This window comes from Globicephala melas, chromosome 21 (genome assembly GCF_963455315.2).
Source record: "Globicephala melas chromosome 21, mGloMel1.2, whole genome shotgun sequence".
NCBI lineage: Eukaryota > Metazoa > Chordata > Mammalia > Artiodactyla > Delphinidae > Globicephala > Globicephala melas.
This window is the reverse complement of record NC_083334.1, coordinates 102,323-679,038: the sequence shown is the minus strand read 5'-3', so window position 1 is coordinate 679,038 and position 576,716 is coordinate 102,323. Positions and strand designations below refer to the sequence as shown.

Genomic DNA, 576,716 nt, shown 5'->3' with positions numbered 1-576,716 from the left:
CTAGCTATTACTTTGTGATATTATTTGGAATATCCCTTTTAAAGTATTCTTTCTATCTTTAGGGCAGAAAAAAATTAAATAATAGTGTTATAGGTATTAAAAATCCCATAAAGAAAAAGGTATCCTGCCTAAGAAAAATATTTTAATTAAATATGGAAATATGTCAGGGGTGATAAAATTGTTTCCTTGGACTTCAGCCAAAAATAAAGAACTCGAGTAAGACAAGCATCATGATAACAATAAAAACACCTTAAGTAACAGGTAACATCCACATAACATACTCTGTACGGGAAGCAACGTTCCAGGTGCTTCAGGTACGTTTTCTTATGTGTAAATAAGTCCTGTTTTATGGATGACCAACTTACTTGCTCAAAGTGACATATGTTAGAGGAAGCAGAGTAGGGCCCCCAATCAGAATAAATCTGACCGCAAAATCTGTGGTTTGAACAATGTCCTCTCATTACGGCAATCATCTTGAGCGCATGGAAGAAAGAATGTATTTGGTGTTTCGATGAACCCCTTAATCTTTTGAAGGTGTTTTAACTGAAATCCTGATTGAATGTGTTATATAAGCTATGATACTGTTGCACTTTCAGTTTTTGCAGTAATTTATCATAACTTCCTGGGTGTAGGTCATTGTGCAATTTCATATGTTATCTCACTTAAACTGCCTGGTGACCCTGATGAGTAGGTATCATTATTATTCCTATTTTATAAAGGAGAGAATTGAGGCCTAGAGAGGATAAATTGTTTAAAGTCACGCAGTAGGCGACTTCAAAGCCCATGACCTTTGCTGCTCCACACAGAACATTCTACCAAAATAGATTAAGTCATTTTGGTAAGTCAGAAAATGGTCAACTTTTGGCCATTTCACATTACACAGCCTAACTAGTGAGTGATAATTAATTTAACCCTTCTGTATCTTTAACTGTTAAATACATTGAGGGAACACCTAATATATTTGCAAACATATGCATAAGAAGAAAAAAAATCATGAAAATTTGACAGTACCAATGCCTTGATTAGTGTAGATTATGTTAAAATTCATTTTCTTCACTCATGTGTACTATCTGGCATGGTATTTTTTTAAGCTAAGATATATAATATTTTGAATAGAAACTAACTAGTTGAAAATGAAGAAACATAGTTCATTTCTATTAATTTGAATATTGTCAACAAATGCATTTGTCAGAAGCACATCGTGAGAGTTAAAATCCAAAAGCTTCAAACGGTGGCAGTTAAAATCCAACCTAAGAAAACACACGCGATCGTGCTTCTCTGAAATCCAGTTCTAAAATATTCAAATGATGGTGTAAAATAATTGTTTCAGTTTGCATCGCAAGCTCCCGCAGATTGACACTTATCCAGTTCCGCTGTCACTCAGTCTGACGGTGAAGTGTGCTCACCCTCCAAAAAAAAAAAAGGAAGAAAATAAAAGAAAGAAATCCTTGATTTGGAAAATCTTTTTTATGTTATTTGTCAAGATTTTTGGTACTGTAAATGGAGTACTTAATATGCCTCTGGACAGACTGGGTTTTTCTATTTCTTGGAACACATTTTAGAGAGCTCAGCTTTCAGTGTGGCCACATTGAAAGGGCCCACGTTCTTCGGCCCTTAGGAGTGTCTTCCGTTTTGGTGGCTTGTGACACGTCGGCTTGATAAAGAAGATCAGTGGCTGGTCTCAGCTCTCTGCTGCTGGAACAGTTCAGGGCTCTGACAGCTGGGCCTTTTCCTCGCCCTTCCCTTCTTCCCGCAATACCTTATGGGATCACGCAGCTCACTGCCATTCCAAGCAGTGTTCCAATGTGAGAGGACCACCCTGGAGCCAGAGTCACCTTAGATTGACAGTAAATTGTGCATCGGAAAAGGTTCACACTACTTGCTAGCCAGAGACCATGTGACAGGTAGAAATATTTACTTCCAGGTCAAACATTTAGGTAAAAATCATAGCTCTGTGATCACATTACATGACATTTCTTATAATTACCAAATAGCTAGCAGATGGTACAGTGTACATTTTATGTGTATAGCAAGACTATAATTTTCCCCATTTTTATTTTTCCTTTAGTAACTGGTAATGAATAGTGTGTGATATAAAACAGTAATCTACAGCTCTGTGAGGGTCATCATGTAAAAAATATTTTTCTTCTTTTTATTCTTGGGAAATTATTCTTATATAAGGGTTATTTAGGATAAGTTTTGAGCTCCAACATGAGAGACTGGAAAAGCCCTCTCTTTACTGATTAGAAAAATTATTTCAGTGGATTTTATCCACCAAAACTATCAGAACGATGGTGCTTCAGAGTGAGCTAGCCTCTCTATACGCGTAGCTTTTAGCAGAGTTTTGTTTTAGCCCTTCACTTAATCAAACATAATGAAGATTTATGGGTGTCAAGTTACTGAGGATTCTTGGTGAAAGGCACGATTGTTCTGTGTGTGTCTAAGTACCTTAGCTCAAATCCAGTTACACTGCTGCAGAAAAATGTTAACATTTTTAAACAGTTCTTGATTTCATTTGCACTGATTTTATCAAAATAAGGTCGGAGGGGGAGGACACTGTGCCTTTGTTACATGTGGTAAACATGCAATTTTCTCTTTAAATTTTCCTTTTTTCTTTTTAAAGACAAAATTTTAATTTTTTTCTTTTCCCTGCTAGAAGTTAGCCACTTTAAGCTCAGAGAATCAGGTGAATAATATTAGAATATTTGATCTTTTAAAGGATTTGCCATGACATTTATTTTTTAAAGACCAGAAACTTTATTGAAATTGAACTTTAGAAAAGTGCCCTTAGCATCGTGTTTCTGTCCCAAAATGAAGAGGTAATCCAGGAATTGATATAAGGTGGCCACGACCCAAAATCTGGTGGTGGGCCACATGGGAGAACATTTTACAGTAAAAAATACCAGAGCTAAAATCATAATGATGCTGGCAGCCTAACACTGGAAGCTATATTAGTTACTGTCTTTCAAATGTAGTCTTGTATAATTAGCTAATAATGGTCCAGCCACCATCCTATACATACTCCATCCTGCTCAGAGGTCATAATAGCCTATATAAATTTAAAATTCCAGAATTTGCTAATAGGTGAATGTTTAAATTAATTAGAGAAAGGCATCAAGAAATATTTTTAGATCTAATATTTTCAACCCTTTTTAATTTTTTTAATCCTGGCATTTGATGTCATACAGACTCAATCTACAAGTAAGACATTTTGGGCGTATCATCAGTCGTCAGCACATACTGTATGCAAATGTCATCCTCGCTTTGAAAATACCTTTTGCATTCTCAGCAAGATCCTATTTGGACAGTTCTTTATGCTTTTCGCGGAGAGTGCTCGTGGAGAGTTAAAAAGAAGCATCTTGAGTTTCTGCCTTGGCATATTCATTTTAATGTTCTCGTTGCTGTTCTATCACAGTTAACCCCTCAATCAAATCACCTGGAAGCCCTTGTTAAAAGTTCAAGGCTTCCATCAACCCCCATCAGTGATTCCAAGCAGGAGGTTTACACATGTTAAAGCACCAGCATGTAAGTTGTTCTTCAGGGTTGCCCTGGGGAGATTTCTACTGCGTTTTTGCCAATTGAATTATGATGTGAGATGGCATGAATATTGATCAAATTTCTAAACTGAATTTCCCAATTTTTAGACTGTGGTGTAAACTAACCCACAGGTTGTCATAACCAATTCACTATGTTTTTAACAATAGTCACTGATGCATGGAGGTCTTTAAAACCCATTAAAATGTACAAAATTATCTGCACATAGGCTATCAACAAACCTCCCTTAACTCCTTGCTCCCCACATTTCAAACCAACAACAAAATTCGTAGCCAATGAATTGGTGAGTGTATCTGTGTGTGTGTGTGTGTGTGTGTGTGTTTGTTTGTCTGTGGCTTTGGGTTTTTTCTTCTTGCTTTTTCTTTTTCCCGGTCATATTTATCTGGAAGTATGAGGGGACTGGGGGGAAATGTATTTATATACTTTGTGAATACAGATACATCCTCAAAAGATGAGTAAGGAAATTAGTATTGTACGTCGAGTGGTATTTCATATTTGCCAAGTGGGTTTGTTTCCTCTAAAGAAAAAATAAATCACATGTCATGACGAGCTTTCATTTCAAGAGGGAAGTTACGTATTTTACATTTATTAAGAATTTCTTTCTAAGTTTTTCCCATTGTTCTAACGTTTAGTTCTTTGCTTTTTTAATTAATACTTTTACAGTGGTGTGGGAGGAGCATCTTCCACAGTTCTGCGTCTGCTCTGGAGAAATTGCTTGAAATGAGAGCACTAATTTGGGTTTCTTTTGAGTCATGATTAGGGGGCCTGCTCCTGGTCTACACCACTGTGACCTCAACCCCACCCCTGGGAGAGCTTTTAGAGCAAGCCATCCTTTGAAGAGGGTCCAGCATTCTTTTTTTTTTTTTTTAAACCTTTACTGAGTATAATTGCTTTACAATGGTGTGTTACTTTCTGTTTTATAACAAAGTGCATCAGTTATACATATACATATACCCCATATCCCCTCCCTCTTGCGTCTCCCTCCCACCCTCCCTATCCCACCCATCTAGGTGGTCACAAAGCACCGAGCTGATCTCCCTGTGCCATGCGGCTGCTTCCCACTAGCTATCTATTTTACGTTTGGTAGTGTATATATGTCCATGCCACTCTCTCACTTCGTCCCAGCTTACCCTTCCCCCTCCCCGTGTCCTCAAGTCCATTCTCTACATCTGCCTCTTTATTACTGTTCTGCCTCTAGGTTCTTCAGAACCTTTTTTTTTTTTTTTTTTTTTTTTTTTTAGATTCCATATATATGTGTTAACATACGGTATTTGTTTTTCTCTTTCTGACTTACTTCACCCTGTATGACAGACTCTAGGTCCCTCAACCTCACTACAAATAACTCAATTTCGTTTCTTCTTATGGCTGAGTAATATTCCACTGTATATATGTGCCACATCTTCTTTATCCATTCATCTGTCAGTGGACACTTAGGTTGCTTCCTGTCCTGGCTATTGTAAATAGAGCTGCAGTGAACATTTTGGTACATGACTCTTTTTGAATTATGGTTTTCTCAGGGTATATGCCCAGTAGTGGGATTGCTGGGTCGTATGGTAGTTCTATTTTTAGTTTTTTAAGGAACCTCCATACCGTTCTCCATAGTGGCTGTATCAATTTTTTTTTTTTTTTTTTTTTTTTTTTTGTGGTATCCGGGCCTCTCACTGTTGTGGCCTCTCCCGTTGCGGAGCACAGTCTGCGGACGCGCAGGCTCAGTGGCCATGGCTCACGGGCCCAGCCACTCCACGGCATGTGAGATCCTCCCTGATCGGGGCACGAACCCGTGTCCCCTGCATTGGCAGGTGGACTCTCAACCACTGTGCCACCAGGGAAGCCCAGCTGTATCAATTTACATTCCCACCAACAGTGCAAGAGGGTTCCCTTTCTCCACACCCTCTCCAGCATTTACTGTTTGTAGATTCTCTGATGATGGCCATTCTGATGGGTATGAGGTGATACCTCATTGTAGTTTTTTTGTTTTTTTGTGTTTTTTTGGCCGCTGAGCCTGTGTGTCCAGAGCCTGTGCTCCACAACGGGAGAGGCACAACAGTGAAAGGCCCGCATACCACAAAAATAAATAAATAAATATGGTGACCATGTGTGTGTGGGTTTATCTCTGGGCTTTCTATCCTGTTCCACTTCACTATATTTCTGTTTTTGTGCCAGTACCATACTGTCTTGATTACTGTAGCTTTGTAATGTAGTCTGAAGTCCAGGAGCCTGATTCCTCCAGCTCGGTTTTTCTTTCTCAAGATTGCTATGGCTATTCGGGGTCTTTTGTATTTCCATACAAATTGTAAAATTTTCTGTTCTAGTTCTGTGAAAAATGCCATTGGTAGTTAGATTGAGATTCCACTGAATCTGTAGATTGCTTTGGGTAGTATAGTAATTTTCACTATGTTGATTCTTCCAATCCAAGAACATGGTATATCTCTCCATCTGTTTGTATCATCTTTAATTTCTTTCATCAGTGTCTTATAGTTTTCCGCATACAGGTCTTTTGTCTCCTGGGTAGGTTTATTCCTCGGTATTTTATTCTTTTTGTTGCAGTGGTAAATGGGAGTGTTTCCTTAATTTCTGTTTCAGATTTTTCAACATTTGTGTATAGGAATGCAAGAGATTTCTGTGCATTAATTTCGTATCCTGCTACTTTACCAAATTCATTGATTAGCTGTAGTAGCTTTCTGGTAGCATCTTTAGGATTCTCTAAGTATACTATCATGTCATCTGCAAATGGTGACAGCTTTACTTCTTCTTTTCCAATTTGGATTCCTTTTATATCTTTTTCTTCTGTGATGGCTGTGGCCAAAAACTTCCACAACTGTGTTGAAAAATAGTGATGAGAGTGGGAAACCTTGTCTTCCTCCTGATCTTAGAGAGAATGGTTCTGGTTTTTCACCCTTGAGAACAATGTTGGCTGTGGGTTTGTCATATATGGCCTTTATTATGTTGAGGTGAGTTCCCTCCATGCCTACTTTCTGGAGGGTTTTTTTCATATATTGGTGTTGAATTTTGCCAAACCTTTTTCTGCATCTATTGAGATGATCTTATGGTTTTTCTCCTTCAATTTGTTAATATGGTGTATCACGTTGATTGATTTGCATATATTGAAGAATCCTTGCCTTCCTGGGACAAACCCCTCTTGATCATGTGTATGATCCTTTTAATGTGCTGTTAGATTCTGTTTGCTAGTATTTTGTTGAGGATTTTTGCATCTGTGTTCATCAGAGATACTGGTTTGTAGTTGTCTTTCTTTGTGACATCTTTTTCTGGTTTTGGTATCAGGGTGATGGTGCCCTCATAGAATGAGTTTGGGAATGTTCCTCCCTCTGCTATATTTTGGAAGAGTATGAGAAGGATAGTCTTAGCTCGTCTCTAAATGTTTGATAGAATTCACCTGTGAAGCCATCTGGTCCTGGGCTTTTGTTTGTTGGAAGATTTTTAATCACAGTTTCAATTTCAGTGCTTGCGATTTGTCTGTTTATATTTTCTATTTCTTTCTGGTTCAGTTGCGGAAGGCTGTGCTTTTCTAAGAATTTGTCCATTTCTTCCAGGTTGTCCATTTTATTGGCATAGAGTTGCTTATAGTAATCTCTCATGATCCTTTGTATTTCTGCAGTGTCAGTTGTTACTTCTCCTTTTTCATTTCTAATCCTATTGATTTGAGTCTTCTCCCTTTTTTTCATGATGAGTCTGGCTAATGGTTTATCAATTTCGTTTATCTTCTTGAAGAACCAGCTTTTCGTTTTATTGATCTTTGCTATCATTTTCTTCATTTCTTTTTCATTTATTTCTGCTCTGATCTTTATGTTTTCTTTCCTTCTGCTAACTTTGTGGGGTTTTTGTTCTTCTTTCTCTAATTGCTTTAGGTGTAAGGTTAGGTTGTTTATTTGACATGTTTCTTGTTTCTTGAGGTAGGATTGTATTGCTATAAACTTCTGTCTTAGAACTGCTTGTGCCACATCCCGTAGGTTTGGGGTCATCGTGTTTTCATTGTCATTTGTTTCTAGGTATTTTTTGATTTCTTCTTTGATTTCTTCAGTGATCTCTTGGTTATTTAGTAGTGTATTGTTTAGCCTGTATGTGTTTGCATTTTTTACATGTTTTTTCCTGAAATTGATATCTAGTCTCATAGCGTTGTGGTCGGAAAAGATGCTGGATATGATTTCAATATTCTTAAGTTTACCAAGGCTTGATTTGTGACCCAAGATATCATCTCTCATGGAGAATGTTCCATCAGCACTTGAGAAGAAAGTGTATTCTGTTGTTTTTGGATGGAATGTCCTATAAATATCAATTAAGTCCATCTTGTTTAATGTCTCATTTAAAGCTTGTGTTTCCTTATTTATTTTCATTTTGGATAATCTGTCCATTGGTGAAAGTGGGGTGTTAAAGTCCCCTACTATGATTGTGTTACTGTCGATTTCCCCTTTTTTGGCTGTTAGCATTTGCCTTATGTATTGAGGTGCTCCTATGTTGGATGCATAAATATTTACAATTGTTATATCTTCTTCTTGGATTGATCCCTTGATCATTATATAGTGTCCTTCTTTGTCTCCTGTAATTGTCTTTAATTGTTTTTATTTTTTCTGATATGAGAATTGCTACTCCAGCTTTCTTTTGATTTCTATTTGCATGGAATATCTTTTTCCATGCCCTCACTTTCAGTCTGTTATGTATCCCTAGGTCTGAATTGGGTCTTTTGTAGTCAGCATATATATGGGCCTTGTTTTTGTATCCATTCAGCCAGTCTGTGTCTTTTGTTTAGAGCATTTAATCCATTTACATTTAAGGTAGTTATCGATATGTATGTTCCTATTACCATTTTCTGATTTGTTTGGGGTTTATTATTGCAGGTCTTTTCCTTCTCTTGTGTTTCCTTCCTAGAGAAGTTCCTTTAGCATTTGTTGTAGAGCTGGTTTGGTGGTGCTGAATTTTCTTAGCTTTTGCGTGTCTGTAAAGGTTTTAATTTCTTTGTCAAATCTGAATGAGATCCTTGCTGGGTACAGTAATCTTGGTTGTCGGTTTTTCCCTTTCATCACTGTAAATATGTCCTGCCACACCCTTCTGGCTTGGAGTTTCTGCTGAAAGATCACCTGTTAAACCTATGGGGATTCCCTTGTATGTTATTTGTTGCTTTTCCCTCACTGCTTTTAATATTTTTTCTCTGTATTTAATTTTTGATAGTATGATTAATATGTGTCTTGCGTGTTTCTCCTTGGATTTATCCTGTATGAGACTCTCTGTGCTTCCTGGATTTGATTGACTATTTCCTTTCCCATATTAGGGACGTTTTCAACTACAATTTCTTCAAATGCTTTCTCAGTCCCTTTCTTTTTCTCTCTACTTTTGGGACCCTTATTCATATGTTGGTGCATTTAATGTTGTCCCAGAGGTCTCTGAGACTGTCCTCAATTCTTTGCATTCCTTTTTCTTTACTCTGCTCTGTGGTAGTTATTTCCACTATTTTATCTTCCAGGTCACTTATCCGTTCTTCTATCTCAGTTATTCTGCAATTGATTCCTTGTAGAGAATTTTTAATTTCATTTACTGTGTTGTTCATCATGGTTCATTTGCTCTTTAGTTCTTCTTGGTCCTTGTTAAACGTTTCTTGTATTTTCTCCATTCTTTTTCCAAGATTTTGGATCATCTTTACTATCATTATTCTGAATTCTTTTTCAGGTAGACTGCCTATTTCCTCTTCATTTGTTTTGTCTGGGGGTTTTTTACCTTGCTCCTTCATCTGCTGTGTGTTTCCATGTCTTCTTATTTTGCTTAACTTACTGTGTTTGGGGTCTGCTTTTCGCAGGCTGCAGGTTCGTAGTTCCTTTTGTTTTTGGTGTCTGCCCCCAGGGGGTAAGGTTGGTTCCGTGGGTTGTGTAGGCTTCCTGGTGGAGGGGACTGGTGCCTGTGTTCTGGTGGATGAGGCTGGATCTTGTCTTTCTGTTGGGCAGGACTGCGTCCAGCGATGTGTTTTTGGGTGTCTGTGAGTTTATTATGATTTTAGGCATCCTGTCTGCTAATGGGTGCGGTTATGTTCCTGTCTTGCTAGTTGTTTGGCATGGGGTGTCCAGCACTGTAGCTTGCTGGCCATTGGGTGGAGCTGGGTTTTAGTGTTGAGACAGAGATCTCTGGGAGAGCTCTCACCTATTGATATTATGGGGGTCCGGGAGGTCTCTGGTGGACCAGTGTCCTGGGCTCAGCTCTCCCACCTGAGTGGCTCATGTGTGACAGCTCGCAGGAGCACCAAGACCGTGTCAGCCACTCAGCTCAGAAGAAAAGGGAGAACGAAAGAAAGCAAGAAAGAAAAAGTATATAAAATAAAATAAAGTTTTTAAAATTAAAAAAATTATTAAAAATAAAAAAAGTAAAAGTAATAAAAAAAGAAAAAAAAAAGAAGGAATGAAAGAGAGCTACCAAACCAAAAATCAAATCCACCAATGATAACAAGGGCTGAAAACTATTTAAAAAAACAAACAAACAAAAAGAGGACAGACAGAACCCTAGGACAAATGGTAAAAGCAAAGCTATACAGACAAAATCACACAAAGAAGCATATACATACACAGTCACAAAAAAGAGAAAAAGCAAAACAATATATATCTCTATATAAAAGAAAAAAAGGAGGAAGAGAGCAACCAAATCAATAAACAAATCTACCAGTGATAATAAACTCTAAATAGTAAACTAAGGTAAACATAAAACCAGGAACAAATTAGAAGCAGAAAGCAAACCCCAAGTCTACAGTTGCTCCCAAAGTCCACCTCCTCAATTTGGGATGATTCGTTGTCTATTCAGGTATTCCACAGATGCAGGTACATCAGGTTGATTGTGGAGCTTTAATCCGCTGCTCTTGAGGCTGCCGGGAGAGATTTCCCTTTCTCTTCTTCATTCGCACAGCTCCCGGGGTTCAGCTTTGGACTTGCACCAGCCTGAGGCGCGCCGTGCGTTCTCCCGGGGAAGTTGTCCCTGGATCCCGGGACCCTGGCAGTGGCGGGGTGCACAGGCTCCCCGGAAGCGGGGTGTGGATAGTGACCTGTGCTCGCACACAGGCTTCTTGGTGGCGGCCGCAGCGGCCTTAGTGTCTCGTGCCCGTCTCTGGGCTCCGCGCTGTTAGCCGCGGCTCGCACCCCTCTCTGGAGCTCCTTTAAGCGGCGCTCTGAATCCCCTCTCCTCGCGCACCAGGAAACACAGAGGGAAGAAAAAGTCTCTTGCCTCTTCGGCAGGTCCAGACTTCTCCCCGGACTCCCTCCCGGACAGCCGTGGCGCACTAGCCCCCTGCAGGCTGTGTTCACGCCGCCAACCCCAATCCTCTTCCTGCGCTCCGACGGAAGCCCGAGCCTCAGCTCCCAGCCCCGCCCACCCCAGCGGGTGAGCAGACAAGCCTCTCGGGCTGGTGAGCGCCAGTCGGCGCTGATCCTCTGTGCGGGAATCTCCCCGCTTTGCCCTCCGCACCCCTGTGGCTGCGCTCTCCTCCGCGGCACCGAAGCTTCCCCCCTCCACCACCCGCAGTCTCCGCCCGCGAAGGGTCTCCTGGTGTATGGAAACCTTTTCTTCTTCACGGCTTCCTCCCACTGGTGCAGGTCCCGTCCCTATCCTTTTGTCTGTTTATTCTGTTTTCCTTTGCCCTACCCAGGAAGGTGGGGACTTTCTTGTCTTTTGGGAGGTCTGAGGTCTTCTGCCAGCGTTCAGTGTGTGTTCTGTAGGAGCTGTTCCATGTGTAGATGTGTTTCTGGTGTATCTGTGGGGAGGAAGGTGATCTCCGCGTCTCATTCCTCCGCCATCTTGAAGCTCCTCCAACATTGTTCATCTTCTGGACCTTTCCCCACTGGTTGATGCAAAACAGCTTGGGCTCCAGAAATGGGAAAGGAATCTGGACTCCCTGAGTGGTGTTCCCGCATTCAGCACCTTGCCAGTCAATAGGAAGGAGAAAAAGAGAGAGAGAGAAGAATGGGGAAAAATGCTTTTGAGCGGATTGTAGGGAAAAATGAGATGGAAGAGTTGTAATGCCTTCCTTGTTTTGGTAAAAATAAGTTAATCGCTGTTAATATCCCTTTTCCTGCCAATATAGGGTTCTATTCTTATCTTGTTGGCCACATTGTCTCTCATCTTTTCTCCTCTAAGTTGATTTGGGAAAGAGAAGAATAGCACAGGCAATAAAATGTGTACAAAAAAATCAGTACTAGATTATATTCTAAGTAACAGAAGTATGTTATAGATTTTTATAGTACTTTTAATGATACTTCTCTGCTAGGCCTACGCTGCCACAGAAAAGAACAGCTAAATCAGTTTAATAATAATAATAATAATGTAGTATATGTTTTATTACACGCTTACACCTTACAGTTTACAACATGCTTTAACATACCTGACAGGACCACATTTGTTCCTAAAACCAAAAAGCCCTTTTAAGAAGTCAACAAGTATTATCTCCGTTATATAAATGAGAAAACTGAGGCTCAGAGAGGTTAAGCACCATGAGTAAATCTTCATAGTTGCTTAGTTTGCACCAGGTGTTTCTGGAATATTGAGTGTTTGTGTTTGGGTGTGTGTATGAGGATGTAATCATGGAACCCTGCCCCAAATGGAGATAGATTGGTAAAAGAAAGAAATTGAATAGCTGGTAAATTATTAGTACTTCTCTAGACCACTCAGCAGCTACGGGATTGCCCTCTGTGTTAATATAAGCAGTAGAATGTCCAACAGATCGTTTCAATCCAATTAAAGTGATCTGTTAGGAGTGTGTTTGACTGCAGGCAATGGAAGAAAGATGGTGGAAACGTCCTTCCAAGATTATCCTCTTTTAAATCCAAAACTTGAGAGAATTTTTTCTGAAAGCTGATGATAGTGTGACGTCTTTTCTGTACTCCACAATATAGGTTATCAACTGATAAATCAAGCCACTTTCTGATTTTAATTTTTTCAGTTAAGTACATTTTTTAATGTTTTAATTGAAAGATGAGGCAACCACTTCTCACAGTTTTTATTTCTCATCGGCATGCGAGATCCTTTCAGTAGCAGCTCTGTTCTTTTTCTTTTTCTTTTTTTTTGCGGTACGCGGGCCTCTCACTGTTGTGGCCTCTCCCGTTGCGGAGCACAGGCTCCGGGCGCGCAGGCTCAGTGGCCATGGCTCACGGGCCCAGCCGCTCCGCAGCACGTGGGATCCTCCCGGACCGGGGCACGAACCCGTGTCCCCTGCATCGGCAGGCGGACTCTCAACCACTGCGCCACCAGGGAAGCCCTGTTCTTTTTCTTGCTGAATATTCTCCTGAATAAGAACAAAAGCAGCAAAATTAGACAACGTATGGAAGAGGAGCTCCTGGCTTGCAGGTTTTACCAGGGAGAGTAGCCAGACCCTGTATTTCTGGCTGGAATTCTCAAATGGGAGAAAAGTTTTTCCTGACGTGAATTGAGTAACAATTGTTTATGTACCTGGTAGCCTAGAAGACTCTGTCAAAGGTAGTTTTCCTGGTGAAATAATCCTCTGCTTTCAAAGGTGAAAACTATGCTTATCAATATTTATATTTTACTTTTCAATTTTAAATTTATTTTTATTGAAAAATATTTTGAATATATTTAAATTTTTATATTATAAAGTTGGACATAGAAACACACCAGTTCCTGGTCCCAGGTGAGACAAGGGAGATGTTAGAAGCTATGTACACAGCTCGTAACAACCCACATCCTGCTGGGCTTGTCCATTTCTGCAGGAAGGCAGTGGAGCACAGAAATTAAGAGCATTAGCTTTGGAGGCAGACGTCCTTACTAGTTTTGAGACCTTGGGCAGGTTGTTTTACCTCTCTATCCTGACTTACTTCACCTGAAGATGGGGTTGAAAATACAATCTTCTTAGGTTTGTTTTGTGGATTAAATGAAACCCACTCTGAATATCATGTACCTCCAAGCCTTGTATATCCTGTTTGCATACTTAGTACGTGACAGCAATGATGATTATTTTTGGTCTCAGGATGTATAACGTCTAGCAGTTAAGTTTTGAAATGGCCCCTGAGAATGGGTCTTATTTGGATTTAGCATGGAGATGGGGACAAATAAACATGGGAAAAATCAAGGTCCTGGAGAGGGAAGGTGTGGCTTTGTCTCTGCTGGAGGCTCTTGGAGGTTTGCTTTCAAAACGGAGTGGTCACGATGTCCACAGAGGACCACAGACGAAACAGCCGGGCTTCACTGAGAGAACCTGCCCCAGTGACTGGTACGCAAACCTTTCCAACGTAAAGTATGTGGTCGTCAGGGAGCTGGGACTATGGTATATGGATGGTTAGGACATCTTAGGGCTGGAACCGTGGAAAGTCAGAGATAAGTGGAACTGACACCTGGAGATTCACACACGATGATCTCAGGGCCAGGGGAGGAATCTTGGGGTCCTTTGAAGGAGGATCTTCCTTCCACAAAGAGGGAACATGGATAATTGTGGGATTTAAAAGGACCAATTAGGAAGGTGTGAGATGTTTCTCCAAAGTCAATGAAGAGCTGCTTGTGCCCCAGAGGAAAAGCTATAGGGGTCAGGAAAGAGAACGGCTTTCTTACGTAAGACATCCGTGCATCTGACAAAGGGGAAGACTGTACCTGGAGTGAAGGTTAGAACACAGCATCTCACAGGGCTCAGAATTTGCTAGATTGCAGCAGTGACAACTCCTAATCTACCATCATAGATCTAAAACAGCGCAGCTCAGTAAAAGGGACCATTTAACAGAGACCTTAAAATATCTTCCAAGAAAGTGACCTTCAGGAAATATAGACCAAGGACAATTACACTGAGTATTCTGTAATGTGTTAGAACCTTTATAACTTACTCTTGTTTTTGGTGTTGCTATTCCATCCATTTCCTTGTTGATGAGTACAGTACTTACATGAAGAAGGCCTGTGTGCCCATTTTCAGAGACAACAAAGACAGAAAACCTGGGTAGGATGTCCTACTCCATAGCTGGGCCAAGAGAAAAGAAATTGGAAAAGTAAAGAAGGTGGCAACCCATAAAGGAAAAGATGAGAATGAGGATGAATTCCTGGGAGACTTTGCTAAGGTTGAGAGGAATGTACAGAGAACTAACCCTTGAAGGAGACATGAGTCCAAGGGCAAGAGATCTATTTTATTCTTTTTTTTTAAAATATTTATTGATTTTTGGCTGTTTTGGGTCTTCGTTGCTGCATGCAGGCTTTCTCTAGTTGCAACGAGCCGCGTGCAGGCGTCTCATTGTGGTGGCTTCTCTTGTTGCGGAGCACGGGCTCCAGGCATGCAGGCTTCAGTCGTTGTGGCACATGGGCTCAGCAGTTGTGGCTTATGGGCTCCAGAGCACAGGCTCAGCAGTTGTGGCACATGGGCCTAGTCGCTCCGCGGGATCCTCCTGGACCAGGGCCTGAATCGGCGTCCCCTGCATTGGCAGGCGGACTCTTAACCACTGCGCCACCAGGGAAGTCCCTATTTTATTGTTGATTGCCTCAATCTAAGCACCAAAACTGGACAAGCAAGATGACTAATGCAATTTAATGAGTTTCTATTTCAACAATGCCCAAACAGTCTCCTTTAACTTGGTTCATCAAGAACAAAGATAATAATTAAGAAAAACAAGAATAACATGAAAATAAACTGGAATCAAGCTGCCAGTTGGGAGCAAGCTTAGATATAGATGTGTAAGGAGCTGCATTATAGAAAACGCAGCTGTGAACCTTGAAAGTTATCAAGCCCTGTTTGGTGACTAAGGCTGGAGGGGCTGAGTGTTCAGCCGCTTCTGTTGAGCAGTCGTCCTACACCGTGGTTCCACGCTGCACTGGTCTATCGCAGTGACTGGGTCCAGACTTTGGTCATAATGCGTCTCTGCAAGTTACTAGCATCTTCCTGCAGTGACTTAATGGCAGTTCAGAGCTTTTCTGTCTTAACTCATCTTTTCTACCGTAACTCCTATTGCTGCTGCCCGTTCCTCTTCTATCTTTTGTAACTTTGGGAGTGGCACAAGAGGGCTCAAGTATAGACACTTCTTTCTATGGAATAGGGACGTAGTGCCTTTTTCTTTAAACTTCCCCACTTTGCATTTGGTGAGCTGGATTTCACTCCTGCAGCCTCAAAGGGTGGGCAGGGCAGTCCTCTTTGCCTGGTTTTCCCATTGGTTTCCCAGAGCTGCCCTTTCCTGGTCTGAGAGTATAGGTCTGCACTGTCCTGGTGCCCTGGAGACCCACTTAGGGTCACATGACCACAAGGTCCTGTTGACTTCCTGGTCCCGATGCCTGGGCTTTCAGCCTCAGGCCCTTCCCTGGTGATGGTGATCATTACGGGCCACACAGTTAGAATCTTTCCCGAAGGCGTCCCTGACCACTCCAGTTTTTGCTCGTAGCACCTGGTCTTTGCGTGAGAAGCAGTGGTTTCTGTGAACCTAGCTACTCAGAAGTCTAACTTCAGTCTAATTTTTTCTTTGTGTGTGTGTGTGTCGGTGTGTGCAGTTTCTTTGTTTTGTCTTTTTTTTGTTTTAATTTTGTTGTCCTTTCAAAATATTCCGTGTTTCACAGCTTCACGGCAAAGAAAAAAAAAATCCTGCATCCAAACCACTCGTGTTCCAAAAGAAAATTCTTTGAAATCTACTTTTTCTTGTTATGCTAGCCCTGAGGTTCAGGGCTTCTGAAATTTTCTTTAAAGGAAAGCATATTAAGGGGAAGGGGAATACCCCAGTGCTCTGGGAGAGTAAGTGGAGGAGCAAAAAGCGACCTTCTGACTTTGAGAAAATCACTTTACCTTCAGCAGTGTATTTAAGTTTTCTTATGAATAAAATGAGGATGGACTTGATGTTGTTTAAGACCCATGGCAGCTCTAAAATCTGTAACTCAAAGGTTGCGCAGTCGAAATTGGACGACTAAGTCTTTAAGAATAGATATTTCCCTTCACATCCTGTCCTATTGATTTCTCTCCTGGTGACTCTGCAACGACACGCCAGGTCCTAGCGGTTCCAAGACGAGCGTGAGGAATGAAGTCAGCCTTGTCACTGCTAATTGGTGTCTTCCACAGATAAATTATCTAGTTATCAGGTGTCTCTTCACTTTGTGACAACAAGGCGTCAAGAAAATTCGTTAACAAACGCATAGAGAATGTATTCTTACACTCGCAGGTACATATATATATTTTTTAGGATGAACTCTCAAACTTTAGAGGCGTGGGAGCAGATTTGAGACATTCCTCTTTCACTCCTAGCATTATGGTAGGATTTCTATCTTTGTCTTTTTCTGTGAGGTGAAATGCCTTTGTCGACTTGAGCACGGAGGCGTCCGTATCTCCTCCTTTGTAGTTTGGAAGCTTCCAGTTTTGTTGTAGAGACACCACAGTGGTGCGTGTTCCACTGGTCACTGGCGAACGGCACTGAGGTGGGCTGGGGGATGACCCTCAGTGCCCTGAGCTGCGGCCAGCTTGAGACTTGCAACTCTGTGGATCAGGCTGTGTAAATAAGTTTTTAATGATGTTGATGATGACTTAACACCCACGTCTATTTGCTTTCTATTGTTGCCTTGCCCTTCAGAACATACGCTGTGGAGAGCAGCTTGATGGAATTTCATTGAGACTTCCTTGACATTACGCCAGCAGCATTTTTATTTCAGCTTTAACCTACTTAGTCTTTTTTTTTTCTTTTCAGTAAACAAATCTAGTGCCTTATGTTGAGGCGAGGATGTAGGAGGAGTTTCAGAAAAATCATTCTTCACGTTTTAGAGGTTGTTTGTAAAAACTTTGCTTACGCTATAAAAATGTTAATAGCTTTTGAAGAATAAAACCCCCGTAATAATTGCCCGTCTATAAGCAGAGTCTTATGGTTTCAGCTGCAATCTATGTTCCCGAGTGGTGAAATAGTAACATAATACCTTCTGTTTATGCATGGTTTATGAACTGAATTGCGCAAGGGGCTTTGTATGTATAAAAATGCATCTCACTTTGTATGCATCTTAACCATTTAACGTCTGGTTTGACAAGAGGGCAAAATTTTGTTTTTAAAATGCAGCGATATGACCTTAGGCTATGTGGATACCATTAAGTGCGTCTTCAAAGAGTTTTAAAAGATGACGTTGTAAGAAGATCAGATCCTAACTATAGGTCCTCAGACACTTGAGGAATTCCTATAGCTTAATTTCCATTTCTCTTGCTGATACATAAGTCATAATAAGAGTAACAAAGAACTTCCTTGACCGTAGTGCATATGACACTGAAGAATGTTTCCGGTCTTAAAATTTGAAAGGACGGTGTTTAAGGCACTGTAGTTAGTTATCTCAACAGGTGGTAGCTGGTAATTGATAATTATATCTAAAGTATGTGCATTCATTGTGGTTACTAGTGATATAGCATTTTTATCCGCAGATCTCAAAGCATGTGTGAATAAGTATGCATTATTTCCCTATTTTAAACAGCCAGAGACTCACTGAACGTTAATTGGATGTAAGCAGACGCAGAAACTTTATGTCCCCTGCCTGCTTGGAGCTACTAAAAAAAAATTCTTCCCAGAAACTGGGGTAAAGAACACAGTGTACCTGATCTCCAAATAACTAGTTTTCAGGGACGTGGCTCCAGCTCCAGGCATGGCCCCTTGGAATGTGCCATGTCCCCCACGTGTGTCCTCTGCCCAGATCCTCACCCCTAGGCCAGCAAAGCGTTCTGGCAAATCTTGGTCAGAAAAGGCCTCAGTAATCATTATTCTGTGCCCCGGGAGACTCCCTCTAGCCACGCAGCAGGTGAACCAAAGATGGGGAGGTGACAACATTTCTTCCATCCTTCATAGGACTTCCTTCTGAACCCTGAGTAACCTCTTGATTAGGAAAATATTGATTGGAATACCCACTCCGCAGCAAGCTCTTTTCTTTGCAATAGAGCAGTGACCCCAGCAGACAGTCCCTGCCGTGAGGGAGCCGGCGTTCCAGGGAAGAGAGCTGATCCCTGCAGAGCTTCCTTCTACTTACAGCTTTCACACTTATCTCCGCCGTTCTCCGCCTTTGAGGGTGTCCCGCCCTCTTTAACGAAGGCTTTTCTTTTGCATCCTGTTTTCTGCTTAGCCTTATCGGAGAGGGAAATATTTTTGAGCTTCATTTTCTGTCGTTTGTATTATTGTAATTTTTTAAATGTGTGTTATGCAAACAACAGCGAGACGAAGCATGATTTCCCAGACTATACAGCCCTGCTTCTGCCTCCTGCAATCCCACAATTGTGGCAAATTAGGGGCAACTTTCCCAGCCTTCCTGGCTTATGATCGCCGTGACCAACGAGTGTCTTTCCCGGACCAGACCTGGGGTCTCATTGTCAATGGCTCCCATCCGCCAGGCCCAAAACCGTTCTGTGCTGGAGGAGGGAAGAAACTGGAGGGTTGGCTACCAGGGACTCCTTGTGTCCCAGGCTCGAAGGACCCCTGAATCACTTCCTGTTTTCTCCTTATGCTTCCTTCTTCCCAGATCGCAGAAATGTTTTTCGGATTTCAGTTCCCCAACCTCCGTCCTCTTTCATTGCTCTCGGTATTGTTTCACGCGCTGAACATGCGTGTCTCCATTGCCCGAGGAGAGGGCTGGACCTGTTCTGATCAAGTCCTTACCGACCCACAGGGTGTTGACCTGGGAAGCTGGAGTGGATTCTCCTCAGGGAAAGCACAGGGAGATCAGCTCGGTGCTTTGCGACCACCTTGAGGGGTGGGATAGGGAGGGTGGGAGGGAGACGCAAGAGGGAGGGTATATGGGGATATATGTATATGTATAACTGATTCACTTTGTTATAAAGCAGAAACGAACACACCATTGTAAAGCAATTGTACTCCAATAAAGATGTGAAAAAAAAAAAAAAAGAATAGAACGTGAGGGGGAAGTTAGCTTGGGGCCCACAAGCTCTTCTCGCATTCGTAATTCTGCCTGTGATTCCGTAGGATCAGCCCAACCCTGTCATCTGCTTTCACTTGAGTACATTCAGCTCTGGACCTCTGTGTCCAGTTGTCCAGGTTTATATTTCACCAGCAGCTGCTCACAGCCTGAAAAAGTGGCGAGAACTCCGGCTAGCAGTGCAAGGAGGCTCCGGCCAAAGGGTTACGCCCAGGGCAGGAATGTTCCTGGCTCTTGCTTCGTGAGGACCTCTCAGCTGTCACAGGAGTGGCTCTTCTCCTAGAACAGTAGTAAGGCTGCCAACAGCATCGTGTGCTTGGTACCCAAGCTGGACTCCTGGGACAGCTGGTCTGCCTGTACACCACCCACGTGCCGAGCTCGGATGCCCTGGGGCTCGGGGCACCAGCAGACTCCCAGAGAATTATTGAGTGATACGCAGCCTTCCACCACAATTTCTAACGATCTGGGTGTGAGATGAATCTGCAGGAGAACAAATAGTAGCTGGAAAGCACCTTAGAGATTAAACTGGCCAGAGTCCTGCCTGGCTCATTTGCATATTTTTTGCATGCGTCTGTGATATGCATTTAAAATCACTTTCCTAAACTTTTCACTAACTGTCCAGGAGAATTCGGGATTCTCATCTTCCACACTACACTGCATCTCTGGAGTTTTGTTGCTGTTGTTGTTATTGTTAGTCTGAGGTCTTCCGGGAAATTAACTGTTGGTAATTTACATACAAATGTCCATTCCGATCACTGGCTTCCCGACTCTCCTGCCCTACTTGGTTGAAAGAGCTTAGAATTCCGCTTCTATTCAGAACCCTAGCTCTGGCTTCTCACCTGGCCCCAGTGTTGGTCCTGGAGAGAGGCCCTCCTTCACTGCAGGCTGAGAAAGTCAAGGAGGGAAGGGAAGAAACACAAAGTTCCCCAGCACCTTCCCCCACCGCCATCAGGCCCAAGAGGAGCGTTAACCAACGGTCTGTTGTGTACCTATTCTGTCCATCCAGTAAACTCCTGTTGGTCAGTCATTAAGGACAAGTGTAGACAGTGTAGTCTCAGAGATATGCAGAAGAGGGGGGTCTCCAGAGGGAGGAGTACCTCCGTACCCCACAATCACAGCTCCTCCAAATCACCCACTTAGGGCATCAGCACCCTGAAACTGCTCCAGTGACCTGAGGCTGAGGCATCCCTGCTTCTACCGCTTGGCCAAAACAGGACTAGGAGAGCCCCAGGCAGGAGCGAGGGCAATTCCTGGATGCCTCCACTGGTTTTTCCGCAGGAGAAAATGTGAGCACTGTGCACCTCACACGTGCACTCCCACAGCGGCATGGTCCCGCCCTGGCTGGTCCCGGGCTCGTCAGTCACACTGCACTCCACGTGCATCGTGGCTTCATTCCGCTCAGGAAAGTGACCGCCACGTATGTGACAGTTTCCGTGGGAAATGGGCATTGCCGATTCCCACATGACTGCCTCAGAGACACACTCCTGAAGTACAACCTGTTCGTTAAGTTGCGGGTTGCCTATATTTAATACTTTTTTGGCAGTACGATAACACTATTGAAATTTTATGCTTCTCATGGAAGAGGACGTTCTGGAAGCTGCTTAAAATTCACAAAACGTTGGATTCTCTCTCTCGAGTATATTTCCTTTATTCTTGGGCTGTGTGTTTGACACATGGTCGGGTCACCGTCACAGTTGTTTTTCCCAACAGATGTTGCAGATCTGGCGTCTTCCCAACTGCCCAAGATGAGCTTAGGTAGATTCTTTGACCAGAGGACAATATTCTAGGTGACAAGATAATCCCAATTTTTTTTTTCCATGGAGCAAACAAAGAATCGCTTTAAGAGGCACCATCACCTTCCATTTCGGAAGAAGCTGCAGGTACCTGTCGTCTGGTCGAACTCTCGCACATTCTCTTGGACGTAAGCACAGGCTTTTGCTCCAAATATCTGGGCTTGTTTCATCTTGGTGAAGTCACTATTTACACTTTTCAGCTCTTCCAGCTTTCCAGGCCTCTGATGTTGTCATCACCGTTTCCCTTCTCACATGGGGATCTGAGCCACGGGTGGTTGATTCATTTATTGGTCTGAGCCGTCATGGGGCGGTCCTGGTTTAGGGTTTCTGACAAAGGCAGGAAGTCTGAGTTCCCTGGGAAAGGCTCCCTCTTTCTTCATAAGACCTGCCGCTTCTTTCTGCGCTGCCAGCCGTGGGCTTCCCAAGGCAGCCTCTCTCCAGCCTCCGTCTTAGAGGTGAGAATCCAGGCTTACTGTCCACAAAGTCCATTTGCCCACTCAGAGCGAGTGGCCCACCTTTGATGGGGGAACAGCCGGAGAGCACAGTTCCCTCCTGACCCTCAGCTCTGACCCCTGCCCCTTGCCTCCCTGCTAGCAGTTATCTTTCTGGGAAGTGAATTCAGCGAGAATATTCACTCCTCCTTTCCAGCACCAAGCCTGCTGCGTGCCACATGCCAAGCTAAACGCTGGAGTTAGAAATACAACTCGGACGCGGTCTGTGTTCTCAAGTGTGAGCGAATCAGGCAGAGAGGTCGTTGTAATAAAGTCTCCTAAGAGTACTGACAGAGATACTAACCAGAGGGTGTGGGGACTCACTGGGAGAAACCAGTTTGCAGGAAGATGGGAACAGGAAGACTTCCTGGAGGAGGTGAAATTAGCCTGGGCTGAGTTTTAAAGGATGCATAGAAAACAGACACAGGAAGGACATTCCTCCAAACCCAAAGGTCATGAGCAAAGCAGAGCAGCCATGAGGGCACTGGGGTGGAGAGCACTGAGAAACACTTGCCCTGTTGAGACACAAAACCTGCCCTTGCTGAGCCCGGCCCCCGTCTCAGGACCTCACTGGAGGCCAGTGGCCCTCACTTTGTGAATATCCTTGGGGGCAGGTACCAACTTGCTGACAGACAGACACCTGTGCTTGTTATAGCTCTAAAATGCCTCTGGGATACAGTAATGATTCTGGATTGCAAGCATATGGGCGTTTACAGGGAAAACAAATATTAATAGGTTAAAAATGTTCTGTGTGTCTGTGATCTCAAATATCTCAACATGTGTGTGGTTACGCACGGTCTTTACAGAGATCTTGCAGCTAGAATCTACCTTCGTCGTGGCGGTTCTCGTGGGACACTTACGTGCTAGTCACCAGCGTTCATGAAGACAGGCTGTCCGGTGACTCGGGGGCAGATTGCGATGCCAAGCTTTCTGCAGTTTCTAAAGAGTGCAAGAAATGGCCTCAGCGTGCTCCAGGGTTTGGGGCAAGAGTGACAGACGACAAACTTGCAGGGGGAGCGTGGCTGCCCTGGGGCTAAGCAGACACGTCCACAGGGGCCATGTCACAGGCAGACAGACAGAACGCTTCTCCCAGGGAGGGGTACAAGCTCTGGCCCTGGAGGAGGGGAGGGAGAAGGCTTATCCGTGCTTCATCCAGACGGCGCTTATTTATCGAGGTCCTATTATGAGCTAAGAAACAGAGGAGGACAAGATCGCTGCGGTCTCCGTCCTCATTAAGCTTACAGTTTTGTGCGGAAATCAGATATTGAATAAGTCAATGCAAATGGCAAGAATATTTCAGAAGGGAAGGTATAGAATAAAGCAGAAAATGGTAACACCGGAAGTTAACCTGGTTTGGGGTTTCAAGGAGGACCTCGGTGACTGGTACAGGGACAAAGGTGATGGCGGAAGAGGGAAATGGTGGTGAGAAAGATGCTCTAGGCAAAGGGAGACAGGACCCCACCACCACGCAGGGGAACCGTTGTCATCGGCTGCGTCATGGACTGAAACTTCAAGAATAATTGTTGAGTACCTATTATGTGCAAGCACTGCTCTAGTCCCTAAGGATAGAGCAGTGAAGGCAGCAGTCTAAAAAAAAATCTCTCTCCTCCTGGAACCTACTTTTTAGGGGAACTTTGTCCCAAAGGCAAAGAGAAGCGTCGATGGTTTGATACAGGCAAGTGACACGATCAAATTCGCATTTACCTCGGGTCACTGTATTAATAAGTCTTAGGGCAGGATCGTTTGTGAGTAGAGTGATGAAGAAATACTAGCAGAATCCCTTTTAACCCAATACTTTAGCCAACCTATAAGCTTCAACATGTTATCGACTGTTTTCTCTGAGACCAAAAATTTACTGAGATTTTGTAGCTGTTGTTTTAAAGATGCCAAACAAGTGATGTATAATTATCTAAACCTCCAGGCTTTACACTGCATAGGTTGTCATATTTCTGAAGTTAACACTTCTGGAATAACATGTTTAAGGGGTGCCCCTGATGGACAGTTGCCTGCAGATCTGCCTGCAATTACTCTTATCGCTGCTGAATCGGGGCAGCTGATAAGAAATGACAAACTAGAATATGTGTGGTTAAACAGACCATCTGCCCATTCATAATTTGGACATTAATTCTCATAAACAGTTACTTCAGCCACGGGAAATGCCCGATTGGCCTTCACGATATGGTTATTCATGGGCAGTTCCTTCTCTTTCATGTGACTTAACAATGGACCTTAACAAACATTTTTTTTTCCCCAGCGTAGGTTTAAAATCATTTTACGTAAAATTTACATGTGAAATGTTTATGTGTTAAATCATTTATCTGTGGAAATGGGTTAACAAGGTCATCTGGGTAAGAAGTAAGAAACCTTTCTGATGCAGTAAAACGTGGCGCCCACGGTAACAGACAACCACTGGGTCCGGACGTGAAGCAGTATAATCTTGATAGCCATGAATAATGCAGTAGCAGTGCCCGGTGACCTTGCTGAGAATTCTGAATACAACAGCAAGCCTGGCAGTTGCTTGGAGAACCCTTTAGCCAAAACTCATGCCGAATTCAGGATTTCTGGATTTTAGAAAAGTAATGTGGTAGCCACGTCCAACAATTAAACACTTTTTAACATTTCTTCCACAAAACTTATGAATGTTCAAACTTAGTGAGATAAATAAAGAGTGTAAGGCAGCACAGGTTGTTTTGCCATCAAATGAGTTTCTTTTATTCTCTTTAGAGCTTTCCAGGGTTTAGAATGTGATACGGGACTGTGGACCTGTAGTCGAATCCCAAAGGAATTTTGGAGATTTTCCAAGACCAGCCTCTGGCATTCACATGAAGAAATGGCAAATACGTCTGGAAATACTAGTTAACCACAATGGGAATATATAGGTTTCTTTTGTTTTCCATGCTGTAAGGCTCTAGGTGACTTGGTTAATAATGCTCCTTTTAAATGAGTTGGGGAAATGAATTAATGAATGAGGGAATGAAAGCACAGTTAAGTCACAAGACCCCACGTTTTAAACGGCAGCTGTCTCTTCCTTCTTTCTTAGCTGCTTTATCCTCAGAAGGGGAGTCTGGGGTCAGATGAGCCCCGGATTCCCCCCAGCCACATAAGGGTTCTATATCAGAATGACTGCCCCAAAGTTTTCCAACAGCTGAGTCCCAGAGGAGAAATTTTAAGAATTGGAAGAAGTCAAGCTCATTCTTTCCTAAGGTCTCTGTCATTACTGTCCGCTCTGACTGGAACATTGGCCCCCCAGTTTCTCCTGGCAGCTCCTGGTCATCAGTTAGGTCTCAGCTCAAATGGAACCCCCAGGGCTCTCCCCCCAGGCCACCAGCCGGGGCCCCTTTGCCCTGTTTCCTCGTGGGTCTCTGGGATTCTGGTATGCGTTCACTCCCAGTTGATCTGAGCCCCTCACGAGCGTGTGCTCCACTGGGGCAGGAACACGAGCGTGCGCTCCACTGGGGCAGGGACACGAGCGTGTGCTCCACTGGGGCAGGAACACGAGCGTGTGCTCCACTGGGGCAGGGACTTTCTGTTCTTGGCTCAGTCCCTGAGGGCCTGGGGCAGGGAGTGGCAGACAGTAGCTCTCCCCGTGCATTAAGTGAATCAATAAATGAATGAATATTTCCATGATTGGTGGCACATAAGAGACCTGGCCTATGCATAAGGACTGAATCATCTTTTCATCTGTAACTTACAACTATTATAATTTTAGACAATGGGGATGATAGTCTTAGGAAAATTATTTAAAGTGGTTTTTTTTGTTGTTTGTTTGTTTTGCGGTACGCGGGCCTCTCACTGTTGTGGTCTCTCCCGTTGCGGAGCACAGGCTCCGGACGCGCAGGCTCAGCGGCCATGGCTCACGGGCCCAGCCGCTCCACGGCATGTGGGATCTTCCCGGACCGGGGCACGAACCCGTGTCCCCTGCATCGGCAGGCGGACTCTCAACCACTGCGCCACCAGGGAAGCCCCTAAGGTGTTTTTTAAATGCAAGCACACGTAATTTTTCTCCTTCTCTTCTTTATTCACTTACATACTCTAGTGACTCTCACTGATATCTGAGCCTTTTTATGCCAGAAACAAACAAGAGAAAAGAGAGACAGAGAGAAAGGGCTGAGATCATAATTTTTGAACAGCTCTTTCTTCTAGATAAATGCTCCCTCTGTGAAAAAAACACAAAATCTTTCTGAGACTATTCTAAGATATGTGTCGTTTGAAAAAACCTTGATTATACTTTTGTGTAATATTACAACTGCTGCTCCTTTCAATGTTCAACTTGTTGAATCTTTCCATTATCAGTAAATTATATTTTGCTAGTTTCTAAAAATCGGCAAAGGCTTATTACAGTACTACAGTCTAACATTTAGTATGCTGGAAAACCTTTGATATTTGTATCATACAAATAAGTTGTTTCCTCAAGAGTGAAGTTTATCTGGGAGAAAAAAAAAACAATGATTGACTCTGGAGTTTTCTCCTAGAAAGAGACCTAGTTGAAAATTTAACACCAAATAGAGACCGAAACAGGGGAGGAAAAAAATAGCATTGCTGACACTTCAAATGAAGTAAGGAGGAAGGACAGTAACATCTAATTTTTTGTTTGTTGCTTTTAGTAATATTATATCCCAAATAATCACCGAAAGACTGTAAGAGAAGAAATAATTCCACATATCTGATTACAAAGAACCCCCCCCCAAATTGATGAATAACTATTTTCAAAGTGTAAAATAGGGTAATTAAGTTTAGATCTCTTGACACATTTGGGCTTTCTAAAATAAAACTTCTCGGAAAAATACTTTCAGAAGAAATTTCACAAAACAACATTCATTAAAATGGTTGGGAAAAAAACATCAGTGTAATAACAGTTGGAGAGAATGCAACTGAAGAAAACTAGGGTAGCATTTCTTGCTTTGCTCATAACTTCATTGAGAGAAAGTTCGTGGAGGAAAAAAAAGGATCCTGGCCTTTGCCTTAAACTCATCATTTAATAAGACCCTGGTCGGCGCCAGCCACCAAGAAATTGCAAAGTGAGAGTCGCTTCATGCACAGGCACCGACTCTAAGTTCAGGACTATACATAGGCCTCTTGTGCCGGGCCTGTCGTGTCATGGGCATCAACTGGGACCAACCGAGATGCCAGAAGTAACCGTGGATTAAAAGCTACGATCGTAGCAGCAGAAGCACGCTCGCCACATTCCTTAAATACCTGCTCCGACTCTCATCAGAACCTCTGTCTTATCTGGATTAATCCTTTTCTGGCTCACTTTGATCCCAGTCCCCGGTGGGACCCCTCAGACGCTGAATAAATTGTGAAGCTGTGGTGTCAGGATTAGAGATAAAAGGGGCGATGGAGTCCGTGTCATGAGCATACTGATCTCAGAGTGAAAATGCCTCCGTTTTCTCCAAGTTATCTCATGTGGACTTTGAACAGGTGGACGATTACCGGCATTTCCGACAGCCCTCCTTGGGGGGCCGGGCCCTGGGAGGGCAGCAAAGGGCAGGCTGGAGCCAGGGCTCTCCCTTTGTGGCATTCTCCCTGGGGCCAGTGTCACGGGTTTCCCTCTGTAGGAATAGAGCCTGGAGTAGAGGTGCCGTGAATACCACATTCAGTGCAGCTCAGTCACCTACTAGTTTGCCTATTTGTTGCATGAATGCCACGTTATGTGGCTTTGAAACCAGACCCGTTTATATCCCTCAGATTTGGCCTCTGAGCCGTGTAAATGCTATTGCATTTTTACTAGCTCTCTTACACTGTTATTCTACGGGCCTTCATTCAGTGCTTCCTCCTTTGAAGCCCACTTCCCACCATCATTTAGCAACCTCAAGATCATCCCCTGGCATTCTTTGAGGCTTTGGGCATCTGGTTTGAAGATTTTCTTTGCATGCAGTTCCCTTAATCTGCCTCGGTCCTTGGTGATTGAATACGGAAGCAGCAATCTCATCCCTGGAGGGCTGGAATCTTCACAAGACTAGTGGTGGCTGCGCTCCAATTTGCTACTGGGTTTTTGGTGCTCAGCTCGTAAGAGACACTCGATAAATATTTGTTGACTCAGTTAAGTATCCAAACACTTCGATCTCTTCTAACAGCTTTCTTTCCCATTTCTGATAACGCTGCCTTCTAATTTGCTAAGACGTGAGAGGCCATCATACACTGACTCCGTTTCTTCTTTACCAAAAGGAAGCATCTTCGCCTATTCTTCTGTTCAGTGCTGCTCCATCTTCCTTTGCCCTGTGTGGGATTCCTTTTCCTTCCTTGGGATCCTTGCTTTGTCAATCCTTCTTCCACCATCATGCCTTCAGTAGCTTCCTTTTCTCTTTCTTTTCACACATCTCAGCCATCTTTTTCCTTTTATTGAAGTATAGTTGATTTACAATGTGTACCAATCTCTGCCTCCCAGACTGATGGAGGATATGGAGAGGACGACAGGGTCTCCCGGGATCCGGGGCTCACAAGCCCCGCACTCCAGCGGTCCTGGAACCCCACTGCCCCTGTAAGGGGGTCTGAGTAACCGCCATGGTGCTTAACGCAGGTAGAGAAGACCAATTTCTGTGCAGCCTAACAACATGTAAACTCTTTAGGAAAACTTTACTACTTCACAGTTTGCAGAGAGGTCGCAAATATCACTTTACTTCTCACGTTAATGTACCTTCTTGCAGATCAAGTCATGTTGACTTTATTAACCGCTCGATGTATTAACCGCGCTCGATGTCGTTTGTATTCGAATTAAATTCACAGGCATCTTGCATTTCTCCACAAAATTCAATTGCCAGAATCGCTTTCTATTTTAATGTCAGCCTCCATAATCAACAAACGCCTTTAATCCCCTTAAATGGTGGGATACTTTGAGTGTTTGGGGAACCAGCCAAAGGCTTCAGAACCATTTAAAGAAATGAAATAAAACGAGCCATCAACTTTTACACTGTTGTTCGTTTGATGAGTAGAGGTCAGTGGCTCTGGGGATATTGACAGTCCGTGACATGCTGAAATCATTCTCTTTTTACCCAGAAATGGATCATGGGATGAGTTTACTTAATCGGTGGACTTTGTTCCCAAAAACTGTTTCAAGGAACAGACACAATTGTTTCCAGCAGCAAAGTTCTCTTGAGAAACGAAAGCCCAGCACCTTTGCTCCGTGTCACGTGTTGTAGCATCCTCCAGCTGCATTCAGAAGAGTGAAGAGCCAGTGGAAAGGAATTGATCCGATCTTCATTTCTCTGTCGATGTTGTTTCTTTGTGTCACACGTTGCTTTTCAGGTGGTCCCCAGAGTAAACCACACATTTTTAGTGGGGGTGTAAATTTCGTTTTGATTTCCCAGGCTGTACTTTTCTTTAAATTCTGTCACAACTTCTAACTGAAAGCAGGGCAGTGGCCCAGTTTATTTCTCCGTTTAGCAAGTGTGGTCTTTTGAACCGTGGCAATGCACATGTTATTTAGGCTCTTTAGATGAATGTGACAACTGTGGTCCCTGCTAGAGTCTGTCTGAAGCAGGTATCTGAGGATGTCGGTATGTGATGTGTTCACAGGACAGAACACTTTCTCTGTTCCGGGGCCCAGCCAGGCCCAGGAGAAAGGAAGCAGAGGCTGCTGTTTTGATGTCAACACTGAATTGGCCTTAGGACTCTAAGATGCTTTCTTAACATTTCCGTTATTAATCAATGAAAACCAGTAGAATAATAACTGTCCTCATTGATTTCAGAGATTTGTGATGGTTCATAAATCCAAGAATTCGGGGAAAGCAGTTTCTAGTTTCTGTTCAGTTACCAATATAACATTTTATGGAGGGAGCTCCTCTGAATACGTACTCTGTAGTTAGCAGGGACTCCTTCCCATGTGTGCCCTCCCTGGTTCTACAAAGAACAGCAAATATCATGAGAGCTAACTTGTCTCTCCTGTTGAACAAACAGAGGCAGTAAGAGCTATAGCAGAGGGCAGCACCTATGGGCACGTGTTTTTCATAAATGGCCTGAAATGAGGTCCCTAGAAGTTGTCGCATGGACACACTGCAGACGACTTAGGCGTCAACGAATTGTTTAACCCCAGGGTCACCACCATCAGTGGCAGCCCCAAGGCGTAGGAAGAGAAAGAATTAGGGAAGACAGAGGAAGACGAGAAGGAAGAGGAGGGAGACGGGGGAGGAAAAGGGGAAGAGAGAGAAAAGCAGAACAGTGCTTATGGGTCAGAGTTACGGCATAGCCTTTCTTAACTCCCTAGAATAACATTTTAGATACAGTTAGGTCGACACAGTACACGGCCAGCTTGTGAAAGGGTACACACGGTGGAAATGTATTTGTTTCCCAGGACGTTTATCGCGTGGTTATCAAAGTCCTCGCTGACAGGAGGTAGGTAAAGAGAACTCTGCTGGATGGTCAGAATCAGAATCCAGCTGGGGTGGTGGGCTACGTCGAACAATGCTAGTCCTTGTAAAATTCAACAGCGCAGTCCCATCATGTAAGAAGGCGTCTCATCCACATGAGAAAAAGACATAGTTCTGTTGACCTCAGACAGTTAGAATAACCAAATGTGGACTGACTGTCAGGAAAACTTGTGCGATCGTGACTGTATTCATAAGAAAATATGGCAACGTGGATCCAGAGCACGGACGTTCCCTCCTGCCCTCTCTTCTTTCCACTTGCCGTGCACTGTTCTAGGCTCCGGCAGCATAAGAATGAACTTGCTTTCTAGGGAGGGAACCGCCAATAAGTAAGTAAGCAAATAAGCAGATAAGTTTAGATGCTGGTGTCAAACTGAAAATAAAAGAGATTGAAGATGGTGACTGGAGAGAGAGAAGTCAGTTTAGTTAGGATCGTGAGGGATGCCTCTCGGGGTGGGGGTGGGGGTTGATTCGTCCATTGCAGATTGAAGGATGGGAAGGAACCAGACATTTGAGAAGCTATGGGAAGACACAGAGATGGGCAAATGTAAAGCGTTTTTTAAAAAAATGGTGTTTTGAAGAAAGGAAAGCATGAGCTGGAATCTGGTGAACAAGGAGACCATGGTTAGATGGGATGTTGGGGAAAAAGTGGATTTCACCGTGTGCTCATCAGAGCTGAAGTAGTTCAGCAAGAATCGACCCATAAAGGTGAACACAAAAATGGTGAGAAGTTTGTTTTGAAAGCCATATGGAAGTAGCAAAAGGAACTGCAGAGAATTATTTCTAAAATGAGGACTTTGGGGAGAAGAGCCCTGGAAAACGTCTTTAAGCATCTGAGAAGCGTCTTATTGCAAGGGCTGCACGGTGGGCGCTCCACAGAGGAGCTCTCGGGCCCTGGGATGGGGGCCATCGTGGGGCAGAAGTCCGAGCGCTTCGCAGGACGGACTCGAACCGTTAGCCTCTTGTCCAGAAGCCTTGTCCACCTCGCAACGCTGTCAGTGTCTAGTCACAGAGTCTGTCAGGCAAGAATAGACAGAAGACGTTTAAGGCCGGTGACCACTATTCTACCTACGTATGTCATTACTCTAACACGGTACCTGGCAGGTGATACGTAGCATATATTTGTTAAAAGAATGAACAAGTAAAATACAGCAGAAATTGGTCCACGGATTGATCTAGGTGGCCTCTAAGAACACACCTAATTCTATAATTTTATAGTTCTGTGGCATGAGTACAATCAGTGATCTTCAATACTTAGACAAAAACAATTTATTGGGGAAGAAAATCGTTAACTTTGGTGAAAAGCCTTTTAAAAATAACTTCTCAAACTGTAACAGATGCACTGTTGCCCTGTCAGCCCTCACAGCCACCTAATGCAAACTCTCCTGTGATTCCTAAAGCACTAGTCATACCGCTGCTGTTTGATAATAACATAGAAAATATTATTTAACTTACAGGGGATTTTTCTGGCCTTTACATATGGGGTTTTGAAAGTTGATCTAAAATGTATCATTTCTAATTGCCTTTAGACTTGCAAGCACATATGAAACAAATTTCATTATTTTCTTCATGATATTTCAGTTAGTATTTGCTTTTAAATTTACTGTCACCTTTTTTTAAAGTATAATTTCAATAGTCTTAGCCTAAATATCAAAGGAAAAAACCATCGAAAGTCTTAGATTAGTTTCAAAATTCAGAGTATAAAAATGCTGACATGCAACTCTTATTATACATTGATCAAAGACATGATTACAGCATATTCTTTCATTTAAGGTGATTCTTCTGATGTGTAGGCCCAATCATTCTGATCTCTGCTGAAAAGTGATGACATGGGATATTTTTATTAAACATAGATCTACTAAGTTGGATAATCTAAGTAGATAGTTAAATATACCCAGGACCTGAAATAAGCTTGCGTATACGAAGCCTTGATTTATGAAAGTGGCTGAGACTCAGCCAGTAAGAATATAATTTAAAAATAGCACCTGCGTCAAATGGATTACAAAGGAAATCGTGGTGGTCGTGGTAGGCAGAGTTTGAGGGCTTGGGATAGAACACAGCAGCTAAAGATCTCTGCTCTTACAGAGTTCCTTGTAACTACTAAAGGTCGCAAATGAGATGATGAATGAGTTATTCATTACAGTCATAGGTACCTGTTAACACTTTATAGTTTACAAAGTACCTTCACAAACCGTATTACCTTTAAGCTTCCCCCGAAAACCCGTGGAAAAGTCATAAAATAATACTAATAATAGTAATACAATAATATGACTAACATATTGAGCGTTTACCATGTGTCAGGCACTCCTCTAAAAACCTGACGTGCATTAACCCCTTTGATGTTTACAACAACCTGTGCGATAGGTATCATTATCCCCATTTTGCAGATGAAGAAATTGAGACACAGAGAAATGAACTCACTTGCTTATAACTACACAGCTAATCACGGCGGATCCCGTGCCCTGGTCCCCTGCACCGCGGCTGCGGAAACGGAAGCGATGAGGCCATGCACTGGCCCAGGTCACACAGCCACGTGGAAATTGAATTTAGGTTTTCTGACTTCAAGGCCGTGCTTTTCTCAGTGGCCCACAGCTGTCTGGCACCGAGCCGTAACGCCGTTGTATTAATTAGTGAGCCTTTGCTGAGTTATGCTGTGATGACAAACACCACCACCATCTTGTGGCTTGCAACCACAAAGTTTTCTTTTTTTACTCGCACTCCATGAGTTGCAGGGGTTGACTGGGCTCCACTCTCTGTTGTTTTCATGCCAGAAGGAGAAGCCCTTATCTCAGACATGGCTGCGCTCGTGGCAGTGAGGAAGAGTAATGGCGGACCGTGCAATGGCGCCCAAAGCTTCTGCTTGAGCACAGACTGCGCCACTTCTGCTCACATCTTGGCCAAAGCAAGTCATACAACCAATGGGACAAGAAATGTCCACCTGCCCCTGTGAGGGCACCAAGGAGGGGCCCTGTAGGATGAGTCTGATAGAAAAGAGTTGCAAATATTTTGAGCAATTATTATCTATTTTTTATGAAGACGTTTAGTTAGCTTTTAAAACTAATTTATTTGCAAACTACTATGTGCCTGGCACTGTTCTAGTCCTTTTTCAAGTGTAACATCTTTTATTTTACCCAACCCTCTTGGCTTTATCATCCCCATTTTATAGATGAGGAAATGGAATAGAAACAGAAAAGTCGCCCAACTTGCCTAAGGTGACACAATTCTTAGAGGACAGAGTCAGGTTTTAAACCCAGGTTTTCCTTTTCCAAACCTCACACTTTCCACTTCAGTATGCCTCCTGTCTGTAGGGAAATTGCTAACGAATTTGGTTCAGGTTTGGACCATCGAAGTGACTATTTTGTAAACTTGAAAAACTCTTGTCTGGGAAGGATTACCAGCTAGTAAGGTAAAACCTAAACCATCTGTAACCTATCGGCAATCAGTCATCCCAGCTGGGTTTTCCAGGTTACTGAAGCTTTCACCTTTTAAAATAAGGACTTTTATACTTCTGCTGACTGAAAAAAATACACATTTGTAGCAATTTTTACGTAGTCCACAGGGTATTAGATGTGGGATGATTAATTGGTAATGTTTTCTACATCAGCTCTCTCACTTAATGCCACCAGGAATATTAATGGTGCAACATTTTCAGATGGGTGTAAACATCTGTTATGCAAACAAGGATTTGTTTACATCTGATTGCCTCAAAATATCTAAGGGCTCCTAAAACACAGAAACAGATTTGCTCAGGGTGATGGGGACTTTTTCCAGCAAATCAGAGTTTCTTCTTGATGTCCTTGGCCGCAAAGATATTTTCATCTGAAGGATCCATGGCCTTAATTAAATGGCTGCATTTTGGGGTCTGGCTTTCCAGGGGAACCTGTTTGGGAACTAAAAAAGCCCTTCCACTTAGAAAGTCATCCTGGGAAGTTGTCTTTCACTGTTAAAATGGAAGGGTGTGGGGAGACAATGAAATTACTGTTATGCTTTCCCATGCTAGGTGGGCCTTCCTTTCTCGTATAATTAGAGTCCGCTTTTTACAACTCTGAATTTAAGATATAAAATAAGGTGGTTGATAGTTTAGTAATCACTAGAATTCTGTTTTTCCCCAAAGGCATTAGTTTCATCTTCCTTAATGGCAGAAACCTGTTTATGTTCATGATGTGTGCCAACATTGTTTATGTCTTACACGTAAAGGTACTGTCTCAAACTCTGAGTTAAGGTGTGTACTGAACATAAAATTCTTGGTCACCGTGAATGAAATCTCTCAACTACAGTGACTTATTTTGTTCATTTCGGTCCATTAATTTGAATAGCTGCGTGTGAATTAAAATATGCGATTGCTGATAATGTCCCATGCCCAGATGAGTCCATTGCTCTTAATTATTTAAGTATAGACACGACTTTCCTTTATTATGCTCCTTGTAAGTTCAACAGATATGAAGTGCAAAGCTTTTAAGACCGCTAAAATCTCTCCGTCAGATCAGATGTATACTGCTATGAGAGTAGAAATTGCCTTCGCGGCTACTTGGAAAGGAAAAAAAATTAAATAACAACGTGATTTAGTCTGCAGTTGGCAAATCAGCATACTTAAGATACATGAATATTAAAATCAAGAATGCAGTAAACAGAGCTACTGACTTTCTATTTATCAAGCAGCTGACTTTTAAATATTTTTCCACTAAAATTTTCTCTTTTCTTTTTTTTTTTTAATTTTCTTCATAGACCTTCAAATTTCCTTATATTGTTATTTTTCAAGATCACTGTTAGGTAGAGGCTTATTCTACTCATAGAACTCACCTGCCTATTTAAATTGGCATAATTATTATAAAAAGGCTCTGGGATAGCTTTTGGCTCAGGACTTTAGTTGAGACATTTTATATGTAAAATGACACCTGGCTAACAAAAGGAGGCAAAATGGCATCTATTCGGTGTCTATTAAGTGCCAGGAGCTTTACTCTGTGTCTCATTTAGCCACATTGCAAAAGTCCTTTAGATTGGGAACAATAGTTACGGGTTTTTTTTTTTTTTTTGAAAGACAAGGAAACCCAGGTTCTTGTAGGTTAGATGTCTGCCCAAAGTCACAGAATTTAGAGAGTAAGAATTTGGACCCAGATTCCTGTGTGTCAAAATCCTTGGCTGTACTCCCTGATCAGCACTTCCTCCAGACATGATATCACCTTAGGAAAGATGAAGTGATCTTTTTTCAGGAAATAAAGCCCTTGATCTCTCTTGTATCACATATTTTATTTTAGGTTTTAACACAGCCTGTGGACAGCCCCAAACACTGTCTTCTTGCGGAAACATTTTTCCCAGTTAGAATTATACAGAGAAGTTGATGGGATTATTCAAAATTTCTCATGTTTCAGGCAAAGTAGACGATTCTATATTGAAAGCATAATTCCAGTATCTTAAAGAAACATTTTCTTTGCTATAAACAACTTGAGGTTTTCCGTACAATACTTGTCTTCTTAAGTTGCCTTCCGTCCTCTTCTCCCTGCAACCTTCAGGCTCTCTGAAAAGTAAATGATATTATCTTTTAAAATTGAAGCAAACTTTTAATTTTTTAAGATTAGTCACTGTCATCTCATCTGTTTTGGTTGAACAAAGTTAATACTTAAAAGAGGGAGTAAAGATGGCATTTGCTTCAAAATTGAGATACTAAATATCACAAACCAAGTCAATGGCTTTCTAAAAAATACAGTTTATAGCAAAGAGTAAACTTTTCTGAAAAAAAAAACAAACCCACTTCTATTGAAATGACAATTCGCTTGACTGACTTTCAAACTGATGTGTAAATATTGTACATTTTTCTTTGCTTTTGGTCCATCTACCTCTGTTTCCGTGAGTCTAACTACAATCTCATTGCTAGGACCTTCCAGTGACTCTTTTTTGAACCGTTCTCTCTTATTCTCTTCCTATGTGGAAAAGGAGGTTTGCATTATTGGGTTGTGGTAGACATCAGTTTCTTGATGCCAAAACCTGTTCTGTCTGGTGGAGCATGTTTTCTCAATGAGAGAAAAAAACGAGACTTAATGCCTTTAGGTAAAGTTTACATGTAAATTATGAAACAAAGGATTGTGCTAAAAAAGATCAGGTCTGTGCAGGCTGGATAAAGACAAGGCTGGATTTTGGAGGGCTTCTGCGGCTCTCGGGTGACCCTGTGAGCCGTGCCACCTTCAGCTTTTCCGTGTTCCTCTCTCTTTTGAGAGCCGTTTTTTTGGTAGTTATTGAAGCTTTAAAACATGATAGAAAAGAAATTCTCATTTAAATTTTTTTAAAGCGAATAAGATAAGAATATTTCACCAGAATATCAGTCGACTTAAAAACTGAATTGGAAAGTCGTTCTTTCAGGGTTTGGCGCTCTTTGAGTAGGGATGCCTTGAGGAAGGCTGGGGTATTTCTAATCCTTCTGGGATTATAAGCAGCAGAACGCTTTGGTTAACAGAGGAGAATCTCCCTCATTTCGGGAGATGTGACACTGCAAATCGTCACTTGTTTGAAGTGCAGATTCTTTTCATTCAAGCATATTAAACTGGAGGAATTCGACGTGTGTAAAAAGCCTTTTATTCCTTTGGTCACAACCTGTTATTTTCTTTAACTTATGGCTTTTAGTTATCATGTAGTGTTTGCGTCCTCCGTTTCAGATTTCCGAAGACACGTAAATAAAACATCCAACCAGTAGTGAAGATAATATACCAAAACATCAATACCCATTGCCATTGAGGAAGCAGGAGTGAGACTGTTATAGTCAGCAAAACTCAGTGAACTACGCACTCTGGGTTCTGGGATTGTTTACACATTGTATGCATATATTTCAGTTTGTGCAGAGACGCAGTCTGTCTCTAAGGCAATTCAGTCAGTACTCACTGAATGAAAGATTGAATACTTTCTGAAAAATTGGAAACTACCTCGAAATTTGAATGCAGGGCAAAGGAACCAGTTTTGACCCTACTCTTCGGGAGTCGTATATAATTTAAATGTGAGAGCTTAATTTTTGTGTCAGTTGGCAAGGATGACAGCCTCTGGGACCCCCTTGCTTTCCCCATCTGCGTGTTGGCCAGATCTAAGCTCTCCTAAGACAGTTTGAGTCCACAGGAGCTCCATCAAGCCATCGTCATAGCGTGCCCCCAAAGCACAAACCTCGTAAACGTTTTCAAACGTTTCATAGAAGAGCTTGTTAACTGTGTTTAGGAAGAAAGCTGGTCGACAGGGGAAGAAAGAACTTATTACTATTATTTCTTTTTATTTTTTAATTGAAGTATAGTTGATTTACAATGTTGTTTTAGTTTCAGGTGTACAGCAAAGTGATTCAGATATATATATATATATATATATTCATTTTCAGATTCTTTTCCATTATAGGTTATTAAAAGATATTGAATACAGTTCCCTGTGCTGTACAGTAGGTCCTTGCTGGTTATCTATTTTACATACGGTAGTGTGTTTATGTTAATCCCAAACTCCTAGTTTACTGCTCCTCCTTCCCCCTTGGTAACCATAAGTTTGTTTCCTGTGTCTGTGGGTCTATTTCTGTTTTGTACATAAGTTCATTTTTTTTGACTCCACATATAAGTGATATATGATATTTGTCTTTCTCTGTCTGACTTACTTCACTTAGTATGATAATCTCCAGGTCCATCCATGTTGCTGCAAATGGCATTATTTCATTATTTTTTGGGACTAATACTTTATTGTATAAATACACCACATCTTCTTTATCCATTCATCTGTCATTGGACATTTAGGCTGTTTCCACGTCTTGGCTATTGTAAATAGTGCTGCAGTGAACATTGGGGTGCATGTATCTTTTGAATTATGGTTTTCTCTGGATATATGCCCAGGAGTGGGATTGCTGGGTCATATGGTAGAAAAGAGCTTATAATTATAAAGTAATTAACCTAGGACCTGCACAAGAGCCTGATCCTCCCTTTATGTTACTCACCTGGCATTATGCTGGGAAAGAAATGAAATCAAAACTTGCAGAGAATTGTGTATTTTATACTTTTCACTAGACATTCTGAGGTTCCAGAATTACCGGCATCTCAGGCGAGGGTTTTAGCAAGTGCTTGACAGTCAGCAGCTGGGTGTGGGATTAGCTGGAGCTCTCCTGACTCCCCAGGAAGCAGGTCTTCTGATGGAGAGCCGTGAGTGTAGCCTGAGGGCAGGGCGCAGCGGCCAGAGGGATTTCTCCCTGGAGGTTCTTGCCCTTCCGGAACTGGGTTTATATGTTTGGGGGAGGCGATGGGTCCAGAGAGTTGGGCTGATCAGACTGATTCTTTCACTGCCAGTTCTAAAATCTGGGCTCTATGTTGTTACTACTTTTTCCCCCGCAAATGATAAGACTGAAGTACTGAAAGGTTGTAGTCTAAAAACGTAGGTATATTTAACCGGTGCTGCACCGTGGCCTGACTCCACGTACCCTGAAGTCCTCTGTGTATTCCTCTTCTTTGTTCTTTCTAGGCCGTTCTGTCACTTAATTTATTCCTTTAGAACATGTGCGTTTCAGGGCCCTCGCAGCCCCCATTAAAGGCCTATTGAGTGTCCTGGGGCGCCCCCGGGCTCTGGCCGCTCTCCGGCCGCTCTCCACGTCACTTGGACATACATGTCAGTTCCGGTTTTCCCGTAAATGACGGGGAAAGCGACTCTTCTTCCCTTGTAGGGCTTATTGCGGTTATTGTGATAATTGTAAATAATTCCAACCCAAAATGTATAAGAATAAACTGCATGAGCTAATTGTCTTTTTCCCCTTTGGCCATAGCTATAGAGAAGAATGGATCAAATTAGAATATATTATGGGTTCCTTTGCCGCCCGTCTTAAGTGGGGGGCTATTTCCATGTAAGGTGTGAGTGGCAGGTGACGTCCTACTGAGGAGACTTCCTTTGGAACTAGTGAAACTGCCCGATCGCGTACTGAAGCTGGTGACCACATGGGAAACTATATATAATAGCAGTTAAAAGTTTTTGAGTGTACATTTGCTGCTATATCCTGTAGATAAAACTTCAAAATGAAAATGCATTCATCTACTTCTTAAGAGCCTTCAACTCTCAACATTTTAGTATATTGCCCATGAAGAACCTCGACACCAGTGTTTTGAAGGCAACACTGGTTTATAACATTATGTAAGTTTCATGTGTACAAATTATATTTCTACTTCTGTTTACACTACAGCCTGCTGACCGCCAAGAATTTAGTTTCCATCTGTCACCGTACAGTGACCCCTTTACCCATCCCCCTGCCCTGCCCCCAGTGTCCCTCTGGTAACCACTACTCTGTTTTCCTGTGTCTGTGTGTTTTTTCAACACCAGTTTTTCCGGGTTAGTAACATAATCCCCTGTAATTTTGCTTTCCTACTTTTCTCTCGTAAAGTGGCCTTTGGCCTTTGATTCCCTTGTCCAAAGGAAGACCATAGCATTGCAATGATAGATTTTATTTCAGATGTTTATTTAAAAAGCCTTAGGAATTTTGATATTCTTGTTTCCAGATAGAAAATGATTTTAGCGACTATTGGAACATTTCCATTTGTAATATAGCCCAAGAGAAAGCCAAATGAAATGGAAATGGTTATAGGCCAAATTCTGTTGAATTATTATTTTTTTAGCTTACTCTTTTCTTGTTTCAAACACTGCTTAAAAAATAAATAAATATATATATATATATATATACACACACACACACACATATATACATATAAAAGCTACCCACTCCTGTACCATTTTCTTCTCTCAGCTTCGCACGGAACTCTCTTAGAGTAGAAACGGTGTCAAAACAGGTTCTGAATGTATTCTATATTTAAGAGTTACCTGCAGTTTGCAGCTACCATTGGGCGTCATGGATATTATATTTAGCAGCTCTCAAACCTTAGTGAGCAGCGCAGTCACTTGAAGGGCTGGTTGAAGGTGCTGGTCCCACCTCAGACTCATTTACCAGGTGGGGACTGGACCTCAAGAGTTTGCATTTGTAACGTGTTCCCAGGCAATGTTGAGCCCCTTGATCTGGGACTAGCCTTTGATACGTAATGTCTGCATTCAAGTGTGTGTGTGTGTGTGTGTGTGTGTGTGTGTGTGTGTGTATTTATATATATATATATATATTTTTTGCAAGTTGCACAGTGATGCGGTGGCAGCCACACCCACGGACCGGATCATGATTGTCCTCCAAACCTTAGAGGACGCGGTAGATAATGACTGTTTGGAAGGGGCGGCGCCAGTAACGCCTCTGAAACAATCAGTCTGTTGGGAGAAAGCAAAGTGACGAGAGTGAATTCAGAGAACGTAGTATTTGAGTTGACAAAAGTGGGAGCGTCTAGAGGACGTGGTATGCTGCCCAGCGACACTGGCCAAGGGTGCATTTCCGTGCCTTTCACTGATTTGCAGGAGCACCGGGTGAGTTGTGATTGGCAAAGAAAGAATGTGCAGCCACCAGGGCAAAAAGGAGCAGCTTTGGTTTCCAGTGGGTACGATCTTGTTTAATTGCAGCCCTCGGAGATGGGTGTTAGTACCCTCATTATACTGATGAGAGACTTAGATTCAGAGAAAACACATAATTGCATAAGGTCATAAAGCTATTATATGATAGAAGCGAGGTACAGAACTATTCATCTGGTCCCCAAACTGCTCCCCTTTATACAGTGTCTAACCTGGTGGACATGGAACAAGGCTTTACCAATGACATGGCGCTCCATGGCCCAGCCACCAGTACATTTTATTGCCAACTTTATTGTTTTTCCTACGTGAGCAACATAGTATATCCTGATTGTAGAATATGTGCAGAAGTCAGGAGCATGTAGTCTAAATGTATAAAGGATAAATGTACATAGTATATGGTGTATACATATACTATATGAAAGATACAGTCCATAAATAAATGTACGAAGGATAGAGAATAACGTATACAGAGTGTTGTATATGCTTCCAGCCCTTCTGTGCGTTTACAGACGTGTGCGCACGCGGGTACTTGGAGGGAAATTCTCCTCCGTGTATTATTCTGGTTCCCGGGCTTATTACTGAATCGAGTGGTGAATATGCTGGTTGCTAAACGTCACCAAGTACTTAATAGGAAATATTTTAAGTGATTTATAATGACTTCTATAGACAATTAACAACTCGTATCCAACAGGAATCCTCACGGGGAAAAACAGATTTAACTTTCGTATCTCACAACTGTGAAAAGAACAGTGCCAGTACACATGCTCACGGCATGTTTCATCTGTGTACCCAGTGACCACATACTTTCAATCGCTTAGTGTGTGTAAGAAAGCCATTTTCCCCCTCAAAAAATAAAGCCAGAGAAACTGGCCAAGGGCTCATTTGCAATTCAAAAAAAGGGTATTGTTATGTGAGAAGACAGAATAAGATATTTTCATTGCTTTCTGAGTTTCAGCTTGTTCCTTGTAACTGTGCATGTGTTATAGACTTTAATCCCACCGTGGAAAAAGCCGATCTTTGAGTTTTATAACCATATTACAAAATCTTTTTTTTGTAAAAGACCATGCAAGGACTACCTAGTAAACTAATGTCAGGCTTTTAGAGAGGTAGTTCTAACAGAAGGCAACCATTCCTCACCTCTTCTCAGTGAGCGTTTGTGACATAAACATCAATCTACGAGGGACAAAGCTTTGTGTTTGGAAAGGACTCCAGAAACTCAGCGTTGAACACGTAGTAACTTCAAGGTTGTATTGCAAAGGCTGTTTTTGCAGGGCTGTGCTTCTTGTTTAGTTGGCTTTGGATTTATTTTGGAGGATAACAAACAGCTTTCAAATGTCTTAGTAATGAGATAAGGCAGATACCTTTGTCTGTGAAGCTACTTATATTTTGCACCTTTCAATGGCACTCCAAGCTAGAAGATGGCAAAGAAATGTTTGAGAAGCGTGAAGCCCAGTAGGAGCAGAGCTGCCTGTGAAGTGGGTGTTGTGTGTGTTCAGATTCCGGCGATCCTGGCCATTAGGATAAGGTCATCAGATCGGACTATGATACTCGCTTCTACGGATAATTTACGGAATATTTCAGGGAGCCACTTCCAAATTTTTAAAAGTTGCTTTTATGAATATTTTAAGAGTTATTTTTTAAGAGTTCCTCTTTCCTACTACGTTGACTGGTAATATGAAAAAAGCAGGCAAATCAATGTTAAAACAAGCAGCTATATACAGTCACTTTGACACCCCAGTATAATAAGTTTATAGCCTGCTAAAGAGTGTTAAGATGTTATAGGAATTATATTATTGGGACTCTACTGTAATAACAGCTCTTTAAAAATACTCTTGTTTGGTTGTTTTTTGATTTTACCTCCAACTCTGAAATGGTTCTGTTAAAAAAAATCATACTTTTCAAATAAAAGTTGTTTCTTATCCACAGGGCTACTCTTTGAGTGTAGCTTTCACACTAGCAAATGAGCGAATTACTCTTACATATTATCTGTAACATAGAAAATCAAATCAAGATGCTGAACTCAAAATATAATATTGATAACCCTAAAAAATGATCAGTTACTGGATCACGATGGTTATCCTGATGCCAGGAAATAGTATATGAAATGTGCTATCTGGAGCTTAATTCATGTATTTTTAAAATGTTCACTTATTCAGTAATGAATCGAGTATATACCAAAGTTCTAGGCACTCATCTGAACATTCAATATTGCAAGCTAGTAAGTTGTACTGTAAAGTTCTGCGTGTTTTTCAAACAAAACCTTTCAGAACTCCAGCACAGGATTGAATGTTACCCTTCAGAGAATCATCACCTTCGGGAGGCTGATGGCTGTCCCAGCCTCGTGACGGTGACAGTCTTCTCTGTCACAGCCCGGTGGTGTGACCTGTAGAACGCCCTCTAATGAGTGTAACCACCCATTGTTTGCATCTCGGTGTTTTCAGTTAGACATCGTCTTCACTTGACTTAACTCTAAACTTTTAGGTTTTTCAAATAACGTATTTACTTTTAAAGAATGATGACTTTTATCAAAGAGAATAGGAAAAGTAAGAGAATATAATATCGGCTTTTGAACTTGAAAGATGTGTTCCAAAGAAGGCCACAGTAAGAGCAGAGTACTGTCCCGGTTGGGGTCGGACCCCACCACGACCCTTCAGTGGCAGCGCTCCCACTCTCCTGGTCCCAGGGTGCAGGTATGTTGGTTTAAACGTCAGATCGTTACCTAAGGTGCGTAATTCCGTACGTGCCATCACATCACATGTTCCAACTCTCCTGCATGTGCAATTCCTTATCACGGTGGGTTGCTTCAGCCAGCCCTCCATCAAGGCCAGAGGAAAGGCTCATTTGAGAAACTCCACAGTTGATTTTGAGGATCCCCACATGGCTCTAATCACTTAACCCTTTTCCAAGTAAAAGCTGCCAACATCACAAGCCAACCGCCTGCTACTATCTTGGAATCAGTGTATCCTTTGTAAGAAAGGCGGGGAGGCACGAGCACCCCACTTCCGGGCGATGGATACGTGTGAGGATAAATAATGAAGACTTGCATTTCTTACATCAGTTAAGCACCTTACCTGGTAATCCCCTGGCTCCATGGCATGGGTAATAACTAAATGACACTAAATGAAATTTAAAGGCTTTAATTAGGAAATTCTACTCAGATGCCACAAGCTATTTACTTACTCTGTGGAGAGTGCATATACTCAAATTTTACTGCCCTTTTATTCTAATTCAAAGAATACACAATATCAACACAGAGGTCTTGAAATAGACAAAGTTTGGTGGTGCTATTTGTTTTCACAGGCTTGAGAGGTTATCGTTACCTTCATATGCGTGTGAGCATATTACAGTGTTTGTCTTTTTCTGTGAGTAAGGGATCAGAGCACTGCTGGGCACCATTGCAGTGGCGTGTGGCCGCCGTGACTCGCTAAATCCTGAAGGGGGTTCAGACATCGGCACGGGCCAGAAAAGACCGTCGAGGACGGGGAAGTGAAGGGAAATGATTTACTTTCACAAAGTATAAATGGCAAAGTACCAGGACAGTTGACAAAGGGAAAGTAGGAGAAAATTGGTGCACGGCAGTTACTCTAAATGCTGCTGAGTGATTAAAGGAATGAGTGAGTGAATGAACTCGAGGTTCATTGAGAGGAGATATCAGCAGAGGTGCCTGGAACGTGGCCCCCCCAGCTCAGGCCCTCTCGCCTCGTAGATGGGAAATGACACAGACCTCCACCACCGTCTCCTGTTTGCCTCTCTGCTCTTTCCACATCTAAGGTTTAAAACTAAGGGAGACCGATCCTTGAAAAACAAAACTGAAGGCAACCTCGAAGATTAATCCATACCCTTTCTCTAGGGAAAAGTACACCCAAACTGTTTTACTTAAGTTTAAATATACAAATGGGTGCATGAGTGAATGAGTGAATAACTTGAATAACTTGGGGACCAGGGTAGAAGGACGCACAGCGGCCCGCGACTCACACTCCAAATCCCCACTTTCAGGAAATGCTCATGTCGAGTCCAACCTGTTCAGCTCAGCTCTGCTTACCATCTGGACCCTCTGAAGCAGAGACTCTCTAGTCAGAATGTTCTCGATTCTTCATATCCTGAGAGGCCACTTCAAAACTGCAACCCAGGAAACCCCTCTGAAAATGGTGTTATCGTTAGAGTCGACCTGAGAGTGGACCTCGGGCTGACAGGCATCTCTGTAAAAATAAGCTTCACACAAACACGAACTTAGGTAGTGTTTTCCATTCTATGCTTTACTTTGGTTGGGGGACAAAATCATGTCCCTACCTCCCTTAATCCCTATAAGGGCAGTGTTCTCTTATCTCTGGTCATTTAAAAACTGTAATTCAGCATATAGAAATTCCTCATGCCACGACAGCCAGCGTCTTGTGGGCTGTTAGTGTTTATTAAAACTGCTCATGTTTCCTTAAAACAAGGCTCAATCTTTGTAACCCGTTAGTTTTCACCTTACAGCAGGGCTCCTTTTTTTTCTTGACAGTTCAAAGTCTCACCAGCCCCTTCCTCAGTGCCGCTGAAAAGATCTTTCCCTGAAATGTACTCTTTAGGGCACCCATTGATTCAGAGAGATGCTGGTTCAGGGTCAAAAGAATTGCATAGGAAACCAAAGCCCTCCTTTTTCCCCTCGTTGCAATTCCTGTAAATAAGACCTTTCCATCCTTCCACCCGTGCACTGGGGGAGGTACAGCACATCGGACACAGGTGGGTCCCGTGGTGCATTTCAATTCTTGTCACAGAAGGAGGGGACATGTCCTTGAAAAGTGTTTTGCCTACTTTCCACCTGAGTTAAGAAGGAGGGCACTGGGAGAGAGGGAACAGTAGGGATTTGGAGATGTTTTGATTTCTTTGCTACGTGTGGTGGTTTTGTCTTTGCACCTCAATCCTATAAGCAGTAGCAGTATTTTGTACGGGACTTCCCATCTTCAATAAATTGTATAACAGGGATTAATTCTCACAGCATCCATTTGACTAAAGCATTATTATCCCTGCATTGTAGAGGAGAAAACTGATTTGCCAAACCCCACAAAGAAAGTCAATGTCAGAGTCAGGATTATCGCTCAGGAGGGTCTAAAAGTCTAATCTCGGCTCTGAGATGCTTTTTAATTTTTAATTCTTTTTTCTGTAGGGACAGATGCAGGCGGATTTATCAGGTAAATTCACTAAGGGTATGCAAGCATGGAAGGCAGCTCTGCCCCAGCTGAGTCTTCGTGACTGTCAGACCAGTTTAAGCTGATTAGATGTAGTGGGTTTTCACAGAATCCTGTCAACAAAGATATAAAAATACAGGAAGAATTACTGTATGGCGAACAGAACCAAAACTATTGGTCTACCCATTGCCACATAAATCCAGTCAAGGTGTAGGTTGATATTTATTGAATAGGCTTCTTTTTGCAAAGATTGGGCAGACTGAGATATTTAATTCATATTCTTTCCCATAATAACAACTCATTTATCTGTAGGTCATTAATCTCAAAACTCAACACTGTAATTCAGCAAGAATCGGGAAATTAGCAAAAGCAACGTCCCAGCAGTCTAAAAATATTTTCTCAAATTCTGTAACCCAAGAGTGCATTGCCGCTGTGCGTTGCTCATTAAAAAACTCTGCAGAGCTGACTTACCCCAGGCTTAGCCCTGCTGATAGTAGACCTGCACCAGATTCACAGGTAAAGAACCAAATGAAATGAGACTAGGGCACATCTGCCAGGGGCCCGCACACAGAACCCCAGAGCTGACCCTCCGACGTCAAGGACAGAAACAAGAACTGTAACAGGTACATAAAAACTCAAAAACCTGGGCTTCCCTGGTGGCGCAGTGGTTGAGAGTCCGCCTGCCAATGCAGGGGACGCGGGTTCGTGCCCCGGTCCGGGAGGATCCCACGTGCCGCGGAGAGGCTGGGCCCGTGAGCCATGGCCGCTGAGCCTGCGCGTCCGGAGCCTGTGCTCTGCAACGGGAGAGGCCGCAACAGTGACAGGCCCGCATACCGCAAAAAAAAAAAAAAAAAAAAAAAAAAAACTCAAAAATCTTGTCAGTCTTAGAGCAATATTTTCCTGTATAGGTGAGCTGTTTAAACACTGTATGTAGTCTTTAAGGACAACACTACATTATAACGACTTTAATGATTACTGTTATAATGGTAAACCTGAGTATTCATTTATTTGGTGAATAGTTCTTGAGCCCCTGGGACTCTGACAGTGAACAAGACAGACACAGGCCCTGCCCTCATGGAGTTTATGGTCTAGAGAGGAGAAAAGTCAGTACGTAAGAACGTGCATTATTAAACGATTTCGGCCTGTGATAAGGGCTGTGGGTGAGATCAACAGACCAGGAGAGAATGACTAGCGGGGTGTCTTTTCAGATACAGGAGTGGGAAGTGTCAGATTTGTAGATACCTATGTATGAAGGGTGAGATGGAGACAGCCACTCCAAGAACCAGGGGGAGAGCATTCTGGGCCTGGAGGGAAGCTCCCTTGGAAGCTGCCTCCCTGTGAGCAAGGGGAAGTGGGGGAGAACGAGGTTGGAAGTAGCTGTCAGCTCCCATGGGGCCTGGGAAGGTTGTAAACTGAGGCGTGCCGAGGTCTGACTTAAGCATGTCCAAGAGTATTAATTGCGAGTTGGGAGGGTTGAGGAGGGCCGTGAGCACGTGAGAGAGCAGGTGGCTTTCGCCAGGATGGTGATGGAGAAGGGGGTACAGTTCAGTGTCCTCTGATAGAAACAGGACAACCTTTCAGACATGATAATAACAACTGAACTAAAGCCCACTGAGCACGGACCCACGTGCCAGGCCCTGTGCCCTGTCCGTCCCCCTGCAGGCCTCAGAGAGAGAAGCACAGTCATTGTCCCATCTTGCAGCTCAGGAGGATGTAGCTGAGGGAAGTTCAGACTTCTGCCTGGGGTCTCACTGCTGATACACGGTATAGCTGGGCTTGGAATCTAGGTGGTTTGCTCCAGAATTTACACCTGTAGACTTGATCTAACTTCCAGAAAATGAGCATTTCCCATTTCCCAATTCCACCTGGCAGACTTTTGAAAAGCAGATAATTCAGTCAGAAGAACTAGCCCCCAGAAGTCCAACCAGGGCATGCTATTCTCTACTCTTGTGAGGGAGTCAGTAACGTGAGATGGGTACAAGTCCCTGCTTTGTTTCTTTTAAATTAAATATCTTTATTCTCTCAAACATCTTCCAGGAGAGTGTTATTGATTGTACCACATTTCAATGGTACATATTGATTGCAAGGAGGAAAAACTGTGTACATTCTGTTAGAAGGCAGGTGCAAAACAAAGAAAAATCGGGACAAAAACACTCCAAGAGCTTGGCTTACCCTATTCAGACTTGAGAAGGAGACCACATTCAACACAAGGCAATTGAAAGCAGTGAATAACCTGTTTTCCAGCGACAAAGCGGCTGTGTAAACTGAGAAATGTGAAGAAATGCCATTTCAGAAATTTGAGCTTTACCAAAATATTTTGGCTTAAATTTAATTAAGGAGCTTTGTAGTCTAAAGATTAAAGCATAAAAGTAGTTATCTTTCCAGGAAGGATGTTTCTCCTATTAATGCTTTAAGTAAGAATGGCATCTTCTCAGGTATACATACAGGTGTTCTGTCCTCCAAAGACGGACCTGTTAGAGCGACTGAAAGAGGCAACACGATGTGCAAGGAGTTTATAGGGGACACTTTTGACAGATGCCGGAATGAGTGGGAAGGACAATCTGAAGGGAAAGAAGATACGGAAATAGGCTCCAAGCAAGTAGAAGATGCTAACACAATAATGCTAATATCATGAGAAGAAATCTCTGGGCAAAGCTGGACTAAGAAGATGTTGTGACAGAAATAATTACAGACCTAGAAAATAAACTTATGGTTACAAGGGGGGTATGGGGGGGTAGAGATAAACTGGAAGATTGGGATTGACATATACACACTACTGTATATAAAATAGCTAACTACTAAGGACCTGCTGTATAGCACAGGGAACTCTACTCAATACCCTGCAATGACCTACATAGGAAAAGAATCTAAAAAAGGGTGGATATATCTATATGGATAACTGATTCACTTTGCTGTACAGCAGAAACTAACAGAACATTGTAAATCAAATATACTCTAATAAAAATTTTTTAAAAAAGAAAATGTTGTGAGTTGCTCAGTTGTAATTCACACAGCAAGACTTGGTTTTTATTTATTTTTTTCTTTAAATTTTTTTTTATTGAAGTATAGTTCATTTACACTGTTGTGTTAGTTTCAGGTGTACAGCAAAGTGGTTCATTTATACATATATATACATACATATGTATCATTTTTCAGACTCTTTTCCACTATAGGTTATTACAGGGTATTGAATACAGTTCCCTGTGCTGTATAGTAGGTCCTTGTCATTTATCTATTTTATATATAGTAGTGTGTATCTGTTAATCCCAAAGTCCTAATTTATAAACCCCCCTTCCCTCTTTGGTAACCATAAGATTGTTTTCCATGCCTGTGAGCCTGTTTCTGTTTTGTAAATAAGTTCATTTGAATCATTTTTTTAGATTCCACAAATAAGTGATATCATATGATATTTGTCTTTGTCTGACTTACTTCACTTAGTGTGATAATCTCTAGGTCCCTCCATGGTGCTGCAAATAGCATTATTTCATTCTTTTTATGGCTGAGTAATATTCCATTGTATATGTATATAACACATCTTCCTTATCCATTCCTCTGTTGATGGACACTTAAGGTTGCTTCCGTGTTTTGGCTATTATAAATAGTGCTGCTGAGAACATTGGCGTCCATGTATCTTTTTGAATTAGAGTTTCCCTCTTTTCTGGATATATGCCTAGGAGTGGGATTGCTGGGTCATATGGTAGTTCTATTTTTAGTTTTTTAAGGAACCTCCATACTGTTCTCCATAGTGGCTGCACCAATTCACATTCTCACCAACAGTGCAAGAGGCTTCCCTTTTCTCCACACCCTTTCCAGCATTTGTTATTTGTAGACTTTTTGATGATAGCTGTTCTGACTGGTGAGAGGTGATACCTCATTGTAGTTTTGATTTGCATTTCTCTAAGAATTAGCAGTGTTGGGCATCTTTACATGTGCCTGTTGGCCATCTGTATGACCAACAGGAAATGTCTATTTAGGTCTTCTGCCCATTTCTGATTGGGTTGTTTGTTTTTCTGATATGGAGTTATATGAACTGTTTGTATATTTTGGAAGTTAAGCCCTTGTGGGTCACCGCTGTGGCCTCTCCCGTTGCGGAGCACAGGCTCCGGACGCGCAGGCTCAGCGGCCATGGCTCACGGGCCCAGCCGCTCCGCGGCATGTGGGATCCTCCCGGACCGGGGCACGAACCCGCGTCCCCTGCATCGGCAGGCGGACCCTCAACCACTGCGCCACCAGGGAAGCCCTGTAGGTTGTCTTTTTGTTTTGTTTATGGTTTCCTTTGCTGTGCAAACGCTTATAAGTTTGATGGGGTCCCATTTGTTTATTTTTACTTTTATTTCTATTGCCTTGGGAGACTGGCCTAAGAAAACATTGCTACAATTTATGTCAGAGAATGTTTTGCCTGTGTTTTCTTCTAGGAGTTTTATGGTGTCGTGTCTTATATTTAAGTCTTTATGCCGTTCTGAGTTTATTGTTGTGTAGGGTTTGAAGGCGTGTTCTAACTTCATTGATTTACATGCAGCTGTCCAGCTTTCCCAACACTGCTTTTGCCGAAGAGGCTGTCTTTTCTCCATTGTATATTCTTGCCTCCTTTGTTGAAGACTGACCATAGGTGTGTGAAGACTTGGTTTTTAAACTGTAGTCTTCTTACTTTTATTTAGTGTTATAAAGGAAGCATTTAGGGGTGAGGGCAGGAGGCATCATTTGCACCCAAGACCTCCTCAGAAAGGAGAAAGGAGCCAGTCCTAAGAACCTAGGATCCCTATGTGTACTGGTCCCTAAAAACTAAGAGGCTGTGTACTCCTTGACATGCAATCAGGGATGCCGTCTTGACAGATGGGCCGCCTTCAGTGCTGATGATGTAGAGGCAGAGTGCAGAGAGGACCTGTTTTGGGAGGGAAAGAAGGCAAGTTGGGAAGTTAGGGTTGACTGGGGTCCCTTATTCTCCCCCTCCTACCTCCCAAATCACTTAAAGCCGGCCTGCTGAACTGCAGCGTTTGATGCATGGAACCCTTGATTTTGAAATGTAGATCAACTTCGGTACATAGGAAGTCTAGAAAATTAAAGGCAACTTGTTTTGATCTTTTACTTGGGTTGTGAAACTTTCAAGACAATGATTGCTTTTCGAGAACATATACTATGCAGGATACCTTGAGATTAAATGACTATTTCAGAGTTTAAGTCAGGTGGTCCATAAATTTAATTGTTCAGTGTTTTCTGTTTATCTGATTGTTGATTAATTAGTTGGGTTGGTTGGTTGGTTTCCATTGTCATCTGTGTAATGGCAAAGAGTTCCTCCCTGTGTGCCACCTGCCTGGAACCTGGCGTGAGGACTGTTCTTGGGCATCCTCTCTGTTGGGCAGAAAGGGCTGCGGAGGTGAGGGTGCAGGACGTGATCCCGGGCAGGCATTAGACATCCCACACACAGCCGGAAGCTGTTCCAGGGCAGGGAACTGCATGTTATACATTTTGTTCCCAGCACCTGCTATATTGTAATTGTATCCCCCCTGCCCGAGATTTGTGGGAATATTACCAGACTTTTTCAACATCACACATGCTGTCATTCACAGATTTTGACTTCCTGTCTACAGGGTAGCAAACAGTGTTCTGGGCCCCTGGAAATAAAGTGGAAGTAAGGTCCTCGTTCTCATGAAACAAATTTTATGGGGGTAATAAAGAAGTGAAAAGATAAGAGGACAAGATAATTTCAGAGCTATTTTTGAAACGGTATTATGTGTTAGGGTAATAAGGAAGCTACTTAAATGGGCTGATCAGGCAAAGCCCGTCTGAGGAGGTGGGTGTGTTCAGAGCCCAGGATAACAAGAAGTCTTCAGCTATGCAGGGGTTTAGAGAGGGAGCCTTGCAGGCAGAGTGCACAGACCCTAAGAGAGAACGTCATTGTGCTCCTGGAACAGAAAGGCCCTTGTCACCAGGTGGACACATCCTTTCCTGTTTAAGCACAGGGCATGAGGCTGGTTTGCCCTTTATGGTCAAAACCAGATGTACCTCACTACCTTTTATCAAGTGAAAAGAGCAGAATTCAAGTAAACTTAAATAGTTATCAGGTAACCATATGTGACATCTTGTTTTAGTTTTTAAAAGGGTAGAACATTCTTCAGGGTATTTGCCCCTCCAGCTCTCTCTGAGATAAACATCTGTGATAAGTGTGTTTAAAAAGAGCATAAGGTTTTGTCAGTCCTTTCATCATAAAAAGGACATGCAGTGCCTCAATTGTTTAAATGCCAAGAATCAGTAAATATTATTATACACAGTTTTTCAAGAAAATTGTCAAAGGTATTTTCCCACTGAAAGTGAATTACTCATTGCCATCTTTTAAAACACTTGCTGTCCAATTATTTTAAATAATGGATAGCATTTAACTATGTTATTGCCTAGGGAAAATAATGTTTCAACGAACACTGTCAGCTAGAGTCTCTTAGGTTATCTGATTTTCCATTGTTTATCTTATGCTTATTATTTTTCAAAGCGACGTATTTATTACTGTGGTCAGTACGTATGTATAGACCTTGTCACTTGGCAAATTTTGATCTCTCTCTGCTATGCCGAAAGTCTCCTAAATACGGTAAAATGAACGAAATTCTGTGTTGTTTACTGCAACACCTTATTAAACAGAAAGAGTTGTGTGCACTTCATTTTCATTATTATGAAGAATAATCTGGAAAAAGCAAGAAACACTTATCAAAGACCTTGGCAGTGGCCTTTTTTTTTTAAATTTATTTTTTAAGTTATTTATTTTTGGCTGCGTTGGGTCTTTGTTGAGGTGCGCGGGCTTCTCACTGCGGTGGCTTCTTTTGTTGCAGAGCACGGGCTCTAGGCTTGCGGGCTTCAGTAGTTGCAGCACGTGGGCTCAGTAGTTGTGGTGCACGGGATTAGTTGTTCTGCGACACGTGGGGTCTTCCCAGACCAGGGCTCGAACCCGTGTCCCCTGCATGGGCAGGTGGATTCTTAACCGCTTCGCCACCAGGGAAGCCCTGGTTGTGGCCTTTTATGTCTATGTCTGAACAAAATGACCGGACTTGAAAATAAAATGGAAATATTAAAACATAGCTTTTCTGTGAGGTCAGATCCTATTACCTGGGAATGTTTAAAGAGAAAGCATAAACCAGGCAATAATAGATTTAGAAATTCTGCAATGTGGTCAGAATAGGATCGGGTTTGGTGGAATTAGTTTATGTTGAATATTCAGAGCGAGATTAGATAGCAGTGTTAACCAAATCCACAGATTTTCCTGGGGTGAAAATAGCTCATTTCAGAGAAACCTTATGTTAGGCAAGTATGTTCTTAGAGGTAGAGAGGGGTTTTTTTTTGTTGTTTTCTTTTAAAAAAATTTTTTTTTATTGTTTTCTTTTCCATCTGTTGCAGGGAAATCGGGTATTTTTGAGCACTCTTTAATATGACAACTGTTAAAAAGCAAAATGATACATTACATTTTGGGCTGTGGGTTGCTTGAAGGTAGACAGAATAATAGGCTTTCTGTTGAGGAAGAGCAGTGTCGTTATTATTGTTTATCTTTATAGCTTCTCTTCACTCATAATAGCACAGCCCCTTTTGGCTGAGTCACTTGGCTAGATGGGTCCTGGGGACAAATACGTTTTCTAAGCCGTAGCATGTTGCCTTATGAGGGGAGGACAAAATAGGATGGAGGCCCAATTCTATTACACGCCAACCACTGAAGGCGACGCCGCTCTCATTGCCAGTAGAGTATCATTTGTTTCTTTATCCTACCAAGTGGCTCAGCCCTGTCCGTAAATGCTACTCAGCAGGCAATTTAAATTCTAGGCGCCTGGAAATTTCTAGACAAAAGCCTCCATTTAAACAGTAGTGCAAAAGTACTTACATGATGTTTACAGCTTAGGGAGAGGACATGCAGGTGGCGGCCGGACTCCCTCCTCCTCAAGCCCAGTTATTGAGCCTCCCCTCTGCCTGGCCTCCATCTCGATCATTCTCTTTTCGCCATTTATATTTTTCTACGCAGACCAGAACTGAGGAATAATTAACTGCGCATAAGAAACTCGTACTAGCTGGGTGACCTGTGCAACCTCTTTGAGTTTCTGTTTCCTTGTTGGGAAAATGGGGATCCTATTAGAAACCATCTCTTGGGATGGATGTGTCTGCATAAACATTAGCTTTTGTCATGATGATGATGAAGGTGGCTGGTAGGAAGAAGGTGACATTCTGGGCCTGATTCTGCCACCGGATGGATTATTGGTCCAACCCCCCCCCCTCCCCCGAGTACCAGAGGCCCCTAGCGTGCAAAAAAGGAGCCAGGTATAAGCTCCACCCCTCTGTGACATTTCACGATTTGATTAATTTAATGCAACAAGCTCATTCAGTGGAGCTGGCATGTCATCAGGAGGGATGAAAGTTGGTGGAGCACAGACTGTGTGCAGTGGCGTAGGTTTGGGGGATAAGAAGAGATTTAAGACAGACCCCTGTGTGCTTCCCCGTGTGCTCTGTGTTTTGTGCTAAAACGAACAGCACAGTCAGGAAGTGCCCCAGAGAGGGAGGCTGTGAACAAGCCCCAGGGCCACCACGTACACAGGATGGGCTCGAAGCGAGCAGAGGGGAGAGCCCGTGGGCTCCCGCAGAGGGGCCGATGCTCCGGTCTCATACAAGACCTCAGAACACGGAAGGACAGCTCACCGCATTGCAGAAACCAACAATTTAACGATGCTTAGCTAAGCTAAGGAAACCCACACCAGTTACTAAAATTACGGCCTTGTCTTTAATGATCTACAGTTTCCTTATTTGCTTTAGATCTTTCATCAGAGCCCCATCTTTGTTTTTTTTCTGGGTTGGACTGTTTCAAGTGTCACACATACATGTGTGTATATGTGTGTGTATATAGTGAGAAAGAAGGAGCGTGTTGTTGCTTATAATATGGCTCTCGGGATTATTATTAGTGTCATCTTCAGGATAAAATATGGATCAGTCCTCTTCATACCCTAGGAGTGCAATGAAATACATTACATCTAGATGGTATTTTGATAGGCTTGCCTGTGTCCCCATGTGCAGCGGGGGTACTGTGCCATGAGACTAGATAAATGAACAAGCCATTGTTGAAAACGTGCTTCAAAAAGCCAGCAGTCTATGGACAGATACTCATGTTTACGTAAATATTAAATGTATAAAAGAGAATGAGAGCAGAAAATAAGGACATATGTAACGTTTATGAGCCATTTACCTAGTCTCTGCTTTTCTTTCTTTTCTGTTTTTTTTAATTTTCTTTGGAATGCTTCTATGTTTCCATAGTTCTCAGAGTGTGATTTCTGCCCATCGTGGATCCTCCAAGCCGTCATTTTCCCCACATGCTTTATAACTATTTGCGGGGAAGTCCTTTTCAGCTGGAGCCCACGTGCTCTGGGCTGCCTGCAGTGTCCCTGTGGAATGCTTTTGTCTTTGCCTCTGCTGGGCCGTACAGGTTTCGTATCCGTTTTTATTTAATCCTCAGTCAAGGGTTCACAAGGTTGAAAAACTGTCGCCTTGACCCCCCCCCCCCCCGCACGTGGTGGCAAAGACTTCAGGGTCCGTTCGCTCTCAAGACCTGTGACCTGAGCACCTCTATGCGCAGACCGTAGGCCTGTGGCAGAATTCTTCCTAGTCACCTTCTCAGAGATGGGACCGTCCTTTTTACCAGCTATGTTCACGCAGAGCAAATCCAGCTTCCTGAGCCCCCTGGCTCCAGTGCAGGTATCAAAACCCCAGTCCATTAAGCAGGGCCTTCAGGCTAAAGTCCAGTCCATCCAGTTGGAGACCTCTTCGGGCCATTTCACTTTATATAAGTAAATGCATATTTATGTTATTATATTTAGGTAATATTAATATATAAAATGTACATTAGTCTATGTATTGTAAAGCCTGTATTTTATGCAGTTTTTCTATGGATTTAAGGTTTTGGGGGCGAGGTTTCTACTTCTGATCAATCCATCATATCCACTAGAAATTGTGTTCACTGAGGTTTTGTATTCTTGCATAAAAGAAAAAAGAGGAACATCGATCATTTTCCTCTCATTCACGTAGAATGGAGGTCTTTTCAACAAAAATGTTAGAACAGATCATTTCTATTTTTATGGAAAATCTATTCTCACCAAGCATCAACCAGACTCATTGTGTAAAAGTAACCTTTTTTTCCCTCCCTTGGATATCGGGCATCAGACGCCTTATTTCGGGAGCCAGATCAGGCTGTGAGTCGGGATGCGTTGGGAAAATGGCCTCCGTCCAGCCACCTCCTTGTGGATCCAGGTGTGCCATGAACTGGGGGTCGAATGGACTCTGTAACTTGACTTCTCTGGACATCATGTATAAAAAGGGAGATCTTCAGACTTAGGAAGGCTGATGGAAAACAGGTGAGAGCGGAGGGGATTTCCTAAATGGGGGTGAAAGCCCTTCCTCTTTGGCCAGTAACTTCTAAGGCACCACCGAGAAATCCAGGGAGCCCCAAGGCGGAGTTCATACACCGCTTGACCGGATACCTCTTTTATGTCTAACCCTACACGAGCCTGGGAGAAAGCAGTGGTAGGTACCGCCCTCTGAACATTGTCAGCCGCTCGTCTGTGTTGGGTAATTTCTCTCACATACTCCTGTTCCTTTCTTATAAAGTGAAAAATTCATTCAATAGGAGATTGACTCTGAGTCTCTTTCATATCTTTAAGTTACAAAACTATCATTTTTTTCTTTAATAGGGACCATCTCAGGCAAACTGGCACATATGGTCCCCCTATCTTTAATGATTAAGTGGGGCAGTTTTGGTAGAGTTTCCTGCGATTTAGCAATATTTAATACTATAATAAGGTGTATTTCGTTACCATTTGTCTATGTAATTGTCACTTTAATAACAGACATATTTGAAGATGTTCCCATAAATTGCACATGAACAAAAATAAGACTTCCTTTTTTCCCAAAGATCTTTTTACCATTGTAAACTCCTTCAATATTAGATTGAATGTAGCCCAACATTAAAAGGAAAAAAATGCTATTAGATTCTCCTTTCACCTTGAGTATTTTCCTGCACAGACACAGAAACCAGCAAATGTAATTATGTCTCATGTACCAAATTTCCAAAATGCTATAATGATATATTATCCTTTAAAATTTAATTCTTACTGGAAATATATTCATCATTATTCGACAGCCAAGTTTTTATTATTGCCAGATTTTAAAAATTAATAAGAAAAATATGGCTTTAAGGCAACATGTATAAAATGCTTCAAATGATTCGAATACCAGTGGACTAGGATGAGAAGTCAGAAGGTCCTCAATGCAGAGCCCTTCCTATGGGTGTGTCCATTTCTAAACTCTTTAGGAGAGAGAGGTATCATCAAGGTCACTGCTAAGTTATTTCAAGGAATGTCGTCAGGATTTGTATTTTTATATTTTGCGTTATCTGACTTCTCCATTATATTAGCATGTTCTCTGTCTTCATGTGCTGTATTAAAAGGCAAAGATAAAATTTTCATTATCCTTCTTTTCTGAGGTTTGCATTACTTTTGCCAAGAGTAGTTTCGGTGTGTTAATAGCATGTAAATATGACAATCGAAAGTGCTTATCTGTCATCAGGAAGTGAAAGTAGGTGTGGAGTACCAATGTTCCTTTGTCTGTAATCTGAATTTTTTTTCATGAAACTATAAAAGAAGCTGGATAAAAATTCATAGGCAAATATCTCCTAGTATACGCTTACCCCAGTAATATATTTCACGTACTGTTATTTTAAACAAAGAATAAAATAGAATCGCTTCCACTTTGACAGTCTACTGACAGTTTGTAACAATGAAGATGTTGCCTGGTATTTGGATACAGGAGAAAGCGGTGGGTTTCCAATTTTGATAGATTTGGATATTTATTGCATTTTAAGGAATTAAATAGCAACAGCAAATCTTCTTTTCCTTTAAAAAGTTTATTTTTAATTGCATAATAGTTTCACAAACCCATTCTTGTGAAAAGAATAATTAATGTAAGTGAAGCACATCTGTTTGATCTGCACTGTTAATTTTAATGCGCTGTATGTTAAGTTGAATGAATTTAAGATGGTATTAAAAAGGGGAGGGAGCTTTTTTCCACGTTATACGTACCTTTCTTTGTTGCAATTATTTGTCATTGTCATGTTGTTACGAATGACCTAAGTTTACTCGTTCTTTGCGTTCTCGAGCCAGATGACATGAAAACAATTGAGGCTGTACCGTAGGAACATTTTTTTGGGGATTAATTTGGACGTGGTCGGCCTGTATCAAGTCATCCTTAATTCTCAATAGACTTTTCAGGATAAAGATATATATGTAAACATTTCTGGTTCGCTCCCAGAATGTAGGATTAGAACTAATCTGGAGAGTTTCTTTCTAACTTGTGGATGCTTTGGAATAAGAAATTGCACTAGCCAGTTTGGATTCTCCAAAATTTACAAGAGTGAAGAAAAGCAAATGAATGCTTTGATACTGAGGTATGGGGGGTAAAATGGAAGACTATCTGAGGTTTGCTTTGAAATACTTCCGACAAATAGAAAGAATGGGAAAAGAAGTTTTGAATGCAGGTGATGGGTGTATGGGGGTGCATTGTCTTATTTTTCCTATCTGTGAGTGTGTTTGAAACTCTTCACAATAAAAAAGAAGACTGAGGAGTTATTTTTAAGCAATATAAGAAGTATTAACTCAGAGACTTGTCTGAATGCAGGTCTTTTGACAGAGTTGGTGGAATTGCAGCCTTGCAGTGAGCTGTGTGCCTCACCTCAACATTACTTTGTAATAGTATAGTCTTTCTGCCTAAAGGAAGTGTTTATTGTATGGCTTTTACCATTTAAAAACTTTAAAAATATTTCCCCTTTACAAAGTTTGAATTTGTAAGACATGAGAGGTTAATTAAAGTAGAAAAAAATAATTGCACACTTAAGATTAGAGTTTTATTTCAGGGTTACAAGCAGGTGCCTCTCTCCTCTGGCTGGTATCACTTTCAGATGAAAATGCGTGAATGAAATGTGGGCATATTGCGCTCTTGTCACTCTCCTTTCTACTCCATGATCATAGGTTGATGGCTCTAAGTTTGCGGAATTTTCCAGATGACCCCAGTGGCGCGTATTCACAGGAGTTAATCTCTCATAAACACCTTATTATGGTTTTGATATTTTTAAAAATATGTATATATATGTTACATGTTATTTGTGTTATATGTAAAAATGTGTTATATGGTTTTAATTTTTTTTAAAATACGTGTTAATGTCCAGGCAGCCTGGTATTGTGTGTACGTTTGTGGGTTGATATTGGTCAACATCACCCTAAAAGGCTATGGGGTTTTAAGTGTCTTGAAGTAAAATGAAGGGGAAAAGGCTGAACCTGTGTTTACTGCTACTGTGGAGAAATCTGACACCCCATTGCATCCTTATTATTTTTCATACCCTAAGCTAAATAGACTAACGGCTGTTAAGAAGCTGTCAGGGGAAGCGTGTCAAACACTAGGTAGATCATGCAGTCAGACTGGTGTCGGGTTGGAGAAGTCAGTAGTTAGAAAGGAAAAACAAAGTGACCTTGTACTCTCAACATTGTCTTTACACTGAGTAGAACAGATGAGATTGTGAATTATTCAGACCACTGAAAGCTTATAATTGTTAGCAGTGGTGGCCGCAATACAGGCGAGAGACAGGACTATTTTAGTCCAAATGTCTGATTCTATTAAACATCAAAGGAATCTTTTCTTCAAACCATCTTTGGGAATTTGGATGGCGTGGACCCCATAAAGAATCCCTTCCCCTGTTTGATAGCTTTTTGGGAATCTGGGTCAAAGAGGCACAAGTTAATATTTAGCGTAGATTTTTGGAAATGCAGAGTAAAGGAACAAAGACACTCTTGGGAGACAGGATTTGCTGTTTCAGCAGGTAACTGTCTAAGGAGTCAGTTCCCCACGTGACAGAACAGAACCTCTGAACTCCGAGGGGGTCGCACATTTTATGTAAATGATCTTATCTTATTAATAATAGGTTGAATAGGATTTTAGAGGTGAAAGAAAGTATTCTCCACGTAGCTATTAATTGCAATCTTTAAAATGAGATTTGTAAGATAATAGTCATTTTACATTTTTAGCAATTTCAGATAAAAACTGGTTTGCCTTTGTCATCTTTTTCATTCACGTACCTGGAATGTGGAGAGGTAGCCTTTATTTAAAACTGGTTGTAATATTAAATTTTGATTTTATTTTAAACTTTACCGTGGATTTTTAACTTTATGAGCTTAAGTAGTATTTTTTTAGAAGTTCCTTTATAGTTCATTTTGGATTTTTCTCTCCAAAATGAAAAAATATTGATATTTCTCTCTTGAAAACTCATAATAATATTGATGGCATTTTGAAATTTCCACGACATATTTGAAGAACTGTGTGGTGCCTGTGTGTGGAATTAAAATTTAACGTCAGAATTACTTTTAAATGTCAAGACTTGAAGAAAGACATTTTAATAATATTTACTGCATATTATAAAATGCTATTTTTTTCTATTTTAATGCATTCCATAAAGATTGGCTTACAATGTCAAAAATAATTTTACTTATGGAATAAATGGCTAAGATACTTACGCCTTGCCTCAGTGCTCCCCCAAAAAACTTATCACTTGGCTTTGTCCTGAATCTTATAACTCTACTAGGAACAATCAGAACAAGCATCTTAATAACGCGTATCAGCCCCTGTGTTCCAGATTCTCTTCTAGATTTAGAATGTGCATGGTTTTTGGTACAAAGACTATTTTAAACTATGTATCTTCCTATAGAGTCCTTTTATCGGGAGGAATAGAAGAGGTTCAAAATGATGTTTTATTGGAGAAAAGCAGACCAAACTTTCCCTTACAAAACAACCTGATCACTGTTTTATGTTTTTTGTTTTTTTTTGCGGTACGCGGGCCTCTCACTGTTGTGGCCTCTCCCCTTGTGGAGCACAGGCTCCGGACGTGCAGGCTCAGTGGCCATGGTTCACGGGCCCAGCCGCTCCGCGGCATGTGGGATCCTCCCAGACCGGGGCACGAACCCGTGTCCCCTGTATCGGCAGGCGGACTCTCAACCACCGCGCCACCAGGGAAGCCCTGATCACTGTTTTCATCCATTTCAGAGATAGTTATATCCCCTCATTCTCTAGATCCACCATGTAGGCTTCATCATTTTATGTATTAGACTCCAACTCCTAAGATGAGTTTCAAAAAAGGCTACTGCTTGTATGTTGTAAAGAAAACCTTCTAACCATGGGGGAAAAAACTCTGAATCCATTGAATCCCATAGTTAGACCATTTTTACATCAGACAGAAAAGATGATCGGGGGCTACAAAGAGTTTTCTGAGGAAACAGTTTTGGACTTCACACTTACCTGATCCAAATAGGACTCCCAGGCTTCAAACTAAGTAACTTTTGTAGCTTTGAATATAATAACTTATTTTTCCCTCCAGTTTTATTGAGACATAGTTGACAGCACTGTGTAAGTTTCAGCGTCCAGCAGAATGACTTGACTCACACACATCATGGAATGCGGTGAGGCTGGGGGCAGGGAGAACTGGATGAAGACAGTGAAAAGGTATAAAGTTCCAGTTACAAAGTAAATAAGTCCTGGGGATGTAGCGTACAACATGATACATAGAATTAACACTGCTGTCCGTTATACATGAAAGTTGTAAAGACAGGAAGTCCTAAGAATTCTCATCACAAAGAAAAAAATTTTTTCTATTTCTTTAATTTTGTATCTATATGAGCTGATGGTTTGCTGAATCATTGCTTAATATAATAACTTATTTTTTAATGAAGGGGCTACTCAGGAAACAATAAGGATTTCTCTCGTCTTAAATCTCAGGTCTTTAATTTGTCAACCATTGGTGCAACATATAGTTACATATATTTAACGGAGGGACTTCTAAAGAAATACAGCCGCTCTAGTATTTCCATATCAGTGTTAATGGTCAGTTTTGAGTTCCTAGTTTCCAGTTCTTTGATATTGTTGTACCTCTCCTTTGTAGATTAAATACAGGCTTTTTATACAGTGTAGGTAACGTTTGTTAACTGGAGGAAAATTCATCCTATCTAGGTTAATATTTGTTTGGAAGTTTGCTGAGCATGTCTATTCGTGATAGAATTACATTCGAGGAATTAATCTTTGTATAAATTTTAACCATAATTTTGTTTTCTATGTTTCTTATTTAGTTTTTTTTTTTTGCAAAGACATAAATGTTCAGCATTTATATTCCATATATATTTATTGAGGCTCTGCAGTGTGCCTGAGTGATTGTGTAAGACCAGGTTCTTGATCTTAAGAAGTTTTCAGCTACATTTTCAAGCAACCTGTGATTATAGGGAGATGAGTTATAGAATGCAAGTACTCCAAGAGGTTAAGGCGCGAACGAATCATTTTAAGCCAAAGTAGCTGGGAAAGGCTGCGCGCGAAGAGGGTGGGGACAGAGCTGTTCTGGGAGAATGGGAACTTTTGGGTGGGTGAAGGCTAGTGACGCATGCAGCCTGGACAGAGCATGGAATTGTGAAGGGATGGGTCCGTGGACCGGCCGGGAAAGCTCAGTCTCTGTTCTCAGAGAAAATGATGTTCTCAGAGATGGACCAATGCTGGAGCAGAGCCAGTCACCATTTTTTAAAAAGACCTTTTTTCAATACCAATTTGCAGAGATTAACATTTAGAAAATTCTGCTTTTCTCTCTTGAGTTTTTCTGAAATGGGTGAAACTCCTGTCTTCTTGGATGGGTTTTGATCTTTCTCTTGCTGACACCAGCTGACAGTTGATGGTCTCCCTGTGGCGGGAGACTTCCCAGGCTTCGCTGCCCATTCCAGCCTGGTCCTCTGATATCGGTGATCCATCTGGCTTCAGGTGTTCACCCAGAGCCCCGTCTCAGCTCTTCTGACTGTCAGGTGGCCTCAGAGACTCTTACTTCAGGGATCCCTAAACTGGAGGGCAGGTGTCTTTCCTCTTAGCTAATCACTCTATTTTAACTGACTGGTTACGTGTTTATCTCCCTGAATTGATTGTGAACTAAACAGTAAAGACAGTGTCTTATTCATCTATGGACCCCCAGATCCAAGGGTTCTTATTAACTGAATGAATGAACGAATGCATGAACGATTAGCTGGCGTACTTCCTACCTCCTCGCCTACTGGTGCTTTCCAGAGTAGCTCCAGAAACCTAGTTCTAGCAGAGCCTGATTTCTGAATCCTGAAATGTGAGGCAATTGCTTCAATATTCCACATCCTTGGGACAACTCTGCCACAGACTTGTCACTAGAATTCCCAGAACCACTACTAGAAGTGATGTGGTCATGAAACCAAACTAAAATTAGAAAAAAAAAATTTTTTTCTAGTTTTAAATCCAGAAAAGCCTTTTAAAGGGGAATTTCCCTTCGCAGGAGGTTTGACTGGCCAGTAAGTGCTATAAAAGTGGATTATATATTTATACATATTATAAATGTGAATACATGAGCGCGTGAACTCCCTGAGGAATCTTCCCACACGCCGGCTCCCTCTCTGACGGGCTCCCACTGGGTGAACACGAGCAGGTGTGTCCCGAACACCGTCTGCCCCTGTCTCCAGCTGATTTTACAGAACCTCCTGGAGGAGAGACTCCAAAGGGAGCCCTGAGGCCAGGAGACACAGCCCAAAAAAGCCTGGTCATGCTGGGAGATGCAGGCACAGGCTCCTCTGAGACTTGATGATACTATCACCGCCCTCCCCCATTTTCCTGTTGGGGAAGCAGCCTCAGAGAGCTTGTGTAACCTGCCCCAGGTCACACAGCTGATTAATTGTGCAAATCAGTATTGCGAGCAAGGCCAGTCTTGACTTTGAGAACTTAGATCCTTCCCTCATTGTGGAGTCGTCTCTGGGGATGTAATGGATGAACACAGACGCGGGGGGAGAGCATAGGGCACCGCGACAGTGCCCGCACAGAGGAGCCAGAGGCCGCGCTCACCCAGAATGTTCTCACCGGGTACTTTCTGGTCCCAAACTCAACTGTGTATACAGGGCTCGGAAGACACGGGAAGACTCCAATTATACCCCGTGAGTCACGTTTACATTATGCTTCCCTAGAATGATTTTCTTAGTAATCTTATTAAAACTTGGACGTCTCAGATAAGGGCCCGTGAGAAAAGTTCCCCCCTCCAGTATTTTTTCCACTCCTTTTTCAGCCCATGAAAAAGCTCTTTTTGCCATACGAGTGCCTTCTGTTGTTTGTGGAACGAAGTACAATGCTGAAGAACAATTCGGCACTGTTCTGTTTCTTTTAATGAGAAAACTATGAGGCTCTAGAGATTTTTTATGTGAATGTAGGCTATTGGGGGGGGCACATTGATACCTGCAGCTAAGCTGAGAGGAAAACAAAGCCGGAACCGTTTCCAAGAGGCACAGTGGTCCAGCGTGGTTTTGTAGAAGCCTTCTGTCTGTCTGTAGTATTCCGTGCTTAGACACATCTGCAAATATTTTCTATGTAAAATTCACCTTTAAAAAATGAAAAGTGCACATCTTGGTAATAGAACTGCGTGTCCCACAGAGCTACACCTTGGTCTCTCAGGATCCAGCCAAGTTGTGGAGATGTTTTCGCAAAATATTTTTTGTTATATTTTTCCGCTGTTACTAAATGTTAGCATTCTATGGCTATTATCCGTATTGTTAGAAAAGGACTGTGTCAGCCACCGATTGAAACAGACATGTTTTGTCACAGTGCCTTTGAGATCACAGATCTGCTTGGCCCTGTGGGTAGCTGCTTTGGGCTTTGATCTTTTCTCCCTTTCTCTCTCTCTCTGAAAATCGGTGTTGAGCATGTGCTCTGCGCTAGGTATTGGGGATATAGTGCACAGGTGATTTGCGCTCTGCCCTTAAAGGGCTCACAGTGAACTTGAGGATGCACATGAGGAAGAGCAGCTTGCCTGACACCTGTGCAGCACGTGCTAAGGGAGTGCACTGGAGGCCCCGATGGGCTTGGGGTGTTGCTCTAAGGTTTCCCAAAGAAGGACCGTTGCAGCTGAGCGATGAAGAGGCAGTACTAAGGGCAGAGGTGAGACAAACCCAGGGCTCATGGGCTCCTTAAAACTTGAGTAATTTTCTTGGCATCTCATAGCAAGCGAATTCCATGGTCAGGATGTGAACTTGGCCTGCTAACCACTGGACTCTAGTGCCCCATGGGCATCTCCGTAGGGATCCGTCACGGGGAATTCAGCCCAACCAGACGTGGTAAGCACTGGCTGCAGCAAGGAGGGTGGGCAGTGGCCAGGGCACATGTGGCATATGTACACATATAAAGAGATATATATAAAGGTATGTAAAGGCCATTTTGTTCCCTGATGCCCTCGAGCTCGAAGTGACGGAGTGCATTCCATCAAGATCCAACTTAAGGAAATGCTCTGGGAATCCAACCCCGAACCGGCCATATTACTGACCACTGGCCCACCGTGTCCAAGACGGCCAAACGTTATGATCATTTCCCATCAAACGTTGGATTCCCATGTATAGACACGACCTGAGTGGGTGGAAGGTCTCTTCCATCCAAGGATGTTTGGAGACCAGAGTTTGGGACCCACTTAGAGTGAAGTGGGTGGAAGGACACATCCCTATTCCTGTTTCTCTTCGTCCTACTCTTTCTTCCTTTCTTGAGATACAAAAGTTGGCCAGACCCAGTGAGTTCCAACTGGGGAAAGGTTTGCAGCCTTCAAAGGCATCCTGATGATTTATTAACCAAGGGGCAAGAATGGTGGTGATGTGCAGTGATGTTTCTGGTGTCCTAAGACCCCGGGCAAAGTGGAAGAGTAGCCAAAGTTTGCCTTTGGCAGCCTTGCACCTCCCCTTCTGGACTCCACCACCCCAGAACCTGCCGTCCTCCTGTCACCTCCTACTTCTTCGGAGACCTCCACCATGAGTCCCTTCCAAAGGTTTCCTCCCTTCAGCCCACCTCAATCAAAACTCTCTTTCCCTGAGCCCTCAATTAATTAGATCTGATTATCTAATTAAACTAATTCACACCGAGGTATGAATGAGGCTTAATCCTCCCGGGGACATGTGCATTTTAAAAGAAGAGCTTGTTAACCCAAATGCCTCAACAATTCGTGGAAGATGTAGGGAGGTATTTGGGGGAGCTTGGGGCTTTCCTGGGCCCCCTGCTTCCTAGACCATCACTGGCCTGGGTTAACCCAGTATTCCCTCCACCAAGGCGTTAAAAGATTTGGAGACAGCATTGTACATGCCCACCCTGTGCGTCCCACCCTCTCTGCCTTTGACAGTCGGTGGAGTTAAAAACAATATCATCCCTTAAGAAGAGGGCTTCTACCAATACTGTGAGGCTTCAGCCCTGGTTGTGAAGTGCTTTCTTTTCTTAGAATCAGCCTTCAACTCCTGAAGCAGAGAAGGTCTCAGGATTCCTGGGGGCAAAATGATACGATTTCTAGGCCTACCCTCACAGCAGCCACCCTGGTCGTCCTGAAACAGTCAACATTCACTCTGCTTTTTTCACCCTAATTTTAAATCCCAGAACAGATTCTGCTTTTTCACATGGGAGAGAGAGAAGCATTTGTATTCCAGCCCTGAACTGACATGAGGCTGAAGATGACCAGAGTAGGAGGGTCTGGGTTAGAAGCAACTGTGAAAGTCCCTGTGGTAGGTCTGACTGTGCCGCTCTCTGGGAAGAGATATATAAAGGCCATTTTGTTCCCTGATGCCCTCGAGCTCGAAGTGACGGAGTGCATTCCAGCAAGATCCAAGTTCAGGAAATGCTCTGGGAATCCAACCCCGAAGCGGCCATATTACTGGCCACTGGCCCACTGTGTCCAAGACTGCCAAATGTTATGATCATTTCCCATCAAACGTTGGATTCCCATGTATAGACACGACCTAAAAATGTATGGAGTGTTCTTTCTTTAAGGTATGACTCAGAATTGCTGAAAATAAGAATATGGACAAACATAATTTATATGCTCATTATTGATCGTTTTGTCCAAGATCTCTTCTTGATGTAACACTTATTTTTGCTATAAATTTGCTATATGCTTATTCATACTTTTTACCTCTTTTCCTGTTTTTGAACGCATTTAAAGGTCCCATATTCTTTTTTTTAATTTATTCATTTATTTATTTATTTTTGGCTGCGTTGGGTCTTCATTGCTGCGCGCGGGCTTTCTCTGGTTGAGGCGAACGGGGGCTACTCTTGGTTGTGGCGCGCGGGCTTCTCACTGCGGTGGCTTCTCTTGTTGCGGAGCGCGGGCTCTAGGCGCGTGGGCTCAGTAGTTGTGGCTCGCGTGCTCTAGATCGCAGGCTCAGTAGTTGTGGTACACGGGCTTAGTTGCTCCGCAGCATGTGGAATCTTCCCTGATCAGGGATCAAACCGTGTCCCCATCTTTGGCAGGTGGATTCTTAACCACTGCACCACCAGGGAAGCCCCAAGTTCCCATATTCTTAACATATTGAGGTAGGGTATGGGCAGGGGCTACAGTTTGATATTGTTGACAAAGAATTGGCATTTTCCATTCTATCTTGAGCGATGGATTAAGAGAATTCTTTTATGTGAGTGCTAACTGATTTTGCATACATTCCTGTAATATTTAAATCAACTGAATTTCTTTGAATGATAAAAAAAACTGTTGTATATTATTGATGATATAAAAAATAGTGTTGCATTCACTCAGGAATGCGTATGAAACGGTGGGGATGTCCTCTCCTGGCTCTTATATTTTAAGATGATAACTCTTGCAGCAAAAGCAGCACTACTAATATACAGTAAGGCTTCAAAGAGCAGAGCTTACATGCAAAAGCAAAACAAATAATATAGTGGGAAGCAGTAAAGATTGTGATTCAGCCTTTCGTCTGATTACTGTTCATTTCATGTGCTATTGGAGTTTTTGTCTTTATGTTTCGCTTCACGGAAGGAGTAAGTATGACATCTGGACAAGGCATTCACAAGGGAGGACAGAACTGTTTTCTGTGGACATTTTAGCTGTCAGGGCCTGAAAATTAAAGTGGGAGAACTGACCAGCTGGAGAAAACAAAATAGAGTTATACGTCTTAAGTGATTTGGGTTCATGCTTACTTACATGTTTTAAATTATTATGAGATTATCGCTAGCCTATTATATTTTATTTCACCCCCAAATATTTGTTTACTGTTAAATACATCATGGCTCTTTTAAATTTTTATTTTTTTATTGAAGTATAGTTGGTTTACAATGTTGTGTTAGTTTCCGGTATACAGCAAAGTGATTCAGTTATACATATACATATTCTTTTTCAGATTATTTTCTGTTATAGGTTATTACAGGATATTGAATACAGTTCCCTGTGCTGTACCATAGGTCCTTCTTATTTTTCTGTTTTCTGTATTGATGTGTATCTGTTAACCCCAAACTCCTAATTTATCCCTCCCCCTCCCTTTCCCCTTTGGTAACCGTAAGTCCGTTCTCTCTGTCTGTGAGTCTGTTTCAATTTTGTAGATGAGTTCACTTGTGTCATATTTTAGATTCTACGTACAAGTGGTAGCATATGATATTTGTCCTTCTCTGCCTGACTTACTTCACTCAGTGTGATAATCTCTAAGTCCATCCATGTTGCTGCAAATGGCATTATTTCATTCTTTTTTATGGCTGAGTAGTATTCCATTGTATATTACACCACATCCTCTTTATCCGTTCCCCTGTCGATGGACATTTAGGTTGCCTCCATGCACGACAGCTCTTTTAGAGTGTGTGATCAAACTTGAGCTTTCCTGATAAATATGCAAATAAATCATTAAGGATTTTTTTTTCAATTGTACTTAAAGCCTAGAGGTTATTTTGGTTTATGCGCAAGCTGTACATCACTAAAGGAGGTTCTGAGCCAGAGTGTTTACGATCAGAGCAATCCTTGATCTATCAGAAGATTTACTGAACGCTGATTTTCTGTAAGGAGTGGTGTTCTTCAGATGAGGAGATAGTGGGTTTCTAGATCACATGACGTACGGTTCCCACCCACACCTCCTGTTCTGGGTCACTCTCACGTGCTCGGCACTGCCGTGTGCCCAAGGAGTCTACTTATATAAGTTGCTGCCTTTGATTATGATGTGTTACTCACTCTTTACTGAAAACAGTTCTTAAAAATATTATGGGATTCAGACAAAAGATCCCATGTTTTAGAAACACACTGCTTATGCTAATTTGCTCTTAATTTCCTGTGTGATATTTCTTTGTTTGGTTCTGATTTTGATAGAATAGCCTCCGGGGAAGGAAAATCGTCCTTTTCTTTGGAAGAGAAAGAAGATAAAGGTGAGAGGAAAAAACCAGGGACACAGATAAGGGAGGGAGGCCGGTTCACATACGATTCTTATTTTACACGATATTTTATGGTTAATCTCTCTGGGTCTTCATTTCCTTGGCTGTGAAATGCCAGGAATAGTGTTTACCTCATTATGAGGCATAAAGAAGGCAGCGTATGGAGAGCACCTACCTCTGGGCATGACACGTGGTGACAGTCAATACGCCCTAGATTCCTTTTTATTCTCCTCTCTGCTGGTGAAGAACTCAAATTCAGAGACTCTACATAGCGTTAAAACTGAAACCCACATCGTGTTTATCAGAGATGAGCTGTTAGATTGCTTGCGCAGCTATTTGTCAAACCATGTAACATTACCCTTGTTTTAGACCAAGAACAATAGAACATTGGCAGTTCCCTGTGATTTGACCCAATACTGAAACACAGAATTAACACAACTCTTCAGGTCCTGCAGATCATACCGATACATTCTTTTTCTGAACCTTCTTGATCTTTGAAGTCAAAGTGCTACTTTTACATGAATGGATGATTTTATTCCTGTACTTCCTTTCCACAATACGAGATAAAAATAGTAGTCCAACATCCTATGGTTTCTGATTCTTCTTCATTACCTCTTCCGTAAAAAGGCCCAAAGTATCCCTCGGTCCTCGGTCTCCCAGCCCCACCAAGCTTCTCTGGTTTCAGGATACATCTACGTGGATTCCCAAGACCGTGTATTAACCATCTACCGATAATAGTTCCTTGTAGTGTTGACGTTCTCTTATGTGTATCATGTATGTTCTTTTAGGCGGCAAATCCAGATAGGGTCAGGTTTCCTCATTAATTGTCATTTTCGATGTGATTCCAGGGAGTATAGAAAACTGGCCTCAGGGCAGCCAGGCCTCAGAGAAAGCTGGAAGGTCATCTGTGCATTTCCCAGATACCAGTATGGCGCTAGTTACCCCATCCCAGGCCTGGGACTCAGTGCCAGTTTAAGTGACTCGATTTCTCCATCTGCGACTGCTGCCCCTTCCTTCTCCCCATGAAGGACTCTCTCTGGCCTTCTCTCTGCTCTGTGGCCCATGCCGCTCACACCAGGGCCTGTGTCATGGCTTCTACCCGGGCCCTTTGATCACTCAGCTGTCTTCAGGGGTGCATCTCATCTTGTGCATCTCAGATTAAACATCACCTCCTTCAGAGGGCATGACCCCCTCCACCACACATACTCACCTCATTCTTCTCCATCTTAGGAACCTGATGTTTTCATAGCACCTATTATAATCCGTAATTATTTATTTGCTTGTTTATTTGTTTGTCTGTGTCCCCCATAGACAAGGGCAAGGTGTCTGTGCTCTACCATTCTAGCCCTGGTACCTAGCACAGTGCCTGGCACATAATAGGCCCTTGAAAAATAATTGTTGAATGAGTAAATATGTGAACCAGCAAGAAACTCTTCTGAAGGGGCTGTGACACCATGGCAGACTCCCCAAGGCTTCTTAGGGAGAGGACTGTCCAGTAGCTTCTCTCTTCTAATGCAAACATTTGAACCACTGTCAGTTTGGATGCCTCACCGAAAGGGAGGCACATTTTTTGCCAAAGCACGTGTCTTTCTGTTGAGGCACTTCTGTCCATTAAGCTAGGATGTGTGTTTTCACACGTTAGCTTTTATTCTGCTGTTAGAAGGAAGTGGTTAGTACACAGAAACGAAACTTTCAGTAAAACAGTAAATAAAAACGGACCTCGGATAGAGAGATTTAAGGGTTGTTCGGGAAAGTGTTGTCTTGGAATTAAATCGCAAGAGAGAAAAGCATACGTGGGAGCCAGAGAATTGAAAGGAAGAAATATCAAAGTGAAGAGTGGAAAAAATGGAGCCCCAGTGATTGAAGCACATCAAAGAAACAGATGATGGAGTGGCCGGCCGCAGGGTAGAGTTTTGGCGTTTGAGAAGTGAAGCTGGGAGCTAAGAGTGGTGGGAAGACACTGGCAGAGGATTATGCAGGACTGAAAGAGTACCAAGGCATTAAAAACCCCGGATTACGTAATAATCTGTGGCAGACTTTCAGCTGAACTAGTTTCTCCTAGTTATTAACAGCCACTTGGCTGAAAAATGAAAAAGATTCAAGCAAGGGCCTTTGTACGTCTCTTCGTAAAACTACGGTTGACATTCAAAGCGTCTTCTTTATGGAGCCCTGAAATGCTAACGTGCTGCTTTACCTCTTGCAACTGCATGGAATCACCGTGGAACAGAGCAGGGGAAAGAGAGAGGAAGCCTGTGTTACTCTAAGTGAAGAAGGGCTCAGCTTTGTAATTATTTTAGAGTGTGAGATGAGGAAACAATAAAAAAATGTTAAGGGAAAATGGGTGATGACACATAATGCTGCTGCTTCTCTTCGCTCACGTTACACAGGAAGGCTGACATTTTACTGTGTCTCAAGGTCGTGGAAATTGGGAACGACCGCTCTGCCTTTTAGAAATCTCCGAATTATAGACCTTCAAGTTAGCAGGAACCTCAGGATAATTTCGACCAACCCTTTACTTCCAGAAAGGCAAGATGCTATTATCCCCTGTTCTAGAGGAGCGACAAGTAAATTAAGTTACGTGCTGTGGTCACGTGACTGAGAAATCCTGATGAGCGAGGATGCAGAGGGGAGCGAGGTGGCGGGGCGGGCTGTGCAGAGGCCGACTCCGGTGCGCTCTTAGGGCCTGCTTCCGTCAGACCACAAGCAGGGTGATTCTCACGTCGCTGTGGACCCAGGGGAAGATTGCTGTATTTAAGTGGGCCGTTGTTTACCAAAATAGTTTCTTTCCTTTTTGAAAGAAGGGAGGAAGGAAGGAAAGAAAAAGGGAGGGAAGGAGGGAGAGAAGGTGGAGGGAGGGAGGGAGGGAGGGAGGAGAAACCTCAATTGAAAGAAAGTGTCAGTGGATTCTAGGTCCGTATGGTTGAAAAAGGGAGAGAAATCACCTCGACTTGACCTTTTCTGTATTTTGAATTATGGTATCTGATGACCCACATCTGAACAAACAAAGACATTAAAATGTTGGGTCCTTATTACCAGGTCACAGATCTGACCGTAGAATTGCACACGTTAAGAATTTTAATCCCGACAGTGGTGTGGACACATTGATGGCTGATGCCCACGTGTGGTCTCAGAGATGGGAGGTTAGGACCAGCGCTCCTCTGTAAGTGGAAATCAGTTCTCTCCCGTCTTGCATCTGCTCTATGTATATATTAGGTAAATAATATTGTTAGCTTTATAGCTCTTTAATCAGGTGAGGGGCCACGTGTGCACATACCAAAAGGGAATTCTTATATTTCACTTGATATCATCTTTACATAGAATTCTCTAGCTGATTTGTTGTATTTGCCATGCTTGATTTCTAGAGCTTCCATTCTGGAAAGCTGAGGCTTCTCTGTGATCCACGGGCTCTTCCTAGACGTCTACAAAACATTGAAATGTTTAAAAAGGGTAGAAATGTGATGCCAGACTCTCCATTTCTAAAACAATTCAATTGGATGATGGATCCCAGAATAATTGACTTCAGTTTGTGCTGAAATGACCTTTGATCTCTCTTAGCCTGGCATTTCCAGCCTAGCTTTGTTTTACAGAAAAAAGCAGCATTCCTTTTATTTATTAGCTCTCTGTTGCTTTTCAATTATAAAGCTGTCCCTTATAAAGAAAAACAGACATTGAAAGAAAAGTGAAGAGGACAGCATCTTACGCATCTTAAACCACAATAGTGAGGATGATTAATAAGCCACATACATGTTTCCTGTTACCGTTCCCCATATTTCCTTTGGTTCCTAACTTTGGCAGGAACTTTTCAATCAGGTAGAGTCTGTCATGTGCAGCTAAGGCGTACACCATTCCATCACCTCTCTATGCGTGCCCCAAATTTCTCTCTTCCTTTACTGAAAATTGCAGCCAAATTTGGGATTTGTCTGGGCTTTGTCTGTATGAAAAATTTGTATTTTTAAAATAATATCTATTCAAAGAGGATATTTCGAATCGATTTCTCCTGATATCTCTAGCTTTCCTTTCCCCCGATTCAGCATCAGGTACCATTTTGACAAGGAGCATGACTGAAGACAGGCTGAAGTTAATTGAAGTTAGCAAGAAAAATATGACTGTCAATTTCAGGTTCTTTTTCTTTAATTATTTTTAACTCATGAATAATAAATTAAACGGAAAAGAAACGTACGTTTAAGAGCATCTTGAAAATTCCCACTTTGGGAAGCATCAGAGGAGAGGTGTCCCTTGTGACACTCTCTAAAATAGGACATCCCACCGGCTTTTGGCAGATGACATAGGTGTTTTTTAATTTTTTTTAAAGGATGCTTCTTTTGAAGTGACAGAATGAATACACCGGGAAGTGGAAGTTGAGCACATACAGCCGTAAAATGCAATTTGTGTTTTCAGTGACAGCGTGGCTGCACTGCCGCATCGGGAATGGGAGTGGCAAACAGCTGCAAAGACAGGGTGGTGTTCTGTATTGAGAAAAGTAAACAGCCGGTAGGTACAGCTCCGCATCACTGTGTAAGCTCCAAGCCCCCGTGCTTCTGCAGAGCACAATATTGGACCTTTGGGGCTTGCATAGACAGGGAGAGAGGGGGCCTAACAAAACTCACTTGAATGATACATTTTCTTTTAAAGGCCAGGAAGTTGTTTTATCAACCCTGCTATCTAAATATCTAAGGCTGTCTGGACTATTGAATTTCTTTTACTGGAAAAAAATGTATTATTTTGCCCAAAATTTAGCAAAGAAGAAAATCCATTTAAAAGATCATTCCACAGCCTGTTGCCCTTGGACGTTTCCCATGTTCATGCCTCAACCCCATCCTTTCTCGGCGTGTGTGATTTGAATACTCTCTCCTTTGTAAGATGAGAGGTAGCATTTTAGTTTCATGGTGATGCCTGTAGAAGGTGGACGTCATGTTAAAAACACTTCTGGGATCTGGACGTGAAAGTGGGCGTCCCCGGAGCATCATTCTTTGTGGGGTCACCCTGTCACGTGTTTATTCAGCAAACGTTTACGGAGCAGCTGTCACTATTCGGGAGGCCGCTCTGCTTTGCTGAGAGTTCACAATGGAACTGTTTTTAAAAGTAAGATACATAGGATGGGATGCTTGGTCATCCGTGACCACTAGTTTTCCTTTTATCTGTGCACTATTCTCCCTTTAACAAGGCTGAATGCCTTTTCCTTAAAAAGTTAAATGGGAAAGTCATTTATCATGTTTGGTCCAAAGCAATGGTAAAAGAAGATCTAAAACTTGAAGCCAAGAATCTGGTGCTGAAAACGATATTTAAAGAGTGTGTGAGGAACTTCCCTGGTGGCACGGTGGTTACAAATCCACCTGCCAATGCAGGGGACACGGGTTCGAGCCCTGGTCAGGGAGGATCCCACATGCTGCGGAGCAACTAAGCCCGTGCGCCACAACTACTGAGCCCACGTGCCGCAGCTACTTAGCCCACATGCCACAGGTACCGAAGCCCACACACATAGAGCCCGTGCTCCACAGCAAGAGAAGCCACCGCAATGAGAAGCCCGCGCACCGCAACGAAGAGTAGCCCCCCACTCGCCGCAACTAGAGAAAGCCCGCGCGCAGCAACGAAGACCCCATGCAGCCAAAAAATAAATTAGTTAATTAAAAAAAAAAAGAGTGTGTGATAAATGTGCAGTTTATCTAATTCTAAAATGGAAGGATAGACATGGCTTTCTTAAGATTCAGATGGAGAGCTGTTCATCTGATGAGTCATCTTTCCTTGAGAGTGCTGCGTTTGGAAGCATTCTTTCTAATTTCCATGTGAGAAGACAGACTTCTGTCATGAAGACCTGAGCTTCCAGGGGTGAGGACCCGGAATATCCATGTATTGAGAGTCATCACTTTGACTAATGGAGGATCCTGATCACTTGTCACCCGAAGCACCTCTTCACAGCGTGTCATTTTTCCAGCTCAGTTGATTTTTGATATATCTGCCTTTATCAGTCATTGAGGTGGAAATTTCATCACTCTTCCATGCTTTTTGAGTTTTTCTTAGTGTTTGTTTGTAATAGGTTTTATGGGTGATTAGTTATGTGAATTGCGGCATTCTCGTTGATGGGAACCCATCTTAATTTCACCGGTGAAACCTGCTTCTCTCATCAACTCTGCCATAAACCACAGGTAGGGTTTGTTTTTCATTTAAACATACCTCGTGGAAATCAGTGTATGTACTTTTCATCGTTACTTAGTGTGAAAATTAATAGCTGAATTATTATTGGCACTAATGTTCGAGCGCTGGCCTTTCCGATTCTGTGACTTCACACGTCGGTCACTGTGCTGGGACACGCCAGTGACTAACGGTCAGCCTGTGCTCCACCAGGCGCTGTCAGATGTCGGGATTTTACCGAAGTCCCACTGAACAATGTTATGACATGAGAGTAAGATTTCTGTTTCTGCTGCAGGTGATCATTTCTGCCTTAAAAGCTTTCACAGTGCAACACAAGAATTGGTGTTATCAGTTCTTAAACAGAATAAGTCACATTATCTTATTTTATTTTGCCCAGCGTGACTGCATGTATCTGCCCTAATGATCAACACCTGTCGTGGCTCAGTGCACCAGCTTTATGTCCCACAGATCTGGGTTGGAGCCCTAGCTCTGCTACTTAGCAACTGTGTGACCTTGAGTGAGTTACTTAATTTCTCTGAGTGTAGGTTTCTTTCTTGGTAAAAGAAGGTTTAATAAAAGAATCCACCTCATATGTGTGTTGTGGAAATTAAATGAGGTAAATAAATGTTAGCTGTGTGTGTAAAACTTCTTTTAGTCGCTGTTAGGCAACTTTTTAGGCACGCCAGGGCTGTAGGATCCTCAGGTTCACCGTACATTGTCATTTCTAATGGTTTAATTTTTAGTTTGGAGGTCTTTCCTTTTGTTTTAATATTGCATGATTATAACGAGAATATTCTACACAACCATTATTTTTCTAGATATAAATTTTAGTATGGTACGACTCATGAAGACATTCGAATGTTATAGGGTGATTTTGGTATAATAGCTTCCTCGCTAGATGATCACGTTCCTATTATTCAAGAGGAAGATTTTAAATAGAGTGTGAAGACTCTATAGGGGATAGTGAAAAAATTACACAAAAGCAAATGAACTAAATCTAGTAGTGGCAAGCGAGAGATGCCCTGAAGATAATATTATATTATCTTTTCTCTTTTGAGATAATTTATTTTTCTGTTACAGCCAGCTCCATTGTCTCATTTGGGTTTTTGGGGACACCATGTTCACATAAATCAGGAAACTATTGATGACTGAAGACTTACTATGTGTGAAACACAAAAGTGGATAACATCAGAGAGGGTCTTTTGGATGGGGTGATTCTGAATTTTTTTTTTTTTAAGTTGTGCATTGCATAAAGACATTTGCCCTGAGAAGACGGCACTGTCTTCTTTCTTTTTTTTAATTTTTATTTTATATTGGAATATAGTTGATTCACATATGTTGTGTTAGTTTCAACTACACAGCAAAGTGATTCAGTTAAACATATACCTATATCTATCCTTTTTCAAATTATTTTCCCATTTAGGCTATTATATAATATTGAGGACAGTTCCCTGTGCTATACAGTAGGTCCTTGTTGATTATCTCTTTTATGTATAGTAGTGTGTACATGTTAATCCCAACCTCCCAATTTATCCCCCTCGCCACCTTTCCCCTTTGTAACCGTAAGTTTGTTTTCTAACTCTGTGAATCTGTTTCTGTTTTGTTAATAAGTTCATTGGTATCATATTTTAGATTCCACACATAAGTGATATATGATATTTGTCTTTCTCTGTCTGACTTACTTCACTTAGTATGATAATCTCTAGGTCCATTGATGTTGCTGCAGAAGGCCTTATTTTGTTCTTTTTTAGGGCTGAGTAATATTCCATTGTATATATGTACCACATCTTCTTTATCCACTCCTCTGTCAATGCACATTTAGGGATGACTGTGAATTTTGAAGTTGAGAAACATGTGGAGTAGTAGAAAATGACGGTCCAAACTTCACTGACAACCTGTGCCCTTCCCCTTCTCAACGGTTGTAACCAAAGTAGTTCAATCTGCAACAGGAATGACATAGCTCAAAGCTGGTTTGCATGGACACAAACCAGAGGACTTGTTTATTGTACAGATCTTTTATTGTCCTGCGGTTTTCAACCGCTCTCCCTTGGCCTGTTCGTGTGCTGCTGCTGAATAAGGGGTGCCAACACCTGGAGATCAGCTTGTCAAGATATTTTGCGGGGGGGGGGGGGGGGCGGTGCACCAAGAGGACACAGGTGGACTGGATCTGGCACCCAGATCCGGAAAGCTGGAAAGCTGGGCTGCACTGGTTTGTGAGAACGGCACGCTTGACCAGCGCTGAGTATCACATTGTCAGGCCGGCTCCAGAAATTACTACGTTTTTACTGAAATGTGAGCATTCTGCCCTGAAAGTATAGAAGAGGATGTGGTCAGGGCAATAAACAGCTCTACGCAAAAAGCAACAGGTTATTAGCAAAGAACAAGTCCCGAAGGGCCAGCGAGTGAACAGTGCGATTAACCAAGAATGCTTGATTCCTTCACTGAAACTGTGAGGCGCTGACTTACTGTGGAAATAACTGCATATGATTGCGGGTGACTTTCCAGTGCTATTTTGAGTCTTTTATTCCTTTCGACGTGCCACCAAGACAGCTAATATTTCACAGGATGCCATGAATAGTGTTGTGGGGTATTTGCTGAACTAGAAAGTTAGGTGTGATCAGGCTAAAATGTTCTTTCAGTGAGCCATCGACAGGAATGTGGAAGAGTATTATTCAAAATCCATATTTTGCTGGTATTCTGCTTATGGACATTGTAGCCATAGTTTATCCTCTTTTACTACAATTTCTTAGCTAGGTACTTCAGATTTGTGCCCTGGTTCCGCTCCCCAGTTACATTCCTTTGCTTCCGCCAAAGCTGCCCTTTTCTGCCTTTTCTCCCTTGGCCTGAGCTGGAGGGATAATCCCCAACAGAGTATTAAATGTCCACACCGAGTCATGGTGGGTATGGCCTGGTATGAAACACCCAGTGCCAGTGTGATGAGTGGTGTTTAGGTCCCAGAGACTATTTCATGCCTTTTGTTGTGGGGCTTTAAAGGAAGTGGTTGTTATCCAAGATGTTCTGCAGTTCGGTAATAGTAGTTGGGAAGGTGTTCTTGTAACATTGCTATTTACTCCCCAGGCTCTACAGATCCAACTGAAGGGGGGATGACCCAGCCATTTGGGGGATCTAATGCAAAACCAGTAACAACTTTGGACACATCTCTGTGAAGGATTCTGCATTGTCCTGCTCAGATACATCCTAAGAAGAAGCATCAGACTCAGTCTAGTCAGGCAGTGGGGAATCGGGCCCATCGTCTTCCTTGCAGCAGCAAGAAGTTACCTAGACCTGTACTTCATGTCTCCAGGAAGAGGAAACAGGGTCCCCTAGTGCGCTGCCTTGTATGACAGTAAGCCATACTTACATTTGAGATACATTTTCTCTTTTCAGTGGCTTATACTTGAGGAACCAGGTTTTCAGAGCCAACTTAACTATCAGAGCATATATGAAAATGTTTAGCAATTGTAATACATTTTCTAAGCAGCCTAGTATCCTGAGTTAATCTTCTAGATATTTACCACTTGAATCTCTCTTGCACTGAGTTATCTGGATGCATTTCTATTTATTATTATTGGACCAATAGTTCGATTCTCATGGTTTTCTGAACCCCATGTGAGTGAGGTCCTTCGTACCTGAGAACTTTTGCCAATAACAGAATGGCAAATGGCCTCAATTATGTAGCTCTTCATCTGCCTCGCGTTTCATGGTTTTTGAGTTGTACACACTGGAAAAGTTCTGTAGATAAAGTATGAGAAGAAAAAAGCATTACGTACATTAGTTGAAATTGGCATCATGTTGCCAAACTGTAATCAGCCTTAGGGGAGCTCAGTGTTGAAACTGCTCAATTGAATGCCGCCATTTCCCATAACAATTTAAAAGGCCTGCAGGCGTGCTGAAGTCCTAGCTGGGTCTTTCAGTTAACACTCTGTAACATGACCCTAAAGTCTCATTTACATCACAGCAATGAAAATATATTCCACATTACATGTTTACTACTATAGACTGTAGAAACAATCCAATGAAACGTGTCTGTTTTCCAAAAATAATCATGGAAATCTTTATGTTCATGATTTCTTTTTTTCTAGGTGGTCTCACCATTTCATATGCTCAGAGGGGACTGGTGATTGTGAAGTGGGAAAAGGTGGGGGTGGGGGAGGAATGCACATCTAGACTAATGATAACTAGTAGTCATTACTACTTGTTTACCCATGTGAAATCCGGTTAGTAGGCTGAGTCCGGGTCATAGGTGACAGGTGTCCATTATGCAAAATAATTGATGTTATCAGTGCTAACTGGCCCCCCTACTGGTAGTTAGAAGTAGAGGGACCACAAATTAAATGAGTGTTAAAATAATACACCTCCTGGTTGCAGAAACGCTGCCCCTGCACTAGGACAGAAACGCTAATGCACAGTTGGGAAGGTGATGGACAGGTAGACTCACCTGAGGAAGGTGTTTCCTTAAATTAGAGTCCTTTCCTTAATTCTCCATCCAAATTAATTTTAAACTCCTCCCGGGATATGGATTAGAACTATAAATATTAACTGATATCGTAACTATTTTATAATGAGATGAATAGCAAGCTCAGGTATTTTAAAGCAAAGCCACTGTAGCCAAAATTAGATCATATTTTCTCAACAGTGACTCTTGCATTTTAGTCATGCCTTCCTTTCAAGAAGCACAGAGCAAATGGACTTACTCCAAATGGCTGTGGTGGTTTAATATTATTGAGTAGTCACAATTTACTAGCTTACCTGGAAAGTGTGGTTTTTCACAGTTGTCTAGAATACATCATCAAGGTATGAAATACAGTGGCAAAAGTCCAGCTTCTCACCTTGGCAGGCAGTCAATGGGAAGCCAAGGAAACGGGATTTCTCTCTCCATGTACTCCTGCTTGCGCTGCCCTTCCATGGTCAGGAAGAGCCTTGAAAGACTCCTACTTCAGCAGACGTCTGAGAAAGCAACAATCTCATCTGCTGCGTAGGTCCATTTTCACCCCGTGCCCCGGCTTATAACTACCACTAGTAACAGCAGAAAAAAAATATTGTTTTGCTTGGGCTGCTTCGTCCTGAGCCTTTATGCTAATCATTGAAAGGGGTCCCCTGGAAGCAGACGCAGCCCCTCAGCGGGGTGCTGGGCTGGATGGCGGCCCACACCTCCACCCCTCAGCACGTGCCCCCGACAAGGCAGGCCTGGGTCAGGCCATATGTCCCCGACTCACACAGTTTTTTATGAATGTTATAAATTACGCACTAATTGTCTATATGATAGAAAACATCCAGGAGATCTAGAACAGTTGACGAATTGGATATACTTTTCCTATTTTTACTTGACTATTTGGCTGTGTTTATACAAAGTCATAATATTTGAGTATATTATACGTATGCACTTTAAGGCGTGTGATTGAACTTGCGATTTCAAAACAGTCTATTTCGATGTGAGCCTACACAAGGCAAGCGCCTTTAACTATCCTGATAGAGTTGTGTTAAAATTCACTAAAAAGCAAACAACGGACACCAAAGAAGAGGAAGAGTAAGGAGAATGGAATCCTCCTGATGAAGTGCACAGGTTGCTTGCCAAACGATGTCGGCCCTCTTCCCCACACCCACAGAGACTGAGTCTACCGCCAGCTAAGAGGGTTTCCGTGGTTCTTTGGGCAAATCAAACACTAGGACTGAACCAAAGGCATTTTGAAACCCTGAAGCAACTCTGCAATTGCTCTGTCCCCCTAAGCTTCACCGCTTCAAGGAAAAGTGGGGTTTGGGAATCTCTCTGTCCGCATCTCTGCAGGGAGATGCTGTGTTGAGCGAGACCCTCACCTACAGCGCTGAACCAGCGTTTCTTGCTCTCCGGGGGTCTGTGAAGAAGGGGCTATTTGGCTGGTTTGGTGCTTTTCAGACTGAGATGAAAACTATCTGGTGGGCAGTAGACAGAGGACATGTTTATTACAGTAGTTTTGCCTGTGGGTTAGAGAGGCATGAATAACTGCAGTTATCTTTATTCTCCAAATACATGTGGGTACTTATCAGGTCTCCACCTAGGTGTTACTAAAGTGAAGCTCACGTAGTTCTTTCAGTCTGGAGACTCTCAATCAGCTTCATTGCTTCTCCTGGAAGTCCTTCCTGTTGTTTGCTGACTTTGCTTTTTACTACCGAGATGTAAATATTTGGATGTCAGTAGAGGTGCAATCATTTTGAAATTATTGGTGTGGGAACTTTTTTTTTTTCTCATTTTGATAACACAGTATTGCTGAATAAGCTCGTAAAAATCCAAACCCCAAGTTCCATTCAAACAGTTTAGCAAAACGTTTTGCTACAGATGTATAATCTCTTGCTCTCCACCTCATAGAACTGAGCTTTCATACGCTTTTCCCCGTCTCAGCTTCCTAAGCCTAATGATGCTGGAAGTTATTCTTGGACATGGAACAGTGCTTTTGAATTTAATTATAATAAATGGTTCTTATCAAGTAGACATTATGTTGTATGCCAATCACTGGGCTAAATGCTTTTAAAACTGTATCTCATTTAATCTTCATAATACCTCCATAAGAAAGACATTGTCATATGCATTTTAAAGAATAAAAGGTAGGAAAGCAAATCTCCGGGAATTTAAATAACTTGTCCGAGGTCATAAGTCACATAAATTGTAAATAGTGGAGCTAGACTTTTGGCATCATCTGCCTGATCAAAAACCCACCCTGTATTCCAACCCAGTTGTATTAGTATAGATTTTTTTTTTTTTTTTGCGGTACGTGGGCCTCTTACCGCTGTGGCCTCTCCCGTTGCGGAGCACAGGCTCCGGACGTGCAGGCTCAGCGGCCACGGCTCACGGGCCCAGCCGCTCCGCGGCATGTGGGATCTTCCCGGACCGGGGCACGAACCCGTGTCCCCTGCATCGGCAGGCGGACTCTCAACCACTGCGCCACCAGGGAAGCCCAGTATAGATTTTTTTTTAATTTGAAAAATCCGGGTAAGAACTTGTTGGCTCTCTCTCTGAGGCCTCTTTTCTTCTGTGTAGACTTCGGTGGCAGGAAGGCTCTCTCCACGCGGCGGCAGGAATGCAAACAAGCGCCATGTCTTCGTCTTCCCATATTAGCAGCTCTACATTGTCTGGTGTTGAGTAAGCACATTCCCAGTGGTTTTGTCATGTGTCCTGGAGCTGACCTTTCTGGCCTGAGTTAGGTCCCATGTCCATTCCTGACCCAGTCACTGGATTCTGTGCGGGCAGTTTCTTGACTCCAGGATCGGGGTCTCTTTCACCCGAACCTTTTAGAAACCGACGTGGGAGAGGAGCATTTATTCAGGGAAATACGGGGCATACAAAACCCCCACGTCTGACCACAATGGCCGTAATGTAGGGGAGCCTTTCTCCTCTAGTAACTGAACTACATGGGATGGGAGACAAGCAAAGGGAATTGTGACGGGTCCTCCTCTGAAACACAGAACATCACAGTGAGGTATGTTATTTCCTCCTCAATTGTCTTTTCCTCAAAGAAGAAGCTTGACAATACTCCCAATATTTTTGATCTTTTTAACTGGATCTTGAATTTTCCACCTTTCTTACTCCTCAGTTGAATAAATTAAATAATAATAACTTAATTATTGTGGTATTTTCAGTATGACAGCCTTCCTTGACTTTGTACTAGATCTGTTGACATCCTGGCACAGTTTGTCAAACTCTTTGCTGTCATTTCTCCCTCTCCCTCACCTTTTGAAAAACTGTTTTCCTTGGTTTTTGGTTGTTTTTTTTGTTTGTTTGTTTATGGCTTAAACCCCCTCTTTGTTCTAAGGTTTGGAAGGAGAGGCTAGTATTAAGAGGACAGACTTGCAATTAACCGAAATGTGTTCCAATTCCACTTGGCTACTTCCTGACTCTGTGTCCTTGGAGGAATCAATTCATCTCTCTGGGCTTTAGTTCTCTCATGTGAAAGTGGAATTTATAATTCTTACTTCGCAAGGTTGCTGTGAGGATTAAGTGAGGTCATATATGTAAAGCACCTGGCGTATTTTAAGCACTCAATAAATAATCAAGATTGAAATTAATGATTCATCAAGGAGTTTTTATGTCCACTCTTCACGAGAGGAATATGCCCAGCACTTAGGGACATAATCCTATAGCTCTTCACTTAAGAAGCTCCTCCAGCGGCCTGCAGGTCCCCAACTGTCACCAGGTCAGTAATACCCATAGGTCAGTTTTAAGATAAAGAAGCTGTAGTTGTTTTTAGTTGTTTCCAAAAGACTTGCTTACTTTTCTCGCATTATGGCTAAAGGTTTGAGTTTGGAGTCGATGCTCCACAGGCCTTAGAGTTTGGCAACGGTTCAGAGACGTAAATGGAAGAACAGTGTGTGGGAGTGTGAGTCCCAGCCTGGCCGCTCCCTGGGTGTCTGACTTGAAATTTTTTTATGAATTTCTCATATTTTCTCACCTGTAAAACTGGCAAATATCAGAAAGTTGACGAGCTGTTGTTAGAAGTCGTAAGGCAGTGTGCAACCTACAATGTAAAACTGCTTACTAAGTGGAGGTTATTGTGACGATTGTGTATTTGAGTGTGACTGGCGTGTCCACTGGGGTGAACATGTACGTTTGAAGGTGGCGTGACAGTCCGCGACCCAGTTGAATCAGAACAGTACACCGAGTGCTATCACAGTTGTCTATTTGGTTGCTTTTTACCTAGTGTATATTTGAGGCCATTTGGATGACACAGTCTCATGACACGTAACCGTTTCTTTGATTTCCCTCTGAACCCGATGGCATTACTGGCAATTTTTTCAAAGGCCTAGCTCATTTTGAAGCACTGGTGAATAAAGTGGTGGTCTCCAGATTCAGAGTTCTGGCTTAAACCAACATGAAAATGCTTAACTACATGTGATGGATATATCTGTTGATCCAGGCAGGCAGGCAAATTGAGAGAGATTACTTACAGCTTTACCCTAAAGGTCTGGAAGGTAAGAGAGCTGCATTTGGTTCAGCTGCTCTGGATTCTAGAGGACCTTTTCCCAAATTATTCGAAGTATGGAGATTATGACTTTCCTGGCAGTTTTTCCCTCCTTTGCGGCGGTAGCCCACGTAGCTGTGTTAATATATTTTACTACTACGTTACTATCGTCCATTGTTTTTATTAGGGAAAATAGAATCACTTTTAATTTCTAATTTTGCACGTGAATTGCTTTATTTGTTTTTACATCGTAGAATATATTCCCACTTTACATTACTGGGTGAATTAACCTCGTTATCCATATTTTTTTCTTTTTTGATCATTTCCAGTTTCTGTTTCCTTCTACATATAAATAATTTTGAAAGAATTTTTAATGATTTGATCAGACTCAAACCACTTTTCTTACAGCCTCAGGCACTGTTCTATATATTTTGCAATTAAAAATTTTCCAGTATTCACACTTACTCAGTAGCTATTTTAGTATATTTCTCCTATTTTGTTTCATTTTCTGAGTTTTTGCTATCTATGATATAGCCTGAAGAATAATTTTCAGTTTTAAAACAATAAGCTTCCTATTTATTATTTATAAAGGCATAAATATATCTTTACTCCCATAAACTGTTTGTAATATGTCAAGTAGAAATAGGTTACACGATCATTTACATTAAATTATAAATTATATATGACATACATACATTCACACACACATGCATACAAAGGGCCTGAAAAGGTGAACACTAAAATGTTATGTGAGCAATAATTTTAAGGATTTGTTTTGCTCTTAACTGTATTTTCTAGTTTCCACAAAGAACAAAGATTACTGCCTAATAATATGTTTTAAATGAAAGAAAAGCGAGAATTGGGAGTGTGCACTAAATAGTTTTGAGGGGCGGCCTCCTGTCCCCTCTGTCTCAGTAGACATCCCCCTTTTCCCGTCTGCTCCAGCCAGCAGCCTGTTCGTCACCCCCAACTCTTTCCTCTTCCTCACCCTCATTTCATTCCATCACAGGTCTTTCTGATGCCAAGTCTATCTCTCCCACCCACCCACCTCCCTAAATGCCCACTGCCATTTCAGGTCCCCTAGTCCAAGCTCTCATTCTCTTGCCTGGACTTCTGCAAAAATCTGCCAACAAGTTTTCCCGTTTCCTCCCCAGACCTCCATCTTCCCTATTCTCTACAGTTCAGCCAGAGGGATCTCTCCAAACTGGAAACTTGATTGATCATGTCAAATGTGCCATTTAAAGCTCTCCAATGGTCCCCCATTAATGGTGGTATATGGGTGAAACTGCTCATCCTGTCCTGTGAAGCTCTGCCTCTGGGCCTCAGGCTCCCTCTGGACTCATCTCATGCCTCTCCCCTCTCTCGCGCTGCTCCAGCCCTGCTGGCATTTGTCCATCAAGCCCCTCCCTGTCTCCATGTGTTGGTTGAACACGTTCTTTCAGCCTGGTCTGCTCGACTGTCAGCCTCTTTTCTGTGACACATACTTGTGGCCAGGTTAAACCCTATTTAACCAACGGCTCTCAGCCTAAATGTCATTTAAGATCAGTCTTTGTTTTTGGCTCTCGGTCTCAATCAGACCCCACCTTCTATTCTCTGTTTTAGCAACTTGCAATTTCTTGCAGCATTTGTTACATTTTTAGTTGTGCATTTATTTGTGTGACTCATTATTTAAACTCCAGCTCCCCTTTCAGAATGAAAGAGTAGAGACTATGTCTTGTTCATCTCTCCATTCCCAGAACCTCTTACCATGCCTGACATGTATGATGAATGAACAGAAAACTTAATGATCACTCTGCCTTGTGCACAATTCCATGTCAGTGCGTGTAGATCCATTGCATTCTTTTGAATGGCTGCTGGGTGTTCCTCCAGCTGGTCTCATCTTACTCTTTCATTCAGTCTATCTCAGCCTTTTAATTGTTGTGACCATTTCTATTTATATTTAATGCAATTATTGATATGGTTAGGTTTCTCTTTTCCATCCATTTACTTCTAACTTATTTGTGTCTTTGTATTTAAGTATGTTTCTTGGAAGCAGCATATAATTGGGTCTTGTTTCTTATTTTTATTTTTTAATCCAATCTGAAAACCTCTGCATTCTGTGGAGTATTTAGACCATTTACATCTAATGTGATCATTGGCTTAGTTAAGTTTAAGTCTGTCATCTTGCTGTTTGCTTTCTATTTGCCCGTATGTTCCTTGTTCCTCTTCTACTTTCTTTGGCTTAGTTGATGTTTTATGCTTCCATTTCGTACGATTCCGTTATTTCTTTTAACTTACTGGCTGTAACTCTCAGTTTTATTTTAGTGGGTGCACTAGGGTAGGCTTTAAAGTAGACATCGTTAGTATAGCAGACTACCTTGAGGCAGTACTATGCTACTTCACATATAGTATAAAACACTCGCGGTAGTATACTTCCGTTTCCCCACTCCTTCCTTTGTGCTACTGTTGCAATAAATTTTACTTACACATATGTTATCAAATCCACGATACATTGTTATGATATCATTTTGTTTAAACAGTCATCTGTTTTTAAAAAAGATTTAATAAGAGAATAGCTTGTGTATTTAACCAAACAGCTACCACTTCCAAAGGCTATTTATTCCTTTTGTAGATCTGTATTTCCATCTGATGTCATTTTTTTTTCTGCCTAGAGGACTCCCATTGCATTTCTTGTAACGAGAGTCGACTGGTGATTAACTTTTGTATGTCTGAAAAAGGTAGTTATTCCGCCTTCCTTTTTAAGAGATATTTTCATTACTTACAGGATTCTATGGTGACAGATTTTTTTTCTTTCAGTACTTCAAAGGTGTCTCTCTACTGTCTACTTGCTTTCATTATTTACAACAAGAAACTCTGTGTTTAATGTGCTTTTTCCTGTGTCTGCTTTCAGACTTATTCCTTATTATTGATTTTGAGCAATTTTTTTTATAACTAAGTTATTATTTATTTATTTATTTATTTATTTTTGGCTGCACTGGGTCTTCATTGATGCGCGCGGGTTTTCTCTAGTTGCGGCGAGCGGGGGCTACTCTTCGTGGCGATGTGCGGCCTTCTCGCTGCAGTGGCTTCTCTTGTTGCAGAGCATGGGCTCTAGGTGTGCAGGCTTCAGTAGTTGTGGCGTGCGGGCTCAGTAGTTGTGGCTCACGGGCTCTAGAGCGCAGGCTTAGTAGTTGTGGCACGTGGGCTCAGTAGTTGTGGCTCGCAGGCTCTAGAGCGCAGGCTCAGTAGTTGTGGCGCACAGGCTTAGTTGCTCTGCAGCATGTGGGATCTTCCCAGACCAGGGCTCGAACCCATCTCCCCTGCATTGGCAGGTGGATTCTTAACCACTGGACAACCAAGGAAGTCCCTGATTTTGAGCAATTTTAATCACAATTAAATGCCTTGGTATAATTTTCTTTATATTTCTTGTGCTTGGGGTTTGTTGAGTTTCTGGGATCTGTGGGGTTTTGTAGCATTTCTCAAATTTGATTATTTTTCGGTCGTTATTTCATCAGCATTTTTTCTGTTCTCTCCTCTCTGTCTTCTCCTTCAGAGATTCCAGTTACATCTATCTTGGCCTTTTGAAGTAGTACCACATCTCACTGACGAAGTATTCATTTATTATTTTTTTCTTTCTCTGTGCCTCATTTCATATAGTTTCTATTACTGTATCTTTAAGTTCATTAATCTTTTCTTCTGCGATGTCTAATCTGCCATCCATCTCATCCTGTGTATTTTCCATCTCAGACACGGTACTTCCATCTCTACAAGTTTGATTTGGTTCTTTTTCTTTTTTAATGTCTTTCATGTCTCCATTTAATTTTTTGAACATATGGAATGCAGTTATTAGTAAGTGTTTTCATGTCCTTGTCTATTCATTCTAACACCTGTGTCAGTTCTGGGTCAGTTTCAATTGCTTGATTTTTCTCCTCATTATTTTCCTGCTTCTTTGCATGCCAGGTACTCTTTGATCAGATGACAGACATTGTGAATTTCACTTTGTTGAGTGCTGGTTATTTTTCTATTCCTATAACATTCCTAAGCTTTGTTATGGGACAGGTAAGCTACTTGGAAACACTTTGATCCTTTCTCGTCTTGCTTTTAAGATTTTTTATTGAGACCAGGATGATGTTTAGCCTATAGTTCTAATTATTCCCCACAATTGAGGCAAGGCCTTTGTGAATACATTGCCTAATAAATTATGAGGTTTTTCTAGTCTGACTGGAAAAACTATACACTATTCTTGGCCCAGTTTGAGCTTTGAAAACTGTTCCCTGTAATTCAGCGGTCCTTTACAGGGACAGTTTTACCCAGGCAAGACATTTGGTAGCGTCTGAGCATATCTTATTATTACCATGACTAGGCGTGCTACTGGTATCCAGTAGGTTGAGGCTAGGAATGCTGCTAGACATCCTACTATAGGATATCCCCCAACAGAAAGAAAATTTTCCATCTAATGTATCAGTAATGCCAAGGTTGAGAAACTCTGCTATAATCCTTTCCAGTCATTCTTTCTCTGGCCTCCAGCAGTCCCCTCACACACATGTGCTGGTCAGTGCACCACTGAATTCTCAAGAAGGACCCTCTGCAGACCTGCAGAGTTCTTTCCCCATGCAGCTCTCTTTCCTCCAACACTTTGTCCTGCAAATTCTTACCAGCTGTTCTACCAGACTTTGAGCTCTGTCTCTTTAGCTTAGAAGTTGGCTGAGCTCTTCCTGGGTTCCTCCTTGCTGTGCTACAGCCTGGAAATTCTTTCAAGGCAGTGAGCAAGGGTACTCAAGGGCTCACCTTGTTTGTTTCCCTTTCTCAAGGTTCACTGTCCTTCATTTCTTCATGTCAATAACTTGAAAACTTCGTTTCATGTATTTTGTCTATTTTATTGTCGTTGCTATTTTAGAGAGGTGGGTAAATCCACTTCCCATTATGCCATCTTGGCTGGAAGCAGAAGTTGACTTCTTATTTATTATTGCTGTCGAATGTTCTCTTTATTTCCTCTCTTGTTTAAAGAAAGCAACCTTCCTTGTTTTTAATCTTCTCAATCACAAATTATTCACTATATTTATTTTTCTCTGTACCTGCATCTTCTCAACAAGCATCAGTTTTGTTAGTCATGGTACACTCTCCTTTCCCTATGTTTCTTTACACGGTTTTGTTTGTGTTTTAATTTTGTGTGATGATTCGCTTGCATTCTTCTATTTGAAACTGTAAGCTCAAATTTTAGTTATGCTTGAATTTAGCATTATTAAAATAATCACCATAACATGATTTTATTTTTGTTCTTAATTATTTCAATTCTTTCATTTACAAATTTGTCTCAGGAAACAAAATTACCCCTGAAATGAACAATAGCAATTGATTTCATCTTGTGTTCAGTTGACAGTAATGTAACTATTCAGTGAAGGAAACATTTTGAAGTGCTTGTGGTGTGCAAAGTTGTATTTACTGTTGGATTAACATAACTGGTAATAAATCATAAATACTAACTTATTAGGGAGAATACGAATTGTGAGTAACAAAAGGCAAAATTGTCTTGGTATTGTGTACAAATAGCTTAATTTAGATCTTTAATCTAAACTATGCCGAGGTAAATTAGTGTTTCTCTGAAATCTGCTTACTCTTTTGGGTGAGCTTTTCCAAACCATTATAAAGTGAGGAGACAGTCTATGCAGAAGGTATTCAAGGTAACATTCAGGAATTTGTAATCCTTACAGAAAATAAATAACAATGGAAACATGAGTGAATTTGATGAAAAGCTTACTTAATCCTTTGGGTTTGGCTCTTTCTTTTTATTTCCGTTGCTAGATTGACACATAAGCTCACAGAATTTTAGAAGTACAGATGATTTTAGGGATGCTTGTCATGGGCCTGAGAGATTGTAATCATTGGCATCAAGGGTTTTAAAAATATACAAAGTCCAATAAAAATCAGATTACTTCCTAAAGGTACAATTTTAAACTGTTTCTTTGGAGTTAAGAACAGGTTATGAAACAATGTGATAATGTCGTTAAGTTCTGTGGCCAAGTTTCAAAGCATGTTGAAATAATATACAGTATCTGAAATAGAGGATACGATCCCTAGTGTCCCTAAGTCAGGACTGCCTGTGCATTCATTCAAACAATCAAACACTTTGCAAGATATTGAGAAAAAACAAATAGGCAAATAATGGCATTTGCTCTAAGACCAGCTGTGTTTTCCAGAGCGGTGCTGTGGGCAGTAACTGAGCGGTTTTTCAAGGAGCTAATGAAAATTAACCACATCAGTTTGATGTTGTTTGTCATATACTTGCTGTAGGCAGTTCAACTGAAAGTTTTCGGTCCCCTTTCTCTCTACTAGTTTCCTTTCCTTTTCGAAGGCCCCGCCCCCTGACGCAGCGAGGGTCCTGTTCGTTAACTGCTTTATGCTAGATATGCTGCCAGTGACCCTCTTCCTCTGGTAGGACTATGCAATCACCATCAAAGTGCTTCAACAATTTAACGCCACGGTACGCAGGCCTCTCACTGCTGTGGCCTCTCCCGTTGCGGAGCACAGGCTCCGGACGCGCAGGCTCAGCGGCCATGGCTCACGGGCCCAGCCGCTCCGCGGCATGTGGGATCTTCCCGGACCGGGGTTCGAACCCTCGTCGCCTGCATCGGCAGGTGGACTCTCAACCACTGTGCCACCAGGGAAGCCCAAGCAGCTGTATTTTTTTAACCTTCTCGTCTTCAGCTTTGAGTGCAGGAGATAATGCAGAAAACTGCCTTTTTTTTTTTTTAATTAAAAGGAAATTTTTTTTACACTTTTTTTATTGAAGTACAGTTGATTTACAATATTGTGCTAATTTCTGCTATACAGCAAAGTGACTCAGTTATACACATATATATTCTTTTTTTATGTTCTTTTCCATTATGGTTTATCCCAGGAGGTTGGATATAGTTCCCTGTGCTCTACAGTAAGAGCTTGTGGTTTACCCATTCTAAATGTAATGGTTTGCATCTACTAACCCCAAACTCCCAGTATGTTAATTAATATCATAATTTTAATATCAAATAAATAATTATCACACTGGCCTCACAAAACAAATTTTCCCGATATCCTTTATGGATGTGATTCTTAAAACTATGTAAATCACAAGATTAATAGTAAATGTAAACAGAAGAAATTATAGATATAGACAAAAGGTTGGAATATTCTAATAAACACCGTCATTTCCATGGGATATTAATCTAAGAAAACTGCCTTTTGAAGTCACATTGAACTCACTGACTTCCATCAGAAGCATATCAGTAGTTGCAAACGTTACAGTGTAACTTAAATCCTTGAAGACTTTGAACCATGTGCAAAACCGGAAATACAGATGCAAAAGATTTTTTATTGTTTGGAAGCTCTAAGCCCAAAATGTCTTTTTCCTTGACGGTGTATTTGAATACTCTATCTTGATTTTTCGTGGCACTTTAGAATTGCTCCACAAATAAAGAAAAGTCAGATATTTTGTGCTAGAGATGTTGTATAAAGCTCAAGAATTCATAAAATTATCTTCTGATTCCTAATTTATTAACATTTAACTGGAATTGATTTTTAAACATTGGTAACATTATTGCAAGGATGCATCTTTGCTACTGATGACGTATGTGCATATTATTACTTTAAAGAACTTATTGACTTACCTGGTTTGCAAGACTGAAAAACTGTATCATGGACTATATTGTAAAGAAAATACTTTTTACATTCAGAGGTCCAAAGGGACAAAGAAAAAGACAGAATGGAAATATGTGTGGTCTGACTTAGACATGGGCAATTTTTTTTTTTCTGTAAAGGGCCAGACAGCAAATCGTTTAGACTTTGTGGGGCCATCATATCTCTGTATTAGTTTCCTAGGGCTGCAGTAAAAAAAATCACAAATTTGATGGCTTGAATCAACAGAAATGTATCCTTGCAGTTCTGGAGGCAAGAAGTATGGCAGTGCGGTGCTGGCAGGGCCGTGCTGCCTCTGAGGTCCTAGGGAGGCATCTGTTCCCCGCGTCTCTGCCGGCTTCTGGTGGCTGCTGGCTACACTGGGCACCCTTGTCTCGTAGCTGCATTCCTCCATCTCTGCCTTCAACGTCACATGACCCATTTTCTTGTTTGTCTGTGCGTCTCTGTATCCAAATCCCCGTCCTCTGTCTCATAAAGAGACCAGTCATTGGATTTGAAGCCCACCCTAACTTACTATGACCTCATCCTAACTCGATTACAACTACAAAGACCATATTTCCAGATAAGGTCACCTTCACAGATACCAGGGGTTAAGACTTCAACATATCTTTCTGGGAGCCACAGTTCAATTCACTACAGTCTCTGTAGCAACCGCTCAACTCTGTTTTTGCAACGTGAACACAGCCAAGGAGAATACGTAAACAAATACAGGTGCCTCGTTCCAGTAAAACTGTATTTACTAAAGCAGGTCATGGGTCAGATTGGGTCAGGGGACTAGAGTTTACCAATGCCTGGCCTAACTAATTGAAACAAAACTGCAGCAGAGAAGAAAAAATAAAACAATTTTCCTGGCATTAGTTCATTTTTTAAAACATATTTATTTGGCAGCTCCAGGTCTTAGTTGAGGCACACGGGATCTTCACTGTGGCGTGTGGGATCTAGTTCCCTGACCAGGGATCAAACCCGGGCCCCCTGCATTAGGAGCACGGAGTCTTAACCACTGCACCACCAGGGAAGTCCCAGTCGGTCCATTTTTAAAGTATAAAAATGCCTACATATTTGTATATATAGCAACACTTATTTTTTGAAAGATGTCAACTTAGGGCAAGAAATGGAACCTTTATAATGATTTCAAATCCCGAAACTCTATCACTAAAAATGCTTGAATGACAGTATTTTTCTGGTCAATGAAAAGCTTTTTGAGGATCATTTAGTTATGAGAGTCTGTATAAACCTTTCCTCCAACGAGGTCAAGGCTATTTTGGAAACAAGATTTTCCTTTAACTTGGGCATATCTATTCACTCCAGTAGGAGGAATGTGCCTGTTTCCCTCCCTGAGCATATGTTCCCTGAGGGCAGGGACAGTGTTTGATTCAGTGGTGTGTTCTCAGCATGTTAGTCATTCAATAAATATTTATCTAAAGTGACTTGTTTGTTGGAATAACAAGAGTAAATCCGTGTGGTGTTGTTTTAATCCCGTTGTACAAATATAGCCCCTGTCACCGCACCTTGAAATTATTTATTGTCTTAAACAGAAAGGAAAGCTACGTTAAGGGGAATCCAATTTCTATTAAAAGCTATTGGGAGAACTTGTAAAGAGAAAAATGGAGTAACGAATCAGAGGGGGTCAGTGAAAAATGTTAGTTTATAAAATAGGATTCATCAAAAAGTAGAAAAAGGTAGGGAAGTCAAGATACGTGTCAACAACCAAGCTAAGATATTAGCGGCTGCTTTAACAGTGCAGCTCCGTTCAGTAGCAGAGACACATGAAGCCCCATGTGGGATACCCTCAATATGGGACGGGTAGGATTCAGTTTGGTTGAAGAGGCGGCTGGAGGAGCACCCAACTTTTCCAAGCATAGGTTCTGGTATTCTGGGGTCAGTCCAGCTCAGAGTTTCCCCACTCTCCTTATCGCTGGAAGGAAGGCAGAAGTTAGAAAGTGAAAGGTATTCGGAGTCATAATTTTGCTCAGATAGAATAGAATCAAGACTTGTTGACAGCGTAGATGTAACCTGAGTTGACGTGGGCAAATCAGAGTCAGCGAAGAGACTCCGAGTTGGAAGCACATTAGAGAGAGCAGTGTGATGTGTTTCGTGATGGCCAAGGATGAAGAGAGGGGGAGAGAGACTCTTCCGGAGAAGGACTCTCAGGAGAAAATAGCTAAATACAAGTCCCAGCCCTAAGGACGTGGAACCCAGGAGAAGACCTGGGCCCACCAGGAATCATTTGTTTCAAGTTGATTATGGAATCACTCAAATGAAAAGTGAGTTTAGGAAAGGAGTGGGGCGGGGAAGACACTGAATGCTGAAGACAAGGCCTTAAGGGACCTTCAGACTGAAAGGAAAGACAAAAGGAGAAAGAATTGAAAGGAGGACCACGTAGAATGTGGATGAGCCCTGGACCACGGTGTAGAATGTGGATACGGCCCTCCCTCTTCTGGGCCCTGCATCTTCAGCAGCAGAGCCTTTTCTACCCACCCTGACCCCTGTCCTTTTAGCAAATTCAGGAAAAAGAGAGTTGCTAGGCAGAGAAACACAATTCGCCCTGCTCCTTCTAACTCGTTCTCGCTACCGGCCCGTGCAGGAAACTATCCCATCAATTTAGCTACTTGCATTGCCTTAAAAATCAAGATAGTGCTGATTAAATCATTTTCTAGAAAGCACAGTGCTTTTGAAGGAGAGGAGTAGAAGCGAAGGATCCGCTTTTTTCCACCTGTCGAGACATTTAGGTCATTAACACATGATAATTGTGCCTTCTGAAGGAAACGTCTTTGTGAAAAATAATCAAATGTTCAACGCACTCGACAAAGTTTTACTTCTGTGAAGCTCCCAATTTGCTCCTAATCTTTAATAAATAAATAAAGAAATAAAAGTAGTATACGTTTTTGTAAGAAAAAGAAAGGTAATTTTTTATGAATGGAGAAAATGCAGCAAGAGAAAACTTTTCCATTGTGGAAAATTTAGAAAACGTCAAGACCAACTTTTAGCTAGCTCCTGTATCAAAATTTGTGGCTGACCTTACTTTTTTTTGGTATTAATGTGAAAAATCAGATCTAGTAGCTTAAACAAGCACCCATAGCTCTCATTACCAGAACGTGTGCCTCACTTCCTGATAATCCCGGACATTTTACACTGATTTCACGCATTTTCATTCCCTGTGGAAGGCAAGTCTGCTCAATAAGCAATAATACCCTTACTTTCCACCATTCTCCAGATTGAGGAGACAGCCAGTGTGTAGGCGAATGTGACGCTGACATCATGCAAACCTTTTATCTTCACAGACAGGCCAGTGAGAATGGAGCCCTGAGCATACTTCGCCGGGACTGATGTGCGCCCGGAAGGAATGAAGTATGGATGTGAAGGAACGTAGGCCTTACTGCTCCCTGACCAAGAACAGACGGGAGAAGGAACGGCGCTATACCAATTCCTCAGCAGACAGCGCGGAGTGCAGGGTTCCCACACAGAAGTCTTACAGTTCCAGTGAAACCCTGAAAGCTTTTGATCACGATTCCTCGCGGCTGCTTTATGGAAACAGAGTAAAGGATCTGGTTCACAGAGAAGCAGATGAGTTCACCAGACAAGGTAGGTCGTTGCTCTAGTAACACGAAGCACAGCTCCTGCTAACTTGCAGGGGTCACTTTTTTCCCTTCGAGGTGATATGATTATTTCTTAGATTGATGTCCTATCCTCTGATTTAGACTTTGAGATATTAGATGATCCCTGAGTATCCCACATTAAAAGTAGAAAGCCACCTATGGACACATGGACCCAGATGCAGGTATGGACCATGTAAAGAATCATCCCACACCCCACATTTCATATGTGAGGTTGCGGTTCTGCGTGTGGTCCAAGTGTTGGTGCCTAAACTTGAAACCCAGGTCTCCAGGGCTCCCTGCCAGGCTCAGGAAGGTGCACACAGACACTGTTTTTGTAGTTAGAACTGGCGTGAGGAAACTCATCTTCCCTCATGAGAAAGTAAGAATTCTTCTCTGGATCATGTCGTGATCCATCTGGCCCAGCTGTTTGTCTGTTTATAGAAGAGCCTGCGTCACAAGGGTTCCATTTTCTCTCTCGAAGGCATTTTGGGACGTTAAGTTTAGGCCTTAAAACATCCTAGTTTCCCATAATGTAATCCAGTATGGTTTGGTCATTCCCATGTGTTTGTTGGACACTTTTACGCTCTGTTTTCTGCCTGCGTGTTCTACCAGTGCAATAGCGACTTCTGTAACTCGAGTTCACAGTCCTAACCCTACTGATTTCCGTGCTTTAAAGACAGTGGCTTCTTTAAAATTAGGCATACAGAGGGACATTTTGTTCCTTCCAACACAGCCTTGAGATGTGGACGACATTACCACTAATAAAAATAAAATCCTCTTACATCTGCACTGCACAGTTCATTTACCTAGAACTTAGCATCCCGTAGCTAATTTTATCAAGAAACAAGGAAAAATAAATTAAACTCCAGAAATAAAGAATATATTCATTCTTTTCCAGTCACCTTACAGACAGTGTGACTAACAGTTTAATACTGAACAGGAACAAACTTAAGAAAAAGTAACAATGCTATAAATCATTCCAAAGTTTGAACTTTTCCATGGTTCTTTTCTTCTCTACGTTGTGGAAAGAGCCACCCTCAATAGGTTGAAATAGTGTTCCCTCACCTAAACCAGTTTACGTCAAGAAGACTCATTTGATGTGCCAGAAAGATTGTGTTCCCCGCGAAAGCATGCCTTACTAATTACAGGTATCGAATTATACGAAAGAGGAAAAACTTGCTGAACATTTCAAATCCAGTTTTTAAGGGAAACACGGAGCAGATATTTGAGATAGGTACTCTTGCTAAATTAAGGGACTTGAGTTCACTGTCCCATGTGTGATCGTTCTAAACCCCATTTCTTCTTGCATAATCTCTACACAGTGAACAGAGATTATCAGAGTACATTTTTCACCAGTTTCAAAAACAGCAGGTACTGTAGAAAGGCAGGCAATCTGAACCCGGTGTGAAGTCTCACCTTTTGTAACAAAAATAACTTTTAGTGACCTGTTGGCAAAGAAGCAGCTACACTGTGGGATCCTGTGAGAGGGAACAAAGCAGCACGTGTGGCGTGATGCGCCGGGGAAGCGCGTCTCTGCCCCCAGCAAGCGTTTAGTTTAGGCAGAGAGGACGCTTAACGGGTTAAAAATAGCGAGCTGAAGTCTTCACCTCCCAGGCAGCGTTCGTCCAGTGCACACTGTTGCTGACGACACGGCGAGACCATCTGTGGAAAGCCCGGAACCAGAGTCTTAGGGGACCAAACATCCCTGTCACCTAGCTCCTTGCCAGCCAAGGACTAGAGAGTGAACGGGGCAGAGGGAAGGGACAGAGACAAGGTAGCCGACAGGGGCCTCTTGTCAGGAGCGGCCAAGTGCAGTAGTGAGAAGAGGTTTCAGAGCGGAGGTGAAAGGAAAAGCAAAAGTGCAGCGTGCGGAGGTGCTGCCATTCAGTTGACGTGTTCATAAGTCAGGTCGTATTAAGGACGTAAATGGAAGGCACTGCTATGGACAGCTGAGGTGTGCTGATTCCTTACCTCGTTCCAGTCAGTGTGCTCGGAGTCACGTGCACCATCACTGAACTCTCACAGCACCTCGGGACGTAGGGCCCAGGGGCATCGTCCTTTCACAGGTTGAGACGGTCAAGGCTTGGAGGCCTGAGATCCCAGTGAGCGCCGTGCTGGGACTTGAACCCAGGCCTGTCTGCCCCCAGGTGCTCAGGCTTCTAACCTCTGTGCGGTTGCCAAGGCAGAAAACGGGCAGTTCAGTGTCAACCTTGCCCTCTGGTTTCCTGGAGTCAGTCTTAGCCAATTTTGATGGTACCGATCGAGAGAAATGAGGAGACTGGACACAATATTTGGGAAATAAAATGGACGTGATTTTGTGATTGGGTGGATGAGCATGTGGGGAAGAGGGAGGCATTGCAAATGCTTTTTCTTTCGTCTGCTTTGATGTGGGGAATATTTGTAGCAGGAGCGGCAGATGAGGTGAGAAAGGAACAAGGGAAAGTCTGCTATCGGATGATGTGTTTCCCAAGCACGCATGATGAAGAATCCTCCCAGCCTTTCATTTTCTTTGAACCTGACAAATGTCAGTTTTTCCTCCCTGACTATTATGCTGTGGTATTAATTATTTAATTGACAAAATGTGCTTCCTGCCACAGCTCCTGACATCATACACATAATAAAAATGAAAGATTAAAAATATTAATGGTAGCCAAAGACCGTTGAAACTCTTCCAAAGAATCATGCTAATTGAGCTTGTCCATGGAGTTTCAAAGCGCCTTGCCAGTCCAAATCCACTTCTTCTTTGAATGACACAGGAAAATGCAGCTTCAGCTGCAGGAAGGGGTAGTAGAGACGCCTGTTAATGCAATTACATGGAGAATTCAAATCTAGAAGCACAATGATTTTAGTCAACTATAAAAAAAAGAAATGTAATATTTTTATTTTTATCGACCAATTTTATGGCTATTATCAAACTTAATTTTAATCATTTTCTATGGCTTTACTGACTGGCAAGTGGCTATTGTTAATTACGTGTTATATTCAGACACTGTAAAGCTAAGGAGGGTTTCCTTTCCACAGTAATGTGTCGTTTGACCGGTTCTCACACAGATCTCTTTCTCTCCTTTTAAATCTCTCCGTGTGGCTTACTGGGTGGTGGGAATAGTCCTTTCAGCAGCTGTGGAGCTCTCTGTAGGTGTGATGGGGTTAGGCTAATAGTGGCTTCTTTGGCATTCTTGGATACTATTTTCTTTGATTCATCTTTGAAGGGAATTTATCCTGTCAGATCTGAGACACATTTCTTATGAAACAGCTGCGTAAGATCATCCCACAGTTTTTAGAGAAGTGATAAAATAAAAGATCTTTCCTTCTCCGCACTATGTACATTGCCTGTGATGTCCTTGACCAAATGCGGAAGCTCATCAACTCCAGTGAGGAACATTGGCCGTGAAGGCGAAGTTTGAAATGAGGTGATATCTGGAAGTGGGAACACTTTTTTTCCACAGAACCCTAACCCTGGAAAAAAAGGAAAAACACCTCTGAGACAGTCTTAACCCAAAGTGTTTACCCGTTAGTCAGTCATCAGTGTCGTGGTTGTGAATTTCAGAATTTTAAAATGAAAAGCCTACCATTTATTCTTCATTTATAGAATGTCAGGGGAGGAAGGTTACCTGTTTCTAAATTTGAAAAGCAGACAGCCTTATGTCTGTGTTTGTACGCACCTGAAATCAAAATACATAATAAATTTACAAAGTAGGAAAGGGAAGGAGGAAGGTCACTGATTGCTGAGTGGGGCTCCCTGACCGCTTGCTTCTGGTCCCAGCAACTCTCCTGTTTCCTCACCGCTGCTCTGGGATTTGCCTTCTCTTCCTGCTTGTCGCCATCAGGGGTGCTCAGCAGCCGCCAGCTCCCACAGACACGACTTCTCGCCTCATGGTATTGCTGGCCCAAGGCCGGTTCCAGTGGAGTTGGTGGGAAAGGAGATGCCACAAGCCCTGAAGCCTCCTGCTGCACCTGCTGCACCTGCTTGGTGGGCTGTGTCCTGAGTCCCAGTCCACCTTTTATACAAGATTCCGGATGCTAGACCTTCCCCTGACCAAATGTGACCCTCTTTTGAGAAACAGAAGGGCATTAGAGGCACGGTCTGAGTTTTTCTGTGCACATGTATCCGGGACTGTGGTATAAGCGTTGTTCGAGTCATGCCTCATTTACCCATCTCCCAAATGGCTCTTTACCCCTCCTGATCTGAGCAGTGATGTGGGTGCAAATGAGGTCTAGAACCCTCTTAGGGTCCACGATGCACGTGCCTTTCTTCTTGGGCCAGATGAACGCTCGAAGTGGGGTGAAGCCCTAGCGTGAGGATCAGAGAGGACGCTGTGGCTTCCCGGTGCCGGAGAGAGGCTCCCCGGCCCCTCCCACACTACTCATGGGAGTGGACGTCGTGCTGCAGGGGCAGCTGTCTTCCTTGCCCCTCAGGAGCTGAGGGAGCCTAAGTGGACGCCTTTTCTCCACTCCAGTACTGAGAGTGCCAGCCCCGGAACCCAGGGAGTAGAAAGGCTTGTCCCCAGCGACTAAGACGACTTGTCACTGCTTCCAAGGCAGCCCCCAGGAAAGCAGCGACAAGCTTAATGGCGCCCAGCACGTAGGAAGTGAGGTATGATGCAAAACAGACAGATCAGGAAGCTCCGAATGCAAATGAGCGATGGGAAGAAAAGGAAAGCCCAAACCCAAATGAAAGATTATAATAAGAGCACTCTCAGACATCTAAGTACAAAAAAAAACCCACAGCAGCAAAGCCAGCAGTAACGGCCGAACGCTAAGGTGGGGAAAGCCATAATTTACAAACCAGAAAAACAGAATAGATATGTTGAAGAAGGAAGGGTGGTCACTGTTGAAATCCAAATGACTGGTTTTGAAGACCAAGTAGAAGAAATGACTCAGAAGACAAAGTTCCAGGTAAAATTAAGAAAACACACACACACACCCCTTAGCACATCCTCGAGAAATTCTTTAACTTTGTGGATAAAGATATTTTACAAGATTCTAGAGAAAGAAAAACAAGTTACTCTTCTTGTGACTTACAAAAGAAACAAATATAAAACTAATGACTCTCTCATCATCAACAGTGAAAACTAGAAGACAACAGAATAACTTCTACCACAAGGAAAAGACTACAGCCCGGGGGTTCTATATGCAGAGAAGAGATCATCCATCTCTCAGAGTAAACGCAAGATATTTAGGGACATGCAGAGATTCAGAGACTGTATCACCAATGTGCACCATCTGAAGTATTCAAGAAGTGATACCAACTGAATCAGAGTCACTACCTGTGAAAGGAAAGGAAAATGTGGTGAACCACCCACCGTGCAGTATATGTGCGGTCAAATCCCAAAGGACGGTAGAGCGAGTGGAAATGTGCAAGAACCACTGCAAGGGAAACCCTAAGAAAAGACTAGAAATAAAACTCCTTCCGTATCAGCAAAACCCAATAGTTGGGAGAAGCTGGTAGGGAGATTAAAAGTGTTCGCAAAATCTCATCTGAAGAAAGAGGGAGAAACAGTTATGGAGCAGAGCTTCAGTGGAGGGGAATAATTGCTATCTTGCATTCATGTGGTAATGAAAAATATGTATTTGAATATGAATGTCAGGGAAGGGAAGGTAATCATTAGTGAAATGAAGAAAGCACAATAGACCTACCTAATTAGCAGGGGGGAAAAGGCATGAATAGCAATCTGATCAATTTAGCAAAAACAGCTCCAAGGGAAAAGAGGAAACAGGTAAAATCACGAATAACCATAAAACAAGATGGAAGACGTGAACTCTCCCGTATGACACATTACATGAAATAGGAATGAACTGAATTTTGACACAAACAGAAACTAACCAGCTGATTTATAAACGTTATTGGTATTTATAAGAAACAGACTTAAAATGGTTAAAAAGTGGTTGAGAATAAAGAGATGGATATCAAGAGATATCAGGTGAATACAAACAAAAAGAAAGTAGGATTGGCAGTATTAATATTAGGAAAGGTGGAATTTACAATGAAAAACACTAAACAGGGTAAAGAGGACCGCTCAGTAAATGGTAGGAGACAACGGGATGAATACCTTAAAGTGCATACATTACGCAGTATAGTAGCTAAATTTACAAAGCAAAAGCTTTTAGGGAAAAAGTGTTGTTAAAACACATTTATTGAGGGATATGTGGTTCACCTCCTTCAGAAACAGATCTAAAAAGACCAACAAAAACGAACATACTGTATATATTAAGAAATAAGTGAAATATCAGGAAAAAGGAACCACAGGAAAATAGGAAGAAGTAGATCATCATGATAAACTTAAATTAAAAGCAAACAAAAAGTTGATTCTTTAAGAAGTCTAAGAAACCAGAAAGCCCCGATGGTCCCGCTTAAACAATAATGAGAGCGAAAATAAGGAGAGATACTGAAGACGTCATAACGACGAAAAGGAACTGCTCCAAACAGCACATTTTTTTAAATCCAGGGAAATTTATTTTTTCTTAGTAAAATATGATCAACCCCAAATTGTTTCAAAACATGGAGAAAAGTCATCAGAATCAGTTACCTCAAAAGAGATTAGCAAGGTGATTAAAAGGGACGCCATTAAAAAGTACCAGATAGGTTCCTAGGTAAATCTTACATAACCTTCAAAGTACAGCTAAGTCCATAGTTCAAAAAGCTATTCAACACCAAAAAAATAAAAAAGAAAAGAAAAAGATGGAAAGCACTAAAATTCATATTGTGAGGTTGACATAACCTTAACAACAAAACTCGATTAACATGGTACAAAAAAGAAACTATCTAGACCAAAATTTCTTCTCAATATGTATGTAATAAAAATTCTGAATAACCATTTGTATATAAGAATCTAGCAATGTATAAAAAGGGTAACAGTCTGGACCAGATTAATAACCAAGTGGTTGCTAATCCTGGGTGATGATGCAAGGATTTTTCAATGTTGGGAAATCTATTAACGTAATTAGATTAATAAATCAGTGTAGAAAAGCATGATCTTATCACTAGATGATGAAAAGGTTTGGGATAAAATTTTAAACCCATTCCTGATTAAAATAAAACTCACTAAGTAAACAAGAAGGAAAAAAACAAATATGTTAGTCGTGTAAGATGATCAATCAACCAAAAAAATTAGGGCTTCCCTGGTGGCGCAGTGGTTGAGAGTCCGCCTGCCGATGCAGGGGACACGGGTTCGTGCCCCGGTCCGGGAGGATCCCACATGCCACGGAGCGGCTGGGTCCGTGAGCCATGGCCGCTGAGCCTGCGCGTCCGGAACCTGTGCTCCGCAACGGGAGAGGCCACAACAGTGAGAGGCCCGCGTACCGCAAAAAAAAAAAAAAAAAAAATATATTCAAAAGTGAGAATAAAAGGGCCTTACCATGTATTGTTTAAAATAGTATAAAGCCATGTAATCACGTCTATAAGATATTGGTGTAAATAAAGACAAGTTGATCAGTGGAGTTGGCTAAAATTTCAGAACTAGATCCTAGCATACAGGGAAATTTAGCATAAAACAAAAAATGGTTTTTCTATTCATTGGGATTTGATAAATGGTGCTGGCACAGCTGGTTATCCATCTGGAAGAATATAAAATTGGACCCATATCTTTCAGCATATTCAAAAATAAATTAAGATGGATTAAAGACAAATGTAAAAAATAAAGCAATAAGAACTCTAGAAGTTGATTTGAGAGACTGAATAAAGTAGCAATGACTTGACCTGTGAGTAGCAGAAAGTTCCCAAAACAGTGGTTTAAACACCTAACAGAATTATTTTCTTACAAAACAAGAAGTCCAGAGGCAGACCGTCCAGGGTTCAAAGATGCCATCAGGGCTTCTGGTACCTTCTATCTTTCTTGGCTCAGGCATCTGTAGCATGTGACCTTTGCCCTACGGATCCCCAGATGTTGGCTGCATTTTCATATTCCTGTTGAAATAGAACCAATGCAAAAGGGAGAAGGGTTTCTCTCCATTGGACTATTTCCTTTCACTCCCCAGAGACGTCTTCTTGCATCTCTATTTTTCACAACTGTTATCCTTGGCTACGCTTAGCTGCATGAGAAGAGGGAACATTTACTATTTTTGCTTTCCAGCTTTTATAACAGAGGACGGCAAGGAAAAGCTGGTTGCGAATCTACACGGCCTGCCCCAGGGACTGTGTACCTCCCGAGAATAGAGGAGACCATTCTAACTGAAATAAAAAAAACAGAAGAGAAGCCTTATATGATTATTTTTTACTTAAAATCTTTTATATAAAATATAAATAAGCATACCATGGACAAAATTATTTTGTTGGGAACTATGTTTATAATCCATGTGACAGATAAAAGATACACACACACACACAAAATAAAGTAAGAGTGACTTTTACGAATTGAAAACAGAAAGACAACCCAACGGGAAATAGCTTCAATTCACAGAAGAGCAAATTCAAGTGGTCAGTGAACACATGAAAAGGTCATGAGTTTTCCTATTAGTCTGAGAAAAGCAGTAGCTCATCCGGGCCCCTGCATCCGCCCTGCACAGCTCGTGTCCTGGCATCCCTCATAGAGCATCTGTGAACCAGGTGACCACCAGTGATTTGCTGAGGAAGTTCCTCCCAGCTTGGTAAGCAGAAAATGAATGGGAGAAGCAACCATAGTGACAGGTGTTCCTGTTTGGAATTCTGCACACATTCTCTGCAGACAGACAGCCTCGTACATTGGAGTCACACCCTAGAATGTTCTTCCATCCAGGTGACCTAATACACCTGCGTGTTCCATCAGGCCTTCCTCCATGTTGTTTCCATTGAAAAATATATAGTGATCCATTATCAACATCTAAACGCAATACATTGATTCCTACAGCAAGGACTTGCTGTACAACTGTGAAGTTTGGGATTAGGAAAAAGCCAGAAAAAGAAAAGACCAACTTGTGAATTGTATCACACAAAACTTGACTCAGAAACTCTTAAAAGTATTGAAATAAACACAACAAAATCCATTTGCAGAATTACAAAAAAAGAAAGAAAGAGAAAGGAAAGAAAAAAACAGTAAAATAGTCACAGAGGTTGTATTTGGAGAGTGGGGCTATGAGGGAAAACCTGCCGCTCTAAATCATCAAAGGTCAAAGGCAAAAATAATCCCTGTCTTGGAACCATAGGAGTGGGGAGGAGAAGCACCTTTCCAGACAGGCAGATACCGTTGTTAATGTTCACACTGTCCTGAGGGTTGATTTTCAATTCAGGATGAATTCCAGGCACAGTAGGAGCACGGCACAGGGTTTCTGATTTAGTTTAGGGATGAAATATAAACCCAAAGTTCCTGGTACTAAAGGACATTTTAACCCTTGTGACCCGTACTTTCACCAAGGTCTATTCTCTTCCTTTTCCTCCTGCTTGGACTCATGATACTATTGTTCTCAGCCTTGTTTCGTGGTCCATTGTGCTACCTTCTTTATGCCTCTGCATAAACTTACGGTTGGGAGATATCTGAGATCCTCTAAGTCCATTTTATAGATGAGGAAAACTGAGACCCAGACTTGTGAAAATGCTCACTCAGTCAACAGCTGGTGAGTTCCAGAGCCAGAAATAAACAGAGTCTGATCCTATGATTTTCCTACTCTTTTGCCTTCCTAATTTACAAGAAAAAACCAAGCCCTTTTAAGAAACCCACAGAAAAAGTTAACCATGTTCTTGAATATGCTTGCAACCTTGAAGTAAGCATAGATAGCTTAGGTCATAAAAAGGACAAAACATAAAAGAAAAAGAAAGTTGATAAATTGGACTTCATCAACATTAAAACTTCTACTTATCAGAAAATACCTTTAAGAAAATGAAACAGCAAGCCACAGTGTAAGAGAAAATTGTGTGTGTATATATATATATATATACATACACACATACACATATATATGACAGTATATATGTCATATGCATGCATAATATATACACATATATACGTATATGTCATATATATGACAAAGGACTTATATCCAGACTATATAAAGAGCTCCTATAACTCAATAATAAAAAGATTAACAATACAATTTAAAAATGGACAAAATCCTTCAAAACTACATGGAAAATACACAAATGTCTGATGAGTACCTGAAACAGTGCTCAACATCATTAGCCATCAGGGAACTGAAAATTAAAACTACGACGACATATTACCACTCACCCACTGGAATGGCTAAAGTAAAAAATTCCGCAGCACCAAATATCTGTAAGGATGTGGAACAACTGAACTCTCATACATTGCTGATGGGAGTGCGAAGTGTAGAATGGCAAGATTTTCAGAAACTGTTCGGCAACGTCTTATGTAAAGTTAAAAATAACATCTTCCTTTTGACCGAGCAATGCATATCCTAAGTATTTACATATAAGACAAATGAAGCTTTATCTTCATAGCAGCTTTCTCCATAATCAACCCAAACAGGAATCACCAAGTGAATGGCTGTAACAAATTGTAGTTCCATTCATGCAATAGAACACAGCCTGGTAATACCAAAGATGAATTACTGATAAAGCAACAATGTGGAAGAACCTCAAAAGCATTCCATTAAGTGAAAGGATCCGTAGTCGATACTGTGTGACTGTTTATATTCCGTTCAAGAACAGACAAAACCTATCTATAATAAAAGAAGTCAGGGGCTTCCCTGGTGGCGCAGTGGTTGAGAGTCCGCCTGCCGATGCAGGGGACACGGATTCGTGCCCCGGTCCGGGAAGATCCCACATGCCGCGGAGCGGCTGGGCCCGTGAGCCATGGCTGCTGAGCCTGCGCGTCCGGAGCCTGTGCTCCGCAACGGGAGAGGCCACAGCAGTGAGAGGCCCGCGTACCGCAAAAAAAAAAAAAAAAAAAAAAAGAAGAAGTCAGAACAGTAGTTGCCTATGGTGACGGGGATTGACTTCAGGGGATACGGGAACTTTGTGGGCGTGAAGGAGATGTGCTGTGTTTAGCTGGGCTTCGTGGTGGAAACATACGTTAGAACTCACTGAAGTGTCCACTTAAGATTTGTGTGCTTCACTGCATATAGAATTTACCTAAGCAGTAATAACTTTAGAAACAAACCCCCAAGCTAGGCATGCTCAGACAAGTGTAGCTGGACGTGGGAGGTCTGGGGTTTGCTTTCTCTTTGCATCCAGCTTCAGCCAAGATGACATTTCACTTGGTCCTGGGACAGTCACATTGTCTCCACTGAACCGCAAGCACAGTCCTTTCAGAGACCACCTCTGCTGCCAATGCACTCCAGTGTTTTGCTGGATAAAGACATTCTGCCCACTAAGATAATGGCAGCCCCAGCCTTTCCAGGACAGTGCCGAGGGAGCGGAGGCCGACTTGTGGCACGTAGCTGGGACCATGCCTTTCAAATATTTTCATCCATTTCCAAATAGAAAAAAAGGTCCATTTTTAACTCTTGGATATAGGTTACATGTTTTGGCAGTTTTAATGTTGGAATTCCCTGAAACGATAAATAATTTTTAAATCTTTCCGCATATTGTGTGTTTCCAGATAGGTCAAAAGAATTAAATTCATATTTCTGAGATGTAAATCATGCAAGATGTACGTATAATTTTAGAATATCACCAATAGCATTTGGCGGATGTAAAAATAATATTCATAGCTCTGTTGATTAAGATACTAATTGTGTGTCTCTCTGTACCATTTTATCCTGTTTTGGAAGTGAAATGGAATATATCCATTTTTTTCTTACTCTTATTTTTATTTTGTTCCTTTGTATTTTTTGCATTTTGAAAATAGATTAAACATTCAGGCATGTTGGAAACTGTGAAAGAGGAAAATTTGAGACCCAAGAGCAAAATGCTTTTAATTTTAAAGACTGAGATTTCATTTAGTCTTGGATGCCATTATAGTGAATAATGGGAGCTGATCCTAGACTTCAAAAGAAATACGACCATGTGGTCTTACCGTTCAGCACTTAATGCTGCTGTGAATTTCCAGTTCTACCCTCTGTCATCTTACAAAAATGAAAGGAATCTGAAACCCTTTTTCATGTTTTCTGAAATACTTCCTGGTGCTAAGAAAACCTTTTCTTCGGGAGAACAGGGTTTCATAAAGAAAGACAAAAACCTGAAACAGACATCAGATCCCCTAGGCTAATTACTGCAGCTCCAAAGTTTATTCCTTTTAAATATGAACTCTTTAAAATGATTCATTTAGAGATCAAAATGATTAATCCTTCTCAGTCACTACGAATGTCAGCGGTGGGATTAAAGGATTTAGATGGCCATGTTTACTCAGCTTTAAATTTCTGTACTTAAAGACACCAGTTAAAGAGCTGCAGTTCATCATCGTTTCATGTGAATGTTTTCCTCCTAGTTCCCTCTTTTGGCTCCCCTTCCTAACTGATTGTTAACTAATTTGGGCTGTTAAGTAGGTAAGTGCCTCTTTCAGACTTGGCAGCCAACCTGCTCTGTAGATTACCTGCCAGAAGGTATGAGTAGATAGATGTAGCTTACAGCTCTCCTCTGGACACAGTAGGGGTAATCCTTGCCCCCTGCCTCGGCCTTTATTGGTCTGATGTCCTGAGCACCCTCTTGCTGCTAAACTTGTATCTGGTTCCTTGCCACACTGCCAACTTTGTATCCACATTGTGAATCACTGTGGTGCCGCTTCAGTCACAATTATTAAACACCTGCCGCTTCGCGCCAAACCACACGCATATTTATACCAATACCTACTGCAGTTGGATTATCAGACAGCAGCAGATACGTTGGAGGGTTGTAGGCGTATTAGCATCCATCGCTGGGTCCCGGGTTGTTCTAAAGAAACAATGACTGGTAAAAAATAAAAAGCAAATTCATTTTCAGAACGCTTTTGAGAAAAACCAAATTTAAAGTGATTACTCTCCTTACAAATGGGTACAAATGGTTGCTAATGTCAGGATTGCGCTATTCTGTGGCGGGTGTCTAAACCCTTCGTGGTACATGCTTAAGAAGATGCCTTTTCTTTATAAGTCAGCAGACTCACAACCTCATTTTCTTGTTTGAGCCACCAAGCCTCCTCTTCAGTATCCATGTTTGTCCCCCCCGGGGGCTTCACAAATCTTATCTTGAAGAAAATGCATATTCTCCGGGGCTGTTCATCTAATCCTGCTTTCCCTGCTTGCAAATGCACTTGGGGTTTTCCCTTCTCAGGCTTCTCATCAAGTTCACTGTCAAGTCTCAACCACACACTTCCAGGGACGGGTACATAGAGTTCACAGCCGAGTTCAGGATGAATGCTGAGGGGTGTAACCTGCAATGGCTTCCGTTAGACCCGTATTTTGAGTGATAAATTGGATTGTAAATATGGTGTACAGTGGTCATTTCCTTTGTCCTCTAGAAATATTAGATATTAATATCTTATGAATAGGAACATCAAGAAGGCTGTTGAATACTGTTGACGATATTTACCTTTTATAGAGAGAGTAAAATGGGGTAGGGAAAGTTAAGGTATTTAGTGGGATTTTAAGTTAATTTTTAAAATGTAGTTTTGTGTAGGATCCTGTAAGTCAAGATTTATACCCTCACTGGAGCTTCTACTGCATGTTCAAGGGTGGGTGTTCTGTTCAAAGAGTGACAAATTTAACGTAAGGAAGTTTGGAGTATCCCAGAAAATATGCATTAGGACTCAAAGGGGAAAAAATTCCACACGCTTATTTTACTCTGTGATCTTCTTATCGTTTTACAAACACAGCAAAAAAGGGAACTCCGGGTAAGATGGTGGTGACGCTGAATCCACCAATAGCAAATGAGAAATGTTTGTCCAGTTTGTAGTTTGGGGCTGCGCTCCGCCCTTGCAGGAGGATGCCTCCACGTCAGAAAGTATATAATTCCATCCAAGCTGGCAACGGCCAAGGAAAATGCTTAAAGGCAGTTACAGATTATTTTACTTCTGTGTATTACACTTGTATTGATCCTTCTCTCCATTTCCTACGCTCAGTTATCGGGCTTGTTACTATAGAAGAAATAGATGCTTATTCGCCTTTAAAAAAGTCCATATATGATGAAGGGAAAGGGAAGAATGAAAAGAAAAACGTTGCTCCTGTATTTCTTACACAACTTCATTTCTTTACAATAAATGAGGAAGGAGTTTTAAAACCCAGCTTCTCCAAGGGAAGGGAGTAAACTAAATTTCTAATTATTGAATGGGAGCTATTAAACAGCAAATCAAGAAAATATATTGGTTTTCTTAAAAGAAGGTAGACTTTCATCTTTCTTTCTTATGTTTTTAAATTAATGGAAATTATCATGCAAAGTAAAAATTCAAAACTATAGAAGAGAAAATTACTGATTTCCTTCACTTACGTCTCCTTCTGTGTGGTCCATCTTGACAGTTAATGGCCCCCTCCCCTTTATTCATGCTCAAAACCATAGGCATTTATATAATCTGTTGGGTCTCTTTCTTAGTTTCCAAAAATGGGATCATACTCTACACACTACTTTGCAACTTGTATTTTTTTTACTTAAAATATATATAATAGGCTTCCCTCCAGCACAGAAAACATAGGTCCAAACCCACTCTTCCTGCTATAGCCACATAGCCTTCCATGCAGGGAATATACCACGTATTTAGCAGTTCCCTTCCTGGTAAACATTCCACTTATTTTAATTTTTACAACCATGCCGTAATAAACATTATTTGTACATGTCTGTTTAAGTCCAGGTGATTTTATTTCTCTCGGATACAGTCTAAGAGGTAGACTTTCAGCGCTAAAGAATACTTTAACAGACAAAATATTTTCAAAGACTAAGGCAGCATAATAGAAGGCAAAGAAAAAAATGATAAAGAAATAATGAAATTGTGTAGCAGACCCGCAGAATCCGTTGCTTTTTAAGAGAACAGTTCGCGGTTTCAGTACCAGTTCCTGTGCCAATGACTTATAGTCCAACTCCTCACTGCAAGTTTACAGTATGGTATATACACACTGGCAGTGTGACATAAAAGAGAGCCAACAGATAATAAGCGTTGTGAGGATGTGCAGAAACTGGAACTCTCATACACTTGTGGTCAGAAAGGAAAGTGGTGCAGCCACTGTGGAAAACAGTCTGGCGGTTCCTCAAAAGGTTAAACGTAGAGCTAATACAATATCACCCAGCAATGCCTCTCATAGGTACATACACAAGAGAAATAAAAACATATGGTGTTCCGTAGCAGCATTTTCATAGTAGCCAAAAAGTGGAAACAACTCAAATGTCCATTAACTGATACACAGATAAATAAAAGATGATGTGTCTATACAATGGAATATTATTTGGCCATAAAAAGAAATGACTGCTGGCCCACGCTACAATGTGGTTGGATCTTGAAAACACTATGTTAAGTGAAAAAAGCCAGTCGCAAAAGTCTACATGTTGTAGGACCCCTTTTCTTTGAAATGTCCAGAGTAGGCAAATCTATAGTGAGAGAAAGGAGCTTAGTGCTTGCCTAGGGCTAGAGGGAGCGGTGGGGTAAGAGGGGAGATGGCAGGTGACTGATAATTGGTACAAGGGTGATGAAAATGGTCTAAAATTGATTGTGGTGATAGTTGCACACCACCATGTGTATGCTAAAAACCATTGACTTGTACACTTTAAGTAGGTTCACTGTATGGTCTGTGAGTTAATATCTCAATAAAGTAGTTTTGGAAAAGAGAAGAAACAAGTGAAATAGAGAGAAAGGGCACAATCTAAGCATTAGAGAATCTAGACGTAAGAGGGGAGAGAATACCACGAGTTCTCATGTGGGACCACCCTCCTCTGGGTTCTGCAGTCACCCTGTGTCACTCCGAGGCTAGTCCCTCACGTAGAGGCTTTTGCTTTTCAACTCACCCAGACACAGCAGATGTCTCGCCTAATGGTGAACATCACTCTGCACTGCAGCTTTGAAAAATCCCTTCTTGTTCGGACTAGGTTATAGACACCATGCAAGACAAAGGCCATTTTTTTCCCAACCCCCTTCTTTTATTGAAGAGGTAGCTATTATGCTCAGTGCTGGTGGAAAGTGGTCCTTTCCATTTCGTCACATACCCTCCCTCATTTTTCAAACTGTGAACCTTTTTTCAATGATGCCACCTGCCTGGGCCGTTTATTCAGTCTTTCTTTTATAGGTTTTTCAAATTTATGAGTGTCTTGAAACAGAAATGCCTAATCTAGTCCAAGCTAACCTTGCCTTTTAATCACAAGAAATTTCATCCTCAGGTACACTTTGTTCCTCCTGCAATTTATTATGTTGGGACTGTTTCAAATTGTAATGGGAAACTCTGTGGCTGGCCTTGCTGATCAAGGTTATCAAAATTCAGTGTGCACGAGGTAAATACTGATTTCACCAGTCTCGGCCAACAGAATTAATATAAAGACTCTACAGGGTGAAGAAAGAAATTAAGGTAATAGTGTTAGAAGCATTGCAAAGAACACAATCTGAAGAAACCATGGAAAATAAGAATAAATGTATCCTCATCTCCTTCACGTTACTTGCAGCCAAAGATGAGTTTAAACAGGACGGTCATGTCTTTAGTTGGTTCCAGAGCATCTTTGCTGCCTTCTTCTGCCAGTCTCTTCCCATTTCTCCACATTGACCTAAAATCCAGCGCCAAGAACCGCATCCCAACCCCAAATTCCCGGCTCCAAGGTACCAGAGCCAACTGCTTCTTCTCCCAATCAGGAACCCTTCTTTTCACCATCTTCCTTCTGTTTGTCCAAACTGCCTGAGCTTTCCATAAGTATAGCCCATCTTGCTAAACGTTGCTGAATTGTAGGAAATAATCTAATAGACTAATTCATTCAAATTTAATAGCTAGATCTCCCCAGGGGTGTCTGCATTAAAACGAGGGATCCTACAAGCAAGAATCCTTAACCTAAGGGGGGAATCAGCAACAGTGGAATTTGAAGCACTGGGGAGAGATAGTTTTGAATGAAGGAAAAGTCAACTTTGGTGGCAATGTGACTATTCTAAAATTATTTGAAAACAACCTTGTTGCCCCCCTCAAATTGTCCATTTCTCTATGATTATTACATTTGCCCAGGTGTTTATTTTTTGTCATTTTTCATTTTGCTTCCCTTTATGCTGGCTTCATTTACATAAAGCATCTCTTTTTTTAATTAAAAAATTTTTTAACTGAATGAACGATTCTTTAAATTCTATAGTGCTTTACAATTTTCAGAAGATTCATACATACGATTTCATATAATTCCATAATAACGCTTTTTTTCTCCCCTCCCCCTATATTGTCCTCCCCACTTCCCTCTCCCCATTGGTAACTGCTAGTTTGTTCTCTGTATCTGTTAGTCTGCTTCTTGTTTGTTTCATTCATCAGTTTGTTTTTCACATCCTACATATAAGTGATATCATACAGTATTTGTCTTTCTCTGTTTGATTTATTTCACTTAGCATAATGCCCTCCAAGTCCATCCATGTTGCTGCAAGTGGCAAAATTTTATTCTTTTTGTGGCTGAGTATATATATATATATGTACACTCAGTGTTATATATATAATGGATACTACTCAGCCATATACATATATGTGTGTGTGTGTGTATATATATATATATATATATATACTCAGTATTATATGTATAATGGAATACTACTCAGCCATATATATATGTGTGTGTGTGTGTATATATATATATATATATACACTCAGTATTATATGTATAATGGAATACTACTCAGCCATATATGTATATGTGTGTGTGTATATATGTATATATACTCAGTATTATATATATAATGGAATACTACTCAGCCATATATGTGTGTGTGTGTGTGTGTATATACTTATTATTATATATATAATGAAATACTACTCAGCCATATATATGTATGTGTGTGTGTATATATGTATATATATATATATATACTCAGTATTATATATATAATGGAATATATATATATATATACACACACACATAGCTTCTTTATCCATTTATCTGTTGATGGACACTTAGGTTGCTGCATACTTTGGCAATTGTAAATAACGTTGCTATGAACATTGAGATGCATGTATCTTTTTGAATTAGCGCTTTTGTTTATGTTCTGGATATATACCCAGGAGTGGTATTGCTGGGTCATATGGTAGTTCTATTTGTAGTTTTGTGAGAAATCCCCACACAGTTCTCCACAGTGGCTGCATCAGTTTACATTCCCACCAGCAGTGTAGGCGGGTTCCCTTGTCCCCACAGCCTCGCTAACATTTATTTGTGTTCTTTTCGATGATGGCCATTCTGACAGGTGAGGCGGTACCTCACTGTGGTTTTGAGTTGCGTTGCCCTGATGATTAGCAGTGTTGAGCATCTTTGGCCGTCTGTATTTCCTCTTTGGAAAAATGACTATTCAGTTCTTCTGCCCATTTTTAAATCAGGTTGGTTGTTTTTTGATGTTCTGTGAGCTGTCTATATATGTTGGAAATTAATCCCTTATCTGTCTTATCATTTGCAAATACCTTCTCCCATTCAGTAGGCTGTGTTTTTGTTTTGTCGATGCTTTCCTTTACACTTTGTCAAAGCATAAAGCATCTCTTAAAGCAAGTCATCACAGCCCTGAAAAGTGAGAAAACAGTGGTGAAGTGAGTTGAATGAAGCCAGTAAGTGGCTTTAGATTAGGTCCATTGGAAATCAAGTTTAGTGTTCTTTCCCAAGAGAGCAAAAGCAAATTTTAATTTAGTAAGGAAATCACAGCTTGCTTTCTAGCTTGCATTTCAGAAACAGACCTTAAGAGTTTGAATCATCGCAAGACACTGATTTCAGAGGGTCAGATGTTTGTTTGTTTTTAACATCTTTATTGGAGTTTAATTGCTTTACAATGGTGTGTTAGTTTCTGCTTTATAAAAAAGTGAATCAGCTATATGTATACATACATCCCCATATCACCTCCCTCTTGCATCTCCCTCCCACTCTCCCTATCCCACCCCTCCAGGCGGTCACACAGCACTGAGCTGATCTCCCCATGCTACGTGGCTGCTTCCCACTATCTATCTATTTTACATTTCGTAGTGTATAGATGTCCATGCTACTCTCTCACTTCGTCCCAGATTCCCCTTCCCCCTCCCCGTGTCCTCAAGTCCATTCTCTACGTCTGCATCTTTATTCCTGTCCTGCCCCTAGGTTCATCAGAACCTTTTTTTTTTTTTTAGATTCCATATATATGTGTTAACATACGGTATTTGTTTTTCTCTTTCTGACTTACTTCACTCTGTATGACAGACTCTAGGTCCATCCACCTCACTACAAATAACTCAATTTCATTTCTTCTTATGGCTGAGTAATATTCCATTGTATATATGTGCCACATCTTCTTTAACCATTCATCTGTCGATGGACACTTAGGTTGCTTCCGTGTCCTGGCTATTGTAAACAGAGCTACAATGAACACTGTGGTACATGACTCTTTTTGAATGATGGTTTTCTCAGGGTATATGCCCAGTAGTGGGATTGCTGGGTCATATGGTAGTTCTATTTTTACTTTTTTAAGGAACCTCCATACTGTTCTCCATAGTGGCTGTATCAATTTACATTCCCACCAACAGTGCAAGAGGGTTCCCTTTTCTCCACATCCTCTCCAGCATTTATTGTTTGCAGATTTTTTCATGATGGCCATTCTGACCGGTGTGAGATGATATCTCACTGTAGTTTTGATTTGCATTTCTCTAATGATTAGTGATGTTGAGCGTCCTTTCATGTGTTTGTTGGCCATCTGTATGTCTTCTTTGGAGAAATGTCTATTTAGGTCTTCTGCCCATTTTTGGATTGGGTCATTTGTTTTTTTGATATTGAGCTGCATGAGCTGCTTGTATATTTTGGAGATTAATCCTTTGTCAGTTGCTTCATTTGCAAATATTTTCTCCCATTCTGAGGGTTGTCTTTTCATCTTGTTTATGGTTTCCTTTGCTGGGCAAGAGCTTTTAAGTTTCATTAGGTCCCACTTGTTTATTTTTGTTTTTATTTCCATTTCTCTAGGAGGTGGGTCAGAAAGGATCTAGCTGTGATTTATGTCATAGAGTGTTCTGCCTATGTTTTCCTCTAAGAGTTTGATAGTGTCTGGCCTTACATTTAGGTCTTTAATCCATTTTGAGTTTATTTTTGTGTATGGTGTTAGGGAGTGTTCTAACTTCATTCTTTTACATGTAGCTGTCCAGTTTTCCCAACACCATTTATTGAAGAGGCTGTCTTTTCTCCATTGTATATTCTTGCCTCCTTTATCAAAGATAAGGTGACCATATGTGCATGGGTTTATCTCTGGGTGGAGGGTCAGATGTTTAAGGAGTCTGGGATACACATACCAATTCATAGGGACGATGTCTTGGATATTCGTTTGCACAATGAACTGTGTTTACATACCCAGATAACATTTTCTGCTTCCCTTCACCCCATAGACTTTTGCATCAAGATGGCAACAGTGGGAAAAGTCAGTAACATGGAGAATGTTTCAAGTTACACTTCAGAGATTAGAAAGCGAGTTCTTACTGTCTTTTAACTTGTCTCTTATTTTTATGCTCCAATGTGGGAACCTCCCCAAATAGAGGAAAGATGCACAGGATCTTATTATTCATTTTCACCCTTTAAAAATTGTTTTGGAAAAATCGACATGTTTGATGGTGATGTTTAACTGTTTTACACCCTTTCCCCCCCTCCCCATTTTAGATATGACATATAAATAGTAATGGATAAGCTCTTTCACATTAACTGTCCATTACATTCCATTAACTGTCCATTACATTGACCATTTTTGGATTTACTTTCATAAGTACAGTCCACACTATTTCTTTTAAAAATATTGCCACTGCTATGTCTTAGCTCATTAAGCTTGCCCACTTTCTCACTGTTCAATGAGTTTTTATTCCCTCTTCTTTATTTTTGCTACTTCCTTTATTTTTTATTTCTTTTATAGAAAATCTAGGTTGAATATTTGCACTTGGAATGAGAAGACCCCTTTTTAAAATTAATTTGTTTTTGTTTATTTTTGGCTGCGTTGGGTCTTCGCTGCTGCGTGCAGGCTTTGTCTAGTTGCGGCGAGTGGGGGCTACTCTCCGTTGCAGTGCACGGGCTTCTCATTGCAGTGGCTTCTCTTGTTGTGGAGCACGGGCTCTAGGTGCGCGGGCCTCAGTAGTTGTGGCTCGCGGGCTCTAGAGCGCAGGCTCAGTAGTTGTGGCACACGGGCCCAGCTGCTCTGCGGCACGTGGGATCTTCGCAGACCAGGGCTCAGACCTGTGTCCCCTGCGTTGGCAGGCGGATTCTTAACCACTGCGCCACCAGGGAAGTCCCAACTACTTCCTTTGTTTTTGACATACTTTTTGGTTCAGATACTTATTCACATCTCTCTGAGATGATTTGTAGCTAATTTGTAGCAACAGATTTTCATTATTTATGAGTGTCATTGTCAGAATCCATTTGGAAGTCTGACCGAGATAAAGCAGATTCCGACTTGTGATCTGACCACAGCGATAAAGCAATTAACCACACGGGTTAAAGTGGGCTGAATCCTTGAGGGTGCTGATGTTTGTACAGCCAAATGTTTACTGTCTTGTGCATTATGTCTGATTCATTTCCTAGAAGGTTCAAGATGTTATTATTACAAATAATTTATAACACCCTCTTTTAAAAAATGTAATGTGTGTTATTTCTCATACTAGCCAATTAACTTTAAAATGTTTGTGGCTATAAGAGAGGGAAGTACAAAAGTGAAAACTCTGAGTAATATAAATGCTTAATATTCTTAAAAGTTTGGTATTATATGGTAGCATTTAAATCAGTCTTGGTATACTACTATTCTTTTCCTGTATTTGGATTCTAGTTGGTACCTAAATCTTAGACTCTACCATGCCAATGAGACGGGAAATGGGAGGCCCATGTGTATGCATCCTCTAAGCAAACATTTTTGTCTCTCTTCTCACCCCTAGTATCATAAAACATAGGTGAAATTTTCAAGAATAAATACAGGATTGGAAAAGCCATTAATAACGGCAGTCATTTTAAAGTGTCACCTAATTTAAACACTTTTGCTGTAAGTTATTGCAGTGTCATGAGTTTTATTATGCTCAATTTATTAGTAAAAGCCTTCAGGGTTCACAGCCATTTATTTTGCAGGGAACTTGATTTTGTCATTAATTTTTAAATACAGAATACTCCCGCTTTATTTTTTTAGAGTGCACTTTATTTGCACAAATTGGTTTACTCTGATCAATACAGATGTTTCCAGGTGTTTATTAAAGCAAAAAATCTGGGAAGTCAGGTGTCTGCACATTTTCATGACATTACGCTCCAAAAGTTAGTGTGTGTTTGTACACACATGATACATGTTTATATTGGTTGTTAAGTTTTAGGTGGGAAAATATAATAAAGACTGCCCAGGCTCCGGTTTCTAATTTTTTCTGATTATTGGGTAACTTATTCTGGAGGGCAATCTTTTCTCTTCCAAAGGAGTGACACCTGGGCGGGAAAATCCTACCGTTTGGGATGAGAACCAGGACCCAGGAAATAATTCTGACCATTTCTATGGCTTCACAAGTCTGCTAAACACAGTTCTATCAAGGATAACTAAGCCTTTCTCTGGGTTGGGTTTTCATGGTCTGGGCCGCTTTACCAGCCGGGCTCTCTGGAGGTGTTTATGGGCTGAAATAGTTGACAAAGGAGCTCTGAGCCGTGGTGGGTGGCAAGTCAGAGATGGAGCTCCCTGCACCCCACCTGGACCCACGCGACCACAGGTCATGTGGAGCTAATGCAGACTACCTGGTGCTGAGAGCTGACAAGACTGGATGCTTAAGTGTTTATTTTAGGGAGATTTTGTTTATAAAAAACTGAAACGAGACATATACTCACTAGCTGTCATCTTTTCTCCCCCTAATTAGGACAGAATTTCACCCTAAGGCAGTTAGGCGTTTGTGAACCGGAAGCCCGAAGAGGACTGACGTTTTGTGCGGAAATGGGGCTCCCTCACAGAGGTTACTCTATCAGTGCAGGGTCAGACGCTGACACTGAGAATGAAGCAGTGATGTCCCCAGAGCATGCCATGAGACTGTGGGGCAGGGGGGTCAAGTCAGGCCGCAGCTCCTGTCTGTCAAGCCGGTCCAACTCAGCCCTCACCCTGACAGATACAGAGCACGAAAACAAGTCGGACAGTGAAAACGGTAAGTTCTTTTTTCTTTGGCTTCGTAATGTTGGCGTTCAGTGCTTCTGTCTGTTTCCGTTGACTCTGGAGGCGTGGCTTGCTTCCTTCCTCCCATCTCTCCTTCTCTTGCTTTCTTCTGCCTTTCTTTGTATTGCAACGCTACTAGTGGCGCTCAAGAAATGTCCTTCGTTATTGCATTTTTTTTCCCTGGGAAAAAATCACTATTCGACGACATCAGATTGTAAAATTATTGTGTTAGCTATACTTTTGAAAAACAGTTTAATCGTGATAAGAAAAAAAAAAAAAACCACAAAGATTGGCTTTGACTTATCTTGGACCGTGTGACCTGTTATCCTCGATGGAGTTGCAAAGCAAGTGGTGGTAAAGTTTACCCCACAGCCAGCTTGTAATCAGAGATGTCTTTGTAGATTCCTCTTGAAAATATCTCAAAGAAGTTCCAGAATCTTAGAATGGTTGACTGAGCACACGGAATAGTTTATTAACAGGGCTTAATGACTGAAGAACAAATTTGATCATGCTTTAAACTTACTTGTTGATGACAGCAATCGAAATCTTGGTAAAGAGAAGGGAGTGTGGCCTTTGATGTGCTTTGGGGACTGGATCAGTCTGCAATTAAATCGATGCACAAAAACTGGATTTTAGGGTATCCAAATAGCATACTGTAAGAAAAATCGGTATATTGGGACTCTTTTCCTATCACCAACACAGAATAATAAACAGTTAATTTCTATGCAATAATAGATTTCAAAGAAAACTTAATTTTTAGTCAGTGCAGCTTCTGGGAAGAATTGTAGCATCAGCAGCAATGCACCGGACAACAAAATGACATTTCTCTTTCAGCATTTAATGTTAACAGCATACTTGCTACTTTAATCTAGTTATTAATGCTGTGTATACGGTGTATCAAAAAAGCAGAGAGAAAATTAAAATGGAAGAACTGCATGACGTGTGAAAAGAAAGATGCTGTTTTACTGATGGTTTCCTTTTCGTTACTTATTGAGCAAGCTTGTCAGCTCTGCTTTGCGACAGGAAAGCAGGTCATTGTCAGCTTTTAGTCTCAGCTCAGTCACCAAACCAAGGGGTAGCTACTGCTTCCTACTGCTTAGCACTTGTTTTCTTGCTATCCAGGGAAAAAAAGTCTACTTTAAACCAACTAAAGCAATATCTTGTGGAGAATACTTGGATGCATTGAACCAAAGTCAGAATCAACTACTAATAGGCACTCAATGTATTCATTTTGGAAGTGTCAGTTCTTGGTGGAGGCTGGACTTATCCCAACCCCAAACAGGAAACAAGGGCAGTTCTGTCTAACAAAATGAGTCTTAGAATCTGACTGTGGCGTTTTCCTGAGCTAATCCATTCACCTCAGTAAAACCTGTGTTTATAGAAATTTTCACTGACTCAGAAGTTTCTAACCTTAAGTATGTAAGATTTGCCATCAGTTTTGCTTCCTGTCCCTCTGTATGTTTATGTAACACTCTGCAAGCAATTGTAGGCACAGTGGTTATATTCAGATGTGTTATTTGACGTTTGATTTTCCTAAAATACATGAAAACAGGTATGATGGTTTCAGAAAAGAGCAGAGGAGGGTGCAGCAGGACAATGCGTTCAGTTCTGATTTTCTGCATCATGGACCTTCCATATCCGTATCCCTTAGATATCGTCCCACATTGCGTCAGCGTGCCCTTTCTATATACACCCTTTGTAGCATCTCTGTTTCTCTCTCTCCCTCTCATAACGAGTGTATCTTGTTATTGTGTCTGTATTGGTAAAATATAAATTAATTTTATTATTTTTTAACTTGTATATCTGCTAAAACCATCTCACAGTGAATTCCCAAACACATGCCATTTTATTCTTTTCAGAAAACTTAGAAGCGTTGCCACCTCTAGTTAACAGTATCTAACATCCAAATGACTGGGGGCGGGGTGGCAAGCCTGACTTTCTCACACTGCCGCCCCCCGCTATTTGCACTTATTATGAACGAGGGGAGGGACTTGCTGCTCCGGGAATCTCCTACTCCATGTCCTTGGAATGATGTAAAGACAAGGAGAGTTACACTCATCCATTTCTCCAAGTGGTGTTCTGAAGCAGAATAAGAGACACAGGAAGATGGTGTCAGGGGCCTTGCCTCGAAGTCCAGAACATTTGGTAGCATTTGTTGAGAGTAAACAGGTCAGCCAAGTTAAGAGTATAAAGTGTCAAAAACAATGTTTGTTGAGCTGGACAAGTGATGACTTAAACTTGTGTTTACTCTTTCCCCAAGGTTTGGCTGTGGTTGTTTTTTGAAACAACATTTTGATGGTCTAAGAACTCCCAGTGAGGTCAGCTTAGGGAAGAAAACAAAAGAGGAAAAAAAATAGAGATGACCTCTTACCGAACACTGGCTATTTCATAGATTTCGATAGTAACATTGCAGATTCATTTATTTGTTCTGAATGTTCAGTGATTAGTCAGACAGAGCAAAATTCCATTTAAAGTAATAAATTACATTGAGATCTAGGGAAGCCTAATTTTCTGATATTTAGCAGACCTTATCATTTTGAATTGTGGAATTAAACAAGAGTATTGAGGGTTTTTTTCTGACATAAAAAACTTCTTTTCTTAGGCTGGGCTACAGTAAAAACTAAAATTTGTAATCATACACAGGGCCTCCTAACATCTTCATAAACAAGATCCTCAACTCCATTACCTGTTTCTACTATTAGTACTACTTCTAGTCAAATATTTATAATATAAGATTTCTAAAATAATTCAACTCGGGTATTCTTAAATGCTCTCACTCTGAAAGATTATTGATTTTTCCAGCTATATTTACCTTTGACTTTCGCTTATTTAAATTGTCAAATTTTATTCATTTTCATGTTAGCTTGCCGTGTGTCCTTAGACGTTCTATCATATCACTATAAGTTGAAACAAGAAGGATGTGCATAAAATAGCTCACCAAAGTGAAACTAATTGAGAAACCAGACACTGACTTGTTTTTTCCCCCCAGTTTAGCAGGGGAGTTTGGGTTGACTGTTTTTGCCATTTGAAATAATGTGAATAAGGCTGTTTTCCTCAGAAAAAGATAAAATGTTATTCAACATTTGTGCAGTTATGCAAGCTGAGTGACTGATATTCTAGTTATAACTTCAAAGAAGAGTTTAGTCACTGCAAGGGATTAGATTTCATTTATTTATTGATAAGGAGGCCAACAGTTCAAGTTAAGAAGGTGCTAGAACTGCTGTGAGGCTAATGAAATTTTGATGGCCTGAGCATCCCATGAGAGTAAAGGAACATTCGGACCATGTCACACGCCTCCGTGTTAGCAGAGATTCTAAACCAGTGATAAAATATATTCTTTTGCAAAACTAACTCTTCACCAACCATGGGGAGTTGATGTTAAGAAGCAATTTGAGAAAAACAATTTATTACAGTATATTAAGTTTCATATCAAATTTCAAATGTTAATCTTGTTCCAAATTAAGGATGTGGGAGAAGACCCCTCTTGACACGTACTGACAGCTTTCTAAGTCAACCGCCATGCTCCAGGGCAAATACTGGAGGGTCCATGGTTTGTGACCACCTATTAGCAGCCGTCCTAGTAAGCGGCTACAAAATAAATGTGCTGGGCTGCCGTAATCAAAGGGAAAGTTACCAGTGTGCTCTGGCTGGCCGAGGCATCTTTCCTGTCTCTGATGGATGTTAAAAGACCCCTGACTGAACACCCACTCTCCGGCTTTGCAAGTCATCTGATCTGAATTCCAAATATCTATGTAAATGTCAGGAACAAAGAACTTTTTTTTTTTCAAAACATCAAGCTTTAAGCTTTAAAAAATGTTTATTTGTGCATCTTTTCCCAGAAGCAGCCTGGCATGTATTATTACCCTTTGTCAGCCAGCAGTGTGGTATCGTGAGGAGTGCCTGGATTCAGAATCACAGCGCTCAGGCTGTAAACGCTTTCATTCGACCCCTAAGACCGTTTGCTCCTGAGCCACCCAGAGCTCAAGGTCCCAACTTTCCCACCTCTGCCTGGCTACTCGGCCAGTTGTACTGCTGGCCCCAGAGATGTGGAGGTCTTCGGCTTGCTTCCTCTGCCTGTCTCCACGACCTCTCCTGCCCCTTGGGAACCGATGACCTTTGACCCTAGACAGACCAAGAGGAATTGGCTCTCCTCTCCTCTTCTACCTCGTCGTAACTGGGGACCTCGAGAGCCTCCTCTGAGGGCAACAGTTGAGAAACTGTTGACGGGGGCAGACCACCTGGGATTGTACTGGCTCCACCACCTCCCAGCTGTGTGGCCTTGGGCAAGTGACTTAACCTTCCTGTGCTACCGTTTCCATGAGGGTAAAATGCAGAAGATCACAAATGACGTGCAGTCCTTATAGGGTTGTTGTGAGGATTAAATGAGCTCAGATGTATAATATGCTTAGAACAACGGTGCCTGGCGTCCAGTGAGTTCCCAACAAGGTGTCCTCTTATTATTATTTGTAAATGGTGGAAAATTATATGTCCTTCTTAAGTGTTGTGAAGATTAAGTGAGGCGCAAGGTATCAAGTACCTACGTAGTCTTGGCGCACAGCGTGTCCCCTGCCCCCCTTCCATTTCCCCCCCTGTCTGCAGTAGTCAAGTATTTGTACGTTTGACGAATGAGGGAGAGCGAGTGGTCTCCAGGAGACCCACTGCTGATTTGCATGGCCTGGAATTTCTGTCACCATTTATTGACTCTTTTATTTTTCTCTAAAACCCCACATACTTTTAAATTCACTGTAATTAAATGAACGTACATTGAGTGGTGCTGATAATTAGTCTGACGGCTGTAGACTTCAAAGAGTTAAACGTGCTCCTTCCCTTTCTGGCCAAAGGAAGTTTCAAAAGTGGTGCTTCTCTCAAAGGCATGTTACTTTGACAGCCGGTCAATTAAAAGGCAATTTAACTGGTGCTCATGGGTTCACCCAATAAAATAAATCCCTCCTGGAAGACTTTCTTTCTCACCCGGGGTCTTAGCAATATACCTGTGGTAGGACCTCACTAATGCCACACTAACTGTGCAGATACTAGAGTATTCCAGGGCTAATTTGGCTAACGAGAAGCATAGAGCATTAATGTGCAGTATTTTTAAGTGTAATAGATACTTGCTTTGCCAGACTGAAACACTTCAAGAAACCAGTTTACTTGTCCTTTGAAATAGTAGTTTTAAAGTCTACTTTCTGTATGGATAGATAAAATCTAAAAGTTGAGCTACTATACTTAAAAAAAAGATATACCCCCGGCTTCCCTGGTGGCGCGGTGGTTGAGAGTCCGCCTGCCGATGCAGGGGACACGGGTTCGTGCCCCGGTCCGGGAAGATCCCACGTGCCACAGAGCGGCTGGGCCCGTGAGCCATGGCCACTGGGCCTGCGCGTCCGGAGCCTGTGCTCCGCAACGGGAGAGGCCACAGCAGTGAGAGGCCCGCGTACAGCGCAAAAAAAAAAAAAAAGATATACCCCTTAAACCAATTTGATAAACTGTTGTAGTGATGTTTACATCACTGTCACAGTAGAGAACTTTATTTTGCGATCCAAATTACCACATTGGGCAAAATATGTTCTCTGAAAAAGTGGGCAGGGCAATTTTTTCTCTCTGAGCAACTGAATATAGGTGAGAGAAGAAATGGAAGGATTTGTAACTCTGCTATCACCAGTTAAGTTCTAGAATAGTGTGGGAGAAACTGCCAGTGGTGTTGGAGCACCTGTTACGTCACGTACTTGTGATGCTTCTAGCCGTGACACAGACGTCATTCCTCTCCTGGCTCTTTTTCTACACGAGGCTAATCGTTGAGTTTTCCACAAGTAATTTGAAGAGAGGTGGATTTTTGCCTATAGCCTGGTTCCGTTCCTTCAGCTTGATCTTTCTCAACTCTCAGCCTACTTTGGAAATGGATTGTGAGAATTAAGGAGGAATTCCGTTGCTGCAAGAGATAAATGGTATTTCGGTGTTATTCTAATTGGATGAGACTTTACTACACACGCTAAACCGTAACTTGAATATAAATTCCAGTATGGGCTGTCTTCTCGCATGTAATGGTCAATTCCGTCATGTCCTACTGTTGTAAATTATATTTTATGTTTTAGGTGCGCTGGGATGTCAAAATAGCAAAAGTAATACGTTGCATGCTTCCTAAATCAAGGTCAGAATTAAAGTGCTGCTTTGCAAAATACAGTCAAATAGCTTCCAATATATAAAAATAATTACATCACCTTGATGGGTGTGTGTTTATAGTTTAAACAGCAACTTGTCATTCTTTAAGCAAAAGCTTCCGTACTTCATTTTGGATGAAATACATTCGCTTCATGGATATGTTACAAGTCACTTGAGCACAAGTAAGTGATGATTTAAATAAAACTTTTTAAAAATTTAGTATTATGAAAGTAGAATTAAGAATGCCATAAAGTCCACCACCATGGTTGTTATCACTTAAGTGTTTATATACATTTGTATTTTCCATTCTAAGAGGATTTTTGGCACTGCTTGACAGTTTGCTACTTGTCACACGGATATTGCCATTTCTACAAAACAACTTGTATTCTAAGTACTTTTGTTCGAAGTATATGGAATATATGCAGTATCTGTTTAACATCCGGATGTTCTTTTAGTTGTGGAGTTGAAATCAGAGTACAGCATATACTAACACACATCAAAACTGATGATGCATGCTATTTTGATTTTTGAATGTGGTTTGATATCCTTGGAAAATCACAGTAGTAGTGGTAAAATTGTTTTAATTAATGAATTGAACAGCAGCGAATGCCAAGTCAGGTTCGTTGATGTAATTATCACTGAAATAGAAAAAATAAGTGTTAGAGCCATAGAACTGTAGTTTATTTGCCATTCCAAGGGTGTTCAAGTGTTTGAAAAGCAACTAACTGATTTTGGGGGGGGGGTGTTATTTATAGAATATTCTTCTCAGGTCATAATAGTTTTGTTAATTAACATTTACCTACACACAAGTTTAAATGTGAAACATCTTCTACCTTATTTACTGAGTAGTTTGAACGAGGGTTTCACTCTATTGGAATTTTCTTCTCTTTATCAGTTGACTTGAGATAGTTTGCCATAATGAATAGACTGTAAACTAAGTGTAAAAGCTTTCTGAATGCGTATTGAAATGGATACAAATGAGTATAAACTTGAGAAAGGGACAATTTAAAATGTCTTATGAGTAGTGCCTTGATTTTAAATATCAAGTCACACAGAAACTGAAAACTGAATAAAGTTGAGATGTGACTTGGAATTGATTTCTCATTGAGTATGTCAGCTACATTCTCAATCAATGAATGGTAAATGCTAGGTGTCGTACCAGGGGCTACAAAACAAGAAAATGAGTATGATATAGTCTCTGACTCCAGAAGTCCATAGGCTGGTTGGGAAAACAGGCAAGTGGATATTACATTGTAATTGTACTTTAATGTGCTAAGTAATATTACAACGCAGTACGTGAAGTCAGTGTCAGCACAGAGCAGATTCTTGCCACAGAAATTGAGGGCAGGAGAGGAAAAAAGGTTTTATAAAGGAGGAAGGAGGTGGCATTGTTACACAGGCTCAAAGGATGTGGAAAAATGCAAGGTGCAGACAAAGCAGTGAAGGAGAGAGTGTGAAATCCCTGGGGACTGTTCCAAGAGCCAGAGGCTCTTTGGTGCCTGGAACACAGGGTGTTGTGTGGATGAGTTATGAGAGTTTAGGCTGTACAGGTAGCCCCAGACCATGTTGCAAAGGGACTTCATGGCCATGCTAAGGAATTTGAACTTTTTCCTGTAGGTAATGGGAGTCTCGGAAGAATTTTCGTATAGAGGAATATTCCAGTCATATTTACATTTTTGCAAAGTACTCAGAAAGCAGTGTAGAGTGTTAACTGTCTTTCCCACAAAGGGAGTAAGCTCCGTAGGGCCATGGCCCTGTTCACCCTTGTGTCTCTGTGTTCACCTCACCCAGTGCCTGAATTTGGACCTGAAACTGTAGCTGAGCGAATACGTAACTGGAGGTCAAACTTGAAAGCAAATTGGCCAATCAGGTAGTATTATAATTATCAGAGTGAGAAAATACAAACATTTGAACAAAGAACTGGAAAGGAAAAGGAGACATTCAAATAGGTTCGACTTGATGATTTATTCATTGCATTGGTGTTAGAGAAGAGGAAGACATTTAAAAAGACCCTCTAACGTGGAAGTGATGCTATAATCCAAGTTGGAGGTTAAAGCATATTGTTTGTGATAAAGTCAGTAATTCCGAGAAGGACAGGTTGTATTTGAGATGTCTGTGGGACATCAAAATTCAGAATATATTAAGCAATTATATATATACATATATTATATATATTATAAAATTTATATATTATATATAATAAAATGTACCAATACATATAATCATATATATTATAAATTTTATATATAATATATAATAAAATGTAATTATATATATAATTATATATATATGTATATATAAAACTCAAGTTACATTTAGTTTGGAAACATTTTCTTTATGATCTCTATCATTGCAGTTAAAGCCATAGGGCAAATTAAACCTCTCCCCAAAAGCAAATAAAGTGAGAAAAGAAGAGAAATGAAGATAAAATACTGAGTTCACCCATATTTAACATAAAGGTACAGAAGAAGCACCAGTGAAAGAAACAAAGAGAGACGTTCCATAGAGACAAAAAGAAAACCAAACAAGATCGGTTCACAGAAGGCAAAAGAGACAGGACATGATTGACAGAGTCAGAAATTTCCAGAAGTGTAGTAAGTTAAGTGCCAAGTACATCCTGTGGATTGCACAGAGGATCTTAGTTTCTGTGTAGTGGGTGTGGCCGTCAAGCTGTAGGGTGGGGAGATGAACAGAAGCTATGGTACCAGTAAAGGTAGATTATTCTTTCCAAATCTTAACTAAGAAAGGAGAGAGTTAGGCGTAACTCCTGGGGAGCACAAGGGCAGGGGTATTTTTATATTGGAGGACATTTCAGCCTCTTTCTAAGGAAAGGGAAGGAGTAATGAGAAGATGAAAGTGAGGAGATTGAGGGGGAAATGAAGTCTGGCCTCTGAAGGATCGGGAGGAGAGAGATCTTTGGAACATAAACTTAGGTAACTGTGAATTCCCCAGCACTTTTTATCCTGTAAGGTGCTTTTCATCTTACAGCTTTGTGATAGCATTAGTTTAGTGTTTGCTGTAGGAGAGGTGTACTTTAAAAAGGTACATTTCTATCTACACTGATTAAAATCATAGCATAGCATAGTCGGTGTGGTATAAATTGATGACATTTGATGGACTTGACAGTTCATGTCATTAAAAGGTTTGGGGGAAAATACATTCTTATTCAAAACTGAGATTTTATTTAAAACAGTACTGTAAAGCTGTTAAAAACAAAGAAAAGAAAGAAAAGCACATCCAGAGTTTAACAGGAAACAGGTAATTATCAATTCTGGAGCCTGAAGTAAGAGGATCGTTCTCAGTACTACTCCAGGTACAGATACACAGGGAACGTTCTGTTTCGTTGATCACTGATGTTTGTGTGTGTGTGTGTGTGTGTACAATCTACATATAAACATATAAATATATAATAAAATAGTTGTATAATAAATACATATATAATAAATAGATATGACAAAATAAAAATAGATACAAATATATAATTATATATAAATCATACACATGCCTATATACATGTATACATATATAAGTGTGTGTTTATGACCTTTGCCTTAAGGATTAAATTAATAGCTTAAATATAAGTCTTTCCACCTTAGTAACTGCCACATGGTTTTGCACTAGCTATACGGTCTATTTTGCTTAAAAACAAAATGCATGTCTACAAACATAAAATTATACAACCAGATTTGATTATTAGCAAACACTCTTGAGGAATTACTAAACATTTATTTTTTAAAAATACTCAAAAGGGAGCCAAAAAAATAGAACACAAGTGATTTGTCTGAGAGAAATAAAAATAGGCTATAAAAAGCCAGAGTGTTAGTATTTGCATATTTAAATTTGGAAAACTGACTTTGTGAAATGATTATTCAGACTAAACTGAATAATTGATTCGTCTTAAATTGGTTAATATCAAAGTAATCAGTAGGAAGTAGGCTTGCTCTTCCAACTGGTTTTTATAGGGGTGTTAAAGTTCACCAAGAGAGATCTTAAAATTTTGACATACATCAGCTGGAGATTCCTGGGGGATTTGAAAGTGCTTGAATGAAATGTCAGTTGCTGCAGAAAGCAAGTATAAAACATTCCCTTATAATGGACTGTGTCTCATTTACTGTGACTGGAGCACCATTGTATAGATTGTAAGGTACAAAATGTGCTTGTAGGTGAACTGAATTATTTGAATTAACCTATCTAAAGAGTTTAAGGCTTCAGATAATCATTAGAATTTTTTAAGCATTTAATTATTATTTGCATGGTACTGTGTCAATAACCCAAGTAAAATGATAGGTGATGACAGACATAATAAAAATGGAACTTTAGACCAAGCAATTTTAAATATAAAATGTTATGAGTGTTAAATCTATGCCCTTAATTTATCTGTTTTATTTACTTAGCATTACGTGTCATTTGAAGACACAGAGAAGCATATGGATAATATTCACTTCTTTCTATTTTGGTATTTACACTTTCATTCTTTATCTGTGTATATATTTTTATTTATTTATTTATTTTTTTTTTGCGGTATGCGGGCCTCTCACTGCTGTGGCCTCTCCCGTTGCGGAGCACAGGCTCCAGACATGCAGGCTCAGCGGCCATGGCTCACGAGCCTAGCCGCTCCGCGGCATGTGGGATCTTCCTGGCCCGGGGCACGAACCCGTGTCCCCTGCATCGGCAGGCAGACTCTTAACCACTGCGCCACCAGGGAAGCCCTGTGTATATATTTTTAAATTAGAATTGCAATTTCTGTTTTGACCTAAGTTTCTCCACATTATTAGATATTCTTCTTCAACATAATAGTTTTACATGCTGTGATTTATCATAATTTGTTGAATATATCCACTACTTCTGAACATCTAGGTTGTTTGAATTTTCACTTTTGTAAATCGTGTTGTAATAACAATTCTAGTGGCTAAATCTTTGCCCCTAATTCTGTATCCACTAATACCTTAGGATGAATTCTTGGAAGTGGAATATCAGAGCCAAAGTTACGTACAGTTTAAAGCATTTGATATACCCTGTCAAAATGCCCTGCAAAAAAAACCTGTATCAATTTACCTTCCCACCAGAAGTGTGAAAATGTGTCTCTTTCCACATGCCATTGACAAGGAATGTTGCCATGCTGTAAAATTTTGGCAACTTGATGGAAACATAGTATCTTACTGTTGCAATTTATATTCATTTGAGTAATAGACTGAATATATTCTCATATATGTGTGTATATTGTTTGCATTTCTTCTATCATGAATTGCCAATTTATGCCCTTTGCCCATTATTCTGTTGGGGTATATGGAGAAATGGGTCTTCCAGGACATTAGGAAACTGAAAGAAGAGATGACATTCAAGGACATTAGGACGCTGACTCTGCCTTTTTCCACCTTGTGTACATGTGGCCTTGATGAGACAGGTTTGGTTGCAGGAGGACCTGATATAAATAAACATCTCCTTAAATGCAGGCCTTCTGCTCATAGACATATGTGTAAGTTCCACAGTAGTGATGAATAATGACATGAACTCCAAGTATAAAAGAGCTGGGGCACAGCACAGACGTAAGGTCTTCAACTCTATCAGGATTCCACCTTGCTTAAACAGCTACACACTCCTTATTAGAGATTCTAGGTGCCAAGAAAATCTGTATTTACTCCAGCTCAGAGTAGCAAGTTCATTTCCACAAAGTTTCTACATCCTTATTAAATAAATAAAAAAAACTTAAAGAAGATGATAGTAACAGTGGGAGGTAAGACTCTTTCCATCAGTCCATAGGCTGCTGGAAAAGATACAGGAGATGTAGGTATTCGTGTACATTGTATACACATTGTTTTCTTATTGAATTGCATAGTTTTCACAAAACAAGAATCTTAATAACAGTCTCTTTTAAAATATCTAAATCTTAGTGTTTTGTAAATATTTTCCTCAGTTTAATTTTGTTTTATTTATTTATTTATTATTTATTTGGCCTCCCTAATGGGCCAAACTGTTTTATTTTTGACACAGTTTTTTTTAGAAACTTTAAAATATAGTCATCAATTATATTATTTACTTTTTTATGCTTTTTTATGCTTAGAAATGTTGACTTTACCCCTAGAACAAATAACGATTTTATTTTCTTCCCTTTTGTATATTTCTTTTTCTTTTTTTATGTTTAATTTAGCTGAATTTTTAGATATAGTCTGTGGTGTAGGAATTTATATTGATTTTCTTCACATAATTTGCTTTTGTAAATGTCATTTAATTTAATTAGGGGATGCTTCATAATGTCTAATAAATGTATACTAATCTACTTAAATTTTGGCAAGGAGACATCAATAAAAATTAGTGCTGTTAAATCTTTTTAAAGAAGTGGGGTAAAATTTGTGAGATATCTTATATAAATAGTAGTTTTTAGATACTAAATTCAGGTTTGGTAGTTTCTGAGAGATCTAGAATGCTAACTAAAAATAAACGTTTTCAGGAATGCACAGTTAACCACTAGCAGTATAATGTGTAGCCTTTAGACACTGCAAAAAAATGTAGTAGAAAAACAGACTTAAATAGGTTTGTGGCAGTTACATATAATATCAGAAGCAGTTACTGAGATCTATTTTTCATGAAAAAATAAAGCATGAAACCTGCAGAGTCAGGATGCATTATGCACGTATTTTGTGAACATCCTTATATTAAATAATCTGAGAGATATTTTTAAGGAATAAAATGGACCCTTTGCTCTCAAGCTTATGGACTTGGAGATACAGGGCTCTACAAAGAGAAAACAATTAGAAGACAAAGCAACTGGATGAAGTACATGGGTAAATTGCACGTTGAAAAGAGAAAAGCGATGAAGGTTTAAAAGAGGAAAGAGTCTGCAGAATTAGTAGCATTCCAGCAGGATTTTGAAGGTGGTACAATATGTTTAAATATGGCAGAAAAGTAGTGCATGCTTACAGCTGGAAAAACTTTAAGAAATGCTTGGAAGCCACAAGCGAACAATGGTAGCCTTCCAAGGAGGCCACCCATAGATTCTAGAAGAATCCTCGGGGAACACTGGGAGTTGAAGTTGACAGTTAAGTGGAATCCACTTGCGAAGAACTGTAAATGTCATGCTGATAGGTCGGAGATTGTCCCTGTGGGTCCTGTCTGTCCAGTCGACATCCTAAAGCAGTGTTGAATGGACTGTATGAAGGCCAACTTGGAATTGATGAGCCATGGTTCAACATATACCAGGAAGACGTTATGTTGAATAGAGAGGCAGGAACAAGTTGTAGCAGGGTTGGCAGGACTTTGTCATGTGAGAAAGAAACATAAAGAGTCAAAGATGAGTGCACAACCTCGAAAAGTGTTGCTGTAGTAGGAAAATAAAAAAAGAAAGGCCATAGGAAGATAGTTGAACAGACTGTCATCTGCACAATTACATAAAGCCGTCATACAGAAGAGTGCATATGGCAGTCTGTGAAACAGTAAACAGTGTGAAAAAGATGTTACCGAAAACTAAAAATCGATGTGCATTTAAGGGAATATGCAGTGGTTTTATTAGAAAACAAAACGGACAGTGAATAATAGCAGATCTGGTATAGACTCAAAAGAGACAGTTATTCCTCCATTTTTCCTGAATCATCCCTTAGAACAAGACATTCAGTTACCGTACAGTATCCAGCAAGAATCCTAGTTCATGCTATGCCAGTGCATTAATTTACTACTAGAGTAAGAGCCTTAGCAATTGAAGAACAGAGTCTGAAAATATTTTATCCCCATACATTTTAGTTGCTTCCTGCCAAATCTCAAAACAATCACTGCATAAAATAGATTTCCTGTACTTCTTGACTTAATATCTTTGCCATGGCTATAATGAGGGTTTTACAACAGACGTATTCCCCACGGGAACCACTGGATAACCCCATGATGGTACAAGGAAGGAGGCTGCAAATTAGTAGTAGTAAACCTTATTCCCCTTCCGCCAGTGGGTCTCAGTCCTGATTAGGATTTTATGTCAGGACAGTTGAGTTCTGTAGATGGCTTGATAAAGGCACAGCGGTGCCCTAACGCTGGGCCAGTGGGCCCTTCAATGCCGTAAAGGCGAAGGACTTACATTCCAGTAGCTTTGTTGTCCGCATTTGCATCTGTAAGGGGCTAGGTGTGAACCTCATGGTTTCACCATTAGCACGTTGAATGTACTTATTATTTTATCTCAAAATCTTATGAGATTAGTGCAGAGGGTCAGAAGAGGAACGATGTTTCTTTAAAGTATTCTCATTATCTTACCTATCTATTCCAAGAGTGATTGCTACAGGGATAAAAATTGACGAAGAGGAGTTTATTGGGAGGTGAAAAGTTTGCACTTTAAGGGATAAGAATATTGCCGTATGCACCCATGCGTCCTGGTTACTACCACCATTTCAAGTGGCTTGTACTAAACGTATAGCTCAGTGATGGGTGGCAGCTGCCAGGCAAGGTTGCGTCTCCTGAAGGAGTATCAGAAAGAGTCAGCGCTTAGGTTGGCCCCTTCCATGAAATACATTTCTTATCCTTTTGTAATTAGAAGTTTTCACCCACAAAAATCCTCCTACTCCAACCAATTCTGATTTTGCTCTGATGACACTCCATCATTCCTGGAACAGTTTGTATTCTTCAGAATACTTCGACATCCCATGGGAAGTGTCACTACTCTATAGAAGCATTTTGGAAAAAGAGTCATTTTGCAACAATGATAATCGGTAAGGATTTTGGATGTGAACGTTGTGGTTATTGTTCTTTAGAAAAGTCATTATATGAAAATCCAAATGGCAGAGTAGAATAGAGATAGAGGCAGAGACAGAGATAGATACTTGGATTTTATTGAGCACCTATTGTAGTCCGCCTGACACCTTTTGAGGTTAGTATTATCCCTATTTAACCAAGGAAAGAAAACTAAGACTTAGAGACTCCAAATATCTTGCTAAGGTCCCACGGGTACTAAGTGACAAAGCCAGGGTTGAAATCCACCATCTAATTCCAAAACCACTATAATACACAGCCTATTCTTGTGTGGAATCTCCTGGAATCTAGACAATAGTAGAGTGAAGGTCCCCTCAGATCACCTACTTTTCAAAGAGAAGGAAAAAGTCTTATAAATTTAAATGTCTTCCATGTCACCTTGAGCTTCTGTGTAGTTGAATTTGTTTCACACTTCTTAGTCTAAGATATAATTCTCCTATTTTAAGCAAAGAGTTCCATAGGCACAGTGCTAAGGACACTTGATTAGAAGTGGAGAGATCTGGGCTGCTATTCTGATTCTATCCTTAACTCATTTTTTTTATCTTGGATCATTCGCCCAGTGTCTTTGTGTCTGAATTCCTTCAAACTGTGCCTCCTTATTAAACAGTTTCTTAAAATATGCATTATTATATTTTTAGTTAACCTTACAAAGCTAACGTTGCAAAGTTTTTTCTTGAGGATTTACCTCAAGGGAGGAAAGTCACGTTGGGTTAGGATAAGTCCATTGAAGCGAAGATATGAAGCATGAGAATCTAATAAACTACCTAAAGTAGCAAGAAGAATTAGATTCATTATTTGCATCAATCAGATATAATCCACGTTTCCTTTGCTTCTGTGTATGTCTAAGTATTACATCTACAAAGAGTGGGACTATGGCCCTTAAACTAATACATTATTGCCTACAAAGTTTTGTTATCTTTTTTTTTCACAGTCATTTCAGATTCCTAAAATAAATTTGTTTCACTGCCAAGAGTTTTATCTAAGTGTGAGTATTGTATGGTATTTCACTATATAAGCTCAGGAAATTTGCTTAGTAGTGATATTAAGGAAGCAAGTTGTTGGTGAACATTTTGCCATACCTGGCAAGCAGGTCCTAAATGTTTAACAGATAAATACAAAAATAACTTTCTTTTTCTGACTTGTTTCACTTAGCAAAATACACTCTAGGTCCACCCACGTTGTCACAAATTGCAAGATTTCAGTCTTTTTTACGACTGAGTGATATTCCTCTGTGTGTGTGTGTGTGTGTGTGTGTGTGTGTGTGTGTAAAGCATCTTTCTCCATTCATCTGTCAATGGACACTTAGTGTGCTTCCATATCTTGGCTATTATAAATAATGCTTCAATGAACATAGGGGTGCATATGTCTTTTCGAATTAGTGTTTTTATTTTCTTCAGATAATACCCAGGAGTGGGATTGCTAGATCATATGGTAGTTCTGTTTTCAGTTTTTTGAGGAACCTCCATACTGTTCTCCACAGTGACTGCACCAGTTTACATCCCTACCAACAGTGCACGAGGGTTCTCTTTTCTCTGTATGCTCGCAAATACTATATGTTTTCACTTTTATGTAGAATCTAAAAAACAAAACAAACGAACAAAAAGAACAAAACAAGACAGACTCACAGATACAGAGAACAAACTAGTGGTTGCCAGAGGGGAGGGGAGAAGGGGAAGGGTGAAATAAGTGAAAGGGATTAAAAGGTACAAGCTACCAGTTATAAAATAAGTGTCAGAGGAATGTAATGTACAGCACAGGGAATATAGTCAATGATATTTTAATAACTTTGTGTGGTGCATAATCTATAAAAATATTGAATCACTATGTTATACACGTGAAACTAATGTAAGTCAACTATACTTCAATTAAAAGAACAAAAACAAAAATGACATTACTTAAATATTTCAATCTTTTAAAAAAGATAATCAAGCCAGTTTTAACAAACGAAAAACAGTCAATAACATTGTCTCTTCCTCTTTCATGGCCTTTTCAAAGAAAGATTTGGTGTGGAACATACATTTTTGTTTTGACCATGGTCATACTTGATCTCCATACATGAATCATTTCTACCCCAAACTTCCCCATGTATTATTATCTGTGTCTTTCCTGAGATACTACAGGCTCAAAACACAATCTGGCTCAGGTTATTATTTCACTGAAAGAATATTCATGTGATTATCAGCTTGTTTCTAGGGGAAATGATCTCTAAAAATCAATTCTGTTCTGTATGGCTAAAGAATATGCCAGATGTCATAATCTGCAAGTCTGACAGAGACCTTGTGAGATACCAGCTTCACTCTCTGTCAGGAAGTCTGGAGAGATACAACTGAACTAGGTATTGCGATTCTTCTGAATTTACCTGTTATCTGTGTTTAATTAGAATTTCTTTCATGACTTTTATCCTAAGTTCTTGGCATGAAATGGAGCAATTTTGGTCCTCATCTTCATGTCATAATCCTTCTTATACTTGAGTAGCAAGACTGTTATCCTTCTTTTCTCAAAACTAATTAGTCCCAACAGTCATATTCTTTGATGAATTGATCCTACTTCCTAGACCTAATCATTTTCGTTATTCACTGAGCGTCTTCCCAATTCATTATGTCTCCTTGGTTTCTGGGGACCTCAAAACACACACACACACACTCTCTCTCTCTCTCTCTCTCTCTCTCTCTCTCTCTCCATTTTAATGACAGTAACATCACGTTTCTGCTCAGTTATTTTTAGTGCCTAGGACATGTATCAGCAGTATGTTAAAAAGCCTGGCATCTGTCCTCAAAATATGTTTTCAATGGTTAAGTTCCCTTTTATGGCCCTTTAATTCAGTTCTGATCTGTCTTACTGTGATGTTACTGGAACCACTCAAAAGAGCCATTACTCGTTACTCTTCCCTTCCTCTTGCTTTTTCATAAATTTCTTTGTAATTTCAACTTTGGATTTCTTTGGAATTTTCCATGAAACTCTTATTTCCCAAACATATTTCCTCCTGCAGATTACGAGATCAGAATTTACTTACGGCTGTCTTCTCACATCCTCTGATCTTACTAATTTAGTTCAATTGTATTGTAATGTCTAGTTTACTTTCCTGCTTATTAATTATCAGGCCCTCTCTCCCTCTTTCTCCTTCCTGTCATCACTCTAAATTTCTTTGTAACTAACTGGAGCACTCAAATACATGTTTCTTTCAACCTGCGGTTCTTAATAAGCCAGGATGAGCAGTAACCGTCTATTTGAAAGGCTGACTTAGTACCTTGTTCTTATTTCCCACACTCTGAAAGTCCATGCAGCTTTGAAGAGATCTAGGTTTAAAATGGAATACGATATGTTAGTTGAGGAAAGCCTGCTCTACAAGCATGATATTTCAGTTAGATCTGTTTTAAAAATATACCTTAGGGTACCTTATTTTAGTTTGTCACTTACGGTGTTATATAAGTAAATTATGCAAACCCTCATTAACAAAAATAACTTGTTATTCTTTGCAAACATACTTCCAGTTAGAAAACTGCTGTTGGGGAACAGAATGGTGGCTGTCTTTTAGTAGCCTGCTTTTTTTTTTTTTCTAAGGGGTATAAATCATTAGGAATAAATTGTGTTCTGTCATTGTAGCCAGTAATTGGTGACATTTTCTTGTCACCATGGGACTATAAATAACAGCAATATACATACTGTCAACAGATTCATTATGTTTTGAAGAATATAAACTGGTCTGTTTCTTTTAACTATACTTTGCATATTTTCTATATTAAGTACGACACTGATATCTTCACCAATTTTTAAGGAATACTTGACAAAGCAGATTTTGTCATTGATGACTTCAGATTGTTTCATTATGCTTTAAATGTATTTGAATTATTTCTATTTCGTCTGTAGTCCACCTGGAAAATATATTCTTCCAATAATATTTTGTTTGCAGACACTTGATCCATAAAACAGAGGGGTTTTTTTTTAGTAGTAGTAAAACATACAAGAGATGCAAAAGACTGTAAACATTTGTGATGCATTTTAAAATGGGTCATGTTATAAGGATAACTAAAAACACAAGGACCTCAAATTTTGTGTTTGTATAATAAATAGTGGTGATCTGTCCCCAGACCGAAGAAAAAAATAATCCATTTGGAAGGAACATTCTTGTGGACTAAATCCTCTAATTAACTTGCTTCATCGATTGTTAAATTAGCACATGACTTTCCAATTTGACTGTCCTGGCAACGTCACATGCCTATCACCCCTTAGACCACCACCCCCTACGCAGGAAGATAATGTCTCTTACTTTCAGTAGCTCCCATTGCTTTCTGGACAGGAGGTTTTATTTTTCTTTGCCTCCTCAAAATTAAGACAGAGAAGCTCCTGCTGGGTTATGGAGAAGGCCCAACAGAAAGCCCTTTCCAGCTTTATTTGGCCCTGTCTTCCCGGACAAGTTGATCAGCCTTTCCCTGGAAGTCTCTGAAGCGAGACTTGAAGGGCATTACTTCCCGCCAGCTCAGTGGACTTTTCTGGGAGCTCTTGACATCACGACTTCCATACTGAGAGGATGTCTTCTAAGTTCCTCTCTTTGATTTTCTCTTTCCAGGTATACAACATTTTTGAAGTTTATCTCAGATTCCCTCACTTTGAGAAAATACATTATCCAAGTTTTCCTTACTTTGTTTCTCAATTATTCATTCAACGAACACAGTTAAGGCATTGTTTCTGACTTTTCAGAGGCTACAAAGCTGAAAGCCATGACCTTCCAGGGTTGAGAGTGAAGAATCTTAGTAATAACTCTGTTAGGAGCTCCAGACACTTGTATCTTCACACCTCTTTATCACATGTTTGTGTCTTTTAGTATTTTTGAATTAATTTCTCATTCTTTGGGGGCATTACAGCACTCAGATGTCCCCTTTTCCCTCTAAAGGTTAGCCCTTTAGCAGAGTGGTTCTCTTGCTAATAGAGGCACCAATCTTTTTGTTTCACAGGCTGCGTCTAAGTTATATTTGATTTTGAATTCCGCTGTTTCTTTGTTGGCTTCCTGCTGCTGCTTTGATATCCTTTCTATTCCTCTTCCTGCTTAAAGTCATACTGCCATCGAAAGCTGCAAATGGAAGTTTTTAAAGAAAGTTTCCAAACACAAACTGCTATAAATATTTGTTTAAATGAACTCACATGACTTGCATTATACATTTTTCATCATGGCAATCAAAACACTTTGCCAAAGTGGAGCTCAATTTTCTGTTTTTTATTCCCACTTACCATTTCCAAATCCCTTCCAAAATTTCAACATTATTACTTTGTCTTACTTACCTACTTGAAATCTTTTCACTGCTATATACTTTCGTCAAATTCAAACTGTTTATTTATTTCAAAGCTAGTCTTAGTTCCTGGTATACAGGGAGCATATATATTACTTCATTCAAATTTCTGCCCTTCTTTTGTACTTTTCTTACCTCTAGAAATTTTTATTTCTTTCCTCCAATTCTCTTGATTCCTGGCTCCATAAAATGTCTGTTCATCAGAGAAGACGGAAAAGAAGTTGAATCAACCTTCTTAGGAAGATTTCAGTTCTCGAAGCTTATCTTTCCTGTTAATTAAACACCAAGTGCTTTATCTTCCTCTTCTTTCCCTGAGGTTCCGTATGAAGTAGTATAATGGACTCGTCTTTATTGTTTGCCGTCTCGTGAATGAACCATGTGCTTTCTTGCCCCTTGGCCTTGCTCATGCCACGTTGGCGATCTGCATTACCCTCCCAGCTACCCTTAACGGATCAAAATCCTGCCGATCTTCCGTGGCCCCACTTAAGTACCGTTTCACTTTCATTGTCCCAATGTAAATAGTTGGCCTGCCTCTAATTTCCCGTAGTGTCTAGCCACTGTAGTCCTTCCGTGACATTTAGCATTTACTACCTTATTTTGAAGTTATCTATCTACCTGTCTTTTTCCCTTCCCTCTATCATAAATGCCTAGAGAAGAGGGACTAGGCTTCTAAGTCTACTCCAAGGATTGTGTAACGAAAGAGCTACACGCAGAATAGGTGGCAGGTTAAAATTTTCAACAACCAAATGAAGAAATGAAGCAACTGTAAAGCAATTATACTCCAATAAAGATGTTTAAAAAAAAAAGAAATGAAGTGTCCATTGAACTACCCATGATGTAAGAAAATGGTGGGAGGAAGACAAGAGGAAAATTTAGCTCAATACAGACGAACACTTTGGTCTTCTTGGTGGGAAGGTAAATATTTGTATATTCCGACCTGGAAAAATATTTTATAAAGAGCTTTATGTTGTGGATGATTTTTAAAACCACATGTGTAAAAAGGAGAATGAATGCATTGGCTTCCATGACATACTGTTTTCGTTAGAATTCAGACCATTTGTGCAGCCCTTACTATGGTTTTTGTCTTATTTGCATTCACTAGATTTCCCTTCCTAAATGATTTGTCCACTTGCATAACTTGAAATTTTAAACATTAAATTTATTGCACATTGTCGTTATACATTAAAGTTATTTTCATAATCTTGAGTACTTCAATATATCTTATGTTCTTATGCATATAAATTATGTTAAGAATTTTCTCCAGCAAGCTTTACACTGTCATTTGGAGCACTTTAGAAATCAATATTGTAGAATCCTATAAGAAGAAAAAATATTTCTAAAAGTACTCCCCTGTGTTCCCATTAATTTGTGTATTATCAGGTCTTTATTAGGAAGATAGTTGCTAATGTAAGCCTGTAATAAACAGAGTATAATTGAATTTTCAATGTTTTCTCACCTGGGAGTAATTTTCTTACAAGACCTCTGCTCCATCTTCTGACTAATTGTCCGCAGTTACTCAGTATCGCCACATTAATGTCACCAAACATTGCAAAAATATCTACCTGATTGCATTATATTTAAAGATATTCATTTCAGGCCCTTGATATTTTCTCCTTAAACTATTTACGTCAATTTTAAATATCATTTAGAATGCAATAAATGTAATGAGCTGACACGTTTTGAAAATACAAATTCAGACATGAGCTCAGATTAGTTGAGTTGGTGATGAAGCGCTGGAAGAGCAGCGTGGCGGAGCTGAACCAGTCAGGGTGCCAACCCGGGAGGGGTGGACATCAGACCCTCTCCTTCCCTGCGTTCAGCTTGCTTTTTGGTCGGTTTTTTTTTTGTTTTCTGTGAACCTCATCTGGGGAAAATCAGGTATTGTGGTGATATTATATTATGCTGAATGGTATCCTAATATATTCTCAAATCTAAAGACAAATAACAGTTGAAAATGCTAGACACAGGTGGGTTGGTGGGAGCAAGGGAAAACCTTTGTTGGTGCTACAGTGCTGTATGGTTAGAATTGCACATTTCCCCAAATCCAGAGCACAGGAAAGCATCCCTGGGACAGTTCAGGTTTCTCTGTTGTTCTAGCATAATCAATACTGGCTCCTTTCACTCTTACAGGTGTCTTGGTTTGGTCCTTAAATTAAATGGTCACCCGACCTATTACACAGTCTTAGTTTAGTGCCTCTCCTATTCCCCATTAGAAATCCTACACTTGACCTACTTTGCAAAAACCCTCAAACTCTCTTTGTTCAACAATTAGATATTGTTCAACAATTAAATTTTGAATGTGGATATGAGCACAGTCGACTTCTATTCCAAACATTTTCAGTGTTTGCTTGTCTGTGATACAATATGTGTATAAAGCAAATGACATAAATATATGATGACACATATGATTTAAGGTCTTTAATTCAGAAGAAAATTTCCCAAGGAGGAATCTTCAGCGTGTGAAACCAAGAGAGCCTGGTGATGCCGGGATCGTATTACACACGCCTACGTATGGACTCGCCTAATTTGATCGCAACGGCAAAGCTTGAGGGGATGTTCTATCGCGTGATCGTGGAGAAGCACGTCTCTGTGTGGGAGTCAAATCAAGCATATTTGGCAAAAGTGAAGAGTTCTGGTTTCAGATGGCGTAGCTGAGTTCAGTTCAAGCCAACACTCGTGGGTGCCCACGGTACCCAAAGCCCTGTGCTCAGCTGTGGGGAGGATACAGAGAGAAGGCAGCTAGCTCGCTTGATGGGAATTGCAGTTCGCGGTGGAAGCTGGGCTGCTCCGAGTTCTTAGCTTCGCCTTGCAGACTCTGTGCTCAGCTTCTTAAAGCAGTGACGGTGGGTTATTGTTATTCCTATTTTATAAATGAGGGGACTGGAGTACAGAGAGATTTCTCTCTTTATTTGTCTGCCTTGAGCATCTCCCTGTGCCAGTGTGATGAACCAAACATACATCCTGTCTTCGTGGGAGCTTATACGTCCAGTGGGAAAAACAGACCTTCCACAAGCAAACCACGCAGATGAAATCACTCCACATCTAAGGCAAAGAACTGGCTTCAGTGGGGGGGGGGGGGTTCAGGGTGGAGGAGGGAGGGAAGTCTCTGGATCAGATGGTCCAGGAAGTCTTCTCTGAAAATGTGACGACTTTAAAGCTGAGACTCCGAGGGTCAGAATGAGCGAGTCAGAGGAGACGGCGGGAAGGGTTACAGGTGGAAGGAAAGCACCATGAAGGCTTGAGGGACGCTTGCTGGGGCATTTGAGAAACTGAAGTCAGGCTGTTGAAGGGTAGCTTTGTGGTCAAGACTGGTGTGACTTATGAAATAAGCTTGGCCAGGAATGCGTGCTTGGCAGAGCTTGGATTTTAAAGGAATGTGTATTTGTAAAACATTATGTTGGGTTCCAGAAGTCTTTCCCCCACCCCAAATTGCAGTGGGAAGCCATAAGAGGGTTGTGAGCAGGGAGGGATGTGATCCAACTTGCCTAAGATCCCAGAGCTAAAAATTCCAATAGCTGGAATCAATCTCGGGCCAACCTGATATCAGAGCCCAGCTCCACGTTCCAACACACTGTTTCCCCCGAGACTCGACAATAACTGAGAACGTGGCAGAAGGTGCGTGTGCAGCGAGGCACCCATAACGCATGTGGTGATTCTAAGCAAGAAGAAATAGCATCTGTTTGGGCTTTCATTTAAAAAAGACCAAGGGAGGAGGTGGCACATGTCTAGAGGCTGGAAGGGCAACTCAGGAAAAAGGAAGAGCATAAAAATGGGGCGGGGGACGCAGGCTCTTTGCAGGGGGAAGTGAATAGTCCAAGTCCTGAGCATGTGCCGCCCATAGTGGGTGGCCAGCAAATTGCAAAGGTCGGTTGAAAAAAGTCTGAGTGGGGCTTTTCATTCTAGTCTGGGACCTTTGCTTATAATTCAATAATTAGCAAAGAGTCAGGGAAGGCATCTGAGGAGAATAACATGACCAGAGGTATGTTTTAAAAACATATACTATAATGGAAAATAATATGAAAAAGAATGTGTGTGTTTGTGTAAAACTGAATCACTTGGCTGTATAGTAGAAAGTAATACAACATTGTAAATCAACTAGACTTTAATAGAATACATTTAAAAAATAAAATAAAATTTAAAAATTAATTATACACACACACGCACCTATATCTAGAGTCCAGAGTCTGGCCCTGGAGTCACACTGCCTGATCCCGTGTTCAGATCACACCACTAACTAGCTCTGTGGCCTCAGACAGTTTCCTTCGTCTCTTGGTGTCTCCGTTTCCTCATGTGTAAGTGGGGTTAATCATAGCAGCGAAGATTGCTGCCATGTCCTGCCTGCAGTCTGCCACACAAGGTGGGGTGTTGCTCCAGGGCCTTGCTCCAGATGTGACGGCCCACGCTCTGGAACCACTGACAAGAAAATCTTTAAAGGAGTTTTAGTAGCTGCACTTGTGGGCATTTTTGGAGCATACTTTTTGTTTAAAAGGATGAACGCCAGCCAAGATTTTAGGCAAACAATGAGCAAGAAATTCCCCTTCGTCTTGGAAGTTTATTACAAATCCATTGAACACTCTGGAATGTACAGAATCAGAGAGCAAAATCAAGAAAAAAGGCTGAACAGCAAAAATTATAAATTTGACCGTTGATCAAGGTTTGCTCTTTTTCAAGCAGCAAGATTAAAATTCCATAGTTGGGGGCTTCCCTGGTGGCGCAGTGGTTGAGAGCCCGGCTGCCGATGCAGGGGACACGGGTTCGTGTCCGCCCTGGTCCGGGAGGATCCCACATGCCGCGGAGCGGCTGCGCCCGTGAGCCATGGCCGCTGAGCCTGCGCGTCCGGAGCCTGTGCTCCGCAACGGGAGACGCCACAGCAGTGAGAGGCCCGCGTACCGCAAAAAAAAAAAAAAAAATTCCATAGTTGACATGGATGGATTTTAGAATGTTTAAGGCCAAATGTAAATTCTAATTCAGTTAGAGGTTTTATTCTTTGGACTAACTGTGAAGAAATTGATGGAAAGTTTGTTTATATTATAAATGGAGTTATGTTTATACTACTCAGAATCAAGTGGTTCTCAAATAATAATAATAATAGCACCTACTTCACAAGGCTGTTGAACAGAGTAAATTAGATGATCTGTGTGGAGTGTTACCAGGGCGCTTGGCCTGCAATCAGTACTCAATGCCTGTTCGCTACTTCAGAAAAAGGGCCAGTGCAGGAACTCCTGCAAGAGCTAATTAAGGTTCAACTAGAGTGAAAGCAAAGGAAACGCTAAGGGACGGACTGTAGAAACGAATCACGGTGTTAGACCAGAAACTCCATGAGAGTAGGTACTATGACCGCATTGCTTCCTGTCATATCCCCAGTGGCTAGTGTGGCACCTGGCATTAAGGAAGCGTGCAATGCATGTGTGTGGATTTGGGTTGAACTCACACACGATGCAGGATAAATGCACGTGTTCTGCTGGATCGGTTATGCTTGTGCATTGCATCTACATATGCTGTTGATGATACGGACCAGTTGGATAATATCAAGACAAACGTGAACTCAATATAAAAAATAAACTCAGAGATGGAAAAATATTCAACATTATCATTTCAAATGTCTCCCAACTGTGAGAGTTTATGCAGCTCACACAACTCACCAATTTCCCGAATTTTAACCAAGGCCACGTCTTGCTTTACCATTTCAGCAGGCGCGTGGTTCACTTACCAGTGACGCAACTGAGGTTGGCCCAGGCTTTGGCTGACATCCCGGAATAATTTAGGAAAATCTTAGTGAAAGTTTCTGCGCGTGTCCTCTCTGCCTTCCTGACCTATGTCAACCTCCTCTTGTTGGGCCCCCAGTGCCTGGGGGAAGTGGACGAGTCTGTGGGATGGTGACTGCGCTCACTGCCTCTGTGCTCCCAGACAAGGACCCACGTGAACCAGAAGCCTCCTTGCACTGGGGCCTTTCCACTGACGTGGTCCCGGAGGGACGTGTGTGCTCTGACCAGGGATGAGATCGGACAGCTGTATGAGGGCCTGACCGGTGCTGAACCCAGGCTTGAGAGCAGATGCTCTTGACAGCTATAGGAAAGAATTGGTCTGAGAATCCCCCTGACAAAGGGGACTCACAGAAATTAGAGACAGGAAAAAACCTGTTAGTCAATTCCCTTGCCAAAGATAAATTGATCCCTAGTGTGTCTTCCTGGTTTCCTGGCCACTCCAGTTACATCTGTGTCAGTGTGCTAGGATGAGGGACCCTGGGGGTGTGGACAAAAGACTGGGGGCCCCAGGCTGGGTTAGTTACCGGGACGAATAAAGATCTGTAACCATAAAGGAGAAGTAATGATATGGGGGAAGAATAAGAACAGTTGACTCCTTTTGTAGGACTGGGAATTTGAATAGAGATAGAGAACTGCATGAGAGATTCTGCGGTTATTGTTTTCTTAATGAGGAGCTGAGTGGTATTTATCCAGAGCAAAGAAGGGCTCTTACTCAGTTTGCTCCTACTTTGCTGCAAAGTAAAGGCGTTGAGCAAATACTGTTGACCTTGCAGGATTATAATTAGAATAGGCATTTTGCTTTTGGAATAGGAATGGCAGGGAAGCCTCCTGGGATAATGCTCTGATACAATTTATTGAAGAGGGAATTGTATGATGATTAGTTAAAATGAGCATTGAATTGACTATCTATAGTCACTTAAGAGCGCCAAAGAATCTTGTTGCTAAAGATAAGATCATATTTAGATGCGAGTAGGTAGAGAATGAAATCCGAATTGGTTCTTATTTGCTTAGACCGTTTTCCTCATCCGTTTGTAAGGAGAAAAAAGGAGATGATTCTCAAAGAAACTGTGCATTAGTCATTTTTCTTGGTTTTAGTCACAGTAAACTAGATGGCTGATTAATTGAATTGACTTGGATTGTCTGGTATTTTTTCACTACTTCATGTTTTTGGATGTTTTCAAATTACACCCGGTCGTTTTGATGCATATCTCACGTTCAAAATAGCTCAGCTGAACAACATCTTCCCAGTCACGCTCAGCCCCTTTCTCATTCACGGTGGAGGTGAAGGACTTATGCAAGAAGTATTCAGGGCCACTTTCTTCCTCTCGTAAGATGTTCATTTTCCAGCTCATCATCGGGGTCTCACCCCTGGTGCCCTTTCCTTCTTAGGTTTCACATCTCTGGCGCTAAGGCTGCCGCTCCTATCGCAGACGCCTGTGACCCAGGATACTGGCCTGATCCTTCAGCCAGATCAACTCAGCACCAAACGGCAGGCAGGCAGAGGGTGAAGCCATGAGCCCTGAGTTCATCTGATCTTTAAAAATCTCTTCTCACCAACCCATTGTCTTGATCCCGCTTCCGCCTTGTGACCTCGTGGTGTGCAGGTCACCTGACGTCAGATCCAGACGGCAGCTTTACGCCTGATGTTCAGGCCAAGCCCTCTACCACGCCTGTGACCCTGTATGCTTCTCACCCTTCTAGTTCCGCATCTGGATCCCACGGCCTGGGACCACGTACAACTGATACTGTTAAAGAAAAACTGATTCTGACACTTGTTGAAATGGTACCAATTGAGGTGTCAGATGATCTAGTGTTATATTTGGGTTCAGCTCTGAATACAAGAACAAGTAGGGATTTAACCCCAAGGAGTGGGTTAGGGGCTGGTGGATGGAGCATCGATATCAGGCATAGGGGAGTCCTGGGGCTTAACAAGGCTCTTGGTGAAGGGCAGGCCGAGGTCTTATATAGCAAAGGTGGGGGTGAGAATGTATTCAGCTGCGGAGGGTGAGGGATTCTCTCTCAACTGACATGGCAGGAGTCTTGCTAAAACCGGGCTGTGCAGGCTCCACAAGGAGGGGCGGAGGGCTCAGAGGAGCGTGATTATGCTAGACTGTGTATTTGAAAGTTGCCGAGAGAGCAGCCCTTAAAAGTCTTCTTCACACACAAAAAATTGTGTAACTATATATAGTGATGGGTGTTAACTAGACTTACTGTGGTGGTCATTTTGCAAACATATATACAAATATCAAATCATTATGTTGTACACCTGAAATGAATATAGTATTCTATGTCAGTTATATATAAATAAAATAAAATTTGATAAATAAAAGAGAAAGTTAGGTTTAAAAAAAATAGTTTGCTCAAGGAGAGAGTGTTTGTCAGTGTGACAAGCAACAGATTTGTCCAAAAACTTCGTATATAAAATTCAGGTAATTGTGGCTCTACTAGTGGCAGGACTGTTTCCGTGGACAGATGTGTGCATTTAAACTCACTCCAGCTTGCCCACCGTCAGACAGAGGGTCATTTTTGCATCCTCCCTTCCGCCATCCATGTTGGGCTGGGACTCTGGCCTGAAGGTTTCACTCAGGACAGATCCTGGGATTTGAGAAGAACCTTGGAAAATGCCTCCTTGATGACGCTCCCACCTTTCACACTCACCCTGTGAAGCAGATTTTATCGAATGAAGAAACACATATGACTCACATGTGATATTTTATTCAGAGGCAACGTTACAAGGGAAGGGAGTTCACGTGTTCATACTCAGAAAAATTGGCTAGTTTTTCTTTCAGAACATCTGTGCCGTTCAATTTTTTTTTTCTTGAACGTATCAACTGTTCTGCATTTAGTACCAGGCCTTGGAGAGAAGACTGCAGAGTAAATGCAGGCAGGCTTGCTGAAGCATTTTCTGCTTATGCGTGTTTACAGATGAAGAGTGTAAACAAAGAAATGCGTTTGATGGCACTTCCCTGGCTGTCCAGTGGTTAGGACTCCACGCTTCCACTGCCGGGGGCACAGGTTCCATCCCTGGTCAGGGAACAAAGGTCCCACGTGCCGTGTGGCATGGCCAAAAAAATTTAAAAAGTAAAAAAGTAAAAAAAAAATAAAAGAAATAAAGTTTCTCCTCTAAAAGAAAAAAAAAAGAAATACATTTGGTATATTTATTGCCGGCCACACATAGTACAATTTGTACTAAAGTCGCCCTTGGACAAGCTAGAAAGTAAATAGGATGAATGGGCTGTTTTAGCTCCTTTCCACTGGCTTTCAAAAACGCCACCAATATTGAAATATTAGTGTTTGCTTTGCTGCCAGAGTGGAAGTTCACTGTTCTCCAAACATACAACCCTTCTCTTCCGGCAGCTCGAACCTTCACGCTGCAGCCTTCCCTCATCTCCGCCAGTTCCTGCTGACTCCTTCCTCTAATTACGCTTCCTTTCTTTCAGAGTCTTTTCACGACTCTTCTCTTGTTTCCCTTTATTCCCTTTTGCCTGCATTCCACATTTCTTTTCCACCCATGGCTTCATTTGGCTACAGGTGCTGAAGACTAATGTTGAGTCTCAAAACTGAATAAGAAGCACCATCTCCCCCAAAACAGTTGTACGGATTTTCTATTGAAAATAGTTAGCGCTCTCCTGGCTTCGGTGCAAGGGAACTCAAAAGACAGGTCGGCAGCTCTTCAACATCCATCCACGACGCCCCCCAAACCAGAGCTTCCTGGGACGTGTTAGCAAACTGTTCTTCAGCTTCTGACTCATTTTTCCGTACGTGAAAGGATTTAGCACAGAGGCATCCTCATGCGTCCCAGAAAGGAACCTCCTTCTGCTTTGAGTGAAATTCAGACTTCACCCAAACATTAAATCAAGAGAAGGTTGAGCTGGGAATCTGTATGGACAAGCTAGGGATCTTATAAGGTAAATCTGGCCAACGGAAGTTTTATTGTGTATCTTATAACAGGTTACCATTACCCTGTTCAACGAAATTTCATTACAATACTTGATACTTTGTAGGAGCTTCTGCTAAAAGTTATTTTTTAAATAAATGAAAATAAAATGAATGGGGAGTGAAATGTAAAAAAAGAAAATTGAAATTTTTATGAAGTTGTCTGTTTATCCTTTTCTTTGCCTCCAAGATAAACTATTTCAACAAATAACTGATATACATTGAGAGTTTCTTAAAGCGGTTAGTAGATGACAGGTGCATGTATCTTAATTATTTCATGAGATACAGTTTTTTTCTCTTGAAAGAATAAATTATCATTCACATTATCATTTTTTTAATGGCATTTTATAAAGTAACTAAACTGACATCTAAACTGCATTTTAAAAATTGTGTCACCTTTGAACCTATACCTAGGAAAAGTAATGTTTACCTTAAAAAGGTGAAAACTCTACCAAGGATACTATAAATTAACGTCATGTTATGTCGTAAGAGGCAAAATCTCATTGTTTAATGACTTAGAATGTAAGAAAAAGAAGGTGAATACTGAACACACAGTGAGTTACTGTTTGGAGAAAATCAATCGTTCAATCAGTCAGATATCACAGAAGATCTTTGTGGCTTTGGCTTAAAAAATTTTAGCAAACATAACACAGTATGATTAGGAACCCTAGAAACTGTGAAGAGTCAATAACTTATCCCGAGAATGGGTTCTCACAAAAGAGAACCTCACAAGAAACTTTGGGTACTGTTAACCCAGAAGGGATAGGATTTTAACCTTATATATTTTTGAAAGTGTTTCTGCTTTGAAGAGAAAGAATGATATACAAAACAGAATTCTTAAATTCTAAGGGATAGTAATTGGAAATTAAAGAAAATAATTCAGTCTTGCTTTGGGATTGCTTTCCTCCATATGGTCAAGTAAATATGTAAACATACATCTGTTCCCTCAAATGGAGAATGGGCTCTCACAAATTATGAAGAGTTTATTAACTCTTGGGAATTACGGTATTTTCAACCATCTGGATATCTTGGGTTGCTTTTATTTTCTCCAAGGCTGTCTCTTCTGCATTCCAGTTGTACCCACCCTAGATCAGAGATCCCTCACCGCTTCTCTGGAATCCAGGAACCACTTCCTACCTGCTCTCCCTAACTTATCAAGCTTCCCTCTCCACCCTCTGCCATGGCTAAAGCAAGCTTCCTGAAACCTGTTTCTTTTATGTTATTTTCCTGAAAAACAAACTTCTGGTGATGATGACAATAACAATAATATTGCACTAAATATTTATTGAGCAGCTCTACGCACTAAGCTGTGTTAAATCTTTTGATATATTATCTCATTTAATCTTCAAAACAATCTTACAGAATGTGTTTGAGTACTAACCATGTTTGATAGGTAAAGATTTCAGGCTTAAGCATTTAGATACTTTGCAGGGGGTTACGCAGCAACTTTTACTGATTCCTCATCCTTTCACACTGTAAATGTAAAATGTTCTTCCTGACTTAAACCATCTACGGAACCTACACCCCTCCTTCTCACTGAGCCACACACTTCTTGTTTTATATTTAATTTTTTTCTGGGACATTTGGTAGAAAATTAACTTCATAGAACATCTGGAAATTTGCTGCTACTTTGTTGTCTTATCACACTTTTGAATCTCATGTTTAGTTCATAAATGAAACTGAATGCGAAACTCTCTAGCTACCCCAGTTTCTCGGGAACATCTACCTGTATCACGAACCCAAGAGCCATTTTGAAAGGGTTAGGGATCAATGAGCAAAAGGAGCTGACCTGCAACGAGAGCAGACTGGTAACCAGCACGGAGACAGATGAAGATGATGCTCGGGGTAGAGGCGGCTTGAAGACCTTCCTTAGCACTGCTGTCCCCCGTCAGTGTCCTTAAATCTGGTCCCTTTCATAATTGAAATTTTAAACATCAGTTATGTGGTAAGGTCCCTGCAGAAATGTCATAAGGAGGAAAAAAGGAAGACGCTGCTCTCAATACATCCCACATCATTAACATGTCAAATCTCTGATCCCATTAATGAAACTGGGATGTTTTCCAACTTTTCATCTTGACTGTAAGTGTGGCGCCTGTGTCGGGAAGAGAGGGAAGCATAGATGAAAGTGCTGGTTTTGTGTTTCGACTCATCTGACCCCCCAACCAGCTGGCCGTCCCCCCTGCCCCACCGACTCTGCTCAGAAATTACACGTTCAAACAACTTATCTAAACCAGACCACTGTTGTAGCCATTTCTGCAAAGTGGCGTTTCACAGAGGAAAGAACGGGGTTAAGCAACTATGCCCAGGCCAGAGAAACCAGACTTCAAAATGGAGCGAAAGTAATTGTGAAGCCATTTTACCTATCGGGAAAAAAATGACCTGTAACAATTTTAAAAATTAGTGATTTTAGCTCAGTGGATGTGACACAAGCAAAGAAATCTGCACTGCAGCTATGTAACAAAGAATATGACAGAGCAGAAGGCTGTGTAACTGTGCATCGTCCTGTAAGCAAGTCACCAGCATCAGTTGTTGTTTCTGGGCAAGCATGAGGCTGCGGTTTCAAAGCTACGCTTTAGTAGGGGACTGTGTAAAGGTCATTTTATGAGCATAGGATAATTCCTTTGAGGGCGCCCAGAGCCCATCTCCCTCAGTCTGGTTTTATGTTTCATTGACTATATTAGCATTAAACTCTTTAAGAATGACAGGCTGCAGTAGGGGATCCCAGGTGGGCTATGGGATCTGCGGGGCCAGCTGTTCCTTAGCTCAGATAATTCTTCTTTTTGAGATTTACAGATCCGTTTGCATTTGACAGACCCTGGCAAGTCTTTGTACTGCCCAGTCCTGATGTTTTTAAAGGAAAGCAGCTTAATAATTCATTAACTGCTACATGTCCTCTGAGCTTTATCTGTGTGATGCTGAGCTGAGTCACAGAACATTATAAACGTGAAGATCTTCGCAGAAGCCCATTCTTGAAGAGAGCCAGGGCCTCTGTGTTACTTTTGCTGTTGCCGAGGACTCCCCCGAGGGCTCTTGTTGGGTGACCTGGTTGCAAAGCAGCAGAAAATGATCAGCTTGTAAAGTGGACCCGCCATGTCAGCTTTCAGCTTTGTAAGGTGGGGACCCGCCATGTCAGCTTTCAGCTTTGTAAAGTGGGGACCCTCCATGTCAGTTTTCAGCTTTGTAAAGTGGGGCCGCCATGTCCGCTTTCAGCTTTGTAAAGTGGGGACCCGCCATGTCAGCTTTCAGCTTTGTAAAGTGGGGACCCGCCATGTCCGCTCTCAGCTTTGTAAAGTGGGACCCGCCATGTCCGCTTTGAGGTTGCTGATGATGTGCCCTGACGTGCAAGCGTTAGCGATGTAATGACAGTAGAACGTGTTTGTGGCGTGTTTTGGGGCCTTCCTAAGTTGTCTGTGTGCTCCAGTGAAATTACGCTGTCTCAGCTCTGCGCCTTTCCTTATGTGATCCCTTCAACCTGAAGCACACTTCTGTCCCCATGCCTCTCCCCTTCAAAATCTTGGCCATGTTTTTTTTTTTTTAATTTTTATTTTATATTGGAGTATAAGTGATTTACAATGTTGTGTTAGTTTCAGGTGTACAGCTAAGTGATTCAGTTATACATATACATGTATCCATTCTTTTTCAGATTCTTTTCCCATGTAGGTTATTACAGAACATTGAGCAGTTGTCCATGTTTACAGGTGATCTCAAAAGTGACCTTGTTACCAGAAGGCTTTTATTGATCCGCTTCAAAATCGCTGTCACTTTGGCCTTCTTAACGTGTTTATGACACTTACAGATTCTGCTTTGTATGAGGACTGTTAGCTTTTGTCCAGTATTGGGTCGGAATGCCATAATGTCCATTGCCGTATTATCCTGGGAATTCCTGTCTGGAATTTAAGAGAGTAGCTGTTCATTCTGTGCCCTAATCCATCTTTCCCGTGTTTCTTGTCCCTTTCCTAATTGCATGTTATTCTTTAATGTTTTCAAAGTGTTGTGAAACTTATTTTAGCCTAAAAAATTAATGACTTTTAGAGACTTTCATGTTAGACTAATAATAAAAATCATATCTGCCTCTGTGAGTTGTTCTTCCATTTTCAGAGATTTTCACATATTATTTCACCATCCCTTGAAGCTATGACCATGCCCATGGGTAAGAAGGAGGAATCTTCTTCTATAGATAGGAACCGAGTTGTAGAGAAGTTAATTAACTTGTACAAAGTTGCACATCTATTAAATCTCAGATGTTAAAATCAAACCCAGATGTCCTAACGATTCCAACAGGACTCGCTCCACTTACATATTTTTCTCATCAAATAATTGTTGAGTGCCCACTGTCAGGCCCTGAATAGACACGGTCACGTAAGACGCTGGCCTCTGCTCCTAGGAGGCTTCCGTCGTAGTAACGTGGCTGCAGAGCTGTTAGAAATGACGGTGCGCCCATGTTGCCTCACCACCCAGACTGTGCACAATTAAAAGGCAGCATTCATTTTCAGTAACTGAGTAGATCCAACAAATTGAATGGCATTTAACGATCATTTAGCTTGTAGCCTCTTTTATTCAAAGGTCAATTTCAATGTGCTGTATTCTCTGTTTACTCTGTTTATAAATGACAGGGATAAATGAATGGGAAACTCTCTACATAAAAGAAGTAACTGGCATCACCCTGCATACAGTTGGCACTTAATAAATGTTTACTGGCTAAGGCAGTAGAAATTTCCTCTATGTTTCTGAACTTATCCTTTTTATAATTGGCTTCTTCCTCTACAAAATGGACCCAAAAGTAACTTTTGAGATACAGTGGGGATATATGGCATAATATTTAATTTAAAGCAATTTCAGGCATAAGTTGAACAAATTGCTTAAATGTTTTGTTCCTTCATTTTAAAAGCGATGCTCCGGATACTAGGACCTGACCAGCGTTTTCCCTGCTTCCTACTTCATTTCATTCGTATTCCAACCACAAGTCTTCTCAAGTTACTGATACACCACATTGAATGGCTATTTTATCTGTTACGTCCTTTTGGCTCAAGTTTCTAAAAATTCGCATATTCAGTGTAAGGGCTTTGGGATTTAAACAGTTAAGGGTAAGTCTTCCTCAAGGCTGCTCTCTGTTGTCATTATAGCCACCTGCTCTACCATACAGAGTTGAGGTAATTAATAAGAGGCATTAACACGTCTGGCATCACTGGGGAGAGGGAAAAACTGAAATCTGTGGGACAGCTTTAACTGTGAAACAGTAAATGCTGATTCACTCACCATCTTTCACTTTTCCACCCAACCTGACATCATTTCCGCAAGATGAAATGAACGGTAAGCTCACACCCCAATGTGTCGCATAGAGTTAATTACACGTCGCTTGCAATATGTGTTTGACTACATGGTCCAGCCACTGATCCGTAACCAGCGCTTTTTGGAAAAGCAGAGCTGGTGCTCAAGAGAGAGATGGGGATTGGAAGTGCAGACTTGGGGAGACAGATGACCCCGTGCAGCCATGATTCATCGCTGAGAGCACTGAGAGCCGGGAGAAGGAGACGGAGGGGAAAGCCACCAAGTCCAGAGGGAGACCTACGCTTGGAGGTGAGGGTGGCGTAGAAAAGGACACAGGTGAGGAACAGCAGAGAAATAGGGACAGACTGAAGGGTGTGAATTGAGAGAGACATTAATTTCTTGAGGAAGTGGGTCTTCCAGACGCAGGAGGTAAGTGAGGAAGCAGTGAGAAACCAGAAGAAGCTGTCCTGGCTATTTTTAAATGAAGTTTAATAGTGAATGAGACAAGCTCTCTGCGGTGCAAAATCGAAAGGAGAGGAAGTAAATGTGGGTAGACACTTATTGTAAGGATCGGTGAGATGAGTGTCTGTGTAGACGGAAGTTAAATACCCAGTGGGGAGAGACATAAAGAATAATAAACGGCAGTTTGCCTCAGGGATAAAAGATACCATCAGAGTGTTTCCTCTTGATGAGATCCATTTCCATCACCATCTCTACACAGCACATCATTAAAAATAACTAACAGAAAATGTCCTTTTAAGGGACACATTAGTTTACTTAAATCTTTACCTCTGAATCCTCTTCCTACTTATTTCCCTGCACTTGTTGACAAGTCATTAGGAAAGAGAGTGTTTACTTCAATATTTCCTGTCATCTAAGAGGGTTGTATTGCTTCCATAAAAACTCGATGGATTAATACTATTTTAAAAACAAAAGCAACATGCTGTGAATGGTCCTGGCTCTATTCACAAGCCATAAACATAGGCACCTTTAGACAAACACAAAAGCAAATGAAAAGCAGGAAAATAATAACATACGGAAATAAGGTGGCTAGGAATGTACGCAAATGCTATATAATCAAAATACAGAAATGATCACTGCACGGGTCTGATTTATTAACATATGTGTGCTGCCCAGGAGATACTTTGTATCTTAGAATTTCATAATAAACACAATAATTAAATTACACAGAGCAGACGTTGACAAACGTAGCTAATGGACTTTGCAGTTATCCTCTTTTAAGATACAAGATTCCTTTCACTTGATCCCTTGCTTGATGTTATTTTTAAATACCATCTAATATCCTGTTATAGATTTTTTTAGTAGTCTGGTTAACAAAATGTCACCAATCCATGAGAGCTGGCAGGAAGTCAATGCACTTTATCACAGAGTATCGCTGGCACGTTCATAATAATAATGATACCTGTAATATGCGTTAACGGTTTCCCTTCCGTTTCTCAAAACCATTGGCTTTAATTAGATACCAACTGAAATGTGACCAGCTTGATATTATGACACAAGAGTCATTTAGAGTTCTTATTCACTGACCAGAAACCACACGCTTGGGCAGAGAATAATTACAATTTTATAGTTGTAATCCCAGGGAAGAATCACTTGTAGGTAGCACATGGTGATTCAAAACAAAATTTAGTTAATAGAAGAAAACAAACACCACCCTTGGGCTATTTGAAGACCTACAGGGTAGTTACTTAGGAAGGTCACCAATGCATTTAAGTTCTGTTCCAGAGCCACACTTGGCCTGTAACTTCTTATGGAAGAGCTCATTGGTTTCTTTTGCTGCCTAGTTTATATTTATTTCTCTGGGGAAGAAATCTGAGAATGTTTTTCTGTTACAGGGATTTTAATTAGGAGCAGAGAAGAGTACGTTTATCTGCCCTGTGTCTCCTCACCGCCCCCTCCACTTCACTATAAAAACAGAACTATCCTTGCACAACTGAAGCATGTGTGCATACGGAAGCAGAAAGTTACATAAATATGCACTGACCACCTATATGCACCGGCTTGGCTCTGCTTGTGCCAAACATACGATCGCGTGCCAGAGTGATGTGGTGATAAGCAATTAACCGATGAATCGGGTGGAATATATCCTCTTAATAGCTGAAGTGCGGTTTTATCTCAACTGAGAGCTGTATAATTTCAAAGAATTCTGTGTGAGCTCTGAGGCATGAAGTTCTAAGTTTTTTGTTTTCGTCGTTTATCTTTTTCATTTTTCATAGACACTGGATTATTTTATGTCATCCTTTCTGCGGTAGCTTAAAAATGTAGTCTAGAGAACTAAATTGATTTTTAATTACGAGTCCTTGATTTTAGACTTCAGGTAAACGAAATTGAACCAGAATATTCTTAAAGCATAAACAATGGGTTGCCTAAATTCCCAGCTCTCACTTCAAGTATTTGCTAATGTGACATTGATCAATCGACAATTCCCAGACTGAGGAGAAGTGATAGGAATATTGGATAAAAAAATGCCATACAGGCCAGAAAGATAAATTGTTTGGGTTGTCCTTTTGCAAGTTTGAGGTCACGATTCATTCATCTTCTTACTTCGCTATATCCCTGTAGCGACTTCACTTGCAGGATTAAATATTGAATGGTGGCAGATCATTCAAAACATAGCTTCTCATAGTTTGGCATTAGAAGGCTTTTTATGCTTAAAATGGAACTGTGTGCTCACACAACGCTAAAGATAATCGTGCTGACGATCTAGTCTGTGAGATTAATCCCTCAACAATATTATCAGACACTTTTTAACACATTGATTTGTCCCTGATATGACACCTGAAACAAGCGGATATACTAAGCATTTTAAGGAGAACACTGAGCCCCTTATGCAGTCTGGTTCTTTCAGAAAATTAACCCATTAGCAGCTTTGGCTGGAAACTTCCAACACGTTATCACAACTGATGTTTGTTACCACAAAAATAAAAGTAAAAGTAAAAGTAAAAGATTGAAAATCCCTTTGGGGGAGTATTAATTAATAGGGGATTAAAAAATAAAAATCATGGGTAGAATTTTGCCCTCATGGCTAAATATGTAGAATAAAAGTACTAAATTAATGCACTATCTAATAAGTCTAATTAGACCAAGAACATTCAAACCCCTTTTGGTCTGAAATATTCTGCTTAAAATACTTAGTTTAGTTGTTGCTTTCTCTATGCATTTTGGGGGTTGTTTACTTACCAAGCCCATTAAAAGGGAGATGAAAACATTAAAGGTTAGAAATGCGTTATTTAGCCAGGAGACCCAAGAGCCTTGAAGAATAAATGCATATACTTTTAAAAAATAAAAATGTTTTATTTATAAAACATAAAAATTAGAGCTTGACAAGGACCGAGAGGTCATTCGGTTTCTCTCTGCCTCGGCAGAATTATTTTATTTCACATTTGTCTGGATTATCTGAAATGCCCCAGGTGATAATTTTTCACTCTTTCCTAAAGTGGCTAAAATCCAGAAGTTCTTCAAGATAAAATTGTTTTGGGTGGTTATGAAAGATTTTGCCTGAAATTTTCCTTTCGTAGAATCAGCTCATTCTCTCTCCCTAGATTATGCTGTTTTAAGTCATTACAATGATTCCATTTTGTTCCATAAACAGTTATGTCATATTTCACTTTCTTCCTCAACCTAAGCACATTTGGATTTTTTTCTCATTTTTCTCATTACTCATTCATTCTATTCCTTTCATCACCTGGATTTATCTCTGGCTCCCATCCAGTTTATCCACATCTTTGTGGAGTGTGGCGGTCTAGGTGAAATTTCACTATTATGATGAAGCCTTATATTTCTAGAGGCAGTAAAAGAAAACAGTCTTTGGAGTCAGACAGCCCTGAGTTTGAATTCTGCCACTTAGGACTCTGAGACTTTCATCTGGCTGTTAAAATCCTCTGCGCCTCTGTTTCTTTACCCGCTAAATGGGACTAATAGTATCTACGTCACAGGATAGTTGTGGTTCTTAAGTGAAGTAACGGTGGCTGGCGCCAGGTAAGCGAGCAAAAACGGGGGTTACCGTAATTACTCTGCATTTTTAGTTAACATAAATCATCTCAGATTGATGATGGATTTCCTGTAAGATCCTTTACGTAGATTTTTTTACCAAAAGGAGATTTTGTATTTGTCTGTGGCTTCTTTTGAATCCAACTTAGTTTAGGTTGGATTTTATAAAAGAAACAAATCCTTCCAGTCAATATACAGTACAAATGAAAAAGCATGAGATGAATAATAAAGGAATCATGAAATCACACGTATAGTCAAATGCAACTGTGCACATCATTATATGTTAGGAATTAAGAAGAGTTAACTGTGTAAGGAGGCAGGAAACCTAGACGGATCTGGACTGGAAGTGAGACCCCACTGAGACCCTGACTCAATCTGAGGGAAAAAAAGGAGCAGACTATGAAGACAGGTAGCAAGTCGTTTTGACATTAACACTTTTAAATAAGAGGTGATGAGGGGAGAGCAGAACAAGGGAATGAACGAGAGTCTGGGAGCGGATGACATAGTTGAGCCCCGAGTGTGTCCCTGGGACCACATGAAGCATTTGTTCTAACCCTAAGATGTGTATTTTATCTCCACTTTATAGATGACTTCTCCAAGGCTACAGGAAGGTTAGAAGAGTGCTTGCCCAGGGCTAGAGGTCAAACACAGGCAAACCCTGACCCTAACAATGTTCTCAAACTTCGGGGAGCTTGCGAATCCCCGGGAGGGATGTCAAAGCTGAGCCCATCCCCCAGCCTCCATTCAGTAGGTCTGGGCTGGGGCCTGGAGACCACATCTTGAGAAGCGCTGTTGCAGACTTGTACTCCGCTTCCTCTGCGGGTTAATAATTATCAAGTGGAACTGCACGCCGGGCCACCTGTGACTTCATTTAGGGGCTTATGTACGGTAACCCATGAGCAGGCTTTAGGAAGTGTGGGATTCAATACTAAGGAAGGACTTTTAGTCCTGGAGAAGCCGGTGCGCTGGACAGTCTGTGAAAATTGAAATTCAAATACAGTGACTCCAGCTACAGGGATCGTTGTCTCAGGAGCAAGGTGGAAACCCATTTACAGGAAGACCTCGGAGATGCTGTGGATTCGGTTCCAAACCGCTACATCAAGTGGATATGGCGATGCAGCAAGTCAGACGCATCTTTGGTTTCCCAATGCATCTAACAGTTATGTTTATGCTACACTGTACTCTATTAAGTGTGCAATAGCATTATGTCTATAAAAACAATGTACATACCTGAATTTTAAAATACAGTATTACTGGGCTTCCCTGGTGGCGCAGTGGTTGAGAGTCCGCCTGCCGATGCAGGGGGCACGGGTTTGTGCCCTGGTCCGGGAAGATCCCACATGCCGCGGAGCGGCTGGGCCCGTGAGCCATGGCCGCTGAGCCTGCGCGTCCGGAGCCTGTGCTCCGCAACGGGAGAGGCCACAGCAGTGAGAGGCCTGCGTACCGCAAAAAAAAAAAAAAAAAAAAAAAATACAGTATTACTAAAAAATGCCAAAACAATTGTAATAGTAACATCGAAGATCACTGATCATAGATCCCCGTAACAGAAATAATAATAATGAAAACGTTTAAAGCATTGGGCGGTTTATCGGAATGTGACACATAGAGATAAAATGAGCAAATTGTGTTGGAAAAATGTCACCAATAGACTTGCTCCACGCAACGTTGCCACAAACCTTCCATTTGTGAAAAACGCGATAAAGCGAAGTGCAATAAAACGAGGTCTGCCTGTACTATAAAGTGAAACGCAAGGTTGGCCCTGGTATGGAGGACACGTCACTGAAGCCTCTACGTATGAAACTAGAGCACATTGAGATTTTGGGGGGGGCGGGTAGGAGGGGGTTGTGTTTTGGTTGTGTTTTTTGTTTTTTACTGAGGGTGAAATTGATTCCAGATCCTGGACAGGTATTAGGCTGTGGGTCATATGCTTATCACTCTGGAGAGAAGGACGGCAGGGACAGTGGCAGGGAGATACACACACACACACACACACACACACACACACACACCACCTCTCCTGGGATCATTGACGTTACAATTGACGGACAATTACCGCAGCTTTCCTCTATGTATTCCTCTCTCAGTGGTGCTGTTATGTATACTGCACGTAGTAGAAATTTAGTGGTTGTTGACTGCCTATCCAGTTAGTATTAGCTGACTTAAACTTGACTGAGTGTGAGGGGGAAAAGGGGCAAAGAAACGTGCAAGTGTCTCACATGTAGTTATTCTCACTGTACTGAATTCCTGGCAACAAACCACACGCAAAGAGGAGTTAATAAAGTCTCCATTCTTGATTGGTGAAGACCTGAAATGTGGTTATTGAAGCCATGGCAAGTTGGAGGAAAGGTAAAATGTTACATTTTCAGTTTTTATTTAGCTAATAGCTGATACATCTGTGGTGAGAGCTAGGTTTCTTTCTTTAGGGTAAGAAGACGTCATTACATTAGCATCAGAAAGCATTTGGTAAGTTCCTCTTAGAACATGGCAACACCTTGGGTCTTATACAGAATAAGTCCAGACTTGGCCTGTCATTTGGGAGTTAAAATGGAGAGTTGCCCACACTTCAGTTCAATTCAGTTCAGTTCTATTCACTCAGCCTCATCCAGCAAGTATTTATCGATTGCCTACTTACGTTTACACCATGCACAGCCCTGGACTTGGTTTTATGATGGATAAATACAGGCCCGGTCAGGCTAGTGAGCTACCCCGTGCACTTTAGGAAGACCATCTCAGGTTTGAGATGCGTTGACTACTAAGCTTATAAATCATGGCATACAGCCTGTAATAGCTAAGAGGTACCTAAAGGAATGAGTCGACATCAAATGCCGAATTCACACCCTGGTTAAAATACAACTTGTAAGAGTAAATGTTTCTGGTAAAATATTTTAGATGGGAATGAGTAGACACACTGTTTCAGAATACTTAAGCTGGTAAATTTTTTTTCATCTTTAAATAGTCGAGACTTTGTATTTTCATAGAACCCCCTAACTGAATTCTCAACACGTTAAGCATTTCCTTGGCATGAAGGCAACCGGGCAGGAGCTGGTGGCAGTGGTCCCCTTTGGATTAGCATTTTGCTGTTACAGTCAGCAGGGTGCTCCCGTAACTGGTACAATTTGCCTACAAGGATATATTTTTGCATGTGAAAATTAGCTGTGCGTTTTCTTGGCATCAGCAATTGGTGATATTTCAACTACCTGGTCAGAGAAAAATTGGCAAATCTGCTTGCTCTTACAGGCTATGGCAAAACAAGTTCTCCCCCCCTCCCCCCGCCAGTCTCTGTATTATGCCATGGCCCATTTGAGCTGTAAAATGCACTACTTGTTCAGTTTTTGTTATAACCTTCATAGAAGGTGGAAAATGTACCCCAAACTGCTGTGCAAGAAGATCATGGCTCGCCGGCCCGTTTGCAGTTCTATATACAACGAGTTACTGTCCTGAATGTGAGGTTTACGGTGAGTGAGTCTCTGACGGTCTGTCTCCTCACCTGACTGTGGTAAAAGGGTCTCCAGGTACTCTGTGTTTGCAGCTACTGTAAATATTGCTACATGTGTGGCATCTTGGTAGTGAAATGTCTGAATTAACCAGCATTCCTTCTTTCCTGTTTTAGAAACTGAAGTTTGGTTTCAAAGGCCATTACCTATTTTATTTGTGTGTCTTGGGGGAAAGAGGAGACAGCTGTTAAGATACTGAAAAGATTTTCTTTTACTTTGTGTCTCGAAATTTTTTTGTTGCATGTTAGAGACCTTATGTAATGTTTGATGTTTCAATTTACTGTATGCATTTCAGCCTTAGTATTTGTCATCTTGTTCCAATTTAATGAAAGCTTATTTGGCTATGGTTTTCATTGGAAAGCAGAACACACGTACAACTTTCAGCAATAATATATATTTTTCCTTTTCTTTGGATTTGAACAGCCTTCTAAAATTTTCTCCTCTGAAATTCTGGCAGAGTTACTTCTTCAACATTTGGCTGAGGGTTTGGAATGTTTTAAACATTTGAAGTGACTGGGATCAATTACTGTAACCTAAAATGGATAACCTTTAAGACACAAAGCTCACGCTTTTCTTAATCATCTCCTTAAATGACATTTTTCTGTTTGTATATCGATAAACCACTGTACGTCGGCTAAATAAGGCACATTTCATTTACTTCCAAGTACTGCTGATATTGTAAAGCTAGCATATTACATACTACATTAAAGGTATTTTTAAGATATAACATCTTTGTGGATGAAAAAACTAAAATTCAGAAGATGGATAAACTTGAAACAATTTAGTAGTCTAACAAAGTACAATAAATAGCAAAATTGTGTATTTGAAGTGAATCTTTAAAAAATTCACAATACAAGCATATTTTCTAAGCTGTGCTTTTCTAATTAAGGGAACTCCAAGAGTTTTCGGATTCATTCTTACTAGCGTTATTTCGTTACTGAAAGTTTCTCTTTTTTCCGCTCTAAAATCACGGCTTCCTCTGAGAGAGTTGCTTACTTAGAAGGGGCTACGCGGTAATATCCTGTTATTTTTATTTATCAGATTAACTTAGGACTCACAGTGCACTTTCAAGGTGGAAAGAAAGCAAGGCATTACCAGCTTCAAGATTTGACTTTTGATAAATATAAATGTGGAGCAACTCTGCTGATGGTACGTAGTGGATGTGACCCGTGACGGGCAGATGGCTGTAGTGATGGAGAGAAATATTACAGCCAGAACATTGCCGCTTCTGCTCCAGTGGACTCAGAATACATTAGCAGGGTCCTCTCAGCTTAGAGTTTTTTCCTGATGATGGATTAGTGATAAACTCATATGCAAGTTATTCCAGCGTTCCTTTGAGACCTTAGCTTTTCATGAATGAAAAGGTCATTTGTAAACCTTCTACATTCTTTCCTTATTTTTCCCATGGAACTGGATTGCTTTGTATAATTTTACATTACAATATTTTCTCTGAAATAATAGCTCAGAGTTCACTTTTAATGTCCTAATTATTTGGTTGGTGGTTTGGAGAAACGTGCAGTTCAGTCATGAAATAAATTACACTCAGTAAAGAGAGAATTGAGAGTAAAGTTGAAATCATCCTATAAGCTACAAGCTCAGACTTTCATGAGGCCAGAAGTCTCCTTGCTCATTTTGTCCTAAATGACTTTTGATTTAAGGCCAAACTTTGTACCAGATGTGTGGTATTTTATAATAATTACATGGTGCAAGCCTTCAATCATTTTCCACTGAGACCATTCAACATCTGTTTTATCAAAATGGTTTTCCTTTTTTTTTCACGACTCCAGATGAGTAAGAATATTAAGTGAGACCCTGAGTCACATATTTTATTATTTTTATAATGTGACTTTCTCTTGCATTTATCTGTTATAAATTACCACAGACCTAAAGATTTCCTTCAGTGATGAGCATAGCAGAGTTGGTTTCTCTGATATTTGGGGGTTAAAATTTTTTTTTGGCGGGGTTAAAATTTTAAAGGCATTCACTTATTGGTCTTTATCCATTTCTTTATCTGTTATAGTTCCAAATACAGATGAAAATGTATGGATACAGAAGTGGATGGGAAGGGGATGGCGTGGGCCATTATTACTATTTCCACTTTGAGACCCCTTTATCTATTTGCCAACCCACTTCACTATAGCTTTTCTTTTTTTCTTTTTTTTCTTGACGTACAGTTGATTTACAACATTGTGTTAATTTCTGCTATACAGCAAAGGGATTCAGTTAATACATACATATGCATTCTTTTTTAGATTCTTTTCCATTATGGTTTATCACAGGATATTGAATATAGTTCCCTGTGCTCTACAGTCGGACCTTGTTGTTTATCCAGTCTCTATATAATCGTTTGCATCTGCAAACTCCCACTCCATCCCTCCCCTAGTCTGTGAGTCTGTTTCGTAGATAAGTTCATTTGTGTCATATTTTAGATTCCAAATATAAGTGATATCATATGGTATTTGCCTTTCTCTTTCTGACTTACTTCACTTAGTTTGATAATCTCTAGGTCCATCCATGTTGCTGCAAATGGCATTATTTCATTCTTTTTTATGGCTGAGTAGTATTCCATTGTATATATTGATATATGTACCACATCTTCTTTATCCATTCGTCTGTCGATAGACATTTAGGTTATTTCCATGTCTTGGCTATTGTGAAGAGTGCTGCTATGAACATAGGGGTGCCTGTATCTTTTTGCATTACACTATAGCTCTTCTCATCTGTGTTACATAGAGTTTACAGATATTGATTAACAAAGACAAATGTCAGAGGTCATAAATGGAGGAGATTCCAGAACCATGTGATGGTGTGGAACCCTGGTTCTCATGCACCTGTTAGTGTTTCCTACCCTCCATCAAGGGCAATTCAAGGGCTGCCCTTTGGTTCAGGTGATGGGCGAGTCTCTAGCTCTGAACTCAGTAGATGCTCCCTTCACTCACTTTATTGGAATATCAAAACACACGGGTCCTTTCCTTTGATATTCTTGAATGTTTCAGACCTTTATTTTCATTGTTTCTGACCTACTGGGCAGAATACCATCTTTGCAGAGACACGTGCTCTGTCGGTGTACAGCTTTCCACACAGCCTTTCCACATGCCTCCAAACCTATGTACTAACTGGCTGCTAGTGCAGTAAAAACAGAGCTGGGGCCGCTCTTCAACGCATTGTGCTTTTGCACTGACGGAGTACAGTAGGCTGTTTGCTGGGCAGCATGCACGGAACCCACCATAAAAATAAACGTGCACATCCATGGCCCAAAATAAATCGAAGTGGACAGAATGGAAATTTTCCAGTGAGCTTAAAAGAAAATTTAATATACTTCACCTCCTTGGGGGGAGCGTGAGGGAGTTGGATTGGTTTTCATCGGAATTTTTATGTGGGTGGAACTTCCTGTTTGCTGCCCTTGCCTAGGATCTTCTTATCCCACAATTATGATGTAAACAAAGGAGTAGAAGAGAAATTATATCGATAAATTTTGGTGGACCAAATCAGTGTTTCATGAGACAACTCAAGTTTTTGTAAACTATATAATATTTGAATATAATTTAAAAGAATAAAATGTGAAATTTATTTAAGATATAACTTTCTCTTCAGTGGAAGGATGTTTTGACCATTTCTCTGCCAAATTTAACTTGAGAATAAAAGGAAAGATATAGCCATGATGGAAATGTATTTCTGTCCCAAAGCCGGTTTTTCTCTTAGATTATCTTTGTTCACAGTTTAATTACTTCAAAATTATTTTTAGATTCCTGCTTTGGTCACGTACATAGTTTGTGCCTAAAATAGGACCCAAGGGTCAACCTGAGCAGTTCCGAAGCCAGGCCATTCCATCTTCCCATCGTTCAGATACAGTCTGGCAAAGATGGCAGCTCAGTCAAGTGAAATGTACTTTAAGTCCTAAGGTTGATCAGTCAAGAATAAGATTTCTCCAGTAAGACATTTTTACAAAGGTACAGTGACTGTTCTTTCACAGTTCAAACAAACAGAGCGTAAGGAATTATTCTGAAATATAATGATGGTACAGCTGTAACAATAAGAAGGTCTGTAATAAATTAAAGGTGGTGCATCTGTTTTAGAAGACCTCTGCCAGCTTTTCCTTGTTACTTGCACAGGCATGATGCCCTCCCTGTATCTTAACTGTGAGTACAGATACCCCACATTATGTGCTCTCTTGAGGAATTTTAGGCCGTTACTGGCGTATTCTCTGATGATCGGGAGAGTAAAATAGAGTTGGGACATCAGATTAAGTTAAGTTTAAATAGTATCTGTTCTTCAGAGGAGAAGATTAGCTTTCATCCGGTTTTCTAGAAGTGGTGGTAGGTCTTTGCTAAGGCAGGCATATTCTGACCCCCGTGGGACCATAGGGTACCTTTGCAAAGCAGCATACAGTTTAAGAGGAGCTTCTTTTTGTATAAAGATTTCTTTCTGTATAAAGATTATTTTCCTAACTGGTAGGAAGAACGTGGGCTTATCATTGTGCTTCAGAAGCTACCAATTCATTTTAGCAATCACCATCAATACAGTCTGTTTTTTTTAATCCTGAAATTTTGCTTCCCCTCCTCGTTCAGTAAAATAGGAATAACCACAACCCTTACATTATTCTGTTCAATAAGACGTCCTAAGGACTATTAAATATAAAGTTCTTAACAGTTTTTCAGTGTGTAACCTAAACGTGAGAAATCTGTGGACGGTTAACAGAGAGCATTCAGTCTCCATCTTTCCCAAGGTCAGAAGTGTTATTTGGGAATATGAAAATCTACACCTGCAAAGGGAAGTCGTTCATCACTTTAAAAAAACAAATTTGAGTTTTTTATAGAATCCAGACAAAGTCAGAATGTAAGCCACCAATAAACTTGCCGGAATCTGAAGAGAGTATCACGATGCAACTCTTTTCATGGATCAAGTACAAATGAAGCCGACAGCGTAGGTGCCTAATGGGAGCGCTGAGAGCTGGAAGCTGCAGACAGTACTTTCACTTTCCCATGTTGACACATCGTGTGTTCACGATGTGAATCTCAAGGCTTTGCTCACGTGAAGCGCGTGCCTCCCGAATCTGAGTTCTAGAGGCCCCAAACCGCAGCGTGTGAATAAAGCACGTTTACTAATTACTGTGTTCTGTTAGATTGTATTCAAACAGGATGACACGTAGCAAATCCCATCAGTGTAAGCTTACTGTGGAGTAGACTATGCAGCTCCCAACAAAGGAGCCTAAGAAAAGTAACCACGTGCTGTGAGCTGAGGGCAAGGCCAAGGTGAAGCCATTTCATCCTCGACTGTCCTTGAACGCCGTTCATCGTCAGGGCTCACACTTTTCCACGGAGGCAGGTCTCTTCCTTCACGGATTAGAGAGCGCCAGGAAGGCAGCTGAAAGTTGTTTTAAGGTGGCACTATTCTCGCTAACTTCCGGCCTGGCTTTTTGGTAGGTGTATGAAGAATCAACCCAGCGCCCAGGCCTGAAAAAGGTACTGGGCATAGTTCCTCAGTGCCCCCCACCGGAGGGTTTCATCGACCTCAGTTCTCCTGACTGTCACCTGGTTCCCCATAAGGTGGAGTCGGCTCCCAGGCTCCCTCAGAGAACATTCCCCCATGTCCCTCCCACACTCCACCTGGCTCTCTGGAATGTCTCCTGTTGGACTTAGACTTGACGTTGTGTAACTAAGGTGACAGGAGCAGAGCCAGCGCCCTCCTCACCTCCCTCATCACCTTTCCCTTCTGTATGCGGACGCATCTGGAAGTCGTGTGTTTGACAGCGATACAGTGAAAGCACAGTAAGCATGTGGAACTCTTCCGGACGCGTAAGGTGATGGCAAAGGATAACGTCCTTCTCCTGCTCAAGGAACTGGACACACGCCAGAGGCTGAAGCTGCCCTGGGCCATGATTGTCTCTCCTCAGTTTCTTCACCTGGCAGCACCTCCAGATGATTCGTAAGGACCATTCTGACTCTCACAAGGAAGGTGATGCTTTAATGGTTACTTGCTTTTGCTTTCTGAACATCCGGTGCTCTGGAACTTCCGCAAGAGCCTATGGAGACAGAAATGTCAGGCAGTGTTTTCATGTTAAAAAGTAAATTTGCAAAAGCACCTTTTAATTTTTGCCTCCAGTTCCACTAACAAAAATAGACTGAAATGATGTTTGATTAATTCCATTTCAGACCTTTAATGCCTGTCCTGTACGTGACAAGAAGATTTGCCATCTTCAGACTTCTAGGGCAAAGGAAGGCGATGAAGCAAACTTAGATGTATGGTGGGAAGCAAAAGAATGGTCGCCTTTACATCAGACTTCTCTTTGCTTTCATTCCCTTTGTACTGATTAGATTTCTGAGGAGGGGATCTGAGGAACTTTCTCTCCATGGTGTAACTGCAGAATAAGAGGATTGATTTTTGATGAGTGGCCCCTGGAAATCAGTTTTATTGCTTTATACGCACTCCCTGAATATCTCAATCCAGTTCTGGTGGACAGAGTTCAAACACAGAAAACACTCTCACGTAAAATAAATCAGTAATATGAGAAGGAATAAACTTTTGCTTATAAGTTTAGAAAACTAATTTTTTTACTTCTAGGTGGGATCTAAGCCATTTAGGCTGAATTTTAATACAATCAAGATCTGTTCATTTAAAGATAAATAGAGACTCTCAGGGTCAGCTGCCTCATTTCACAGCAACTAAATTTATCAAAATATGTCAAAATAACATATTATAGGGAAGTGTGACCCTTGAAACCTCTATAAAGAAAAAGCTAGCAGTAAGTAGTTCGCTCTTTTAAATAATGTCACTCCAACAAGAAAGGAAATGTCACATTGTTTGTTACTTTTTGTAACAATGTAACCTGAGTGACGTTGGTGTTGGGACCTGGGACCTTGAGCATTTGCTGAGTGTATGAATGACTGAATGTTGTTACGTACTGACCTTCAATAAGAAGAAAAACTTGGGGCTGAACATATTAAAGCTATAAAGAATGACTCTGGATTTTAAAAGTTTCAATAATGAAATTGACATTTGTGCAAAATATATTGCATCATTTAAAAAAAGACATCCCATTAGATCATTAGCAAGTGACCTGGTTTTCCTTAATACCTTTGCTGCTTTATGCTATCTTAAGGAATTCAGTCTTCAGTCCCAGATCTTCCTTCTATTTTGTCAAAAAGTATTAACAAGGACTAGAATGGCAATGCCGATGCATTAAAAATCCCTTTCCAAAAAAAAAAAATCCCGTTCAGAATTGATACATACGTAATTGATATAAATAACCTTGATATTTTCTTCATGTGTTTATAGCGAACTCCTGCCCATTTTTATAACCCTGAACTACCGAGTACCTTCATTTCTTTCTTCAGAGATGAGCTCATCTTTAATCCTGACTCGCTCTTTGTAAGAGTCATCTAGAAGTATAATCATAAACTCACCATGGGAGAAAGGCAAACAGGGCTGTAACCTAATACCTCAGTGTGCAGTGGGAGATATGATATTGACCAGGGAGTTTCTCTTTTCAGATCCTCTTGTTAGTAAATCATTGCAAGAATAGAGATAAAAATTAACTTCATTGTATTTAAACCTTTTCTCCCAAGTTCCACAAAAAAAGACACCAATTTATCAACCATTCCTCCCAGAGGCCCTTTCGTCCAAATTCCTTAGTAGACACTTGCTTCTGTGACAATGAAAGCTAAATAAAATGTAGGCAGAAATATATATTGGATTCCTGGAAATGTGGGGTAAAGGTTTGGAAGCCAATTGACTGGAGAGATTGTGTTCTTCCAGAGAAAATCTTAGGACCAACTGCAAATATTTATCTTCTGTGGACTAAAAGCTCCCCATTCTTGAAAGGAGAAAGCAGAAAGAATCCTTAACTTGTGAGCATTGACTTGAGGTGGACGGTAAGGAATTACAGATAAGGCCGCCAGCTACAGTTGGTTATCATCGAGCGACACTTGGGCTCTTTTTTAAAAATCAAATTGAACTTGCCCAGTTGAAAAGTTTAAAATAAAAATGTCATCTTTTATATTACACTCTTTTCTAATTAAAGTTCAGCGGATTCAGTGTGGATGGAATGGAATTTATGCATCCATTCAAGAAGCATTCTTCCTCAAGGACCCAGACTTCCTGGCCAGTGTTATTCACAACGAAATACTCAACAAAGGATCGCTTGAGTTGGTCTGTGTGTCTATTAGCAGCCTCCTTCCTGTTAAGTTAGCGGGATGGGCATTATTTAAAGACGGGAAACCTCACCTTGGTTGTACTAAGTCAACAAAGCAGCAAAGAGGTCGGTTCCAGATACCCGAGGCCAGTCAAGGATTCAGATAAACATGGCGGGCAGAGGTTTCAGGTAACTCAAACTTGCTTTACCTATGCTGTGGCACACTGACAAATGAGGTAAACACCCCAAATGAGAGAAAGAAACAAATGAAGGGCCAGGGCATATAGATGTCCTCCCAGCAACATCTACTTTCAACACTGCAGGGGTTTCTAGCGACCCTTTCTGTCCAGGTAAGGGCCATGCCAGATAACACTGCAGGGGTTTCTAGCGACCCTTTCTGTCCAGGTAAGGGCCATGCCAGATTTGCCCCAATGGAAAATTTTGGTCTTGCCTCCCAGGCACAAGGCCGGCATTTATCTGACTGGGGCACCTGGCATCTCTCTGGGGTCATCTCCCAGGAGATGTACAGGGTCCTAGAAAAATTAAAAATGCAATGCTTCTGTTATATCACTATTTCTATGAGAAAATACAGCTCCTATTCCAGTTTGAGTTACAAGGTGCTTATTTCCTTGCGTCCCAGCAGCCAGAGCAAAGGCCTCCTGGTCTCATTTTAGTGAAATAGCCCCAGGAGCTTTGGCTACGCTGTTTCTCCCTATTGGGCTCAGATCCAGCGCTGGGGCTGGATGTTCCTCAGCACAGAAAGCTGCAGCCTTTCCACGTACGTGCTGCTGGAGTCTCCCCGTAGCCACTTCCGGTCCTTCAGAGTTGTTGGTGAGGACTGTGCCCCAGCCATCCACTTACACGGGTAATTCGTCCAATAGATATTAACCAGCAGAGGGCTTGTTGGTTTTATATATTTAAATCCATGCTGAGGGCCACACCTTAGTAAGTATATTATGAGCTACAAAAAGAAAAAAAAAAAAAAGGACATTTTCTTTGGGTATTGACATCTTCAAAAACATCTGTATGATTACTGTATTACATTTTATAATTTTAAGTTCACAAGGATCATGTGCTTCTACTTAAAATCTCTACAGTGTCTAATACACTGTAGGGAACACTCGAAGTCAGGAGTGCTGGAAAAATGTCAATAATGAAGAAGACACTTAATGATAGTATGGTCTTGTGTGTAATAATTCATCAGACGACACTCTGATTTTCTTGTTCTGGAAATGGTGTAGCACCCTCAGAAAAATTTTTAACCCAGCGGCGTGTGTGGTCTGGACACTGCTCGTATGTGGACAACACAGCAGATGTAAGGGAGGGTAACACAACCTTGAGATGCCGGAGGCGGCTGTCCTTCTGTCTTTAGAGAAACACGCTAGTTCTCTTTGCTGGGCCTCGCTAACGATTTGCTCTCATCTGGCAGGTTGCCACACAGATTTTTTTAAAAGGTTTTCTCCCAGGTAAAATAATTTTGTGACTCTCCAGTTACACCACGTTGCTATAATTAATGGGACGTGCTTTCTGCTTGGATGCTCTAGAAGTATCAGTGCCACATGGAAATTAAGAAGCGGTAAGGCAGGGCTAACAACAGAGCAAGGACAGAGGTGAGAAATCATCTTCAGACTGAGGACTACAAATGGAAAGCACGTGAACAGAAAGAAAAGAGAAAAGTTTTCCCAAATATTTAGGTAGAGGCGTCACCCTTTATTTTTGATTTACCATATTGCATTGCTAATGGGAGAGATGAAAGCATTTTTTTTGCCATTCACTCTATTTGAACTAAAGTTTATTTTGAGTATTTTCTCCCTGTTTCCCTTAAAATGCGTTCTGCTTCTGCTGGTCTGTTAACGTGCGCGGGACCAGCGTTTACCATTTTGTATTATTTGACTCACGCTTCTCCCCTGTCGTTGCTTCCCTGTGCTCGAAGCGGGTGTAAAGGAAGGAGTTCAAACCGGGCATTAACCTGCTACGAGGCCCCGTCAGCTGCAGTAGTCTGCTACATGGACTTATCCCTAAGCCTGGGTGCAGTGGTCCAGGGCTGTTATCTAAAGCCTGTCCCTCGTAGCTTTCTTCACTCCCGAGCTTTGACATGGCTTGTCACTCTCCAGGTAGGCACCACGGTGATTACACAGGAAGTGATTTCTTGGTGGTAACTAACAAGATACTGCATGGCGGGCTTGTGAGTGAAAGCATTTCCTTTCCTGTAGAGAGTCTGGAGGCGATGGTTGTGTTCAATGCCCTCTCACTGGCCCTCCTGGGATCACAGGAGAGAGGATCTGGGAGAGTCTGAGAAACAGGATTTTACAGCTAGGAGGTTACTGGGGATGCACTGATTCTCAAGACTTGTTTGCAGAAACCAGCTCAAGTGCAGTTAAAAATGCACACTCCTGGGCTCCCACCCTCGGATATTCCCGTATGGTAAATCTGGAGAGAGGCCTAAGAATGTGCCTTTTAAAGGAGGGTTTCAGAGGATCCTAATTCAAGGGCTCTGGGATCCTTGGTTTAGCTAATGGGGGAGGGCGAGAGGCATGGAAGTGTTCCTTGTCCTAATTCAGATTCCAAGAAGACACGTCCCTTGTGTGCGTTACGTTCATAGGTTGATGACGTAGTTCGGGAAACAATGACGATTCGTTAACGCCTCCTTGGTTCTAGACACCGAAACTGATAGATGAAATATAAAAGAGGAAAAAAATGTAAAGATATATCTGTAATTTAAAAACCAGATAAATATCTGTATGTCTGAGAAAGAAGCAGAAAGTATACCAGTAGGTGAAGGTAAGGGAGGCCTGCTGACGTTTGGGTAGGAAAGCAGTCAGGAGGCAGAGGAATTTGTCTCCTGCAGGGTGACTAGGGCTAACAGTGCCCCATCAAAGGCCTGGACCTGAGCCAGCCTGTGTGCTTGGAAGCAGGGGCAGCAAAGTAATGAAAGGAAGCTGGGAGAAAAGGTCTCCCTGGAGAGCTGAGTATCACGGTGGTTGCTTGAAGCAGATGCAGCCTGCTAGCCAGGACCTGAGCCCACATTCTCCCTGACTCAGATACGGGATGTGTAATATCGTCAGTCTTATGGCAGAACACGAGCTCCAAGCTACTGATCTGGTTCCGGACTGGGCTTACGGGGGGCTGGGGGAAGGCAACCAAAATACCACCAAACAGGGAGATATGAATGAAGAAAGAAACAGAGAATATAGATGGAATACTATTCAAAATGAATATGCAAATCAAAATGCCAAGATATAGAAGTAAAAGTAACGCTAAGAAAGTCAGTAATGGCAATGTTTGGGAGATGAATTCAGTGCATATGAAGTGAAAATAATGTTATAAATAAGTACGTTAGTTATCCTGAAAGTGATAAGGGAAGGAATAGCATGCATAAAGAATAATGAACTATGAAAACAAAATAGACAGAGGGAAACAAGAGCAGAGTACGTGAAAAAGTACTGTTAAAAATTCTGAAAAATATGGTCCTTAAAAACATTAATAGGTAAGATAAACACTGGCTTAAACATAGTTGGAGAAAAATAGTGAACTGGAAGTTAATATTAAGGCATTCAGTTAAATGGAGCATAAAGATTGAAAAAATATGAGCCGGCAAGTAAGAAACATGGAGAATAAAATAATTGCTACAAAATACAAGTTACGGGAATATCAGAAAGAGAAAGAATGAAATAGAGGAGAAGCAGCATTCAAAGAGATCAGGGTTAAGGATTTCTCCAGAACTGAAGCATGACCTGAATTCCCAGACTGAATGTACACACCACGTGCAGAGCGGGAAAAAAACGGATACCTTTGGTAAGAAAATTGGGAATGTTCAGGATAGAGACAAAAATGTTAAAGTCGCCTGAAAGAAGAGACAGATTATCTCCAGAGGATCACCTCTTAAACAGGAATCTTCTGATGAGTGTAAACAGAAAACAAAAGATTTTTTTCAAAATGCTTTTGAAGTGCAGAGAAAAAATAAGTGATTTTTTTTTTAATTTTTGAATTTTATTTATTTTTTTATACAACAGGTTCTTATTAGTCATCCATTTTATACACATCAGTGTATACATCCCCCCCCCCCCCGCCACTTTCCCCCCTTGGTGTCCACACGTTTGTTCTCTACATCTGGGTCTATTTCTGCCCTGCAGACCGGTTCACCTGTACCATTTTTCTAGGTTCCACATATATGTGTTAATATACGGTATTTGTTTTTCTCTTTCTGACTTACTTCACTCTGTATGACAGTCTCTAGATCCATCCACATCTCTACAAATGACCCAAATACATTCCTTTCTTTGGCTGAGTACTATTCCATCGTATGTATGTGCCACATCTTCTTTATCCATTCATCTGTCGATGGGCATTTAGGTTGATTCCCTGTCCTGGCTATTGTAAATAGTGCTGCAGTGAACATTGGGGTGCATGTGTCTTTCTGAATTATGGTTTTCTCAGGGTATATGCCCAGTAATGGGATTGCTGGGTCATATGGTAGTTCTATTTTTAGTTTTTTGAGGAACCTCCATACTGTTCTCCATAGTGGCTGTATCAATTTACATTCCCACCAACAGTGCAGGAGGGTTCCCTTTTCTCCACAGCATCTCCAGCATTTGTTGTTTGTAGATTTTCTGATGATGCCCATTCTAACTGGTGTGAGGTGATACCTCACTGTAGTTTTGATTTGCATTTCTCTAATAATTATTGATGTTGAGCAGCTTTTCATGTGCCTTTTGGCCATCTGTATGTCTTCTTTGGAGAAATGTCTATTTAGATCTTCTGCCCATTTTTGATTAGGTTGTTTGTTTTTTTAATATTGAGGTGCATGAGCTGTCTATATATTTTGGAGATTAATTCTTTGTCCGTTGATTCGTTTACAAATAGTTTCTCCCATTCTGAGGGTTGTCTTTTCATATTGTTTGTAGTTTCCTTTGCTTTGCAAACGCTTTTAAGTTTCATCAGGTCCCATTTGTTTATTTTTGGTTTTATTTCCATTGCTCTAGGAGGTGGGTCAAAAAAGATCTTGCTGTGATTTATGTCAAAGAGTGTGATTCCTATGTTTTCCTCTAAGACTTTTATAGCGTCTAGTCTTACATTTCGGTCTCTAATCCATTTTGAGTTTATTTTTGTGCATGGTGTTAGGGAGTGTTCTAATTTCATTTTTTACATGTAGGTGTCCAGTTTTCCCAGCACCACTTATTGAAGAGACTGCCTTTTCTCCATTGTATATCCTTACCTCCTTTATCATAGATTAGTTGACCATAGGTGCGTGGGTTTATCTCTGGGCTTTCTATCCTGTTCCATTGATCTACACTTCTGTTTTTGTGCCAGTACCATACTGTCTTGGTGACTGTAGCTTTGTAGTATAGTCTGAAGTCAGGGAGTCTGATTCCTCCAGCTCCGTTTTTTTCCCTCAAGACTGCTTTGGCTATTCAGGGTCTTTTGTGTCTCCATACAGATTTTAAGATTTTTTTGTTCTAGTTCTGTCAAAAATGCCATTGGTGGTTTGATAGGGATTGCTTTGAGTCTGTAGATTGCTTTGAGTAGTATAATCATTTTCACAATATTGATTCTTCCAATCCAAGAACATGGTATATCTCTCCATCTGTTTGTGTCATCTTTGATTTCTTTCATCAGTGTCTTATAGTTTCCTGAGTACAGGTCTTTTACCTCCTTAGGTAGGTTTATTCCTAGGTATTTTATTCTTTTTATTGCAGTGGTGAATGGGATTGTTTCCTTAATTTCTCTTTCTGATCTTTTGTTGTTAGTGTATAGGAATACAAGAGATTTCTGTGCATTAATTTTGTATCCTGCTACTCTACCAAATTCATTGATTAGCTCTAGTAGTTTTCTGGTGGCATCTTTAGGATTCTCTATGTATAGTATCTATAGTATAGTATTCTCTATGTATAGTATCACTGCAAACAGTGACAGTTTTACTTCTTCTTTTCCAGTTTGTATTCTTTAATTTCTTTGTCTTCTCTGATTGCCATGGCTAGGACTTCCAAAACTATGTTGAATAATAGTGGTGAGAGTGGACATCCTTGTCTCCTTCCTGATCTTAGACGAACGCTTTCAGTTTTTCACCGTTGAGAATGATGTTTACTGTGGGTTTGTCATATTTGGCCTTCATTATGTTGAGGTAGGTTCCCTCTGTTCTCACTTTCTGGAGAGTTTTTATCATAAATGGGTGTTGAATTTTGTCAAAAGCTTTTTCTGCATCTATTGAGTTGATCATATCGTTTTTATTCTTCAATTTGTTAGTATGGTGTATCACATTGATTGATTTGTGTATACTGAAGAATCCTTGCATCCCTGGGATACATCCCACTTGATCATGGTGTATGATCCTTTTAATGTGTTGTTGGATTCTGTTTGCTAGTATTTTGCTGAGGATTTTCGCATCTATATTCATCAGTGATATTGGTCTGTAATTTTCTTCTTTTGTAATATCTTTGTCTGGTTTTGGTATCAGGGTGACGGTGGCCTTGTAGAATGAGTTTGGGAGTATTCCTTCCTCTGCAATTTTTTGGAAGAGTTTGAGAAGGATGGATGTTAGCTCTTCTCTAAATATTTGATAGAATTCACCTGTGAAGCCATCTGGTCCTGAACTTTTGTTTGTTGGAAGATTTTTAATCACAGTTTCAATTTCATTACTTGTGATTGGTCTGTTCATATTTTCTATTTCTTCCTGGTTCAGTCTTGGAAGGGTATACCTTTCTAAGAATTTGTCCATTTCTTCCAGATTGTCCATTTTATTGGCATATAGTTGCTTGTAGTCGTCTCTTAGGATGTTTTGTATTTCTGCGGTGTCTGTTGTAACCTCTCCTTTTTCATTTCTAATTTTATTGATTTGAGCCCTCTCCCTCTTTTTCTTGATGAGTCTGGATAAGGTTTATCAATTTTGTTTATCTTCTCAAAGAGCCAGCTTTTAGTTTTATTGATCTTTGCTATTGTTTTCTTTGTTTCTATTTCATTTATTTCTGCTCTGATCTTTATGATTTCTTTCCTTCTACTAAGTTTGGGTTTTGTTTGTTCTTCTTTCTCTAGTTCCGTTAGGTGTAAGGTTAGATTGTTTATTTGAGGTGTTTTTTGTTTCTTGAAGTAGGCTTGTATTGCTATAAACTCCCCTCTTAGAATTGCTTTTGCTGCATCCCATAGGTTTTGGATCATCATGTTTTCATTGTAATTTGTCTGTAGGTATTTTTTGATTTCCTCTTTGATTTCTTCAGTGATCTCTTGGTTATTTAGTACTGTATTGTTTAGCCTCCATGTGTTTGTGTTTTTTTACGTTTTTTTCCCTTTAATGATATCTAGTCTCATAGCGTTGTGGTCGGAAAGGATGCTTGATATGATTTCCGTTTTCTTAAATTTACCAAGGCTTGATTTGTGACCCAAGACGTGATCTATCCTGGAGAATGTTCCATGTGCACTTAAGAAGAAAGTGTAATCTGCTGTTTCTGGATGGAATGTCCTATAAATATCAATTAAATCTATCTGGTCTGTTGTGTCATTTAAAGCTTGTATTTCCTTATTAATTTTCTGTCTGGATGATCTGTCCATTGGTGTAAATGAGGTGTTAAAGTCCCCCACTGTTATTGTGTTACTGTTGATTTCCTCTTTTATAGCTGTTAGAAGTTGCCTTATGTATTGAGGTGTTCCTATGTTGGGTGCATATATATTTATAATTGTTATATCTTTTTCTTGGATTGATCCCTTGATCATTATGTAGTGTCCTTCCTTGTCTCTTGTAACATTCTTTATTTTAAAGTCTGTTTTATCTGATATGAGTATTGATACCCCAGCTTTCTTTTGATTTCCATTTACATGGAATATCTTTTTCCATCTCATCCCTTTCAGTCTGTATGTGTCCCTAGGTCTGAATTGGGTCTCTTGTAGACAACATATATATGGGTCTTGTTTTTGTATCCATTCAGTGAGCCTGTGTCTTTTGGTTGGAGCACTTAATCCATTCACGTTTAAGGTAATTATCGATATGTATGTTCCTGTGACCATTTTCTTAATTGTTTTGGATTTGTTTTTGTAGGTCTTTTTCTTCTCTCGTGTTTCCCACATAGAGGAATTCCTTTAGCATTTGTTGTAGAGCTGGTTTGGTGGTGCTGAATTCTCTTAGTTTGCCTTGTCTGTAAAGGTTTTAATTTCCTTGTCAGATCTGAATGAGATCCTTGCTGGGTAGAGTAATCTTGGTTGTAGGTTCTTCCGTTTCATCACTTTTTAATATATTGTGCCACTCACTTCTGGCTTGTAGAGTTTCTGCTGAGAAATCAGCTGTTAACCTTATGGGAGTTCCTTTGTGTGTTATTTGTCGTTTTTCCCTTGTTGCTTTCAATAATTTTTCTTTGTCTTTAATATTTGTCCATTTGATTACCATGTGTCTCGATGTGTTTCTCCTTGGGTTTCTCCTGCCTGGGACTCTCTGCGCTTCCTGGACTTGGGTGCCTATTTCCTTTCCCATGTTAGGGAAGTTTTTGACTATAATCTCTTCAAATATTTTCTCGGGTCCTTTCTCTCTCTCTTCTCCTTCTGGGACCCCTATAATGTGAATGTTGTTGCATTTAATGTTGTCCCAGAGGTCTCTTGGGCTGTCTTCATTTCTTTTTGTTCTTTTTTCTTTAATCTGTTCCGCAGCAGTGAATTCCACCATTCTGTCTTCCAGGTCACTTGTCCGTTCTTCTGTCTCACTTATTCTGCCATTGATTCCTTGTAGTGTATTTTTCATTTCAGTTATTGTATTGTTCATCTCTGTTTGTTTGTTCTTTAATTCTTCTAGGTGTTTGTTCTTTAATTCTTGTATGTCTGTGTTAAACATTTCTTGCATCTTCTCGATCTTTGCCTCCATTCTTTTTCCGAGGTCCTGGATCATCTTCGCTATCATTATTCTGAATTCTTTTTCTGGAAGGTTGCCTATCTCCACTTCATTTAGTTGTTTTTCTGGGGTTTTATCTTGTTCCTTCATCTGGTACATAGTCCTCTGCATTTTCATCTTGTCTATCTTTCTGTGAATGTGGTTTTCGTTCCACAGGCTGCAGGATTGTAGTTCTTCTTGCCTCTGCTGTCTTCCCTCTGGTGAATGAGGCTATCTGAGAGGCTCGTGCAAGCTTCCTGATGGAGGTACTGGTGTTGGGTAGAGCTGGGTGTTGCTCTGGTGGGCAGAGCTCAGTAAAACTTTAATCATCTTGTCTAATGATGGGTGGGGCTAGGTTCCCTCCCTGCTGGTTGTTTGGCCTGAGGTGACCCAGCACTGGAGCCTACCTGGCTCTTTCCTGGGGCTAATGGCAGACTCTGGGAGGGCTAACGCCAAGGAGTACTTCCCAGAACTTCTGCTGCCAGTGCCCTTGTCCCCACGGTGAGCCACAGCCACCCCCCACCTCTGCAGGTGACCCTCCAACACTAGCAGGTAGGTCTGCTTCAGTCTCCTCTGGGGTCACTGCTCCTTCCCCTGGGTCCTGATGTGCACACTACTTTGTGTGTGCCCTCCAAGAGTTGAGTCTCTTGTTTCCCCTAGTCCTGTCAAAGTCCTGCAGTCAAATCCCACTAGCCTTCAAAGTCTGATTCTCTGGGAATTCCTCCTCCTCTTGCCAGACCCCCAGGTTGGGAAACCTGACGTGGGGCTCAGAACCTTCACTCCAGTGGGTGGACTTCTGTGGTATAAGTGTTCTCCAGTTTGTGAGTCACCCACCCAGCAGTTATAGGATTTGATTTTATTGTGATTGCACCCCTCATACCATCTCACTGCAGCTTCTCCTTTTTCTTTGGATGTGGGGTATCTTTTTTGGTGAGTTCCAGTGTCTTCCTGTCAACGATTGTTCAGCAGTTAGTTGTGATCCCGGTGCTCTCGCAAGAGGGAGTGAGAGGCCAATAACATCTTAACATTATTACAAAATAGTCCCAACCCCATGGATCCCTGAAGGGGTCTCAGGAACCCCCAGCAGTCCACAGACCCCAGTTTAACTGCTGTAGGAAACTGTTTTCAACAGAGGTTCTCTCATTTCAATCAGAAAGCATCAAAATAAGTGATTTCTATTCCCAGCTAAACTGCCATTCAAAGTATTTAATTCAAGCTCCTAATGGAAGGAGATCAGTAATCACTCATTTAATCAACACTAGCAAGTATAGATCCAGGATAGTTTCTGCACTTGGAGGAGCTTTCAACCAAGTTGAGGACTCAGTCCTATCAACACTAATTATAATAAATCTCTTAAATCAAGAGATAATAATGTCAATGAGAATGTAACTTACTCCGTCAACACAAAATTATGCTAAGGTTAGAATATATTTGCATAGTGAAACAATTATAGAAACTAGCAGGTCATAGTTGAATATTTTGTTCATTATCTTATACACACAGAGCTCATACAATATATTCCTTCCTGTGTTTAGTTCCTGGAAAAATTTATTCTTGCAAATAAATTTGATTTCTTCCTTCAGAAAGTGGAAACTATGGAACTTAACGGTTTCATTTTTGTTACAGTTGCTAAGAAACTAGAGTCAAAGTTTGTGCCTACTTGCGGTGATAAGACTTTCTTGATATCAGATCAGACCAAACCAGGATTTATTTCCCTAACAGTCTGTGCTCTCTGCTCCCTGTAATTCTGTCGAAATTACCACTAGTTGTGGCTGTTGCTTAATTTTATAAAGTAGTTGAAAACTATTTGGAAGTATATACTGAGGTTAATTTCTTTTAAAAGGAGAGTTAAGTGAAATCAACCATTTTTATAACCAATTTGGGAAAATACTATGGTTTATAGAAAAATCAGTTTTTAATAATCTGGTTATTTCATGATGTGTCTGCATGAGAAAAGAAAAATGAACTTTATATTTAAAAAACATGCAACTACATTTCCAAAAGCTACCAGAATCATTTGGTTTTGAAGTAATTCTTTAAAATAGGAATTCTGATTCTGCACTTGCCTAGAAATGTAGTTCATTCAAAACATGTATAATACTGAACTAACCTGAAGAAGTAAATCCTTATAAAATTTCCCAGAGATCTATTATGGGGCTGTTTACGAAATATGAAATAATTGTTCAGAACGCACGCACACACACATGCACACACACACACACACACACACACACACACAGATAAATGTAGAGACCAAAATCATGTAGAGGAGACAAAGGTACAAAATAGATATCAGCTTTACATTTAATTTTTTTTAAATCTGCTATTACTGTAACTGAAAGATTAAAACAGTTTTCAGCTTTTCAGTGATTTCATTTGTGCCACTTCACTAGATTTAAACCTTGGCCATTGTGTAAAGGTGGGTAAACTTCTTGCCTTGAACACTGATTGGTAACACACTATTCATCAACGTATACCATTTCAAAATATTTTAATGCCTATTAAGTCCATTTTTTCCATAAGCCTATGGATTTCAGCTGGATCTTTAACAGGAGGGAGAAGAAAGGTCAGCTCTTCCTAACTTCTTTAACTGTGTTTTCTGACCACAGTGATGTTCAAGCCTCATGCCATATTTCAATGGTCTCATCATTCTGGCACTGTCGTCCTTGATTCCAGAAGAGAATGTAGCATTTCAAATGTCGGAAATGTGCTATAGATTTTTTGGCAACAGGAAGGAAGTCAGTTTAACTTTCGTGTCTTTAAGAAATATATAATGTTATGACCAAAATTAGTAGTCAGAAATTATTTTGCTTTGAAATTGGAAAGAACTAATATACATCTATTATGTTATACATGAACCCTTTGACTGGGAGCCAAGTTCGAACATTTCTTTTTACTAGAAATCAACTTCATATATTCATTTATTCACTTAGTGTGAAAAGAGAAACAGGCAAAGACGAAAGCAAAAAAAATTGCAAATAAAAATTTTAAACTAATGTAAAGTAAGTTTCATTAGCAGAGAATTAGCATTTACTTTTTTTCATATATGACAGTGAATAAACAATCGTATACAAGTATTTTAATTATACTAAGTTGCCAATCTGTCTAAAAACAGAAAAACTTAAAATACATCAACATAAAATAAATGATTGCTTATTAAAATTTTAAACAATGATCTCAAAGTGAAAATTGACCTAATTTAAATACAGGTTTTTCAGTCGTGATCTGATACGCGTTTTTTTTCTTCACATCATATAGTGCAGTTATACTAAGCTACTTGTAGTCATTTAAAAGGAGTTGTTTGGCGTGCGTGTCATCCTGAGACACCTTATAATAAATCCAGTCCCTCACCTCCCCAACATACCATATGTTTAATTAATTAAAAATAAAACTTTTAACCATACTTGTAAAAGTACCAAGAAATTGTCTCAAGGAAAAGCACCTGGAGCCTATATTTTAGAATCCCTACTGTTAGTTGCTATAATATTGTGAAAATTTCAATGTTACAGGGAATGGGTAGTCTTAATTCACACCCCAGAGGAAGTTGTTTTCCTCTCATTGGTGTCTGTTCAAATATCCATAATGTGTTTTTATTTTCAACAGCTGCTTAATATGTTATTTAAGTTGAAGTATGGTTAAGCTTAGTCATATAAAACCTTTTGAGACATCAAGGAATGTGATATTTCTGACCAGCTGCAAAAATGGTAACCTCTTAGAAAAAAATGAGCATCATAAAACAAAAAGTAGGCAGAGAGCATATTAATCTTTTGCCTTCCTTGTATTTTCCCTCTCATATTGCTTTTGGTTTTTTAAACCTTTAATAGAGCTCTAACCTTTAAAAGTTCTTTGAATCAAGCAATTTTTCATGATCTGGCTGTCTCATGATTGTTTTTATTTCAGTTTAACATTTCTTCTGATACACTACATTTTTTCAAGGTATTTATGAGATTTTATTCCTGAGTTCAGTTGAGGTTAATAACTCATGAGTTAAATCAGGTCGTATGCATGTGACCCAAGTCAGTACTTTTTCTAGGATCCCAACTGGTTTCCCAAAGTAACTGTCACAATATTATTTCTAGATAGACTTTGTTGTAAGATAATAAATCTGTCTATATAGTTATGCAAACCATACTCTAATAAGTGGTCCTCCCTATTAATAACATGGAAATTATCTTACCGACCAAGAAACACCTAAGCCTGCAATACAGGGTCTTTAAAAATCTTACAGTAATAAATTATCTACGTTACCGTCTGCGTCTATACTGTGTTTTCATCATAATTTTGTCACGTACCATGTTGTGAATAAATATGAATGACAAAATGCTTAATTCTAAGGTAGTGAATTTCCATTTCCAATCTAGTATGCAGAATGGAAAACCATAATTAGGGAATAAATCTTCAATTTTTTTTCTCATTGATATAAGATTTTAATGTTTATCAGTTTCTCAATAATCAAATATAAAAATTATTATCACCAATGCAAAAAGTATCCAACCCTTTTACTATTCTGAATGGTATATCCCTATCTTGCATAATTTTTTTTTACATTTTGCTTGCATTCATGTTTTATAGGTCGCTAACATCCATGTGTAGGACAATGAGAGAAAAAGTATTCATGAAATGTAGTCTTTTATAGCTAAAAATAATCAATGCCAGAAATGGCTTATTATCCAATAAAAGCCTAAAAATCCCTTTGAGCAAAAAAAAAAAAAATTGTTACATTGGCATCCTCAAGGATCAAGAAGCAAAGACAAAAACAGGTATCAGGAGAGAAGAGAGATTATATTTTTCTAAATGATAGTTATATTTTCATGTAAGTTTAGTGAAGAGTCACAAATCCATGCTCTTAGGACAGAACCAAAGACAAAAAGAAACAAGCCAGGAAGAGCCAATCATTTTGATGTTTTCTTTATGCTTTTAACATAGCTCTTTGGAAATGTAGATGATTGAGGACATTTTTCATGTTTTAAATGTTTGGTATCTGCACATCTCTCCAAAGTGAAGATTTACGTTTCAAACTTTGAATTTATGCCTAAAGATTTGTGTGTATATGGTTTTTTAATATTCCTAATTTTGAAAAAAAATCTCTCATTTGGCCTTACATTATAATAAAAAAGAATCATGATATTATTATCTGTGCAGGTGCTAACATGAAAACGAAAACATGTTCTAAGGTTTGCCTTGGGAACAAATGTTTTTGAAAATATTGGTGAACAACACAACAAAAAATCAGGCCAAAAAAGTAAGAGAATATTGCAATCCAAAAGTATAGCCTGGTGGGATTGCTGTAGACAGTGAAGCTGCTGGAGAGAGCTAGGCGGTTCTTTTAGGTACAGCTTCACTTTTATTTTCAAATAACAAGTCAAGGAGACAGAAAACACATATAAAGGTTCTCCAATGAGCATCATCTGTGTAACTATAGAATTCATAATGTTCTCTACTTATTTGTTCTTTACTAATTCTGAAATTTCTGTCTGTGAAATTTTCACAGACACAGAAGTTAGCTACCTGAATGGTTGCTGGGGGTTGTGATAGGGTTCTATAACCTGGTTCCAGTGTTGGGGACCCAGGGTGGAGACAGGAACCAAGGATGTAAGAATTGAAAGGAGGAAATCTAAGACAAGTCCCAAGAGTGATATGGCCTGTCCCTCACATCTGCCTCACATTCTGTCTTTAGGATTATGCATGAAAGTCACAAGGAGATTATATACAGAAGATGATTTTTAAAAATAGTTTGGGAAAATTGGTCTTCAAGTCAATGCTGACAGTTCTGAGTTACCAGGATCTTCTATGTATGAAATTATTTATTTATTTGTTTGCTTGTTTATTATTTACTTGTTTATTTATTTGAAGATTCTTATTATTAACCACCATAGCAAATAAATAATTCCTGAGGAAATTGTGCTGGCTGTATGCTAAACGTATGTTACTCATGATCTTATTTAACTTTTTATATAAACCCTATGAAGCAAATCCTGTTATTATCCCCATTTTTCAGATGAGAAAACCGAGGTTAAGAAAGGTTAAGAAATGTGTCCGTTTGTATCCAGTAAGTGGTAGAAGTGAGATTTGAGCAAATCTGTCTGATTGTTATAATGTTGTCCAATTTGCCATGCAACCTTATACTTTGAATGAATTTCTAACTCTCACAAACATAAATTTTGTGTTTTGAGAGGCAGGTATTCTGCAGTTCTAAGATGGATGAAATCTTGCTTTAAATTAATCTCTTTGTAGCTATGAAATGAATTAATACTGGACCGCAGTTGACTTGGTTCAGGCACTGTCACTTGGATTACTATGTAATCGACCCCAGTCACCCACAGAGAATAATCCGTTCATGCATCTCTCTCTTTCTGTCTCTCTCTCAAACACACACACACACACACACACACACACACACACGCACACACACACGTGTACTGTACCACCCTGGTGAAGATTTATTTTTGCCACATATGGCCGATAATTTGAGAGGTACGGCCTCTGGGATTCTTCTATGAAATGATGAGTTTTGTCTGGAAATTTCTAGAGCCTTTATAAAATTAAAAAGTGGAGCATAGGTACAATTGCTCATAGGAATTAAAGGAAAACTTCATGGCTGCTTTGGAGGGAAAACCTTGTGGATAAGATTATGTATCATGAACATTCATATTAGGATTGATAAATGGATATATACCTACCTATAGGTATGTCCAAAGTAATGGCTGTATAAAGATATTCTGGGTTGGAGCCATAATAGCAAACCAATAATAAATCAACAGTTTGGAATTCTGGTTTTTATTTGACCACTTAGAAGATATATCTCGAGGTGGAGACGTGAGTTTTCACATGTCCTGCCCACTTCTCCATTTTGGAAGCCTATATATTATCCGGATGACTAGGAATTGATATAAGTGCAGGGAAAATGTTGATTGCCATAGAAGAAAATCTAGTTCTTCCAGGGACTGGAGATGCTTCATCACTGGACAGCTTGCAGAGCAGCTTGGCGAAGGTAACTCTGAAATGCATGCGATGTCACCCGAGAAGTGACATTTTGGAATAAAACTTTCCCTGTTAGTTTGTTTCTGTTTCATAGATAAGTTCATTTGTGTCACAGAAACGAACATAACATTATAAATCAACTATACTCCAATAAAATAAAGTAATAAACTTTCCAGGTTAGCCAAGTTGAAATCCAAATTCCTGTGAGCCCTTGTATGTATCTCCATCATCCTTACTCATCATCATCTTCACGTCCATCATCATCATCCTTCGTTATCTCATGGTCCTCTCACTGCCAATCACACTGAGAAAAAGGCGATAGAAAAGATATCATCCCCAAAGTAAGTGACAGGGAAGTGTCACTTACCTAAGCCAGTGGCCAAGCCCTGGCACAATATACTCACCCTTCTAGATCAGAGTTTCTCCCCTTATTACATGCTTTATATATGACTTTGAAAGATAAAATAAATAAGAGGTGTATCGTCTTAATTCCCATTTGTTGCTGGATACTCTCTTGAGCATTTCCAGAAGAAACCAGAAGAGAGAACTTATGTTAGTAAATGCTTAGCCTCTGGCCATAACTATCTTGAGATTCAGGGCAATAAGGACAAGCAAGAAAGCAAATGTGAGAATCAAAGGAAACTCGGATTTCTGCTCTCGCATTCATATGGATCTGTGCTATTTTTATGCTTATTAGGATTCTTTTAAAACAAAAGAAAATAAAATGAAATGAGCTATGAAAAGAAGAAACACTCAAAGCTGTTTCTAATCAGCAGGGGATATTGTATGTGGGTCTAAATCAGCCAGCCAACGTCCTCCCAGCCATGACCTTAGGGGCCGTTATGGCCCGTCAGAATTCCCAGGTTCCTGCTGAAGCTCATCATTCTGGATTACCATCGGTTGAAGGTCAAATTTAAATGCCAGCTTTGCAATTCTGTTAGGCAATTGCCCTGGGAAATGAATCCCACTGCGGTTAGGAAGAAACTGTCTTAAGATAACTTCTTAAATGCTCCTTGGTAAAAGATCTCTCATCTCCAAGCTCAGTCTTCTTTTTTGTCTGTGTAAAAACTATTTGTAATGCAAATGCGTCTCTCTGTCATAAAACACTTCTGAAGCCATGCAAAAATTTTTTAATAGTCAATAAAGATGACTATTTATCAATGGGTAGCTACACTTTTTTTAAAATTCCTTTTAAAAGAGTGTAAGCTATAGCATTAGAAGCTGCTAAAGCCAAGCAAGCCATGGGCTGCAGTCCTTTGAAAATGGCATCATGAAATGAAGTTGCATGTTTTGAAACCAAACAGATTAATCCGGTGGTGGCATGGAAGGCGTCACTGCGTTATTTTGACCTGTTGTCACATTGACATCTCTGCTTCTGTTGTTGGCTTCGGGTAACCTTATAACCAAGTCCCTGCTGCCTTAAAAATTAATTATGATAAGAATTTCTTTTCAGTTCAGACTGTTCAACAATGCCTCACGTGCAGGCTGCAAATTATGAAGTGTAAATTAGGGCATCACTGAGCAGGAAAGGTCCCAAGAAACCAATTTAAGAATTCTCTCCGGATTTGGTGGAGACCTGGAAATCATCCCTTCTGGAGGAAGAATTTGAAATTAGAATCTTGGAATCGACTTGCCATTCAGTTTCACTGTGTATTGGGATCAACCTTCTTAGGAAAGAATGTGCTAAATGTATATGAACAAAAAACAGTTTTTTAATTTTGCCACTCGTAGTACAATTCTTTATTAAAAAAATAGTCACTCACAATTGCCACGTGTATATTAAGCAAGCCATATATATATTAACTGACTTAATACTATAGCAACTCTATGAAGTGGGTGTTATTGGAGCCCCCATTTTACAGATGATGCAACTGAGGCACAGAAAGTATGAGGTGGGGGGTCACAGAGCTAGTAAATCGCAGTCAGTTTCGCTCCATAGTCCTTGTCCCCAACTTCAAAATGACACTGTCTCAACAATTTGACTCCATTTCTGAACTCTCCTTCGTTACATTTACAAAGCAAGTGGTAGATAGTTTTGAAGGTGTAGTGAATGAGATTACTTTAAAAATTAATTTTCCACACACCAGACATCTCGGTTTCCTGTGTCATTCTGAGGTTTTAGGGAAGGAATCAGGTTGCCCCTGGTGGGTTTTGCTTTCTGCTGGCCCTGGGGCTTTAACCTGCTTCCCTCTGCTTCATCCATTGTCACCATTTCATTTGTTTTCCATCTTCCAAAATTTCTCAACATCTCTTATCTGCTCTCATTGCATTTCCTGTTCCCTTTGTTCGTGTGTGTGTGTGTGTGTGTGTATGAATTTAAAATGTTTTCTTTATTGTCATTTTATTTTCAGACTTCTGCTTAGGTTGTATGAAACATTTTTGCTACAAGACTTTGGGAAGAAGAGGTGGGGAAAGGGTAGTAAAGAAAACATTAGTTATTCCCTCACATCTTTAAAACCCTTTCTTCCAGATCATCTTATATTTGGAGAAGTTAAAGTTTAGTCCCAAATATGAAATCCATAATATAAAAGTTTTCACAGCTGTGATCAACATGGCTGCATTATTCTTTCAGACTGTTTGGCGATGTCCTACCTGAAGGATGTAGTGTTCTAAAAACTTGTGCTCACTCCATAGGCTCTAAAAATGGAGTCAATGAAGTTCAGTGAAATAAACTGAAAGTTAGAAATCAGCAGTGCACAAGGGAACAATACCACTACAAAATACTCTTGTTTTCTAAAATGTATGTAAAGCTTCATATGTTAATACCGCAAATTCCAAGAAGACCAATTTATTTTTAAAACAAGAAACACCTGTTTATTATCAACCGTAACACCTGTTTATTATCAACCGTAAGATATTTAACTTTGAGTGAATCTTTTCCACAGTTGCTAATAAGCCATATTTTAAGATTTAAAATAGTTTTAATATATTCTAATGAGCTACTTATAAGGCATGAGGAAATATATTTAGATGTTTCTTGACTTTCACTTAAATCCAGTGACTATTAAACCTATACCTTACATTAGCTTTAGTCATTCTTTTCCCAGATTATATTGATGAAATAATTAATGAAGAAAAATGTACTTAACCGTTCTGTTACTTTATCTTACTATGTTCTATTACTCAAGGAAAAGTTAAGGCAGGATTATCAGTGACCCACAAACATTTTTTTTTCACAAACATATTTTTGAAAAAGCATTTTTCACTTGTAAAAGTATGTGAGTGTTAAAATAAAATACATGAAGAAGAAACCCTGTCAGTAAATAAGCCGAGAATAGTCATTCAGTTGTATTTCACATCATCGACTGGTCCAACTTTTCCTACTTTTTATGGTTGCAATTGGTAGTATTCTACAGTTAAATAGAAAAATTAACTAAAATTTTTAAAAACATTAATAGTGGCAATTTAACTAGAAGCTCTTTTTGAAAAAAGTGAAAAAGCAAAAATATAAACGGAATGTTTCTTATAAATTTGTGTGTAAAAGTATCGCAGTAAATCTTCAATGGCAATTTGCATTTTCATCTTCTCAGATTTAAGGCTTTCAGTTAAAGTCCCATTTTCTAGTATTTACCCCTTAGAAAGCAAACATTGTAGGAAATTGTTTTCCCTGTTGATTTTTTTATAAATGTATTTATTTATTTATGTTTGGCTGCGTTGGTTCTTTGTTGCTGCGTGTGGGCTTTCTCTAGTTGCGGCAAGGGAGGGCTACTCTTCATTGCTGTGCGTGGGCTTCTCATTGTGGTGGCTTCTCGTTGCGGAGCACGGGCTCTAGAGCGCACAGGCTTCAGTAGTTGTGGCTCCCGGGCTCAGTAGTTGTGGCTCACGGGCTCTAGAGCGCAGGCTCAGTAGTTGTGGCTCGTGGGCTCTAGAGCACAGGCTCAGTAGTTGTGGCGCATGGGCTTCGTTGCTCCGCGGCATGTGGGATCTTCCTGGACCAGGACTCGAACCCAGATCCCCTGCAGTGGAAGGCAGATTCTTAACCACTGCGCCACCAGGGAAGTCCCTTCCCTGTTGGTTTTTTTTTTTTTTTACACATTTTTTTTCATTTTGACTGTTTAATTGCTCTTGTCTCTGATTTAGGTGTGCATTTTTTTAAATGTACATGACCAAAAATTTTGAATGGGGCTTCCCTGGTGGCGCAGTGGTTGGGAGCCCGCCTGCCGATGCAGGGGACGCGGGTTCGCGCCCCGGTCCGGGAAGGTCCCACATGCCGCGGAGCGGCTGCGCCCGTGAGCCATGGCCGCTGAGCCTGCGCGTCCGGAGCCTGTGCTCCGCCACGGGAGAGGCCACAGCAGTGAGAGGCCCGCGTACCAAAAAAAAAAAAAAAAAAAAATTTTTGAATGTAAGAATGTTCAAAACACGGGTTCAATCTGAGGATTTTGCCACATCATCACCCTTAAAAGAAATAACGGATTACAAAATTCATATAATCTGCCTTTTATAAGCTAAATCGACCTGTTTTTAAGTTAATTTCATAGAGAAGTGAGTGTGTTTGCTAGGGGCAAGATAGGGTGCCAACGTCCTCCTCCCTCCATCCACAGACTTGCCCTTTTAAAAGCAATCGAGGTTAAGAGGAATTTTAAAGGGGGAAGCATAACAACATAGAGAAAAGTGCCGTTTTTGTGAGCTAATTAAATTTTTGCTGGCATTATCTCCTAAAATTGTATTTAACCTCAGCAGCTGTGCCCTAAATGAAAGCATAGATACATGTATATGTATAACTGAATCACTTTGCGGCACACCTGAAACTAACACAACATTGTTAATCAACTATACTCCAATATAAAATTAAAAAAATTTTTTTAATAAATCAAAATACTGGAAGTATATTTACTCAAATTTTTTATGCTAGTCACAGAGTAACGGCCACTGGCACAATATAGTTTTCACTTTAATCTGTATTATTAACATTTTATCCATCATTTTCTTAAGTTGAAACAATCAACAGAACAGTATATCAAGCTCTGATGTATTAAAAAATATGTTATGTAAAAACTGACTACTTTTTGATATGGCATAACATAGATAAGACAGATTTCTGAGATGTCATATCAAAATTTAGTGCTTGCACATTGATCCTTATTTTTAGATTTTTTGAGCATATCCACTTCTTACATAATTTTACTTTTATTAATGAAGAAAATCATCCAGGGAAATAACCACACCACACATTCAACTCATCAACTCTTTATTTGTCACTTCACACTAGCTGTTGTGCTTTTAAATAATGGCTTCAGAAAATAACATTTTCCATAATTTAGGGGATTATGTTGAACTGAGTTACAGTCTCTGGAGTGATCAAGGAAGATGTTTATTGTTTTTATTCTTTTTATTTCTTAAAAAAAAGTCAAACAACCCCAGTTATTCCGCTTGCCTAAGACAACTACTGGAAACATTTGTATTTCTTACATATCCTAAATGCTGATCTTGTCTAACTCATACTAACCTACTCTGTAAGGATCACAAATCTTCAGATAATCTCCTATATCTTAGTAATTTATTTTCTGTCAAACATATAAAACAAATCTCGGTAAAACATTCCATTAAAAAGGGAGAGAGTTTGGAGGAAATTTTTCCATTGTGGTATGCACTGCATTTTCTGTAGTTTCTGATGAAACACAGATGTTTCAAAGTGCCCACAAGGATGGTTAGTCAAGAACAGATTGATCTCTGGTTAATTTCTGAAACCTTGCGCTTCCATTCTTTCTAGCAAAATCTATTGCTTTCTTCTGCTGAATGAACTCAACTGAACCGGCCACAAAAAGTTGAATCAAAAACACTCAAAGTGGAAATCGAACATATTAGGATTTTACAATGGTTTAGTATACATTTCTTTCCAAAATGTTACAAATGTAATTTGGTTTGGGAGTAAATGTCTCTTTTGACTCTAAGCAGTGCCAATATTTACACACAGACCACAAGTTCAGTTCTCATGGATATTTTGCAGTACTCTACAGTATTCTGACAATTAATGGATTTACTCGAGAAAGTAATTGGTTGCGTGGGTAGCTTAGCTCCTTCCACACTCCAATACTGGAGAACCACTGAGAATGTAGTATTTTATCTAGTATTGAATCTTTGACTTTGAAAAACCAATGAAAAGCAGATACACTACCCTAGCAAAATTATAAACTCAAAGAAACGACCTGAAGATAGTTAATACAGCTACCAAAGGTAATGACGAAGGACTGCCGTTCCATCGTTGACACTTAGGCAAATCCCTTTGCAGAAGTATGAAGAAAAACACGAGTGGATGCTTTTCTAATCATTTTGATTGTGTTGTCACATGACTCTGGACAATTAGAGCCGTACTTTTACCAGAAGTTAAAACCAAATAGGGATTAATTTAGTCATTACTGTACTTTGTGGTAAACTAATTGCGTTTCAGAATATTTAGCCCTTATTTCAATGTCTTAATATATTTAGGGCCCAGATCATTTTCCTTAATATGGTATAAAAACCTGTTATTATCCGATTACTTGATCTGACAAGTCTTTTTAAACTTTATGTGATTCTGAACCTAGACTTAATACTTTTGACAAGTATAATTTAAAATAATAAGATTAATTATTGAATTTATAGAATAATTCCCAATCTTTTGGATAGAAAATAAAATACCTCCATATTCATTATCTGTTGAAAAATATCGAATTTCCAAACATGTTTCCAAAATATTTGCCGTTCAGTTTTGCATATTTGTATTTCTAAGTTTCTTTCATGCTGAGGCATCTGTTCATGATTTCTAGCTTATTTTCAAAATCTTTTTGTGTTAATGTGATATTCAGTGTGATATTCAAATTCTTTATGTGCTGAATGACTTCTGGAGACCCAGTCAATAAGACGTTTCAGATTCGTAAATTTTTCAAAACATTATTGTGGGTTTTTTCCGCTTCGGGAATAGTCAACTTTTCACTTATACACATTAAACAGAGTCCGTGTTATTATTTTTGTTTTGTTTTGACATTTGGACCTTCATATATATTCATGATGAAGGTCACATTCGCAGTCTTTCTGAAAATTTATTTTTTAAATACAGCTTTAATTCCAGAATATAGAAGAAAACCCTTACACAAGCAAAACGGAGTTTCTGTTTGCTTTGGGGAGGGGTAGTCATATGTCGAGAGGAGCTTCTCCTTTGGGAGAGAGAGGAAGCCGGATTCCCCTGGGTGGAACTTCTTGACTCCCTTTTCAGCAACAGAATTGTTACTCATTAAGGTAAAAGCCAGGCTGTGGTTTGGGTTTTATGTATTTTCTGTTAATTCACTTAAAAATGCTTTCCTTCCACATATATTCCTTGTAAACTGTAAGTCTGCAGGATAATATATGTGCACATCTTTATCTATGGATATAGAAAATGACATAGATAAATATCACTTTGTGCTAAAAATAAGCCTATAGTAATACAAAGGTCAGTCCGGGGCCATAGGGTACATAAAACAGACTGGATTTTGAGTCATGACATCTACACAGACTGCAGTACTGCTGAATTTTCATATTAAGAGGTTTTGGCTGAAGGAATTCAGACACATACACAGTATGGCCCCAGAAATCTTGCCAAGAAAAGTTGGGTTTAAAATGTAGGGGAACCGATCCAAGAACAGGCCTCAAACATGCTGCATTCATTACGCGCAGCTGCGTACATGAGCAGTGACTTTATCCCCACCTACAAAACCTTATCCAGAGCTGTCACTTTTTTTTTTTGCCAACTTGCTGACCTTTCTGTTTCCACAAAAGGAAAATGTGATTGACAGATGATTATTCAAAACATTTTGGCAATAAAAAAGAAACATGCTAATGTATTTGCTATAAATACAACACTTTTTTTTTTTTTTTTTTTTTTTTTTTGCGGTACGCGGGCCTCTCACTGCCGTGGCCTCTCCCGCTGCGGAGCACAGGCTCTGGACGCGCAGGCTCAGCAGCCATGGCTCACGGGCCCAGCCGCTCCGCGGCATGTGGGATCCTCCCGGACCGGGCCATGAACCCGTGTCCCCTGCATTGGCAGGCAGACTCTCAACCACTGCGCCACCAGGGAAACCCTTCAACACGTTTTTAAAAAGACATTTCTTATAAGCTCAGTTTTTGTGAGTAAATATTCACTAACCAAAGTTATGGAGAAAACCAGCTTGTATTCAGAATGGGGATGGATACTGCATTCGGTGCCTTTGGAATGTAAGGACTTAGAGATACCCAGGTTACCTAGGTGATAAGGAATTATGATCAAGACACTTGGCAAAGAAAGAGAAAAACAGGAACCCATTTCCATAGGCCTGGAAGAAACAAATGCCAATCATGACACATGAGCAACGGTTGAGCCAGATTTTAGGGGAGTGCAGGCAGCGTTAAGAGATGCCCCTAGCTACCTAGTTATAGTTACCTGGTTAGGCCACATGTTCTCTGCTTCCGCTCTCCACCATTGTCTCCATCATGACTGATGTTCTCCCATTTTATCTCCAGATCCAGCTTCCCCAAAACAGGATCTGATCAGTGGGGTCTAGTCTCCATCCCATATAGAGCACAACCAGAGCAATCACGACAGACCATTTACGGGATGTTGGCCCTGCGAGTAGTTAGTTTTCTTTGGATCAGCTTTTAATTTCCTCCGCCCCTTGGAGACAGAGTTACAGGAGTGATGCCATGAAGCCCAGCAGGGACCCACAGAGCGGTCTTTGGAAGGCTTTGTGTGACTTGTGCGGCTCGTATATTTTATCATAAATGCATGCATTAAAATAATAAAGATATTTTTAAAAATATATGATGCATTTAAAAAATATTTTACTTTGCTAAATTTTCTGAGCAGAATATTTTAATTTCTCCAAGAGGAAGTAAATAATATCAAAGAAAATAATAAGGGGAATAATTTGTATTGTAACTTTTCCTGTCTCTGATGGGAACTAATTCTTATTAAGGGCACTGGACTGATATAAGTGCTTCCCTGTTCCAGTAAGCATAATGGAAGACTACTGTTTGGTCTGGGCACCAATATGTCTGGCACACAGGGAGCAAAGTCAAATATTTCCCAGTGCTAGGAAATATATTCTATCTTTTGACCCAACAGAGCCTGAGACAACTTCTTTCCAAAGACTCTAACCGACTCCATTTTTTTTTTCTGGTGAAATGTATTTGGGGATTTTATGACTGTTGATATTCCACAAACAGGAGGATAATCTTTGCATATTCCAGACTCAGAGAATTTTTGCCAGTTAACATACAACCAATGCATGTCAGAAATAACGATGCTGCCTCTGTTTCTAAATTCTTCTCCAATTCCATAATGTCATAGGGCTATTAAGCATTATTTGCTGTTGGACATTAAAAACTGACTCTAATTTTTATTTGTGTCCTTCAAAAATGTTTAATTTTAACTTTTAAATCAATGCTTAATTGTACTACATTTGATGATGAAATTTATTTCCATGCACATATATAAATCACATAAGCAATTTCTTCTATATGTGATATAAATGAGTATGATAAAAATAGAAATGCTTAAATACTTGTTTTTACTTATATCACACCTATATTTTAAATTCTTTAGATCCAATATCAATTTTTTAAATAATTTATTGTCTACAGTGATTGATTGAATTAATATTTCTGTTAGTATCAAGGAGTAAAACTATTTTGCCTTACCGATTCAGATCAACTTCAAATGATTGGTTTTGGTGTTTGGCAAATTTCTGAATCTTATTACTGTGGAATCAAATGATTATCTAACAGCTACAGTTGGTAATTAGCTGGTAATTCAAAATCTGCCACAAATTTAGTTCAGGTAAACCAATTTTATTCAGTGCCTACACATAGTTAATACTGTCAGGGATTGAATGCTGAATGAAATGTGAACCCGGCTTTTGAGTGTCTACTATATTTAAGTACTATAATCAGTATGTTTCATAAATTATCTCATTTAATTTTCACAGCAATCCAATGACATAGGTATTATATTACTCCTATTTTACATACATACATGAGACTCAAAAATGTCAAGCGATCTCCCCAAATCACACATCTAGTGAGAGGAAGAGGCAGAGTTTGAACTCAGGTCTGTCTGACTCCTAAGCGCGTGGTCTTCACTTTTCATCATGCTCAATGCACTGCTCTCACGGAGGTGTATGATACAGCTGGGTTTTTTGGTCTAGAGGGCGACAAAAGGTAGCAGGTAGAGGAAACATTTGATTTATTTGAATTTGCTAGTTAATGTGTAGAAGAATGCTGTTAGGCCACTCTTTTTTTGCAGAGAGGTAAAGTGTGTGAGGAGTAGTAGGTAGCTTATTTTATAAAAATTGTTTGGTATGTTGAGGAAGGGCAGCAGATGAAGATTAAAAAGAAAGGCCAGGGCTTGATGTAAAAGTACTAAGGTGTCCTGCTAAGGACGTTAGATTTAAGACATCAGCAGGTTTGTGTTTTTAAAACATAAGTTTGGTAGCTTTGGAAAAGAGGTCCTGATAAGGTGACGGAAAGAGGAGGGAGAGAATATTTAGGATGCTCTTACAAAAATCCAGGCACAAGATGATGAGGCTGTCGAGCTGGACAGTGGTTCGTGAATGGAAAGGGAGGGGAGAGATTCATGACCTTCTTGAAGAGTAGAAGCGACAGGACATGGTGATGGGTGGTTTTATGTTGGCGCTGAAGGAAAGACAATTGAAAGTTCTACCTTAGTCAACTAGGTGAAGAGCTATAGGAACTGAACTAAGAAGGGGAAGAGGCAGGGATGGCTTTGCAGTGAGGATGACATGTAATAGATTTGTCTTTGGACCTGTTGCATTAGAACTGCCCACGGGGAGGCCACAGCAAGCATTGGGGATGATGTCGTAAGACAATTGGAAAAGATGTGCACACATTTTGGTATCTTTTTTGTAATAATTTTCTCTAACATGTGAAAGTATGTCGGGCTGTAGTCAGGTTAAATGTGATATGTGTTCATTCTTTCATTCAATGATATCAAGCCAATCATTTTAATATCATGAAGTATTTTAAGGCAATACATACAATGTAATAGGTACTGTGATTGTTATTGTTTTCTTAAGATAGTAAATATGCAATAATCAACTGGCATCCAGGGCACAGGAAAGCTTTCAGGTAAGGAAGAGGAGACATCTAAGCTACGACTGAAAGACAAACAGGACTTAGCCAGAGGAGGGTCCTAGACCAAAGAGGAGGAATAGCCTTTGCAAAGTGTCAGAAAGTGTAGCTGTGCTAAAAAGTGCAAGGAGAGACTAGGTCACAGAGGACCTTATCAATCCTACCTAGGAGTTTGGATGTTTTCATAGTGGCAGTGGGAGCCGTTCAGATTTTTTCAGCCAGGAAATTGATATGATTATTTGCATCTTTTTGAAAGGTTTTTCTGAACATAGCGGGAAGAATGTTTGAGGAAGGCAAGAATAGAGGCAGGTATGATATTGCATGTAAGTGAAAAATGCTGATTGCAGCAACAAAGGTAGAGACCATAGTGATGAAAATTGTGAAAATGGTGGAGGGCCTATGGGTTGACTCGATGTGGGGATGGGGAAGACAGTGCTGATAAGAAGAAAAAAGAATGGCTTCCAGGTTTCTTTCTTGAGCCTTTGGATGGACACAGAGGTTTTGCTCACCAACACAGGGAACCCAGGAAGAGACAGAAATTTGTGGACGATGATTTATTTTATGTTATTTTACGTTTGAAAGGAGCACTGCTGAAAGCCAGCGTTTCCATTCAACTGTCATGAGGTCTTTATTTTCATTTTATTTTTTATTTTGTGGCCACGCCGGGGGCTTATGGATCTTAGTTCCCCAACCAGGGATTGAACCCGGGTCCTGGGCAGTGAAAGCGTGGAGTCCTAACCACTGGACCACCAGGGGATTCCCAGAGATGATTATTTTAGCTTTGAACATGTTGCATTTAAGATTCCTGTAGACATCCTGTCAAAGCCATTAAGTGATTGGCTATGAGCCTGGCAGGCAATTGGAATTAGGGAATAACATAATTGGTGAATTAGGCCTTGAGAGGTGACAATGATCGTGGAAGTCAGAGAGAAAGAAAAAGGGGGAGAGAGAGAGAGAGAGAGAGAGAGAGAGGGAGAGAGAGAGAGAGGGGAAGAGTAGAGGAAGAGAGGGGGAGAAGAAGGGCATCTAGGCAGAGGGAGCCATGTGACACACAAAGTAGCAGAAAAAGGGGAGAGGTATGTTTGAGAAAAATCCTATTGTCAGGTGCAACATAAGACTAAAATGGTCCCCTCCTACGTAACAGGTTGACGATGGGGTTTATGCTGTAGTCGGTAGGGTGCCAGTGAGGCTTTGAGCACAGAAGGGGCATTTGTGAATACAGTAAGTCCACTGCATACAAACGAGCTCCGTTCAGAGAGCGCGTTCACAAGTCCAATTTGTTCCTAAGTCCAACAGAGTTAGCCTAGGTACCCAACTAACACAATCGGCTACATAGTACTGTCCTGTAATAGGTTTATAATACTTTTCACACAAATAATACATAAAAAACAAACACAAGCTAAAGAACACATTTTTCATCTTACAGGACAGTGCCTTGGAAAGTACAGTAGTCCAGTACAACAGCTGGCACACAGGGGCTGGCATCCAGTGAACAGGCGAGAAGAGTTACTGCCTGGAGGAGGGAGAGGAGGTGGGAGTCGGTAGAGCTGAGGGATGGTCAGTCATAGGGGACAGAGGGCGAGCTGCAGAGCCGCTCACGCCTGACGCTGATGGTACAGGTGCTGGAACCAGATGCACATCCGCATCTTTGAAAGTTCGCAACAGGAAGGTTCGTATGTAGGGGACGTACTCTGAGTCATTAGGAAGATCTGACTGGAATGTGGATTGGAGTAGGGATGCAGAGACCATGCAGCAGGCTACTGATGTAATGAGTGTTGTAGATGTAATGAGATTGAGAAGTTGGGTAGGAAGTAAAAGGGAAATTTAAAGAAAAAACATGGATGCAAGAGGTACTTGTGAAAATAGAGGTGCTCCCACTACTTCTAACGGACTATGGTAAGGCCAGGGACAGGAGATGACTGCTCGGATAGTGACAACTTGGAGGAAAAGAGAGAAAAGTCAGAAGCGGGATCTGGTTTGGGGAGATGTGTATCTTGTAAGGTATTTAGCACTTTGTGATCATAATTCATAGAATTAAAAATAGAAGAATAGTATATCAGTATATTTTTAAACTTGCTTTTTCCCCCTGTTTTCCTTGAACTTCTAAAATTCTATCCCAGCGGTTAGACCGGATGATATATTTCTTTGGCTATGCGCTACAAGAGAAAAGAAAAAAAAAGGACTTAGAAATCCATTTGGAAAGAAACTCAGGTGAGAGAACTTAGTCATCCTCACCAAGAGTGACAGTCCTTCATCTTTGCTGGGCTGGACCGCTACGGGACGCGGGGGGGCGGGGGTGAAGGGCGGCCACAGCGGCTGAACTTACGGTCTAAGCCCATCACTTCAGCAGGGCTCAATAAAACAATGGATACAGAAAAGATGTGGGGCATTTCCATGGGAATTGCTAGGACACGAGTTGTTCTTTCGCTGGCGTCTTTGAAGTCTATAAAAGTATAATTCTGGACGTGTACCAAGAAGGGTCTGATGCAAAGTCAAACACATCGAGAAGCCTTGATGCCATTTTCGCTTAAGTAGCCGTCCTGGGGGGTGAGGGAGAGTCTTTCATGCCCTTTGCAGGGCGTGCTCATCGGTTCCACAGTTGTATGGAAGGTGTGGTCTTGTTCAGGGGGGTCGATTCTCCCTGCCGGACCACCACCGAAAGCTATTTCACTTCAGTTGTATTGCTTCAGACAGTCGACAAATACAGGGTTCATTACGTGACTCCTTCCATCTTACGTGTGTACACTGAAGGTGAATTTTTTTTCGTTCAGTGGCTTGACTTGCTTGTTATGACTGTTTCTTTTCTCAGGAAGTCTTCTTTCCAAGGATAAAAAGGTTTTAATTCCCGTTGAAAAGAAAGGGGACCCCAGGCTGTGGACCCAAGTGTTAAGATGCTTTTGAAGACGGTGCGGGGGAGGGGCGGTGCGGGCAGTTGGAAGCTGCTACGAATATGAGATCAGACATTCTGTCTCCGGCAAGGGAACAGGGTTGACATCAGCTGAACAGGCAACTGCTTGCCTTGCCTGTCCTCCTCGGGCCAGATAAAGGCCCAGAAGGAGCAGCTGCCAGCCAGGAGGAATGTGAGAAAATAGGAAATTGATTTGAAATAGGATAGGGAAAAAGAAGAATGAATTTAGAATTTTCAGATATTCCCTTTTTAGGCATAAGTAGTTGCTGTCTCCACAGAGAAAGGTGATCTTACTTCTTCTCTCACGAGAATTAAGAAGGTAGCAAATTCACAGTCATACAGGTATTAGAAAGGCCTGATGTTGGTTTATTGTTTCCTAATTGGAGGAAAATGGGATATGCATCTGTATTCCACTCTTTGGCAATTCTTCTTGATCCTTTTGAAATAAAAAAAAGAAGTGGAAAATTATAAATGTTCTAATTCTAGGCTCAGGAAAAGTAGATTTTTTTACCTGCTAGTTACAATGATAATTAATTAAACTTCACAGTAACCATAGGGGGCGGGGCAGTTTTGTGTTTGTGAAGGCTGCAGGGATTCTAATTTTCTATTGACAGTGGTTCTTTTGCTTTGATAAATACCTTTAGGCAAATTCTATTGCCTCTCTACTTCTTTGTTTAAGGGCGTATGGAGAGGGGGTCATGTTAACAATATTTAGGATCGGTAATAAATAGAGCAGATGTCTGTCTTTGGGGTCATAATTACCAGCCGCTCTGTGAGAAGGCAAGGGGGTTCAGCAAGGAGAAGCTATACTTCCCAAGAGCCTCCTATCTGTGGTTCACCTTACTTGAAGTTGTTGATAGGATACAGAGGCATTGGAAGACAGAGACCTTGCAAGGGATGTAAATCTTAGCTAGGTAGAATAAATAGACGTGGTTGCCACTAACGGTACAATAACAGACAGTATGATAACAAACACATAATAATACACCTCACGCATACCTTGCTACGTCTCCTGGCTTCTAAAATGAATCACCAGTGCTGTTCTTACGAAATAAAGAACTTTTCACCTCATATAGACATTGGATTGTGGCTGGTATCTTAACACATGGAATGTTAATATATGGAGTAGAATAAAGATGAGAATAGCTGTTTTCTAAATCACAGCTGCCTTAGAAAGTCAACATTTGGAAATGACTGAGTGGAACCTTTAACTCATTCCTCAAAATAAACAAACGAAAGCTTGATCTTTATACTGATTGTGGATGGACAGGCAACAAAACAATCAGGGCAGCGGGAAACCAGCGTGGAAAAAAGAAAAGCATTAGGAAAATGAGAAATGAATTTAAATATCCAGTAACTGAAAACTGTTATCCTAGGGCATTAAAGAAGTTAGAAGAAACTCTTGCATGGCCATTTAAAGGATTCAGAAGACCTGAGAGATTTTCCATTTTTTAGAGGGAAAAATTGAGGCCCAGGTAAGTTAAGACTTAGCAAGGTCACACAGCCAATGAGAAGAGCCATGTCCAGAACCTAGATTTCCTGATTCCCAGAGAATTTGTAGACAAGTGGAGAAAGCCGTGAAGTGTGGGCTGTGATGTGTCTTCACCGTTTCGATGTACAAATTATCAAAGCTACTTTGTTCCTTTTAGGTTCTTTTCTTTTGCACTGAGCCCATTTTATCATCTGGTGTCTGTTCACATCATCTAAAGTGTGGACAAAAAGATGCCCGCTTCTCTGAGTTACAGCCACGGATCTTCGTGACACTGATTATGACACTACATGTTTTTATTAAAACTGCCAGAAATAATCACGAAGCAATAGAATAAGCTTTTTGTGGAGTGAGTGCCTTGCTGTAATTTAGGACCTTGGTCACTAATCATAAATTGCTATTAATCACAACCTAATCTAACTGCTTTTTTCCAGTTAGAAAATTCCTCATTTTAACCATCCTTCTGATATCCTGCCAGAAATTCCTTGAAGGTAAATTTACCCAGCATCCATTCTAGAATACAAGCAGGAAGCATGCAGTTGTTCAACCTAGACTTGTCCCTAACTGTGAGAGCCTTTCTACGTATTCTGTATGCCAGTATCATCTGGATGAAAGCTATCTCAGACTCTGTGGTTAAAGTGACACAGTGATATATTGATCTAATGAGTAATATTATGGAATTAATTCTAAAATACTCTAACTTGTTCTGCCTTAATCTTTAAAATTCATTTGAAGCATCCCATTATGCAAACCTTTTTTGGAAGATCTTGCAGAGGCCTTTGGCCAAAAATAACATAGAGTTCCACATATTTTCACAGTGGTTTCTATTTCGGAGTCAAATTGCCACCAGGGAGAGTAGACTCTGAAACACCTGTGCTGTCTGGTGTCCGACTCTTCGCCTGGACACCTGCCTTAGTGGTTGGGATCTTTTGTCTGCCATGGATGGCTTCAGGAGTTAGATTCACCTTGCTTTGCATCAATTAAATAGATGCCCTTATTTTGCCTTTCATTCGTCTAGATCTTTTGAAAGACCTAATTCCGTTTGTGCCAGTTCTCCTAAAAGAGACAGTCCCTGAAGCGTGCTACCATTCAGAAGCTGAAAGCCCCCAGGACTAGATGTACTATAACTGGAGTTTTCCGTACCTGACGGCCTCTGTCTCTACCTGTTTTTTACTTTATCCTCTCCCACCTTCCCGTTTCTAGAGAACTCATTTCTTCACATTTACTACTTAATGTATATCTTTGTATGATTTCCTGTCCCTAGCAAGACCCTAAGCACACTTGCTTTTTTTTTTTTTTTTTTAACAGACCAAGACTGATCCTGGGTAGAAATTTGCCTAAAAGTATATTTTCCCCTACAGAGTATTTTAAACCATGGAAATACCGTTTTCTACTCTAGTTTTAAACTAGTATTGCCCCATGAGGTTTAAAAATGGCATTTTATACCAGAGTACCTAAGGTGTTTCGGGTGCATAATAGGCATTCAATAAATGGGAGTCAAAGTCATATCTAAATGTTTTGAAGATGAAAACTGGTTTGTAAACTAGCTATGTCTCCACTTCCCCTCCATCCCCTTGCTCCTCAACCCTTCTTAACCCTGACGTTCACCCCATCACTCTGCTAGAAGTTGTTCATCTTTAGGTCACGGATTGCTTCTTCCTGCCAATTCAAACAGCTTCACCTCAGTGATCAAAAGTATTTATCTGTGACATGTGGCTTTGTTAACTATCACCCACCTCATTCCCTACCTATGTTCTTGAAAGCTCTCCGCTGGGGCTCCTTTGTCGTGCTGCACCGCTGATTCCATCCAGTTTCCTAGCCGTGGAATTGTCTCCCGTGGTGATTGAACTTCCTCTTGGAGGCCTCTGTATGTAAGAAGCCCCCAAGATTCAGGCTTGGCCCTTTGCTTTCTCAGCTTACTCATTGCCTCTCATCTCTTCTACTTTCACAATATTCATCTACTTTGAGAATTAGCGCTGTTCTAGAATGGGTTAGTAAAGGCACATTACAGAAGCAAACCCCTTGTTTGCATCTGTGAACTCCTTGCCGGGACGCTTAAAGACAGATATCCCATGAAATGCACACTGCACTCTATTTCTTTTGTCTTTGTCTTCTCGTTGGGCCTTCTTCTCATCCTGGGCCTCAGTCTCTAAATCTGGAGTCTGATAACCCAGAGGTTGTGGCTCTCAGCCCCACCCCCAAACCCCCATCCTCTAAAGGAGGTTCAGAGAAGAGCCATTAAGACGATGAAAGGAATAAAAATTAGACCCAAGAGGAAAGGGTAAGATAAAACTTAAAAAAATAATAATGGAGATTATTTAGCATGGCCATGTGGAGCTGAAGGGAAGATTTAAGGAGAATCATCTTTAAGTGTATGAAGGGCCCATATTGAGAAATGGTGACCAGCTGCTTCTTGTTTCTACTGAAGCTTGAACAGGGGCATTTGGGTGTAAATTGCGGCTTTAGAGATTTAAGTTAGAGATTCTCAAAATAGAATTGTCCTTGGTAAACCATGTAAAATATTGTCATGTATTATTTAAAATGCACATGGCATGGTAGAGAGGCTTTTTTTTTTTTTTAAACTAATAGATTCATCTGTGGCTGGGGATCCAGAAGTATATGCCCAAAATAGATCATGTATTAAGTTTATGTCCAGTTTTATAATCCTGTGATTTTTATAATGAGAAAGTACACATTTATAGTTTAAAAATAGTGACCTCAAATAACCAATGGTGCCATTAGGGCACAGTCTCTGCCCTAGAAAAGCTGGTTAGGTTAGGTTGGATTAGGTTGGGGGGGTGTGTGTGAGAGAGAGAGAGAGAGGAAACCAAATATTACAAATGATCAATACAATGGACAGAATCGTTTTAATTAACAAGCACTTTCTTCAATGTGGCCTGTGTTTCCAATGGTCCATCCATCTACCCATCCCCAAACCAGTATTTATTTAGCGTCTCCCTTGTGCAATACACTATGCTGAATGCTGGGGAATCAGCAAAGAAATGGTCCTTGCCCTCATGGGTTTATGGTCTAGAAGGAGTTACAGACAAGTACCAAGGCAGCGGAATAAGAATATAGCATAATGAATGTTAGGAAAGGATATTTGCAGAGTTCTATGGGAACACAAAGAGAGGGGCCCTTAAACTATTCTTAGTGGATCAGGAAAGGCTAAATAGAGGAGCTGACTTCCAGCCAACTCGTGACCAAGCAGAAATTGGCCAGGTACATAGCAGAAGTAGCAAGCGTATACTTACATCCAAAATGACATAAGTGCACAGAAATAATTTATGTTCACTAAATAGAACAAAATCTATTCCATGGGACTCTGTTTTGAAGCACCTAAAATTAACACGTTATTGATTATCCAGATTTGTTTGTCAATAAAGACCTGGTAAGCTATTTGCAAAAATGATCTTAATACCTATGGGTTCTTTGGAAAATTTTGGATGGTGTACATTTCAAAGAGTGGCTCTAGAAGTTTGTGTGATTTCTATGTTCTATCCCCTGCATGAGGGATTTGACCTGCAGGTAACTATTGCCCCTACAGACAGCTACCCACCTGGCATCATCACTTCATCACTAGCCATCAATGAATACCTAAATTTCGGCGTCTAAACAAAGAAAATAAATTGCTTCTGGTAATGTATTTGATTTCAAAGATATATGACCTAATGATGTTGGAAACAAATAGCCCGGATTGAAGGGATTAAAGCAATTCAGTCATCTTTCTTTGTCACATGTGCGTTTCTTAAACATGGACTTTCAAAGGACACACCCCCAAGGTACTCTTATTTTCAAAACCTACAAACAAGTTGAACACAATGAGTTGCTAAGCGTGGACAAACAACACTGCCATCCCCGGGCGGGCCTGGGAGTTCATCTTGCTGTTTTTAGACCTTGTGTCCAACCTGCCAGGGATGCGTAGCGCTCCCTCTGACTCGGCCACTCCTGTGCTTCCCCAGTCATGGAGGTTGACTCCCGCACAGAACTAGGGTTCCACGACCGACTACAGACCCCCGTGTAACGTTGCCTTTGGACGTTTGGTGGCTTGACTTGGGGCCTCAGCTCTTGCTACGTACCTGGTTCCTGGCGACCATACCCCCAGCTAACTCTTGCTGGCGATCTGGATTTCTCTTAAAGCTGTGTCCTGCGCCTGTCGTGCTCTCCCCACCGGAGAGGAATGATCTCTCTGCCTCCCCCACGTCCCTCCCACCTGGATATTTGCCAGCACAGGGCTGAAGCTCACTGAGCCTTTTGGATACAGCGTATTGCCCGATGCCCCCGCAAGGCGTCCAGACCTCAACCCACGCGCCCAGATCCTGCTTCCCCCCCTGCCTGCCTGCCTGCCTGCCAGGGCTGTGGAGGACCCAGCGCGCTCCTGCCCAAGGTCACCCGAGTTAGGACAAAAGTCAGAACCAGTTCTTTGGACACACAAGAAACGTGACTGGAGATAAAGAAAGAGTCATGTCTTCATCATGGATCAGATTTCAGAAGGCATTTGTGTTTCTGGTGAAATAACATAACACCTCTAGAAATAAAGAAGAAGACTTACCTTTTAGAAATGATTTTGGATGTGGGTCATTTCAAACAGTTGTGAAGTAAATAGCTGTGCTGTGGGTGGATTTTTCCATAGCTTACAGCAAAGAATCACCTACGTATTATGCTAGCCTTTTTAGATTTACTGTAGACATCTGTGAAAAGTTACGAATTGGCCTTTATTACAAGCCTTGTTTTGAAACCTTTGTTTCTGTTCCGGTGTAAATGATATTTGAACTTCATTGGAAAAAGGACGCAGAAATACGGTTTTAAATACAGTTTATGTCAGCTTATAACAGAGTCCACATAGCTGTTAGAGATTTTCACGCTACTGACAAAATAACACTTTGCAAAACAGAAGATAAAGTCTAAAATTTTATTTACAGCCTGTTACTAATTGTACAATTATTATATACCAGTTGATGTCAGTGTACTGTAATTTTAGTGACATAAATGGTTCCTTTGACATATTTGTTATTTAAAGAAGAAAAATATATAAATAAGTGTATAATTTTTAACAAAGTCCATTTAGACAAACTGAATTCTAGAGTGACAGATACCTACTGACCTACGCAATCCCTAAATCAGGTGTTTGGGAATGTTTATTAACTATTTCATTCCTCTGTGAGACTCTAGCTGGCAGAGAATACTAATATGTATATTACTTATTACCTTAACTCTAAAAGCAGCTTCAAAATGCAGGAGGAACCAGATGTGGTGCCTTTTCTCTTTTTCCCCTTCCAAATCCACAAACGGTCAGTTTTTAGAACAGAATATCATGCTTTCAAATCCTTGCCGTGGATTATCCCGACATATTTTATTTAGAAAGTGAACTACACTCCTAATACCAGTTTTTACTAACGAGTCGATACTATAATAGGTATTTAGTGCAATGGGTTAAGTGTCAGGCTGAGGACCTGAGGCTGGTTTTAGTCTCTAGCACCCTACGTGGGCTGTTATTAACCTCTTTGAGCTCTGGTTTCCTCATCTGTACAGTGGGATAATATTACTTTCTCATTGGGGCTTTAGAGAATTAATAAAAATGGTATCTGTCAAACGCTGCTCCATATGGGGAGAGCCACACGAAGTGCTCAATGTTAGTTTTGATCATATTCATATATTTAACACAGCTAAAAGTGTTTGATTATGATTTTGAGGAACATCTCTGACAGTATGGATTCGGTGCTTAATCATTAGCAAGAAAATCATCACCCCGGTTTTGGTTAAACTCTGCTTTTTCTTCAAGGCTTTTGGCCTAAGCAGGCAGAGGGCAGAAGAATCTTAATATTAACGCTAAGTTGGTGCCGATCTGAAGTCACAGCTCACGCGTGGACTTTTTTTTTTTTAATACAATTTGCTCTGATTTGATTTGGTTCATGCATTTTTAAAAATCTTCCTCGTGGTGTGCAGTCATTAGGCTTTTATGCCTAAAGAACTGAATTCAGTTATAAGTAAAATTCATTTAACAGCACAAGTATGATTGCATATGGTTATTTATTCACAACAAATTAGCCACATAATTCAACATATTTGATAGTGTCTGCTCATGGAACTGCGGGGAATTCTGCAGATCTCAGACAAGAAACGCTTAAGTTATAGAAGGCAGTATCCATAATGCTAATTATTCCTGACAGCATCAATATGGCAAACTATAATAGATGAAAATAGCAGTTTAAGGTGTGCCTTATTATATATCTCTATAGGACACTTTAGTGGACCCCCTGTATGTAAAAGATGGCAGTGACTTAACGCATGGATGGGTGTGGCCCCAAGCCCTTGTATCTTTTCTTAGGAAGGTATTTGTGGAAACCATCAGTTTGAAACCCCGTCTCTCCCTCTCCTTCCCCGTGGGCTGCTGCTCAGCTGTGTTCAGAGTCAGTCCTTGATCATTCTCAAAAGGGATAATCTCTTGGTCTGATTTGAAAATAATTAGTTTCGTATTCAGGAAAGGTAGAACTAGATCTACATGCAGAATATTCCAAGGTAGTCCAATATAAGAATTTACCTAACCTGTATCTGATATTTATAGATGGGCATGGCTTAATTAGCATTCTAAATTGGAATTTTAATAAATCCTACCCAGCAGTGACCAATTTACATAGCATTTATCTGGGGAAACGAGCGTGCCCAAGTATCAGTCTTCTTGAGATTCATCTTGACCCAAGCGGCGACTTAAGATGTTAAAACCTTTCATTCCTCCATTAGAGGAAGGTTCATCTTCCTGTCTCCTCATGTTCTAGTCCAAATCCAGATCTGCTAACCTGGCATCAAAAATCCAGGGGTACGTATCTGAAGCATTCCCAAGTCCCTGGGTCCTGGAAGACTCTCAAGGTGCAACGTTTTACCTATTTAATTCTTCTAAGATTCCAATTGAATACGCCTTCTTCATATTCCAGGGCCTAAATCATTCTACAGTGTTTACTGGCATTACTTCAGGTAACCCTCCCCTCGCCCTCCCCCATGAATCACACACGTGACAGTGATTTGTGAAAGGATCCTTTTCAAAATATTACGACTTGGGAGGCTATTTGCCTAAGAAGTAGAAGTCTTTCAGTGCCCCACAAAATATCTATTGTTCTATTTTTTGACCCAGTTTTACTAAGGTGAATTTCAAAACCTTGAAATAACTTTGAAATTTAGACTGTGTCAGAGGCATGTTTAAATACTTTCTCTGATACCTTAATGATGTCCTAATTAAAGAGGGAACATATTGATCATTCAGGGAAGAATAAGCACGATGTTTGTGATCATCAGGTAACAGAATGTGTTTGTGAGTCACGATTTTCGAAGAGCCATTGTTATTGAAAGCAAAGCACACTGAGGTGCAGAGGCTGTGCTTCGACACTGAGGAACAGCAGACATTTCCGTGAATGACAATGGATGTGTTGGATGGTAAGGAAAACTGGAGAGGAAGAGTATTCACCGAGAGGCAGGTGAGCTGTATGCACATCACTGTAGCATTACACGTAGAAGGCGACCAAAGTCAAGGTAGAGATAACCTGAAGAGGGAAAAGAAATTGCTGTTGTTAAATCAAGGAAATTGAGAAAAGGATATAATCTGATAAATGAAGGGGGGGGTAACACTGGTCCTTTCTTAAGTAGCCATTTGTTGGCTTACTATTTTTAGATGAGCGTTAAAACGTGGAATGACAGCTAATGATGCAAAGATCTGCTGATTGATGCTAGTATTGCAAGGTGCTGCTTGTTGTCTTTGTTTCCTTATTAATGAAAATACCTGAGGGGTTTGCAGGGCTTGGAAGAAAACACGGGTGAGTCTAAAAACTCAGGAACATTCCGTCATTCCGTTCTTAGCTTAATGGAGGAAGAGGCTGAACGGGATGGAATGTTCTGGAAGAAAGAGAAATTAAAGGAAGGAGGGACGTTGGCTCGGAGGCCACGCAAAAATAACGATGAAAGTGCATCTGGAGGGAGGAGAAGGCAATCTTTTAAAGTAAAGATGTAGTAAGAGCTTGCAGCATCGAAGTGTCTCGCGTTCAGAGTGAAGCCCCTTGGAACGCCGCATCAGGTAGGTGTCCCGGGTCCGGGCTGTCCAGCCCTGGCGCGTCGTTCACAGTTCGCTCAGACCCCTTGAGCTCCTGTGTGCAGCCCCGGAGACCACCCTCCCTCCCGGCGGAGCGGGCCCGGCGCCACCGACGGCGCTGCGCTGCTGGGGGTCCGAGTCCCCGGTCGGCACGACCCAGGAGCAAGGCAGCTCCGCCCCCCGGCCCGCGGGCCCCGGGGCCGACTCGAGGGGCCGGGCCTCGGCAACCCAGGCCAAGGGGCGATGCGGGCTGAGCCGGTGCCCCCGCTGCGCTTCGCAAGCGACACACACACACACAGACACACACACACAGACACACACACACACAGACACACACACACACACCGCGCGCGCCCGCCGGCGCCGGACTTCAGGCCCCGCCGGCGACCCCTCCCGCCGCCTGGGCCCCCGCCGGCCCCCTTCCCTGAGCGGCGCGTCCCGCCAGCTCGAGGACTTCGTTTCGCGGCGACGACGGGGCGCGGGGCCACCGCTCGCGTTCGGACGAAGGCCACACCGCCGCCGCCGCGTGAGGCGTGAAGGCTGGCGGCTCAGGGGTCGGGGTTCATCCAGATGCTGGGAAGGAGGTTCTTTTGTGAGCGCAGCCAGGTCGCGCTTCCGGACAAGGACCGACTTGCAAAGATCCACAGCAAGCCGGAGAAGCCCAGGACGGAACGCGGGCGCTGCACGGCCTGCGCGCGCGCGCGCGCGCGCGGAAGGCCTCGGATCGGGGCCTCCGGGGAGACTGGCGAGCAGCTCGGGGCGCAGCTCGCACCCCCTGCGCGTGGGACGCGGCTCTGGGGACGCCCGGCCTGCGCGCGCGTGCGTGTGTGTGTGTGTGTGAGTGTGTGCGTGCGTGCTTGTGGAAGCGGGGGCGGGGGCGGGGGGCGCGGCCGGGAGCGCTGGCGCCTGGGCGGGGGGCCGGCGGGGCGGGGCGGGGCGGGGGCGGCCCGGCCCGGCGCGAAGGGGTTAAGCGCCGCCGCCGCCGCCCCCGCCCCCTCCGCGGCCGGGTGTAAACAGAGGAGCCTCAGCCTATCATGTCTGGCGGCCGCTCGCAGCCGGAGCCCCGAGCCCGGCGCAGTAACACGATACGCTCCAGACCGCGGCAGCTTGGTAGCGCTGGGCTCGGCTCCGCACGGCCACAGCGAGGGCGCGCGGCGGCAAGGTGGGTGAGCGGCGGCGGCGACGGCGGCGGCTCCGCGGCCTGGGCGGCTCCTCGCGCGGCTCCTCGCGCGGCTGGGTCGCTCGTTCGCGCCCGGGAACCGCGGCGGCGGTGGCAGCCCCGCTGTCCTGCCCTGTGGCGTCGGGATGGGAGGAGGCTCTGCGCGGGTTCGAATCGGGGCCCAGGCAACGTGAGCATCAGATCGGCGGGGGCGCTTTGACCCCTGAGGGGCCGCCTTCGGGGTTTAGAGGAGGCGGAGGCTGAACTCTCTGGAGGACTCTGCGTCCCTCGGAGCGGTGCAGGTAGCTGCGAGGAGAATGGTCTTTTGTTCGCGCGTTTTTAATTAAGTGGATATTTTGTTATGAGTAGTGTCCAGGGCTAACCCAGGAGGTAGCGCTGTGCGTTTTCCCCGCGTTCTGTTACTTTTGCGACGTGGCGTGTTGAATTCGTGGGGAGCACATCTGGAGCTGGAGTGGTTTGGGATCGTTGATGTCTCCGGGGTTTCAAAATCCGCCTTGAGCTGGAATTAATCAGCCCTTCGGTTTCCTGAACTAAGGTCCGTCGTGCCAGCTGTTTAGGGCGGGGCGGGGCAGGGAGGGAGGCACACAGTAATCTGGCTAATGATTAAAAGAGCAGCTCTTCTCCTGCAAAATACTCAGCGTGTGATTTTCTTCTGGAGAGGGTTTTGCAGGGCAGAGGCTCTAAAAGAAATCCCGCTTTTCCGTCGTGCTTCGATGCAGGTCGCTCTCGTGGAGGAACTAGTTGGGAATGATTTTTGGAAATAACTTGCGCACTGTCTATCGAAGTCGGAATCATTTACCATTTATGTGTGTATCTTAATAAAATAAAACAAGGATCCGTGGCAGCTCTCAGAATGAGAGGTCACATTTCCTCTCTCTCCCTGTGCTGGCATCTCTCTCTGTCTCCGAATATCTCCTAAATGAGATGTACAGAAAATGCGTGCTGTGTCCCAAAGCCATTCTGTCTTCCGAAAGCCTGAGATAATCAAATTCAGCGCCGTTAAGAGGGTGTAGTTGAAGATTTGATCCCCTTCCACTGAAGTGGAAATACTTTCAGTAATTGAAAGCAGATTCACGTCTGGAGTTGTGCAAGCCAAGGTTTTCATTTTTAAAATAAACCTTTTGTTCTCTGGCTTTAAAAGTTCCAGAGAGCCATCCAGAGACCTCTGTGTGCGCTAATCGTTAAAGTAGCCAAGGCTTGAACATACCCAGGGAAGGCATTTGAGAAACACAGCCTCCCTGCCTCCCAGCCTCCCTGCCTCCCTGCCTCCCTGCCTCCCTGCCTCCCTGCCTCGCGGTAGCGGACTGTTGAGAGCAGCCTGCACCGTCTGGGCCCCGCGTTTCGCTCTCTCCCCGGATTCCCAGACGTTCAAATGCAGCTGTACTGTTCAGAACCCCCAAACCCCAGGGAGAGCCCATCTGTTTTAAGAGGTTAAAAAACTTGAAAAATTTTGGTGTTATCCCATTGTATGTTGCGATATACACAGTTTGGTGCTAAACTTTGTAATCAAGCATGAAGTATGCTTCATTTAAGCAGATGCCGATTATACCTCAACCGGTAGATTGAAACGTACAAAATATGATCGCACGTTCACATGGTTGCTCTCTCATCTTTGGAGGCTAAGTGTTGAAAGCTTTTAAAAACTGGCTCTTGAAGACTGAAATGAGGATGCATTCTAGACAAAGAGAGAGTCACTTACTCTCTTTTTAGCTGTGAAGATTGAGAAGGATGGTGGTGTACAAGAGCGGTACCTTCCTTCTTCAGGACAAGGAATCGAAGATGAATTGTGTAGTTATGAGGGAAAAGTGAGAAGAGTTGCACTTTTAACAGTGATAACTGAGATCAGAGAAAAAACAGAAAGCAGTATTCCAAATATTTTTAATATCTACTCTCTTAAACCTAGTTTGGTGATTATCAATAAGATGTGAATGGGCGTATTTACAGAGTATGACATGGCAGTTTGATTTCTTAAAAACTACTTGGTAGCTCCGTATTTTACCTGGTTTCCTCGTCTTGATAGTTAATCCTTTGAGCACATTAAAAGAAATATGAAGTGAATAACTTGGTCATGATTTAACTGATGTTTTTGTGAACCTGTCTCACGTAAGAGTCATCTTTTATGAATACAGTATTTAAAAGATTCAGCAAATCTTTAACTACCAAATAAAATCTTACTACATTTTGGTTGTGTTGCATCACCTTTCTTAGATATCATTGGCCTAGTGTGTGGCATAATAGAATTTAATTTTCCTCAAAGATTCAGAAAGAAAAAAGCACCTTCCTGTGGACGCTTACAGATGTCTGAACACTGATTTTCAGTGTAAGATCCTTGTCTAAACATTTAAACTCACGCTTTCTGTGACTTCTATTTACTGTTAGTTTTTCTGTCCTTACATTTTTTTTTTTTAACTTGGTAACGGGTGTGCATAGGATCTTCTGTCATCTGAAATCACATATTCAATTTATCACAGGATTCCTTCCTTTCATAATGTAGGGAAGTGGCAAAGGAGGCCTTGTCTAAATGCGGCGATCTTGATAATTAATGCCATAAAATAGATTAAAATGCTGTATTCCAGGTATTCATTTCCTTAAAAGGGCCACCAGAACAGCGTTGCTAAGCACCCGTCACTACTGCAAGTAACAGAAAATGACCCAAATTAAAGAACCTGTTCTAAGCTGTATTCTTGCATTTTCTAAAGTGCATTTCAAAAGGTTTAACCAGACTCATTCAATTAGTGGAGAAAAAAGGATCTATTTTCAGCTCTGATCAGCAATTAAAAGATTGGGCTTTGGAACATCAGTCTCTTTATAATTTATTTTGTTTTCTAGACTTTAAACAATTGTGAATAAAGATTTTTAACAAATCACCTTTCTTACAATCCAAAGGTAAGTGCTAAACGTAGGGCAGTATATTTGCTTTAAATTTCTGTCTAATTGAGTAATTTTTATTAGCTTTTTCCTCATTTTAAAAAAGTTTAAATTTTACACTAATATGGTAAACTACTGCTTCACTCTGGATCTCTTTCTTTGTGAAGAAAATATATATACATGCATACATGCATGTGTGGTTTAAACTAAAGTATGGTTGTAGTTATTTGATCTTATCCTAGATTATGAGTGCTTTAGCACCAAGCCCTTGAGAAGTGTTAGGATATGTTTCCTTAGGGATGTTTGGATGGTGTGAATTTGGTACCACGAAGGAGAGCGAGTGATATGTCACAGTGAGAAAGTAAATAAGTAAATTAGGGGCAGTAGGGTGCTTTTTGTTGTTGTTGTTGTTGTTGTTGTTTAAGAATAAAGTTAGCTGTACCCTTCTGGGTTAGACCAGAGCTTCTACGTAGTTAGGGCTAAAAACCTAAGCCACAACTGTTGAAGTGTTTAATGAGTTACATCTTCCCGGGACCTGGTTCTTAGCTAATCCAACAACAGTCATAAATACAAGTTGGGGAACTTTCTGGTCGAGGAAAGGATTTGATGGATAAGGGCTGTTAGAGGAATAGGAGAGATGAGACAGGAGTTCCCAAGGTTTAGATTAGGATTATTAGCAAGATTTTTTGCTCTATCACATTGATCTGGGCAAGTTTAACGCATATAAACATAGATATTAAGTTATCAATCTTAAGTGATTATATATGAAGTGATTCCGTATCTTCAAACACTGAATATTTTTAAAGCCAACATAACACTTAATTCTTTCTTCTGAGAGAGAGATTTTACAATAGTAATTCATTATATTTAGTTTTATCAGATCGTTTGGCATTACAGATTAGTCTAGTAATAGATAATATAAAATACATGAGATTTGTATGACTTTTGTTATAGTGTTGTCTAAAATGGAAAGTTATTTATTGTAATACTTGTTTACGTCTCAGGCCTTTCAACTTGAAGTCTCAGTTTAGGTATTTGGAGTGTGTTTGTTTTTTGACACGTCAAAATTTGTTTTTCCCCATAGAGAATAACATTTTGATGTGTAGAAATGATTTGATCATATGTATTTTTAGCAGCCTTGAAATGGCATATATTTTAATATTTTAAGAAACCAGTTGTTTTAAAATTGGTGTTTATATGTTGATTTTAGTTAGGAACCTAGCTGCTTAGTTACAAATCCTATGTGTTTAAGTTTTGAAATATCTACTCTTACTTTTTTACCACAAAAGGATGAAAACAGCTACCTCTTTGGTATCCCAGAAACAGTGTATACCATAGATGTCACTGATGGGAAATTCATTTCACAAGGGAAGAATAATAATTGAAGAGTGCCCACAAATATTTGAGTGCCCATCACTTCTAAATAATAGTTCAAGTTGGGAAACCGCATACTATAGTATTTGGAAAGTTTCTCTTAAGTGTTATCACCCCCTCTTAAAGTTAAATACTATTTCACATAAAAGTCTTGTTTTGTACATTTAGAAAGCATAATGGATTCTAGTGCATTCCAAAATGACTAATAAAAACTAATGTAGACAACACTTTAGGTTTTGCTATTTAGACATCTTAACCTGAAATTTTTTTAAATTAAAATAATGTGTGGGCCTTTCCGTGACATTTTTTTCATGTTAGTGTCTGCCCAGCCCTCCTTTTTCCATAACCTTAAATTGTTTCCTGCAGGCAGAGGGGACCTGCTGTCTAGAGACCTGTAAAATGGAGCCTGGAACTCTCTTTCTGCTTTTTCTTTGAAATAAAACAAAACCACCATATATAACAAATTTAACACTGTTAACGTTTTCTAATTATTTAGCCATTATTTCACTTTACCTCCCGCCTAAAAGTTGTACATTGGAGGAGTCGACACCTGGCTGTGCTCTTAAAAGTTTGTCTTTCAGTTCCTGTGATAGTAGGGGGCAGTACATCTCCTTGATTACCTTTGTTCAGGGAAACGCTGAAAGGCCAGGGTGGTTAAACAAGGCCTTTTGGATCTGTGAGGTCAAAGTTAGATGCAAGGAAAGTGGTTAAATGCATTATCATCCTATCGAGCGCGTCATCGGTACAGTGACCTTGATGCAGGTAGAAAGAGCCATTTGGCTTTTTTATGACAGCCACCCCTGCTTGTTTTATCACTGACACATCTTTACATCCCCCTTTTCCTGTCTCCTTCTTTTTGTTTTCAAATAGTATTTCCTCTGATCCTAGGCCATCACAGTGAAGGGGAGAATTAAAAATTAGTTTCTTTTTAATTGATAGTAGATTTTCCTTCGTACGTTCATATCATACATTGATGTGTATGGAGGTATTCCTTCATTAAAAATTAAGGTGATCAGGCTGGCCGACCGTTCTGTATTTGCTTTTAAGGATCTTTTAATGGTGATGATTAGTCTCTTTGCAAAGAAGCTGCTATCCTGCTACTTTTCAAATTGTTTCTCGGCTGTTAAACGGAGAGACCTGCCAACCTCAATTTTAGCAGTGGGAATAATGTTTGTTTTTACAAGTGTCTAGGTATGTTGACTTGAAGGGTTTTAGTAGTTCTGTTGCTGCTGTCCTAGAGCCGTCACTTCCCTTAAAAAGGTAAAACCAAACCGGAAGGTTTTTAGTTTATATTTCTTAACTTTATGGCCAAGATTTTCCTTGTGATGTATTTTATGTCAACTCCATTAAAATGGAATTCTTGATTAAATATTTGGACAAGTATTGTTCAGTTATAGGAAGAATTTTACTAAACACAGTACAAGATCTAACCTTTCTGGAAACTCCAGTTAAAGCAATTAAGTGCTGCATACAAGATTGTTTTCCTAGGCAAAGCCGTCAAACATCAATGATCGGCACTTACGCTTTACTTTTTGCTGAATTCTTTTTATTACAATTAATCAGAACTAAGTACACATCTTTTCATAAGGAAGAAAAAACTTGGCCCATTATCAAAATTCCTCGAATATCATTTCAGACCCTATCATCACGCAATGAATTATGTAACACTAAAATCTGAGGAACTCAAAATCACCAGAAATAGTACCGTCAGGCAAGTCAGATTTTCTTGATCGCAAAGGATTTATGTCTATAAGGACTTTTTATTTTAAAAACAGACGTACTGAATTGAAAAATGTTAAAAATGAATTATCCCGCCCCACCTCCCCCTATTCTGCTCTCACAGTAAGGACCTTAGTTCAGGCTCTTTTCGTCTCATGTGTAGACTTTTTCATGAGCCTTCTCATCTGGTTTCCCTGCCTTCTGTCTGTCCCTCCTTTAATCCAGCCTGCACACTATCATCAGAGTTGTCATTCTGAATCATAATTCTGAGCATGGCCCGTCCCTGCATTAAACCTTCGTTATGTCTTTCGGATCAAATCCAGATTCCTTAAGTGTGTTTTATCAGGCCCTTCGTGATCCCCCCTCTTGTACCTTTCCATCCGTGCTTCAGCATTTTTACTTGGTCGGTGCCACTTACCTTCTTACCTTTTCACAGGTCTTTCGAGAGCCTACCTGCAGGGCATTTCTTTGGAGCCTTTGCTCTTTGCCCCAGGCAGAGTTGGCACCTGGGACAGGTTTCTGTTACGGGCACTTGACACATTATACTGTAATCGTTTGTTTACAAATCAAGATCACCTAATCCAGACTACCTATTTTATAAGTGGAGAAGCAGGGCTAACCTTTGATTTGTTATGTATTTACTTAGTCCAGATCTCTGTGCTATACCTTTTATATGGACATTATTTTTATCTCATCTTCAGAATGAGCATTTTAACTCCCGGAGTTAAATACTCATAATCTCCATTTTAAAGATGGGGAAACAGGCCTGGACCAGTTACCTGCGTTGCTAGTCAGCCATGGAGCGCGTGCCCAGGACGCGCTCCTGCACTCCCTCGAGGACGAGTGGGGATCACCACATCCCTCCGTTAGAAGTGACTGGGCCCCAGAGCCCCTGACTTCCAGTCCAGTTTTGGCATTAAGAAAAATTATTATGACATCTTAAAACACCTAATATGTAGCAGATGGTTTATGAAGAAAATATTCTTACTCCCTAGTTTATAGATGAGAAAATTGAGGCCAAAGAGATTAAGTGATTTGCATAAGGTTATTCGGCTACTAAAGTACAAAGGCAGGTTGCTTCCAATCTCAAATTTATATCATTCTTCATTACTGAATTCTTCCTCTAGTTTAAATATTAAATTGGATTTTGTTCTGACTTCAGTCCTAACTTTGCTTTACATGTAAGTTCTCTTTACTGTTATAGAATAGAATTATGCCAGTATACAACCTTTCCTAAATATTATCACCATTGAATGTTACAAATATTTCCATGTCCGTTCAAGGCAGATCATGTAATTTATCAGCAAGTACTTACGGAGAGAGTATGTGTTTAGTATTTTACTCTGTTTTTAATCTTCTTTAGATTTTTTTTTTTTTAGTGACCCATGATTATAAATGATCATCCGTGATATAGCTAATGTCCACCCCTTGGCTAATATGCAGCAATGATTAGCATCATTGATTAGAAAATTAGTAGATTATGCCTGTATCGACACTTCTATTCCCTATTTAATGGTTTGTTTATTTAATTGATGACTAATGCCTTTACTATTAAAGGCTATTAACACATCAAAATGGTAATTATTTAACCTGGCAAAATGATAAATTATGTTTGTGTTTATTCCTTTGTGCCCAAGGCTAATCTGGTGTTCTTTTCTCTTCCTTCCTTCCTTCCTTTCAAGTTTTGATATGCTAAGAACGTCTGCTTAGGAAGTCAAATAAATTAGCATTTAAGCTATTATCTGGTGGTGTGACCTTGGAAAAGTTGCTTGACTTTGAGTTGCACCTGTGAAAGGAGGGAAGTAAACCAGATCAGTGGCTTTAGGTAGTATGGATTCTTGTAGAGGTCCTGTAGGATTTCTTCAGTTAATTCAAAATTCTTGGGAAAAAAAAAAACCAGACTGCAGATGGTAATAAAACATAGCATGCACAATAAAATATACAGTAAACATGTATGTCCTGCTTCTATGCATATATTTGCATTTTTGTGAGGGTGTCTTTGGTTAGGGAAGTTAGGGCTCTATACTGGCTTTTTTGTTAATTCGGCTTGCCTAAGGAATAAGATTGCTCATGCCCTGCAGAGCAAATCTGGAAAAGGTGTATCCTTACTCACCAGCTTCCAGGGAAATGGGTAGTGTTCGGTAGACCGTGTATGCTTTTGCTACGTTTGTGTTTGGTTATAATAGAGATTCTGAAAATGAAGGTGGTTGCCCTCATTATGAATAGATAATTACTATTCCCAAGTTCCATCATAGTACCTTGACCAAAACTTTTTTGAAACTATTCTTGAAATTGGGTTTATTTGCAAGACACAGGTAGTTCTTGTTATATGGTTCTTGTTACATAGGCATGTCTCATTTTGGTCAAATACCAATTCAGCTACTTTGATTGTTTACCTTCCTTCACGGGCCTAACAAACCAGCATTTGGCTATTTCACAGTATTAGATCTCTACTCGGAGAGAGAGTATTTACTACAGATAAATATATTCCATGAGGCCTTTTCAAAAGAGAAATGTCAGTGTTATGTTGAGAAATGGCTGCATCATGAAGAAGGGGGTAACTCCTGAGATGGCCTGCAGAAGGCAATAATTTTCACGTGGATGAATTCTAGTATTTTTTTTTTTTAAGAGTTGAGTGGCATTGTATTATAGCCCTTTCACGTGTCAAGATTAACGACTGAACCCTTAATGGGCAGAACAATTAAATTTAGAAATTTAGAAACTAAAACTTTATAGTTGTTTCTAATGTATAATTGTTTATTTTAAACATTCTTAGACTTTTTTAAACCACTAAGGGCTGTAGATGTGTGATAATATGTTTGATTTCTTTAAAGTATATTTAAATTTCATGCATATTACATTTCATACAGAAAGCTAAGCTCAATCTTTACGTTTATGCTTCCAGTTAGGAATAGGGACTCACGGTGCCAGGTCTTTCATAAATTAAAAAAAATTATTTACTTTCATGCTCAGATATCAGTATAAACACCTGGTTTATTGAAATGCTTATTAGTAAAATATATTTATTCAAGTAGTACCTCAGTTTCTCAAGAGCTGGGCATTAGAATTTTAAACGTACAAATCTTTCCATGCAGAACATGGGTAGAGTTAAATATTAAAGATTTTTTAAGTATATTTATGGAGAAAGAAAGTTGATAGGATTTTTTTCATTTAAAAAACATCTCCTTGTGTGTATTTTATCAAAAGCGTCTCCAGCCCCTATTTCTGGGAATATCTCAATTAGCAATAACAAGATATCTACCTCTAAATGCCTGGGGTGTACTTTAATGAGATACCTCATTGGAAGGAGGCCGATTGTTATTAATCTCTGCAGTGTGGAATGGAAGCACTGTGAAACAGAGATAACTAGTTCTAGGCTCTAATAAAATGATAGATCCCCATCAGGACCCTAGGGCAGAGGACCTTACTATTGAATAAAGGTAAATTTGAGACCAATATTGAATTTTTTCTCTATTTCTTAAGTTCCCCAAGAATAAAATTCTGTGTATGTTAGACTGTTCCTTTAGGAGAATTCTGTGTTACACTTATTTTTTGACAACTTGGTCGATCATAAGCCAATGAAAAGCTAACATCTGAGAGCCTGGTTCACATTGTGAAAATACATGTCAGCAACGAAAATCAGCCTGCTTTTACCATAGGCTAAACTGTTTGAGGCGGCAAGCTGAAACCCACGGTAGAGCACTGAAGTTCAGTGCCTGAGAAGCATACATACCCACTGCACACTGGTGGTTGTGAAAGGACTGGATGGAGGGAGGGAAGAGAAGGACAGAGATGGGAGGAGTGGTCCAGGGGTGTAGCTATTTCTGTTCCATTTTATTTGTTTAAAATAAAGCATGAGATCTGAAATTAACAACCTTTTGTGATACTGTTCTATACATGCTATTTATCACACAACCTCAACTCCACTTACATATAAGGAAAGACCCATTCTGTATATTTCTGTTAAATTATTAATTAGTGTTAACCTGGTTTCTTTTTAAAATGATGGGCTGTAGTAGTTGTGGCACACGGGCTCAGTAGTTGTGGCTCGCGGGCTCTAGAGCGCAAGCTCAGTAGTTGTGGCGCACTGGTTTAGTTGCTCCGCGGCATGTGGGATCTTCCCGGACCAGGGCTTGAACCCATGTCTGCTGCATTAGCAGGCGGATTTTTAACTACTGCACCACCAGGGAAGGCCTACTCAGCATTTATTGAAAACCTATTGTGTACCACCTGGTATGCTTTTCACCATCCTATTCGTAAATCATATAATTCGGAGTCCATTTAGACTTATTTCTTTCCATTTATGTGTACACTCAGTCAGTAGTCACATAAAGTGCTGATTCCACAAACCAGATGTTTTTTGGATCTGCCTGTTACAATGCAACCACAGTCTTTTTTGTTAATATCCTTCTCACTAGCTTCCCTGACTTTAACTTTCCTCTTCAATACCGGAAAAGCGAATCATCTTTCTTGGGGATCTCCTTGATTTTCTCTCTCCTACTCAGGAAATCGTAGTGTCATATCAAGAAAATATTTGAGCCTGAAGGCAGGAGGAGGAGTAAGGTTGTGGAGAGCAGGGCTTCCAGGCAGAGGGAGGTGTGAGCAGAGCTGTAAGAGTGGAATGTGTGAGGTATATTGGAGAAAAAAATCAAATAACCTCCTTGGATCATGAAGTTCGTGAAAGAGAGATTTGGAAGGTGAGGCTAGAGAAGTTGGTTGAAGCCAGGACATGGAGGACTTGAATCTCAGAGGAAAGGGTTTATTTTGATGTTCATTTGGGATCCATTGGGTATTTGGCATAGAACACAGTGACATAACAGAATCTGTTTGGGGGAGGATCTCTCTGGTGGATGAATTATAAAAGGGAGATAGTAGAGAGAGAGAAACCAACAATGAACTTTTCCTACTGTTGTTTTCAATGCATGACTTCCTCTGAAATTTTACATTTTATCAATGTAAGCTTCACAAAGGCAGGAGCCTCTGTTACATTTGGTATGCTCAGAGCCCAGAACACTGCCCGGCACTTGGTGGTGCTCAGGGAATACTTGTTGAATTGAATGAATGAGAACACCAAGACCCAAAAAGATTAAGTGACTTTTTCGAATTTACACAGCTAATCGTGACAGACTCAGGACTGCATATTGGTGCTCTTTTGACTATGCGGTGTGAAGCTGTCATTCAGGTCATTTCTTCTAACATACCTTCTTCTTTCTTCCTTGTCAACTCTTATCTTAACTTCTCAACTCATTTCTTCCAGCAAATGATTGCAAAATATCTCATATCTTACATACTCATTACAGCCTCCATGGAGCTCTTAGTAGGTTGCTTTCATACCCAGATGTAATTGGTTAAATTATTTATTCTACTGCTTGTTTTTTTTTTTTTTTGGATGGCAAACTCAAGGTCAGAGACTGTATCTTCTGTTTAGGGTTTTGTTTGTTTGCTTGTTTTATTTTTCAGCAGCCCTCCTCTCCCAGAACACATATACTCAAAACACTTTCTCTGAGCATGGAAGCTTGTTGACTGACTACCCAACCTTCAAATGTGTCTTTTAGTTCAAGTTGTTGAGAAGTTACACACATACAGTTGAAATTATTTTTGTCAGGTTGGAAAAGGACCACTTAAAATTTACTTGATATTTTTGTAATAGTTGAAACAAGTAGTGAAATGAAATTTTTAAGGGTTTTCCAGCTCTCCACTTAAAGCAATAGTCTTGTGAATTTAACTAACTAGGTTATCATTTTGCAACTTAAAAGCAAAAGGAAAAAATTCAGAGATATTCTGATTCTGTGAGACCACCTTGAAATAAGATGCCACAAAAAGAGAAGTATTGTATGAAACCATTGCAAAAACTGTGAGATGACCCACTATCATTGTCTGACTTTTACTCAGTAATATTACTCAGTTATTTTCTCTGTTGTCAACATATTGCTTTATTTTAGTAGAACAGTGCAGTTAGTGGAGTACTTTAGTCCAAGTATCTCTTACTTGTGTAAGTATTTTGTTATAATGTCTTTCCCTGAAAAAAGTGTTATTCATTAAGTGTAATAGAGGCTCTTACTATGATTAATAAAATGTTAAAGAATCAATGTTTTTAAATAGACCAAGAAATTGCCACACTTTTATAAACATTTGTAATTGCCAGTGAATCATTATTAGATCTAGAGATCTTTCCCTCACAGTTGACAGGATAAAAGGTAGAAATACTGTACTCGTGAAATGTGAGTTTCTCCAAAATATGAAATGTTCACATACGATTCAAAGACATCCTGATATTATATAACTTTGCAGATTTAAAACTTTTTAGAGAAAATTTCACAATTTACTTCAAAATGAATTAAAACTACTGAAATATGAACCAGGCTTATGCTGAATATGGCAGTCATATGTAGTTCTGCAAGGTATTAATTTAGAATTTTTAAAGTTGAAAAAATTCCACAATAAAAACACTCAGGCTTTTTATGCTACAGAAAGATAATTTTAGAGAAATACGTGCTTTCAGATAGATTTTGTGAAAGAACCATAGTCTGTACAGTACTCATTTTTACCTTATAACTATATTATTACCTTGTAACCATGTAATGTACTCATTTTTACCTTATAACTTTATTACCTTGTAACCATGTAATGTTATTTTGTATGCCAATTAGATTAATTTTTTTTTTTCCTTTTTTTGCGGTACGCGGGCCTCTCACTGTTGTGGCCTCTCCCGTTGCGGAGCACAGGCTCCGGACGCGCAGGCTCTGCGGCCATGGCTCACGGGCCCAGCCGCTCCGCGGCATGTGGGATCTTCCCGGACCGGGGCATGAACCCGCGTCCCCTGCATCGGCAGGCGGACTCCCAACCACTGCGCCACCAGGGAAGCCCTATATTTGTATTTTTGTCTGTTGAATTAGAATCTTTCTGAATATGCTTCTGCTCTCATTGCTCAATACTGCCTGCCTAGATGTGTTTATTCTTTTGATGCTTACTCCCTGAATTAAGTTTTAATCTTTGAAAGTCCTTTGACATATTTTAGAGACAGAATTTCTGAGATAATGTCACTGAGGTTTTTTGGAGGATGGGGCAGGGGAAGGGAGTATTGATTCATAATTCTTAGGAGAGTTGAGTAAAGTGATCTGCATAACCCATTAAAGTTATTTTCTAATAATTAAGTCTTAAGGAAAGAGCTTGAGCAGAGTGAAGTAAATGGTTGCAGTGGTTTTATACAAATTTCTAAAAGAAGACACTAAAATGTTTTGGGGCCAAATATATTTGCTGAAATTTTAGAGAACTGGACATTACTCTTCCAGCTGTTTAGTAGTAATAATACACTGCTAGAGTATTCAGTTTAATTTAATGAATATGTGTTGAGTACCTACTCTGGGTTTACATCAGTGATTTATTAATATAAGAAGCTCACGAATAAGTATACAGGTTGGAAAGAAAGTAAAACTTAGTAGTCCTTTGTAACACTAACGTTTAATAAATAGTGACCTGTTCGTTGTAAAAATAATTTTTTTTATTTTTAAGTTTTCTATTTCTCATATTAGGGGCCAAAGTTAAGTCCACCTCTCATTTCTGTATTAAACTTTACTAAACAGAGACAAAACTAAATCATTACTGAAGGTTGAATCCAAAATATAATACCATTTTGAGTAGTAGTTTTAGGCTGCTAGGCTGATGGCTTAGTTCACATTTTAATGTAAATCACCAAAGAATAGATCAAAACAAAGCACTGTCCTAGCCCAAGAAAGATGCAGTTCTTCATTGGCTGGGTTTTTAGGCACTTGAAGATGTACTCGTTTCCTAGGGCTACTATGACAATTATTACAAAGTGAGTGGCTGAAAACAACAGAATTTATTGTCTCACAGTTTTGGAGGCCAGAAGTCCTAAGTCAAGGCATTGGCCCGGCCTTGCATCCTCTGTAGGCTCTGGGGAAGAGTGAGACCTTGCCTCTTCCGGCTTCTGGTGGCCCAGGCATTCTTGGGCTGGTACCCACATCACTCTCATCTCATCTTCACTTAGCGGTCTTCCCTCTGTGTCTCTGAATATCCTCTCCTCATATTATTTATTCATCTTATAAAGGGACATCAGTCATTGGATTTAGGCCCACCCTAATCCGGTATGACCTCATATTAACTAATTACATCTGCAAAGACCTAATTTCCAAATAAGGTCGCATTCTGAGGTTCTGGGTGGACATGAATTTTGGAGACACTCTTCAACCCACTATAGAGGAAAAGGAAGTAGCGTAGAAAAAGGAGGTAAAAAAAGTGGTCTTTGCTGTTCTCAGCGTTTTGCTTTCCCATTCCTTAGTGGGTTTAGATAAGTTAGAATTGAGTGTTCATACCTTCATACTCCTATTCTTTTGAAGGTATTTTATCTGCCAAAACTGATTTATGCTTCTTTTCTCCTAAGTCTTATGGGAACTTCCAGTGAGAGAGCCATGGAATTTTGAATGTTTGCTATTAAGTCAGAGAGGAGATCAAAATTTAGTTTTTATACTTCTTTTTGTTATTTTCAGAATTTTAAAAACTAGAAAGAAACAAAAAATGATTGAGACTGCCATACTACAGGTATAGCGCTCGGAGAATATAGTTATAACCTTTCTACTTGTAAACTGAGTGTCATAGAGTATGCTGTAGTCATTAATTTTGATAAACTTTATGTGGGTATGGTCTGTTGCCTCTCAATTTCCCTGTAAGTTTTAAACTTATAAACTATTTTTTAATGAAAAAAAGAAGCAGTTTGATAAATGAACTTTACGATTATCAACAAAGCTTATTTGTAATTTATTCCAAAAAATTACCCTTGGCTTTCAATTTAAGTTGCAAAATTGAAATATCCATATATACCAGAAAATAAGTTTTAAAAATCAACTGTGTTTTAATCAACATGTGAAATATTGCTCTGTGAGAATGAATAGGTATCTAGGTCAGGAATTTTCAGAGGTTTGTCTTCATCTTTCAAGACAATAAATGATACACTGAAGTCTAAAGTATTATATTCCCAAGGAGTGATGGATAAGATCCTTTCCTGAGAGCAGCTATTGGTTAAATAGACATGGAAGAGGCCCTTTCTGGGTAGTGCAGGGAGGCTGCAGACAGGGGAAAAGCCTCAGTGCTCAAGCTGTCACCTGGCTTTTCGTTCTGCTTTGGATCACCCCTGCAGGAGGAGAGTTCCTATGTGGAATATAATAATACGAGTATAGTTTAAACCCATCTCCATGAACGTTCACCTTGTAAATATCCAGTCTTCTAATCAGAATGTTAGGATGGTCTGTCCCTTTTTGGGGTTTGGGGATGGAGAAAGGGAAGGGGTTCTGAATCTGGGACTTTCTACCAGTCAGATATTTTGCAGTGTTTGTAGATGGGGGTCATCTACTCAGATTCCTCATTCAGACGTAAGAGAATATATCCACTGATATTTTTGGATGATCAGTCAGCCTTCCCTTCAACTGGTGGGATATTTTTGCTACATGAAGAAATCAGGCATCTCCTCCGCCACCCTTCTGAAGTGCGTGTTTTCCCAGGTGTGACTTGCACACCACTTCAGTCCAGGGGCTGGTTGGAGGAGGGAGATGTATTTTGTTTTTTATTTATTTATTTTTTGGGGGGTGAGGTGGAGATGTATTTCAAATTACAAACGTTTTCCTTCTTTTCTTGTTTACGTACCATTCACGATTAGAATTGATTTTAATTAAAAATATGCTTTTTAAACAGATATCTGCAAGATCTTCCAAAGCAAGTATATTTTATTATATGAAAGTATATCTGAATCTTATCACAGAACATTTTTCCATATAGAATATTCCAAAAATGACTGACCTGGGAGAATTTGGGTTGGGTGCTCTTTCGTCTCCTCTGTTCCCAGTTTACTTCCTCTGGAGGAGGAGGAATCGGTGATGATCTGACCTACAAAACGTAAATTCGTAATGCTATTCATAATCATTCAGTTTATAAAAATGCTTGCTGGTTTAAAAATGTTTTAAGCTCAGAGGCAGAAAATACAAGGCACACAAATGTTTCATGGTCATCTGTTTATTAAATACCTAGTTTCTCATACTTGTTTCAACAACAGGAGTTACTTTGTTAACTTGTTTTCCTATAGAATTAGGATCCGCAGTGTATTTGGCAGTGGTCAGGTTTCTGCTTTCCCCGGGGCCACGCACATAGCATAAGGACAAGACCTACTTACTGCTCTGGGTGTCGGAGATGTGGATGCCAGTCTGTGCTCTGCTGTCGACCACCTGACTTGGTTTGGATAACAAAATCCTAATCATGACTCAAAAGACCTGAAATTCTTCCATCATACTTTTATTGAAGCTGACATGTAACATCCCCCTTTTCAAGTGTACATTATCATTGACCAGAACTGCGTTCTCTGTCTCCACCTACATGGAAATTTTCCTGATAATCAAAATAAACATCCCTTTTTTATGATCAGCTTTTTTAGTTATGTTGATTTAAGAATAAACACTCCAGGGCTTCCCCGGTGGCGCAGTGGTTGAGAGTCCGCCTGCCGATGCAGGGGACATGGGTTCATGCCCCGGTCCGGGAAGATCCCACATGCCGTGGAGCGGCTGGGCCCGTGAGCCATGGCCGCTGAGCCTGTGCTCCACAACGGGAGAGGCCCATGTACGCAAAAAAAAAAAAAAAAAAAAAAAAAAAAAGAATAAACACTCCAACTTGATATATTAATTCTAGTAGTTTCCCCTTCTAGTACTCTATTAAGGTTTGTACCCACAAGTTCTCTAATTATGTCCCAGGAGCCTTTAGGTAAATTGAAAACAAACAAAAACTCCTGTGTGTGTGTGTTTTAATTAGCCTGTTAACATTATATCTTCTTTGTTTCCAGCAATAGTAGTTACTAATTTATCTATGTTTACAACTGTTGGTCACAATTATAGTGGAGTCAGCTGAAATTCCTACACTGCCTTTGTAATGTGATGGGTTCATTTAAGTGCTGGGTTATCCTGGTTTTATGTTCTTCAGTCATTTAAGTTCTTACTAGGAAAGGAAGAAGAGGAAGAGACTGTTAGATGCCTATGCTTACGTTACCATTTTATTCAAAAGTTAATTTAAAAATTATATTCTTTTAAAAATGTATCCATGATTTTCAAATTGTGAGACTACAGAATCCTCGCCCATGGGATTGAGAATGGGTTTGTCTACTATTTTTGTATATTACTTACTTAAAACTGGTCCTGTTTTGCTCTAGTTTTATGAAAGTTTAAATATTCAGTGAAATTACTCAACAGAAGTGTTAGGGAACAAATCATATTTATGACAGAGGATATGTTTTTATATGTTTAACATTAGATTGAAATGCCAAAGTACCAGAGGAAACTTAGAAGTATTTTGCAGTTCTTAGAAGGTTGATACTGTAGTGGCTTATACCATTAGAAACCCTGACCTCTCTTCCACATACTTCTTTATTCTATTCATAAATTTAACTTGTGTAAATGACAGGTGGTAGCAAGCCCACACTCAGGGATTTCATCTTCACTAATTCATCAGATGTTTTACCTTTCTTTTGTCCCAGATGGTTTTAATATCTGTCTCTATTGAAAAGTCACTCAGCCGTGTCCATCTCCATTTTTACTGGATAAATAATAATTCATTATCTCTCAAGTGACTATGATAATTGGATTCCAAAAGAGGATTCAAGATTGGTACTACTCTCCTATTCAAAATTTGAGCTCTGTGTTCCTGTCTCTTGTACATTTGAATACATTCCAGCTTAAGTGGAATTCATGGCACGGTTCTCTTTTGTTTAAGTTACTTAGAATAGATCTTGTGGGGAAGCCCTAAGTATAACCTCTTTGCTTTCTAAAAATGGCATTTACCATTCCAAAATAAGTCCCTGGTGGTATTACTTGACTCATTTCAAAGTGACCTACACTTGATTAAGTGAAGTCTCATCTAATAGCTGAAACTCCTCAGAGATTTTTAGTGGGTGTTTAAAATGAATACTTTTATCTGAAGCCATTTTAGTCTCTATCAAACCTTTACTTTCCCCCTATTTTCAGATTTAGAAAACAGGTTTATTTCTTTTTTTCAGTTTCCTATGAGTAAACACAAAATAGATGATGTGGCAGTGGTTCACGTGTATGATTTTAAGTTTATTTCGGCTTGGTGAGGAGAAAACAAAATGGTGAAGAAATAAAAGTTTTTAAGACTGGCTTGCCAATTTCTTTGATGCTGGAGGAGTATGTTTTTAAGGTTACATTTTTTTAAGTTAAAAAATGTTGATTTTTAAGGTGAAGAGTGGTATGAAGAGCATAAAATTTTAGCAGCCCCTTGTATTCTCTCAGGGGTTAGAAACTACATACACCCACGTCTATGTGTGTGTGTATATATGTCTATTTAATTCCTTAAGTTTTCATTGTGCTGATTTAATACTCCCAAGTTTACTCTTGCTTTTAAAAAATCCCTCTGTCACAACTGCAGAAGTGAACTTTTAGGTCTGACAGTGAAGCTGAACACTTCCCAGGATGGAGTATGTGCACTTGAAGATCAGATGCTTTAAATGTTACAAGAATGTATTGAAAGGAGAAGCTGAAGAATACCAGCTATGCCACTGTCTCCCAGGCATTAGTGACGCTGCTCCTGCCACTTGCTTGAACCTTCAGAAAGGTTGCTGACGTCTACTTCTTAAAGTTTAAGCTGTTTCAGATAGATACTCTTTCTAAAGCCACATTTCTTCAAATATCACGTTTATGAGTTCACGCGTTTAGTTAGTGTAAGATTTAGGGAAAAATATATTAGCAAAATTTATTACGTATATGATTTTGTTTATGTTTCTGATTCTGAGGCACACTGAAAGTCTCTTAGGCCAATTAAACCACCTACGTGATAGTTTGAGCACTCATTTTTCTTCATTACTCTGAAATTCTTTTAAAATTTGATAGAGACTACATCTTAGAAAGTGAACTTAGGGTTGAAGTTAAATTATTTTGCCAAAATTTGTGTAAAGAGAGAGCAGAATTGTCCTTAATGTGTCTTTGCTCTTTCAGCTACTCATTCTTAATTTCATTTCCTTTCATTAGTCTTTCTTTGCTGTCTGGATTTGATTGACGACGGATTTCTGACGTTTCTTCTCAAAGACAAATTGTAAATAACTCAGTTGCCGTAGAGCTGTGTTGTCTTAATTTCTTAGTTCTGGCAAACTTCTTAGAAAACTCACAACCGGAAAATGATCTCATTTTTTGAAAACAGTCTTGTTGCATCTCTGACCGTGTATCCAAACTCACTTGGGTTGATTCTGTGTTCAATGTCCAGAAGCTTCTCTGCACCAGAAGACAGTTGCAACACAGAGGTGAGACTGGAATCTTTCTGTGAGATGCCTTTTATTTCCAATGCCCATTTCGAGGATTGTGCCATAGAGTTAATATCCTTAACCAAATCTTCCATTTGATGAAAACCTTTAAGTACTGTTGACCCTCTGAAATGACTAAATCGCTGTGTAAGGACTGGGCCGCCTTGTGTGTAGAAGGAGCCTCTAGCGAACAGCCTAGCTGACTGTTTACGTGTTTGGGCCCAGAAAGAAGGTGTTTCCTTCTGCCTTATGACATAGTGAGTCTTCAGTGTTTATCGAGATCCCTAGAAAGAAGAGTCTGGTAGCCGTTTGCAGGCACTGTTTACACTGTGGAAAACGAACAAAAATAACCAAGCCCACAATTTATTTCCTATGGTCACAGAGTTCCTAAAAGTTAGAAACTGAAAAGAAGGGATCTGCATAGGGCCTTTCCTGCCTACCTCTTATCCCTCCTACCGTAGCTTTTTGTCAAGGTTTGTAATGTTTTTTCCCCTTTGTTGGGTAATTTCTCCATTGCATTCTATGATTTTCCATTCTAAGACGTTATGTGAATAAACTGCATACTTTTTCAAGGTGACACTTTTTCTGATACAGCAAAACTATTTAATACATTTTATATGTGAGACACAAAAGATCAGAGTTTACTACTTTATTTTTCAATACCTATTTTTAATAATCATAAGTAAAGTGTTTTATGCCCTTCTGAAGTTATTTCTGGTAAGGGAGATGAATATTGAAAAAAAGCAAAAATAATGAATAAAATTATGGATATGCTCTGGAAAATACTTGGAAAGGTCTAATTCGGTAAAAAAAAGGAACAAAAATTAATTTATAATACTTTGACATTACATATACTTTGATATACCAATTACAAATTTTATGCATGGTAACAGCTGTTTCTAAAAATTTCCTTTTGTAAAATGTCTTTCGTGAGCAGATCTGAATATTAATTTAGTTTACTTCATTCTGTGGAGTTTAAGTAGCTTTACATTTTTATTTGTTGAAAATTTGCCATTTTAGAGAACATTAAAAATAACTTTGTCAGCTTGCCTCTATCTAAAAGTAACCAGTCAGTAAAATTAAGGAATTAGCCAAGTATTCTCTATAATGTCATGTAGAAAAAATTTACTGAAGTTTTAATTTTCTGACCAGCTATTTTAGTGCCCTTTAAATGCTGACTTTAATGGTTGATGTATGATGCTGTCCTATTCCTGCTCCTCATGTAATTCTTATCATTTTTTTAGCAAATAAAATTTGACTTTCACATCACATACAGAGTTTTCTTTTGTTTAGTAATTTAATTTCCTGGAAAAAGTATGACGTACAGTGTAAAATTTTAGTTCTATCTTTCAGAATTGCCCCCATCATGTGTCTTTTCATCTTCATACAGTGATGTGACTCTTTGCCACTAGAGGGCAGTAAAAAAATTGATGTTAATAAACATCATTTCAGCCTTTTTTTTTTTAGCTTTTGTACCACTGTTCTAGACTGTCAACCCTAAAAAATTATCTGGATGTCTGCTTTTCAACCAGAAAGGAAGTACACAAACCTGAATAACATTTACCTGCATATCTTCATAGACTGTAATTTAAAATCATGCCTTTTTTGTTAGTAGTAATAAATTACCTATGAATCTAGACAAAACATTATTTAATCATGCAGAGTTTTAGAAACATGATTTAAAATACTCTTGTTTCATTAACATTGGGGTTTATTCTAGGAATTGAGAACTTTATGGCTCATGGTTGTTGATTAAATTTTATTAGATAGATTTTTCTTTGCACATTTTATTTACTAGCATATTTTACTCGAAGGAATGTTTGTCTTATAAGATGATTTCCACTTTTATTGGAAATTGGAGCTAGAAAGTAAAAGGTTCAGTAAGTAAAATAATTTGGATCCCAATACTTATCCGTATTTTTCAGTAACTTAATACAGTAAGTGTTCAGTTTAGTTTCTTGTTAGACACGAAAATGTACTCATTTAGCTTGAAAAGCCAAAAGTCTCTGTAATTTTGACCGTTGTGGCTTTTCTAATTCAGAAGTGGATAGAATTACTGAGTGATAGAAATGTCAAAGTTCTCCAGGGATACTACACACGTTTATGATTTATTTAGTCCTGTCATGAAATGCCAAAGACCACTTTTAGGGATTAGTCAACCTATGCTTTTATATTATTTTAACTTACCTTCTTATTTATTTTATTTTATGTATCTAAATTCATTAGTTTGAAAGTTACAAATACGTTTATCATAGTCAGCCCATCATCCCCAGAACACTACAGCCTAAACTCAGGCTTATGAATTCTTAATTACTGAATTTGAGAGTGTTAGTGTCTTGTTGAAAAAGCAAAGCTTACGATATTGAATGCGCAATTTGGAAGAAATGAGGGATGCCGTTTGTTTTTATTAAGCTGGGATTTGAATGTTTGAAGAAAGCATTGAGGGAGGCATTTCCTTAGAAATTGAGGTAATAATCCTCATTTGTGGTGTTGAAAATATTATTTTTACAGTACTCTCATTCTTTACAAATAAACACAGAAGTTTATGCTTGAAAGAAATAGGTTTACTTTATGTGTCTACTGATAAATTGCTTTTTGTCAGTTTTCATCCTATGGAGAATGCTATAGAACTTCAAAATTAGAAGTAGACGTTTTTGATCTCTAAATGGGGTGTCATTTTCTTCTGATGAAAATATCAACATATTGATTTAGGATTTCCAATACATGAGGAACTGTTTTATGATGATATTGCTATTCTTGAAAGATAAATAAGTAGATGGAATTATAAAAAGTCTTTTCCCCTGAAGTTTTGCCTGCAGATTTAGAAAATAGAGAAGATAAAAGGAAAGGAATAGTGATTTGTTTAATGGAATCTATATTGCACTCTTCTTTGAATATGATTTGTAGTAACAGGAAGTATTTCAATATATTTTCAAAAATTGTGTCAACAATTTTGAGAAATTATGCTCCATATTACTGCAGAATTTTTAAAGTGGTTTTCAAGCCATCAATCACAGTTTTATTCTCTCCAAGCTGTGTAGAAGATTCACTTATTTTGGTCACGTGAAGCTTCTTTGTGAAATTGGTACTAAAAATAAAACAAAAACCAATAAGAGCTTAATTTAACAAATCTTAAGTGGAATCCTGAGTTTTACAGTAATTTGACCAGCATCCTAAATTTCACTCTCCCAGTCTCTCAAAATGAAGCTTTTCACAAACGAAGCTGTAGGAAGCTGTTGGCACAGTTAATTGCTAAAATTTCCTGGAAGTATAGCATGCCAGTTTCCTAACGGTGGTTTTCAAAATCACAAACTCCCTTCTGTCAAAGTGTGAAAGAAGCATTTTTGAAATACAGTTTTTGAGTTTATTTGCAGGTCTTAAGTAACTAATATAGTAACAAATTTGCTTTAAAAATATATTTTTAATTTAAAAGGCTGTTAGTAAAGATGAAAGGTTAAAATGAGAGTTCTAATCATATTTGGAAATTTGTATATTTGAAAAACATTAGTAAACTATTTAATGAACAATTAATTTTGTCAGTTTAATTTTTCTTTCACATTTAAAAAAAATCAAACAAATATTCTGTGAAGTGTTCTTAGGCTTCTTATTTTAACTCTGGGTTTGCATCTTGGATTTCCAGATATAAACTGAATTCTTGATCAGTGACTAAAGTATGGTTTTAATATGTCAAATCTCAGCCGACATCTCTTCTAGGTAATTTTTTCAGAGAGGGGAGAATTGAGTATTTATGGAGTAATTCTGAGATGTATGCTGAGTCATTTTATTGATTTTGAAAGACACAAGTAGTTAGAAATTTCCTTTTCTTTTTATCAAATATTAGTTTTTCGGAAGAGTAGCTTTTGTTTGTTTTAATATAATCCCCTTTAAGAATTATCTGTTTCTTGGGGCTTTGAGTTGAGAAGTTTTATTTTGTCAAAGTGAATAATTGAGTATTTATAACACAAACTCTGAAAAATAATTCAAAATGAGGCTAAGATTTCCTAAATTAAGATTTAAATGTAACAATAAACAAGGAGACAAAAAATCCGGATATAAACCTAAAATTTAAATAGCTTTTCTTTATCTTGCACTTCTTAACAATAAAAAGACACTTAAATCCCCTTTGCCTTGACTTTTTGAAATTTATTTATAATAAGTATTGCTTAGGTTTGGTTTTTGTAGTCTTCAAAAAGAATTTTTGAGTTGAAGATTCATTACACTGTGAAAATCCTCAATTTTGTACTGACGTTGAATATTTTTAAATGATAGTTTATTCTATTTTTAAATATAATTATAATTTACTTCTAAGGGTAATTCAGTCATTTTTTACTTTATATCAAAATTTAAGAGGTGATATTTGCTTTTGTGCTTCATTGTCTCCCCTCCCCGGTTATTTTGATGAGGAACAAAATACAGTATACCAAAGAAGCAAATTTTCTTTGGACGATGTACAACATTTTAGTAAATGCAGATACTGTATCTTAATGGAATACATTTAAAATGCAATATGAATTAAATACTAAAGAATAAGTTTATTAACCTAAAAACAAAAACCATCAATTATAAACTGAATTTTATTAAATATTACACTTAACTAGCAGGAAAATATCTATGATATATCTGTAACTTATGAAATATAATGTAAACTAGATACCTTTCATTTGGACATACTGAACTGGAAGCATTCGTTGAAGCATACATTTGGGAGGACAATTATTGTTTGAAGGTGAATGTACATTGTTTCTTATACACTTAACGCTTTCGAGTTTATGGCTCCTTTTCTTTCAAAAATAATGAGAAAGTAAACTCAATTATTAATATGTTTAAATCCATATTGTAGATTTATTACGTACTCCTATGTACAGATTGATTTCATTTTCCTTCCAGTGACATGAACAGAATATGATGTGAAAGTAGCATCAGGAACTGTGATTTAAACAAATATTACACGTAAGTCTAATCCTGCAAATATGATTGTTGAATATATTAACATGATTAAATGCTGCCATTGCAGAAGAGAATCTTCACTGCATTTTAGATTAGAAAAGAGAAAATAAAGGATCTTTCTTAACCTTTTGCAATTTTAGTACGACTTTCATTGCTAACCTATGGAAATATCTACATATAGGCCACTATCTTGTACATGGCCAGATTGCATTGCCTCCAAGAGATTTGCATTATTTGAGAAGTGCACATTCATGTCAGTTCCTTTCAGAAACCACAAGTAATTATTACACAGGAATATGATCTATTTTTATGGTCTTCTCCCATAGGATGCCTTCTTTGTAACATAGTACAATGTGCTTAAAAGAGGTCATTATATTGAAATAAAAAGGATTCAAGGAAGCAGATACCAGTGCAGATCTTCATAGATGAATTACATTAGGACTTGAGAGTCACCGCTAAAGTCAGTTTTTAACATTTGTTTTAGCTTACTGCTTGTCATATACTTAACGTTTGCATTGCAACTAAAAATACTATCCAAATTCTTACTTAAGAACACATGCAGGAAAAATGTACTTTTTTGTTCTTCAGGTAATTTTTTCTTTATGAATGAGTCTGCATCTCCACAATTTCCTATTCAAGCTTCAAAGCAGGACTCATTAATGCATGTTTTATATATGTATTCACCAAACTACAAAATTGTTTACTTGCTTTACCTAGTGGTGACACTTTTAAGTGGAATAATAGCATTGTGGTTGTTTCCATGCAGCATTAGAAATATGTCTTTGCAGTAGAAATAGTGTATGGTAGGAATAAATAGTAGATGTAGACTTGTGTGTGTGTGTGTGTGTGTGTGTGTGTGTGTGTGTGTATAAAACAGAACAATTTTCAGAGCCCTTATTTAATACCGGCACTTAATTGCAAACTAGCCACTTGAGGCTAGTTTATAGCCTAATATACAATGTAATTAGCCTGAGTGATCATGCAACTCAGTTTCTTTGATATTGGGGCTTTTAGACCCCAATTCCCATGAAGGTGATATGACCATTGTTTCTAGAAACTAAACATGGAACTACCACCAACCAAAGGAGCAGCGTGTCATGTGCCCTACTCAGTAACATGCCATCTGCCTAGAACAGCACAGCACTACAAGAAGACTGTCAAAGTACCCATTAGTATGCCTGTTAAGAACTTCAGGAGAGTAGCAGTTGCTTGCAATTTATTTCTAGCATTTAGCCCAGTGCCTGAGATACAGAAGAAAATAAGTGATGATAACAGGAAACATGTGCCAGGTACTGTTCTAAATAGTCTGCATAGATGAATATATTTAACCTTTACATCAGCTCTATTTTCATCACCTATTTTACAGGAAACTGAGGTACAGAGAGATTAAGTAACCAGTGTAAAGTCACACAGCTAGTCAGTTGTGGAGCTGGAATTGGAAACTAGGCAAGTGTGGTTCAAGGGTTTATGCCCTTACTTATTTCCTTACCTTTTCTCATATTGATGGAGTGAACCGTTTCCTCAGAAGCTTAAAGGCTTTATTTACTTGCTTTCTCTTTCACACAACTGATAAAATAATGATAATATTTTACCTAAATTTTTTTTCTTCATGGTTATTTTTCACACATAGAGAGAATGAAAGTTTTAGAAGTTAGTTGGTATAAATTGACCTTTGAATACAATTTAATTTAACTGATTGTGTACCTACATATGAGAATGTTTGTTAAAATTTTATACGTCATGAAGATTTAGGAAATACAAATTTTTAAAAGGAAATAATGATGAATTAAAATCTATCATTATTATTTCTGGATATTGTAGCCATTTTAGAACATATGAAAACTTTTGCAAATTGCTCCTTATTAGAGTTATAGAGAATTGCGCGATTTATTGTTGATGATCTCGAAAGCTACTAGAGTTTGTATTATCTTTGAATTATTTATCTAAAAAGCTACAAGACAAAATTGACTTTTTAATTCAGGACAGTTGATATTGGTGCAATTATTGTCATTTAATATATATGATAAAGTTATCTAACTGCCACAGATACCCCATTTTTAGCGATAAATGAGAAGTTTTATGTTTCGTTTTAACTTAGATAAGTAATACCTTTATTTTAAACACTGTTTTTTCATAGTTTTCTATGTTAGTAATTCACATACTTTCAAGAACGTATTTTACATGTGCTATAAATAAAGGTATAACTATATTCTTTCAAACTCAGAAAAAATTCTGGTGTAGTATGGCAATCAGTATTTTCTGGTAATGGGGATGCAAATAGCTTTCACAACACTATCCACATTTATTTTTTAGAAGCAACGTAAGTGTAAATAATATTTTTGCTTAATTACAAGTATATCACCAAAACTACTGATATTGGACTTACGAGAGAGATTTCTTAACGCTTCATTTGTATCCTAAACAGTATTCACTGGTTAATTTTAAAAATGAGAGTGATAGAGGCCCTTTGGCCTACTGGCAACTTTTTGGAAATGAGCATTTCAGATGATTTTAGAAATTATTTTTCTTTATACCCCCAAACAAACAAAAAGTATCATGTATAAATCCAGCAAATGTATCCAATAACATACAGTCACACCCAATTTTAATCCTGACCAAGCAATCGATGAATTTAATCAAATTAACTACAAATAAGTGTTGCACTAGAATCTTACTAAAGTTTTCTGTTTTTTTAAACATTTAAAAAATATTTATTTGATTGTGCTGGGTCTTAGTTGCGTCAGGCGGGCTCCTTAGTTGCGGCAGGCGGGCTCCTTAGTTGCGGCAGGCGGGCTCCTTAGTTGCGGCTCATGGGCTCCTCAGTTGTGGCTCACGGTTGCAGCATGCATGTGGGATCTAGTTCTCTGACCAGGGACCAAACTCGGGCCCCCTGCATTGGGAGCATGGAGTCTAAACCACTGTGCCACCAGGGAAGTTCCTAGAATTTTACTAAAGTTTTCAATGTTTGATCATTGGCTTTAGAGGTAAACAGTGAACATAGAGGCCAAAAAGCGAGATACAATTCGATGTGACTTATGTTTTTGGTTTTCTGGAAATAAATTTAACAGTATTTTAGCATGTTAAGTATTTATTGAGTAACCGCTGGTGTGAGGTACTCTGTGAGCCCCTGGGTATGTTGCTGAGGAAGACAGAATTCCCGTTCTCATGGTCTTTACATCTTTTCCTAAATATGGTCAGGTAGACAGGGAGCTTTACAGAGTGACGTGAGTTATGACAGTGTTAAATACAGGATTCGGTGGGCATGCAGAAGGTGGGCGCCTTACCTGCTTTAGAGGATTCCTTGGAACCTCGCTGGAGGAAATCATACTGAAGTTGGCTGGACATGCATGTTTTACAAAAGGTAAAACACGATTTCCTCTGCCCTCAAGTTGTTAATATAGGTAACATACTCACATAGTAAAGGCTTAAGGTATTTTTTAAGTGAGACCTAAATTAGATTCAGGGAATTATTCAAATATTTGTTCTCAGGTTCTAGTAGGTACACATAGTCGGTGTTCCTTAATATTTATTAAGTGCAGTGGTGTAATTTATTGTAGCAAGCAGAGCCTTTAAATTTTGGGCACAAAATAGAATAGGGAGTCTAGAATATAGTAGGTTGAAATAGGAGATTACGTATGGCAGTAATGACTTTTAAGCCAGGTCTTTTTTTATTTTTTTATTTTATTTATTTATTTTTGCCGTACGCGGGCCTCTCACCGCTGTGGCCTCTCCCGTCGCGGAGCACAGGTTCTGGACGTGCAGGCTCAGCAGCCATGGCTCACAGGCCCAGCCACTCCACGGCATGTGGGATCTTCCCGGACTGGGGCATGAACCCGTGTCCCCTGCATCAGCAGGCAGACTCTCAACCACTGCGCCACCAGGGAAGCCCAAGCTAGGCCTTTTTTTAAATAATTTTTATTGGAGTATAGTTGATTTACAATGTTGTGTTAGTTTCAGGTGTACAGCAAAGTGAATCAGTTATATCCATGCTTTTTTAGATTCTTTTCCCGTATAGGCGATTACAGAGTGTTGAGTAGAGTTAAGCTAGGTCTTGAGGGGAATGGAGATAGAGATTTGTACAGATGATGAGGAAGTGAGTGTCTTTTGGATAAAATGGCAAAAGCAAGGGCGTAAAAATAATAATGACTAATTGCTTCCAGGTGATGACAAACAGATCTGAAACACATATGGGTAATATGCTGATAAGTACGTAGAAATGGGATTTCTGGCATAAAAGGGGGTCATTGTTGAAGAAGTTTGGTTTGGGAGACCAGAGCTAGGTAGACAAAAGAGGAGCCTCAGCTTGAAGTCATTAGAGCAGTGGCTGAGTCCAAGCTGGAAGAGGGTTCTAAGAAATACTGACAAGAGGAAACAAGGTGGCATGACTTAGCCATCTATTTAATTTCCAGGAAGAAAAGGGAAGTTGTTTTAGATAATGTCACTGAAGAGGATGGAGTGACTAATTATAGCGAGGAAGGAAGAGCTTCAATTTTGTGAATTGGTACGTTATCTAAATAAGTCTATTCTGTATACAAATAGAGATATTAGATATAATGCTAGAGAATGGCCCAGGCTGGGGATGTCAGCTGTATGTTATTCTTATCTATTGCATGTGGGAAGTTATATGAAGAATCAAAACAAGAAAACAAATCAAGGAAGTAAACCACACATTCAAGGGGAAGTGAGAAGTTGGCAGTTAACAAATGCGAGGCAAAGAAGTCGTATCTAAGACAGGATATAGCTGGAACAGTCCAGTGTTATAGGACAGGAGAGCTGGAACAGTCCAGTGCTATAGATGCTAAGGCAGAAACTCTTTCAAGAGGAGGATTTTCATTTTAATTGAGGGATCTAAAATGGAGACTCTATAAAGAAAAGTATGTAATATGTAATCTAATTTCATGTGTATTTGAAACCAGAAAGTATTAATAATTTAAAAGTTCTGGAAGAATGCTGATGATGGAAGCCTGTGTCAGTAAGAGGTGACGCATGGAAGGAATTATACTAACAGTACGTTGCAACTGGCTGGGGAAGAATATTCCTTTCATTTTCAATTTTAAATGACTAATTACAGAAATGTTAGTCAATGGTTAAAAATAATTCTATATTCTTTTCTTCATTTTAAATGAGTTTATTCCTTTTTGGAAAGTGATCATATAGTCTTGAAAGCATACGTGCGTTCATGGACATGATACGGACATACTGTGTTTGGGCTTCTCGACAGTTTTCGTTGTGTATAGTGGAAAGAGTTTCATCTTTAAGGTAAAAAGAGGCTCCAGCATTGGCGAGTAGTCATATTTTGGAGCCACAGTTGTATTTTGAAAGAGCGAAGGCTTATCACAGCTAGTGCCTTTTATAACGTGCTCTAAAACACAAAGGGAAAATGTGTCCTTGCAGAATAATTTAATTCATTCTCTAATTGTTTGCATTTACATGCTCTCCAAAGTTATGTTTTCATGATTATTTTTACCAGATACATATTACTATGATTTAACGTGGTGTAGAGTAGAAATTTCCAAACCTGTATTGTGAGATCACCTTTGGTTATTTTAGTAGGAAACTGAGCTTTCAGAGTTTGTATGGATTCGCAGGGTGGGGAGGACGTGCCAGGTCACATAGTGGGCATGTATAAAATATTTAGACTTTAATAGAAAGCAAAACCAGCCTTTATTGAGTTAAGTGTGAACAAGAACACCACACTGTTGAAATGATTGATGGTTTTCTCGTCACTTGTAACAGACTAACATAATTTCACAAAACCTTTGCTTACCACTGACAAATTATTCAAAATTCTTTTGCAGTAGAGATAACAGTATATGCTCCCTAGGCAAGCGTTGCCTCACTCCTTGCACGTCTCCCCTTCCTCCCTCCCTCCCTCCCTTCCCTCCTTCCTTCCTTCCTGATTTTGGAGTTTAAATTGTTTTGTGTCTTTTTAAAATAAAAATCTTTAACATACGATTTGATAACTGTTTTCCATCATTAAATATTTTGTAGGAAAGAGACTATACATAATAGAAAATGCACTGTAATAGAAGGTTAGTAAACTAGAGTGAGTGACTCACTTCTTCTTTTCTCTTCCTTTCCTCCTTCGTTTTACAAGTATTTTCAGCACTGATGTATCTGAAGCACAACGCCAAGAGTGGTGAGAGATAAGAAAAAGTCATTAATTCATTTATTCAGCACACAGTCTCTGAGTGCCTGCTCTGTACTGGTTATTGGTAATTTGTCATTGAACCAGACATGGTAAGTTCTTGCCATAATGGAACTTACATTCCAGTTCTGCAGTCAGATAATAAAGAAGTGATAAGCCGTGGTAATGGAGGGGCGTGAGACAATGAACACATTGAACAAACGATGCCATAGAGTCACTGGAGGAGACATCTCAGGATGGGGTGGTCAGCAGATGCCTTTGTGAGGATGTGACAGTTGACCTGAAAGGCGAGGCTGGAGTAGCCATGCGAAGATCTGGGGAAGGGTATTCAGAGCAGGAGGGAGGAGCACACGTGAAGGCCTGGAACGAGGAAAGATGGGCAGAGAGGCTGGTGTGGCTGCAGATTTTGACAGAGGCAGGGAACGGTGTGGAGTGAGGTGGGAGAACTAGGAAAGGGGCAGATCACGTGGCATGTGAAGGCTTCCGTCATGCTTTGCGTTGAAACAGGGAATGATAAAGTCTGATTTTTTTTTTTTTAAAGATCAACCACCCTGACGGACGTGTAGAGGTTGAATAGGTGTTGCCCTAACAGAATATGGTAGTCGGGCAGAGGTCCCCAACCTTTTTGGCACCAGGGACCGGTTTCCTGGAAGACAGTTTTTCCATGGGCTGGCTGGGGATGGTTTCGGGATGATTCAAGTGCATTACATTTATTGTGCACTTTATTTCTATTATTATTACATCGTAATAGATAATGAAATCATTATACAACTCCCCATAACGCTGACAGGAGGCGGAGCTCAGGCGGTAATGCGAGCGATGGGGAGAGGCTGTAAATTCAGATGAAGCTTCGCCTGCCCGCCCGCCACTCGCATCCTGCCGCGCAGCCCGGTTCGCAATAGGCCGTGGGCCGGTACTGGTCTGCGGCCCGGGAGTTGGGGCCCCTGTAGTAGGGAAGCCCAAAACAAGTATGTAATATATACAAGTAGAAAATGATAAATTCTCTACGAGAGGTAAAGACCAAATGCTGTTGGAGACAGCAGTAGGCTTAGCCAGGAAGATCAGGAAAGACTGCAGTGGAGACATGCTTCAAACGTGTGAATGACGTAGACCTCAAGAAAAGGAGAAAGGTATTCCGAAAATAAGATGCGGTCCAGGGAGCTAGTGAGTTCAGTTTGATTGGAACTTAATGGAGAGTAAGTTTGGGACCAGATCATGGAGGACCTTGAACTCAGGATCAAGAATTTGCACTTTCCTGAAAGCAGTCGGATGCCTTGAAGAAATTAATTGTGGTGGTATATCACAAACCTTAGTTAATTTGGGCTATATGTAAAATGTATTTTTGGGGGAGGGGTCAGCTAACTTTTCACTAACTAGCTGTGCAGCCTTGGGTCCCGGTTTGCTTTGTCTTTATCATCTGTGAAATGAGAAGGTTAAACTAGCTGCTTTCTATGGTCCGTGTTACTTTTAAAACACGATGATTTTTAATATAATAAATACCAGGAATATTTTTAAAGTACAAGACGTTTGAATGTATTGATTATTGTAACAAATTAGTTTCTATAGGAAGTGTGCAGACAGCATTAGTAGATGAGGTCATGTAGAGTATCTTTATTGCCCTTTTCCCCCAGCTTTTGTGTCCTTGTTTGTTGGACAGCAAATCTACCATGCTAGCTGGGCAAAAAGTCCAAATATTTTTTTTTTCTCCCTGCAAAATACACAGTATTGAACACAATAATTTTCCTCTCCAATAGCATTTCTCTTCTATTTCCTATTTATATTACCTAGGAGGGGCTATGTAAGATGTTCATTAACCCAAGTTCTCATGTCAGAGCGTAATGTTCTGGGGTTGTTCGGTTTTGCTTTTGGTTCTCATACTATTATTTAGAGGTCACTCGCCCTCTCTCCCATTTAGAAATAGGTAAACCAGTCGTCCACTCCCGTTCTTACACAACAGCCTGAAGCACCATCTAGCGCAAGAAGAATCCTTTAATTCTCACTCTATCCTACTGTAAATTTCTGACCACCAGACTGACAGTACAGTTATTATAAATTGTTAATATCTAGGGGTGTTTATTATAATGTTATATAAAATAGTTGCTCTTTTGAATAATTATAAATATTCAAATATTTTATTAATACACGTGTTCATCAAAGGTAGATCTTGATTTTCATCTTGTTTAAATAACCATGATCACCACCTGATACTGATAGGAATTGCTTCAGTTACTCTGTGATTAATTTCTGCATCTTTAGTCATATAAGGTCCTGTGTATTATCCTTCAAATGCTGTCCTCTTCCTTTTTTGCACAGGTAAGGGATAGTGCTGAATAACAGCGTCCTCTGTGCTCTCCTCTCCCGGGCCTTGTGAGTCAAGAGTTCCCCAAACAGTAATTCATATTGCAGTTGGTATATAACAATGTCAGATTACAGGGAAAACACTGGTGTACTCGAAGTGGGTGTCACTTTTTTTTTTTTTTTTTTGCGGTACGCGGGCCTCTCACTGTTGTGGCCTCTCCCGTTGCGGAGCACAGGCTCCGGACGCGCAGGCTCAGTGGCCACGGCTCACGGGCGCAGCCGCTCCGCGGCACGTGGGATCTTCCCGGACCGGGGCACGAACCCGCGTCCCCTGCATCGGCAGGCGGACTCTCCACCACTGCGCCACCAGGGAAGCCCAAGCTGTAATTTTTGATTTCATGGAAAGGTAAATGCGATGGACGGTTGTGCTCAAGAATGTTATATGAGGTTAAGTATCTCTATTATTTATTTTAGTTTTATACCAAAGGATTGCTCAAAACATACATTTGAAGTGATTTTTGTGAATGATAGTCTTCCTGAGATTGTTCCTCGGCCCATTTAGTACAACGTGAAAGGGCTCCGTGGCAACTCTGGCGGTATCTTGGGCCTCATGTTAGGCTTGAACTTGCTAACTGTTGGCCTTGCAGCACCAGGACTCACAGTTGATGCTGAGCTGCCATCTTATGATTTCTCGAAGCTTTTCCACCCACCACAGTCTCAGCTTTATGCCTACTTGTGTTTTTCTCACCCTTCCTGGTGACTTCCCAGTATAGTGACATGAGATACTTGTATAATTTTGAGAAAAAAGGAGAATTGAACATATGCAGATGTATGTGGTCCTTCATATCTACTATCTCAAAACAGTCTAGTGAATCCACAAGAACTTCACATTCTCCTGACCTCAGCTGTGAGGCTAGTAAGCCTGCTCTGGGTTTTTACATACTGTTTCACAAAGAAAGATTTATGAGGATTTTCTTTGAATGCAGTGTGGTCAGTATTTTTTTTTAATTAACGAAGTAGACTTTAAAGCAAAAAACTACCTTCAAAAATGATTCCAGCACAAATATTTTGCTGTAAACTTTGGGAGATATTTCTTTATCATGGTTCAGTTGGAGGGACAGGATGTTTGTCGGATGAGTGAATGAATTTCACTACATGTATGTCACTGAATATTGTTAAGCAGTACTCTATCTCCTTAATTTCATTACATTAAAAATTTGTGATGAAATGTATATATGTATAAATATATATTCCATATATGTGTTTCTCTACATATGAAAAAGTTTTTTCCATGTATAGTGAAACTTACAGTTTGTAGTGAAACTTATGAGCCATAAGCATTTGGATGACCTGCTATTCTTCCCTATCATTTGATTATGTTTCACACCCTGGTACATACCTCAAATCTAATTTCAAATTTGGATTTCTTTTTAATTAATTCGTACAACATGGTACTCTGTTCGATTTCGGTGTGTAGAGTAATTATATATTTTTTTCATCAATGCATTTTGTTAATGTTAAAGTGGTAGGTAGTGTTTTCAAATTGTTCAAGGATTCCATTGAAAATTGCAAAATATGTTAGGGAAAATTGTGTTATTTTTTCCCCCATCTTATTTTTAAAGGTGAATTATATTCAGTTGCTTATAAGAAGTCTCAGGGGAGTACTTTTTAGTAGCCTTGAGTTGTTTACCATAGGTTTTAATGCAGGACACCTACAGAATCCACTTTTGACAAGGGGAAGTTTGAGGTAGTATTGCATTACACTGTCAGCAGGTGCTGCCATGGACATTGGTGTAAAGTAAGAAGGAAGGGATTGGGGTGCAGAACAGTAATTGGAAAGAGAGAAATAAGTCCTCCCCTTTCAGTTGCTTCACTGATTCCCAATGTTCCAGGTAAAGTGTACCTGCTGAGTGGCTGAGAACAGGTACATGCTAGCATCCCATTAATTTCAGAGGAGTGTTGGTGGACTGCATCTTGCCAGCAGCTGTGATGAGCTAAAGGAAGGAGATGGACTGGGGGAACAGTACAGAGGTGAAAATAGCCCAGTTAACGTGGTTCTTAAAACAAATGACGTGAAGCATGGGACATCTCCTCACAAGCTGTATTTCTAATCGTCCTCCTGTAATTCCTGATGTTACTATGAATTTCTGTAGATTTGAAGCCACGTCACAATTATGACAGCATATGTTAACACTGTGCAGTGTGGCTCAGTAATATAAAGCTAACGTTTGCCGAAATGATTTGAAAATCCAGCAGACAGTGAAGTTACCCTGATAAGGAACTGGGGTCGTATGACAGTGATGAGACATATGGGATGGTGTCAGAAACTGTCTGCCAGTTGACACAGCAATCTATACTTTATAGATTGCCTTAAAAATTAAAAGGCAAAGTCAATTATAACTAATTATGATGCTACATTTACTTGAGAAGTTATGATATCCTTTGGGATAAAGGAAGTAAGATTCATGTCAGTCAGGAATCTCTAGCTACAGTTTCCTGGTTCTATCTTAAGGATTTTTCAGTTTCGTTTGGTGAGAAACCTAAGCCACTGAAAGCCTGAAACCCGGCTATTTTTAGAAATAACTAGTAGCTGCTGTACATCATTGCACATTTGTTCCTATTCTGAACTTCTTATCTGTGCCAAATCTTCAGAGAGGTTACTGGAAGTTTTGCTTGATGACTGCTGAATCAGTCAGAAATGAATTTTAAATTATGCTGGAAAAAATAATAATAACCTGAGTTGCAGCATCAAGATATTCCTATTGCTAGTGGTTTCAAATACTCAGTAGAAAATGAAAGTCCAAAATATTACATATTTATTAAATCTTTGTTTCACAATGGTCAACATTTTTTTAACAAGCAAAAGCCAGACTCTCTGCAAATGATATTATAAGACTATTTTAGCATCTTTTAAAGGGGTGAAAAGGAGTGGTTTATATTTTCCTGTAACTTTATGTCATAAGGAGAAGAGCTATGACATTCTTTCTTCATAAGAAGGATATTAAGTTATTAGGAGAAAAGAAAAATTCATCTTTGTATAAACTTCCTAGAAAGTGTAATGACTTTACAAATCAATGGCTGCATATCAAGTTATTGGCGAGCCTTCTTTTTTGCATGCTCTGATCATCACGCCGTTTGTACATGTATGTGAAGCACGTGTTTTATGTTGAATTGACTGGAATTGACTGCGGCACACATAGGTAGCATAGGCTTCTCTCCTTATCTAGGGAAAAAAGAACATTCTGGAGTAACATTCGGGGTATATGTATTCAAAGGAGACAAGCTACAGTAAACTAGGTGTTCGAGTAATATTATACATTGTTATCCTTTTTATATATTTAGGATTTCATGTTGGAAAGCTTTCAGGGAGTGACCTAGTACATGTGGCAATGACAAAAGCTCCTTGTAACAATTCAGAGCATGCTTTATGCTTTCTGAAATGGGATTGTAAAAGTCCTCTCAAAAATGACATCCAAAATCGCATTAAAACGCAATTTCCTTTGATAAAGCTTTAAGGCACTCACATGAAAAGTGATACCACTTTGAGTGAGCCTGTATCAGCATTATGTGATGTTGTGTTGCTCATAACTGACATTAATCCATTACGGGTGTGAGGGTCATTTATTTTCCTCATGAAGTCATTAAATACCGTTACTGATTTCTGTTCAGTCAGATTGTACCTTCATTTTATGATCATTATATACATTGATGCTGTCTTGATTTCATGCACTTTAAATAATAGATAGTATATTTAAAGTTAGAGTTTAAAATAAAGTTAAAATAGTAACAGTAATGAAAAAGAAATTCTATAATTGGCTCACTAACCAAGATCATGTTTATTAGAATTATAAAAGTGATACTGATGTTGAAAAATTTATAACCACCCATCTTCAGTGTATTGTTTGCTAAACTAACAGATAACTTTTAATTTATTTCTGTTAATAATAAAGTAAAATTAATAAAACTGGAATGTGGTTCTTGATAATATTTCCCTTTTACTGCCGCCATTTTTATAACTAGTGGTACTGCTGTCTGCTGATTTGCAAATGTGTCTATTGCTCTTCCATTTTCAAATTTCCTCCTTTTTGCCATGTAAATGAAAGCGTAGAGTAAATACTTAGCCAGATTCCTGGTTCTCCAGCGTGTTAGGTAGCAAAATGTGGAAGGAAAATGAAAAGACACCAATATATGATATTCTGTTCTAGAAACACAGATGGATAATACTACATGGTTTTGTTAATAGAAGTCATTTTACGTTAAATTGTTCATTTAATTGAAATGATGTAGGTTGCTGTTTCTTTACACTCCCTTGAAATAATTTAGTCAAGAGCAATGGCAGTATAGAGAACTCTGTTCTTTCCAATGTCTGTTTTTTTAAGACCAATAATCTTTAACTTCATACGTTATGTTTTACTAGAAGGGATACTTTAACAGTACTAGGAACTTTTTAACTTTCCTACTTTGGGGATGTTTTAAATACTTCTCTTCCCTGTCCTTTTGAAATTTGATCTAGGAATTATTGATTTATGCAGTCGTGAGGTGATGTTTATGGAATCACCTTTCTCCTGGGAAGTCATATGGAAGGTGTTTAGCCTATAGTGTAGGAGGACCAAGTGGTACCAAGTTGATTAGAGCAGCATCTTCAGAGAAGTTGTGAGCTCAGCACTTTTCATAGGCTTCTTGCCTGGCTCATTGAAGGAAACCTGAGCAAAGCTGTGATATTAATGAATTATGACAAGCCTTTTGCCTGTCAGGCAGATGTTCCCGCCTTCCTCCTTTACGACAAAAACTTAATGGAAGATGCTCAGATGGGCGAGCTCTCTGATGATACCCCTTAAGTGCTCGGCCCTTTTCTGATGTGAATATTCAGAGAGCCGTGGAGCTGCAAGTGGCAGCGTTTAATACCGTCTTTCTCATAATGCCTGAATAATTTTCCAAAGAGTGATCACTGCAGCTGCTGTGAACGTGGTTATTTGTTTATTTTTCACCTTGGTCCTGGTGGAATGCTGACCTAGCTAATCTTCAGGACTCACGGGGAAAATGGTTTCATATTCATAGCTCTTCGTCTGGGCTTTCAAATAAACACAGAACTGGAACTTATGACCAGCCACTTTAAATAATAGAGAAATAAGGAGAACGGGTTCTTTAGTTTCCTTTAAAAGTGGGGGGAAAAAAGACTTAATGAAGAATCTGGTGAAAAATGAAGACAATCTTGCATATTTTTAATGGCTGTTGGTGAGACGAAAGGAGAAAGCGTAGGCTGTCGTGGTGAGTTATAGAATGTTCCCGAGATTTCCCTGTGGTCAAACTGCTCATTATGTTAAACAGCCAAGCTTTTAAGCTACTGTAGTTTTCGTTTTATGTGTATTGGCCTTCATTTGCTGAAATGCTTGAAGTTCACAGTAGTAAAGTCATTTTGAAAACGGGATGTAATTACAAAGGTAGCTTATGCTTACCAACAGCTTTTTTCGATCAATTTAATTATCATTACTTGTGGATACTGTAAATTGAATATCCCTTCCCTAATTACATTAAACTCAGGGGTTAGTGCTTAAACATCTAAATGAGAAAAGTTCATCCTTTGCTATAAATAGGAGAATTGTTCTCTTACTTAGACTGACCTCAGAAGCTAAGCATTTTGCATGATATTGTCAGGTGGGCATTATAAAGACAGTCTGTAATGGGATCTGTAATGAGGAGCTAAGGTATAATGGCCCTTTGAAAAAGTTAATTTATTCAACATTTTCTTATTGCATGATGGAATTAAAGTTTGTGTGTGTGTCCAGACCCCTTTTTTTCTAAGGGGCCAGTCACACTGTTCTTGGTTTACTCCTATTCTGCCAGTCCTTTGAAGCGGTGTAATGTTACTATTCCCGCCTGATGGAAGCCACCGTGAAGGCAGTGGCTTAGTGTTGCCCTTTTAAAGAGCCAGTGTATTTAGGGACTGGAATCCTCCTTTGTCTGCTTCCCTCTTCCCCCCTTTTACACAAATGATACACAGGAATTGATTCAAGCCACAGAAAGAGCACCTTTTTCTCAGAAGGGAGAACACAAGCGTTTTTGCCTCTTGTGGAAAATTGGCCTTTAATTAGTTGATGCGTGTGTATTCGGTTAGTATTTGTTGTCTGTTCAGCTCAAGTGATTTTGTGCTTTGTAAGAAAACAGAGATTGTTCTAAGTGAGAGATTTGATTGATTTCCTCTTGTTACAGTCGTAAGTTTTGGTGCCTGCAGAGCGACTTGCTTTTATTTTCTTTCTCAATTGTAGCTTCATTAAAAATCTGTCCATTACAGTTGAAACCCTTACAAATGTAAACCTGACTACTTATTTTCACAGGACAGTTCCTGCTGAGCGTGCTTTATGATTTATCATAAAATCTTGTAAGATGGGACAAATTGAGGTGAGGTGTGTTAGGATCTGAAGCAGCTCCTGGGATAACCAGAAGAGATTTTTACTATGCAAACAAATAGCTAAGATCATTAATAGCTAATGACCAATTTTGAGACTTGGATCAAAACACATCCTGAATGTTTTCTGAATTTTTTGATGTGGTATATTATAGAATACAACAGAGTTAAGAAAAAAAAATGTAGACTTGATAACATTAAAGAATTAACACGTATTTTTGAGCTATGGGTTTCCCAAAAGCAACTGCAGGATACTCTAAAGTATACCAGGCGTGGTGTATTTACAGCTATTTAAAGTGTTTTCTACCGTACTAAATTCTAGAAGTATACTTTTGGTGGGATACTAAATAACAAAGTGAAAATACTTTGGATTTAAGTACATCTTTTAACACATTTTTAAAGCTAGTTTCTTAAAAATATGGAGACTCACATAGCAGTTTAGTGGTTAAAGGTATGAAATTGAATGTTCATACAAGTGGCAATTTTCCTAATCAATTCAAACAAGCACTGAGCTCTGGAATTACATTTCTCATTTTAGAGGACCAACCATAGGCAACCTAACTTTAAAAAAACAGGCAGCAAGTTTATGCTTCTGCTACAATTAGACACAGTTACCAGTTCTATCAGTCCATTAGCAGACAGTCAAGTTTTATTCTTCTTCATAAAAAACAAGCAGAGGTAGACATTTAAACGCAGACGTGTACCTATAAGGCAGGAATTGCAAAGGGCCATGCACGTATAACTCTTCCAGTAAAGGAATCTTGGTAAAGAGACTGTATAAGCAATAGTTGGGTCACGAAAACTGGGGATCATGTAAAGAAGGAATGGTTTGGAGCTGATTGAGGCGTCAGTGCATATGATGCCTTTCCTGTTCAAAATTAAATAGAGGTTTGGGTGGTGGTTTGTTTGTTTGTTTGTTTGTCGGTGTGTTCTATCTTCATCAGCATGTGACATCTTATAGTTGTAAAAGCTGAGGTTCTCAGCCCAGAGTTCATGGGACCAAATATACCTGAGACGTCAGCTTCTTAGAAGGAAGATGCTGACGCATGTAATCGCTTTCTGTAATATCTAGTAAAGCACCAGTATGTAAGTGTTTTTGATATTGATGATGATAACTGATACACATTAAATTTAGCTTAGAAATTAAGGGCTATTAGGAAGACTGCTCATCATTCATCCTCACTTCTTGGGACGTTCTTATGTGTCGCGGAATATTTATGCTGATCTGCAGGCTCCACTCACGGTGTCAGGGTCCCTTCTGAGCACTCGGATCGTGTCTCGCTGAGGTGTCACCAAGTCAGGTGAAATGTTGCTGAAACTTCGCTCCCACGAGCTTTTTCAGTGGCATCGTGTGCACTCTCAAATTCTATTAGCAGTCGTTTTCTCAGGACTTTATTAAAAGACATGCTTAAAAATTCTAGATTTCAATACAATGCACAGGATGGTTTATAAACAACTTTGCCATAGGCAAGCTTCCTCAGAGAACTAAGTGGTTTTACCGTAAGTAATATTAAGCATTTACCAGAATGTGTACATGCTTTGTAGTATAATTCTCCTAGAAGCTTGAAAATAAAAGCACAGAGCCCGTGGTCACTCAGTACATATAAACAGTGCCAGGTCTGTGAAATGACTTGACTTGGAAAGAAAACCATTCACCTGGTGATGAAGAAGTGTACGGCGGGCTGAGGTTACTTGAACCAGGATGATCTGAAGAATGCCACTCCAAGTTGGAAGTTAAAGAATTCACTCCTAACGTGTAAGGTCATAAAGAAGAACGTACGTTAGAGCCTCAGCTGAAAAAGATACCTTGACATTTAATTTCCACAATTAGCCTCCGAGGAGTTGGCCCCACTTTTCAGATGGCACAACTGAGTCTCACAGGAGTTACACAATTTTCCCAGGTAGTATTTGACTGGTATTTGAACCCAGGTGTATGTCACTCCAGAGTCATTCAGTGAAAAGCTGCCTACCATATGCCATGGCCCATGGATTGGGTTGTCAGACACTGAGAAAAGGAGCCCTTCCCCACCTCTCTCTTCTTCTGTTTTCTTTTTGTAGATTCCTTTCTTCACAGCTCATCACTATATTCCTCTCCCATAATCTTTATTATTTGCCCCCAATTCATGACAAATGAATAAGTCTAAGAAAAAAAGTATGCTTGCAACGCGAATGCATCTTCAACACAACTCCTTAATCCTCCCCTGTTAAGACGTTCTAGAACTCTTATTGCCCAAAGCATCTAGGAACCAAAGAACCAGACATCTGATGACAGGATATGCAGCTTAATACGGTTTACTGACTGAGAACTGTATATAAACCCAACCATAGGCCAGATTCCCAGCTACTAAAATCTCTACCACCCTTCTCGCAAGATATATTATTTTCTTCTTTAAAACTTGTACAGACTGTAAGAGTGCTGGATACATAAACCTTGGGTAACAGATGTCATCGTACAGTGTCTATGTGTTTTTAAAGGGAGTGTTAGAAAAGCTTTTTCCAGCGTGTACCTCTTGAAATAGCAACAGGGCCAGAATCCAGAAGAGTGAAAAATAATTTTTAAATAAGGCACTTATATGACTCCTGGTTTACATAACCCTCAAAATATTGTTCCTAAGTGTCAGAAGTAGTTCTGGTCTATGTCTGAAGCATGGAATTCAGGGAGTAAATGCTTGAGTAGCTGAGACATAATAAAGTGAGCCCAAGTAAATATCTGGAGTTTATCAATGGATTCTTGAATTATTATAAATAATTATTAGGTATCATGTTCCAAAGACCATCTTAAAATATATATATATTACCAATTGTATTAAACGTTAAAGGAGATTCTTTTTTTTTTAATTTTTTTTGCGGTACGCGGGCCTCTCACTGTTGTGGCTTCTCCCGTTGCGGAGCACAGGCTCCGGACGCGCAGGCTCAGCGGCCATGGCTCACGGGCCCAGCCGCTGCACGTGGGATCTTCCAGGACCGGGGCACGAACCCGTGTCCCCTGCATCGGCAGGCGGACTCCCAACCACTGCGCCACCAGGGAAGCCCTAAAGGAGATTCTTACATGACTCTAACTTACTTTCATCTTATTTATACGGTAAACTTGGCATGCATTGTTTTGACCCTTCCTTTCCCATAATCCATCTCTCCTTCTTCTCGCCAATTGTATTATGTTTTTTTTACCTAAAGGCCAAGGAGTAAGCTAGTACAAGCTTAAATAATTCTTATTATGCCAACCCTAACAATTATGTTTAATTTTTACTCCTAAAACTAGATTTAGAGTCTGCCTCCTTTTTTCCTTTCTGGTCCCTGAATTATGATTTATGCTGAAAATCTTATGCCAGATAGGTTTGTCAACTAGGGAAAAATGGACATCCAGTGGCAGAGAAGTGATTGTGATTGACTGATGTTATCTTCCTGCTACCTTGGTACAGACACATCAGCAGACCTAAGTTTAGTATAGCAGCCATACTCAATCATATGTTTCACTTGCTAATCATCAAAGGCACGAGTCAACGGTATCTAACTTTACGCTATTCAAAGTAGCTTTGTGTACTGACAAAAAGGCATTAAATTTTCATCACAAACTCCCCATCCAGAGACCAAATGTGAAAAGAAGCTTTAGAAAGATGCAAATAAGCGAGTTAATGATTTACAAATATGACAGAGCTTTGATAGTCTTAACATGTAAAGAGCTTTTACAAATCAATTTGTAAAAGAGACAATAGAAAAATGGGAAATTTATATAAAGTGACATGTAGATACCTAAGAACTGTGAAAAAAAAATTCAGCATTATTAATGATCTTAATGACGTCATTAAGTTGAAAAAAAGCAGCACCTGAGATATCATGCTTCATTTCTCACGTTGGCAAAAGTTTTAAAAGGTTACTGATGTCACTGTCACACACTTCCGGTAGGAGTGTTTCCTGGTGAACGGTTTAAGGAGCACAATTAGCGGTTTTTATTAAAATTGTCGAAAGTATACGTTTGTTTGCAATGTCAAAAAAACCCCTCAATGGCCAAAAAACCCTCAATGGCCAAAAATCGGGGACTGCTTAAAGTACACAGTTTAACACCTCATCGTCTTTGAAAGTGTTTGGATTTAGAGCTGTATGACCTCTAATAATTGTTGAAAGAATTTATGATTATTAAGCAGAAAGAAATAGGTTATAGAAGAGCACAAATAATATGTTCCTATTTAATATATACACAGTGTATGTTTGAATGAGGAAAGTCTGAAAGAGTGCACCCTAAATGATAACCACAGATATCTCTGGGTGGAGAGAGTTGGGGAGGTTTTATTTATTTATTTCGTCTTTTAATTTCTTTGTTCTAACTTTTTTAGAATGATGAGCATGGACTGCTTATAGATGTAAAAAAGCGAAGAGAAAGCCATGAGGCACTGATCATCAAATGATGTAATCCATTCTTATCACCACAGAAAAGTTATGCCAAGCAAATATTTGTCTTGCTTTTGGGCAGTAAGAGCCCAATAATACAGATGTCTTTAGTTCAGGAGTGGTGGTACCTCCTGTATTCCGTAAAGTGCTTGTCACAGCTGTACTGATAATCAGCATTAAATCAGTCGAGAAATAGCCCTGAAGAAAAAGGAAAAGGAGGAGAGAAAAATTCAGTTTGAAAGAGAGATTGAGATTTTAAAAAATATTTAAATTTACATCTAAAAGTAAAGGATTGTAGTTGAACACTGTTATCATATATAATTAACCTTTGCAGCTTATCTAATTATGTGACATGTTAGCAGGGTGATTTACCCAGACTTTATACATATCCAGTAGGTAATATTATTCATGGCGCTTTTGCAAGAGGGAGTTGGGTCATATTTTAGAGTACTTGTTCTTTCATAAATTATTTTATAATTAAAGTAATTTAGGTACATGGTTAAAAATTCAATTTCAGCTGAAAGAGCCACCATGAAGACTGGCAATCCCTCACCTCACCCCACCCCATTTCCATGTCCAGAAGCAGCTACGGTTAACGCTTTGAGCTGTTTATTTGATGCTTAAATCCATGTCCGTAGATAATATACCATTATTCCTTAATTTATTAATTTAGATGTTATCTGTTGACATCTTATAACATGAGACACCTGTCTTGCAGCTTCTCTATGTATTTTTTCTCCATTCTTCCAACATAGTTATATGACTGTTTAAAACTTAGTCATTAAGTATATATTGTTAACATAGAACCGTAGATTGTAATCTAATCATAGTTATTCTCCTATACAGCTCTCTATTTTTTCTTCCTTTGCTAGAGCGTGTTCCTAAGGTCCGTAGACTCAGTACAGGGAAGCAGGTTTTCTGAGTCCTTGCATATCTATACATGTCCTTTTCTCTGCCTTCGTATTTGTTTGATAGTTTGGGGTTTTTTTTTTTAAGTAAAGGTCACACAAAATTATGTCCTCTCTAAATGCTGTAGTAAGTAAATTGCTTAGCATAGTAACTATTAAAAGGTATGATATGGTTGGTGATGCCTCCCTCTGTGAATAATAGATTATTCTTATCTGTCCTTCATTTTAAAAAAATGACACGGTAGTCAACCTACTTGGAAGTGAACTTGTTCTTGTGCAGGTGTGAATGAAGAGGCCTACGCATATCATGAGCATTTTCATACTGAGTACATACGACATCTGGAGCTGGTATCCACAGGGCCTGCTTGCTATTTGGGGCGTGCCTTTTAACCCTACAAATGCAGAAGGCAGCCCCAGTCCTTGCAGCTACAGGCCTAGCTATCTGTCAGCCGCAGTTATTTTCCATCACTTATTAATCATTGCTTTCGACTGTGTCCGTGAACTGTTCTGTGTTGTTTTCTGCTCTCACTGCTTGTAATTTCCGCAGCCTGGGTCGGAGTACAACAGATATTTGGGTTTCGTGCTGTTATATATTTTTTCCAATCCAGCATAGTGATTACCATGACGGTGATCATTTTCCTGTTACTCATACGTGAGATTGATGAAACTCTTTTCAGTTGTTTTGCTAGCATCACAGTACTTATTTGTTGACTGTCAAGGGAACCATAAACTTATACCAGTATCATCAATATTGATTAAAACATTTTGAAACTCCCCCTGTAGAACTACCTTTAGAGTCAGCTTATAGGCCCCGTTTTAAGTCTCGTTCTTACGTTCTAGCCTCTTATTTCTAATTAGGCGATGTTACCTCAGTGTGAACAGCTACATTCTGTAGCATTTTTGTAACTCCAAGTAGCGTGTTTATTTCCAAAAATAAAATCCATTCTGCAAAGATGGGAATCTATATCACATCTAAAATTGTGTGATGTAGATCTCAAACTTGCCTGATAGCATTCCGAAGAGTTCACTTTGAAAGGAAGATAATTGTTTAAGTATCTAAATCCTTCTAACATTAGCCTTTTTAAGAGAATCTCTTTACCTTATTGCTGTACCTCTTACTGCCTCTTCTGCTTCATTTTTATATTCTGTTTCCTCATGACATCATCTCTGACTCTTCATAAATCATTCCTTTGTTGGCCTGTCACCCCGTGCTTACTGAAACACCCCTGAATAACAAGGTAGAAGGAGGCCGGTTTCAGCTTTCTTATTCTTAAACCAAAGCGTTACGTTTCTCTTAGGAAAGGTACACGTTGAGTATGAGATGAACTGAAAAGATGATGCCTCACATAGTAAAATTCCGGGGTTTTGTGAGTGCAAGAGACTTAGGATGATTGCTAATGAAGATAAATGCAGTAGCTCTCTGATCTAGAAAGGGGCAGAAATTACTGGAGACCTCAGGAAGACAGAGGCAAGGAAAATTCCTGACTGCATTTTCTCAGCACATTGCTTAATAGCTAGCATCTGCTTGACTTCAGCCTGAAGTAGTGGCATATGATCCTGAAACTGTGTTGGTGACCCTTAAGGCCCTTCAATTGTTTTGTTTTGGTTTTTAGGTACCCGCTACATTTGAAATGCTTTCAGTATTTAGAGATCATAAGGTATGGTTGAAAGACTGCATGTTTGAGAGTCAGAAAAACTGAAGTATAATCTGTCTTCACTTTAAGCTAAATTTTCGCATCAGTAAAATGGGTATAGTAGTAACAGAAATAACAGTAAGTGGAAACAGTGTGTGTAAAGATTCAAGCACTGGCCTGGCACGTGGTGGGTACTTAAAGAAATGTTAAGTCATTCCTTTCTGCCTTCTTTATTATTTAATAAGGTTTGTCTGGGGTGTGTGTGTGTGTGTGTGTGTGTGTGTGTGTGTGTGTGTGTGTGTGTGTGTGTGTGTGTGTGTGTGTATTTACACATCTCTATCTTATATGCTGTGCTAAAATGAAAAATAATCAAATGCTAAATTTCTGGTCTCAAATATTTTGAATTCTGGTTGAACTGTAACATAAGTGCATGTACTCCAGGTGTATTTACAAAGTGGGTTTTATTAAATGAACTAATAGCTTTGTACATAAAAGATTAAAGTAAAAAAATGATTACAATTTTTAAGAAGTATGGAGGAGGTGAGTTAGGAACTTAATACCAAACCTTCCATGGAAGAGCTCCAAGACATACTTCTGAATTTCCTTAACTGTGTTTGACCATCATTGAATCAGTCAGTTGGATGGTTCTTCGTCCCTTAAAGATGACTGGCCGTTATTATCCTGATATTAGTGAATATGGGCTGCTGAAGGTTGTGCATGTTTAATCTTCATGGGCAAATACTGTGGAACATCTTTATCTGTCATATTCATGATCCATAAAACCTCTTTTGAAGGTTGCATGTTGCAAAAAGTAGAGCTCGAAAGTAGGTCACAGTCCTAAGAGACACACTGGAATCAACATTGAAATTGAAAATCTATTCTCCATCCGTATTAAGTTTTTAGGTTACCACTAAGAAAAAAAAGCATACTAAAATTAGATGAAATAAAGGAAAACTGACTTACTCAAAACGCAAAGACGAGAATTAATGCTAAAATTTTTTCTTTTGTCTTTTTTTCTTCTATCGTTATGTCTAAAAATTGGAGTTAGTCTAGGTAACGTTAGCTCTTAGATCTCTGAGAATCCATCAGCTTTGCTGTCTTCTTGTTTTTTTCTAGTCCAGGCACTTGTGCCCCTGCACCTTTTCTCTGTTCCAGAAATTCGTTGCCAAGTAACGAAGTAACTTTTATAGTACTACTATAAAAGTCAGTGACTGTGGACTTCAATATTTCAGAACGGAATCAACTCCTCGGTTTGAATTTTCGGGGGTCGTTCTCTCATAGGCAGTTGCATCAGCTTTTTCTATAAGTCAGTGTGTAAGCAATGGGTTTTCTTAATTTAGTGTTGTCCAGAAAGCTGCCAAAGCATGACACTGGAAGAGGGTATTTTTCCATAAAAGGGAGAGCACAGTGAATTACCAGTATGTACTCTTTGTGGGAGAAGTTTTGGAAACGGAGGTTTCTAAATTTTCAGTTTGGGGAAGGAGACTCTTTACAGAGCATTTAACCAAGTATCTGGGAAGCTTTTGCTTCTGAAATACGTGCCTCCAAACATGTCTCTTTAAATACTTTCCGGATAGTGATTGTCTTTTTCTTTGTCAGATAATGGTGAATAGAAATAGGAGAAATTTATCTTGGAAGCATGATGCTTTAATATTAATATCTTTACATTACCTTCTTATATATTATCTATGGATTATTTCATATACTAAACTTGTGAAGATGGTTTGTGTCTTAAATGCCAGTTTGGTCACCGGGACTTGTGCTTTCATGGGTCCTAGAGCAGGTGGTCCCTGCCCACTGAGCAGGTGATACTGTAGGCTCTAGAACCCTGATTCTGTCACTCAGTGGCTAGGCGATCTGAAAGAGTTTGTTTAACCTCACTAGGCCTCAGTTTTCTGTGTGTAAAATGGGCGTTAATGCTATTTACCCCACTGAGTCACCGTGAAGATGAGACATCATCTGTAATACTGCCTGTGCCTGGTTCACAGTAAATGTAGAATAAATGGTAGCCACCGTTATTAGTTATTATGGTGATCATTGTGGGTGGTCTTTGAAGGGCTAGCTTGCATTTTCCGGGTTATAAATACGTTGTAGGGTAGGAACTGTGGACCTTGGTTTCAGATATTTGCAAAGAATGATTTCTTTCATTTGGGGATTTTCTAACTAGTATATGGCTTTCATTAAAACAATAATTCCTCCGAGGGTTTTCTTCATTGTGATTTTGGTGGTCTAAATCTCATTTGGCAATTAAGCACCAATAATATGGTAGTCAGAGAAGAGGCATAGCCACCTGAATTCTGACCTACTGTCAACAGCTACTGAAAGAACATTTTGTAAAAATTGTCACCATCATTATTACTTGAATGTCAGGAAATTATGGAACTACTTATCTTTCTATGTAGCTAATCAGTATAGTTCCAGATGTCCCATAGGGAATAATAAATAATACAATTCTAATACACAGCACATTAGTATATTCTGATGTACTATGTACTAGTCAGCATACAATCAACTGTCTGGTTTTGTGCAGGTGAATAAGAGGTGATGAAACAGGGTTCTTTCTTCTTTTCTTTGAAGACAACCTAACTTAGACTTTCAATTAAGCTTTCCAGCTTCCTGTGTTCTTGTATAGGTTTCTTAGGTAGGAACATTTTTTCTGCATGGACAGAAACAGTTGATAAACTCAACTCCAACTGAGAAATAAATTACATGCCAGCTATAATGAGACATCAACGTCTAGGAAATTTTCTTTTGCTTGTAAAAATGTGGCAGTATGAAGTAAGAGTCAATAATTATTTATTGTAATTCCCTAATGTTGGCTTCTGATGCACATGTAAATTATGATGTGACTAAATTGGACAGAATTATCCGTTATTTAACATATTCACTCTAATGCACATGGATGAAAATGACTGATAATCTAGCAGGGATCCTTTGTGTTCTAGTGAAGCATGTAGGTATCCATCCTGCAGGCCAGTACAAATGTAATTCTCACTAAATTTAATGAAAATTACCTTTTCTGATAGTGAGCCAGACACTCAGACCAAAGAATAGTCACTGTATTCTCAGATGTGTTAAACTCCATTTCCACGGTTCCACCTTTTTTGGGGGGCTTATAATTTCTAGTTATAAGATTCTTGTGGGAGGTCCAAGGCCTGTTTCTGTTTTGCCTCATAGAGAAATATAATAAGCACTATATACTACTTGATTTGTTTCATTGATATTTCTTCATTTACGTCCCTTTTGCACATGTATTTGATGCTCTGGTAATAATATGCAAGCCACAGTTGTAAATAATTATTCCCATTTTCTAAGGTACCTCAAGGAAAATGCTATATGGAATTTTATTTTCACATGTATAATTCTTTTAAATAATTGTTGTCAGAAGAACTGAGTATCTCTCTTGGATAAATACCAAGTCTAAAAACAAGAAGGATAGAATGAAATCAATGAGCAGGTGGAAAATACTTACCTTAGGTAGATACAGATATAGAGTCTGTACTTCAGATGTAAGATCGTTTCTGAAGCCAAACCAGAAAACATAAACATTTAACACAAAAATACAAATGTGCCAGTAAGCCTTCAGTTGTGCTTTTATCAAATCCTGTTAAATTTTCTTCAAAGGATCTCTCCCAACAGTCTTGTAATCTCTAGGTCATTGCCGTCACCATAGTCCAGTCTCTCCAGTTGGTTTATTTGAAATTGTTTCTAACAAAGAGGTCATGTTAATCTAGATTAAACGTTGCTTTATCAATCACTGTCTCAGAAAATTACCAAAGGGGCCTCTTCTTCTCCATCAATACTAACTGATTCCCCCGGTCCAAGCCTTTCCTGACGTAGCTCACCTCTTGCCCTCCGAGCTCATTTTCTTTACTCTGAAGACAAACCCCTTTGATTCAGCTCAGCCCGTCCGCAGGGTGATTAGGTCACGTCCCAGCTGCCTCAGACTCAGGTTTCTCTGTAACCCTCAGTTTTGAAACCCTCCTCATCCTTTCGAGATCAGCCTCCAGGACCAGTTACTTTCCTGATCACGCCGATCCTCACTGAGAGTCCTGTGCTCTTAGATTCTCTTGCACGTGTTGCATCGATTCGTTCTGACCGCTAGGAAGTGCGGGGCTGGGTTGCTGACTGGGCTTTAGTAATTACAGAGAATCTTTGCTCTCCATTTCTACGTATTCACTTTCCCTACAGCATTATCTTCATTGTACTGCTTCTCTTTTGCAATGATTTCTTCTAACTTTTTAGCCTTCTTCTATACTGTCATCTTGTAAGCCACCTCAGAGCCGTGTTAGGAGAGGTTATCTTCCAGGAGGCCTGAGCGCCCTTCACAGTCTTGCTGCCTATAGGCTGCTCTCCACCCAGATCGTTGCTCAGGCTCGTGTTTATGGCAGGAAACCTTGAGGGGGCTTCCCTGGTGGCGCGGTGGTTGGGAGTCCGCCTGCCGATGCAGGGGACACAGGTTCGTGCCCCGGTCCGGGAGGATCCCACGTGCCGCGGAGCGGCTGGGCCCGTGAGCCATGGCCGCTGAGCCTGCGCGTCCGGAGCCTGTGCTCCGCAACGGGAGAGCCCACAACAGTGAGAGGCCCGCGTACCGCAAAAAAAAAAAAAAAAAAGAAACCTTGAGGGATGAAGTGTCGAGCAGAGGAGCAGGCTTGCATACTGGTGGCTGAAAGCAGTGGGTTCCCCAGGCTCAGTGTTCCTCAGTGGTGACGCTGACCTCCATTGGCAACCAGCGTGCATACCGATGCTCACACTGCTTGCTGTACCATAAGCCGTAAAGTCCTTTGCCTCTGACGCAGGGCTCTCGTGTCTTCTGCCAGCGCTCATAGCAGCAACAGGCTAACTCATGCGGTAGCAATTCAGATAAAACAAAATCCTAGACCAAACAATACTTTATGGAAAGATAGAAGCTATTCCATCAGTTAGTATAAAAGATGTGTTCTGAGCCTTTAAAACCGAGCCGCTGTGCATAGCACTGTCCTGAATATGCTGATCGTGTAATCAGATATAAGTATTTAGACGTACTGTGCCTGACAGAGCTCACATTTCATAAAATCACGGCAGCAGTAACAATAATTAAATCGGTCATTTTGTAGAATTATGTCGAGAATCCTCAAGCTATTAAAATTGCTTGACTTTTCTGCTTCAACTAAAAAAATGAATAGAGAATACATTTAACTTCAGCTTTCCTGTGGGGAGCTTTCTGAAGAGCACTTTCGTATAGAATTAACAGTTTTATTTATTTATCTACCTCAGTCTGTGTTCTCCTTCCTTTTATCCTCTTTGTTCTTTTCTTTTCTTTTGATTTTTATTCTCACTGAAGTTTTGAGAATGCAGCAATTATTTGTGGACCAGAAGCAGTAACGTGTCTTTAAATTGTGGTTTTAACTCCAACCTTAAGAGATAAAAGGAAATTATGAGCATAGAAATCAATGACATGTGACCTCTGAAGAATGGGGGTAGAAAGTTAGTATTTACAGATCAGTTAGCAAGCGCCAGGTCCTTTTAAAGAGCTTTACGTGCATTATATGATTAAATCTCCCAGTAATCTAAGAGTTCAGTATTACTGAGGAAGACATTGAACTCTCAGAAAGTGAAAGTAAATAGCGTTAGGTAAACAGCCCAAGTTCCTACTGTGGCAAAACATGAATCCAGCCCAGATAGATCAGCCATCGACACCAAAAGCACTTAACCATTAACTCTTATGTCCAGGGAGAGTTAAAGCAAAGGAGATAAGGCAGAGACTGCCATGTGTTCATCAGAACCTATTTTCCCATCTTCCTGGGCAAAAGACTACGTTTCCCAGCCCTCTTCTACCCCCTTGCATCTGGGCAGGAACGTAGGGCTAGTTCTCTCTCTACAGTGGAATGTCAGCAGAGGTGATGGACCAGACCACAAGTGTGCCTCTCCTGTGATCTCTTTGCATCTACTTGCTAAAAGCAAAGGATTTGAAGGATCATAGAAGGTGACAGAGTCACAAGATGGAAGGAACCCAGGTCTCTGAGGCATCACATGGAAGACCCCCCACTGAACACCAGCAGTGGGGTGATATTAGAATGAAAAAAGCTCTTCTTACATTACAGCACTGATATTTCAGAGTTTATCCGTTACAGCAGCTCACATTACCTTACTAACACAGATGGAAATGACCAAAATATCACCAGCAGGAGCACTAGAATATATTTAAATGTTTGATAAAATCATGATGGCATTCGTTTTGGGGGGACTTCGATAAGATTTGATTATTACTGTGCATATGTGAAAGAGCAGATATTATTATTACCTTTACAAAAAGAAAAACGGTGAAAATATGCACACGTCGGGAGTGGTGTAAAGATAGTTGTAACCTGTTCAGCGAACTGCCTCTTTTTAACTGGGCAGGTGATTGAATCCCTGTGAGCCCCAGTTCCCTAATCTGTGCGAGGGAAGAATCCAGCCTCTTTAGGGTTGCTGTACAATTGCTGTACTGACAGTGTGCACTCCTCGAGGACAGAAATAGTGTCCAGTTTGTCTGTGTGTCGTACTAGCCCTGTTTTAGCACATAGGATGTGTCAATACATATGGAATGAATTTCTGATGGAACAGAACATGATATCCTTTTAGAAAGCACTTTGAGTCAAAAGCCATAAATGTATCTAGTCTAGTTGGCCCAGTATTAACATGCAGCATTATTTATGAAGAGTCCAAGCAAAAGAAGTGAGATCGAATAGGGTCTCAGAAGCCTTATTTTAGCCTTTGGAGATAGTCTAAGTATCTAACTATAACTGAATGATTTGGTAAGGTATGGCAGACTCACTTGCTGCCAGGGTTTCCTGCTTTGAAAAGGTAAATAACCCTGGTGACTGTAGTTAATAATACTGTATTTCATATTAGAAAGTAGCTAGGAGAGTGGGTCCTGGAAGTTCTCATCAGGAGGAAAAAAAAGTTGTAACTGATGGATGTTAACTGGAATGATGGTGTCGATCATTTTGCAATATATATAAATGCCAAATCATTACACTGTACACTTGAAACTAACATTAATGTTATGTCAATTATACCTCAATTAAAAAGAAGGAAGAAAGAGAAAAAGAAAGAAAGAGGTAAAAAACACAAACCACATTAATATCATGAAACTTTATGCTAGATAACTAACTGAAACACAGAAATGGAGCTATGTCTTTATTAAAATTATGGAAAAAATGAAATTTACACTTAGTAAAGACTTAGAAGGGAACATACAAAGGAGGTTGGATACAGTTTGATATGTTAGTGATAGAATTATGGAATAGTTTTTTTTTCCTTTCAGTAGATCTGCAGGGCAAGATGGGAGAAGCGTCTAGAAAAGAATTTAGGGGCTAGCTATTTAAGGCTCTGGAATGGAGGAAAAAACACCTTTGGATTTCATTCTGTAGGTACTGGGGGGTGGGTAGGCATCCCAAGATTTTTATATAGATCTGTGATTGACTCTGGCTTTTAGAAGGATAATTTGTGGTAAGGGAGTGTGGTAATAGGGAGATAGGGTAGACCATTACTGCAACAATTCAGGCAATGGTGGCAAATGTGAATTTAACCATGTCTTTTTTTTTTTTTTACACCTTTATTGGAGTATAATTGCTTTACAATGGTGTGTTAGTTTCTGCTGTATAACAAAGTGAATCAGCTATACGTATACATATATCCCCATATCTCCTCCCTCTTGTGTCTCCCTCCCACCCTCCCTATCCCACCCCTCCAGGTGGTCACAAAGCACCGAGCTGATCTCCCTGTGCTATGTGGCTGCTTCCCACTAGCTATCTATTTTACTTTTGGTAGTGTATATATGTCCATGCCACTCTCTCACTTTGTCCCTGCTTACCCTTCCCCCCACCGTGTCCTCAAGTCCATTCTCTAGTAGGTCTGTGTCTTTATTCCCGTCTTACCCTTAGGTTCTTCATGACCTTTTTTTGTTTTTTCTTACGTTCCATATATATGTGTTAGCATCCGGTATTTGTTTTTCTCTTTCTGACTGACTTCACTCTGTATGACAGACTCTAGGTCCATCCCCCTCACTACGAATAACTCGATTTCGTTTCTTTTTGTGGCTGAGTACTATTCCGTCTTGTTTTCTGATGCTTTGACATCCGGGGCCTTGCTTACCCTGGAGGGACTGCCCTCCTAGGGTTAGCCGCTCTCTAGAGATAATAAATAACTGGCTTAGGAAGATGTTTTTCCGGTTGCAAACCAACCAATCCAGAGCCCCCACCTCAGCTGCCTCCTTTATCAGACTCTCATTCTCTGGGCCATTATCCACATGCCCTGATCACCCCCAGGCCAGACACCAGACAGCTAGGGACAGCCCCTATGCTCAGGGCCCACTGGAATTATTCAGACTAGACAATCAGAAACGTGTTAATGCGCCTTTCCCATTCCTTCCTGCAGAAACCACAGTAAAGGCTCTCCCACAGCCCCCCTTCCTCCCCTTTGCCTCCTGAGCGACCCGGTGCTTCCCCCGTGGCCCTGCATGGCATGGCCCTCCCCCTCCTCTTGGGAACTGTTAGTAACAGACTTACCTTTTCAATTATAATAGTCTCCTGATCTGTTTCCTTACCATACCTCAAATTTTCTATTAGTACTCTATATTTTAAAACAAGATGTTGTGGACCTAAATGAAAGCAGTGAAAATGAGGACAGAGAAGAAGATTGAGAGATGTCTAGGAGTCAGAATTAACAGGTTTTGATGGTGATAGGGTGTGTGGAATAAGCAAATGGGGGGAGAAGATGATTACTGACAGATTTCTAGCTTGATGATACTGTGAGAGTGATAAACTAGAAAAGGTTTTGAGTGGGAAAGAAACGAATTTGGTTTGGAGCTTGTAGAGTTTAGGTACCTGAAAGACATCCACATAGAAATATCTAGCAGTTATGAAGTTGTATCCAGCACCGTGGTTTTGAATCTTTTATCACCATGACACACAGTATCAAATACATTTTACATCTGACCCTACACACAGATACGATTTCTTATTTCACAAAATGATACCCCTTTCTTTTGCGATGCACTCTGACAGTTTTCTGTCGATGCCATCCATTGTGTTTCACTTTTAAATGTGAGTTAAGTCACCAAATTGAATTTATGAACTACTAAAAAGTTATAACCCATTCTTTGGAAAATACTGGTTGGGGCATAAAAGAAACTTAGACTTGAAAAGATTTTGAAGCCGTAAATATACTGATATTAGCTGAAGCTATGGGACATTTTCTGAGGGCCAGGGTGGGGAGAAGGAACGTTTCCCAGATCGTAGCTCTGTAGGATACCAAACATTTAAATATTTTAAAGCACACAGAGGAAGAGGAGGCAGCTTTTGTTGGGAAAGAATAGTAAATCTTAGTAGTAGAATCACTAATGTTGAGAAACCACCAAGGGAGGACTTCTCAAGTAGGCAGTAATCACAGATGCTGATGACACCAAATAATACGAAGAATAACGAGACTGGATTTGTAATCTCAGATGTCATGGGTGGTAAATGAATGAGATGGTAAGTAGGTAAATGAGAGTAGGTTGCAGTGGGTGGAAAGATGAACGGGAGGTAAGGAAAGGGAAGCAAAGAAGTTCGACTTCTTTTTCAGAGTTTGTTCTTTAAAGGAAAAAAGATCTATCTATCTACCTATCTACCTATCTATCTATCTTTCTGAGTGACAGTAACCAGGAGGGCAGAAAGAGGATTCAGGTGAAATCCTTGAAACGGGCTGGTTTGTTTGCTAGGGATACATGTTAAAGACTGAATCAATGTTTGCTGAATTTTTTTGAAAAGGGATTTAAAGAGTTAAGAGGAAATAGATGAAAGTGACCAACAGGTGGAAAAATAATAGCAACAATTATAATAAAATTATAGCCATTTAATTATTTCACTTGGAAATGGGTAGCCTAGAAACTAATAGCAAGAATCATATAATAAACAGGGCCCCAGATTAAGAGAGATGAAAAAGTCTTGTTAAACTGATATATATTTGAATATATATGCATATACATATATACACATTTGTATATTTTATTAAGAATGTATATAGAATTTCTTAGATGTAAATTGGTTTGGAGAGACCTAATGGATATAAGCTTTGCTAAGCCTAGGAATGAGGTTTAATGGAGATTGAGTAGGCTTTCTGAAATGCATATTATTAATACATATTTTGGATGATGTAGAATCAGTTGCCTAAAAGAAATGGTAAATTACCACTGGAAGTTATTTACAATTCTATGAGTTTGTGATCTTAGCTGTGTTACAGTAAAAGTCCAATCTAATATTGGTTAAAAAGGTTTAACTAGAACCCGCTATATAAACTTATCCTCATTTCAAACAAAACATTTTTGTGATTCCACACACAGCTTTAAGAAGCAGTTCTATAGTGATTGCCCTTGCACCCTGCATTAGTCTCCAGTTCAGAGGCTTACCGTGGTCTTGCTAGAGCAAATGTTTGTAGTTTACTCAAGGAGTAAAGCTTGGAAGTGCAAACGTCTAACATGGTGCTGTTCATTTCACCGCGAATCTAAATATGCCATTGGTCAGCGATGACCCTGGGCACAGAGTTGGCTAAAATTCTCCACCTGATTTGTCGTGGGGGAAGGGAATGGTGAGTGATGTGAACTGGTGGGAAATTGCACTGGATTGTGAATCAGGAACTGCAGTTCTGTACCACCTCAAGCAAGTCAATCTCATCTTTAAATGGGACTGAAAATAACTGTACTTCCCATCTCATGGGATTTTAATAGTTATTCAATGGGATGCGTGTGGAAATATTTTGTTAAGTTTTCAAAAAAAGATAAATATAAGGCAACAGTATTGTGACTATCATGACTAGATCTACCCAAACACCACTGTCAGATTTATTACAACAGCAAGTTCCAGGGTACTTCAGCTCATACCGATGTAGCCAAGTAGACTTTTTACTAGGGTTCTTTTTCCAAGTCACTGTGAACTCGGTTAGAGGTGGCAGTACTTTCCCTGTTTATGCATTGGTGATAGAAAAGTTTTGCAGAGCTCTTTGAGCATGACTTCACAAAGTCATGGTATGTGAGCAGATGAAAACTATGACATAGGATTAATGTATACCACAGGGAGAAAACCTGAGAAGTGACTAGTTCATGTTTTCTCTAAGTTTTCTCTGGGTTCATCCTCATTGGAGTTAGAAGAATGAGTGCATTTTATATCAGAAACAGAAGAATTTCAAGACAGGTAATTCCTTCTAGATTTTAGAATATGAGGCAGGTACAATGATTCTTAGGTTTTTAAAAGAAAAAAGAAGGGAATAAAAACAATCAGCATTTTAAAAGAACTTTTATCACTTTAACATGCAGCTAGAAGCAAAGGTAAGTCCAAACCCAGCTAAGAAGAGTATAAAAAATATAAATGGGACAGACTTACAGCGGCTGCCAAAAGCATAATTTAAAAGTAGGGAAAAAGCTTCCAAAGTGTCGTCATTATTAAACATCTCAGAGCTTCACAGTAATTGAAGTCCGGCAGGTCTTCTTCCTCTTTTCTGTAGTCTCTCTATTACCGTGTTTAAAAGAACAAAGTTCGTCATAATGTAATAAACTGATAGTAAACAGAATCCAGGTCTAGGAAAAGAGTTGATGGTTAGCCAGTTTTTTATACTTTACTTGTGTAAACTTAACATTTGTCTTCCATCATTTCTAAGTATACGTTGCACATGTGCATAGCACCCCCCAAATTTGAAATCCCATGAATGCACGTAGGACAGATGAAGAAGTATGTAACTCATGAAAGAAACTGCATGTGACTCTACAAGGAAATAAATACAGGTAATCCACTGCATGTCCAGACTAGTGACCTGCTTCTCCTGGGTTCACTGTACCATGACTTGTGAAAGAGGCCACAGATCCTCTTTTCCTTGATCTTTTTTCTTTCCTTTTTCTTGTTCTTTTCTGGTTTTAAAGCCTCGGGATCCTCCAATTCAGATACACAGACCTAGGTCCAAAAAAAGAAAGAAAATAAGGAAAGATAGTTACTAACTGTGTTACTGTGCCTCGTAGTAACAAAACTCTTTGGAAATATCATTTGAATCAGGTACACTGAAAACAGTCATATTACCAGGAAACAGTAGCCAGTGTACTAGACGGTGACTGTGTTAGACAGAATTCTACAATGACCCTCCAGATTCCCACCCCTTGGTGTACACACACGCTCTGTATCCACTCTTCCCCATGAGTGTGAGTGAGATCTGTGATTAGCATGGAAAGCACTCCTATGATTATCTTACCTTATATGGAAAAGGGATTTTGCAGCTGTAACTAAGGCCCCTAATTAGTTGACTACTGGTTAGTCTAATGGGAGATGGTCTTTGCTGGGCCTGACCTAATTAGGGGAGCCCTTAAAAAAGATGAGATGTAGCAGGTGCTCTCCAGGAGGCCTCAAGGAGAAAAGCAAACAGCTGAGTTGTGAGAGCTGCCTGTGTGGAGAGGTGAGCTCGAGGGCCCGAAGACCTCCTTCATCCTGTAGCCGCAGGGAACTGAATTCTGCCACCAACCTAGATGAGCTTGGAAGGACACCTCGGTCAAACTCCAGGTGAGAACAGCACCTTGGCTGATAGCTAGATTTCAATCTAGTGAGACCCCGAGTAGAGAACCCAGTTAACCCAAGCCCGGACTAGCCTGATCCACAGAAACTGTGACATGATAAATGTACTGTTGTAAACAGCGAAGATCAAAGGCGAATTACTACTCAGCAATAGAAAACTAATACAGTAACACAGAGAATACAATCAAAGACTGCACGGGAATCCCAAACCTATTCAGAGAAACACTGCACTGTCCAGTGCGGTGTCCATGTGCCCCATGTGGCAGTTGAAACATGGGTAGGCTGAATTGACATAAACCGCACTGTGAATAAACACTGGGTTTTGAAGGCTTAGTGCCTTCAAAAAGAGAACGTAAAATCTATCACCTATTTTTATATGTTGGTTCCATGATGAAGTGATATTTTTGGATAAATTAGAATAAATTAACCATATTATTGAATAAATTCAGCCTGTGTCTTTTTACTTTTTTAATGTGGTTACTAAAAAATAGAAATTATGTATGTGGCTCACATGTATCTTTGGACAGAGGAGAATTTGAAAAACAAGAAAGAAAACAAAACTCCCATTCCACTACCCAGAAAGAACCATTGTTTATATTTTTATGTACTTCCTTTCTGTTATTTTTAAGGTAGACATTTTTCTTTCCCTCCGCAGTTTATTCCATTATAGTGTCAAGAAACAATTATAGGACAAGAGAAAGACACCCCAGGTGAGCTTAAAATGTTTACCTGAGATGTTACACTTGCTAAGTGAAGGAGCTGACCCCATGTCTCTCTGACTCCAAATCTGTTTGCCTCCAAAACCTACATTCTTTTCCTACATATACCGCAATACCTCTCCTGAAAAATCTTTACAAGAAAAATGAAGAGATGACTCACAGCGTTATGTCTTGGAAAGTATTAAACACAGAAAGGAAACTCAACAGGGCCTGCAAGTTTTACATTATTTTGGAGTTTATATTTCTGGAGTTTCTAAGTAGTCACCAAAATGTTTATAGGGTTGATGGTAAATGTTTTTCTAGAATATATTCACGAGGTATAGGTGGGCAGAGGAGGGTGGATATAGTTGACTTTAGCTGCTAATGCTAGCAGTTATTACTAGTTATGTATAGAATTGAGTAAGTAACTGCTTTAGAGAGAATTCTTTTAAAATGAAATTCACAAGAAAAAGAAGTTACAGGCACACTGGAAAGGAACTAAAACTTTGCAGAGTATGTGATCTTGTGTGAATCTTTAAAAAAATCTTCTGGAATTAATAAGGATTCACAAGACGCAAGAGCAACATACAAAACTCAATGGTATTTCTGTATTCTGGCAACAAACAATCTGAAAATGAAATTAAGAAAACAATCATAGTGGTAAATCCAGCCTGTAGCCTAGCAGGGCGTTTCCACCACAGGTAGATACAGTTCTCTGGCGTGTGGACAATACCGGAGATGTGTATTTGGGGTGTTTTACACTGAAAACATTTCATATTGCTTTGTTCCAGAATATATATTGCTTAGGTGGAGCGTTCATTTCTGAATTTAGCTGAGAGTAGCTTATTTCACATCCAGACTCTTTCAAAAAGCGAACCCAAAAAGTTAGGCATTAAATTATTCCCGCTTAACATATGAGCCGGCAGGACGGTTTGCCGCTGCTTTTTCTTGCACAGCAGGTGTTGGCATTTCAAGATAAAAACAAATTTTTTCCCTAGAAGTGAATTTCCTTCTTTATGCATCAGTTTTGAACAAGTTAGTATAGGCTTGTATCTTCTAGAGAGTATGTGATTTATTATTTTATAACAGAATGGCTTAAAAGGAAAATAATTATCACACCATGAATTCATACATCATACACAGTTCCTTCCCTTCTCTCCTGGGCCATAGTTCTAATTATTTTTTCTAATGGTAATTGATAACCAGGTGAATTCCCTTGCTATGGCAGCTTTATAGAATTTTTTTTTTCTCTTAGCTTTCTTGGGAATAATAGAAAATCTCCAAGTTCAAATATATGTCAAAGTGATGTACTTCTTCTCTCCATAAATAATAACTGTACAGAAGCCTGTTAAAGGTGGCTTTCATTTTTTATTTCAGATTTGCATCAAAAAAGTAATGACAGTTCATTAGCCCTTGAAGTATCTAAAACTTCGAAAATATATTTCACAATCCAAGGTTAAGTGGGTCATCATCAGTTATGAAAGGAAGTATCATGCACTGTGTAGAATGTTTCACATATTTCAAAGTGTTATCTCTTGCAGGGACACACACCTCACCATTCTTCAGAAAAGTGACATGCCAATAGAAAGATCTATACTGGCTTATCCTGTAATACCTGTGTAAAGAATAGGCTATGCAGACTTTTCTTCAGGGTAAGTTTCACACTGACTAGCGTAGTTGCCGTCGGTGTTAAAACATTAGATGAAAAGGTTTGTGCAGTTATAAATTACCATGCTTTGTATGTGCTTTTGAAGCAGCACTTCTTAATACCGCTGTATTCGCATGTTGAGTTTTAATTAAGCGGTAACTGTCACCACGGGTTGGCTGCAGAAGGCTACAGTCTCCAGCAGAGAAAGCAGTGCTGCTGTCGAGTCCTACAGGTTGGGTAGCAAATGGGGGTCGGAAACATAAAATCAGACTATAATTAAAAGTGTGATAGTCACTTCTTTCTAATTTAATGAATAATATAAAAATATTTTAAATGTGTTCACTTATTTTTTAATCATTTCTTATTCCTTTTAATGGCTTTTATATAAGTATTATGAATGTTCCTGCCCCAGTAGGAACTTGTTTTATTTTTATAAATTTTTTATTAATTTTATTGGAGTATAGTTGCAAAGTGTAGTACAGCAAAGTGAATCAACTATGCAGATACACACATCCCCTCTCGTTTGGATTTCCTTCCCATTTAGGTCACCACAGAGCACTGAGTAGAGTTGCCTGTGCTATACAGCAGGTTCTTATTAGTTATCTATTTTATACATAGTAGTGTGTGTATGTCAATCCCAGTCTCCCAGTTCATCCCCACCCCTCCCCGTCATATCCATCTGTTTGTTCTCTACGTCTGTGTCTCTGTTTCTGCTTTACAAGTAAGTTCATCTATATCATTTTTCTAGATTCCACATATAAGCGATATCATACGATATTTGTTTCTTTCTTTCCGACTTATTTCACTCTTTATGACAGTCTCTAGATCCATCAACGTCTCTGCAAATTGAAGTTTTGAGGAAATTTTTTTTTTTAATTTCAGCACGTGGTTAGTTTTGTAAACTGGGTGATACAAATTCTGAACCATGAACGTTCTGATCCAGGATTTCATCTTTTCCTGGTTTTTCTTTGATTGATTTGAGCCAGGATTGTCCTTCCACGTTCACAAAAGAATTTTTCTTACAAAGTGACTTAGATCCAAGAGATGGATTGTTATACTTTCTAGAAAAATCCCTCAGAAAAGAGGCTCATATGAAGTTCTAACTCAGATGAGCTATCGAGAACTAGTGGCTAGGAATACTTTATACATAAATGGGAAAATGAAGCGGAAATAATTCTGTATTATTTATTCATGGGCTCTTTTTATCCATTTTCAGGTGCATTTTGAATAAGACTTAATTGTGATTTCCAGTCTTAATCCAGACTGCACACACGTAGATCAGAGGAAGAATGCTCTCGCCACAAGGCGGTGATTCTGATCACGCCTCACTATTTTCCTTTCTGCTTTCACCCTGTCAACCAAGTGATCCCTTCTGCTTTGTCTTAACTAACTGGACCAATTTTAACCTTTTTGGAACAGGCTATGAGATGGGTGGGACAACCTCCCATGCCCTGTTCTCCTAGTAAGTTAGCAGGTACTGAGAAGGGAGAATAATTACCACGCCGTAACGTAACAACTTAACTTAAACTTAACGTACTCCATCGTTTCTTGATTGAAGTATTTTAAATTACGGCAAATTTTATTGCCCAAGAGGAAGTTTTGGACAGTCTGAAAATGTTTGTGTTTAGCAACAGCATATCTTCTGATGTCTTTTATGATTGGCTTTGGTTTTGGGCAAAACTTGCTGTATATACTACACGCAGCACACCTAGATTGGAAGGGGTAGGATTTGAGCCAATCCTTCTATTTAAAAATAATTTTTAAGGACTCCCCTGGTGGTCCAGTGGTTAAGACTACGGGCTTTCAATGCAGGGGGTGCAGGTTCCATCCTGGTCGGGGTACTGGGATCCCACATGCTGCATGACATGGCCAAAAAATTAAAAATTAAAGTATATTGAAAAAGGTAAAAAAAGAAATTGTGATCCAATCCATTTAAAAAAATAATTTTTGTAGTGAGAGACTACTTGGATAATTGGAGAGAATAGAAACAAGGCATTTTACTTTATTACTTTCTTTTGTGATATCGTGTACGTATTCTATAGGGTATTTATTTTCCTCACGTATCATACTACAAGGGAAGGTATCCAGTTTAGAGGGAAGAATTTGCCATGGAAATAAAAGGAGCCAGAAAACCCAGAAATGTAACTTTCCTACAGTCCCTTTCGTATCCTTTCCTCCTACTACTTCTGTTATCCATCACTTTCCTATAACTTGGATGAAGCCATCATCCTTTTACATTTACAGTTCCAATTGATTAAGAGGCAGTAGTTACTTAGGCTTATTTGAACAAGAGAAAAAGAATATGTTCACAACAGGGGCACAAATTATGCAATTTATTATTTTGGCAAAAACTTGAATGTGTTATCATTTCAAATGGTAACATGTCCAAAATCTTGCCTTGAGAACCAAAATGATATCTTTCAGTTCACTCAGAATATTGACTTAACATACCTCCATACTGATGAATCTCTTTTAAAACCTAACCAGCATATGTAAATCCAGACTTAGAATCATTGCTTTCTAAAATGAGAGGGAACCGGGCTTCCCTAGTGGCGCAGTGGTTTAGAGTCCGCCTGCCGATGCAGGGGACACGGGTTTGTGCCCCGGTCCGGGAAGATCCCACATGCCGCGGAGCGGCTGGGCCCGTGAGCCATGGCCGCTGAGCCTGCGCGTCTGGAGCCTATGCTCCGCAACGGAAGAGGCCACAGCAGTGAGAGGCCCACATACTGCAAAAAATAAAATAAAATAAAATAAAATGAGAGGGAACCAAATCACATGCAAACAAAGCAAAACGAAGACCCAGGAGAGGTTCAATAATTTACATAATCCTTTAGTTAGGTATTAGTGTCCATGAGGTTTTTTTTTAAGTTTCTTTTTTAACTTTTTATTTTATATTGGAGTATATCCGATTAACAATGTTATGATAGTTTCAGGTGCACAGCAAGGCAACTCAGCCATGCATATACATGTATCCATTCTCCCCCAGAGTCCTGTCCCGTCCAGGCTGCCACATAACATTGAGCAGGGTTCCCTGTGCTATACAGTAGGTCCTTGTTGGTTACCCTTTTTAAGTATAGCAGTGTGTACAGGCCAATCCCAAACTCCCTAACTATCCCTTCCCTCCACCCTTCCCTCCTGGGTAACCATAAGTTCATTTGCTAAGTCTGTGAGTCCATTCCTGTTTTGTAAATACGGTCATTTGTATCATTTCTTTTTATATTCTGCATATAAGTGATGTACGATATTTCTCTTCCTCTGTCTGACTTCACTCAGTATGACAATCTCTAGGTCCACCCATGTTGCTGCAAAGGGCATTATTTCATCCTTTTTTATGGCTGAGTAATATTCCATTGTATACATGTACCACATCTTTTTTATCCATTCCTCTGAGTGTCCCTGAGTTTTGTATCCCACCTTCTGGATCCTGACTCTACCTTCCACTACACTCCACTCTGCTTCTGACTGGAGTAAAGAAGAATGTGGTGGTCGTGAAATGTACCAAAAAATTGACCATAGGGTTACTTTACAAAGCAGCCTCCCATAGTATATTAAAGATGTAATTTTCTAATTAAAAACAAAGACAGAAACTATAGTAGCGACTAGTTTCAGACACCAAGTTCATCTTTACAACCATGCTGTCAGATATGCATTGTCATGTCCAATGTTACAGATTAGAATATGGAGGCTTGGAGAGGTTAGTTGGACTATTTGCCCAAGGTCAGACAGCGTAGCAGCCAAAACATAGACTTCACAGCTTGTCTGACTTTGAAGACCAACCACTTTCCATTACACTGTGCTTTCTCTCCTTTGTACTTGACACTTTTCAAGCAAAATCAGTTTGTATCTGTTTGAATAAGTGAACACTGCTCTGAAGTATTCTAGAACTGTATCAGTGTCTGCCCATTCCACAGACGTCCGCCTTGTGTCAGAGTTGTGTCAGTAATAAGGGATTTCTGCTACCCATAAGCGTTCCACATCATGCCAGTCTCCTGTGCCTCCATGCTTATAGCTCACTTTCCTTCCCACCATCCTTCAAAAGTTACAGGTCTAAAACTACTCAGCTCTTTGTCAATTAACAGTGTTCATTGCTGTGTTCAATGCCGTGTTCAAAGTGAAGCCAGCAAGATTTCCAGATAAATGAAAGACATGTTGATAAGGACCAAACAAGAGGACATAACGAGGAAAAACACTGAATGATCACAATTGATTTGGTGCATTTTCCACTGTTTTCAACGCCTGACATCCCTTTGCCTATCACATCTCCTTTCTGGGACATCTCTACACCTAGCAGAGGCAGTCTCTGACCGTCTCTTTCAATGTGAACTACCCCTTCCAGTACCCCCATGTGGTTTAGAATCCTCCCAGCAGCTCTGTACCTTTAGTTTAGTTGTTGGGCGTTGCCCCTTCTCTCTTCACTTTCCTTTTGCCCAAATCAAACACACAACTCTCTCTTCTTCCTTGAGTGGGTCTGCATACTTGGCATGATTGTTAATGCGTTTCAAGTTACGGGAAGCACGATAAAGGAAATAGAAGGAAGGTTATCGTTTGTTCTGAGCCTGCGTCCTCACTAGAATGTAAACTCCATGAAGGTAGAGATGTAACTGTCTTGTTCACCTCTCTGTCTTCAGAGCCTCGAACAGTGAACACGAAGGAGTGAATGAACGAGTGAATTGCACTGATTTGCCGGGAAGCCCCAGTAGCTGCCCATTGCTCTTAGCTCGTTTGCTTTCCGACCTTTAGCGTGGCAGCGCGTCTTTGTTACACAACATACAGGGAGTTGCCATTCCTGTGCTGACTCGCACTACATTCGATTCGCCTTCCGCTTGTGCATCTATGCGATAAGCATCCTGAACTGATAATCACTGCCGTGTGTGATGTTGTTCAAGTGGTCACTTGTCTGTCCTGTAGCTTCTTGACACTAATTAGCCCCCCTCCCTGCTTCTTGAGTTCTTTGACTTTTTCTGAGTTCCTAATAATATGTGAAACCTGCTGGTGTGTATATAATACATTCTGGCAAATGAAGTTTGGATAATTATATTGTTTTTCCTTAGAGATATAATGTGTTTTCTGTAGTGTTAGATTTGAAAGCAAATATTTCAATTAAAAGAGTCAAACGTCGTTGACAGTCAGAGGAGATGACAAAGTGGAATAGAAAGTTACGAAACGGGTTCTGGCTGTGTTTTTTCCATTACCGACGTTATTTCCTTCAAACTCGAAACATCCTTCTGTTTTGTTTGTTTTAACTTCCTGAAACTGGGATGTATTTTTTTAACTGATGTCAAAAGAAACTTGCTGGTTGCCAGGTAGAGGAGTAAATAGTGACGAGGTTATCCCTGTGGTGCACTGCCTATTTACGGATGAGCAGAAGTGATCCTTTAGACTTCTGAGAAGGCGCGTGATCCTGTTACCAATGCAAAAAATGGTACTTAATTATATGGATTAAGGGGAACTAATACCTGCTGGTATTAAAAAAAGGAAAAACAAACTGTGTACATTTTATGTAGCTTTTTACCCCATACAGGAAGTAATTAAGTTGATGATTGATGTAGACATTTATGATATCACACATAAGAGGAAATACAGTTGTGTGAATTTGGGTAGGTCATTTAACTTCTCTAAGCATTGATATCTTCACCTGTATATAAGGAATTAGGCCAATAATATTTTGAGATCCCTTCCAATCCTAATATACTGTATTCTTGTGTTGAAAATGAATCGTCAAAACTTAGCAAGATTTTAAAACTCCTGGAGTTGTCATCTAATATAACATTCTTTGTTGCCTACAAGGGTTTCTCTGGTGTCTTCTCCTAGATCATTTCAATAAAGGAAATTATAGATATGTAAGTCTTTCAATGAAATCACAAAATTCTGAGGAAAAAAAACAGACTTTCTCTCTGATCTTTTTATGTATTTAGGGAAAAAAGAACTGTTTATTTATCAGCAAAGACCTTTACCCAGAAGCTAAGGACAAATCCGGGTTCCACTTACTCAGACCAAAATGTTTCTTTTATTACAACAGTGATTTATTATGGTAAGTTATGTGTTCATTCTAAAACCAACCAATTTTGGAGCTCGATGAATCACTCAGGTGTTGAATCCAGATCCCCTCCAGGATCCTGCCTTGAGTGTGGCAGTCAGCACCCGTACGCCCCCTGTACCCTAAGTACTCAGTACATTACGTGACTGTGCACTGTTGTGCTGCGTCCATGTTTAGCTTCAGTGACAAATGTTTGTGTTTGCTGTGCTTGCAGCTAAAACTCACCGTGGCGCCTGAGCTTGCCAACTTCTGTTCCTATCGTTCTGAAGCGATTTCAGGGTAGATTCTAGCTTCTGGTATTTTCATAGGGAAGTGGGAAGAAGCACTTGACATATTGGGGTCAGTGCAGTAATGGAACCTGAAAGCGTTTGGGGAGGATGGAGATAAGCACAGGGAAGGGTGCTGTTCAGAGGCGAACCCTAAAATGAACCAAAGTCTCAGTATCACTTGGGCTCAAAAAGACTATGTCCTGACTTATTTTGTGTATTATGGATAAATGGGGCGCACTTCCAAGTATATAAAAATTGCTCAACATATCTGTTTTTCTCTTTTATTAAGCATTACCTTTCTTATCACTTAGGAGTTTGTGAGGGTGTCATGACCATTTTGAAAGACAGATGTCTTCTCTCTCTGCTCTGCTGCTGTTACTGTTATTGTGTATCTCGAGTTGTGAATCCAGGATGGGTTTCGGGCCCCATTTCACCCTTCTTCCTTCCTGCTGGAGTCATAGCAACTTTTTCCATCTCTACTCCAGTTGCTTCTGGAGCCCAGATAGTCCCAAAGGCCAACCCGAACCTTCCCCCTGCCGTAACCAGCGAGCGGTCCCTCCTCCCTAGCCATCTGTTGGTTCACTCCCTTGTTCATGTCTTCATTCCTGTGTTCATTTAATGAATATTTGTTCAGCACCAACTTGAGGGCCAAGTGTTTGGAACATAAATTCAAATTAGGCACCAACCCCACAGACATGGCTTATATGACAGTATACTGGGGAGAAGCGTAAGTCAACAGCTACCGTACAAGGTGATAAGAACACTAAGTATATGTAGGTGCGGGTGCCAGTGGTCTAAGTCAGACTGTGGCGAGGGAGAGACACACGCTGCTTGGAGCCTTTGCCTCGTCCAGTGTATCAGTAGGTTTGTATGTGTTTAGTTGGCTTTATGTATTTAGTTCAGTGTCCGTGTCGGCAAGATATCCTAATATCAACCAGTAATGGAAAATTACTTTTTGAGATAACTGGGAATTTCAGACTTTTCAGAGAGAAATGTTTTTCATCTTAAAATTACATCATAGATCCATCTATAGATTATAGGTAGATGTGGCCAACATCTCAACCTGTTCACAAACATAATCGTCTCAGATTCAGTGACTTTCTTCTAGGAAAAGCTCTTACTCAAGGGAATTAAGATAGCAGTCTCATATTATCTTTCGGTCACGGAAACCGCCTCTAAATTTGATCCACGTCACCCTTTTGCAACAACTTACTGCTTTTAGAAACACTGCAGCTTTTAGCTGAACTTCTCCTCCCCTTGTCCATCATGGTCCATTTTACTTGCACTCCGCCTTGATCCGGACAGGACTGATGGTGGTTTAGAGGGTGCGTAAAATAGGCATGGGGTGTGTGAACTAAGAGTAAGTGTTGCGGCGCCTGCGTTGCCTGGTGTTGAGCGGGGTTCCTCGACCTTAGCACTGTTGACATGCGGGCCCATGCAGGTGATTATTGTGAGAGCGGGGGGCCATCCTGTGCACTGTGGGACGTTTAGCAGCGTCTCTGACCTCTACCTCCTAGATGCCGGCAGCGCCTTCCTAGTCATGACAGCCAAAAATGTCTCCAGACCTTGTCAGACGTCCCCTGGGGGACGAGACGGTCCATCTGCCCCCCCTTTGAGAGCAGTGGTCTGGAGGGTAGATGTGGAGAAGCAGAGCTACTTTGGAGGTAGAGGTGGCAAGACTTGCTTGTGGATTCCTCGTGGAGGTTGAGGAAAAGGCAAGGGCGGGCGATGAGTCCCAGGTGGTTGGCTTGCAGACTCAGGGCTTGGGAGTGTTGCTCCTAGTGACGGAGAGGGCACAGGTGGTGTGCGGATGGGACACACGAAAACCAAAGCATTTGGATTGAGTGGGACACGCCGAGTTTAAGATGTGTATCAGAAATCCAAAGAGATGTCGAGTGGACAGGTGAATTTTAGTCTGGAGCTCAAGGGAGGATTTTCTACAGCAGTTGGCCTAGATGAGAACACCTAGGCAGAGGGTGTAGATAGAGGAGGGAAACAGTGATCTCCGAGTCAAGCTCTGAGTGGTCAGAGGAGGGCTGACCAGCGAAGGAGATGGGGCGAGAAGAAAACCAGGAGATGGTGGTGTTGGGGAAACCCAGGGAGGGTACTGTATGGAATATGCACCTGTGTCAGAGGCTTCTGAGCCGTTCAGTACGAAATGCTAGCTTTTACTTTATTATTATAAAGAACTAAAATTATTTTTAGCTTGCAAAAAATTAGGTCCCAAAGCAAATAAAAAGACAGTAGTAATAGTAGAGACACAAAATGGACTATGAAATGAAGTTAAAATGCTAAAATTTGCAAATCGCAAAGACCTAAACCCTGGCTCTGGGTGTGCCACAGATCTTGGCTCTCAGCGTTCCTCTGTAAAAGCCAGTGTTAGTTATCTACACTCACAATGACCATAAAATAAAAACAGACCGTATCAGGGTCCCCAAGACCACCCCCAGGTTAGATGAGCCGCTAGGAGGACTCACGGAACTCAGTATATAGACTCACTCAGATTTCTTGTGGTGAAAGGACCCGGAGCAAAAGCAGCAAAGGGCAAAGGTGTTTGGGGTGATGCTAAAGGAGGCCGGGCGTAGGGTCCCAGGAGTCCCCAGCTAACGGAGTCACACAGGGCTCACTTAAAACCCTATTAATGAGTTATGACAACACGTGTGAAGTATTGTCTAACAGGGAAATTCACTCAGCATGCAGGGGGCCGGCCATGAAGTCACCCTCTGCCTCGCATGTACCAAAACACCAGACTCACAGAAGGAAAGCATGTATTCAGCATGAACCACACTAGTTATATAAAACAGCCTAAGCATGGTGAGCCACTTTTATCAGTTTGGGGAATGGTGGGAACTCTCCCAGACTCTGCGTTGCCAGGTGCCAGCCCAGGGCCAGTCGTGCCGGCAGGTCTTTCTGAGGAGAACCGTCTCAGGCCTGCTGTGTTCACTCTTTTTTTGTACACAGGCCAAAGCCCAGGAAAAAACAAGCGTTGTTGGCACTGAGACTAATCAGAATTTCTCCAGAGCAGTCATTTGATTAATAAACCCTTTCCAGCATATTCCAGGTCCTTTGGCTGGGTAGTGGGCCAGAAACGTTGTCGCTGTGTGTTGGGGGGCAGTCTAGCATATAATAAAACAATCACAGGCTGTGAGAGCGGACAAACCTGGCTTCTGGTCACAGCTCAGCTACTTATATCCTCTCTGAACCTCCATTTCTGGTCATAAAACCTACCATTTTGAAGATTCCATGAGATATATACAATGCCTGGAGTAGTGACCGGCACATAATAGACATTCAAAAATAGTGGTGGCATTGATATTGCTGTTAATAATTGCAGTAGTAGTTGTTGCTTTATTATTGTCTTTCTACGGTTAGATGTACCATTTCTTTTCTTGGATTAATCGGTTGTAATATCCACCCTACAGTATTTTCAGCTAAATGGCTTTCAGTTTTTCAATTAAAATTTCAGTTGAACAGTATCAGAGGCATTTTAATAAAAATTTTACTGAGCTTGATTAGTTGATGAGAAGTAAATTGCTCATTTTTGATTACCACATTAACTCTTTCTGGCCATTCGGGTACCATTTAGTAAATTACCTCTTTTAGTATGGCGCTGAAAATGTTACCCAAGTGACCAGAAAGAGTTAATAAGGCACCAGCAGACTGAGCCGTTTACCACCTTCTGACTATCAGATCTGTCTCATTACATTAAATGTTTCCCTTCCTATAATTGTCACTTTCTTTAAAAATGAAATATTGGATACAGTTATTTATTTTTAATAGACATTATAAGCTCAATGAAAAGTAGGGTGAGTTCACTCACAAGCCTAAGGGGGTTTAAGGTATTGGTGTTCACTATATAATATAGATAATAAATCCGATGGGGATAATAAATGCATCCTACACAGTGCACAAGAAGGGCATCGTTTTCCGAGGGCACAAGTGATTCCCTGATTATGATCTGAGTACTAGGCAGTCCTATTGATGTGTCTCCCCAAGTGTGTGAGCACTGAAGAGAATTATGTCTCATGGTATTGTAGCAGGTAAACACGTGGGCCTCTCACTGTTGTGGCCTCTCCCGTGGCGGAGCACAGGCTCCGGACACGCAGGCTCAGCGGCCATGGCTCCCGGGCCCAGCCGCTCCGCGGCATGTGGGATCTTCCCGGACCGGGGCACAAACCCGCGTCCCCTGCATCGGCAGGCGGATTCTCAACCACTGCGCCACCAGGGAAGCCCACAGGTAAACTTTTGTGTGGGCAGGAATCCTGCCTTTCTGTAATGTATATATTATCCGTCCCCCATGGCTGTGTTTCTACCATAAATTCTAATACAGCGTTTAATTATTCAGGAGTGACCCTTACTTTCTCATGAATAGACACCTGCAATCAATTCTTAAACTTACATCTCTGACTCAAATATTTTTCCAGGTAGACTGGAAAAATCATTACCACTCACTTGGAAAAATTACTTGACTCCTGAAGTACTAGTTTTTTCACATGAAAGGTTGTCTTTTCATTGATGTGTTATAGTCTGTAATCTGTGAGCCACTAAGTATTTACTGAGTCGTCACTGTATGTGTAACATTATGTTAAGTGCTTTGAGTGATAAAAAGTAACATATGACTGGCTCACTGAGTCATTTTTTTCAATAGATACTTCCTAAGCCAGCTGTGTGCTTTTGTACTCTAAAAAGACAAAGATAAAGAAAAAGCAACAAAGAACTTGCAGTTTGGTTGAGGAGATGATTAATGATGACGTTGTATTATAATACTATTGCACCTGTAAAAGTGCAGTGACAGGGATATATCCAGCTACTCAGGGAGGTCAGTGAGGGAGACCTAACCCAGCTGAGAAGGAATCTGGGAAAATTACCTGCAGAAGATGAAGGTGGAATCTTACAGCATGAATAGGAGTCATCTAAGAACAACGGGCATTTCCCCCAGAGAGGAACGATACAAGGGCACAAAAGTTGAGAAAAAAATGACGAGGGGCAGAGGGCTGGTGGTACTATGGTGGTTTGTTTTTGCTGAACGTCACATGGACAGCAAAAAGCAAGGCTGGAAAAGTAGGGAGATATCAGGTCAGCGATATTCTATGGTTTAAATTTGCTGCGTTTTTAAACCTAATTGGAGAGAGAAAACTAATGTATGCACGTGACATAGACAGCATTACATGTGCTTGACAGTTGGTCGCTGGAGTCCGTTGTATACATTCTTCCCCAAAACCCATGAAGGAGGTAGTGTTATTTCCCCCCATTTTATAGATGAAATACCTATGGTTTAGAAATATTAAGTAAATTACCCAAGGATGCAGAGAAAATAACCAAGGGAGATAGAATTCAACTCTACAGGATTCCAAAACACAAATTTTCAGAGAGATTGAATAATTTGCCCAGGATTACACAGTACGTGGCTGAGCAGGTATTCAATTCAAATCTTTTTTCCTTTGCCTGAGGGCAGGACTGAACATGAGTTCCATTTATGGGGATGCGGGAGGGAACAGTAAAAGCTCAGAGTAAACCTGGGAGTTGGAGAAGGACAGTGGCATGTAAGCATCTTACGATTATTATAATAATCAATATTATGACTCTTCTTCTCAAAGACTCTATAGCAAAAAGCGAGTACTTCTATAGAGAATGGACTTGAGGCCACGGGAGGGGGAAGGGGAAGCTGGGGCGAAGTGAGAGAGTGGCATGGACATATATACACTACCAACCGTAAAATAGATAGCTAGTGGGAAGCAGCCGCATAGCACAGGGAGATCAGCTCCGTGGTTTGTGACCACCTGGAGGGGTGGGATAGGGAGGGTGGGAGGGAGACGCAAGAGGGAGGAGATATGGGGATATCTGTTTATGTGTAGCTGATTCACTTTGTTATACAGCAGAAACTGACACACCATGTAAAGCAGTTAGACTCCAATAAAGGTGTTAAAAAATTTAGTTAAAAAAAAGAGAATACTTCTTAGGCGAGAATGTGGGCAGAGGGGAGAATCTTATCCCATTTCAACTGTCTCTCAAGTTACCGTTGTTTGTTGTTATTGCTATTTTATTTTATTTTAGGACATGTTCCTTCAAATATATAGGCCAAAGATTTATCCTTATAAATCTTTACATTTTTTGTGTGATGGTGTTTGATCCATAATGAATTACGTTAGGTATTATTATATGTTAACAATAATAATAGCACCTCCCTGTCAGAACAAATGTGAGAGTTAAATGAGTTAAAGTAAGTCAGTATGTGTCAAACACTTTGGACAGTGGCTGTATGGACAGGTACTCTGTACAAGTATTTACTATTATTATCAGTTTTTCTAAAACAGCATGTGGACTTCACAAGAATGAGGAATTCTGTCCAGTAGGTAGATAAACGCCACACACACACGCACACACGCACACGCACGCGCACACACACACACACGGTGTATTTTTATTTACATTAGATTTGCATGTGTCAGCTATCGTTTCTATTATTATTATTTCTACCCACGTTTCCTGTTGACAGCAAGCTTTCCCTCTGGCCAGATCAAAGTTGCAACTTGTAATTTTGCTGGGGCAACAGAGTCCGGTGGCACTGTCCAGGGAAAAACTGGTTGAGGTTTATAAACCATTCTTATAAAAGTAACATCCCAGCAGCTTGTCAAGCCTTTCTTCTAGCAGTGTGGCCACGCTAAACAGGCGAGATGCAAGGCCACGGAATGCAAACGTCACAGCCAGCGCCTCCACTGGGCAGCTGAGCAAAAGAGCCGCCAGTATGCACGCCGCGCTCTTTTTAACTTCGGTGAAATTCCCGTTACAAACCCGGCGAGGTTTCTTAGTGGCTGATGACAGCTCACAAGAGGGTCAGAGGATCAGATCTTGGCTGCCAGGGACAGTGTCCACTTTTGTTTCTTTCCTTCTGCCAAGAAACAACAACAGACAACAACACCGACTTGCTGAAAAAATAAGCAGAGGTGACCATGGCTCTTCCGCAGGCCGGGCTCCCATGCTTTCCTGTCTGACTTAGAAGAATCCTGCGCGCACTTAAGCCTTTCCTGTGATTGTAAGCGTCCATCATTCCCTAGCACGGAGCCCATCCCACCTCTGCGAGCTTACCGTGGGAGTTTCTGTGACGTCACTGCTTCTTAACACACGTGCCGCAAAATTTCACTATTGCCTCTCCCGGTCTCAGAAAGCTTGAGTGTAGCTCGAATAACTGTTAGCTATTTCAGTTGCTTGTTCGGTGGGATATCTTAACTACTCTTTCACTGTATGTCAAGGAACCTCTTTTTTTCCCTGCTTGTTTACGTTTTATGCATTCAATGATTATTCACTAAAAGCCTGAGTGTCGGCAAGATATCGATGTGCTGGATACTGTGAAGGAGTGTCCAGGAGAATGAGAGACATAGGTACAGTTAACTGGATGTTTCAGTTGCAGAGAAACAGGATTATGAGGGACTTCCTTGGTGGTCCAGTGGTTAAGACTCCTGCAGAGGGGCACAGGTTCCATCCCTGGGTGGGGAACTAAGATCCCGCATGGCGCGCTGTGCGACCAAAAAGAAAAGGAGAAACAGGAATGTGAGGCAGTACAGTGGATAAAGTGACCCGGAAGCTCCGATCCCTAGCTGACACTTCAGCTTCAGGTTATAAGAATATCCTTATGTTTCTAGACGTTCCCCGTCTCGTCCTTCTTTCATTCTCTCAGCGCTGTAGTAAGTCAAAGTGTGTCAGAGGTGATTTCTTAAATCAGTTTTCGGAAGGGCTGTCGCATCCAGTTCACCGTGAGCCAAAGCCTGCAAGTGCAAGACGTGAGTTCTCACCGTGTAGCCAGCCCTGGCCTCTGTCTCTTCTCTGTAAGACTGTCCTCTCGCGCCATCTGCTAACGGTTACTTTGAAGCCTTTCACCAACTCTTTGCACCAGCTGTCATATCCTTCTGCTTTCGTGGTCCTTTCCTGCACTAAACTAGATTCTCAGCTTCAGTCAGGTAAACCTCTTATTACTATTTCCTGTCACCGTTTGCTTTCTCCTCTCTCTTGGCCTCTGCACTCGCCAGCGCTTTCCACTCACAGGCTGAATGCCTGCCTTTCTCCTCAACATGAGACCCTTTTTGCCTTTGTTCAAAACTTCCCTTCCCTAGGAGGCCATCTCTGCATAATCTCGTCACTGCTGCCTGTAGTCATTCTAACCTTCCCACTTGTGTTTAATTACCTTGCTAGGCTTGTGCCTTAATGATGGTGTTGTGTGCCTGCCTGTGGGTCCATCTGTGTACCTGTCTCTGTTAGGTTTGCACCGCAGTATCGTCTTCAGTTTCCTGGTGCCCACAGTGTTCTCTGAATGTGTGGACAGGTGCAAACTGACATATATTTGTGGTGGAACGGAGGACTTGTCTTGCCGCACACTGACCGCTCTTTTCAGAACTGCATCCTTTGTCATCTTCCCAGTAGCTTAACTGTGCACTTTCCACTGGCCTTTAAAATTTTTTAGTTATTTTAGTTTTTTATTACAATATGCGCTTTATTGAAGTGGTCTGGAACCAAACCCACAATATCTCCAAGGCAATATAGAAATTAATTGGTCCAACATAAACTTTTGTATAGTATTTTTTTAACTTCACTCGTCAGACTGGTAGGTGCATGTCCATGATTGGGCATATTAGAGCAATAAACTGCAATGGGCAGAAACTCAGCTGATTGGCCAAAGGTCTACCCAGGAAGAGTTTGATGAAACCATTTTATTAACAAGCGTTCGTTGAGCGCCAAGAAGCGCGAGGCGTTTTGCTAGGTGCTGAGGAGACGGGTCAACCAGTCCAGACAAGGGTCCCATGTCTTGAGGAGCTTCCAGTCTAACAGGGCACGTCAGTGGAATGATCGCACAAATAACGTCGCCACTGAGATAGGGCTCACCCAGGAGCTCTCACCCACGCTGAGATTTGAAGGGTGGGTGGGATACAGATGGGTCGGAAGGGCAGGAGAAAGAAGGCGATGGCAGGTAAGGAGGAGAGCGTGTGTGAGGGTAGCAGGGAAGTAGACATGACATGTTTGAGGAATTGAGAGGCAACCATTGTGGCTGCAGCATAGCAAAGGGGACGTAACGCAATGGCGTGCTGTGTGTAAGGACTTGCCAGAAGGACGTGGCCAGATTAGCATCTTTTTGACTATTATTATATATTACTTGGACTATCACGTAGAAGAACAAAGTGGAGAGTGCAAGGAGGTGGTAGTAGAGATGAAGAAAGCAAGTGGGGCTTGGAAGGTATTTATGAGAAGGTATCAGCATAGATTGAATGTACGAGTGAGGGAAAGGAGGTTTCCAGGATGAGACCTACACGGATGATCTGCATGGAAGCATGGGCGTCGGTGGCATTTTCTGACTCAGTACGCTCAGAAAGCACGACATACGGGGCTGGGGGAAGGTCATGAGTTTTGTTTGGAACATGCCGAGTTTGAGCACCTGAGCAAAGATATCATCTAAGCAGTTAGATGTATAGCTGAGCAGCTCGAGCGGAATGTCAGGGCTGTAGATATAAATTCTACAGTGATCGTTATGTGGATGATAACTGAAGCTGTGGCATAGATGAGATTGCTTTCGCTTAATATGTGATTAGCTCTTCTCTGGGTAGACGTCAGCAAATCTCTAAACACTTCCTGGCATCAGTTTTCTTACCTGAGCAAGAGTTGGGGTAGATCTGAAGCCCTGAACCCCGGGACACCAGCATCTGACAGCAGATGCCGAAAACTTAACCTGCCAGACTTCTTTTGGCTAAGTTCCCCTCGGGCATTAACACTTGCTCCACGGTCTCTGAAGAAATAAAAAGTAATGGAAAGTGGTCACTTCTCATAAAATAGGTGTGGTTTTTAGCCAAGATGATATCTAAGATTCCATCCAATTCAGTGTTTTCCATGACAGAGCTGTGGTTCTATCATACGATTAAAATAAAACTGAGAAAATAATGTGAAGACGACGACAGCAACAACAAAAATCAGTTTATTTGATGTGCCTGTGATTTGCATGGAAATTCTCCTTTTGGGTTTGTAGTAATTCATTAATAGCTGCGTAGTTTTTGATAGGTGAGACATCTAACTGCTGCTGGCATCTCTGTAATATATCTCAAAGCTACCAAATCATCCTCAGTCCCACTCCAGCCATCCGGGTCTGTGCCACTCACTGTCACCTTTTGTCTGGACCACTGCAATTGCCATCTGACTTGGCTTCTAGCCCACAGAATGTTTTTAAAATCAAAAGCCACGTCCTAGTTCTATGCTGTTCAGAACCGTCCATGGTCTACCAGACCCCGCCTAAGCTGGCCTCTGCCTACCTTGCCGTCTTGTCTTGTTCTGCCTTTGCCCCTGCCCTCTGACCTCCCTTTGACTTTAAAGCTTACCCAGGTCTCCCCACCCCAGCACTGTGGGGCAGTGGGTCTCCGCTTCCCAGAAGACCGCCCTCTGGCTTGCCGTGGTGTCTCATCCTCTGTCTTGATCTCAGCTTCATGGAGTAAATCTTCCCTCACTCCCCTGTCGGAGTGCAGGGCGTCCCCATATTTACTCTTTTTCTTTGTCCAGTTTGTTACTTTTCATAACAATTACATTGGGGTTTTTTTCCCCCTGTTTATTGTTTCTCCTTCTAGAAAAATTGAAGCTCCTGCTGGCAGGGGCCATGTCTGTCCCTCTCCTACTGTCCGCCCAACACCAGACACCGCGTCGGGAACACAGTGGGTGCCTTACAAGTGGCTGTTGAATCCTTGAGTGACTCAAACATTTACCTTCCTATTTGTGTTTTGCTTCAGTTAAGTAAAACACGTTTTTAATCTCCAAAAACCCACACTGTCCAGGCAACTGAAATAGGTGGTCTGGAAATGTACAAAGAAGTAGGGAAGCCCACCAGCGATTTAATTTGTCCACAGATCGTCTAGAAAACGGATGCATTACTGATGGGCCATAAAGAATGTCCAGGAGGCGTCTGTGTTTGAGAAGGTTCTACACGTGCCTCTTCCTCTAGTTAGGAGAGATCGCTTCAACAGGCATTCCTATTGGAACCTGAACACGTATGACTTAATACATCTCTGAACACGTATGATTTCAAGTCTTTGTAGACGTGCAGCATGTTTACACTTGTAAAATCTGATCTGTATGATCCCTGCTGAATTAATCCTGTGTGTTCATTTCCAGATCTTGAATATGCATGCTTTTATAAAATAAATATCTCCTTTTCCATCCCCGGGTCTGCTTTATGTGATTAATTCTCACGAGCAAGCAGGGATCTTGACCTGTAGCTACTTACATCTGCCTATTTGTTTAGCAGAGCAGAGAATTATAGGAAAGCCTAGGAACAGGGCAGGTGCGTGTGTTTGCTCTGCAGACACCTCTCCCTCCTCAGTGCAGAGCCTGCTGTGAGCTCTTAATTTTAGATTTTCTTGGGTACGATGTTACAGATTTATTTCTAAACTATGTTATCGTTACCTTTTCTCCTGTGCTTTTTAACTGTTTAATAAACTGTTCATATGTTATCACTTGAATGTGAATCTGTTACTCTTAAATGTTAATGAATAACATTCCTTCAAAATAAAATGGTGAGCCTGTGCACTTTCCCGGGTACAATCTCCTAGCCCTGATTTCAGTGGGTTTTTTTTTTTTTTTTTTTCCACCTGGTTCCTTCCATGTCATCTTCTTTATCTGGTCCATCAGTTACTGAATATACGCATTCCCCTCCTCCAGTCTCCAATCTCCGTGACAACCAGAGGTTGTTGCTAAGTGCTGGTTTTATCCAGGCCGTTTTGGTGCCGCTGTGGAGTACACGACCACCCCTGTCTAATGTGCATTGGTGCCGTTTCCATTGGAGTTCCACTCCATGGCAAGAAGATGACAGTTTGTTGGTAGTTTGACTCAGTTCTCTGTTTTTCACATCATGTAAGAAACCAAAATCTTTTTTTAAACTTGTTACTTGATACCTCTCTATATCAAATTTCCTAGGAATATTTTGTAATTAAAGATATTAAGGGTCTGAGAAGAAATAATTGCCTTATAGTAGCCATATAAGCAGGGTTTTTAACCCAACTGTTTGCCATCTCCTGTCAAAAAAAAAGAAGTTTCCTTCCTGTATCTGATTGGAATAGAGAAAGGGACCAACCGTGACTCACCATTCAGAATTTCTCTAGTCCAAACCCAGATTTTCTTCTTGTTTTAGGAAAATATGAGATGCTTTCAGTTGTAAAGTATTCACAGTAGACACATGAGTTTTAGGAACTTGAAGAATGTCTGTATTGGTAACACTGACTCGTCACAACTCCCACACAAGTTGCTGATACTTTGGAGTGGAAAGGCCTCTGCAGCTCCCCTGGGGAAAGGGCGCTTGCATGGCCCTGGGTGGGTAGCCTGTTGATCCTGGCGCTCTTTGGTTAGTCACCTGACTTAGATCTTCTACTCCAGAGATGAAAAGTGTGTGGCATATATGTTAACATTCCCGCCTCTGATGCTTGTAACAGATACTGATCATGGATCATGGCGGTCTTTCCTAGGCAGGCTTGGATTTTCTTAACACAGCAAATCACTGTCAATTGCCAACCTTGTTTCACGAAGGAAGCATCAGCACTCCTTGAAATCCTTCTAGCTCTAAGTTATTCTTATCCTGTCTCCTCTTCTCACTCCACTGCTGTCCCCACCATGGCAACTAGACTCTGATTTCACGATTGCTTCATGGTATTTTCTAAAGGACCCGTCACCTGCTTTTACAAAATGAAAAACAGAGATGATGTGATTTTTTTTTTTCTCTTTATATTGCAACCCAGCAGTAAGTTACCTAAATGAGCAGGAGAGTAGGTAAGGTAAGGTACAAATTTAGGAAGTCTGTCCCAGGTATAATTCTAATGTGTCCAAGTGACATTGCGGAAAATTTTAATTCTCCCAGAACTACGTATTATTCTGGTTTGTGTGTGTGTGTATGTGTGTAAGTGTGCCGTGCTTGTTTGTGTGTGTGTGTGTGTGAAGTTACAATCAGGTAAAATGTCAGCATAGTAATTGTAGACCAGAAAAGTTCACTTCAAAGAATTAATTCTGTTCAAAGGCAGATTCATGATTTGGAAACTGGTGTTTTAAAAATAAAGCCTTTTCCTTTAGTTCTTTTCCAATAAAAGATGGGTGGAGTAGTTACCATTCTAAGATGAAGTCTGTAATAGCATAAAAAGCCCTCGGGATACGGAGGAATGTGTTGAGTTTTCCAGCTCTTCTTGTGGGATCTCAGAACTCTAAGTGCTTCGCTTCTGGTGTTTTTCGGATTCGGGTACGTGCTAGGTGAGTTCTCTGCAAGAACTGGAAGGCCAGTGTTAGGGTTGTCGGCATCTCAGAAGCACAGAAGCAGCTCCGTCATTGTTTGAGTCACGCTTCCAGAGCTCAGCACTGTTCACTGAGGAGCCTGCTTCTGAAATATTTTCTTTGCTTCATTTTCACCTTTGAGATCCTTTAAGAAGTATTTTCTTTTTAAAATATCATGCATTCTTCTTGAGGAGAATTAGTCTTTCAGATAGTATAAAGAAACATAGGATACTTGTAATCTGTCAAGTATAGCTGAAAACCTTAGGGCATTAAGAACAGATAGAACGAGGGCTGGAAAAGAAGCAGCTTTGCAGTCTGATTAAAAATCTGCTTTTCTCCTCCTTTTAATTTAGTCCGGCTATAGTGAAATCTACCTAGGCAAGGAAAACAAGAAATTTGGGGTTCATTTAGGAATTGCAGTTTGTTTTTTTAGACGTACTGGGAAGTCAAAGTGGGAATCCTTCTTTGGGGTTATAATTATGTATTGAAATCTTACTTGTATATGAAAGTAGTTAAAGGACTTATAAAGATTCTACTGAAACCCAACACTTACTATTTTACAAGGAGTAACTTTTAAAAATTATCCAAGATGACCATAAAATTATTTAGAGATTTTAATTTTAAAAGAAGTCAGCGTTAACGTGGGTTTTATAGCAGAAAATAGGGATTGCTAAAATAGCTCAAGTGGTCATACGTACGTATGTATGTATGTGGGTTTATAAATTTAAATACAGAGTTTGAGAATTTGAGTATACTTTGATCCACAGATAAATGAAAAGTAGCTGTACTTACAGGCCTGTTTGTTGAGGGCTCATCCTCAGAGTAATATCATATAGCGCTGAACAGTAGCTTCTATTTACTAAAACTAAACACTGGGGTCACAGTCCCTGAAATAATTCTGAGTTTCTTATTCTTTCCTGCTCTAATTAAGCCGTGTCTTTTCTCTCAGGTGATAACATCTTTTGCAGATGTTAATAATTTCAACATCTGGCAGATTTGTTCTTGATTTTGCTCTGTGAAACCTTATTCTGGCTTTGTTAACTTCTGAAGCTTGCTTAAAATGTTTATTTCAGATTCCCTGGGTTTGCATCACCGGAGGCAGGTCATTAATACCCCTAACACTAGGGTAGTTGGAAGCTCTTCTATTACTATAAATCCTGCCTCTCCTCATGTAAGCTATTTGAGGTTAAGATAGAAGGTGTCTATTTTGTAATCCCTATACCTAATGTAGGGCTTAACATAGAGTAGTTACTGAGTAAGTGTTTGTTGAATGAAAACATGTCCTGAGGACTGGGAATGGAAGATGTTTATTTCAACATTCGCTACAGGGATTGAGCAATATTTCAGAGAGTAAGCCAGGCGGGAATTGATTTAAGGAGTTTCTGTTAAAAAAATCTTTATATATAATTGTACCTCCCTCCCCCCTCAGTAAGACAAAGATGATAAACTACCCCTTCTTTTAAACAGAGCTCTCAAGCTAACTTTTCTGACTCTGACAATATTCTGTTCATGCAAATAATCATTTTTATAAAAATGTAAGAGCAAGGGTTGCAGGATAACTCTTGTGAACTGTACAAATACAAACTCCAGTGAGTTTTCATGAAGAAATAACTTTTCAGACTCTGGTGATTAGAAGTGCTACTGATAGAGTGCATTGCATCTATTATAAAGTGTACTAAGGGAGGGAAACAATATTCATACTACAAGGATAAAATTAATAGAAACATAATAAGACTCATTCAAAATATCATCACTCTTGTAACTGACTTAATGTGACCCCCTGTTCATTATGCAGACTAGTAAAATTTGATAATTGTGCAGAAGTATTCTAAGTTTGCATCTGTTACTGTGTTTAAAGTTAAGTGGTATGTGACATTTGGGAGTGACAAGACTGTTCATTAGCTTGGGCCTTGGCAGACATTTTTCCGGTGTTAGCATTTTCCCTTTCCCTACCATCGCTTAAAAATAACAAAAAAAAAAAATAAATAAAATAACAACAACAAAAAAGCTCTTGATTTGCTTTCCAGTAGTGGGTGACATTTTGAGCTCTGATGATTGCCGACCCATTAATTCATCATTTATTGAATAGCTGGTATGTTTCAGGTACTACAGAGATGTATAAGACTTGCTTCCTGCTCCCAGGGACCTCTCAGTCTAGCTATGTGATATTTAAACCATTTTATTTTGCGTTGGTTGGACCTTTACCAGAATTCAGTTTTGCTGCACCGTCCTGAAACTTGAAGAGTGTTCTGAGAGCCACCAAGCTAATTAGAAGCATAGAAAATGAGACTCTTGTGAAAAAAACTCAAGAAGACTTGAATTATTTAGTAGAGAGGAAAGAAAGCTAAAGGGAGATGTATTAATCGTTTTTGAAGATGTAATGGATGGTGACCATCTGGTCCTAGTTTTGGCCAAAGATGGGAAAAAGAAAAAGTAGGTTAAACTATAGAATGAGGTATTTAGGTTAGACTTGAAGATTTAAGACCAAGTGAGTTATTTTAATACGGGTCCTATTAATGAATGTACTCCAGACAAACTTAAAAGATATTTAAAAATTGTATAAAATATATTTTGTTTCCCCAAGTTGAATCTTGATTGAATTTAGGGATCAACCACAGAAGGTTCAACACTCTCCGTAGTCTTTCAGAAAATTGTAGAGCTTGACCACAGAGAAAGCCAGCACCTGGTCCCAGGAGGTACATGACATTCAATCAGTAAAAAACAAAGGTTCGCAGCAAGGGCAGCCCTTTATAAGAAGTACATCCTAATTCATTTTTATAATCTTAACAACTCATTTAGAAAATTGAAACTGTTTTACTGTGAATAAACCTAAGGGTAAGATGCTGATCCTTTTAATGATGACACTTTATTTTTAAATAGTCTGTCATTCCTTGACTCAGTTACTTACAGCTTAGGAAGAGGTAAACTAAAGAGTTAAAGACGCTCATTTAGAATTGAAAGGCATTCATGCTGTTGGCTTTTACAGCACTTTTTCAAATTACAGCAGCTTGATAACCTGTGTTAGGATCCCAATCTTCAAAGAAAATGGAGAGTTAAGAGCCCATCTGTTTTGTGATTTAACTTGTTTCAGAGCCTCTGATTTTTAAACCCTTTCACTTCAGGTGCCAAATTTCCTCAAAGCACAAGACCCCTTAACTCAATCTTTCCTCTTTGCCAAACGAACAGTTTTATGTCTGCTCCCTTACCATACAGCCCCTGAAGTCTAATATTCAGAAATAGATTAGGAAGGTGTCTCAATTTTGTCTTCATAAAAACCATCTGTATCATGTTACTTTTGGCCGATCTTAGGCACTAGTATATGTACCTCTGGGGTACCTGACCAAAAAAATTAGCCTGGAAAGGTGAATATCCCTTAGGTCAAAAGCTATTCATTTTTTTTCTCATGCTTTGGGTGAGCAGGGAAACATTTTAAACGTAAAAAGGTTTTCTGATGACTAGCCAATTTTTTTTAATTGCTTGATCTCCGATTTGATTAATCTCTTTTGTGTTTTTATTCCTTAGTTGCAATGCCAAAGCCATTTGTACTATTCTTCTAACATACAAAGAATTTACCTTTGCTCACTTAAGTATTCCAACTTTTGGCAAAAGGTAATTACTGTACTCGTCACATCTAACCACTGACCATTTTTATGGTGTGGTTGGACAATTAGTTGAACTACCTTATCCTTGTTATTCATATTTCTTCCAAGAATTATAGTTTTCTACCTTTTTTTCTTAATGATTGAGACAAGACCAGTTATGTTCACTTTGAATGTTGGTTTCTCTGCTTTCAGAGAAACGTGTCGTCTGCACGTTTATCATTAACTGCATATCTTTCTCGAAGAATCATTTCAGCCTATTCACAGATCAACAGGTTTGGAGTGACAAATGATTCCTTCTGCAAGGAGACTGTCTCCCAGGATGGGCCAACCTGCATAAAGTGTAACATACTGTAGGCATGATAATATCCAAAGATATAGTCCCATTAACCTGTAATAAGAAAATGTGAGATCCAAAAGAATCTGGGAAGAGCATAATTGATTCTATAGTAGACGTGTTGTTTACTCAGAATTTTAAAAAGCAACACTTAAACTAAAGGACAAAACTGTCTCCAAATATCAACTAGGTTAGGATCCAGAAACTTGGTTCCAGATAGCTTTCCACGGATAGTTGAAGTTAAATGCATATCTATACTACTCTTGCTACCTATTCATGTTTTTTATTTATGCTATTCTGAAATGTGCAGTTAAAAAATCACACACAGGAAAAATATAATTCAGAAACCTCCGTTATTCAAAGGGTAATTAGGAAAACCAGCTTAATTCTTAATCTAACTTGTAAACATGTTTCTTGACTCTTTCAAACAAGATTATTAAAAAAAATTATTGATTTGAGAAATGGAATACTTGCTATTTTATATGTGTGTATGTGTATATGTAGATAGATGTTTTTGTTTTGTTTTGTTTTGTTTTTGCGGTATGCGGGCCTCTCACTGTTGTGGCCTCTCCCGTTGTGGAGCACAGGTTCCAGACACGCAAGCTCAGCGGCCATGGCTCACGGGCCCAGCTGCTCCGCGGCACGTGGGATCTTCCTGGACCGGGGCACGAACCTGAGTCCCCTGCGTTGGCAGGTGGACTCTCAACCACTGTGCCACCAGGGAAGACCTAGATAGATGTTTTTAACATTTATTGGGTACCTACTGTGAGGAAGCTAGTATGCCAGGTAGTGTGTGTGTGTGTGTGTGTGTGTGTGTGTGATATCTAATTTAATGTTCATAGCCCTGAGGAGTTGGTATCATTAACCCTGTTTTACAGATGAAGAATCTGTGGCATGGAGAGGTTAAATAACTTGCCCAGGGTCATAGGATTATCAATTGGAAGTTAAGAGGCAGATCTATCTAAAAGCCATGGAGAAAAAAGTAATCAAAAGAATTCTGAAACAAAGCCCACTTCATCCTATGATGAGGACTTGGGAGACATGGAACGGGGTCTGATTTGTCTTTTTGCAGCTTGAATTCTATTTCCACTTCCCTGCTTTTCCTTTTAAGCTTCCTTTTTCTTCTTTCATGATTTATGTTTCTCTTTTTCTTCACCCTTTCTAAAGCCAAAGCACTGAACAGCTTAAAAAGGTTAAGGAAAAGAGAGAATAGGGAGGCAGAACTACTGCGGTCTATTTTTTATGCCTCACGTGTACAATGGACGCCGTAATATCCCTGGTCTTCCAAAAAGAAAAAAAAGGCAGTGAATGTGGTTACTTACTTAGTTCACATTAATGGCCGTGTGAGTACATGCTGAAAATGTATGGTTAATGCAAAGTAAGGGTGTGAGTAACATAAACCATTCTACTAGAATTAGTCTATGACTAAATGAGGTAAGGGATGCCAAATCATTGTGTATTATTCACTACAATTCTTTTTTTTTTTTACTGCAGCTCTTTTGATATCAGGTATAAATATAACTGTGTGTTGTAATCACTGACAACCTATTGTAAAGTTGTTTTTTAAATCAAGAAATATTGTTTGACTCGTTCCCCCCATTAACTGTAATGCTGTTTGTCTTATTTCAGATGTCATGCTTTTATGGTAGACATTATGTTAGGATAATTCTGAAAAATTGGTAGTAGCAATAGAAACTTTTTAAAAAGTATTTCAGTAATTTTAAGAAAAAAAATATCTGTATGGCTTGGAGCTTAAACATAGATTTGGGGCTTAAAGTGCAACATTAGAAATGAAATTCCATGGCTGATTCATATTAGGTGCTCAATAAATGAGCCTTGAATGAATGTCCTAATAAATAAGATATTAATATAAACTAAACAGCATACAAGTAAATAGCATGGCAAGGAAAGTTCAGTATCTCAAAAAAACACAAATGCAGACGTTAAATTACATGCATTATATGAATTTTAAATTGTTACCCTTCAAAATTCAATAATGTATTTACTGATCTTGATTTTATGACACTTATAATATTTTTATAATTTTCTGAAAATTAAATTTTAAAATGTAATTCATAAACCCAGTATTCTCCCAAATTAATTTTTTTAACAAATGCTAAAGAGTTGTTCTGAAAGAATAACTTTCTGGCTCCCAGTGCTTAATTCAAAAAATAATAGTAACATTGTTTTTTTTTCTGTTTAGTCTCTCTCTCCAGCCAGTTGCACCGCCAGCCTGAGTGTCATTGGCCCTCTTCTTAGGAACGTAGAAATCTGGCTAGATGGTAGGACAGCCTCCCTCCTTCCTAGTAGACCCAGGATTTCTATTGTCGGATGCAGTGGGCATGAAAGCAGCAATTTTACAGCACAAAAACTCCAATAACAGTTACTTCAGTTGGCTGGGATTGAAATGCACGCAGGCACTGCTCAGTCTTGGTTGCTTAAGCACCAGCTTCCCTTGGCTTTTTGCCATTTTGTGCATTTCAAAGAGGAATCCTTTAAGGAAAGAGTTTTCCTTGTAACTTGCAGTGGAGTAAACAGACCATTCAGGCATAGTTTATTGCATTACAAACTCAACTATGCAAACTATTCCAAGTGGAATGCAACAAAGCAATTAGTGAAATCATTCAGTCATTAGAATTCATAAGCACGAATTGTCCTATTTTAAAAGGAAAGGTTTTCTTTTCCAAAGAATCACTTTCTATTTAGAGAATGACAACTTTAAAAGATTTTTCTTACTCAAGTGTTGAGGTTTAAGGGCCTCCATTTACAAATATCTCTTTTCCCTTCCCACTCCACTGTAGCCAACACTGCATCGAGTTAATTTGGAGAAGCATAAACATGCACATTACATCACAGGCAAACACTGAAGTGAGGATGAGCCACTCATAGGATGAAGTGGTGACCACTCCAGCCCCATGTTATCATATAGGCAGACAGAGCATTTAGTTATCCTGATGCCTGCTGAGCTATAGGTAAAACTGCACACCCACTGGGTTTCTCTACTTCATCTCAGTCCCTAGAAGCAGGCAAGGAAAGGCAAGAGGGCTGAGCATGACGTCAGCCTGGAAGCTGCCTGAATGCATCAATGATTCATTCATCCCAACGACCAGATTTTATCACACGTCTAATATATGCTAAGAATGAGTTGTTAAATATGGTTACCAGACATTACCTCCTTTCTCTAAGATTCCTAGGTCTCTGTCTGTTTTTTTGGTGGGTTTTGGGGGAGAACCTTAAAATTATAACAACTCACATAAAATGTAAAATGAAATGACTTTTCTCATTTCCACTGAACATTCTCTCTATCTGTATATAAGTCGATTCTTTATATTAGGCCCAACTGCACATTTCAAAAGGATGTTATCAAAACTGTACAAATTGATTAGCACACTTATTAAAAGGGACTCTTTACTGTTCACCGGCCAACTCTGGTCACTTGTGAACTCGGCACCCTGAGCTTCATTAAAGTTATTGTCTATGAGTAAGCGATAATCTGTATTTGAACTTCTGCATTTGTGTCTATTTTTCACATTTTTGTTAAATAAGCCAGGGCTCAGCTCTTAATCAATGTTTTCAAATGTTCATTTCTTTTAATAAAGGACTAGCATCTTATTTAAGCTAACAAATGAGCGTCATTTGCAAAGAGCCCCAAGCAAGGGGTTTAATTTATTAACCCACGTGTTAACAGTCTTCCTTATTGATGCATTTGCCCCCTGCTCTGTTTAATCTCGGTATAGTCTCCACGCAGCGATGCTCAAAGAGAAGCCACAGGGCGCAAAATCATGGGACTTGGAGTTGGAACTGCAGTCTCCCGTCACACCCGGGAGAGACAGATGCAAATGCACTCTTTTCCCTGCCTCTGCACTCACCTCTCTTCTCCTCACCAGCCTCCAGCTACTGTGGTGTCACCACACCAGCCGAGAGGCAGAGAAACTTCAGAAGTGATGGTGTCCCTCAGGTGTGCTTGGGCATAAAAAGGCTCCATGTGCATCAGAAACCCTGTTACCTAGGTGTCTGTACCACTCATACATAATTGTACTCATTTCTTTCTGGATAAATACGTATAACTATCAACGTTTCCAGTAGAGTTACCTGCCCGTTGCTGAGTTGCAATCCAAGTTCACTGCTAGTCTGATCGGATTGATTCCATTTCTTCAGAGTAACTAGAAAGAGAGAACTTGCAGATGGGCTTGGTGTATTGCCTCTTTACCTCGCCGTGCTTTCATCTGTGGCTGCAATCTGATTTCCCTTTAACGTATTAAGGAAAGATTTAAATGGCATCTGAGGTGGTCCTGAGTTTCTGCGTTATTTTTCAGTAGTTTGCCCTCGTTGGAGTGGAGAAGAGGGAGGAATAGAAATGACCTGCCCTGTCAGTACACGCCCGTAGTGCAAAAGCTTCAGAAAACAAGGGAAGCACTGCTAATGAATTGTGCTTTTGCTTCGCTGAATCCGCACAGCATCTCCATCAGGTTTTTACAGCTGGACTCTAGCTGTAATTGCTACTGGGATGAGATGCACAACATGGGGTGTTGAAGCTAAGTACTCACAGTGTTTTAGTGGCCAAAAATACATGGCATGGAAGGAGCATCATGCTTCGTGGAATTCACACTTGCATATCTTCATGTTCGTCACCCATTTCTGACATGCCGCTGACTTGCCAGCAGGCTCTCGAGATGAAGGTGATAAAAATGGCAAAGCTGAAAGATGCTGTCTCTTAAAAGATACTGTACGTCAGTTGCGAAAGAGGAAGTAGATTGGGAATGTAAATGCATAAAAAGCCACTGTAGCCTTGTTAGTTCTTCAGTAAAGACTGTTGATATTAATCTCATCAGTGCAAACAACACGAATGAGCAACAGTTTTAATCCGATTGTAATATGGTGCAAAATGACACACGTTAAAGTATTTCTCCTAATGTAAACAAAAATTCTGTATTTCTGTAGCATGAGCTGTCAGACCCCGTGTCCTGATTTGTTATTAGATATAAATCAGTGTTTATGCTTCTTCCAGGGAAGTTTTAAAGCCTAATGTTTCCTTATTTGAGATGTTATAATACTGAGGAGGGTAAAATTGATAGTTTCGCTAGAGAAAAGTACCATATGCAAAATTATCATAAGAATAATCCACATGTCCAATGTGGATCCACCCTTGTGGTTATTTAAGGCAGAATCATTGAGGCTTTGAGCTTAATGCAACTCAGCTGGCATCATAATTCTCCAGGGTGTCAGCTGTGACCACTGAGTCTCCAGTCAGGTTAGATTATTCTTTATTTAACATTATTCTCAGCATTTTCTATTTTATTTGCTTTCTTTCTCTTCTCTCTCTTTTTCTTCGTATCTTAGCTTTGTGTTTGGAAAATCACTGCTCTTTATGTCAATCCAGCGAAAAGATTTTGTGGTGCTTACATTAAATAATATCTTAAAAGCAGTTTATATTTATATATATTTATTAATCCTGAGGATAATACAGTACACAGGATTGAGTTATTTGAATTAAATTTGCCAAAAGTGGTGTAATGCAAAGAGTTCCCTAAAACCTCTGAAAGGAGTAATTTTCCTTGTTGCCATAGAAATGAGGAGTTCCTTGTTCTTTGGTCCTCGCTCAGATCTCGCTACTTTTGCTTAATTACAATAAAATAGTAACCACTAATCAAAAGATCCTTTGTTCTGTTTAGAATTCAAACTTTTCTCTTGAACAGATTTACCTGCCTTTCTAGGATTACTTTGTAATAGCAAAGCCAGAAACTGGCAACATGATAGCCTGGAATGAAAAGAAAAGTGTGTGCCATGTGCAAGAAGCCTATAATAAAACTTGAAGATTTTCTATGGATTTTTTTTTACTGCCCCAGCTCTGCTGTATTCATTTCATAAATTTTTTTTCCACTCCACACTGGTCACTTTAAGCTTGATTTCATTCAGAATTACTTGAAAGCACATGCTTCTATTGAAATTTAATTTGCGATATGGAGATTGGGAATCCTCATACATTCTATCAAGAGAAGCTATCCCTACACTACACACACACACACACACGCACACACACACACACACGCACACACACACACACACACACCCCTTCACCCTGGCAGCATTGCAGTGCACAAGAGTAAGTTATTAGAATTAAGAAGTATCTTAATGCAAACACCCACAATTGCATACACTCACGCACTTCTATTCATTTAAAAACTAAAAAAGAAAAGATAAAAAACTGGAAAATAGAAAGGATAATTGGAATAATAATACATATTCCACAACTCTGTCTCAAATTTCTTGTTTATTAACATTAAGTTGAGAATGATACCCTGTGAAGATGATTCAGCCATTTAATAATTTCAAAACTTCGGTTATTCCCTCGAGTTCACTTCCATTGCTGCTCCTCCTTCAATCGATGATTTCCTGGTGATACCAGCAGAAGCAGAATCTCTCTTCCCTCTGCTAATAGGGAAGAGAGATTTTCAAGGAGAGCCAGGGCTGTTTCTCTTGTTCTTTCCTATGGTTAATGCCATCAGTGGGTGGTCATGCCTGCTCTGTTCTTGAACAGAGAAGCCCTTGAAAGGGCTTCCTTCTCAGGAGCAGCAGGAATAAAACTGACAGTATCACATCTGTTTCATGCTGCTTCTCCAGCTCCCAAGGGCTCACAGCACATATAAAACAGCAATTCTGATGGTACCACAAGGAAGCAAGGCAGCAGGGTATCATAAATGAACATAGCCTGCTCAAGGGAAAGAGGAAGGGAAAAGAAAACATTCAAGAACATCCATATGAAAAATGGCATTGCAGAGGAAAAATAAATGGGCAAAGATGCAGCTTGTCAGAGAAGACAATGCTTTAGACATTGATTTAGAAATAGTCTCTCCAATTAGTAAAATCTGAGTGTTGAGATATATATGTATGTATGTGTGTATATATATATATAATGTTGGTTTGTTTTTCTAAGTAGTATAGGATATCTCTCCTCAACTAACTCTCCATTTGTAATACAGCATTGATGGAAATGTTCTAAAACTGGATTGACTGATGGGTGTAAAATTCTGTAGATTTGTTTAAAATTGTTGAATTTATGAATTCAAATTTTAAAATTACAAACCTTATAGTATATAAATGATATCTAAATAAAAGTGTTCAAAAAGTAGCTCATATCTTCATAGTGCTTCACAGTTTAAAAAATTCTTCCAAATACTTAATGACATAGGAGAATGCTTATGACATGATGATACATAAAAAATAGCAAAACAAAACAATACAGTATGATCTGAATTGTGACCGTATTTGTACAAGGAAAAAAGGCCAGGAAAGAAAGAAACAAAAATGCTTCTGGGTATGTGGATGATGAATGGTTTTTGTTTTTTCCTTTTCCTAGTTTTCTTTATTTTTCTGTAGTTCTGTTTCTCCCATTTTTTATACTGCACATGCATTTTTTATGACGAAAAAAAATTTTAATTTAATGAGAAAGTTTTTGGTCGGTACCTATCAAAATTGCTTATGTGGATGAGCTGTGACTCAGTATCTCATTTCTCTAGATGTATCCTGTAGAAATAGTTATGTAAGTGATTGCAAGTATAAGTACTCAGTGGACATTAGAAGCAAACTAAATGTCCATCAGAATGTCCATCAAACTAAATGTCCATTCATGCTATGTAATAATACTATTCAGTTATTATTTTAAAAGTATATTATATAAGATATATTGTGTATATATGTATATAAACAAGAGTGTGTGTGAGTTGTATGCACACACACACGTGTGTATAGATATATACACACTAACTTGAAAAGATACCTATGGTCTATTGTGGAGTGGATAAAAAGGTACTTTGCCAAACTAAGTATGAAGATTGATTTCGTTTTCTAAAAATCTATGTGTGTGCGTGTCTACGCAAGCTTATGCTATGTAAGTTTATGAGTGTCTTTATTCTTTTAATTTTGAGCCCCCATTTCACCAGATGGTAGAAACTCTTCAGATGTAGTCAACTCTTCAGATACAGTCAAATCAGGGTTTCTTATCCATTTCCTAATCTCATCCTAGGAATATGATGATGTTAATGTCATATTATGGTGAGTGCTATGGATTGAATTACCCCCTCAAAATCCCATATGTTGAAGACCTAATCCCAGTGTGATGGTATTTGGAGATGAGGCTTTGGGGAGATATTGAGGTTAGATGGGGTCATGAGGGTAGAGTTCTCCTGATGGGATTAGCGCCCTTATAGGAAGAAGAAGAGACACGAGAGTTCTCTCTGTATTGTGAGGACACAGCAAGAAGGCAACTGTCTGGAAGACTGGGGGCCAAGAGGAGGGTCCTCACCAAGAACCCAATCGCTGGCACTTAGATCTTGGACTTCCCGGCTTGCAGAACTGTGAGAAATAAATGTCTGTTGTTAAGCCACCCAATCTATGGTGTTTTGTTGTAGCAACCCAGTAGAGATTTTGGTATCAAATAGGGTGCAGCTGTAACAAATATCTAAACATATGGAAGCGGCTTTGGAACTGGGTATTGAGTGGAGGCTGGAAGAGTTCTGAGTTGCATCCATGCTAGAAATATGAATGTTAAGATCGATAGGAGTGAGGTCTCACGTGGAAATGAGGAACATGTTAGTGGAAACTGGAGGAAAGGGGATCCTTGTTATGGAGTGGCAGAAAGCTTGGCTAAACTGTATTCTCATGTTTTGTGGAAGGTAGAACTTCTGAATGATGAAATTGGGTATGTAACTAAGGAGGCTTCTAAGCAAAGTGTTGAAGTGTCATCTTGGTTCCTTCCAGTGCTTAGAGAAAAATGCTAAAAGAGAATGATAAATCGAGTAAGGAATTGTTAGGCAGAAAGCAATCAGAACTTGAAGATGTGGAAAATGCTCAGCCTACCCATAATGCAAAGAATGAGCAAGCTTGTTCTGAAGGGGCCACTAAGGGTGTAGCTGAACAGTCACTTGATAGAGAAACCATGGGTGCGAATCAAGGTCTCAGTCAGCCATTTCAGCAGAAGCCAGGGGTAGAGTCGGGGTTATACCAGTTTAAACTAACTGGACAGGAAAAGTGAGATAAGATGAAAGAAGACTGTCCGCCTTCTTATATCCTACACTACTGGAATACAGAGCCAGTGGTCTAGAAACCTGCACTGTTCTTCAAGAAAAGGGAAAAAGGACGCTGAAAGCAATTCAGAGATCATCAGGGCCGCCGCCTAGGTTTCTACAGGCCAGAGGGCATCTGTGTGAAGCGCTGGGGACAGGGCTACCCAGAGCCTTGGGGGTGCAACCACCACCCAGCAGAGCTGTGGAACCCAACCACTGCCCCGTGGGTCTGGGAGGGAGACCATCCAACCACAGAGGATTATTCCTGAGGCTTAAGATCTGGTGGAATTTGCCTTAATGAGTTTTGGACTTGCTTAGGACCCATCACTCCTTTCTTCTTTCTTATTTCCCCCTTTCGGAAAGGGGCTGTCTATCCTGTGCCTGTCGCACAATTGTATTTTTGAAAGTGTGTAACTTGTCTGGTTTCACAGGTTCACAGCTGGAGAGAATTTTGCCTCAGAATGAATCCTCAAGTCTCACCCATATCTGATTTAGATGATATTTATTTTATTTATTTTTTTATACAGCAGGTTCTTATTAGTCATCAGTTCTGTACACATCAGTGTATACATGTCAATCCCAATCGCCCAATTCATCACACCACCACCTGCAACCCCCGCCCCCCGCAGCTTTTCCCCCTTGGTGTCCATACGTTTGTTCTCTACATCTGTCTCCCAACTTCTGCCCTGCAAACCGGTTCATCTGTACCCTTTTTCTAGGTTCCACATGCATGCATTAATATACGATATTTGTTTTTGTCTTTGTGACTTACTTCACTCTGTATGACACTCTCTGGATCCATCCACGTCTCAACAAATGACCCAATTTCTTTCCTTTTTATGGCTGAGTAATATTGCATTGTATATATGTACCACATCTTTATACATTCCTCTGTCAATGGACACTTAGGTTGCCTCCATGACCTGGCTATTGTAAATAGTGCTGCAATGAGCGTTGGGGTGCATGTGTCTTTTTGGTTTTCTCTGGTTATATGCCCAGTAGTGGGATTGCTGGGTCGTATGGTAGTTCTATTTTTAGCTTTTTAAGGAACCTCCATACTGTTCTCCATAGTGGCTGTATCAATTTACATTCCCACCAACAGTGCAAGGGGGTTCCCTTTTCTCCACACCCTCACCAGCATTTGTTGTTTGTAGATTTTCTGATGGTACCCATTCTAACTGGTGTGAGGTGATACCTCATTGTAATTTTGATTTGCATTTCTCTAATGATTAATGATGTTGAGCATTCTTTCATGTGTTTGTTGGCAATCTGTATATCTTCTTTGGAGAAATGTCTATTTAGGCCTTCTGCTTATTTTTGGATCGAGTTGTTTGTTTTTTTAATATTGAGCTGCATGAGATGTTTATATATTTTGGAGATTAATCCTTTGTCCATTGATTCATTTGCAAATATTTCCTCCCATTCTGAGGGTTGTCTTTTCGTCTTGTTTATGGTTTCCTTTTCTGTACAAAAGCTTTTAAGTTTCATTAGGTCCCATTTGTTTATTTTTGTTTTTATTTCCATTACTCTAGGAGGTGGATCAAAAAAGATCTTGCTGTGATTTATGTCAAAGACTGTGCTTCCTATGTTTTCCTCTAAGAGTTTTATAGTATCCAGTCTTACATTTAGGTCTTGAATCCATTTTGAGTTTATTTTTGTGTATGGTGTTAGGAAGTGCTCTAATTTCATTCTTTTACATGTAGCTGTCCAGTTTTCCCAGCACCACTTATTGAAGAGACTGTCTTTTCTCCATTGTATATCCTTGCCTCCTTTGGCATAGACTAGTTGACCATAGGTGCGTGGGTTTACTTCTGGGCTTTCTATCCTGTTCCGCTGATCTGTGTTTCTGTTTTTGTGCCAGTACCATATTGTCGTGATTACGGTAGCTTTGTAGTATAGTCTGAAGTCAGGGAGTCTGATTCCTCCAGCTCCGTTTTTTCCCCTCAAGACTGCTTTGGCTATTCTGGGTCTTTTGTGTCTCCATACAGATTTTAAGATTTTTTGTTCTAGTTCTGTAAAAAATGCCATTGGTAATTTGATAGGGATTGCATTGAATCTGTAGATTACTTTGGGTAGTATAGTCATTTTCACAGTATTGATTCTTCCAGTCCAAGAACATGGTATATCTCTCCACCTGTTGGTATCATCTTTAATTTCTTTCATCAGTGTCTCACAGTTTTCTGCATACAGGTGTTTTGTCTCCCTAGGTAGGTTTATTCCTAGGTATTTTATTCTTTTTGTTGCAGTGCTAAATGGGAGTGTTTCCTTAATTCCTCTTTCAAATTTTTCATCATTAGTGTGTAAGAATGCAAGAGATTTCTGTGCATTAATTTTGTATCCTGCAACTTTACCAAATTCATTGATTAGCTCTAGTAGTTTTCTGGTGGCATCTTTAGGATTCTCTGTGTATAGTATCATGTCATCTGCAAACAGTGACAGTTTTACTTCTTCTTTTCCAATTTGTATTCCTGTTATTTCTTTTTCTTCTCTGATTGCCATGGCTAGGACTTCCAAAACTATGTTGAAAAATAGTGGTGAGAGTGGATGTCCTTGTCTTGTTCCTGATCTTAGAGGAAATGCTTTCAGTTTTTCACCATTGAGAATGATGGTTGCTGTGAGTCTGTTGTATATGGCCTTTATTATGTTGAGGTAGGTTCCCTCTATGCCCACTTTCTGGAGAGTTTTTATCATAAATGGGTGTTGAATTTTGTCAAAAGCTTTTTCTGCATCTATTGAGATAATCATATGGTTTTTATTCTTCAGTTTGTTAATATGGTGTATCACATTGATTGATTTGTGTCTATTGAAGAATCATTGCATCCCTGGGATAAATATCACTTGATCATGGTGTATGGTCCTTTTAATGTGTTGTTGGATTCTGTTTGCTAGTATTTTGTTGAGGATTTTTGCATCTATATTCATCAGTGATATTAGTCTGTAATTTTCTTTTTTGTAGTATCTTTGTCTGGTTTTGGTATCAGGGTGATGGTGGCCTCATAGAGTGAGTTTGGGAGTGTTCTTTCCTCTGCAAATTTTTGGAAGAGTTTCAGAAGGATGGGTGTTGGCTCTTCTCTAAATGTTTGACAGAATTCACCTGTGAAGCCATCGGGTCCTGGACTTTTGTTTGTTGGAAGATTTTTAATCACAGTTTCAATTTCATTACTTGTGATTGGTCTGTTCATATTTTCTTTTCTTTTTTTTTTTTTTTTTTTTGTCTGTTCATATTTTCTGTCTCTACCTGGTGCAGTCTTGGAAGGTTATACCTTTCTAAGAATTTGTCCATTTCTTCCAGGTTGTCCATTTTATTGGCATAGAGCTGCTTTTAGTAGTCTCTTAGGATGCTTTGTATTTCTGCAGTGTCTGTTGTAACTTCTCCTTTATCATTTCTAATTTTATTGATTTGAATCCTCTCCCTCTTTTTCTTGATGAGTCTGGCTAATGGTTTATCAATTTTGTTTATCTTCTCAAAGAGCCAGCTTTTAGTTTTTTTAATCTTTCCTATTGTTTTGTTTCTATTTCATTTATTTCTGCTCTGATCTTTATGATTTCTTTCCTTCTGCTAACTTTGGGTTTTGTTTGTTCTTCCTTCTCTAGTTCCTTTAGGTGTAAGGTTAGATTGTTCATTTGAGATTCTTCTTGTTTGTTCAGGTAGTCTTGTATAGCTATAAACTTCCCTCTTAGAACTGCTTTTGCTGCATCCCATAGGTTTTAGTTCATCGTGTTCTCATTGTAATTTGTCTGTAGGTATTTTTTGATTTCCTCTTTGATTTCTCCAGTGATCTCTTGGTTATTTAGTAACGTATTGTTTAGCCTCCATGTGTTTGTGTTTTTTACGTTTTTTTTCTGTGTAATTCATTTCTAATCTCATAGCGTTGTGGTCAGAAAAGATGCTTGATATGATTTCAATTTTCTTAAATTTACTGAGGTTTGATTTGTGACCCAAGATGTGATCTATCCTGGAGAATGTTCCTTGTGTACTTGAGAAGAAAGTGTAATTTGCTGTTTTTGGATGGAATGTCCTATAAATATCAATTAAATCTATCTGGTCTGTTGTGTCATTTAAAGCTTCTGTTGCCTTATTTATGTTCATGTTGGATGGTCTGTCCATTGGTGTAAGTGAGGTGTTAAAGTCCCCCACTGTTACCGTGTTACTGTTGATTTCCTCTTTTATAGCTCTTATTAGTTGCCTTATGTATTGAGGTGCTCCTATGTTGGGTGCATATGTATTTATAATTGTTATATCTTATTCTTGGATTGATCCCTTGATCATTATGTAATGTCCTTCCTTGTCTCTTGTAACATCCTTCATTTTAAACTCTATTTTGTCTGATATGAGTATAGCTACTCCAGCTTTCTTTTGATTTCCATTTGCATGTAATATCTTTTTCCATCCCCTCACTTTCAGTCTGTATGTGCCCCTATGTCTGAAGTGGGTCTCTTGTAGACAACATATATATGGGTCTTGTTTTTGTATCCATTCAGCAAGCCTATGTCTTTCGGTTGGAGCATTTAATCCATTCATGTTTAAGGTAATTATCGATATGTATGTTCCTGTGGCCATTTTCTTAATTATTTTGGGTTTGTTTTTGTAGGTCCTTTTCTTCTCATGTGTTTCCCACTTAGAGAAGTTCCTTTAGCATTTGTTGTAGAGCTGGTTTGGTGGTGCTGAATTCTCTTAGCTTTGGCTTGTCTGGAAAGCTTTTGATTTCTCCGTCAAATCTGAATGAGATCCTTGCCGGGTAGAGTAATCTTGGTTGTAGGTTCTTCCCTTTCATCACTTTAAGTATATCATGCCACTCCCTTCTGGCTTGCAGAGTTTCTGCTGAGAAGTCAGCTGTTAACCTTATGGGAGTTCCCTTGTATGTTATTTGTCGTTTTTCCCTTGCTGCTTTCAATAATTTTTCTTTGTCTTTAATTTTTGCCAGTTTGTTTACTATGTGTCACGGCATGTTTCTCCTTGGGTTTATCCTGTGTGGGACTCTCTGCGCTTCCTGGACTTGGGTGGCTATTTCCTTTCCCATGTTAGGGAAGTTTTCAACTATAATCTCTTCAAATATTTTCTCTGGTCTTTTCTCTCTCTTCTCCTTCTGGGACCCCTGCAATGCGAATGTTGTTGCGTTTAATGTTGTCCCAGAGGTCTCTTAGGCTGTCTTCATTTCTTTTCATTCTTTGTTCTTTATTCTGTTCTGCAGCAGTGAATTCCACCATTCTGTCTTCCAGGTCCCTTATCCGTTCTTCTGCCTCAGTTATTCTGCTATTGATTCCTTCTAGTGTAGTTTTCATTTCAGTTACTGTATTGTTCATCTCTGTTTGTTTGTTTTTTAATCCTTCTAGGTCTTTGTTAAACATTTCTTGCATCTTCTCAATCTTTGCCTCTATTCTTTTTCCAAGGTCCTGGATCATCTTCACTATCATTATTCTAGGTTCTTTTTCTGGAAGGTTGCCTATCTCCACTTCATTTAGTTGTTTTTCTGTGGTTTTATCTTGTTCCTTCATCTGGTACATAACCTTTTGCCTTTTCATCTTGTCTCTCTTTCTGTGAATGTGGTTTTTGTTCCACAGGCTGCCGGACTGTCGTACTTCCTGCTTCTGCTGTCTGCCCTCCGGTGGATGAGGCTATCTAAGAGGCTTGATGGGAGGGACTGGTGGTGGGTAGAGCTGGGTGTTGCTCTGGTGGGCAGAGGTCAGTAAAACTTTAATCTGCTTGTCTGCTGATGGGTGGGGCTGGGTTCCCTCCCTGTTGGTTGGTTGGCCTAAGGCGACCCAACACTGGAGCCTACCTGGGCTCTTTGGTGGGGCTAATGGCAGACTCTGGGAGGGCTCTCACCAAGGAGGAGTTCCCAGAACCTCTGCTGCCAGTGTCCTTGTCCTCACAGTGACACACAGCCACCCCTTCCTCTGCAGGAGACCTTCCAACACTAGCAGGTAGGCCTGGTTCAGTCTCCCCTGTGGTCACTGCTCCTTTCCCTGGGTCCTGATGCAGACACTACTTTGTGTGTGCCCTCCAAGAGTGGAGTCTCTGTTTTCCCCAGTCCTGTCAAAGTCCTGCAATCAAATCTCACTAGCCTTCAAAGTCTGATTCTCTAGGAATTCCTCCTCCTTCCGGACCCCCAGCTTCGGAAGCCTGACGTGGGGCTCAGAACCTTCACTCTAGTGGGTGGACTTCTGTGGTATAAGTGTTCTCCAGTCTGTGAGTCACCCACCCACCAGTTATGGGATTTGATTTTACTGTGATTGCGCCCCCCCTACCGTCTCATTGTGACTTCTCCTTTGTCTTTGGATGTGGGGTATCTTTTTTGGTGAGTTCCAGTGTCTTCCTGTTGACGATTGTCCAGCAGCTGGTTGTGATTCTGGTGTTCTCGCAAGAGGGAGTGAGAGCACATCCTTCTACTCCGCCATCCTGGTTCAGGCCCGAAGATACTGAGTTTTAACTTTTTTTCCTGTGTGCACAGTCTAGTTTTACTTGCTCCTAGGGTGCTGCGTGCAAAGACTTTCACCCAGCCTTTCAGACCAGAGTTCTTTATGTAATGTGGCTGTGCCAGCACCTCACACCATGAGCAGAAGCGCCGTGCGAGACACCGCAATTCAGGATGGAGGCGACAGGCCGTGTGCGGAGACGCTGCACCAGGCTCCTGCTTTAGCTGATTTTAAATGAAAGGTTAGACTTCAGAATTGATGCTAGAGCAGTTAAGATTTTTGAGGCTGTTGGGGTGGAATGAACGTATTTTTGGATGCGAGAAAGACGTGAATGGGGGGCAGGAGCAAAATGCTGTGGACTGAATTACATTCACCCAGAATTCCCATGTTGAAGCCCTAACCCGCAATGTCATGGTATTTGGAGGTAGGACCTTTGGGGAGATAATTAGTTTTAGATGCGGTTAGGGTGTGAGGCCCGCATAGTGGAATTAAGGCCCTTTTAAGAAGGAGAAGAGACACCAGGACACCCTCTCCACCATGTAGGAACACAGGTGACCACCTGCCAGCCAGGAGGAGGGCCTTCTTCAGGAACCAAATTGGCTGGCACCTTGGTCTTGGACTTCCAGTCTCCGGAACTACGAGAAACAATTGTCTGGTGTTTAAGCCACCCAGTGTGTGGCATTTTCTTATCATAGTCTGAGCTAACCAAGACAGTAAGAAACATCTGGTCTTCTTTCACGCTTTGCACATTGAAACCTATCAGTACCTTTGTTTATGAGTTTGTTACAATCACTGTGGCCTCATAAGTCCATACTAACCACAAGACCTTTAAAATGCTAGCGCTCTCTCAGGGATTTCCATGACCCTTCGATGTACAGAAAGTGTATGGCTGCCCCGTTAGGATACACTAGGTGTGGGGAGGCTTGGGGGCCAGAATCTATTGTCTCTTTGAAGTTGTCTCATCTGCCTAAATGCCCTACCCATCCATCCTTAGTCTTATCCTACTTCGCCATGCTGGGGAAAGGGTGAAATTTTGCTGCTCTTGGATCCATCGTTTGTTCCTGTTATTGTATCCAACTTGGAAGGGGCCAGCATTGAGCAGAGTGCCTTCTCGACACAAGCAACCCTTCGCCTATTTTTCTTCTACTCCAGGTAGGCATTAGTAGTCAAGTGCTAGGGTTGGGAAGGGTGGGTGCTAGAAAAACTCTCTGAATACTCAAGAATTCTTCTGGAACCTTTCTGTTTCTTGCATAAGTCTAAGCTGTTGAAACTCAAAGATCAAGAGTTTATTTATTTATATTCTGCTTCTGTGTTAACAACTTTTTCCTAAGGTACTGTGTGCTCCTAGGATGTGGAGAAAGACACAAGAGAAAAAGTCAATGGTGTTGATGGTTAGGAACCTTGATTAATATTGCAAAATATTACTCCGGTACAGCTGGTATCTTTATTATTTTTTAAGATTGTTTTTGATGTGGAGCGTTTTTAAAGTCTTTATTGAATTTGTTACAATATTACTTCTGTTTTTATGTTTTGCTCTTCTGGCTGCGAGGCATGTGGGATTGTAGCTCCCCAACCAGGGATTGAACTCACAGCCCCTGCATTGGAAGGCGAAGTCTTAACCACTGGACTGCCAGGGAAGCCCCTAACTGGTTATCTTTAGAACTTACTATTAAAGAGGGGAAAGAAATTACTTTATATAATTCTATAATATTTAAAAATAATAATAATCCATTTTAAATAAAAAATTAACCACTTGCATAAGTTTCATATGTACCTTTGATCTAGGACAAGGAAGAAAAATGGGAGGCAAGCATGTGATGAACGTCTTCAGTGTGTAAGGCATGTGCTGGGAAAGAAGCTATTAAAAATGTCATAATAATGCCGAGTGTTTCTCTAAGCCCTTATTGGTTAAAAAGCATTTCCAAGGTTACTTTTTGATTGACCTCTCCATTGAAAAAGTTTGTGTCCATCCTTTCATTTCCAGAGATATCTCCTTCATCCTGGTCTTAATGGTGTCATATTTCAATGACTGCCGTATCCCTCCCTGCTGCTATTTATTCTCTCCAGTACATGCTTCACACCAATTAATTTTGCTAAAATATTGCTTGGATCATATAATCCTCAGGGCCTTAGAATTGAAAGAGCCTCACATAGTTCAGGAATCTCTTCTGAAGGATCCCGGGCACATGATTTTCCAGCCTTGCCTTGAACTGGTGGGTAAGGGATTAGCTGAGGCAGCTTGTCCTATGTTTAGCCAGCTTAAAGAGCTGGGAAGTTCCTTCTTATTGCTCTACCGAAGGCCTCCCTTTAACTTCCGTTAAAATGAGTCCATTCTTTCTTTTAAGTGACAGTCGTTCCACAAAAATAAGAATGTCTGTCTTCCCACCTCAATTCTTCTCTTCACCAGGCTGGGCATCCCCAGTTCCTTCCTTGTTTTATTCATTAATGTATCTCTGAGACTACAACAATTCTTGACACACAGCAAGCATTCAACACCTATTTGTTTCCTGACTTAATGAATGGTTAAAATGCCCCGTCATCACAGTATTGCTTTGGTTCCAGTTTTATAATCTGTAAAGGAAGCCTCAATACATATCCTCCATCTGGTAGGTGGTCTGTAGTAACTCCTGCAATGATGTAACATCTGTTTCTCTCTTCTTTTAGCTTCACAGAAATGTCAAATATGTCTCTGCCAAGGTATTTTTAAATCTGTGAGTTTGTTCCGTCTCTTTGGTTTTGTCTCTTTTGTTTTTCAACAGCCTCCAGCATTACAGTATAAATACCTTAAATGAATATGTGTCATCTTATTTATCTCCTATATTTGAAACGTTTACCGTTCCGTTTGAGTTTTTCCCCACAGTGTGTGAAAAGTTCCAGTATTCATTAGTGTTCGTATGTAATTAGTCCGTCACTAGGATGGAGCAATACGCCTTTATTAGTATGTTCACTTATATCATTAGTAAAGATACTCAATTACACAATTTATAAAGCACACATATACAGGAATAGAACAGAATTAAAAGAGACATTCCTGATGAAATCAGTCTTGATTACTACCTACTTTTGTTTATCCTGCTGTCTATAGACTTTTTTTTTTAACCTCCAAGATGATAAAACCAAAAAAGCTGAGAAAGTAGTAAGTCAGTCAATTCTTCTCTGGTAAAGGTGTATAGGCTATGAAGATCGAGGCTACACACTAAATTATATGTGACTTTAAATCATATCCACACCCAGTTATCACAAATAATGAAGAATTTTCGGTAGTTGAATTTCTTAACAATTATTATTCAGAGGCAGCTATTTCAGATTCTCTGTAAATATTTAATGGAGTGTTGCAACTATGTTAGTTATTCAACAATAGAATCTTTAAAAGAAAAGGATAAAGTCAAATGTCTGAGAAAATGGTTTTAAAATGTTATGCATCTTTGAAATCCGTGTCCCTCATACCAATTGCCACTATCAGTATGTTTTCAAACTTTCCGTCTTAAATCAGTGTCTATTTTTATAGTGCCCTTTTAGGCATCCAGATTACTCTCTTAAGTAAAACACTTGGAAAACACATTTCCTGCTTCCATACATAAATGGATTAAACATCTAGAGTATTCCGCTTTAAAGAAAATTCTTCTTGGCATTCCTTAAGAAGGAAGGAAGAGAGAACAGTGGGATTTTCACATCTGTTAAATAATCATTAGCACGTAAGATTGAATTCTGTCTCCTTTTTCAACTTAAGACCAGCTGTTGAAGTAAACTTGAAGGGCCCCTTAATTACTGCATATTTCAATCGCTGGTAGGCGATTCAGTTACCTAGTTCCACCACTCTGATCAAAGGCACTCCTTTACTCTGTACACCATTGTTATGGAAAGCATTCCTCATTTGATTGTTCTGCTTCTGAAATGTTCTATAAAAGGTCAGACAGGGTGTCTTTCTCTGATTTCATCATGCCTCTGAGAATAACCTCTGCTACCAGTTGTGTGTTCCTCTGGTGGGTGCTAAGATTCCCCGGGGCCTCTTTCCCTGGCCTTTGTACATGATTGCTTTTGTCACTTCTGTTGCTGAGTCAGCGATGTTTCAGTGCCCATATGATCTCTGGAGTCAGTGAAAAACAGATTCAGGGAAGCGGACAGATTCTCTGTCTGCAGCATGATTTGCTCGCGTTGTCAGAAACACGTTTGCCCGGAGCTGTGCATCCCAATCAAAGGCTTTAATTACATGGAAGGTTTTCTCCCTGTTGTGCTTCCTGACTTTCTGTAACCATGGAATAAAGTCTTAACCTGGCATAACACCCAGCTCAGGAAATGACCAAAATGAAGCCAATGCAGAGAACGTTGGCCCTTCCAGGAAGCATGGTATGAATGATTGAAGATGAAAATCGCATCTCAACTACTTCCAAATAGATCACAGCACTGAATTATCATGCTGGTGTTGTGTTTATTGTTTCTTTCTCCCAGACCATAATGTACTGAGTCAAACTGGCAGACTATACAGCTAGCCCATGAGCCCTTGAATTCGGCCAAGGGGGTGCTCTCCGTTTGTAGGTAGCCTTTCCATTGACTACCAATGTAGAGTGGCAAAGATGACATATTCTGTCTGGAATACGCTTTCATTCTGCACAGTTACCAAATTTTGGATCTAAAGCTGTTTTTCTAAAATAGTGGATGTCAGAATGTTTTTTTGAGCTCCCTTTATAGCAGGTGTACAATAAACTGCTTACCTGGACACTGTTCTTTTCTATCATATTTCACTACTTTCAAAATTAAATTTATTGGTATATACTGTGACATATTTTAAGACTTAGAAAGACCATATTCTTCTTTACCGTGAGGAAAGGGGTGTTTTTTCCCCTAAAGATGTATAAGAGAAATAAAGCATACCTTACTTCATACCACAAAGGGTATGTGGGAAGGGAAATAAAATAATAACTTCTAAATAAAGCGGTAAGTATAAGAGACACAATCTAGTCTGTGCCCTTAAAGTCTAATTTTTGGTAGTAGAGCTTAAAGTGGAGGTTGCTTTTAAAGATTTTTCCCTTTTTGTGTGATGGAATGACTTGTAAGTTAAAATTTTGAGTAGGTTGGCTCTATAGTCAACCTAGGATCAGAATCCAACACTCTCCTATCGTCTCTACGGCTAACGTGTTAGTCGCCATCATCTCTCACCTGGATTCTGCAGAAGATTCTATCTGCAGGGGGTCCCTTGGCACCGCCTCCCTATCTGTAGTCAAGACAGTGGCCTGAGTGATTCTTTTAAAATGTAACTTATCGCCTCACAGCGCTCCCCAGCTCCCTCTTTCACTCCCTCTTTCGCTCGGAGTAAGGGCTCATCTTGCTAAGGGTTTGCACCGTCCCATGTGGTCTGGCTCCTGCTGTCACTGAGCCCCTCTCCTGCTCCGCTGCCCCCGTGGTTGCACCTCTCTGGGCTCGTTGACCCTCCTTTCTGGTCCTGGGGTACACCAGGCATGCCTTTGTCCTAGTTCGTCCTTCTTTGGAACCCTTCAACCAGAGTTCTCCCTGTTGAACTCTCTCATCTCCTTCATTCAGCCTTTGCTCAATGAGGCTAACCCGACATCCTACCCTAGTTTACTCTTTGTTTTCTAAAGCACTTATTGCCTTCTAAGTTACCATATGCTTTACCTTGCAATTATATTTATTATTTGCTGCCTTCCCACAGAAGAATGGAACCCTCAAAAAGACAGAGGTTTACTCTGTTTTGTTCACAGAGGTAAAACCCAAATGGCCAGAACGGCACCTGACACATACACAGGAACAACTCAGAAATACTTCTTGAGAGAATGAATTGAATCAAAAGAGCTAGTGATGTTGGGGAATTGGTTTTAAGGGAATGATATGAATTCAGTGTTGTCTTATTGAGTTTTAGAAGTAAGCAGTAGTGCTTGAAAAGACAATAGGGCTATAGGTGCAGTTAGGGGAGACACGTGCACCATCTCCATCAGCAAATCCTGTCAGCTCTACCTGCAAAGGATGTTCAGAATTGACCACTTTTCACACGTCTGCCATGTTGCACTCATATAAGCCACCCTCATTTCTCGCCTGGATTGGCTCTTCCTTACTGGTCACCGTGTTTTAAGCTCAGCACAGGGAGTTGGAATGCAAGGATCCGGGGAGGAAGAACACGGGAAGCTGCAGGGGAGCGGGAATAATGAATGGAGAGGGAAGTGCAAGGAGGCTGACGAGGCTTAGATCCAGAAGGAGAAAAGAGTGGGAACGAGCAGGGCAGCCTTTTCCTTGAAGCTGTGGGGAGGGCCTTAAGAAGATCAAGAAAGGCCGAGCACCCGTACCCTCCAGCCCGGACTAAAATCAAAGACACTAACAACACCAAATGTCGGGCAGAAGGTAATGCCGGAGCTCGCATGCGCTGCTGATGAGCAGTTAGTTTGGTCCAAACCCCCTGGAGAACTGTTTGATGGCTGTTTCTAAAGTTAAACATCTGGCCTATGACCCAGTCATTGCACCCTTAGATACTTAACCAAAAAGATATGAAAACATGTGTTAAAAAAGACTCATACAAAAATATTTATATGCAGCCTCATTCATAAAAACCTAAAATTGGAAGCAGCTTTAATGTCCATCAACAGAATTGGTTAATGGTATAAAAAAGAATAAACCACTGCTATTCACGACACTTTAAATGCATCTCAGAAACATCCCATTAAGCAAAAGAGGCCAGATGTGACAGAGAACATACTGTATGATTCCAATTACACAGATATATAAAACCCAAGAACACACACACTATCTATATATGATGCCAGACATCAGAGAGTGGCTGCCTTGGGTGGAGGGTTAGGGGAAGAGGAAGAGAATTATCTGGAAAGGGGCCCAAGGAAACTTTCTGGGTGAAGAAGATGTTCACTGTCTTGTTTTGCACCCAGAAGAAGATAGCCATCTATAAGCCAAGCCCAGGAGAGAGGCCCTCAGAAAAAAATCAGTTCTGCTGACACCATGACTTTGGACTTCCAGCCTCTCTAACTATGAGAAAATAAGCTGCTGTTGTTTAAGCCTCACCAAAAAAAAAAAAAAAAATTCACATACTTAAATATATCTTGTTTTGGGTGATGGTAGATGGGTGTACACAGTCGCCAGACTCATGGAACTGCACACTTAAGATCTGTGCACTACATTGTGTGTTAATTATACCTCAATAGAAACATACGTCATAAAAATGTCTGAGCATATATTGCGAGATTCTGAGATAAACAGGAAGGGAAATGCGGGAACTCAAATGCCATGGCTCAAATCTTAGAAAAGTAAGACACCTCAGTCATTTCCTGAGCTTCATGCTTGAGTGATCTGAGTGGAAGATTAGAAGAAGCTTAGAGCAGCCACTTTAAGGAATGTGACAGGAAATTAACAAGAGAAAACAAAAGTATTCGTGAGCAGAAGTGAGGGCCGGGCTGGAGCAGACGGTGTGACCGAGCTGCTGTGGAAGCAGTCAGCGTGGTGTTGTGATGAAGGGTGAATAAATTTGATAGCTGCTACTTGGGAAGTCAGGGAGAAAATTGGAGCCTAGGGTATTTGTGTCTTTCTGGAACTCTTCTCAGGAGAGGTGAGGTTTGAACTTTGCCTCAAAGAGTAAAGTGGCAACTTAGTAGACAGAGAAAGTGCAGGTAGAATATATTGCGTTGAACAGAATGTATTATTAAAATTAACTTCTTGTTTCTTTTTGCTTTCTTTAATTTGATTACTAGAAAATTTTTAATTATATATATTCAATATATATAACTCACATTATATTTCTTTGGACAGTGTTAGCCTTGAAGCGTGGAGAGAAGTTAAACTCATTGCCATAGTCGAGGCCAAAGCTAATGAAGTTCTGGACTCGTGCAGTGGCAGGAGGGGAACGGGAGCGTTAAAGCCCAAGAGAGGTTTCTCAGGATAGAAATGATGCGCCAGGGTCAGTGCTTACATTTGGTGGGGCAGGGATTACGGAGCGAGACACATCAGAGATTGCTCTAAAATGCCCGATTTGGATAATATTGGTTGGGATGGGATGCTATAGACCACCTTAGAGGAAACACAGGAAAAAAGAAGCAGATTTGTTAGGGGTTTAGGAAGAAAGAGGGTAATACCACATCTTGAGTTTCAGGCCCTTGACTTTAATGTCTGCAAACATGAAAGAAATTAAGACCCAGAGAGGTTACTAACTTTGTCAAAGATCAGTCAGCTAGAAAGTAGTAGAACCAGGATTTAGACCCATACCAGCGGTGGTTCTAAATGATTTAAAACTTCGGGAAGGGCCAGTGAACAAATGATAGTTTGGGTTCTATAAGTAGTGACGGGTGTGCTTACTCTGAGTCACATTGCGAGAATGCTGTATACCGTAGTTACAGTTTGCTACAAGAACTGACAGACTAGCCAGGAATACAATAATCAGAAATGGCAGGGTTCATTTGGAAGTGAATGATTCTTAAGTAAGTGCAGGATTACAAAATCTGTGCCATTTTGTACAAACAGCTCCCAATAAATATGTGTAAAGGAGAGCGCCGTAGTAAACGCTAAATAAGTAACAACTGTTGCTGTGTTTCCTATCTTAGGCTGTGGAGATGAATCTGTGTTATAAAAAGGACAGGTCCTATACATGGTTTTTTTTTTCATATTTAGAAATCATACGTTGTTTTCTTTGCATTTTCTTCTCTTTTAAAATTTGAAGGATAGGAAAAATTCCAGTTAACTGAGACTTCTGGTTATACGGGTTGGATTTTCCTGGTAATATTGATATATTTTGGTGATATGGTCTATGTTTCAGACAATGTAAACTTCCACTGAAAAGTAACCATATAAGAAACCATTGGTATGAGCATTTTAAGAATGAGTGTTTTCTTCTGATGTATATAATTAACACACAAGACTGCAAAATTTCAAACAGTATGACATCAGTATAAATTGCTATGAAACCAAAACCAAAGGTCGTTCTGGCACACAGCAACTGGGAATGATATGACCCGTTTGAAAACAAAGACTCTGGACCGTGGAGTGAGCGGCAGGCTTGCACACAACAGCATATTTTATAAACAGCCATAAACCAAAGATTAGTCTTAAAAGGAGAACATTGTTGTAAAGACAGTTTGTTTATCTATCCAGTTGGTCTTTTCAGCCCCACATAAGTAGCTGTCAGTCTGGAGGAGCATATATTTAAATGCCAAAGACAGCAGTACAATACTTTAGTGCACCGAGTCACTTATTACAGCACTATATAGGTAATCTTGGGCACAGGTCTGCGTTTAATTAGTAAATTAGTATCTTCAGAATCACAATGCCCGTGAATAAATCCAGCAGTAGAGTTGACCTTAATGACATTGTCAATGTTGAGAGACCTTACTTATTTTCAGATGGGTGTACCTATTTTCAGTGTCCTGTCTCTTCCTGAATTTTACCAAATTGATATTTCAAACTGATATTTCAATCACTTCTATTTAGAACTAAGTAGAAAAAACAAAATTAGAAGTATTCAGCTTCAGGAAACTTATTTTAGTGGCTTTAAGACGGTAGAAACAGTTGCCCTAGGTTTGATCAAGAGGCTTACATTCACGTACTAAGTTAAACTCATTGTTGGTAACTGCCTGATTCAGGATTTTGAGAAATTTGTACGGCCTTATTGGTGCCCAAGAGTGCCATATATATTAATAGTAGCTGTTAAGGTCATAGACCGCGGGTGGGCGTGCAGGGATGGGAAGGGAAGTAATGAGGGCTTCGTATAGCCCTTCTCTAAGGCATGGCTTTGCCGATTCTGCTTAAGTCAGACAGTCATTTTTTTAAAAAAAAGTATCATTTACTGATCATCTTCTATCAGTTACAAATTGTGCCAGGTATTATTTCATTGAATTTCATTCTTCTTGAACCTCAAGAGGTAGTAGCTATTAGTCCACATTTTCTACATTAGAAACATGAGACTCAGAGCCTCAAGCCAAGTTGACCAGACTCCCAAGACATTGCTTAGTTTGTGCACCTCCGTACTGTTGAGATTCGAGTGGCAGGACTCGCCTGCATGATGAGATATTTTGGAACACCGTTGACCCTTGCACAAGGTGGGGGGGGTTAGTCCGAGTTATAATTTATGGTCTGTGTCTGCAGTTCCTACACATCCACGGATTCAGTAACCACTGACCATGGAGTACTGTAGTATTTACTGCTGGAAAATATATGCATATAAGTGGACCCAAGTGGTTCAAAGCCGTTGTTCAGGGGTCAACTGTATAGCCAGTAATGTGTGTTACACTCACATGAACTAAACACTTTTCTGATATTTACAACATAATGTATCAAATCAATTTAAAACATTTTGAAGAAATTCCTGCAAAGCGTTTTGACAAGTTTTCAAGTATATGCCTCTGAATAAAGGTTTAAGTAAGCTTTTTGACGTGGGAATCAAGTCTCTCGATAATATTTTTAGGAGAGCATCGCAATAGTACAGTAATGATGAAGTTTTGTTTGACACCATCAGAAACAATTGTTTGTAAAAAGAAACAGGGATATAATAAAAGAGAAAAGAAATAGTGAAAATCCAGTATATTTGTGTTTTAGCCTAGTTTTCCATATCGAATGAATGCCATAAATATTTATGACTTCAACACAGTGTATTTGTTAAAATTTCTGAAGATTTTTCTCAAGGGTTTGAGATGGGTACTAGAGAAACAGAGGAAAAGGAGTGCTGAAGCTTTATATCAGAATTGAATTGTTTGTGTGATTTAATATTTAAAAGAAAGTTTATTTATAGTTTACTTCCAGATAGTACCAAATGTTATAATGTTTTATTTATTAATAAGGAAAAATATTGAGATTCATATTTCACACATCATTGAAATGATTGTACTTAAGCAGAAACTCTTTTCACATTTGTCATTATTACTCCTTATTTTTTAGAGCTGAAAACATCTTGTTTTTCAGTAATAAAAATAGATTAACTATAATAAAATAACAACTAAAATGAATTCTTCTTAAGGACCTTTAGCTCAATATATTTTCCGCTTCAAGCACAGAAAAGTATTTTAATTCACAAACAGACGTAGTTTTGAACATGCTTCCTTCTCCATTTATGACTTGAAATGCTTTCTCACAATTTATACAAATACAAAAAATTTGTATTTTTTATTACAACAAACTTGACAGTTCAGTTTGGTTATGTGAGGCTAGAAATTTACATTCTTTCGTATGCCTTTTATCAGTCGTTCAAAATGACTTGTCATGTCGAATTGATTCTTGTAACATGTAGATTTCTATTCTTTTCAGAATTGCAGTTTACCACAGCTTTATTATTTATTATTTATTTATTCATTAATTTATTCTCCATTTAATTCCAGAGAGGATATTCACAGGAAGGATTTACTTAAGGATTGTTTTCATTTGGTATGCATTACTTCATGCATTTATTTATTGCTTTCTCAACTAAATTGTATTTATGAAACTTGTGCTTTATTAGTTCCTTGCTTTAGAAATGAAGGAGGCATCTTTAAGCAAATGAATTCTCCCGAGCGACTCTGTAAAGAATTATTTAAAATGCTGAACATTTCATTGAGCCATTTATAGATGCTATTATGTATTTTAACTCAAACGCATAGTAAAATATATTATTTTTGCCTTTCTGATAATAATTTCAAGTGCCTCATATAGATAAAACTTTAATTTTAAGTGACAAACAACTATTAATACACCTAAATTTGGTTACATTCTTTCTTCCTTTTTCTCTTTCTCTACCTGCCACTGCCCTGGTAACCCTCCCTTCCCACAAGATTTGGTAGTAAGAAAGTAAGCTTCTCAATAAAACTTATTTCAAAAAGGAAAATCTTCACAGTGCAATTGCAGATGGCAAAACGGTTTATTCTGTTCACAGACACAGAGCATGTTTCCTTTTTTAAAATGACTTTACAGATAGGCCCTAAATCTGGCTGTCTTTACCCCATTTTATCTTGCCAACTTCTGCCAAACTTGACACTAACACGAACTTTTTAATTTTTGCTTTTAGAACTGCAATTTTTACCTTCTAAACAAATGATAAGAAAAAGCCCTCATTACTGAGGAAACAAGTTTATGTTTGTTTAAAACTGGTCAACATAAAGATGTAGTAAAATTGTATTGAACACACACACACACAACCAGGAACACAAATAAAACTAGGGAAGTCTGACTAAGAAAGCTGGATGTATTGATTTTGGAAGATGTCATCCCCGGGGGAAATTGAGTAAAGGGTACATGGATGATCTCTATATTGTTTCTTAAAGCTGCATGGGAATCTGCATTGTCTCAATAAAATTTTCAGTTACCAGAAAACAAAACAAAACACAACTGATTGGCAACCTTTTTCTTAGAGGGCCAGGTGGTAAATATTTGAGGCTTTTATGGGGACTGGAGGTGCTAATCCATTGTTGTAGTAGAGAAGCAGTCAAATGTAAACGAGTGGGCGTGGCTGTGTTCCTTTGAAATTTTATTTATAGAAAAGGGCAGAGCACACTTGCTCTCTGCAGATCTCAGGTTTAAAGAAACACAAGCTTTTAATATTCTATCTGTTGCTCCCTTCCAGGAAAAAAAAAATGGTAACAAAAGCTAATTATATATTTATTAATTCTTTTGCTCTTTTTTTAATTTTAATTTTTTATTGAAGAGTAGTTGATTTATAATATTATATTAGTGTGAGCTACAACATAGTGATTCAGTATTTTTATAGATTATACTCCGTTTAAAGGTATAACAAAATAATGGCTATATTTCCCTGTGCTGTCCAATATATCCTGTTGCTTATTTATTTTATACGTAGTAGTTTGTACCTCTTAATCTCCTACCCCTATCTTGCCTCTCCCCACTGGAGAGGCAAGTAACCACTAGTTTGTTCTCTATATCTGTGAGTCTGTTTTATTTTATGTAACGCTGTAATTTGAAGCTGATCTGTCTTTATAATTTTCTTAATTTGCATAAGTATTTATATGTAAAGTATACATATACACTTCAGTTTATTTTAAATATTCTGCAAAGCATTGCTTTGGTATAATGTTTCTTTTTTTAAATAAGTTTATTTTATTTATTATTTTTGGCTGCGTTGGGTCTTCGTTGCTACGCGTGAGCTTTCTCTAGTTGCGGCGAGTGGGGGCTACTCTTCGTTGCGGTGCGCGGGCTTCTCATTGCGGTGCTTCTCTTGCTGTGGAGCACGGCCTCTAGGCGCGCGGGCTTCAGTAGTTGTGGCGCGTGGGCTCAGTAGTTCTGGCTCACGGGCTCTAGAGCGCAGGCTCAGTAGTTGTGGTGCATGGGCTTAGTTGCTCCGCAGGATGTGGGATCTTCCCGGACCAGGGCTCGAACCCGTGTCCCCTGCAGTGACCGGCAGATTCCTAACCACTACACCACCAGGGGAGTCCAGTATCATGTTTCTGGATATCGGGAAATCAAAATAAATTTACTTGTCTTAAGAAAATAAGAAATCCTTTTTAGACAGAGCATTATATAAAAGGAAGAAATAACATGAACTTTCTCTCCTAAAATTCTCATCTCTAAACACGAATAGTAAACAGTTAAAAGAGTAAGGTTCTAAGCTGAAAAATAGCCATTTTCTTTACTTTTGCTTCTGTTTATCTCTTCTGGCCAAGAGTTGAATTTCCTCTGGAAGAGTTTAGGCTGGGTTCGATTACTCTCCCTTTCAGAGTGTGATGAAGCATTACTGTAAGCAGAATTAAGTCAGAGTGCACTCAGGCCTATGTTTCAGACAGTGTTCAGAAAATCCACTATACAAGGTATTTGTTCAGTAGATTTTACATTTACTCTGTAGGGCTTTGGGTTAACTTTGCTTTCTCCCCATTCCACCACATCCTGAGCTTAGCTTTAAACATTCAGGTTCAGTTTCCCGTCAATACCAAATTCTTTCTCCCAGTCTGTTTCTTTTTCCTTCTGCTTCTTCATCTGTTTTTAATGTGAGTAGCTTGTGTGGAAAAATACCTTGAATGTGGGATTTAAAAAAAGAAAAGAATTTGCTTTAGAAAGACATGTGTATTAAGTTTCACTCGGTGCCGGTGCCGTGGAGTGTTCCCGAGACAGATTTTGCAATTTAAAAGAAGAGGCAAATACAAGCACCACCAGACCCTGGTGTGTAAAAAGAACTGTTTCAGTAACCACAGTTCAACAGAAACATAGGCCAGTCCTGTGTCGGTTTCCAGAATGATTAGCGTGGTTAGAGCCGAATAAGGTTAATATGATGAAATCTTGTGATTTTTAAGTGATTTTAAAAGATGAAAGACATTGCTGAAAATATTTTGAAAATTCTATGCTCGTCCCTCTCTTTTACCCTACCCTTCATTTAATGTGTTGCTAAAGGTAATCAGTTTATTCTACCTCTTAATTATCTCTTGACTCTGACCCTGCATCTCTATCCCCACTTCCAGGGCTTTCATTTATGTACTCAATACAGATATTTACGGCAGATCCATACTAACTCTCATCACCTACCACTCAGCCACACACACTCCACATCTGTCCTCCAAGCTGCTGCCAGAACAGTCTTCACTAATCCATCTCTGGCCTTGTCATTCGTTTGCTTAAAACCATTCAGCAGCTCCCTGTTGTTAATACAACAATATGCAGAGTTCTGTAGTCGGTGCAGAAGGCAAAGCCCATCAACATCTCCCTCCTCCCTGTCTTTGCCACTTCACTTCTGTCTCATTTGCTGCCGTCCCGCCCCACCCCAGCACCCACCCCAGCACCCACCCACACCCTTTATGCTCCAGCTGATCTGAGCTATTGCTTCATTCCACTCTGCCTCACCTCCATGCTCTTGCATTTCCCCAGTTTCCCGTAGGTTCTTTGCCTGAAATTGGCATTGCTCGAGACAACTCAAGCATTATATTATCAGAAAAGCCTTGTGTGAACCTTTCAGAATTGAGGCTATTTCATCTCTTATTTAGCAGCTAATATTTCATCTCTTTGCATGTTTCTATACTCAAGAGTGGGAGGGCAGTATAGTAGAGTAGGAAAAACAACTTTGGAGTCAGACACAGTGGAAGCTCCAAAAGGGCAGAAGAGTACTTACCTCATCATCGAACTACTAGTACCAGCATGTACCTGAAATATTGGAGGAGTTTATTGCATATGTGTGGAACGAAGGAAGGGAGGGAGGAGGTGAATGTGTCCTACTCTTTGGAATTGGGTAGGATAACAGCCCAAGAGGCCTTTCTAAACATACTAAGGGTTTAAATGAAGACCCCCTTCTGGAGTATTGCTATAATGAAGGAATGAATATCTAAAGGGGATTTCTAACCATTCAGTAAGTTACATAGGAAACTGTAAGAGTTAATTTCAGAAGTAGCAGTGGAGTCATCGTCAAGTGGATCCGTGATGTTAACAACATAGAAAATTTAGTGAATCTGGAAGAGAATATATAAATTGGGGGAATATATTTTGTATTAACATCAATAGCTATGGTTATCATGCACATAAATAATAGCACTTATTTTTTCCAGTTTCAACTATCTTCACAGTTTCTCAACAATCTATGTCACCAAAATATCCTAACATGTAAACATTTCTAAACCATTATCAACATGGCTAAAACCTAACTCAGTATTTTTTTAACTGATGTATCCCTCATGCAATGGTAGGTGCTCAATAAATACGTGTGGAGTGAGTGAATGACCATTACCAATGAGTCTACTCAGCTCCAGACGTAAAAAGATGGCCATCACTTCACAGCCAGGTTGCTGCCACAAGGTCCTTGTACCTTGGAAGAGCATCCAGGATAATCTTCCTCTGGCCTCTCTCCTCTCCCTTCCAAGGGACCTCTGCATGGCTTCCCAAATCGAGTACAGATTCTCCCGCTTGGACTTAAAGCCGTCAGTTGTCGCCACTTGGTCTATCCAGAACTCTCTCTCTTGCTTTTCCAAACCAGTGTCACTACTGATCTCTACAGGCTTCCTTGTGACCCACACCTTGGCTTTCCTAAATCTTTGCTTCTCCCTTCAAGTTTAGCTAAAGGTTAGCCTACACTTTGGTTTGAAGGGGTTGGTTTGAAGCCTTCGAAACTAACCCCTGCACGAAGCAAATGCTTCCCCTTCCGTTTCCTCAGACAGTTCGAATGTATTTGTTTGTTCGTTGCACTCGCCTGAGATTTGTGTTCTAGCTGCATCAGGTGTGTCAACTCGAAAAAATGCATCAACTCCTTTAGGCCAATAAACTTATCTTCTCCTTCTGTATCTCCACGGTCCTTGAACATTACTGGGTAAATAAAATGTGGACTTGTGACTTGCCAGCAGCGAACCATTCTTGGGTCAAGAAAGAATAAATTTATGAAAATGAAGCTGTCAGTTGTATGCAGGAGAGACTGTAGTGGAGAGTCAGTAGGCAAAGATGTCAGCGCAGAGGTTTTCACGGGGCTTATACCTAGTCAACAGGCAAGGGTTTTTATCAAATGACTGAGAGGTGGAGAGGAAGGGTGATAAATCAGGGTCTAGGTAGGGTGACGCAATGGCGATCCAGGGGAAAATACAAAACCAAGGTACAGTTTGAATGAACTAACAACCAACTTGATGATGAACTAAGAGTCAAAACTATCACCAGGGCTTCCCTGGTGGCGCAGTGGTTGGGAGTCCGCCTGTCGGTGCAGGGGACACGGGTTCGTGTCCCGGTTTGGGAGGATCCCACATGCCGCGGAGCGGCTGGGCCCGTGAGCCATGGCCGCTGAGCCTGCGCGTCCGGAGCCTGTGCTCCGCAGCGGGAGAGGCCACAACAGTGAGAGGCCTGCGTACCGCAAAAAAAAAAAAAAAAAAAAAACTATCACCAAATTTTCGAGGAGAAAATGGTGATTTCAGTGGAAGAATGGAAAGGTTGAGAAAGAGGATTTGGGCTGGGCAAGGTATATAGGAGGAGAAGGGTGAACCTAATTTTGGGCAGATTAACAATGCATGGTGAGAAGGCAAGACACAGGTTTTCCAAGTTCAAATTCTTTTCACATTTAGGTTGTTAATATATAATATTGAGCAGAGTTCCCTGTGCTATACAGTAGGTCCTTGTTTGTTATCCTCTTTAAATAGAGCAGTGTGTACATGTCAATCCCAAGAATTTGAAGAAGAATAGATACATGTATATGTATAACTGAATCACTTTTCTGTACACCTGAAACTAACAAAACATTGTTAATCAACTATACTCCAATATAAAATAAAAAGTTTAAAAAAAAGAAATAGGTTTCCTTTAAGGTGTTTTGGAATAAGAATAGTGACATTACATTGGCTACAATGGAGTGTTGTCAGTTGTGGCCACAAATTTGGAAACTCTCTTCCCCCAGTAGGAATGTACCATCAGGACTCATGTTCATGGATCACACTTTACCCTGATCTTTTAAAATCACATTAGTTTATTTTAAAGCAAGATTGTTAGGGGACTCCGGTACAAAGTAAGTTAATTGAAACATTCATACTAGTATAATTTTGTTGTAATTCTCATTTCAAATTTAATGAGTCGGTACCTGCCGCAAAGGAAGGGGCGCACTGGGCGCTGACTTACCTGTGAAAAGGCAGAGGATGAAATCCTGGTTCTTTTGAGAAAATTGCATGCTGTTGAGGTTTGTTTTTGCTGTGGCTGTTTCTGTTGCTTTAAACAGGATCTAACGATGCTTGAGGACCATTAGGGGACAGAAATCAAATCTTAATCCGCCTGGATGTATTTTTCTGTTTTAAAAAAGAAAAGGTTCAACTTCACTTTAAAGCTTAGGGAGTTTAATTAAAGTAAGTAGAGACAAAAGTACTCTTTTGAGAGCTGTCATTTCTCTTTCGTGCGACACTATTAATGATGTCGTGTAATGCTATTTTGGAAGTTTGGTTCTTTTGCTGTCTTTTGTCTTGTTCTGACTCTTTTCTCCATTCTAAATGAAGAGGAATAAAGCACTTAAAGGAAGGTGCTATCCTAAATTCCCTGTCTTCTGGTGCACCACATTATCTGTGACCTCAGCAGTAATTCTTTGAAGAAATAACGCCCCCCCCTCCCCGAGCTCTCTTTTTTCTTCCCCTGCCTCTTTTATTGTGAGTCTCTTCTCCCAACAACATTTGCAGGGTTCTTCCCAAAGAATTTTTTTTTCCCCAATTAGGGTAAACACTAGATCATGATGTGAGCGTTTCATTGTGAGTGTAACTTCCCTTTGTGACAGCCGCGTTAGATCTGCTCAGTAATAAATCTTCGTATTTCTGACTGCCTTGAAATCAGAAAGTGTTTTCATTCTGCTGGTTGTGTGAGCGGCAAGCGTGAAGGGTGGCATGGCAGACGTCACGGCCTCTTCAGCCAACTTACCTGCCTTGACCCAGCGCCAGGGCAAATGTTTACGGCGGAACTTCATGATTCCGCTTTGATTGCTAATTATGGGCGGTACATTTTTGAATTTAAAGAGCGGCTCTGCGGTCACCTTCCATTTTTACGCGTGCAGTAATGTGCGATTTCACAATACTCATTGTTTGAAAGTTAATTAGTATTCTTTGTTAGAATATCTGCTTCTTTGCTTGAATAATCATTTAATTGCATCTGTCTTTCTCACTCGATTTTGGTGGGTGCTTTTTAAGTCAAATTACGTATTTAAAGTGTGTAATCGCATTGACGTGCAAAACGCCGATTACTAAACATGTTAATATAAACCATACTTGTATTCTGTTCTCATACTCGGTTTTTGGATCATGCATTCAGGGAAGAATCAAAATTATCCATTATTTTAAGATAACAGGAAAGAAGTAAGAAGTTATAATGGGAAGCAGATACTATTTTGTTTTGAATATAATATGTGAAATTGTTTGACCCTATTTTGATGCCCTCACAAAAATAGAAACCTGGCAGTATATGATGAAAGTAAGAAATTAAAGAGATAACAGTTCTTTATAAACCAGAAGGCCAGTAACTTTTAATCATGCTGCCTCAAATATTTTTCAGTAAATTGTGGTGATAATCAAAGGTGAGCCTATGGGATTGTGCTTTGTAGTACTGTTTGATTTGATAACTCTAATAATCTATTAAAAATGTTAGAAAAAATACCGTATGCTGACATCAGCAACTATTATGAGTTTGTAAAAGTAACCTGCCAGCCCCAAGTTACAGTATAAGGACAGGAAGGAAGAAGAGTAGGATCTAGGATCTTGTATTTTTTTTAATCATTTCTTTTAGAGATTTTTTTTTAAACCTAACATATTTTTGTTTCTTACCATGAAAGAGATAAACTGGCCTCAGAAAATTTAAAAAGGAGACAAAACACTGCCTACATACTAAAAAATGTTAAACTCTTTGTAAAACTGAAAATAACACTCAAATTATTTTGTCATCTATGTTCCCCATGTAAAATGCTGCGTGGTTTCCTTATTAAAAAAGAATCCTTGTTGCTGCTGCTGGGTTTTGGTCTCTACACCAGTCCATCCCCACACTCAGAATAAAACAAGCTGTTTTTCCATTTAATATCGAGTTTCTACAGACCTATGTTAAAGCTAACGTTTCCTCTTCATTTTCTTCTTGACAACATGCCTGAAACAAAACTGACAAAAATAATTATTCCCCTGTAAATTAGTATGAAGAGCTTTGGAGTCATACTCTGTGACCATTGCCGGAGTTCTCAATTTCTCAGAACTTTTCTCCCCCCTGCTTGTGAAATAGGAATAAATACTGACAGTTTAAGGTGGCTATGAGATTAAATAATGTATATTGAGCACAGAGCGTAATAGTTTAATAAGCTTTAGTGAGTATAAATTTCCTTTGTGCATTTTTCTCTCCATTGTGCAACCCCTCTTTGGCATTTAGGATCTATAAGTTTACATTGAGGCTAGATTTTTAGTAACTTCTTTCTGGAATTACTGGGTAAAACTAATTTACTTATAGCTAGCAAAAAAAAAAAACGTAAAATAGAGGGAACATATGTAGTTTCTTTCTTTTTTTTTTTTTAACGTGAAGAGCATTCTCTTTTAAGCACACAATATTTTTTAGTATCAGCTGTAAAGGAATTGTTACAGAGTGGATATGGACGTGTTGGAATGCTTTAAAAATATCGATCCTAGCTAATGGAGAGAATGTTTTTAAAGTGAACTATTGCCATTCCTTCAGTCAACCACATACAGTAGAAAAAATTCAAGTAAACATAGTAGAAAAGGCAAGCTCTTCCTTATAGAATTAATGAGAAGTGCAGTGATCTGCCATATGGGGAAGTGGAATTGCGAAAACCCTTTTCTACATGTGCGTTATTCCCTAATGTCTAGAGCCAGGTAAGGAGACTCTAATTTTAAATGTGCAGTTATCCAGACAAGACGAATGTGCTGTGCGCTGCTGAATAGAACGTCGATCTTAATGTTAATATTTTTATTCTCCTTTATAATAGACATACAGTTGGCAAAAGCCACGTCTGGGAGGTCCCTAAAGCCCACAGATCACTCAGGAGAGATGCAGCCAGATTTCTCTTACATCAACTGTGTAGATGCTGCCCAAGGGAGACACATCCCAGAATAAGCCCCTTGCTGTTGTCCTTTGTAATGTTTTTGATCACTTGTTTTATCTTGAGAAGATGTGTATTTTGTAAAACTCAACGTACAAGGCATAACAGCAGTTGAGACTTCAGCAACCGAAGCTTTAAACTGTGTGTGTATATATGTACGTACACACACTTAAAACACTCTAGGATTTTGGAATTTTCTTTAAACTGGAAAAAAGACCTTAGAAATCATAATCTACCCCTTAATTTTATAGGTAAAGGGAACCAAGACTGAAGGAGTAGAATGTGTTAATGATAGAGCCAGGATCAAAATATGTTGGCTTGTGTTCAAAGCAAAAAACAAACAAACAAACAAACAAAAAATATGTATATATAAAATATCAATATAAGAATTTTTTTTTACCTGTATCTTTCTAATCTATATATAAGATTCTTTCATGAGTCTGGGTGTTTAATAAATGAAGTTGAGTTGTCTTTGATGTGCTTGAGTTTCAGAAATTTTGAAATTATTTTTCAGGACCCTAGGTTCCTCTTTAAAAATAAATTAGTAATTATATTTTAGAAAATGAAACATACACTTTTGCGGCACGATCCCAGCCAGCGTTCAGTAGTTAGTGTGCCCTGCAGCCGCGTCCAGCTGTGTTCTCCTTACTAGGCACGTAATGTGCCTGCTTACTGAAAAGGCTTCGTGAGCTACGTGTATCTGACACGTACTTTGCATATATTATAACAGTGATTTACTAAAAGATTTGGGTAAAAGCAGATATATTCAAGACTGCTTGCAAATGGCAATACAGCAGATCCGAGTAGTTTTTTTATCGATAAGTAAATTCTAATAATCCAAGTTTCACCTCACTTTTAAGAATCAGTATGGTTTTCAGCAGAAGGACATATTTATCGTAAACTCCAAGCAGCCTTTGTGAAACCTGATAAAGATTTGTGAAAACAGCCTGCAATAAAAATCACACACGCTTCATATAACACTGCTTGATAGCTATCACTTGCACCATTAAGAACTAAACGACAAAGGATGTAATTTCAGTTCTGGCATGCAATATTAATCGAAAGCCTTTAAAACATCTTGCTGATGGGAACTATGACTGTGACATTGAAGAATTATGAGCTGAAGACATCTATCTTAATCAGATTTTCAAAGTAAATGCCGTAAAACATAAAGTTGTTTCATTCATCTTTACATTTTCACGTGTTTCCGTGGGAACATCATTTCCTAGTGTGTTGCTTTAAATGCAAAGAATACAATTCAGTACTTAAAGTATGAGTTCAGTCTACAGGATCGAAATACATTTTAGCCAGCCGCCCTGCAAATACAGGGAATTATTTCTCTAATGATGTACGTTTCTTTCCATCTTTTATGCTAGTGATACGTTATCCTAAGAAAACACTCTAATTGAATGATATTAAGAGGCACTATAGAAAAATAATTAGGTGTATATTTGCCTTTATGAATTTAGAAATGAGAAGAGAATGTTTTTAAAGACATCCCTGTAGAAGGAAATTACCTTATGGGCATACTCACACATAAACATCTTCTCTGGCCTAAAAAAAAAAGGATTAAAATAATTTTATTGCTTTATTTGAATAAATGGGTAAAGTCTGGAAATTAAGAGACATTATCTCTTCTGATCCCCACATTTCACGCCCGTTTTAGAGATGAGGAATCAGAGAATTTGGAACACGAAATTGATTTGCTCAGAGTTGCACAATCACTAAATAGCAGACAAGGAGCTTGAACCCAGGTGTTAGGGACTGAATGTTCGTGTCCTCCCCTACCCCCAAATTCGTAAGCCCCTAAGCCCCCCCCCATAACTGTATTTGGAGATAGGCCCTCTGACGAAGTAACTGAGGTTAAATGAGATGGTAAGGGTGAGGCTTGATCTGATAGGATTAGTGTTCAGATAAGAGCCGCCAGAGAGCGCTCTCTCCAGCCCTGTGAGGACACAGGAGGGTTCTCTTCTTGCTCGTCAGTAATAGAACCCTCCCGGGAAAATGACTCTGCTGGACCTCGATCTGGGACTTCTAGCCTCTAGAGCCGTGAGAAAGTCAACTCCCGTTGCTAAGGTCACCCCATGTGCAGTATTTCGTTATGGCAGCACGAGCAGACTAATAGTCCAGGTCTTTCTTATTCTTCTCTGCTGTAAATCTATTGCTTACTTACCTCTTCTATGGAAAATTTTAATCAACTGGCATTAAAAAATCTGTAGACTCATGAAATAAAAGATCAGAAGATCTGTGAGAGGGTATCTCAGTCACCAGCTTCTTTTTAAACCTCTATTTTGAGAGGAAGGCTTCTAGAGGCAATTCGCATCCTATAGGAAGACACAGGCTTCCAGCCTGAACAAATCATGCTCACCATTTTTTTTTTTTTCATGCTCACCATTTTTAAAGGTGCAACAAAGCCTCAGAAAATACATATCGTTGATCTCCCAAACAATAACAGCGCCTCACTTTGCAGTTTATGGAACACTTTCCTATGCATGATCTCGTTTTGATACTGGTTTTCATTATATCTCCCAGATTTAGTATTCTTTTCACTCTACCATCCTGCTCTCCATTGGTGCTCAGTCATTAAAGCAGCAGAAAAATGTTTATTGGGAAGAGGCTTTTAGTGTTATGCATGCGCACGCACACACACACACACACACACACACACACATTATCCCCAAATTAATAATGACAGAGAAGGGAATTCAGCAAGTATGCATATGTCAGCTTAAACTATGACTCTATTTCCTTTTTAATCAAAGAGCATCATAGCATGGTTTCCACTTAACAGATCACCCTCATTGCAAATGCCGAGAATGGGAAGGATTCAGTGGGTTCCATTCGGTCCATGTTGCCTCTAGGTAATGTTTAATGTTTGTGATAACATACATCTCTGCTTAGAGGCCATAATATGATTGGAAGGAAACTAAACATTCGATTCTATTTCTATGTAAGACATCGACAGACAATGTGGACTCAATAAACTGCCACATAACAAATATGATATCAAATAATATGCGAAGGAAGAAGATCAACGGCAAAATTAATATTTGGCGGCGGAGGGGGGGACCAGAGCAGCAGGGTTGCTGGGTACTTTCTCTGTATTCTCTAGTCACTTATTTTTCCTATAGTTCCGGAAATATTTTAAAAAATAAAAATTAGGGCTTCCTTGGTGGCGCAGTGGTTGAGAGTCCGCCTGCTGATGCAGGGGACACGGGTTCGTGCCCCGGTCTGGGAAGATCCCACATGCCGCGGAGCGGCTGGGCCCGTGAGCCATGGCCGCTGAGCCTGCGCGTCCAGAGCCTGTGCTCCGCAACGGGAGAGGCCACAGCAGTGAGAGGCCTGCGTACCGCAAAAAAAATAAAATAAAATAAAATTAGAAAAAGGTTCAGGTAAAGTAGGCTGAATCTTTTTCCCATAATTGATTAATTAGCTGTAATTTTTTAAATGTATTATAATTGTCATCATAACTTTTCAAAAACAGGTCAGTTTTATTTAAGTTTGAAAGTTCCATTCTGACTTTTTACATAGCTGTTTTCACAAGCAGTTTTAACAATTGAAATCTGAAGTAAATTGAAATTTGGTATAAAATGATTTTAATTATATGTACCTTAAGATGTTACTAGTTACAACATAAGGTAACAGTGTTTTATTTAGAAAAAAAATTATTTTCAGTATTTATAACATAAGATAATATGGTAGAGTATTTATGATAAGAATTAATATGGTAGAGTTTTCGTGTTTACATTTGAAGTGAAGTAATTTTTTTTACTATATGTCCCTTAAATGTTTTACGTGTATAACTTAAGATACTATGATGAGGTTTTTTAATTACCTTAAATTTTTAATATTTATAACATACACTAATATGTTTCAAGAAAATATTGTATAGTGCCTGAAATAAAGCTAAAAGCTTTAGAATTCACTGCATGACCCATCCGCCCCGCCACCAGCACTATTCTTTGAGGAGGAGAGAAACTGAGGCTCAGAAGCTAGTTGGTTTATATGTGGTTATGTTTAGTCGGATAAAGCAGGTACTCAACCCTACGTCTCCTGTTTCCTTTTCTAGTACTTTTCCTTCTATACCGGACATTTTCTTTGTGATAAAGAATACGTTATCTGAATAGCATAACAAATTCTGCATTACGTGGGACGTTCAGTTCGCTTTTCTTATTCTTTGTAAGCCATTATCACATAGTAATAGCTTTTAGTTGCCTTCCAGCCTATTTTTATCCATATTCCAAAATGTGCTTTATTCATATCATACCATATACTCCATTTCAAGTCAGTAAAATTTAATTGCACTAAAATCAAATGTCCATTAGGAAATCAGAGAGGAGAGAAAAGCGTCTGTTGATTGTATGTCAGCAGTTCTTCCTTGTCAAGATTGGGACAGATTTTTCCTTTTTTGCTTACTCTCTCAGGTAAAATATTTTTTAAATGGGTAGAAGGATATCCTGAAACGTATCCTGAGACATTCAAAAGGTATTTAGATCCATTTTTCTATGCATATGTAAGTTTTATGTATGATTCTGTAAAAAAAAATGGTTATGGAAAACTAAGAATTCTGTAGAGGATAATGTGTCTGTGGCATTATTGGCGTTAAGTATATTGAAAGAGGAACTACTTTAACAAGCAGAAGATAGCCATTTCCATTTGCTTCCACCCACTAAAGTAGGTTAGGGTGCTTGACAGTAACAAAAAAGAGAATAGCGGAGATAATTCCTACGACATGAAAGAGAGAGGAATACATTTACGTTCTCTAGAATTTGACAGCCATGTGGGTGATATTAGGGACTTTGTAGAAAGCTGTTTAAGTAGCTCCGAAGAAAACTCTATTCCCGCCTCTGGAATATTCCCACTGAATGTGTATGGAGCCTTCTTCCATTCTTCTTTTGTCTGGAATTCCCACTGAATGTATATGGAGCCTTCTTCCATTCTTCTTTTGTCTGGAATTCCCACTGAATGTGTATTGAGCCTTCTTCCATTCTTCTTTTGTCTTTGAATTACTCTTTCATATTTAAGCAGTCTTGGTCTTTCTGATGCCATCTGAGTGATTTTCCCAGATCTCTTTTCCAACTCACTGGTACTCTCTACAGTTGTATTTAATGTACTGTTTGAACCACCCAGTAAGTTTCTAACTTCAGTGTCTGCAAACACATTCTACCTTTTTTTGTAACCGCTCCTTCTTTTTTCATGGTCTCTTATTCTCATGTTCCTAATTTCTTTTAAATCTGTAATCAATCATTCTAAACATACTTATTGTTTTATCTTATGGCCATATTATCGGAAGTTCAGGGAGATAAATTTTTGCTTTTTGTTTTGTCTGTAGATTTTGACTCAAGGTAGATGTTTCCTCTTAAGTTTTGTAATTTTAGACAGTAAATTCATTGAAAGTAGGGTTTTTTCTGTGGAAATCCTTTGTGACTTGAGTTGAGAACATATTCTTCCAGACAAGTTTTGCATTTGCTTCTTCTGGGTCCTTGGGGGAAGGGGGTAGTGTTGCTGAGGAGCACCACTTTTAATATTAATTTCTTGGCTTGGGGGTCCCACAACTATGTTGATAGTAAAAGTTTCAACTTCATACTCCGACTCCAGAGAAGCCCAGGCTACCGGCTGAAATTTTTACAAGTTGTTTTTTTCCCCATCCGGGTTCAAGGCAGCACAGCAAGATTCCTTATTGTCTTTCTGCAATGAGAAGGTTTTTTAAGTCTACTCTTAGACTGAGGGTATAGCACTTTACGTGTCCAGGCTGAATGTAGGGGTCTCAGTAGCAGCTGAGGCATGAATTCTTGACGCTTGCTTGTACGTTGAAATATTACAGAGACTGGCAGGTCTCCCCAGGGAAGCTACAGTGTTGGCTCATGTGCACTCAACAGTTTTCCTCTCCCCTCTGTTTCTGGCCCATCCTTTCTATCTAATTCAGTTATATTAATCTAAAGTTCACGTTCCACTGGTGGGCTAAGATTGTTGGCTGTTTTGTTCACTGCTATATCCTCAATGCCTGCAACAGAGCCTGGCAAATGTTAGACAATAGATACACTGAATGAAATCGTCCAAAAGGTATTTACTATATTTCACCCAGCAATTCTGGATATTTCATAGCAAGGGAGTTGACAGCTAATCCAGGTTGCCACATTGCTAGAAACAGAAAATACAGCGGACTCTCAAAGAAAAAAGAATACAAAGGTTGAAAAGACTCAGCCCTTGATGATTTCTTCTAATCCTCATTGCAAGGAATGACCGTAAAGAAACGGAACCAAATTCTCACTAACTCAGTAAGAACAGTAAACCAGTTCACATGTGCTGATTAAATAATGCCTTCTGGCCAGTACAAATCTTCCTTTTACATCTTCTTGTGTATCTTCAAGGTTTTTCATACTCAAATATCTTTATATAAATAGCCTTACAATCAGTAGTCTGATGGTGAAGGTGATGAGAACAATGCTGTTTATGTTTATAGTATTTTATGGTTTTTAAAGCACATTTTAAATTTTCATTTGATTTGTGTGCAACTGTCAGAAATGTTTCAGTGACAGATACTGTGGTGACAGTTTTTACACAGTGCCGTATTTTAACCAAAGGCTTGCAGAGCTATGTAAATGGACAGTTCCCTTCCAAATACCTAGCTTGTGTGAGCATCGCTAGATAAAACAATGAACCAGAGGAGCAAGTTTATGTGAAAGTGATTTTCTGAGTGAGGTGAGGTCTCTCTTCTCTAATTTCCATTATACCATTTCTTATCTTTTTATTATAGTATGGAGGATGGGGGTGAGAAAGGAGAGGAGAAGAAAGCACCTTGAATATGTAAATGTTTTCGTTCAATTTGGGCTCCACTGAGTTGTGGTATGACTAAGTACACATATTTTCTTAACTCAAGTTTTTCCCATTTATGAGGAACATTCTTGCTACTTAATTTTTTTCTCCATAGGGATGTAATGTCAACTAAATGTCTGCAATATATATGATATTTTCTGAGCAAAGGAGATATTTTTAATGTAATGTCCTCTTTTCAGTGTCATAAAATACTTTGTATTTATAATATGCCTTTCCTAATAGCTCCTGAAATGTAGCCAGATGAGGAAGGTGTTTACCATTTTTACCAGTAGAAAAATTTACCATTAGAAAATCAAGGAAAAGCAACTTCTGTAAGGCCACTGAGTTAGTTGATAATGGAACAAAAGAATAAGCTAAATCTAAGAATTACGTTGGGATTTTCAAACGCAAAAGCTATCTATGGTTTGGTCCTTGTATACTTGGAGTATCCACTCCAAGCCCTGGTCACTAGCAGCACTGTTTACAACAGCCAAGACATGGAAACAACCTAAGTACCCATTGACAGACGGTTGGCTTAAGAAGATGGTGTACATATCTACAGTGGAATATTACTAAGCCTTCAAAAAGAATGAAATATTGCCATTTGCAGTAACGTGGATGGACCTAGAAAATATTATGCTTAGTGAAATAAGTCAGACAAAGAAGGACAAATACTCTATGGTACCACTTATATTGGAGTCTAAAACATAATACAAATAAATCTATATACAAAATAGAAACAGACTCACAGGCATAGGAAACAAACTTATGGCTACCAAAGGGGAGAGGGAGGGAGGGACAAATTAGGAGTATGGGATTCACAGATACAAACTACTACACATAAAAGGGATAAGCAACAAGAATTTACTGTATAGCACAGGAAGTTATAGCAATATCTTGTAATAAACTATAATGGAATAGAATCTGCAAAAGAGAAAAAAAAAACCTGAATCACTATGCTGTACACCTGAAACTAATGAAATATTGTAAATCAACTGTACTTCAGTAAAAAAAATTAACATGGTAATAAAATATACAACAGCAAAGTGTTTTACAGGTTTTGTTTTGGTGACCTGTTTTACGAAAGAGGTCAGTTTTGCAGGAAACTTCAGTTTTGCTTGAGACAGGTGGGAGAAGGTAAAGATACAGCCAGGAAGTAAAGTGAGAATGAATGAATTTGGTGGTAGAGAAACAAAGGCTTTAACCCCACCATTGCTAATCCCCAGTCAACGGGTGTGTCTCCTTCTAAATGTTTGTCTAGTTCTACACGGTCTATGCATCTTGTAAATTCCTGGGGGGCCCAGAACCAGAGTTTATTCATACATTCAACTCACTGTCTTTGGTATCCAAGAATTCTCAAGCCACAGGAGGAATGCTTCTCCGGTTCTCTAGTAGTTCAGTCAAGTTAAAAACGTTTCTGTTCTTCCTTGGTTCTCTTCCCTTCCCCCAGCCTCATCCCCTGTCCTTCATCTCCCTCCCCCTCCTTCCCCCTCCCTTCCCTCCCTCCCCCTCCCTCTCTCCAGCCCTCCATCTTCCATCACCCATTTGTCTTTTTGTTAGCACAGTCCACTCAGACTGCAAACAATTCCCTTAAAGCAGCGCAGCTGTCAGCCCCTAGCCTTCCATCTCCCTTCCAAAATAGAGTGCTTCTTCCCTGGGGACATTTGTAGCCAGCCCGCCAAAGCCTTAAGGGGCACATGTGGACATGCACCCACACAAAGGTATTTGTATCTCCCAGCAGCTATTATTTTCTCTCCCCACTTTCCTGTTTGAAAGTCCATTTCCACTCTGGCCCCCGAAGACCTCAGCCCAAGGCTGTGAACCAGAGACAGCTGGACTGAATTGCACCTAGCTGTCCGGAAGCTGCCTGTAGTGGCTTTTAATTAAAAAAACAAAATTCAAACCAGCAAATATGCCCAGTTAGGTTAAAAAAAAAAAAAAGATGTTCCTTTTTTTTTTCAAATTCTTGTCATGATTCTGTGGTTATAGTAGATGGAAAAAAGAGACCCGCTGAACTTCACGACTAAGAGATCAGATTCCCTCTTCTCTGGGAACTGCCAAGACAGTAGTTTATTTTTGATGCCTGTGATATTTCCGATTCTTGCTTTGTTGCCTGTTAAAGGAAAGACGTTTCCTCTTCAGAGATATTGGATAGTGTGTTCTTGCTTCTCGCGGACAAGGCTCTTGAGTTACTTTGTTTTCCCTCATGATGTTCTGCCCTGAAGATGGCTGTTTCTTCCAGCTTAATAAGTTGCCTTTAGCACTTACTGTATGTCAGGCCCTGTATTTTTAGATTCCTTTAAATAAGCACTATAAAATAAATGAAGCTCAGAGAGCTATGTAACTTATTCAAGAAAACACCCCATGAAAAATAAGTCTCCCATGTTTATTGTCATTTGTCTCTACGGCCCCTCCACCTCACTGGCTCATACAGCAGAGTTGCTATCCAGGAAAGTGGTCAAAAGTTTCTTTTCTTCCCCCTGTGGAGCTCAGTGAATATGCCTTCATTTGCTTGGAATTGGGTTCTCTAATTTGATTAAACTGGAATCTACTGCATTGTCAAATAGCTTTTTGTGGTCTAGTAGGCGGCACACCTTACTGTGTATGTTATGATCCAGGCTTACCCCCAGCTGATAGGTTTAATGGGATGGCCTTCAATGTTCTGTCAAAGAGCTAACTTCTTTGGTGGCAAAGAGCTGAGCACAATGAGTGAAGTCTAGTCTGTCTAATGTTTATTACTATAATGTGAATTTCAACAGAGATCTGCTATCATTTGTGTCCAGTTTATCAAATAAAAACAAGCAGCTGTCAGGCTTTCATGAACGTTATATGAGCGGTAGGCACTTGAACAAAGAAAGATAGGCTGAAAGAAACAGCACTAGTTAGGTACAGTGTATAATTTCCGGTAAGCATAGTGCCAAGAATTTAATTTTTTTTAAAAAAAGTGGGGAAGACCACTTGGAAAAAATAACCTACATCTTTTCTAAAATACCTAATTTGGAGGATTTTTAATCATAAGCTTTAAAATATAAGGAAAACGTACTATACTTGGCAAATTATAATACATATTTTATGTATTGTTTCATATCTTATATATTTATATCTTACATATTCTTGTATATTTTAGGTAATTGCTCTATTATTCACACATCTTAAAAGGTAGATTTTAAATATTGGAACATCTGCCATGATTCAAAAGAAATATTCTGAAAAACCAGTTTCTGTAGTGAGTTACATGGTACCTGCCTGGATGAGATGACACCCCCCTCCCAAGGTCCTGTTTTTTCATAAGTATCACCAATCATTAAGCATATTTTTAGGAGTCTTTGAAGCACAAGGCTTAGTGAAGGTACTGAAAAATCCAAAGAGCTTTAAATTAGAGTCCCTGCCTTTCAGGATCTAAGAATTTAGTTGGGGAAATAAGACATGTTTGCAAATTACCTTAGAATTAAAGGCAATACAGATGTGTAACTGAACCACTTTGCTGTACACCTGAAACTAACACAGCATTGTAAATCAACTATATTTCAGTAAAAGAAAAGAAAAGGCAATATGAGCAGGCCCCACTTTCTACTTCAACTCCCCTTCATTGACTTCTTCACCAATAGTCATTCATTCAACAGATATTTACTGAGTATCTATCATCGTGTGGTCCTTAGGGGTTCCAAGGTGACTCTCCATAGAGAGTCTAACAGGGGACATGAAACCTATAAAAGTAGTATAATACAGAGGGAAAAGTGAAAAGAGCCGTGGAAAAGAAAGATAAAAGGGACTTCCCTGGTGGAGCAGTGGTTAAGAATCTGCCTGCCAATGCAGGGACACGGGTTCGAGCCCTGGTCCAGGAAGATCCCACACGCCGCAGAGCAACTAAGCCCGTGCGCCACAAATACTGAGCCCGCGAACCACAACTACTGAAGCCCGCGCACCTAGAGCCCATGCTCCGCAACAAGAGAAGCCACCGCAATGAGAAGCCCGCGCACCGCAACGAAGAGTAGCCCCTGCTTGCCACAACTAGAGAAAGCCTGCACACAGCAACAAAGACCCAATGCAGCCAAAAATAAATAAAATAAGATAAATACATTTATTTTAAAAAAGAAAAAGAGAAGAAAGATAAAAGACTCTAAGAAGACTCAGGAGAAATAACTGATTTCTACTTGAAGAAAACAGAAGGGCTGTCATCATTCTGAGAGCTTGAAATACACAGGGTTTGGATATAGAAAGTTGGAGGAACATGTGTTTCAAATAGAAGCCACTGCACAGAAGTGGAAAGCTGTGGTGGAGATATAGTGCGTACAGCAAGCTTGGCTGGAACAGGGATACATGCAGAGATTCATGGGGGTAGCGTTTGCAAAGATACCTTGAACAAGGATCACATTCGCCTTTAGAGTTCACTTTATGTTTTATAGGCAAAACGCCTTTGTAGTTTTCCAGGAATAAAACGACATGTTCAGAGCTATGTTTCAGAAACACTGAACTTGGTGACTCTGTGAGGTCTCATCTGAAACTTCTTCTCAAGCCTATGCAAAGCCTGTATCAGCGGATTAGCTTAAAGCAAAGGCTACGGTTGATGTTTCGGCTGTCCTTGGGTGGATCTGCCCACCTCTATTAGGTTCTAAGTGCTGGTCTCCAAGTCCAAGCCCTGTTCTCTGTTTCCTTGTGCCCACCTTGGACCTTGGTCATCGAACTTCCCTGGGTATTCATCTGTCTTCCTATGAGGTGAAAAGAAAATGTTCTCTCTATTCTCAGTACTTTTCTTAAGCAAACTTTTTGATCTTAAAAACACTTCAAATCATGTACCTGATCATGTTTCCTCTTTTCCCTCTTTGCAACAAGGTAATTAGAGCCAGGTTGTACCTTTCTCTAAAGATGTGTAGAGCCATATACAGCAGGCATGTTGTCCACTCGCCTCGTATCTGGCTTTATCTTTCCCACTTGCAGTTTTCTTTTATTCTATCTTCCTCTCTGACTATGTTCAATTTTATTTTATCTTGTTATACTTTATGAACGTAACCTATCTTGACTAAGTCGGTAAAAATAAATGCATACGCCAGCTGCTTCTCACGTCCTGTAAGCCGGAATCTCTAGAACTAGCATTGACCTCCCACCGGATCCTTGGATTTGCTTCTGTTTGTGATTCGTCAGGATTTAAATTCCTGGCCATCCACCCCATCTCGCTCAGACTCTGCACTTATTCCGTTCCATCAAATTTTATTTATTTATTTATTTATTTATTTATTTATTTATTTATTTATTTATTTATTTATTTATTTATTTCGGTACGCGGGCCTCTCACTGTCGCGGCCTCTCCCGTTGCGGAGCACAGGCTCCGGACGCGCAGGCTCAGCGGCCATGGCTCACGGGCCCAGCCGCTCCGCGGCATGTGGGATCCTCCCGGACCGGGGCACGAACCCGCGTCCCCTGCGTCGGCAGGCGGACTCCCAACCACTGCGCCACCAGGGAAGCCGTCCATCAAATTTAAGATTGAACCTAGCTTTCATTATCTGGATTTGTGTTATTGGTAGGCCTCCTAATTAGGTAGTCAAATCAAAAGAGGTCCCAGCAGACGGAACACGTGTGCTGAAATAACCTCAGACAACTGGAAAAAGGAAGGATGTTTACATGATGTCTTGCACATTGCAAGTTCCTAACGAATACTTGCAAAAGGAATGAGTAATCCAGAGAAAGCAGCAGCAGAAACTAATTAGTTTCAAAACCTCAAATGGAAGGTTTTAACCCACGATTTATATTTTGATTTAAGAATAAGAATCTTCCAGAAACTAACACAACATTGTAACTCAACAATACTTCAATAAAAAATAAAATTTTTTAAAAAAACTAAAAAAGAATAAGAATCTTAAGTTCAACATAATGAAATATATAACAGACCTTAAATCTTTTAATGTTTCAGTAACAATCTTAATATTTATAATGCTTTATCGTTTACACAGTGCTTTCGTCTGTTACTGACTTAGCAGATCCTTAGAACGTAGAAGGTTGATAAATGCCTGTGGGATGAATGACGACGTGTGTGAGTAAATGAGTGCATTTCATTGAACCTTTAGATTGCACTAATACCTGGATGGGACAGTGGTATTGGACTGTCCAAAAAGTTCGTTCGGGTTTTCGTAAGATGCTATGAAAAACCCTAACAAACTTTTTGGCAAGCAATATTTCCCGCATTACAGTTGAAGAAACAGAGGCTCACTATGATGATGACTGACAGAGTTAGGAAGTAAATTTGGTACCCTGACTTCTACGACACTGCTCTTCCCTCGACATAGTATAACATCTGATATATCATTTATTCTATGTAACCTATCTATAATATAAAACCATTCTTTCATGGAGCTGTACTTAAAAACACGGAGTCATCTGCTTCTTTCTAGGCACAGTCTTAATACTTTGTTATGTATTGTTTCTCTTGTTATGTATTGTTATGTATGAAATGTTTCTCTTCTTTCTCTCTTTGTTATGAGGCCGACCTTGTCTAGGCCCTCGTAACTGTAGCTTATTTTTTTTTTAAGTAATTTTATTATTTATTTATTCATTCATTTTTTGGCTGTGTTTGGGTCTTCGTTGCTGTGCGTGGGCTTTCTCTCTAGTTGCGGCGAGCGGGGGCTACTCTTCCTTGTGGTGTGCGGGCTTCTCATTGCGGTGGCTTCTCGTTGCAGCACATGAATTCAGTAGTTGTGGTACGCGGACTCTAGAGTGCAGGCTCAGTAGTTGTGGCACACGGGCTTAGTTGCTCTGTGGCATGTGGGATCTTCCCCGACCAGGGATCGAACCCGTGTCCCCTGCATTGGCAGGCGGATTCTTAACCACTGCGCCACCAGGGAAGTCCGTAACTGTAGCTTATTATATGTCATCTTATAAACAGCTTCTTGAAATGTTCCTTAAAGACACCTATAGAGATTCTAATCATATGCACTGATGCTAAGAACAGCAAAGCTAAGTAGTTAAATGATACCTGAATAATAAATCTTACATGAATTTTAAACTGTTTCTTTTATTCTCACACGATTAAAACTGTATGCGCTATTTTAACCCTGCCATGTCTTCAAAGGCTAATTTCACTTTAACTGAGAATTAGACTTCCATAACTTTTCATGAGCACCAAAACAGTGGACCAAGTAAGATTTCTATAGTTTCCAGAATGGGAATCTTCAAGAATAGTGACTGTACAAGGAAGCAACTCTGTTTCATAGATTTGGGTGTGATATCTGTCCCTCATTTCAGGAGTAAGAAATTACTAGTTGTTAAATGATATGATACAGATTATTAGAGACGCCTGGAAACATGGTGTTACTAATATTATACACTGTGGGAGGAGGAATTTTAATTGTTGTACCCTGTAAAGAGGTTTGATACTATGTATTCAAACTCTTACATATCATGTATCCGTTTCATGCAACCAGAATTACAATGTTAGACTGTGTTAACAATCACTGCTGGAGTTCACACGGTAGACGAAAGATAGTCCCTGTGTTTCCTGTTCTCTTTTAATATGTGCATTTATATTAATAGCATGATTTAATACAACACTTTAAAATTATATTGCACTCTGAACTGAAGTTAGTCAAAAATTGACATCTTATGTGTGCGGAACCATAATAAGTTTAGCATTAAATTAAGGAGTCATCTGTCTGTTGGCTAAAATGTAGTATTTGTGCATTCTAGCATGTCCAAAGCTAGGTAATGAGAATGAGAAGTGGGTCTCAAATGTTCCATTCATTTGCGTATTTTAACTTATGACTTATTAGCTTTAGAGAATTTTTTCCTGGTTACAACCCACTGTTGTGTTTATATTTTGAAGTTGCTGGATCCTTTATGATTCCGGTTTAGAACAAAATATTTGTACCACTGACATAGTGGCATGAGTCGCTCTGATGACTTACACCAAAATGTAGTTCTGCTGCATACTGTGAAATTGGAAAATCTGTTCTGCATGTGTGCTAATGGATGTAACAGTCATTAAGTATATGAGTCTTCTGACGTTGTAATCAGCTGTGATTCAGTCTGTTGAATATCCATGAAACAACATCTGCTTCACACAGTGGCCTTCTGCTAAAGAATACTTAGCGTCTATTCGTAGATCACAGTGCAGCTCTGCCTTATTTGAAATGCGCTAGGGTCGTCTACTGCTGTTTAGCAACTAGCTTGTAATAAGTTATTGCAGTTAAATAAAGCTTAAAAAACTCCATTAAATCATTATAGGGATTATATGCATTTCCAAAACCTTTGTGTTCTACAGAAATTACCCATTTAATTTCAGGGTTGGTTTGTTTAAAAAAGCTGAAATCTAAGGGCACATTAGGGGAGCTGTCAGATGCTGTTTTCTGTAGGTGTTAATAAAACCAGATGAAAAAAAAATCTGAAACAAATTAAAACCAAAAGCAATTTTACCATCTGTGGTATATTAATTAGAACTTTGTGTATCAAGGGTAAACTTACTCTTAGAGAATGTCACTGAACACCCGCTTAATAGAACAATAGGCAAGTGTATCAGGTTATGGATTTACATGCATTTTTTTTTTTTTTTTTTTTTTGCGGTACCTGGGCCTCTCACTGTTGTGGCCTCTCCCGTTGCGGAGCACAGGCTCCGGACGTGCAGGCTCAGCGGCCATGGCTCACGGGCCCAGCCGCTCCGCGGCATGTGGGATCTTCCCGGACGTGGGCACGAACCTGTGTCCCCTGCATCGGCAGGCGGACTCTCAACCACTGCGCCACCAGGGAAGCCCTGCATGCAGTTTTTAATGCTAATTCATCTACAGTGGATCCCCAAGAAACTGGTAGTGTGTATAGATGTGTATGTGCATATACACATAAATATAATGTCTCCATTTCTTTTTTCAGAGCAACCTGCAAACAACCAAGGCCAGTCCACCCTGCAGCCTCTGCCGCCTTCCCATAAGCAACACTCCGCACAGCATCACCCATCCATCACTTCTCTCAATAGAAACTCCCTGACCAATAGGAGGAACCAGAGTCCGGCCCCGCCGGCTGCTTTGCCCGCCGAGCTGCAAACCACACCCGAGTCCGTCCAGCTGCAGGACAGCTGGGTCCTTGGCAGTAATGTACCACTGGAAAGCAGGTAAGCCTTGAAGTTGAGACTTTCAGAGTATTTGATTGTTAGGACCACACAATGTACCTGCATGGAGAATGCGTGTTTGACAACAGTCAACAAACCATATTTTTTAAATATCCGAAATAGAAAGATAAACTAGTCCAACCCTTTCCTCACCAAGAGAGATTTACCATTCTTATATACTCTCTGTTTTGTCTTCTCTAGAAACAGTTCCAGATGACTGGTGCTCTTTTAGTTGCTGGACCAATGAAGTTTCCTATCCTTTTCACACATTTTTTAGCCTACAAGAGATGAGAATAAATGGCTTCAGTGAAACTTTTCTTTGCTACCATTTTTTTCTTATCTACAGATGATCAGGCACGTAGAGAAAAGGATGGAAATGGAAATGTGTTTCTCAGTCCGTGACTCAGTGACTATATTGAGCATCTACTTGGTTCCAGACATCCCTGCTTTTCACAGACTCCGTTTTGTCCATCACATCCTAAAATCGTAGTGGACCCCCACTGATGATGCTTCAGCACAAGTCAGAGGACCATTTGTTAAGGATATTTTCGTTTCTTGCAATATGAGGGAGATGGGACCTTTAAGGTTCCTTCCATCATTATTTCCATTCATTTTTAGACAATTCTGTTCGAAAATTCTTCCTTATGATTCCTGAAATTTCCATCCTCTGGTCTTCATCATGCAGTTGAGAATCTGTAACTGTACAAAATCATTTTGCCCCGTTTCTGCAGCATGGCCCGCTCTCGGCATGGCCTGTGGACCCCTTCGCTTCCAGAACCTTCGCCAGCTCAGTGCTCTTTCTCTGACACATGCTGGTGCTTCAGTGAGGTTCTTAATGACGTCTAGCACATCTCAGGCCACAGCTAGCAACCTGCTCACACAAGAGTGTAGGTCAGTAGGAGCTATTTTGAGCTAATTCGTTTCATTTTTAAATATCTCCGGGTACAGAAAACCTTACCTTCTTCCTTTGGCCAGGACCTCAACAGTCAGCATCTCCTTTGTGTCACGCATCACACAAGCAAAGAGTGTGGGCCCTAACTCATGGGTCTCCTATTGGCAGCTTTGCGGCCGTGTTCCTCTAACACTCCTATTGGTATTTATTTCTTTCCTGCCCTAAGGTTCCAGTAGGTTCAGAGAAAAAGACTCATCACCACGTAAAGCCAGAAACCAGAGGGCTCTGGACCTCCTGGGAGGGTGCCCTGCCCCGTAGAGCCCCGGGCTAAAGTCAGCATTTAAATTAGCTTCTGGGTGAAGAAACGGGTCTCATGATGAATAAATTCCTTTTTTTTTTTTTTTTGCCATTAATTGCATGATCTAAACCAATTCTGCCCTGAGGACGAGCAAGCAGGATGTCCTCACAGTTAGTTGTCAGCAATAACGTATTTCTGTCTTTTCTTTTACTCTTGACCTAAAAAGAAGTTTCCAAAGAGCCCTTGTCTTTTCATCTACAGTGTCAGCCAAGAGTAGTTGGGTTTGATTATGTATTTTGTAATATTGAACACTCTTCTGGGAAAAATTAGAAAGTGCAGGAGAAGTAGGCCAACAGCAGGTTTTTTCACTTAAAGGCAAAGCATCACGTACACAGATTTTCTTCTTAGCGCAGAGCTAAACTTACTGTGTCATTAATTAGCACACACTGAACAATCAACGCTGATGCACTACTGTCATTTGGAAAAAAATTTATTAGGAAAAAAGTAATTTTCCAGTTGAGTCATCAAATTGAATATGGATAATTGCATTGTAGTTGACAATAATTGTTTTGACAGATATTTATGAAATATGCCAAGTTAGGTCATCGGAAATGTGTTTAATTTAGGGGATGTGGTAGTTAGCACAAAAGCCTCAAAAACCAGTGATAGGAAAGTTGGTATTCCTTGAAGCCACGTCTTATAGAGCAGGTATTTGGAATAACCTGGGGGAAAGATAAGTGTGTTCTTGTTGTTCCTCACGTTGTGCTAATGAATATTTGTTGCTGGGAAGTTAGGGAAGAAAGTTGCTCCTTAGAGGACAACCCACAGTAGCCACGTGTGAAACTGTAGTTGATTTCTCTAAGTTCAGACCGTATGAGAAATCACTCTCAGGGCGATTTCAAAGCCGTACCATTTGAAATTCCATTTCAAAGCAATACCGTTCGTGAACCATCAATGGAGTTACATTTTATAGTTTTATGAATTGACGTAGTAAGAAAATCTATCAGTTGATATTCTCACACACATATATAGAAAGTATAATGAATTTGAAAATTGTACATCATGCTAAAATTTTTCAATCTGTAGTATAATTTTGTTATTTTCTCCTTTTCCAATGTTCACATCTTATAATATTACTAATCAAAAAAAATGGCATTTCAACTTGCAGGTACTCAGTGAATCAACCTAGGCAGAGGTGTGACAATTTCCCACTGTCCTGACATAGTGCCACTGTGGTTTCTTTAATAGTCTCGCTTGGCTGGAACTTGAGGTGAACAACCAGTCTTATTTATCATTGATTTTTCCTTTTTTAGTTAAGGTTCCCTATTGAGCATGATTCTCAGTTTCAAGTATGTTAACGACTTTATCCAGACTCGTGTCTGCCTTTGACTATTTTTTAATTTAGTGTAGAGTTTCGTCTTTGGTAATTATTGCTCTTTATACATAGACTCATCCTACTGATTGTCACTTTTCTGAAACTGTCATTTAAAGGATGTGAGCTATAAAGATGGAAACTCAGTTCTGTGTAGATAAGGATCTCTGGTGTTTTTTCTCTTTGTCTCTTCCCCTTTTCTCCTTTCAGCATATCCTGATAGTAGTTGGTTACAAGTGGCCTGTAATAATCCATGAAAATCTCAAGTCATTTGCACCTAAACTTGGTACAAAAGACGTACAAGATGTGTCCTATCTGTTTCAACAGTAGCGTTCCGTGTCTATCTGTTTCAACAGTAGCGTTCCTTTTGAGTTAGTAAACAGCGTGTTTCCTCACCAGCAGTTTCTTGCTTCCTAATGCGTTTAGCGTTGCTGCCGCTGGAGACGGTCGATGTTACTGTGTGCCGTGCACTTCCACCCACTAAACAGAGTGGCTCTGGTCGCCCATCTCCAGCGAGTTTCAGATCTAGAGTTACATCAAGATGCGAACAAGCATTTGCCATTTATAAGCATGTTCTTATTATCTCATCATCTCCTAAAAGTAACAATCAGGGCCTAGACGGAACACCAGTACTTGCTTAGAACTTTTCTGAAGACTCCTTTTCTTTGAGCTCAGTATTTCTTGTACTTTGTATAATTCATTTGTAGGGCATCGATAGCCTATAGCTCATCCTTTGTTTATTTTATACTTCAGCTGCTTCCGTACATAATAATAGCTGCTACCAGAATACAGAGCGGCTGAAGAAAAGTGTACACTTGACTCAGGATAGCGCCACTTAAAGGTGCAGTACGGAGACTCGCATTGAGAATCCTGACCTTCAGCAGTTGGAAAGTTAATTGCCTGCAAGTTGCTCACTTACATATGTGAGTTACGTAGCTGAGTAGTTACCTATTAGATGTTAACCAAGTGGTTCACGTGTAGCTATTTAATAAAAGATTTATTAAAGTCTCATTTATTGAAGTCTACTTTGGCCTTGATAGTTCATTAGTGATGTTCCCATAGCTTTTTACCTTGTAGCTCAGCAATGCTTTGCTAATTATTAATGTATGAAATTGCATATCAAATTACCTTTTTATTATTGCATTTTTAATTCAAATATCAAGATGTCTTGGGCTGCTTTAATGTGAGATCAATTGCTACATCTTTTTTAAAAAAAAACCTAAACAGAAGTATCATTTACTAAAGTAAGATATTCTCCTTTTTTTCCCCCCTCTTTTATCTTCACTCTAAATGGTTCTGAGGAAAAGGAAAGACAATCAGGTCTGAGTCAGCCTTGCCTATTAGAAGTCTAGCAACACACACATCCTGGCCGTATAGTACCAGGGTAGAGCTTTCCCAGTTGAAAAATTGTACCTTTACCTACAAGCTGGTAACCAGCTACCTTTAACAAGGCAGTAAGTAGTAAGATCCTCCGTAATTAAAGATACAGCTGTAAGTAAAATATACCTGGGAAGGTAATCTACTGACTTAAGTTTACTGAGTAATGCCATATGCTTTTGTTAAAGATAGTTTGAGGAAACCCAAGGACACCTGTGGGAAAAGAGAAAATCACAAAATACAGTAAAGAGGTAAAACTGAAGAAGCTAAAGTTACTGAACGTAAACTTCAAAATCAGATGTGGATCTAGGATAAGAAATTCTTTTTTTTTTAATAGTAATCTTTTATTTATTCATTTATTTTTATATTTATTTTTGGCTGTGTTGGGTCTCCGTTTCTGTGCGAGGGCTTTCTCTAGTTGCGGCGAGGGGGGGTAACTTTTCATCGCGGTGCACGGGCCTCTCGTTGCGGAGCACAGGCTCCAGACGCGCAGGCTCAGTAGTTGTGGCTCACAGGCCCAGCCGCTCCGCGGCGTGTGGGATCTTCCCAGACCAGGGCTCGAACCCGTGTCCCCTGCATTAGCAGGCAGATTCTCAACCACTGCAAAAGCATCATTTTTAATACAGGATTGTTGCAATGCTACAGTCTCAATTTGGTTGTTTAGCAGGCATCATGCCAATAATTAAAATGAGAAAGTAGGCTGTGGGCTGATTGTAGCTCTAAAGTAAAGGTCATTCCCAGGAGTCAATATTGATATATATTCCTGAATAAAACCTAGTAGATCTAGTAGAGATATAAACACAGTTTAGCATCATGAGAAGAACATGTGCTTTGCAGTCAGACCTGATTTTTTTTTTTTTTTTTTTTTTTTTTGCGGTACGCGGGCCTCTCACTGCCGCGGCCTCTCCCGCTGCGGAGCACAGGCTCCGGACGCGCAGGCTCAGCGGCCATGGCTCACGGGCCCAGCCGCTCCGCGGCATGTGGGATCTTCCCGGACCGGGGCACGAACCCGCGTGCCCTGCATCGGCAGGCGGACTCCCAACCACTGCGCCACCAGGGAAGCCCCAGACCTGAGTTTTAATCGCAGATCCCTCATTTAAACTCTCCACGTAGTCATCTACAAATTATTTACTTATTTAAATCTGAGGTCAATTTCCAATGCAATAATAATACCTACTCATAATAGTGTTGTATTAAATGAAATAATGTAAACAACTCATCTGGCAATAGGTGCTTCATAAATGTTTTTTCTAAATATGACCAAACAATAATAATAGTAATAACAACCATTGCATAGGATTGGATAACCCAATTGCTTAACAGCTGAATGAATATCTTTTATTATTAAGTAGCTCTCTTCTCTCCAGGAATGAAGAACATATTTGTCTTAACTGGAATAATTATGTCTAATTTATCTTTATGAGTTAGGTAGTCCAAGCCTTAACCATAGTTTTACCAGAATAAAATCTCTTGGTTTTTTTTTTTCACTATTCCTGTCATTAAACAAAAAGTACATGGATTTTTGCAAGTCTGTTAATTTTGTTCTTGAGAAGAAAAAAAAAATCTTCAAATTATAATGAAAGGCAACTATTCATATCCCTGAAACATTTAGTTAACTAAAGTAATAAATGTTTGGAATTAATCCATAAAAGCCTTGATACATGCATTGTCTTCACATTAGTCAGAAGTTAGACCCCAGTTATATTTAAGGTTTTTAAAGCTTTAGGTATCTTTTGAGTATGATGAAGTTACTGTACCAAAGAGTAGGAGTGTTATTTTGTTTAACTGAGGTGAACCAGTTTTTTTTTTAATAGTAATTGAGATACCAAGAAAGTATGTATTAATCATTTGCTGTAGGCCTTAGATGATTTTTGAAAGCATAATTCCAACCAGTTGCAAATACTGTATACTCTGGTAATGTTTGGTTTTGGATAACATCAATCTGTATAAAATATTCATATATGATAACCTGAATTTCCATAGTATCTAGAGTAATGAATTCTTAATTACTTCTAGCACATTTCTGGTCGCTTCTCTGAACATGATCAAAGTAAAAGGTCGTCTGTGCCACTACTCTGGTCATAGCTAATGACTGTGATTTAATCAGAATCTTTTTCTGGATGTGACCCACTCATTTTGAGACACCTCTCTTCTTCCTCGCAACTGTTTTTGGAAGTTTTAAAAAAATTCTTTTACTCTTCACTAATGTCGTCTGTGAAAATATGTGTCAGTCCTCTTTCCTTGATTTTGTGTGTGTGTGTGTGTGTGTTTGTTGTCTCTACTTAACATCATTACTACATGTTGATTTTATCTTTTCCTAGAATTTATTGTGCAATTTTAAAACTATGTGTTTCTCTCTAAAATTTCATCCCCTGGTTTCATCACCAATTAATATATACCCTGTCAAAGACAATTGCTTTTCTTTTCCTGCGTTTCTTCATTTTGCCTTGACATTCTTGTGCCTGTTTGATTTCTTTCTCCCTTAATTGCAAACCTGAGTCTGTGTCGTATTACACCATTCTCAGAACCCTTTCTTCTTAGCCCATTAAGATTAAATTCTTGAACATGCAATTAGCCAACTAAGTTTAGTAAATTCTATTTGATAACCCCTCTGATTCTGCTAAAACCGTCTTTATGATTTCTTAGCATCTCACCTCATATTCTGAACCACTTAAAGTGCTACCACCAGAAGTCATCTTGCTCCAGTTACATCCTGCACTAATAGAACATTGCTTCTTTCTGGTCATGGTGTACTAGACACCAGATCTGGGTGAAAATCTCAACATCCTACTAGCTATATAACCTTGGGCCAAGTACTTATACATTTTTACCTGATAACCTGATAACCTTTGATGATACTCCACAAACATTTTATAAGTGTTCCTTGAAATATCATATGTAAAGTATCTGGCATTTCAGTTTCTTTTTTCTTTATTCTCTTCTTATGCTGTACCTTTAAAAATAAAATAATTGAGTTAGCATTTATAAAGGTAAATGACAGCTACCAAGGCAGTGAAGGCAATGACAATTACCAGGAATTTACGCTGATTAACTGCTGTGAGCAATTAGGTAGCATTCTCAGCTTTGGAGCTAGGTATTTTGTTATTGTGAGAATGATCACTATATCCTCAGTTTAATTGGGTGACTTCCTAGAGGAAATAAATTGTGAAGTAAATTTTCAAAGACAGGGTTTGGGTTTGTTTTAGAAAAAGCTAACAGTGATAATATGGGGAAGAAATTATCTGAGATAGTGGTGGAGTAGTGATACTTCATAAAATAAAGCCTGAATGCATTCATTCATTCGGCAGATGTTTATGAAATGTACCCATATGAAAAACTCAAGTTTATTATGGAGGACCTGTAGAAGGTATGACTGCTTCTGAAAAAGATTGGACTATATTCCAGAGCAAATTTCAAGGTGGGAACTGATTTTAGAGATTAACTTCTTTGTAAGGTACATGGAGATTTAGTAAAGTGCCTGAGATCATGTGGTCACTAGCATTCAGCTAGATCTCAGGTTCCAAATTCATTACCTTTTCTTCTTGTAGTGTCTCCACATTTTTTTTATTACATATGAAAGAGAAAAATAAAGTACACAACTCCAAAATATATGTATTTATCAAATTAAAAATTATACAGTTGTAGCAATGTACTAATCTTATGCATGTTATCATACATATATAAAACTAAAACTTGAAAGGATGAAATGAAATAGATAATATTTTTATTTTTTATTTTATTTATTTATTTATTTATTTTGGCTATGTTGGGTCTTCGTTTCTGTGCGAGGGATTTCTTTAGTTGCGGCAAGCGGGGGCCACTCTTCATCGCTGTGCACGGGCCTCTCACTGTCACGGCCTCTCTTGTTGCGGAGCACAGGCTCCAGACGCGCAGGCTCAGTAGCTGTTGCTCACGGTCCTAGTTGCTCCACGGCATGTGGGATCTTCCCAGACCAGGGCTCGAACCCCTGTCCCCTGCATCGGCAGGCGGATTCTCAACCACAGCGCCACCAGGGAAGCCCCGATAATATTTTTAAATAATTTTCTTTTATTTAAGTCTATTAAGTTTGTTCATTTAGTAAATTATTTATTAAATATACACTTATGAAATAATTACATATCAAAGTCATCATACTTTAAACATTTTTCAATCCTATCTAACAATTATATATACTTCCTTTTGACAAATAAAAGTTGTATATATTTAGATTGTACAATTTGTCTTTTTAAGGTGTACATGATGATTTTGTATATGTGTGTGTGTGTGTGTATATCTGAGTTAATTAACGCACCCATCACGTCACATAGTTATCTTTTGTGTAATGTGTGGTGAGAACACTTAGGATCTACTCTTTTAGCAGTTTCAAGTACACAATATAGTATTATTATCTGTAATGACCAGGCTGCACAGTAGCTCCCGACTTACTCACCTTGTAACCGAAAGTGTCTCCCCAGTTCCCCTGCCTCCCAGCCCTGGTCTTGGCAACCAGACCATTCTGCTCTCTGGTTCTATGAGTTTGATTTCTTTTTTTTTTTTTTTTTGGCCGTGCAGCACAGCATGTGGGATCTTAGTTCCCTGACCAGGGATTGAACCCACGCCCCCTGCATTGGGAGCACAGAGTCTTAACCACTGGACCGCCAGGGAAGTCCCGAAGTTAATTTTTTTAGATTCGACATATAAATGAGATCATACTGTATCTGTTGTATCTTGGCTAATTTCATTTTCTAGCAAAGTAATTGGATGTTTTTGCAATTTCACATTTTTAAGTAAACGAAGGCAAAACCCACTAAAATTCCATGTTTTGCAGACATTTAAGCAGTTTAGAAAACTGATAATTGGCATAGGTAGCAATCACCGTTCTTGGCAACAAAATTATAATGAAAATAATTCCAAATGCACGTTTTCAAAATATTCTCTCTGGACTAACAGTTCCTTCAGAGCGGCAGTACTTTCTTACTCATTCTTGAATAATACCTGCACCTTAAAGAGACATGGATAATTTTTTCAAAAATAAATTCTTGGTAGCATACTACTGACAGCCACTTGTCATCACCGAAAAGGTCAGCAAATTTGGACCCATTTTATATATTTAACCCATTTTTATGGTTTATAACTCTTTGGCGGTACTTTGCCATGAGCTCGCTGGATAACCTTTAAGTGGTTAAAAAAGATTTTCAAGATCACTCCACTACTCATCCCAAAGAATGAGTGAAGAATTTTGTATTGCATCAGTCACACACAAGCTGCAAAAACTAAAAGGTGAGGACGTTACTGGTAACCCCTCCTCTTGGTGAGCTCTTTTCTCTGTCTCAGGATACCTCATGAACATTAATGACTTTCCAACAAAAGGACTGGCTGTAAGCTCCACAGTCATCCGTGTATTCAATATCGTAAAAGCCTGGTATCTTATTTTTTACATACGAGATAAATGCAGATAGAAGGGTGCTTTACACATGCATTAAGATACAGAGCTCATTGGGCGACTACTACTATATTACATAACTGGTTAAAAACGTAAGCTTTAAGGACAAAAAGTCATGACTTTGCCCCTGTACTAACTTTGCCAAGTTAAGGCTCAGTTTTCTCATCTTAAAAAAAAGCAGTTTACAATCCCACAGAGTGGAGATTTTATGAAGTTTAAATTACATGATTTTTTCTTTGTACACAGTAAATAGGTCCTCAATCAGCCTAATTTAAACCACTCACCACTCTTTGCACTGGTTGTTTTCTGTTTTGTTTTGCTAAATCCTTCTTGTTCACTGTCACACATCTGATTGATTAGGATACCTTCAACATCTCTTAACAACCCTGGAATTCTTTTATTCTTCATCAACTTACATCGACACCTGAAATTCTTCTCTTTACCTATATTCACACTTCCTTCTCAAATTTATAGAAAGAGCTTTGCTGAGCAATTTTAAGCCATCAATAATTAAATGAATTAATAATTAAGTAGATTAAATCTTGTTCAAATAGCACATAGGAATTTTTTTTTTTTAATAAATTTATTTATTTATTTTTGACTGTGTTGGGTCTTCGTTTCTGTGCGAGGGCTTTCTGTAGTTGCAGCGAGCAGGGGCCACTCTTCATCACTGTGCAGGGGCCTCTCACTGTCGCGGCCTCTCTTGTTGCGGAGCACAGACTCCAGACGCACAGGCTCAGTAGTTGTGGCTCATGGGCCCAGTTGCTCCGCGGCATGTGGGATCCTCCCAGACCAGGGCTCGAACCCGCGTCCCCTGCATTGGCAGGCAGATTCTCAACCACTGCACCACCAGGGAAGCCCAGCACATAGGAATTTTAAGATCTTTTTCATTTCCATCTTAATTTTAATATATTTAGTATGTAATAACTGCCAACAGTAGTGTAATTGATATCTTTTAATTTATTTATTTTTTCTTTTTTTGCGGTACGCGGCCTCTCACTGTTGTGGCCTCTCCCGTTGCGGAGCTCAGGCCCCGGACGCGCAGGCTCAGCGGCCATGGCTCACAGGCCCGGCCGCTCTGCAGCATGTGGGATCTTCCCGGACCGGGGCACGAACCCGTGTCCCCTGCATCGGCAGGCAGACTCTCAACCACTGCGCCACCAGGGAAGCCCAGTGTAATTGATATCGTAAAACATGTAGGAAAATATCTAATATAGATTTGGGCATTTGATACCATGGCTACACAGTTAAAATAACTAAAATATAACAAAGACTATTAAACTATTTTAGCCATCTTGATAATGGTTAAAAAAAAGTCTGCATATTTAATCTGGTTGTTCAGTTCTTGATGCTCCCAAGCAAACTGTATAACATGACTTGTTACTTGATTATAAACATGTCTAAGTTAAAACAAGTCATAATAAAAACACTTTGCCTCCTATTGTAGACCTATTTATTTTTTACAACTGTGGTTATACTTAAATTTTATATTTTATGTCTCTTGCTTAAGACTGAAAAGTGAACGTATAAGACAGTAGAGAATTCACTAAAATATATTTCCCACAAATCACCTTAATACTGTCTAGAATTTTGCCTCCCAATTTTCAGAAATCAGTTAACACATAATGCTGTACTTACCACGTACCTGTTGTACATTCAGTATGATTATAAATTGATACAGAGGCAATTGCTAAAATGTATAATTATTAATACATTCATACTGCAATTTTTTGTAAAATATTATAAAACAATTTTTTTCTCAAACCTCTTGTACAACCACTAATAGCTCATATTAATTCAGGTGACAGCAGTGAAATGTATCTTGTTTATAAGCTTTTCATTTAAGACATTTTTCTTGCTGGAATCACCTCCTAGTGTGAAAGTTGTCCAAAGATAATAGCACATCAATTCAAAAGTGTAATAGATTTGAGAACACAACATGCTATCAGCATGAAATAGTTTATCAGCCTCACTAACTCACTGCGTCACAGCTAGAATCATTACATACTTTTCTGTTTTCATGTCAAAATATGTAATTTACATTCTAATGCTGATTACTCACTTGGAGGATGTTTAATTTTCTTATTTAGAATATTTTTCTTTAAATGCATACCATAATTAATTTAAAGGTAGTACAAGAAGAGGCATTTTAATTAGTAGGAGTCTAAAATATTTCCTTTTTTTGCAATTCAGGGATGCACAGTATATTATACTATAAAGCATTTTCAATTAGATTTATAATAATAATACCTTCTATTAGAAGCAAAATAATTAGTCCATTTTGTTTTTTGGGGTTTTTTTAGAAAGTACACTTTTTTTTGTGGGGGGGGCTGCGTTGAGTCTTCGTTGCTGCGTGCAGGCTTTCTCTAGTTGCGGCAAGCAGGGGCTACTCTTCTTTGCAGTGCGCGGGCTTCTCATTGCAGTGGCTTCTCTTGTTGCGGAGCACGGGCTGTAGGCGCACAGGCTTCAGAAGTTGCAGTGCTCGGGCTCAGTAGTTGTGGCGCACGAGTTTAGTTGCCCTGCGGCATATGGGATCTTCCCGGACCAGGGCTCAAACCCATGTCCCCTGCATTGGCAGGCGGATTCTTAACCACTGTTCCACCAGGGAACTCCCAATTAATCCATTTGGAACGAGCCCTGTCCAATTCTTAGAAAATTTACACACACACCCACACACATGTACACATCACCTTTTCTAGACTCGTCCTATTTAAAAATTAGCAGAAATTAAATGATCAAAATGCAAAGTCAAAAAATATTGAGGTTCAGTTTATCATTAACTCACTCGAGGTAAATTTTATTTTTCTTAACTGTTTCACCTTTTTAATCCCCGCTTGAGACAAGCCTCTTCTGGTTTTAGGTCCCGTTTGATCATTTTTTATTCTTAGTTAAAGCTTTTGACCAGGGCTGCCGCTACCATAGTGGTTATTGAAGAAGTTAGTTAAACACTAGTCCTCCAAATACTTTTTACTTTCCTTCTACCAGTTAAGTACTACTCTTCACTGGTTCTGTCACTCCCACCCTTGAAAGCACGTTTTAATATAATATGTAAAGGATGAAAGAAAAAACTTCACCCGTAATAATGAGGATTCAGTCGGGGATTTCTGCTACCTCTGAACTTCAGGGAAACAATTTTTTTTCATCGTGTAGCTTTGTGGATCCGAAGCTACCACTGCTGCAGCCTTTGTCAGGGTGTGTGTGGTGGGGCACCCGCCGTGGCCAGCGCTGGGGGCAGCACCTCGATTGTCACCGCTTTGTCCTCAGCTGCTTCAAAGGAGAAGACTTAGGGAGAAGGCATGTTGTGTGGGAAAATACTCTTATTTTTTTCCTTCCCCTCAAAGCAGCAGATGTGTAAAGGAGTAAGGAGGTTATGTTTGTGTGTGTGTATACAGTGCTTTTTAAATGTTTAGAACTGAGTTTTCCAGAAGTCTCTTCTAATAGATAAAGAGAATGAGTAGAGATAGCTGTTTCTTTCCTAGATAGATTTTAATCCAGGTAATACATTGAAGCAAAGTTTTTAGAGGAAAAAAAGAATATATAAAAACAATTCCAACCAAAAAGGTTAAGAGTAGAGAAATAGCATCATGTCTATGAAGAAAAATAGTGAAACCTTTTGGGAAGCTGTAAATACCCAAGGTGAATTATCAGCTAGCCTCTACATGACTCACAAGTCCAAGTGTCAAGTTCAAAGAGAAAAGGAAAGAACTCCCTAAAAGAAAGTACTTGTGAAATAAGGTAGTATATTGCTGAATGTTTGATAAGCACATGGAAATATAGATACCTCTAGGAAACGGAAGAGCCAGGAGAGAATGGATACTGGTGTCTAATTTAGAGATAAAGTAAAGGCCAATAAACATGGTAGACATTTAAAAGTAGCAGTGAGATTGAAAAGGATGAAGCAACCAATTTCTTAACAGACAGGTGAAACTGAAAGGGAGGAACAATGAAGGGGGGGTATTGGAAGTAAGGAATTGAGTGAAATGACACAAAGCAATGAAATACCTAAACCATTTGATTCTGAGATCAGATGGATTGAGCCTCGTATTGTACAAATTACAGTTGCTCTAAATTGACTACTTGAAGTGAGCTAGCAGCAGGGACTGTCTAAGCAGGAGTCTTTTGAACTGACTTTCTGTTTTGTTGTACAATCTGGATGGGACTCTTGAATAAAACGTGGTCCCTGGACCAGCTGCATTAGCTGCTGGCGTTGCACCCCAGACCTTTTCTAACAAGTCTGCCAAGGGATTCTGATATAAACTGAAGTTTGAGAACCATTGCTTTAATGTATGTAATGGTCTCGAAGTACCTTTCTCCTCATGTTGGTGGCCTGACCCTTGAGTATGTAAGTTCACAAGGCCCTACCAAAATCTGTGAGTCCGTCATCAGTCTGACGGACCCGTTTCCATGAGAAAGATAGGTGACTGTAGAATACTTTTTGCAGTCTCACGCAGATGTTAGTGTGGGTAGGCTTCTCCCTGAAAATTCATAGCAGCCTCTGCAATCTCTTAGTTCTGGAATCGTCACAGAACTGCTTAGGGCCATCATCCTTGACTGATGGAGGTTTCTTTCCAAACAGCTAGGTATTTAAGCACAGTAAGTAATTGCAGATGTCTCTGGATATCTATTGAGAATCAGTCGCTGAAAGGTAAGGAAAACCAATAGGAACCCAGCCTTGAATAGAAACAGCTAATTTTCTGCACGCGCTTGCTTTCTTTAGTTTTCTGTTTAGTAGCTGCCCCAAATTTTATATTTGCTTGCATCATTATCCTAAAGCACACCACTTAGATAAACTGCTTTTTCAAGCCTCTTAATCAGTTACCAAATGCTGCTAAGTATATATTTAGCAGATAATCCACTTGGCTTTGGAATTGAAAAATCGGAATTTGATAGTGAAAATTCTGAAGACTGTGATAATGAAGCCCAGGTTTTAAGGTTCAAAGTGCTCAGACAATAGTTAATATCATCTTTCAGTTTTATCATTTCTTATAAATATATACAGACAGGGCTCCCCTGGTGGTGCAGTGGTTAAGAATCCGCCTGCCAATGCAGGGGACACGGGTTTGAGCCCTGGTCCGGGAAGATCCCACATACCGTGGAGCAACTAAGCCCGCAAGCCACAACTACTGAGCCTGTGTGACACAACTAGAGAAAGCTGCACGCAGAAACGAAGAACCAAAGCAGCCAAAAATAAATAAATGAAATAAATAAATTTATAAATAAATAAATACTGACAAATATTTGGGTCTGTTTTAACTCATGCAATATTTAATGTATATACTCTCAATGATAGATTACAGGTAATTAAGTGAGTGATAATGGGCAATATGAAAGATAACACAATAATTAAATTTTGTATATTTTGAATCTTTTTAGAAAGTATTTTATCTTAAAATGAATTCCAGGCAAACCATCCATTGTTTGGGCATCATCAAGTGACTAAAACTATTTTGAACTCAGTAGTTAATTTTAGCCTTCATATATTACCAGGTAAATTTAATCCACAAGTGTGGGATTCATTTGCTTTAAATCTGAAAATTTCATTTCAGAAGAGCTGTTTGATGTTGAGGAAATCTTATGAGACCTTTAATAAGCCTCTTAAATCCAGAAAGTTATATTTTGCCAGAAGGAAAAAGAACCTATAACTTAAAATTTCCTTAGCTTCTTTTTTTTTGGTGGTACGCGGGCCTCTCACTGTTGTGGCCTCTCCCGTTGCAGAGCACAGGCTCCGGACACGCAGACTCAGTGGCCATGGCTCACGGGCCCAGCCGCTCCACGGCACGTGGGATCTTCCCGGACTGGGGCACGAACCCGTGTCCCCTGCATCGGCAGGCGGACTCTCAACCACTGTGCCACCAGGGAAGCCCATCCTTAGCTCTTAAGTGAGAACTTTGGATTCTGAAAGTGTTGTAAATTTGGCCAAATATTGCCAGTCTTTCTTCCTACTGGCACATTGTCTTTGAAATCAGAGCATACAGTTTGCAGCAAGCAATCTATATTATGGGTAAAATTTTTATTGATTTGCCTAGAAACATAAATAGAAGGCAAGGCATCAAGACATTTAAACAGCTCACGTTTAGTTTGATGTAAAGTACTCTCTCTATTCAACAAAGACTATAAGAAGAGGAAGAAAGCATGACTTCCTGTGCAATGGAGCCTTTCTCCCCATAAGATGTATCGGGTTTTAGACAATAGAAATAGTTTTCCAGGTGTCTGTGTGTCACCAGTGAAGGTTTCAGCTGTGCCTTAGGGACAGGAACTGAACACTCACTACTATTCTCTTTTCATCCTAATCATTTGCTTTGTTTGCTCATCTCTCAAAAGGTTTTTACTACTGTATAAAACATGGAAGAAAAAAAAAACCTTCTTTTCTATGAAGATAACCAATTATGAAGTTAATCTAATTAAAATTTCGTTCAGTGGTTGCACACTTTCTTTTTGACTTTTATCTTCTATCCTAATGCCCCACTGAGGAAATGACTCACACGGCTTTAAATGATGCTCTAACACATTTTCCAGGGATGCTTCTCATTCGGTTCCTATAATTTCCGACTTATTAAACCATGTTCTTGAGTTTAGAGGAGTATCATGATTATGTTAAGCTTCTGAACAAAAGACTAATATTAACCTGTTTCCTGGTGACGCTTGTAAGCTTACAATTTAATTGTATTTTATAAGTTGTTTAATTTTGTACCTGATGTTAGGATCTTATAAAATGAGCAGTGAATAAATTGATATTACATATAATATAGAAAGGCACATTTAAATTTACTCCAAAAATCTGATTATTTTTCCACTAAAAATCTTAACAATAGTAAGTTTTGTGGTGATTACTTTGGAAGACAAAAACAATCAAAAGTGAAGAGTTACCAAGGAACAAAGTTACCTGCTGAGAGATTGAGGAAAACAGCAAGAAAAAGCAATTGTACGTGGTCTGAGGTAAAGGTAGATAGAAGTTATGACTGGACATATAGAAGTAATTCAGTGTATTGTGCAGGTTCCGTACTTAAAACATGACATTTCACTTGAGAGTAGAAGGAAATGTGAAATGAAAATGTTACTGTGCCCATTCTTGGTGTTTGCCAAACAAATTAAAAAGAGGAGGTTGAGGTATAAGAACTCAGAGAAACTTCTCCACCCTGGCAAAAGAAAAGAAAAGAAAAGAATGAAACAGAGAAAAAAGCAAAGGAGAAATGCTGTAAAGGAAAGAATGCAAGATTCTCTGACTGGTTGAATACTGGTTGGGAGGAGGGGGCAGGCAGAAAAGAATGGTAATTGAAAATTACCCCTAAATTCGTCAGTTAGAGAAACATTAAGGACAGAGTTACCGACGGTGACCAAAAGGTGGGAATGGAGACAGCAAGAAGGACAAGGAGATTCAGTCTGTGTCCCTACTAATTTCCTTTTTTATTTTTTATTTTATATTGGAGTGTAGTTAATTTACAATGTTGTGTTAGTTTCAGGTGTGCCGCAAAGTGATTCAGTTATACATATACATGTATCCATTCTTTTTCAGATTCTTTTCCATATAAGTTATTACAGAGTATTGAGTGTAGTTCCCTGTGCTCTGCAGTAGGTCCTTGTTGATGATCTGTTTTGTATATAGTAGTGTGTATATGTTAATCCCAATCCCCTAATTTATCCCTCCCCCAGCTTTCCCCTTTGGTAACCATAAATTTGTTTTCTAAGTCTGTGAGTCTCTTTCTGCTTTGTAAATAAGTTCATCTATGTCATTTTTTAGACAGTAATTTAAAATTTGTGGCATGACCTAGAGAAAGCGCCATCACAGAGTCAGTTAGAAATATATGCTAGAACCAAAGGCGGAAAGCTGAAACGAAAAGGCTGGTGTGAAGGCATATCAACAAAGAAACGGATCTTTCAACTTCAGAGGAAAAACGAGCAACTATTAATTGTGCTTAATACTGAGTGATTCTCCCCATTTATGTTTTCGCTGCCTCACGGCGTTACAGTTAATGGTGCCACGCGGTTCCACGGTGCTTGTCTGTTTGTTGTTGTTAATAGAATCCCCCATCAAGGTTCCAAAGCCACAAAGCAACTGTTAGTGTTCGGTGACCTTCTGCACCGGCTGCCTTTGGGGCTTTGAAATTGATTTTCCCCCTCCCAGTCTCCGATAGTTTCTCTTCAAGTGTGCATCTCTCATTTGTCACCAGAGTGAAAGTGGTGGCACAAATGGCAGCGGAAATGGAGACAGGTGCCGTGCAGGGCATCATTAGGAACATCAGAATAAGCTCAGGCTGCTCTGGTATGCCCTGCGTTACAAGGAAACTGCTTCTGCGTTATCGCCGAATACAATGGGGCATATTCTCACAGGATCCCCTTGTTTCATTCCCAAATATGGTCTGAGAAGGAAAGAAAACCCTGTCTTTGTTCTCCAAACCTCATGTGGATGCCGGGTCAAGAGCATATGTTTTTGACAGTAATTTTTGCAGAATTTTTGATATGTGAGAAGCATATTCCCAAGGCTGTGTGACGGGTGAAGAGTCTCAGGGTGGGAAAGACCATCATGACACACAGGAGTAGGTACCTTAGAGAGTATTAGGTGATAAAAGAATTTTCTGGAAACTCCTTGTATACTTTTCATGTAGCTGAATTCCAGTATTCATTTATCTGTTCATTTATTAAATATTTGTGGAATTCTAGACCTAAACTAAGCATTGTGTTCGAGCTTGAAACAGTTTTTTTAAAATCCTGGACTTAAAGATACAGGTAAGTCACAAAATACACTTGTCAGTGTGTGGTAATTTCTGTATTGCAGTGGAAAGGACATTGTTGACTTTGGAAAGACGGCATCCTGTCTGAACCTAAAAATGGACAGATTCCTACCAAATCTGAAACCAAGTGTTCTCTATAGAAAGTAGGTTGACATAGACCTTTTCTACTAGTCTAGTTAATGTTTGAGAGGTTTTTCCATGTGTATTTTAACATATCTGTTTTGAGGCTGTAATGATTCTTAAAGGAATCATCCTCACATGAATGCCATCATTTGTAAGTGGTTTCAAAATACATCGATTTAAGCAGTCTTTACGAATTTTTTCTATACTTACACGCTAGAAAGCCATCTGAAAATATTGAAGGCCAGTCATTCTAAAATACAATTGAAGGTGATTTGGTTTCTCTTTCAGTGTTTTATAATGTTTCTTTATTTACTATGCACTCACATCTCCAAGGCACTAATATGATGCCACCCCCAACATGGTTAGTCATTTAGACAGAGGAAGGGGAAATGCACTTCAGACCTTTAAAGTCAGTGGCCAAAATAACCCCCAAAACAGTCAAATTCTATTTTCTCTTGCAGCGACAAAAGTAAATTTATTTATTAAATAAGTTAGGGGACTTCCCTGGTGGTCCAGTGGTACAGACTCCGTGCTTCCACTGCAGGGGGCACAGGTTCGATTCCTGGTCGTGGAACTGAGATCCTGCATGCCGTGCAGCACAGCCAGAAAATAAATAAATTACTTGAGTTTTACAAAATAAACTAAAAGACTGTATGACAATATAAACAGTACAGTCCTAAATTTATTTAAAAATAAATACAGTTAGAAACTCTTTGAAAGTAAAGAGTCTTCAGTTCTACTAACCTTGATGAGCAGTGTATTTTTGAGTAATATATCTTTGTTTTCAACAATATCTCACAGTTGCATTTTGGTTTAAGAAAAATAATAATTTCATAGTCGTTCAAGCCTAGTTCTTGAAAGAGTTCCTTGCCAGGATCCCCAAAGCAGATGGACATCATGTATTGATACCACAAATTTTGGAAACTAGAAAAGGGATGTCTGATTTGAAGTCAGCATGTGTCTAACTCCTTGTCCCGAGCCATGTTTTCAGTGTTAAGGCTAAGGTCATAATCTTTCATGGTCCATAGGCTGAGGTTCAAACCCCATTTCCCGTCGAGAAATGACCCAAAGCGCTCTGAATAAAGCTCTGACACGTTTTCCAGGTTCGGGTTTTGCTATAATTTCCAACTTTTATTTATTTTTATTCCATCATTTGTTTATTAGCTGTGGGTCTTTGTCCAAAAGGTGCTTAATTTCTGTTAGACTCACTGCCCACATCGGCACAATAGTCACCATTTTATTTATTTTACAGGATTTACGGAGCAACAGTTATGTACCAGGAACTTTCTAAGTCCTGAAAATACTTAGAGGCGAATGAGGCTTTGAGGAGTTTACATTCTAACTGGAGAAGACAGACCAGAGGTTTGGGCAGTGGGTATACCATTCATATCCATCAATTGAGGCTACTAGACAAACAACTTCATGTTTTTATATTTCCGTCTCGATTTTATTTGAAACTCTCATCCCTGGGAACTTGGCTCGGGTGATTTGGGTCTCTCCGTCTCCCACCCCACCCCGTCGCGATGCTGTGAGTACAGCAGGGAGTCCCAGGTGCTTGAGTCTTCACGCTGTTTCCTCATTATCAGTCGCAGTGTTGCTGCCGCGACAGCTGCGTTCCTGTCTGCGCAGGCCACTTTGGTCCAGTTTCTCTGCTACTCTTGAAGCCGTAGAGGTCACTCTGCTTCCTGTGAATCACGCTAAGATGCAGAAATCCCAGGGAGGGTCTCCACAACTTCATCACCTCAACCCTCCACCCACTAGTTTTCTCTTGGGCACCCTGTGACCTCTGCCGGTCTCTGTCTGAGGTCTGAGGACACGTGTCTTCCATTCTCAGGGCTGCTGATCCGCTCCCTGGCCTCCGCTTCTTTCTCCAGGCACAGTGAATCCTCTGCTCTCAGCGCCTTCTCCCCCATTTCCCTCTTCCTCACGCGTGATGGGAAAATTGTCTGGTCTAAGGGGAATCTTTACCTCCTAAACTTGATTTCTTTCCGACGTTCTGGTTATATCCAGATGCTGTCTACTTCACCCCACCCAGAGGTTCTTCCTGGTACCAAAGACCAAGGCAAAGGCGTCTGTCTTTGGCCACGGGCCTGCATACTGGTCGCTGCTCACATGCTGCTTGTTTCGGGGTGCTTGGCTTCATCGGGTCGCTCGCTCTGCCCTTTCCGTACCCTCCGTCGAGGTATAGAGACAGCCTCAGGCTTCCCTGGAGACCCTCAGCCCCCGCCTCCCTCCCAGCCCTCCCCCGGGCGGGTTTGTCCCACTGGGCCCTGTGGAGCCCTCTGCTCTCATCAGCTCCCCGAGGGTTCTCTTCCTGCCCCCCACCTGGAGAGAAACCCCTATTTTACGTCACACTGCGTTTCTCCCAAACATTCTGGTTATACCCCAGTCCACCCCATTTCACCCAGTAGACTGGGCTTTGGGAAACCGGCAGGACACTCAGGCTGTTTCTACTTCTTGTCCTGTCTCGTATCTCCTGGGGGCAGTGCAACAAGGCAGCTGCTGGAATTGAGAAAGGGGAGGAAGCGCGAAGACAGAAAGTGGGGGAGATTTAAGAAGAAAAATGCACATTTAAAATAGCATTAAAAAAACTTAACCCACCGCCCAAGTAAACAGATGGACAAGATAGGAACTGACTGTAATAAGCGCTTTGAGGGAAGTAAGCGTGATGATATGATGGAAAGTAAAGGCAACGGGGCTTCAGTAGGATCTCTGTCTGGTTCCATTATCTTTCGTGCCTCACCTTCTCCTTCTCCAAGAGGGGTGGGTATGTATCCTTCAGAATGCGTTTTGTTACTCCTTTCCACCTGCAGGGAGGAAGTAGTCTGTTCCTGTGGGCCGCTGGGACCCTTGCTCACTCACTCTTCATGTATAACCGTGAAGAAAGTGAGAGCCTTGATCAGGGGGTCAGCTGCAGCTCTCAGGCCACATCCAACCTGTCACCTGTTTTTGTAGTGATCATGAGCTAAGAACGATTTTTCCATCTTTAAGTGATTGAAAAAAAGTCAAAAGCAGAAGAATATTTTATGACATGAAATGAAAATTCCGATGTCCATAAATAAATGTTATTTGAACACAGCCATAGTCAAGCATGTATCGTCTGTGGCCGCAGTCACTATAGAAGCAGAGTTGCGACGGTATGGCCAGAAAAGCTTAAAATCGTGACTGTTAGGTCCCTTACAGAAGAAGCTTGCCTGCCCCTGATCTGGACAATCGGGGCCCTCCCTGGTACCACACACTCCATCTTCTCCAGCGTATGTGCCCTCCCATGTGTGGGATCGCCAATGTCAAGTTTGTAAACCAGGGAATTCCTTCTGTAGACATTGCTTGTGAGGGTGTTATATTCTGATTTGGAATTGAAAGTCTTCAAGCGATACTTTTGGGTCTTTTGGAATATAGATTCCAGTGAGTGAATTTGGGAAGAAAACTAGCTAATGCTTATTCGGCACTTCCCTGGTGCCAGATGTAAGCACTTCACGTAGGTTACTTCATTTAATCTCATAAAATGCCTATGTAGTAGGTACTGTTAGTATTCCCATTTAATGGATGATAAAACCAAGACGCAGAAGATTTGAGCCACTTAGAAACTTCGTGCAGATAGTTATAGGTGAAGTCTGGATTTGAACCCAGACAGTCCGGATCCAGAGCCCACATTCTTAATACTTATGCTGAATATAAATATGGTAGTAGGTGCTAACAGTACTGCTTCCAACATACCATTTAATTAAGGTTATAAACTTTAAAATTTGTTTTGTAAAGTTGTTCCGTGGGGGAAAATGGATTCACAATACAGTCGCTAGCATAATTTACAGAAGTAGTTACTTATCATTTGCATCTGTTCTAATTTTGTGGTTGACAAAGCATTTTTAGATGCATTAACTGGTTTACAACCCTGTGAGATAAGTAAATCATTTTACAGATGAAAATAGGATCATAAAAGGAGGAAATGTTAGACCAGGAACTTAAACCTCAATCTTCTGATTTCTAACCTAGAATTTTTTCCACTATACCTGTCAGGCAAACTTTCATGACTTTTACCATATCTGTACACCAGCTACACTATTATTCACTTAATAATTTTCTGGAAATGGACTCTGTAACTTAAATACCTGGTTAGCCTTTCATAAACAATAATATTTGTAAAATTATGACTTTGATTTTTTCATTTCTAAAGCACATGGTGCTTACTGTATTCCAAGTACACTACAGTAAGTATTAACTCATATAAGCCTCATAACAACCCCGACAGGAAGATACTATTACTATCTGTATTTTCCAGATTAAGAAACCAAAACACAGAGAGGGGTTAGCTGTCTTGCCCAAAGACACATACCTAGTAGTAAAGCAGGATTTGAACCTCAGCAATCTAGCTTCCAAGTTCTGTCCTTTTAACCCGTTAACTTGTTTGATATACTCAATGTATTTTCTAATACCCATTAAAATAGGTACATTGTATTACAATTTAAAATAGTCAGCTGTGACCCATCTAAAATCATCTTGCATAAAGACTGTATTGTACCGTGGTGGAATATTCCAGCTTATTTCCCATAGCCTCCTGCATAGAAAAGAGAGAGTAGTCTGTTGACTTAATTGGATGTGTTATTAGGGAAAATGATAGTAAATATTGGGACACAAACTAAATACACAATCAGATACTAGCATAATATGAAATGTAATCCATGAAAAACATGGTGCTTTTTTCTAAATTTGGGGACTTTTATTGTTAATAGAAATCTTAAAACGAGTCATCTTTCCTAAAGAATTCCCTATACAGCACTCCTGTCGTGTGATCGTTCAGATTTCTGCTTAAACATTTTCAAGGTAAGAGAGCAGACCGCTTCTTAGAGGCAGTTTACCCCACTGTCGTTTGGCTCAAGTCATTAGGGAATCTTTCTGTAGTTGATCTAACAACTTGCTTCACTAACCTCTTCATTTATTTAGGCTGGTTTTAGAAAGTGTTCTGTGAGTCCTTTCTTTCTCTACCCCTCCCTCCAGCAGGTTTACTTTCCTGGTTATGTTTGACATAAGCGAAAGATGAGATTAGTTTGCCCCCCTGGAGAACTGACCCGCTGCCTGTGGCCAGGCTTGACGGTACCCTTTATTGGGGAGGGGAAGGATAAGAAAGTTCGCACACACGTCCGGAAAAGAAATCAGTCTGTACCACGTGATCAGGTGTGCTTGTGTTTGTAGGAGTACATATTCGCAAATAGAGCAAATCCACGCGTAGCTACAAAGCAATATAATTACTTTTCTTAAGTGAAATGTGAAGATGTTCTGAAGGCAGTTCATAAAGGGAACTTCCACAATGGTTTTGTGCAGGAAATGGTACGATTAGAACAACTCTGCGGTCTCCCGAGACACCTGCTTGAAAGGGCAGTAATCATTTGCGTGCGTAAATCCTCCTGTATTTATTACAAACCAGTCTCTTTCATCCCGGAGTCATTTTTCTGAGTTGGGTTTTCTGGTTAAAATATTTTCTTAATTTCTCAGTTTTTGAATTATATGCAGTAAATGATTTTAAAGCCAGAGAGAGAGAGGGAAAGAGAGGAGAGCTCATGCCTCGCCGTCTCTGTCTCTCACATTTTAATCTATTTGTATCTTATTATGATTTTTTTCCCATCCCGCAGGCATTTCCTATTCAAAACAGGAACAGGGACAACGCCACTGTTCAGTACTGCAACCCCAGGATACACAATGGCATCTGGCTCTGTTTACTCGCCACCTACTCGGCCACTACCTAGAAACACCCTATCAAGAAGTGCTTTTAAATTCAAGAAGTCTTCAAAGTACTGTAGCTGGAAATGCACCGCCCTGTGTGCTGTAGGGGTCTCAGTGCTCCTGGCAATACTTCTGTCGTATTTTATAGGTAAGAACACATTTCTAGAACTCTATTTATTTGGTCAAGGTGTGTATTTGGAGATTAAATGTCATGGGGGAGGGGCTGGTACTGATATATGATAAATCGCAGAGTATTTTAAGTAATCTCCATCATACGTAGATAGATGGAAAAGCTGCCTTTGCATGAGGCACGAGGTCTGTCTTGGACACACAGTAGAGTGTCTGTGTGTTGGATTTGTCCCTCGTGAGATATGGGCAGCTCTGTGGCATTTCATGTCCAGGAGATAATTGATGCGCTTGTAGGCGGAATGAACTCTGTGCAGGAATCTCCTTCAGGGCAGTCGATAGGAAGCTCTCTACTCCTTGCGACGTTACTGTCTTTCAGCCAGCTCGGCTGTCTAAATGTAAAACCCATCGCTCAGGGCCATCCTCTTGCACTCAGGAAACACTCTCTAGAGAAGCGACCGTCCATAAAACAACGGCTGGATCACACGCGCTCCTCTGTGTGGATTTGCCAGCTTTTCCGACGTGGTATCGATCATGTTTTTTGTCACCCAAACGATGGGAGCTGCTAATAGAAGTTGTAAATATGCCTTTCCTCTAACTGTTTCAGAGCATAGATGAGCGTTCACACTATTGGAAAGTTGCTTATTCAAGTGTCAGAAATGACCACATCTGACCTTGATCTGCTTCTAAGTGTAGGGAAAGGCCCGCCGCATCGAAATGCAAGTGGTGTCCACTGAGATAAATCACAGGCTGTGTGTTTTGCCAACAAGAACAACAGCCAGTGATGCATCCTCAGGTGTACAAAGCGATGTGTGATGCCCCATGAAATTCTGCAGCTGAATAAGAGCATCACAGGGCTGTCTGTAGAATGGTATGACGCTTTTGTGGTGAGCCAGTTTCTATCATTAACTACAGTACCCCTTAGTTATAAATGATGTCCTTTGGAAAGTGAAATAACCATTTTGAGTCACGTCATTTAAGAGGAAAATAGAATTTTAGAGCATGAAGGGAGGAACTTTAGAGGTAATTGAGTCAGGGCTGGCAACTCGGTGGCTTGTGGAGTACTGTGACTTCCGATCCTTTGACGGTGGTCGACATCGCTAATGAACCCGGGCACCCTTTCCCACTAAACCTGCACACAGCCTCGTTATCGTCATCACAGGGCTTCGTACAGCCACTGTCCATCAGAGATGAACGCCAGATGAAACCTTTCTGTCTTTTTTCAATCTAAGTTAACTCCCTCCTTGTAAAAGTGGTCAAACCAGGTACCAAAGGGGTTGCCACTTGGCCGAGATCACACACTAATGATGTACTGCTGTGCCGTTCCATAACACTCGAGGGACACGAGGAAGGTCACAACAAAAATCTGTGTTCACAGACAGATTTCTAGTATTCAGCCAAAAACTATCCAGCCATGAAGAGCATCTCTTCTGGTTACTGTATACATTACTTGTACTTGTCAGCAGCGTGCTGCTGAAGAATTTTAAATGCTTTCTGAAACGCACCGGTCACAAATGGGATGTAATAGATTAAGCATGTGTATTTGTATGGGATTTTTTTTTTTTTTTTTTTTACTATAGTACATGCTAAACAGATAGATATGTACTATGCACGGTCAGAGTTCAGTGTCTGTGCTGTGGATGTGTGGTCAGACATCCTTTCTGATCTTACGTACCTGTGTCCTACCAGTTGTTAAATATTTTGAATATCAACTCTGATACCATTTAATTTTATTTACATTGCGTGACTAGGAAGAAAAATAGCATTTTAATGTGAGATCACATCCCTATTATTTGTGAGCCTTGTACTCTCTTTAAGGATCCATCAGTGAATATAATTGAATATCAGACGAAAATAAAGACTTAAATGTTCCCCTTTTTTTCATATTTCCTGTTTTGACTGTTTAGTGGTTAGCATCCCACTTTACACCTACCAGTACCACTATCATAAATGTCTCCCTTTGATTTTATCTTTCCCCACATGGAAACATACAAATTATATAATTTATATACTCACGTACTTTTGTTAGTTTAACAGATATTTGTTGAACAGCTGTTAAGATTCAGTTACTGTCCTAGAAATTAAGCTGATACAATCCAAGTGTTATTTGCCAAAAAATTACTTTTATCATCAGAGAATTATCTCATCATTTTATTGCTTTAATTAAACACAAATATACTTAGAATTTTCACTGGTCTTCCTGTACTTCAATAACTAACACTCTAACATAATGGTTTTTTGTTGTTGTTTAGATCAGGTAAAGCATTTCATTTCTGCATCAGTTAGCATGATAAATCCTTTTGAGAGTGAAGATACTGCCTTTACCCTTGAAAAAAAAAAAATAGGACACTTCTGTCCCCGGGAAGGCTGTCCTTTTCTATTGAGTGTGTGCGTAAAGCAGAGAGGGAGATCTGTCCGGCCAGATCAGCCTGATAGCCCCACAATCAATGGGAGACCAATGTCATCATCACACTGACCTCACAACCTTCAGCAAAAGGGCAGCCATCCTTAAATTTTCTTGTTTCCATTCCCTTAGAGGTCCCCTTCCCTCATATTGACTGTCGATATAAAGTCAAAGCCTTAAGAAATAAGTAAAATCGAAGGCCTGAGAAATTATTTCTCCCCTAGAATTTTCTTTCTCACCTTCCAGTAAGGTCATGAGAAGTTATGAGATACGGTAGCGTTAACAAGTCTCTTCTCTAAGATAAAATTATCTCAGGATAGTCAGAAAGGGAGGAAGGGAGGGGGACAGACTTTCTGTTTGGTTGTTTTCTCCATCCCTATAAAAAATTTCAGAGACTAAAGAAAGGCCAAGAAAGAAAGTTAAAATTAATTCCCATAGGTAAGTGTTATACCTTTGCATAGGTAACCACTGCTAACTCTTTGGTGTCTGCCCTTTCAGATATTTCGCGATGCACATATACATCTACGGTCCCATATTTTTAATTCATTTTGTACCAGACTTTCTCATTTATCATTCATTAAACATCATTTAGCAGCTCTTTTTTTTTGCGGTACACGGGCCTCTCACTGTCGTGGCCTCTCCCATTGTGGAGCACAGGCTCTGGACACGCAGGCTCAGCGGCCATGGCTCACGGGCCCAGCCTATCCGTGGCATGCGGGATCCTCCCGGACCGGGGCACGAACCCGCGTCCCCTGCATCGGCAGGCGGACTCCCAACCACTGCGCCACCAGGGAAGCCCTAGCAACTATTTTTAATTAACCGGTTTCCAGGGGGCTTCCCTGGTGGCGCAGTGGTTGAGAATCTGCCTGCTAATGTAGGGGACACGGGTTCGAGCCCTGGTCTGGGAGGATCCCACATGCCGCAGAGCAACTAGGCCCGTGAGCTACAACTACTGAGCCTGCGTGTCTGTGCTCCGCAACAAGAGAGGCCGCGATAGTGAGAGGCCCGCGCACCGCGATGAAGAGTGGCCCCCTGCTTGCCACAGTAGAGAAAGCCCTTGCACAGAAACTCAGACCCAACACAGCAAAAATAAATAAATTAATTAATAAACTCTTACCCCCAACATCTAAAAAAAAAAAAGTTCTCAAAAAAAAAAAATTAACCGGTTTCCAAAAAATGCAGTGACTGTTCTCTTATGCGCGTGTGTGTGTGTTTATATGTGCAGCTGGGTTCCGTCGATCAAATCTTTGGTCGGAATAAATTATTTGAAAGAAATTTTCTGTGCCAAAGGACCATGGCCAAATTACCCTCAGTTTACACAACTACCAGTGCCCCTTAATATCAGTATTTGTAATCCTTGGCAATCTCTTAAATTAAAACATTTTATTGTTGTTTTCATTTATTACTGGTAGTGCTGAATATCTTTTCAAATACTTATTGACCATTTGTATTTTTTTTATGTATGTGTAGGAATAGTGTAGTTTCCCCCATGTTTCTATTGGGGCTTTTGTTCTTTTGGGGGGGGCAGTTACACATGTTTATTAAGGATATGAATCATTTGTCATATGTTATATACTCTTCCGATTTATTATGAACTTTGTTTTTGGTTGTCTTGCCATATACCATATAGAATTTTTTAAGTAATCAAAGTTATCAATTTTTTTCTTTGTAATTGCTTTTTAAAAATATTTATTTACTTATTTGGTTGCGCTGGGTCTTAGGTTGCGGCCTGCGAACTCTTAGCTGCAGCATGCATGTGGGATCTAGTTCCCTGACCAGGGGTCGAACCCAGGCCCCCTGCATTGAGAGCACGGAGTCTTAACCACTGTGCCACCAGGGAAGTCCCTTTCCTTTGTAATTTCTAATGTTCGTGTTATGCCGATAAAATTCTTATTTACTCCAAGTATTATTTTTTAAGTCACTTAAATTTTCTTCTGGTACTTTTATGGTTTTTCAGTAACCATTTTTAGGTCAACATTTTTCCGGGCGCTCCACTAGGTGCTAGAGGTTCAAATTAGCCCTTCATTCTAGAAGCTCTCAGTCAAGTGATAAAGACATGTACGCAAACACACTTTTAACAGGACATGCTTTCATAGCAACTTGATCCGAATGAGCAAATAAAGAAAAGGAAAGAAGGACACACCTACTCCTGGCTGAAGATGTTGGAGTAAGACTTGATCTAGCAGGTGATATTTGAAAGATGCAGAGGAGTTCAGTTCATAGGTTTGACCTCAGAATGATTGGTGGGAGATGACCTTGAGAAGAGGTCATCCAAGGTGTGGAAAGGCAGAAGCGTGAAATGTCCACAGTGGTGTGCGTGGAGGCTCCCGGTGTGCCAGCCCTGTGTATGGATCACCTCGTTCATTTTCACGGCAACCCCGTGAGTTATCGTCTCCGTTTAACAAATAGGAATCTACCGCCTAGAGAGGCGCTTCACCTAAAGTCACATAGCCAGTAAGCAATGGCAGCTGGACTGGGAACTGCCAACCACCCCAGGACACTGTACTGCCTCCCATGGGGTTTTTTTTTTTTTAATATTAAAAAATATTTTATTTTAGACTAGTTTTAGGTTTATAGAAAAGTTGTGAAGATAGTACTGAGAATACCCATTTACTTCACATTCAGTTTCCTCTATTGTTCACATTTTATATTAGTAGGGTATATTTGCCATAATGGATGAACCAATGTTGATATATTATTATTATTAACTAAAGTAACACATATGATGAAACGAAATTAATTTTAAGGCAGGATGAGAAAATATTTTTTTCCTTTTTTTTGATCGGAGTAGAGTTGATTTACAATGTTGTGATAGTTTCTGCTGCACAGCAAGGTGAGTCAGTTATACATATACATATATTCACTCTTTTTTAGATGCTATTCCCATATAGGTCATTACAGAGTATTGAGTAGAGTTCCCTGTGCTATACAGTAGGTCCTTATTAGTTGTCTATTTTATATATAGTAGTGTTTATATGTCAATCTCAATCTGCCAGTTTACCCATGGGGTTTTTGAAGCGCTGAAAATAGGGAAGAAATGAAAGCATAGCAATGAAAAAGGATCACATTTATGTTTTCCAAAGATTGCTCTAGTGGCATCCCTGAATGTGTAATTCGAAGACGTAAAGTCCAGACTCGTGCTTTTCAGACTTGAATTTGCCTAAGAATCATCAGAGGATCTTGTAAACGCCTGTTCTGATTCAGCAGATCCAGCGTGAGAACCGAGAGTCTGTATTTCAAACAGGCTCCCAGGTGATGCTGCCGTGGTCCGTGACCAGCACTGTCAAATGTGATGCTTAATGACGCAAATGTTTCTACACGGTCCAGTTCAGTAGCCACTAGAAACATGTAGCTATGGAGCCCTTGAAATGCGGCTGATGCAACTAAGGAACTGGAGTTTAAATTTTATTATTGTTAATTAATTTGAACTCACAGCTACATTTGACTGATGGCTACCATTTGGACGGTACAAGTATGGACAACCTCTTACAAAACTAGTCTAAATGAGAGATCATGAAGCCATGTTGGGATAGGGAAGTGAGCGGAATTGAGAAACTGTAACTGACTCATAATGGAATAGATGTGCCACGATTTATCATATACCAATTCTTGAAAATCAAATGTTCAGGCCCGTACATGTGGCAGACCTCTTTTCAGCAGAGTCACATGTGATTTTCTTTAGATCACTGAGCTCCCAATTAAAATCATTCTCTGCTGCATTAATGTTTAAATTGATATTCCCTTGGACAATGAAAATTCTGATTCCCAAACACAAAGGTTGAGTTCAGTGATACAGACCTTTCCAAAAAATACCTGTCCCACTTTTTCTGAGCCCTAATTTACTCATTCTTCTTCTTTGTTTCTAAAATCAGAAAAGTATAAAGATGGGCAGTAGCCAACAGTTATTCACCAAAGAATGGGTACAAAAGAAGTGGTCTGTTGGTTACTACTGCTTCTGCTTCTGCTTCTGCACAGTTACAGAATGAGAGGGTGTCTTGATTATTGCTCTTTACTCACAGAATGCTCTTTTCCCTGTGGGGGAGATACCCTGAAATTTTGATGTTCTACACGTTGAAATATGTCCAGAAATCTTATCATGAAGTGTAAACGTTACTGAAGCGTTATTAAATACAGATCAAAATGTGCTGGAATTACTATGTTAACACCAATTAAAACTGCAACAAAGTCAAGTCAAACTTCAAATAACACCGTTATGGACATTTAACCTCATTAACATGACCATATACTGCTAGCAGAGTCTGAAAATCCACAGAATTTCCCCTTAGAGTAGTACCAAAAGTATTTGCGCATGTAATTTAAATCTAAGGAAAACTAGAGAAAACAAAAATCGTACCAAAATACATTATGCTAGCATATTTTCTCAACTTGGGACCCTTTGGGCCAGATTTATTCCAACCAGTAATCCCTATGGCAAGGCTTTTGTTTATCACAGCTTATTGAGATATAATTCGCACACCATATAGTTCATCCGTTTAAAGTATACACTTCAATGGCGTTTCATATATTCATGCAGCTTTGCAACTATCACCACAATCAATTTTCGAGCACTTCCGTCACCCACAAAAAACCCTATATCCCTAAACACACACTTCATATTGCCCTCCAAAACGCCAATAGTTTTTTTTCCCACAGAAATTGAACTTGTAAGGGAGTGGTTTGTGGACTCATTTCCCAATGGCAAGAGATAACTCAGCATTGTTTTCCTCGTGAACTTCTGACATAGGCTGCTAACCAGAGAACTACTCACATTTTCAATACTCCTTTTCAGAAATACATACGTAGTTATCTATTTACTTTGAACAGCTGCTACCAACCGATTCCTAAAATAGATGTTGTCATATGTCTGCTAAAAAGGCTATTTAACAACATAAGCATTCCCCAGATCAAGCAAAACATAACCTGTCGAATCCAGGTTCATGGCAGTGATGATTCCTTAGCAGTTATCTGTCCTACTTCTTTGTCTATTTGGATTTTGTGAACATTTTTGCCTCGCCATGTACCTTGAAATTGATTATGGTACTAGCTATATATATGCAACTCAGAGTCAGGAGGACAAATAAGCCAGCCCTTTATGCTTCGAGAAAAGTTAACCATTTAAATGTAGATGGCAAAATAAAATGTGTTGTGACGTTCTTTCTTCTTTTTGGACGTGTCTTTATGATAAAAGCGCTGCTTTATTAGGTTCTAGAGCACAGCCGAACGGTGAATTACATACCATTTCTCACTGCAGCTTCTTCCCTTAGCTCCTAGTTGCGTTACTCTTAGAAGATGCATTTTGTCTGAGATAGAATGGTAGCATTTTAATACTAATGTGGCGTCATCCAATGTAGAAGAATATATCGTCTGTATCTTAGAGAACTGAAGATTGTAAACTAAAAATTTTTAATCAATATATCAATATTTTATTTTATCCTTGGATACATAAAATTAAGAACATTTTAAAACCTGATTCAATGGTGAATGATGACTCAGAATAAAACGGTTTACCTCTAGGAGAGGAGGAATATAATAAAAACATACTCCTGCAGTCTTCTGAGTCTGTAAATTCAAAAAGGAAAAGATGTACTACAAAGCCAGTCTAGACAGTTGCGGTTTTTCTTTATTAAGGACAGCACTTTGTATAGGTGAAAGTGTGCTTTCACGTATGTACAGCGTTCTAACACCCACAGGAGTTTTGGCCATCTTGTCATGTTTGCACTCAATCCTAACTTTCAGTATGAACTCTATTAATTTGTAGAAAATATTAGTTTTCTATGTCTAGCATATCATATAGAAAGCTAGAAAAAAATTGAGAGATCACTTAAAAGTCAGTTCATTCTCCAGCCAGCTCTGTATAATCATATCAGTGACTACTGAATTGAACCTAAAGTGGGAAAAATCAATATATTGTACACCCAGGGTTTTTTGACTTTATAAGTTTTTTCTTGCTATTTATTAGCACAACTTAAAGATGTTTAGTTTTAAGTTGATCTTAATATTTATTTGTTACTCTAGAGAAAAAGGAGCTCACTACCAAAATCAGGAAATTATACAAATGTAGAACGTACGCTCTTCCTCTCCTCCCTAAAAATAATTTATTTACTCTTAGCTTGATATGAGTTCAGCTAAAGTAAATAATACATGGGAAATACTAGAAACAGACTGTATTTTCCATTGAAATATAAAAATCTCCCTGACTTGAAAAACGTCCAAGGGCGGCAACAATAAGCAGTAGCTTTAAAGTCAGCTGAACTCCAGTTTGTGCCGTACGTAAATATCTTGTCTGTGAAACATGGGGCTGTTTTCTCTGTTGTAGGGTACCATTTTTGCAGAATGTAGCAACATCTCCTGACTAATGACAAATGGAAAGCAGAATGCAGTATTTACCATTTCAGTGGTGTGTTGCATAAATATTTAATTGGTGTTGCATATGTCATTTGCTTTTACGTTAGTGCTACTGAGAGCGGTGTGCTCCGAGAGAAATATCTACATACAGAGGAGCGAGAGGAAAACTAACTGGCATATATGAGGTTAAAAAGAGAGCTTGATAGATTGCTAGGAATCTTAGGAATGAATTCACCATAAAAACTCTACATTCCATTGAATCTATATTCCAACAAAGGTCTCATCCTCAAATAAAACAGAGCAAAGAAAATGTCAATGTGTATAGACCCTTTTTAGTTTATTGTTCCTACTTCATTTTAGAATGTCTACAGATTACTCACACCTTGTCCATCTTCCTGTTTTTTTGTTTTTTTTTTTTGCGGTACGCGGGCCTCTCACTGCTGTGGCCTCTCCCCTTGCAGAGCACAGGCTACAGACACTCAGGCGCAGCGGCCATGGCTCACGGGCCCAGCCGCTCCGCGGCATGTGGGATCCTCCCGGACCAGGGCACGAACCCGTGTCCCCTGCATCGGCAGGCGGACTCTCAACCACTGCGCCACCAGGGAAGCCCTGTCCATCTTCCTTAAAAATAAGATTCCACAGTTTCTTTAGTGGCCTAATAATATAATACCAGATAAGGAAGTGACCCTTCATCCATCCATCCATCCATCCTTCATTCATTCATTCAGCATTTATTTCTTGAGACACCGTGATGGATACCACAGTGAACAACACAGTCCTTGCCGTCTTAGATTATATCTTAGCGAATGCAAACACTGAGCGCCTAATTATAATCATGATGACTAGTTAAAAAAGAGAAATAAATGTAGAAGACTAGGACAGTGCATAAAACGCAGTACTTACTGAGTCTGAGCATTAGAGAAAGGTTTTCCTGCTAAAACCAGAATAATAAGTAGGATTATGTGTTTTGAAAAATGCTGACATAAGGACCAATTTTAAGTGTTACCACGTAAACTTAAATGTGGCCCCAAAAATCAGTTCTCAGGAATATTAAAACCAATACATTGTGATATAATAAAAAAATCTAGATGTGTCTGAGGGAAAATAAGTTACGATATTCATTGATTTTCTTTGTCGAGTTAGTCTGGCTAGAACCCTCTTGGTAGTTAACATCTAGAAGTGGAAAGAAATGTTACTTTGGATATTTGGAGTAACTAGATTTAAAATTTCCATACGAATTTATAGTCTGTTTTTGTTTGTTTCTCTCCCTTAAGTTTAGATAACATACTTTCATGCTTTAAGATTTGATTTACAAAGTATACCCAGGAAATAGTTTTAAAACTGTTAAAAGAAATGATATCTCTGGCTTCTTTTCCAAACATTCACGAGTACTCTATTAACCTATTTTGAAGGTATTCTTAAACCACGTGTTTCCATATGTCAGAAGTTGTTTGGAGACAGAGATCATGTCTCTCTGCATTTGATAACCCATCCAATTTGCATTATTGCGTCGGGCCTAGAAGTGGAAAGAACGTTACTTTGAGATCCTTCCATTGGACGGTTTAAGCTCACATCATACAGCAGGGTCCCCACGCCCTGGGCCGTGGACTTGTGCCAGTCTGGGGCCTGTTGGTGAGCGAGCAAAGCTTCACCTGCCGCTCCCCGTTGCTCCCCGTCGCTCGCGTTACCACCTGAACCATCCCCCCTGCCCCATCCATGGAAAAGTTGTCTTGCACGAAACCCAGCCCTGCTGCCAAAAAGGTTGGGGACTGCTGTCATACAGTGAATCAAAGAACAATTATATTTTTTAGCTAGAGCCAATTCTGTATACTACTAATTTGTTTTGGGAGAAAATCTTCAGTGTTTTTAAAGATAAGAACTTCCAGTCTTTTCCTGAGCTGTTGGATTTCATCACTGGTGACTTATCCAGGTTTCCAAAGAAGCTCTTCCTAACGCTTCTCTCCTGGTGGCTTTCTCCATCCGCGAGGCTGGCGTGGCGTTGGCGGACTCTCTCCTGGGCTTGTCTTTTCTCCCTAAAGCTTTAGCCACAGGCTGATCCTTTCGCTCTGCTCCTCTGCTAGTGAGCTCTTTCTCCCCTTTATTGCTTTCATTTCCCAGGGCTGTAGAAGGGTCCCCAAGGCTCCCTAGAATGTACTGCATGTAAAGCTGGGACATGAGGCCCTTGGCTCTGAGAAAAAAAGACGTTACAAGTGCTTTTGCATCTTGCAGATTTTTATTTGTTTTTCCCAGGCATTGCCTTTCAATTATTTCCAGTATCACAGTCAATTTAATTCCATTAAACGTAGCAAGAATCGAATATCCCTCCTAAACACTGAATTCACAGAGAAGAGTATGACATAATCTTTACCACAATGATCTTATGTGGGAAAAAATGATGTCAAATTTGAATATCACATTACAATATATTTTTAGCATGCTGTTTATAAGTACAGAGCCTCAAGGCAGGAAGATTTGAGTCTCTAATCCCACCTCTGTCACTTACTAGCTATTTGATCTTGAGCAGGGTACTTAACCTCCATAAAACTGGGTTTCCTCATCAGTGTAAACAAGATTAGTAAAAGTAGAGCTCTTCGGAATATTTAATAAAATAATTATTAAAGGACCTGCTGTATAGTACAGGGAACTATTTTCAATATCTTGTAATAACCTATAATGGAAAAGAATCTGAAAAAGAATAGATATATATGTATAACTGAATCACTTTGCTGTATACCTGAAACTAACACAACATTGTAAATTAACTATACGTCAATTTTTTAACGGTTAAAAAAAAGAAAAAATAATAATTACTGTGCCTATAAAAATGTAAGTGCTCAGTTGATTTTAGTGATATGATTATTCCTTGTGACAACCTAGTAAACCAAATATTATTATCCACAGTTTTTAGAAAGAAAAGCCTTAGGCCCAGAGATCAGTGACCTGTCTAGCGTTAAAGCCAATCAGTGTTTAAACAGGGACCGTGATCCAGGTCTTTCTATTTTGAGTCCAGAACTTTGTTCCACTATATCATAGGGCATTGTCTCTCATAAGATTTAAGAACTTACAGGTGATGCATGGACAGGAGAATAAATGAGATGGAATGACAAACTGGGATATATATTCCCTTTTGAATTCTTATTCTGTTATATCAGATCATGTCACATGGGAAGATCTCAGAAGATGTTCCCATGTCATGACACCTGTCAACACTTCTTTCACAAATAAAGAACGGTTTTGCTGGCAATAATTTCTATGTAATTTTAATAACATAGTTTACAGTTTACTCTGTTTATTCTTAGTGTTGCCTTCTGTTTATACCGATTTTTCCTTTAAGGTAATACTGTAAAAATTTCATTTTAAAATAAATGTATTTAAAGTTTTAAGTCAGTAATCTCAAGGAAAACTAAATTAGATATATAAATATAAAAATATTTATTTATAAAATAACAATACCATAGAAGGTTCACAATTATACAATAAAGGTGACAAGCACATTAAAAAAGTGCATAGGGTCACTGCTGAGTGGACCGAAAATGCTGTAGGTCTTTGCCATTGGGTCTTTTAATTTCATTCTGGATCCTTAATCTTTTCATTAGCTACATTTGTAGTTTTAACAAGCTAGCTTCATGATGTAGTTTGTGAGCCTATGTGAGTTCCATAGAATTTGTACATAAAACCTAACCATATTATTTCAGTCATTTCAAATCACAAATTTTACCAGCATTTTCTATTTTTAGCGTAAAGCTCTTGTTAGATGCGTTTTACTTCTTCAAAGAAATTCCTTATGGTCTCAGAAAAGAATCACATATAGAGAAGCAATACATGTTGAAAGTGGGAAAGTGGGTCGTTTATTTTTTAGGAAAGGAGCCTGAGACCACCACATACAGAAGCCAGTGGACAGCAAGAGCAGTCTCCAGGAGATCACAGGTGACCTGCTCTGTATGTTGCTTTGAAATAAATTTCCACAAATGCTTCATAAATATCCATTACTTATAGTTAAGTTCATAACTGAGGAAAACTGTTCTCCAAGTGAGCCCTGATGAATGGGGAGCACCTGGGACGCTGGCTTCCTGAGATCTTTTCCAACCCTGCCTGATGAGTTGAGACGGTCCAGGCAGACTGATGGGATGTGTTGAATTTACCGCTACCTATGAGGTACCGGAAGTAGTGGCATGGACTCTGCGTCACTCTGCTGTCACAGGCAACAGAACTTGATAGGGCGACACTGACTAAATCTTTGTTGATGAATATGAATGTGAACAACACACTACTTGAGCTGGTTGTGCCTGGATTCCTGGAGGGTCATTGATTTTGTTAAAAGTTGTTACTTGATAACCATACGCATGCGTGCTCACGCGTGCGCACACACACACACTCACAATTCATATTCTCTCTTTCAAATGTGACTTCTCAGGGGAGAGTGGACTATTATGAAAGGGATGTTTTGAAGGGAATGTTTTTCTGGATTTTGCCGTAGTTTAATATACCAACCTTCCTCTAAGAGTCTCCATATACCTAATAGTTGGATCTTTTAATAATGATGATTAAAGTATCTTAAAATTTAAAAGAGTTGTAATTTTCAGGTCTATTCCACTTTTTCCAAAAGGTCAAAACAAGTCAAGGAAAAATTGTATGCTTAAGTAGGTCACTAACATCCATATACGTTTGTTGCATAAAAGTAGGATATAGCTCTTAAATAACCTTTTCGGAAGAAAGGGATGCAGATGAAAATTGAGTCAGTACGACAAGCCTTTGAACAATGAGCAGGTCCATGGGGTTTCAATCCAATGGTGAAGCTGCTAATAACTGTCACTAGTGAATCCTCTGTTACAAGCATTTCGTGATAACAACAAACTCAGTATTTTGGCAAGCAGGGAGTAGTCTATAGATCATGTAAATGATTTCGTTCTGTATCTTGAATGTTCTTGGAATAGGTCCTCTTGCCATATTCTTTAACGTTGACAGCTGTTACCTCAAAGATTCTCTAGCTTATTGATGATGACTGGCCCCTTTGGGCAGTTAATCACGATGGTGAACACTTTATTCTTTCCGTTCGTTTAGGAAGGAATGCTTCTTTCATTCAGAGAACAGAACCTGAAAACAAGAGGAAACTAATGAAACACTAGGAAAACAATCTGTTTTATAAATCCCGACTTAACTCCCTTGGTGACAGAAACAACGGCTTGATTTTCATAAGCCTCTGTCAGCTTCAGCGCTGGCTGTCAGGGCAGCTGCAGTTGCTGTTTACTAAGCAGCATCTTTAAACGTATTGCACTGAATCTACATAGTAAAGAAAGAAAAAAGGCAATGAAATTTAAAAGTAGAGTTTTTTAATATTATCATTTTCAAAAGAACAGGAGTCTAATATTCTGGCAGAAACACACCTGCAGAGCTGAATCACTGTCCAGGCTCATCAAGACATTTTGAGAGCCCTGATTCTACTTTCCCATGAATGACAGTGCCAGGAAAGGACAGAAAGGAAGAGGGCACAGTATAGAAATAGAAACTACCAGCAGGCATTCCTTACTTCCCTTTCCCCAAAACACTGTTACTTCATAAAGCCTGCGATTTGCAGTATGTCATCTTACAATGCTCAGAGAACCTTGCTACGTCAAGTGTTAGTTCCTTTGAATATCCAAATATCCTATAGGTGGAATAATTCCTTGTTTTAATGATAATTTGAGCACGTATTAATATGAAAGCGTTCAAAAGAAGTATTGACTTTAAAATAACCGTATTTGGGTCAACAAGGTATAGACTGTTGAAATAATATTAGCCTTAAAACTTAATAACAGGGCTTCCCTGGTGGCGCGGTGGTTGAGAGTCCGTCTGCCGATGCAGGGGACACGGGTTCGTGCCCCGGTCCGGGAAGATCCCACATGCCGCGGAGCGGCTGGGCCCGTGAGCCATGGCCGCTGAGCCTGCGCGTCCGGAGCCTGTGCTTGGCAACGAGAGAGGCCGCGGCAGTGAGAGGCCCGCGTACCGCAAAAAAAAAAAAAAAAAGTTAATAACAAATAATAAGGGGTTCGAATGCCAAAATATTGCCTAACACATTCCATCAACATGTATATGAACACAGCAGGAAATCCGAAACAAAAGCTAATTTATGGAAAACTATGTATTCCTAATGACAATTTAGACCAGTAGGGATCCAAGTTACAAACTGCAATCTTTACATGAGACGCTTTCATTTTACATTGAAAACTTGTCTGCACTGTGGAAGCATGTATCAAATCAAATCATTGCCCTATATTTAAGAGTGTCCTTCTTATTTTTTCTGTAAAATCTAATCATTGTACATGTGCGTCATGTATATTTATGTATTCATGAAATTGAAACATAAAGTGAAGAAATTTTGCTTTCAAAACCCAAGATACCCAAGGAATCGTATGCATAAACTGATAGTTTGAGCCCATGCAATTTTACTTTATTTTAAAGTGAAAACAAAGGCGCAACGGCATTGGTATTCTAATATATTGATATCTTATTGATGCCAGATGGTTTTTTTCCTATGCTCAATGATTTAGCCTAAATATTTATTTAAATTTTAAAATATTATATTGACATATCATACAATATAAATCTGGAAGAAACCTTTAAGATCGAGTGCAAGCTCTTCAGATTTTTATATAAATAAGATATCTAAGCCTCAGAGAAGCCCAGGGACTTGCCAGGTTTCCACTAGTTAGAGCCAGAATTGAGACTTGGACCCAGGTCTCTTAATATAAGCTAAAGGCTCCACAAGATGCCACAGACAATCTATGTTGAAAACTGTGTTCTTAAATAAAAAAGATCAGATTCTGATTTTCTTTTCCTGCAGCTTCTGATAACAAGTTCTTAATGATTCTTTCTCAGAAAGAGAACTTTGCGGGGGGAAGCGTACCATGGAGGTTGTGAGGTGAATTATAAGACAGGAGAGCTTTAGACCTTGGCTTGCTGAGATGAACTTTAAAGGTTTTGGAGGCTAACCCCAAGTGCACTGAAAACACTTTCAGGATATTTTTTAGCTTAGTTTTTCTTACCAGAATCTGGTTCTCATGTTATCTCACATTTTTTGTCTTTGTGATAATGTTTGCTTGATCTTGTAATATTAAATAGCATTTAGCCAATAATGGCAGGCCTGCTAAGAGCAGTAGTTTAAGTAGCAAAACCTCAGAGTGTACCCTTCGGGGTTCTGGTGGCATAAGCTGGGTTCAGGGTTCTGATGGCAAGGGTGCTTGCTTCTGTGTTCGCTTTGCAACATCCCCTGTAATTTGCTCCAAGGTTCTGGCAAATTGCTGGACCATGTCACCAGCTGTCACCACCCGTTCTTCCCATTCATGTTTGGCAGCATCTGGGACACAGGCATGCCAGTAGAAATAATAGTAGCTGTGACAACTTCGGTGGCATGGTCCCCAGAGACAAGACAAAACTCTGGCACCTTTGCTCTCAACAAGGAGCTAAAAATGGCGCTGAATTTGCTCCTTGGTGATATATAATTTTCTTTAATTATACATTTTGGTTTCAAGTCTTCCACATGCTGGCTTTTAAGTATCAAACCAACATATATCGGTTAAAAACAATGGCATGCCCTTTTTTCTATGGCGAGGAGGTGAAATAGCTAGAATACCATGGATTCCTCTCATCTCCATCAGCCTTGAAAAATAAAAGGAATGGAAATTTCTCTCACTTGAATGGTCCTTGAGCCCGAAAGAAAATTTCTTCATAAAATTTCACTGGTAGATATTCACCATCATATTGTCTCAAAATTATTTCAGTTAGTGAGGTTTTTTAATTAACATTTATAGAAAGAAAAAAAATAAAAGGTTACAGAACGAATGTTTTTGAATGACGTAAGAAATATTTTAAACATCTTGAAATTGGTTACAATCTAAGAATAACAGGGGAAAAAAAACTAAGAAGATGGGTGATAGTATAACAGCGTGCTCACGAATTTTGTAGATGACAAATGTCAGATACTACAGCTGATTTAAAAGGGTTCTGACTGGGAATCATCGTGGAAGTCCATGTTCTCCTGCCTTGAGAAAAGGGAGGAATTGCACTAGGTGCCTTCTAAGACTGCTTCTGACTGTCACCAGTCTCAGATTCTCTGTTGTCACCCCTATTTCTCAGGAACCAAGCTACAGAGAGCCAGCCCTCTAAGAGCAACTCTAAGCAAAATATTGAAAAAGCTGAGTTACATATTAAATTTTCCCCATAACTGTCTTCTCCCATTTTTCCACAGCTAACAGCCTGTACTTTTATTCCCTTCCCCCACAAACTCATCTTTTTCCCATCAAAGTAGCTATATTAACCCCCAGCTGCAACGATCCATTTCTGCTTCTCCTACAACCCCCCATTCCTCACACAGCAGAAGGTAAAAAATTTATTCACATATAAGGTGTTATGTTTAAGGTACAATAATATAAAGTGTTACGGCGGTGTAGAGTAGATATTAATTCCAGGAAGACTTCATAAAGAGGTGTCACGTGAACTAGACACTAAGGCGTTAGTGAGATCTCGTCGGGCAGAGTTTGAGGGAGGTACCTTAGAAACCAGGAATTATGAGGAACAAAGGCATGGAAGCAAGAAAATTAAGGGCATGATCTAAATGGTAGACCAGCAAATCTGGCGAGCTCATGGGGTCTGTGATATCTTCACACTGTTGTGCAACAGATCTCCAGAACTTTTTCCATCTTGCAAAACTGAAGCTCATTAAACAATATCTCCCCATTCCCCCGCATCTGCAGCCCCTAGTAACCGCCCTTCTACTGGCTGCCCCTTGGAGTCTGACTATTTTAGATGTGGCCCATGTAAATGGAATCAAACAGTATTTGTCTTTCTGTGGCTGGCTTATTTCATTTAACATAATGTCCTCAAGGATCATCCATGTTATGGCATGTGGCAAGATTTCCTTCCTTTTTAAGACTGAATAATATTTCATTGTATATTTATGTATATACACGACATTTTCTCTATCCATCTTTCCATCATTGGACGTGTGGGTCACTCCTGCCTCTTGACTGCTGTGAATAGTGCTGCTGTGAACGTGGATGTGCGAATATCCCTTTGACACTCCTACTTTCAGGGATTCTGGATCATATGGTACTTCTGGTTTTGATTTTTTGCGGAACTACGAAACTGTTTTCCATAGTAGTCGCACCATTTTACAACCTCACCAGCAGTGCACAGGGGTTCTAAGTTCTTCACATCCTCACCCAGCCAAGTTATAATGTTTTTAAACTACCAGTCCATCCGGGAGGGCCGTGGGCTGATAGTCATTAACCCAATATGTGAATTTGTTTAATCGTATTGCTTTCCTTCTGACACCTGAGATTTACACTAGTTTATTCTAGTTATCGGGGTGAGGGAGGGGCTGTAACAGGCTGTCATACGTGCCTCCCCTGCAGCCTCATAGGAAGGAATGCCTAGACGCCTTATAGAGAAAAGCACCTACAGAGAGGTTTAGGGAAAGTAAAAACATTCTTCAGCCAAGCTGTGTATCAGATGGCTACTTTAAATAAAGTATTTAAGTATAATACGTAGTTAGAAAAGTGTACAGAACGTAAGCGAGCACACCAGTGGAACTGCCTCCCAGACAGAGAAATGGAACGTTACCAGCTCTCCAGAAGCCGCCCCGGGCTCTCCCAGTCACCACCTACCCCCTTCCCCCTAGAGAGAGTCACTCTGGGGGCTTTTACCTACTTTGGAAGTTTATACACATGGACTTAGTCAGTATTCGTGGCTTTGTGAATGTATTTGTGAGATTTTTCCATATCATTGCATCTGGGATGGGTTCATTCATTTACATTGCTGTGTGGAATTCCACTGTATGATTATTACTCTAATTTGTTTATCCATCTTACGGCCAGAAGACATCTGAGCTGCTTCCCGTTTGGGGCTATTACAAATATCTCTGTGAACATTCTTGTTCATGCTTTTGGTGCCACGTGTATACACATTTCTTTTTTTTTAACTTGGAATGTGAATTACAGTTTATTAAAATTAGTGATACTGTTGGATTCAAATTTCTCATCATACTCTTTGATTGCCATTTGTCCTATTTGTTCTTTTTTAAAAATTTTTATTTTATTGGAGTATAGTTGCTCTACAGTGTTGTGATAGTTTCTGCTGTACAGCAAAGTGAATCAGCCACGTGTACATACATCCTCTCCTGCTTGGATTTCCTTCCCACTTAGGTCACCACAGAGCAGTGAGTAGAGTTCCCTGTGCTATACAGTAGGTTCTCATTAGTTATGTATTTTATACATAGTAGTGTGTATATGTCCATCCCAATCTCCCAGTTCATCCCACCCACCCACTTCCCCCTTGGTGTCCATACGTTTGTTCTCTACATCTGTGTCTCTATTTCTGCTTTGCAAATAAGTTCATCTGTACCATTTTTCTAGATTCCACATATATGCAGTAATATACAATATTTGTTTTTCTCTTTCTGACTTACTTCATTCTGTATGACAGTCTCTAGGTCCATCCACGTCTCTACAAATGACCCAATTTCGTTCCTTTTTATGGCTGAGTAATATTCCATTGTATATATGTACCACATCTTCTTCATCCATTCCTCTGTCGATGGACACTTAGGTTGCTTCCATGTCCTGGCTATTGTAAATAGTGCTGCAATGAACATTGGAGTGCATGTATCTTTTTGAGTTATGTTTTTCTCTGGGTATATACCCAGTAGTGGGATTGCTGAGTCATATGGTAGTTCTATTTTTAGTTTTTTAAGGAACTTCCATACTGTTCTTTATAGTGGCTGTATCAATTTACATTCCCACCAACAGTGCAAGAGGGTTCCCTTTTCTCCACGCCCTCTCCAGCATTTATTGTTTGTAGATTTTTTGATGATGGCCATTCTGACCAGTGTGAGGTGATACCTCATTGTAGTTTTGTATACATATCTCTATTGGATATACAGGCAGACTTTTGTAGACACACTGGGGAGTTAACCACCATTCATAAGATTTTTTAATATGGAGAAAATGTATTCCAATTCCCAACAAGCAACTTACAAATGATCTTGCAAAAATACAGCCATTTATAGTTGGTAAACATCTTGTATTTAGAAGCCAGTTTTATCACGTGGACAACTTTTGATCATGTTTGCTACTGTCAAAAGAGAGATAAATTAACAATTTGTGTTACATTTTTAAAAATTTCTTTGATGTGAATGCTCAGTTTTGATTCAGGTTAAGTAGGAAAACAGCACAGTGCATAAAAAGGAATCCTGAAACAGGGTCAGGAGATCTCGTGTCCTGAGTCCTCTTCATGCACTAACTTGAAAAGACACTGAGTGTGTCACTGATCCCCTCTCTGCCTGTGTTTCGTCCTCATACAACAAGGATAATGACCCTGTCACATGCTACATTATTAGAAGATGATAGATATCAAGGTATTTGAAAATGTGAAAAACACATGGAATGCTTAAATCTACATGAGTACTAATTTCTGTAACTTTAAAATACACACCTATACAGCTTACTTTAAGACTCTTGGAGTTAACCAGAGTAGCCTGTTATTAATTGAATCATCATCATCATATTACTGTAGAAGTTTCCTTTTAAGACAATATGCTATGTGGAAAAGTATTGTATAGAAGGATGGTGATTGGAATACACAAGTGTTACTGATTAATATCTTTCCCGCCCTCAACTCCATATACTGTCTCTCTCTGCCTTTGGTTTCCTAGACGTGGTAGAGAAGCATATCTCTAGCCTTTGACCCGCACAGAAGTTACATTCGACTCCTTCCTGTGTGGATTTTCACACTCCACTGCTCTCTGGTAGGATAGAGAGGTGTATCGTGCTATGTATTCCCTTTATTACCGGAAGGTCTGGGTTTAAGGTCACGGTCCACTGCTTACTGGCTTGGAACCCTAAACTCTCAAAAAGTCTCAGTTTTTGCAGATTTAAAATGAAAAAAAAAAGTAACTATTCAACGAAGTCTTTGTGAAGCTTAAATGAGATACCGGGTGAAACAGAAGCACAGCACTTGACACGTAGGTTGTGTTCAATGGATATTTTATTTTTTAAAAATATTGCATCCCAGTGGTCTAACACAAAGGACCCTGTCTGTGGCTGAGAGAATGCCTGGTGTGGCTGCCAGCCTGAACCTTCTCACCTAAGCCATCGCCCAGAGGGGTCCAGGGCTCAGCAGAGCACAGAGCTCCCCGCCTCTCCTTGGCACTCTTGCCACACCCTCCATCAGGTCCTGCGCAAACCAAGGATCCATTGTACCGTCATGAAGAGTGGCAGCAATGCCTTCTCATGGGTTCAAATCTGCTTTCCAGCCTGGGCATTAAAGAATTGGGATCATCCTTCTTTATTTACAGATGTTATTTTACTTCTCTAATTCTCCCTTTATTTGTCTGCCAAGAGAGCTCATGTAGTTTTATTATAGCAGCTTTCAGGAATTTCTGTAGCACTCTGACTTTGAGTTTGCTGCCTCTCTATCTCTCTCTCTCTGTCTCTCTCTGTGTTTGTCCCTGTCTCTCTCTGTCTGTCTCGCATTAACTTTGGAGTCAGTCTCACCCTGTATTTACATAAAAATCTGAAGTTACACGTAACAAGTGTCAAGAGCTTCACTCAACACCAAACACCAACGCTTTCAAAGCACATATTTCAAAACAGTGTTTAACAAGATATAATATTATTTGGTATGGCTCTCATTATACGACATCCTAAGTAGAACCAAAATCCCATTTTATTGAGATTTTCTGTAATAAAAAATACATGATAAAGCTGTTGCCCATCTGACAGAAAGTAAAATAGCTCCAGACGCAGCCGTAACACTACTTCCTAACATTTGACGCCTGCGCCTGACCCCATGGACCGTCTCTTCTCTTCACAGTCTATTAAAACCAATAATATGAGCAAATCTATCATCCAGGAAGACTATCTGTGCTACATAAAAGCTCACAATGATGATACGTTATTTTGTGTAGAAACTTTGACCCTTTTGGAATATTTATCATTGCTATGCGAGAGTGTGCCCATCAAAACTTTTACTGGATGCGGACCTCGCACCCATTATTTTACTCAAAAATTGCCGAATTATCTGAAACCTTGAAAACTGTGTGAAGCGATAAATTTTTAGAAAGCTTCTGACATTTTGCCACTCAAACACTACATAATTTAATGCAAAATGACATAAGTTATACCTCTTTACAAGTTGACAGTTTGTATGTTGGAGAATTCTATAACCTATATCTTAATCCTTGAAAAAAATCAGTCTTTAAAGGGAATTGCTGGAAAACTGTAATTTAAGCAGGGAGTCATGAGTATATACGTTTGCTACAGATTGTACAGAGTGGATACAGCTATGTTCCTATCTATGTTTAGTATGTTTCTTACTATAGGATGATTTTATATCAGGTATTGTTAACAGAAGAATGTGACACTGGTAATAGAATGTCACCAAGCTGTTGACTCTTTTAAAAAAGTCAATCAATTATATATAATGCTAGTGGACTTTTCACAAAACTACTTTTCATAGAGCATAACACTGACTAGTCATTAATTCATTATTAATAATATAACATTCCATTTTTAGGCATTTATGTATTTGTTTTATATTTAAATATTTTATATTTATTAATTTTTCCTTAAATTACTATACTTTTATCCACAACAGTATTGTGTGACATTTTAAAACCTTAGAAAATACAGTCTGTTTCTTTGACAGATACTTAGCGAGATCTGCTCAATAGCAGATACTGTATAAGGCAAATGAGATACACGATATTGGGAGAGATGCTTCACCCAGTCAGGGAGTGCCTTCCCAAGAAGTTGATACCAACCATCTGAGGGAAGAAGAGGTATTTTGCAGTGGGTGGAGAGCATTGCAGACAGAGGGGACTGTTTATTGAGAGAGAGGGTCTATGGTCTGGTCAGGTGACTGCAAATGGTTCAGTAACCTGGAGTAGAGAACAAATAAATAAAAGACCTATACACTACGGACTGTCCTGCTAGGTGCCTTAACGTATACTGTCCAGAAAGTTTACATCAGTTAAATAAGATAGGTTTATCCGGTCTCGTTTTGTAAGTAAACCTAATGTTTAACAATATTACATCATTTGGGACTTCCCTGGTGGTGCAGTGGTTAAGAATCCGCCTGCCAGTGCAGGGGAGATGGGTTCGATCTCTGGTCCGGGAAGATCCCACATGCTGCGGAGCAACTAAGCCCGTGCGCCACAACTACTGGGCCCATGTGCTGCAACTACTGAAGCCCGCGCACCTACAGCCCGTGCTCCGCAACAAGAGAAGCCACCGCAATGAGAAGCCCGCACACGGCAATGAAGAGTAGCCCCCAGTCACCACAAGTAGAGAAAACCCGCGCACAGCAACAAAGACCCAACGCAGCCAAGGGAAAAAAAAAAGTGGTCAAAGAAGACAAAAGCCAATCCAGAATTCTACACTAGTGAAAACGTCTGTGAAGAATGAAAGTGAAATAAAGCTATTTTCAGATAAAAGAAAAAACTAAAAAAAAAAACAAACTATTAAAAAAAATTACATCATTTGTCTAAGGTTAAATCCTAGATTGAGGTTGAACCCAAATCTAACTACATCTAAAGCCTGTCCTCTTTACACTGTACTAATTTTGTTTTGTTACTATATATTGGATATTTAATAAGGGCTTTTTACAGTGATTGTTATCATACTGTCTCTAACAATACTTTTTAAACATGTCTTTCTCCACCTCTCTGGTAAATTCCAACATGTATAATGAATATATACTGTCAAATAATGTTGAAAAATTCTCCTTCATGACATAGTAATATGACAGTGGGTTTCCCCATGGACACTTAGCCTTCCTTAGGGACTAATTCCTAAACTATATGCTATAGAGCACAAATGAATGTTAAGTGTTAATGGTTAATACAACAGTGATTATTATTCTAAATATTTTTAATAAATAATATATAAAATGATAGATTATATTACATTTCTCTTTATAATTATATTATCTAGTTACGTATTTTCTAAGTATTTTACATCAAGAAACTTAGTAAACACATTTACAAAATTTGTATCAGTTTATAAGATTATCAAACCCACGTCAGAAACTCTATATGAAATTACCTGATACCTATGCACGTTGCTTGATCTGTGCTCTTGCTGAACTGTAAGTCATAAATTCGAAGATTATTTATCTTAAATTTAGAACATTCAAATATTACTATATTTTGTGCATCTGAATCCATTCTGAACATTTCATGCACCAAATTCGTCTGTGGGACCAGTTGTTACCTTAATCCAAGAGAATAGCATCATATCTCTTGAGAGCCTATAGATATTGCAACAAAGTGTTGTACATGTGCAGGTGGCCTGTGGTCATGTACGTTTGGCAAGTACTGCTTGAGAGCATACTACCGCTTACTTAAATGACGGTGCAGAGTAGAACTGGAACAAAGCAGAACAAACAATGATTCGCTCCTAAGAATTTCCCGGTACCAGTTAACTGAGTAATATCAACTCTTTATCAAAGTGCTGCCATGTTGCACTGAGGAACTGTTTGTTTTCTAATTTCTATTATGCAATCGTCTTTGGTATTTCAGAACATGGAAATTATAACTTTACATGTGACTCTTGTTATAAACATATATACCATTTGATATTGTAGCTAGAAGCAGCAGACCTTTAAACAACTTGTATTTTTTTACCCCCAGCAATGCATCTCTTTGGCCTCAACTGGCAGTTACAGCAGACTGAAAATGACACATTTGAGAATGGAAAAGTGAATTCCGATACCATGCCAACGAACACTGTATCGTTACCTTCTGGTGACAATGGTAAGAGAAAGAATTATGTGTCCTGTGTTTTTCTTTTAACATCTCTTTTCACATTTCATCTCTTTTAACATTATAAATAAAATAAATTTATTTTTACCCATGTAACATTCATCTTTATATGGGAGAAGGAAAAGGTTTCGGAATTACAAATATTATCTTTTAATGAGTGACTTTTATTCATTTACTTGAAGGATTGGAAATTCACATTTTTATTATAGGAATAATACAGTGCTCTGCCTTCTGAGTCGATAGCTAGGCTTTTCTGCCTCTCCTTCCTGCGAGTGTGCATTTTGTTTTATTTCTAGTCTGTAAATAGATTATAATTCAGTGTTTCACCTCATATTACCTCGGGTATATTGAGCTTTCTTTGTTCAGCTAGTATGTGGAGTTGGAATACTATCTTCATTTTGTTTTAAAAGCTTTTACATACAAAACACATGAAAGGATTCTCATTTATTGACCTTTCCTCTGTTTGCCCTTTCTTTAAACCTTCAAAAGTTTACACTTTGAACTAACAGACTTTCAAATCAACTGGCTCTGAGTTTAAAAATGGAATTTAAGCAGTTAGAGAATGCTGTATTTCATTTTTTCAGAAAAATATGTACATATGTAAGCATATTTATATCTATTATTTTTATATATGTGTGTGTGCTTGTATGTATGTCTTGGCACTTGGCATCCTCTGACTTTTTGCAAAATGTCCTAATACTTTATGTCTCAAAGCAACCAGATCAAGACACCTTTTCTGTCACGTGAGAAATACATCCTTTGCCTTTAAGCATTGCCCTGGCTCTTCTTCCTCTTCGTTTCTTCTTATCTGGTACTTTTGTTCTGCTTTGGCATCTCTTATGTTCACCCTCACGTGGCTAGTTTCTTTGCGAGACTAGAAAGAAGCTATAATATATTTATTTGTATTTATATATATGCTGCTATGTTACATGTACCCATTGGCTGTGACTAATGCTTTTACCATTTTTTTTTTGTTCTTTCCCAGCTTCTGTTTTATTTTAACAATAACACTTTATGACACTCCTCTTCCTTCTTGGGGAGGCTGAGAGGTTTTATAAGACATTAGATTTTCATAGTAATGATAAATACCGCTACCCCACCCCTGTATGGAGTCTTTTGATACAAAGTGCTATACGTTCCAAAAAACTGTAATCTGGTGGCTGATGACAGTGACAGTGGAAGTCAGTGCACAGTGGATTAAAGAGGAGTGAAGAAAAGCTTACCTAGTTAAAATTGTTGGTGGGAAATTTCAATTAAGTGAAATATAATTACTTTAAACAACTGTTTAATTTTTTATGCACTGATAACACACACATGAACAGATCCATCACTACACAGAAATTAAGTGTATTTATTTTTGATTTATAGAGATTGCAGTTTAGACTGTCTTTTAAAGTGGATTGTTCCCACGAAAATGGCCAGACCGCACTTCTTAACCACACATGCAGGGGCTCTTTTACAGACTGAAGGGAAAAATGCTTATCATAGACGTTTCGTTTATTTTACAACATCCTAGCCTTTCATTACGATCAGAAGGAAAACAGAGTGTGGCTAATGAGTGTCACAGCCCTTGAAATGTGTGATGTTGAGAAAGCTATGGCTTCAGAGGCCCTCCCACAGCCTCGGTGCTGGTTCTTGGGATTTTCTATTCTATTTTATTGAATTTCCCATTTATCACAAATGCTAGTTGAAACTCACTCAGATAATTTTGCAATTTACAAAGGATTGTGGGCCACAGTTTCAAAAACACGGCTCTGAAAGTCCACTTCCCTAAGAGGGACTGAAGTTCCCATGTGATCACAGAACACATGGGGTGCAGTTGACAGGTGCCAGTGGAGCAACTGAATACAGTGATTCCCCTACATACAAACGAGCTCCGTTCCAAGAGCGCGTTCGTAACTCCAATTTGTTCATAAGTCTAACAAAGTTAGCCTAGGTACCCAACTTACACAGTCGGCTACATAGTACCGTACTGTAATAGGTTTATAATACTTTCCACACAAATAATACATAAAAAAACAAACGCAAAAAATAAAGAACACATTTTTCATCTTACAGGACAGTGCCTTGGAAAGTACAGTAGTCCAGTACAACAGCTGGCACACAGGGGCTGGCATCCAGTGCACAGGCGAGAAGAGTTACTGCCTGGAGGAGGGAGAGGAGGTGGGAGATGGTAGAGCTGAGGGATGGTCAGCAATAGGGGACAGAGGGCGAGCTGCAGTGTCGCTCACGCCTGACATTGATGGTACAGGTACTGGTTCCTTGCTGGAACCAAATGCACATCCGCGTCTTTGAAAGTGCTCAACATGAAGGTTCATATGTAGGGGACTTACTATATGCGTGTAAATGAAGGACCATCTTCCTAGCCTCCCACATAAGGAGGAGAGGACAGATGCCCCAGAATGAGTTAGATATACTGGAGAACGGATCCTGCAGCCTGCCAACCGGACAGGGGCATTCGTAGGAATTTCTCTTTATGGAAAGAAGGCTATCTCGGGGCTCAGAGTTTGTCCAAAGTGTGGCCTAAATAATAGTCTCACTTGTTATCTTTATTATTTTTCCAGTAGCCCGAAAAACCCTAAATTGGTAAGGAATTCTTATTTTCGTTTTTCCAAGTAAAGGTTCTGGGTATGTATCTCTTAAATACTTATTTAAATACCGGAGTGCAGCGGGCAGGAGGGGACTGTATTTGCAAGAAGGGAGGTACCTTACAAACACTGCTTTTAAGCATCCCTGATGAACCGGCAGAGACCGTGCACCATCATCTGCTACTTCAGTTTTATAAACTGTGCAGAGAACCAGATCACATCATCTCTAGAAACTCTAGGAGATTATAACCCTTAAGAAATTCTTGCAATTCTGAATGAAGCTCACTGGGAAAATTAACCGTGCTAAGCATGATGGGGAAATTACTTTGTGGCTGCTAGACGCAATGCTCTTCTTTATGCAGTCCTGTTTTATTCTTATTTTATAAATACAATTCTAAGGAACAGTCACGGTGCTAACAATCATGGTGCTAAACTCCCTGCTCGCTTTTAAGTGAACACTGAACCAAAGCTTCTAAATGGTATTTAGTATTTAAAAGAAGAATTTCTATTACACGCCATGATTCTTTCCTGATTATTCCTAAGACGTTCTTTGACTACAGATTTTAGAGATGAGATGTCAAGTGTGAGGTCTCAGGCAAAACTGATAGAAGTGGGCAACGTGAATAAAGAGGCAAGGATGAAGTTTTTAGTTCAAACACCAGTCTCTTTCCAGAAACTAAAATTATTCCGCTGGATCGAGGAATTCACTTAGCCTAATGTGCTGGAGAGCATCGCGCAGCCCTGTATTCAAATCCTAGCTCTTTCATCTGTGTACTCTGTAACCTTGAGCAAGTTACTCAACCTCTCTGAGCCTCAATTTCCTCCACGTAAAGAGGGAGTAATGCCTGTCTCTCGGCTGATCAGCTTCAACAGTCTGGCAGCCCTTCTGTGTTTTCCTTGCAAGCTCTCTCCCCACACGTCTCAACGGTGGTTTCCAACTCTCCTACTATCCTTGAAGCTTCAATCCCTCAGCTCCCAGCAGATGACCTTGTGTTCTGTTCAGCAAAAAAACCAGAGACCTTGATTTCCTGTAAACACAGCTCCATTCCCATGTGCATCTCGATCTGTCTTTCCATCCTTTTCTTACTAATCTTTCCAAGAGCGTTCTTGATCCCATTCTGTACTTCAGAATTTCCTCTCTCAACTGGCTGGCACCTTCCAATCAACATTTGAACATTCCCAAGTCTCTCAAGTCTTAAAAAAAAGAACCCTTGAGTCTGCCTCCTACCCCTGCCCCACCCCATCCTTCTCTTCTCCCCGTGTAGCCAGCCCTTCTGGAACACGGTGTGTACATTCGCCGTGAAGTCATGTCTTCACCTTCCACTTACTCCTGTGACAGTGTGGCTTCTTCAGGCTCCTTCCTCATGACTGTCCTCTGCCACCATCACTCACAGACACGGATGTCTCCCCGACTTATCGGTTGTCCTGCCAATAGCATCAGTTGATACTCTACGCTCTTTATCACATTTGAGCTCTTGGTAGCATTCAGTAGGTAACCTATCACTCCTAATTGAAATAGCCTTTTCCTTAGCTTCTGTGATACCATTTCCACTTTCTTCCTGATTTTTTAGCAGTGATTTCTCAGTTTGTTTAGTTGACTCATCTTCCTCTACCCGATCCCCAAACATTGCCGTCACTCAGAATATAATCTCTCTGGGTCCTCAGATCCATTCTCCCGACTTCATTTACGTTCCATGTGCTATGTGTTATGTCACATTCTTTGTGCTCCCAAATCAATAAGTGCAGCCTGGATCTCTCTGTCTTGGAGCTCCAGACATCAACTATGAAAAATCTATCCAAGTATCTTTAGAAAATCCCCACTTGGGTGTCTTCCAGGCATCTCAAACTCCATATGTCTAAAACTTGAACCCAACAACCAATTTGGTTATCTATTACTGCCTAACAAGCCACATCAAAGTCCAGTGGCTTCAAAGAACAGTTTGTTGTCATCTCTCATGGTTCTGTGGATTAACTGGGTAATTTTTGTTTTTTTGCTTGGGTCGCTCATGAAATTGCTTTCAGATGTTGCTTGATCTGTTTGAAAACTCCACTAAACTGAAATTCAAGGTAGCCCACTCACAGGGCTAGCAGTTGATGCTGTCTGTCGACTGGAACGTCTAAACATGGCCTTCCACTTGGCTTGGGCTTCTCAGAGCACAAGTTCTGAAGAGGAGTGTCCCCAGAGGGAGCATTCCAAGAGACCCAGACAGAAGTTACAAGGCTTCTTATAACCTAGAGCATTGGACACTCCGGGATGTCACTTCCGTCATATCTGCTTGGTCAAGAAAGTCAGTAAGATCAGCCCAGATTCACGAGATGGAGAATTAAACCCCACTCTTGACTGGGGAAATGGTGGGGACACATTGCATAAGGACATGTGGGATGGGAGATGTTGTGGCCATCTTTGGAAAACACAACTAGCCCATCATCTTTCTTTCCAAATTTGCCTCTCTTTCTATATCAGGAAATGGCATCATCATTCACCTAGTTACCTGGGCCAGAAGCTTAGGGGTCATGCCTGACCTCTCCCACTCTCTCACCTCCCCTGTGCAATCATTCATCAAGTCCTGTCAATTCTAACTCCAAAATATCTCCTGGATCCCATCAACTCTCACTTGAATTATAGAAGCCACCTTCTATCTGGGATGTATATCTCTAGACTTGCTCATCCGTTCTTCAGATACAGATTTGAAATATCAGTACCCTACTTGATGCCCTTCAGTGATCTAGATTCTGGTCAAACGCCTTTAGATGACTTAACAGGGTTCTCCACAATCTGGCTGTCACACCATGCTATAGCATAGAAACAATAGAGCGGAGAGTTAAAGGCTATAGGGTCTTGAGCCAAACCACCTGGTTTCACATCCTGCGGTAGTTCTGACCATTATTAATGCCTTTGATACTTGGGACAAGTTACTGTAGAGCATCTCTGTGCTTCAGCTTTCTCATCAATTAGAATGGTCTTGAATAGTCAATGTAAATACTTAAAATGGTGTGCAGTATATAGTAAATGCTTGAAAAATGTTAGTGGTTATAAGCATTACTATTTAATATGTGTCTTCTTTGCTAGAGTGTAAGGCACACTGTTTTTCCACCTCTCTGTTCAAAGCTGTCAGCACAGTTATAGGCATGTAATAGATGCTCAAGAAGTACTGTCCAATGAGTGAATGAAAATAGGATGACTAAATGCTATAAAGGATATAAAGGGCCCGACACAGTGCCTTGCATTAACTGTACACAAAGCAGGTGTTGGTACAGCAGAGTGATTAAGGATTAAAGCTATGCACTTGTTGGGTGGCTTTAAGCAAATTACCTTCTTTAACCTCCTGTTTTTTCATAGGGTAGTAGTGAGGTTAAAACCATTTAATGCATGTAGGGGGCTAAGCAGTGACTGGAACATGACAGGTAGGTTATACATGTCAGTAACTATTACTTCACTCTTTTTTCTGCAATTCAAGATTACGTGCTTGTATTTGTAGCAAAATTCTTAAGAATGTAGCTCCTTAAATCAGCATCAAAATATCCTCTAAAGCAATATTAGAAATACCTATCATTAGTTATTTATATTTTTAGTTATTTGGATTTTATGAAGAAATCTATTCCTTAATCCTCCTTTGAATGCATAGTATTCATTCATTCTGCATTTATTTATTGAGCATATAATATTATGTGCCATGCACAGAGCATGGTTCTGAGAACATAGCAGTGAGAAAAAAAGACAGTCACATTTGTTGTTCCCAGAGTGTGTGAATTACTAGGCAAGACAGGATTCAAGCAAGCAATTGCAATGAATTAGAAAATGCACGGTAAGGAAAAGTAGAGGGTACCAGGGCAGGACATTTCACACTAGCTTTATTCAGCATTTGAATGCTGAATATCATATGCTGAAATTCAGCATAGGGTAATTTGGGATCATGTAAGACAAAGTATGCAGGCCACAAATTCTGGTTAGTGTAACTCTAGCAAATGACTTCTCCAATCAAAAAAAAAAGAAAGAAAGAAAACTTCCAGTTTTAAAATAAATAAATCATGGGATATAATGTACAGCATGGTGACCATAGTTAACAAAACTTATCATATATTTGAAAGCTGTGAGAGAGTAGATCTTAAAAGTTCTCATCACACATGACAAAAATGGTAACTATGTACGGTAGAGTTATCGTGGTGATCATTTCACAATATATACAAATAACGAGTCACGTTGTACGTCTGAAACTAATATAATGTTGTACGTCAATTAAATCTCAACAACAACAAAAACCTCCTTTTGTATGAGTACAGATTGAAAAACTACATATACGTGATTCATCCTCTTTAAACAAAATAATTCAAATTGCTTTTTAAGTTTTCATTATTATTCAGCATGTATGACTTTTCTCAAATACTAGCCAATTTCAGATAATTAGATTTTATAGCAAGTTAAAGATTGCCTGTGAATTGAAGAAATAGAGCTAACGGGGCTGCAAGAGCATTGAGTTTTATTCAATATTGTATATAGTATTTATGTTGTTGCGTTGTATAATAGTTCCTTAATTAGGTGCTATATTGATTTTGTCCATTAAACTATGTTTGCAAGGTAGTGTTTTAATTCCCTTAGCTTCTGATGTAACACTCTGTATCCGCGATGTTAAGTTATGGCATGTGGTTGTTTATAAAAAGATACGTTCTCTCAGAGCTCTCAAAGTCAGGGTATGAATCCAAGGTTAGGTCATCGAATTGGAGGGTGGGCTATTGATTGTCTATAAATGGCCCAACCTTGCTTCCTGACGTCTTAATTATTAGTGCCGCTGTGGGACTTAAAATGATATTATCATTTACCTTCCTCAGCAGTTGAGTTGGACTTTCACAGTTGGATTTATTTTCTGCCTTTCCATTTTAATCATTATAGGCTGGTTTACTCACATGATGTGCAGGCAGCAAATTCGTGGTATCTATGACCAAAAAATGCAGTATTTTTTAACTTTGGGTTGTTTTCTGATATCACAAAATAATAATCAAACATACCAAACCTCCTAATTACCGGTATGATTTTAAGTACTACTCTGTTTTGTCCTTATAAAATCTAGCGTTGGTAAACTATTATTCATAAAATATCTCAGAGTACAGAGTTCTTTTTTTAAGGCATTATCTGAAAAATGCCACTTTACTGATGTGTTTTATATAAACTGGGTATCACATAAGAAGGAGAGGAATAACAATAACTTTGTGGTGCTCAGTCTCTTTATGTTTTCACACTCTGACAACTGAATTTTAAGACATTAAGACTGTTGTGACACATGCTTAACTGATGAAAGGAAAAATCACAGTTAGTGGGTGAAAAGACGGCTAGTGGCTCCCACACTGAGGCACAACAGGACAAGTTGAAAAAAAAATCTTCAAGATGATACTTCATTGTGTTTGAAGATGTGGTACATCTCACTCTTACTGTGAAGGCTTTAATTGGTTTGATTCCTAACCCACATGCTTTGAGTTTAGAATAACTACAGGGCACTCTGTTGCCCTGTCTATTTTTTCCTCCATCTTTCCTCCTTTTTCTCTTAGTAAAACCTACAGACGACCTTAGTGTTTCCTATGATCATTCCCAGGTTCAGACTCTGGGGGCTTAAGGATGGAGTGATCTCAGTAAGGGGGGCTGGAGAGCACTAAACCTGGCCCTTCTGTTATTTCCTCTGAAGCCAAAGTTTTCTGGAATTCAGGACATGATGAAAGACATCTGTTTCCAGGCTTTTATCTAGGAGGACTGATGAGCTTCAGAGGAAGAGGTTGTCCAAGTATTTACAAGTTTATCAAATGGTGTGAATAGCTCGCCGACTTCCAGGTGTGTTTACAGTCAATAAAGAGCGTTTGAAAACGCTAACAGGGATGACCACACTTGACTTGGCCAAATTAGAGGAGGGCCATGACTTGAAAAGCAACAATGCAGAATTTAAAAAGACAAAGCCCCTTCACAAAACTCTAGTCTCCTGACATTCACATAGAGGCTTTTTAGCAGGAATGTCGTACTGATATTAGCTGGCAGTTCTGTGGATTTAAGCGGAGGAAAATCTGTGATGTCCTTATAGCTCTATATCACTGATTATAATGACAGGGTCAGGTCAGCATCTACCCTTTAGAAAAGACACATTCTGAGACTTTAATTCAAAATAAATCCATTCTAAATAGTGTAATAATTTGAAGCAAAAGTGCCCTTACAAATTAGATTCACATTTCATAGGAAAGGCTAGAATAGATCAGTGATCTTCAAACTACTTTGTTCCTGTGCCTCTAAAACAAAATATGTGTACAAATTTACATTGAATTTTAGCACAATTGTAGAGAACAAACGTATGGACACCACGGGGGAAGCGGCGGGGGTGGTGGTGATGGGAAGAATTGGGAGACTGGGATTGGCATATATACACTAATATGTAGAAAATGCATGACTAATAAGAACCTGCTCTATGCAACCATAATACTCTTAAGTGTTTTTAAAAATCCATTTTATTCTGTACTGACTTTTGTTTACAATTATTAGTTGTACATATTTGGATGAAATCAACCTGATTATGATATAAATATGTTGAGCATTTTGATAATTATTAAATGTAAAAAGTGAAAATGTATTTAAAATACCTCTGAATGAGATGAATGGGGACTTTTTCAAATAGTTTATATATTCACTGATGAATATTACTTATTACAAGAGCAAAGCAAGGTTCAGTATCAATTCTACTCCTGTTATCCTTTGTTATAAGTATAAACATAAGAAATCTTGCTACAAGATAAGCAGAAGGGAATGGAAGAATTTTTTTGGAAGGATGCCGTTCAATGATTTGAAATCCTTATTAGACCACATTGTGATCTGTTTCCAAAAAGTATATTTAGTGGTCTACAAGCTGTCAACTTCATCACATTTCTTCTTCAGTTTTATTGAAAGCAAAGAAATTAGCAACTACCTGCTTTCAAAAAGATTCGTTATGCAGTTTTCGAATCAATACGATTTCTCAATTTCCGTGGAGAATACCAGAAAAGGCTTCACCAAGGCTTAGCAAAATACATACTGCCAATTACACCTCTTATTCTTTTACTTCGTGGCACTTTATCTGATACATGCAGAATGGACTGGAAAATGGAACCATTGTTCATTTTCATTTACCTTAGGTGTAATCTCTCTTGAATGCTTTTATCATATTATATACTTTCAGTATCTCTATTTAGTTAACTCACTAATTTATGAGGAATACCCACTATATCATTTACTGGCAGAGCTAGTTCCCATTAAAATCAAACATTTTCTGTCAGAAAAAAAGTATGACTTGTTTTTTCAGTTCAAATAAATTAATATGCGTTTTGTCACAACTGTCTCAGCTCCGAATTCCTATGCTAGGCAGGCAGTAGAGAGATGAACAAAGACCAAATCCTTGCCAGGAGTTTGACCATTGGATTAAGTAAGGCATCATTGCCTTTAACATTTCTTACTTTATTGATGTTCTCTTTGCAATCATGAAACTCTTCTGCAAATGAAAAGCATTCACGGACAATGTTTGGGTGGGTGATGGGGGCATGAAACAATAAGGTTCTCCCTCCCTTTTGATATATCGGATATTAAAACATGCCAACAGTCTTAAATACTCCATTTCTCAACTTCACCGCACTTTGCCTTTGATAGAAATACGTGTAAGACAGGAAAAACACTAAAGCCCTACCATGGGTTTATGGTGTCTTGATTAAAGGAGGTTTATCAACAAAAAATACTTTCAGTTTTGCCTGTTTGACACACTGGAAACTTTATGTTCTAAGACAATGTATGAAAGAAAGATTCTGGATGTATGAGAGGTGTGCCTGTCTGTTGTAAAGAAGTCTACATATGGAAGTTGTTGAGGTTCTAGAAGTTAATTCCTATAAAATACTCTACCCCTCTTTCCTCATTGGAAAGTCCTCAGGTTCCCTAGGGGTATGACTACTCTTGTTTGAAGACTCCTTGACTAAATGACCTCCAAGGGCACTTGAACTCTGAGATTCTGTGAAGCTTTTTCATTACAGGTACACAAGAAGACTATGATCGTAGCTACTGCTGCCCCATTCAAGCACATCCACTCAGTCTTGGTTATTTTGTCTTACAAATGAAAGAACCTTCTCTCTGAAAAAGAGCCACCTGTTAAATTAGCTGTGGGACTAATGGATAAGTAGATGCACTTATTGACCCATCAGTGGGTACACATATCTTTTCAGTGAGAAAGATTGTAACACCTCAAAATAGAATATGGAGAAGCAACAAAGCAAAACCTGAAAGCCTAGAAGTCAGAACTTGATTACTATTTCCAAAGCTAACGCTCTTGGGCAAAGATGGTGTTTCGGAAAAACAGCTCCAGGATTAGTACCACTTAATGCTTACCAGCTCTCAAAGCATGTGTGCGCTGTTAAAACTACTAAGCCACTTATACCAGCAGGAGATAGGGTGAAGACCAGAGAGTAGATTCAGTCACATAAGCTTCAGAAAATAACAATAAACTCGTTAATAACAGTAAAGTATAATAATAGCCTTAGAAATGTGTGAACATAATGAGTCCAAATATGAATGATCTCATGTTTACTAACATGTTAGTGGGAAAAAAGACTACTACTCCATTGGATATGTTTTAAATAGCACCATGTGGAAATCAACCAAAAGACAAAAACTTATTGGGAATCTATAGTAAATTATAACACAAAGAATATTTTGTTATAGTATCCGTGGCACACAAAACTGCCCATTACTTCCTAATAAATTATGTCCTAAAATTGAAAGCTAAGCAGATTCTCTGGTATCTTTCAGTGAGCTAACATACCTGATTTTATATGGAATAGACAAACTTAAAACCCAGTAATTTGAAATAAATATTTTTTAATAAAAAGTAAAGATTATATGGATGACTATAGTTCTGGAATTGTGCAGGCCCCGATTTGCATCTTGACTCAGCCATCACGTTAGGCATGTAATTTACTTCTTTGAGCCTTAATTTCCTCATCTCAAAATAATATCGACCTCACAGAGTTGTTTTGAAATTTAAAACAGGTAGTACAGGTGAAACTACCTGGCATGTTGTAGGTTCTCACTAAAGGTTAATTCCATTTCTCTTTTCCCCCCTCCTTAATCTTCTTGGTAAAATCTAATTTATGAGAAATTTAGGTTCTTGTGCAAAAGCTTCCAAAATGAAAAGTAGAACTTGATCTCAGGTATTTTAAAATTCCTGTGAATAACGAAAGATATTTGCTTAGATAGCAAGCAAAAGTAATCTCTCTATATTTTTTATCTTTTTATTTATATATTCTAATTTTGCTAAAATGAATATTTATTAATATCATAAGATACATATTTTAAATTTCAATGAATGATGCATGATTTATAGTCTGTGAGTTGATACCTGAAAAATTACAGTGATTACTATAACCCAATTCTGAACTTTTATTTTCAAGAACATTTTATATTAGTAAATTAGTTCAACAAAGATAGACCTGGTAGGTAAAGGACTGTTAACTGCCGTGATTATAGACATCAGGAAAAAAGAAAGGAAGTGAAACTGTAAATAATGACTTTTTCTTAAGCTTTCTTTTACAGCCCCCTCCTGCCTCCTACCTAGGTTATTGCAACTGTATCCCAGCTCATCTCTCCACTTCTGGGCTTCCCACACTACTGCACCTTAATGTCCTTGAGACGGTGATTTCGTGTCACCTTTTGCCCGATCAGAACCTTTAATGGGTCTCTGTTTAGGTGTAGCTGTCCTTTGCACCTGATGGTCATATGTCATTGTAGGATGCAGTAGTCCAGATAGAAAAGAATCCCAACACTTACTGATAACACACTCTCCCTCAAACTTCACACTTATCCATAAATGTGATTTGTTGTGAATTACTCTAGACCCTAATGGCCATAACCTGGCTATCTACCATAAACATCTGTTCCTTACTAATCTTTTTTTTTTTTTTTTTCTGGCTGCGTTGTCTTCGTTGGTGCGTGTGGGCTTTCTCTAGTTGCGGGGAGCGGGGGCTACTCTTCATTGCAGTGCACAGGCTTCTCATTGCGGTGGCTTCTCTTGTTGCGGAGCACGGGCTCTAGGCATGCAGGCTTCAGTAGTTACAGCACATGAGCTCAGTAGTTGTGGCCTATGGGCTTAGTTGCTCCACGGCATGTGGGATCTTCCTGGACCAGGGCTCGAACCAGTGTACCCTGCATTGACAGGCGGATTCTTAACCACTGCGCCACCAGGGAAGCCCTCTTACTAATCTTGAATTGTTTCTCCTGATGACACGCATGCGCACGCACGCGCGCGCACACACACACACACACTAAAACATATTAACAGATAAGTGCCTTTGTAGCATTGAAGTATAATTAACCCATGTTAAATGTATTTCAAGTACCTATTTTTAAAACATGCCATGAATTATATGCATAGTAACACAATGCCTATATATATTTATGTATATACATATATACCTACCTTCAAGAAAAGGGGTGGAATAATGCTCTTTGACAGAGTTGAAAATACAAAAAAGCTAGTGGGAAGCAGCTGCATAGCACAGGGAGATCAGCTCGGTGCTTTGTGACCACCTAGAGGGGTGGGATAGGGAGGGTGGAAGGGAGGGAGACGCAAGAGGGAAGAGATATGGGAACACATGTATATGTATAACTGATTGACTTTGTTATAAAGCAGAAACTAACACACCATTGTAAAAAATTATACTCCAGTAAAGATGTACAAAAAAAATAACACACACAAAAAACATTTTTTTAAAAAAGGAACATGAATTATAAAGACCAAATTCTTTAACCTGGTATTCAGGGGCCTCCACCGTCTGACATCATTTTTCCTTTTCCAATCTTATCTTTCATTACTTCCGTGACAAACCCATTAATGTCTTCCATTCATTTAATACCTACTGAAAGCCAAGTGCTTTATATAGAATACCTCATGTAATCCTTATAGCAGTCCTGTGATTGCATTATTACTAGCCCCATTTTACAGGTGAGGTTTAGAATCAGAGGTTCAGTATATACCTTCAGGTCACACTGCTAGTTATTGACAGAGCTGGGATTCAAACCCACGTTTATCTGACTCCTGCCTTTCTTAACTTCTTTTCTAGCCAGATGGATGTCTCTGCTCACCATCACCCTAACACAGGTTCAGTTCCATTGCCATGTTTTTAGTTGATATTCACCCCAACTCAGAAACCTTAGCCTACTTGTCCTACAAAGTTTAGATCAGAACTTACCCCTTCTGTGAAATCTTTCCACCTCCAGCCTTCAGTGATACCACTTTGCTCTGACCTTTAACTATGTGTTGCTTTAGATGGTCATTTAATTTATTAGTTTTTAGGTGTTGTCTTCCCAACCAGGTAACTAGTTGCTTGATGGCAGAAGCCATCAAAGCCAGACTAATCTCTAAGATTCTATTCTCTAATTTATATTTCTTCTTGATACCCACAATTCTGTGTCCCTAGTAAACACTCAAAAATGAACTCAATGTTAAATTAATAATTCTTCATAGATGGAAGACTCTCCTCTGTCATTAAAATAAAATAGTTCACAACTCTCCAACTTGAAGTCATCTAAATTTTGGATTCACAACGTATCCGGTGTTGTATAATAGATATTTTATAACATTATGTAATATCTGAATTAATATTCAGATCAGTGTTCTTAAAAAGACAAATTCAATACTGTCAACGTTGTGACTTTCAAAAAGATTGACTTGATAGAGGATAATCTGCCCACTTCCATTCTCTTCCTTTGCGTTCATGGACCCTTTCCATGGAATAAGAGACAGTGTGGTTTTGTGTCCATTTAAGGCAAATTGTAAAACCTTCTCTATCACTAACCCCCTCAGAATGAGGAAGAACCTTAATGAAGAGGGAAGGAGGCGGAGTCGTACCAAAAAAGAGGATTCTTGGATTTGTTTCCTAAAACTGGGAAGGAGATGGTCTCTAAGAGGGGTCAGAGATTCAGGGAGTGGAGACTCTGTTCTCAACACATTGAAAGGCATTGAGAGGGCTAACACACGTGCGCGGAAGGCTGAAGGTGACGTTGAGGTAAAGATCAGAAGGAAGAGAAGTTGTGGCAGCCTACGTTAAAAACTTCGTGAGAATTTAAACTTACCCCTCCTCCTCCTTCCCTTCCCCTCATAACGTGCCCCCTGCCCCCTCTCAACTGCCCTTCAGGCATCTGAATTTTCATTCATTCTACTATATAGTTTGGAGGGAACTACATGAATCTGTGCCATTGACTGCTTTTGTTGTTTGCTTAAGGATTGATTTGGAAATCTCCATAATCCATTCTGCAATTTCCAATCCATTAATTTACACTTTGCAGGGTTATGGTATGTTTAGAATGACTGGTAAATACCAGACTTGGATTAATCTCTCCCAAGAAATAACAACACATATAATTTGTAAGATAATTATGTTTCAAGCGATCAAGAAAGACTGTAGGTGTGAAAACAGTTGCAGTAATAGGCATACCTTGGGAGGAAGTAAAGGGATGTTGACGTAAATATCTTAAAGGATGTGCTCAGTTAGAGTTGGTTGAACAATATCTAACAAAGAAAAACCTTTTAAAGGAAAAATTAGAAATAAATAAGAGCATTTCATTTATCAGAAGAAAATGAAATTTTTGAGCATTTAAATAAAAAGAATTTTTTGAAAGTCAGAAAGCTGTTCTGTTTTTTGGCTTTGTTTCTTTTTAATTTTTTGTTCTTTTTCAATGGATCTCTTACATTCAGGAAAATTGGGTGGATTTACACAAGAAAATAACACCATAGATTCCGGAGAACTTGATATTGGCCGAAGAGCAATTCAAGAGGTTCCTCCCGGGATCTTCTGGAGATCACAGCTCTTTATTGATCAGCCACAGTTTCTTAAATTCAATATCTCTCTTCAGAAAGATGCGCTGATTGGAGTATATGGCCGAAAAGGCTTACCACCTTCCCATACTCAGGTAGGCTCTGTTACCAATAAAATGAAAACTGCTAGTTTACATTTTTAAAGTCATTCTGTTTCTTAAGTTCAGCTGTTTAACTGTTTGACCACTTCTGTGTTGATCTTTTACAGTGAAAAGAATTTTGAGTATAGGTGACACTTATCTTGAGATTTTTGAATTAGTAGGAAGAACAGCATTTTCTTCCTGACTTGCTTTAATCATTATTGATTGATTAAAACGTGCAGAATTTGTGAGTAACCTGATGAATATTGAATAGCATCTGAGTACGTAGTAAAACACCATAGATTTTCCAAGTGTTTTAGAAAGATTCTATGATCATTTCCAAAGATCATACTCCTTTCATGTAATAGATGCATGACATTTTCATCTCAAACATGTATTCATTCTGTTGAAAATATATTATATACCTTTTACTTTATGTCAGATTTACTCTTTGTAAAGAAATTATGGGAACATAAACAGAAATATCATGATATAAACTTTATCAACTCAAGCCATGATTCCTAGTCTACATATGATGAACACTGAAATACAGAGATAAAAGAGCTTTCATAGGTCACCGAGGATGATCACAAAACAATTCAAATGCCCCTATATCGTAGATTCAAAGAACTTTAAAGTCAATTTGCTTTCATGAAAACCACCTCACAACTGTCACAGATCGATAATCCCACAGATTTTTAATAGTCTGATATTGGCTCACGGTGTATAAATTGGAAATTGTGGTTTAAAGAGGTCCCATTATGTCTAAGAGAAATTACTTAAATTACCTACCACAAAATTGGAGCCCGGACTTTTCCCCAAAACAGGAATTGCAAAAAATGTAATAGATGGTTAATTAAAATTGACAATTAGATGAGCTTAAAGTTATGCTTGAAAATCAGTTTATTTACTCATAGAATTTCATGCCGATTTTAATTGGATTTATCAAATGAGGACCAGAGGATTTTCATGTATGCTTTATATTATGTAATTTTGTGAGAAATGCTTTTTCTATAACCTTGGAATATAAATTATAAAGAAAAATTGATCCCTATACTAATAAAAATAATATCTTTAAAAAAAAGATGAGTAAGAAAATTTGAACGTGCTCTCTCTAATGTCATGGATCAGGGAAAGTTTCATATACATACATAAATTATACAGCTGTAAATTTTTTGAATGTCATGCTTTGGTGTATTCATTTTTCTGATTTAACGTTTTTCATATCTACATTGTTAAAGTAATTCCTTTAATGTTTACATGTCAACTTCCTCTTACTGTGTACTGGGGTCCAATTTTAAATTTTAGATTACAATTGCATTTGACTCTAGTTAATGTTATAGGTGACACTGACTAAGATGTAATAACCGGATTTTCTTAAGTGGAAGTGGCCCTCTCTGACTTCAGTTATAGCAGATAGATTGCATTTAGTAGAGCAGTAGTCCAGTGAAATAGGAAAAAACATTTTTTTTCCCACTGGAATCACATACATGATTAAATTATTTTTGTATAACTCAAGAAACATACCTCTAAACTAAGTACAATAGCGAGCTTGTAACCTAAAAATTCCAAAAATTAATTTCAGAAAACATTCTCTAATGCATTGGGCACTTTAAAGGTTTATTTAAAGGTTTAGGGTTGACTTATTGGAGGTTATATATACCATATAAGACTAGGGAATAAAAGGTGTCGTTTCAGGTTTTCTTATAATTCTTCTGGTATTTAAGCACAATATACGTGATATCCACTCTTCTTTTCTCCCACAATCTATGAGTTTAAGTAGGTTATGCATTTTCTTAAGCTCCACAGTTATTAGAGTTCCTTCCTGCAGTTTATTCAGAATCAGCAGAGCAGACAGCTGTTTCTGAGTTCAGTGGTTAAACATGAAATATGCTGTAAAACAGCCCAAATTGAACATTTCTCTGTTTCTGGGGAACGTTAAATAAATCAACCTGAAATAATTAAAACTGGCCAAGCATACAGAATAATCCCTTGAGTTTTGAAAGTCTTTGTGACCCTCTGTAAACCCTTTGTAAAACTGTCCATATGATTGTTACCACGGAATCGACTGGCTTTCTCCTCCCTGATGCTCAATTCATTCTCCTGGACAGTTAGAAGCCTAAGGAAGCAAGTTAACGCTTTACAGTTAATAGTGTACTGTATCCTTTAAGTGCATCTGCATCAAGGCTATTTTAGAATAGGAGTCGGAAACCTGGGTTCTTGAGCACACACCCCTGCCACTTTCTGACCTTGTGACCTTGCACAAGTCTAACTTCCTTGTGCCTCAGTGTCTATCTGTAAAATGAAGGAGTTGCATCAGGTGATCTGTAAAATCACTCCCTCCTCTATGTCAGTGATTTACAGCAAGAATCTACCACCACCAAAGAGTTGATTTAAGAGCACAGTTAGGTATTCATAGATTCTGCGTTCTCATCATTTTGATAACTGAAATGAGTTAAGAATATGGAAAATCTGTTCAGAAACGAACCACCGAGATACCTTTATCAGTTATAAGCTTTGTCTCATGATTGCTCCTCCAAAGTGGTGAGGCTGAATTTTGTCCTAAAAATAGCATAAGATTCTAAGACTTGCTGCGCAGAAAAATCCAGAGGAATCTTATGAATAGGTATCACAGAGCAAAACTCTCGGATTTGCCCACAAGTGATTACTTTACACCCTGAGAACAAAGGTTATTAAATTTCTGCCCCACATAGTTTGTTTCCTTTTCGTGGAGATAGCTTCAGTGTTAGATAGGGGACGTGTCTTTAGGTATTTGAGTGCCCTCCTGAAGTTGTGTGTGAAATGCCCCCCGAAGGGCCTCGAACTGGGTAGATACTCAACAACCGTCAGCTGCTCCCCGCCCAGCCTCACTTTATTGTTCACACTGTGATGACAAACAATGATCCCTATGATAAAGGTGACAATTAATAGGGTTTGTTAGGAGAAAAAAGTGATTATGTGCAACGGGACCATAAAAAGAAACTTTTTCTTGTCTTTTTGCCATGCTAATGCAAGTATTTTAATCTGATGAGAAAATGAATGGCTTATTTGAGGCAGAGGCACCTTTCAAATGTGCTGAATTAATTTCCTCTGATAATTTCGGAACAGAATCCCAGTGAAATTTTGCAGTTCAGATATCCATACCAGTCATTATTTTCATCCTCATAAGCTGTAAATGAAAAAGTGTTTGAATGCTAATTACGTTGTGGCTTTTTTTTATATTTCTCACAGCTAAATGATGTTATAATGCAGTTTGACTACACCAAACAATAACAAAAAAAAAGCTTCTATATTTAAATTTAAAGTTTAGTGTGTCGGAAGCTGAATTAGATATTCTAAATTCTGTCCCATAGTAACAGTAAGAGGTCTGTGTACAGTGGCAACGTATTTAACTGTGATTCTTAGAATCCCACAACTGATTTTTTTTCAATTTGATTGTATTAAGGGATTCAGTATAAATAACCTTTCCTTAGGAAAGATGTGTGATGAAATTCCATTTAAGCAGTCTATCAGAAAATAGAATATTGATGATTCACATGTGTAGTGCGTTAGCATTAATGATTTGTATTTATAGTGCTGTAGTGTACTTTTCACCATAAATACATACCTCAGGAATAAAATGAAACTGGGTAAGAGTCTATAGACACTATTTAAGAAACTATTGTCTAACAAGTTTATTAAAACTGTGTTGGAAAGTCTTTGCAGTGTCTTCCAAATTCACTGAATTATCTCTGGCTACAAAATTTTACCCCACTATTACCAGTCACATTCCATTTTTTTTCCTATTTATTTATTTAGTTATTTGCTTGTTTATTTATTTATGGCTGCGTTGGGTCTTTGTTGCTGTGCACGGGCTTTTCTCTAGTTGCGGCAAGCGGAGGCTACTCTTCGTTGCGGTGCGCGGGCTTCTCATTGCGGTGGCTTCTCTTGTGGAGCATGGACTCTAGGCGCACAGGCTCAGTAGTTGTGGTTCGCGGGCTCAGTAGTTGTGGCTCACGGGCTCTAGAGTGCAGGCTCAGTAGTTGTGGCGCACGGGCTTAGTTGCTTCGCGGCATCTGGGATCTTCCTGGACCAGGGATCAAACCCGTGTCCCCTGCATTGGCAGAGAGATTCTTAACCACTGTGCCACCAGGGAAGTCCCCATATTTTTTAAAATTATCTTCAAATTCTCCGGTTACATTCTTCCAACTACCCAATGTTCATGATTAATCTTGCTAAAACAGAAATTAAGTTTAATGATGATTGACTTCATGATCATAATTGGGCCGGCCATCCCTTCAAAATTCCTCCATTGTTTAATTTTTTAGACTTTTGATCAAAGATGTAAAGGCATCTTGTTATATGTTTTTGATCTAACTGTAACTAAGTAAAAATCCATGGCTTTCTCCATGATGCTCGGAATGGTTACATCAGGGTCACAGAGAGGGGTGGAGTTGGGGTAACGGGAACAGCCCAAGCTTTGGAACAAAGCGCACTGGAGTTCACATACCACCTGCGCCAATGACCAGATATCTGACCCTGCTCGAGCTTCTCAAGCTTCAGTTTCCTTCATCTTTGAAGTGTAAACATTAATGCCTTCCTAGAAGTGTTGCTAGGAGGATTAAAAATAATCCTGGCACAAAGTAATTATTCAGTAGCAGTGGTTACTACTTGAGTATTAAATAGGAGAAGATCTTAAGAGATCATCTAATGGTCTAACTAAAATAGAGCTGCTGGGTTTGGAATAGTATAGGTTTATGGTTGTATCCCCAAACTGCCTAAACTCACAAACTTAAAAAAAAATTTTTCATAATTTTATTGAAGTATAGTTGATTGACAATGTTGTGTTAATTTCCACTGTACATCAAAGTTATACATATATATTCTTTATCATATTCTTTTACATTATGGTTTATTACAGGACACTGAATATAGCTATACAGCAGGACCTTGTTGTTTACCCATCCTATATATAATAGTTTACATCTGCTCATCCCAAACTCCCAATCTATCCCTGCCCCAGCCCCCCTCCGCCTCTAGGCAACCACAAGTCTGTTCTGTAAACTCACAAACTTTTTATCAGTCAGAAGAATTAAATAAGTTTGGAAACCGTATTGCGCATCAAGGGAAGAAATGGTCTGTGATGTTTAAATACAACAATGGTATTTGGTGTGCAGTGGGTAATCTCCATCACCCCTGTAAGTGCGATGCCTAGAAGACCTGTCAATCAGGAACTTTTTTCTACCATTGTGTTTATTAGAGCAAAGGAGAAAAGTTTGGAAAGGAAAGAGAGGAGCGGCCACAACCGTACTCTTTCCGACTTCTCAACAGTTCTCCTTTTCCTCATTCTCAGTACGACTTTGTGGAACTGCTGGATGGCAGCAGGCTGATTGCACGAGAGCAGCGGAACCTGCTTGAGTCCGAAAGAGCCGGGCGACAGGCGAGGTCCGTCAGTCTCCACGAGGCCGGCTTTATCCAGTACTTGGATTCTGGAATCTGGCATCTGGCTTTTTATAATGATGGGAAAAGTGCAGAGCAGGTGTCGTTCAATACCATTGTGATAGGTAAGAACTGTCTTCAAAGCATCACTTCCGGGCTTCCGGCCTCAACACTGTGTTGCATAGAAATGCAACTGTCTTCACCAATTTGAGTGATCCCTAGGATGTTAGAGGCTGAGGTAAAAGTGAGAAATATTTTTTAAATTGTTTATGACTGTGTGACAAACCGTGAAGCACTGGAAGACAGTAGCACTTGGAAGTAGCTTGGAGGAGGACAGTGCATCGCGAAAACGCTTTAAAACGTCTGCATTTGAAATGTCAGTGTTTTGCTTTACTGTTCGAATAATCTGGTATGAATGAATACTTTTGGGGGGTTATGGAGCAAGCCACCCATGCTTCCTTCAAGATGTAGCTAAAATGATCGAAGTGACACAGTTTACCCTGCACGAGAGGCAGGCTGCACAGCAAGGACTGCTTCTTTCTCTTTTCTTCAGAGTCTGTGGTGGAATGCCCCCGGAATTGCCATGGAAATGGAGAGTGTGTTTCTGGAACTTGCCATTGTTTTCCAGGATTTCTAGGTCCGGATTGTTCAAGAGGTATGCGACTTAGATTCTTTTCTTAAGCCAATATAAATAAGCTGTAGAAACACGAGCAATTCAGAAAGCTCTCAAGACAGGAAAGAAAAGAGGGGAGAAATGGCAGATTGCTTGTTCCAACGATGTGCCTGTTCTTGGAGAATCTCGATGGGAAACGTGGCTGTTAATTCCTAATTCCTCTGTCGTGTTTTATTTCACAGCAGCCTGTCCAGTGCTGTGTAGTGGCAACGGCCAGTACTCCAAGGGCCGCTGCCTCTGTTTCAGTGGCTGGAAGGGCACCGAGTGTGATGTACCAAATACGCAGTGTATCGACCCGCAGTGCGGGGGTCGTGGGATTTGTATCGTGGGCTCTTGTGTTTGCAACTCTGGATACAAAGGAGAGAACTGTGAAGAAGGTAAACATGTCAAACCTTGCAGAGGTTTGTCGTTATAGCTTCGTAAAGAAACAGCTTATATGTCTAACCCTTAGTTTGGCAGATGAATCTTTTTATATGCCTCCTTCTGAAAGTAATTTTGATTTTGCATTGCTTCATGAACATTTTATCTAATAAAAAGAAGAAAATACCGAGGAGTCCTTTAGCTCTCTCTCAATTGTGTGAATAATTTTTTTTTTTTTACTCTGAGAAAGTACACAAACATTTTTGTCTTAGAACCAAAGGTGGACCGTTGAATTCTTTTTTTTTTTTTTTGTTTTTGCAGTTTTTCACCGTGATGCCAGCTTCTAAATCTGGCATTTTGGCCTCTCTAGAAAGACAGAATATTGAACATAGTATACTGATGGAGAAAAACACATCATGGGTTGGTGCCATAACTGTATATAATGTTGATAGTCAAGATGCTATACTGTAAAGTGCAGTTGAACTGTTTTTTCAAAAAGCACCATTTCCGTTCTTCAGTCAAATGGATTTTATTGATCTGCACACACAAAGTGATGCAATTAAGTCTCTGGAATTAAATTTTCAGGCCATTGACCCTACAAGTGTAAAGTTTTATTGAGTCAAATTGCTAAATTAAATCTCGTCACCTAAAGCACATTAAAGTGAATTAAGAGAGATGGAGAGTCTGCAACTCATTTATTTCTCAAACATTTGAGGGTCCCATACAGCTGTCAGTATTCAGCGGTTATGGATTAGGTCAGCTGATTCAGATTTTGTTATAGAGAAGCCAATACTTATTACTCTCTGATTGGGCAGAACGGAAAGCAATCATCTGAAACCTCAAGAGCAGAAGTGTGTAATTCACTAGAATTACAAATCCTTGCAAGAGTCTCAGTTACCTAATGGCACGGTTCTTAATGCTTTACTGTATACACGCTCTGCAGTTTTCAGAAACAAGTTCTTGCAAATAAACAGTGGGTAAACATTTGAGTATCCAAAGTGTTCAGGTAAATTAGACTGAGGTGTAATTCTTTGTTCCATATGTACTTGTGTATATCTTCTAGATTTGACCATAAATTTGTTCTCTTTTCTCTCCACTAGCTGATTGTCTAGACCCTGGATGTTCTAATCATGGTGTGTGTATCCATGGGGAATGTCACTGCAATCCAGGATGGGGTGGTAACAATTGTGAAATACTCAAGACCATGTGTCCAGACCAGTGCTCTGGTCATGGAACATATCTTCAAGAAAGGGGCTCCTGCACCTGTGACCCTAATTGGACTGGCCCAGACTGCTCAAATGGTGAGGTTCACACATGCCATACGATTGAGCGCTTAATATTGTTTAGCTACAGGTTACGACATTTTAATTTTTAAAACACACTTATTATGCTTAATACAGATTTTATTAAAGTGAACATTTATAGAAATAAATATTAAAGTAATGATATTTGTTATCTTATAATATGGAAAGAAACAGGCTTAGTCAATTTGTCATTAAATTTCTCCTTCAGTATTAATGTAAAGAAGAATCTTTCACTTGTGTAAAGCTCTCTCTCTTCTTAACTCTGAAGGCCTGTGTACAGCTTGGAGATTTAAGCACATTATCTCATAAACAGAGAAGCTTCAATTAAAAAATTATGTGACAACAGAAGACTTAATATTATCACAATAAAGAGTAAACATATATAGATATTATGGTGTACATAATGGTTCAACACTGAGTTTTTAATTGTAACTGTATGATTATAATAGAAATGACAGGTAGTAATTTTATCCAATCAGTCACGTTGTTTTTGAGCGCCAGCTCTGTGCATGGCTTTGTGATAAGACACTGCAGGGATAAAAGAGTGTCAGTCATCCCTGCCCTGTAGAATACTGGCTTTCAAGTTTTTGACCATGACCTAAATAACGTGTGGCCTTAAATACATTTTTACATTGTGACCTCATATACATATATGTGCATATACTCACATCGCTGAAACAAAAGGTTTACAAAGTGATATACACTGATACTTTCTCCCAAGTCTATTCTACTTTTTTTAATGCCAGTTGCAACCCATGAATTAATTCCATGACCCACTCGTTAGTCGTACAGTTTGAAAAGATGCTGTTCTAGTCTAGATTACAGTTTAATTGGGGAGATGAGATAAACGTACATGACATACTTAGAAACCAGTGTGTTCCAGTATAATATTCTGTTGAGTTACATGGACTAATGTGCTAAAGTCAGTCAGGATTTAGATCCTGCCTTGATGCCTACTGAAAGTTGTCACGGAGATTTGTGACACTTCTTGCCTTCTTTTAAAGACTGTAGTTAGTGTGGAGGTTGAGGGAATATGTTTTGACTAGGGGAACAGTATTAGAAAGTACTTGCGAGCGTGGACTCTGAAATCCGACGTTCGGGTTCACATTCAGTCTGTACTGCTTGACACCTGCATTCCCTAGGGAAATGACTGTGTGCTTCAGTTTGCTCATCTATAAAATGGATTTAGGCATAAGACATTCTTCCCAGAGATGCTGCTGTGGGAATTGCTTGAATTGATGCATGTGAAGTAAATACTTAGTACAAAGCTTAGCCCATAATAGATTCTAAATACAGCTGCCACCACCTTTACTACTGCTGCTGCTGCTGCTGCCATTACCAAAGACACGACTGTGAGAATCTCACTACATACAGGGGACAGTGATGACAGAGTATTTGGAGGTAAAAACTGAGTTGGGCCCAATTATGAGGGACACATTAGACAATGGAGAATTCACTAACAATAATGATGCCCTTGATACGACGAGAACAGTGGTCCAGAACTACCCCGTGGATCAGACGTCAGAGAGAACAGTGAAACCTGAGCACTAGAAGACACCGTGGCGGGCTTTCCCAGAAGGCACCATGGGGGCTTTCCCAGAAGATACCGTGGCGGGCTTTCCCAGAAGGCACCGTGGGGGCTTTCCCAGAAGGCACCGTGGCGGCTTTCCCAGAAGGCACCGTGGCGGGCTTTCCCAGAAGGCACCGTGGCGGGCTTTCCCAGAAGGCACCGTGGCGGGCTTTCCCAGAAGGGCGAAGGGATGAGAGCACAGTCCCTTGGAGTTAGTGGAAATGAAAAGGATAAACTGAGGGACGTTTAAAGGCGAAACAGACGGGACTTGCTGAAAAAACGGAACATAAAATAGGGTGAGAAGAGCTGGAAGTCTGAGGCAAGGGAGATTGGGGTTGGTGTTCATGTCTCTGAAAGAGGCGAGAAAGTTGGGAAGAGGTGAGAATCACCAAGTTGGCAGAACGCAGGCGCGGCAGTGGGAGGCGAGTGAGAGGTAGAGACGGTGACGACTTCTGTTTGGACCAGCTAAGCAAAAATAAATTAAAAAGCAGGAAAAGAAGAGAAGGAAGAATGAGGACAAGAGAAGAAGGAGGAGGAAAAGGAAAAGCAGAGGAGGATAAACAGAAGCGGGGGGCGAAGGACAGATTTTATGAGCAGTGTCAGGTACATAAAAATATCATGCAGAAGCCTTGGATTCAGACAGTCCTTGTCTACTCTCAACCCTGCCCACACCTGTTGCCCTCTGAACACCTGCTGTTTAACAGTAAGTGGTTAAGAAACAGGGATTCTGCAGCTGACCTGCCTGGGTTCAGATCTAGGACTGGCTATTTCCTAGCTATGTGATGTTGGACAAGTTATGTAACTTCTGTGCCTCCGTGTATCTGTAAAATGGGAATACTAATGGTGCCACCTTATATACAATTGTTGTAAGGGGTAGATGACTTAGTATGTGAAAAGCACTTATGATAGGGCTTTATGCGTAGTAAGTACCCCGTAAGTGTTAGCCATTAGGAAGGACTGGTGGTGGCATTGGTAATAGTTATGGTGGTCGAATTCCAAAGGCTAATCGTAGGTCATCATACTTAATTCCTCATCAGTTCAGAGGCACTTCCACATAAAATATTGATTGGATATAGTTCCCCAAATGGGAAATTTATGAAATGAAACTAATATAATCTGTTAACCTAATGGCATAAGCCTAAATGAAATCTTGCCAGTAGCTAATTAACATGCTTATTTTAAGGGAGGAAAAAAAGACTCATAGTTTTTACAAATCACTCTTTCTTGGCATTTTGAGGAACTTGGGTAACAGGTTTGCTGCCCTGTGCGTCAATATCGGCATGAAAGATTCATGGGCCGCTCTTCACCTATTATACGTTGAATCTCGGAAGCCCAAACTAAAGAAAGTCTTATATAGGCTAATTTGTGGTATTGATGGAAAACTTCTGCCGACCCCGTAAGTAGATATCCTAGTTGGAGAAACAGTTTATGAGTTTTCTTCCTGCTCCCCCCCTCACGTTTCTTTTTCCTCCTTTCTTTTCTTCCCCTCTCTCGTCCCCTCTCCTCCCTTCCCCTTTTCTCTTTCTTCCGCCCCTCCTTTTCCTCTGCTTCCCTCATCTGTGGCCATACATTGTTGGAGGCAACCAGGGTTTACAGTTGCTTATTATTGCTTCACAGAAATGTGAGTTGATTCAGAGAGCTTGGAAAACCAGAGACTGTGGTTAGAAAATGCGAACGTGTGACTGTTAGAGTTGGCAAGGAGTATAGGATACATAAGTAAAAACCCACATTGGGGCCAGCACTATAGAGGGCCTTGAGTATCTCACTGAAGAGTTTTAAGAAATCATCACCAACCAAGGTTTATCAAGCAAGGACACATGGCATTGTTTCAAATAACACACGGGGACTTCCCTGGTGGCGCAGTGGTTAAGAATCCGCCTGCCAATGCAGGGGACACGGGTTCGAGCCCTGGTCCAGGAAGATCCCACATGCCGCGGAGCACCTAAGCCCGTGCACCACAACTACTCAGCCTGTGCTCTAGAGCCCGCGAGCCACAACTACTGAGCCCGCGTGCCACAACTACTGAAGCCCATGCGCCTAGAGCCTGTGCTCCGCAACAAGAGAAGCCACCGCGATGAGAAGCCCACGCACCCCAACGAAGAGTAGCCCCTGCTCGCCGGAACTAGAGAAAGCCCACGCGTAGCAACGAAGACCCAACGCAGCCAAAAATAAGTAAATAAATTACACATTAACTCATTTTGTCCTCCACCTAAAAAATATAATTACAAGAGCAAAATAGGCATTTAGCTCTTTCTTTTGAGTTATTATTTACATTTCCAGCTTCTATATTAAAGATGTAAAACTCCAATTAAAGTTTATAGATATTACTTGTATACAGTTACTTGATTCGGGCCTCTTACGCCTCCATCAGTGAAACAGGCATAATAATACTAGCTATAAAACAATACTTGTTTGAAATATTGTCATTCTAGTTTGTTTCCCACAGTTATCCAAGTAGGCAAGGAATAATGAAATAGCCCCTTTTTTGTGTTCTGTATAAAGTTACTTAATACATTACCAGAATTATTTTATAAACGATGGTTTGTAATTGATATTAAATAGCTCAGAAGTTAATTTGGTCTTCTTCATAAAATGGTATTGCTATAAATAGCAAAAAAAAGGATATAAATGTTAATTAAAAGATTAAATTGGTTGCCAAAATTACATATCACTTTTACATATTTAGACTGATTTTTTTCATACTGATGTAATTATTTTGCTAGCTGAAAATCTAATTTTACCTGTATACAAAATGACCACTTAGACATAATGAGTGAAGGTCTTCATCCTATTCATCTTTAAATCCCTAATACAAAATACACACTTAACACATGTTAACCTCTCAATATAGAGAGTTGAATGATGAACACAGTATGCTTCTTTGGGAGAAAGTAATTAAGCACAGGAAAAAACTTCATTAAACTTTGCTATTTGCTGCCAAAAGACAGAAAACTTACTTAGAATTACTAGTAAAGACCTCAAATACGCATCTAGTCATCCTGTGAAAACATCTGGGTTCACCTGCCTCCAATTTGTCTGCAATTCTCATTGAAAGTTTACAAAAACACCGTTGTTAATTTCCATTTGTGACTTAAAAGTTTACTTGCAGTAGAATTTGGAATTTCTAACCTATTGAATCCTAAAGCAAAACACTTTACCAGCTGCCTCTTTTGTTGTTGTGGAAATGACCTTCAGAGATCTAAATTCAATAGGAGAGTAGATTTTACACCTGAAGAAACATTTGGTTAAGCTGCTGAAAGAGAAGAAATGAATTATTTCCATCAGAAAGTTTATAGGTTTGAAAGCAACAGAGCTTTCCTCTCTCTTCAGCAGCAGTTTGTCCATTAATTAGCCCTTCAATTCCACTTCAATTAAATTAACTCTAATTAATAAGTTCATTACAAAGATTGACGCACCTTGCTCAAAGCGAGTGTGCTAATCGCTGCTAAACACCTTCACCCTAATGAAAAATTGATTCGATTGAATAAAAAAGGGAACCTCAGAAAGAAACCTCACTCTTCTGAGCTGAGGTGACGTTCTGTTCCTCTGAAGTTAATCAAACCATCTTGGATCTTTTAATCAAAAATTTAATTCAAAGGAGATAGAAAATGTGGCATGAAAAAAACCACATACCACTCTCCTCCAGTTCATAGTCCTGGCTCTTGTTTACAACTCTCACTGAGCCTGGATGTGGTGTCTAAAAGTCTTCAGCCCTGTGAATTCCAGTGTCTGAGAAACGTTTTATTTGGTCAATGAAAGGGGGACATGTGATCATGTGACTACATAAACAGTGATTATTTCTTAATTTTAAAATTCAGCTGTAGTCGTTTTCTGTCTGTCAGAAACGATCTCAGGTTTTTACTGTTGAAAGAAAACCAAAACTAAACAGTAGTCTTCCAATCTTAAGAAAAAAGCTCATTTTATTTAACTTTATATGTGAAGAGTGAAAAATAAAATAACCCTCAAAGTTCTGTCTGCCTGTCTCTCTCAATTGGTTCTAGTCAAATAAAGCTTCTAAGAAAGTTTTTTAAGAAAAAAATTATTTCAGACGCCTGAATTCTATTTTAACAACCTAACCTGTTGTTACCGTTCTTAAAGTCCTTTGGTCACTTGTGCCCTTTTCGGTAATTCTAGTAATTGAAAATCCTTGCTTTGCAAATGCCAGAGCCGGCAGTTCTATATATTATTAAACCGGCTTTCTACTATGGTTTTGCTTAGCAACTTTTATCTGTCAACTGTACAAATATACTTAATAGGAAAAACAACAGCTTCTTTTATTTAACCAGCACGTCTCTGTGTCAGGAGCAAGCTAAAGTGCATACTAAAGTAGATTCTTTTTTTTTTTTTTTACGCTTTTTTTTAATAAAAGATTCTTTTCAGTGGAAGTTTCTGAATATTTAAAAAAATTAAACCATAGGATTAAAAATAATCCCTTTTCAGTTTTTGCTCTATGGGTGAAACCTAACTCCTGTTAGATACCTGACATACACAGACACTTAAATATTTCGTAAATTTTATATCAATTTGATGTATGTGTGCCTGTGTTCCTGGCTGTCGAAAGATACTCCTGGAAACAGGTATGTCAGGTATGTGTGCGTACAGTTTCCTCTCCTTATGAATCATTTGTTCTGTTTTGTTAGTAGCGTGTGTGTGTGTAAGCACATATATAATACAGAAAATTGTTTATAACATAACTACCATGTGCATTTTACGCCCAATCGTGGCAGCATATAAAATGGAACAAAGAAAGCAAACTACGTCTGTCGCTCCTAGCCCTCGATGCTGCCATCTACTTAGTAGGTAAATGCTTTCGTACGTATGCTCAGCGACTTTGTTCTTCACCTTGTTGACGCGCGGAGTTTGAGACGAAGCGCTTCTCCCTCGCTCCCCGTCTCACTCGCCGCTGCTCTCCTCTCCTGCCCGGCTTCCTCTCTTTCTCCCCCCAGAGATCTGTTCCGCGGACTGCGGCTCGCACGGCGTCTGCATGGGGGGCGCCTGCCGCTGTGAAGAAGGCTGGACGGGCCCAGCGTGCAGTCAGAGAGCCTGCCACCCGCGCTGCGCCGAGCACGGCACCTGCAGGGACGGCAAGTGTGAATGCAGCCAGGGCTGGAACGGCGAGCACTGCACCATCGGTAGGCCGGCCGCGCCCCGCCCCGCCCCGCCCCGCCCCGCCCCGCCCCCAGAGCGCCCCGCCCCGCCCCGCCCCGCGGGCCTGCTGCTCACCTCGGGAAAGCTCCTCCCCCCCCCCCCACCCGTTAGCTCTTCCTGTCCTGTGTTCAGAAGGAGTGGCCGCTAAGGAAGGGTCTCAGGTCCCAACGGCAGCCCAGTTCTTTTTACAGCCGCTGCCTCAAGTATCGAGTGTAAGAATGTTCTGTGCATGGTGCTGGGGGACGGCCGCCGAGACTGACTCGCATAAGGCTGATTTCACCGTGTAACGGCAGTATTCTTTACTTGAAGAAAGAGATTCCCAGTATGTAGCCTTTGGGGCTCCTGTAGATTCCAGAATCACACATCTTAGCACCTGTCCATCTATTTGCGTCTCTGAAAGGAGGCTGGAGTCTTTATGACTTTATCCTGTAGCACCATGAGGAAGGAAGCAGAATACAATACACCCATCTAGCTTTTCCACAACAGTTTTATATGCTTAACACTTCTTAAAATACGGTGATGTTCTAGCACGTCTGTTGGTTAAATAAGACAAATAGGTGTTTAAGATCAAACTCTTAGTATATAAATGGTATTTCGCCTGGATACAGAAGCACCCGGAACATACATACTAGTTCCATATTTTCAAGGTCTTCAGTGCCTTTGCTTTCACCGTTTGAGTCACTGAAATGAAAACGTCTATTTAAAGAAAATACAACAAAAGTAAGTAATACAGTGCTACCTCACTTCAGTGAAAATGTACAATATTAATTAGAAATGGCACAGTCCTACAAAAATCTCATAATTTGAGGAATGGTTTTTCTCCACATTTATGTCTGTAGGGTAAGATTGGACAGAGCTGTTGGTGGAGTCTTGACATAGTGAAGGATTTCTTCTTCCAGTGCATCTCTAAGTTTATGTACTTTAAAAAAAAAAAAAAACGCATTGGTTAGCCAAGATTTTTTTTCACAGGAAAATTGAAATCACTTACATTTTATAAGCTGTCACAAATGGCATCTCTGCAGAATTTCCAGGAAGGCTCTTTTCAAATCATCTGTTTCAGGGGTCCCTCTATCACCCCCCCCCCACCCTCACCGACATGTGGTGATCCGCTGGAAGGGCCCTCTCGGCACAATTGTGCTCAGGCCTATAGACGTTTCCAGAAAGGGGAAAGACTCATCAGGTGGTGTCTGCAGGAATCCACGTCCAGGTTTTCCAGGCTCCTTGTCTCCCACCAGGAGAGGTCACAAGAACCATGCCCCTTTCTCCAGCAGGGAAATGCAGCAACATATGTGCAGTGTTTCCGCCCGTTTGAGGTTGAGAGTTAAAAGGTTTTTATTGGGGCTGCTCAGCGAGGTAGCCTGTGTCAGCCACAGCCATGAAAATTCCAGGCTCTCCAAAGAAGAGCAGATGTTCAGTGCTGCAGGTGCGCAAAATAACCTCATCAGTGTAGGGAACTCCACCTTTCCAGATGCTGGCCAAGGGCCAGCCCTGCAGACGTCTGAAGATCAGGCCTTTATGTTAACTCTTACCTGCGAATCATACCTACGGTGTCACCTGTTGAAGGTGAGCTACTGCCAGCAACTGGGGAGCTTGTAGTCCTACTGGGGTAAACTGCAAAGTGCTCATCCCCAGCAGCTGGCCCGGATGTGGCTTCCCCTCCTCTGCTCTTTAAGGGAGGCTCCGCAGGGCAGTGCAGTGACTGCCTGTTGTTCACGTGAGCCGCACTTGGGAGCTGCTACGGTAAGGCGGGAAATGGTTGACAGTCACGATTTGCGTATTTTCTGTGGACATGCAGAGGGCAATGTAATATCCCTGTGACCAAACAGCATCATGCTGCAATCCCAGAGTGCACGCACACGAGAGGCGGGGCAGGAACAACATACCTCTAAACATACACCATCGTTGCTCATGACCCCAGCACCCCCCTCATCCTAAGTGAACTGATTCTAGCTAGAGGGAAAATGTTATATATTTGACTATTTGTAGCCTGGGAAGTACAACCCACACTTGTATATATAGCTTGGAAAACGAGGAGGTGTACTATAAAGTTATCCACGAGCGGATTTAACTTGCCGACCAGCAGTCACCAAACAAATCATTCTCTGGGTGTCCTCATTGACCTTGGTCATATTACATGGTTAATTTCCCATGGAGGAGCTGTTCTTGAACAACTTTCCAGTTGTCTAGGAACAAACGGGATTTTTGCTAGGCACAGGTCCTTTTGTTATAATTTAACGTGTCTTGCTGTGGTTGTTAATAATTCCGTTTTCTATTGTTTCGTTTTATTTTGTTGCTTTTATACTCTGTATGAGTAACAGCGTGGAACTAAAGGACCTGTGTCATTTAAAAATAAATCTTTGAAGTGAACCGTTTAAAAGATGTAGAGAACCTTTAAATCATTGTTTTGCTCTTTTGTACTCTCAGAAGTAGTTATTCCAAGTTTTTGCATACGAAGATCCAGTTGCCTTTCCCTGTCTACTTCCTACCTGTGTGTATGTCCACAGTGAAGTCTCAGGGGTCCTTTAAAAGGAGGCCTTTGTGAGCCACTGATTAAACAGCGCAGGAAACTACAGTATATTTTCTCCTTCAGGAGAGTTCCTGTTCTGTTCATTTCGTCTCAATTTCAACAGTAGGCATCTGGCTGGAAGGAGCTTTCACTTTATGAAAGGACGCTCGTAAATCAGCAAGATTTTTTGTCCCTTCTCCATATTATGTGCCGTCTCATTGAATACAAACAGAGAGGTTAATTGGAAGAGAGATGGAGGAGAAATTAAACAGTTAGAAGCAAACAGAAGTTCCCAATAGAAAGCAAAGAATATTCTTCATTAGTCATCTTACTGTCTTCATAAAGTTTTCATGCTTTCATAAAACCATAGGCATTTTGAGAGTACAATAGGTTATGAGTTTAGAGTATTCACTGAGCACCCAACTACCTGAAGGAATTCCATCCTGATATTTTTATGAGCGTGTTTGTACTTTCCTCTCCTTATGAATCATGTATTCAGCGAATTCGGCATATTCGTCCTCAGGTTTGTTGTCCCAAGTCGTCCTTTTTTCTTGAGTTAGACTTTGACTAGTGATGTATACAGATAAAAATGAAACAAAGGGAAATCCACTTGTAGCAATACTATGATTAAAATGAATATTTCTCCCTTCCTCCCCAAAACCCACTTAGGATTGTTGGACCCTTTCATTAATAAAGAGAAGTTACACGATTGAACCGCGTGAATAAGCACCAGCGATGATTACTGACATGGTTTAGTACTAACAGCGCCGGCGTAGATGCTCAAGTAGCATAATGTCATCCTTTGTGAGCGAACGTGCGTAATTGGCCAAATGATCATCATACTCATTCTCCTCTCTCTGTTCTTCATAAGATCGGAAACACGTAAGAACACTTAGAGGATCCAGAAGCTAGTTTAAAAATACTAAATATAAGTAAGTGGTTTCTAAATAATAGTTGACAGAATATTATTGTGGCATTTCTGTATGGAAAAGCTTAAACAGTTCTGTACTGTGAGAGCTGTGGTGGTTCAAGGTCCGATCTCTGAACTGGGAGATACTTGGCCTGATTCAGTAAGCTCACCATTTGTAATGTATTTAACTGGAACCGGAATCTGTAAACAGGCAAAGGCAACTCAGTTGGTTTGGCTCTCTCTTTTCTTCTTGCTTAGGAAGAGAGGGGCCAGTTATCTGATTGGCCTGTGCTTGGAATTAATGGGGCACAGAAGCAACATAAATATCACGCCAGCCTCTACTGAGCACATGTTTGGAGGCAGAATCCGTAAAAGTGCAACGCTAACTAAATATCCTGGGCAATGATAAATCCTAAGTACCAAATTTTGAGCAGTAGTAACCTGTACCTTCTCCAGGAAATACTCTTTTTAGCAATTGCTGGAGAAAAGTTGCCCCTACAAGCATCTATTTGTATTGGAGAGCAGGGGAGGCCGTAGATGAGACTGTGACCCAAAGGGTGGGGAAGGGGGAGATTGGATAACAGCTGCTTGTTATCTACGCGGGGGTTGTTACAAAGGTGAGGAAGGCTCAGCTCTCTGTGGATGGCGAATCCCCTTCTGGAGGCTGATCTGCATTTCCCATTGCCCCACAGACACAAATGGAGAAACTGGGCTTACATTGTTTAAAAGTTGCTTAGGTTGGAAACATATTTAAATGGTGGAACAAGATCCCAAAGGAATTTTCGAGTCTCCGTTCCAATAAGTATTAGCGCAATAGCGTAATTATGTAGGTGTGAATTGGGAGGCGTTGTTTTTTGGGTTTTTTTCCTTTCTGTTAGTTAGAGGAATGTTTTAGGAGAGGAGTGTTTTTTCACTTTTTTGCATCCGCAGAGTATCTCAGGTTTAAGAGCTTTTGGAGTTTGAATCTTTGCTACATCATTTACTTGGTGTATGACCCTGTGCGAATCATTTAACCTCTCTGAATATGTTTTCTCATAGATAAATATTATGTACCTCAGAGTTGTTAGGATCAAATGAAATGCTAGGATGTAAATCACTTATTAAAGTGCCTAGCAGTGTTCACTAGAGTTTTTATTTCGTTGTTGAGTATAAGTGAGTCAAACTGTAACCCAGACAACGTTTTGGGTGCTGAAATTTTTTTTTTTTTTTAAACGGTAAAACAAAATGGCTATCCAAGGAATTTGCTTTAAGGAGTTAATGTAATTTCCATTTCACTGTTATAAAGTGTGACCTAGTCTCACACTGACTATGGCTTAACAAGAGGTTAATATGTTTGGGATGGCGGTTTCAAAACCACAGTGATGAAAGACAGGTGCAGTCTATTGTGATATTTTTCTTCTAGTTGTGTCTCAAACGCAGAGTCGTTTATTGAGCTACATTGATTTTCCTGTACTTGCAGGTAATTCAAATGGAAATTTGGCCGGGGGGTCCTTACTCCTTTAAGCTACAGAAGACTGGCTGTGTGTTTTAATTCTAATTCTTCAGCACATTGGGAAACAAGATCGGTAATAATCACGAAGACATGCTTTGTTTGTTCAGACAAAAGTTCCACGTATAGTACTCAGCACACCTCTAATAAAAACCACCACGGTTGCTCTGGGCTTAGGGGTGCTGGAGATGAGAAATTGAAAATGAAATACACACCGCTGGGGAAGGCATCCGTTAGACAGTATGGGCGTAAAAAAGAGATCAGAACTGTACCAGTGTGGATATGGCTTAGACCTGGTATTCTAATTCTTACCTCAGGATAATGGTGAAAGAATAGTATTTTAGTGGTTAAATTAAAAAAATAGGTGGCATTTTTGAAAAAAAAACGACCTCTCTGATAATATACTTCAGAGATTACAAGATCAATACTCGTGACTTTTGTCATGTTCTCAAATTGGGAATCATATTCATAATAATATAGAATAAGGAGGTTCTAAAACTATCTTCTTCCATTTTAAACTTTATGACTCCCCTCTTAACAGGTGCTTACACCCACAAATGATGGCTGTAGGAGGCATTTGGCTTCACACCTGTCAGCGTCGTGTACTGACAGCAGTTAAGAAAGAGGCCTCTGGTGCCACCTGTCTGGGTCGCTGATGGCGCCGTTGACATATTTACGGTGAAACTGGTGAAGCTTAAGCATCAGGGCCCCTCACTGGCACAGGGCCCTTCTAGGATCTTACAAGGCGACCATGGATCTCTATGGTCATATGTTGCAAATCATTTAGGACCTTTGTCTCTTTCCACTCCCAACTCCTCTCCCTCACACTTTCCCTCGTGTAGGGTGGCATTGGAGTGGCTGTAGGCGCTTTGAGGATTCGGCTAAGGAGAATTTCACCTGGGGATGCATTTAGTTTCCATTTAATTGGATATATTTGTGAGGTGTGAGATCATTGCCATCTGTGATTGTCTCATGCTAGCCGTCTGGAGATGTTTCTGCCACCCACTGACTCATCTAGTGAACATCAGAGTACAGGGTCAGAAATGATAGGAAGATATGAATTTGTACTACGGAGCCCCACACCAGAGGAAAATAGGTAGTGGAGCGGAAATAAGGCTTGAAACGTATGGAAACTGAAGCCCGTCTCTGGAAAATTCTTCCTGTCGTCAGATATGTTGTAAAATGCCCAATCCAAATGGGAGTTTTCTCTCGTCAGCAATATATTCGATGATGGAACTTATACAGTTATAAATGTGCCCTAATTTTCTCTTTTGATGATTATTTCTTCTTGAGGAATTTATCAGAATTCTTGTATCTTTAAGGCATGAACCTAGAGCAGTACTGCAAAATTGAGCTCATCAGTGTGTGAAGTCACATGCATCCCAGTGTACCACAGAATCATATGAACATACCAGGAAAAGCTTCAGGGCTTATGTGACATGAAATACTGATATTGATGAAGATGTTATCAAACTCATAATATTCTAGGATGCCATCACAACAAAGTGGCTAATGAATGTCACCAATTCACAGAGTTTTTTTTAATTAATTAATTTTAATTTTTTGTTTATTTTTTATTTTTTTGTTTTAATTTTTTTAACATCTTTTCACAGAGTATTTAAGCCTAGTTTATTACACCATAAAGTCTTCCCAAATTTGGCAGTAATGCCCCAAATTTGCATAACATTACTAATAACAAATTTTGAAGCCAAATGAAACTTTCTAGATTATCAATAATGAAAACCATATTAAACAATCACATTGAAAAAAGACTGAATTATCTGTCTAGTCTCTCTATACAAAATAGTATAAAACCATTGTCTTATAAGGAGGCAAAGTAAATGTAGCCCAAAAATTATAGAAAAAAAGTGTTTGTTAGAGACATGTCAGGCACTTAATAATAAAAAATGTTCTGCAGTTTTTTTCTGATGTTTGTGGTGTTTATCAGCTTAAAAACTATAATTTATTGTGATTTCTTGTCATTCTAAATAATGACTCAATTTGTACCTAATTTCATATTTATAATTTGGGGTTCTTTTTCTTAAAGAGAGCCCCCCAATTTGTATCATTTCAGACCCCACAGAAGCTGGATCTACCTGTGTTCCAAACTCTATTACTTGACAGCTGTGTGATTTGGGGAAAATCACTTAAACTCTCAGTGCCTCAGTTTGCCCATCTCCAAAGTGGGAATGAAAATAGTACCTACCTCCTAGAGTTGATGAGAGGGTTGATGACCTAAAACATGTAGAAGGGCACTTGGAACACTGTCTGGCACAAAGCAAACATATAGGGATGCTACTTATTGTTACCGTTGCTAGAGTATATGGACTGAAATTAATAAAAAAGTTTACTGTGGCTGGCTCTTCCCTACTGAGTCTTATCCTAATGCAGCGGAATTAGCCAGCAGGAAAACAGGAGTGCATGCTGGTTCCAAGAACAGCTTCTCCCCTCCACTTCCCGACACACTAAGTCCACACTACTGTGGACAGAGATGCCTCGTGATCTGTCATACAGGGTGGAAGGTGGGTCGTCAGAACGCAGTAGGCATAGAGTTGAGTGGGAGGAAATTCCCCTTAGCTGACTTGGTTGGCCATGAAAATCCAGACAGGCAAAAAATCCTCCCATGAAGTGTGCAAAAAAGGAGAACTTCTTAAGATCCTTCCTGCTCAGCAGTCCCAGTGATTGTAAGTAATTTCACGTGACCGAGAGGCTAGCGATTCCTAAGAGAACTGTGGAAGACCCCCTTCAGAGCTCATTGAGAATCACCAATGTCCTGAAAACCAGGCTGATTTTTAGATGTCGATTTCTTCCTTTGAGATTACATTTGCATCCATTTGGGCTTCTCGATATTATTTTTTTCATTTGAGTCTGATTTATTCAGTTAACAGTTTTATATACAGTGCTTTCTCCTCTGTAATCCCCTCAGAATTGTTTTTTTTTTTTTTTTAACGAGGTCGCTTAATCTCCTCTCTCCTGAAAATGCAAAACTAGTTTCTCTGGCCTTTCTGAATGATGGAGGCCCTATTTTGTTAGGTTGTCAGCCCTCTACAGAGTTTCAGGATTTTTTAAACTATCACAGATAGTGTTTATTTCACTAGTCAATGTCACCATGTTCCACTTAGTTTCATTTTTATGAAGAAGTGTTTGGATAATGAGAGCTGTGTTGGGACTTCCCTGGTGGTGCAGTGGTTAAAAATCCACCTGCTAATGCAGAGGACATGGGTTTGAGCCCTGGTCCAGGAACATCCCACAGGCCGTGGAACAACCAAGCCCATGCACCACGACTACTGAGCCTGAGCTCAGGCTGCGCTTGTGTTCGTTTGTTTTTCTTTACATGTACCAATTTCAGCATCAAAGGACATGAAGCCGGTGGGTTCCATTGGCTGCAGCCCAGCATTGCCAACAATGGCAGATCTGTACTTAAAGCGAAAGTAGTCATTTCATTCAGTGTTCAGTAACCTTTGAGAGAGAGAGGACTCAACCAACAAAAAACAAATCCACTGGCCTAAATTTGAAACTTTAGTAAGTTTGACTGTTTCCATCATATATTAAGCCATAATACAGTATGTCCAAGTGTTTTTGTTTTTTATAAATTATTTATTTATTTTTGGCCGTGTTGGGTCTTCATTGCTGTGTGCGGGCTTCTCATTGCAGTGGCTTGCTGTGGAGCACAGACTCGAGGCGTGCAGGCTTCAGTAGTTGTGACACATGGGCTCAGTAGTTGTGGCTTGCGGGCTCTAGAGCGCAGGCTCAGTAGTTGTGGCGCACGGGCTTAGTTGCTCCGCGGCATGTGGGATCTTCCTGGACCAGGGATCGAAACCGTGTCCCCCGCATTGACAGGCGGATTCTGATCCACTGCGCCACTAGGGAAGTCCCTGTCCAAGTTTTTGAATCACTCTGAATCTCTGCTAACTTTGACAAGCCATATCCTCTAAAGCTGCAGAGTGCTTATTAGTTTTGACTCGTCTTTCTGGGAGGTGCCTTGCAACCTTAACTTTGCAGCATCCCTTCATCCCTTAATTTGTGCCTGCACAAGTCCCATCGTGTCCCAAGAGCCTCATTAGAATTACATTCTCAAATCAAACAAATCCTGGGGAAAGTCTGAATTAGAATCTTCCCATAACTTTTGCACCTTATTTACTGTGTGACCGTCAGTAAAATCCATAGTCCCCAGAGCTGTCCTGATGAATGTGTTTCATTGTGTTGACGATGTATTTCCCTAGGCGTCAGTTTCTTTACCCTAAGAATGGGAGTAAATGTACCGAACCACCTTCAGCTATTGACATCAGGTATTTGAGTGCCACTGTTGTCTGTCTGGTTCTTCATGCTGTGATTTATCCTTACTAAAGAGAGAGGCAGCAGCCTGAAGCTGAGACTCTGTTCTCACATGGCAGGAGTGCTACTGAGAGGTAAATTTCAGTGACAGTCGCATTGTTTTGGGAAATGTTACACGTGTTCTATACTTTAGAAAAGGGACATTTTTTAAGGACTTCCGGAAGTCAATTCTGCACGTAGGTAATTGTTTTGTGGATGAGTATGTCTCGATTTAACCTAGATCTTGCCATTTAGGTGATATACACATAGCCTATGAGGATGAGAGTTTTGAGGTCTTTAGAAGAAATGTGCTTGACGTACTTCACGGTCATGTGATAAAGGATCCGATCCTGTGGTGGTTATTTGTGAACAAATTTTCCCTCCAGTCTACTTCCTGTGGTGTAACTTGGGTCCCAAGAGCTACTATAAATTAACCTTATTCCTACTCAGCTGACGGTGAGGCTACTGGCTTTAGAGGCAATGTGTTCAGAAAAAAAAAAGAAAATGGAGGGTTAAATCTACTGTCATTTTTCTCCAATGGGAGCAGTATAAGAAAATATTGATTATTTGTATTGTTTTATGATCATTTAGGTGTCATTGAAATATACCTGATTTCTTTAGGCTTGATGAATCTGATTCCTTCCTTTCTTACTATCTTGTGTTTATTTCCCACCATGAATTTAGTGGTTTTCTAGCTAGTTTTTTTAAGTCTCTCAAAATAAGTTACTGTGTAAGTGCTCTGTGTCTTAGGGAAACAATTTATAAATTATAATTATTATCCAAAAGAAATTTTTGAATCTGTTCCTTTGAATTAAAATGTTATATTCCATAGTTTAAAAAGTTTATGAAGAGATAGGATATCAGAATAAAAGCCAGTTATGTGTCAAATTTATATCGTATTGTTTTATTAAAAGCCTGCCATTGTGTTCCTTTACTAATATACTAGAGTATCTTTTTCAATTTGGAACACCTCATTGATTTGCATCTTTTAAAAATCATCTAAGACCTTAATTTCCACCAAATCTCGTGTAGAGGGGGTTTGAAAGCTCAATTGACTGGTTATATTGTGTAATTTAACCAGAAATAAAGGCGAAAGATGCTCCTTTTAAATCTTGCCAAGTTCATCAGAACGCTTTTATTGAGAAGTTTAGGTCCAAGGCGTTTGGGAGTGAAACCAGGTGCAAAATAATATGTCATCAGCTACTTCACAGGATTAGTGAGGAAGAGAAGGACCACGACTAGGGCCAGATTATAAATAAGCCACGTTCTTCCCCAAACTCAGGCCAGGTAACCGTAGCCCCAGCCGGCTGGTGAAGTGTTCATGTAGATTTTAAGTCATGTTCACCATCTGCAGAGCTCCGTATTACCCTAAGGGAGTAAAGCAAGAATGAGAGCTTTGCATTTAGTCTCACGTAAGCACGGAAGAATTAAGCCTACAATTTCAAGGGATGTGATGATTCCTTCCCGCAATGGTACCTTAGTATTCTTCAGTGGCAGAATTTCTCTGTGTCATTTCTCGAATGTGACAAGTTGAAAATAGCCTCTTTTCATCTCAAACCATTCCTTTTCCACCTACCTGTTTTTAAAATACAAGTTGCGGTGTTGGTCCGTACAAAAGCCGTGGCCTATATTATTTTCACAGATTACGGTGTGACTAGAGCCGATTTTTTTCTGTTACTCTTCTCCATGATGGGTTCATTGACCCTCTCTTCTTCGAGTGCCTCTTTAGTGAAGCTGGAAAACGGCTGCCTCTAATACGGCCATAATTTCTGGGGTTTAACAGACATGTGCCTTGGATACATTAAGGACCAGTCAAAGGAGGTCCATAAATATGAATACTTTGCCAGCTGCCTTTCCATTAAACCCTGTTGGTTGAATGAAATTAGTAAATAATTACGTTGGTGGGGAATCTGGTAGATCCAAATGGAATATAATGTCTTCCTTTAACAGCAGAGCTTAGTTTTTTTCCTATACACCAAATTAGGTTTTAGGGCAATCTCCATTGCAAATGGACTGATTTGCATTAAAACTATGCCTCCTTGTTCTGATTTGTCAACACCTCTTTTTTAAAAAAGTCTTTAACATTAAGCATGGGTGGGTAAGACCATCTGTTTCTGGAGCTTGCCCGCAGCTCCATCACTTAACACATGAGACAGGTTACAGCTGTTTAATTGTTATGGTGCTGAATGATGATCATTCTATCCAAAATTAACATTTATATATGTATGCACAGAAAGCGTGTGGTTAAGCATAAGTGGTCTAATTGTGAATTAATGGTGTTAGGTATTCATCAGTTAGACCCGACATGAACAGTGAAGTGTAAAATAATGCTTTTCACAGACAATTCAACTCTTGGGTTTTAAGATGAGTCCCCAGTAGTGATTATTATGCGTGTGAGAAACCCACTCCCAATACATTGGTGTATGCAAAGGGAAAAGATCACCATATAACTCATAAAAAGCAAAGAGAAAACCGTCTATGTGGTTACTGCACAAACCCTAACTCTTTCCTGCCCCCAAAAGCACTATCCTCTGGTCTGTGACCAGTGTAGGTACAAGCCCCAGAGTAAAAACCTAGGTGGGCGATTATGGTTGCACGTACCAGCAAGGCACCCACAAGCTACTGGGAACATTTTTCTCAGCCAAGTGAGGGTGGGTTTCCCCTGTATGTAGAAATGGTGACACAGACTCACATCATTGTGCTGCAAAGGCTATAGCAATTTATATTCTGTTAGGTCTGCTCAATACATTCCATAATGAAAAACAGAATGAAAACTTTTCAGCAAAATTGCAGGATAAGGATCGTGATATGCATGTAAAATAAGATATTTAAATGTCTTAGTTCCCAAGTAGTTACTGTAAAAGTGACTTGTATTTCCGAATTTATGAGCAGATTATACGAAGATTTACATAGCCCTTTAAAAATATTAATTTACGTCGCTCGAATCAAATCACTAATGAGGGAACACGAAATATATAAGGACAAGTTGTGATGTGCTCTTTATTCTAAAAAGCTGAATCACATTTTGATTAGGAACTTTGCATCTATACCAGCACAGGGTTTGTGCGAGACAGAGAATAAGAAAACTTCTTGACACAAAAATGGAGTTGTCTCCACTTTGGGATCTAGCCCGTTCATATGAAGAAGGGTCCCGTCAAAGGGAGTATATCTTAAGCAGGTGGAGCATAGGGGGCCCATCCTGGCGTCGCTGGGGCAGAGTGGACCCCATGGCTTATGAAAACAGATCACTGGCAGCCCGGAGATGCTTTGCTTAAAGTCAGATTTCTTTCTTTCTTCATAGTCTCGTAAAAGATACCAGTGACTTCATGATTTTGTCCTTTTTAAACTGTCTTTATTAAAAAGATTAATTCATAGTACCTGTTATTTAAGGGTTTACTATGTGCTAAGGCACAATGCAAAGTTCTCTGCATATATTATCTTACTTAATTTTCACAACAGCCTTATCAAGTGGAAGCTATTAAAATCTCGATTGACAGAACTCAGGCTCAGAGAGGTTCTATAACTTTTCCGTGGATGCACAGCTAGTAACAGACCCAGAACCCAAATCCACATGAACCGTTCCCAAGCCCCTCCTCTTAAGCACTAGACTATGCTGCCTCCTAAATTACTGTTTAATTGTTTTAGCATGTATGTATATAGTAGAATAGGTGAAAATTAAATTTTGTTCTGTGATAAAGATAATATCTACATACCTGTCACATTCGACTGAATTGTCGTAGAAACAGATGCAGTAATAACCATGTCAGTGATATATCAATAATAAAATGTCACTTTTTTATTCAGGAGAATTTGAATTATAGCTGATAACAGGATCCATAGCTTGCCAAAATAACAATAACAATTGCAGCAACAAAAAAAACAGCTCAGAGAAAATCAATTTGTACTGTAGAAGATTTAAGAAAGTTGCAAACTACTTATTGAAAACGTCACACTTTTTTTTTCACACTTCTTTTTAAAAGTTAAATTTATTTCCAGTTTCTTAGTAGATTGAATACTATGTATAGACACTGACCACTGAAAAGCACTCATACAAAGTGAGTAGATGACCTGTGTAACCAGTATCGGCTCATGAAAAAAGTCTCAGAAAAGTTTAATACCCAGGATACAAGTGGTAAACATCTATGCACACTCTCTCACACCTGCAAATAAAGAAAAAACACTCTCTCTGTAAACCACCTTTGAAAAGAGCCATTTACCTACAGTTTTTTCCAAATAAATTACAGTTTTATCTTCAGTAAGTTAAACAGATTGTTCAACTTTGTTCATTATTTTTCCTGGTAAAGCTTTTAAAAATTGACAACGGAAAGACCTAGTATATTTTACATACTTATTCACGCCTTATTCTATAAGTTTTCTTAAATACTAAATGTTATGACTAGACAAAAGTAATGATGGTAGACAAGAAATTACACTCTTTGATATTGACCAAATAGATCGTTTTCATGGTTTCCTGCCACAAGACTTGCTAGCACTACACAGACACCACTTTGGTAATTGCAGTCACCAAGTTCACTGTACCAGAATGTTAAAGTCCAAATATTTGTTTAGTGTAACATATATTTGTGTCTGATTTTCATTTATTAATGTGAAGAACTGTCTCTGATAGCTTAGTTCCCAAATCAGGGTGCTAAAATATACCTGATTTTTTTTTTAATTTAGGAAATCATAAGGTAATGTGGTTTTGCTCACGTCATTCACTGAACTCAAGCGAGTAAAAATCTGAAGGAGACATGTGCCACTCCATGTTTATGTTATGGTCCAGTAAATGAAATTACGCCACGTGCAAAGACTACCGCAAAAATCATGCATGACACGCCAAACGACAGTCATCTCTTTCGTAGACTGCGTGCGCGCCAGCATCAGTGAGCCTGCTGTCTGCATTCTGCCTGCTACACTGTTACTTCTGTTATGTAGATGTCATCTACAGTAAGGCATGAAATGCTAAACTGAGAGAAAACACCAAACATAATTCTCCCAGTTGTCTGTACAAAGTTCTGCAGCTTATCCTGGCACTGTTTCAGCAGTGCTGACTTGAAAAAGTGTGGTTTATCTCAAAGCACCTTTTCCATAGAATCCAGATTTTTCTTCTGGGAAGACTTAAATGAGGAAAAGTATTATTTCCCTCTTTTGGAATGTCTTGGCATAAATAGTGTTCCAAACTGAAGTATGGTATTTTGCTTGGGTAGGTGCATGCTAGAAGCAATGTATTGTACAGATAATTTTTTCACCAAATTTCCAATCTAGTAAAATAATAAAATGTGCAAACTTTCAAAAACAATTTGTTTGAAGCAGGTTTTCAAAAATGTGCTGCCAGTTTTAGGGGAACAAAAGCTCTTTCAAACGCATGTGCCCACGCGTGTGCTCGCACATACACACGCATACACACACATATGCACACACATACACCGTTTTTCTTTACTGGCACAACCTAGTTGTTAAAACTCACTTGCTAGTTGTTATATTTCAAATTAATTGACCCCCCTAAATAGGATAAAATATTTGCAGTGTTTTATCTAATCTTAGAATGGGAATTCTGTGGTGAGAGAGGACATATTTTTAAGGGGCCTGAGTAAATTGTTTTACAGGGTTTGAAATTATGTCGGTGTCATAATCCTTTATGACAGGGTAGTCAGTAATAAAACAGTACAGTGCATATCAGTTAAGGAACATCAAATCAATGGGTATGTGGCTCGCACACTGATTTAAACAGTTGCTGATCGGAATAAATGGATCTAATATGTACTTATTTGCAGACCGTAGCTTTTCTGTCATCCTACAGAAATTGGTAAATGAATAATCTAAGAAAGATACCTGCTTATAACTTTAATGAGATACTAACGTGAATCATTTTTAAGTCTGTATGATAAAGTATTACGAAACACACAATGCTAAATAAAAACTTGTCCTCGACTCAGAACTCTGCAGTGTTCACCGTGGTGAAGGATATGTCTGTATTTTATTATGGACTCATCTGATTGAATTATCCTCTTTTGGAGATGGGCCCCTGAGATCTTCGTGCAGTAATTAAACTGAGAAGTATTTCTAGCGTTCTAGATTCTGTGTTCTTTGCCTGTGTCTAGGATATCCCCAAGAGTGAATTCAATAGCGCAGTGAAAATACTGTCCTATTTAATGTGCTCCAACCGAGCACATTGTTGACAGCAGAAACAGTGTGAATAGATCACAACTACACACATCAGCAACTGTGTACACACAGTCAAACTGTTGGCCTATTTTCCCTTGTGAGCTGCCTAACGTAGATATAACCAACTTGGTTTGCCTTTGTTTCTTCTCTGTGTTTTGAAGAATCGGTTTGACAGTGAAAGGAAAGCAAAGTGGGAACTAATCTTATTCCTGAAGACCTCCAATACCCCAGTTTCTCCCCCAGACAGGCACATATACTCCTCTGACCTCTTTTTTAAAGGAGCAGCCTTCTTTGGAACTGTCACTCAGCAAATATTTCTTATACAACAGACATCAGCTGAAATGATTCTGGTCTTTGATTTTTCAAACTCACTTGTTTTAATTTTTTCTGGTTTTTTTTTTTTTTTTTTTTTTTTGCGGTACGTGGGCCTCTCACTGTTGTGGCCTCTCCCGTTGCGGAGCACAGGCTCCGGACGCGCAGGCTCAGCGGCCATGGCTCACGGGCCCAGCCGCTCCGCGGCATGAGGGATCTTCCCGGACCGGGGCACAAACCCGCGTCCCCTGCATCGGCAGGTGGACTCTCAACCACTGCGCCACCAGGGAAGCCCTAATTTTTCCTGGTTTTATCCCTCAGTGTTAATATCTTGCCGATCGGTTTTCCAAACTTGGGACTTTTAGAACAAGTTACAGCAGTTCTCATTATAAAGATTTCTTAAGTACATAAAGTACCCTCCTTTATGAGGCTGTGTCCACAGATTAATACTTCAAGTTGTTTGGATTTTAATCTTACTTCCCAGTTTCTCTCTTTAATTGTCAATGTTGAAATAAGGATTTCCACATTTTTTTGGTCTTATTTTCTCATTGAGGTAAATTCATTGACCAATCCAAAAACAGGTATGTTTCTCGTCTATCTTACCCAGGTACACAGTTCTGCTTCTGCTGAGTTGTACGTAGAGCTTGTTTATTAAGTGTATGGACTTTGGTCTCAGACCACCTGGTTGGAATTTTGGCCACTTGAGGAAGTTATTTAATTTCCTGTGCCTCAAGTTTCTTCATTTGTGAAGTAGGCAAGATAATAAAAGTACCTATTACCCCATAGAGTGGTGAAAATTAAATGAGCCAGTTCATATAAAATGCTTGGCATAGTTTTCAGCACATAGTAACAGTCAGTAAAGGCTAGTGACTGTTAGTACCGCTGTATATGATTAGGATAGATCGATCGGGCAGGGGGAGAGGAACAGATGGGTGAAGGCGAGGGAAGGATATTGTAAATGAGGTATTGCTCACACATGCTTCTTTCCCACAAGGTAGCCTCTCTGTTATTCGTAGAATTTCTCCAGGAGCTGCAAACACATGTAGGACATAGTGTTACCGAACCCAGGTCCAGCTGCTCGCCACTCGAAAGCCAGTTCTTGAGACGAGTGTTGGTAGGAAAGGAAACGTTGCTTTGTTTCGGAGGCCGGCAACCAGAGGAGAGGGTGGACTCCTGTCCGAGAACCAACGCCCGATTGCTGTTCAGAGGACAGGGGCTTTTAAAGGGCAGTTTCAGGGCTGTACAGGCGGAGGGCGGGGGCAGAACAGCGTGGTCAGCTCTGACAGTCGCCCTGAAATCAGGAATGTGATGGTCTCATCGGCGTCACCTTGCTTGTTTTAAGTACAGTTGATCTTTAGTTCCAGGGTTTGTTCCCATTGCTTTGAGGCCAGCTCTCGGAATTGTGTGAAGTGGAGTAGCTTATGTCGTGGCCTCAGTTTGGTCATCCTGTAGCCGTCCTCCTCCAGCTCGTGGAGGGTGTTTGTATCTACAGGGCAGCTCATGGGACACGGCTCAGAATATGATCTGAGCCCTTGAGGAGCTGAAGGTCCTTGACTGTGCTGAATGACCAAACTCCTATTATTTGGTCTCCTCTGACTGTTTTCCTCTGTTTCTGCGTTTTCTCACTTCTCTGATTAAACTTATTCTTTGGCTAAAGTTTTTCCGCAGACAAAAGGCGGGCTGAGGACCTGGGGACAAGGGCTATAGGGTCCTGCTCCGTTTCAGTAGGACCACCATGATAAGTACATTGAATCATTTTCTTCAGCAGGTATTAAGAATCCCTTATGAGCCGGGAGAGGGGAATACAGTGATTAGCGTGGCCATGGAGTTTGCATTTCTAATGGGGAAGATTTACACATTAAGTCTCCTACGTCTGTATATTGTTAAAGCCTTGCGTTTTCCTGGAATCTCTTAACTGAAATGAATTGATCACGGCTAGTTCTGGATTTTTTTCTCTTCTCCTTTTACATTTACCCTTGTGTTTATAGTCCTAGACTTCATCCACGAGACGTATTCAGGGGGAAGAACGGGAAGAATCGGTTAACTAGAGGAAATGGAGGGAGCAGGGCTGCCCATAATTTTGATAGATAAGCAGATGAGGCCACAGCATGTAGGTAGAATTTCCAAAAAGATGCTGTTCCTCCCTACTCCACATTGGGAACGAAAATGGTACGAGAAGACGAGCTATGAGCCAGCTCCTTCCCGGGGGGCTGTGGAATCCGCGTCCTTTACTGAGCCGCACAGACAAGGGTAAATCAATTTGTGTTCATCCCCACGCATCCTCCCCAAAAGTAAAGGGGGGGAAGTATGGTAAACAGGGGCCTTGAAAAGAGAAAGAATTCTTTTTAAAAAGAAGCACCTAGAGGGGAGTGTGTGAAGATACAGTACTAGTCATTCGCTTTGGTGATATTGGAGGTTTATGAGCTAATCATAGAATAAAAATTCTTTTGAGGAGCCAGACCTTTCTCCCACATCTCAGATTTCACTGAGCCTTTGCCCACCTGTACCGGCAATTAGACCAAGGACTTCCAGTGCATGGGCTCGAAACTGGCACAGTTGTTTCATCTGTTATGTTCTGGGATGACTGTGTATCGGGTGAGCCCTGGCATTTGAAGACACTCGCCTGCCTTCTGCCACGTAAGGTGGATCCACCTGGCACTTTGCCAAGGAGGCCTGTAGAAGGCGTCAAAAAGATGGTGGTGCTGCCCTATGGCTTTTGGGAACAAGCATCTGCTGAGATTCATGTTAGGTCAGGAAAGATGCCACAGTACTTCTGAGATTCTTTCATTCATTTCTTCTACTAAAGAAAAAGTTTTTGTTTGTTTCTAAATGTCTAAGAAGAGGCATTATGACATAGTGGTTAAGAGCAGGCTCCAGAGCCAGACAGCCTAGACAGCTAGCCCGTGACCTTGTACAAACTGCCTCTCTCCTCCTTTCTTCATCTGTATTTACTGTGTAACTGTATTTACATCGTAGGGTTGTGGTGAAGATTAAATGAGAGAATGATATAAAGCACTTAGAGCTAGAAATCTGGGACTCAACAATATATCAGCCAGGTGTTTGTAATCTGCAAGTTACGGAACCGGAGCTCCTGAAATGCTAGAATCATAAGCGGCACTTATGAGCGTGTGTGCATGTTTTTCGGGGGCGAGCGCAGAGAATCCGTAAGTCTCACCACTTGTCTCGGAGATCTGAGACACCAGAAAGATTAAGAACCACTATCTTATAGGAAACACGGTAACACTCACTCCTGTACTCCACAGGGGTCTTCTTAAAAGATAAATAAGCAAGAGGGAGGAGATATGGGGATGTATGTATGTGTATAGCTGATTCACTTTGTTATATAGCAGAAACTAACACACCATTGTAAAGCAATTACACTCCAATAAAGATGTTTAAAAAAAAAAAGATCAATAATTGAAACTCCAGGGAAAGTGTTTTATGAATACAGCATTTTCCTGGAGAACAGTTTTTGAAGGGCTCCATTTTATATGTCTCGAGCTCATATTTATAAGAGTTTTCTTCTATAAAACAAATTTAAAACTTCTTCGTAGATCTAATAGGAACGACTTTCCTTTAGTGTCAGAACACGGTTGTTCATTTTCAAAGTGATTTTTTTTGCAGCTTAATTTGCATTTCAGCAATTGATAAGTGTATTAATTTTTTAAATATACTGTATTATTTTTTACAATTATTGTTGCTAATGGCTTTTTACAACATACCTGCATTTTTCTGATGATTTCCTGTAGTGGCTTATATAATGATGTTTTTATTGTTGCAGTTATTATCTTTAATAGTTATTTGAACCTCATATATGGACATCTTCTTTTAACTTCTTCATTATTTAGAGCCAGGCTTCTGTGGTATTGTCGGAAATTTTACTCTATGCGGCCAAAATATAGGTGGTGGTTTCCCCCCCTTCTCTCTTACTCTTAAGCTATCAGCCTCAACTATTCCCTGTGATATAAAATGCAAATGACACATCTTTGTATTTTTTTCTTCAGTACAGATATTTTTCTTATGGTTAGTTTTACAACTTTTTGTAAAACGTGTTTTAAATATTTTTAATATGTAAAGCTTTATGTAAAATTTGACCTGCTGTATACTTTAAATGTTTTCTAATTTCAGCTCCACTTTCGATATTCTCTTGGCCCAGTGGCAAACCTACCTTTACCCATAATCCACTGTTTTGCATAATTGATTCTGTTTGCTAAAATAATGGGATTGGCTGGATTCTAATTTATTCCTCCTTTAAAACTACTAATCCAGATCAGAATTAATTACGTTCCTTACTTTGATTGTGTTAACTGAAGTGGACCAGATGTAAAAGCCAAAGGCTTATACTCCAACTCTGATCAGTGTTATTAATTTTCATAAACTAAGAATTCCCTCAGAAGTACTACCCTAGCTGAACCAGAAACTCCACCGTGTTTAAAGGCACTTTGTTCATCCTCCGTATTAAATGAGCCCTTATGGGACTACTGGATTATATAATGCTTGGAAGGAATTGTTAAGAAAGTATATGAATGATGTTATACAGTAATACATTTTTATTTTAATGTTTGAAAAGAATTATTTTTATGAAATTGTAATTTCAGACTAGTGCCTGACAGTGTTTCTCCTCCCCCTTAATTTCTCCTGCAATATATTGTCAGTTAGCTATAAACATGCTTATTTTTATATGCAGTTCAGAAGCCTCTGATGGAATCCTGTGGCAGAGTGAGGCATCCTTTTATATACACGGTACAGATGGGTCTAAACCATTTATGGTTTTGTTTACACACGTGACAGAACTACCAGACTTGAGTAGCTCAACTGAAAGTTATAGTTTAAATCATTCTGTTAAAAGTTCTGCGACCACTTGCATATGTCGGTAATGAAAAATAATCAACATAAGCATCTTTGAAAAGCAATTTTAGACCATTAAGGATGTATGAATTTTGGCAAAGCAAGAAGCTTTGCGGCTTATTAAGAATATATTAGGTCTCTCCAGTGAGTGAACGGAGAGGTATTTACGCCTCTGTTCAAGAGGAAAGATGTAGGCTAACTGCAAGCTCATGAAAGATTAAATGGACAGGTACAGTAAAAGACTTCAGTCTTCATCCTGACTGTTCCGGCAAAGCTTTTGTGAGAAGCAGAGCCTATTCCTGTATGAATCCTGAAAAGAAACAAGATCTCAGTCCGTACTTCTTAATGGACTGTGTACGTGATACGTCACTGTGCATCTGACACGTAGTCAAGGGCTACTGGGTAATCGTATTCTACAGAACTTACACATGCCTTTTTCATAATACCATGTTAAATTTGCTCAAGGACTCTCAGTTTCCTTCTTTATTTTTTCTTCTTTATTAACCAAGTTTGATGATTTGTAAATATGCAAGGAACTCAAGAGAGACGGTGACTGAAGCAGAATTTCTGTGGGTTTATCTTGCAGATTGAAGAAAGCATCCGAACATACATAAATGGCTCCTCTGGGCCTTCGGCGTGTTCTTCCCGCCCTTCCACTGTGTGACCCTTATGAAACTACTTTGTTAAAAACAAACTGAAAGAAAGAGAATTATTTTCTCACCTCCCCCCCAAAAAAGTTGATTATTTGTAGATCTCATAGTTGTAAATTTCCAAAATTGTTTAGTAATAAAGAATTGATTCCATTTGTTCTACTTAGCTATGCTTTCGTATACTCTCGGGAAGGATCAGGGTGGGTCCATTCCAAATAATCTGGGAAAGGGAGTGTTAGTTTACCTGCATACTTTCCTGAAAATGCTGAGCATATCCTGGAATCGTGACTACATTTTCTAAAACGTGAATATATTGCATTTTTAGAAGATATGAAGTGCATCTCTGTCATGTAATGGGAGTCTTATGTCAGCTGCAGCTACTCAATTTGCATGTAAATTCTGAAAATTTCCTTGTCCCATGTGACACTTCTGAAATGTCTGTCTGTTCTTTTTTCCTTTTTAATTTCTCAAGCTCACTATTTGGATAAGATAGTTAAAGGTACTGTATACTTGCTCTTTGTTGACATATCTCTATATAACCGTGTATTAGCTTGCACTAGGTATGAAAGTAGACTGTTTTCATGCATATTTTTGTAAATTATAAATCAGGCTTACATTATGTGAAATCCTTTGGATTTAAAGTATTGAGACTTGAATGTCTGTGTCTCATTTTTATAAGTTTGGGTTATTGCAGATTTCATCCTATGTAAAAACATTAGTTTTCACTGGAACCAAAAACTGAAGATAACAGTAATTTGCTGTTTTTTGTTTTTTTTGTTTTGTTTTCTGGTTTGTTTTTTTTTTTTTTTTGGCTTTAAGATCTTCATTGTTGGCAATTCAGCTCATAAGCTTTAAATTCTAAATCAAAGAATCATGAACGCTCACTCTTATCACAGAATAAGAAATTGTCAATCTGAAGAAGATTCTGGTTAACATATGTTGAGAGAAATCTCATTTATCCTCATATGGAAACTTCTTTGGCTTTTTCTCAGTGTTTCGAAATATATGTGATATCATAATTTATGTTTTGTGATTTTCTAAAACAACTACAAAATACTGTGCATTCTAGAAAACAAATGATAACACCACTCAGCAGAAAACAGCAGATTCTTTGTCTTCAGTTATCATAGAAATAAGTGAAAACCATATTTTTCAGAAGAGAAAATTCCCTTTCCCTTGCTCCTCAGATTACCTATTTTTTTATTCCTTGTTTGTGCTTTTCATTAGAATATGAAAATATTCATGACAATATCCAGGCTTTCATGTAATAACTCCTTGTGTGCAGGCAGTCAGCTGCTGCACATCTTTGTCAGTGGGGCAGTTAAACCCCTTATTTTTTTTTCCATTAAAAACAAAACAGAAGCATTCGTAAGGAAAATTCACCTTTTAGGTGACTAATCCGTAAATACAGATGGTACTTGTCTGAAGGAAAAGAAGCCGCAAAATTAATCTTCTCCTGCCCTGATGGTATCCATAAGTGTAATTTCATCATACCCAGCCACAAGAGACTGTCAAAATAGTCTTCTTTCTGTTAACTCTAATCTTAAGAGACAGAAGGTCTCTTTGAGATCTTTTCGTTTCACGTTCCACAGTGGAGGAGGGGAAACCAAGATATGAATAATTCTTTTAATACAGACTTAAAATAAACATCCTTAAACGGATTGTTCCCTTAAACTTTGTCACCAAAACAAGAGTAGCATTCTAATTATAAGAAGCTGTAGAACAAACTCCACCTGCCAGAGCAAGTATTGTTTTTACTAATATATATTTTATACCAAATTATAAGTAATTCTTTCCAAAGAGATCTGATTAATAGCCAATTATTCTTGCCATTTTAGAGCATTTATATCCTCGTTTCTGTCAGTGTCGTGTCACGCTCATAGACGAGAGCACCGGAATCTACCCAAGTGTCATCCTCATAAACAGATCATGTTGGCTGCATGCCAGTTATCATCTGTAGGAAGTGGCAGAATTTTTTTTTTTTAATGTCATGTTAGGCTGAAACAATTATAGATTTTGGATATATTAAATTATTTTCATTGTTTCCCAAATTTTCCCTCCTTGCCCATAAAAGCAGACAAGATAGGATATAAAGGTAACAGCATAAAAGCTTTAGGGAGATTGTCACAAACTATCACTCTTCGCGCTCTGTCTTGAAGCACGTGACTACCGTGTTTTGTTCGGTCTATCGATGTTTTCCTGTGGTCCTTATGGTATTTCATTTTGTCCGTCCTAAGTAATCAAATATGCACAGCTGTTACATTCGGTTGGAAATCCTGTCGGTCCTATCCCATACGTATGCGGCCTGAATCCTAATGTTTGTTAGAATAGATGCTAAGCTGCTTCACTATTTCCTGGGCTTTGCTTATTCTGTGAAAAGGAATGTATTCTCGGCATAAAGTATAGTCATTAATACTGGCCTATACTTTGTGCAGTTATTTAATGCACTGTAATTTCACATGAATATACGGCAACTCTGAGGCCAGATAAAATTAATGTTCTCTTTTCAACATCATTCATATCCTCATACCCGCTTTCATGCTTTGAAATTAGAGGGAATTTTTGAAAGCAACAAGGCGCTTTTAAGAAGGCCAGTGTTGTTTACAACAGATTGAAGGTCTCTTCTAGGGCTTCTGAGATGGTCTTGTTGTGACGCTTTTTCACACCTTACAACCAACCTTGTCGCTTTGCTAAAGGAAAAAAATTTAAGTTAATTTTGTCTGGCCTGCAGCAATTTAGTGGATCATTGCAGGTATTTCTGTCCTGCACAGGTAAGTGGTGTCTCAAGGGTCAGGCCAATCAAAGATGCCACTTGGATAAGAATGAGATTCCTTAGATAATGTTGCTGTTTCTATCCATGTGCAATTACAGTATTTGTGCTGTTTCGAAAGGCCTGTTCCCACTAAGTGTCCCTCATTTGTTTATTTGAGGTGCAAAAACTTTCAATACTCAAATCACTTCTGTTGTCCTTCTTTGTCTCTTTTGACAGAGGGGTGCCCCGGTCTGTGCAACAGCAATGGAAGATGCACACTGGACCAAAACGGCTGGCATTGTGTTTGCCAGCCAGGGTGGAGGGGAGCAGGGTGTGACGTGGCCATGGAGACCCTCTGCACAGATAGCAAGGACAATGAGGGAGGTAAGAGACGCTGAGCAGGAAAGCGAGCTTGTGCCGGAACTCAGGTTTATGAGTTCTCGCGGGTACCTGGTTATCTGTTGCCAAAAAAAAAAGAAAAAATCCGATCCCCACAGATTAAAGTTTTTGAAAAATGTATGAGTGCTGATAGGGTGATTTTGCTCCCTATTTTCCCGGAGACAAATGCAAGATTATCGTCATTCAGGGAAAAGGCAAGGTAACCAAGCTACCGTGTAATGTACCTTGTTCTCCATTCCTCGTGGTAATCTCCAGGTGACAGTTCTCCTTGGTGCAGTTTTTAGGACCCTGTAGATTGGGAGCTCTAAAGCAGTATTTTAATAATGCAACATTCCAAAAGGTGCAAGACAGCTCCCAAGCTCTTCTGTTGGAAGGCCTGGATGAAAAGAAAAAAAAAAGGGAACAGAAAGCAATCCCCTTCAAGCTGTACTTCCAGTGTCTATTTTTTCTTTCCAGTGTCTTTTTATCCTTAACTTTACACCCTGTGAAAAGGATTATGATATTCCACCCCATATAAGCCCAGGGTTAAGAAATAATTATTTTCCCCGTTGCGCACATCCTCCGTGCTAGTGTATTTCAATTTCAGAGAATAGAGAAGTGAGAGTTAGTGTTTGTCTCCAGTGATGGAGGACTTGCCCCTGGAGCTGTTCAGTTTTGGTGTCCCTTTGGGACTGAGGTTTTTGGAAGGATTCAGTTTCTGTCTGGACCTCTGTGGTCACCTGCTGTGTGGGTTAGTGTGTGTTTCCCTACCCCCACCTTCATTCCACCTGCCCTTTTGGGAGTGTCCACGTGGGCAATATAGTGTTGGTTAAAAGTGCAGGTTTAGAGTCAGATCTTCCCTCCAACTCGTAGTGCTTATGTGACCTTAGACAAGGTTCTTATCCCTTTACATTTCAATTGCTTCATGTATAAAAGAGTGATAAAGAAGTTTCTGGAAGGATTAAGCTAGAGAATGTTTGTAAAGTACTTAGTGTATTGCCGGGGATATATTATATTGTAAGTAGCAGCTATTATTATCCTATTTTCCTTCTTTTGCTTTCAAAAGTGCTCCCCTTGACTGGGTGAAATTCATAAAAGGTTGTCAGAGAAGGTTGAATGGCCTTTTCCTTTCCAAATAGAGTGGACCTAACTTCAGGCAGACCTCGGAGATGTTGCGGGTCCGGTTCCAGAGCACTGCAGTAAAGCAAGTACCAGAATAAAGCAAGTCCCACTAATTGTGGGGTTTCCCAGTGCATATCAAAGTTATGTTTACCCTACACTGTTAAGTTACCCTATACTGCAGTCTGTTAAGTGGGCAATAGCCTTATGTCTAAAAAACAGTGTACATACCTTAATATAAAAATATTGCTAAAAAGTGTTAACCGTCATCTGAGCCCTAAGCAAGTTGTAACATCAAAGTCGTAACATCAAACATCAAAAAACCATCATAGGTCACCATCACAGATATGGTAATGAAAAAGTTTGAAATATTGTGAGAATTACCAAAACGTGACACAGAGACACAAGGTGAGCAAATGCTGTTGGCAAAACGGCGCGATGGTCTTTGCTTCACGCGGAGTTGCCACAAACCTTCAATGTATGAAAAATGCAATATCTTTGGAGCACAATAAAGGGAAACACAGTAAAAACAAGGCCTGCCCTGTACTGCTCTCTCAGAAGCAGAGCGCCAGAACCAACTGTCAGCTCTCCCCATTGCCCCCAACACACACACACACACGCACACACACACACACACACACACACACTACAGTCATTCTGAAACCAAACGTTATTTGTGTCTCAACTTCCTAAGAGTTGCAATTCTCCCCTTTCATTCTAGCACATTGGTCACTATTTTCCCTGTTTTCTTTTAACCTGAGCTCTTGAGAAACTTGAGCCACTGGTTCTGAGCTGAAGCCTCCTTTGCTGTCTGCTCCTGATAGATTTAGGTGGTCCTTAGCCCTCGCAGCCCCTCCTGCCTAATGATATGAAGTTGCCCCGATCCCTCCTCAGCGCGCCCATGTGACTGTCTTAGGAAGCACAGCATCAGTCCTCTCTGACCCCCAGCCCAGACGGCAACTTTCCTCCTTGCTTTCCCCCAAGGAGCCCCTACCCCACTGTGTTCTATTGCCCAGGGAGGAAGAGGAGCTTCCCTTCCTCCTTTTTTTTTTTTTTAATTACTCTTTTATTTTTTATTCTTTTGCCACACAGCGTGAGGGATCTTAGTTCCCCGACCAGGGATCGAACCCATGCCCCCTTCAGTGGAAGCGCGGAGTGCTGGACCGCCAGGGAAGTCCCTTCCCTTCCTCCTTGATCAGATATTTCACACTTGTCTTCTAAAAGATTTACCTTGAGGAGGTTACAGACTCTTGCAGAGGGAAGCAAACTGCAGGGCCAAGTCTGCAGAGACGCTGCAGAGTAACCGAGGGGCTAATCAACTCTTTAGTATTGTTATCAGCTGAGGAGGTTTCTCTCTTTCCTCAAAATTTATCAGCTGTGAACTGGCCGCGTTCCCCCCTTGTTTATTCTTCTTAGCCTGAACCTAGGCTGTCTCTAGACTTGCCTCTCCAAGGGGAAATCTGAGCTGATAGAAGACCTCCTGTGGATTCTCTACTTAGCTCATATAATTTGTATTCCTGTCCCTAACCTAATTTTGTTGATCTTCTGAGAAGGAATCTCAGTGCCAGCTTTATTATATCCTGAGATTGTAACCTGGGTGCCTTATAACCCAAGCTGGAGGGTTCCTTGAACTTAAGCATGGGCTGTGTGTATACAGACAATATTTTCCACACTAAACCCCAACTCAAGACACATAATCTGGCAATTAAGGATATCATTATCATTATATGAGGACAATAAAACAATGTTTAAAATAAGGACTATACTTGAAATTCTATGATACGTAGGAACTGTACCATTAGAGATCTATTGTCTAAACTAAGTTTGATGTCAAAATGGTGAATTAGCCAGAAAGTAGCTATAAGTAATTTGATTTAACACATTAAGTAACTAAGAAGGAGGAGAAGATGAAGAGAGGTTGATTTAGCCCGAATCAGAAATTAAACGTATCATACGAATAGCTGCTAGTCTAGTCTGAGTAATTTTGTAGAACACAACTTTAAGAACTTTGCAGAACATACACACACACACACACACGCACGCACGCACACATGCACACACACACACACACACACACACACACACACAAAGAAAGTTGCTTACTATTCCCAGAACTGAAAAAGATATATTTAAAAATTTTAGAAAGGACAGCCACATACGGTGAAATAAATATTTTTTTCTTACGCCAAGCATCTTCCTTCGCCTCCAAAATATACCTTCCTTTACCAAATCCGCTTCACCGCATTTCTACTGCCTAAGCCTAAAGATCCTCAACCTATGGATCTCACTAAATAAATAAAGAATCCGCCTGCCTATGCAGGGGGCACGGTTGGAGCCCTGGTCCGGGAAGATCCCACATGCCACGGAGCAACTAATCCGTGCACTACAACTACTGAGCCTGTGCTCTAGAGCCCGCAAGCCACAACTACTGAGCCCGCAAGCCACAACTTCTGAAGCCCGCATGCCACAACTACTGAGCCCACGCACCTAGAGCCCATGCTCCACAACAAGAGAAGCCACCGCAATGAGAAGCCCGCGCACTGCAATGAAGGCAGTCCCTGCTTGCCACAACTAGAGAAAGCCCGTGCACAGCAACAAAGACCCAACGCAGCCAAAAATAAATAAAATAAATTTATTTTTTAAAAAAATAGGTGACCCTCTCTGCCTGTGGAGCCAGCTTCCCCTTTATGTCTCTAACAGGCATGAGGAAGAGCAGGCTTCGAGGGGAATCTGCAATGAGGACCAAGAGAGGTGGGCTACCAATAAGGTAGCCTCCGGAGGGGCTCTAGCTACTCTCGCAGCACCTGCGTGGTCATGAGAAGTAAATCTCCTGTTCAGTCGGACCTTGTTTCTTTAAGGCTCAAATAAATAGCTGTTGCATACACAGACTCATTAGCTTTTCAGAACTAAGACCATCTTTTACCCACCATAAAGGCCTTGACAAAGATCCCCACCCTCTGTGGACTCAACAAGGTGTCTCCCCCTTTGCTTCTCAAATCTGAGCTCCAGGTGTCGCACAGAGGCAGCTGGAGCAGACATCAGGGCAGAGGTGGGCTATGGGAGAGTCAACTTTTAAATCGCACAGTGCACGTCAGAAGCTTGTGGTCACTGGACCAGCGAATTGTGGCGAACATCTCCACACAGGGCCTGTAGGCACTTTGGAAGCAAGGACAAGATACCCTTTTCTCGTTGGAAACGGTTTCTGAGCAAGGGACCCACGCTGCAGGCCTCCACTTGGCTTTTACGCATTTCTTCAGCTTTATCTTCACCTACAAGGCATCCTCCCTCTAGACCGAGCCACGTCTTGTTCATATCCCGGAACTCACTGTGCTGGTGAAGTCGCTAAGATCAGAGAAAAGACAGGTGAAGAGATGGGAACTGATCCCTAGTAAATACTGTGTGTCTGGAGTGGGGTTGAAGACAGTGACTCCACACTGCTCCATCCTCAGCTTATATAACTGACAAATTTGGAGAGAACTGCACCTAGGCGTACAGACAGTGGTAGCAGATATCTGGGTTAATCATCTGTCAACTCTGCTTGTTCTATGCTGCCACCATTCTCGGGATGTCTCTCCCACCAGCTCGAGGTTTACATTCCTCTAGCATAACAAACCCAGTGCAGGGAGGACACCTTTTTCAATGGTTACATGCGACCTGGGCCTGGCCTGAGCCCGACTCTCATTGGTCTGAATTAGGTCACCTGCCCTACAAGGAAACTGAAGTTCTGTCTCCAGAATAAAGGGGTAAGGATGGTGGGTAGGCAGAGAAACAGATTCCACTATCGGAATGTAAACAGCTGTCGATAGCGTTTGGCTTTAGTGTAACCAGACAGTGTACTCCAATCACCATTTCATATGGCTAGTAGCACTCTGTTAGTTTCAGAAGGAATCTTCTAGTCTCTCTCTCCTCCCTTCCCCGCCAAATTCCAGCCTTCTCACTTGAGAACAAGGAAACCAGTGGTGAGCCTCCCCTGACATGCTCTCCACGCCTGAGACTGACGAGGCAGCTCTCGGTTCTCTCCCAAACGCTTCTGTGCGCATCGTCAGTTTCACCTGGTTACCCTACGACAAGTCTCATTCAATAGGGGGTGTCCTGGCTTTCAGCAGCTCCCCGTATGGTGGTCCTGCTGTGGAAGCATCAAAGTGCAACAGCTAGCCAGAGAAAGCTCTGTGTTTTAGAGACTCAAGACGCTTATTAATGAGATGATTTCTCCAAAATATATTGTCTCTGGCAGTGGTTACCATGTTCCTGTTGTCCTTCTCATTCGGGAGATCTCTTCAGAGTTTCCTTTGACATCTGGCTTCCCTGTCTGGTCCTCCAGTGGATAGCTCCCCTGTGGGGACCAGAGGCATGGGATGCAAGCCCTCTCCTGCATATTGGATGGTTGAGGGCCCAAGAATGACTTAAAGCCTCTTCCTAAATTTTGTGCAAGATGGTAGAGTGTCAAAGTATAAATCCTGCCAGGAAAGATGCATCTTACTTGTAAGTAGATAGAGTTGTTCTTTGTCCTTCAGAGTTGCTACTTCGTGGGGCTAGATGTCAGGAAGATGTATCTAAAACAGGCTTTTTTTACATCTTCAGAGGTTGATAATTGTAGAGATTACAATTCAACTGAATTAATTTCTAAATAAGCTCAGATTCAACTGAGCTTATTTAGAAATTAAAAAGAAACCGTAATGAGAGAGAGAGAGAAAGGAAGGAAGAAAAATACAAACGAAAGATCCAAACTGCGGGAGAAAGCAGGAGTGTGCTAGCAGTGAAAATGAGGAGGGAAACAATGAATGAAATTTTAACGTAAGCCTCAGAATGAGTGTGATGAATGGACAGAGCTGGTCTAAGTTTGGAGATTTACCAAATGAAAATAGGGAAATATTTGAAAATAGATTTTTAAGAAGTCCTAGCAGGAGGATGAGACAATGGTGTTCTCCAAAAAACATATTGAACAATAAAAGTTAAATAAAATAGTAACAGAAATAGGAAGAGGGGGAAAAAATGGTTTAAAAAAAGAAGAAAGAGAGAGGGTGGGAGGGAGGGAAGGGAGGAAATTACTTAGGAAGTTCCTAAGTACTTCTTTAAAAGAATCCAGATATCAGAATATAGAATGGCACTCAGTCTCAGAGCCTTAAAATACGTTAACCTGGCGGATGGTTTGGGGCAGGGGGAATTACTATTCATTTGAAAGACCCTATGAGATCCTACTATAGGGAGAGATTCAGGTTACTCTGAACCCTTTTACTATCCACAGAAGTTTTAGAGCCCTGGGAGTCCCCTTCTAGGAAAGAAAAGTCCAGCTTGTGCTCTCAGAAGCAAAGGACCCCAGTAGCCTCCTGGTAGTACAAAAGGAACATGGGGTTTGATCACTGTTTTTTGAATGAGTTTTAGAAGGAGAGGAAAATCAGAGCCACACAGGCTGGAACTAAAAGTCTCCCCTGTATTTTACACCCATTACCATTTGCTGCCACTGCAAGGTTCACAGTGTAACAAGGGGCATCGCACAGAACCTCTTTAGAAAGTGTCCCCTTTCTCCATGTAAGAACCTCTGCATTCCTGGGCAGGGTTATTACTGGTAACCATACACAAGTGCTACATTCTCATTGTCAGGAGTAACCACTGTCAACAACTTAAAGAGTACGTGTTTGTACGCCTCCTTCAGTGAACTTAGATGCACATTTATGTTTTTAAACGTAAACGGGATAGGTACTGTTCTATATTGGATTCTGCCAAAGAAGGTAACTTAGAGATCTTTTCATGTCAGTACATATAGGCCTATCTCCTACTTTATAATAGAGACACGGTTGTCCTAATGAATTTTACCACGACTAGTTAATAATTATTTAGTTGTTTCTCTTTGTTTTTGCTCTTAGTATAAACACAAATCTGTAGTGAACCTGGGTGTGTATATCTGCATGTAAATCTGTGTAAATGTACAAATATTTCTTTGGGACAGATTTTTAGAAATGAAATTGCTGGGTCACGGGGTATTTTAATTTGTAATTCTGGTAGCTACTGCCAATTGCCTTGCAAGTGAGTTTCGCCATTGTGCACGTCATCCGTAGGATAACGCTTACCTTCCCCATGTTCATGATCTGTACATGATCATTGTACATAAGCAAAGTTGTCCAACAAAATGAAAAATATGAATTTTGTCTGCTGGGTGGAAATGACTCCATTTTTATTGTTTAATTTGCATTTCCCCAATTACTAGTTAGATTGATTATCTTTATATATGTTCCTTGATTGTTTGCATTTCTTCTTTTGCTAATTGCTTATTTATTTTTCTTGACCATTTTTTTCTATTGAGTTACTTGACTGTTTCTTTTTAATTTTTAGGAGTTCTTTGTATATTCTTCTTATCAGTTCTTTATGAGGTGTGTTGCAGATATTTTATCCCAAGTTTTCGTTATCTTTTAACTTTGTTTATGGTGTCTTTCATCATGTGGAAATTTTCAAACGATAAACTTTTACAAGGTAAATGTTGATAAGGTTTAACTTTTCCTTCATGAATTCTGGGTTGTGTGTCTTTATAAGTACATACATAAGTTGTACTTATGTGTAGTATTTCCTATAATTTCTTCTAATACTTTTTGTAATTTTATGGATTGCTTAATGTCCAGTTCATCAAGAACATGTAAAGATACCTATTAGAGTAAAAATAGAAACAGGAATTCAAGGATTAGCATAGTGTCTGAGGGCAGGAAAAAGGTGATGAAAGAAAATCAGCACGTGTCTCTGCTGTGCTTTTAAGACATCATTTTGACCTGTTTAGATCTCACAATCTCTAGGAACTGAATTGATTCTTCACTTCATTCAGCAAAATTATTGTATGCGTACTTGGTGCCAAGAAGTCTGTGTCCTAAATTCTGGTGCTACAACAGTGAACTAGATTAGCCCTCAAGGAACTTCGTGAGACCATTGTCGGAGCTGATTGCTAAAGGAATTGGGGAGGGGGATAAGAGAGCAGGTGAGAAGTCTCCCGGTGGAGGAAATAATAATCACAAAGGTCTTGTAAGCCAGGTTAAGGAGTTCTAACTACTCAGAAAGCAGCAGGGACCAATTAAAGGAAGTATTTTAGCTAGAGAAGTGAAATAACCACATTTGATTTCTACCAACATTACTCAGATTTAAGTGTTGAGAATGAATAGCTAGGACAAGACTGGCACCTGGGAAACCAACCCCTTGTTGAGATCTTGTCAGGAAGTGACCATGTGGTCTAAACGGTTGTTTCAGTGAAATGGAAAGAAATAGACTGATTCAAGAGATGTTTGGGGTGGAGAAAAGGAGGATCTGGTCATTGATTAGGTGCAGAGAAAAAGGGAGAAGAGGAATCAAGGTTGACATTCAGGTTTCTGCTTTGAGAAACTGGGTGAGTGGATGGTGGAACCATTCCTTGAAATAGGAAATGCAGAGGAAGCGAGTGTTCAGAGAAGATCATATTTGCTGTGCTTTAGACGTGTGTTAAGTTTTCGATGCCCGTGTAATATCCAAGTGGAAATATCTAGAAGACCGGTTGTGGATTTGGAGTTCAGGAGAATGATCAACCTGGAGTCATTAGCCTTGAAATGTTGTGAACATAGAGAGAATAAAGCCACCAAGAAAGCTCTGCTGTAGACAAACCAAGAAGATACGGAAAACCAAACATGATCCCAATTCAGTAATAAGTGAATTTCATGCATGGTACAGAATGGTGACTTAAAAGAGCAACAAAAGGTATACCCGTACACTTTGAAAAGTCTAAAATCCACAGATAAAATACTGCATGAGAATTTCTACCTCTACCTCCAAGTTGAAGGTGGGGGAGGGGCTTCCAAATACTGTGGGGAAGGGCAGTGGGCATTAATTAATTATCTTTCGAGTAAAGATGAAAATTCATTCAAAGGAAATTCATGACTTTTTATCCAGTCAGTATGTCAGGGTTTTAAAAAACAAGTCAAAATATCCATAGCTGCTTAAAAGACAGAAGCAGATCAAAGCCAGCATAGAGGGTAAACTAGGAGAAGATGGAGTCAGACATTTTAATTATCTAGCAAAATAGGCATTAAATTTGCCAGAAAAAAAATCAAGAATGATTTAAAGACTATAAGGAAATAGGGCAGGGTAGAAACTTTAAAGCAAGACTAGAGGTTGGCAAACTTACCCCTGGGCCAAAGCTTGTTTTTGTAAATAAAGTTTTATTGAGACACAGTCACACCCACTCATTTACATATTGTCTCTGGCTGCTTTAGAGCTCTAAAGGCAGAGTTAAATACTTGTAGCAGGGACTATATGGTCCACAAAGTCTGAAATATTTTTTATCTGGCCCTTTATGAAATAAGTTTGCCAGCCACTGTTACAAACCAATGAAAGGGTTAAGAAAGATGAGAACATGTTTTGAAATGATAACAGAACAATAACACTGAGGATTAAGTGGAAGGAAGCATACTCATTGTCTATATCAAAGTACCACTTACATTGCAAAGCCTAACCAGGAGAAAGAGGGGCTCTTAACTGATCATTGGAGTTGTTATTCAGTGGGTTTTGAACAGTTCTGATTTTCTTTAGATTTTTTTACGGTTAATTCTGTTAGCTAAGGCTTCCACACCAATCTCAATGTAAGCCGACCTAATATTCCTGAGACTAGAATGGAACGTTGATGATTTTGAGAAGCTCTTCCACGAAGTCACTTTTACTACCGTATACATTTGGGCAAGTGGGTAATCAGCTTAGTTTTACTAGATAGCCCTAGCCACGTGAGTATAGACAAAGAATGAAAAGTGTTTTCTCGAGTTATAGGAAGCCAGATTCATAACCATCCGTCACTTGCTTGGGCAAGTCACTGATAAACTCTGCAGAAAAATAACAAACCGTGTGTCCCTGCAACTCGGCTATTGAAAATGAGATTCTTTCTCTGATTGATGTTAGCAGAGAGGCTTGTAAAAATGCATTCCCAACTGACTAGTTCAGAAGGTGTCGATCTCGTGCAGTTTTTTTTTTTTTTTTGCGTTTTGCGGGCCTCTTACTGCTGTGGCCCCTCCCGTTGCGGAGCACAGGCTCCGGACGCGCAGGCTCAGCGGGCCCAGCCGCTCCGCGGCATGTGGGATCTTCCCTGACCGGGGCATGAACCCGCGCCCCCTGCATCGGCAGGCGGATTCTCAACCACTGCGCCACCAGGGAAGCCCTCATGCCGTTTTATGACCTGCAGACTACATGCCAGATGCATGTTTGCTTTTTATAAACTAACAAAGATGAATGATGAAATTGGAGCATTCCTCTTTGGCCAGCTGTACCATATAGTGCCTAAAGGAAGACACTGCGGGGATATTATAGGGGACAAAGTGGGGGGGGGGAATTTAACCCTTAATTACCAGATTAATGGAGATAAAATATAATGTTTGGAAGTACTTTCACTATTAAGTAGTTTCTACTTATGTTAAAAAAACGAACGTAAGGGAAAAACCTGTAAGAATATAAAATATTTGTGTGGAATTACTCTGCCAAGCATATGCACACCCCATTCTAAATCCATGGAGTCAGAGCTCTTAGATACATCATAAAACAGATTAAAGATTCCTCATGAAGTCTCAACATATGATCATGAATTGTTACTGAATGGGGTTTTTTCAATTGTTTTTTGAAGCTAAAAATGATTTAGGGGCAATAGGTCAACCATCTACGATTTTAAAAATCTGAATCTTCATAACTATGCTTCTATTACTTTGAGACAGTTGGAGAAAAATGCAATATATTGCATTATTATAACATATCCTCTTGAAAAATAAGCCTCTATCATAGTTTCATCTTTCTTCCACTAGAAATATTGAAGAATATTTAGACATTTTTTATCTTTGTGGCCTTTTGGCTAAGAAAGCAATATTTTGATAAATTTCTATGAAATTTCAAAGCTCAGGTTCATTTGACTTTCTTAAACATGATTTTAAATTTTTGTCAAAGAATAAATATACAGTTTCAAGTAATTAACCCATTTTTTAGAAATATAAGAGACACCTACATGAAAATGTATCTATAATAAAAAAAACTATGTAATAAGATCTACTTATCAGAAATTCTGACTCATACATTTTCATGTCAAATTATGGTGTCAAAAAGTTAAAATAGTAATGTAAAAAGAGTCCAACACCATACATTTAATTCCAATATTTACGTATTAAGCATTTTTTTTCAACTATAAGGGAAATAGTGAGATTTTTAGTTAATGTCTCTGGATAAACTGCATATCTTTCAGTTTCAAGTGACAGAAAGGCCACAACCCAAACAGGCTTAAGGAAGAAGGCAATGCTTTGGCTTCTAGAACTGAAAAGCTCAGGAGGTCAGGGTCAGCTTATTGCAAAAGCCCCAAAGGTGTCACTATGACCTGTTGTCTTAGGTCTCCAGCTCTTGACTTTGCCTCTTCTGGGATGACTCCGTTCCCAGACAGGTTCTGCTGTAGTGGCAGCAAGAAGGATGCAGCAACCCTGGCCTCACAGCCTTACAGCTCCAAGCCTGGGGGGATGGGAGCTGATGGGGCAGGATTGCTTTTTAGATAGTTCCTGAAATTCAATCTGGCTTGACAAGTTAGGTCACATGTACATTTCTGAACCAAGCACAAAGGGAAATATGCAGGTAGACTTGAGAGTTGGGGAGAGCTGGGTACCCAAATGGAAGTTCAGAGCTGTTGCACAAACAAGGGGGAATGAGTGTTAGGAGAAACCACAAGTGTTGACAGCGTTCTTCAGGTGGGAGCCAGGCTCCTCATCTCCTGTTTCTTACCTTTCTGCGTTGTTGACCTAATTCTAGACTGGGCAATATAATTCAATTTAGTCTGTTTTCTTTTGTCTCAGTTTGCTGTCAGATAATGAATGGGCAAGCTTATGTTCTATTAATAAGAGTAGCCTAAAGCTAAAGAAAAAAATGACTAGTGTGGTTTTTCTAAAAATAAAAGTTATTTCAAAACACTTGTGTAAATAAAATATATAGGTCAGCTAGATATTTTCAGCTGAGTTTGCCATAATAGGGTCACACCAAGACCTAAAACTTAGGTGTGAAGATTTTATAATGATTTTTTGTCTGTTCTCCCAAAGGTAATTAAAGTCTTCGGAAACTAATGTTTTTATTAATCTACATTGAGAAATGAAATTGCCAAGCAGATCAAACTTCATGTATCATCTGGTCACTGAAAAATGACCTTAAAGGATAATGTCATCAACCATCATAACCTGACTCTTATCTGCTAATGGGATGGTTTAAATGTTTCAAACAAAATTCTTACATGGGGCATTGAATGTAGTTTCCTTCTGATATTTCTGGAGAATGCTCTGGAAGATTCTACCCATTACTCTTGTTATGTGACCAACAGTGTAGGTCCATTTTTAGTGATAGGTTTCTTATCATTTCCAATATTATGGCCTATTTACATTAGCCACATTTTTATTAACATCTGCATTTTAAAGGATGTGTATTAAGAGCTCAGGTTCCTGTTTAAAATATGAGCAATGCCTTAATTTTATACGGAAAACACTTTACCATCCTTGGGAAAATGGTTTCCTTGAAAGGTGGTTGGCTCATCTCATTCATTATATGTTACTCTGTCTATGTATTTCACGGACTTTCATATTCTGACCTTTGCCCAAATTTTAGATGGGGGAACAGACGGTTAGTGGAGCAGTCTGAACACACACAGTATTTACCAATTAAGTCCACCGTTGTGTATGGGCACAGCTCATGGCACGTCAAAACAGTTACAATAGTAACATCAGAGCTCAGTGATCACAGGTGACCATCACAAATATAATAATAATGGAAAAGTGGAGTATCGCGAGAAATACAAAAATGTAACAGAGACACGAAGTGAGCAAATGCTGTTGGGAAAATGGCACCGATAGACTTGCTCCACACGGTTGCCACAAACCTCCGATTTGTAAAAAACTCAATATCTGTGAAGAGCAATAAGACGGGGTCTGCATGTGATGGATTGTTCTAAACAGTCATTTTTTATTTTTTACTCAGAATCAACATTATATGATTTTTTTTCAGCCATCTTCAATCCAAACATTTACTGTCTATGAAAGCAACTGCAGGTATTGTATTTCATTTGGTTTCAAAAAGTATGCCTCCTAGAAATGACTATCAGATAGGGGGAGCGAATCGTTTGATGTGGAAAAAGCCAATCAACAAACAAAACGTGCTCTACATCATGGCAGAAAAAGAGGAGTTCTCTTACTGGTTTCCGTTTCTGTCTACAGATGGACTCATTGACTGCATGGATCCTGACTGCTGTTTACAGAGTTCCTGCCAAAATCAGCCCTACTGTCGCGGATTACCTGATCCCCAGGATATCATTAGCCAAAGCTTACAATCACCATCTCAGCAAGCTGCCAAACCCTTCTATGACCGAATCAGTTTTCTCATAGGATCTGATAGCACCCATGTCATACCCGGAGACAGTCCTTTCAATAAGAGGTTAATGCAGCTTTTCCTTACATAGACTTGTAGTGATATTATCATCAGTGAGAAGCCCTTTATATGAAATGCTGATGACTGTGAATTTGAGGAAAGTGCTTTCTTTAAAAGGCAGTTTCTCCTCGTTTGGCACATCCTTCACCAAAGTTCGCATCTCAAGCATTTTTGACATAGTTCCCATACTTTGTCAATTTCAGTACCTGAAACATAACAGGACATCCCATTAAGGAGTCAATAAATCTTCATTTAACTAGTTGATTTTTGTTAGCACAGTTGGAAATGTTTCAAGAGAAGCAATGAAAAGACTCCAAAAGGCAAAACAGAAGTGCACTTTTTTTTAAGCGGAGCTCACTAAATAATATAAATTATGAAATAATGTAATGGAACTGCTAACGGCATGACAGTAAGATTGCATAAGCTGTTGGACTGGTGCTTTGCAGAGCAGTGATGACCCGAAAATAAACCAGTAAGGGAAAGCAGGTGTCTTGTGTCTCACTGAGCAAAAGAAGATGATTTACACCAGAACTCCTGGTTCTGCAGCAGTTTAATAGCATTAATGCAGTTAGACCCAGCAGTTGATTAAAAGTTGTTTCACAAATGTTCCTTATTGCCTGCTTAAATCTTGTACTTTTTGGTCCCTGTAGATTTCCCAATTGCCTTGGAATTAATTGCAAAGTATACTTTCCTTCATGCAAGCACCAGGTATATGACATGAAAAAACTGCAGCTTATAATTTTAAAACTTCATCTCTAAATTATTGGTCTTGATAACTCTCCAAAATCCAGATTGCAATGAATTAATACCCCTGGTAAACACCAGACATTTCGAGAATGTGGATTACAATGAATTAGAAGGAACATTGTCTTGGGAGTATTTCAGGTCTGGTTTCTGTGAATACAAGTGCATGCAATAGTGTTATTTTATCCTTAGATTGAATTATCTCTACATCATGATAATGTTGGCCTGCAAAGACAAATGTTCATTCTAGTTCTTCTACTTTTCCCACAGCCTTGCATCCGTCATCAGAGGCCAAGTACTAACTGCTGATGGAACGCCACTTATTGGAGTGAATGTCTCATTTTTCCATTACCCAGAATATGGATATACTATTACCCGCCAGGATGGAATGTAAGTTAATCCCAACACCCTGTCTGTGTTTGAAGTATTTTAAGTATAAAAACTAGGCATGCTTGGGCTTCCCTGGTGGCGCAGTGGTTGAGAGTCCGCCTCCCGATGCAGAGGACACGGGTTCGTGCCCCGGTCTGGGAAGATCCCACATGCCGCAGAATGGCTGGACCCGTGAGCCATGGCCGCTGAGCCTGTGCATCTGGAGCCTGTGCTCCACAATGGGAGAGGCCACAACAGTGAGAGGGCCGGGTACCGCAAAAAAAAATAATAATAAAAACTAGGCATGCTTGTGTCACCCATTATGTTTTATTGTCCCTTCTAATATGGAAATGCAACAACTTTTAGACTCCAGAAATCTGTGACAGTATACATGGTGGCAGAAATTTAAAGTTATATACTCAGATAGGTCTTTAAAAGTTGATTTCATTTCCTAAGGCATAATAATAGTGTTGTGGTTTTATAGGAGAATGTTCTTCGTCTTAGAAGATTCATGTTAAAATATTTGAAAGTGAGATTTTGTAATATCTACAACTTACGCTCAGATGGTTCTGGAAAAGGAGTAGATAGGTAGATAGATAAAGCAAATTTGGAAAAATGTTAATAAATTAGTAAATCTAAGTTAAGGGCGTATGGATGGTCATTGTATAATTCTTTTAATATTCCTTTAGATTTGAAACTATTTCATATAAACGTTGGGAGAAGAAGTTTTTCTTTATAAAGCATATTGATCTGGGGAGGTGAGTGACTGGAGTTGCATGAGATCCAGATAATTCATTAAGCATGTCTTGTTTTTTCTTAGGTTTGACTTGGTGGCGAATGGCGGGGCTTCTCTAACTTTGGTATTTGAACGATCCCCATTCCTCACTCAGTATCATACTGTGTGGATTCCATGGAATGTCTTTTATGTGATGGATACCCTAGTCATGAAGAAAGAGGAGAATGACATTCCCAGCTGTGATCTAAGTGGCTTCGTGAGGCCGAATCCTATCATTGTGTCGTCACCTTTATCCACCTTTTTTAGATCTTCTCCTGAAGACAGTCCCATTATTCCCGAGACACAGGTAGGATATTCTAGCAGGCATTGCTTTTATATAAACCATTTTCAGATCATGGGGTTTCCAAAGAATGTTTTTACAGGATTACAGAATTCCGGTGCTATCCTAAATAATTCTATAGAATGACATATAGAATGTGGTGTGTGTATGTACAAGGATAGGTATTTCTATAGTAAGATATCTAGTTATTCCTTAAAGATCTATTAAAAATACTTTTTCCTCAAGCTATATCTGTATCTTGTATTAATTGTAGCCAAATGGGAAAACAGCTTAAGCGCGACAGCTAATAATGTCTTTGCTCGTGTATTCATTCATTGGAAAAAGGTTTTAGTGCCTGTACCTGACCTCCTAACTGACACTGTACCAAGTGCTACTGTACATGGTCATTACTCTCAATATTTTACTGCTTAATGATTATTGTAAGCCATTCTACATGTGATAAAGATTTGAATGAAGAACTATGGAAGTTCAAAAGAGAGGTCAGTTCCTAAGGAAGCTGAGGAAAACGTCACTGAAGAGGCTGGCCTTCAAAGGCGGGAAAGGATATTCCAGATAGAAGAAAATGTGTGAGCAATAGCATGGTGGTAAAAACAAATGCTGTTGTATAAAAACTGGTGAGCAATTTAAAGGTGGAGGACACTCATGGGGAAAGACTGGGGCCAGATAATGAATGGCCCAGAAATACCATACAATGGATACCTTGAATTCTTTAGATGACATGGAACCAGGGGGCCAATGTAGATTTTTCAGCATTTCTCTAATGCTAACTCAAGTGACAAAATGCATAAAATGATAGAAGGAGACAGATCAGTGAACAGAATAGTATTCACTGTACTTCCATACAGACCCAGCACGCCGAGGCAGAGGGCCCACCAATCATACTGGTTGTGGAAATGAAGAAGAGGGAATGGATTAGACAGATTTGGAGGTAGAGCTGGGAGGACGTGGTTTCCGCGTGTTTAACCAAGTCAAGGATGGAGCTCACAGATCAGGCAGCTGGCGAAAATCGGCTTAATGGTTGGTTTTTCCGCTCGGGCTGGATTTACTTTTCCCACTAATGCAAAAAATATGGTCAAATTAAATTACCAGGGGAAACACATTTTAATGAACTAAATTGCAGACATTTGTTCCAGGGAAATAGGCTAATGATGACAAAGACAGTAATCAGTTATTAAAATTAGGAATAACACGATATTTTGAAATACAGAAGTAACTCCTAAAAGACCACAGAAATATATATTCATGAAAGACTGCCTTACCTATGGAAAACGTATCAAATTTATGTGAAATTATTTTGGAAATAAGTTATATGCCTGAGGTTTCAATCACTTACATTTTCAGGGCCATTGAAGAGTCACAGAATCTGTTTTTCAAACTAACCCACTGGTATTTCACCCCAGTGATACAGAGCAGCGACTTCTGTTCAGATGATTCACCCTGTACCCTACAGTCCTACAGAAGTACTGTCGATCTTAAACGTAAGGGTGTCCCTAAGTCTAATAGAGCTCTAGAAAGTTTCTGTATCTTCATAAACTATTTTGCTTAAGACAGTCTGTGTCTGAATTCAGTCAGCATGGCTGGTAAGGAAAATGCCAACTGTAATAAACTGGTGTGTCTATTACAGCATAGCAATGCCTTCTTCATCTGCCAGATTGCATCACATCCCGCTTCCTGCCAACACTGACTCACAGGCCGAATGGAAGTTTGTTTAGCCCCTTCTTTTGTTCTACTTCCAACTGTGTGATTGTTTATATTGAAAGTGACAGCTATACCCTCAGTAGCATGGGTTCTACTTAAGTTATTAAAATTTGTATGACAGGGCTTCCCTGGTGGCGCAGTGGTTGGGAGTCCACCTGCCAATGCAGGGGACACGGGTTCGAGCCCTGGTCCGGGAAGATCCCACATGCCACGGAGCAACTAAGCCTGTGCGCCGCAACTACTGAGCCTGCGCTCTAGAGCCCGCAAGCCACAACTACTGAGCCTGTGCTCTAGAGCCCACGAACCACAACTACTGAGCCCATGAACCACAACTACTGAGCCCACGTGACACAACTACTGAAGCCATGTGCCTAGAGCCCGTGCTCCGCAACAAGAGAAGCCACCACAATGAGAAGCCCGCGCACTGCAACGAAGAGCAGCCCCCGCTCGCCGCAACTAGAGAAAGCCCGCGTGCAGCAACGAAGACCCAACACAGCCAAAAATAAATAAATTTTAAAAAAAATTTGTATGACAGATATACATCATTCCTAACCGTTTCACGTGAGAGGAACTGGAAGGAGGAGAAACACTACTGAACACTGAATCGCTATTCTAAGATTTTTCTAAGCGAAAAAGTAGTCCTTTAAGTCTGAATAATGAATATTCATAGAGCAGTATGAGGCAGGCTTTGAGAATGCTATTTAATTCTTAGTAGAGAAAGTGGTGAGTTCCTGGGGTAGGTTCTTAAACATAGATAGTCTTGCACTTCACGGTAGATGTCGTAAGCCTAGGACGAGCTATTATTATTAAACAAACTGATAGCATCACTAGTAAGTAGAATCTGAATTGTTTGGATAGATTTTATACACAATGTAACATAAATTTTTCAAAACATTTAAATAATGTTTTGGCATAATATATTTTGCATATGTCAGGATAAATTTGTTGGCATTCGTTGACCAAGGCACAGCGATGCGTACACGGTGGGGTTAAGACTTTGATTTTTTAAATTTGTAAAGGAGATGATTCTTATGCAGGTGATTATGCTAACTTGTTACACCCGTTTCAACTCAAAAAGTATATATGGGGTGTCTTTTGCGTGCATTCAACAACACATTAGTTGTTCTCTGGGGGAAATTTACGCAACTTGAAACTATTAGTTCATGTACCATCATATCAAAAATCAGCGGTGAGTTGAAGCTCAGCGTTTAACTAATTATGAGTATGTGCTATTACCTTCCAACATGAATATGGAATTTGCTACAATTTAACCCAAATGAATTGGTCTGTTTTGCTATCATTCCTGCCTTTAGGAGTAGGTTTAATCCCTGAATGAGCCAGCTGGCGTGGTCCAGATCTTTGGCCTGGACCACATTGCTGTGCTGAGCTAACCGTCTTACAAATGTCTGCTCTAATTCTTCAGGGCCATAGGCGTGAAAGATGGGTTAGTGAGAATCCACAGTGACCATAAACTAACGAGTCATTGCATGTCAGCCTGCTGGAGCAGTCACAGTATTTCCTGTATGAGGAGTAGCACCTGAGCTGTGATTAACTCAGAATAAATGACAAGAAGCTTTTAGGAGAAGAGAAATTGGGCTGGCAGAGGAGTTATTTTTAATTATTGAATAAGATAACATCTCAAATGCGTGTTTATGATTAGTGACTCTTTAGGGTCTTATTTTAGTTGCTTGGCTCCGTTCTTTTCAATGCATTTTACCTAATAGCCGTACATGATCACCGTTTGCTTTCTCCAACCCTAGGTACTCCATGAAGAAACCACAATTCCAGGAACAGATTTGAAACTTTCCTACCTGAGTTCCAGAGCTGCCGGATATAAGTCAGTACTTAAGATCACCATGACCCAGTCCGTTATCCCGTTTAATTTAATGAAGGTTCATCTGATGGTAGCTGTAGTAGGAAGACTCTTTCAAAAGTGGTTTCCTGCCTCACCGAACTTGGCCTATACTTTTATATGGGATAAAACAGATGCTTATAATCAAAAGGTCTATGGTCTATCTGAAGCTGTTGGTAAGTCCCATGTAAATATATATTCTGAACTGAAAACATTGTCTTGAAGTCAGAACTAACATAAAATGCATTTTGCGACACGTGAAAATCCATGGATAAGCAGAGAGGAAGACAGTAAGGCTGCCTAGGAAAGTGACAAGCTGGTTTGTTTAGCCCTACCATGGGGAAGAGGAATGTACTCCATATGATGAAAAGGAGAAAGCATCCATTTTTCTGGCTGAAATTATATCTTAGAAGAATGTTCTCAATGAGATTTCAGGCTGCCATGTCCTTCTTTTCATGTTTTTTTCCTTATTGTGTCCCTTCCTTTTTTCGTTTCTTTTTTTCTCTTATAATTTTATTTCGTTAGCTTTCCTTATCCTTTTTTTTTTTTTTTCCGGTATGCGGGCCTCTCACTGCTGTGGCCTCTCCCGTTGCGGAGCACAGGCTCCGGACGCGCAGGCTCAGCGGCTATGGCTCACGGGCCCAGCCGCTCCGCGGCATGTGGGATCTTCCCGGACCGGGGCACGAACCCGTGTCCCCTGCATCGTCAGGCGGACTCTCAACCACTGCGCCACCAGGGAAGCCCTTTCCTTATCCTTTTTTTAAAATATTTTCAGTATCTAACAGCTAGTGTAGTTTCAACTCATAATGATATTTTTTTTTTCATAATGATATTTTAACATGACATCAGACAACATTTGTGTCCAAAAATTATTCCAGCTCTTCTGACTGGAAGAAATAGTCAATTCAGTGGAATGATATTCTTAAAACATCAAGCTAGTTGTTTCACTGCATGACTGGACAATGCAATCAAAGTTTGACCTGTTGAGGTATGCATAGTGTAGCTCCAGGCTCAGGCTCAGAACATCAAAAACTAAAGGAAAACATGTGTTTTGTTCTATTAGCTGTTACCTGAAAATATGGTAGACATTTTATTCTGAAATTAATATATAATTTGGACTGGAATTAGTTCAAATCAGTCAGATAATTGCCACTTCTCCCTTCACTTTGTTCTAAATTTTAAAACCCACGTTTCATTGTGAACTCTGAAGTTTTCCATTTGTAATTTGTTCGTATTAATTTACTGCTAGTTTTATTGCTCGTTCCTGATAACATATGAATATGGTGTCATAACCTGGCTATCTTTTTGCTATATTGAACCTTACTTATAAATATTTTCCATAACTTAATACTCTTGGAAACTAAACATCACTAATTATTCAGACAGCAAACGTTATTTTTAGTTGTTATCATCTGATCAGCATTCGGGGCTGATTTATCGGATCTAATGATTCGCCCAGTTGCCTGATCTGAACTTCATTTTGTGCTGTGAACCCCTTGTGATAAGTGGGAAAAAATACTAGTTTTCTATTAAGTCAGTACAGAAATAATATTTGGAGATCACTTTTTAGAAAAACACCTTTTATGTGATCAAATCTTCTCATATAAAAATAGACTCTGCTCACAAATAAGTGGAAATACAGTCTCAGAGCACATCAGTGAAAAAAGCAGTTTTATCAAAATAATGAAATAAATTCCATTTCTGCCTGTGTTTGGGAAGATGAACTGTGACTTGTTTTGATTCTAGTGTCGGTTGGATACGAATATGAGTCATGTCTGGACCTGACTTTGTGGGAGAAAAGGACCGCCATATTGCAAGGCTACGAATTAGATGCTTCCAACATGGGCGGTTGGACATTAAATAAACATCACGTATTGGACGTTCAGAATGGTAAGATCTTGTTCACAGATAATATTACTCACCTTCAAATTGATTAAACTGCAGCAATATTTTATCCCATGCATGCTGTAGGATCAGAATTAGTAGGGGTAAAAAAGTGTATTTTCAAAGACTATAAAAGCCTAAAGTGGGAACTACATAATACACGTCACAATGTTCATATGCTCGCCACCAACATAGTTTTCCCAGGAAGTCAGTGAGTTGATCCAAAGTGCTTTAGGGAGGTTTACGAAAAATGAAGGGAGGGAGATTTTTTTTAAGTAAAGAAAAAATAAAATGCCAAGTGACTTTACCAAAATGTTTCTAGTAGATCTTAATCCTTAAGTAATTAGTCTGTTCTCAGTATCTAGATTATTTTTCAGTTCTTCTTAGACTGTATTTGAGGGAAAAAACTTCTCCCACTCAAATTGGGTTACATATACTGTCATTTGACTTTGCAAGTAATCTAGAAAAAAAAGCAAGAATCAAGAGTATTATGTGTTGTAGACCTTATAAGTAAATACGCTCTGAAAAAACATGTCAGATCTCACAAACCAAAAGAGATAAATTATTTGCAAAATGTGACCCGCTTCATCTCACAAAGAATATTATTTACATTAAACAAATTCTGTTGTCTTCGCTCTGTTTCTAACATTTTACCCACATGCCGGCTACATCTCAGATAATGTATAGGTGCTTTGCTAGAAAGACAGAATCCTAAGGTAATTTGCTGTCACCTCCTATCCTGAACCATATACCATGCTAGTAACTCTCTGCCCTTCTCTTACGAATAGCCAGAGAAGAATTCAGTCTTGTCGAAATAATCTAGCTTTTCTCTTAGCGGAGGTTTCTGAGGTTCAGAATGCCGAATTGAGCATGCAATACAACTAAATATTTAACTATGATTAATGGCCGCTTTTTCAGACTAATGTTGCTTTGATATTGATTCTTTTTGTAAAAAAAAAAAAAAAAAAAGTGTGTCGGAGTTGGAGAGGATACATTTTAAACTTTCCAAACGTGCTAAATCTAAAACAGTTTCCAGGCCAGTGCTTGAAAATGCTGGGCCTCACCTCCAGAAGAGAATCGGACTGCGCGAATCAGCAGTAAGAAAAAGACAAACCAGAAAGACCGTTTGCACCTCTCCTAGTTTATACCGGTGCTAAGCTCTCCTTCCTTTCCGGCTGTGTCCTGGACTTCAGGTTTTAGTTCACTTTGCACCTCAGAAGGTTGGGAGCAGAGCCAAAAACTAGTGCCACATGCAGCACATGCTTTGGAGACGTGGGGCGTCCCAACCCCAGAGGATGCTCTCTATGCCCTCTCTGGTCATCAGCAGTGTCTGAAGCCTGCTACATCAGTCACGAGGTTTAACCACGTCTTTCAAAATGCAAAACCATGTGGCTGCCATGCTAGTAGCGGCTCTCAATTAAATTCTCTACAATTATATTTCACATGGTTTGACATATTGCTATATTCCTCCAGTTCTTTACCAACAAAATGGGAGGAAAAACCTCTCCACATGCATTTTAGTTATTATGAGAACATGGGGTAAAGTTCATAACCAGTTCGCCACAGGATTTCACCCAAGAGATTATGAACCAGTAAGAAGAGTACAAGCAAAGAACTTGAGGAAAGCCCGTACCTGATACTCAACACTCAGTGTCATGTTCGGGAGGATTAAGAAACGCATAGATATTCTGCGTGTGGATATATATAGTAAAAATAGGTACAGTCTGCCAGAGAATAATGTATAGTTAATTTTTTTTTTTTTTGGCTGTGTTGGGTCTTCGTTTCTGTGCGAGGGCTTTCTCTAGTTGCGGCGAGCGGGGTCCACTCTTCATCGCGGTGCGCGGGCCTCTCACTGTCACGGCCTCTCTTGTTGCGGAGCACAGGCTCCAGACGCGCAGGCTCGGTAGTTGTGGCTCATGGGCCTAGTTGCTCTGCGGCATGTGGGATCTTCCCAGACCAGGGCTCGAACCCGTGTCCCCTGCATTGGCAGGCAGACTCTCAACCACTGCGCCACCAGGGAAGCCCTTAATTTTTATTAAGATATCAGGTCAGATGTAAAAACTGGGCCACGCCAAATTCCGTCCTCCAAAAAAATGGTTATAAATTATAAAATAGATATTATTTTAAAACGCAAGCTAACCTAATTCACAGAGAACTGATTGTGATTTCAGATTTTATCCAAGAGCAGTTTGACAAGTAGTGGCTTTTCAAAGTGACGTGTGTCTAATTGAGTAAACAAAGTGATTTGTAATCATGACAAGGTGGATGAGCTATGGAAATATATTAAGGAAGAAGAGAAGACAAAAATGTAGACAGTGACAGCTGTTTGTGCAGGCACCCTGGAACATGGAAATAAATATTCTCATGTTCATCTTTCTATTCCGTCATAATAGAGGAGAATCACGAAAAGACCGATCGCTCTAAGAAATGAAGGAATAAGTCAGATGCAGTAGAGCAGTAGGCCGACTTTGTGGGACTGTCCTGATGAAAATTACAGAACTGGCTCTTCTAGGAAATTATAGTCCCGTAATTGTCAAATAACGTAATCACAGAAAGAGAGATCTTAGGGCTCATTAATGTATTCTTTGAATATTCAAGGCAAAATGCCTTTCATCTGCTCTTATGATCCAGCCTTATTTAGATGATTTTCCCTGAATTTGAATAAACCTGTTTTATCAGTCCTGATTTCTTTGTGTAGATTGGCTATGATTATTACATCACCCAAATAGCAAAGCATTAAAAAAGGAATCCCAGAATTCACCTAAAATGTGCTGAGCTATGAGAGGAGCATCATCATTCTGCTTTCTTCTTCACTTTAAAATTATCCCAAAGTGGGAGGAAAAAACACTTCCTCAAGTTTCCTGTTTGTACTTTCATGGGATTGATTCTTCTAACAGTATATCTGTTAAAAAGTATAAACAACGGGTGTTTACAGAGAATAACACATTGAGAAGGATCTTGAATGCATATGGAACAATAACAGCTGACCATCCAGTTACATCAGAGCAAAATGGAACCAGTGATCTATGTATAAAAATGGTAAATGAATAGAGTTAGAATCTCCACTCAAATCCAGTTTCTAACTATGAAAATATTTATTTGGGATTTTCTCTCAGGTTTTCATTGCAGACCGAAGTAGAGCAGACTGGCATTTTGTCATGTCTAAAAGCCGAATTCACTTTACATTATAACTGCCCTTCCCAATTTTGTCATGTCTGAAATCTTGAATCGTTGCATGCACATGCATTCTCAGGGCAGGCTGAAGCGTAAGCAAGAAGGATACTCTTCAGCAGTATAGTAGTATGTTGGAGGTTTGATATATATTTCCTACCTCTGTTTCCTATAAAGTGTATTTAACTTTTTAAAAATCAGTGATAAACTCATAAAGAAGAAATTCATATTTACGGTGCCCATTTTTATTAGTTGGATTAATATAGAATGTTTTCGACATCCTGTAACAATTAGGCAAACTTGCAGTTCCCTAAAGAACATTGTGTAGAGATGGTTCTCAAACTCGGTTGCACATTAAGAGCATCTGGAGAGTTTTAAAAAATCTCAGTGCCAAGGCTGCACCCCAAATCAATTAAATCAGCATCCCTCAGGGTGAGATCCCAGCATCAGTAGTTTTTACAGCTCCCCTGTCAGTTCCAATGTGTAGCCAAGTTTGAGAATCACTGATGTTGAGAATTTGGGTTTTTACGTTTTCTTGTTAGTCCTTTGTTTCTTCCACCAGATATTCCTTAAATCCGTAACAGACGGCATTTTTTGATGTATCCTCTGTATCTTGCCATATAATATCTTACACTAGGTAACTGAATGGAGTTCTTTCCAAAAGCACTTTAGATGACAGTTTTCCCAGTCCAACTCGAAAAGGCAGTGAATTGTGGTTTCTAGAGTGAACACGTTTGCTTTTCATCTCTGCTCCTTTCATCTTAAGAAAAATGTGTTTTCTCTCTTCTAGGTATACTGTACAAGGGAAACGGAGAAAACCAGTTTATCTCCCAGCAGCCTCCTGTCGTCAGCAGCATCATGGGCAACGGCCGGAGGCGCAGCATCTCGTGCCCGAGCTGCAATGGTCCAGCTGACGGGAATAAACTCTTGGCCCCAGTGGCGTTAGCCTGTGGGATCGACGGCAGCCTGTACGTGGGGGACTTCAACTACGTGCGGCGGATGCTCCCTTCTGGGAACGTGACGAGCGTCTTGGAACTGAGGTATGTCTCTGCGTAGCTCGGGACTTTGATCAGAGCTAAACATGCCTTTATTTAAAAAATGTTGAATCTAACGTACTGATTCATTTATTTAAACGTACCTTTCCAGTGTTTACAATTCTCCTTAGGAAGCAGTTAAATTCTTGGTTAAAGGTAAGAAAAGCCCAGCACGTATATGTTGTGCCATAAATGCATAGAAGACTATGAAGCCACCCAGCGTGTAAGCGTCGCACTGTCCCAGTGAATTCTCTGTGCTGCAATAAGCCATCTTTGGAATAACCTTATGATACAGGTTGTCACTCTTTTGTTTCACATGCGTTGAAATTAAGGCGTAAAATATTTTCCTACAGTATTGGGACATAATAGCAAACCAACTAAGCCTATAACTTTCAACTAGAATAGTGGATCTTCAAGTTGGGTTAACCCATCAACCATAATGCCAGTAGTTAAAGTAACAAATTGCTGTTTTTGCATTGTTCATTTAAGTGTGATTATCAAAATCATCCTATTCTGTAAGTTATTTGAGGAACCTTGACCTACAAAATTCATTTCCAGTGTTATTTCTGCTTAAGTCAGCAATTTTCCATAAAATAATTAAAATCTCGGTATTCAACTCATGATGTAGAAACCTTTTCTAACTATGCTTTTTTCTCCGCCTTTTTTTGTCTGCTTCCACCAAGAAATAAAGATTTTAGACATAGGTAAGCATCTTGCTTAAAAGTTATTGTATATTTTTGAATGTCCTTTTTACTTTTCAGTGTGACTATCTGACATCGTTTTCTAAGAACATTTCATCATGAGAGAGGAAACTCAGTATCACAGAACATCTAAGGAATGAAAACTACTCAAATGAACTACTATTATACAACATCTTGCAGCTCCTATTGTGCAATTTATATTTTCAAATTGGCTAACAAAGTAAATTCTGTCACAAAAAAATTAGTATAATGAACATCTCTATGTAACAACAACAAAAAACTCTGTAAACTTCAGTTACTGACTCTGAGCTGTATAGAACAGAACATGTGAAGCACGGCTGGGAGAGTTTACGGAGAGTTGATTTGACCAATAGCCAGGGCAGATTCTGCTTTATTGGGCCCAAAGCTTATTCAATTTGGGGGATTCTGTTTAAGAAAAAGAATCTAAAAATAGTTTACTTCGGCAAATTTTTAAAAACATAAGATCGCCTGAATACACTGCCAGGGCCCTCATTGGTCTTGGAAGGAACCCATACAAGTGAAGGGGCCCTAAAGGTTAAGCTTTCTTGACTTCCTGGTAAATTCATTGCTGCTGCAGTTAAAACTGTGTGTTTAAAACCCATTTATGTTTTCCTAAGTTGAGAGAATTACTAGATTTGAGTTTTAAGAAGTAGTGTCTCCACTGACATTATTATGGAAGAAAAGACTTTCCTCGAGGCTAAGAATGATTATAGTCGAAGCAAATATATAGGTTCAAAAGTTTTCCAGATTCTGTTTGCTCTGTACGCTTAGCTGAGAAGGTACGGGGCAAGCTTGTATAATATATGGACACTTTTGACTGAAAAACTTTCCTCAGGACAGCAAAAAAAAAAAAAAAAAAAGGGAGAAAAAAATATGTTTGCAAGTAAAGCTAGCCAAAAAAAGGAAGACATATTGGATACACTAAATGTAGTTTGGCCATTAAAATAACTAATAAAATGATATTAGATAGAAAAATTAGTGATAGTTTATGTGAAGTCCTTGAGATGAATAAACCCACATGACTCAGTTAAACTGTTGTGTAGAGATTGACAACTAGGAAATTAAAAAGTTCTGCTGAAAGATGTGTAGCTGTTGCATATCGGTACGACCAGGCCTGGTCCTAAGACCTTTTCCTAAGCTCCCCCATTGATCTTATGCTACCAGCTAATAGCCCAGCCCATGCAAAAACTAACACGGAATTTCTCCAGACTTCTGAGCCTGCAAAGCTCTGCTTTCAGAAACCACAGCAGAATATCAAACTTTTTCTGGCCTTGCCTTCTTAGTAACTGTGGAGAAAAGAAGACAACCTGGTGTGTGCACCAACTAAATGCAAAAACACTGGAGGCTTTGATGGAAAGCCCATCAAAGCAGCCACCTTTTAACAAGCGGGCCTGTTCCATGCCAGGCACGGTGCCAGATACACGGTGCTGCAGACCCACACAACAGCCCTTCCGGGTTACACAGGAACTGACAGAGGCTCAAGGAGGTTGTGTATCTTCCCCAAGATACATAACTAAGAAATGGGGAGCAGAGATTTGAATGCCTCTAAAACGTGTGTTCTTTGCACTATACCACACAGCCAGTTTTCATCTGTCCAAATGGCCAGGTTTCTACGGGCTAATGCCCTGGGTGTGCAAAAAGCTAGATTTATTTCACAATCATTTGACAAATTACCTAGAACTATCGTCTCTCTGGGAAAAAAATCTATGAGGTTAGAGCTACCTTTTTTATCAACAGTACTTTATAAAATGAACTCATTACGTACTAACGCGTGCTGTTCGGCAGTGATACTCATTGTAACCCGTCTCTCATGATTCTCCCCTGTACGTTATCCTGGCTACGTGTGGGTGCTTGCATTTCCTTTATGCGCCATGCATGTAAAATAAACTGGTTTGGGTTTTAACTTGATTTCGTCTTTATTAAGTCAGTGTTAACTGATCGCTTACCATGTGCTGGGCTCTTGGACAAATTGTAGTGTGAGACAAAGTCCATGCTCTCAGAACTCCCAATCTAGTAGGGGAAACAAGATGTGCATGTAATGGACTGAATCACATCATCAGTGTCGTTCTTTGACGCTTCATCACATCCGTGGCCTGTCCTGCGAGAGTAACTGTACAGGAAGGGATTCCTGGGAAATGGGAGCGTGGGTCGGAGGTTTCCCGGAAGGTGGGTATTTGCCGTAGCTCTAAGGTGAAGTCTGCTTACACAAAACAACCAGGAGGAAGGAGGGCAGTCATGAATAAAGTGAAACAGGGAGGAGCCCAAGCTGACTACCTGTTGGATCTGTTTCTTTTACTTTAACCCTTGCTTCCCGTTGCTTTTGTTCACTGAAAGGATACTGTCTATATACAATGGCCTGCCCCGGGGAACCCTGCCGCTCTGCCTGAATGTTAAACCAAAGTGTCTTTGTTCAGGGGAACATCCGGACCCTGCCCACCTGCGGATGGCTGCAAGAAAGAAGAAATTAACACATCCCCTCCCCCAGGCTGGCCATTCCAGGGGATATTTCCAAAACTTGTGGCCTTTTTACTTTACTTCCTTATCTCCTCCCCGTCACTGTGCTATAAAAGAAACTGGCATCCAAAGCCCGATAAGATGGTTATTTGGGGACTGTAGCCTGCCACCTTCTCGGTCTGCGGCTTTCCGAATAAAGTGGTATCCCCTGCCTCAACACAGCATCTCCGATTTATTAGGCTGTCATGCGGCGAGCAGAGTGAGCTTGGACTCGGTAACAAAAGAATATAGAGTAAGTCAACTTACGTGCTCAAAAGAGACGAGCGGGACATGTTCTAAGAGGAGCCCGATCCACTTCAAAGTTATAATTTTGATAATACCAAAATTACCATATTGGTAATAATGAGGGACACAGGTAGAAAGGCAGGTTAGGGTCAGAGAGCTCAGGGCCTTGGTAGCTCTAAGGAGTTCCTCTCCTGTCCTACAGGGTAACAGAGACAGTAGGGAACCATGGTCTGGTCTTGAACAAGATAGCGGCATCTCAAAGTGGCCTTTTAGGTGAATCTGGTATCAGTGTTCAGGATGACTTGAAGATCAGTTGGAAGGCTGTTACGTGAAACCACGAGATGCTACCTGAAATAGTCTGGCAAGTCATGAAGGCAATCAGCCAATAAAATAAAGGAAGGCAGAGGATGGACACACTGTGTATGGCTGATGAAAAAGAGGAAGATGTAGAAGATAACCAAGGCTTTTGAGTTCAAGTCATCAAACAGAGGACAAAATCATTGACAAAAATAGGGATTCCCTTCACTTAGTAACTAATTTATCAAAATTGACCTAAACAAAATGACGATATTTCAGCTCATCGGAGCTTCTTCATTTAGCTTAAAAATTAAAATTCTTTTCAGGTGCTTCTTCCTAGTTACCTACCTGTATCATCTTCCTTTTGCCAGATGATAGGATCCACCTGGATTTCTCCTTAGCCCCACTTTCCTGGCTAGCATAAACATCATGAAAGGCTTAGGAGTAGGTGATAGGAAGAAAAAGAAAACTATGTCTAAATCCATGAAAATGGACAGAGAAGTCGGTTGTTAATGATTAAGTAAAGTAGGAAAATGCACGCTTCTGCTCCTCTATGTGTGTTTCATGCCCTGTCAACAGTCTCATTAATTGGACTAATGGGGGGAAAGAATTAATAAAAATATTGAATAGTAAAATAAATATAAAAACAATCGTCTTAATATTTTAAAATTCAAAATATTCTGTCATACCAAATTTATTAAGTACTTGTCAGGATATTGTATCAAATCAAAGTCTCTAGCTATACTTTAATGAATAGTTATAAATACTACCGAACATATTAACTTTTTACATAAATGGGAGCTTCTGAAATGCTTAGAAAATAAGTTTCTTTTATATATGCTGAACATTTCCTCTTACGATGTTTATAGTGTTAGTTTGCTAACAAACCCTTTTTGTAGGCAGTAAATTTTAGCTCACTCCTGTTCCAATGCTTTAAAATTCCAAAATAAAGGAAACTAAATTAATTAACTAATACCAGCCAAGGGGCATTTAAGCATGGAGGTCTAAAACTAAACTTTGTGAATTTTATATTGCCAATTAAAAGATCAAAGAAAGGGTCAATCACAGTACTGTGAAATTGAACCGGTTAAAGTTTAGATACGAAACTATAAAATTTTGATTCAGCACTTCTCATTGACTTAATATTTAAAAATTAAGCGGGCACAAAAATATCGCATCCCGAAACCCTGCTTGCAATAATATAAACAGTCTTTCATTAGCCAGAAAATCACAGTTTAATTTTATACATAAATGTAATTTATGCTTCTTCAGACACTCTGTGTTCCAAGTGCTGTGGTACAGTTTCCAGCTAAAAAGATTAAAAGTGCTAATGATATCTATTCTATAGCTTGTCCTTTGCAAATATTTCTCAAGTGTAAGAAGGTTGAATTATGACAAAATAAATGAGCAAATCTAGTCTGCATTTACCACCGGGTCTGTTTCTAACTGAGGAAGATGCAGAGAAAACGGCTTGGTAGTTGTGATGATCCAGGCAGTTCAGGGTGAGTTAAGAATCAAGGCACAGTAATAGTAAAGGCTCTTCACTTGATCTCAGTTTCTTTGATTTTGCTGCTATTAGTCACAATCTCAATGTTATCATAAACCTTTCTGAAATGAAACTCCCAGTCAGTCACACAAGGCTATTGTACTTCTGCTGAATAGAGATTGCCCCCCATTTCCTGCACCCCAGCTGCCAGCGGCTGACCGTTTGCAGTCATCATAGCCTCCCGTGTTCACAGATGTATTACTGATCTAAAAGCTCATCACCCGTTTGTACCACCATCCCAGCCTCTCCAGGGCTTTGGCTTTTCAGGAAGGCAGAAGGACAAGAACCGCTATCAGAAAACTCTGTCCTTAGATCAGGTGTCCTTGAATCCCAGACGCGTCGCACACGTGGCTCAGAGCTTCTTGCCACCAGCCTGGCAACTGAAAATTTCCAAATTCGTCTTTTCTTTTAGAGTTTCAGTACAGATCCCTTCTTTCATTTAGGGAAGGCTGGAACCCAAGAAGCAGCTCTAGGTTGCCATAGCAAGCTGCCCTGCCGGCAGTGGATGTAGCTCTCGTTTCCTGCTATTCTGTGGGGAGTATTTCCAGGAGCACATTCTCTTCTGCAGGGCCACGTGCTCCTCCACATTTGTTCTTCTGGACAGTAGAGTTCTCTGCAAGATTAGAGCCTTCACTTGGTGGACATCTTTCAAGCCACTGGCACATACTGCTTGGTTTAGAAATTTCTGTGTCCTCAGGGAAGGAGTGCTTCAGGACAGGAAATAGCAAATATAAAGCACCACTTTGGACCTTCTCTTACTGCTGTCCCACTGGAATAAAAATTATGCCAATAAAGGCAAAGCTTATGACTCGAATGTCCATTATTTTTGGACCAAGAAAACTCATGCCCTATAGCTGAAGAGAGTGCCACTGCTACTCAAGCAGCCGTCTCAGAAGTCTGTTGTTTTTTCTCAGAATGAGGGACATCATGAAAAAGTATGCATTCTTCATTTACCTTTATCATCATTGCTCCAGAAACAATTCAAACTGGATGTTTTAAGAAGGATCTGCGTCGTTTTAGTAGTTTAGATGTTATAGTATAACAGCAGGACCAAGGAAACAAATTTGAACGTATCCAAATTTAGAGAATTTTTTTTCCTTGTTTACATTTTCAGAAGTCAAGTTATAGTTTAGTTAACAGTAATTATTACACTTCTACACGGGCTAGAGTTATAAGGCAAAAAGAGGTAGCAATGTAAGAGGAGACAGGATACAAGCCAATGTTAAGAATAGCTAGGGGGGCTTCCCTGGTGGCGCAGTGGTTGAGAGTCCACCTGCCGATGCAGGGGACATGGGTTCGTGCCCCGGTCTGGGAAGATCCCACATGCCGCGGAGCGGCTGGGCCCGTGAGCCATGGCTGCTGAGCCTGCGCGTCTGGAGCCTGTGCTCCGCAACGGGAGAGGCCACAGCAGTGAGAGCGGCCCGCATACCGCGCAAAAAAAAAAAAAAAAAAAAAAAAAAAAAAAGAATAGCTAATGCTTATTTTTTTTAAGCATTTTTAAATTTTTAAAATTTATTATTTATAAATTTATTTATTTATTTTTGGCTGTGTTGGCTGCTGTGCGCGGGCTTTCTCTAGTTGTGGCAAGCAGGGGGGCTACTCTTTGTTGCGGTGCACGGACTTCTCATTGCGGTGGCTTCTCTTGTTGCGGAGCACAGGCTCTAGGCACACGGGCTTCAGTAGTTGTGGCACGTGGGCTCAGTAGTTGTGTCTCGCGGGTTCTAGAGCGCAGGCTCAGTAGTTGTGGCGCACGGGCTTAGTTGCTCCGCGGCATGTGGAATCTTCCCGGACCAGGGCTCGAACCCGTGTCCCCTGCACTAGCAGGCGGATTCTTAACCACTGCACCACCAGGGAAGCCCAGCTAATGCTTACTGAGTACATACTGTGTGGCAGGCACTGTTCTAAGGATTGTACTTGTACTAGTTCATGTAACCCTCTCAGCATCCTATGAAATCTGCATTATTATCACCTTTACAGATAAGGAATCTGAGGTCACACAGTGAGTGATGCAGCTAGTGTTCAGACCTAGGCAATCTGGTCCGAAGGTCATGCTCATAGCTGTACAACTGGCAAGAAAATAAAATGTATGTATGTATACTTACAACCAGCCGTACAATAATTAGTATGTAATCAGGAGATAGGAAAGACTAAAGAATCTCTCCAATGTCATGTCTTCCAAAATAGACCCAGCTTGACTGAGTTGCAGCTGTGTCACCAGCTATATATACCTACCTGGAAGATCAGCTCTGTCGATATCAGACTGATTATAGGGGGGGAAAAAGCCTCTATAAAATTGCTCTGAATGTTATACTGATATGTAACTTTTCACTTCATTACAGAGTAATAAACTACCGCACTAAGGAACACCATATGTCTCGTTGCATTTAAAACTTCAGGCATCGGGACTTCCCTGGCGGTCCAGTGGTTAAAGCTCGGTGCTCCCAGTGCAGGGGGCACGGGTTCGATCCCTGTTCAGGGAACTAAAATCCCACATGCCGTGGGGCAGCTAAGCCCGCCGCACCTCAACAAAGAGCCCACGGGCTGCTATGAAAGATCCTGCAACTAAGACCCGATGCAGCCAAACACAAATAAATAACTTTTTTTAATTTAAAAATAAAAATTAAATAAAATTAAATCTCAGGCATGAACTTATAAACATGATACAATAACACTGAGCATGGCGAGTTGATCATCAGCTCTAACCCAGTAGTTCTGAAGGACTTTTATGTCAGATGGCTTTTTGCATCTCTTTATGAGTTCTTCATATCACTTTTCACCCTTTTCCCTCATATTTACACACTCAAGACCTCTTGCTCTAACCTGTTTCTTGCCACTAAAAGATATTAAAGGCTGGAAAGGAGAATCTGAAGGCGTTCAAGCCTTTGTGGGTCTGGGTGTTTGTCTACCAACATCACCGCCACAGAGCTTTCTAGAGCCCCAGAGGCCTCTACAGACCCCATGTGTGGCCAGCTGTCCCCTCTACCAACGTGAGAAACACCAGTGAACACTAGAGCCTTTCACAGCAGAGCCTTTCACAGCAGAATATCACAGCAGAGTCAAGTGCACGTGCTCACCACTTAAAAAGAAGAGCATTAAGTAGTGAGAACTGCTTCATTAGAACCTAACTAGTAATGAGAAAACTACTAAACCATTACTCAGGATAAATATTTTCATGTAGTTAGATTTATACTACATATTTTAAATATCTACATATAAAATAAATGGAAACAAGCCTGTAAGTGTGTGTGTGTGGAGAGAGAAAGAGAATGAGAATAAAATCAGTAAAACCAATTTTGTCATCGAAAGACTTGTGGAATCTCCGAGATTCTTGCCTTTGTCAAGGCACCAAATCATTTAAACTCTTTTTAGAATTTTTTTTTCAGAAGGCAATATTTGCACACAGTACAAAATTACATTAATTCCAAGAATGTGGTGTTGAGTATATGTAAGGGGATTACCTTGCAATTTCAACTATATGTCATAATTTGTCCATTCCTTGCTAACGTTGGTCTTAACCGTTTTTACAGGTAACGGGACATAACATATTTTACATTTGCACTAATTTAGATTTATAAAATTGAGGTACTCTGTATTGTGAACAAATGTCTGTATGTCACCAAATTCATAGACATGTTTTAGAGCAGCTTAATTTGCAAATTTTAAAAATGGAAGTGATGAACCCAGCATTCTGACTCAGTGCGTTAGGCCACTAAGACTGCCTCCTTCTCTTGAATGGCCTCATTTTAGTATTTAACCGCATAGCTCAGAACAGACGTTGTCACTGCGTCAGATTACCTTTCTGGATTCCAGTAGAGCAACCCAGACAGACACAGCACTACTTTTTTTTTTCTTTCAAAAAAAGTAATTTTTTTGGAGCCAGGTGGTTTTGGTTTGATTGCAAGAGAAGACAGGAGATTTCCCTACCGTGAGATGCAAGTGAAATCACTAGTATGTTAATACTTCACTGGTGAGTTTGGTAGAGACACCCGTCCCCTGGAATAAACTTGAAGCCTGTCACTCAAAGGCTGTATGTTAATGGCTTTGAACTGAACCAAAAGGATTCCGAGAACTTGCTTCTTTGTTTCAGGCTGGAAGCATGTTGCCTTGTAAAGGTGATTATTTTTAAGATGGCCGTTTCCTAAATTGTTAAATCCTCGGCAACAGACAAGGAAGGAAAGCAATCACATTAGAGGTTGCCACCAATTCTTCCACCCGTTGTTCCGGGGGGGGGGGGGGCCGGGGGGAGGGTCTCGGTTTATAATTAGTTTCTCATCAACTGTTTTATTTTGCTTTCAATTTCTGTGTTTTGGGAGTAACTTTCTTTGTGATGTTTATGTATCATCTTTCTTTACAGCAGCAGCCCAGCTCATAGATACTACCTTGCAACTGATCCGGTCTCAGGGGATTTGTATGTTTCTGACACTAACACTCGCAGGATTTATCGCCCGAAGTCACTCACGGGTGCAAAAGACTTGACTAAAAATGCTGAAGTGGTTGCAGGGACAGGAGAACAGTGCCTTCCTTTTGATGAAGCCAGATGTGGGGATGGAGGGAAGGCTGTGGAAGCCACACTCATGAGTCCCAAAGGTACTGGCATTTATCAATTTGAGGATTTCTTTTTATTAAAAAAAAAAAAAAATGTGGAAAATCCAGTTAGTGCCTGATTGTGTTTCATGCTGCGTCTAATATTTTACCCTCAGCTGTGTTCTGGAAAAGGCTGTTTCACATCTTTTAAAAGCTACTTAGTGTGAAACTGCTAGAATCCTAAGTTGATTTTACAGTAAATATTAGGTTCTTGGCATTTTTTATCGTACCTTTTTTTTTCAACTTTTGAAAGAATCAAGCAACTACCCAGTATCATTCAGGTCGCATCCTGTTCAACTTCAAGGAAGTATCTGAATTCTTTTTTTTTTTTTCCATTGTCCTGGAATTTCTTTGTCATGAATGAGTCCCAGGCCTCCTTAAAAGCCATCACTGGGCTTCCCTGGTGGCGCAGTGGTTGAGAGCCCGCCTGCCGGTGCAGGGGACCCGGGTTCGTGTCCCGGTCCGGGAAGATCCCACGTGCCGCGGAGCCTGCGCATCCGGAGCCTGTGCTCCGCAACGGGAGAGGCCGCAACAGTGAGAGACCCGCGTACCACAAAAAAAAAAAAAAGCCATCACTAAGCAACCCTATTAGCTCTCACTCAGTTTGGAGCTATTAAACTTCAGTTTCTATGCCATGGGAAAAAATGCTTGCTGTGAGGAATTTCTGGAGGTAACAAGGGCTAAAATTCTATGTGATGAAGGTTTCTAGCTTTTAAACCAGTCAGGACTGACTCCTTGCTCATGTTTTATGCCATTTATTACAGTGTTTTTTGGTTTGAGGCTTTGTGTTTTTTGGGGTTTTTTTTTTTTTTCCATTATAGCTAGATACTATTATGTGAACAAGGACTGGAAGAAAAGTATTTGTTGTGCTGAGTTATTCATACTAGCAAATTTCATTGTAACAAGGTCAATAAAACACTAACCTTGGCTAAGATGTGTGTTTTTTTTTTTTTTTTTTTTGCGTACATGGGCCTCTCCCGTTGTGGAGCACAGGCTCAGCGGCCATGGCTCACGGGCCCAGCCGCTCCACGGCATGTGGGATCTTCCCGGACCGGGGCACGAACCCGTGTCCCCTGCATCGGCAGGTGGACTCTCAACCACTGCGCCACCGGGGAAGCCCTAAGATGTGTTTTTGTTAGAATATAAAGTTCAGTGTAACAGAATAGGACCTGTTTCTATAATTTATAGATGACAACACTGTACAGTCTTTATGTTTAAAACACAGGCACTACCTATATGATTCACACACGAAGGACAGATTCTTACAAATTTTGGTTCTTTATTACATTTTACACTTATACGTAACATGAATGCCTATGTTGGGTTTTTCCTAATGTGTTTGCAACCTGCAGTCTTAGCTTGCTGTCTACTGCCCATGTTATCACTGGGGTTAAATGTTGAGTTTCGTGATGGGCCTGAGCATTTAATTAAAATTAATCACTTTTGAAAGATTAATAACTGTTCCTTCTCTTGGATACAGGAATGGCGATCGATAAAAATGGATTAATCTACTTTGTTGATGGAACCATGATCAGAAAAGTTGATCAGAATGGAATCATATCAACTCTCCTAGGCTCTAACGATCTGACTTCAGCCAGACCTTTAACTTGTGACACGAGCATGCACATCAGCCAGGTAGTGAAAACATTACGCCCGATTGTCTGTTTTTCTTCTAAGTGACTTGATTTCCTGTGTCAGTACGCTATGGTGACACTGTGTTAAACCGCGCGTGGCATGGGCATCAGTCGTTGTGGTAGAGCCGCTCCACTAGAATGTGTCTCAGGAGCTAATAATGAAAAGTTATCTTCTTCTCCAGCTCTGCACTTGAAGAATTCAGTGAGATACAGAACAGTTATCACTAAGAAGTGCTAATCATTTGTAGTAAAATACCAGTAAAGTAGCAGCACGCAGGTATTCCAAAAAGAACAAAACAGCTTAAATCTCTAATCTTTTGATCGCCTGAGGTCCTTAAGTAGTAGAGAGAACCCACTAGGGTTGGTCCTCAGGGACTTATATTTAGAATTAGAAACTTTACTATTGGCCTGATTAAAAACACAAGGGAACAGTAATGTATTCATAACCTAGAAAGCCCCGCACTGGGTGACTGTTACTGCTAAAAAGAGCAAGTATGTTCACATCTCATTGATATGTGTTAACTCACTACTTATGATTCATTTGCTATTTGGCTAGAACTTGCAAATCTTTCAATGAGCTGCATTTTTAAATAAAATTTTATTTCCTACATTTGTCTCCACTCAAAACCTTTTAAGTTTATTTCACTGTATCTATTTTAAAAACAATTTTTAAACAGTTTACCAAATCAGTGGTAATTTCCCCAGATTTCCCCAGTGAATTTCTAATTTACTCTTCTGGCAAATTAACAGCAGCTCAGTAACTGAGTAACCAGACCATTTCTTTTTTATGAAGGTGCGTCTGGAATGGCCCACTGACCTAGCCATTAACCCTATGGATAACTCCATTTATGTCCTGGATAATAACGTAGTTTTACAGATCACTGAAAATCGTCAAGTGCGCATTGCTGCTGGGCGGCCCATGCATTGCCAGGTGCCAGGAGTGGAATATTCTGTGGGCAGGCACGCAGTTCAGACGACCCTGGAGTCGGCTACTGCCATTGCTGTGTCCTACAGTGGGGTCCTGTACATCACTGAAACCGACGAAAAGAAAATTAACCGGATAAGGCAAGTCACCACAGATGGGGAGATCTCCCTGGTTGCTGGGATACCGTCAGAGTGTGACTGCAAAAACGATGCCAATTGTGACTGCTACCAGAGCGGAGATGGCTATGCCAAAGATGCCAAACTGAGCGCTCCGTCCTCCCTTGCCGCCTCTCCGGATGGTACCCTGTACATTGCAGACCTAGGAAACATTCGGATCCGGGCTGTGTCAAAGAACAAGCCTTTACTTAACTCTATGAACTTCTATGAAGTTGCCTCTCCAACTGATCAAGAACTCTATATCTTTGACGTCAATGGCACTCACCAGTATACTGTGAGTTTAGTCACTGGCGATTATCTGTACAATTTTAGCTACAGCAATGACAATGATATTACTGCTGTGACCGACAGTAACGGCAATACCCTTAGGATTAGACGGGACCCAAATCGGATGCCAGTTCGAGTGGTGTCTCCTGATAACCAAGTGATATGGTTGACCATAGGAACAAATGGATGTTTGAAAAGCATGACCGCTCAAGGGCTGGAATTAGTTTTGTTTACTTACCATGGCAACAGCGGCCTCTTAGCCACTAAAAGCGATGAAACTGGATGGACAACATTTTTTGAGTAAGTAAATCAAAATTCTACTCTGATTATAAAATACTGTGATATAATAATGTAATCTAAAATAATAACAGTATAATCCTTTTTCTGTTTATTTGTTCGTTTTTACTGACGTATAGTTGGTTTACAATGTTGTGTTAGTTTCAGGTGTACAGCAAAATGATTCAGTTATACATATATATATATATATATTTCTTTTTCAGGTTCTTTTCCATTATAAGTTATTACAAGATATCAAATATAGTTCCCTGTGCTATACAGTAGGTCCTTGTTGTTTATTTTATGTACAGTAGTGTGGATAATGATAGTACAATCTTAAGGGCAAGTTGGATTCAGCTTTTTGGGGGGCCTGGAGCTTCTGTAATTTGGGGATCCCTCTTTCTGAAAAAAAAAAAAAAAAAGACAAAATTAGACTCAGGGCCTTGGAAGGGACCCAGGCAGGTGGGGAGCCCTGAAGCTTAAGTTTCATTACCATCGAGGTCAATCTACCTCTGCTTAAAGATTAATTTAATATTTTACTTCATACAGACCTAATATATTAGCAGCAAACTTTTGGGGAAACATACTGCAGCCTTGGCTTTAGGCAAAAGCTTTTGGGGTTTATATTTGCCCGTGTGCTAAAGCTGACTGTTTTGGGAGCTGTCACTGAAGGGAAACTTTAACAACATTTACAATGAACCTGGCTGAACCCATCAGCACCACAGATAGAAGGGCTTCACTTTTTATCATCAGTGATTGGAGAATCTGAACTCCACCTATAAGGACCTTACCGCTAAATGCAAATGAAAGAGCTGGTCACTCTGAAAGCATATGGAAACGTAGAAGGAGCGTCCCGCTGGGGTGTTCTACTAAATTTGTGGAGCCGTGGCCCAGGCAACGTGCTCTTTGAACAGTCACATTTTGTGACTGTGTAAAGTCACTTTCCATACTTGTTCATTCCACTAACATCGCACAAATCATAAGGGGAAATCAGATGTGCAGAGACGGCATGCTGACCAACGCAAAACACTCCTGGAAATGAATATTGAGTTCCTTCGTGGGACGTTCTCGATGAAATGCAGAAGCAAATGTACTTTCTGTAGGAACACAGCTCCAAAATTATGAGAAGAGTCAGTAGAAAAAAATGATCCAATATACAAATATTTTCCATACAACTTTCCTGGAATAGAACTTACACATTAGGCTTAGTTCTCCTGTACCTTGGCTTGCTTTTCTTTTTTTCACAGATTCCCTTTTCATAAAATGAATGTTACCCAGCAGCATGATTTTGTCAGCGGAACAAACCTTTGCAATTGAATTACATTAAAATTCTGTTCTTAGCATTCCTTTTGCTCATTTTAGGATCACAATAGGAAAGGAATAAATTGGAAGTTAATGAAATGGCAAGCACTTCCTTTCAAAGTGATAGCAGGCTCTGTTGCCAAAGAGGCGGAAAAAAGAGTACAGTAAAAATGCTCCCATCAGATGAGACTGGGCAGGAGAGCTGCTCTGATTATAAGATCTTCAGGAAATGATGGTGGCATTTGTAGGGTTTCGGTTTAAAAGCAGGGGCGAAAATAGAGAAATAAGGTTTTAGTACAGTCTAGGACTCAAGCTCTGCTCTGTGAGCCATGTTCGAATGTGTTCTTATTTGTTCCCGGGAATTGACAATGCACAGAAGTTCGTCACGTGGGTTCCTACTGACGCATGGACTTCCGCAACACGCATACAGGTTCACTAATGACCTACAATGAGAAATGGATATACTCCACTGGTGGAGTTGATGTGGGATAGTATAAACAAATTTGGGATGTTTACTTTTTTAATATTATGGTACACAAAGAAGACACATTTCTCTAGTACTAAACACTCTCCAAGAATTTCAGACTTAGTGAAGAATCAACATGACTGCTAAGGTAGAGGCTGAGTTGGCAAACCTGTCTTGTGAATGTAATGGGCAAGCACTGTTTGCAAGAATGAAAGTTTTTAATTAATTAAAATAAATCACAATGATATTTGCACTAATACAGACCCATCACACATCATATTTAAAGTATATCTGTTAAGTCTTACATCTAGATAAATTACAATAAAGGCAACTATTCCAAAAAGCATTATTGAAGTATTCCACCAAATATAAACATCATAATTATATACACACACGCATATAAACATGTGTTTGCTATAACTTAAGAATGTAGTAGTTTACAGCACTTGAGAAACAGCTTTTCTAATCAAAGAAACAGAAATATTGCTTTCAAAAAAGTGTTTTTGTTAATTTTCCTTTAGATGTCTGCAGCAAAGACATGATTTAAACATTTCCAAGAGACATTTATGCACTTTGCAAAACAGTGTATTACTGTACAAGACAGGAAAAAAAAATAGAGCATTTAACCTAAGTAATTCAGAATCATCATATCAGAATGACAAATGATCATTTTTTTCTTTCTGTACATTCTTATAATTTAGCTGTGAATGAGCAAGGGTCCACCCTTTCTAAGGGTGAGAAACATTAAAACACGTTCAAAAGTAAGTGCGTAAAGGAGTGTCATCATCAGGCAGCCCCTCCGAAAGCACCCTCTGGATTCTGACAGAGTGGCCCCTTTCTGTCTGTGTAAGTCTGAGATTGTTGATGGACACACTCAACACCCCACCTCTACTCGTCAGAGCCTTGACAACAACAGTTTCTGCTTATTCTGTGCTGACTCGGATATATGAGACTGGATGTGAAGGTTCTAGAAGAGCCAGAGGGGACTCTGAATCCCTGTCAAGCTTCCTTGGTGTTTGTCGTTACTAGTGAGCTGGCAGACTCCCAGAACCCTAGTACATGTCTGTAATATTTCCCCTCACGTTCTTATAGTACTACATGTCTAATTTAGACCTTTTAAGGGTACTTGGTACTTTCGTAAAGAAGGGATGTGAGAGGTTTGACAATGGTCACAGTTTTACCAAAACCACAAGGAGATTATGGGGGAAAAAAAACACACTTCACAGTTGAAAAACACCTGTTTTCTATGACTTTTGTGACAGTAGTTCCTAGATCTGTTACATGCTGTATCTATCTACGTACAACTACCTTGCAAAGAAAGATTAAACTTTTCAGCCCAAATTCCCATTTGTATGTGTCCAGCTTTCTATCTAGCCTAGTGTCTAAAAAGCCTTGAGATTAAAGCTTTATCGGATAGAAACAGATGGGAGAAGACCTGGGATCAATAAATTGCCTACCAATAAAAAGTGCAGTCGCTGCAGTTTCTACCAAAGAAATTTTAAAAGAGAATTAGCTGAAATTGTTTACCTTACATGTTTTAATTTCACTTCTTTTTTTCTTAGTGCAAACTTTCATTTACCATCAGCATGTCACAGTCTTGCGACATGTGTGTCACAGAACGTACAGAATGAAATGTGAAAGTATTTTCTAAAATGCAAGGTGTGCCGTTATCTCTGTGGCTCCCACGGCTCCTGGGAGCTTGCAGTGCACGTAGAACGCTCCCGATAGCTATTTGTTGAATGAAGGAGTAGAGGAGTTCACCTGTGGTCAGGTGAACGGTTATTTATAGAGAAGAGTCTGATGAAACCTAGAGCTGCCGCCGTTGGGAGAGTATCATGTGAATGTTTGCCTTCTGAAACAGTTCAGACTTTTCCGTAGCAAGAGTTAATGCTGAAAATATTAACAGTTCTCATTTTTGTTGTTGATTTTTTGAAATATATTTACCTACTATTACACATTTACTCTCTTTTGCTTTATAAAGTAAGGACTTCCTCAGTTGACCTTGTTATTACAATAATTAACGAAAATTAAAACTTCATACTGGTAGCACTTTCTTCTGAAATGTTGGGATTAAAGAGTTAAAGACAGAAAACATTTCCCATGCAAATACAGTTTAAGTATACTGTTGCCCCTGGTAACAGGAAGAATGGCTCTAGGAAAAGGAAACCCGACTCTCAACTTGAGATTCTCATCAGTCACCAACAAAATAGGGTGACTTTCGGGTTCACTGGTAGTTTGCAAAGCACAAGAAACCTTCATTTCAGAAACTAGAGATACCGTCTTGGCACAGCAATTTCTCTCCGTGTTACTTGTGATTTTTGTGTCCCTACTGTGATTTGTTAGGGAAGTGGCCAGTGTTCTTAGACATGCTACAGACGGTGTGATAGGAAGACAGGTGTCAGGTAGTTTATAACTCAGCTCTGAAATCCCTGAGTTAGACTAATATGTTTCACGAGCGGAATAATTATTTGTTGCTAATTGAATAAGCCATCTTGCCTCAGACCTCCTCTTCCTTTGAGTTGCTGGGCGGTAGAAAGGATGTCCATCTGGCTCTGGTGTCCCCTTGTCTGAGGACCCTGTGATGAGCCTACTTACCCCCTTCACTTAGTATTAGGGAGTATTTTGTGCTGGTCTTCATACCATTTTAAAACAGTTATCACACGTTATAATTCCTTAGCTAGAGTAATTCCAGGGAGACCCAAAAGATCTTACTTGCTAGAAATCTATTATTTAAAAAGTTCATAGCCAGAGCGAAACCTCAGTTCTTCACTTGAATGCACACAAAAGCAAACCCAGTGTATTGAACTGGGCAATTGAGTCAAGTATTTAATGACTAACGGCATTTCACGGTTCTCTGCTTGCTCACCCCGTAAGATACAAACCGTGCGGGCACATCTAGAGGCTCTTCTGTCTGCTTAGAGAAGACAGCGTGGAAAAAACACCTCTGAGTTCTGGCTGACGTGTACATGCACACAGCCGGGTCGGTGACAGTTTTCTATCTTGGGACTTGGAATATTTGGGGCTTTATATGCACGGGGCTGACTGTGGTCTTTCGTGAGCTCTATTCAGATTCACGGAGCAAATAAATGAGTTTCAGCTCTTACACATTTACGTAGGTGTATATGGGTCTCCAGCTTCTCATTTGGGTGCTTTACTGTCCCTCATTCAAGCTGAGCAATTTCAGAACGAGCTTCTTAACCATTTCTTTATAATGAACGTAACCCCGAGCCCACGACAGATCCACAGCTGCCACTGACATCAGTTCCGATCGTCTGGGAGAAGATGGAAAAGGGCATCTCAGAGAAGGAGAGAGAGGCAGCGTAAGGCGTAACTGGGCTTCAGATCCAGAGCAGTGAGCAAAAAGCGCAGGTAACCTGGGAGAACTCAGTGATGGTTATTCCCGGTCGGGAAGGATGCGTCCGGTCCCCTTGACACTGAATCATGTCTGAATAGCTGGACATCTGTGCCAGGCTGTGTTCTCTTGATGTGTGTGTGTGACTATAATAGCTCATGATGTTAGAAAAATCACAGAGGCATCTTCCATGGGACAAAACTGAGAAGATAACCTTTCCCTTGGTAGGTATCTGACATCAAACCCTAAAAATTCAAACGCTGAAACCACGTTTCATTGCTATTTCTGCCCAAAATTGCATTAAAAACAAAGCAACCCATTTTACAAATACATTTCTAAAACTGGTGCCCAATTCCTCTCCTTTATTTTCCTTTTTCTCTTTCTTTCCTCATGGAAGAAAAAAATTGCCGCATTAAGGATGATTTTAAGAGATTTTATCAGCAGATCACTTAAATTCATGGGAAAATGCTGTGGTTGATTTCCATTTTTGCTGTTTTGTTTGTTTAATAATTTTGCTTTAAGTTTGTAACCAGAATGTATAGTCCCAGGGACATCAGTAAAAAAAAGTGTGTAGCCAATTGAATAATTGTACATTTTTGTACATTTCAAACACTAACCTGAACGCTACTAAGGCAATGCTTTTACTAATGCTTGATTTAATCCAATTTTCTTCTGCAATCTAGTTTTAAGTTAGATGACCTGATAGCATCATATCTGGGTGTGTCAGCAACTTCCCTTACACAGTGATTATCAGATGATTTACTTACTCTAAGACCAAGTTATATACAACAGCCATTTTAAAGGGTTGTCTGATAACAGGGCAAGAAATCTACACGGTGACAACCGGCGAAAGGGAACTTTATTATTTTATAATCACAGAACTGAAGATGGACAGTTGGGTATTTTCCAGAGACTGTCCGGCATCTCTGACTGATTCCTATGATATCAAAATAAAAGCAACCTCAGCATCCCTCCCTCCAGGCTACCCTAACTGCTAGACTCCCAGAAGAAGCCCCTTGCCTGTGTTCCAGGATCCTGGCTTCAGGGTATCTTGAGGTGTCAAAGCACAGCTAACATGGACTCTGTTCTCTTCTGGACTCCATCCCAGGTCTGGGGGAGATGACCTAGGAAGGAGATAAGATGATTGGGGAAACCATCATCCCTGATCCCTCATAGCATCCCTCCCATCCCTCCCTAGTTTCTTCCATATAACAAAGTGAATCAGCTGTACATGTACATACGTCCCCATATGCCCTCCCTCCTGCGTCTCCCTCCCACCCTCCCTATCCCACCCCTCCAGGCGGTCACAAAGCACGGAGCTGATCTCCCTGTGCTATGCGGCTGCTTCCCACTAGCTATCTGTTTTACGTTTGGTAGTGTATATATGTCCGTGCCACTCTCTCGCTTTGTCCCAGCTTCTCCCTCCCTGCCGTGTCCTCAAGTCCATTCTCTCCATCTGCGTCTTTATTCCTGTCCTGCCCCTAGGTTCATGAGAACCATTTTTTATTTTTAGATTCCATATATAATCTGAGGTTCTTAAAGTGAGACCCCCTAAAGGTACGAAGCAAGGTGAGCAAGCCGAGGCGGGGTGTCCAGGCCAGAGGAGAGCATTTCCTTGGGAGGCAGAGCGTGGTAGGTTTTAGAAAGAATGTGCAGCTCAGAATGACAAGAGCGTAGAGCGTGTGTGAAGCAGGAAAAAGGAAGTGGGTGGAGATCACAGTTTCGATCAAGCAGGGCTTAACCTGACCACCTGGTGATCCTGGGTGGACAGGCTTCCCTTCATGGGAGATTACCAGGAAGGCAACATGGTCCATCTGGGGACACTATAAGGATGGACTGAATGTAGAAAAGTAGGAGGCTGAGAAAAGGGGGAGAGAGGAGTTAGGAGACAGTAAATCCAGTTGGGAGGTGAAGGCCTGACCCACAGACGGGCACTGGAATTACAGAGAAGGAGGCGGTTAGTCATTAGGAAATGCAATGTAACATGGTGACTGAACGCAAGAGGGGAGGGAAAGGAAAATCTGCTGACCTAGCGACCAAGTGGGCAGGAAATACAGGGAGGACGCAGGTTGGTAGAAACAGATGAGCTCTGGTTTGGAAACTATGGCTTTGAGGGGACCGTAGTCCATTCCAGCCCAGCATGTGTTCGGAAACAGCCAGTGAGAACTCAGGGCAAGTCAGTTCTAGAGACGTGGGCATGGGGCCCATGAAAAGAGCTGAGCCCCAAGTGTGAATGAGATCTAGCTCGGGGGAAACGTGTGAATATATGAATTTACAGACTAGGGTTTCCTATGGCTCAACAACGGAGACAGTACGAGTGTTCACACTGCAGGGTCGCCTTTTCTGCTACTGGACGCCATCCCCCCGATTACTGATGCCATCAGATCTGGGCCTCGCCTTGTGTGTTACCTCCCCTTCTGTATTTGTCCCCTCTTTGCTCCCTCATGTTCCTTGACTGCCTACGTCTGACCATCCCTCTGCTTTCCCTCCATCCTCACACTTTCCACGATATCCACTTTCTCTCATAAAGCTTGTGAACAGACAGCATTTTAGTCTAAGTGTTATTCATCTTAGATTCCCAGTCTACCCACTACATCTATTGTTTTTCCTCTCAGTCCCTCCTTATTTCCAAATCATTGACGTCCCATTCGTTCCTTGATGCCTCTTTCTCTCTGTTCTCTGTTTGCCGTCTTTTCTGAGAAGCAGCGTAAGCTGATTGGGAAAAGGCATTCGGTGTGGAAACTGAGAACCTGGGCTCCAGCCTGACTTTGTCACTTACTCCACCTGTGGGTCCGCGCGAGGCACGGCGCCTCTCTAAAATTCTGCCTGCTCTAAGAAAATGTGGATTCTGCCATTTCTCCCCAACTTTTCCTAGGTCCCTGTCAAGGCTGATTCCAAAAGAAACAACATTTAAGAAGTTACCAGATTTCTTTTGCTAAAATAGTGTGGCCTTTCAGCCAAACCTGGTATCTATTATGCCGCTGGTAGTCATAGCAATTTACAATAATAAAATTTCTCTTTCCAAATGGGCTTCATACTTTTATTTTAACCTTTCCAGCTTTACCATAAGTCTTTCAAATCCACCTTGTCCTCACTCACTGCACAGCCATTTCCTGGGTGGGTCTCAGTGAGTGGCCAGGATACAAAGAGGAGAGCTCCGGAGAAGGATGGGTTTGTCCCCTGAGCGCTCCCGGGCCCCATGGAATCAATCAGGGAGGACGAGGGCATGCACAGTTCTGTCTGACAGATTCTTTGGAACAAAAATTTCCCTGACATCCCCTCTCCAGCAAGTCTACATTTCAAGGCCTGGCCAAGACCTGTTATCTAAACAAATAAGACGTGTCCCACTCGTTTCAACCTTCCGTAGTCAATAAACATTTTCTAAATGGTTTGAATAAGATCCTGTCTTAATGAGGGCTCACCCACAAGCTCACCCACATTCTGGAATGTCCTGACTCGGATCCCTTTGTCTCAGGCCTGTGAATTTCAGGGCTGCTCATTATCACTTCATCAGCTCTCCCTGATATGGTGATGACCACGGAAAGAAAGAGGCACTGGGCCACTTTTCTTGAATTCGATCTTTGAAAAATATCGAAAATAATGAAAAATGTCCTATCCACGACCATCTGTCACTAGGCTCGATGTTCAAAGTAAGGGTGGGACCAGAGGTGAGAAAGCAAAGATCTGCCTTTGTCTGTGGTCTTCTGAACTCATGTTGTCTGGGTGTCTGTGGTCTTCTGAACTCGTGTTATCTGGGTGTCTGTGGTCTTCTGAACTCGTGTTGTCTGGGTGTCTGTGGTCTTCTGAACTCGTGTTATCTGGGTGTCTGTGGTCTTCTGAACTCATGTTATCTGGGTGTCTGTGGTCTTCTGAACTCGTGTTGTCTGGGTGTCTGTGCTCTTCTGAACGCGTGTTGTCTGGGTGTTGCCAAACAGGATAGTGGCTTGACTGTAGGCCGCTGCCCTTTCCGGGTTTATGAAGCAAAGCAATGGCCAGAATTTTGCCCCATCGCAAGACCTCTGAATAAAATGCGACAGCAGCAGAGAAATGTGTGTGTTAACCCCTCTTTCCGCTCCCACCCTTGCAGTTCCACCCGTTCTCATCAGGATCCTCTTAGCCCTGGACACAAACATCATGTAAAATAATACCTTCTATTGTCTTTCTTATTTTGCATCTTCCCCGTTAGTTTTGGTAATGTGTAGGTAGCAGACAGCTAAGTACCAGATGAACCAATGATTTAAGAGTTGGTTGATTGCTCTACTTCCCTTGATGATGGAAGCATTTTGCATTTTCTCTTCAGAACCTGATTTTTTGAGGATTTCTAACTGACAACATTGCTCCTGAATTCAAAGAAATTATGATTTGCCTGTGAGATCGCTGTTAAAATATACAAACCTCAGTTTCGTTCCCAGAATGCTTACACGTAAATTCTTTTGATAAGAGTGTTACAAATTGCATTGTTGCTGTTAGGGTTCCAGACAGTCCACCGCGAGAAGCTTAAGTCGGGTTCTGTTCTGGTTTTGCCGTTTGCGCACGTCCTTCACCAGGCCTGCAGACCCAGGAGCGCTTTGTGCATATGTTTGTGTTATGATGAGGTTGGTAATTTTGTTCTGCTTTACCACAGTGACAGATAAGAAGCTATTACGGGTTAGCACTGTGAAAAAAGTATTGCCATACAGATGGCAAGGTTGGGGGGGGATTTTGTTTGGGGTTTTTTTTTTTTTTTGGTTTTGCAGGCTGTTAAACAGTGAAAGGACATTGGATTAAAGGAACTCTGATAGATGGGAGAAAAGATTCTCCCTCTGTGTCGGGGGGACAGTGGGGGAAAGACAGGTTGATTACGTCTTTCCTGGGAATCCTTACTGGGACTCAAGTCTAAAAGCACACGGTTGCAGCCCCACTCAGCAGCTTATTCCGGGTGGCCCTGGGGAAGACGCGGAAGAGCCAGCCACGACTGGCTCCCATCCAGACCAACACCTCCTGGTGTCTCAGCTTCTCAAGACAGGCCGATCTGGACTAGAGAAACCAGTCAGAGGTGACACATGCGTTTAGCTGGCTGGTGTCCATTCCTCTACAGGTGAGGAGAATAAAGGTCTGGGAGAGGAGCATCGCCAACATTTTAGGAGTAAATACACACATTTGTCTCACCTTTGAGACCAGTTCAGCGTCGGGCTGAATCTCAAGGCAAGGGGGACGGGGCAGCCCACTCAAAAGAGCCGCCCCTCTCAGGGCGACGGCTGCCTCTCCGCTGGTTTGCTTTCTTCTCTAAAGCCCTGCTCTCATGGACACAGATTTTTCTCAAAAACAGAAGGTAATTTTAGAAATGAAACATTTGATTAAAGAAGCCATGGGACTTCCCTGGCGGTCCAGCGGTTAAGACTCAGCGCTTCCACCGCAGGGGGCTCGGGTTCGATCCCTGGTCGGGGAACTAAGATCCCGCAGGGCGCGCGGAGAGGCCAAAAAAAAAAAGAAGAAGCCGTGTTATGGGGAAGCACTGAAGACAACAGACAATCCTGTTGAGTTTTAAAGAAAACTTGTTACCTTTGTTGAATGATGTTAGTTGACTCTGCTGTAATGTATCAACTGAATTGAATGTTTGCTTTTGAACAAGACTTTTTCTGGGTAAGAGTTAAAAGGCTTAGAACAAGCTAACAGACAACAGAAATAAGTATATCAGATTTTTTAATGCAACAAACTACATGTTAATTGTTACCTTATTCTTTTTATCTTTAGTAGACACTTTTAAAAGTGTCTAACTCACCAGCACGTGGTGTATAAGGAAGACAGGACTCTAATAAATTAGTTTTGTTCTGATGTTTTAGACCACTTGCCAAAAAAAAAAGTTTTCAAGAACTTTGTTTCTACCTGAATACATTTGCGGTATCAATAGTCTATTGACCTTGGTTGGTGACAGTCTCAGTCAGTGTTTCTCTCCGTTGAGGAACCACTAGAAGATGTTTAAGCAGAGAAGCGTGGTACTCGGGGCGGCTTCGGAAGATGGATTTGGTAGCCGTGAGTATGGGGAGAGGCGACAAGACCAGCTTTTGAAATCTAGGGTGTCTGTGGGAGTGGGAAGATATGTGAGAGACATTGTGAAGGAAAAGTAAAGAGCTGGGAACTTCTGTCTGTAAAGGGAAGCGAGAGAGAAAATTTCACGTCAGAACGGAATCAGCGTCTTCAACTGAGAAGGTCTGAGGCTCTGGCTTTCCGGGGCATTTGTCGATAATCCCGCTGTTTAGGAAACGTAAAAAGAGATTTAAAAATATACCACAAAGGGTAAAACAGCAAGTCTAGGCAAAAAAACGCAAAATCAAAATTAAAGACGAACAAACAGAGAAACATCAGTGAAGAGCATCGCAAAGGTCGTGGGGAGCCTGAGGGATTTGCCTTTTCCAGCAAAAGGGGCCTTTGTCAAGAGGGGTCAACCGGGAGTAAAGAAGAATGTGCTGTGCGATGAACTTGAAGCCGTGCGGCTGCGACCGGATGAGTGGAAAGGGGGGCATCAAGTTGATGTTCTAGTCAGATTCCCTGGAGCCTATCGCACTGTAAATTCAAGAAGCTCATAAAAGAAAACCATGTCTCAGATCTACAAGCTGGGCAGGCCTGGTTCACCAGCGAGGCCAAGCAGCCTTCCGTAGAGCCGCGAAGCTGCGCGGAAGCAGAGTATGTCCAGAGGCGTGTGTTTGATGGGAAGGCCCCTGTTAGCACCCGGGATCAAAGCTTTTCAGAGGACAGGCGAACATCGGCTGCTGCGTTGTTTTTCTGCTTTTGCCAGAGAAGGGATCGCCTGCCACGTCTGAAAGGCATCTTGGCCCCTTGTTCTCTCTCCCTCCCTTATCCGGCATCCCCTGGCAATTCTAATGGCTGCCATCCATCTTGTTGCGTTTCTGTTGTCATAGATGCGAATCTGTGCAGAAGTTTTCACAGATCCACAGGGAAATGGAAAAAATAAATAATGATGGGGAGGACATTTTCATAAAGCTTTACTGGTCCTTGTCAAGAAACTTCACCCTGAAGTTAGGTCCTTTCTATCTGTGGCATGAGTAATGGCCTTTCTTTATGAAATGATGCTAGTTAGAGGTGAGGAGTTTTTATTTAAAAACTCTCTGTTGGGCCCCAATTTTATTTTTTGTACTGGTTTGTGAAATCGGCAACTCAGGGAAGGATTCCCCGCTTGACGTGTCGCCCCGCCCCTGGGCTCCTTTACACCGAATTAAAGCCTTGCTTCCCTTTAAAACCTTCGTCACAGTCCCCAGTGATGAGCCTCCCTCTACCATATCAGGGACCCTACGCGGACCCTCCACTTCAGTGGGCTCTTCTGCTCCCTGACCTCACAGCCCGTCCGTCCTCAGTCCTCTGCACCCTCTCCCTGGCTGTCTTCCTGGCTGGAATGTGTCCTGTGCCTTCCTTACTCACCTGTACAAATCCGCATCGATTTCAAGGCCCAGCTTAGGTCCCCACCTTGACGTGGCCCTTCCCTGCTCTGCTCCAGCACGATCGCTCCATCACCTGCCCTCAGAGGGTGGGGGACTCTGGACCACCAGACTTCTGATGCTCTGTGTACCCACGATCCCCTCGCACCGTGACTAGCCCACAAAGCTCATTCAGAAACTGGTAGGTGACTGGCGGGGTAGACGCTCTGAAGGCCCTTCCGAAATAGCAGCTTTCCTGGCCGGCCCTGTGCGAGCCCTTCAGCCCTTTTAGTGCCTTAACGTAGATGCAGCCACTCGTCTGAAGGCACAAATTGAGGACTTCCAGGGCTAAACTGTGAAACTGGGCCACTAAGATGCCAGCTTAACCCTCTGTCATTCTAACTGCACTGCCTACAAAGGCTGCTCGTACTTTTATTTTCCAAAGAGCCAAAGGCTAATAGGTTAGCGTCTGAATGTGCAGCATCCGATGCTCTATGGCCATGCGCTCAGCATCCTGTGATAGGAAATGCCTGCCCAGCAGGACAGGGAACGTGGGGTAGGCCAGTGAAAGAGCAGAGGCAAAGGTTGGAGAAGTGCTTTCTGCAGGAGAAAGGTGACAGACCTGCTTTAGATTGAACGGAGCTAGAAAACATAAACCAGCAAAGGGGTCGATAAAGGGCAGGTGAGTGACAGCAGCAAGAATGAATCAGCAGAGTGCTGGCAGGTGGCATCACCTGTATAAAGCTACCGTTCTCCACTTCAAGTCAAGCCCTGTGATTTACAGAAGGGCTAAGGGACCTGGGTCCAGTGCATGAAAGTTCCAGTTATGGCCCCATCGTGAGATGCAAAGAGAGCCAGATCAAATCACCTGACCACATCATATTTTCGTTTTTCCACCTGTAAAATGGGAAGGGGGTGGGGGCATAGTGCAGCACTGAACTGCCTTTTACGTAGGAGCATTCCAAAGGATGTTAATTTATTTTTTCAATTTTTCTATAGCTTCTTTTTTTTTCTTCCAGTGTTATTGAGATATAATGGACAGACAGCACTGTGTAAGTTTAAGGTGTACAGCATAGTGATGGGACTTCCATACATCACGAAAGGATTATCACAATAAGTTTAGTGAACGTCCATCATCTCCTATAGATACAACATTAAAGAACGAGAAAATACACATTTTTTGCTTGTGATGAGAACTCTTGGGATTTTTCTCTCTTTACAACTTTTATATATAACTGACAGCAGTGTTAATTCTATTTATCACGTTGTACATTACATCCCTAGTACTTACTTATCTTAGGGTGTTCATTTCTTTAAAACACAATAGCTTATTTTTCATCGTATCCTATGAGAAATGTAACGCGCTGCAAGAATTATGTCCAGGTTAAGATTGCACTTTAAGCTGGTTTGGTCAGTAATTCTGTAACTCTGCTTTGCTGCATAAATAAACCTATGCTTGTTTGTTTCAAGAGCAATAATTTCTTCAAAAAAGCAGTTTTGGTTTCTTTCACTGACGCCTTAATCTGCTGGGGGCATTTGGGTTGCTGGAGAGGGAAGGGAGTCTGCTCTTTCACTTCAGCTCTGCCTTTTATGGGTCCAAACAATGATTACACTCAACGGCGCATTCTCTCTCTCTCTCTCTCTCTCTCTTTCTCTCTTTCTCCATCCTCCATCCGTCGCCCGCCTCTTTCTCCTGAGTGCCCGTTTCTGCCGCTGGCGAAGCAGCAGGGCAAGTTGTCAGATCAAGTCAGGCAAGCCCACGATCTGAGTGATGCTGTCCCCACTGAAGTAACGGGCCCTGAACAGACATCCGTCTCCTTCCTCCCTTCTGCCTTCCTAGCTCCGCCATGACATTGACCTTCTAGAGTCTGCTCCTAATTCCTATAACCACATTTTTCAAAGCTAATTTTTACAATCTAGAAGCCCTCTCTCCTTTTATTCCAAAGTATCATTTAAGTCCTTTTTTCTACCCCTTATTCCCTTGTTGCCCCATGTTTACACCCGTTATTAGGGTCCTCTTCACTGTTTTTCCTCCTCTGGTAGCTTCTGTCTTTCGCTAATAAGACTCTCTCTCTCCTAGTTCTGCACCTGGGCTTATTTTAAGTAGGGCGTGGCTCAGGTCTCCATTTCACTTAGACCTTTTATTGATGAAGCAGCCTTAGTATTAATATGAAATCCAATCTTAAGTATATTTTTTGTCCCAAGGAAGTCCCTGATTTTTCATCCAGGATTTACATTTTTTTCCCTTTCTTCAAACCACCTTTTCATTTTTGGAATTTTCTCTGGTGCTGCCACCAATAGAAAAGTCACCCCCAAAATCAATTTTTTAGTAAAATGTTGTATCTGTAATGCATATTTATGATAATAAGATAGCTTTTTAAATATATCCTAACACTTAAATTATAGGTGCCTCTTATATTTATATGCTAAAAAAAAAAGTGAAGGTATCATCATAAAAAAGCAAATAGTCATTAAATGTCAGGAAATATTACATCTCATTTCAGTAAACATGATAAATCATCATTCAAGATATCACCCACTCCTACAACATGAGTATAGACAAGATAGATTATCTCCACCCCGCCAACATTAAGTCCCAATTTACCATTATGAAGTAGGTCAATCACTGAGAAATAAAGTCTTTAGAAAAGGCCTTATTACATTAATTTGTTGAAGATGTCTCAGGATACCAAAGGAATATCTTTACATATGCAAATACTTACATGCATGTACATACACTGCTTTACAAAATTATATACATATTTTTCCATATTGCACTGCCATAGAGGGCATAAGTTAGTAAAACTTTCAAAAAGGATATAACAGTGAATTAAATCTACTTTATAGAAAATATGGAGGAATGCTAAGAAATTTAATATCAGCAAACATGTTCCCTTTGAAACAGCAAATTAGATGTGCAGGAGGAATGTGGTCACACTTGAGAGAATGACATGCTGGGGAGGGGAGCTGCTCTGTTTACTCTTGCCCTCGCAGGTGAGGCTTCTCTGTGTTCAACAGGCTTCCGATCACTTCAAAGCATGTTTGAAGTCCTCGCTGCACAGCTCATGCACAAAGACAAATATTCTTCCAAATGTGTGCAGCTACTGTTGCTGCAGACGCTCTCATGGGTAAGAAGAACTTGCAGTTTCCTATTTAATGCCGAGTTCATGCCTCTTTTATTCAGCTATGACAGTGAAGGTCGTCTGACAAACGTGACGTTTCCAACCGGAGTGGTCACAAACCTCCATGGAGACATGGACAAGGCTATCACAGTGGACCTTGAGTCATCCAGCCGAGAAGAAGGTGTCAGCATCACTTCAAACCTGTCCTCCATCGACTCATTCTACACCGTGGTTCAAGGTAAACACGAAAGCAGAGCTTTCAATGGCCCAGTTTAAAATACTGCTGGTGGGGCTTCCCTGGCGGTCCAGTGGTTAAGACTTCACCTTCCAATGTAGGGGGTGCGGGTTCGATCCCTGGTCGGGGAGCTAAGATCCCACATGCCTTGGGGCCATAAAACCAAAACATAAAACAGAAGCAATATTGTAACAAGTTCAATAAAGACTTTAAAAATAGTCCACACCAAAAAAAAAAAACTCTTTAAAAAATAAAATACCACTGGCAGCCGGGTAGAAAGTGGCAACCCGCATTTTAAAAGATGAACCAGGAAAGAGAAGGTGGAAATATAAACCCCTAGAGATATCGATGGGATGGTCTAATGTCTACGTGTAGTGTTTATTTAGTGATATATACGTATATAAAATCACATAACATCTAAAACAATCTGTTAACCTAGAAATGACGGTTTTTTTCTTTCCCATTTAATAAAACACGTTAATTCCCGCTCTTCGCTTGCATCTAAAGGCCCTTTGGCATCATCATCACTGCCGTGGAAGGCCAGCAGGCCGAGCTTTACCGAACCCGTGCACGATGCAGCATTTGAATCGCGTCTCATGCCATCACTGGGGGTTGTGTGCCCATATGTGTAATAGCTCAACTTTCCGTTTTTTCATTCAGTCTGTAGGTATATATGTCCAATAACTCCATGATGGACCCTCCCACCATATTCCTTTTTGATGTAATCTTGAAAAGGCCCGTTTACAATGACAATTGCAACTGTGAGGTCATTGCTCTAAGACTCATTGCTAAGTCTGAGTTAAGCTTCTCTGACTCTTTTTTTTTTTTTACCAATTCTGTCAGGTAATCTCTCTCTACAGTCATCTAAAATCAGTATTGCTTGAATTCATTGCTTCCCCAAATGGTCCTGTATTATTCAAAATTTTTAACTTGAGGCAATAGCCTACAGTATGAGAGGGTGTTTTGTACAAAATATGACTGCCTTTTTTTTTTTTTTAATTTATTTGTTTTTGGCTGCATTGGGTCTTCGTTGCTGTGCGTGGGCTTTCTCTAGTTGTGGTGAGCGGGGGCTACTCTTCGTTGCGGTGCACGGGCTTCTCATTGCGATGGCTTCCCTTGTTGCGGAGCACAGGCTCAAGGCACACGGGCTTCATTAGTTGTGGCACGCGGCTCAGTAGTTGTGGCGCACGGGCTTAGTTGCTCCGTGGCATGTGGGATCCTCCCAGACCAGGGCTCGAACCCGTGCCCCCTCTTAACCACTGCGCCACGAGGGAAGCCCGACTTCCTTTTTTAAAGTCAATTTCAGGGGGAAATATCTCCTTATATTTTTGGTATAGAAGGTACAGATATTAAATCATTTCAAAACATCTTTAACAAAAGATATAGGGATGACTATTGGGAAGATGTCTTCTAAACCCTTGGAGGAGACACACCAGCCTCTGAAAAGAACACATACTTGGTTCTTTGCAAAACGTTTACTGGAGGTCGAACCTTCATTTATTTCATCAGGCAAATAAAGTAGAGAAGGACTTTAAATTCCCCTGAAGTTTGCCTTTAACATTCAGCCAAATCTGTTACAGCATGAGATGCCAGAAATCGAAGTTGTTTTGTTATTTTCTAAAAGGATATCATTAAGTACTTTTCATTCCCTTATAAATGGAGTCCAGTCAATGTTTTAGAAATTCATATCACTTCTAACCCCGCAAGCGATCTGGTGTTTAATGCACACCTACAGTTCGTGTTTTCTGCTGCTTGTTTTCTAGATCAGTTAAGAAACAGCTACCAGGTTGGTTACGACGGCTCCCTTCGAATCCTGTACGCCAGTGGCCTGGATTCGCACTACCAGACAGAGCCACACGTTCTGGCCGGCACAGCTAACCCAACAGTTGCCAAAAGAAACATGACTCTTCCTGGTGAAAACGGTCAGAATTTGGTGGAATGGAGATTCCGAAAAGAGCAAGCCCAAGGCAAAGTCAATGTCTTTGGTCGAAAGCTCAGGGTAAGTCAGTGTCAGAGCGAGGTGACAGCCACCCGGTCCTCCGTGTCATGCTGTGGCCTGTCCACGAGGGCGGGCCTAGGACTCATCTCCTGTTCACACTCAGGGTAACACCTTACCTTAGAGCATGAGTTACAGCCAACCATCAAGGCATCAGATCGCTCATAGAAAAACTATTTGAGAAAAGTGTTTTCTTAATATAGCTTTGATTAAAAATCAGTTCTTCCCATAGAGAATGGACTTGAGGATATGGGGAGGGGGAAGGGTTAGCTGGGACAAAGTGAGAGAGTGGCATGGACATATATACACTACCAAACGTAAAATAGATAGCTAGTGGGAAGCAGCTGCATAGCACAGGGAGATCAGCTCGGTGCTCTGTGACCACCTAGAGGGGTGGGATAGGGAGGGTGGGAGGGAGATGCAAGAGGGAGGGGATATGGGGATATATGTATACGCATAGCTGATTCACTTGGTTATACAGCAGAAGCTAACACACCACTGTAAAGCAATTATACTCCAAAAAAGGTGTTAAATTAAAAAAAAAAATCAGTTCTTCCCTGGGAGACTAGGGTAGCGCATGTAGCACAATTCCAGATAGCTGGATGGCCGACAGATTCTTGTCTTACTGATATTGCCCTAATAACCTTACGCTTTTCCTTTACCCACTCAGGAGTGATGGCTTCCTAATGGGATGGGGATGGGTAAGAGTTGGATGAAATGTTAAAAGTATTCCAAGTCATAAATATGTATCTTGAAAGAGGTGGGTTGGCCTTTGAAAGGTGGATCCTTCCTTTGCATTCTCAATATTTTTAAAGTACAGCTTAGGCACCTAGAAGAGGACCAACATCGGAAACCCCCTGCCACCTCCTCCCTATTGAAGGGAAACCCAAACTGACGTTACTGTTATGAGAAGTGTGATGACATTGCTGATTACGCTAGTGTAATTGACCTCTGCAAAGTGTTCTCTGTGTTGCCTTCTTAGGTGTTTTTATTCCTCCATCTCACATTGTGGGCCAACGAGATCTAGAAAGCAAGCTGTGCTTTATGATAGCTGTTTGGTAAAGACATCATAGATTAACTACTAAAACACAGGTTACAAGGAACCACCTTCAAACCACTATAAACTGAACTGGATTCATTCTTTCTATTAGCAAACAGATTTTCATTTATCAGATAAATGTGGATAACTATTCCTAAAATTACTTCCCTTGCTGTTTAAAAAAAAGTTACTTAAAATCAAGGAGAGACAAAAAACATGGAGGATACCATTCATGTCCTTTTTTCAGCAACAAAAAATGGTTAAATTATTATTATTATAACAGGCCAACATTATTTCCCAGGACAAGCCCTCATGGTAAGAAACAGCTACTACATATTGTCTCTGGCTATTTCCAAGAAATAGAAATGAAGTGAGAAGGAATCAGTGCCTCAAATACAGACTGTCCAACTCACAGTTACATTCTAATTCCTCTTCAGTTGCAAGGCAGGGGTTGGGACTCTAGATGCACGGTCTTCTGAAACCAGTGTTGTGCTCCCACTTCACCCGTCTCCCAGGCTATGGGAGCCTGGATGCCCTAGCTCCGGGGCCCTGCACCAGGAGTTCTGGTGTATAGGAGCTGGGGAGGCTGGAAGGAGGTTATCCCGTGAGAAGGGCCAGAAGAAGATGGAATAGAACCTCAGAAAGAAGAGCATGATTAGGGGGCAAGTAACATGATGGGAAGAAAACAAGCTCCAGGCTCATTCCGGGGTCGCTTTCAGAGGGTCTTGGTCTGTTACCAGAGTCAGCGCCAGCCCTGGCCTTTTCTTCTGCCGAAACAAGGAACTGAGCTGCCTGCGTGCCTGTCGGCTGCTACCACTGACCGCTGCCCCGGGCCGTGCTTGCTTGGGTCACTGCAAACTGGAAGCTAGTTCACAGGCTTTGTCTTAGTCAGCTACCCCTACAGCAGGTGTGGTGTGCCCGTACTCACACATACACACACGCACAGAGTCCCACGTGTACCTGGACACGGGACTTACTTCATCAAAAGACACGAAGGTTCTCGCATTTGTGCTCAAAAAATGTGGGTTCTAGATCAGGCTCCACTTTTTACTAATAATAGATCTTATAGGAAAATCCTAACATCTGTAAAGCTCATTTTCCTTACCTATATGATGATATCCATATCATGACGGCAATAATACGATATTGTCTAGATAATATCCTGACCTTATGACACAGACACGATATAGATTAGCCTGTGCTCCGCAACGGGAGAGGCCACAACAGTGAGAGGCCCGCGTACCGCAAAAAAAAAAAAAAAAAGAAACGCTGTATATCACAAAGGAATTCATGGTGAGCTTTTATCCAGACACAACATTTGGATTCATTTTTATGTAGCTGGAGGTATCGTAACGATCTGATAGAAGGTTTTTCATCTTAGGTGAACTACTCAATGTAACTTGATTTTTTTTTATGTTAAAAATATTTATTAAAAGGCCACTGGGGCAACAATGCTGGTCCTCTATGACTGTCAAAAAAAAGTTTGCAAAATAGTTGTGATTTCATACAGGTGCAGTTAAGCGGACTGTGTTCCAGATGGAAATGTCCCTTGACTTGTGCATTTTGTCTGCAACACCCAAAGGAGAACGTGCAGGCAGGTTTGAGAGGGATGGAAAAAAACAAAACATCTGTTAGTATCTTCTGAAATGTTACCTATTGAATAACAGTGGCTGGTGTCTGGAAACAGTAAGAACAGTTAAAACCTTGGCTTGTGTTGTGAACGTGGAGAAAAACACAGCCACATTCTAATTCTTTCCTCATTTCTTCAGTTGGAGGACACAAGAAAGGCATTTGTCTGGATAAAAAGAAAAATGTTAACTGCTATCCAGATGTTTGGTCTCGCGGTGCTTCTAGATGTTTCCATATGGTGACATGCGTGATGTGGCAGCGTTAGATGTTCTCCTGGACGCTTTGGTGTTGTGCAGCCAGAGTCCCAAACCAGAGCGACAAATCAGAAGCCCGGTGGTGGGCTCAGGCATGCAAAGAAGGGGTCCCAGGCCTGCCTCTGGCCCTTCTCCCTTCCTGACCAAGCAGCCACACTGGATCTGCAGAGCAGATTCCCTGTACTCTACCCGTAGGAAATTCTGCAGAGACAAAGGAGGGCTCAGGAAGGCAATAAAGACTCGAGATACAAATTAAAATGAATACAAGTAAAACGCAAACAGATGGGGTGCGACTGCGGGCTGCCGTCCATGGAAACTAACTACACAGGCGGCCTCGCTTGGCTATTCGTAGCCTGGAATAACCTGAGGACGGATAAAGGAGGGCAGACCTAAACGCTCTGTTGTTTTGTTTTGGTTTTTAAATCACAATGTGAGAAAAACAAGAGCCCCAGGAAACCATTTAAATTGTGCAAAGCCTCTTCCTTAAGGCATCACAAGTGTGCAAATAGAAGCTGAAGAGCTGGATTCTGCCAGTTCAGTATTGAGCTCTTTGATATCAAATCACATCTATAAAACTTCAGACTTCAAAGTACGTCCTTGTAAGCTAGTAGCTTCCTTCCAAGGTACACAAAGCATCCTGCAAACCTAAACTCATCAAGTCTCACAACATTCACAGACGGCCGAGCAGCTATTCTGCAGACATTTCCATTTGGGAAAACAGAAGCCTGGAAAGCCTTCAGCTGGCTGGTCAGAATCATATAAACTAACTGAGAGCCCAGGGCCTCGGGGCTTCTAGACCTTGTGGTGTGTGGAAATGGGGCTTTCGGACTCCTGGCTGCCCCCTCCGACACAGGTGCACACCCCACAGCAACACATACCAGTTGCTCTATGGCTCGAGGGGTTTTTCTTTTTCCTGCATCAGCTGGATCTGCAGTGACAGAACTGAAAACTTAAGGCCTCCTCACTTGCATCCAGGGCTCTGCTTTCTCATTCGTTGTGAATCATCTGGGCGCTTCCCCGGCACCCTGACCCCGACCACTTTGCCTGTTAGGCATGAACTTCTTTTCAGCTGATATCTTTACCCTTCCATGGACTTCACAGTCCTCCCCCTGAAGAGCTAATTGGAAAAGTTTAAATAAAGCTTAAGGAGAATTTTTTCATGGGCCTTGTTTAATGGCCGTGATACAAGGCACAAATTTTTATCCCAGATTTTACATAAATATACGTGTATATTATGTATGGACATACATGTATGTTTACATATACTGGGGGGGGTGTATAAGTGGTGGGTATATATGTGTGTGTATATAAGTGGTGTGTGTGTATAAGTGGTGTGTGTGTGTGTATAAGTGGTGTGTGTGTGTATAAGTGGTGTGTGTGTGTGTATAAGTGGTGTGTGTGTGTGTGTGTGTGTGTGTGTGTGTGTGTAAGTGATCAGCTGGCACTGTCTGTTTTGAAGGTTCTAGCTAGGACATGGTCAAGTAAAATTAAGATTTTCCCATTTAACTTGCAACAGTCCAAACAGTTAATAAGCATTTTGGTATGGACAAGCCACCATCACCACAAGGTGCAGTAGAAAACCAAAGAATGGACTGGCCCTTGTCTTCTGCAAACACTGTAGACCATGTGTAAAGTAGAATTGAACCAAGGCCACGTGTCCAGCACAGTAGCAGATGCTGGCTGGTGTGTGCCCTGGACCACAGACAGTAACAGCCAGATGTAGTCAGAGATTCTGGACGTGACACAGAGACCCTACGACAACAGCATGGGGCTAGATTTGTAAAGTAAGCACAGTGGCCAGACTGTAGATGTGGGAGTGAAGGATCTGAAGTCCTTGCCAGTGAACCAGATGTTATCAAAGAAAAAGGCATTCCAAAAAATTGTGACACTTCAGCACGTAGCCAAAACCAAGGGTCATGTTTGTAACCTCCCACTATTTCAACTAATTAATAATTTACAGTAATGTGGGTTCCACATTATCTGCTCTTAACTGCTCCTCGAAGGGCTAGAATCACGTTTACCACCGTTTTCTTTAATGTAGCCATGATTAATCTAGTAAGCAATTATTTCCCAATGTCTTCTGGGCGGGGCGGGGCAGGGATTTGAGTAATGTGCAGAGATGTCAGGTTTACCACCTGCCTATCTTCTGAGCAAACTTGAAAGCACATGCATTTCGGCATTTTTCTCATCAGTTGCTTAAGGTTACAAAATTGAACTGAAAAGGTTTTGAACAAATGCCAGGCTGTATCTCTGCTTAATGAAACCTTTTAAAAGAGCAGTTAATCTACTGCCTTGCACTTGTGCCCAAGAAGTTGCTAAATTAGTTTACTGACAAAGAGAATCAATCATCATAAGCGGTGTTTAAACAATAGTGGGGACCCTGAGGGGTAATAAGGGGCTGGTACTGGAACGGCGTGATTTATTTTATCCTCTTGTTTGCGTGGTAACAGGTTAATGGCAGAAACCTCCTTTCAGTTGACTTTGATCGAACAACAAAGACAGAAAAGATCTATGATGACCACCGTAAGTTCCTCCTGAGGATCGCCTATGACACCTCAGGGCATCCGACTCTCTGGCTGCCAAGCAGCAAGCTGATGGCCGTCAATGTCACCTATTCACCCACGGGTCAAGTGGCCAGCGTCCAGCGGGGAACTACGAGCGAGAAAGTAGATTACGACGGACAGGGGAGAATCGTTTCCCGGGTTTTTGCTGACGGGAAAACATGGAGTTACACGTACTTGGAAAAGGTACGCCTGCACACGGAGGGTAAACACAGGTATTTTCCAGCAGTCACCCAAGCGCACTTCCGGGGGGCCAGTGTCACGTGACTGAGCCCCGCTTGTTATTCTGAGTACCCACATGTAAATCACAGCTGTAGAGCACTGATGAATTTCTGCATTAGCCACGGTGTTTCTCCTCAGTTAAGTTCTCCTCTCCGAGACCCTTTTACGTGATTTGTGCTGTGAACAAACAAGCCACAACAGCGCCCACCTGCCAACCTCATGCGTCAACAACATTCACAAATTAGACCTTGAGCTTGTTAGTCATTTGTAAATCATCTCCGTGCGAGCTGTTTCATTTGAGAAAGAGCCTTACGCATTCGCACAGTTAAAACTGTCAGTTTTGCGTTGTTGCCCGCAGAGCTTCGACATAACCATAAAAAGCACATACACCTGACTTATGCATTAGTAACCAAAAGAGGCTGTTTTTTAAAAAAGCCACGCGTCTGGTCCTCTGTGGCCTCTCCCCTTTCTTCTGCATGTAAAGGGCAGCCATTCTTGAGACCTGTGCACAACACCAAACAAGACTTCAAGTTATACGTGTGCAGAATGCCAGGTCGTAGATGCCAGCTTTCGGGTAGTGACTGGGGTCAAGAGAGAATGAAAGGAAAAGGGAAAAGGAGGGACTTCCCTGGTGGTCCACCGGTTAAGAATCCTCCTTCTAATGCAGGGGATGCGGGTTCGATCCCTGGTCCGGGAACTAAGATCCCACACGCCACGGGGCAACTAAGTCCACGCGCCACAACGGCTGAGCCCGCGCGCCCCAAGGAGAGATCCCATGTGCCTCAACTAAGACCCGAAGCAGCCAAAGATAAATATTTTTAAAAAAAGAAGAAAGAACAATAGAGGAAAAGACCACCCCTCTGTAGTTCCTTTCTGAAGAAGTAGAATCCACCAAGAAGCATATTCATGGGAGGTTTCACCTGCCTTTGAGATGCAGGTTCGCACTGGTTTTGCGTTTGGGTGCCTCTCAGCTCAGTGCACCCACACTGCCAGCGGCCACACGGCAGCAGAGGCACAGACACAGCTCCCAGCCTCACTGCCTGCCCCCTCCTCGGTTACACAGAATAACCCTGTCCTCCGAACACTCACACGCACGTCCCTGTCGCGCTCACTCGCCCCGTGGTGTCTCCAGCAGAGATGCTCTGGACCTCCCTCTCCCCGCACCTGAGCCGTCCTGGCTACTTCCTCTTCCTGAGGACCAGTTCGTGTTCAGGGTTCACCTTCAGGCAGCCCGCTAACTCTACAGTGCTTCCAGCTGCCACCCTACTTGCCAGTTTCTCCTCTTGCAAACCCGCCTATGTGCCCTCCTTAGAAGAGACGCACCCCTGAGACAACGGAGGAGACCCATTAGGTGACAGTTTCCCTCCAGACTCGTCATCACACGCTATGGTTAGTCCTCCGGCTGTTATTTGTTGAGAGAGCACAGAGTAAGCCCCCTCCACACTTACCTTCCTGAGAGCAAATCCCGACACCTGGAGAATAGCTCATCCTGCAACCTACAAGCCCCGAGACAACTCCTGCCTGAAGTTGCTGGGAGTGGAACACTACCTCATTCTGCAACACTCTTCCCAATTTAAATTAAGCGCATTACAGAGAAGAGTAACAGAAATATAAACCCCCAGACTGGGAATTCCCTGGCGGTCCAGTGGTTAGGACTCCGCGCTGCCAATGCTAGGGTGTGGGTTTAATCCCTGCTCGAGGAGCTAAGATCCCGCGAGCCGAGCAGTGAGGCCAAAAATAAATAAATAAACAAAATAAACTCTCAGGCCCCCAAAATTGAGAGTAGTGACCATAATGTGACTGAAAAATCTTTAAAGGGAGCAAAGGAGCATGTCATTGGTAAGGGCCACTGTCACAAAATGACACCAGCAGTGACCGAGATCACGTCCATGTATCAACAGGGATGAGAAAAGCCAACGAGCACTTTCTCACCACCTCTCCCAAATCTCTCAAATCCACCCAGACTATTTCCGTTTCCTCGCTAGGATAGGCACCCTAGGCCAGAACTTATCCAGGGCCAAGTAAGGAGTATCACTACCTGCCGTGAGCTGTGATTCTGAATGACTCTGCAGCGCTGGGTCCTGGGCCTGTGAATTCGGCAGCGGTCCAGGCTTCCTCGGAAGGCTGCAGACCACCAGGAACAAGTCTCAAGACTGTTGCCGCGGAGTCTGCGCACAAAAATTGCCCCTAGATGTGCCCAGAGAGGAGGTTCTGCAGAAGCGTAAGTCAGGCAAACTGCTTCTGAAAATGATGGACGATAAAGAAGCAAAGAGGGCTTCCCTGGTGGCGCAGTGGTTGAGAGTCCGCCTGCCGATGCAGGGGACGCGGGTTCGTGCCCCGGTCCGGGAAGATCCCACATGCCGCGGAGCGGCTGGGCCCGTGAGCCATGGCCGCTGAGCCTGCGCGTCCGGAGCCTGAGCTCTGCAACGGGAGAGGCCACAACAGTGAGAGGCCCGCGTAAAAAAAAAAAGGAGGAGCAAAGAATGAGCCTTGGACACAGGGTTATGAGTTTCTATGTCAAAAGCAAAGAGCGAGTCCCGGTGCGGGGGGTAGGTGGGGAAGTGGGCTCCTAATCTAACCACCTCCCAGCTTGGCCATCCTTCCATTCGGTCTACCAGGTTTTAGAGGGGGCTTCCTCAGAGGATAGAACCGCCCATGCACTGCACCACGGCAAAAGCTACCTAACCAGCCTCCAGGTTGGCCTTGTCTCGCGTTGGCCTAATACATTGTCTTTTGTCTTTCTGCAGTTACTTGCCAAATATACAGAGCTTATTTTTTTATTTTATTTTTTTGGGGGTACGCGGGCCTCTCACTGTTGTGGCCTCTCCCGTTGCGGAGCACAGGCTCTGGACGCGCAGGCTCAGCGGCCATGGCTCACGGGCCCAGCCGCTCCGCGGCATGTGGGATCTTCCCGGATCGGGGCACGAACCCGTGTCCCCTGCATCGGCAGGCGGGCTCTCCACCACTGTGCCACCAGGGAAGCCCCAGAGCTTATTTTTATTTATCTATCTATTCACCTTATAATTTAGCACCAAAGCAAGTCTGTAGCCCAGGAACCATCCTCCCCGCACCTGAGGTACAAGTCTGATTTGGTTCTCACAAAAGGAAATTTCAGAATTCAGATTCTCCTGTCTTTACAGATGCCATTTAAGAATCTGCAGACAAACAGAATATCTGGATCCATGTTCCTAATGAGGGCGTTGACAGCTCTCATTCACCGAGTGATGTGTTTGCAGCAGTGTTTGTTGCTGTTGATGCTTTAGGTACCCATGATCCATTCTGGGCTAATTTTATCTTTCTTCTTTATTTATTTTTAATAAATTTATTTTATTTATTTTTGGCTGCGTTGGGTCTTCGTTGCTGTATGCGGGCTTTCTCTAGTTGCGGCAAGTGGGGGCTACTCTTCGTTGCGGGGCACAGAGCACGGGCTCTAGGCACGTGGGCTTCAGTAGTTGTAGCACGCGGGCTTAGTAGTTGTGGCTCACGGGCTCTAGAGTGCAGGCTCAGTAGTTGTGACGCACGGGCTTAGTTGCTCCGCGGCATGTGGGATCTTCCCGGACCAAGGCTCGAACCCGTGTCCCCTGCATTGGCAGGCAGATTCTTAACCATTGCGCCACCAGGGAAGCCCTATATTTCTTCTTTATAAAGTAATGTTTTGACTGCTTTGCTCCTTCCCCAAATGCACTGGAAATTAAAACACGATTTGAGTGGTTCTTCAATCAAATGAGGGGGAAAAGCCGCCTTACTAAATAATTGCTAATTATGGACAGGACTGCACTTGCCATATGCTGTTTTCCCCTTGAAATGCTGTCTCTGAAGCAGCTTTGCTCGTGCCCATATTACGACTTACCGGAATCCATGGACAATCTTCTGCTTGGCTATGAATGCCTGGAAAAAAACAAAAAAAGGTATGGTCCTGAGACCTGAGACACTCACTGCAGAGCCCCTCACGATTAAGCATCCAGGCAAATCAGGCAGGAAATCGGTAGCGACGTGGAAAGTCGAGGAGACCCAGTTGGAATGAAAACCACTCTCTCAAGTGGAGTGTTTTGCGCGTTTGTGGTCACTACCTCTGCTTTTGCTCCCCTCCGCCGTTCGCGAGTGCCGGCTAACGGTGTGTCCTCTCTTTGCAGTCCATGGTGCTTCTGCTGCATAGCCAGCGGCAGTACATCTTCGAGTACGACATGTGGGACCAGCTGTCGGCCATCACCATGCCCAGCGTGGCTCGCCACACAATGCAGACCATCCGCTCCATCGGCTATTACCGTAACATATACAACCCCCCGGAGAGCAACGCCTCCGTCATCACGGACTACAACGAGGGGGGGCTGCTTCTCCAGACGGCCTTCCTGGGTACGAGTCGGAGGGTCTTATTCAAGTACAGGAGGCAGACCAGGCTCTCAGAGATCTTATACGATAGCACGAGAGTCAGCTTTACCTACGATGAAACGGCAGGAGTCCTCAAAACGGTAAACCTCCAGAGTGATGGTTTTATTTGCACCATCAGATACAGGCAAATTGGGCCTCTCGTTGACAGGCAGATCTTCCGCTTTAGTGAAGATGGGATGGTGAACGCGAGATTCGACTACAGCTACGACAACAGCTTTCGGGTGACCAGCATGCAGGGTGTCATCAATGAAACTCCGCTGCCCATTGACCTCTATCAGTTCGATGACATTTCCGGAAAAGTGGAGCAGTTTGGAAAATTTGGAGTTATATATTATGATATTAACCAGATCATTTCCACAGCTGTAATGACTTACACGAAGCACTTTGATGCTCACGGCCGCATCAAGGAAATTCAGTATGAGATCTTCAGGTCACTCATGTACTGGATTACAATTCAGTATGATAACATGGGTCGGGTAACCAAGAGAGAGATTAAAATAGGGCCCTTCGCCAACACTACCAAATACGCTTACGAGTATGATGTTGACGGACAGCTCCAGACAGTTTATCTGAATGAAAAAATCATGTGGCGCTACAACTACGACCTGAACGGAAACCTCCATTTACTGAACCCGAGCAACAGCGCACGCCTGACGCCTCTTCGCTATGACCTGCGGGACAGGATCACCCGACTGGGTGATGTTCAGTACCGGTTGGACGAAGATGGTTTCCTGCGTCAGAGAGGCACAGAGATCTTTGAGTACAGCTCCAAGGGGCTTCTGACCCGAGTGTACAGTAAAGGCAGCGGCTGGACAGTGATCTATCGTTACGACGGCCTGGGAAGGCGTGTGTCTAGCAAGACCAGTCTGGGACAGCACCTGCAGTTTTTTTACGCGGACCTCACTTATCCCACCAGGATTACTCATGTCTACAACCATTCGAGTTCAGAGATCACCTCCCTCTATTACGATCTCCAAGGACATCTTTTTGCCATGGAAATCAGCAGCGGGGACGAATTCTACATCGCGTCAGACAACACAGGGACACCACTGGCTGTCTTCAGCAGCAACGGGCTTATGCTCAAACAGATTCAGTACACCGCATACGGCGAAATCTATTTTGACTCCAACATTGACTTTCAGCTGGTGATTGGATTTCATGGTGGCTTGTATGACCCGCTCACAAAATTAATCCACTTTGGAGAAAGGGATTATGACATTTTGGCAGGACGATGGACAACGCCTGACATAGAAATCTGGAAAAGGATTGGGAAGGACCCAGCTCCCTTTAACCTGTATATGTTTAGGAATAACAACCCTGCAAGCAAAATCCATGATGTGAAAGACTACATCACAGGTAAGTGTAATTGTTTTTCCTTTCCAAGTACTTTAATCACTGGATTAACACACGAAATAACGGCCGGTAGTTTAACAGTACGCTTCCCTCATGCAAAATCAAATGCCTAAAGAAAAAATCAAATGCCTAACCTTTTAAATGAAACCAAGGAGAAACCACAGAGGGACACTGAGACATAGTTCGTTTTTTTCCTATTCTGCCTGCCAGTGCCCAAGACCACAGGTTTCTGAAATGACATGCAATCCAGTCACTTAAGGAAGGGAAGGGACATGGGGGTGCAGAAAACACGACGAACTTGGAGTCCCCAAATTGGAGTTCCAATTCCAACGCTTTATAGCCAAGTCACATGACTTTTTGAGTCTGTTTCCTTAAAAGTAAAATGGGGAGAGCAATGCCTACTTTGTGGTATTAAATACAGTGACGAGTGCAGTTCTGCCTCACAAGTGTGTGAGGGAGGTTTTCCTTTTACACGTGTGTCAAGTTCTAATGAAGGAACCAGTAAGGAACAGGACACCACACGACTCAGCAGCCCATCCCTGGGAGGTGTGTTAACTCCCTCTTCCCCACTGTCGCCTGGGGGCAGTGATGCTTAGCCAGTGGATCCCGTTCCTCTCCTCAGTTCTGTCCTCTTATGCTACTGTCTTCATCACCAATGAGGGCAGTGTTCTTGTACGGTGGCACTGCTAATGAACACATAAGTTTTTCTGCCAATATGGGTATAGATTTAAGACCTTTCCAAATTTAGTGCATGATCCAATTTAAAACATTGAGTTCCCCTTCTGCCACCACAGAAGCACCAGGATGTGAAACAGAGACAAGTCCTTGCAAGTGTGACTCTGGTTCCCTTTAACGAGCAGCTTCTTTACTCTTTATTGAGGTAACATTGCTTTACAACATTATGTGTTTCATGTGTACAACATTCTGTTTCTACTTCTGTACACACGACAGCGTCCTCGCCAACAAAAACTTATGTGACATCCGTCACCATACATAGTTGATGCCGTTTCCCCGCTTTGTCCTCCCCACCTCCTGCCCTTCTGGTAACCACTACTCTGTTCTCTATATCTACATGTTTGGTTTGGTTTGGTCATTTATTTGGTTTTTTTATATCATCTGAGTTAGGGGAATTCCCTGCTGGTCCAGTTGGTAAGACTCTTGTGTTTTCACTGCCAAAGGCCTGGGTTCAATCCCTGGTCAGGGAATTAAGATCCCACAAACTGCACAACGCGGCCAAAAAAAAAAACATTGTTGTATCATACGAGTGAAGTCATACCGTGTTTGCCTTTCTCCGTCTGAATTACTTCACTTAGCGTCATGCCCTCAAGGTCCAGGCATCCACGTTGTCACAAATGGCAAGATTTCATTTTTTTGTGACTAATATTCCATTTTGTGTGTGTGTGTGTGTGTGTGTGTGTGTGTGTACACATACCACATCTTCTTTATCCATTCATCTATTGATAAGCACTTAGGTTGTTTCCATATCTTGGCTGTTGTAAAGAATGCTGCGATGAACCTAGGGGTGGATGTATCCTTTCGAATTAGTGTCTTTGTATTTTTTGGATAAATATGCAGAAGAGAGACTGCTGGATCAGATGGTAATTCTATTCGTAGCTTTGTGAGGAACGTCCATCCTGTTTTCCATAGTGGCTGTACAAGTCTACACTCCCAGCCACAGTGCACGAGGGCTCCCTCTGGTGAGCTAAGATCTTCCCTCGTGCTCCGCTGCAGGGATTCTGAAGCCTTCTGTTCCCACCTTCCATTCCTGAGTCACACTCTGCCATAATTAACCTCTTGGCTATATTTATGTTTCCTAGAGGAAGGTTATTCTGGAGTTTTCTGTTTTGTTTGGTTTGGGCTCGCGTTAGGTCCTCCTTCCGGCTGTCTGTTTCTCGCCCAGTGCTTGAGGCGTTCCCAGACGTCTGTTTTCGGCGCAGCTCTCCACCCCCGGTTCACTGCGCATCTGCCTCCCGCTTTCCTGGGCTTTTCGTAGCCCTCTCCCTCGCGAGCCAGTTCCGTGTCCCTTCTCTCAGCGTCCTGATTCAGCAACAGCCTTATGGAATTCTCCTTCAGGGTTTTCCGTACTTATCTGCCTTCACGTCCCACTTGTTGGGCAGTAATTTTCAACACTTGATAGGAGCCTCTGATTTTCACTGCTTCACAGACATTGTTCGTAGTAGGAGTACCTTTGCCCCCAGCACTGCCCCATCCAAAAAGAATTTTCTCTAACATACAAGCCCCCTGTAATCTTATGCACACATTCACACACACACACAAGTGTGTTACTTTCTATCCTCCTCCACCACCAGCAACCCTCCATTTAAAACAGGGAGGACACCACTGGGTTTATAGCCTATATGATGCCTGCACAAAGGGACCTGCCAGCCTGGCAATGAAGTGAGAGTTTGTGCCCTGGAGAAGGAAATGGGGAACAAGTGGCCCTCCATCATTCTGACAAGCAGTTTACCACTGGCTATTTAAGAGGTGTTGACAGTGGCTTAAAGGCTGGAAAGCCCACAGCTCCTGGATTCATCCTCTCCTAGCGATGTGGACGGCAGGGAGTGCCACAGCAGCATTTTCTGAAAAACATCAAGAGAGACGAACAGCATAAAATATATTAGGTGAAATGCAATTTCAAGTTTTCCAGCAATGTGCTTAATATATAAAATAATCTACACCCAACTGTACTCATACAGCTGCAAGCCTGCTGCCTCGTTCTGTAACATTATAACCTCCGGAACAGAATCAAAGCCTTATTTTCAGCTTAACGGCTTTTGGAATCACGTGGTGATATTTTAAAATACCATCTTAAAGGTTTCCAGCCTCTTCTCTCCCCCAAAGTTTGTCTCCACCTGTGCGCAGCGAGCCTGTGTAGTCAGAACTGATGGGATCAGAACGCCTGTGCCCTTGGCCAGCTTGGCCAGCTTTCACCATTCATCTTTAAGAATCAAGGTTGATCTTCCTACCCGCAATTCAGGGTTCTTATTAATAGGAAATGGGTGGTGGAAGCCTGCATATCCTTGGGCAGTCGCTTTTGAACTTCTGTTTAAGAGGAGCCTTTACTAACTACAATGCCATTTGTTGTGGACAACGCGGTCTGTTTCATGCTTCTGGGCGTCGTTATTCGCATTTTTATCACCATCACCAGCATGAGGGACTGTGTACCCCCTCTGTCGAGGTGAGTCTCTGTTATCTGCATTGTCTGCAGCCCTGTCTCACTTCGTTCTGCTACTGAAGTTATTGTCACCATGTCTGAAAATAGTATTTTTTAACATCTTTATTAGAGTATAACTGCTTTACAATGGTGTGTTAGTTTCTGCTGTATAACAAAGTGAATCAGCTATACGTATACATATATCCCCATATCTCCTCCCTCTTGCGTCACCCTCCCTCCCACCCTCCCTATCCCACCCCTCCAGGCCGTCACAACGCACCGAGCTGATCTCCCTGTGCTATGCGGCTGCTTCCCACTAGCTATCTATTTTACGTTTGGTAGTGTATATATGTCCATGCCACTCTCTTTGTCACAGCTTACCCTACCCCCTCCCCGTATCCTCAAGTCCATTCTCTAGTAGGTCTATGTCTTTATTCCTGTCGTACCCCTAGGTTCTTGATAACTTTTTTTTTCTTAGATTCCATATATATGTGTTAGCATACTATATTTGTTTTTCTCTTTCTGACTTACTTCACTCTGTATGACAGACTCTAGGTCCATCCACCTCACTACAAATAGCTCGATTTCGTTTCTTTTTATGGCTGAGTAATATTCCATTGTATATATGTGCCACATCTTCTTTATCCATTCATCCGATGATGGACACTTAGGTTGCTTCCCTGTCCTGGCTACTGTAAATAGAGCTGCAGTGAACATTTTGGTACATGACTCTTTTTGAGTTACGGTTTTCTCAGGGTATATGCCCAGGAGTGGGATTGCTGGGTCTGAGTCAGTTTTTAACTGTAGGGCGATGGCAAACGTGGGCTCCTTTTCAGGGTCATTGTTTGCGAATGTGGGGTTTTAAGGTAAGGCTTTCAGTGCAGGATAGCACAAGATAAACTCTAAGCCTTTCTTTTGGACCCTTCTTTTCTTAGATGTTAACAGCTGGCTGGTGACATTTGGCTTCCATCTGCACAATGCTATTCCTGGGTTCCCTGTCCCCAAATTTGATTTAACGGAGCCTTCTTACGAACTGGTGAAGAGTCAGCAGTGGGATGATGTACCGGTAAGAGACCAAAAGCAAAACCATGAAAAGGTGATAAAGGGCTTACTTGCACCTTATTTTCCCCTGCTTAATCAGACTACCCGGGCGAAAACTGTACCAAAGACCATTTTTAATTTTTTTGACTCTTTCAGGAAAGAAAGCACCACTTCCCTCTTGCATTTCTGTTCAGCAAATCAGGGGCCTGTGAAACAGGCTTAAATCTGGTTTTAGTGATGCTAATACAAACAGAGAAAAGCATTATCAAAAGGTAATAAAATGCGAAAGCTCATTTTTGAGTGCAGGGTTTCTACAGGGAACCCCAGGAACGCACGTTTATAGTATTTGGGACCTTAAGGCAAAGATACAATAAACAGGAGGGCGGGGGGTTCATGTCACAAATTAGCAGCTCGCAAGCAATGCCACAAAGTCCCACTTCCTTAAAATACTGGCAGTGTTTCAAGGGAAAGGATTAAAAATAAAAATAAAATGGCCTCTGGTAAGGCACCACCTACTACTAGGTGCTTATGGAATTTTCCTGAAAAGAACAGAGCAGGAAGCCTGGAACTGTTCTGGGAAATAAAAGAAACGGAGAAAGAATGGAAAATTGCAAAGTCAAAGCTGCCATTTCAGAAAGTGGCACTTTTAATTCCCACCATGCAGAGATCAGAAAGGAATGCAACAACGAAACACCAGAATTTCTAGCTTAAAGCAAGAATAATTAAAGGTCAAGAAATTGGGCTACCCCGTAATGATAAGAAGAGAGCGTAGGGTTTCTTAGAAAGATTCATTCCCCACCCCCACCCCCGCCCCTTGACCAATTTCCTAGAATTTCAATGAATGCAAAGAGAAAAGGCAATCCTGGCTGAAACACACATACACACACAAGTTATACACAGTTCCAATACCTCTGCTTTCTGGTACATGTTTCATGCTTAACATAAAAGCAATTCCTTTTTCAGATGTCACCTTAAATTTAAAAAGTAAAACCCATCCAGTTTCCAGGACCTGGGAGCCATTTTGACTCTAACTGCAAATACATCTGCACTGATCGAGTGCCATGAAGACATCCCAAAGTCTACTAATGCCTTTGAGCGCGTCCTAATGGCAGATGACTTCCCAACATGTGTGAAAACACTGAAGTCTCACTGTACAAATGGACTGCCAACTCTTTTTCCTAGGCAGCCTTTTCAGTCAGGCTCAGGTTCTCTGTCTTCAGAAGCACACCATAAGGACAGCTTAGGGAATCGAAGGCAAAGACATCAAGGCTGCCCGGAGAGCAGACAAACAAATGTGCCTTCACTGCTGCAAACGAAACACGTTTCCATTTGGAGAAACCCTGGCCAGACAAGCATCTGGTGGTATAAGAGCTGCCCGAGTTAAAATTCCCCAATTTAAAACCCTTGCCAATGTAGAAGGCCCACTGTCTCCTAAGTCTGCGAAAAAAAATCAATGTTTTCCTAAAGTAATAAACACTCGTTGCCAGCTGTCCCACTGTGCGCCGCCCATCGTGGCCGATTATAGTGGTCACATGCAGCTGCAAACTGTGCACCCAGAGACGGTGCCGAGTTTGCCTGAATTAAAGCACACGCCTTTCAAAGCGTATCAAGTGGGGCGCGGTGAGCCAGCGCTAAGCGCTCCCAGGCTTTCCAGCCTTCCCCTGGGTGCTGGTGCTTTCTCGCCAGCCTGCCATGGAGAACGGTGCTGGGGTGGACGCCCCGATAAGCTGATTCCGCACGTGGGGTGAGCCTGGGAAAAGGGCATCTGGAAACGGAGAGAGAAGGCAAAAGCCCCGCATGCTTCGCCCCCGTTAGAAAGGAAAACGCTTTGCTAAGCACCGCGCGTGATGGCGTTACCACCTCGCTCTGCCCTTCGAAACACACTGGGGATCAGCCTGAGGGGGAGGACCCCGGGGGCCGGCGAAGCCTCGGCCTCTCTCAAGAGCCGACGGAGGTTCTCCCCAGCCCCCCGCTCCCCGCCTTCCCCGCCCCTCCGTTTTTCCTGCCCGCAGCCGGAGCCCCGCCCGGGCGGAGGCTGTTCTCTAAAGCGCCCTCCTGTTCTGTTTCGCTTTTCAGCCCACGTTTGGAGTCCAGCAGCAGGTGGCGAGGCAGGCCAAGGCCTTCCTGTCCCTGGGCAGGATGGCCGAGGTGCGGGGGAGCGCGCGCCAGGGCAGCGGCGCGCCGTCGTGGCTGTGGTTTGCGACGGTTAAGTCGCTGATCGGCAAGGGCGTCATGCTGGCCGTGAGCCGGGGCCGCGTGCAGACCAACGCGCTCAACATCGCCGACGAGGACTGCATCAAGGTGGCGGCCGTGCTCAACAGCGCCCTCTACCTGGAGGATCTGCACTTCACCGTCGAGGGCAGGGACACGCACCACTTCATCAAGACCAGCACGCCCGAGGGCGACCTGGGCACGCTGCGCCTGACGAGCGGCCGCCGGGCGCTGGAGAACGGCATCAACGTGACCGTGTCGCAGTCCACCGCCGTGGTCAACGGCAGGACCCGCAGGTTCGCGGACGTGGAGCTGCAGTTCGGCGCGCTGGCGCTGCATGTGCGCTACGGCGCGACCCTGGACGAGGAGAGGGCGCGCGTGCTGGAGCAGGCGCGGCAGCGCGCGCTCGCCCGGGCCTGGGCGCGCGAGCAGCAGCGCGTGCGCGACGGCGAGGAGGGCGCGCGCCTCTGGACGGAGGGCGAGAAGCGGCAGCTGCTGAGCGCCGGCAGGGTGCAGGGCTACGACGGCTACTACGTGCTCTCGGTGGAGCAGTACCCCGAGCTGGCAGACAGCGCGGACAACATCCAGTTCCTCCGCCAGAGCGAGATCGGCCGCAGGTAACGCCCGAGCCGGCGGCGGGGAAGCGCGCGCGCGGGGGCCGAACCGGCGGGGCCGCCTGCCTCTCCAGCCCCAGGCGCAGCGCCACCCCCGCGCAGATGTGTCTGGGGCGCGAGCCGAGGGGGCTCCCCGGCACCGAGGAGAGCCAGACTGCTCTTAAAAAAAAAAAAAAACACCCCCCCCAATCAAAGCAGACAGACAAAAACAAAAACCTTTCTTCTGAATGACCTTAAAGGTGATCGGCTTTAAAGAATATGTTTACATATGCATATAGCTGCACTCAGTTGGACTGAAAGTATTGCGAGGAAAACAGATCATTAAAGGAAAAAAAAAAAGCCCAACCATTTTGCCCCGGGCCGTTCTTCGAGGCACCGTGTTTAAAGAAGGTAGAGATGCATACAGTGTTTCCAGATATTACCCAGCTGTCGACCTTTGCTTACAAGAAGTAGTCTCTCTGCATAGGGTGTGATGTATATCCCTGTTAATGTTAGAATGTGAGGCAGAGTTACTGTTCCTGGACAACCCGACTGCTTCCCCAGTGCTGCTTTGTAAAAGGACATTGGCACAAGTGACTTCTGCCGGGGGCGGGGATTTCTAAGGGATTTTACGAGGCCAACGTGGTGTGCCTTGCGGAGAAAAACACCGGCCCACACAGAATCCTTGTCACTGATGATGAGCAAAGGAAGCCCTGATTTTTTTGTAAATTATGTGAGACAAGTTGTTTATGGATTTTTATATGAATTACAATTTACTGTACATCAAATATTAGTCTCAGAGGAGTTAATTTATGTAAAGTGTTTAAAAAGTTTATACTTAAAAATAAAACGATAAAAACATGTGAACTGTGTGATTTTTTAAAAAGGATTGCACCTTTTGTTATCTGTTATAGCTGTACAGTATAAATTATTATATTGTAGAGATATAACGACTTATGCCTATAATGTCCGGAAGTGTTAATATTTTTGTATCAGGTTGAAAAAAATGTGCCACCTTCTATCGCTAGACCGGTAGGACAGTGCAGTCCTACGTGGGTGGCTGGCTCATCAGAGAACTTCTCCTTTCTCTTCTCTTTTTCATCAGGCCAGTGTCCTCGACCGTTATCAGCTAAGAGGCACGGTAGAAAACTAAGGCTGGTGGAATGTAACGGAAGATACAAACACAAAAACAAACAAACAAAAACAAAACAACAAAAACAACCAAAATGGGGTGGGAGGAGTTCTCTGGCCCTCTCTCGGCCCTGGAAGTCCCTGGGGAGTTGGTGTCGTTAACCCCAGGGTTCTACTGTTAGCGTTCCTTGAAGCCTCATTTCGTGATGGAGGCGAGAGACCCCGTCGGGTGCTCGGGAAACCTTTGTGAGCAGGAAAGGGGCTGATGCAGTCGTGACCACAAACATGTGTCTTCAGATCCAGGCAAGCGAGCAGAAACCGAGCAGTGGTGAGAGAGCCAGATGGGGAAGGTCAGGGTCCCTCGGCCGGTCTCGAGTTTGGACCCTCGGGTCACCAAGAGGGACAAGAAAGGGAGGCAAAAGCTGCCCTAAGCCCGCACGACCCAGCCTGCCCGGGAGCTGGTTTGAACGGCAGCCTCGGCTCTGTCTCTGGGACGCCGGGTGTGGCAGACGCCGCGGGAAATGACCTGGCAGCCGGGCCCGCGCGCCCGCGCGCCGAGCACCTGCACTTCCGTGCGCCTCTGGCCGCTCTGGCACGTCTCTTTCGTGAGCACTCAATTCAGCCACAAAAATATTTTCAGAAAACCTTTCTCAGTTCATTGAGCTATCGTACACGCTGTCTTCCTCTATGTATAATGGTGATAAAACATAGCTAAGTGAACATGTCGTACATATAAAGGTCCAAGTGATGTACTGGAGATAACGTTCTAACTGCTTTGTATCACATACTCTAAATTGCACAGTAGGCGTGTTGGCTGGGAAAGTTTCAAGATAGCTACTGAGTGTCCAGTAGCAGTGCTATCACCGTCTGTGTGTTTGGTAGCTACCGAAGTAATTAATCTGATGAATGCCGATATTTTAGTAGAATGAAAGCACAGAGTAGCAGTACTATTTTTTATCCTGGAAATCCTTTGGCGAGTATTATGAAGCCCAAATTTAGAAAACTATGAGATTTCAAACCACATAAACATGGCTCTGTTCTACATTTTATTTTCTACCTGTTGACATAGGTGTTTGCAGCTCTGTTCCACGGCGTCTCTGCAGGGCTGTATTTAGCATGCTGTAAGTACTTTTGGTTGACAGAGGCTCTGAGCCTAAATTCTCCGAAGTGTTTCTAATGTATTGACCATGGAAAGCTTGTACCACACGACAGTAGTGGAGTCACAGCCTTACCCTCCTCCTGACGTGGACTCTGGTCCTTCACACTGGCACCGCTGAGTAACAGATTTGGAGTATCTCCTGGTGCTTATTTTAGATGAAGTCAAATCAACCCAATTAGTGTCTTGTTAGCGGGTATAATGAGCTATTTCTTTGTCAAAAGACTTGTGATCTGGACATGGTTTTACGAGAAATAGTGACCTTGGGGAATATGTAAACAAAAGACCTTTTTCTAAGGGTTGGCAGGGAGGTGGGGGACTGTGTAATGAAAAGAATTCGCTTACAAAAGAGAAATGAATATTCAAAGTATTTTAGGCGCAGCCAGTCAAAACGCTCTCGTGATATTTTGAGATGTAACTCTGGTCTGATTTGTATTGTTCTTCTCATCCGCCTTCTTAACTTTATATGTGACCTGATTCTCCATGACTTGATGACTATAGACTGCATCTAGGCATTCCAATAAAAGCCAACCCAACGTGTGTGTGTGTTTATATATTTTTTAAAACCTTGGGCCAGCCAGGATGGCTTTTGTGTTTTGGGGGTGGAGGATGTAAACAGATGCAGTTGTTGCGGTATTGATTCATCTGCAACCAGTTGATCATATCTTTTCTTTTCTTTTCTAATTGTGGTGTCCACCGGCCACATGGCCTGTTCAACGGTGTGCGCTTCACGGGGAACCCTTCCCGTGGCCTGCTTTAGGAAAACGTTAAGGGCGCCCCTACAAAGCCAAACATCATCACTGTGAAGAAGGAGAAGGAAAAACACATACTACCCGTTACTCCTTGACAGCAGGCCTCACTCCTGTGATCCTGGCAATAAGTGCTCAATTAAAACTCTTGATTAGAACAATCAGTTTGGGCCTGGTAGGCTCCCAGCGTCCTGGAGATGTCTCCATCTACATCTAGACCGCCTTGTTTAGGGGGTGCTTAGATCAGCGATCCCAGGCTGGCGGGCCAAGGCTTTTGAGTTTAGTCTGAAAAGGCAGGCTTCATCACACTTGCTTTGTAGTGACAGCCTCAACTTGATAACGTTGATCCAGAAGAAGAAGAATCAGGTCACTCCACTCAGCCGAAGGGTCTATTTTTTTCTCCTCGAATTAGAGGTTAACACACTCAAAACGGGGGTAAGCCAGAAAAACACATGCGGATTCCTGCTTTCACTTCCTACACTGCTTTCCCCAGAAGTCATGTCTGAATGCAGGCAAAGAAGAACGTTGTAGGTGCAAATTGTATCTTCAGAGCAGAGTCTTCTGGGCAGGGGATATGCGGCTGCCGCATCCTGTGAAATGTGCATTCTGGTGTTTGCGTGCATCGCACGTTACACAACCATCGCGTGTGGTTTCAAGCGTGGACCTGCGCATAAGTACAGTACCTGCCTATAACCACCTTGAACTGGCACCAGTCCCCCAGCGCCTTAAAGATGAGGGGAGACCCCTGCCCGTGATGCTGCCCTAGCCATGCCCACCGCGCTCTCTATGCACCACCTTTTCTCTCTCCTTTTATCCTGGCCTGCTCCCAAGTGAAGCCCTTTCTCTCACCCGCTGAACAGCAAATCAGCTGTCTGAGGTGCTTTTTTAAATTTTATTTATTTATTTATTCAAACATCTTTATTGCAGTATAATTGCTTTACAGTGGTGTGTTAGTTTCAGCCGTATAACAAAGTGAATCAGTTATACATATACATATGTTCCCATATGTCCTCCCTCTTGCGTGTCTCCCTCCCTCCCACCCTCCCTATCCCACCCCTCTAGGTGGTCACAGAGCACTGAGCTGATCTCCCTGTGCTATGCGGCTGCTTCCCACCAGCTCTCTGTTGCACGTTTGGTAGTGAGGTGCTTTTGCATGCAGGGCTCCAGAAGACGCAGCGGGAAGGCACTGATCCGCACCGTGCTCGCTCTGTGGCAAAACCCACCTGGGCAGCGCCCACAGCCGCGCACTTGCTATAGTGCGAAGGAGGAGAAGGCCCCACCCCCACCCCAGGCCAGAATTGGCCCCTCCCTCCCCATCCCCGGCCTCAGGTGCCATCTGACCTCCTGCAGACTGCAGCCAGCCCACCCCTGGGAGTACATGTGAAGGACCGCAGAGCTCTTCCCCCTTCTACGGGTACCCAGATAGATTCTACCCCACTTTCCTTCCAAGGGGTGAGCTAATTTCCAGCACCCTTTAAAATGCATCAAATTCTAGAAGTGGGAATCAGAAGGGATTTAGAGAAGTTTGAATGAGTTGCCCAAGTTCACAGTAGTGGCTCAAACCCAGGTGAGCAGAGATGCCGTGTCAGCAAGTGCCCTCCACTGTATCCCGTAGTCTCCCAATGACACCACCCAGGAAATACTGGCAACACTCCTTACCACTGCCATTGCCTCGGGGCATGGGTCTTTCCAAAGCTGCCATAATCTGGAGTCATGACATGCGTTTTTCATTATGTAAAGATGCCCCCGACCCTCGAACAGGGCATGTGTCTTGAATCCGACGCTGCCCGCCAATGTTTCTAGCTCTTCAGCCCCCCTCACCGTAGATAAGAAAGTCTGCCATGCAGTGTTAATGACTTCCTAATTTCTAAAACGACTTATAAAAGAGAGACCACTGATTTGCATATATGCACGTGTTGGGCTATTTATCTAGATTTTCCCTACGGTATTCATCTGGCTTCGGTCATCTTACCAAGACAATGAAAAAATAAAAATTGGTTATAAGTCATTATTACCCACTTTAACCACGGAGTTAAGCCAGAGTACCACAGAGGTAGTGATAAGCCATTTGGGCTTTCTGCCACATAACGAATATCCTCTCTTGCCAGAGTCCTCATTTGCTGTTCGCCACCTCGGCGAGCATGGGCTCTTAATGTCAGTTAATTACGAATAACGTTTGGGTAAATTGAGTAAAAACCTTTTCATTTATGCACTGACTTAAAACTCTGTCATGGAGGAATACAGGATTCCTAGAGTCTCCTATAGAGAGAATTTACTATAAACGGATCGTAAGCCTAGAGTAACATCATTATTCAGCTCAGAGTTAATGGGGTCCACAAAGCGAATTTAATATATCCTTCCGGGACCTAAGCTGAGGAAAATTAAAAATTAGACGCGTAAATTGTGACTTCTGGGGCAAGGCAGTGTCTTGGTTACAGCCTTCCTGCTCAGAAGGTGAATCGTGAGCTGGGCCCTAAGGCAGACGTTCAGCCTGCGTTTAGGAAGGGGAATTGCCACCTTCTGCACGTGTGCCGAGATTACCCGGATTCCACCCACGACGGCTATTTCTGTCCAGCATGACTCACTGCACAGAGCTGACAGGGTTTACAAGTGGCCCACTGGGCCAAAATGAATTCTTAAAAATTCTCACATGTTAACTTTATCAGTGGTCTGTGAGGGGAGCATAAATACCCAAGGAGTTAAAATGACAAGTTCTTTGACGTGACTGAAAGGCTGGAAATGGAACACTGGAGTGTGTGAAGAAGACACAAAAGGCTCCCGTGGACCTCGAGTTCTTATCACAGAAGTGATTAATGACCACAGAGGTGAAGAAACTACCCTACCCCCAATTTTCCTCCAGAATGAATGCTAGGGAGATTCTAGTCTACCTGTTCTACAGAAAATTCTAGAAAAATCATCCGCAGGACTCCTGGCTCTATACCCATCACCCATGATGCTCTTCTAGAGAGCTCGTGTTCCTCGCCCCCTCCCCTCCTCCTCCTCCTCTTCCTTCTACTTCTTTCCTCTCCCCGCCCCCCCCCCCCCCACTCACTGGATCTACCCTTTACCACCTGGTAGAAGCTGTCTAGGTTGCAATCAACGCAGGCTGTGTCTAGCCAGGTATCTTTCTAAGGCTTAGGAGGAAACCCATAGACTCCCCTGGTAGACCAGATGGACGATAAATAATTACTCAGGACATCACAGGAAACTAGAGTTCTTTGTCTTCAACTTACTTACAAAAGGTTATAAACAAGCAGATTTTAAAATCTCCTCACTTCAGCTATGACATGATTTCTAGGTTGGACCCTGTAGCCAAAAAAACAAAAGAAAAGAAAGAGCAGCCCTGGGGTTTATGCTCCTGGCTCAAGCATGGACAGGTGCCACTGCAGAGCAGAGAGCAGATGCAGAGATGACGCAGAATGGGGGGAGTGGTCAGGGCCGGCCTGGCTCGGAGGGGCGTGGCACGTGGGCAGCAGCAGAGGGAAGAGCTCCTGCCCTACGTTCACCCCCCAGCGTGGGGCTGCCCTCTTGCCTTCCCTTCAATCTCCAGGGCTCTGGTCCTGCAGGAATGAAAAGCCATCCCAACCTCTGGTGGGAGAGTTGGGCAGGTCCTTCAGAACACTGCCTCCTCCTGAAATCCCAAGGAGGCATCCGGTTAGGGAGGACTCGGGGCCCCGGGGCTCTTCCCCAACAACCCTCCGGGAGATTGCTCCTTCCGAGGAACTTTCGGGAAGGGTTCTAGCGGCCCCTGGTGATGGGCATCGTTGGTGAAGACGTGATCGATGCCAAAGCAGCGGCGCTGGGACCAGCTCCCGCCACCCTCTAGCCCTCTCCCTGGTCAGGCCAGTTCCAATTAGCCTCTACTTTCCCATCTTTGCTCTGCGCACGGAGTTTCACACGTAAAACGATTACTTCTGCTTCATGCACCGCCTCACTGAGGCCTGGTCCTTGCAAACATCGCTCCCGTAAGATTTCCCTTCCCGTCAAGCAGAAACTTTGTCAAACAATGTTCCTCTCGCTTCGCAGATCAAAATAAGGCCCTTCCTCCCAGGAATTGCCTGCGGGCTGTTTGAGTTTTGCAGCCCCCCAAAAACAGTGGTTTCTGAACTATCACATTGTTTCCCTTTTACTTTTCACGTTTGAACAGTCCTGTCGCTCTGAAGAATCTCCCAGAAGGACAGGTCACTTAAATTCAGAGTGGCGTTTCTATTTCCCAGGGAGCCAGGCTCTCACCGTAAGTGCTAGAGTGACAGCTGGGAGGGGTGAACTCCCTGAAGCCCCTCGGGGGCAGCTGAGGCCTAAGCAGGGCCCGCCGGCCCTCCACCTGGCCTCCCGGGCGGTGGGGACGTCCGTCTCCCCCGTCTGCCAGCCCACGGGGGAAAGAATCCAGGGTTCAACCTTCTTGGCCCATGTTGTCACCCAAAGGAGCCAACGGACGCTCCTTTTATATGGCAGCCTGCACTGGTGTCCCTGGAGGCCTCTGGGGCCCCCAGACATAGCAGCCCCCTCTTTTCCCCACCCAAGTTTTCACGGAAATGAGGAAAAAGATCAAAGTTGGCATGTGAAAGTGCGAGCATCACCTTAGATAAAAGTGAAGAGCAGGGCTTCCCTGGTGGCGCAGTGGTTGAGAGTCCGCCTGCCGATGCAGGGGACACGGGTTCGAGCCCCGGTCCGGGAGGATCCCACATGCCGCAGAGCGGCTGGGCCCGTGAGCCATGGCCGCTGAGCCTGCGCGTCCGGAGCCTGTGCTCTGCAACGGGAGAGGCCACAACAGTGAGAGGCCCGCGTACTGCAAAAAAAAAAAAAAAAAGTGAAAAGCAATACGGATACCAAAATCAGGTAGAGAGACGTCCCGCACTTTGCTGTGAGTGCTGGCCTGGGCGGCCCTCACCTGGGGGCAGTGAGGCCCAGTTCGCCCCACGAGCCCAGTCATACTCCCCAACTCACCAGGAGGGGCAAGCTGCCCTCCTGCCCCACTGGAGCGACGGCGAGAGAGCGGTCGGGCGCGAGATCTCTCTCACTCACACACAGAGCCAGGAGGCGGGAATACTACACCAGATCTCAGGCCCTCGGGTCTGCCTGGCGCTGCCCACAGCGTCACGGCCTCCAGCCACGACGCTTCATCCCTCCGGGCCTCCGTCGGGCACCCCCTTCCTGCTCCGACACCCGTGGAGGCATTTGGTGGCTGTATCGGAAACCAGTCCTGAAACACAAGCTCTCGCCCCGTCCGCAGACTGGCAGCCATCCAGATGAGGAGGGTCTGTTTCATACACCTGCTCCCGAGCTCCAAACCGCCACTCCCCCCGGGAGGGGACAGGCAGCAGAGCCGGGGCTCTGCACTTTGGGGAAGCGCCCCTACCTCTTGCTAGGAGGGGGTGGCAGGCTCGCCCCGCTCTTGTAAGTCACAGGGAAGGAGGCCTAGCCCTGCCACCACTCGGGGCTCTTTCTGTGGCCTCGCCAATTAGTGCTCTAGTTCATCAAACCCAGAGAGGCCCTGGGGAAGTGGCGGAGCTGGGCGAAGCCCCAGAGCAGTGGACAAATACCCGTTAGTCCCACCTCGCCTGGCCACCTGCCGTGTCTGCACCTCAGTTTTTCCACCTTTAAAGTGGGCCCAACCTTCTGCTGCTGAGCTGCTCCTTCCCCGCCTCCCCTGCCCACAAGGGGCGCGCGCGTGCGTGCGTGCGTGCGTGCGTGCGTGTGTGTGTGTGACAGAGACAGACAGACAAAGGAAAAAGGAGCCCGTGGTGATGTTATGCCCCAGACATCTTTCAGCATCTCGCTGCCCGAGGCTGCATTAGGAGGCCCCTCCAATGGGAACGGGGGCTCTCCCTGTAAACTCCCAGAGGAGAGGGAACTGCCGTCTTTGCTGAGGGCCCACACTTTTACCTGCAGGAAAGAGCTGAGAATGAAGCCCCTTCCCACCCAAGCTCTCACTGCTCACCTTAAGATGGTGGAAATTAGTGAGTATGAATATTTATAATCACATACAGACCAAGATAGAATAATACGGAATACACACCTTCAGAATACTGCCCGCAGCCAGCGTCCTGGACGTGGCCCAGCTGCAGAAAGGGAGCGGCTGAGGGAGGGGCAGAGCCAGCAAGCTCAGGGCTGGGGGCCCAAGCCTGAGGGTTCACAACCGGCTCCCCTCCTGCTGGTGGCCTCAAAGGCCAGCGACGACTGGAACCTACAGGATGTGCCCCGTCGGAGCTCTCTGTCCTGCCGGGTCCAAGGTGTCAGGACATGGCCGTGCTCAAGCCCCTGGCAATTAACACACCCGAAATAAGGGCTCTCTGCAAGGCCATCCGATCCAGAGCCCAAGGAGTGACAGGATGACAGCATGTTCACCTCTGCCATAGCGATCCCTCTGTGCTGCTGTCTAATCTTCTCATGATGCCAAGAAAAAAAAAAAAGATTCTGGCAGCTTCTGCCCAGCTCTAGTTTACTGGGAGAGAAAGCAACAGTCGTGGCAGTCTTAGCCTGACAGAACCCCCGGTCTGTTGCAGGCCTCGCGCATCCAGGTGCCAGGCTTGGCCCGGGCAAGGGCAGGAGAGTCCCCAACAAGCTCCGCATCCCGACTCAGAAAGGAGCTGTCAATGCTAACGGAGCTGAGCAGAGGGAGGGTCCCCAGGCTGTGTGGCTGGGGTCCCCACCTCTCCCTCGTGGGCCCCTCAGGCACGGCAGGGCCACCCCAGCCCTCACAGCCTCTGGGATCGGCGCTGGCCGGGTGTGTGAAGGACCCCCTATCCCAGCCACGGACAGGCACAGACCATACCTCACCACCACACACACACACACACACACACACACACACACACACACACACACCCATCACCACCATCACACACACACACCCCATCACCACCACCATCACACACACACCCCACCTCCACCGTCACACACACACCCCATCACCACCACCATCACACACACACCCCACCTCCACCGTCACACACACACCCCATCACCACCACCATCACACACACACCCCACCTCCACCGTCACACACACACCCCATCACCACCACCATCACACACACACCCCATCACCACCACCATCACACACACACCCCACCTCCACCGTCACACACACACCCCATCACCACCACCATCACACACACACCCCACCTCCACCATCACACACACACCCCACCACCACCATCACACACACACCCCACCTCCACCATCACACACACACCCCACCACCACCATCACACACACACCCCATCACCACCACCATCACACACACACCCCACCTCCACCATCACACACACACCCCACCACCACCATCACACACACACCCCACCTCCACCATCACACACACACCCCACCACCACCATCACACACACACCCCATCACCACCACCATCACACACACACCCCACCTCCACCATCACACACACACCCCATCACCCCCATCACACACACACCCCACCTCCACCATCACACACACACCCCACCACCACCATCACACACACACCCCACCTCCACCGTCACACACACACCCCATCACCTCCACCATCACACACACACCCCACCTCCACCATCACACACACACCCCACCTCCACCATCACACACACACCCCATCACCACCATCACACACACACCCCATCACCACCATCACACACACCCCACCACCACCATCACACACACCCCACCACCACCATCACACACACACCCCACCTCCACCATCACACACACACCCCACCACCACCATCACACACACACCCTACCTCCACCATCACACACACACCCCACCTCCACCATCACACACACACCCCATCACCACCACCATCACACACACACCCCACCACCACCATCACACACACACACCCCACCTCCACCATCACACACACACCCCACCTCCACCATCACACACACACCCCACCACCACCATCACACACACACCCCACCACCACCATCACACACACACCCCACCTCCACCATCACACACACACCCCATCACCACCACCATCACACCCACACACCCCACCACCACCATCACACACACACCCCATCACCACCACCATCACACCCACACACCCCACCACCACCATCACACACACACCCCATCACCACCACCATCACACCCACACACCCCACCTCCACCATCACACACACACCCCATCACCACCATCACACACACCCCACCACCACCATCACACACACACCCCATCACCACCATCACACACACCCCACCACCACCATCACACACACACCCCACCTCCACCATCACACACACACCCCACCACCACCATCACACACACACCCTACCTCCACCATCACACACACACCCCACCTCCACCATCACACACACACCCCATCACCACCACCATCACACACACACCCCACCACCACCAACACACACACACCCTACCTCCACCATCACACACACACCCCACCTCCACCATCACACACACACACCACCACCACCATCACACACACCCCACCTCCACCATCACACACACACCCCATCACCACCACCATCACACCCACACACCCCACCTCCACCATCACACACACACCCCATCACCACCATCACACACACACCCCACCTCCACCATCACACACACACCCCACCACCACCATCACACACACACCCTACCTCCACCATCACACACACACCCCACCTCCACCATCACACACACACCCCATCACCACCACCATCACACACACCCCACCTCCACCATCACACACACACCCCATCACCACCACCATCACACACACACCCTACCTCCACCATCACACACACACCCCACCTCCACCGTCACACACACACCCCATCACCACCACCATCACACACACCCCACCTCCACCGTCACACACACACCCCATCACCACCATCACACACACACCCCATCACCACCACCATCACACACACACCCCACCTCCACCGTCACACACACACCCCATCACCACCATCACACACACCCCACCACCACCATCACACACACACCCCACCTCCACCATCACACACACACCCCACCTCCACCATCACACACACACCCCATCACCACCACCATCACACACACACCCCACCTCCACCATCACACACACACCCCACCTCCACCATCACACACACACCCCACCTCCACCATCACACACACACCCCACCTCCACCATCACACACACACCCCATCACCACCATCACACACACACCCCACCTCCACCATCACACACACACCCCACCTCCACCATCACACACACACCCCACCTCCACCACCATCACACACACACCCCACCACCACCATCACACACACACCCCACCACCACCATCACACACACACCCCACCTCCACCATCACACACACACCCCACCACCACCATCACACACACACCCTACCTCCACCATCACACACACACCCCACCTCCACCATCACACACACACACCACCACCACCATCACACACACCCCACCTCCACCATCACACACACACCCCATTACCACCATCACACACACACCCCACCTCCACCATCACACACACACCCCACCTCCACCATCACACACACACCCCACCTCCACCATCACACACACACCCCATCACCACCACCATCACACCCACACACCCCACCACCACCATCACACACACACCCCATCACCACCACCATCACACACACACCCCACCACCACCATCACACACACACCCTACCTCCACCATCACACACACACCCCACCTCCACCATCACACACACACCCCATCACCACCACCATCACACACACACCCCACCTCCACTATCACACACACACCCCACCTCCACCATCACACATATACCCCACCTCCACCATCACACACACACCCCACCTCCACCATCACACACACACCCCATCACCACCATCACACACACACCCCACCTCCACCATCACACACACACCCCACCACCACCATCACACACACACCCCACCTCCACCATCACACACACACCCCACCTCCACCATCACACACACACCCCATCACCACTACCATCACACACACACCCCACCTCCACTATCACACACACACCCCACCTCCACCATCACACACACACCCCACCACCACCATCACACACACCCCACCACCACCATCACACACACACCCCACCTCCACCATCACACACACACCCCACCTCCACCATCACACACACACCCCACCTCCACTATCACACACACACCCCACCTCCACCATCACACACACACCCCACCTCCACCATCACACACACACCCCACCTCCACCATCACACACACACCCCACCACCACCATCACACACACACCCCACCTCCACCATCACACACACACCCCACCTCCACCATCACACACACACCCCACCTCCACCATCACACACACACCCCACCTCCACCATCACACACACACCCCACCACCACCATCACACACACACCCCACCACCACCATCACACACACACCCCACCTCCACCATCACACACACCCCACCTCCACCATCACACACACACCCCACCTCCACCATCACACACACACCCCACCTCCACCATCACACACACACCCCACCTCCACCATCACACACACACCCCACCACCACCATCACACACACACCCCATCACCTCCACCATCACACACACACCCCATCACCACCACCATCACACACACACCCCACCTCCACCATCACACACACACCCCACCACCACCACCATCACACCCACACACAATCACACATGCACGTGCAGTTCTGCCTGACCCAAGTGAGGCAAACCACTTGGTGTCTCGGCACCTCAGTTTTCTCCGTCTTTAAATTGGGCCCAAACCTGTGTTCCTGAGTCTCTCCTTCCCAGCCTCCCCAGCCCGTGAGCTGCCTGAGAGCCAGAGCGCTTTTCCACTGCTAGAGTGGAGTCCACGCCTGGGCAGACCCCTCTGTGTCTCACCGTGTGGCGGGCTACAGAGACACCTAAACCCCAGGCAGGAAGCCTCCGGCCTCCCAGGGCGCCCCTGGCTGTGGGCCCCCTGCAGGTACCACTGCGACAGCCATGGAGGGTGCCAGCTGCGCAGACCCCTCAAGAAAACCACTGTCGAGACAGAGCCGGGAGGACAGAGCTGTCCTCCAGCAGGATAAGGAGGCCCGGGCCCTCAGTGCTGCCCCCACGTCTAAGCCTGGCCGCTTCACCACGGGGGCTGGGCAGCCAGAGGGGACCCCCGCCGACGGCCAGAGCCTGAGGATCCTCTGAGAACCCCCATCCCACGGTTTGCAACTAGTCCTTTTGGCGGGGGGAGGGGGACAGGGTCTTTTTGCCAATTAAATCTCACATGAAACCAAAGCTGACAAAGGCCCAGCTGCTCGAATTGAAGTTAAGAATGGGGTCGGGCCACCCTACCTGTGAGGGGCACTGTGGAAGTTCCCAGAAAAGAAAGATTCCCATCCTCCAGGGTTTCCTGTTTAGTCAAGAGGCGACTGCTGTGAACACGGACCAGAGAGCCCAGTCCCACCTTGGGGGGGTCCAGGCAGGCTTCCTGGAGGAGGTGAGCCTGAGCTGGAGCTCCAGGGGAGGAGCAGTGGGGAGGCAGGCAGGCTGTGCAGAGCAGAGTGTAAGGGGGCTGCGGCACAGGCTCCGGAGCCAGGCCGCCTGGGTCTTCCCACGCCATTTACCAGCTGCCTGGACTCACAGGACTTATTCCCCGCTCTGTGGCCCAGTTTCCTTTTTTTATAAATTGAGGACTGGGGCTCCATGGGTCATCGTGAAGCTATAGCTCAGTGAAGCAGCAGATGTCAACAGCTTGGCACAGCGCCCGCCTAGGCTCAGCGCCTCACAGGAGTCCGGCCCCGGCGTGCAGTCATGGCCACAGTGTGGCCCAGGCAGCCGAAGCCACGCCTCCTGAGCACAGGGCTGTGTGGAGAACCGGCGCTCCCAGCGTCCCCTGCCCAAGGGCAGCGCAAGATCAGAACCGCAGTCTACGAGCCCCGGGCACCAGCCTGGGTGGATCAGGGCGGCTGAACGCACATCCCCAGGGACCTCTCCCAGGGGTGCAGGCCCAGGACAGCCCCCGTAGGCAGGAGTCTGGAACACGTGGTCCCTGGGCTTCCTGGGATCCCCTGGAACAGGTTAGGAACTGGCCCAAGACGCGTGGCTAGTGCTACAGGAGCTATAGCGCTGAAATTCCTGTCCATCTAACTCCAAATCCATGCTCTCCCCGTCCACCTTGCTGCAGCCAAAGCCAAGCTCCGAGCTTGGGATACAGGGCCCCAAACCACTTCAGATGCCCACCCTATTCGCTCTCCGGGCCTTCCGGGCCAGGATATGCTGGGCACCTCCTGAAATCCAGCTAAATGAATGCTCTCCCACTTTCCAAGGAACCGCACCCCTCAAGCCTCGGTGCCTTTGCCTGTGCTGTGCCCCTTGCCTGGCTGCTGGGCGCACCTCGCCGGACTCCCCTCTGGACTGGTAACTGCTTGGTGGTACCACGGCGAGTCCAGGTCTGGAGGGCACCCCGCGCTCTACCCGGGCCGTGAGCAGGCCCAGCTCCTTGGCCCCCACGAGGCACAGGGATGGGGCCGGCCCTCAAGGGGGTGCTTGCTGTTAGAAAGGCATCACCACACCGTGCTCCAAACACGTGGTAAGTCATAAGTACCTGCCATTCTGCAAAACATCCGGGATGCCTCCAGAAAACTGGCCCTTATTTCACACATAAACTTTAAATTTTAAAACGTCAGCCATTTGTGGTATAGAAAGAAGTGGTCTAAATTATGGAAGAGCTAATTAACCGTTCAAAGCAAAGCGGTAGCAGGTGGCGGCTCCTGTGATGCCCTCGGGCCATGAGACACCGGGCTTGCGGGCTTGCGGGACGCAGAACACAAACCTGACACTCCCATGGCCCCCATGGGCATCGGGGGGCCTGGGCTTCCTCTGACGGGCCGCTCGCCGCTCCTGGCCTCCCTCAGTGCTGCTCGCTGCTGCCTCATCTGTCTCCCTCGGCTGGCCCTGTTAGGGAAAGAGCAAAAGCAGACTTTGCTGTGCCAGGGAAATTGCACAGTCGGTGCCCTGTTTTACTTTTTAAAGTTAGCATATTAAACTGTTATATTGCTCTAAAACTGGCCAGTAGGGTGCACGGTGCTGCCTGCTATAAGTTCCCGAGGGCACAGCTGGCCCAAGACTGACCCCTGCGCGCCCCACTCATGGCTCTGGGGACCCCACACCCCAGCTCTGCCCTGTTCCCCCCGTCTTCATCCCTGCGAGCAGGGACAGGAGGACAGAGCTGTCCTCCACCGGGACAACGGGGCCCCGGGCGCCCAGTGCCAGGTCCGCACCTCCACCCCTGGGCTCTTCACCATGGGGGCCAGGAAGCCAGAGGGGTCCTGCGAGGCTGGGGCCTGGGGATCCTTTGGGAACACTTATCCGAAGGTTTGTATTTTTTTGGGGGGGGAGGGTGGGTCTTTCCTGCCAATTAAATTCCTTCATTCCTACGAACAAGTCCCTGAGGGGTGCAGAGACCCAGCTCCAGGGAACATGCCCATCCGGCTGGTGCTTCAGAAGCAAAGGCAGCACCATCCACCCGCTGCAGGCATGGGAGGGCTTTGATCTATTCTTCCACCTGGGGCTGGATCCCTGAAAGAAAACACCGCCCCGCCTTAAAGAAGGGGAGGTTTCCAGCCGCAAGCCCGCAGCCCCTCCCCCCAGCCTGGCCGGGGCCGCCCTCAGCTGGCGCCGGGCCCAGCTGGCATTTTTGTCTCCACACCTCCAGCCCCAGCCCTGCCAGAATTCCTGGGAAGGGGGCTTGTTCTCATCGCCCCCACAGGGTCAGCCCTGTTCCCTCTGCTGCTGCTGCAGCCTGATATCCCGGTGGCCCAGGCACGGCCTCCCGGGCACCCGCCTCCTTCCCTCCCGCCCCCGCGGTGACGCTTCCCTCCACCAGCCCCCCCCTCCGACCCCTCCCCGCCTCTGGCATCCAGGCCCCCTGCCTCTCTGGGGTCCTCGCCATCCGCTGCTCCCCCGGTGTGGGCTTCCCCAGCATCTGTCCTTGGCCTCCTGCACCGTGGGCCCGCCCCCTGGGAAAGGGGGCACGGGGGCGGGGACCCCATCCCTTTTCGTCACTTCTGCTCACCTCACCCTTCCAGTGGGGACCTCTGCTAGGTCTCCCTGGAGAGAGGGGTCTTCTCTAGACCCTGGTACCAGGAAGGGAGAGTGCGGGCGTCCGCAGTGCGGAGCCCCCGTGGGAGTCCCGCTCTGCCCCTTGCCCGCCGCCACCTGTGACTGTGCTGAAGGATCCGGCCAGGACGGCCGCCACCCTACAGACGCCCCCCGAATGGTTCGCGGCGGCTCGGGCCCAGTCCCTCCGCGTGCCCTCGGCCCCGCCGGCTCGCTCTCCCTCGCCTGGGCCTTCGAATCCCACAGAAGCCCACCGCCTCATCTGCTCCTGAGTCCCCCGGAATCACTCCCCACGCCCCACCCCGGCCCCTCCCGTCCGCACTAGCTTCTCGCCTCCCCCGGAGGGGAGCTGAAGACAATCCAAAACAGCACGAGTCCAAGTGCAGAGACTTATGCCCAGTGCCGCTCAGCAGGAACCACGGGGGGCCCGGCTCGTCCCGCCGGAACACGCCCGCCGGGCGGCCGTACATGCCCCCCTGTGCACCTCGTCCTGTACGATCCGGTCCTGCCAGACTCGCCTCCAGCTGGCAGGATGTTCAGACTGCAGGCTGCTGGCAGGGCTCAGGCAGCCCGGAGGGAGGCGCACGAGGGGCTAAGAAGCAGCCCTGCGGCCACCCTGACCTTCCACGGGTCAGAGCAGGCCCCGCAGGCCCTTCTGGGAGCCGAGGGGCGGCGGCTAGGAACGCCAGATGAGAGGCAGGACGCCCACTTAAAACTGAACCTCAGATCAAAAATGAATCATTTGTCAGTATAAGCATGTCACATACAATTTTGGGGACATATACTAAAAAGTTTTATTTGTTATTGATCAGAAACTTTTTTTTTTTTTCAGTAGGTGGGCCTCTCACTGTTGTGGCCTCTCCCGTTGCAGAGCACAGGCTCCGGACGCGCAGGCTCAGCGGCCATGGCTCACAGGCCCAGCCGCTCCGCGGCATGTGGGATCCTCCCGGACCGGGGCACGAACCCGTGTCCCCTGCATCGGCAGGTGGACTCTCAACCACTGCGCCACTAGGGAAGCCCTGATATGAAATTTGATGTAAGAGGGTATCCTGTTTTATTTTGGGGTGTGTGTGTGTGTGTGTGTGTGTGTGTGTGTGTGTGTGTGCGCGCGCGCGCGCACACATACTCTAAATCTGGCAACCCTAGGTCAGGATCTACTGGAAACTCCGATGGTGTTTATCCCTCAGACCCATGCTGGCCCCTCCAGCACGGTGGAAGGACGGAGACATGGGGGTATGTTGGATCCTAGGGCTGCCGTAACAAAGTACTTTGGACGGGGTGACTTAAATAACAAGAGTTTATCATGTCACAGCTCTGGAGGCTGGAAGTCGAACTTGAGGTGTCGGCAGAGCTGTGCCTTCTGAAGCCTCCTGGGGAGGATCCTTCCCTGCCTTCTCCGGCTCCTGGTGGCAGCTGGCAATCTCTGGGGCCCTTTGTCCTGTGGCAGGATTGTCCCGTCTCTGCCTCGATGTCACATGGAGTTCTCCCTGCGGGTCTCCGGCCTCTCCTTCCTCTGTTTAAAAGGACACCAGTCCCTGGAGGGGGGCCCACCCCAATCCAGTATGGCCTCATCTTAACTTGATTACAACTGCAAAGACCCTCTTTCCAAATAAGGTCACATTCTGTGGCCCCTGGGGGATGTGAGGATTCACTCTGCTTTCAGTCACACCCACCTCGCTGAAAACTCTCAGATCCAGAAGACCAGAGCATCGACCAGAAAAGAAAAGTCCACTATCACAGAGCCCACGAGGCCAGAGCCACGCGACTGCAGGGGACACCTGGGGCCAGAGCTGCCCCCCTACCCTTCTGCAAAGGGCCCAAGGGAAAGGGCGCCTACTGGGTCCCGGAAACAGGCCTAAAGCCACCCTCACAGCCACAAGGGAACCTGGGGTTGGGTGTTCGTGTGCTGGGCCCCTGGGTGGAGTTGCCTCCAAAACTCTGTGAGAGGCTGAGCTCCAGCAGAGGAAGAGGAAGCAGCTTCGCAGGCGGAGGCTGCACCGGGCCTGGGCAACGTCTGTGTGGCCCGAGGGCCCCGGGCTCAGCCCAGATGCCACTCCAGCCTGGGGCCCAGGGCCCGGCTCTGAGGTGCAGAAGGAGGTTCGGATAAGGGATCCGGCCGCATGGGCTTGTGGGGAGCCTCCCGGAAGCTGCTGCTCCCGGGGGAGCCTCTCAGAGTCCCGGGGCCCCGGAGCCCGGCCCCCAGCCCTCTGCGCGGTGGCCCTGGCCCTGTCTGTCTCGGGGTCTGGGCCTGGACCGCACGGGGAAAAGCCACAACCTCGGAGCTGACAGGCCTGGTACTTCCCTTGTTACCTGGAGCCTTTCTGGGTGGAGGAGGGCCTCGCTGCAGACACCTAACATCAATAAGTAATGGAGCCCGTGGTGTGGGTGGCCAGGGCAAGCAGCAACAGAGTGGGTAGCGGTGCCCAGCCCGCCGCAGGGGAGCCCGGCCCGCCGCAGGGGAGCCCGACGCCACACGTGCACAGCACCTGCCTGAGCTGTGGGGACATGGGCCGGTTCCTGCCCTGGAGCCCTGGTGGGCTCTCTTCCCGGTGGCTCATGGGCTGGGTCTGCCGGGAACACCCGATTTTCCGAGCCAACGGCAGCTTCTTTCTGTTCAGGTAGAGCCTCAGGACGTCCTTCCTCCCTCTTCCCAGCCTGAGGCCGGCACCCTTTGAGGGATTCTTCAGCAACGCGGGGATTCGAGGGCTTGAAGCCTCCATTACGTGGCAGCTGCAAGGGCTCGTCTCCCAGGGAGAGAGTCCAGGGGAGGGTCTTCGAAGCGCCCTGACCCCGCAGCTTCTACTGAGGACTCCAGGGCCTACGGCGCCACGATCTGTGTGCCTTTCCTAAAGGGCCGTCATAATGCGCTCGCGCACCTGCACCGGGGCCCGTCGGCATCAGGATGCTTTGTTCAGAGGTGCCGTCTTCCTCTGGTTGGGAAGTGACAACAGCCTCTCCAGAGGGAGGGCCAAGCGCACAGACCCCTGCACGGGAGAGAAGCAGCTTCGGGGTCTTCTAGAAAGAAAAGGAAGGATTCTTGAGACTGCCAAGTTCCCCGTCCTCAGACCAGGAAGAGCAGTGCCACAAAGGGGACTGTCATTGCCTGATGTCAGGGAGACCCCAAATCACAGGAGCCCAGAAAGAAGCTTGTCACAGGCAATTAGGGGAGAGAGTGGGGAGGGGGAGGGACAGCTCAGGGTCTGTCACTCACTCCTCTTCATGGGGCCCCCCGGGGTGTCCAGGACAGGCCGCGTGAGCGACACGTAACTGAAGGCTGAGTTTACCAAGCCCAAGACAGAAGAGAATTTAGTGTTGTCATCAAACAAAGCTTGCAGTCAACTTCATCTGACACACGTACAACGATAGGCAGAATCATGACTGCGTAGTTGCACTTAGGCCTAAGTGGTAATCAATTTGCCTAAATGACTGCAATTAGTATGGCCTTTCCACGACATGCAGAGCATTTCCAGGTTCTGTCAAAGGGCACCCGATCCAGCAGCATCCTTCCCATCTCTAGACCCACGAGGCCCTGACCTTCCTGCTCTTAGGCACACGGTCCCCCAGGACTAAAACTAAAAGCTACTAACTCTCCTTCCTTCGCTTCCCTTTCAGGATGTCCCTGAAGAGTAAGCAAGCAAATGTCACTTGAGGGAAGGCACCTGTGCAAGCGCCAAAAGCAGTCCTTTTGCCTCAGCAAATCCGTTTCAGCAGGTGCCTTGTCCAGCACCCAGGGCTGCGCGCAGAATGGCTGAAGGCGGCCACCCCAGCCTTTCCCAGCGACACTTAGCTGTAGAGGAATTCCTGATGGGGTACCACAGAAATGTGTGGTAGAAATTATTTTACATTTGGCCTTTTAAAAAAACCTACTTTTCAAAAATCCGTTAGATCCAGAAGCAGCGTCTAACACCCAGCAAACTTTCAAAGTCAAGTTGCTCTTAGATCCTTCCTCCCCAACATGCAGCTCTCCTCCACCTTCTGCCATCCTCTCCTCCTGCTTCTCAGGAGTCCCGAGCCTCTGTGCTGCCCTGTGTCTGCACTCCCCTCCCTTTACCCACCCGGCCCTTTCCTCCCCCACAGAGCCTATGATCCCGCATTACTTTTTCTTCCTCTTCCTTTCTCAAAATTCCCTTCCTCCTAAAGGTGACCCAGAGCTAGGAAGTCTAGCACTATTTTACTTTGCTATATTGAGAAGAAAGAAAGAAAAGACAGAAGGGTTTGTGAGGATACATCTCCGCTTCTTCCTCTTCTCCTTTCTTTTTCTTATTTTCATCTTTTTCTTCGTGTGAGAAATAATGAACACTTTGGGGAAATAGACCTGTACCTTCTTTAAAACTGGTCCCGACATCCTGACTAGGGCATTTGCACACTCTGTCACTCTCTACCTCTGGACAAAATTACAAAACTTAACAGAGTTTGTCAACGGGCACTTCATCCCCCTCGGGACGTCCTCCCTCCCATCCACGCATCACTTTTGTAATCCTCCGCACGCCCAATATGTCTCCTGACCTTAAGACAGGTAGCCCTGGCGTCAGCTACTTCCATTTACAGGAGTCAAAGCCACAGCAGCTCCAGTTGAACAGTTATTTCAACAGAGGGAATTTAACATAGGAAATTGATCACATAGGTAGTGGAGAGCTGAAAGGGGGAAAAAGGGGCGTGGGACATCAACGCACAGAAGAAAATCATAACAGGAATCAGATACTACCCCCACTGCAAGGGGAACAATGGGAAGGGCTGGGCACCGCCGAAGTTGGAACCTTGGAGGAGGGCCTTGCCCCACGGAGCGGGGACACAGACCTCCGAGCTGGGGTGATGCCCAGATGCTGCTGGCTGGTACCTCTGAAGGGGCGTGATGAGGCTAGTCCCGGGCGTGGAGACAGAAGCCAGCAGCTGCCACCAGGACAGGACGAGGTGCCACTGTTGGAACAGCAATGACAGAAACTGGACAAACGAGGAGCAGGAAGCCAGGTCCCCTCCTCTCCCCGCTCCTGTTCCCAGTGCCCCTTCTGGCAGAACCAGCAGGGGCCAGAGATGCCCCTGGCAGAGACCCAGCACCAGCTGCCCGGAGCTGAGAACAGGAAACTGGTTTGCAGGTGAGCGAGGGAAACGCCTGGAGCGCTCACTGCGTCGGCAAGAGCTTCCGGCTCTAATATTCGGCGTCATCCACCAGAAAACAGAGGCTTCCTGCCAAGAGCTTGCAAAACACCGTCCTACAAAAAGACCATTCACAGGAAACGTGTAGATTGAGGTCGGTGCAAACTTCTGTCGACTTTAGATGCCCTCTGTGAGCACCCTACTCATTCAGGTGTAGGGCACGGGGCAGAAGAGGCTTAGAAGGGGCAGGGAAACCTCTCCAGAGCCCAGGCTTCCTCTGCAGGGCTGCTGGCTGCTCCCCAGGTGCCTGCACGCTAGCCCCTCAGGCACTGCCAGCTGTTCTGACGACGTCCTGGATCCCCGGGGACCCCACCTCCCTGTGCTCCCAGCACTGCCCCCGCCTTCTCCTCCTCACGAGCACTCACGTCGTGGGGCAACCACGCACGCATCGCCAGGACCCTGAGGCAGAAACCCGGCCAGCACTCGCCCTAGTGGCTGGCGCGTAACGGAACTCCGAAAATTACCTTCCTGCAGAAAAGATCACAGTCGACACTTACTCCGCATTTAACGCTGGGAGGGATGTTCTACTAAGCTCTTTACATTCCGTATCACATTTACGCCTCACCACAGCCCCGTAGAGGAAGTACTCGTACCAGTTCCAATTTACAGATGGCGATATCGAGGCCGGGTAACCACCAAGGACACACAGATCTTCTGTCTTGGGGAAAGTATTGAGCAAATGGCTCAGGGTTCAGTCCAAGACAGTGACTTTAGCACCACACCTGCGTCTCTCAAATCACCTGAGTCCTTCAGCCTTGTTGGCAAAGAAGTGACACTACTGCAAGCTCAGCCCGGCCTGGGCTGTCGTGCTCCAATGCCCGATCTGGGCTCCAAGGCTACGGCGTTTAAATCCTTAACCGCTGACGTGAAAGATAACTTTACTTTTTCCCTTACAAATCCCTTCACTCGGCTCAGACTCCCAAATTTCTCCCACCCTCCTCCTTCAGAATACTTAACTAATCTAGACAATTCTTTGTTGGAGAGATTTAACCCTGTGTATAAAAGAGTCTCACTTTCCTGGGTTGGATATTTGTTCTTTTAAAACAGTTTGTTCCTTGAAATAAGAAGCAAATTAAACAAAGGAAGGACGGAAGATAAGAGGGGTGTTTGCCAGGAAATGGAAAGTAAAACACACAGAATGGCCACAAACGTGCCTCTCTGCCCTGCACCGTATCTCCGATCAGAGACCCGTCGCCTGAGAGTCCAGACAAGAGCAGCTGAGACGACTCGCAAAACAGGTGTTCTTGGAATTTTCAGAGAGACCTTCTCTGGGGACAGCGCCAGCTGATGTGGGCTCCAGCTACACTTACTCTGCAAGAAATCTCCTTAGACGAGAGGATTTCCTCTCCCCGTCCCAGCCAGGGTGGGACCTGTTTGGATGCCCCCAGCGACAAGGGCCCCTCAACCCCATGAGGTATCCTAGTCCAGTGCTGGTCAGCTCCAGTGGTTAGGAACACCTGGCTTGTACTGGCCCCCCAAATACTTGTAACTTCTAACCTCTGGTCCTTACTTGGCTTCCTGGGGTCCCGTGGAACACACGGGATTAAGTCTAATCCCCCTTCCACAAACGTCTGGGTTATCCTGGCTGCCCGCTTCCACCTGTACCAGCCACGACCTTCATCAGGTCTTCTCTCCCTCTGTCCCTCACCCAGCCACTCTCCTCAGGATACCCACCCACATAAAAGGGTCACAAATCTCTGTTAAGCTTGGCCCAGTAACCTAAGTGTGGTGACACCTGCTCAGTACTGAATACCACGCTCAGAGTGTGTCCTAAGATGCCCCGTCCAGCAGCGAGGGAAACAGTCCCACCTGAGGCCCAGACGTCAAAGCCCGATGTCGAAAGACCAAAGCCATTTCCTCAGCTGCTGAGAAGGCTTTTTTTTTTTTTTTTTTAAAAAAAACAACTACTTAAAAAAAAAAGAAAAAAGAAAAAGTGGATGGTTGAATTGTTCCTCTGATTAAAAATAAGAAGAGGACTTTTTTTCATTCTCCAACGTGGCCACGATGGGAATCTACCATCAAGTGATCAGCAAGACAATTACGACTGGGACCCAACACAGCAAAAGAGGGGCTTCGGCCTAAGAGCGCTGGGCGTCCCCCTTGCTTTGCTGTTTATCGATCCGATGTACCCGCCCTTCTACCTTAACGACTCATAGTTTAAACTCGTCCACAGGATTTATAGAGAAGCTCAGAGACACTTATTATTCAAGCCAGCACCCCGGGAACCAGGTCCTGCACCTCTTCCGCCATCACCGCCAGCATCCCGTGAGCTCGGGAGCGGAGGCATCGCGAACTGCCTCAGCATCGGGGGAAATCCGTCAGGAGAGGGCAGGAGACACCGTCTCCAGGGACAGAAGCCGGAGCCGTTAGAAAGGTGAGCATCAAAGTCGAGCAGACGAGACCCCCGCCCTGTCGCTGGAGGACAGACCGCCTTACCCAGGCCCCTCGTCTCTCTCCTGCTGGCACCGAGACACTCAGAGCCAGGGCTTCAGACTGTCCTGGGGGGAACGATGTTAATAACGGTGGTCGTGGGCCCTTCTTTCTTCCTCGGCACTTATCACCAGTGCTGTGCGAGTGCTACTGACAATAATAACAATTTACTGCAGACTCTACCGCTTTAGCGTACAGTGGGTACCTGGATTCTAATTATCTGTCTTATTTTAATATTTATAGAATTAATCAAACTTTTTAATGGAAAACGCCACAATGAAATTACCGAGAGCATGCTTCACTGAAGACAGATGCGGCGCTGGGGGGCGCAGCCAGCGCCGCCTCATTAGCACCCCTGGGAAGCAGCTCCGTGGTTCAGCCGCCACCCCACCCCCGACCCCTGTCCCCTCGTCAAGCTGCCCCTGCAGCCCGCAGCCCCAGGCAGGGCCTGCGGTGGCCCATGGAGCATCCCCTTTGTGGGCCTGAGGAAAGGGGTTCTCCGCAGCCCCGTCACCCCTTTGCTCATGGGCTGGGCTGACCTGCTCACCGAGGCCAAAATGTCCACCCAGGTGGCCCTGGGGCCAGGCCTGGCGCTGAGCTTCCAGCGATAGAGGAGCAGCAAAGCCCGATTCAAGTTTCCCCCTGACGGTGAATGAAGATGCTCCCCTTTAGCAGGGCTCTGCCCACGTCCGGCCATCGTCACCTTGGGGTCGTCTACCGTGTCACCAGCAAGCCCAGAGATGTCGTTGCTGGCATCATGGCACACCTGGAGGGCCACAGCATGGGCTGAGGAGCCGACTGAGGGTCACCTAAGACCCCGACAAGACTCTGTGGGTCCTAGGGCCTCAGCAGGAGGGTAGGAAGAGCAATGCCCCTCGTGAGACGTACTGGCTGCATTCACTACATGCTAACACCTGGCAGGTGTGGCAAATGCTTTCTGTGTCGTCTTGAATTTGAATTGTCCAGCAACCCTGTCTATCAGGGACTGTCATGACTTTCCTTTCTATAACTCCTCTGTCAGGGGCGGGGACCCTCGGGCTGCCCCCTGGCTTCCACGGCGTCGTCGCACCCCTGGAATCCTGGGGCCCTCTTCCAACTGGAATTTTACCTGACTCTGCCTGTGTCAACCAGACACCTTCAGGAAGCGGCCAGAGCCGGACAGGCCTGTCAGGACCACCTGGGGAGTTTGAGAAAGTCTGTCACCCTGGCCACACCCCGGACCGCATATCAAATCCCCAGACACCAGGCAGCCGTAATTTTTCGTTGAGAAAGGAGATGCGAACGTCCACAGACGGCTGCATCTAGATGAGTCCACTGTGCAGCCAGCGTTCCACTGGGTGCTCAGTTCTGGCTTCTCGCTGGGGAGCTTTCAAAAATACCCACGTGAGGGTCCAACCTCCACGGATTCTGTTTAATTGGTCTGGGGAGAGTCTGTTTAAATTCTCTGAGAATTGGCACGTATATTTTGAAGCTTCCCAGTTGATGTTAGTGTGTCTTCTACGTGGAGGTGTTCTGGCTTAGAATGAAAACTTATTGTCTGACCAGGAATTTACAGAGGGTGGAGAGGTGGGTGAAGTGGGTAGAAGGGGTCAAAAGGTACAAACTTCCAGTTGGAAGATAAATAGAAGTCCTGAGGATATAACGTACAGCATGGTGACTACGGTTAATAAGACTGCATTGTAGATTTAAAAGTTGGTAAGAGAGTAGATCTTACACGTTCTCATCACAAGAAAAAAAATTTCGGAACTGTGTGTGCTGATGGGCCTGAACTGATCAGCCTGCATTATGAACACATATCGAATCATTATGTTGTACACCTAAAACGAACACGATGTAACACATCAATTAAAAAAGAGAGAAACAATTCGAATTTTTTTTTAAAAAAAGAAAGAAAAAGAGGAATTTACCCTGAGAAGTGAGTACTCTTCCCGCAGCTGTCACCCTATTGTCCTTCTGTGTGAGCTCAAAGGTCATCCTCTCAGAGGGCCTCTCCCGGAGCCCATCCCACTTCCTCCCCAGCAATAGCACGCCCACCCCCGCTCACCGCCACTGTGCTCAGTTTTCTTGTCCTCGGAGCATATCTCACTATACTGGGCCGAAGAGTGCCCCACGCCAAAATTCGTGTCCACCCAGAAGCTGTGAATATGCCCTTATTTGGAAAGAGGGTCTTCGCAGATATAATCAAGTTAAGATGACATCATACTGCGTGAGGGTGGGCCCCACTCCAGTGACCAGTGTCCTTTTAAGCACCCCCCCCACACACACACAGGGGATAATGCCCAGCGAAGACGAGGGGGAACTGGAGTGCTGCGTCTACCGGCCAAGGAACACCGAGCATCGCCGGCAACCGGCAGAAGCCTTCGGCAAGGGCACGGCTCTGCTGACACCTCGAGGGCAGGTTTCCAGCCTCCAGAGCCTCTGGGACGCTAGGTTCCATTTGCCTTAGGCCACGCAGTTTGTGGTGCTTTGTTACTAATCCGATCCCCACGTGAACCGGTGGGTTTATCCATTGCTCTGCTCCCCAGCTGGCACGTCCGGGCCGTGGTGGGTGGGGCTCGTCTGTGTGCTTCACTGCTCCGGCCTCAACACCTAAAACAGTGCCGGGCACGTCGGAGGCCCTCAACACCTTTGCTTGAATGGGTCGGTAAAGGAATAAATAAAATACCTGCCTCTAAGGTAGGGAGAGTGATGCTGTGCTCAGGCTGTGTGGATCATAAAGGGAAATACATTTAATTTGGCACTTACTGCAAGAGGATGATCGTTCTAGATGCTCATATGCTCAAATGGATATTAAACCTCTTAATAAGCCTGTGAAGTAGATGCTATGATTACCCGCATTTTATAATGAAGAAACTAAGGTTCAGAGACGAAGCCAGCTGCCAGAGGCAGACGCTACAGAAGTCGTCAAGGGGAAACGATGACCCCAGGGCCATGTGACTTGAGAAACTCTGTGCTTCCCAAGGAGGGCCCTGGCCCTGCCTTGCTCACCCAGCTGCCACCCAGGATGCACCCCCAGAGGGCAGGTTGAGCAAACCAGCCCCTCACTCCGGAAGGCTGAGAATCTTGGCCTTGGCAAAGGAAAGTTGCTCCAAATCCCTCTTCTCTCAACACTTTTCCTCAATCTCCCTCCCAATCATTCCTGGAGTTAGCGCTGGAGAACTAATTTACCAGAGGCCATGGAGGCTTCTGAAAGATCACCTCAAGAGGACAGGTCCAAATTAGAAATGTTTACCTTGTTTTAGATGACTCTGCATTCAGCTCTTCCTCGAAAAGACTTTTTTACGGGATAGAGAAATTGGGCGGAACTAACCTACACCAGGATCTCAGGTGAGGGCAGGGGAGGAAGTACCACAGAGTAAACATGCTTTTCCTTTTTTAACTTTGGAAAAGATGGGGAAAGTCGTAGCCCCTGGTGAAGCAGGTAAATCTGATTCTGGCAGAGCCTTTCGCAAGGATCTTAGGAACCCAGGAGAATCTGGCCTCATCAAGCCCTGGAAGCCCAGGTCAGCTGTGTCTGAAAATTCCGAGCAGGGAACTCTTTCTTCTCCTTTCTGATGATAATCAAACACGCTGCTAAATCGAGTGTTCTCTGCTTTCCCTTTGCCATCCTGCTAAATTATTCTCACATCTTTCTCCTTTTCTCTGCTGAAATCTAGTTTTAATTAATTTTCAGTAACAAGTCAATTGTACCCCGTTTGTTTCCCCTTCAAAACGTGCTCATCACAAGAGGCACATTCGTCATGAGTGACAGTTATAAACTGAAATCAGTATCCACACAACAGGAGACACTGGAGACACCGATGAGCCCATCAGTCACGGCAACGCCCTGCTCCTTCCCGTGTCCACTCCTTCCTCTCTCGCAAGGCTGCACCTGACCAGGATCAGGGACCAACCCCATCCAGTCCTTTAGTCCTTTAATCAAGTAAGGACTGAGAAATAGGGAGAAAAGAAAGGGCAGGAAAAGGGAAAGCGACTATGGAAAGAGCGAGCAAGGGAATTTGGAGGGGAGAACGGAAAGAGATTCAGTTTTAGGAGTTAGAAGCCGTGCGAACTCCACATCTTACTGAAGTCAAGGGATGTCCATTCCTGTCCTGGGGAAATAAGAATCAGAGAGGTTGAATGGATATGGAGGGTGTGATATGTACGTGCAATGGAATATTATTATCCCGAGAGAACGAAGGACATCTTGCCATTTGCGACCACATGGATGGACCTTGAGGGAATTACGCTACGTGCGATAAGTCAGACAGAGAAAGACAAATAGTGCACAATCTCACTTATACGTGGGATCTTAGAAACCAAACTCATAAAAACAGAGAGTAGAATGGTTGTTACCAGGGACTGGGGAGCGGGGGGACTGGGGAGACGTGGTTTAGGGGCACAGACTTGCAACCAGTAGGTAAATAAGACCCGAAGATCGAATGTAGAGTGGAGAGATTACAGACAACATGCTGTGTTATAAACTTCAAAGTTGCCAAGAGCATAATTCTTAATCGTTCTCACCACAGAAAAGAAACGATAGTTACGTGACACGGTGGAGGCATTTGCTAGTGCCAGGGTGCTTGGGTGGCAGTCGTACTGCTATATGTAGATGTATCCAGTCACATCTGGCAGCTCTGTAACAATCTCCAGGTCAGAGAACCGGTCCCTCCCCTTCTAAACATCCTCTCCTGGCTTCCCACTGTCCTCAGGGATTGCATTGGTTTCCTAGGGATGTAATAACAAAGTACCACACGGTGGGCAGCTTAGAAAAGCAGAGGGATTGGGGTGATGCGCCTACAAGCCAAGGAACGTTAGAGATCGCCCGCAACCCATCAGAAGCTAGCCGGAGGCCCCAGAGGACGCCCCTGCAGGCTTCCGAGAGAGTATGGCCCTGCCCCGCCTTGATTTCAGACTTCTAGACTGCAGAACTACAAGACAATCGGTTTCAGTTGTTTTAAGCCAATAATAACAACAAAGATAATAATGATATCCGATAACTCTTCCAGAGCTGACAAAAGGAGATGATCTCTCTTTCTTTCCCATTTCTAAGGACACAGCCAAGTAAAGGAGATACGGTTCATTTTTTCCATCAGGTTGTTCCATTGTTCTAACTGTTTGGCAAATCACTCTGCCTCAGAGGATGCTACAGGCGCTGGGGTCAGACCACCTGGCCTGCCCTGGGCCAAAGCCAGGCCGTCTGTTCGCAGCGTCACAGAGAGCCCGGTCCCACATCTCCGCCACCTTTGAGCCAAAGAGAAGAAATCCGAAACGCGCTGCTGCGCACTGCGAGGGTGAGGAGTTCCTGCCCTCATTTCCCCTTGGCCTCCCCTCCTTCCCTGAGAGCAGCCTGCTTTCACAGAGGACAGCCCTCCACAGGCAAAGTCACCTGGTCAGACTCTCTGCCGCACTGTCTCCATGATTAGGGCACATTTTAAAAGTAATTAAAGTGTTGTGTTGAACGTTAGGACTTCTGCTGGGCCACCGAGGAGAAACCATAATTGGGTCCTTGGAAAGCTTCAGTCACTTGAGTGGCAGGCGGCAGTGACAGGGGGCAGGCGTTCGAGGGCAGGGGTGGCCCGCGGATTTCTCATCTCCACCAACTCTCCTCAGAGGAGAGCTTGGCTGATCAGAGCCCCATGCACCTTTCCAGATGGGCAGTGTTACTGGGCGGAACGGTGTTTTCCCCACAGCCCCAGATGTCTGTGTTGAAGTCCCAACCCCCAGTACCGGAGAATGTGACCTTATTAGGAGAGAGGGTTTTCACAGAGGCAATCAAGTTAAAATGGGGTCATTAGGGTGAACTCTAGTCCAGCAGGGCTGTGTCTTTATAAGAAGAGGACAATTAGACACAGAGATGGGCAGAAAGGGAAGACGGTGTGAAGAGACACAGGGAAAAGATGGTCAGTTGCTAGCCAAAGAGAAAAGTCTGGAACAGACCTTTTCCTCATAGCCCTCAGAAGGAATCAACACTACCAGTACCTTGATTTTTTTCACTTCCAGCCTCCAGAACTGTGAGACAATGAATTTCTGTTGTTTAAGCCACCCAGTCTAGGGTACTTGGTTACAGCAGCTTGTAGACAAAGAATGTCACCTGCCTATCAGTAAACAAAGGGTGTTGCCGGCATCAAGCCAGCAACCACTGCAGTCACACCTCTCCCGCCCACCGGTCCACCCTGAAGGATTCAGGGTGGAGAAACAGGATACTGGTCCTCGATAGTTAAGGTGCATATCAAAGGGATAGTTTCTGTAAGCCCAGACTCTTGCATCTTCCCGTATATAGAAAAGCGCTAAACGCATGAACTTGAGGTGTCTGTTTTCTTTATCAGCACTAATCTTTTGATGTTCCCACTACCTGGGTTTTTTGTTTTGTTTCGTTTGTTTTGTTTTGCAGAAACTCCTATGTATCCTGACCCCTCCCTGACCGCTTCCCAACAGTCCCTCAGAGCATGTGAGAGCCTGTCTCCCAGGCTTAAGTCCTCAGTTTGTCTGCCAAGCAAAACACAGTTCTCAAGTTTAAGTTGTGCGTTTTTTCCAGTCGACAAGCCCTGGCAGACTCGTATAGGAAATCACCCCGATTCTCAGAAACCGTCCCCACAGCCTGCTATCCTCTAAAATTTCAGGCAAAGACCATACTTCGCTCACTGTCCTGTGAACTGTTAAATGATAACAACAAGAGAAGAGGATGAAGAGAAGGGGGAGGGTTGATGCTTCAGAAGTGAGGAACCCCACGACAGCCAGACACCAGCCGGACTGACTTCCGCTGGGCCCCCTCAGTAAAGCAACAGGAGAGATCCAGGGCACCCAACCCTCCTGGTCCCCAAATCAAAGCCTTCACACAGGTAGTACTGGGTGATGTGAATCTGAATAGTACGTGTGCTGAAACCAAAGGGATAAAAAAGTTGGAAATTCCCAGGGAGTTGTCCTGTCCGCATGGGAGATCTCACCATTGCTATTTTATTTATATCCCAGCATCAAATAAACACTTTTATCCCACAAATTCATGGGAAGCAGCTTCTCCCCCAAGTATGCAAATGCTAATGTCCTTTCTGCCCCGCCAGCCAGTGTTTTCAAGAAAGCATTCTCAGTCTTTGACAGGTAGGAAATTTGCATTTCCATTAGCGAGGCCTTTGTCAATTGTGAGTCATAAAAGCCCCAGAAGAATAGGGTTGAGGGAAACGCATTGTACTTTAAAAAGGAGACTTTATTGCACGGTTCCATGGAAGGTACCAAAGGAGATAAAGGCTGCCGAACGGGACTCGGGCGGTTGAGAAACCTCACAATAAGGAAAACGTATTAATGCACGCGCTGGTCACCGGACAAACAGAGGGGAGGCAAGTCTGAATGTGACTTTACTAGTTTGCAATTTACTGCGTTTAACATTAAAATAATGCGCTCTTCGGGGGTGATAAGGGGTATTTGGTGCTGCCGGCCCAGGCCATGCGTTTCTCGCTCCTGGCCCAGTAGCTGCGGCTATAATCTTCTCATTTAAAATCGCTCCCGTTCGGCCGTAGCGGCTCCGGCAGGGCTGGGGCTGTGATTTGTGTATGTGATTTGTTTTACTCTTTCTGTTGAGAAACTCAAGTTGCCCAAGAAAGATAAACGCTCCAGAACCCCCAGCAGCAGAAAGAATGATGCCGCAGCGCTGCTTCACGTGTTATCTTATTTGCCCTTCGAACTCGGGCCCCGAACACTCACACAGTTAAATAATTCAGCTGCCGCATTAAGCACTGCAAAGGAGGGGCGCCGGGAGGGGAAGATATTAGCAGCACCGGGCCGGGAAAACACGCTTTTCCTAAGAAGCAAGAGACCCCTCCAGAAGGATGTCTGGCCTTTACAAGAGTCTCCCAACGCAGAAGGTGAACCCTCCTTGCTTTAGAGACGAAAGAAGGGGAAAATCTTCCTGCAAGGAACAAGCACACAGTTATTAGCGGTGAGCAGGGGCTGAAGCCCCACTTCTCTTGGTTCCTGGTCCAGGGTGTGTCCTGTGGATCGCCCTGCTTCTCCCGGACGCTTCCCTCCTGCATTCGCTGCTCAGATACTGACTGAGTGACCGCTCTGCCAGGTACTGAGGGTGCAAAGCAAATGGAGGGGGACCAGATCCCTGCTCTCAAGGGAAGGCTCTCCATCTCAGTCAGTGGTGGAGACAGTGGATAAATGAGAGTCGGCAAGTGCACACAATGACGTCACTGGTGTTGGGTACCATCAAAAGAACAAAAGGATCCCGGGGAAGGGCGGGAACAGGGACTGGTGTGGACCCAGGGCTCAAAGCAGGCTCTCTGGGCAGGTCAGAAGTGGAACGCAAGAGGACGAAGAACAGTCTGTACTGCCAGGTCCCTAAGGTCCGATTCAGCCTTCTCTTCCCGCAGCAGAGTCTACCGGAGCTCAAGGGGAGTGAGAGCCGGGCCGCAGAAGGCCAGAACCCGGACTCACGGACAGGAGTTGAGCTTTCTTCGAGTTGTGACGGGAAACCAGTGCAGGATTTCAGGCAAGAAACAACATATCCGATTTGTATTTTGTAAAGCTCCCAGGGGCAGTGAGAATGAATTTCAGGGGAGCGAAAGTGGAGGGATCATTGTAATATTGTTGCAGGCAGGCTGCTGGGGTCTTGGAGGGGCCCCCCAAACAGCTACGCCTCTTTCTGGCCTGAGTCCTGACTCATTTGACGATAAACAGTGGAGCAGCAGATGGAGGCTAAACTATTATCCTCAACGTTGGTAACGCCAGGTATAAGAGCCTAGACGGCTTCCCAATACTGACCCCTCGCCCGGATCAGTGCCCCAGCCCCAAGGAGAGGAAGAGCCTGCGGCCAGCATCCCTGCCGGCAGCGCGCGCGCCCAAGAGGAAGAAAGCGAAGCTGAAGAACACGCCCAGTCCATGCTTCCCGGAACTGCCCATCAGCCAGTGCTGCGGGCCAGGGCGTCGAGGGCGGAGAGAGGCACGGAGACTCCTCAACGCGGAAGGACACATCGGCTGCACAGGCAAGGCTTCCTGCCAACCCAGGGGAGAGGCGATGGAGGGTGAGGGCGAGGTGTTGGTGACAGAAATGGAGAGCACCTCAGGAGGACATCCGATCACGTGTGGACTCAAAGACTTATCGCCAGACCGCGTGCTGGCCAGGCCAGGCCCCTGCCCCTGGGGAGCCTGCAGCGTCTGCATCCCCCGGGAGATGGTTATTCATGAAAACGTTGGCAGTCATCAGAGTCCTTCCCTGCGCAGACCTCCTCACGCAGGCACGAAGCTCACCCAGACCTCTTCCAGAAGGGGCTCTGGCCTCCTTGTCATAGCTTCTCGGGCGCCTGAGAATAAGACTCTGTACTGTGTGCTTTTTATGTTTCTCTTTTACAAGTTAAACAACTTACAACTCCTCTGTAACCTTGGCTCATTTCTGCTTCTGATTTGCTGCAGTTTTACTTCATTGCTCTTAAAATTCAGAGAGCAAAGCACGCCGCGGAGGCCTGTCACCGAGCCTGACCTCCGCTGTGTGTGCTCAGCCCCTACGGCTCCCTGGTGACCCCGTGTCGCCCCCTGTCCCTTCTGGCCGGCGCGCGCTCCCTCTGTCAATACCGGCGCGGAGACCCAGTAATCCCCGAGGTTTTGTCGGCTGTGCTGTCTCCCACCTGGATGTGCATAAAATAGCTTGTATTCAGTCCTTAAAAGCATGTTATCCATGTTATTACGGAAAGACACCTTATCATTCATCAAACGTCCGTCTAACTTAACAAGGTTGCCTGGACTTCTCTTCCCGTCTTCCGAACTTGGCCAATTTGGAGACATTTGCAGGAGCCCGAGGAAGGGGCCTCAGGTCCTCACTGCCTCCTCCAGCCTCATGGAGGGCCCTGGATGGCAGTTCTCTGGGTCCTCAGGGGAGCAACGGCCAGCCGGCGCCCTTCCCTCTGCTCTGCTCTGCTTTGGGCCAGTGTTTCCCAAGCTGGAGGTTCCGGGGACATTTCCAGAGCACCACCCACTATGATGAGTGAACACTTCTCAGAAGTGGGCTGTGAGGTAAAGGCCAACTCCAAGGTCACCTGCCCTGTCACCCAGGCTCTCAGCCCATTGGTTGCCTCACGGATCTCTAAATCCTGCACACTCACTTGAGTGCCGTGGGAATTCAAGGCCACCTGGGGCCCTTCCGCCCGCTTTCAACCTATTTCCGTACTCCTTCCGGTCCAGGTTCTTTCTTCCTCAACCGCGTGTCCCAGGTGCCACCCTCTGGACCGGCTCTGTCCAGTACAACTTTCTGTGATGCTGGAAGTGCTCTGCAGCTGCGACGCTCAGAATGGCAACCACAAGCCACCCTTGCAATACGGCGACTGAGGCTGAAGAGCTGAATGTTTCATTTTATTTAATTTCAGTCGCCTTATCAGTGGCTACTGATAGCCATTGATCAACTGGTCTACCAGTTAGAAGGCCGTTGAGAAGACGGACTCGTGCTCACCATCTAGCATGTGGCCCGGCAAGCAGCGGGGGCCGAGGACGGAAGGAAGAGTGCAGGAAGGAAGGCGCGCCGTTCAGCGAGCACGTGGACGCAGCCCTCTCTGACGCTGCTCCTCTGCCCTGCTTCTCGCCCCGGGGCCGCCCCTCCCCCTCCCCTCCCCCTCCCCTCCCCCTCCCCTCCCCCTCCCCTCCCCCCCTCCCCTCCCCCTCCCCTCCCCTCCCCTCCCCTTCCCTCTCCCCCCTCCCCTCCCCTCCCCTCCCCCTCCCTCTCCCCCTCCCTCTCCCCCTCCCCCCCTCCCCCCATCTCCCTCCACGCCCTCCTCGATCCTTGCGGACAGTGGCCCTTAGACGCTTCTCTCTTCCTCTCCGGAGGCTGTGGGAAAGCTCTGCTGTGGGTAGAACCGAGCCCCCCCCCCGCCCATTTACATGTTGAACTCCGAACCCCCAGGACCTCAGAATGTGATCTGATTTGGAAATAGGGTCATTACAGATAGAATTAGTTAAGCTGAGATACGGTCAGACTGGGGGGAGGGTGGGCCCCTAATCCAGTGTGGCTGCTGTCCTTATAAAAGGGGGAATTTTAAACACAGACGCGCACGGGGAGAAAGCCTTGTGAAGATGAAGGCGGAGCCTGGGGTGACGCCTCCCCAAGCCGCGGAACAGCCCAGATGGCCAGCAAACCACCCGCAGCTGGGGGAATGGGCAACCCAACCCACTGACACCTGTGAGCCAATAAGCTCCTGTCGTTTAACCTCCACCCTCCCCTCACCCCACCGCCATCTGCGGCATTTGTTATGGCGCCTAGGAAACTGAGAGATATTCCCACTCACATCGGGGCAGAGAAAGAAAGCTCACGTGTCCTCTAGTAGCCCTTTAGATTGAAGGGTCTAGGTTGAGCTGGCGTGTTTTCCAGGATTCTCTGATTTCCTTATAAATACACATGGTTCTAACTTTGCAAGCTCCCTATTCCATTATTGTTTTAGAGCAGAGAACACAGATACACTATTAATAATCATTATCAAAAGTATGAGCAAATCCCTATTCCAGGATGCCAGGGACTCACAGAGCATATTAAAACGCCGCAGCCCTTATTTTCTGGGACACTGAGTCCAAGGCCAGCATGTTGATAGTACGGTGCCGTTTATTTTAATTTGCTAACCCATGCAAGGAATTATTGAGCACCTACTCTGCGTAGTGTGCTGTGAGATGGTTAGTCATAGCCTTGAAAACCAGCAAAGAGAACGGCGTAAAAGGAAGCTTGACGTACTGTTTTATTTCAGGACCTGCCTGTCTCCCAGGGGGCCCTGGGTAAAGGGCCAGGTGCACGCACAGTGACTAAGCATCGGAGGCGAGAGGTGGCAGAGCCTGCCAGCCATCGCGCTTCCCCACGCCTGGTGCACTCCTCCCACAGCCCTGTGGCTGCGGCCACCTCAGGACACTGCAGGTGGCCCACCTCCGCTGGCTAATGCTGAGAAGTCAGGCTGCTCTCCTGCAGCTCAGAAGCCAAAAGAAGAGAAACGCATCTTTCGGGCTAAAAGGACGCCCCCTCCCTAGGCCCTGTGCCAGCGACAGCGTTCTGGCAGAGCGTGGCCCTGACTGCCACACGCCGGCAAGCACGGCCACCGGGAGTCGGGGACTTCTCGCCACTCCCTCGTCCAAAAGGCAGCTGCTCCAGCAAACCCGAGTTAAGGCAGGTGGTGGCTGCGCGCCAGCTGGCAGCCCTTATAAGGCAACAGGCAGACGCCACTGCCGCTGCTGTGCCCTCGAGGCCTTCCATTCAAATACGCAGCTTTCCAGGCATCCTCCCGGCCCCTCCCACCGACCTGCAGGCGGCCCCGTGCGCACCTGTGTCCTTGACCGAGGGCGCGGGCGACGGCCACCCGGTCAACTCGCTCCCTGCGTCCTCGGCAAGGCCTCGGTTCTCCTGTCCTTTTGGTGAGGACCACCACCTGTGGGATTTTCACTTATCTCTGTGAAGTGAAAAGAAAAAAAAAAAGTAAAGCAAGGCGTATTTAAAAGGAAAGCCAAAAAGCTTAAGCTCCTCTTGGGAAAGCAGTCTCCTCCTGGGACTGGCTTTGCTGTGCAAAGAAAAGCAAAGGCAAGAACAGGAGCTCCAGGCTGCAGCCGCCCCCTGACGGGCAGGTGGCCGGCTGGGCAGGGCCGGGCCCCCTCTTCACGGGCGCGCCTGGTGACTCTATTAGTCAGGGCCCGAGGGGCGAGCGGGGCAGTGTGGCCACTGTCGCCGCCGCGGGCCCCCGACGCCGGGCTGGAGCCAGTCTCAGGCAGACCGTGGGGTTTCGTTGGACTGACGCTCTGCCTTTCTGAAATGGAGATAATTCCACTTTGCACTTCTGCATCTCTAGAGGCTTAATTAATTGACAGCGATTAAATGCTTTGAAATCAAAAACTGCTAGAACAGATAGCACGTCTCATGAAGAGAGGTCACGGCTCCGGCCCTCCTGCTGAGATGCCGGAATCATAATTCAATACCAGTCACTAGTTTTAGTGTGTGGCCTCGATATTTCCGTCTCTGTGTGCTGCAGGCAGTGGACTGAAAAGGCCTTATTACTGCCTGCTCTTTGTCGGATGGATGGACCGTCGTATTCCTCCGTGTTCCCGCTCTAGCTGCCGAGCCCCTGCCCATGCTGGTTCCTGGGCCCGCAGAGCCCTTCCCTACTCTCACACGTCCCTCCCCTTCTCTTGTGGTCTCTCGGGCCCGCCCCTCCAGCCTCAGAGGACACATCTCCCTGGGAAGCCCGCCTGGGCCCCCGGGCACACCCGCCACCCCCCTGAGCTGGGCTCTCCCCTCTGGGCTCCCTGTCTCTTTCACGATCCTGCCTTTGTCCCCTTTTGCTGCTTCTGCAGACGGAGCAGGAACTGTGGCTTGGCTGTCCCTGTCAGCTGGCACGGTATTGGCATGTGGTAGGTTCTCAGGGACTCTCTGGTGACTGGAGAACTGAAAAGTGCTGGCGGCGTGACTGATATCAAGAGGTTAATCAAGGAGGGAATAAGCCCCTTTCGTTATTTCATGAGTCTTCAGGGAAACCAAAGCCCACACAGATTTCGGGGAATCCACTTCCAGGTTCTCAACTTCCTGAAACTGATCCATCCATTTCATGATGTACAGAAGTCAAATCGTTATGCTGGACACCTTAAACTTATACAGTGCTGGGTGTCCATTATATCTCAATGAAACTGGAGGGGAAAAAAAAAGAAAACATTCCTGTCACTCATCCTGAATCGCTCTGGAGTGTCAACATCTCTAGGACACCAAGAAAGGGACAATGCCAGAATGCACTATTCCTGAGGACGCCCTGAGGGCGAGGCAAGGAGATCTCTAGACGCTTTGACGGGAGCAGTTCACCTGTACAAGGAACCCAGGCAGCGTCCCATCCCTCTGCCTGCATCCGTCTCCGCATCCCTCCGCCTGCATCCGTCTCTGCCCACCGGCTGCCTCTCTCCAGCTGAGGCCAAGATTCAAATGCAGAACTGAGGTGGTCGTCATGGGGACTGATACATCTTCTACCAAATGATGTCTGATTTCGCTGATTGATGTGAGAGCAAAGACTGGCTTTGTCATTTTGGTTTCATGAATTGGATGAACTAAAATCTGCTGCTCCAAGATTTTAATACAATATGTGTCTAAAGCAGGTAGACAATAAAAAATACGCAGGAAAATAAATCTTTTAAAATGATTTAAACATATAATTAAAAATTTGAGCTGTTTACCTAAAAATGTGTGAAGAGATACACACTGTTTCAAAATTGTTTTAGGGGCTAAACAGGCAAAGAAGCAAAAAGGTAGGGGCCACTACAGGTGATTCACAGGCGAGGGGCACAAGAGGACAGGAGGACCCCAGACTCCAGAGGCGGGAAAACCCTAGAATCCAGAGGAGGGTGGACCTCCAGCCTCCAGAGATGGAAGGACCTCACACTTAGGAAAGAGAAGAGAGAAGTAAAACGCAGGGCAGAATCCACATCCTTGTCTTTTCGGCATCTAATAGTGACTCATGGCCTCCCACATTCTAGAAGCTTCCTCCATCTTCAAGACAAGCTGAAGAGCATCTTCTCTCCTCTGAACTCCCACCTCCCTTTTATAAGGACTCGATTCCGTCAGGTGCTCCTGGATGACGCAGGGTAATCTCCCCATCTCAAGATCCTTAACGTAGCCATATCTGTCAAGTTCATTTTGCCGTGTAAGCTAACATATTCACAGCCTCTGAGGATGAGAACGTGGACATTTGGGGGGGACCACCATTCAGCCTAATACATGGGGCATGTTGTATACGTCGAGTGCCGGGCGAAAAGAAACAAAACAGGCTCAGGGTGCTGTGGCCGGATGGGAGTGGGTTTGCTCTTTATATGGGGGAGTCAGGGACACCCTCATAGTAAGGTGACTTTTGAGCACAGACTTTACCTGCCTTGGTATTCCTGTGGCGGTCCTGGCAAAAATATTCATCTTCCAAGAACGAGTTCAAGCTCCCCTCCGGTGGAAAACCTGGTGCCGTCCACCGCCTCCCCTGATGAGTCGGTGTGGCCAAGCGAGTTTCCACACGTCCCACTAGGGTAATGCTTGGCATCCTATGCAATCTTTGCTTTTCTTTTCTTTTTTTGCTTATGAAGGGCTTTCCTTATCGGCTTATGCGCTTCTTGAGGGCAGGGACAATGTATTGTGACACCCCCAACCCTGCCCAGCACAGTGCCAGGCACCGATGTCCAGCCAATACTTGCTAACTGGGCTTGGAATCAAACATGAAATCGAATTCTTCTCTCCTGCATAGTAGTTATACGACAATAGGTGAGCTATTAAATCTCCCCACGACTCTTTTCTCATTTGTGAACGAGATGATGATAATAATAATGTCACCTGCTTTCCGGGATTAATTCGGGAATCCAAGGAGGACAAAAGTATGTAAAACTTCTAGCAACTGGCTTATGGGTTTCTATTTTTTTTAATTAATTAATTAACTTTTATGTTTGGCTGTGTTCGGTCCTCGTTGCTGCGTGCAGGCTTTTCTCTAGTTGTGGCGAGCGGGGCCTACTCTTCGCTGCGGTGCACGGGCTTCTCACTGCGGTGGCTTCTCTTGTTGCGGAGCACAGGCTCTAGGTGCGCAGGCTTCAGTAGTTGTGTCACGTGGGCTCAGTAGTTGTGGCTCGAGGGCTGTAGAGCGCAGGCTCAGTAGTTGTGGTGCACGGGCTTAGTTGCTCTGCGGCATGTGGGATCTTCACGGACCAGGGCTCGGACCCGTGTCCCCTGCATTGGCATGCGTATTCTTAACCACTGCGCCACCAGGGAAGCCCTGGATTTCTATTATATTATATAAAGTTGTGTTCTGATATTGGGGGTGAAGGGCAGTTAATAGAAAAGTAAATGTTGAAAACTTGTCACTAGTAACAAACTTAGGCTGAGGACCTGAGCTGGGTGCCTACTAAGGTGCAGAGACCACCCACCCGGGCTGAGGTTTCTAGCCTGGGACCAGCAGGAACCTTGCTTGTTTCACTCATGTTGCATCTCCCCTGGGGCCTAGAACATATACGTTTAGCTCAGCAAAGGTGTGTTGAGCACCTTCTGTGTGCCAGGAGCTGTGCTGGGTGCCAGGGGTACACAGTGACCAGAGAGACCCATTTTTTAGCCTCACAGAGGCAACGTGAACTAAATAGAGGAGAAGTGCCCAGACTCTGAGGCCGGTGAGACTTGCAGGACTGTGCTTTGGGCGGTGTGGGGACATCCGCATTTCCGGCTGTGGTGTAATTTTGAGAGAAGACGGTTCTTTCTTAAGATACCCCTGATTTTCCATGCAGGCTTCTGTTGACAGCAACACAGGTTTACAACTGTGAAATTCGCTAATGCACAATTCCGCTCTGATGCATTGTAAGGCATTTTATGACATCCGTGTAACTCTGTTAAAGAATATGCTTACAACTGGAAAGAAAGAACAACAGCCCAGGAGCAGAGCAGTGTGGGCTCTCAGGAAATTTCCATCTTCTCGCTTAGAGCTGTTAACCATCATGCTCGGTGTTTCCCTGACTCTAAGATGCTGTTTCTGAAAAAAATGTGAGTTTCCTGGTGAAATGCCCTCTGTCGGCTCTGAGATGGATGTTGACAGGACGTCAGCTTTCTCTGCCCTCCCAGCAAGATAGGAGGCCTGAGCTTCTGTCCCCTGGAGAAGGTGACAGAGGGAAAGCCTTGTGCTTGCTTGTGTTCGCAGGTCGTCACGTCATTGGCACTTGTTTCGCGGTGGCGAAAGGCCGCTGAGCGCTCCCTGCCCTTCACCACAGAGGTGACTGCAGTCTCCAAGTCCAGGTACCGGTCAAGTGGCCATGGCAACGAACGTGGACACCAGGGGCGCACGGACAGATCCGAGCAGCGGGACGTCCCTGGTCCCGCCCAGAAGGTGCTGGGGGCAACCTCCCTGCCACCTGCCCGACGCTCCTAAGCTCAGATTTGCCCCTTACTTGCCAACCTCTGGCCTCTTACGCGCAGTGTCTGCTTTTCCTTGGATCAGCATCTTTTCTCCGGGTCGCTGCTTAGATTTTTCTTCCTTCCCGTGTGTCCTGGACACTGGCACGGGTTCAAGAATGATGGGAAAGGGTGACATGGCCATGGGGTTTGTGAGGCCCGATCTGGCCTATTTCGAAATGTAAATTTGGTTTTAAGTCATAAAAGAGCTATAAAAACCTTACACTAAATAAGGAAACCTATCCTACTCCGGGGCCTAATCCCAGCCTCGCTCTACCCGGCTCGGCTCCCTCATTATACTTGTTTAATACAGTGTGGTTTCCATTCAGCCTTCTCTCCCTGTTTTTACACTTATTCTTGCTTCACTGACTTCATTATCAGCAGAATTTTGCAACGTTTTTTTAACACAGCCATAAATACTATTCAATTCAACAAATGCATACAAATGGTTTCCATTAGAATTTTAATCTACTCTCAAAATGAAAGAAAAGCTTAATATAAATCTTTTTAAATTACCAGAACATAAATGCAGACAGGGACAGCTCCACCTAGACTATGCACAAGGGGTCACATCCCGCTGTCCTCGCTCATAAATTAATTGAGGTCTCTCGCCACCATCACCGAACAGTGCATCCTGGGAAGATCATATCTGTCAAGATTTCAGATTGGTTCCCTCAGACTTTGTAAAAGTCACAGCGTACAATACCTTCATTATGCCCATGAGGATGGCTGTCTCCCCAACTGGAAAGAAATAGGTGTTTTTGTTCTGTTGGACCAAGATTTACAGAAAGCAATTTTCCTCCATGCAGGAGACATGACAAACCTGCTGGAAAACGATGTCATTTCCCAACATCTTTCATTTCACCACCTTCTTTACGGCGAGATGTAGATTCTGTCCCCTGTGCAAAGGGCTGCAGTGACATTTAATGGCTGAGTGATGAAGTTACCGCTGAGTGGCGGGGCTGAGGGGCGCCTCCAGGAGGGGGTCTGCAAATGTCTCAGCAACTGCCAGCCGAGGGAGCGGAAACACGAGCCCCTGCAGCCCCTGGAGCGACTTGAACTTGAGAACTCACGTGAGTCCTGACAGCCTTTGGCCGACAGCTGAACTTGCCTCTGTTTCCCTCCCGTTGGCTGAGCCCAGGAGCACAGCACACCTGCTCCGTCCTTGAGCAATGGCCACGTCACTCTCAGAGGACGACTGAAGGGCGGAGAGTGGGCTTAGGTTGTTGTGTTTCTTTTCTCTTTTTTCCATTTCCTCATGTCATAACCTAATGCTGTTCTAGCAGAGCTTCTGCATATTAAATTGCCTTTTAGCAACTGGAGAGGGGGTGATGTGATCTGTGGAGAAAAGGCCCCTCATGTAAATGTATGATGGGCTGACACTCTCCCCGGAGGAGAAAGGGCAAGACGAGCCCGGAGACCAGAGGTCAGCAAACCCCGGGAAACGTCAGTCTTTACAGCCACTTCTCTCTCCCAGAGTCAAGAGCCACTGTGCAGGGCCCCTCGCCTGCAGCGGCCCTGTCCCAGGCCTGTCACCGCCTGTTCTCTGGGCCGCGGTGGGCGACAAGGCTGAGGGAGTCTAGGGAGGGGCATACGGAAGGGCTTTGGGCTCTGAGGGCTTCTCTGAGGTTTGGGTACCAGACAGAGAGTGAAGACAAAATTAAATCTCTCCCCTGCCAAGGTGGTGCGCCTGGGCCTCGGGCAGCCAGCCGTGCTTCCCTGCTGGGCAGCCTCTTAGCTGCTCCCGCCAGGCAGGGCCGGTCCGGGCCGCTGGACAGCCTAGTGGGGCATCGTGTTTCTGGGCTAGTGAGGAGTTTGCAAATCTGTCTACAATGATGATCTCTAGCCACGTAAAGTGCCACGATAGCCCCTTTGCTTTACCGAGTGGTGCTGGCTGTTGAAGTGCTTATCTCTTGATTCGTAGCCCGTTTGCTTTCCATTAGCAGTAATCCCAAGCCTGCAAAACTCCAGTTACTAAGTGAAAATAGAAATTCGGCTCTGCCTCGAATTCTCGGGAGCACGGGGTCCAGAGCAAGCCCTGCTCCCTGCACAGTCGTGTTACAGTTGTATGTACGCCAACGAGGGCGGGGTGAGAGGCCCAGGGGCTAAGGGGCACTCACGGTGGGGGGCAGTCTGCACTGCGGGGTCCTAGGGAACGGGGCAAGGCAGGGCCGTCCTCCTGAGACAGCCCGAGACCCTCAGGCAGAGAAAACAAGGCATAACCAGGAAGCTGAGCATGTGCTTCCTTGGATCCTTGAGTTGAGAGCAAGGATGGCTGGGGACCGAGGGACTGTAGAGAGAGACAGAGCAGGGGGCAGGACTAAGTCAGGAGCGCAGCTCAGAAGATCCCCCAAAATGATGAGAAAATTCACGATGTGGCCCCTGTGACCACTCCAGGGGTGGGGCAGCTGTTTTGGTTTTATTTCTCATTGTGGTAAAGCCCGAGTACCGTAAAACTGACCATCTTAATCAGGTCTAAGTGCACAGTTCAGTGGTGTGAAGTGTATCCTCCAGAGTATTTTCATCTTGCAAAACTGAGACTCTGTATCCATTAAACGACCTCCCCATCGCCACTGCCCTGGGCTCCTGCTAACCACCCTGCGACTTTCTGTCTCTATGTATTTTTAACTACCGGGGGTAGCTTGTATAAGTGCAATCATGCAGTATTTGCCTTTTTGTTACTGGACTACTTCACTTAGCATAATATCCTCAAGGTTCATCTGTGTTGCGGCAGGTGTCAGGATTTCCTTCCTTTTTAAGGCTGGATAATATTCCATTGCAGTGAGACGCCACAGCTTGTTTATCCACCCATCCATCAATGGACTCCTGGGCTGCTTCCACCTCTTGGCTACCGTGACCAGTGCTGCCGTGCACGTGTCTGTGGGCGGTGTTTCGTGAAGGGGTCATTTCTGACACGATAGCAGCACTGGGGCCGGTCCACCTACCCCGTAACCCCATCCGGCTCCTCCTGAAAGGACTGACCACTCTCTATTCTCCTAAGAAGCTGTACCCTCTCCTCAGTGCTGTCCTTGACTTATTTCTCCCCGGGGCTCCTATCCCTTTAAATGTCTCCACTTTTGCCTATTTCAGGCCTTCAAGAATAACTATTTTTTTCTCCATTTTATCCTCAACCTTCAAACTCCTCACTACCCTTAGTCTGTTTCACTATGGAGCCCCTCTGCTGAATTTCACCCAGCACTATCCTTTCTAGTTCCAATTTTTTTCTTCCAATTTTGCTTGACTCCAAGATCCTCTTTTAAATATACTAGAAAGGGAAACTCATCTAACTTGTCTCTATTTCGCACCTAGGTAGAAAGAGATCCCAGCAGACAAAAAGACCATAGAACGTGAAGGAGATCCTGATACCTAACTGTGGTGATTTTTGTTCCTTTGTTTGGATATCTGTACACCTATCCGCCTCAGAAAACTCATAATTCATTAGCATCATCGTCGTGCAAACGCAAGAAGGGTTTCTCATCCGAGTACGTCCATCCTTATGGTATAAAAAGTAGCAAAGGAAACAGGGTGCATGTGCCCTTTCTCTCTGGCCCTTTTGTACTTTTCTGAGTGGCTTCTCACTCAAATTGTTCATTGTGACCTGGCCACTTTTTTTTAGGTTTTCTTTCTTCCAGTTTTGAGATATAATTGACATACAGCACTGTGTAAGTGTAAGGTGTACAGCAGAGTTTTGTGACTTACACACAACATGAAATGATGCCCACAATACGTTTAGTGAACATCCATCATCTCCTAGAGATACAACACTAAACAAAAAGAAAAAAATGTTTTTCCTTGTGATGAGAACGCAGGATTTTCTCTCTTAACAACTTCCGTACGCAGTGTACAGCAGCGGTATTAATTCTATTTATCTTATTGTACCATATCATATACATCCCTAGTATTTATTTATCTTATAGCTGGAAGTTTAGATTTTTTTAAATGTCAGATCTTATTTTTAAGAAGTTTTTTTTTTTGGCTGCACTGCACAGCATGTGGGATCTTAGTTCCCCGACCAGGGATGGAACCTGTGTCCCCTGCAGTGGAAGCACAGAGTCTCAACCACTGGACTGCCAGGGAAGCCACTAAAGCAGTTTTAGATGTGCAGAAAAATTGAGAGAGAAGTACAGAGAGTTCCCATATTATCCCTCAATTCTCTCCCCCTAGAAGCCATGCACACAAATTCTCCTGTTATTAATATCTTGCATTAGCGCGGCACGTTTGTCACGACCGATAATCTAATGTTGATATGTGATTATGAACTAAGGCCTATAGTTTGCACTTGGGTTCACTCTTCGTGCTGTACATTCTGTGGGTTTGACAGAAGTATCCAGCTTTATCATTAAGAGTAGTTCCACTGCCCTAAAAGTCCACGTGTTCACCCTCCCTCCCGCCTCACCCCTGGGCACCAGATATTTAAAATCACACTTTGCACCAGTTTTCGTGAGATTTTCTACTGAGAGTCTCTGTTTGCCTCACACGTCCTTGTTTAAATCCCAAGAGAGGGAGGGGGTGTCAGTAGGACGGAGTGAACTCTGGTTTTCCTGCTGAGGTTTCTGCGTGAGAGGCCGTACACCAGGCGATGGGAGCCCTGAGCCAACTTGGGAATCCTTTCTTCTGTGTCATTGGGAAAAATTGTTATTGGAAAAGAAGAAGCGAGGTGGGGTTATGTATTCTTCTGACACACCGTTCCAGGAGGATGTAATGCAAGTAAATGTTCAAGGGAAAAATGACTGTATTTAATGCATCAAGTGGTCAGATTTATTTTTTTCTCCATATATGGTTCTCAGTTGTAATAAGCTCTTCCCGGCGCCTTCCCGAGACTGTGTCGAGTCCACGTCCTCCTGGCTTCCTACCCCTGAGCAGAGCTTCTTGACATCCTGGAGGAAGGACGGGTCCTTAAGACGGGGACTCGGGAGCTTGAGCCCCTGGCTCGTCCCGGTGACTGAGGTCGGGTCCCAGTTCTGGCGAGGAGGTCACTGCCCGACAGCCCAGCCCCTTGAGGACAGGGGGCCTGCCTGCCGTGCTCCGGCGGTTCCCCTCTCGCGGTCCTGCCCGGGGGACTGGGGCTCTGTCACCTGCTGACAGTCTCTCCCTGCTGCTCACTTAGACCCCCGCTCCTGGCGCCCCTCCCTGGCTCCTCTGAGCCTCCCACGGTCCCCACCGTGGGCTTGTCCCCTCACTTGCTCACTGCCTCTTGGAAAACCTGTGGCCTTCCCTCCCTCCCATCACCGCCTGCCCCAATTACTGTGCAACTGTGAGTCCGCACTGTGTCTCCAAAGCTGTGGCTGGCCTGTCCCCCCAGCACCTGCCGCACCCCAGCAAAGGATCTGAGTCCAGGGTCTGGAACTGGGCAGTCTGCCTCCGCTGCAGCTGGCCTGACCATGATCAGCCCTACCCCAAGATAGGAAAGCTTCCAAGGATCACGCTGTGGCAGGACTGTAGGGGCGTCATTCACAGAGAACCAGAGGATGGGGCTTCCAGGAGTGACACAACACGACCCCTGCCAGGCTGGGGTAACAGTAACTGGAGGCTGAGGCCACGGGGGAGCAGGTAGTCAGGGTTGGCGTCTCTGAAGAGCAAGGCTTGAGCTGCGTTCAACGATGGGAAGGGCTGGGGGAGGAAGCTCCCACCCAGGAAGGAAGAATAGCAAACGCGGCAGCCTTGGCCTGGGAAGGAATGTCCAAGAGACAAAACAGAGGCCACAGCAAGGTCAGAGCACCAGGAACAGGGGGTTCGGAGGGAGGCTGGGAACCCAGCGGCGCGTGGGGTCCGCAGAGTCCCGCGTGCCTGCCTTAGCTCAGTGTGACTCGGCCCGGGATCCTGGCGAGGCCTCGGAGTCGGGAAGCCTGCATTTTCATCCCGGTTCTAGCTCTGAGGCTGCAGAAGCCCGGGTAAGTGGACAGTTCAAGAACAGAAGACTGTCAGCTCTGACGTTCTTCAGCAACCGCTGTGCGAGGCTGCGCACCACGGCCGCAGATTCTCACGGAGCTCCAAGGCTCCAAGCGCACGGGCACCACGCGGGCATTCCAGGAGCCTTCCCTGCAGGGCCGCTGCCGCCCCCGCCGGAGTGGAAGCCTGCCGACCGCAGCCCGGGGACACTAACAACTCACTCGGCCGGCGAGCAACGGCACGGCCGTGTGCAAGAGAGGACAGGCAGGAGGAGGGAGCCGTCACAGGCAGGGCGCCCGCCCCCCACAGTGAGGCTCTGAAGAGCCCTGGCTGAGTGAGTCTGAACTGAAGCATCATCCCCGCCCCGCGGAGGGACCGCACGAAAGCACGTGGGAAAAGCATCGGCCCGCGGGGACCCGGGCTGCCTGCGCCGGGCCCGGCCGACCTCCCAGCCGGGCCAAAGCGCAGCCAGCGCCCGCGCGCGCCACGTTCACGGGCGCCACCCTCAGGGGCTGAGGCAGCCGATCCGCTACTCGCTCAGACTGGGCTCCCCAGGCAGCAGGGCGGGGGCGGGGGCCGGGCTCTCGGGACCTGCGCGGGCTCCGGGTCCCGCGTCCAGGCTGCAGAGCCCGGAGCTCTGGGCCCCGGCCCGGGCCGCCACCTCCGCGTCCCGCCCAGCCGGCCCTCTACAGCCCGACGGTCGGTGATGGGCAAGGAGCCCCTCGCTGAATCGCATCCGAGCCGCGCACCTGTCGCCCCGGGAGAACGCGCCGCGACGCTTTGAAAGCCAGCCGGGCGCTGTTGCTGTTTGGGGGCAGGCACGTGTCACGGTGCTGCTCTGTACCTCCTGCCCTTTGGAGCCGTCCCTCCCGGGTGGCTGCTTGATCAAGACGTGCCGTGAAGACGGACGTTCACACCCGGCAGCAAAGCGCTGGATTTACCGACAGGTGCGCTTTGGCCGGGCACGTTTCTGAAGCCAGTTTGCACCGTCCTCCCACTTGTCCTGGGTGTGACGTGGGTCACAGGCTGCGGTCAGCCTGTCTCGGTGAGCGTCACCGGGGATGCAGCAGGAAAGGGACAGGACAGGCTGCAGCGGGCTTCGCCCTCCTTAGCTTGTGGTGTTTGCGAGCTGCGTGAACACTCCGCTGTCCTCGCGCGCAGCCCGGCTTCGCTCTGGGAAGTCAGAGCTGCTGGCGGACGTACCGCAATCAGCTTATCATAACTCCGCTCCATTTCTGGCTCGCAAAACACATCAAGGTCACAAAACAGGCAGAGAGCATATGCTCGCAGTATGGAGTTCCTCCTAAACAATACTTTCCCGATTCATTTTATTAAGAAAATTAAATCGTTGATCCATTGCAACTCTCATTAATAGATCTTAATGGTGCTTATTATAAGAATGCTAATTAATCATCGGGTTTTTAAAAAATTCACCAGCCAATGGCTAACAAATTAAATGTAAGTAATTAAGTCTGATATTCCTAGAGAGGGATCGCCGGGGGTGGTGCATTAGAGACCCTGTTCTTATTTTGTTTGGTTTTAAACGAAAGGAGCCCTTGCTGGCTGCTGGCTCGCGCCTCCCTGGCCCCCTTCCAGAAGGCAGCGGGCATCTGCGAAGGCAGCTGACCCTGCGGGGCGGCGATTTGGAGGGTGGCCGGGCTGCCTGGGCTTCGGGGCCGAGTCCGTGACCTCGGCCTCATTAGTCGTGGCTCTAACCAGCCGCGCTAATCAGTGCCGACCTGTGTTGTCCAAGTGGTGATGCCCTGTCGCTTATCACCTCTTCGAGGGCTGCCGCGGGTAATTAAAATCTCTAACTCTACCAAGAAGAGGGCCAATCAGCCTCGTGGGGGTTAGACAGAAACACCACTGTTCCCACTCAATGAAAAGGAAGCAAGGAACAAGCAGGCCCCAGAAAGCAGTCCCAGTCTTCATTAGAACTCAGGGCATCAAGGAAGAAGAAATGCTAAAGGTCAAGCTTTTAAGATAAAAGTAGAGTTTCGGTAAACTTGTCTGGCGCCATGAGTTCGACAGCTTCCCAATACTTAAAGGATCTTTCGAATGAGATCAGTTGTGATATTTATAAAAGTGATTTTTGGATACTGTACCGTGAGAGGAGTCAACATGTGGAAGATCTACATAACTCAGTGAACCAGGATTTTCCAAATGACCAAGGCATGTTATAACAGCACGCACAGGTAAAACACCAATTCAAAGTACAAGATAGACCAGTGGGTTTCCATGTAAGTTAACAGGAAATGTTCATTTCTGATGTGGTTTCATACTTTACATAGCAGCTGTGCTTTAAGAAACTATCACTTATCAACTTCTGGTGTGGTATCAAAAAAGAGTGTTTACAAGTTTCTGAAATGGCTATTAAAATACTCCTCCCTTTTCTAACTACCTGTCTGCATGTGGCCTGATTTCCTTCATATACTGCCACCAAAATAACATATCACAACACATAAACAGCACTCTAGAAATGACAATCCAACTGTTTCCTATTAAGCCAGACATTTCAAAGAGTTGCAGAAATGTAAGACCATGCTACTCTTTTCACAAAATACGTTTTGTTGTTCTGGAAAATAGTTATTTTCACAAAAGTATGTTATTTATGTTAACATGTAAAGAGTTTATTATTTTAAATCAATTACAATATTTTTCAAACTTCTGTTTTAATTTCTAATGCGGTTAAATATCAATTGCAATAACCCACATGAACAAAAGTGGTAAAGGGGCCCTGAGACCAAAAAGTTTGAAAATTGTTGCATCTAAGGAATCTTAGCATAAGGCAGCTGGGAAAAGGGGCTCTCTGAGGAATCAGTGCCACTGTGGAAATGTTCTAGATTAAAGATGCTAAACAGACATGACAATTAAATGTAATATCAAACCCTAGACTGGATCCTGTACTGAAAATGTTACAAAGAAAGTTATCGGGTCAATTGACAAAACTGGAATATGAATCGTAGGTTAAAGTATTGTAATAATATTAACTTTACTGAAGTCTATAAGTATACTGTGGTTATATATGAAAATAGCCCTATTCTTGAGAAACACACACAGTATTTAGGGGCCAAAGGCTATGATGTAACTTACCTTCAAATGTTGTGTGAGTGTATGTGTGTGTGTGTGTGTGTGTGTGTGTGTGTGTGTGTTTCTCTTTTATAGCTCTGTCCAAATAAGAAACTAAGATTTTCTACACAAGAGTTTGAAAGTCAATACAAAAGTTCACAAAATTCCTGTGAAGGAGTTATCACTTTTCAACTCAATTAATACTTTAACACCTAGTATGTGAACAGCAGTTGAGTAGAAATTACATAATTAGACCATTATGCAATTTCTCAAGTAAGGCCCAAATCATTAGTAGCATCTGCTACTAACCTCCTTCTCCCTTGCAGACTCCACTACAGAACTTGGAATGCAAGCACCCTGACAGCCTCCCTTGCAGCTAAGGGGACAACTGACCCACTTGTGGCCAATGAGACATAAGGGAATATTAGCTGGGAGCTTCTGGGAAAGCTTCTGCTTTCCTGATAAAAAGGACAGGCAGGAGGGGAGAAGTCTCTTGCTTGCCCCACCTCCCATCTCCCCCTTCTTGCACTTAAGGGGACACTTGGAGCTTGACAAAACAAGCTTTAAGACATAATGCTAAAGAAAGCCAAGTTAAAATAAAGAAAAAAGCCTAGATCTTTGCCGATATCATCGAGTAGCTGAACTAACTCCAGCAAATGCAGTTATTACGTAAGAAAAATATATTTTTTGTTTAAGCCACTGAGAGTCAGGTGTCTGTTACTTATAGCTGCATATATTACTGATGACTGCTTCTTCAAGAAAAACAGGGGAAAGGCAGGAGAATTAACACAAAAGGCTGCATGCCATGCATCACTGTGCAGGGGAAGCAATTTAATAACAAAATGCCCATCTAAAACCTGGACCAAATGGCATTTTTAACAATACCAAAGATGTAACAATTTTCATTAACAGAAGTTAAAATAAAGCATCCCTGCAACAGTAAGCAGTCTATAGTGATTTAAGACCTGTAAAGGTCAAGCCATCCTCTAATCAGAAGGGTTTAAATGGAAACATCATCTCTAGGGTCTTGGCAAGTATGTATATTATTGCCAACCTTCTAATCCAAAACCATATATAAGCATGCTTTAACTGAAACACAGAAGCTAAAAATAAGACATTTAAATAATAATCTCCCTTCTCTCTCAAAGATAAATGTGCCCGTTAACCCTGGATGCTAACAGGAAGACTTCTTTCTCTTGCATTCTGTTTGACCATATTTCTTCAGGCTGTTCAGGAGGAAATCGGGAAAAAATGATCTAGGAAGTTGGCTCCTGATCAGCCGCTTCACTGAATTAAAGTGCAATCAGGTCCATAACTTTCAAATGGAAATATTAAACACATCTGTGTAAGGTACGATGCAAAGATGTGGGCGGAATGGAAGGCAGTGGGTATAAAGATACACGAGACACATGCTCTCACGGACTTAATCATCCTGTTAGAGCAGGAAGAGATCATTGTGAAAAGTTAAGTGAAATGTCTCAATAACAGTTCTAGACAGTAGGAGAGTTGTCATAAAACTGTGCACGATTCACTGCCGAAAAGATGGTTGCTGACAATAACTGCTGTAGGATTTCAGAGAAGAAATAGATCAGTTCCAGCTGAGGAAGGCCTGGGGAGACTTTACAGAGAAGGCAGGATCCCAGCTCAGTCTTGAAAGAGACATAGAAAGCTGTGCGCGAGCAAAGGAAGCACATTACGAGCCTCTCAGAAAGGCTGGTTTACACACACACAAATGCAAGGAATGTTCCAGAATGTTTGGGTGACTGGTGTAGGGAAGGAGGCAGTCAGGGACCCACGTGGATGATGCCAGGTTGTAGAGGAACATTAGACGTTCAAAAGAAAATGGCAGGGTCTTCCCTGGTGGCGCAGTGGTTGGGAGTCCGCCTGCCGATGCAGGGGACACGGGTTCGTGCCCCGGTCCGGGAAGATCCCACGTGCCACGGAGCGGCTGGGCCCGTGAGCCATGGCCGCTGAGCCTGCGCGTCTGGAGCCTGTGCTCCGCAGCGGGAGAGGCCACAACAGTGAGAGGCCCGCTTACCGCAAAAAGCAAACAAACAAACAAAAAGAAAATGGCAGCCGAAAGGTGGAAACAATCCAAGAGTCCATCAACAGACACATGGAGAAACAAAATGTGGCGTACAATGGAGTATTATTCGGCTTTCAAAAGGAAGGAAGTTCTGACACGTGCTGCAACATGGACAAACACCGGACACTGTGCTAGGTGAAATCAGCCAGAGTCACAAAGAAACAATTCTGTATGATTCCACTATGGGAGGTAGCTGGATTAGTCAAATTCAGAGACAGAAAGTGGAATGCTGGTTGCCGGGGGCTGGCCAGAGAGGGGAATGGGGAGTTACTGTTTGACAGGCACAGAGTTTCAGTTTTGTAAGGGAAAAGACTTCTGGAGCTGGATGGTGGCGATGGGGGCACGAAAAATGTCAGTGTAGTTATCACTCAACGGTATATTTGAAAATGGTTAAGATGGTAAATTTTGCTATGTATATTTTACATTTAAAAACTGTATTTAAAAACAGAAAGACTAGCTGCTGGCAGCTGAAGATATGGACCGGACTTGAAG

General features: G+C 41.5%; 1 protein-coding gene across 7 annotated transcripts; it reads left to right on the top strand.

Annotated features, from left to right (window-relative positions):
• The first annotated feature begins 94,938 nt into the window (after window positions 1–94,938).
• Window positions 94,939–523,987, top strand: TENM3 (teneurin transmembrane protein 3). 7 transcript variants are annotated; one of them, XM_060291419.1, is made up of 30 exons: window positions 94,939–95,170; window positions 117,967–118,245; window positions 345,573–345,810; window positions 369,648–369,886; window positions 394,278–394,400; window positions 409,735–409,949; window positions 415,267–415,477; window positions 415,906–416,007; window positions 416,208–416,402; window positions 417,486–417,686; window positions 424,206–424,391; window positions 446,074–446,100; window positions 447,679–447,696; window positions 448,591–448,737; window positions 462,066–462,282; window positions 463,291–463,410; window positions 464,210–464,471; window positions 467,924–468,191; window positions 469,762–469,905; window positions 473,861–474,110; window positions 474,788–474,808; window positions 483,763–483,995; window positions 485,473–485,627; window positions 486,420–487,294; window positions 502,987–503,162; window positions 504,923–505,158; window positions 510,528–510,824; window positions 514,994–516,605; window positions 520,692–520,822; window positions 522,874–523,987. In XM_060291419.1, the coding sequence occupies exons 1-30, from the start codon at window positions 94,939–94,941 to the stop codon at window positions 523,627–523,629; spliced, it is 8,166 nt and encodes a 2,721-aa protein (XP_060147402.1). In that variant the 3' UTR covers window positions 523,630–523,987. The 7 variants fall into 7 exon arrangements, with proteins under 7 accessions (XP_060147402.1, XP_060147403.1, XP_060147405.1 ...); XM_060291420.1 differs by lacking the exon at window positions 447,679–447,696; XM_060291424.1 differs by lacking the exons at window positions 94,939–95,170; window positions 117,967–118,245 and adding an exon at window positions 208,292–208,387.
• The last annotated feature ends 52,729 nt before the right edge of the window (window positions 523,988–576,716 follow it).

Bases quoted from the DNA above. Each gene is read 5' to 3' on its own strand.
- TENM3 (XM_060291419.1), top strand. From the start codon at position 94,939: ATGGATGTGAAGGAACGTAGGCCTTACTGCTCCCTGACCAAGAACAGA. The intron at 118,246-345,572 runs GTAAGTTCTTTT...TTCTTTTTTCAG, and splicing joins CAAGTCGGACAGTGAAAACG to AGCAACCTGCAAACAACCAA. The intron at 369,887-394,277 runs GTAAGAACACAT...TTTTACCCCCAG, and splicing joins ACTTCTGTCGTATTTTATAG to CAATGCATCTCTTTGGCCTC.